General features: G+C 42.3%; 7 protein-coding genes across 28 annotated transcripts; 3 read left to right on the top strand and 4 right to left on the bottom strand.

Moving 5' to 3' along the window:
* Positions 1-14,985: 14,985 nt before the first annotated feature.
* On the bottom strand, positions 14,986-83,236 carry LOC102941784 (synaptotagmin-like protein 2). Of its 3 annotated transcripts, XM_043522613.1 has the most exons (19): positions 83,079-83,214; positions 76,079-76,188; positions 59,833-59,962; positions 58,677-59,236; positions 51,366-51,517; positions 45,574-45,685; positions 43,487-43,580; positions 42,957-43,038; positions 41,253-42,365; positions 39,657-39,755; positions 37,654-37,745; positions 36,774-36,875; positions 32,465-32,634; positions 30,258-30,360; positions 28,007-28,168; positions 27,064-27,142; positions 25,994-26,093; positions 20,724-20,929; positions 14,986-16,333 (listed from the first exon to the last, which is right to left on the bottom strand). In XM_043522613.1, exons 4-19 carry the CDS (start codon positions 58,775-58,777, stop codon positions 16,188-16,190), a joined length of 2,913 nt encoding a protein of 970 aa, XP_043378548.1. In that variant the 5' UTR covers positions 58,778-59,236; positions 59,833-59,962; positions 76,079-76,188; positions 83,079-83,214; the 3' UTR covers positions 14,986-16,187. The 3 variants fall into 3 exon arrangements, with proteins under 3 accessions (XP_043378548.1, XP_043378549.1, XP_037765072.1); XM_043522614.1 differs by lacking the exon at positions 76,079-76,188 and having other exon boundaries at positions 83,079-83,236; XM_037909144.2 differs by lacking the exons at positions 59,833-59,962; positions 76,079-76,188 and having other exon boundaries at positions 83,079-83,236.
* Positions 83,237-109,820: 26,584 nt separating this feature from the next.
* On the top strand, positions 109,821-141,109 carry VSIG1 (V-set and immunoglobulin domain containing 1). 5 transcript variants are annotated; one of them, XM_027822517.3, is made up of 8 exons: positions 109,822-109,951; positions 114,706-114,866; positions 121,924-122,031; positions 132,990-133,188; positions 135,400-135,555; positions 136,518-136,637; positions 138,166-138,304; positions 139,525-141,109. In XM_027822517.3, the coding sequence occupies exons 1-8, from the start codon at positions 109,903-109,905 to the stop codon at positions 139,718-139,720; spliced, it is 1,128 nt and encodes a 375-aa protein (XP_027678318.2). In that variant the 5' UTR covers positions 109,822-109,902; the 3' UTR covers positions 139,721-141,109. The 5 variants fall into 5 exon arrangements, with proteins under 5 accessions (XP_037764818.1, XP_027678318.2, XP_037764820.1 ...); XM_037908891.2 differs by having other exon boundaries at positions 109,851-109,985; XM_037908890.2 differs by lacking the exon at positions 138,166-138,304 and having other exon boundaries at positions 109,821-109,951.
* Positions 125,790-152,541, bottom strand: PSMD10 (proteasome 26S subunit, non-ATPase 10). Of its 3 annotated transcripts, XR_006284049.1 has the most exons (7): positions 152,310-152,541; positions 151,471-151,569; positions 150,149-150,295; positions 149,884-150,050; positions 147,481-147,593; positions 146,786-147,011; positions 125,790-126,080 (listed from the first exon to the last, which is right to left on the bottom strand). XR_006284049.1 is itself a non-coding variant. In XM_007060143.4 (6 exons), exons 1-6 carry the CDS (start codon positions 152,421-152,423, stop codon positions 146,968-146,970), a joined length of 684 nt encoding a protein of 227 aa, XP_007060205.3. In that variant the 5' UTR covers positions 152,424-152,541; the 3' UTR covers positions 144,842-146,967. The 3 variants fall into 3 exon arrangements, 2 of the variants coding, with proteins under 2 accessions (XP_007060205.3, XP_043378936.1); XM_007060143.4 differs by lacking the exon at positions 125,790-126,080 and having other exon boundaries at positions 144,842-147,011; XM_043523001.1 differs by lacking the exon at positions 125,790-126,080 and having other exon boundaries at positions 144,842-147,011; positions 150,215-150,295; positions 152,310-152,481.
* On the top strand, positions 152,540-169,805 carry ATG4A (autophagy related 4A cysteine peptidase). 3 transcript variants are annotated; one of them, XM_007060141.4, is made up of 13 exons: positions 152,540-152,652; positions 155,763-155,873; positions 157,159-157,230; positions 158,265-158,363; positions 159,692-159,793; positions 160,323-160,395; positions 163,092-163,171; positions 163,678-163,865; positions 163,984-164,062; positions 165,204-165,349; positions 166,547-166,603; positions 168,504-168,615; positions 168,898-169,805. In XM_007060141.4, the coding sequence occupies exons 1-13, from the start codon at positions 152,643-152,645 to the stop codon at positions 168,960-168,962; spliced, it is 1,194 nt and encodes a 397-aa protein (XP_007060203.1). In that variant the 5' UTR covers positions 152,540-152,642; the 3' UTR covers positions 168,963-169,805. The 3 variants fall into 3 exon arrangements, with proteins under 3 accessions (XP_007060203.1, XP_037764816.1, XP_037764817.1); XM_037908888.2 differs by lacking the exon at positions 166,547-166,603; XM_037908889.2 differs by lacking the exon at positions 155,763-155,873 and having other exon boundaries at positions 152,595-152,652.
* A 521-nt stretch (positions 169,806-170,326) lies between these two features.
* On the bottom strand, positions 170,327-356,265 carry COL4A6 (collagen type IV alpha 6 chain). 6 transcript variants are annotated; one of them, XM_037908887.2, is made up of 48 exons: positions 356,053-356,257; positions 355,609-355,630; positions 355,346-355,443; positions 355,175-355,223; positions 286,143-286,226; positions 239,108-239,242; positions 237,177-237,221; positions 230,903-231,019; positions 228,114-228,182; positions 226,373-226,408; positions 225,306-225,368; positions 224,110-224,145; positions 223,754-223,795; positions 222,425-222,517; positions 220,626-220,679; positions 218,026-218,085; positions 215,502-215,546; positions 214,114-214,167; positions 213,058-213,127; positions 212,158-212,268; positions 210,848-210,997; positions 207,815-207,898; positions 207,428-207,588; positions 206,339-206,518; positions 203,269-203,452; positions 201,976-202,029; positions 197,589-197,660; positions 197,006-197,113; positions 194,449-194,670; positions 194,052-194,213; positions 189,779-189,949; positions 187,789-187,932; positions 187,252-187,377; positions 186,750-186,931; positions 186,427-186,490; positions 185,398-185,472; positions 184,071-184,178; positions 183,169-183,276; positions 182,637-182,708; positions 180,808-180,933; positions 180,277-180,393; positions 179,231-179,392; positions 178,133-178,231; positions 177,378-177,524; positions 176,065-176,181; positions 174,518-174,709; positions 173,969-174,255; positions 170,327-172,923 (listed from the first exon to the last, which is right to left on the bottom strand). In XM_037908887.2, the coding sequence occupies exons 3-48, from the start codon at positions 355,354-355,356 to the stop codon at positions 172,663-172,665; spliced, it is 5,109 nt and encodes a 1,702-aa protein (XP_037764815.1). In that variant the 5' UTR covers positions 355,357-355,443; positions 355,609-355,630; positions 356,053-356,257; the 3' UTR covers positions 170,327-172,662. The 6 variants fall into 6 exon arrangements, with proteins under 6 accessions (XP_037764815.1, XP_043378932.1, XP_043378931.1 ...); XM_043522997.1 differs by lacking the exon at positions 355,609-355,630 and having other exon boundaries at positions 356,166-356,265; XM_043522996.1 differs by lacking the exon at positions 355,609-355,630 and having other exon boundaries at positions 356,053-356,253.
* Positions 356,266-356,594: 329 nt separating this feature from the next.
* COL4A5 (collagen type IV alpha 5 chain) lies at positions 356,595-497,578 on the top strand. 6 transcript variants are annotated; one of them, XM_037908331.2, is made up of 54 exons: positions 356,657-356,872; positions 402,581-402,640; positions 423,989-424,078; positions 426,154-426,198; positions 426,941-426,985; positions 427,089-427,151; positions 428,233-428,286; positions 429,044-429,070; positions 431,397-431,477; positions 432,575-432,637; positions 433,466-433,501; positions 433,599-433,640; positions 433,777-433,869; positions 436,622-436,675; positions 436,786-436,842; positions 438,924-438,968; positions 439,070-439,123; positions 439,379-439,420; positions 440,564-440,687; positions 441,681-441,854; positions 443,368-443,451; positions 444,173-444,265; positions 445,307-445,377; positions 445,597-445,788; positions 446,485-446,653; positions 447,375-447,467; positions 447,554-447,658; positions 448,333-448,430; positions 449,586-449,736; positions 453,604-453,717; positions 459,521-459,529; positions 460,548-460,715; positions 463,608-463,697; positions 464,630-464,779; positions 465,583-465,681; positions 467,040-467,129; positions 467,919-468,049; positions 471,392-471,518; positions 473,017-473,097; positions 474,128-474,226; positions 475,470-475,520; positions 476,373-476,558; positions 478,796-478,804; positions 481,858-481,866; positions 483,295-483,428; positions 484,114-484,186; positions 484,335-484,406; positions 485,110-485,220; positions 485,404-485,502; positions 488,702-488,914; positions 489,309-489,486; positions 493,691-493,805; positions 494,120-494,292; positions 496,597-497,578. In XM_037908331.2, the coding sequence occupies exons 1-54, from the start codon at positions 356,792-356,794 to the stop codon at positions 496,676-496,678; spliced, it is 5,049 nt and encodes a 1,682-aa protein (XP_037764259.1). In that variant the 5' UTR covers positions 356,657-356,791; the 3' UTR covers positions 496,679-497,578. The 6 variants fall into 6 exon arrangements, with proteins under 6 accessions (XP_027678457.2, XP_037764259.1, XP_037764257.1 ...); XM_037908329.2 differs by having other exon boundaries at positions 356,658-356,872; positions 485,110-485,238; XM_027822653.3 differs by lacking the exon at positions 478,796-478,804 and having other exon boundaries at positions 356,658-356,872; positions 485,110-485,238.
* A 7,346-nt stretch (positions 497,579-504,924) lies between these two features.
* Positions 504,925-537,645, bottom strand: IRS4 (insulin receptor substrate 4). 2 transcript variants are annotated; one of them, XR_005226716.2, is made up of 3 exons: positions 533,734-537,524; positions 528,804-528,922; positions 504,925-507,214 (listed from the first exon to the last, which is right to left on the bottom strand). XR_005226716.2 is itself a non-coding variant. In XM_037908568.2 (2 exons), exons 1-2 carry the CDS (start codon positions 537,272-537,274, stop codon positions 507,210-507,212), a joined length of 3,546 nt encoding a protein of 1,181 aa, XP_037764496.1. In that variant the 5' UTR covers positions 537,275-537,645; the 3' UTR covers positions 504,925-507,209. The 2 variants fall into 2 exon arrangements, 1 of the variants encoding a protein (XP_037764496.1); XM_037908568.2 differs by lacking the exon at positions 528,804-528,922 and having other exon boundaries at positions 533,734-537,645.
* Between the last annotated feature and the right edge of the window lie 12,208 nt (positions 537,646-549,853).

Here is a 549,853-nt window from a genome sequence, read left to right as displayed (position 1 = left end):
AGCCTGATATCATGGGTGTGGCAGGTGACAGCAGAAGACCCAGGGGTGTGAGCCAGGGCTGAGCTCACAGTCTGATCACTGAGCTCCAGTGTGGCTTTCTTTGACGCCGTGGGACTGAATCCCGAGGAATTCCCTGAGCATCAGGGCCAGACGAACCCGTAGGGTCACAGGAAATATCCTTATTTTTATTTCCTTCAGACACATGAATATAGATGACCATAAACGGCATGACTAGGCAGCCCAGGCGTTAATTAGTAGCAACCGAGAAAGCAGAAGACAATGAAAGCCTCTGAGAAATTTTGTTCTGGGGCAATTTTAGAATGTGGTAAAGCTGGTGCCTAAAAGAAACATAACCTATATTTAATGCAACATACATACTCCGACGAGCTATCTAGAGGATGTGAACGTTTGCAGTCGGGTCAGTAATCTGCAGAGAGAGCATAAATGGACAGGAGAGATCTTAACAATGCCACGTAGCGTATCAATGATCTGTGGATTAGAAAAAACCCTTAAGGACTCTTTCCCATTGCTGTAATGACAGAGTACTTAAGGAGTTCTTTTAAAAAATCCTGTTCGATAGGTCAGCGGAAGATTGGTGAAGTGCATGGGGCAGCCTATGGCAGAAAGTTTCGAGGCTGCCCTGAGGCACCATTCACTTCAGCACACCTGGAGAACCCTTTGGCAATAAGCTAGCCACCAGCGTGATTCAGGTTGCCTTGCTAGCGCCCTTCATGTCCCACACGCTATCTCTTTAACCCGAGCCTGGAAAGCCTCATGCCAGCTTTGAAAATGGCCTTAAGCCACATTCGTGAAGCCAGCTTAGCACGTTGGCAAACAAGGGTCTAGCTGCGTCCCTCACTTTTGCCCTGGCAGCCCACTGAAATCAAAGGGTAGAAACAAGGCCAGCGTTTGGCTCGAACTAACTGCTGTTAGCCTCGAAATTGGGCTGACAGTTAGCCCCTTGCAGGCACCACTCCAGTGCTGGCAGAGCTGAACAATTATGTAGTGCAGCCTAAGTTCAAGGCGTCTCTGTCGGGTAGATGGGGCTTGCCATGTAGTCATTGTAGGCCGGGATGCTGTTAAAGCATACATTTGTTTAGTGACTTTAGACTACAGAGGACATACCTTAGTCAGTAACTTGTTTTAAAGCAGGAAAATCCAAGGGCCTGAGGAGAGGCCCTTTTCCTGTCTATGCTGCAGCATGACTGCTGTTATTGTCATACTGATGGCTGAGGCTTTAAGTGTATTTTGCAGGCGGAGGGCTTTTAAAATACAATTCTAGCCCCATTTCCAATCTGGGCTGGGCTAGCGTTGCTGTGCACTGAATCTCTGTGCCACTCCAGAGGCAGCTGCACTTCAGTGAAATGAAGCACTGAGAGCTCATGTCAAAGCCAGTTTAAACACATAACGTCGTGCATCCAAAGCCCATAGGCACCACTGAAACTTTCCGCCCTAATCCTTAACTCTTACACTGCATTGTTCATGCATAGGTTGCTTTATTATCCCCATGTTGCAGACAAGGAAACAAAGCCAGAGTGCGGTAGCAGGACTTGCCGTATGTCCTACAGCAAGACATGCTGTCGTCTGTTCTTCCCCATTGTGGCAGGGGCTAAGCTGTCTATCTTCTGGGCAAGATGTCCCTGCCGGCAGGAGTTTGCAGGAATTACTCTGCATCGGTCTGTAAATTGCTAACACCTGTGCGGATGGTAGGTCTGCCTTCCTGCGCAGGGTCTACCAGCTGCCCTGCACGCCTAGTGCCTTGGAACGGAGTGTGGGGTACAGAGGGGAGGGGAGCAGTAGTTCCATGGCATAGTCTCCTTCCCCCAGATCCTGCACATGCCCCTCTGCTCCAGGGGCAGGGCCTGCTCTACTCTGATCCCAATGGATATCCCCACGGGAGTTAACACCGTGCCAGGCAGCACTGACACTGTGCCAACTTTGGGGAGGGGTCTTTTCACGGGAGCGGGGCTGAGGGAGTTGTGCATGAGCTGCCATCTCTGCAGAGCGGCTGGTGCACGGCAGGGTTGAATCATTCCTTTTTTCCTGCCGAAGACTGGCATGCATTGGGTTTGGAGGCTGCCCTCTCAGGCTCCTCGCTGGGCCCCAAACTCCCTCCCTGAGGGGCACATGCAGAGGAAACGCTGTGACATGAACCTGACAGAGTTTTCGGTGTTCCCCCACAACACACACACAGCCCCTGCGCTCTATGGCAGGCAGATAGGACACTGGGAATCACTCCTGCCCTGAGAGCTGAGTGAGTTTTCCTTTGCCTCGCCCAACACTAATGAGCTGAATCACCCAAAGACTGAAAATAGCAGAAGCGAATTGTGAGTAACTAGCCAGTCATTGAAGGGGGTGTGTGTGTGTACATCCTTTCCGCTCCTTGACCATGCAACGGGGTAAACACCAAACACTGGGGGTTGCTTCTGCTCTTCCCTCTGCTCACTGGGCAGCTTTGCAAGGCATGAACTGGAGCTTCTGGACCATGCACTCCAACAGCCTGGAAGCCCCCCACGCTGCTGATTGACCAGCCTGCCCCCCCGGGGCTGGTCTCCCTCCCATTTCAAAATTCAGCCAACTCTGCCGCTCATTTCAGTGTAGTGGGTGGGAGCGTTTGATCAGTTGGTACGTAGCTGCACAGAGCTCCTTGGCGGATGGCTCCTTTGTTGCTGGCCCTGCTATTGCTCTGGGGCAAAGACCTGGCCACGATGGTGCAGTGCTATGCATTGCTATTCAATGTAGCCCTGAGAGAGGATGTCACGAAGGGGCAGGCTTCTCTACGTCCCACACTGCATCTGGCGCCTGCAGACATCTTCAGGCTACGCTTCTTGTAACGTTGTCTTTAGATAGTCTACAGACAACGAGCCTGTCTGAAAACCCAGCCCAGTTGCCTCTGGGCATGGGTCAGTGCAGCAGAGGGTCAGGGGCTGAGCCAAATGAAACAGGCAACAGGGGAAAATGCACACTTGCTGTCTTGCAGTATTCTTGCTGCGAACAAGGGTCACGCAGCTCGGCCATTTCAGGAGCAGCTTGGAGCAGCTGGGGTGCAGTGCTTGTCTCAAACTGCTCTCGGGGGACAGGGAATGAGGGCTCCTTTTGGCACAGGGACCATCCCAGATCTGCCTGTCCACTCAGGTCCCAATCCTGCTCTCCTTGGCCTTCATGGGAGCGGGAGCGGGAGCAGGAGCAGGTCTGGGGCACCACGGCTGAAGAAGACATCTTACAAGTAAATAAGGAGTTAACATTTCCTGCTCAGAAGAAAGAACCAAAATGGGGCATAACAAGGGGGCCCACTACTCACCTGTAAATGAAAATCCCCCCCCCGGCACCCCAAATGAACATTTCTCATTGCAACCAACTAAATCCCCCAACCTCCCAGCAGTGGAAGCCTCCGCTTGGCTGTTGTCACATCATTAAGCACACTCATCCTGCGAGTGTCCAGCCATGTGCCAGCGCGGCATGCCGCCGCTCAACTCCCAGTGTTCCAGAGAGCCAAACAGCTGGCAGAGGTGCTCTGGAGAGTCCAGCTTATCCTGAGGAGACGGCACACGGTAAGCGCTATGGGGACACGTTTACAGGGAAGGTATTTGCGCTGAAACTGTAAACAGGCCCATTCGGAACGCCTCTTGCTGCTACTGTGCGGGGCCCAGGTTATTAGGGAGACAAGGTGGGTGAGGTCATAGCATTTATTGGACCAACGTCCTTTGATGAGAGAGACGCGCTTTCAAGCCGCACAGAGCTCTTCTTCAGGTCTCAAGAAGAGGAAGAGCTCTGTGTAAGCTCGAAAGCCTGTCTCTCTCGCCGACAGCAGATGGTCCAATAGATATGACCTCACCCACCTTGTCTCTCAGATGGCTCGCTGTGAGGGTAGCAAGCAGCCGTGCTGTAGCAGTTCTCCTCAGCCCTCGCAGCCCTATGGCAAAGGAGAATTCTCTCCGATTTAGGAACACCGTACGTACATTAATGAGTCCAGCAAGCATGTCCCCACCGTTCTGTAGGTAACGTGCTGTGTCTTCCCCAGCGGCTGCTGAGCTGCAAGTTGGCTCAGGCAATGGCCAGAATCGGTGCCTGTGCTACTCTTCCTGTGGCGAGTGCTAAGGGGAAACCCCCATTTTCTGAAATGAAGCTGGTTTCTCTAGGTGAGGCAGAGCAAGGGATAGCTGATCCTGTGGACGCTTTCACACATGCGTACCTCGGTCACATGAACAGTTCCATTGTCTTCAAAGGGCCTACTCCGGGGAGCAGAAACAAACAGGTGTGTAGAGCTTTGCAGGCTCAGAACCTTGTGATTCACGGCATGAGCAGCTACTGTGTTTCTGAAGCTTTTCCATTTTGTGACACCCCCCCCCGCCACATAATACAACATCTAGCCAGCGAGAATAGGAGGGTGGCATGACCCCCCTCTCCCTGCCCCCCAAAACCTGTTTGTGATGCCCTGGGAGTCACAGTTCCCAGCTTGAGAACCCAAGATCTGCTATCAGTTTATGATGCTGCTGAGACACTATTAATGTCTGAGTTTAATGCTTTTGTTTAATAACATTTACAGTATTTGGAAGTGGTATTTGAAAATTAATTTAAAAGATTGATTAATAAAAAGGCAGAGTTATAATTAATTGCAGCTGCTAAATTGACAAAACTTGATTGACGACACACTTTTTAAAAAGAGCACTGGAAAAACAGGTTTTATTTTTTTTTTTTGCAGAAATTTGAGCATAAACACAAGAATGCGGGGAGATGCCACACTGACATCAGACACTCTAGGCAGACCTGTGCTAGGCTGTCTATGAAAACGAGGGGCACAGCAAAGAACTGCAAGGGTGAGGGAGCTCATTTCTGAGCACTATTTTACATCGGTTTGCTTTTAAATTTGTTAATTACACTAGTAACGTGTGAGGGTGGTGTCTGGACCCCAGTGAATGCTGGGGCGGAGAGAGGGCATCTTCCCAGGGTTAGCCCTCAAGGAGCGCTCATGGAGTCTGCTCCTGAGATTAGTGCTTACTCCAGTGGGATCACCTAGGTGAGTAAAGGTATGTGGGTTGGGTCCTTTGACAGCAGAGATGGGAAGGCGCCATGCTCCATTCTGGGGGAGACGCACAAATTTAATCACCCCAGTCAAAAAGCTGGGAGTGAAATCCTGGCTCCCTCGAAAGGAGAGTTTTGCTCCAGTGGGGCCATGATTTCCTCGTGGTACCTATGGTGTTGTGGCTTGCTTGGCCACCATCACTATGTGCCTCTGGAGTAATGAGAACCCGTCTCTCACTGAAAGGGCAGTGCCACCGTGAGCACTGTTGTTAGCACTGTGATCGTTTGAAATGAGAGTTTCCTTTTAGAAGGAAACCACTTTCTTTGACTCCGTTACAGCACGGTGCATTGCGGCAGTGCGGTAAAACCCTGTCACCGCAAGCAGAGGCGCTACTGAACCATGGGCAGCAATGGCTAAAAGCCAGAGCCCCAGCATTTATATTTACTAGGGCCCTTTGCTCCAAATATTGTGCCATTTAGCCATGATTTATGGCCCTCATAAACAGCCAGTGCTTTTTACACCCACTAATTGGCAGCTGGAGATTTAAGCCATCTCCAGTCTGATGGTAGAACTACAACAGGAATACATAAAACCCTGCTCAGCACCGTACATGCCATGCAATTTTAATGGCCTTTCAGTTTCCAAGGATACTAAAAAATAAAATCAATCAAGCATACATTTCTGCCGCGCTGTTTGTGCATGAGCCTCACAACACGGCACCCTGCTCCTCTGCTCCCAACGCTGCCTGGAAAAGTCCAACTTTATAATTCAATGTTGCTTTCAATGGTCTAAGGAACAGAATAACCAGATTCCACAACCGGGAAACACAGGACCTGATTTTGATCTCTTTTACACCAGTGTAACTCCATTGCCATCCGTGGAGTTACAGCTGATTCACACTGCTGAGAGTTCAGAGTCGGGCCTACAGGGAGAAGCTGTGGTGAGTCTATCCTCTATTCTCCACTGCCTTGGACAGTCAGTTACACCCACTCGGATTACACCCACTAAGCAGTCAGGCTGCTCAAGCTGCACCTTCCACCGGCTCTGAATTTGGACCCTGATGCGCCTTTCACTTACACTAAACTCTATGGGATTTCATCCTGGTGTACACTGGTGCAAATCACAGCAGAATCGGGCCCTATGTAGATAATGACTGACCGTCTGGTGGTGCATTATAGACAAATAGATCAACGTGATGGATTTGATTAAAATTAACTATATGCAATGGACCATTTATTAGCTAGTTACACAAGTAAATCCCCTGTTAAATTAGACATGTCCTGGCAGCTGTGAATCCAAGACCGATTACAGTACTGCAAATGGTCATATACGAGAAGTGCTAACTGTTGCATGCTATTGTGAAAGCCAGACGCAGCAGGAAGACGTTAAGAGGATTATTATTTCGAGGACACCACCAGTTTGCAGGGCCTTTACTGACAAGTCTGAAGACAAAGGTACAATGGCGCCCTAAAGCAACTGAGAATTGAGCCCACAGACTCCACTAAACTTACTGTTTTTTTTAAAGAGCATTTTACGATGGTTGAAGGTGCCAGAGTGACGGCCCTGGAGCCTGACGGGCTCACACCATCCCAGGACAGGTATAACGCGATTGACAGCGGTAGCATTACACAAGGTGTCACTTTGGCCCTGTCTCTTTTTTAGTACTATAACTTATCGTATGGCGCCCTGACATACCGAGTGCAGCCTTCGTTTTAGTCTAGCCCCATTCGTCAAATAAAGGAAGGACTCGTTGTATGTTTTCTCAGAAAGAGCCCCAGGCTCCCTAGCAAAACACTGGTGTCCCTGAAAATGAATTAACAACCATTGCTCAGTGTATTGTAGGGGTGTGCTCAGGGGCCTTATTTCAGAGTATGCTACACTTCAAAAGGGCACAGGCTGATTGGGCTACATGGCAGTTTTCCCATTTGAGCATTCCAGCTGAGCAGCCAAAACTCAGATTAAAGCCAAGAGCAGATCCTCCAGCAGGAACTTTATGCCCTTGTAGCCCTACAGGTCTTTCCAGTGAGAGCACAGGATCTCTTCATGCCCCATACGTCAGGAAGAATTAATAATGAAGGGACAGGAGGGTGTAGCAATTTTTCTCAATGCAGCCTGCCTTTAGCTACTGCCATTGTTAGAAAATGGTTCTGTGGTTTCCCCCCCTGAGACTTGCCATCGATCACTTGTTTACAGCTGGAACACGACTTTGACTTGCTGGCAGCCTGCAAGGTCGGTTTAGGGATGCTGCGCATACAGAGTCTGCTTTTGTTCGACTGAAGTCAATGGCAGTATTGCGATGAGCTGTGAATGGGCCCTACCATGGGCTAAGGGACAAGGAAGCATGCGTTTTGAAATCCTGGTCTGAGACTAAACACAACACATGACTAGTCCATCAGCTACACTTTTATTGGAAGCTCAACTACTTGGTTAGACACAGTATTGGGGGTTTTGTGGCTGTATTATTAATATTTTTCCATTTTACAAACGGTGTTGTAAATAATGAATTACAACAGAAGGCCTGAAAAAAAATGCCCTGAGGATAGCCAGCAGAGCTTTGTACTTTGGTCTCCCACCTTTTGCCTTTGGACAGGCCATTAAAACGCAGCGGGCAGGCGTAATTCTGAACCATGAGAGGGATTTCATTGCCATAAAGGCATGGCAGATCCAGCTGCGCAACTTTCTATTTTAATAAGAAGAAAATATTTACCTGCTTATTTAAACCCATTTCCTAGCTCAATGGCTGTGCCACATATTGCAGATGTGCTAAGTAAGCCGGCAAAGAAATGAGCCTTCACTGGCTCCTCGTTACATTTTTGATTAACCTGATTGTATTGTGGTAGCGTGAAGGGGCACCAAATAATAAATGTTGACCCCCCCCCCACCTTAGGGCCTGATCCTGACTTTACTAGGAGGGGAAGAAACTCATCACCTCCCTGGATACGGCCCTTATTGCTTGGTTTATTGTTCAGTCTTCTAACTTCCCGATGCACACACAACACAGTGCTAAACCAAGCTCAGAGGCTGATCCACTGCTCACTAAAGTCCATGGCAAAGCTCCCATTGGCCTCAGTGGACTGATTCAGGCCCTCAGCCCATGGTTCTGTGAGGTGCCAGTGGGAGGGGAGGGTGCCCAGCAGAATCACTGCTTGTCTCATTCCAAATGTTCACCTTCGCTGTGCACCTGCCAGCCAGACCCTGGTTAGATTTTACCAATTGAATCCAGGAGGAAGTTCACCTGCATGAACATTAAATAGAAGCCAAAAAAGGCTGTTACCCAGGCATATTAAACAAGTCTGTTGTACCAGCCACCTCAGGAACTCTGCCAGGCCCGGCCTGTGCCCCTCAGCAGCATAATGAGATCATATATCCACCCTGCATAGGTGATTTTTCCTCCCTAGGAATACAGTTCTGCCTAGCCCCCTGGTTAGTTTGGTGTTCATCCCAAGGCTCTGACTAGCAGTAAATATTCATTTGTGCTGGGGAAGGGTGGAGGAGCAGGCTTGGCTTTAGCAATGCTGTGACAAATCCATGAGCTACAATACCACTATGGGGCTGGCCGTGGGAGAATAATCAGGATGATTGAAAGGGAAAATGAGAAGTGTGACAAACCTTGTAGAAGATCTGCGCAGCCAAGCTGAGAGGTCAGCTGTATGCAGCTCTCTCTGGCATCTCTTCTCCCCAGGTCAATTATTAATTGTTACTATTTACCAAGGGCCAGCTACGTATACCTAAATATTGGTTAACCACATATGCCCCAGCAGTCCCCTGGCTTCAGGGGGACTGTTCGTGGAGTGAGGTGAGGAGGGGAATAAGAATCTGGCTGTATTGTTTATGGGAGCGTGCACAATATGGAATCATAGACATGGAGGATGGGAAGGGACCTTGCACAGTCATCAAGTCCAAGCTCCTGCACTGTGGCAGAACCAAGTGACCCTAAACCATCCGTGACAGGTGTATGTCCAACCTGTTTTAAAAAACTTCCAGGGTTGGGGATTCCACAACCTCCCTTAGGAGCCTCTTTCACAGCTTAACTACCCCTAATGTTAAAAAGTTTTTCCTAATGTCTACCCTAAATTTCCCTGGCTGCAGATTAACCCCATAATTTCTTGTCCTATCTGCAGTGGACATGGAGACCAGTTGATCCCCATCCCCTTTATAACAGCCTTTGGCACATTTGACGACTGTTATCAGGTTCCTCCGCAGTCATCTTTTCCCCAAGATTAAACATACCCAGTTTTTTTTAACCTTTCCTCATCTATCAGGTTTTCTAGCCTTTTATTATTTTTGTTGCTCTTTTTTGCATTCTTTGTCCACATCTTTCCTAAAGTGTAGCATGCAGAATTAGACACAATACGCCAGCTGAGGCCTCACCCCGTACTGAGGAGAGTGGGACAATTACATCCCATGTCTTACATGCAACACTCCTGTTAATACACCCCACAATGAGATTAGCCTTTTTTGCAGCTGTATCACATTGTTGACTCCTATTCAATCTGTGATCCACTCTAACCCCCCCGATCCCTCTTTGCCTAGTCAGTTATTCCCCATTTTCTAATTGTGCGTATGATTTTTCCTTCCTAAGCATAGTTCTTGGAATTTGTCTGTATTGAATTTCATCTTGTTGATTTCAGACCAGTTCTCCAATTTGTTAAGGTCGTTTTGAGTTCTAATCCTGTTCTCCACAGTGCTTGTAACCCCTCCCAGCTTGGTGTCATTTGCAAGTTTTATAAGCATACTCGTCTCTCTCTTATTCAAGTCATTAACGAACATATTGAACAAATAGCAGACCCAGGACTGACCCCTGAGGATCCCACTATATACACCCTCCCAGTTTGAGAGCGAACGATTGAGAACTGGTCTTTGAGTACGATCTTTCAATAAATTGTGCATCTACTTTATAGTAATTTAATCTAGACCACATTTCCCTTGTTTGCTTATGGGAATGGCATGTGGGACTGTATCAAAACCTTACTAAAAATCAAGATTATTACATCTACTCCTTTTCCCCATCCACTAAACGAGTAGCCTTGTCAAAAAGGGAAATTAGGTTGGTTTAGCATGGTTTGGTTTTGATCAAGGCATGCTGGCTAGTCCTTATAACGTTATTATCCTCTAGGTGCTTAGGAATTGGTTGTTCAATAATTTGCTCTAGTATCTTTTCCTGGTATTGAAGTTAGGCTTACTGGTCTATGATTTCCTGGGTTCAGTTTGTTCCCCTTTTTAAAGGTAAGTACTTTGTTTGCCCTTCTCCAGTCCTCTGGCACCCCCAAGAGTTCTCAAAGATAATTGCTAATGGTGCCAAGATTGCTTCAGTTAATTCCTTAAGTACCCTAGGATGAATTTCATCATGCAAGGGCCCTGAGGCCTGATGCTTTCTAGACATATAAGAGCACATCATGCAGGAGCCCAGACCACATCTAGATGCAATCTCCATTTCAGAAATGGTTCCATCATTCAGTAGGATTTTGCCTTCTTGGTACTTTTGAAACAGGAATCGTTCACGTGTTGGGCCTGATCTCACGCTACTTTTATGCTGGTATAAACGTCAGTGGAGCCACTTGCCATAAGATCCAGAATCAGGCTCACTGTCAGAAGCCTGTATCTGAACATTGGCAGGAAAACCAAACATGACTAAGATACCAAAATGTAAATAAATGGGGGAGAAGTTAGTAACTAAGGGCGTGGCTACACTTGCAGATGTAGAGCGCTGTGCATTAAACCCACCTTCGGAGCGCGCAGTAGGGAAAGCACTGCAGTTTGGCCACACTGACAGCTGACAGCACACTAGCGCGGCCACATTTGCGGCACTTGCAGTGGCATTGGGAGGGGTGCATTATGGGCAGCTATCCCAGCATGCAAGTGACTGCAATGTGCTTTTCAAATGGGGGGTGGAGTGTGACAGAGAGTGTGTTGTGTGTATGTGGGGGGGGGAGAGAGTGGGTTTTTGGGGTGCTGAGTGTGTGTCAGCATGCTGTCTTGTAAGTTCAGGCCCCCTTTCTCCCCCCATTCACTCAAAGCGAACAGTAAATGTTTGCTTTTTCTTGGAGCTGATAAGCAGCCGGCTTCTCCAAAACTGAGCTTTGAAACGGCATTTCCGCATTCCTGTAGCCGATTTCACAACAATGACAAGAGTGGCCACTTGACTTGAGGGGATTATGGGATGTTTCCGGAGGCTGATCAGAGCGCAGTAAAGCACCACCTCATTCACACTGGCGCCGCGGCGCTCCAGCTGGGTCACAGCGAACGTTATTCCACTCGCCAAGGTGGAGTACCAGCAGCGCTGTAGTCGCGGAGTCAGAGTGCTCTACGTACCTTGCCAGTGTGGACTGGGAGTGAGCTAGTGCACCCGGGGCTCCTTTATTGCGCTGTAACTCGCAAGTGTAGCCAAGCTCTAAGAACAACTACACTGAATATACACTTATCAGAAACTGAAGTGTGGTTTATTGATTTTGTTTCTTACACACAGGTCAGTTTTACAAATTCCTTTTGGTTTATTTAACCAGCTCACAAAATACAGTATTTCTTCTTTAAGCACATCTTATTACATAGATTTATGTTGTTGGGTGGACACCCGCTCGGGCCCAGAGGGGTTTAAGATAGCCCTGGGAGAGGGCTGGGGCAGGAGAAGAGCTGGGCTGATTGGCAGAGCTGGGCTGATTGGCAGAGCAGCCGCAGCTGGGGGCCACGCCCCAAACAGACCCAGCAGGCCTTATAAAAGCCAGGAGCAGAAGAACGCTCTCTCTCTAGCTCAGAGGGAGGGACCTGGCTGTAGAGACTGGAATAGAGGACCTAGTTGGGAGCAGGGCTGGGGAAAGGCCAAGGGAGCTAGAGAGCTCTGGCCTAGGAAAGCCCCAGGCTGTACGCCTGGGAAGGCCTATTAGGTATGGGGGTTGCGGGGCAGCCATAGGTAGGCAGAGGCAGTGGGTCCAAACCCAACCTTGCCTGTGATGAGTGGCTCATACTGCAGTATGCCCCAGGGTACAGGGGCTAGCTGGTGACTGGCAGGAGCCTATGACTGATGCAAGGTAGGGATAGTGGGTGGGGGGTTCCCCTGGGAGGGGGAGACCCAGAACTGTGGGATACTGTCAGGAGGCAGCACCCAGTGAAAGGGGCACTGGGGTCCTGGGAGGGACACAGGAGCCAGCAGCAAGGGGAGTCTACTAATATTTCTCTCTGCAGCTTATAAGTTTCACAATAAGATCAGTTTTGCTTTTCTCTCTGTCTTGGTCAAGAGTAGAGCTGGACAAACACTTCGTAATAGATACTTTACTTCACCAACGTCGACTTTTCCAAGTACAGACAGTGAACCCTGGATACTCGTCAAGATTACCAACATTAATTTGGTGAATAATTTGTCCAAAGATTGTTCATGAGCTGTTTGTTCCAAGTAGCTGGTTAACAATCTGAGCAGGTCTGATTAGACACAGGTCACATGGTATGCTTCTGTTTCCTGACTGGAGGAGCAAAGCTTCTTATAAGCTGGCTTCTTATACACGTCCTGCTACTGGTGAATTAGAAATTTGCTATTTGAGCAAAACACTCCTGCTTGTAAATTCACTCGCAAGATATCTGCAAAAAGCAGATATGAAAGGGGCATGAGCATAAGGAAAGCACATGCACTCATGAGTGCAGAAGAATGGTCATGGGAAGCTTTTCCCTGCAGAATTTGCCCAGCTCTACTCACATTATTAACTTTTTCCATTTAAAAAAAGGCCAGATCCTGTAACCCGGGTAGGCCTACTCCGGACAATAGGATTACTTGTGTCCCACCAGTAATTGGTGGTTGCAGGATCTAGCCCTAAGGACAATAATTTTGGTTTCAGCTGCATACAAAGACATAGAATCCTAGAATATCAGGGTTGGAAGGGACCTCAGGAGGTCATCTAGTCCAACCCCCTGCTCAAAGCAGGACCAATCCCCAATTTTTGCCCCAGATCCCTAAATGGCCCCCTCAAGGATTGAACTCACAACCCTGGGTTTAGCAGGCCAATGCTCAAACCACAGAGCTGTCCCTCCCCTCCAAGACATACCTGACTTCAACAAAGTTGCATGTTTATATCCAGGGGAGTTATGGACCTAAATATATTTACTATGTATAGGAAAAGCCCTGTCTCGTGAAGGGAGTTTGTTTAGTCCATCATACAAAAAATAATAAATACAATAGAATCCTTTTGGTACGTTATTTCCAAATTAATCTGCAGCACATGTTAACATGGACCTGTGCTATAGCAGCCTATAACATTTAGATACTTTACCTCTTGCAGGTAGCATTCACAGACTACAAATGTCAATGTAAGACACATACCAAAGGCCATTAACCTTTTATTTGCTACAGGTTCCTCCACTCCTATGTATGACACTGACATGTGACAAAGTGCCTTGCATTTTTGCAGATAAAGTGCTTTTTCTGTTAAGTGAAGCAGATATGACCTCCTACATAACACGTGACTATGCTACCACTGTATTATGCTTGGCGGTGTAATCTTTTACTCTGATGCGCTAATAAATACTAAAAGCTTCTGAAATTAATCAGGGCTTAATTTACCAAAAAAACCCACCAAAAACCAATGCAACCTTAAAACAAAAATATCCAGATCACAATACCTTGGGCCAAACTTCGACACCAGGGATGAACTTGGCCCTGTAACAATGATTATTTAACTTTGTTGGCATCATATTAGGAAATAACTGAATCTTAGGTGTGGCACTAATGCTAATATGAAATAAATACTTACTTGAACTTTTCAAATTACTTTTTGTGTGTGTAAACAGCAGTTTTGGCACATTCACCACAAATGTACAGACACTGTAAATCACTGAAAGGAAAAAATAGATATGCATTTGCATTATGGCCCAAAATGTTGATACCCATTATTCACAATAAATAGCACTTCACTCCACAGATAGTAGTCCCACTGACTGTGGGACTCAGAGTAAGGTACTATTCAAATAGTAAGAGCATCAGAATCTGCTCCTATGTAAGCAGAAAATCAGCATGTTATAGGCCAGATTTTCATACCCGTACTCAGGTTTATTAGCACCTTAGCCAAGGAGTAATCAATCTCAACTTTGATGGCACTATCCATGGAGTAAAGCATTACTCAGTGTAAAAGTATCTGAATCCAGTCTGAAAACTGCATTGAAACCAACTTTACTACTGTGAGTAGCCTTAAGATTTTAAATTGAGCAAATCCCTCTGTGGGGCCAATCTAGCTCCTTTTGCTCACACTTCAGAGACAGTCAATGGGATAATTTGTGTGAGCGAAGTGAACCAGATTGGGACTCAGACAATGTGTATCTCTTCATTTGATCTTGTTTACCTATGGGCTATTTCTTAGTGCTTCAACACTACAGTTGGCCAACATTTTTCTAACATTGGTCAAAAAATGATTGTTTTACTAAAATGAATTTTTTAATGAAAAAGCTACCAACATCAACTTTTTTCAGAGTTTGTGAAAAAGTGTCTATCACTTACTCCGATTTTTTTTTTTTTTGGTAAGCTGAAAGTCTGTGGTAATCTAAGACGGGTGTTTTGGTAAACAAATTTAAAAAAGGAAATTAAGAGCCACAAAAACCAAAAAAAGGATCCATTTTGAACGCTTCAAAAAGGAAAACAAACTTCAAATGTTTTCATGATTCCCCCCACATTTCTCAACAAGCTCTACTCAGCCTTGCAAATTGCTTTTAAAGGTCAGATATCTAGAGAAGAAATTTCGCCAAGAGTAACCACTCTGGACTAGGCAAGTGGGATTCTTTTTAGTGCGGCATTGCCTCTAACTTACAGGGTGTGTATGTATAGATGGCTACTCAGACCATGCTAATGATAGGTATAAGGAGATCATTTGGTATCTGAGGGAAATCATTCTATTTAATTAGAACATGTACATTTAAAGAGGAAATTACAAAGCTGCATTTAAAATGGTTGCAAAATCTCTACTGATGTGCACTGGATAGATGCAAAATCCCCGAAAGCTACTATTTAATGATAACTCCAACATAGATCACAACTTATTGACATCAGTTGAGAGAAAGGAAGATCAAAGTGGTAGCCAGAGGTACAGGGAGCAGTGGGAGATTTCGCCAGCTCTTTTTACTATGTAACTTGTTTGTACATACTGAACCAAAGTAAGGTCATGGAATACTTACTTTTCCCATCAGTTCCAAAAATCTCTCTCCTTTCCTTGTTTTGTGGCTGCAGTTTTGACCTCTCGATACACCTCATCAGGCTGACACAAAGGCTGCTTGCTACATATCATAATTTCATACTTAATGTTTTATATACACAAGGCATTTGAAAGAACTGATTTGGCCCAGCAGTGATTTAATCATATTTTGTATTTGGCTGAGTGCAACCTAATTTATATTCCACTGTAGTTTTCCTTTAAGTAAGTGACTTGCCCAAGGTCACAGAGGAAGTTTGTGGCAAGGTTGGGAATAGAACCTTTATCTACTGAGTCCTGGGCTGGTACATTAGCTGCAAGACCATCATTCCTCACTTCCAAATAAAAGTAGTATGGAATTAAATTTGTTGAATTCTTCTTGGATATCTTAGTCATGTTGCTACATCGTCTGCTCCAAACAGTCCTCTTTCTGCAGGTTCACCTTGGATCTCAAAGCAATCTAAAGTGTTTTTTTGTTTTTTTGTTTTCCCCTGAGTCATAGCCACATTATCAGTGACAGATGGCAAGGTCCCATTTTGAGATGATGCTTTCAGTGCTGCATCCAGTATGAAGCGTACCACTTGAAAGGGAATATGGATAACGCCAAGCTGCAGCTTTATTACAACTGTCTCACTGCACAGAAAAACAGCACAAAATCCAGTAACAAAATAAACCCTGTATTAAAAAAAAAATATTTACACTTCTTCCCTGCCAATATACTGAGACTCTAATGAAATCTAAGAGTATATAAATGATTAACAAAAGTAACCAATGTGTTTTCTTGGCTTTTTGCTAAAATCAAGCATAGCATCAGTTTAGCATCTTCTAAATCCTCTACTGGGAGATTAACACCACTTAGCACCTGCCTTCTTTAAAGCACAATGCAATCATTATCTAATTAACCAGACACCTGTGCAGGTAGGGGAGGGGCTCCATTCCCTGCTCATGGGGAGCTTCCCAATTCTAATGAATATGCTCATACTTTTAATTGTACAACAGAAGTTTCATTTCAGTTTCCTCCTCCCTGCCAGTGAGCGCAGCGGCAGTGATCCTTCAATCCATTCATTGGAGGCTGACATCATTTCCTGCCAAAAGGCCACTTCCTCCTGCGTGGAGTCCATCCAGTCTACAGAGATACCGTAGCTAGTGCCTTAGAAAGAACAAGGACATGATCATGGCAAGAGCTGCAGAAGAGGTTTCTACTAAATTCTTGCATGTAATCTAGTCCTTCATTTTATGTTTGTATTTAATATACATTAAAATAAATGTAGCATGTATTAAATGTACTGGTGTATGATTTGATTATATTTTTGCTAGCTATTTTTTTAAATAATAAAAAGGAATGGCCTAATGCGTAAAAATATATTAGCCAGAATTTGTGTCTGGATTGATTTTTAAAGTCGTACTAGACTTTTGAGGATTATTTGTTGTAGGTTTAGCATCTTAAAATAAGTATTAAAAAAAGCCATAATTGTTTGTTTTTCTTTTGCATTGCAATTTAATTTTCCTGTTCAAAATGTTGTGTAAAATATTTGTTTTTATATAAATAAAAAATATACAACCCCCCCAAACAAACGCAAAAGTGCCAAAAAGCTCTAACATGCCCCTATTAAAGCATTTTAAAAAAGGCAAATTAACAACTCTAAAAATAAAACAAGCATCTATCAATAAAAACAAAACAATCAAAACCAGCATAAAATAACTCCCTAAAAATTAATATAAACCCAAGCACTCAAACAATTTTACAGCATAACAATGCAAAACTCATTGGTCCCAATTTAAAAAAAATTATATAAACAAACTGCCTTGCCATAAAACTTTGGGTTTGTCCTGCCAAGACTTCCCCAAAGCATCATGTTGCAACCTACAAAACCTGGCTCCTCCCTACCAGTAATCAACCTAGCTGGCCACTAGGTTAATCCAAAGTCTAAACCAATAACTATAACAAACTAGCAGAACAGTATGTGTATATGTAATGTAATTAAATGCATATGCTAATTGTTGTATCTTCAATAAATGCAGTGTACCGCTCCCCCCCCCCCCCCCCAAAAAAAAAAAAAAAATCCCATGAGCTTCTTATAAGCATAATACAAGTGCAAAAAAAGTTAATGGAGGTAAACGTGAAGCCTTAGCTGGAATACCGTGTCCAGTTCTTGGTGCCATACTTTGAGAGAGATGTGGGCAAACTGGAGAGAGAGCAATAAAAGTGATAAGATGTTAAGAAAACCTGGCCTCTGAGGAAAGGTTTAAAAAAGCTTGGTATGTTTAGTCCTGAGACAAGCCTCAGAGGGGACCTGATTAACAGTCTTCAAATATGTCAAAAGCTGTTATAAAGAGGATGGTGAACAATTATTCTCCATGTCCACTGAAGGTAGCACATGATGGAATGGGCTTAATCTGCAGCAAGGGAGATTTAGGTTAGATAATAAGAAATGTTCTAACTATAAGGATAGGTAAGTACTGGAATAGGTTATCAAGGGAGACTGTGGAGTCCTTGTCACTAGAGGTTTTAAAAAACCAGTTAGACATATGACTGCCAGGGATGGTCTAAATATACTTGGTCCTGCCTCAGCATGGGGGTGGGGTTGAAATGGACTAGATGGCCTCTTGAGAGCCCTTCCAGTCCTATATTCTATAACACTGCCAAGCAGATAAATGTCTGAATTTGGACCAGATCATATTGGCAACAATGAAGCCCGAATGTGATATTTTTATATCTCATTTATTAGCTGCTATTTCACAGTTGGGAACTTCGTAACTCTCTTAGTGACATGTTAAGAGACAGAAAACAGAGGGTGTGCTGGCAAGTCCCACACTGTTAAGTACATCTGAGAGGAAGATCTTTTCAACTGCTACAAATGTTTTCCAAACAACCCCTGGGGACTGTTCATCCTGTATTATAACCCATTGAGACTTCCTCTGCCTCTTCCCTCTCAGCAAGGCCTCCTGTAACAATTTCCTGGTAAAATCATAAATGAATGCAGTTTAGATTTCTTTGAGTTATACTTGTTGCACTTTGTATTTTTCTACATGCAACTGTCAATCTGCCAAGGCCTAAATGTAGGACATGCTGCAAGCTAACCCACAATGAGCACCATCAGAAAAAGGCATAGAACAGATTTCAGCAGAATGGAATTCATTTCTTTAGTGTCAATAATGTTGATTATAATCTCTGCATTAGGAGGCACCATTGTTTAGGTCAACTATTTGTATTAAAGGCAGGAGGACTGGGATAATAGAGGGGACAGTGTGCTTATAAAATATGCAGATGACACCAAGCTGTGAGGAGCCATACGCACTTTGGAGAACAGGACTGGAATTCAAAATGACCTTGACAGATTAGAAAAATCTGTCTGAAATCAACAGGATAAATTCAATAGAGACAAGTGTAAAATACTTCACTTAGGAAGGAACCCCCTGCAAACAAATGCACAATTAAAAAATGGGAACTAACTGCTAGCTGGCTGTGCTGCTGAAAAAGGATCTGGGGATCACAAATTGAATATGAGTCAACAGTGTGACAAAGTTGCAAAAAAGGCTCATGTCATTCTGGGGCCTATGAACAGGAGTGACATATGTAAGATACAGGCAACTCTACTTGGCACTGGCAAGGCCTCAGCTGGAGTACTGTGTCCAGTTCAGGGAACCACACTTCAGGAAAGATGGGGGGTTGGACAGAATCCAAAAGAAAGCAACAAAAATGATAATAGGTTAGAAAACCTGACCTATGAGGAAAGATTAAAAACATCTGGGCATATTTAGTCTTGAGAAAAGAAGATTGAGGGGGTGACCTGATCAGAGTCTTCAAAACAGGTGAAGGGCTGTTATACAGAAGACAGCGATCAGTTATTCTCCATGTCCATTGAAGGGAGGACAAGAAGTAATGGGCTTAATCTGCAGCAAGGGAGATTTATGTTGGATATGAGGGGGGGAAAAAACCTAACAGTATAGGCAGTTAAGCTCTAGTACACACTTCCAAGGGAGGTTGTAGAATCCCCAACACTGGAAGTTTTTTAGAATCTGTTGAACAAACACCTGTCAGGGATGGTCTAGATCAACTTGGTCCTGCCTCAGAGCAGGAGGCTGGACTGATGGCTCTCAGGGTCCCTTCCAGCCATTCATGTCTAAGATTCTGTGAAGATCTCCCCCCTGAAAAGGAGCAGGGGGAAGTAAGACTGGAACAGAAGCAAAGAGGCAACAAAGGATGACTATCCAAGTGAAGGGCATCGAAGCAGTGTGTCAGAAAACACAATTTCTAATGGACATCCATATAGAAATCTTGGTACAGAAACTCTGACATCATCTATATCTCACCTTGGGTCTATTTAGGAGCCCCATTGCAGAATATATCAGCATATCCCTGACCTTAAGGGTCATAATCCTGCTGAAATAACACACTTGAAGTTGGGCACATGTGTAAGTGCTTGCCTGAATTGGGACCTTAGACTGTAAACTTTGACTGTCTCTTAATATGTTTATACAGCACCTAGCAAAATGGGGTGCCAATCTCAATGGGGGTTGTCGGCACTACTGTGATCCAAATAAATCTAACACTATTTATGTCCAGCAGACTACACTTTTCCATTTTGTGCTTTATTTCTAGCTACCATAATCTCAGAACTGACTGCACCATGAGTACCCAGTATGCATCCAACGCATTGTAAGGTATTCATTATTGGTCTGTCTTGTAAATGTCAATGTATTGTTTCAGAGGGAGTTACCTGGTAGTGCTGATGCACATTATGAAAAAGGACTTGTGTAAGCACTATTCAGTCAATGAAGAAGTGCTGTACTTTATTTGGGGGAGCGGTTGCAAACAGAAGGAGCGTTTCCTCTCTTTCTCAAACTAGAGCCAGTTCTTGGGATGGAGTTGCTTCCTAGGATCCAGGTATTCGTGCAGACCTCCCAACAGTCCCAGGTTTTGCAAGATTGTCCTGGTTTCACCTATAAAACCCCCTGTCCTGGTTGAAATGGTTCTTGGCTTGCAGGGCTGGCTGGGCTTGACTTCCTGCTCCAGGCATTGCAACCTGCTTCTCCTCTTCCTGTGCTCTCTAATGTGCTCCTTGCTCTGAGACCACGTATGCCTCCCCACAGGCCTTTCCTGGCCCCTGTCCGAGCCTGGCACATACTCAGAATGTCAGAGCAGAGCCCAGCCAGCCCCTCACGACAGGAGTTGCTGCAACAGGGTGAGTGCAGGATGAGCTCTCTCTGCAACTCTCCCACTCTCTGGGGGCAGGTCCAGCCCACTTTAGTCCATGAGAACATTGGGAGGGATATTGGTGTTTGGGCTGAGATTCCTGAAAGAAGGGTTTGCCAGCATGCCATTTGTGACCACCTCTGACCTAGGACTGGTGTGTGCATGTAAATCCAAGTTACACTTGGAATACACCCACACTCCTTGTCACGGACGTCTCCTCCAACATGAAGCAGACCTGGAAGGCCCCATCATGTTCTATGGCTTAGTAGAGTGGCGACAATATTGAACAAAATTTAGTTTAAAGAAAAAAAAATTCTCCTGACTCCAATAAGGATCCAATTACCTGTCCCAAGGCCCAGCCTGATCCCTCCGAGGAAGTGATTGGTTAGTTTTTCATGATCCCACACAGTCAGCTCAACACAGGCATCTTTCAGATCTTCTGTGTGGAACCCATCATACACAATAGTGTGATTAAAAACAGGGTTTGGGTCTCTTTTAATAACTCTGGTCTTCTGGTAACTCTTCTTACTGGTGTCTGGAAGCACATAGCTTAGAGAGGAGAAAAAAAATCATTATATAATGCAGAGTTAAACAATTTTTAAAACTATTTTCTGGTTTTGTTTTTTGGAAAGGATAGATCTGAACTAAATTTCTGGGTCCACTGACTCCTCAATTGTGAGCTTACGGGAAATTTGGTCTCAATTTAACAACTAGTCTCTAGAGACATTAGAATAGTCAAAAGTTTTAAATGAAAGATTTTTTGTCATAAGATTCCATCTTAAAAGTGAAAGTTTTCAGGAAGAGTTTTCTCTATTTTAAAATTTGATGGTTTTGGCAAAGATTTGGTGAGCATTTATAAAAATTATTCATTTTCAGTTTATATTTATAAAAATAAATTTGATTTTTTAAAATAAACAATGTCTTGAACGGACATTAGCACAAGAACCCAATTACTGTGATACTTAACAATAATCCAGTACCAATCCTAATAATAGTTCTGGACCACATCTCAGCACAAATTCTAAACAAGACTGAAAGTCCTACAGGATCCAACCCTAACACAAACTCAAAGATTCCTACAAGAAATACACCCAAGGGTAGCACTGGTACAATTATTGACCTTAACCCAAAACGAACACCTACTGGTCCCAACCCTACACCTAGCATGGTGAAACGTACCATGGTTAGAGGTTCCCCATTGGCCACAGTCCTACCCTAGGTTAGGCCCTGTTCCAGCCACAACTCTAGATCACAGATCTCTTCCAGTCCCAACCCTAATGGCTCTAATCCAAACCCTAGCCTGGAAAGCTCTACCGATCCAAACCCTAATCATATCCCGGAGAGCCCAACCAGCCCCAAACTCTAATCCTAGCCTGGCAAGCCCTACCAGCTCCAAACCTAATAGGCCAGCAAGCCTTACTAGCTCCAACTCTGGCCCAGTGAGTCATACAGTCCCCACCCCTGGCCTTAGACTAGCAAGACTTACCAGCCCCAACCGTAACGTGAGCCCAGGGCCCTCTGCTGGCCCCAACCCTAACCTGAGCCTAGGGAATCCTACTGGCTGCAAACCTCAACCTATGCTGGGGTGATTAGGGCTAGCCAGGCCAGGGTTTGTGTTGAAGTCAGTCAAAGGCCCACCCCTAATCCTAGCCCAGGGCCTTGTATTAATTTAGATGGAACATATGGGCCCGAAGGGTCAAAGGTGTTAAGGATCTTGTCATTGTCCAACATTAAAGAAGGTTTGGGATAGAGAAACCTCAGCCTGCTTAGTATCATGGCAAACACCTTTACAAATCTTTTAAAACCATGTATTAAAGATACAGAAAAGAAGGAAAAACAGATAATGCAATTGAAATGTAAAGTTTTAAACAAGGCTTTCATTTTAACACCATCCCTTGTTCCCTTTCCCTTTAGCTAGAGAGATTTTAGAAGGACTATCCCTCTTAGTATCTTAGATGGTAACTGTCCTTTTTGGGGAAGAGAGAAGAAGTTAGTAGAGTTGGGCTGGAATGGTCATTGCTGTTATTAAAGTCTGATCCTGTTTCCTAGAAGAAAAAACAAGATGAATGCAAAAAGAGGAGAAACCAAAAAACACCAAAGATAGAAAATGTAGCTTCTGTTTCCGGCATTGATTCTTGCAACCTTACAGCAGGAAAAAACACAGGCACAGCACACAGTCTTACCAGCAACTTTGAGACTGGCAAACTTATACCAGCATCAAGCTGGTTAGGGCACTGCTTTTAGCAGCTTCACTCTGCTCACAGGCTTACAGAAGTGTTGCAAAATATACAGTCTTAGCTAACTAAGCCAGACTCTTACCAGACAGAAGGAAAAACGAGAGGGATAGGAATGAGAACAAAGATGGGGAAGGAAAAGAATAGAAAGAAGGGGGACAAAGTCTCACATCCCAGTTGGTATTCAGGATTTAGCTGAAGCCCGCAAAGGTGGGGATGTCATTTTTCTCCCTCTCTGACCCAGTCTGGTCAGGACATCTCTTAGGATTAGAATAAAGAAGGTCGGAGGTCCCAGGAAATGGTGGGAGTGGCAGGCATGATGGTGAAGTTCACTCCAGTAGCCAATTTTTCCTTCCAAAAAAATTTTTCTTTAAGGATCTCCCCACCCCCAACGGAATAGTCCATCCTTTCACTATTTTGTCCACCAATTAGGCCTAATTTCTGACACATCAATTTTGATTTTCAGCCTCACATGGTCTTGTTTACCAGGCATGATTTTAACACAGTCCTTGAGTTATATCAGTACACCTTTTTGTTTGGAGCGGTTCAATCAGTCTGTCTTCCTTTTGCAACTTTCCCCATCAACATTTGCTGTTGCAGGTTATTGTGACACTTCAAGAACTTTCACTCATTGTGAGCTCAGCTGTGAACAATTAGCATAAATCTGTAGGCCCAACTGTCACAACAGCCCTCTGACAGCCCTAACCCTAACCTTAGCTTTAACCCTGGGGCCTTCTGCCAGACCCAAACCTAACTGTAGGCAGGCAAGCCCACAGATCCCAACCTTAAACCAAGCCTGAGCCCTCTTTCACCTATCCTCTGGGGCCCTCTGCTGGCTCCACCTCTAACCCTAGTCCTGGAGCCATTGCCTGCCCCATTCCTAATGCTTATCATAGCCCAGGGCCCTTTTCTGGCCTAATTGTAGCTGGGCGAGCCCTGCAAGTCCTAACCTTAACCCTAGCCTGAGGCCCTCTGCTGGCCCCATTGCTGACCCTCAACTCTATCCCTTTCCTCAACCTTAACCCCCATTTGGGGATCATAGCCTTACCATTCCATCAGCTCTCCCTTCAACCATTCAAAAGTCATTATTTAAGCTCAAAAAATTGTGACATTGGACTTAAATTCATGAAATTAAAAAATATATATATTTGGTTTTTTTCTATTTGTCATCTTGTTTGGGATTTTAACGTTCATGTGTTCACACTTGTCTCCCCAACAAGTAGGCTAAAAATCTTTCATTAAGAAAAAAGCAAGGTAAAATTCTGTGTAATCACTTTTATTCAGGAGCTAGGGCTCTATAGAAAACATTTAAAATTGTGTGTTTTGGCAGCACTCCAATCCACATCAGCTCAAACACTTGCCCCAGAGTCCCTTAACGGCAACTCACATCCACATCCAAGGTGCCCTACCCACCATGAACCTAGGGGACCAACCCCTCGTTGAATGACACTTATGATTTCAAACCTTAAATCTAGTCTGTGGTCTTCCATCAGCCCTATCCCTAACTCTACTAGTCTACAATACCCCATACCTTACTTGAAGGCCACTTACAGGCTCCAACCTTAAACATAGTTCAGAGACAGAAATCCTATACGACAACATTAACCTCTCCACAATCAAACCATAGCTTGAGCCCCCCAGTTTTGCCCTTACCCAGGGTCTTGAATTAGGCCCCAAGTCAAACCCAACCCAGCAACCACCACCAGTTCCCATGGTAACCATTCACCCATAACACTAATCCTGGGTACCTAACAGCTCCAGGCCTAACCCTAGTCCAGAGAACTCTACAGGCCCCAATTCTCACCCTATAGCTCAAGGCCAGCACAGGTCACAACACATTTAACTACTACCCTGGCTACTCCAACTTGTTCCAGTTGTAACCCTGGCTTGAGGACCACTATCAGCCCTAACTCCAACCTTACCTGGGGCCCACTACATGTCCCAACACTCACCTATCCCTGGGCTACAACTGGCCCCAACTGTAACCCTAGCCCATAGACTTGTCAGAACAGTTTGAAGGGAAATGTTGAGAAATGCTCTTTTTTCCGTAAAACAGATAAAATTTGAAAAGCCGACAATATTTTGGACATATTTAATAGATTCGTAGATTGTTAAGCTCAGAGGGGACCACTGTGATTATCTAGTCTAGCCATCTGTGTAATACAGGCCAGAGAACTTCCCTGTATTAGTTACTGTTTCAAGTCCCACAGTTGTGTTTGAAATGGAGCATATCTTTTAGAAAAACATCTCATCTTAATTTAAAAATTGCCAATGGCATAGAACCCACCACAATCTTTGGTAAGTTGTTCCAATGGTTAGTTACCTTCACTGTTAAAAATTGCAATTTATTTCTAGTCTAAATTTGTCTATCTTATTACAGACTGAAAAGCCCTCTATTATCAAATTTCTGTTCCCCATAGAAGTACTTCTAATCTGTAATCAAGTCACCCCTTAACCTTCTCTTTATTAAGCTAAATAGATTGAGCTCCTTGAATCTTTCACAATAAGGCAGGTTTTCTAATCCTTTAATCAGGGCTCTTCTCTGAACTCTCCCCAATTTTTCAACATCCTTCTTAAAATGTAGACACCAGAACTGATGCAGTATCCCAGTAGTGATTGCACCAGTGCCAAATACAGAGGTAAATATAGCCTCTCTACTCTGACTCTACACTCTCTTGTTTATACATCCAAGGATCACATTAGCCCTTTTGGCCACAGAACTGCACTGGGAGCTCATGTTCTGCTGACTATCCAACATGACCGCCCCCCCCCCGAGAAAACACAACACTTCACTCTTCCCCATCTCAGCTGCCTTTATAAACTTGAACACGTTTTGCTGAGACCAAGACTGAAACTATGGTTCTGTACTTTACATGCTTATGTGATGATTAGAGTGGTGCAGCCACGCTGTTTAAGTATATCAATCTTTCACACGAAAAGGAGAGTACAAAGACAAGCCTCCCTTACCTCCGTGTGTGTGTGTGTGCGCGTGTGTGCGCTTTGATACACAAAATTCTCAATTTCGCCTGAACGCACAAGGTCAGACCCAGAGGCCCTCCCTCCATTTTTACTCAATCCTCACTTAGGCAAAACTCCCATTGATTTCAGTGGGAATTTTGCCAGAGTAAGGACTTCTGGATATGCTCTATGGTGAGCAACAAAAGGCAATTCACTTCAGATGATCCTAGAGAACAGAGCACTGCACCTAAGATAGCGTGCAGCTATTTATAAGTGCAAAGAACTGATGCACTGCTAGGTATGACCGTTAGAAGAAAACAAGCCTCCAAAAAGACATCTCCAGGAAGGTGTGTGTGTGAGCCCTGCATCTAAACTAAGATCTTCCCCACTTGTGTATATGGGAAAAAGCTCATACAATTACCATTTCACAAAGGAGTCAACTCCAGAAGGGCGCAACTGTGGGAGGTCCTTGCTGTCTTTGACCCAGATATGAACTTCCCCAGATGAAGGATTCTTTGGACCTGCCATTTCAGAAAATAGAACTGTTTTCAATCAAGTCCTAATAGTAGTCAGCAAGCAGAGGAGCAGCTTCCTTCACTAAAGTGTGAAGAGGTGGATCCAGGGCCAAACTCTGCCCCCTACTTCCCACAACACAGAACAGCTAGATACCAGTTGTGCTGGTATGCAGCCGCTTATCAGCTTGTTAGTCCCAATGAAACACTCCTACTAGAGACATTAAAACAGCACTTCCTCTCACGGGCCAACAGAAGGTGCTACACCCCCAGAAAAGCCATTTTATCAGGACAGTCTGGCTGTGTAGCAGCTTGGGAGGTGGAGACAGTATGTGCTCACAGCCAGAGGCAGAGGCACTGGCAGGACTGAAAAGCTCTCTGCAGCATGGGAGAGAGAGGAGACACCTGATCTGCATTACTGAGGGGAGATAGCAAAGAGTACAAGGGTATGTTCTATCCTCTTTTCTGCTCATTTCATCCTAAATCTGCTGTTGTCCTAGTGCTCACCCACACCGCTTCTTCCCACTTCAGAGAAAGATTTCCTTTGGACCCTATCAGAGGTCCAAGCAGACTGTAGTCCCCTGGCTAATGAATGTTTCCACCCAAGACTAACACAGAAGGATTTCCATCCCCTTTCCCTCCATAACACCCCACGTTGCAGCGACCAGCCCCCATGGTGGAGGAAGTCTAAACAGGGCTCCATTCAGAGCTTGCCAGCACGGCTGTCTTAAAACTGTGGGCAGAGTGCACTGATGAGTGAGACCAAGGCTCCTGTCTAACCCGGAGCTGAGCACAAACCATACACAACCTGCATACTGAAGTACACAGCACCTGCGGCTCTTCATTCACGCGAATCACAAAGACCATCTCTTGCTCTAATGAGATTATCCTTTAATCAGGCCTTAAATAGACTGGGTTGCAAGCTGCATGCCCTGTAGGCACGGCAATATTTCTTCTTAATGTATAAAATATATTTTACCTAAGCTTCCTGGTGGGACGTATTTAATAGACAGATTCATCACGCCTCGATGATCCACACCATTAATGGCAGAGAGGGTCTGAAAAAGAAAGATCCAAGATGTGCTAATACAAGCACATGTTTAGCCTAAAATACACTGCAGCATTTAAGAGCAGTCGGGATGTTCATACGGATAGTCCTAGGTATTCATGGCTGGGGCAGTCTGTTCTCGGGGGAGGGCTCTTCACTCTGAGGCTTTGCTTCCTCACTTGGAGTGTGAGAACCCAAAGGCCCAAAACTGGTTTGTGATTTTGTTAAACCAGTTTGAGACACACTAATGGGGCTTGATTTTTCAGAGGGCAGGTGTTCATCACTTTCTGAAAATCAGGTCTCTTGAAAGGGATCTCAAACTGGGCATCTCAACATGGCGGCACCAACAAGTCCATTGTCACTTGATATCCAAGTTATCTGACTGTCAGGGTGTGTTGCAATGCCTAGTTATAGAAGGAAAGAGGTTGTAGCCTTGAGATGTTCCAATAACTTTCTCCTACATGCAGTATGTGAAGAAAACAGAGAAATGGAATGACACTTTTTGCTTTGCCTTTGTCTGGACCGCCTTCTGATTAATTTCCAAGTGCAAAGTAAGCTGCTGCTTTTGACTTAGAAATTGCCATGTAGTTTGGGCCTTGCCTCTCTGCCTACTGCGGCAGTTAGAGATCAGATGAGGCACTAACAGATCCCAGGTTTCCATTGGGCAGTTACAGTAACTTTGCAACGGATGCCCCACTCTGGCCCCAAAGGCCCCATTTCCAGGTGGAGCGCTGTGTCCTTTCATTGGCGCTGTGCCATTTGTCAAGCTGTTACTTAAGATATTGAGTTCTTTAACATTTTGATAAAATATTCACATCAGAAACTCTCAGTCATAATTAACAAATTAGTAGGATACCAGCTGAGACATACTTACCCGTGGCTTCAGCATGTACCAGTTGAGCTTCTTGTTGCTCCAATCCCAGCTAGCTAGGTCTATTTCTATCTCTCCCAAGAAGCTGTTACGTCCTAGTGGGTCATTGTGCCACACGGAAAGATTTAATTTTTGGATCAGCAACACCATTTTCTCTATTTTATACTAGAGAGGAGAAAAAGAGGGTTGGACTGCTCAAAATATTTTGCTTTTGTCTGAATGTTAAATATAATTTTAAGATAGACCTAGTTTTTTATCATTGCAAACGCAAAGTAATAACCTGTCTCAATCCAGCCCAAAGAAAGAAAGAATCTATAGAAAACAAACCAAAAGACACCCGCTCAATGCTTATTTCAAAGGACTGGGCCCCCTTCTTTGGAAAATTATAAATCCCATGTCAGCCTAGTCTTGTGCTGCTTCATACTTGATTCAGATATTGCTTAATGCCTTTTTCTGGGAGCAGGGAAACAGTGACTTCTGTTTTTATAAGGATGCCCCAATAGATTTACAAGAATTATTATGCAGGATTTTTTATTTTAATTAATCCTTCGAGCGCTCATCAGTAAGATCATAGTGGTGAATGCTGCATATTCCTATGTTATGAATGGTAGCCAGTGCAGGGTAGAGGAAATACATAGCTCAGGCACAGCTGGTCATAGGGGCTCTCAGAACTCATTAAAACTCCCTCTTCCAATCCCAGTATTGCCAACCCTAAACATTCAAAAATCATGAGTCAGCCCTCCCAATAAATATAAGATTAGCTTTAAAAGCCATGAGATTTGTAGAGAGAATATACATTTGGGGGTCTTTTTATTGGCCCTCTGCTTTTATATTTTCAAATTTTCCTTCGCAACCAGCTAGAGTTTTTTGCCTTTCAGAGAAAGCAGAGATTCTCATGTTATCACAGGCTTCCAGCACCTGTGGCTTTAAGAAACCCACCAAATTATCATGAGTCTCATGATAAAGTCGTGAGGGTTGGCAACATCTCAATTCTCTGATTTTGGGGATTAAGAAAGGTTTTAGCTAATTGCCACTTCTTTTGCATTTGTTTAAAGTAAGTTTGTAGCCTCTTGTTCTTGCAAAAAGCCTTGAAAGCGTAACCCAAACAACAGGGCTGGATACCGGCCACTGATTTTTCCAAAAGATCTGAGGTTATCTGCAAGCCACCCCTTCTCCTTCCCTATCCCCTCCTCCCCAGACTTTGGGGTCTGTAAAACCCTCACGCACAAGTCCCTTGAAATTTTGGAGGATCCCAGACCTATTTATGCAGTGGGAACAGTGCCACCCTGGACATTACTGATGGCACAAGGGTCACTACCACAAGCTCCCTCCAGGCCAGTACCTACGCAAGAACAGGGTCCTTTGCTAAGCTGCCAGTGTTAAGAGCAGAAGGGAACCAGCAGATCTAGTCTGCTTTCCTGTATATCACAGGCCAACAGCACCAGCCAGCACCCCCGCACAAAACCCAACCACTGAAATGAGACCAAAATGTGATAGCCCACAGGAGACTAGTCTATTACGTGCCACAGACAGAGAATAGGAGGGACCGAGGTGCACCAGTGCCTGAGGCTCCTGTAATAGCAGGGAAACGATTAGGTGAGATGAGGAGGGGCTGTTGATAGCCTGGTCTAGTGGACACACAAGCCTGACAGCTAATGACTAGAGTTCTCATCCCAGTTTTGACAGGTCTCACTCTGTGGTCTTGGTCAAGTCACTTAACCTGTCTTAATTTCCTCAGTCCATGAGGGTTTAATAATAATTACCCATCTCATAAAAGTGGATGTGACACTTCAGTAGTTACCGTTTATAAAGAACTAACATTCACCAGAATGCACACAGAGAGTTAGTTTTATCCAATGTTGCTTTTGTGAGCTGTATAGGCCTTCTAGTTATCTATCCACATCACAAAACCCAATATAGTATCCTTGCTGGCAGCCTCACCCTAGAGGTCAAAGCATGAATGCGCATGGTGGCTGGGCTATCTTCTCAGTCATAGATTCATAGATACTAAGGTCAGAAGGGACCATTATGATCATCTAGTCTAGTAATGGAGGTAGCCTGCTTAGACCAGGGCTGGGTGACATTGCAGGGAACACCAAGCTTGAGGGCCACATCCAAAGGGGTTAGGAGTACCCACAATTCTGAGTGAAGTCAACAGGGGCTTGCAAGTGCTCGGCACTTCTAAGGATCAGACCCTGGTGTTGCCAGCAAGATCCAGGTGTGCTAGAATAAAGCTCGTCAGAAATGTCCTTACTCTTAACACTTCGTTGTAAATGGGATTCACTGTTCTCTTCTTCACCGAGGTTTTTCTCTTGCCCATTCTAGCTTTGTCTGGGAGCAGGTAAGTTTTGACATACCTGGAAAAAAAAGAACCCCAGCTGAGTAACATTCCACATTGCCATACTCCAACAAACGGGAGATTTCTGAATGGTTACATGGAATTTATGCTAACAAAAGACCTGTAGTTTACAATCTGGAACCAAAACTAAGAAACCGGTTAGAATATTAACTTGGCTTCTGCATGAAATTATAAATCATTCAGTGGAGATGGATGAACTCTAATGAAACCAGAAGAAGGTGGCTCCCCAGCCAATATGTAAAACTGGTAATGATTTAGAAAGCATTAAAGACCATTTTCTGTAACAGTAAATGGGGTAGTGGATCAGCTGTCATACCATAAGATATCTGTATGTGCAAGATCGCAGTGACATTGTGCAAGGGTGAAATAAGAGAAGAGAGGAGGAGAGGTGGGATGTCTCAAGGGGACTGAGCCTGTCACCATGTTTGAGTCCGAACTGTGTTGGTGGTAATCAGAAGCTATCACCGTCTGAAACCATCCAATTGCTAGTGGAGAAGCATCCACATCAGAAGAACCACCATTACAATTAGGACCAAAGTGCTCTTTTTTAGGGATTCTCCATAGAGAGGCCAAGGATTGATAAGGCACAAAATGGACACAGGAGAATATACCCCAAATATACTGTGAAGTTCCATCCTAGACAAATGCTCTATTATCTGTATTGATCTCCAGCAGGCTTAAGGTGAGGGATGTAAGGTCTTCAGAATGCTTTATGCTTTGGAAATGCCTGTCTAGCTTGTCATGCCAATACAGTGTTTGGAATTTGCCTGAGAAAGGAACTACCCTTTTGCTCCCAGAAGTAATACCTCCAGGTCAGGATTATGGCACATAGGTGTGAGGGAAATTTGTAAATTATTGCTTGGGTGACAGAGGATGATCGCACAGATAGGGTACTGGATTAACGGACTTGGGTTCAATTCCCAGCTCTGCTTCAAACTCCTGGTGAAGTCATTCCGACTCTGTGCCGCAGCTCCCCATCAGTGAAATGGAGATTAATAATTCTTGCCTGCCTCACAGGATAATTTATTAATGTTTGCAAGTCATTCAGATACTATGGCAATGGGGCCACATATGCAGATAGATTTCCTTTCAGTGTATGGGGCACCTCTACACCAGAAGGAACGTACACTAGGTTCAAAATTTGCTACTGCAGAGTATTACTTGTGCATCACACCAAAAGTGTTTCTTAAAATTTCCCCCTCCCCCAAAATTGTACTGTGGGTTTTGTCCTACGCTGTAGATCCAAAAGACATCCACTGAAGGTCCTATAAAGGTTAAAAGGGAGATTATTCTATTCAGCTTCACATGATGGAGAACCATCACGGACATCCACAAATATATGTTTGCAATGTTGTGATGGAGTTTTTGCCACTACATGCCAAAGGTCTCTAGGAACCAAAATAAACAAGAGTCTGATCATAAGGAGTATCATGCACCCATCTAAGTTCCCTCTAAGCTGCACAACAGGCTATCAAGCAGGTGAGGAGAGGCACCTCTCCCCCAGACCCAGCCTCAGAGCTGCTGCGGCGAGAGAGGGCTGGGGGGAGTCCTCTCTCCCTGCCGCAGCCGTGGGGCAGCTTGCACCCCAAACACCTTATCCCTGGCCCCACCCCAGAGCCCACACTCCCAGCTGGAACCCTCATCCCCCGCTGCACCTCAACCCTCTGCCACAGCCCTGAGCCCCCTCCAACACTCCAAACTCCTCAGCCCCACCCCTGCCACACATCAACACCATATCGGTGCACATAGCAAAATTCATTCCGCACATGGATGTAAAAAATTAGAGGGAACTTTGGCACCCATATCCCCTACTGTCTTCAACAGGAATTCCAGGTGCTCAGGCCCTGGTCATGACCAGGGCCTGAAGTTTCAAAATCCCATTCAAATTTAAGTCAGTGGCAAATCCCTTATCGATTCCAGTGAGTGCAGGGCTAGCAGCCAGTAAGGCAGTACTGCCAAGCCAACGGGAGAAATCTGGAGGAGGGAGGGAGGAAACCAATACATTTCTAAACAGAAAACATTAAACAGGTAAAGCAAGAATCCCCTAGGGAAAATGATCAGGCAATTTAGAAATAAAACCAAAACAAATAAGCCTCACTCACGGGTCAGATCTGCCTTTCTTCTCATCCACCACTGCCAGGTCCTTGCACTGGGAAACACAAATCTGGAATTCTCGGTTTTTCTCATCATAATCCAGAGCAAACTGAACAGTCCCTTGTGCATCCACGCTCCCAAAATCACCACTGTAGACGCTGAGAACGCTACCACTTACCTGTCCAGGCAGAAGAACAAGGTTAGTGCTAATAAGGTAGGCAGCCTCATTATGCTGGGAAAAGCAACAATTAAAGTACATTCACAGCAAAACACGCTGTAAAAACTCTGTACTTGATCTTAGCTGGCTCCTGGGTACCAACATAACACTGGCCCAATTCATGTGACTAAGGGCTGTGGGATCAAGTCCTTGTGGAGTGTGGGCCAGGTGCAGATGGGAATACTCTTTCAGGGCCATGCTATTAAGTACTGGATGTCTGAATTCACCAAATGACACAGAATTTTTTTTTCATCCTGAGACCTCAAAGCGCTCTGTGAGAATGAGGGTAGCTGGGTCTCCTGACCATGGCAGACCGAATGAGCCATTTTACCCCAGCACACAACAGGACAGCTGTCTGTTATTCTAACCCAATATCACCATTGGGTTTTTCAGAAAAGAAATAAGTTGAGACTACCAGAACTCCTTGCATGTAAATCTACAAAAAGAAATGGAGTACTTGTGGCACCTTAGAGACTAACCAATTTATTTGAGCATAAGCTTTCGTGAGCTACAGCTCACTTCATCGGATGCATACTGTGGAAAGTGTAGAAGATCTTTTTATACACACAAAGCATGAAAAAATACCTCACCCCACCCCACTCTCCTGCTGGTAATAGCTTATCTAAAGTGATCACTCTCCTTACAATGTGTATGATAATCAAATTGGGCCATTTCCAGCACAAATCCAGGTTTTCTCACCTCCCTCCCCCCCACACACAAACCCACTCTCCTGCTGATAATAGCTTATCTAAAGTGACCATGATAATAGTGACCACTTATCTAAAGTGATCATAGATAGCTTATCTAAAGTGGCTATGTAGACTCCCTCCTCAGGCCCTACGCTACCAGCACTCCCAGCTACCTTCGAGACACCACTGACTTCCTGAGGAAACTACAATCCATCGGTGATCTTCCTGATAACACCATCCTGGCCACTATGGATGTAGAAGCCCTCTACACCAACACTCCACACAAAGATGGATTACGAGCCGTCAAGAACACTATCCCCGATAATGTCACGGCTAACCTGGTGGCTGAACTTTGTGACTTTGTCCTTACCCATAACTATTTTACATTTGGGGACAATGTATTCCTTCAGATGAGCGGCACTGCTATGGGTACCCGCATGGCCCCACAGTATGCCAACATTTTTATGGCTGACTTAGAACAACGCTTCCTCAGCTCTCGTCCCCTAATGCCCCTACTCTACTTGTGCTATATTGATGACATCTTCATCATCTGGACCCATGGAAAAGAAGCCCTTGAGGAATTCCACCATGATTTCAACAATTTCCATCCCACCATCAACCTCAGCCTGGTCCAGTCCACACAAGAGATCCACTTCCTGGACACTACAGTGCTAATAAACGATGGTCACATAAACACCACCCTATACCGGAAACCTACTGACCGCTATTCCTACCTACATGCCTCCAGCTTTCACCCTGACCACACCACACGATCCATCGTCTACAGCCAAGCTCTGCGAAACAACCTCATTTGCTCCAACCCCTCAGACAGAGACAAACACCTACAAGATCTCTATCAAGCATTCTTACAACTACAATACCCACCTGCGGAAGTGAAGAAACAGATTGATAGAGCCAGAAGAGTTCCCAGAAGTCACCTACTACAGGACAGGCCTAACAAAGAAAATAACAGAACGCCACTAGCCGTCACCTTCAGCCCCCAACTAAAACCCCTCCAACGCATTATTAAGGATCTACAACCTATCCTGAAGGACGACCCATCACTCTCACAAATCTTGGGAGACAGGCCAGTCCTTGCCTACAGACAGCCCCCCAACCTGAAGCAAATACTCACCAGCAACCACATACCACACAACAGAACTACTAACCCAGGAACCTATCCTTGCAACAAAGCCCGTTGCCAACTGTGCCCACATATCTATTCAGGGGACACCATCACAGGGCCTAATAACGTCAGCCACACTATCAGAGGCTCGTTCACCTGCACATCCACCAATGTGATATATGCCATCATGTGCCAGCATTGCCTCTCTGCCATGTACATTGGTCAAACTGGACAGTCTCTACGTAAAAGAATAAATGGACACAAATCAGATGTCAAGAATTATAACATTCATAAACCAGTTGGAGAACACTTCAATCTCTCTGGTCACGCGATTACAGACATGAAAGTTGCGATATTACAACAAAAAACTTCAAATCCAGACTCCAGCGAGAAACTGTTGAATTGGAATTCATTTGCAAATTGGATACAATTAACTTAGGCTTGAATAGAGACTGGGAGTGGCTAAGTCATTATGCAAGGTAACCTATTTCCCCTTGTTTTTTCCTACCCCCCTCCCCCCAGACGTTCTTGTTAAACCCTGGATTTGTGCTGGAAATGGCCCACCTTGATTATCATACACATTGTAAGGAGAGTGGTCACTTTAGATAAGCTATTACCAGCAGGAGAGTGGGGTGGGGTGAGGTATTTTTTCATGCTTTGTGTGTATAAAAAGATCTTCTACACTTTCCACAGTATGCATCCGATGAAGTGAGCTGTAGCTCACGAAAGCTTATGCTCAAATAAATTGGTTAGTCTCTAAGGTGCCACAAGTACTCCTTTTCTTTTTGCGAATACAGACTAACATGGCTGTTACTCTGAACCTGTAAATCTACAGTTATTGGGCCAAATCCCAAAGTTCCTTACTCAACTGTTATACAGTTTTTCATTCAGATTGATTCCCACTGATGCCAGGGAATGCCCTACCTGAGTAAGGACTGATGAAAAACTGAGCAAGAACCTCAGGATTAGCCCCATTGTTATTACATTTTTGAAGCACTCTCAATGTACATGGTGCTGTACAAAAGAGAGGCAGACAAAACCCCTGCCCTGAGGAGCTGATGTACCATGAGATACATTCCTTTGTGTGTCTGGTTGCCAGGACTGCACGTACAAATTGTGCATCTGCACAGAGAAATGGATAGCTAGACACCTACATAGTCTTCTGCACTCACAAACACTGCTGTGCAAATGCTCACTGGCTTTGGGCCTCCATTTAAAAAAACAAAAAAAACAAACAAAAAAACCCCCACAGCCCATCCCATTGCCTTCAATAGGAGCAAGTGATTAGGCAGAAATAGAACACAAGCAAAGGGGTAAGTTCTATTACACCAATTACTTCGATTCATTGAAGGCATATGTTGATGGCATTGCAGGATACAAAGCAAGTCATTAACCTTCACAACACCCCTGGGCAATATTTCACTCCCATTTTATAGGGAGTTTTCCCTGTTATTCAGCCTCCCCTTTCTCCCTTCTTGACTTCATTTCATTACACCTCAGGAATCCCCTAAATATTTCCTCTCAGTTTTTGGAGCCAAATTCACTGCCCTAATAAGGTGCTGCACTGGCTTACCCCAGCAGAGAGTTTAGAGTTGGATTTTCTAAAGCACCTTAGTGAGTTAGACACACAAGACCTGTTGAAAGCTCCTGAACTCAGTTGGTCAGTTTTTAAAAATCCCACCCAACATACCTTCCCCATACTCCTCTCTTCACCTAGCTAAATATATTTAGATCATGTAATCTTCCCTCAGATCAGTTCCCTTAGTCCCACTTTTATTGTGCTTCTCTGAACTCCCTTCAATTTACTGACAACGGAAAGATGGTCTTGCTGTTGGGGCACTGGACTGGGACTCAGGAGATCGGAGTTTGGTTCCCAGCTCTGTCACATATGTCCTGTGTGCCCATGAGCAAGTCACTTAATCTGTGCCTCAGATCTCCAGCCATAAAACCAGGGTAATAATCCTTCCTTTCTCACCACATCGTCAGTTTTCTCTATTTAGACAGTAAATAGCTTGGAGCAGAGATTGTTTCTTATTCTGTGTTTGCGTAACACCTAGCACAATGGGACCTTGATCTTGGATGGGGCCTCTAGACACAAACTATAACATACATGCATAAATAATAAAAAGAAAATACAATCACTACAGTAATCCTCCTCCTCACAATAACATAATGCCCAGAAATAATGGGAGACTCCAGGTGCCATAGCACCAGAGCTAAATGCAGCGTCACTGCATCCTACCGCAAAACCTCTTTTTAGCACGATGAGCCCATTAAGTACCTACCGAAGAGACTGATGCCATGTCAGAGGAGTGGCTGCCAATGCTAGGAGTCTTTTTGTGTCTGTTAAACTGGAAGCTGATTTCTGAAGCAGTGTCCGATTCCGTCTGTGCAGAAAGTAACAGGCATCTTTAAACACTGCGGTACGAGCACTCTGAAGCACTATGCACAAAAACCAATAGCTCAGCAGACTCCCATTAGACGCAGGTTAGAAGAAGATTTAAAAGGAATGTAGTGCAGGGAGTCTCCTCAGGGATATTCCCTCTGTCTGACTGAAAGATCATCATTAATTGACGACCAATGGAGTGGCATGCAATCTCCCTTGCTGAAGAGATCACCACAACGTTATGGCTTGGGGGAGAATGACCAAGGAGAAGTTCTGGGTATCCTTTAGGACTAGTTCTGTTAAAAAGGATTTTTGATTCAATCTCCCAAACCTAAGGCCTAGTTTAGGATTATTCAGGGCTGGCTTTAGGGAAAATGGCACCCTGAGCAAACTTGCATTTTGTCATCCCAGGGCCCCACTCCCTCCCCAGGCTCCCCCCGCCCAGCCCCCACTGCCTCCCTACCCCACCCCACCCCCTATCCTCACTGCCTCCCCAGGCTCCCCACCCGGCACTCGCTGCCTTCCCCACCCCGTTGCCCCAAGCTCCCTTCTGTGGCCTCGCACCCTGGGCCTGCCCTGCTCCTTGCTTCTTGACCACAGTGCCCCACTGACCACAGCGCCCCATAAGGCCAGCCCTGGGAGTGCTCCAGTGTCATCTCCAGAGTTTATGGTTCAATCAACACTTAAAGAGAGCATTTGCAACCATGTATTTTACTGAGATGTTAAACATGTTATTCATGTTAAAGTTGGTGGAGTTTGGGCTACACGCACACCCCTACCTCAGATAGAAGGACAGGGGAAGATCTGCTCAGCTCTTTGGTTCGTTGGGGCTCAAGAAGTTGATGAGTTATCATTTGCGGCTTATTGTACGCTGTAGGCACAAATGGGGGAAAAAAGGCAACAAGTTGTCCTATAGGCTGAGGCAGGAAAACATAATGAAGACAGAACCAGTTTCCATTAACTGTGGCATATACTGTACATAGGGCTTGGGATGACCTAGGGAAATGATCTTGGAAGTCACTGGAGTTCTACCCACTTACTTCACAGCTGAATTTAGCCCTATAAAGTTGAATTGTATCCCTGAAAATAGCTCAGAAAAGTTAGCTAAAAAGTATTTCAACGAGTTTTCATTATATTTTTCAGAGTGTGTAAACTCCCTCTAGTGGCTAATTTAATTTAAATATTAGCCTAAAGAATTGTGTGTCACTTACTGTCTTCAGTCTGAACAACAACAGTTTATCTCCTTGTTAATTTATGATAGAATATAAACACAAAAACAAAATTATTGATATTTTCATCTCAGTGTATTGCATACAGCATTCACGGTTTGCAAAAAACACTAAGTATTTGTGCCTACAATTTAGGAGTTGTATACACTCTCCTTTCAATACTTTTGATAAAAACAGACAGATGCTTATTTTGAATCCAGCTTTCTCTTTGCAGTTATGTAGGTACCTGATCCAAAGCCCACTGAAATCCATCGGAAGAATCCCATTGATTTCAGTGGGCTTTGAATCAGATCATAAGTTATCAAATTCATTATTATGATCTAATTTGATCTTGATGCTGCATGAGATATGGGGGGAAAGTCATCTCACTTCTTCATTATTGTTAAGAAGAGTGATGTTGGTCACGAACATCTAACGACAAGTTCTGCTCCCAGTCAACTAGTGTAAATCAGGGAAACTTCACTGACTTTACTCAGTTCCTCCTGCTTTACACTGGTGTAACTTGGAGCAAAACTTGGTCCTGAGATTTTGGTCAGTCTTCAAATACATGGTATGCACAGATTCTTATTCACATTAAAAAACCCCCACAGTTACAGCGTTGGCACTGACTAGCTGGTTTTTCAGAATATGTGGCAACATCTCAGGGGGAAGATCCAAACTCCAAAATTAAACAAACAAGGGTGGGGGGGGGAAAAGCCTGTTGTGTTTTAAAAATGTACCACATTAAAAAGAGGGTTAGGCATTTAAACAACCAAGTTAAATAAAATCGATTTGATCCTTAACTTCTCTTTCCAATGACTAACCCCTTTCTGAAACAATGGGCTTGATTTTAAGATTATACCACACAAAACATTTCAGTCATGAAGGCCAATACACCCCACCAAGCTACAATGATCAAAGGGCCCAAGCACCCTCTCAGTAGTATGGAAACCTACATGTCATTTTTACCTCTAAACTGGAGTAAACACAATAAGCTGCTGATTCCAACCCTCCCTCCAGGTTTATTATTTTGCAAACAAATTACATCAAAACAACACTACATAGTTGGTTTTGCTATCTTCAGGGCTTATGGCTCTGAACAAAACTCCATAGCAATCTTAAAATAGAGGCTGAAATCCTGATCCTCTGTGCAAAGGCCAAATAACTGAGTTGTGCAGCGTGTAGGGACCTCGTGCAGCCAGTCTAGAACCACTACTGCAGCATCACCTCTTCCAGCCTCTCCCAACACAGAAACTGCAGCCAGCAGATCCACATTCTGCCATAGTCCCAACCCCATTATGCCACTGATTGGACTGCAGTGCACAGACAGCCAAGTTATGGCCTTTTCACCAACCCCCTGAAGCTCCCAAGATTTCACCTAGAAGAATGTATGACAAGCCAAAGATAAACATCAATTTGGTTAGAAGTTTACTGGGTGTGAATCAGCTTTCTAATTTGATGATGAAACATTCTTTGCTTAGTCCCCGTACAAGAACCCAATGGCTGCAAGATCCAGGCCGAAAGTATGAGCTTATGAAAACGTAAAAAAAAGAGGAAAGACAGACATTACTCACTCTCACTGGTTGTGTAAATGTTCACCACGCTCTTGGCTAGATTAATGCTATTCGCTCGTGCCAGAGCCATGGCAACAGGGGATTGATCCCCGCCTTCTTCTGAAATAAAATTAAACACCAAAGTACCAAAATAAGCAAATGAATAAAAAGAAGAAATAGATCGAGGGCTTGTGGGTCTCACCATCGGCATGTTAATTAAATATCTAGGACACTAACTGGATCAAATAAAGGAGGAGATTGAAAAGCACACACGGCAGTTTAGGCACTTGACTCTCATTGACTTTCAGTGGGAGGCAGGCATCTAACAGCCATTTGTGCCTTTGAAAAATCTCCCGCAAAACAAAACAAAAATGTATCTCCATCATGGAAAAGGCAAACGATAAAAGATTAATCTAGACCCCAAAATAGACCATCACAGGCACAAAGCTTCCCACACAACTCACACCACCTGGCAGGCTCATTCCTGTGATAACAACATGTAGACAAAGAAATTTAAATATATCTTTGAAAAATTGCCTGGTACCTACATCGAACACTTCTATTAACTGAAAGTGCAATTCGGCATTTCTATGTTGGGAGAAATAGGGACTAAGCCATGACGTAGCAACAATACTTGAAAATAAGGGTAGGTGAAGTATAAAGAAAATGTTTTTAACTAGATCCTAACTTGGTACTGTTCTAGGCCATGATAAAAGTAGAAGGTGGCTAGGGAGCCTTCCACTTCTGTCCATAGGAAGCCAGCCCACGTTTTAAGAAAAACAGCTCCAGTATTGCAAGTACTGTTTTTCCACCTTCCATTACACGCTGGCACAATTCATTTTCCTTACATGCCTCAATGGGTGCTGCTGGGGGGCAAACTCACACCTCAGGCAGTTAGCTATAGCAAAGCAACATTACCATGAGGAGGAGCAGGGTATAAAAATCCAGAGAGATGAAGAATGGCAGTGCAATTAGTTGTGGCTGCAATTTTGTGCACAAGTTTAATTGTGGATAAAATCTTGGAGGCCTGAGAAATGCTCAAAAGTCATTAGCATCTGAACACTCTTTGGTGGCCTCAATCCAATTCCTCCATATCACCAAAGCAAAAAGTCCAAATAACCACCGCACTAAATTAGGCGCCTGGTGTCTGATATTTCTAGTAACACTTCAATGGGAAGAACAAAAGTTTCCTGTAATAAACCCAAAGGCCTTACACAAGGACTTGCATCCCGCTGGGTACCGAATTAACATGAAATCTCTGGGTAAAAGCTCTCTAATGGCAGCCTCCAGAGAGAGAGAGGGAGTGGAGTGAGCAGACAGACTGAACTGTCCTCATCCACAAATTAGGTGACTCCAAGTCAGAGATTAGGTCCATTGGTGGGATGATGTGAGGGAAGTGTTCAATACTATTGCCCATTCTACAACAAACCTGTGGCCAAACAGAGGACTTGTGAGTCTCCAAAGCTGTTATCCTGGCACATTTCATAAGCACAAAAACTTTATGCAGGAAGTAAAGGGGGAGAGAAAAAGGGCCATCAGGAAGAGAATATGCAGGGAAGTAGGAAAAAAACCTACTTGTTAGGACTTCATTGGGGATGTAGTTGGAGTTCTCAATACCTGAGAATACAGCTGAGTCAGTTCCTTGAATCGCTTCTCTCTCCGTGGCTGGTTCCTTGGACATTAGGTTTTCTGCAGGCTCACGTGTCTTGGCCTCAGGCAGCTCTCCATTAGTTTCCATGTTTTCTTGAACGCCCAAATCAGACCTTTTATCCCTATCACTGTCTGAATGTACAGGTTCTATTAATATCTGAATCCTACTTGCCAATGAGTCCACTTTGCGCCTGCTTTCTTCAGGCATGACATACTCATCGGCAGGCGTTTCTGGTTCAAATGTGCTGCTGGGCCCCTCTTTCGTGGGCGATTCTATTTTGATCGAAGGCACTCGCACAGGCAGTTTGGATCTCCTCAAGCAGCGTTGGGCCTTTCTCTCCTCCTCCTGCCTCCCATTACTTTCAGTCAATGAATCATTTCTAGCAGGCACAACCCCTTTGCTCTTGCCATATGTAGACCTGGCCATAGAGGAGGCCGAGACCTTCCTTGAATGGGCTATGTAGCACGGTTCATCTTCACTAGAGGAGAAGGTTACTGTTCTTTTGTAGGGAATTCTGGTTTTCATGGAGACATTGGACTTTTCTTCACCATTTTGGCTTTGATTAGACTGTACAGAGAGAGAGCGACTCAATATGAACGGTCTCCCATTTGACTCTACCACGCTGGGCTTTTCAAAGGACTCTTCTGAAACATTACCTGCTACTATGGTATCAGCACCTTTCTCCCAAAAGCTCCTCAGGTTCTTGAACTGTTCATGATCTAGGCCGATTTCCTCATCTTTATGGCTCATGGAAGAGATGGTATAGTTGGCTCCTTGCTTCAGAACCAGATTGTTGTCTTCCTCTCCAGACAGAGATTTTGAGCTTTTAAGTGACTCTCTCTTTGCGTGACTGCCCTCCATCTGCTCTGTGGGATTCACAAGAGTCTCTGACCTGAACAGGCCTTTGCTTGCTTTCCTCTTGACTGGTATCTTGCTGGCAATATTAGTGTCTATGGGGGGAGCTTTCTGCATTGCTGGGGTGCCACTGAGCACATCAGGAACCTCCACCCCAGAAGAATAGCTGGACTGAACCATGTCCTCTTCTGAGAGCTTGGCAGGCAATGGAGGTACATCATGACCTACAAAAACAAACATTCACAGCCTATTCCAAGAGCTCAAACAAAACCTCACCAGAAGGTGCTACAGCTGATTAAAAAGAAAGGGAGAAAATTTTGGAGAAGTGCCCAGCATTCCTTCCCTCCCCTTTCCCCTGCCCTCAAATATTGAAGTTTCAAAAACAAAAAATTCAAAAACCCACCCAGCTCTAGTTTGTCCCCGTGAGGCAAGGTAAGCAGCACTGCTATCACGGCTTTGACCCTATTTAGATATTATTCATATGCACTATTTGTGATGCCCTAACAGCGTGCTTAGTGCTGTTCAAGAGACAGAAGACCGGTCCTTACCCTGAGGAGTTTACAAGCCAAACAGACAACATATGACACACTGGGGGATCCAAAAGAAGATTTAGTCATAGGGTTTCTCTCCCTGCTTCCTGTCTTTGACATAATGTGCTAGAGGGTTAATGTTTGTGCGTTTCAGGAAACCCATTCCTAGGTGCTGAGGTAAGAACTGCCCTTCATCATATATACCAAACAATGCTTTGTACCTAGATGCCTTCTATGCTGCATAATAAAAGTCATATTGCTGAATAAACAACAAAAAACCCCTACCTTTTTCAGACAGCTGCCAGTTGTCTGTTGTACCTATTCCAGCGTTGCTCTCTCCTGGCGAGACATCATTTACACTCCATCTCTGCAGGGAAAATAAACCCCATCAGTGTATATGAACTGGCAAAACATCTGGGTCTCTCTCACCAGATCAATTTTCTATTCAATTTCCATTGTAGAGGAGTCAGGCATTGGTGCACCTCAGTACATCCTGTTCTCTGCTTATGGCACATAATCGTTTAGTCTCCAGAGGGCTTTAATACTTTAGTCTAGTCTAGGTTATTGGGCTCAATACAGGGAAAGCTGGGTGCGGCTTAGTAATTTGTGATACAAGGTCAGACTAGATGATTGGGTGGTCCCTTCTGGCCTTAAACACTATAAAAACTGGAAAGACATTGTCTTGTATCTCAGCATAAACACCAAGCAGCCTTTGGAGCCCTTCAGGTCGCTCGCTAAGCCGGTAGCAATTGGCATAGGCTACATACCGACCCCAAGGATAATCAAGCAAAATATAGAGGTTGCGTGTACACTACCTCATTTGATGAGGGTGGCAGTATGACATGTCTTGGTTTTGGCTTTGGCCAGGTTTTATGTTCCTCTGAAGAATCCAAAGCAGTTGTACTGGATCTGCAGAAGATGAGAGATGCCTTAGCAAAGATGTAGATTCCAACACCTAATGTGAAGGCACATTTTGTGGGGAGATTTTTCAGGGTGACCTAACCTTCTTTCACGCCTGCTCAGTTCTGTTGAGCTACTTTTGTTACTTTCATAGTGTGTCTGCTTATGCTGACACCTCTCTGCTCAGATTATCTAGAATCAGTGGCTTCATTTATTTCCTTCATAAGCATTTGGAATGACTTGGTGCATGATAAAGAGCCTGACCCTCGACTCTGGGTTATACTGACAACTCACCCATTCCAGTCAATAGGGCCTCTAGAGACGTCTCTCAGTAAAAATAGAGGGATAAATCCCCAGGTTTCCATGGGGTCAAATTTTCCCCTTCTGCGGGAAAACCTGAGGGAATAAAAAACTATGGAGATTCCTCCAGTGGAATCTCCTTCCTGATATGTTCCATCGGAGGGGTAGGATTGGCACTGATGCAGAACAGATGGTGGGTCCATCTCCTAAGACCCTCATATTTCCTAGCTGTGTCCTGAGGAGTCACAGGAGACCAGAGCCATCTGTGAGAAGGCCTAATGCCACTGCACTGGTCTTTGTCAGCTAGCCCTCCGTCCCTCCCTACCACCTGGCAGTGAGACTTCAATGGAGTCACCCTGCCGTGCCTTTCCTAGCTGAAAACTTTCCTGAAACCTCGTCTTAAATGGAGGCATCAACGTGTATTTCCTCCCACCCCTCAATGCCCACTCCTTCCCAGCCCAGCCAGTGCAATCTGCTGCTCAGACATGGCTCTCCAGACATAATGCTGCCAGAGAGGCAGATGACCTTTTCTGCACAGGAGAAGGAGGCCCTTCTAGACCTGGTTCTGGGAGGCACTGGCTATGATTGGATCCCAAGTTCTTCCTCATTTCAGTCCAAAAGCTTAGTGGGGTTTAGAAATTTATACAGACAATGAGAACAGCCACAATTATATTGGACAGGATAAAAACAAATCCTATGGAATACAAATGCTTCAAGGAATAAGTCAATTGCTAACTGCCTGCAGGTTAGGAAGAAGCTTCCCCATGACCAGGCTATGTGATTGCTTGCCCCTTTCTTGGACAGTTCTGGCCAACGTCAAAGACAGCATGGTGAACTTCCTGACTGCTAGTCAGATCCAATACAGCAATTCAAGTGTTCAGGTTTGACTCCCAGGGGACTTTTGCCCAAACGAGGACCAGGAAAAACAGAGTAAAACCCTGAGGATTTGCCCCAATTGAAATTTAGAGAACTTCTGTACTGGCAAAGAAAGTACACAGAGAACATCCTTCTGCAAGGAAATGCTTTTAGACTGTGTCCTTTATTAAACAATCTGCCTGATAAACTGAATTGAGCATGGCTGCATCATTGTGCTACATGTTTAACAATTCATTGCCTTCCTGTTTCTAAGAATGATTTTTTATTTTGCTGACCGAAATGCAAATGAGATGGGAGCAACAAACAGAAATGCAAATATTTTAATGGTTTATCCAGAGCTTATTAATACTAAGGCAGTCACCACTTTGCTTGTACTTTGATGGAGTATTTTTGCCCAATCAAGCTTCGATGAGACATACTGAATTGTTAAAGGGGTGGCAAGGAACTGCCAAGAAATGAGCAATGTTCCCAAAACAGCTTCTTTTGTTAATGATGCTCAGCTGCAAAAAGTTAAACCAATATAAAACCACCATTTATCTGAAAAGTTATCAATAATATTCTGAGATTGGCCATTGCTGCCTTTTTGCTGGCCCCCTATCAAATCATGCAAGAAAAGCCTTGATGGAATAAACACATTACCAGACATTTATTAAGGGAGGTTAAATATCAAAATACTTTTCAAAGAATTGTTAAAGATATCCCTTAGTAACCAAAAGCTCAGTTAAAGAACCGGGATCTTGCTTGTTACGTTTAATTTTCATGAACAATAATGGAAAGTCTGTGCAGCCAATATGCAGCACTGAAACTGTTGTCCTTTGTCAGTTACCTCTCGGCTCCCAAGTCAGGAGTGAGTTCAGCGAAGAGAGGCCTGGTTGCGTCTGATGGCAGTGAAGCTGCTCTGCCTTCCAGGCTCTGCCGGATGTGTTCATTAGGTTCATCTATTATATAACAGAGGGGATTGGGAAATGACATTTAATTAAAACTGTGACAGCCGCTATGTTTTATTTTGGTGCAAGCAAACACTTGTTAAATGATTCATACCAGAGCTAAACTGTGAAATTAACTCAGGGTAATTGATAGAGAGGCAGGCTGGCCGGCTCTCCACTCCCACACTCTCGCTCAAAAGATCTGCCAGTTTCAATGGGGGTGGACCGACACACACACACTCACACACACACACACACCTTTCAAAAGCAGCATTGTCAAAAGCATGTCCCAGTCCCCCGTGATTTGTCAGCGTAAACAGACCTGGCTAACAACTCTACTAATGACAGAAGCAGTCAAACCAGCTATAAACCTTAACAGAACACTGCAGTGGTGGTGAATAAAGTTAATCCATTCCAGGATTTGAATTCAGCTATTTCCTGTTTTGACTCAAAGTCATCTGATCTTGGCAAACAGAGGAGGTGGCCAATCGAGTTAATAAAAGGAGATCCCTATTGTTTGTACTGGCACAGGGCTAAACTGTGTCTTCTGAGTTTTACTGAACCAACTGACAGGAAAAAAAACAAGAGAAGACAGTAACATTTAAAGCAACATGTCAGGGTACAAAAGCTGCCTTAGAAACTCAACTGTCAAATATATCTACTGTACAACAAAAAGGTTAAACTCTCAAACAGGGATGAAAAAGTCAACTTGTTCTGAGCAATAGAAGCTGCTTGGTATCTTAATATATTTATTCACCAGCCAGCAAGGTCTATTGCACAGAGACAATGTACCTGTTACTAAACCTGCCAGCACTCTTTAGATTATATTGTATGAAACAGACCATGCAAGGGTTCCTGTTCAAAGGCCCGATATACCACATTACAAAATGTGGTATCCTTGGCTGTTCAGCTATTGGTTTGCAAAGACGTGGGTCAAACAGCACAGAAACTCTCTATGGACAGGTTATGATACAGCTGCTTACTGCATCCACTGGGATTATTGCACCTTCCTTGGAAGCATTTGGCGCTGTTCACTGTCAGACCAATCACTGGACCAGGTGGATGACTATCCAAGCCAATTTGGCAACACCTACATTCCTAAGATCTGAAAAATCTGTGCATTATCACATGTCAAAGATTCTGCAGGCCAAATTCTATCCTCACCTGCAACTATGTAACTCTGTTGTCTTCATCTGGGTTGCACAGGTGTAAATGAGGGCAGAATAAGGCCCCCGCAATTGGAATTTAAACAACGGTTCTGTTGGTGATGCGCAAACCAGAACTTTCCTAGAGAGGATGTGGTTCTGCCATTCTTACAGGAATAACGTGAGCAGATATAAACCACATTCAGTGGCCTGCTCCGTGTAGGTAAGAATGTGCCATTTTTACACATGCAGTGCCGTGTAGCCTCACCCACCGTGTCTCTCCATTTTTACATAATCTTTTTTCAGAGAACGGCACAAGTAGTAGCATTTAAATGTACCAAGAAAAGCCACAGAGCTGTGACGTGGTAAGAAGTCTCCTGTTGGCTGGGCACATGCTGAGAACTGGCAAATGACAAGCAGTGTATGTAAAACCAGCCCGATGGGCAGAAGCAAGAGCTTCCTCCTCCTCCACCCTAAAATTCTTGCACCTGAGATAGCAAGACACAAACAGGTTACTGTTCTGGAACCAGAAGGAGAGGGGGCAAACACAAAAACCTCTCACATTTATACTTGGCCTATTTAAGCCATGAGAGGCCTCGACAACTACAGTTGCATTCACTTTGCAACTCACAATGAAACCTATCGCATTATATTCGCACTGTTGCCAGCTGAGGACTCTGAGGTCTTCATGTATTCTCATACCGACCATCTAGATTTCTCCCTCAAATCAACAGTCATAATTGTTTTTTTTAATTACAGACAGGTTGTCAGGGTATTATAACCCATGAAAGCCAGTAAAGTGGCCTTGGTAACTTTAAGAACAGATACAGTGAGAGGCAAGTTCCACACTGAATTAACAGTTGTTCAACCAGTTTAGCTTGCCTAGCTATTTCTTTAAAAGAAAAATACATAGGTATGGCTTAATCATATGGCTCTAATGCTTCAACTGCTACATCAGCTATCCTTTCCTTATTGTGTTAAAATACAGACCTGCATTTGACACAAGATGAAATTGTACTATAGGGAACCATCCTGCATTGGCAGGGAAAAGAACTGGCTGCTCAAGTAGGTGTTTTGTTTGTTTGTCATATATTGATTGTCACAGGATAAAGAACAAAGAAGTTATCAATAAATTAATGAAATTCCCTAGTCTGAGAATAAGCTAAAACAGCTGACTGTAGGCACACACTTACCATCACATTCCTCCCAGGATTTAAAAACTAGTTATCTCCAGGACCTGGGAAATTCACTAAATGCCAAGCTATAATATATATAGCTATATATAGTCTGTCTCCTTCAGGGCTTTATGCTGCTGCCAATCACCACAGTATCAGAGCATCTTCCATGTCGAACAGCAATACTGAAAGTCCCCAGAGAACTACATAGAGTCTCTGGCACTTTTCCTTTGGCGTCCAAACTCTGCTTGTAGTAGGGCTGTTAGGAATTTTTTAGACTTTAAAAATTTCCTCTTCTATTTCCCTTTGGTAGCAGCTAAGGATAGAAGGGACTTCAGTGTCCAGCTGGGTAGGACCTTTCCAAGTAGAGGTTCTCTCTTCTCTCTTAATAAACAATGCTCAGAGCTTTAAATCAGGATTCAGAGCCCTAGACTCATAGAAGCATTGCACTAATCTTGTTAAATGAACAAGATTCTTGTTAAATGAACCTCTTCCAATCAGACTTAAGAACTGATGGCAGGGTGAACAATTCTGATCTCCAGAGGGAAGAATAAAGGTTGGCAAGACAGCAATTGAATGCCCTTATCTCACTGATTTCAGACTCCACATAAGCCGTAGGGTATGTCCCATTCTGAGAAAGTCTAGTCCTACTTACTTGCATGGACCAGGTTCTGCTCTCAATGACACCAGAGTTATTCTGGTGTAACTTCATCAACAACGGAATCACACCAGTGTTGGTGAGATCACTGTTTGCCACTTACAGCTGAGAGCAATTGGCTAATACATTAATACACAGTAATCTGAGAGGGGAATTTAGCATCTGGCTACTACTAAAAGAAGCCTTTAGTAGAAATAATGGCTCCAGTGCCTGACCTATAACCTATAGAATGGCAGTGGGAAGGTTAATAGGAGAAATTCTATTTGGAAATAATAAAGTCATATGCTGCTTCAGTGATTTGAAATCAGTTGCAGATTAGAAAGAGAAACAAGGAGGAAGGGGAAGAAAGAAAATGGGAGAAGGAAGAAAGGGCAAAGTCTAACCACAATAATACACAATATGAAAGTTTAGCAGCATTTGCAATGTCCTGTTTAAACAAATATTGATCACACTGCTCAAAACACACAAGCAAAGACACAGCCTTTGTGGAGTCTGAAATCGGCGAGATAAGGGCGTTCAATTGCTGTCTTGCCAACCTTTATCCTTTGCCTCTGGAGATCAGAACTGCTCACCCTGCCGTCAGTTCTTAAGTCTGATTGGAAGAGGTAGGTGTTCATTTAACAAGATTAGTGCAATGCTTCCATGAGTCTAGGGCTCTGAATCCTGTTGTAAAGCTCTGAGCATTGTTATGAAGTGAGACGAGAGAACCTCGACTTGGAAAAGTACAAGACACATGTAGTCTATGGCACTTTTCCTTTGGGGTCCAAACTCCGCTGTTGCTAGGGATGTTGGAATAGCACAAAGGAAAGAGCAACCCCCTCTCCTGGAGCGTATCAAGAAGGAAATGCATAAGGAGCCCAGGATGGAGAGTAGGTGGATATGAAGTCAGGTGGAGCAACACTATAGATAATTTCGAAAAATTGGAAGGTGACAACCTGGGTTCTGCAAAAGAGCAAAGCGCAAGTATATCACCGAAGACCCTGGCAGCTCTAATCAAAGATTGCCATCAGGACCATGGCTTCCTGGAATCTGCTGGAGCCAATAATTAATCAGGCATGTCTGTATATCTGTGATTTCCCACCCTAGCGAAATAATTAAATCTGCAGATTGCACAAGACTGGCATACAGTCCCACAGCGTTTCTGCCTAGTCTTACTTGGCTCATATTCATCAGAACTGGATGTGAATCATCCCCAGTATTATTTTCCCACAAGTGTTCAGTAAAAAGTGCCAAATGCAGGCTGGTTATATTTGGACTCAATGCATAGCCCTACCCATCTCACAAAGGGCCACACTATTCTCTTAACTGCCCTTAGCAGTCATAGGAGATTTGTTCTGTTCCATATACAATGATAAATTTATACATGCGTGTCAAATGAACTACAGTGCATCTTGGAATTAGTGCATGGTCCCAGACACACCCTTGCCTTGGTGCTAGTCAGACATTTTCAGCACTGCCTCAGCATACTTTGTTGTTCCCTTGTAAGTGACTAGACCTGCCGAGTTGCCTTGTCATTCTCTTGTTAGAGGGGCAAGGATTCCCCCTCCAGCAGAAGTGGCAGAGAGCACGAGGAAGGAGGCAGCCATCCATATGGAAGCCCTGAGGCAACTCCCTTCCAGCTCCCTCCTTGCCATCTGAACCCCACAAATCCCTCTGAGGGATGGTTCACATCCTGGAGGAGGAACCTTAGCAAGGTAATAGTGATGGCCACAGTGCTGACTTACTGTGCTCTGTAGAGTCCCACGGGACTGAAGTGGGGGGGAACAATGCCATGAAGAGCAGCCATCACTTCCAGCCCACCCCTCACACATCTGAGCCCTGCCGGGCACCAAAGTGTCTTCAGGGTTGAGGGAAAGAGAGGAATGATGCCAAGGAGGAAGCACTCATCTCCACTGAGCCGAGAAGCACCAGGACTCTGTCCCCTCTAATTGGGGAAGTGGAGAGGATAAGCTGGTCCTAACTCACACTGACATTACATTTACTGCATACATAACTGTAGATTTAGACTGTAAACTCTTCAGGGCAAGGACTGTCTCTTGATATGCATTGTGTTATGGGGCCCTGATCTCAAGCCACTAGAGGAATAAATACCTTACAAAAACCCATAATTTAATAAGCAGGGATGGTGAGGTGGGGAGAAACCATGCCACTAATCTTGGGTTTCCTCGGTCTATCTAACAAACAGAATACAGTACATTATTCCCATTCTCACTACTCAGTCAAAGTGAAATCACACCAGAAACAGTAAAGCACATTTTCAGGTTGTAGTAAAACAGAAGGTCTTCAGCACAAGCCACCTGCCTCTGGTCCCCACTAGCTGTGTCTGGAGAAGGCACACTAACTAAGCCATTTCTAAATGGATTTCCTGTGGGGCCTTTGGACCCAGTTTATTGAGGCTGCATTTTTATGGTTAACAGCAGCCCAGTGCTGAGGATCCAAGTCAGGTACTATGGACCATTTAGTCCTAACTACTTCCCCAAAACAGGGATCAAGTGCTCTTGATCTCTGCAGCAGCATAAATCTCACCTGTAAGCCCTAATGCAGATCGTTGTATTTCCTAGTACTGAAAACAGTTCACAAAACCCCTGTTGGAATGTAAATGTCAAGTATACAAAGGCTAGTACCCCAAAGGCACCTAGGAATCACACCATGCAGTGTCTGGGGCTTTTCTGGTTACCAGCAGATTGCACAGTGATGTGCAGTAATGTACTTACTTTCCGGTTTCTCCTTTTTCTTTCTAATGGATGCTCGAAGCAGGTCTGACCCCTCTAATTCCTCTTGAAAACGTTTTGCCTTCACTTCATTAAACCATTCACCAGTCACAAACTTTTTCTTCTTTTCATCCTTGAGAGAGCCTTGTAATCGTCTAAAAATCAAACAAAGAAAAAAAAAACCAACCCCCAAACAAGTGATGCACTAAAAATACACTATATTCACAAATATTTTACTGATGCTGGCCAGAAGTCATGTAGGAACCCTGACTCCAGCCGACTGAGCTCACTGAGACTTTATAAAGCCTCACAAAGTATTCTCAACACCGGTTTCAGAGCAGCAGCCGTGTTAGTCTGTATACACAAAAAGAACAGGAGTAATTGTGGCACCTTAGAGACTAACAAATTTATTTGAACATAAGCTTTCGTGGGCTACAGCCCACTTCATCGGATGCATAGAATGGAACATATAGTAAGAAGATATATATATACATACAGAGAACATGAAAAAGTGGAGTAAGAGGCTAATTAATTAAGATGAGCTATTATCAGCAGGAGAAAAAAAAATTTTTTTCTCAACAAAGTATCCAAAACCTCACACAGTATCCAAAACACTCTGCATGTGAAAGTCAGATATTCTTAGAGGGTTTTTTTTATTTATTTAAAACCCAGCCTAACATGGGATTTTTTTAATGTATTTCCAAAATGGAAACCTGCTGATAATACTAATACTTTTCGCCTTCCATATGGAGGATCTCCAGGGCTCCTTTACAAACGTTATTCCCACCGCACCCCACCCCAAAAAAACCCTTCCTGTGAGGTAGAAATCACTTCAACCCCACTGAAATGTGGCCAGGATGGATCACAGCAGCTGATTTAAAAATTAAGGACAGGAGGTGAAGAATACCACACCCAGTTGAACAAGCAAGGAAATTTAGGTGGGCTGAATATAATTATTTATGAGGGAATTCAGGAAAGACGCTGGGCTTAAAAAAAACCTCTGCTCTTACTAAATGTGCCACAGTATCATGCGTGATTGCAAGGGGACAGGAACCTGGTTTTACAACTCAGCTGCTTCCACCTGCCTAGCCAGGGCACTGGTTCAGTTCTGGTCGAGAGGGAAGACTGCCATTCACTGAATCACCAAAAACATTTTCTGCAGCAAGTGCATAATCCTAGATGGTCTCCCATTCAGTTACAGACCCACCCTATTCCTGCTTAAATTGTGGATTAATTGAGATCACAGCCCAAGGGAATACAGCTGCAGGTACATCACATTTAGATGTTCTAATACTGTAGGCTTCTGTGTTTCCTGTTTAAAACTCACCCAATCAGTATTTTACTCACTGGAACATACTGTAATCTACTCTCTCTCCAATTTTATAGCTGTCTGGCCCAGCCAACTGGTGACTATTCAGTAGTGCCTGTCCATAACTAGTTAAGACCAAGATTACCATCCCTCCCATCAGGAAATGCATATTTTAATAAAACCTCTGTAGGCAGCAGGGTAACTTATATACTTAGGCAGCAGGTGAACAATTATGGACCAGCTGTTGCCGTTCGTACTCACAGTGAGTAAACCTTTACTTCTTGAGTTGTCCCATTCATTTCAATAGGATTATCTGCAGAGCAAGGGTGGCAGAAGCTGGACCCATATTGGGTGACACTTCTGCACACCATTTTTTAAAATACAATCGACAGTGAAACTCTGTTTCCTTATGGTAGTTACTTTAATACTGGAAAAAGGACAGAGACACAGTAAATACTTTTGTACTTTTATAAACAAAACACCAGACTAAAAATCTGATACTTTTGTCTTGCTTTCGCGGAAGCCTGCATAACTACCCTCAAAGACTAAAAATCACTGTGTTACAAACAGAAAGTCAAAGCGTGATGCTCACAATATGAGCAACAATGACTATTTATGAATGAGATTTAAGATGTTATTAAACAAACACTAAAGGGCTGGAGGTGCCTGCTCTTAGGTACACAGGCCATGACCCTGCATGGAAACGCTGTTGAGTTTGAATATGGTGTTTGGTGCAAACACCCTCCGGACACAAAGGGATGGGTTATAAAGGCTTAAACAAACAGCAGAACTTTGAGGTCTCTTTCGGTCAACTGAAGTTACTCTCTTTATCCCAGGAGATGTCTACGAGGGTGAAGGATGGTGAAGCAACTTTGTAGTTTCACACCTTAAACAAAAATCTCCAGCCCAGTGATGGATGGTGACCCTTGACCAGGGAAGCACAAATCACAAAAAAATAGTTATTTCCACGGCTGCCCAATGTACCATTTAATAGCTATGAACAGCTTGCCTTATTTACAGTGAAGCAGCTGCAGGTGGACCTGGAAGCTGGAACCACCCGTGTTGGTTCCTCAGGCACATACATGTGGCCCCACCCCATGGGGGAGGGAGCCAGAGGGCACAAGCCTGGGCTGCAGAGGGCAGGGATGGGGCCTAACTGCTACAATCCTGCAGTGGCCTCGCCAAACAGTGGTAACCACAGCAACGCCCTTATAAAGGGACTCCTAGGCATGGTGAGCTGCCATAGTGACAAGGCAGCTTTGCGAGGCACTAGCTATAACAAGATTTGAGCCTCACGCAACACTACACTCTTCATACTTTCTAACATTGTATTCTGCTACCGGAAAGCGAGAGTTGTGACATTTAAATCAAATCACAATTGGTCCTCAAATCTGCATATATTTATCTGTTAAATAAAAAAAAACTATGTAAAATGTATTTTGTAACTTCTGGGAATCCTTGGTTAGGCTGTGCCTCACTTGCTGAGCTGATGAGCCGCCCCTGCTCCAACCATATGTGACAAGCTAGTGCATGGTGACAGCTGGCCCAGAAAGGCACTGCAGATCCAAACTCCCTGTATGACAATCCTTTTCCATTGAGTGGCCCAAATTTTCAACCAAGACTTAGACAAGTCTCTCTTTTCATGTCTGCTAATGAATAGCTGCCACAACAGTAAGAAACTGGACAGCTCACTTGATTTGTGCCAGTCAGCTAGGCAGTAAGGGGGCGGGAGGGGATCACCTTGGTCGGTTGGCCTGGTAACTAACCTTGCTCATTTGGTAAGTCAGACGCAAACAGGAGTATTTGTCCCAGAGGAGATGCAGTCACCATGAATGTGTGAGCTCCCCTGATAGATGAACATTATGTGTGAGGCCTTTCCCGCCATGAGTTTCGACACTCTGAACTGGACAGAGATAAGAGCTGGTATGAAGAGCTAGGGCTGCAATTTACCTCTCGAAAGGGCTCTTTGAGGAATTGATTGGGTCACCCAAGCTCTTTCTCACTATCAAATATTCTATGGTATGAACTGGATGAGAGACTGACTGAGCATGCTCCATGGGGCTGCTATGTTTCCCAGGCATTGCAAACGTTCCGTGACTGAACATTCCTATGCAACATGGCCAGTCACATCCTCCCAGTATATATTGGTCTAAGTGGAAATAGCTCAGAACACGAGACTGAAGAAAGCAGACAATGGGCCTCAGATTTTCAGAGCTGCCAATAAAATTAAGGGAAACCCAGTGGCTATTTCCCCTGCTCAGGTTAGAAAATCCCAGCATTGTACTTCCCCCATTGACTACTTCAGTTCCTTCCCCACTCAAATGCAAATATAGATGGTCATAGACAAGAAGGAGGGAGTGAACTCTTGTAGTGAGATCAAAGAACTGGGATCTACTTTAAACTCTGCCCAAATAAATCCTTCAGGAACTTGAGCAAACTCTTTCAACTCTCTGAGCCTTGGTTCCTATCTGCAAAATGGCATCGTAATATTTTCCTTATGGGGCCACTGTGAGGCTAAATCCATGAATGTTTCTGACTCAGACTGAGGGCCCTATAAAAATCTTATGTATTGTAACAAACCTGTGGTCACCCAAGAGTTGTATGGTAATCAGTGTTGCACACCATGGCCATTGGGAACTTCATGATGACAATGGGGAAAAAACCCTTATCTTCCTGCTCCAGGACTTGAGATAAAGGAGAATCTCCTTAGCTCTTAACAGTATAGTGCCCATGACATACAGATGAGCAGTTGTGATCCCATCCACTAGCAGGCTTTGAGGGATATGCACTAGCCAGTTCATTACAGTATCAAACAGCTGCACTCCCTCATTATTAATGCAGCAAGTAGCCGAATCATGCGGCAGGAGTTTGAAACCATTCCCCTGCCAGCTGAAAGAGGAAAGTTAGTAAAAGGCACTCCTACTTGGATAATATCAACGAATGCCAAACACAAAGATCACAGCACCTGTGTCCTTCTTCATGATACTTTTATAACTTCCTGCCCACAGAGTGGGCAATTTACCTGCCTAGTGCTACAAAGGTTAGGTCAGAACAGCAAGAAAATTAAGATAGCTTCATGCATTAACTGGACAGGAAATCACAGTGAATGGTACATGGGGAACATGGGTCTTCAGCTGTCCCCACATATGCAAATCCAAGCTGGAGGCACTGGTCACTGCATTTTGGCAGTTTGCTTTGGGGAGCCTGTTTAGGGTAGGTTTTACAGGCTCTGCACTTTTCTTTTACCTTTGTTTGTCAATCCCACAAGTATCGTTCATGAGCTCCGGAACGTCTTGAGTCAAATGCATCCCCCGTTGAAGTTACACACGAGGGATTAATTTGGCCCCTCAACGTCCTCTCTGGACAGCCCTTTTTCTCCTGGCCACCACACCAAGCAGATTTTTGGCATACAAGTACTTAGCTGTCCTTCCCGAGCACTCCGCTGTACTGTAACTGGCCCTGGCACACCCAGCTGACTTTTTTGGCACCCCAGCTAGTACGTTTTTTGTTTGCTAACCTGTACATTTACAGGACAGAAACTTTGCCGAGTTAGCTGGCTCTACCTCCCGGTATTCAATACAATTCAAGGAAAAGGTTTTCCAACCCTATGGAGATTGCTGAGGGTGCCAGAGGAAAAAGAGCCACCAAGATCAAATTACCAACAAAAGGGGATGTTAAAAACCCAGAGGATACCGATACAAAGATATAAAGGGTCAAATTTGACCTCTTGTTTCAGAGCAGGTGTGGTGGGTAAAGGGCGCAGACCCTGCTTGCTACAGTACATTGCTTCCTAACAAAATGTCATTAGAATTTACTGCTTCTGTCAATATTACAGACTCCCTATTATCCCCTAACCATCAGCACAGCTAGCAGAGTTCCCCAGCACTAGGGGTATACCTGGGTTCACCTACATTGCTACTCTTCCTGCAACAAATCCAGGGAAGGGTAATGCTTTATCCAAACTCGAAGAGTTGAGAGCTCACATCCAAAATTCCCATCAGGTAGGAGGAGAGGGACAAGGACCACAAACTCAGAGAACACCCCAGATCACCCCTCTGAAGGGCTTTGCCCTGCATTCAATTAGCTGGCCTCTCACTCCACCCTGTAGTATAAAGCAGAGTCCATTGAGGGTGGAATCCTCTGGACTCAATGCTAATATGTCCCCTGAAAGCCTGTGGATCCCAGAACACATGGAGTAGCATGCTTGGGAGAACACACAATATTAAATCCACCACTCTCCCCACTTAGGATCTAGGTCATTTTGTGGCCTAATTTCCATTCCTTTTCTCCCCCACTTTGGTGCGTACAATGGAGAAAATTTTGGACCAAGGACTAGTAGAGAAGTAATAGTACATAAAAACTAGGAGATGTATTCTGAATTCACTGACAGTAGTGGAAATCCATCGTATCGCCTCTGACTTTACTCAGCTTCTCCCAACTACCACCAGAGTTTTGCTCAAAAGCAGGTCAGACAGTGAAATCAGCCACGGACATCCCCTACAGAAAAGCACTGAACCAGGTCAATTGTATTAGAGGAGGGCCCACGAACATCACCACAGTTAAAAATCTGTTACTCTTTCCAAACTAAGACCTTATGCACTGGAGTTTAAATGTGCATAAAAAAAACCAACACCACTGCAAATGGAAACGTTGCCAAATTTTAGCAAAGAAAGAAAGAATACCATAAACTAAACAGTATGGCCAATTTATTTTGCATTTTAGGAGGGCAATCATGATATTAAAACCATAATTTGGATTAATGCCAACCGTGGCTTTTGCAGTCACATGTTCTTTCTGTCTAAATCCTAGTCTACACTAGAAAGGGTTTGTTAATATATTCCCTTCAACTCTCCTCATGCAGATGCAGCTTATGCCAGAAAAAAATTGCATTTGGTATTGCTTACACTGGTTCCCTGCACAAATGATGCTAGGCTGGTATAACAGCCTCTACACTAGAGCTTCTGCCAGTATAGAATCACAGTGAAAACAAAAATCACAACCCTACCCAAGATTGCTATGCTAGAAAAAGATTAGACTGGACTCCAGTCATGCTTTCTGACATTCCCACCCCACCACTATCTGGTCTCTGGAGCAAATTTCCTCTAGCTGGAGGGCAAGACATACAAAGGCTCCTCAGAGGCTGCTGTAGAAGTGCTACCCACCCATCATCCTAGACAGTGTGTCTTGCCCTCATGATGGGCACAGGCTTTTCTGACTCAGCAAAATATCAAAAGGTCATATCACTAGTGTAAACTTTCATAGAGCCAGGCTGGCTGCCCCAAATTTTTAAGCCTTGTGCTTATTGCCAGTCAGAATAGCTTAATGGCTGGCATTTTAGAAGTGGCAGCAGCAACAACTAACAAACCAGCCAGAATGCAAATGAAAAATCAAACCAGCAGAAGGATGGTGTTCTGGTTAGGGCATTGCAGATCTGGTGTCTCTTCCTGGTTCTGCCACAGCTCTGTGTGTGGCCTTGGACAAATCACTTAGTCTCTCTGCCTCAGCTCCCCATCTATAAAATAGAGATCATATATTGCCCTCCCTCACAGGGCTGCTGGGAGGATGTGGTCATTAATGTGCATTGGCACTCAGGTACCACAGTAAGAAGCATCATGGAAAAGCCTTGTAAGTGGACAAGGTAGAGATTTAGACTCCCATTTAAATAAATCCTAGGAAACATCTACACTCCAAGGGGGAAGACTCACTTCAATTGCTGCTCCTGTATTTTCACTCCCATCACTCAAACATGACTCCAAGCATGTGAGAGTTATTGTTGGAATCACAGACAGTTGTGCCCAGCTCTCCTGGTGGCCACAGCAGCGTGGTAGAAAAGGCAAGAGGGGAAATAGAAGGATTCTTCAGGCTCTGACAGTGAACGGGGGAAAAAAGAACCACTGTAGCCTACAGCCCTCACACATGCACACCGCTGGGAAGTGGGGTTGTGGGGAGATCCTAGGCTGATGAGCCTCACAGATCAGCATTTGTGTGCACTCAAGCTCTCTTACCTGATACGATCACTGTCTTTTTTCTTCAACTCTGCATCTCTCTGCAGAACCTTCATAAGCTTCTCATACTCCTCTTCTGTCAGAAAGCTTAGGTCCAGCATCTTTTCTGTAATGATCTGCAGCCAGCTGGAGCACCGACAGACCAGAAACTATTTGAGAGCCGATTGTGAGGGTGCCATCAGCAGCTCCCTGAGCAGAGGGGCTCAGTGTGCCAAACAGTATTAGAGCTTGAAAGCATGGCTTGGAGGGAAGTTGCATTAAGATTTTGACTCGTACTTCAAGGCACTAAGCAGTTCTCTGGCATGGTTTTCTATACAGAATGCCTGCTTGTGCCAAGGGAAAAAAAAAAAACCTCAAATCCTCTCTCCACAGTTATGTTCTTTCCTTTGCCTCACATACAGTCAATCAAATATCCAAATATAGAGACGAGAGCTTCCCACTGGCTTTAGCTGCCTCAGAAGGGATCAAGGACCGACTCTGACATTAGACATCAATCACCAGAACTTCTGGCATGTGTCCTCCTCAGTATAGAAGTCATCTCAAGAGCAGTTCAGTTGTCCCTGCAAAGAAATAGCACAGAGATGCCTTTATAGATAAACATGACATATGGTGACTGAATGTGTACATTCGGGGTGTTTATTTGTTCTTAAGCACAAGTCCCATAGCAAGCTGTTCTGTCTTTCTCCCCATCTCTGACAGCTCTTGATACGGTATCAGTCTAACCATGACACAAGCTTATTTTAGTCAGCTTCATGGGAACTCGTAAACAGCTTCCCTAGCAAACTGCTTCTAAAACAAACAGGTAAGAAACACAGGCAAGGTATTAATTCACATCACCTCCATTTCCCCACCTGTAGAAGGAGGTGAATGTCAGACACTTACCCACTTAAGAGATCCAAAAAATGGTTTGTAAGTGCTAACTGTTATCGCTGGTTAATCTACAAAAAGAACCTTAATGCTGCTCATTTAGTAATGTGTGTGCAGGTCTCCTTACACTGCATTTGTATTTGCTATTCAAACAGTAGGATTCTTAAATCATTCTGTGGTCCAGCAGGCACTGAGCACAGAAGTGGAGAGGGAGAGCAGATCACATATTGCTCTGTTACAGTGTGCCCCACGCTCTAGCCAATTTGAGGGTAAAGAGGTCCCTGATCACCTGTAGAGGGAGTTATCTCCAGGTTCTTTCAAATGGAGGTCACTATGAAGCAGCAGTAAGGGAAGTTAAAGGTGGTCTCCAGGTAGTGATGAAAGATGCTCGGTGGATATTACCTCCAGCACAGAATCACCTGTTTTGCACACATGGAAAAAACAAAAACAAAAACCTATCTATCCATGGAATATGGCGATTTCTACTCTAGTCCTTTAAAGTGCTTTCTATTTAAACAGGCAGCTCACAGAACCACATGGAACAAGAGCACTTTTCCCAGTGTTGCCAACCCTTGCGATCTGATCATGAATTTTGTGATATTTGTCATTTCTTAAAGCCTCAGCTTTTGAAGTCAGGTGATAATGGGAGCAACTCAGCTGTCATTTAAAAGAAAAGGAAAAAAAAGATTTCTAGCCCTCATGGTTAGAAAGAAAAACCTGGGGAGAAAAAAAAAAGAAACCTAAAGGTTCAAAAGCCATAAAATGAACTCAAAAGGTATTGTTTTTAAAATTCCCTGACCTAAAAAAACCACACTCAATCTCATAATTTGGAGGGGAAGGGGGGAGAAAGGGGGCTGACTCAAGTTTTATGTATATTTGGGGTTGCCAATACTGTTTTTGTCTGACCAACATCATATTTTCTTACCTGTGTTACCAGTAGCACTTTAGAGGATTAAAACAGAAATACTTCAAAAAAATTCACCACTTCTGCATGAAATGTACATTTAATCAGGAGCTTGGTATGAAACTGCACAGAGCAATTTCATGTTTGTTTCCAGTCACTTTCCCCTACTGGTTCTCATGCACTATCACAATGATGAGTTTAACCAACATTTCCAGGACATGTTTAAGTTCAAATAAAATGCACCATGAAATATTTGTTACTCTTTATTTTGTCAAAACTTTTATTTAATTTTTAACAAAACCTGAAATTTCGGCCAAAATTACTTGAGAATCTCTCCAGCAATGACTCACATTTACTCAGCAACCTAGTAAACTACGAACAAAAAATTACCTACATATATAAACAAAGCATCTACTAGTTAAAGTGTCCTGTTTTACCCTCTGGAGATTGTATTTTAGTAAATTATTTCATTATGGTATAGGAGGTCAAAAAAGGAAGTTAAAGCCCACCACAAACAAAGTGCCAACACCCTCTTTTTGGAAAACAGGTTTAAAAAAACCCCCAAACTACCTGAAGCGTTTACTGTGGAAAAGTTGTTTTGTTTTTAAATTGTGAGAACCTGCTGTTCTCCTGCTGTTTAAAAAAACCTCCAAACTACCTGAAGCGTTTACTGTGGAAAAGTTGTTTTGTTTTTAAATTGTGAGAACCTGCTGTTCTCCTCCTGTCCTCCTAAACACCTGCTGTTTAGGTAGCTGACTTCAATGCTGCTAAGCCATTGGGACCAGCCACGCAGAAGTAAACAGAAATTACTGGCATAGGAGCTAAGCAAAACTGTCACCTTTATGATTTTAGCCAAAGCATTTCTTGATGTTTGCTCTGCATATTATTACACCTCTGTTGCTGTAGACTCAGGCTTGAAACAGGAAAACCTGCAGTTATTCACCACGGTATTTTAAGATAAGGGCAATAGCGTGTAATTTGTTTACTAGTATCTAGAGACACAATCAACAGGAATAAGATCAACTGAATGTTATCAGGCAGGAACACTGCATTCTGTAACATATACCGTTTCCATAACATTTCTTCCCATAGATGTCCTAGGTCTCATTTGTTCTCTCTTTCATTAAAATATTTTTCTATATTGGAAGTAGTCCTCTCTCCTCCCAAATCTGCTATGGGAGAGGGGTGACAATATGTTGTAATGTTCCCCTATTCAGTAACAACAAGGCCCATCCCTGCATTGACAAAGGGAACGTACTAGATGTTCAAAAGCGTCTTTTACATCTAATTACCTTGATAGGAAAATCTCTGAAGGAGAACCTCCTAGAAAGATCAACACGAGGAAAGTTTGTTGTGCAGAGAAATCCAAAGAGGTCAAATTGGAATAGTCTGTTTCCAGGTCCACGGAAACCCCACAAGTTAAGTAGAGCGTGACCAACATGGAGGCGGCTATCTGATACGTCTACTGCCACACTCCTTCCTTAGGGCCATCCTTCCAGGCTGGCTGCACCCTTCACTGCAGTAGCTTCTGTCTCAAGTTCAATGGAGCTGTGCCCATGTATACCAGCTGAGGATCTGGTCCAAAAATCAGCAATCAATTAACTTTCCTCCAATTAGCCCTGCTATCTCTCTGTAACCAATGGCACTGAGCACACACACCAGCTCAAAATCCCAGGACCAAAAAAAAAAAAAAAAAAAAAAAGGGAGAGGCCAAACACCTAACTTTCTCTGAAGCATTTTTATGCTTAGAGGGTTAATAAACTGTTGTGACTTGAAGGGAATATATTTGTAATCTTAAGTGCCATGCTAAAGTACATTTAGATCCTCTATGGTCCTGGATCATGCTGGAGAGCTTTTAATTGCTCCTGTGCCTTTTGCGACTTGACTGTTTGTTGTGTGTTATAATTTGTATTGTGTATGCACAACTGAATTACCTCCACCCCGCCCTCCAGGCTAATCTACTCAGAACTCAAATTACCAGTTTATTCAAGGGTTTGAACAAGGGTGTACAAATAACCACCTGTGTAAAGAAGGCTTAAGGGCTCAGTTCTTATTCAGGGAACCAGTCCAACAGACTACAAATAGGAGAACTTGCAGGAATAAGGATTACTCACGCGCATAAGTGTTATAAGGCTGGACTCTAAAGTATTGTAAGCTACTACCTTCAAGTTATTTTACCTTTTCTTTACAGAGGAGCCTGCTTTCTTCTGGGATTTTTTTTTCTTTTAAATAAACCAGTTTGGGGGAAGACTTGTGTGAAAATGAAGCTCTTGTTAGCCTAGTTATGCATGAAACCACCGCTCCTTTTGGAAAGTTGGCTACTAGAGGAGCTGCCTTCTTGTGTATGCTGCGCTTTTCAGCTATGCCAATGGGCTTCTTAAAGAAGCCTAATACAAGCCATTGAGATAAATGGTGCCAGAAGAAGACTGTTGCCAGTTAGCTGTTTACAGACATTTGTCATCTATAGATTATCTACAGGGCACTCCAGTCTCAGATCTCCTTTTACAGTGTACATCCTGTTTCTGAGTGTCGCATGTCTTCTTCCTCAACACTGGTATGTGCCGAGATTAACGATACCACACACTGCAGGCTAAGTGGATTCCATTTATTCTACGGTGCTCTGCATACGAAAGAGAAACTGAGCCAAATTAGAAGCTTTAATCTGCAAATCTGGCGGACAAATCCCATTTCAACAGCCACTGCTAATGCTGGCTGAATATTTGACAAGTCGATACCACGCTATCACCTAGATCAGTGGTCTCCAGAGTTTTTGGATCATGCACCCACATGGTGCCGCCGAAGAAAGGAGAGGGGAAGACATGCCACAGGTGTGCCGCCAAAGAAAGAAGATGGGAAGACCTGCTGCAGGCGTGCAGAGCTGCCGCCGAAGAAAAAAAACGGCGGAGTGCTGTCCAGCGGCACTCCTCCTGCCACGCACCCCCTGGGATCCTCTGGTGCACCCCCTGGGGTGCGCGCACCCCACTTTGGAGACCACTGAACTAGATCAACACAGTCATCCAGATCTGGACCACACCACCTTACAGAACAAAAATGGGATATGGAACATATACAGTTTTCCATACTAATTCAATAAAGATATAGGAAAATGTCAGTTTAACAAAATAATCTCCATCCTTTGCCTAACACACAACAAAACCAGTAAAAGGAAATAATTGTCCCCTGCAAGACTATTCATGGCAAGGTGAACATAGCAGCATGCTGCAGAGGTCACCTATTCTAGCTCCCCCCCCCACTACCAAATAACCTGTGACAACGTAACAGAATTACAGACTGTAGAGCACCAAGAGGTAAGCACTTCACAACACATCCATCAGTTAAGATATACCTGGTAGGCTGGGACAAAAACAAGGAAATTGCACCATATTTAAAAGCAGAAGCAATAATAGCAATTAGCAATACACGTTTGGAAAAGGTAAGACATTTGGAAGACTCATTTTGCTTTCATCAGCAGAATGGAAGAAAAAGCCAACCTGTTACTGATAGAAAAAGACCACTTTCTTTAAAGGAGGCAATCTTGAAAACCCATATAAAAGGCTCTAACCATTAAGGACTCGGCCGATGTCCACAGATGTCAATGGAAGTCTTGCTAGTGCCATCAGTGGGTATTGGATTGGCCCTAACTGAATTCTTAGATTTCAGTGAAGCAAGATTTGCAGTCCAAGGCAAAACTTCCATTGACTTCAGTGGGGCAGAGTTTCACCCTTAGAAGAGATAAGCTCACAAAGACCCATTTCAGGCTCCACCATTGTTGACAGACATGGAACAGTTCATGGAACATATTACTATTTGTGAAGATCCCAGGCCAGATTCTTTGCTGGTGTAACTCCACAGACTTCAGTAGAATTCTGCCAGCAAAGCCCATAGCCCTCTCGTGGAATTGAGCCAGGAGTTCCAGATGGGGCTATGAAACAGGTGCAAGGCTACCCCTACCCAAGAGAGTCCTGATTGTATTAGTTAGAATTACCACTTCATTCAACAAATCAACCAGAAGACAGACAGGATAACTTGGGAGTGTTTGTCAGGACAAGCTTGAGACACTAACAGGGAGCGAGCTGGGCCTGGGAGTTGCTGGCTCTTCCCTAACCCCAGCTGGGCTGTCCTGCACCGTCACATAGCCACACTACTCAAAAAGGGGCATGAGAAATAATGCGTTTTCCATGGCGACAAGAAGCCACAAGGACAATGTGTTTCCAAGATTGCGTCCTCAGCAAGCAACAACGGGGAATAAAGAGGAACTCAGCACATTCAGGGATGCCCAGATGACACCATGATTACCAACTTGCTGGTTTGTTTCACTGTACTTTGTTCAGCATTTGCACATACCTATGCTCCATTTTGTCTGTGCAAATGTATCTTAAAATGAACTGTACAGTGCAGATACAAAGAGCTGCAGAGGGAGAAAGAAAGTAAGTAATAAAGGGAAGGGATTGGGGCTGAGAAGTGAAAGTTTAAAATTGAAATGAAAAGAACATGGAGAGGAGACAGGAAAACTGTTAAAAGTGGCCGGCGCTACACAGAAGAAGGCTCTCACCTACCAACTGTGTCCTCTTCAGCTGTGGTGTAACAGAAGCTGGGAGGGTGGTTACAACAGAGTCTACAGAGAGCAAGAGGTTTTTGCAAATGCAAAACAGGCTCCTGAGCTGCCAGGGGAAGTAGAACCTCAGTCAGAGCAACCCTTAGAATCTAAGGGTATGTCTACACTAGGAAAGAAGGTTGAATTTATAGAAGTCGATTTTTAGAAAGCGATTTTATACAGTCGATTGTGTGTGTCCCCACTAAGAGCATTAAGTCGGCGGAGTGCATACCAAGGCTAGTGTTGACTTTCGGAGAGTTGCCCTGTGGGTAGCTATCCCACAGTTCCCGCAGTCTCCACCGCCCATTGGAATTCTGGGTTAAGCTCCCAATGCCTGATGGAGCAAAAACATTGTCGTGGGTGGTTTTAGGTACATGTCGTCAGTCACCCCTCCCTCCATGAAAGTAAAGGCAGACAATCGTTTTGCGCCTCTTTTCCGTGCAGGCGCCATACTGCTTTCAGCAGACGGTGGAGTAGGGCTGCTAACCGTCATCATCGAACCACCGCTTCTGCTGCCATTCTGCTCTCCTGCTCTTGTCTCGATAGCGAATTTCTCCATGTCGTCTCTCATGGGTTCCCGCTTCCGCTGCAACTCTGCTCTCATGAATCCACCTTGCTGGATGTCAGCCACTGCTTCCGCTGCCACTCTGCTCTCCTAGTGGTCTTGCAGGGTCGTTTCTGCTGCAACTCTGCTCGGCTGTTCTTGTCTCGCCATAACACGGCAAGCGTGCAGCCCGCTCAGCTGTTGAGTCCTGGCAGCAGACAGTGCAGTAGGTCTGCAAACCATCATCACTGAACGACCGCTTCCGCTGCCACTCTGCTCTCCTGCAGACGCCATACCACAGCAAGCATGGAGCCTGCTCAGATCACCACGGCAGTGATGAGCATTGTAAACATCTTGTGCATTATCATGCAGTATATGCATAACCAGAACCCGCAAACGCAGGCGAGGAGGCGATGGCAGCGCGGTGACAAGATGATGAGGACATGGACACAGACACAGACTTCTCTCAAAGCATGGACCCCGGCAATTTGGCCATGCTGGTGGCAATGGGGCAGGCTTATGCCGTGGACACTGACGCTGGGCCCGTGAAACAAGCACAGACTGGTGCGACTGCATCGTTTTGTAGGTCTGGGATGATTCCCAGTGGCTGCGAAACTTTCGCATGCGTAAGGGCACTTCTGTGGAACTTTGTGACTTGCTTTCCCCTGCCCTGAGGCACAAGAATACCAAGATGAGAGCAGCCCTCACAGTTCACAAGCGAGTGGTGATAGCCCTCTGGAAGCTTGCAAAGCCAGACAGCTACTAGTCAGTCGGGAATCAATTTGGAGTGGGCAAATCTACTGTGGGGGCTGCTGTGATCCAACTAACCAATGTAATTACTAAGCTGCTGCTATCAAGGGTAGTGAGTCTGGGAAATGTGCAGGTCATAGTGGATGGCTTTGCTGCAATGGGATTCCTTAACTGTGGTGGGGCGATATACGGAATGCATATCCCTATCTTGGGACCGGACCACCAAGTCAGCCAGTATATAAACTGCAAGGGGTACTTTTCAATGGTGCTGCAAGCACTGGTGGATCACAAGGGACGTTTCACCAACATCAAGGTGGGATGGCCGGGAAAGGTACATGACGCTTGCATCTTCAGGAACTCTGGTCTGTTTGAACAGCTGCAGCAACGGACTTACTTTCCAGACCAGAAAATAACCGTTGGGGATGTTGAAATGCCTACAGCTATCCTTGAGGACCCAGCCTACCCCTTAATGCCATGGCTCATGAAGTCGTACACAGGCAGCCTGGACAGTAATCAGGAGCTGTTCAACTATAGGCTGAGCAAGTGCAGAATGGTGGTAGAATGTGCATTTGGACATTTAAAAGCACACTGGTGCAGTTTACTGACTCGGTTAGACCTCAACGAAACCAATATTCCGATTGTTATTACTGCTTGCTGTGTGCTCCACAATATCTGTGAGAGTAAGGGGGAAGATGTTTATGGCGGGGTGGGAAGTTGAGGCAAATCGCCTGGCCGCTGATTACATGCAGCCAGACACCAGGTTAGAAGAGCACAGCAGGGCATGCTGCACATCAGAGAAGCTTTGAAAACCAGTTTCATGGCTGACCAGGCTACGGTGTGACAGTTCTGTTTGTTTCTCCTTGATGAAAACCCACCCCCTTGGTTACTCTACTTCCCTGTAAGCCAACCGCCCTCCCCTTCCATCACCGCTTGCAGAGGCAATAAAGTCATTGTTGTTTCAAATTCATGCATTCTTTATTAATTCGTCACACAAATAGGGAGATAACTGCCAAGGTAGCCCAGGAGGGGTGGGGGAGGAGGGAAGCACCAGGTGGGGTGAGGGAGGAGGGAAGGACAAGGCCACACTGCACTTCTAAACTTCTTGAATGCCAGCCTTCTGCTGCTTGGGCAGTCCTCTGGGGTGGAGTGGTTGGGTGCCCGGAGGCCCCCCGCCCCACGTTCTTGGGCATCTGGGTGAGGAGGCTATGGAACTTGGGGAGGAGGGTGGTTGATTACACAGGGGTTGCAGTGGTGGTCTGTGCCTTTCCTGCACCTCAGCCATATGCCGTAGCATATCCGTTTGATCTTCCAGCAGCCTCAATATTGCATCCTGCCTCCTTTCATCATGCTGCTGCCACCTTTTCTGTTGCTCCAGCCATCTATCCTCTCGTGTGTCCCTCCTGTCCTCGCGTTCATTTTGTGCTTTCCTGGACTCTGCCATTGACTGCCTCCACGCATTCTGCTGGGCTCTTTCAGTTTGGGTGGACTTCATGAGCTCAGAGAACATTTCATCACGAGTGTGTTTTTTTCTCCTTCTTATCTGCGCTAGCCTCTAGGACAGAGATGCTAGTTGCAGCATTGAAACATTTGCAGCTGCGGGAGGAAAAAAAGGGAGATTAAAATTGAAAAAGACACATTGGCCATTTAAAAGGAGAGGCTGATGTTTTCGGGTTAATGTGCAGCACAAACCCAACTAATCCCTTCCCCCTCCCCCACACACCCAATTCTCTGGGTGGATCGCTTCACCCCTCCCCCCACCACATGGCTAACAGCAGGGATGATTTCTTTTCAGCCACACGCAAACAGCCCAGCAGGAACAGCCACCTCTGAATGTCCCCTAAATAAAATTCCCCTATTTCAACCAGGTGACCATGATTGATATCACTCTCCTGAGGATAACACAGAGAAATAAAGAACAGATGTTGTTTGAATGCCAGCAAACACCGGGACCACACGCTGCCATGCTTTCTTATGCAATGATTCCAGACTACGTGCTACTGGCTGCCATGGTAAAGTGTCCTACCATGGAGGACGCAATAAGGCTGCCCTCCCCAGAAATCTTTTGCAAAAGGCTTTGGGAGTACCTCCAGGAGAGCTTCATGGAGATGTCCCTGGAGGATTTCCGCCCCATCCCAAGACACGTTAACAGGTTTTTCCAGTAGCTGTACTGGCCATGAATGCATCCCAAATCTTCAGGGCAAAGTAATCATTAAACACGCTTGCTTTTAAACCATGTATTATATTTACAAAGGTACACTCACCAGAGATGCCTTCTCTGCCCTCAAGGTCCAGCAGCCTGGGTTGGGAGGGTATTGGATCCAAGGTGATAAACAGTTCCTGGCTGGCAGGGAGAACGGTTTCTCCGCTTGCCTGGTGTGCGCTATCATCTTCCTCGTCCCCAAAATCCTCATCCTTGTTGTGCGAGACTCCCTTCTTGCAGGAGTCCACGTACAGGGGTGGGGCAGTGGTAGGGGCACCCCCTAGAATTGCATGCAGCTCATCATAGACGTGGCATGTCTGGGGCTCTGACCCCGAGCGGGCGTTTGCCTCTTGGGTTTTTTGGTAGGCTTGCCTAAGCTCCTTAAGTTTCACACGGCACTGCTGTGGGTCCCTGTGATAGCCTCTGTCCTTCATGGATATTTTTTCAAATATTTTGGCATTTCGTCTTTTGGAACGGAGTTCTGATAGCATGGATTCATCTCCCCATACAACGGTCAGATCCACTACCTCCCGTTCGGTCCATGCTGGAGCTCTTTTGCAATTCTGGGACTCCATGGTCAACTCTGCTGATGAGATCTGCACGGTCACCTGTGCTGATCAGCTTGCCACACTGGCTAAACAGGAAATGAAATTCAAAAGTTTGCGGGGCTTTTCCTGTCTACCTGGCCAGTGCATCCGAGTTCAGAGTGCTGTCCAGAGCGGTCACAATGGAGCACTGTGGGATAGCTCCCGGAGGCCAATACCATTGAATTGCGTCCACACTAACCGAAATTCGACCCAGCAATGTCGATTTCAGCGCTAACCCCCTCGTCAGGGAGGAGTACAGAAATCGATTTTAAGAGCCCATTAAGTTGACAAAAATGACTTCTTTGTGTGGATGGGTGCAGGGTTAAATCGATCTAATGCTGCTAAATTCGACCTAAATTTGTAGTGTAGGCCAGGGCTAAGTGATGAGAAACAGGATGGCTGCCCTAGACTAGACTTGAGGAGCTATTTGCAAAAGAAAATACCCAAGGACATTGTATGACCTGGGGCCAAAACCGAAAATTTAAAAAAGCAAAGGCAATTTTTGTTAGGTCTCCAGTCATTCCCAAAGCCACAATGTCCCTTTATTAACAAAGTGGCTTTATATGGATTAAACCACACACACAAGTAACAATTACAGCTGCATCCATTAAGTTCACTCCCTAGTTTTTGAACTGTGCCTACATTAGAAACCGCAGTATCTATATTACAGCAATAGGCAGAAACTGTGCAATTGTACTAGTGTAGATCAGTCTCAAGGTCCTTACACTAGCACTTACACCACTAGTTCCCCCAAAGCTGCTGCACCATTGGTACTATTCTTTCTAATAGAGATTAATAGTCCTCACTGTGTAAGTATGGCCTACAGTCTTTCTTCCTAGATCAGGGGTGGGCAAACCTTTTTTCCCGGGGGCCACATCGGGGCTGGGAAATGGTATGGTGGGCTGCGTAGGGAAGGCTGTGCCTCCGCAAACAGCCTGGCCCCCGTCCGCCCCCTCCCACTTCCTGCCCCCTGACTGCCCCCTCAGAACTCCCTACCCCTCCAACTCCCCCGTTCCTTGTTCCCTGACCGCCCCCTCCCGGGACCCCCCCGCCCCTAACTGTCGTCCCCCCCCGGGACCTCCCCCTCTATCCAACCCCCCCGCTCCCTGTCTCCTGACCACCAACCCCCCCGAACCTCTGCCCCATCCAACTGCTCCCTGACAGCCCCCCGGGACCTCCTGCCCCTTATCCATCTCCCCCGATCCCCGCCCCCTTACCACGTCGTTCAGAGCGGCAAGACAGGCTTATTTGAAAGTCTGGGAGGTGGGCAGGTGCAAGCCGCGCTGCCCACACGGCAGCACAACTTTGGAGGAGGGGGGGTCAGCGGGGGAGGGGCTGGGGGCTAGCCTCCCTGGCTGGGAGCTCAGGGCAGGACGGTCCCACGGGCCATAGTTTGCTCACCTCTGTCCTAGATGCATAAATATACCTGTAGCCATATTAAAAACACATACTGTCTGCTTGCCCCCAGCTTATAGAGCTATGTAGATTGCTTCATATCAGTGGCCTGTCCTCTTCATTATTTACCACTTCATCTGTGATGATTTTATGGTTTCTTCCAGATCCTTAATAAAGTGTTAAATAGTGTAGGACCAAAAAAACAACCCCACCAGAACACACCCATTCAATGAGGATTCCCCATTTACAGTTACATAATGAGACCCATCATTTAGCCAGCTTTTAAGCCATTTAATGTGTTATGTTAATTTTGATTTTAAAAAAACAACTAGAAAGACATAAAATGTCATGCAGTACCAAGCCAACTGCCCATAGAAATCTAAATATATTATGTCACTGTTAACTTTATCAACCAAACTTGTAATCTCAAAAAAAAAAAATCAAGTTAGTTTGACAGGATCTATTTTCCATAAAGCCATGTTGAATAGCATTAATTACATTACCTCCTTTAATTCTTTATTAATAGAGTCCAGTATCCACTTTTCCATTATTTTGCTCGGGATTGATGTCAGACTGACAGGCCTGCTTGGGTCATCCCATTTACCCTTTTCAAATATTGCCATAACATTAGCTGTCTTTGAGTCTTCTGTAACTTCCCTGGTGTTTCAAGACTTACTGAACAAAAAAACCCAAACATTAACAGTCCAGCGAGGTCCTCAGCCAGCTCTTTTAAAGCTCTTGAAAGTTATCTGGGCCTGCTGATTTAAAAATGACTAATTTTGGTAACTGCTGTTTAACATCCTCTCAAGATACAAGTGGAATGGAAAGCATGTTATGTCCCCCCCTCCCCCACAAATCTGGACCAGAAATATTTATTGTAATAGACAAATACCATTGCTGGGGTTTTTTGATCCTAATATACTTAAACTCCTTCTATTGTCCTTAGACAAGGCCAGAGATTTCTAGGCCTGAAGGTATATTAATACAGATGCTAAGTTCCAAACTGCACATACCAGTTTCTTTTTCAAATAAGACCAGTTGGGTGATAGGGAGAGTCAACAGTGTGTCATGCCTAGAATGTAAAATTTAGAGCTTCCTAAATTTTGACATGAGCACAATCTAGTAGCTAACGCACAGGTCTGGAAGTCAGAATATCTAGATTCTACTCACAACACTATCACTGACTCGGTATGTCTACAGAGCCATTAAACACACATTGCTGGCCCATGTCAGCCAACTCAGGCTCTCAGGGCTTAGGCTGTGGGACTGTGAAATTGCAGGGTAGATGTTTGGGCTCGGGCTAGGGCCCAGGTCAGCTGACAAAGGCCAGCCATGGGTGTTTAACTGCTGTGTAGAGCAACCTTCATTATGTGGCCTACGACATGCCCCTAACTCTGTGCCCCAGTTTCTCCCCCCACTGCTATGAAATAGTGATATTTTTCTACTTCACCAGGATGCTGTAAGGTTTAATTCATCTGTATGTGTAAAGTACTTTTTACATCTTCAGGTGGAGTGCTTCACAGAGGTGCACAATATTCTTTTTAAAATAAGATACACCACCAATAGTGACTAAGCCTCCTTAGCTTTGGCAAACAAAGAGTGGGTGTAGGCTAGTGTGTGGAAGTTGAATTCAATGTAATAGTTTTTTGAAAAGTTACTACATTAGAAACAACTCTCCTCTCACTCAGACAGCAATATAGTTGCATGAACTGTAATGGAATGACACCCTTGTGAAAGGACAATCATGCCCAGTGTTTGTAATAATAAAACCAAGTGATTGAGTTCTGAAGAGACAGCTGTAGGAATAGCTGATCGGATAAAGAATAAACTTGCAACAAAGAAGGCTGTGTGGTTTTCCACATCAGTCTCCCGTGAGAATGCCTTCTTTACAGCTGTACCTTTTCTGCATTGGTCAAGGCCTACCTGTGAACATCTCTCACCTTTCAGAGTTGCTTCCGTGAGGGGTTTGATTGGTCAAATTCCCCAGTCTCAAAATGGAAATCCTGCAGCACAGTAATTTATTTACCTCAACTTCCCATGGATTTTTTTTTAAACCCACCTTCTGTACACGACAGAAGTTGTACGTGACCCAATTAGTCATTCCCATTGAAGGCACAAAGATGGGTAAACAGGGAGGCACCAACGGAGGAACGCAGCTCTGACCAGATCAATGGCTTTTTATTCTCAGAACTACTCATGTTACCTTTTTTACCCATATCTCCTGTATCACTTTACTAGACAAGAGTACGACCTTGGGTGGACTCATAGTTTCAGTATTGCCTGCCATTTATACACACACACACACTTTCTAATAACACTTGGTATGATTGAGACTCCCAATAATTTATTAATAGAAAAAAATTCTCTTACATCTCCATAAACAGCTTATAAAGGGTGTTCAGTAACAAATGATGTCACTGAGATTAGACCTGGGTGAGATTTTTCAGGTGAAACTTTTTGGGGGGGGGGGGAAGAAGGAGGGAAAAACATTCAGTGTCAATGAAACATTCTGCAATTCAAATTGCTCAGGTTAAAAAAAAAAAATTCCGGGGGGGGGGGGGGGGGGGGGGGAAGAGTCGTCAAAAATTTCTACATTTTACAAACAAAATGTTTATTAAAAAAACCAAAAACCACAAGATCAAAACAAAACATTCTATTCAATCAAAAATAAATGAAAACATTTCACTGAAGATTTTGAACTGAAAAATTGACATTTCAGGTAAACCCCAAAACAATTCACAACCCTCCCCATCCCCCACAATTTTCTGGAACTGCCAGTGAACCAAAAAGACTCCAGTTATTTGCACAGCTCTTGCTGAAATGTTCTTCGTAACATGGAAATTGCCATAATGGATCATGTCAATGGTCCATGGTAGTTCAACCTTTGACAGTGTTTAACTCCCCACTTAACATCCTCTCGCTTAACGTTGTTTCAATCTTATGTCCCTGCTCCATTACAGAACATGCTTGTTTATAGTGGAGCATTGCACAACTTTAATGTCATTTGGCTGCCTGCTTTGTCCACAGCTGGCAGCCCCCCTATGCCTCCCCCCAGTGCCCCCTGCCTGCCGGCGGACCCCACGGATCAGCGTCTTCCCCCTGCTCCCCCCACCTCCTGCCTGTGGCAATCAGCTGGTTTGCAGTGTTCAGGAGGCAGGAGCAAGAACCCCGCACCCACGCAGGCTCCCGCTCCCTCCCCTGCCTCCTGAATGCCGCAAACCAGCTGTCACTGGATTTCTAATGCTTCACTAAACTCTACTCATCTCTCTCCTTGAGTGATATTTTGCAGCAGAAAGCTCTGCAGGTTAATTTTGCATTAGACATATTAAACAGAATTCCTTTTATCAGTGTCAAATGTTGCCTTTTAATTGGCATAGGTGATCCCTGGTTCTTTCATTATGAAAAAGAATATGTAGACCTAATAGGGTTAAATTAAAGAGAACAAGCTTATTTTATACACATCAATGCCTTCAAGAAAAAAAAATTTACAGGAAAAAGGTGACTCAGAATCCACAAACCAAAACCCATTTTCTGTTAATAAACTGTTAACTGGATGCTTTAGTTTAAATATTTGAGAGTTCTGTTTACTTCATAGGTGGGGAATATTTGCAAAGCTTTTACAGGATGTAGTTCATTGTAACTGTGTAGTGTTAGAACACAAATAAACAAGCACTGCCTACAAGGGATACAGAGTAAACCTCTGCTATTCCCCCTTAATACGCATGGCAGTGTCCCAAATGAAGCTGAGGATGCCAGCATTTTAAAGAACTTGCTATTACTGGAGCCACCCTCTTGTGTCACATGGCTAAGTCTGTTCGGTCTATCAAGTCGTCAGTTTGGAATCCCTTGTAGATGCCAGGGACAGAAGGTGGGCGGGGAAAATGGGGTCGAGGTGAAAGTGAAGATGCACTGAAAGTGAAGAAGTTTGGTGGGAAAGTTTGTACAGTGCCCACTGTGTAAGGTAGGTGAGGCAATATCTTTTGTTGGACCAACTTCAGCTGGTGAGAGAGACAAGCTTTCGAGCCACACAGAGCTCTTCTTCTGCTCCTACATTGCACAAGGACATTTTCTGGACTTTCAGAGAATTTGGATTTACACCCCCAAAATAAAGAGACTTTTCAGAAGACATTCCTCCTGCCACCTTGCAATTACCACTTTTATGAATTGGTAGTATTTCAAAACTCTCCATCCTCATAAGGAGCTCCCCATGAAATCAAGCCCGAGTTCTGTTCTACTTAAACTTCCATTATGGAAACATCTTGTTTTCCCTCACAACACTTAATAATGCCACTCTTCACCAAAGAAGAAAAAAAAAACCAACCCCACATCCTATCTATGCATTAAATATGTGGTTGCCTGTTTTGTAAGTGCTTCAGAGAAAGTGGAAGATGCCCTTTAAACTGCGTACGCTGTTTATTTGTGAGGCAACTTGAAAAAGGTTGTGTAAAAAATAAAATGAAGAGTGCTAGGAAAACATCTGCAGGTGAGATCTTATCAGTACAAAGCCCAGGAATGATTCATTTGAACCACTGCAGGAGGAAGGCATGTATTTAGACAAATCATCTCACATTCCTGTACTTTGGACTTGTCCCCTCCTGTTTGTCCATACTCATCTTTTTTAAACAGTTCGAATCTGCTTTACCGTGCCACCTTTAAACAAACAGGATAACGTAAATTACAGACTTGTTCTAATGACGAAACTGCAGGATGGGAGGAGGAGGACGACGACGGTTGCTCATTACAACTTTTGACTTTTTCTTGACCCCAACAGACACCTGCACACCCCAGGGCTGCTTCACACCCAGAAGGATTTGCCTTCATTTCCTTTTGCTTATTACACAGTCAGTCCCTTCCCTAACCTCACTTGTTATGAGCTCAATGGCATAGCAACCTCTTGGCAATCAGGGAACGGGTCAGATCAACCAAGACATTATAACTACACTGTAGTTAAGCCTCTGTCACTGCATGAACTCCCATTGTCATATACCTCATCCCACCAAGCTCTTCAGCAAGTAAGAGTCAGCATTCAGTGAAGAGTATCATAATGGAAGCCCTATTTTCTTCCCAAAAATAGGAATGAAAAAAAAACAAACAAAAACCTTATTTGGCTACTTCTAATGAAGCAGGAGCTCATACCACACTGAACACCCTGGGGGCCAATTCCTCCCATACTTCTCAACTTGTCAAGATCTAAAATGTGGGATGCAATGTAGTACAAAGACCCAACACACAAAAAGTTAATCATGCAGCAAATTTAGGATGCCATAGGATTCTTTCCATGTCAATAACTTTCCGTAATCTTGGTTTCATGATTCTTTATTTGTGATGTAAACGACAAGAATGAAAGAGAGGGGATTCCAACGTAGTAAGGTGCATAGGTAACTCGGACTAGAACGACTGACTTGAAATGAGCTACACTTGTGAGGTAGGATTCCTTTACATTGTAGGAGTGTTCAGTTCTGGAGTTAGGTCCAGACCTAGTGCTGTTTTAGATATTGGACAGACATTAAATATTTAAGGCTTCAAAAGAAAAAACAAACGCTTTCACTTTCATTTCTTACCTTGCAAATCCCTGAACTGCAATACAGTGAAAAGAAACTTCATGTACAGTAATCCAGTTAGCTATGGTTACACCCTTTCCCAGCAGACATTCTTCTGTGAGAAAACAAATCTGTACAGGGGAATATTTTTGAACAAATCAGCTCTGTTTGGGCACCCATTTTCTAGGTTTGATGCAACTCTCCAATACAAACACAAACTCAATCACACATTCATTTACTGGAGCAGGTTTCATTTGATCAGGCTGGATGGGGAGAGCTGGCAGGACACACATTTTTGGCAGTGCTTGTTAACCAAGAACATGGAAAAACAAAACACTTGGGCCCATTCCCTCCCTTCCTCAATGCTCCACTGTTATTTCAAAAGTCCCCAAGTTAGAGTCGATCCAGTGAAGTGTGATCCACAATATCTGAAGGGTCAGGGCAGCTCACACAACAGGAAAGGGTCAGACTGAATTTCATACTGAAATGCAAAATAAGTGCAACATTCATTACATAGCGAAAGCCAACTTGTCCCCACATTAAGGCCTTGTTTACACTAGAAAGCTACACTAGCTTAACCAAAGGTGTGATTTTAAACAGGTTCAGGTAAACTGGTGCAAACTCCTGTGAGATGCTCATTTCAGTTTTGCTTAAGATGTTTAAGTTTCTGATTTAAACCAAGCTGAAATTCAAACAAGGATTGCAACGAGTTGAAATCAGTTTAGTAACTAATTTAAGTTGAACAACTGGTATGACTTTTCTGTCTAGCCAAGATGTTCTTTACATCTGTGTAACCCAACAGACATGCATTAATGTTCCAGAGAGACGGGGAACAGGACATTTCAGATCACAACTGGTTCACTTGCGTCATTGAATAAACTTTCTTTATTTTTGAGTGTTCACATGGAAAGCTGTCGTCCTCTAAAACCTTTTATTTGAATGGCAGTGGCCAAAATTCTGCTAAAAAGAAAAGGAGTACTTGTGGCACCTTAGAGACTAACCAGTTTATTTGAGCATGAGCTTTCGTGAGCTACAGCTCACTTCATCGGATGCTGTCAGTTTTTTCCATTGCAATCCCATTGACTTAATTTACTACTGCAGTGCAAAACTGCACCATATATTAGACCGGGGCCTACTGTCCCCTTCCACGGAGAAGCCTACAATAGAGACAAATCCCATTGCAAACTCTGAGATGAGCCTGGCCAGTTTCCTCTGAATTGGCTCTCTGCAGCAGGGGAGAGTTGAGGGAGATCTTGTAGTGCAGGCTAGTTACAGAGGCCTATACACACTGCTTCCCAAGTTCTTCTCCATGGGTGTGCATGTCTGTCAGGAACCATGCTTGTGTGTGTTCTCCACAAACAGCTGTCCCAAATCTGCCCTCAGGGAAGTTTCAATTTGTAGAGAGAGAAACTGCATCAGATAATGGTGATGAGGTCAAGACTGCCATTCTCTTCTATCCTCCCCAACGCCTACAGAGTAACCAGGAAGGGGCTACCAAGGGGGAAGCATGCAACAGCAGAACTATTCCCCCATTCTGTATTTGGGGACCTAGTTCCACTGGCTTGGATTACTCTTCCCACATGGTAACAGGAGGTGGCCTGGAGTCCTGCCCATATTTAAACACCTGCCACCCCAGTGACAGTTGGCCCAGGGTTCCAAGGTGTAGTAAGTGCAAAGGGTTGCACAATTATAAGGGCAAATTGGGGCATATACTGGATGATGCACATTATTGTGAATTGTAGCATTAAATTAACGCAATAGGGTTGCACAGGGGGAACTGAGGGTGTAATTGCTCAATGTCAACAGCTTGCAATGAAGTGAGCTTATTCAAGTACACAGGTGGCATATTTGTCAGTGTAACAGGATAGCCACTGAAAGTGAATGTCAGTAAATTGTTGTCCTGATCTATAATGTCGTCTCTGCCCTCCCACCCAAAGATTAATTGTTCCATTAGATTTAAGCTATAGAACGTTGGTTCCCAAACTGGGGGGCATGAAAAAATTCCCAGGGGGGTGCGAGGCTGCACTTGAGCTCCCGGCAGGGGCGGCTAGCCCCCGGCCCCTTCCCTCCTGTCCACCCTCCCCCGCAGCCACACCACTGCATGGGCAGTGCAGCTTGCACCTGCCCACCTCCCAGGCTTTCCAATAAGCCAGTCCTGCTGCTCTGAGCAGCCTGGTAAGGGGGCAGGGAGCGGGGCGAGGTGGGATTGGATAAGGGGCAGGAGGTCCCAGGAGGGCAGTCAGGGGACAGGGAGCAGTTGGATGGGGCGGAAGTTCGGGGAAGGGGCGGTCAGGAGACGGGGGGGCTGGATAGGCATGGGAGTCCCAGGCAGGCCTGTCAGGGGGTAGGGGGGTAGATAGGGGTCGGGGCAGTCAGGAGACGGGAGGGGAGTCCCCGGGGGATGGGGGTTCTGGGAGGGAGCAGGCAGGGGACAAGGAGCAGGGGGGATTGGATAGGGAGTGGGATCCCAGGGGGGCAGTTAGGGGTGAGGGGTCCTGGGAGGGGGCAGTCAAGGGACAAGGATCGGGGGGGGGGGGGTGTTGGATGATGGTAAAGGAGAGGTGGAGGGCATGAGGGTTTCTCAAAAATTAAGAAGGGGGCGTGATGTTGAAAAGTTTGGGAACCATTGCTATAAAAGGTTATTTGATGTTGATTCCACAATCAACAAGATCAGTTCTTACAGCTCTGTGCAGATCTGCAGTTTACTGACAACGGCGGAAAGGGCTTTTATTCACTTTGACCTTACTACCACATTACTTAGATAATTTGTTACTGTTCCATTCTTCCCATAACCTTTTGAATTGTAGATAACAGTATTGATTTAAAATGCAATGAAAGCATGCCTGCCCTACAATGAACACATTGTCCTTGCTGTGCCGTATTGTGTCTTCTAAGGGCTGCCTACTTGCAAACTATTGGGGGGTGGGACCTTTTGACTCAGTGTTGCAGGCTCATTAAATGGACAGAGTCAATTAGTTTGGGGCAGTGGTTCTAATTTTTTTATTTGTGTACCCCCTAAAAGATTTCAAATGGAGGTGCAGAGCCCTTTGGACCATCTGTGGACTCCAGGGGTCTGCAGACTTCATATGAAAACCACTGACTTAGGGTGTAAAAACAACAAAAACACACCACAACCAGCAAACAAACAAAAAAACCCATAGATTTACACTTCAACTACAGAGCCATATGGGCCCCATGTAGGAGACCGGAAAGTCAGGGAGGGCCCCCTTTGTGAAGTTCTTCCATGGGGGAGGAAAGGAAGCAAGAGATTCAATCCTCAAAACCAGCAAATCTCCCCCCCAAGATCCATGAGGAACATGTGGAAGACAGGGCCATCTTCATGGAGGATCTGTGACTGTCCAGGCTCCTGTCGACACAGCTCCTTCAGAGCAACTCCCCTCACGTTCTGCTAGACCTGTAATCCCTCTTCCCCCTGAGAAAGGGGGGTTATCCCATTCCTCCCCTCCATGTGTATATGAGCAAGTTAAATGCTGAATGAGTCACTATAAACTTACTCACAAAAGTTTGGTGTCCTGCTACATCTAGGCCACACTGACTGTGTCCTGTCCCCTCTCTTCTCTCCTACCCCAAAATGATCATTTGTGGGGGTTGGGAAGTGAAGAACAATGCCATACATAGTCTGTCCCTTGAGTGCCCTGACAGAAGCAGAGGGTACAACGTAGCTTTTGTGATCTGGCTGGGGAGGTGAGCTTGATTCTAAATATGATATTCACTGCTAAGGAAAAAAATACATTATTATTAATAAAATTAATGGGAATAGCCAAAAATAGACATTACTCATACAGAACCATTGTTTACATAGAGTGATCAGCTGCAGAGGGAACAGAAATTGCCAGCACAGAGTAGGGCTTATTATTACTCACAACAATGGAGCATGAACAAGGAAGTAAATAAAACAGGCCCAGAGGAATTAAGGATCACAGGATAGAGGGAAGGCCTAGGAAGACAAAAGGAGCAGGAGACATCCAGTGGGAGGTGGGGGGGGGGGGGGGGGGGGGGGAGAGTTCTTCTATTCCAGGTTCTAAGAAATTTCTGAAACAATACAAAGCAGAAAAACAACAAGACAGTGTATTAGACAGCATCCCTTAGAAATAGCTATTGATGTAGCTGTCAGGGAGATCCACCTACATGATAAAAATCTCTGTATTTTAGGAGAAGCCACCTGGAATGTTTTTCCTACTACTCCAAATGCATCTTGGGACTTTCTTTTTTTGGTTGTTGTTGCTGTTCATTCCCCCCCCCCCCCCCCCCCCCCCCCCCCCCCCCCCCCCCCCCCCCCCCCCCCCCCCCCCCCGCGCCCAGCAACCATGCTTGCCTCAATCTTATTCTTGATACTGGCCATAAACCATTCTTTAGAATGGATTGCCAAAGGCCTTGACAACAACTCATGAAAGTAAGTTTTATTTAGGAGGTATGATTTAACGGAATGAAAATTTGTATGTCCGTAGTGCTGACCACGTTCATGAGAGGTCAAAAAACCAAAAGACATGACATCATTGTTCTTGTACAGTGACAAGGCATTTGGAATTGGCAACAATATGAAATCATATAGGGCCTGATCTAAGTCTCAGTGAAGTTAATGGAAAGACTCTCATTGACTTAAGTGGTAGTGAGAGCAGACCTATACTGTACTTTTATTGTAAGATACAGTTCCTTATCCCACATACATCATATAAATGTGTACTATAGTAGACTGTCAAAGTCTGCAATGATACAGTCTCTCTATATAATAGTGACAGTATTTCTATAATCACTTTACAATGCTTAGAAGTTAGGATCTTGACAAATGTCACACAGGAAGACAGCAATAGACCAGGGAATAGAACTCTGGAGTGCTGATTCCCCATCTTTACCCACTGGATCGCACTGCCTCAGGATACATCAGGATTTGTAAGCCAACATTTTTGCAACAAGTGAAACAAATACAGGGCCCTTTGCTGTATGCAAAAACAAGAGTGTCATACCAACTACCACACACACACACGCTCGGTTAAACTTCTAACATTGAGGCAAATTCTCATAATCAACTTCTAACACTAAAGTTTAAAGCCACCTTTGCAACACCCAGATTTTAGGCTGCTAACAGGGCTAAAAAGGTTTCTGGCATAAATTAAAGCAGTTGTGGGGTGCTCTAATTTACGTCAGCCTCCCCATGGCTGCCTATGGGCTGCACAGAAGCCCCATGTCCCTGGGGTGATAAGCACAAGCCACACACACCCTCCCACCCCTAGCATAACCCCTGCACTGGAGCCTGTGAGGGGACGCATAGAACATTTACAGTAGCCATATTCTGCTGAGCCCAGGGCATACTGTGGTCCTGGAATGGCACACAGGGGCCAGAATCAGCCCCATTATTCTTCCTTGTTGTTAAATCAGATATTCTTGCCAGGCCACCCTGATTTGATTTTCTTGCTAACCCTGACTGCCATTCATTTTATTCCACCCATGCACATTTTCCTGAACCATCTTCAAGATATTTCCTCTTGTATCAGGGAGCACATGTTTCTGCATTCTGGACTGAGGAACGACATACCTGCTGACAAAGTTACTTCGCTATTATCTCTGATCTCCAGAAAGCAGGATTTGTTAATCCACATTGTGACAACTATTAAAATCAACATGATTTTGCAGATGCACCAGCATCACATTTGCAGTTGAGATAGGATTAAGTGGCAATAAAACAGTAGCGGGTGTGTGTGGAAATAGCAGACAATCTCAATGGCAACCTGTTTCCTGGTGACCAATACACTCTTCGTACTTTGTTTAAAAGTGGATTGGTTTGTCATTCCCCCCCACACACACCCTTCCCTTTTCCCAAAAGCAATATGAATTTCAAAGTTTGGATTGTTAACTTGCAGAGAGCAGAATGTCTCCAATTTTCTGCAGATAACTCACAGATCGGCTGAGCTCTCCCTTTTCTCTTCTGGCCATATCTGCTGGATGGTAACTTGTAATACTTTTTAAAAGGATAACCTTCAACTTTTCAAATAAATATGCTCCATTCAGTGCATATTAATTATAGTGAAAAATGAGTGAGGCTGAACAGAAAAATGGATTTCAGTTTCAACCTTTCTTCCCCACAAAGTTTGGGGCTGGTCATTAACTAGATTTACTTCAACTCAGAGATAAGCAAGGCAGCCGCAAAGCTGGGATCAGGGGTCTGATTCCAAAGACCTCCACTCCCAAAGTTTAGGAGGCATTTGGATCTGGACCTGTCCATGGTATACTTGTTTTCAAAGGAAAAAAAGTTTACATAAACTTCATTAATCTAGCCAATTAGAAAAAAAAAGTTATAAGCTAGGTTCGGGCAGTGTCCTTGAATCCCCATTTCCATTTCTGTAGTTTTACAAACACATTTTCCTGCTTTTAAAGATATTTTTCCTCTCCCCTGTTGCAGTGGGAGCTACTCACATAAACAAATATGGGGGGCGGGATAGTGGGGACAGTAAATTAAGGCCCTAATCCTGAGATCGGGGTTGCTGGCATGCACTTAATTACAGGATCAGGGCCTAACGGGAGAAAACAGACGTGGACTACACAGAAAGGGCCTGATCATGTCCTTCCTTGAACCTCAGGGAGCCGTTTACACCTGTGCGAAGTGAGCACGAAACTCTAGTGTTCTGATCCGGTACCATTTTACACCCCGTTTGCACACGTGTAAACAGCACAACCCGGTGCGCGCCGACGGGGAGTCACCCCAGTATGTGCTGGCCGGTGCACCAGGTACACGAACGGGACACAAAGTAAGGATCCGAGCGTGTGTGGTGGGGGGTGATTTCAGACAAATGGGGTCAGGCTGATGGCGCTTCTCCCGGGGCAGCCAGCGAGCCTGGTGCGGCTCGGATGCATCCTCGACCCCACTTGCCAGTGCCGGGGTCGCAAGCAGCTGCCCAGCCGCTCCAGAGCCGGTGCAGGGCACTCGCCGGGGCGCAGGCTCCCTGGGAAGCCGGGCACCTGGCAGCGGCTCCGCCTGAGCGCGGGCGGACGCGGAGTCTCTTACCTGGCGGGCGGCGCGGGGCAGAGGCGGCTGGGGGCGCGCGCGCGGCTCTCCCCCGGGGAGCTCATCGCACCGGCAGCCGCGGGACAGCAGCTGAGTCCCGTGCCCGGGCAGCCGGCAAACCCGGACTGGATCTCGCACGCGCCCTGCCCCACACCAGTGCTGTACCTAGGCTCCCGCCCCTTATGAAACCCGGACTGGATCCCAGCCCAGTGACCAAAACAGCTGCTGGGCCCAGGCCCCAGCAGCCTGAAAACCTGGCCTGGATCTTTACACAGTGACCCACCCGAGCTCCCCCAGGGCTCACACACAGCGCACCTGTTCGACCCACAGGGCACCGTGCCCAAGGACTGGCAGCCTTCATGCCAGCCGAACCAGCCTCCACCAGGGAACTGAAAAACCTGAGGTCCCTCTGCCTGGCTACCATAACGGACCCCTGATGCAGGGTGTCACACCGGTGTTGTGATACCCCAGCCCCCACGTGCCTAGGAAAGTGCTGGGTCCGCCACGAGCTTGGAGGCAAGTGTTGTAAGTGCTCCAGGCACTAGGTTCTACAGGCACTGCCTGCGGAAGGAGGGGGGTCCCCATAAACTGTCACAGAGTCTGAGAAATAACAAAGGGTTCATTAACTGGGGCTGCCATAAGCTAACGATGCTTATACCCTTGGCACAATTAACAGTCACAAGCAAAAGAAGGACCAATGGTGCCTAGCCAGCCCCTAGGGACAGCCCAGTCGAGGGGTATGAAGATGGGGCTCCTCTGGCCTTGTGGCAGTAAGACACCCTCCCAGGATCAATCACGCACTAGCTTGGAGATCCTTGGCCAGGGCTTCATTCTTCTGTCCATCTTTTTTAGACTCATCCACACAAACCCCCTCTTTAGCAGGCTGCTCCCAAACATCGGCCTGACATGGCTGCTGCTGGCTCCCTGTCAGCCTTTCAGGCCAGGTCCCCAAGCTGCCCATATTCTCTTCCCAGCCAGCTGCTAGGCTGCTACTCCTGCCCATCTCCAAAACCTTGGTCCCCTCTGACCATATGTTGTACTTCCCTTTCATGAGCAGGAGGGACCATGGAGTCCTCTCCCAGCTGGGTGTGAATCTGCGAGCCAACAGTACCCAGCAGTGAGCCTGTGGGTTCAGAATTTTTCTGTCATCAAACACATTTATGTATTATTATTATTATTATTTTAAATCAGGAGAATAATATTAAGTGAACATGGACAATTGTGAGGCATAAGAGCTGTCTTCCTTATGGTCCTTCCAGTGTCTCTGTTCCCTTTTAGGCAACATCATTTTCAGAGGAGTAGTTCATGCATTGTTTCACGTGGGAGGCATCATTCTTAAAGGCTCTGAGGTTTTGGAGGCAACATTGAGAGCCTGGGAACTCCAAAGCAGCCTGATGCTGAGGCTAAAGGCCTGATATTAGACATGTATGATGCCAAGTCTTCTCCTTCTACTCATACTCATTGTTCCAAGGTACCTCTAAAACAAACAGGAGATACAGCTGATTGCTGTCCAGTGGGCTTAGTGAAATGGTGTTTGGAGCCCAATCCTCAGTGAGATGGTCCAAAATCCACTGCCTCAGCAACTGGCATTCTTGCTGGCAGACTCAGAAGAGAGGCCAAGGGGTGAATGGACTTGGTGACCAGGCTAGCTCTGCCAGTGTCCAGCTACATGCTGTGTGAGGAAGAATTATTTCTAACCATACCCCCTTTTAATATTAGTTAAAATACAGTTATTCATTTAGACTGAGATTTTCAAAGCCTCCTAATGGATCCACATCTTCTCGGCAGCTTTGAAAATCTCAGCATGATGTTTTAGTGAGAAATACTGGCTATTGGTCCAGTTCAATAGCCGTTACTCATATAAGTAGATCGACTGATTCACTCGTCAGAGCAAGGGCTGCAAAAAGAGGCCCTATGTGCAGAAAGGCACCAATGGGTGCCTTGTTCTGATACCACTTACCAACATTCAGCTGTGAGTTTTCATAAATATGGAGACCCAGAATTCACATATTGCTGCATTTTTCAGTGTAATTATTACAAAATCAACATGAAAGACCTCCCTTCTCCTGATGCTCTGTTGTAGCTGCACCGTCTTTTTGTTCCTAAATTAAGGCCAGTTGCCAGTTCCACATCATAACTGGCCTGTTGATGACTATAATTTACGCAAGTCATCTAAGAAGTTTCTGCCTCCTACTCAGGGTAAGGTTCTGCATGGTGCTGAGCACTTCCTGGGAAGTGGTGACTCCACAGATCCTAATGAGGTCAACGGGAGAGAAGGATGCCCTTAAACCCTTTCAGATTTAGACTGTATTTATCATTTTTCTTTATTATATCATTTTTAAAGAAAAAAATATACCTGAACATGTGAATGTTGCAGTTATTTCCATTGCCAATAGAATCAAAAACTGACTCAGAAATTTAACATATAACATGAAAACAGGTACTGATTAATAAGTATTTCTATATTAGTCAGAAAGCTCTAAGTAAGAAGAGCATATGGCATTAAGAATATCTAAGCAATTAGATCTAACATAACAACTCTTTGCAGAGCAGCCAATTCACTCATGCCTTCCACCCACATTTCTGTTCTAGGTGGTATATTTTTCAGAGTAACAGCCGTGTTAGTCTGTATTCGCAAAAAGAAAAGGAGGACTTGTGGCACCTTAGAGACTAACCAATTTATTTGAGCATGAGCTTTCGTGAGCTACAGCTCACTTCATCGGATGCATACTGTGGAAATTGCAGAAGACATTGTATACACAGACACCATGAAACAATACTTCCTCCCACCCCACTCTCCTGCTGGTAATAGCTTATCTAAAGTGATCATCAAGTTGGGCCATTTCCAGCACTGTTCGGACAGATATGTTTTCAGCTCCTGCAGTTTAATTTAATTTCTAAATATCTGCTCCTTATCTCTCTAACAGCATCTAGATTGAATTCCATTTCAGACTTCAACTCGGCATAAATTGTGGCTGCAGGTCTTGGGTAATTTGGAAAACAAACAGAATTTAAAAATTCCAGAGGAAGAGGTGCATTGGCTAGGTCAAGTATGCTGTAGCCTAGTCTGCCCTGTCCCAGCACACTGCCTCTCCTATGTTGATATATTGAATTAAAGACATACAATTAACTAGAGAGAGATACAACTTGTCGATAGAATAGTCATTTTCTCTCAGACAGTGGGCAATCTGATCCAGAACACTTCAAGTGCATCTAAAAGCCACATTAGAATAAAAGAATAGTTCAGCTATGGAAAGATTTGGTATCCATGCTAGAAAAGGGCTACTCGTCTACATGGACATGTTAAGACAGGGGTTCCCAGAGTTTTACATAGCATGGACCACATTTTAATACACAGATGGTCTCATGGATATGTCTCCTCACATTCATGATCACATAACATTGATGTAGCAGCCACAGCAATTGCTTACATGCAAAGTAACATCAGGGAAGTATTTAATGCATTTTAGTTGTATTTTAATACAATTTAGCAATCGGAAACATCAGTATGTTAGTCAGTTTTCTGCAGTCACCAACAAGTGACCTGTGAGTCTCACTTTGGGAACCACTAGTTTGAGAAATAACCACTTAGGACTATATCATTTAATATGCATTGTGTGGCATATCTATTTTCCCCTAGTTAATACTGGTCCTGTGTCCCTTCACACAGCCTTGGGGTGGTGACAGAGAGCAGTGCTGAGCAAATAATTCATAACAAATATCAGATCAGTTCAGCCTCTATCTTCCACTGGAATATCCACAAGTAAATTGTGATTTTTCCCCTACTACATTTTTTCATTCAAATGTAGTGGTTTTTTCCTGCAAATATTTTTACTCTATGGGTTGATCACTACAAATAATGAGGGAATTATTCATATTTTTTTTTTATAAAAAATCATATGTACCACAGGTTACCTGTGTGATATTACCCTGCCTGAATGCAAAGAGTTAAATCAAGGGCGGCTGTAAGGGGGAAACCAAGAGGAAACAAAACAATGGCAAAGATAATTTGTTATCCTAAAGAATGCCAAGGATTCTGGGGGAAACAACAGGGAACCTGTTAAGTGGGGAATACCCTTGACCTGGCACCCAGTAGGCTGTCAAAGTTTACTCCTATTGGGCTGAATCTAGGATCAGTGGGTACACTCAGACCTTAAAGATGCTAGCCTAGGCAGGAAGGAGTGCAGGTTGAGCAGGTTGTCAGCAGTGGCTGGAACTGAGTCCCTGGCAGAAAGAGACACAGAAGCTGCATCAAGTAGTTTCTGTTTTCCCCAGCCTAGAGCTGAAGGTGACTGGGCTGACTGGAGCTTGCCAAAGCTTGCTAAGAAAAATTAAGGTGTAGGTGAAGGGAGGGATGCATACAGGCCTTTTATTGCTTTTACCTGTTGCCCTGTGTGCTATGTACCGCTTTGGGTGAATAAATAATGCTTTGTTTTGAAGAAGCTGCTTTTGAGTCATTTTAACCAGCTCACTGGTCACAGGCTCCTGCAGGAAAAGGCCTACAAGTGCCAAGAGCAGTTGGGCCTATTGGGTTAACATGATTGGGAACCAGTAGGGCTGCAGGTTATGGCTCCAGTCGCAGAGTGGTAGGGACAATGGTATGGTTTCATCTTGAGACAGGTGAAGAGAGCTAGGCCTGTCACCAGAGGGGTGCACTCAGGAGAGACTAAAGGGGCTCTAAAGCCCAGCTTGCCTAGTAACCATGACAATCACTGATAATTTGCTGAGACTTCGGGCTTGTCTACGTGGTGCTGGCAAAGTGGTGTAATTTGTAAAGCAAACTAACTGCCCTCTGTGAACCCTGCTGCACACTAAAGGTACCTAGTTCACATTAACATAATCTTATTTGAAACAGGACTGTGTTAATACAAGCTAGACACTGTGTAGAGCATGACAGCTGAATCTACATGGAACAGTCAGAGCGTAGCACATTAGTGCACTTTACAAATCATCACTCTGGTGCTCTTTGCTGGTGCTGTGTACACAAGCCTTCTGTTCACATTTAAAATGTGGGGGGTGCTGCTTAATTACGATTGATGAGATAAGTCCCAGGGTTTCCATTTCCTGAGTAGATAAGGGTGTGAGCACTTCCAACATGAGTGCCTCACTCATGCACATTTCAAATTCATTTTCTGCAAATACTCATGCATCTGACCTTGAACAGCCCTTTTTCACAACCATGCAGGCCAGTTGGTAGATTAGCCTTATTGTTCCCATTTTACAGATGGGGCAACTGAAGGAGAGAGGTTAGGTGGCTTATTCAAGGACACACTGTAAGTCCCTGGCAGACCTCCTGATTTCCACTCATGTTCTAACCACTAGACAACACTTCTTCTGGTGGGCCAATAATATGCTGATATTTTTAGGGCCATACTCAGGAGTGCAAAACTTTGTGGCATCATGTTGGCATCATGAGAACATTTGCTCCACCGTGGGTCAGATTTCCAGATGGAGTAAATCAGTGTAGCTCTATTAGCTTCAATTAAACTATGTCAATTTACAGCAGCTGAGAATCTAGCCCACACTGTGCATTCCTTGGGGCTCAAGTAAGCAGAGTGTATTATACATGAGTTCTTGTGAAGATATTGGGTTATACCTCAGCATGCCTACTGCCTTCAGCTCCTTCATGCAGTCTGTCATTATGGGAACGTTGTGTACAGGAAGAGAAAGTAAAGCAGTGGCTAGAGCACTGGTCTGGGGCTCAGACAGGCTGAGTTCTAGCTCTGACTCAGCTGTGTACTGTATGCTAAATTAGGTAACCTGCCTGTAAAATGGAAAGAAGAATACTCAAGTACTTTGAGAGCTGTGGATGAAAGTATTATATTAGTGCCAACGTACTATTCTTGTAACTCAGCTTTGAAGTCTCCATTGTGAAACTCTTCATTTGTGAGGCTGCCACAGTTAGTTGCACAGAGTCCATTTTTCAGTTTCAGCAACAAATGAATACGTGCAAACTGGGTGTGGTAACTGCAGCAAGAATTTTATTGTTCAGACTCAACAGGACATAATGTAGCTCCTTACGATTACAACCACAACTTTCAAGTTGTTGGCTGTTTATCCCAAGTTCAGGCCGTTATAATCTTCCTATTGATAATGACCCTACAGCAGGCTTGGAAAATGTTAGTGTCTATAAAGCCTCAGAAGCAAACTATGAATTGGAAGGTACAGGTTGTAGGGAAGTAAATTATTCTTTATTAGATGGGAGAGGGAATCAAAGTTAAGGTAACATTTTTATTTCAGGGCTGCTACTAAGACTATTCATTTTCAGTAACAGAAAAGAAGTGGAGTTGCAAGTCAACAATAAATTCAAATGGACAGAGGCAATTTTGCAACAGTCTGGAGAATCAATGTAGAAATACAGTTTTACTGCAGCCTGTTATTTCCAGCAACTATGTTTGTCTCATCGGTGAGTCTTCGACTGTCTTAATGAGAATAACAGGCAGCAGTTACATTACAACAGCATGAAAAATGGGTGGAGAGGGGCAGAGACACTCTCACACATGTATTTATTCTTCTCTGGTTTGGGTCCTAAGAGACAGCCTCTGATTTATGTCTGAGGGTTGGACCATTCAGCAACTGGATAATACAGGATGCTGCAAGCCTCCTGGGAGGTGCTGATTGCTTTTAACTCCCAGGAAGCATTCATCATCTCTTGGGATCAGACCAGGGACCTTCTCTCACTTCCTAGGCCCAGAAACATTGTTTTGTATAGGCAGGAACGATGGCTGGGGAATGGAGACCAGACTTTCTCCAGGGAGAGCCATTGGTTCTGGCTCTAGAATTTGCTTCCCCCTTTGGTCTAATTGAACCTAAGGACCTGATCCGCAGCTTTCCCAGAGTTCTGTTTACTGCAGATGAGAAGACAGAGAGGGTAAAAGAGGCTTTAGCCACCTTTGAGCTTCCTTGATCCCCGTGGAAACCAGTGGCTGGTTAAGCCCTCAGCATAATTTAAAGCTGCCATAGGGCTGCTCTAAATCACCCACTATTGTAATAATCCTTAGAGGCTGTTATGCTGGTCAGGAATCAGTGAAATGGAGCATGCTTCAGCCACAGCTCCTGGGAGGTGGTGAGGTGCCCACGTTGTTCCAGTGTGAACGAAAAGTGGAAAGTGACAGATAGTTAAAGAAAAGGGGTTTAACATTTCAAAGCTAAGATCTCACTTAGTTCAGAAGTGTTTTCAGTATTTTTAGCTGTGACTTTCAAACTTCAGTGAGGCTGCCAAATGTAACTAAAAACTGTCGAGCAGGATGACTAATACTTTCAGCATTTCTACACAACTTGGGGATAATAGAACTCAATGTGGCAGCATACCAGAATCACTGGCAACTATTTCATTGTAAATTTCAGCCGGCTTACATGTCTCTGCAGCTTTTCTTCCATCGTACATTTGCTGAATAGCCTCACTGCTAAAATTAATGGCAGCACCATCGAAAGAACACAGTGCTTGTAGATGACCTTTACTTCCTACCATATTTTCAAAGCTCGCCCCCTTCTATTGACAACAGACTGGCGCTCAAATTGGCTACTGTGCATTAGCATTTAAATGCACAGAGGGCCAGGATGAAAAAACAAACACAATCCCTAAATCACCAATACAAACATAGAAAAGGAAAAGCCATGAATATAACTTTAGACTCATAGTGAAAATATGGTACAACTGGGAATGCATATGATTCAATTTTTGTCTTTCGTATCTGTGAGACTCAGCTGGTGCGGAATAAAGATGGATCTTTTAAAATAGATCCCTCCAAAGTCAGTTGTGTGTATTATTTACTTGGTTAAAGCAGGAAACCAGTACAGGAGCCAAAATTCTCCTGTGTAGGTCCACTGAAACCAAATGAAGCCGGACTACTTTAAGTCACAGAGAGGATCTGGCCTTATTTTATCTGGCATTGTGGATCGTCGGATTTTTTTTTCCTGATGCAGAGTTGAGTTGTTTCAGTTAAGAACGGTGGCCTTTTCATGTTAAGATATAAATCGGTGTTGCTTAGCAGTGGTGGGTATGAAAGATTCCTGATAACATCTTATTCAGCCTTGCTCGTTCTGAAAGATTCTTGATAAGACTTTGAAAACAGAAATTGGCTCATGCTTCAGAGAGAACCTGTCAAGGCCCTTTGAGAGAATGATCAGGTGTCATAAGTCATGGGGGAAAGAGGGGTTATTTCACGAGTCACCTATGGCAAAAACACCACATTTCATAGTGTCACTCCCCTCCTGACCAGCAGTGGCATAGAGTGAGAAACATATACCTCCAAAAAAGCATTCTTAGCTCTATTAACATAAGGGTCTTGATTCTGCAAACACTGGGGTCCCGATTTATGCAAGTACTCAACGGGACTACTGACCTGAGTCAGGTGAGCAGGATGTGGTTCTACCTCAGACATTAGATACCAAGAATTCATATATGGTTTAAGGAACTCTTTATTCCAAAGTCCAGTAAGAAAACCAAGTAGCGCCCAAAATGACCAGCATGATGCAAAATTACATGCTTCTGACATACACAGGAAAGCCCTTGTGGAAGGGGTTTTTAAAATAGATCATTCCAAAGTCAGTTGTGTGTGTTATTTACCTGGTCAAATGTAAGGCCTATATCACGTGGTGACTCAAAAATGACTGCTATGAAAGAAAATGGATAAAAGCTTACATGGGAAAGATATAACATCAGCATTGCTGTATTGGCCACATAGTGCCCTCAATCCAAGATAGCAGTTCCATTCATGTCAATGTAGGCATGAGTGTAGGGCAGTGGTATAGCAGACATTAAACCACTACTAAAAAATCCACACAGCTATTCTTGAAGTGCCAGCAAGCTATAGCCGCCCTTGTATTTCCAGGTCTGCACAATTCTACTTTAGGGCCATCATCTTAGTAACAGATGTGTGATGCCTAGTGCATAATGTATCTTGAGGAATCTGCTACTGATGTTCATAATGCCTGCAATAACCCGGGGATCCCATTGGAAAGGACAACTGAGAATAGAATCTGGCTTCTGAAAGAACCAGCAAGTGGTAAAGCTTTTTGTTTTGCAGCTTTGGAAGGAAACGAACAGTTGCTGGGCAGTGCTGCTGAAGCGCTGCAGACGGATGCCCATTGAGCATTCTGTTCACTGCCTCCCTCCCTCATCCATGCACTGCACACTCCCTGACACACCAGCAGGCGGTCTTTCCAAATAAGCATTCCTTGTTAACTTGGTTCATTTAAAATTGCAGTGCCCCACAGGAGGAAATTATAGAGTCCCTGCCATCAAAAAACACATGTTGGCATGTCAGGAAAAAGATACAAACCTTCTTTCATACAGTGATGTAGGTGTCTATCAATAACTGGTAAGCAGGATTTTGCTATACTCTGTATAGTAAGAATAACTATGTTCTATCAACATGTCTCCCTTCAGCTTATGAAGGAGTTTTCCCAAGCAAAGCAGTTATTAGAAGATCAGAGTGTGATATCACATAAGACAAGATAACATTGAGGCCGAAGTGCCTAGCAAGATTCACAAAAGGATTAGACATTTATATGGATAATGAGAACATCTGTAATTACATTAGACAAGATACAAAAAACATGCTCAGAGATATAAACCCTTAAACTTCAGGACAGAAGGCAACTGCTAACTGTTGTGTTGTGAAGAAATTTCCCCTCTCGGCAGGTTAGTCTATAATACTCCACTATGAAGTTTCTTACAACTTCCTTTGAACTATCTGGTGCTGGCCGCTGTCCGAGCCAGGGCATCAGGCTAGATAAAAGCAGTGGTCCATCTGACATGGCAATTCCTATGTTCCTCTGAATGGTAGAGAGGTGGATGTAGGTTTTGGAAGCATGTTATTTATTTGTGTAATTTGTTGTGTTAAATGGGATTTGGGATTGACATAGCTGCAAACCTCTTTTAAAATGCACTGTAACTGTAAGCAGACGATTCAGGTCAACAAAATATTTTGCAGCAAAGTCATGCTTTTTCAACCCAGGCATTATAATGACTTTTCTCCCCCCATTCTGCTTCATAATGCACATATAGAACAATATTTCATAAAATATGTACTGCTTGTAAAGTCCAAAACCTTGAATTTTTTGATCATTCAGTGCATAAGCATATAAAGCATATTTTGGACAAACCTGTCTAGAGGTTGACATTGATTTCCGATGTTGAAACTATATCTAGTTGATTTAAAACACACACACACACACACACACACACACACACACAGATATTCCTCCTTTATAGAAGAATATAAAAGCTTTCATTAAGATCTTGCTATTATTTAGGGCCTGATTCAAAATCCACTGAAGTCAATTGCTTTCAGTGGCCTTGGATCAGGCCCTTAACAACAAACTCACCATTTTGAATTACAATTCTCCATCCCCTAATTGGATTCAAATACTGTAAGTAAGTCTCTGTGTTTTGTGAGTTGTATGAGTGATCCTACAGACATCAGTTCAAGGACTGATAGTCATGTGAATTTCTGAAAAAATATTCCTAACTAGAATCTAAATGCCAAGTGAGATGAAATAATTTGGCATTTACTGCATTGATAGCAGTTTGAAAGAGCAAAGAGAAAAGAATTTGAAACAGAAGCAGCAAGGCTTAGGGTTTGATTCTGATTTCTCATCAGTGCAAATCAGGAATAACACGCCATAGCAGACAATGGCGTTTCAGAGCTCACGGACACCATTGCATCAGGCCTACAGTGCACTGACCAGGTACACCAATTTCAGTATATATAGGGAAAGTACTTTGTCACCAGAATACCATGCACCTGGAGCCATGTCGTTCAGATTTCCAATCCAAACCAGTTTTGGATGATGAGTGGGTTTAACTAACCCTAGATTTCAGTGATGTTACAAGCTCTCTATTATTTGCTGGCACTGATGACAGCTATTTCAGTGCACCTCAGACTGTGGGGTAGAATTTTTGTCCTTATCATGACCCAACCTGCAATAAAAAGTCACATGATTTTATACACCTAGTAAGAAAAGAAATAATATTTTGTTCTCTGCAAAACTTCTGCAGTACTAGGCTCATTTGCTCATCCTGCAGCACAAATGTCAGTCAACAGAAGGGGAATCTCCTCATTTGCAAGGGGAAAACACTGACTCTTGTGAGAAAAGGCCATGAAAACAGATAGTAGTCAAGATATTGCAGGTACAATGGCAGTTTGAAAAGAGAAGGAGAAGGTGGAAAATTTGTTACCATTTCTGAGTCTGAAAAGATTCTCCTCTCCTCCAGGCTTTGTAACAATCTGTACAATGGAAATATTCTGACCCAGAGTGGGAGATACCATTGACTAGTAATTAAAAATGGGAAACAGACTCAGGCTAACAGACCCTCCCTCTAACTTACTGTGACCTTGGCCAAGTCACTTAACTGTCTGGACTTAGTTCACCACCAGTGTAACTCCAGTGAAGTCAATGAAGTGAAATGAGTAGTAAATTTGGTTCTCCATGCTCATTTTACCCACCTGAACATGACAGAGGCGTCATGAGGCTAAGTTAAGTTTGTGTAAAGTGGTTTGAATGCCTCAGATGGAAGGTTTTAAGTGCAAAGTGCAAAGTACTGTTATGATTAAGTGTATGAGTAGAACACCACTCTTTGGTTGCACTAGTGCCAAATCCGAGCAAGTAGTGCTGTGTTACATGGCAGGCAGTTGCACATTTTCCAACCCTACAGCCCCGGGGCAAACATTTCATGTAATTCCAACCAGCCGAACTCCACCCTGTTTTCATCTGTCAAACAGGCTGGGTTCTGTCACTGGCAAAAGGAATTCTGATGGTAACTCTGATGGTAACTCTGATGGTAATAGGAAAGAGCTTAACTGAGGGACTCAGTGCTTCGTTGATCCCAGCTATTGAGAGCAACTAAGGGCCTAATTCTCAGCTATAACTGGAAGAAGAAGAGGGTGTGAAATGTTCATTCATTTGTATTCCTAACTTGCAAAGGTGTTGTGAGGCTTTAATGAATTAATGTGTATAAAGCTTCTGAGATATCTGCCAGGAAGATGCTATATATTAATTATTATTATTATTATTATTATATGTATAGAGCCAAAAACATGCTGTATGCTTTACAGACTTTCAGTAAAAGAGGCTACACTGCTGTAAACATCTTAAAGTATAAAATAAGTAAATACATGGGGGTGAGGGGGTTTTTTTTGTATTTGTCTTCTGGTTTCTGAGCCTTTAGGGTGCACCTGTGGGTCATATTTTAAACCTTTTCTCTGCAACCATAAGGGCTAGAAACTTTAAAAAAATGTAAGCTGAGGTTCTCATGTAGTCCCCTTTTCCCAGGCGCTGAGGCTTGAAGTAAAATATGAAATATCACATGACTCATGATGAAATCAAGGAAGCTGGCAGCACTGACATATCTCAGATGAAAGTCTTTCAATTGCAAAGAGTCTTAGGATGAAACATAAAAGTAAAACACCAGACTCTTCTGCAGCACATGGCTTGAATCCAAAGCAAGTGAACCTGTGTTAAATGGCATCCGCACATGACAATTGCACATGTTCCAATCCTATGTCCCACTTCCACAAGCATGTGCTTAACTTTAAATGCATAAGTGGCATTATTGACTTCAGTGGGGTTACTCACATGAATAAAATTAGGTCTGTGCATAAGTGTTTCCAAGGTTAGGGGACTATTGTCCCAGGAAGCCATATTCATGCAATTGCTGTTGGTAACAAACACTAGGATTGAGTTACATATCAAATCCCAGTGTTCTACTTTCTGGTGATAAACTGGGTAAACTAGTGAAAACAAAATCATTGCTGGGGAATGAGCACTTAGAAGATGATTGTATAGAAAGAATCCACCTATACCATCAGTCTCCATATCAGGGCACAGAGAAAGAGATAACTCTGGCCTCATTATCAGCTACATCAGCACAGTAGAATAAATATGTTTGTGAACCAGATTTTAAGACATTAATTTTGCCTGCAGTGATGTATGTGGACGGATTGGAAGTTTTTCAGGAGTGTCCTATATGCTTTAATGTACAATGCATGCTAGAGGATTTTTTTTTTTTACATACTGTTATACTATAAGTCACCAGATGGCGCTGTTACACACAGTTTTACAACTGCTTTTCTTTGGCTTGTGAGCACTGTTCAGTGTTTGAATAAAAGCAGCATATTTGTTAGTTGAGTGATGCAGTTTCTTTTTGAGAGTTATTGTTGTAAGCAGTAGGAGAGCTTGCTCTCCTCTCTAATCTCCCTGACAACAGTGAATTCTTGTGGCAGAGCTGCTCCTGGGGAACTGGGTGTTGGTGTTTTGGCTGAGTCTCCTGAAAGAGAGGTTTACCTGACTGCCACTTGACCCCCCTCTGTTCAAGGACTGATATATACACAGCATGAATAAAACAAGTTACACAAAGAATACCCAGATTCCATGTCACTGATTTCTCTAGACCTGCAAGGCTCACCTCTGGGCAGAGAGGTGACAACTGTAACTACACCAATGCAGACAGTACTGCTGCTTTTATTGACTCATTTAAACCAACTTTCTCTGGGCAACATGATTAGATATCAGCACGTCACAAGATTACAGTCAAGCTATTACTAGTATTTATGGAGTTTCCAGCTGATATCACAGTGATTATTGTCTTCCCAGCTGTGCTGATGACGTACAGATTACTGACAGTTTGATTCTCAATTACTGCCTTGAAATTTCCAAGCTCACTCCACATGCATTCACCACGGGATATTAAAACTTAGATGCTCTCAAAGAAGTAGAAGTATAAGAACACAAAACAAAAGCTCTGAGTCTTGGTCTGCTGCTGTGTCAGATACACAGACTGTCTGCCAAAGGCACCTCAAAGACATGCCAAGAAAATGACATTGCATTTTGGGTTCAATGCAACCAGTTTGCTTTAGATTGTTATTTATGGTCAGGATAGTTCAGCCAGCCGTACTAGAAATATGCTGTTGCAGGATGTCATAACCAAAACACTTAATTAGAATAAGAGTGATGAGATTATTATCAAAGCAGGATTTAAAAGGTCAAGTCATTCCCACAGGGAATAAAAATCTCTTCCTACTGCAAATGTTGGTGTGAATAGAAGGAAAATTAAAAATCAGAATAATAGAATTTAGATATGGAGAAGGCCTACTAGATCATCCAGGTTGCCCCCTACTTAGGTAAGCTCGATCCCTACAACACATTTCCTAGTGTTCTGACCAGTCCAACTTTAACAGCCTCCAACACAACCCTTAGGAAAATATTCCATGGCTTGTTACTTCTTAATTTCATCCCATTAGTTATAGCCATTTGATCGACTCTAAATAATTCCTCTTCCTCTTTGGTGTTTATAACCTTCACGTATTTGTAGACTGTTACCATATTCTCTTCCTTTGTCACCAAAGGAAAGCTGTGTATATTCATTCCTCTTAAATCAATCTTCTTATGACCCTAGCCATTTTTGATTTTTGTCTCTGAGCTCCCTACATCCGCTCAGGATCTTTCTGGGAGCAATGATATAATGTCATAGGGTAAAGGCACCCCATACTGGTGCTCCCTGCCTCAGTTTCCATTCTGGAGGTGAGTCTCCAGAGTCACCACATACCAGACTGAGCTGGAGATGTGGCCTAGCCCTCCAGCCCAGTCACAAACAAATGCAACCCTTTCCAGGGTACCAAGAGGTCAAGGAAAAAGTTCCAACAAACAGAAAGATTCTTCTGCCCTTCAGGGACTTCTCTTCAGCCCCACTTTGGACCATGTTCTCTGACCCTTTCTAGGCTACTTCTGAGAGTCATTCTGGCTCTGCGATAGAGCACTCAGCCTACTGGGCTCCATTCCTGGTATCCTTCCCTGCTCTGGTATAGAGCACTGAACTTCCAGGCTGGTTCCCACAGAGTATCTGGCCACCTAGCTCAGGGCCTTCCCCAAGAGTTTACCTGCATCCTGTAGTTCCAACTTCCAGCCTGAGCTCTCTTAGCCCTTTCCTAAGGCTCAGCTGTCCATTAAGCTATCCCCCATCTCCTTAGCTCCGCCTCCTGCATCGGGCTGGGATGCAGCTAATTAATTGTGGCCCAGCTGTGGCTGCTTCTATATCCCTTTAAAGGGGCCAGTCACACTGTGACATGTAAAAACCATGCGTTAAAATTACAGAGAAGGAACAGGAACATGATAACAATGGTTGTTAAAGCTGATTGGTGCCTTATTTGTATACAGATTTTAAATGCTTGTGGTATTCGCATAAGGACTGTTTCTTCTGGATCAATCAGCCTCCTGGCTTGAGGTATCTCCATGCATGGCTGCTTTGGAAGCAGAAGGTGTGCTGCAATGGGACTACATTTTTTTAAAGCTGCTCAATAATCGGTTGTTTGACAGTCCACAAATCTGGGCAACAAGATGACCTGGGTTGTCCTGAAGACCTCAAATAAGTGAGGTAAGATAGCTTTGAATGCATACATCTATGTCATGTAAGACAGGGAAAGACTGGGGAACAGCAACCACTATATCATGCCTGAATCAAAGAGCAGAATGAGGTGCCATGGCCACCAGGAATGGATTGCTTCTCTTGTTAGTTGTTAAGCAAACAATCATGAGACAAACAGCGCAGGAGAGCAGGGGAAAGAGAAATACCATTCTATGAACCAGTAGGGGGAGGCAGACTTCAGTCTCAGGATACGTGCAAGGAAAAAACCCAAGCAAGTATTTCTTTGGCAGACAAGAGAGAACTGTAGCTCAGAGGGAACAGATGAAAATAAATTATATTTTTTCCGGGAAGAAATGCAAAAAGCAATGCATTTCTAGCAGACCTAGACTCATTTAGAGATGGAGCAGAGCTACAATGTTTTGATGCAAAACAGAATGTTCCCACCAGGCTTGGTTACACCAATGCAAAACCAGTGTAAGCGAGAGGCAAATCAGGTCCACAGTATTTAGATCCCAAAGTTTGATTTAGCCCACTGTGGAGACAGAGGTCAGCTGTGACATTTGGATCAGACTGAACATGGAAAGGTGTTAGCAAGACATCTTCTGTAACATGACTAAAGACTTACTGAGACTCCACTTCAATAAACTTAGAGGCAAATACGTAGCATTTTGCAATACAATGCGTATGTGCAAAGGAACAGAGATGAGACTGCTGTGTGAACCTTAATGCTGCGTTTTCTGACTTCTGTGCAACTAAATTCCCAGGGTCAGATCCTAGTTTCTATAAATCAGCACCACTCCATTAACTTCAGGGGTGATATGCCAATGTACGCTAGCTGAAGAGCCGTCCCTCAATCTCAGTATTGCCAACCCCAAATATTCAACAAAATTAATCAGTCAAGACCCTAAGATCATGTGATTGGCTTTAAAACAATGAGACTTTTAAAAAATAATACATTCTAGGTTACTTGAATTTACCTTCTGGTTCCTGGGCCCATAGGATACATTAGATTCAAGAGGGCTAGAAACTGACCTTTGTTTTAAATGACAGATAAGATTCTCTCAGAATCACATTACTCCAGAAGCTGGGGCTTTAAGAAAAGTTGACAATACTATGACTTCTAGGGTTGCGCTAATATGAATGTGACTAAAGCATAAGTGTAAAGGAGATGCAAAACTGTTGGTTCCATTGTAGTTGTACCTGTTTTATAACAGGTTTACATTTGGTCCTGGGAGTCCAAAAAAACAAATCACAATTAAATTCTTGCACCTGTTAAAATAGTCAAGGGACTGCTAAATGAAGTTGTTACATCCTTTCTTAAACCAAAGACATTTTTCATTTTAAATATTCAGTAGATGCTGCACTTCAGCTTACATATCTTTCAAACCAAATTCTAGCAGCAGCATCCACTTAACCATGTCAGGTTTCAGAGTAGCAGCCGTGTTAGTCTGTATTTGCAAAAAGAAAAGGAGTACTTGTGGCACCTTAGAGACTAAACAATTTATTTGAGCATAAGCTTTCGTGAGCTACAGCATCTGATGAAGTGAGCTGTAGCTCACGAAAGCTTATGCTCAAATAAATTGGTTGGTCTCTAAGGTGCCACTAGTACTCCTTTTCTTTTAACCATGTCAGTAGCTGTTAATTCATGTAATGTGCAATTGCATAAGACAAATTTTTAAAAATGAACTTTCCCGCTGGTAAAGCTAATAGACTATCCAATCCCCGAATCCTTTGAAATATTAATCTTTTGTTTTGTTTGGCTTCAGAAGTTAATCTCAACTACAAAACGGTTCTAGCAACCCAGGTTAATTGTGCATAGTGAAAAGATTATGCATCAAGCAAAAAAGAAAAAGAAAGCCAGATCCCAGCACAGAATCAGTTTATTGTAACTTGACACAGGTTTACTTTGATTTTTGTCACCTAGACCATGGAACAAGTAAGCTGATTCTTTTACATTGGTCCTTTTTGATAAAGCAGAGTGCTATCTTGTGAATCATTACTGTATGAAATGAGCTAACCGGAACACTCTTAAAAGTCTAGCACACAGGAAGTGCTGAACTGTTTGCTTACCTATCCAGGGAAACTAAGCAAGAGAGTAAAAGTCATCTTTTATATCAAAACAATTGCACTGCCAAATTTTTCTCCAAATGCACAATAACTAAAATTCCAACACCCAATCTTATCACCAGTTTCAGTGGGAATCTCATGGCCATGACAAATGCAATATCCCAATTGTAAAAGGACTTTCAAAAAAACTAGGGGCTGTCACTAGCAGCTAGTTCCCAGTTCTTAACTATTTGTCCCAGGAAAGGAGGTGGAGAGAGAAGAGAGAAAATATTACAGTCAACCTTGAAGATTTAGGGCCTGATTCTGAAGTCATTGCACATGCAAAACACGCACTGGCTTCAATGGGAATAACATATCCACCAGGGTTATGGATCAGCAGACTTACTAAGAACCACATAGTGTCCTTGATATGTATTCATAGCTGAGAGTTCAAATAAGCACATGGATAGGGCATTACTCTGGCTAGAAGAGATGATCTGTCCGGGGCTCAGATGGTGAACGCTGAATGAAAGGAATTCCCCTTTCCACTTAGACTTCTTGCCACAGATTAAAGATCTGATCCTGGAAGGTGCTGAAGACCTCATGCAAGATGCTGAGGCACATTCATCTGCCTTCAATGTCAGAGGGAATTGAGCGTGCTTGTCAGGAAGCACTCTGGAGCTCTCAAGGTCAGACCCTTATTAAACTAACTTCTTTGTTTCAGGTTTCAGAGTAGCAGCCGTGTTAGTCTGTATCCGCAAAAAGAACAGGAGTACTTGTGGAACCTTAGAGATTAACAAATTTATTTGAGCATAAGCTTTCATGGGCTACAGCCCACTTCATCAGTTGCATGCAGTGGAAAATACAGTAGGACGATTTTATATACACCGAGAACATGAAACAATGGGTGTTGTCATACACACCATAACGAGAGTTATCAGTTAAGGTGAGCTATTACCAGCAGGAAAGAAAAAAAAAACCTTTTGTAGTGATTATCACCCAGTTATAACCTGTGGTATTATATAGCCCCATTATAATACTGCTTTGCTCCTTTGCAGGTAGCCTTGCAAGGATTCCCCCAGCAGAGAATCTGACTAGGAGCTCTTAAATTACTGATCCCTGCAGCAGGCAGTAATTTCCCAGAAGATGCCAAGAAAGATTGCTGTCCCTATCTGCAGGTCAGCATGTACCTGCATGGCCCAAAAGGCCTGTATCATTCTCTAATTCCCTGTCATTTAATAGCCCAAATGCCTCTCTTTTGTCTGACTCTCATGCAGGGAGCTTCACTGGGTATTTTTTTTTCTTCCCCTCACTTCACATTGATTTTTGTGTGAATTCAGTGCCTGTGAAAGGTGATGGTTTTCTATCCCCTGGAGGAGGATGTTCTCTGTTTACCCACAGAACAGGAAGATCACAGCCAGGAGCACAACTTCCCCACCAAGGAGGGACACGTGGATGAGACTGCCGACAAAGTTGCCAATCAGCGCCAATGGTGGCGGTGACTTGTGTGATGTGGGAAGGTTGACTAGACACTGAACTGCAGAAATCAATCCCATTTCACACAGGCCATCCAACGGCCAAGAACTTTTGGCCACGGCCAGCATGGGCTGGTTTCACACAGGCAACCTCTAAGTGAAATGGCATATATCCTATTATCAGTCTCCTAGTCCAGCCAGCCTCTTTGGTTGAGTCTCTTGTGAAGATGACGGATAGAACCTGCCAGGATCTATTGTGCTTCTCACGCAATAGACTGTAACGACGTCTGTGGGAATCACAGTAGAAAGATGTCTCCATGTACAAAGCAACTTCCCTCTATTTTTTTTTGAATATTCAAATCTTTCTTCCATGAAATGGAGGCTGTAGCTTCCCCAGTGGCTCAGCTTTCCTTCAGATAAGAGTAGACATTTTCAACAATGAGGACTAGTCAGTTTGAAGCGGGTGGAGTGGTAACTCTTATCTAAAGATAAGATGGAAAATGGAAAGGGCCAGTACCAGGAACTGCATGTTAACAGACTATGTGACTCAAACCTATGTACACTGAATCACACTCAGGAAGGTCCACTCTTAAATAATTCCCATTTAGACACTCTACAAACACAAGTGTTACTCGTTAAAAACCAAAACCCACTGCCACGTACTCATGGGAGGGTAGCAGGCCGTCCAGCCAGCCCCCAGACAAGCACTTACGTGATACTTCAAGGCTGGTTATTTCTATATGAAGCCATGGCTTTGACTAATTAATAAAACTTCCTGAGTAACTCCATGCTTGGCTGGACTAAGCTCTGCAGCACTTTAAGCCCTTTGTGTTTCTGAAATATGCTAAATAAGTTGTTCCTCAAAGACACCAAAAACAGAGTACAACTTGCTTCACAGAGTTCCCAAGTTCAGTATTGTATCTGATTGCAGTGGATGAACAGAAGAATTTAAGTTTCATACAAGTGCAGAAATTGAATTTCTTTAAGCCCCTAAATCCATCATTAGGTTGACCTTTCAAATGCACATGACAGATTGCTACTGTACAGCATCATCTGATGTCTAAAAAAATGTCTTATATCATGGTGCCAAGAGTGTTCTTTACCTCAAGATGGTTTGGAGTTAACTGATATAATGTCTGGTAGCTCTCTAAAGACTGATGATCAGTAAATGATCTGATTATACAAACCATGTATTGTGGGCAGCACCAAGCTAGGATAAGTCAAAATGCATTGATCAGAAAAATATTTAGTTCTATGCAATACTTTATCATTTATTCTTGTTGCATTTGATTAATATTTATAATGTAACTCCTCATTCTTGAAACACATTGCAATGTATTGTGATGTGTGGGCTAGTGTGTACATGTAGCCCTGGCTTCTACTCTATGGAATCAGAATTTCTCACTGGCATGTCACAGGCTGAATGCTGCTAACATCGACTGGAGATTCACCTTTAGTTTAATTGGCAGGGAGCCTGTGCTTTTGGAGCTGGAGAATCTGGGCTTTGATCCCACTTCTGCCACAATATTCCATGTGGCTGTGGTGTGCAGCAAAGGGGCAGCTGTGAAGCTTCTAGCTGACCAGTGGTTAGTTACGGTATCGTAACCAAACCAGAACCCCAAGTCCAAACCCTCCTAGGCTTCCTGAATCCAACTTCAACCCTTTAGCTCCAACTCAAAAAGTGTCCTTGGAACTTCCTGAACCCTAGGGGCTGGGGAAGGTTTATATCAAGGCCCAAACCTTTCTCTGAGGTTTTTAGGCCATCACTAATAATTACGTACATTTTTTCTGTATCCTAGAACCAAATAAATACCAGGCCTAAACTGGGGGAGGTTGGAGGGGGGGGTTGTGTATTGGGTAATGACTGAATCTATTTCTTCTGCTTTGTTGTAATATCTTTTCCACTGCCCCGTGTGTAGTATATTAAACAAACTGGATTATTGTCATCTATAATTGCCTTGGTAGCAGTTTCAGCCTCTTCATTTAACACCACAGAGAGCTCACCTTCATCCCTAGAGGTGGCTCCTCCAGTCTAGGGTTGAGACACACTGGCAAAGTAGCAACCTGCCCTGGAGCTGCCCACGCTGTACCTGTTCTGTAGCTAAATCAAAGTCTTTGTTTTCCAGGGCTGTCTTGGGAAGATTTTCATTGGCACAAATGGCAGGGAGGCGCCTCACTCTCACTGACTTGCAGTGGAATGTAGATGCCCCCCCTTCCCCTGGCTCTAAATTCCTGGTTTAAAATGTATTTTTTTAGTAAATTAGTCAAAAAAATCACCCACTAATAATGCAAATGTCTGAAATGCTTTCAATACAGTGGGATACACTAAAATAGAGAGTGTTTTAGAAACTAACAGGCCTGTAATTCTCCTTGAAGTCAATGGAGGGTGCAGATGCTCAGCACCTCCCAGGATTGGGCCCTGTGTGATCTTTTTGTACTTCCATTGACAAGCATCAGCTTGCAATTTCTTTAGGAAAAAGGCTTGCAATGGATTTATATTTAGTCTTGCTGGCAAGAAGCTGCAACATGACACTCACTCACCAGAAGTGTCTCTAAGAGGACATGCTTTCTTTACCTTTCCACTTGGTTTAGTCCACCAACAGAAAATGAGACCCTCCCAGAGAGGAGTTCAATCATGTTGTCAGGCTGTACGGTGTGTGTAGCTTTGCTCCCTCCAAACTTGGTAGGTTCCTTCATGTCATTCTCTGTAACGCACTGAGCCAGCGTCTCAGAAGTGGGGTTTCTGGGAAAGGCAGAGCAGTGTCTGAACACGGACACCAGTGCCATGTCTTGCAATATTGCCTTCCAGAGGCTGCTACTGAAAACTACATGAAAGCTGCCAGCACCAGCTGATTGGTGTGCTGGGGGGCATGCAGTGTATTTATGAATACGTTTACCCAGGCCTCTCTTCCATTTCCTCCCCCACCCAGTTATTAATGTTATCCCAAAGGATAACCCTCACAATATCATGAGCAGCCCTGTCACCTGGTGATGCATTCCAGCCAAATCTCATAACTTAAGCAGGGATGGGACAGTGCTTTCTTGGAGCAAGGTTCACCAAGGAGCACCGAAGATGGTGTGGGCAATTCAACAGAGGAGTCAGTGCTGAACCAATGGCCCAACATGATACTCAGGGGCACTGCAATGCCGAAGGTAGCATCTTTTCCCTGAGACCTATTTGAAATCCTGCTGAAATGTAAAATGTTATTCAAGATTCCACGGTAATTTTAGTGTTGACTTCAGTGTTCTGCCCAAATTCTAGCTTGAGGTAATAACATTTTGGTCTTTAAATTCTCCCTGCACTTTCAGTTGGATATACCATTCTTCTTCACTTCCTCTCACAGACTGTTACCGTGTGCTGTTAATCACCATGTTTCACCTGAGAGGTGGCTGCTGTTGAGTGGTGTGAGAAGTGTAGGTATCTTTTGTCCACTTTACAGATAGGATGTGAGGCTTACCTCATTAAAGGTTGCAAAGCACTTTGAGCTCTTTGGATTAAAAGGGCAGTTGAAGTAAAAATTATTACTGCTCGTATAAATCCAGATATGCCCTTACTGGCAAGTAAAGTCAAGGAAAAATTTGCTTATGCTGAGATATAATGTACCCTCCTCCTTCAAAGTCAAGGATACGTTCTCCTCCTCCAAACCAGGGAAAAGGGGCAGATTGCAAACTTTCAGCTTGTTTGCTGATCTAACTGTGAAGGCGCAGCTAACCAAGCCAGACACAAAACAAAATGAAACCAACCTTTTCCTCAAAGAAAAACAGTGGAGCCTACAATCACCTCTCACAATGACAATGTCTCATCTTCAGATGACAGCTAAAGAACCAGAGCTGTAACATGGAGGTGTACCTGAAAAGCTATTCTATGCAAACCTAGAAACAGAAGGCAAAGTTAAAAACCAAGCAGACCTCCAACAGGCTGAATGGTTGGTGGGGTGAATGTAAACATCAGACTGGGGGGAAGCTGGCAAAGAAAATTACCCTTTCCCTGATTGATAACTGCAAAATCCAAGAGAATTCTGTGTCCCCTGTAAAAGCTGCAGTGGATAAATATATCATTGCAAAGTTACACTCCCGCAGGGGCCACCTGAGCGTATGTCAAAATGATCTTAATATTATGAGACTGATAAAGAGGACATGATTTGATTGGGGATTGGTCCTGCTTTGAGCAGGGGGTTGGACTAGATGACCTCCTGAGGTCCCTTCCAACCCTGATATTCTATGATTCTATGATTCACCGTGCTACTCTGGTAGCGCTATTTTCATTGCTGCAAATCTGATGGAGATGGGAGGGGTGGGGAAAATCCCTAAAGCAAATAACTTCAGCATCCATACTAATTCTTTTCACAACTGGTATAAGAGAAGAGGAACAATTGTAGATGATGACAGGGCAGATTTGGGTGCTCTGCAGTGATTTTGTGTTCATATACAGAAGAACATTGGATCATCATGGTGGAGCTAATTGTGAGATTTTTGACGAGGATTTGGTTCCAGGACATCCCTGTTGATACATCAAAGAGTGTATTAAAGCAATATCATATCAATTGACTAAAAGAGCTCATGTGTAAATCCCACACAGTGGGTAAATGGGTGCCCCCTGGTGAACAGGATTCACCCGGGGTTAAGGAAAAGTATCTTCCCACCCTTCAGCTGCCATCTGTGAACAAAGTTTGTAGTTTAGGTGTCTTAGGTCCGAGGCTGCTACTGGATGCTCAGGTAGCAGCTGTGGCCGAGAAGGCATTTCCCCATCTGTGCCTGGCAAGCTGAGTGCAGCTACTTCTTTAGTAACCTTGCTAACACTGTTCTTGCCTTTGTCATCTGGAGTCTGGGCTGCTGTAATGGGGCTATATGTTCTGACCATTCAGAAGCTGAATCTGATCCAGAATGTGACAACGGGCTTGTGATACAGGGTTGTGCAGAAACAGCACATAACTCTAGGCCTTTGCAATCTACACTAGCTGCCTATGAGCTCCCCAGTGGACCTCAGGCCTAAATGGCTTGAGGTCTAGTTATTTGAGGGCCCATCTCTCACCCTATGTCATACTGCCATGGTTGTGATCACTGGAGGTACATGAGCTGGAGTTCCCTTGGTTTAAATAAGGGAGAGCAAGTTATAGTGTGTTCTCAATAAATGTCCCTTGACTTTGGAATGCGCTTCTTTCTCTGGTCCATTAGGTCTATTAACCTTCTGGACATACTGCAAAGCAAAATTTTCTCTTGAGATCTGCGGAAACGGGTGACTAGGAGGTAAAAGTGAGGGTCCTTTGATTATTGATGAGCCCTCTGTTATTATCTTCCATTGTATTTTAATGAGTGTGAATTGCAATTGTTGGGAGAGCTCAAAGGCCTGGCTGGGCATTTATCATTGTTATTTATCAAAATAAATAAGTGAAATCTGCTTGGAATGCAGCCCCATAGAAACGTGTCCCTGCTACTTGTGAGTTTGGACAGATTAGAGCTTTATCTCTTCCCATCACTCATTATCTGTCTGGTAACCATTTTGAACCATGCATTAGGCTTGAATCCTTTCACAGAATAACCTTGTGTTTATCATCCCTTTTTAGCTACTACAAGATAATTGGCTTTCCCTGGATCTTAAGTATAATCTAAAAGAGGACCCCCCCCCCACACACACACCATATTTTGCTGATATCTGTTGCTACTTGCATAAAACTTGCCAGGCTACATCAGGGCTTGGAATGCACAAGGAAGTACTTCCACCGGTTAAACTATTGAAACAAAGAAAGAACAGGAGTACTCGTGGCACCTCAGAGACCAACAAATTTATTTGGGCATAAGCTTTCTTGGGCTACAGCCCACTTCATCGGATGCATGCAGTGGAAAATACAGTAGGACGATTTTATATACACAGAGAACGTGAAACAATGGGTGTTACCATACACACTATAATGAGAATGATCAGTTAAGGTGAGCTATTACCTTATACCACAGATTATAACTGGGTGGTCATGTAAGATCCTTTATCAGGATGTCTGCTGCTGTGAACAGGTACCAGCAACAATAGCATAGGATCAGTCCTTAGCATGTATTCTGCCTAAAGTATGCACTGGCAGATCCTATGAAAGTCAACAGGTACTTAGGAATGGGTCAATATCTTGAACCTGAACCCTTTTATATTTTGGGAGGGACTTGGGCTGGGATTTGAATCCCAGAATCTACAGCTGCCCCTCTAGGTCATCTGTGATCAAGTCACTGTTCCAGGGATAAAATGGGGAAAATATTGCTACCCTGTAGGAACGTTGTGAGGAGCACTAACTAGGAAAAACGAACACTTTATCCAGTACTTATAGAAATGGTCCATACAAGAATAATATCAAATCCTGACATTTTTCCAGAGCATACCCAAAGACAGAGCAAAAATGTGTGTGTGTGGGGGGGAGGAATATTCAGGCATTTTTCAGCCACAGAAATATTGGAACATAGAATAGAATTCATCTAACTTGGTCAGATCAATTGTCTATCAAATTTGATCATCTGTAGTGATAGGCATAGATTACCAAGCATGCCCCCAGAGCCATGTATTCACAAAGTTTTGGGGAGGACCTTGAGTCTTGGGGTTTGGTTCATGCCCGCTTCCAGTACCCCATCTATACATGTGGCCTTATGTATAGGAGAAAGGCAGCACTGCCCTCTGTCATGCATCCACCTAAATATACAATGTTGCTTAAGTGGAAACAACTGTAATCATTGCGACTTGTGATTCTGAATCACTATCAACCGAAGTGGATGGAATAAAGAATGGAGAGCCAGGTCCTGCAAGAGTTTGAGCACCCACAGCTCCTCATGAATTTCACTGACTCCCAGGAGGTGGTCAGCCCCCAGCAGGATCAGGCCCCTGATCTCGTGAATCATTATCATGAATAGAACACTCAGTGCTCTTATAGAACTTTGCCACCACAGAACGCAGTGTTTTACAAAAGAGGGGTGAGCATGGATAGCCCCATTATTACATGTGGGGAAACTGAGTCACTGGGACATTAAATGACTTGCCCAAAGTCACCAGCAGAGCCAGAAACAGAACCCAGGTCATCAAGTCCTAAACTCTGTTCACTGGACTATCCTGCTTTTTCTACTAAGCTCTGTAGGTGGTGGATAAAGATTGAATATCCAGCCAGACTCTCTTAGGGACCTAGATGGAGAGCTTGATCTGCAAGGAGGCTACGTCCCTTTGGGATTTACCTTGATGATGGTGATAATTTTGTTAACTCTTTGTAACTAAACAAAGTCATAGTGCAGTTTTCTCATCAAATTTGTTAGCACCATCCAAGTACATGGATCAAAATTGATTATATTCCATTATTTAAAAAAAACAACAGGCTCTTTTAATTTTATTTTAGGCTGTTGTCTCTTGTATGGTCTCCCTGTAGATGTTTCAAAGCAGAATTATGCATGAGATCACAGTGTAGCATTTCTATATAACTACGTGTTTCCATTTTTCAAACATACTCAAAGCATTATTGCCACAGTATCCATTTTTCAAAACGAATCATAGAATTTTTTCTTAAATTCTGTCACCCTTATTCACCAGGGGCTAGATTCTGCTATCTGGACTCATGCTGAGTAGTACTTTACAAGGAGTCCTACTGGAGTCACTGGGAGTACTTGTGAAGCCAACGACTGCCTTGGCATGAATAATGGTGGTAGAACCTAGCCCTCTGTGATTTGTGGAATTCTAGGGTTTATTATTAACAAGTGTCTCAGGTGCACACGCCCCATGAAATGGTTTCAACTGAACAGTCACAAACTACTCAGAGAAAGGTCTATAGATGATAAAGGAGGAAAACGAAAAAGCCTGTTGACACGTTGATACGCTGCTGATAGGGGAAACAAAAAACCCACATAAAAAAAAATCAGTTGAGTTTTAGTTCATGTAAGCAGCAGCATCTGGGTTCTTTTCTCTCCAGACTTCACGAAGATGTTTGCAACAATGCTGAAGATAGTTGCAATTATAGCAGCCCTTTCAGGTGAGAAAAACAAAGGACATAAATAAAATAGCAGGTGAGCTTTGCCAGCAAAGTAGGAGTACATCAGAGATTTACTTCTAGCTGGAATGAAAACTGTGGAGATGATCCAAAGAAAATACCTTGTGGAATCGTAACAGACAGAATAGTGATTTAGTATTTTGTCGTAGGATACTATTTTATAGCATTGCCTACTGTACATTAATGCTTTGTTGCTGTAAATTGAGTAGAAGGCAAGAGTAAGCTTTAGCGTTTTCCAGACATCTCAAAATTAGATTTGTTCATGCTCTTGTCTTGTTTCTATGGGCTATATCCTTGGGAAATAATGACTTGGCGACGTTGGGCCCATGTTTCACTTTAGGCATGTGAATAATCCTTTGGACTTTATTGGGTCTACTCCTATGCTTAAAGTTAAATATGGATGCAAATCTTTGTGAAATCTGGGATTTATATGGTATATTAAGGCTTATACATTATTAATGCTTAAAGGAAGTTTAGTTACACTGAGCATTATTTTTAAGACACGTAGAAATAGACATTAAAAGCTTGATCCTGTGAGCTCCCAAGTACCCTCAACTGCTACTGAAGAAAATGGAAGTTGAGGGTGCTCACCACTCCACAGATGCACCTTGCAAGATAAAGACTTAGAGATGTTATTATTTCTTCTGGAGGTCACATGAACAATTTAAGCAGTTACTCCTGACTGTTGTTTATTATACACAAGTCTATTTTTCTTCTAAGCATAGCTAGTTACCTTAGAAGTGTTAAGTAACTCAGTGTTAGCAGAGGTGTTAGTGAAACTATTTGGTTTAAATTTTAAAACTACAGATTTAGGTTTCAAATGGTGCAGATGTTCAGTATGGCAACTCAGACTGTGTACATCAGCAGTGCAGGCCTCTGCAATTGCCAACATCAAGATACCAAATTACATTTGGTTTGTTAGAGATCAGGTGGGTGAGGTAATATCTTTTTTGGGGGGGCCAACTTCTGTTGGTGAAAGAGACAAGCGTTCGAGCTCCACAGAGCTCTTCTTCAGGTCTGGGAAAGGTAATCAGAGTGTCACAGCTAAATACAAGATGGAACAGATTGTTAAGCATAAGAAGTTAACTCATGTTGCAAAAACCCATTCAAAATGAAGTGGGCAATTAATACCTCTGCAGTCATAGGACAAAAGGAGAGTGAGGCCATGTCTGTACTTCCACTTTTGTGGGTATAACTTATGTTGCTCAGGGGTGTGAAAAAAAATGACAGAAGTGCCAGTATGGACAGTTCTGTATCAGTGGGAGAATCTCTCCCGCCGGCACAGAGCAGCTACACTGTAAGCTCAGTAGTGTACACTTGCCTTAGTGGGTTACAGATTGTTGGAATGAGACATACAATCAGTGTCTCTATTGCATCCACGATTTTTTAGCGTCTAGCAGAGTGTTTGTTTTCCCGCTTAATTTATTTTGTTACCATTAAAAACTATATATTAACTTTTTCTGTAGCAAGGAAATCTCTCATAGTTATGCCATAGAGCATGTAAACAGATTAAATACTTGTAAGGAAAGGCTTGCAAGATCACGCACATAAACTTACTCACAGTTTGTCTCATTGACTACCTGCATGAGCAAGGGCTATGGGATTGATCCTGCACCTACTGAAGTTAATGGCAAAGCTCCCATTGACTTCAGTGTTGTTGGATCAGGCTCTTTGGGTCCAGTCCAACAAACACACTAGTGAGCACTAGCTTGCTACCAACACTGGCTAGGAGCAGTCTCACTGGATGAGAAATGCTGGCAGGATGGTGGTTAATAGGGCAGGTTGGAATATTTCCAGCTAAATGTATTTTCATTGAAATACGCTAATTCGTCGCAGCCAAAACATTGTGCGGAGATGTATCGATTTCAGCAATGGTTTTGACAGGAAGGTTTCTGAGGTCCAGTGCTCTCTGGGCCCTTCTGACCACAGAGACAGAGAGAGAGAGATCCAACACCTGACCTTTTCAATCGGAACCCAGACATTTTGACACAAAGCTGTTTTGTGAAAATGTTTGAAAGATTTTGGTTTTGTTCTCATGTAAAACGAAAACCAATTTTAAAACATTGAAAGTTGTCCTCCTCCAGCCAGCTCTATGGGTTAATACCAAAGAGGATAGCTTAACACAAAAACCCAGACTGGTAGTATTATTTAATATTTATTTTATGCTCATAGAGAGGCCCCAGTCAGGATTAGAACCTCAGTGAGAACAGTGCTGTAAGAACACGAAGGAAGACAGGAAGGTCCCTGCCTTGAAGAGCTTCGAATCCATTTATAAAATATTTTCACTCATTGCAGTGGCTGATAAAGAAAGAATATTTAGATAATTAAAATATATCAGAATCTATGGTATTTCTTTTCACACTATGGATCGTATCATACTATGGATTATTTGAGCAGAATACCCTATTGATGTTAGTGAGGATGGAGTTCTGTTTAAAAATCGGTAACAGCCCCCTAAGAAAAAATGCACAAATATTCCTTCAAAATAAGAATATTTTGTACCTGGTATCTCAATCAATTGTAAGTGGAACAAGCCCATCGGGAGCATTATTTTCTCAATGCAAAGTTTTCACACCTAATTCTCACATAGGAAAGTACAGGAACCTTATGTTTTTCTTCAATGTGGAACATTTTAAGAATGGACAGATGCACCATCAGAATCCTAAAGCTGTAGTTTGAAAATTGGATTCAACAGTATAACAAAAACCCCATTCTGCTGAAGTCCAGACTGCTTTACTTTAATGATTTCTTTTTGATTGACAGATGAAATTCACATTAGCTTGTTGCCTTGTCTAACCTTTAGGGACCAATTCCACATTCCTTTCCAACTCTGATTAACTTCAGTGTGATAAATAGGTGCATAAGAAATATATGATCCTACTTAAGGTTTGAAGGATTAGATTTTTATTTGTAAATGTTGGTAAATGTCAGTTTCACCCATACATGCGCAAACCAATGAAAAAAATATTTCCCTCTATACTAATTGAAGTTTAGAGAAAGGTAAAGAAAGAAAAATGCTGCTTGAGAACTTATTTTGAATCTCAACATCTACTGGCATTACATAATTATTGTCTGACCTCCCTATAATTTCCCCACAACCGTGAAATTGATAAAAATAGAAAATAATGCTTCTAAATAAACATCTGGTTTAATTATAATACTTATTTTTAAAAAAAAATCAAATTTTGCCAAGCTTATCATACCTATTGCGCACCAGTAATGTATAAATTATACAGGCAAGAATTATGGTCAGAATTACAGGAAAGTATGCAAAGAATTGTGTTCAAACAGACAGTTATTATTTTAAATTGCAATAGACACCTTTAATGGTGTACTATATATTAAATATTTATTTTTGATCTCAACTCCATTTGTTTCATGTGGTATGTAGGTTGATCAGTTTTACAGAATTTCCTTTACCCCAGAAGGGGAAAACAATTCCAAAGATGATAACTTGACCATAAAAATAAATCCTAGTCTCACTATAACAATATATCAGCTCACCCTATCCTCTAGAACGGGGTAGGCAACCTTTGGCATGCATGCCAAAATCGGCACATGAGCTGATTTTCAGTGGCACTCTCACTGCCCAGGTCCTGGCTACTGGTCCGGGGGCTCTGCATTTTAATTTAATTTTAGATGAAGCTTCTTAAACATTTTAAAAGATTTATTTACTTTACATACAACGATAGTTTAGTTATATATTATAGACTTATAGAAAGAGACCTTCTAAAAACGTTAAAATGTATTACTGGCATGCGAAACCTTAAGTTAGAGTGAATAAATGAAGACTCGGCACACCACTTCTGAAAGGTTGCAGACCCCTGCTAGTGGTAAATCATACTTAGGGCTTTTTACATTTTTAAAGCACCTAATTAGCTCTTGCCACCATTGCCCCCAGATTCCATTTGGGAACAGCGCAAATACATAGATGTGCACCAGAGCCTTGAGAAGCACATCAAGAAGCTAAGCTATTAGAGGAGAAGAACTGAGAAAGGATGCTTGGATTCTAGGAATCTAGGCTCCACAGTTTAGAGGAACCAGGTGCAGCAGCGAGTGAGAGTTGGGACTGGCCTATCTGACCCTTGGGGACAAATGTTAAAAAGGGCCATATTGTCTGGGGTTGACGGTGCTGCGTGGTACCACTTGGGTGAGGAAGAGCAAGGAGCTATGATGGTGGTTGTGAGGAAGAAGTGCAAGGAAGAGCTGGAAAAACATTGGTTGCACAGGTGCTGGAACTAGCAGTGCGGGGGTTGGGGGAGGGGGTGCTGCTGCACCCTCTGGCTTGAGGAGGTTTCTATTATATACAGTGTTTACAGTTCAATGGCTCTCAGCACCCCCACGATCAAGATTGTTCCAGCACCTCTGATTGAATGATCTGGCTGGGAAATAAGAGTTCACGTTCCAGGCAGCATTGAGCACTCAGCTGGGAAAGAATGCAACTGTGTCGTGTAGACCAGGCCTAGGAAACTGAGATTTATTTTTCTTTTAAAAGAGGGCATGGAATTTTAGTGGATCTGGGTCCTATTTCATCTTCATCCCTCCCGAGCTACTAAATCTAGAACACTCATCCGATCACCAGGGAAAAAGTTATTGAACAGAGTGAAGAGGGCTATCACATGTCTCCTGCAGAGCAGGGGGTGGGCGGGAGAACCGTCCAACAGAACTCAAAGCAGTGTTTCTTAGTGTGCAGCAGCCCCTGACTGATCTCCCTTCACCATGCTTATTCCCTGCAGGCCACATCAGCAGCATGACTGTGACAGCTCCCCAGAGCATGGTGAACGTCAGTGTTGGTGGAAATGCCACTCTTCTCTGCACATATACAACAACTGGGTCTGTGGATTCACTTTTCATTCAGTGGAGTTTTTACAGTGCCAAAGAGAAACAACCTCAAACAGTAAGGAGAGATTTGTTTTTTAAAATTTATATATGCAGCTGTATATATTGTCTCTCTAAGGTCCTTATATGGCCCCTATTGCCATAATATCTGAGAACCTTTAATGGTTTATACTCAACACCCCTGTGAAATAGGGAAGTGCTAATAGCCCTATTTTACAGATGGCAACTGAGGACAGAGAGACTGACTTGCCAAAGGTCACACAGGAAATCTGCGGTGGAGCAGGAAACAACCCAGGTCTCCCGAGTCTCAGGCTAACATCCTAACCCTTGGGCTATCCTTCCTTCTCTGTCTGGCTGATGTTGCTTTCAATGCCATAGGTTGTTATTTTGCTTTCTTAAGATATTGGTAGGATCTAGACATTGAAAAGAACTAGTGGGTCATGTAATAGGAGGCATCTGTGTTCCCCATTTTAAGGGTATAATGAAAGCTCTTTCCCCCAGCACTTGTATCTCCAGGTCACTATAAAGTTTCCTCATAATATTATTCAGTGTAACCCGGAAGGCAGCGTATGCTAACTTCAGCACAGAGTGGGAGAATAATAATAGGGGTTTGTTCCCTTCAAAAGGACAGAAAACATCTTATCAGCCACTAAGTAAAATTTCATTGGCATGAAAGCCCTGTTAAGTACCTCCCAGCAGCACAAAGGCATCAGAAGAGCAGCAATATGCAGAGACATAGTCTCATATTGCATAGCAGCAATATGCAGGGATCACCAGATCATCTAAACATCATACCTACCAGGGTTAGAAGCAAATTACACCTACCCCTTGTCGGTAGGCACATGAAACCTGACAGGCAGTGGAACCAATGAGGTGGAGGGGGAACAGGATGTGGGGAGCCAGTGCGTTGGTTCTCCAATCTCTGAGTGCCATGGAGCTCCCTGCATCCCAGCATGAAATGTTTTGTGGTGAGGGCACAGATCCAGCCACAATCATGGTGCAGCTGGGGGAAGGGTGCACAGCAGCCTTTGGTAGCAGCACAGAGACCATTCTCAGGTCAAGGCACACACACACACTTGAACAAACAGATGACACCCTGGACCATGCCCGGTTGCTCTCCTCTGCGGCTCTAGCAGATGACCTTGCAGATTGTTTGAGTGGCTAATGATGACAACTTTCTATCCATACTTCTGCTGCTTCCCTGGCCTTCTCAAGAGGTCAGTTACTCCATCTTCTTTGTAGTAAAACCTAATCCATTCTACACCTCCCTTCCCCTCAGTGTAAAATACAAGGCTGTGGCAGCAGGTGTTTTGTGGCCATCATGAGACTTCTTAACGTAATCTGCATATGTCACAATAACTCTTAGATCAGTGTTTCCTGCTTCCTGGTTACGTGCAGGCCCGGTCCTCTGTATTCCTGAGTGCCCACAGTTCCGTCTAACTTCAGGGGGAATTCCCTATGCTCAGCACCTTGCAGGACTGAACCAATCTGCAGCAGCCTTTTCTCTATACAAGGAAATGGTGACTAAATGTGTCAATTCATTCTTTCTGTGCCCATGAAATACCCAGCTCTGGTGCCTTGTCATGGCCACTAGATACCTAGTCCCTTTGTCTTGCACAATTTCACTAACAGTTTCGTTCCAGAAATTCAGAGTTCTTGCTTAGGTGTTATAACTGATTTAAACAGATTGACTGATTTAATACAGACCGGTAATATTGTTGTTGTTGATCAGTTTAACTGTTGTATACTTTAAGTGATATGCAGGAGGTACACCAGCACTGGTAGATCCACAAATAGTACTTTTTTTTGTACTAGTTGTACAAAACTACAACTTTTTTGTACAACTAGTACAGATCATAAACTCTCTGAGGCAGGAACTGTCTGTATTTTGTGGATTGTACAGAATCTAGCACATCACTGGCATTAAAGAAGAAGAAGAATATATAGGCTTGAAAGAAATAGCAGTTTAATATAAAAATAAGAGAACTATCTGCCATACTATAGCAGTTAATAATAATTTGATAGCAAATATATCAGTGAGAAATATAAATTGTGGCCCAACCCTGCATTCCTTACTCTATCAAGATGTGTATACAGTACATTACCAGACTATATGAACTCTAAGAGTGACTAATTGTGTGAGTAAACATTGCTCATACCAGTAATCCTGTCCTCGTTAAGACTATTTGCATGAATAAAGGTTGCTCCTGTAATGGTTGTAGGATCATGCTCCATTTGCTAACGCAAGTTGTGTGCATTGCAGCCCTGTGTAATATAGTACTGTAATAGTCCAGTGTATTCTATTAAAATGTTAGTTTCACATTCAGACAGCAAGCACAGCACTCTAGTAGAATTCAAAAACATCCTTTTAGATTTGCTTAGAAACCACAATCTGTATTTTAGTTCCATTAAATTATTAATGCACAAAACCAACAAATAAAATATGTTTTCTGGTTGAAACTAAGAAAAATGAATAGATTGAAATTCAAAGTAACAGCTTTGGGCTTAGGGCTGATCAGAACCTTTCAAGAGATTCAGGCATGTGGAACCATGTATAGAATGGAACTGGTGGGGAGAAAACAACACCCGAGGTTTCTAATCATAAGATGTTGTGAATGTTCTGAGCTGACAATAACAACAAAGTGACTAAGATCCTAAATGCCCAAGGAACCACAAAGATCAAGCCCCCTTCAGGCTTCATCTGCTCTTACACACTTGGCACTCCCATGGAAGCTTTGTGCCCACCAGGAGGGCTGCATGAAACACGAGTGAGGAAAATTGCATCTGACTTTCCTCCTATAAGAAACCAAATACATGGTAAATTCATTTTCATGTCATACCAACCCCCCCACACATTTGTAATGGAGGACGTGCAGTTTTGTTACATAGAGTGGAATCTAGAAAGGCCAGAGTTTAGAGGCAAAACATCCTTGTGCTTCCATGGTAGTCCAATTAGGGCATTAGGCACAATCCTGCAAACACATGCAGACTTCCACTGACTTCAGTGATCCTACTCATGTGCTTAAAGAAAAGCATGTGTATGTGCCATTAATGTAGGATTGGGATCTTACTCTTTTTCTTAAATGCTTTTAACTGTTTGTTTAACCTTGGATTATTTCGCTGGGGCCCCTCACAATAGCGCTGTAATGCCTTACAGTTTTAAACAAGTATAATATAAAATTCATCATGCAAATGCAAGTAATAGGGGAAGGAAGAAAGGACCCTGACTAAAGCCAGTGGATTTTCACAGAACTATTTGGCATATATATCCTTTTAAAGAAACTCTTTACACTACACATTTTAAGATGCAATTGGTTTTTCAATCTTTCCTGAACTGTGCATGTATCTTAAATTAAATGTTCACATATTTTTATCCTCATCATCTGTTACTGTTAGAAAATGAATCCATGACAATGATGTGTCAGGTGTGTGTCTGCAGGGTTTATAACCAGCATATATAAATGGCACAGGCTAAGTGGGACAATTTGGGTAATTCAGCTTATGTTCAAAATTCTATAGTGCTAAACTATATCTGTGACACTCCCTTTTGTATAGATTAACCAACTGGCAAAAGTTACCGTAACATACATACAGTAGAATGGTACAATACAAGAGTACATTAAATATACCAGTATTGTAGCTTGTGCTATGCATTATAACAATCACAAAGTTGACCGATTTTGTCAGATTTTAAGTAAAAAAAATTTCCATCAAAACTTTTTTTTTTTTGCATTTAAAATGGCCTTTTGTCCCCCGAATGAAAATTTTTGTGGAAAAATTTTTCATTCAAAGTTTATCATTTTGCAACACCCAACAAAAACTAACCAACAAACACAACACATAGCCTGGATTTCCCCCCCCCCGTTTTCATATTTTAAAAAAGCCAGAACATTTTTGCAAAAATTCCTCCCCCCCACCTTTTTTCAAAAGCATCTGTAGGAAATATTTACCTTTCCCCATACAGTTGTAATTTTAACTGTCTCTGATATGTTAGCAAATGTTAGATATGGTAAGGGGGACTAAATACCACTCCACTTACTCATGTTGCAGATCTACTTGTATGAGTAAGAATAAGCACCTTTTGCCTGAAATATATAACATATACAGAGAAATTATCCTCAGCAGGTGTAAATCAACATAATTCTGTTGATTTCAATGGAACAATGCTGATTTACAGCTGGCCCATTGTTTCCACAGTAGCACTGAGTAATAGAGCAAATTCTACGGAACTTCAGGATTAATGAAGGCAAATTTGTGTCATTAAACAAGATCAATGTTTCAAGTACATAAGGGATCATTTAGGGTTGCCTTATCTTAAAGACCTAACATGATACAGCAATGAGCCATAGCTGCTCTCATTTTAGAAAAGTCACAGTATTTTACAGCAATGGCCCAAATACTACAGCTACAAGGATATTGGAGTGTTTAGGGCTTTACTGTAGAACATCATGGTAACTTTTTAAACTGTAAGGCTGGGTCTGACACTACTCCTAATGAAATCAGTAAGAGTAGGATCAGGAGTGCTGCCAATGTTAATTTAAGGTGTAAATCTTGTAAGGGTATATAGCCATTATACCTGGCATCAGGGGTAGATAGTGCTGCTGTTTCACAGAGTATATTCAGAATGATCCTTTAGCTCCCATTGTGCAGTTGCAAGGCTTCTTTTGCTATTTGTTCTGGTGTTTTCATATCCTGTTCTGCATCGCCAGCCATATGCAATGCTGGCCACAGGTGTTAGAGAGTTAAAAGCAAAGGCAGTTAAACAGGAGAAGATGAAATACCACAAGCAGGCTGCACACAGACAATGCTATGAGTAGGGGTGCAGCAAGCTGTGGAATAACAGGTGTTAGCAATGAGTATTTCATAGCAAAAGCAGCTATATATAAAGTGTAAATCTGGTTCTCCTTTGCTAAGTAGGCCACTGCAAAATATAAAGCCTCACCCTGTTCTTATCCTGAGAAGTTTCTTATCTCTTATGTAGTGTGTTACACCATTGAGTGCAATATGCATGAATAGAAATGAGATGTTGGTTTTTGTTCTGATAATATAAATGTGATAGGTTCCCCCTATTTCAACCAAACATTGTAAATATCAAATTAACAGTGTGATATCAGTGATTCTTTACCTGTTTTTCTCTCTGTTTTCCCCTGATCACCATGGCTGCGCAATGACAATATTCTGCACTTTGATAGTGGTTTCCAGAGGAGAGAATGGGAGTTAGGTACCTAAATACCTTTCAGGATCTGGCCTAGAGTAGTTAACTGACTGACCCCAAGTCACACATCTTGTCAGCAACACAGCAGGTGTGCAAACCAGAGCCCCAATCCTGCAAAGACTTACACACGTTTAACTTAACAAACCCTGTGTGTAGCCTCATTGACTTCAACATTAAGCATTTGCATAATGTTTGGAGGAGGGGAACCCAATGTCTGGACGCTGTAATTGGCTCTGCACAGGCAGACTGGATTCTGCCACATGAAGCCAATTGCAGGATCAGGGCTGAAATCTCTTGACTCCAAAGTCTATATGGACCTATTCTTAAAGTCTACAGTAATGCCCCCAAACCAGATTAAATATGTGAAAGGTGGAATTACAAAAGAGATTGTGTGCTGTAACCAGTACAATACTGTTGTTGATAGCAAGTTTAAGTTAAAATATTAGGAGAGTGACGGAAATGAATTTGACACTTGCCCTTACATTGCATGTTATACTATATTCAGTGGCAGAGTTTTCATTTTTTACAAAATCAAGCTTGACTATTTGCAAGTGGTGACATCACTGTCTTTGTAAAGATAGGGCTAAAGGACCAGAAGGGAAAGAATTTTAATAATAGGTGAAATTAATAATATTTTACATTTATTTTCTGTATCAACTTTCATCCTGAAAGATAACAAAATGCTTCCTGCATCCCTACTATGAACAAACACCATCGCTAAAACAGAGCCACTCTGGGGGCAAAGGAGACAACTAACTGGTGCACAACCTACTGTGCAATAGCTGGGGAGGGGAGATTTTGGTTCAGGACACTGGACTAGGCTCTGACTCCTCTAAAGGATTCCAAGAGATCTTGCAGCAGTGTGCTGTGTGCACACACAAACCACTGAGAGCAAGAATATCCTTCCCCCGACCCCAGAGTGGTAGCAGGGGTGGCCATATCTCGTCCTCCCAAGACCCCATCATCAGACTCCAACTGATGGAGACTGACAACACTCATTGTATATAGCCTGTTTGCAGCCTGGTGGGCTCTTTGCTGAGTTACAAGAAACACTCCCTGAGGGGCTAATAATGCTGCCTCCACATTACGGTCAGTTCCAGTTCAGGGAATGAGACACAACCACCAGGAAATCAGACCAATGTCTCTTGCATAGCTCTGTAGGCAGCTTACTAATTAGGCCCTCTCCATATTATAAGAAAACTTCTCTCGGGCCAAGCCTGATTTTAAAATTGGATTTATCAAATGCAGAGTTTGTTGTCATGTACATAGGACTTAGATCACTGAGTTGGCACCACTGGACCATTCTCTGCAAAGTGGAAACAAAACAGTTTCTAATTATGAGGGATAGGGTCGGATTGGGATCTGAGTTGCAACAGAGTCATTCTGGGATAACACCGCTGCTGGCAATGGAATTATTCTGTATTGACACCACCATAACCAATTTCATCCAAGCCAGTGGAGTTACCTCTGATTGACACTGGGGGAACGAAGATCAGAATCTGGCCCGTAAAACAACAAGAAAAGTGAACCATGGTCTTGGAAAAAAGCAAAAGTACCAAGAGTCTAGAGAGACAGGAATCAGAAAGAGATCAGGCCTTATCTGCTGTGCTTAGAGCAAACAATTACATTATGCACTTGGTTTGTGTAATTTTAGACATAACTCAGTAATATCACAATAATGCACCCTCACTCTACAGCTCAAGGTTTAAGACGTATTGTGAAACAAGAGTCTGCCTACAAATGCTGCTGAATGACCCCTTTATAACTTTATAACTTTGCTAACTTCACTGACTTATTCAGAGCAGTTGTATAGAGAGGGTGCTCTCATGTTCTGTATTTTTGTGTGAACATTCAAAGTCACATTAAACTCTTAGATCAGCACATTTCTACTCAAATACAGCATTCCCCGTGCCGCAAAATTCAGAGTATGGATGAAAAGTCAGTCAATCATTGTCAAAAGATGGTGTATGTGACAGATGCACGGGGGAGATGTAGCTGGAAACACCAGGTTAGTAAAAATCTTTAAAAATTACATAGTTTCATTTTTCTTACCAGGTTGGAGCCATAGAAACATTGTTCTATATTGAAATCCTAATGCCAATACAAGAAATGAGGTGAAACAGAATAAATGCCCTATTTTGACTTTTATTTTTTGCCCTGATTTTTATTGCACTTTTCACAGCCAGAACATCAAAGTTATTTGGCTGTAGCTTTTGTTTTTCCCACAGCTCTTCTGTGTGGCTCGACTAGGGCCTCAGCTGCATGGTATTCTGTCCAAAGAGCTGTACACCATCAGCCTCCGCATTGTGTCTGAGCAAGTGAGGTTTGAATTCAGATTTCCCTCACAGGAATCGAGGGTGCACTTTCTGATGAGATAACAGTGCAAGTTGTAAGTTGTGTTGCGTGCTTTCCACATCATTGTGCTAAAGAGAGGCAAGCTTCATCAATGGCAAACGCACAAGAATTGGATGGGGAACTGATGGTCTAACTTTTTCAGTACAATCTGTTCTTCGGAACCCTGAAGAGCTGCGGCTACCACACACTCTTGGTACAAGGGCTTTACATGGGGGCAAGAACTCATTTCTGCTCCCTCCTGCTTACACTCAGGATAGAGCACCATTTGTGGGAGTGCAGTAATAGAGGTAGGCTGTTGTCCCATGCCAATGGAGTTCAGAACATCCACCATAAAGCAGGGTGCAAGCTTCACATTCTGCCCTGGCAGGAGGGATATAGAGGAACTCAAATGTGAATGCAGAATTGGTTTCCTCCAAAGTAGCCACAGTAGCTATCCATTGTTCTACCTCCAATCCACACACCTCCAGAACACCATTTGACTTCAATGGGATTTTTCTTCCAAACTGAGCAGGAAATAGCCCACTGTACATTGAAGCTTAATACTACTTATTAGAGTCCTGCATAGCCAATGTGGAAGAGAAGCCTATTTGTGCTTGGTGCATTACTCAAGAACATTTCAGCCACAGGTATGTGCCATATGGCACAGTGAGGGTGAGAAGTGACCTGATCTTCAAGCCCTTCCTGCATCACTGAAAGCTGGCCAAGGGCTGCTTTGATTTACATCGCTAATTTCCAAAGATTTCAGCCCTCCCCTGTCTCCTTGCTGTACTTTATAAGTTTCCTAAGATGCCTCCCCACACCAATTCTGACAACATGCAGCAGAGACAAGAGGCCTGCAGTCATCATTAATTTTTTTAATTAACCTGCACAAAAAATCTCAGAATCGATGTATCAGAGTCCTATCATTCTCTGGCAGATCACAGTGTAACCAAAAAATGTGTGGAAAGGAAGCTCAAGTTGCCAAAGACATTTGGGGCCAGATTTTGATCTCAGGCATGTGATATAAATCCAGAGTAACTCTGCTGTAGTCAAAGGGACTCTGGTGAAATCAAGGGAGTTAGTGTGGATTTAACCCTATATAGCTGAATTGAGAATCTGGGCCTTGGTCTCTGATTAGTAGTTAAGATCTATGGCATTTGTTCTTTAACTAGTGTGTAAGATATTTAAAGGGAATAATAGCTGAATACATTTTTTTCTTCGCTGTTTTTTAAGTTCTGTTTAGACTCAGACCCTGGAGTGATGCAATGGTGTCAGAATGATAAAGAGGTTGATATGGGTTCTTCTCTGCCTTTATTTCTGGTGTGGAAAAGAATCTAGCAAAGTAATTAGAGAAAATGCTAATCAGAAAGTGATGAAACAGTGCAGTGTGGCTGGATCTTCTGAGTACTCAGTCCTGGAAGTCTGCAGCCCTTTGATTATAATAACATAGATTGAAATAATAAGGGGAGTGCCCCAGTTTTGGTGGTTGTCATCACAGGTAGTGCTGTAGAATGGCATTATCTTATGGGAACTGGGTGAAGCAAGAGGAAGAGAGTGGGACAAGAGAAGAAAAGTATCCGTGTCCCCAAACAAGTCCATAGGGAGCAAAACAGAATATTGGACGAGCTAGGGGTGAGACAGTGTAGGGCACATGCCATCCCCAGGGCCCTTTGAATAAATGCTGCAATGTAGACTCAGCTGAGATGGAGAATCTTTATGAATAAAAAATACAAATAAAAAAATGAAGTCATGGGGTTCCTCCCCTGAAAACAATGAAGTACCTGATGCAACTACTTACATTTGAAGGGAGAGGAAGCTGATGGAGGAAAGTCTCTTCTCTGCTGAAGGGGACAGGAACTCAGCAGGGGTCAGATACACTTGTGAGAGGGAAGAGATGGATAGAGGACTCCGAGCTGAGATTCCTCATTCTCCACCATCGGCTGCTGCTGCTTCTTCTGCTAGTAGGCAGGGAGCCCCAGCTAGTCCCCACATAGGCATCAGGTTTGCCTGATGCCCCCAATTCAGATGAGTCCTCATCTCTCTAGCCATGGAGGAGGGACAGCCAGTATATGAGAGAGATGACTGGCTCCCTCAAGCCAGTGTGAGGGAGAAGAGGGAGGAGCTGAGCTTCCCCATGCTCTCCCTTATTTTAACCCCTGTTTGCAGCCCAAATCACATGCAAAATCACAAGGATGAATTGCTACAACAGCCTTGAAAACATACAACACTAAATTCTTCTCTCAGTTTCACCAGCTCCACTGACTTTGTTCAGCAGGGAAGGGAAAATGTTGACTTCAGTTGTGTGGAGTGGAGTTTGGAGAGCTGGATAATGAAGTCCCTTCTACAGCCGGGCAGATGCTTTCCTAGAACCAGGGCTGTTTGTCAGAAGCAGTGTATGCAGGAATGGACAGGTGACAAATACATCTAGGAGTGACAAATATGTCAGTTTGTCGATTCACAAATGAGTCACCACAAGCATCTGTTCATGTGAAAAGTGGAAAGGCTTCATTTCTACCTGACACTCATATCAGCAAACCAGCCTCCAATGAGAGGCAGCACAAACACAGTGTTTGTTTCACTGACAGAGAAGCCATTTCACCAACGCCCACATATTCAGCTCATCAAACCTGACCAATGTTCCACTGGAGCATGGTATAGGGGCATGCACAGTGGTCTCCTCTGGCTCCACTAAGCATGTTTTCTTTTCTCCTTTTTATGAAAGTAATTAAAACCAAGATGATGCAGGAAAAGTTGGTGCCCAGCTTGTAGGCACCTATTGCACCACCATGTGGAACAGCCAGCTTCAGGAAGGACCTTTGGACTCCAACTCATCTGATTGGCCAAGACTATCAGAGAGACGGAAGGCCTCAGATTCATGCTTTCTTGAACACCTCCTACTGGTTTATCAGTGGAATGTGATCCCAGGTTTGTTATGTGGCAGCTGATGTGACGGACAAGGAGACAGTGCTCCTACTTCCTGCCAAAACAGGGCAAAATGGCCTTTGGCCATTTTGTGGCTCAGGGCAAATGCACCACAAAAATGCAGCAGGTTACTGATGTGCCTGTTTTGTTCTTTCATTTTGTTTCTCTGGGAGCTTCATGTGCTCCTGCAGCCACCCCAGCAAACTATTCCATATTTTTTTAGTGGAGGGAACGTGCATAATGTCTTGTCCCCCCTCCCCACACACACTGCCTGATTCTCACAGTGATTTTACACTGGTGTCACTCCATCACCTTCATTGCAGTTGTTCCTGATTAACACAAGGGTAAATGAAATCTGAATCAGGTGCTTTGGGTCTGCATTATGTGTACATGAGATTATCACGTGAAGGGTGAAATTTTATGAAGACTCCATCCTGATCATATAGTTGGATTTAGTTCTTTGAAAAGCCATTATTTTTTCTTATCTATCTCAAGACTCTTACAAATATATTCAGAACAAGTAGTAGCTTTATTGATTGATTTAGTTAATAGGAATATAAACTGTTTGTTTGTGTCAAAAAATTTCACAGGAAAAAAAAAAAGAGGGGACCAGCTCTACTTTCAGGTAACTTTGCCATATTAGAGACTTACCATCAAAATGGGTCTCGCGCACTATTTAAAAGGGTAGCAGTGCTAGACCAAAGGAAGATCTCAAAGGTTAGATAGGCTCTGATGTACAGTGTGAAATTAAGTTTTGTAAACATTCACATTTTGACTTCTTGTAGGGCAGAGATGAAAACTCTGGAAGGACAGCATTAAAAAACAGCATTTTAAAACAAAATATAAAGTACTCATTTTGAATGAACTTGTTTAAAATCAGCAATTAAGTTACAGCTTATTAACTGAATTAAAATTAATTACATTTTAAATGAAGTTTCCTGTGTACAAAGTCCACTCATACCTCTGGAATAAAATATCGTTTCTAATTAATCACATTACTTAGTCTTTTCAATATTCATCACCTTTCCTCAGAGTGATAAACAAATGACACAGTTGCTGAGAGACTGGGAGAAACTGCAGTAAAACTGAGTGCATTTCCTTAGGATCTACAGTTTATGCATTTATGTTTTACTATAAGAAAACTGAAAGGGTCTGTTCAAATCTGTTAAAAAAAAAAAAAAGTAAATATTCTTGGCTCTGTTGACACCTGTCCCCGATTTTTCTGCATACATAAAATATTTTCTCTGTATTCATTTAGCTACAAAGATGGAACATGGCGGATTAGCTTTTCAGAACATCATATGGGGCTTAGCCACACAACCTCAACTGACTTCAAATGGAGTTTCGTTGTTGAAACTGCAGCCACGTGCAGCGATTTTTAATGTTTACTGCAGAGAATTAACTGTGTGCGAAACTCATGGTCATGTTACTCAAGACTTATTCCTGAGGAAGATGTGACAATGAGGGCACAGAAAGGAGAAGAGTAACTTATACTGATCTGGCATTCTGTGTGGCAACTTCTGACATCATTTACACTGATGCAAACGCTAAGTAGCTCTGAGGTCAATTGAAAGCAGAATTTAGTCTTTTTTGGTACTCAAGCACTTTGACTGAACATAATGAGTCTGCTGCTCCACTTATGCTGGTGTAAATCAGGAGTAATTCCAGTGAAGTGGTGTAAAAATAGTGTGAGTGTGGATTAGGCCCAATGTTTCTCATTTTCATCTCACAGACGCTGATGCAATTGACTTAATGGAGCTGTAAATCCTAGTAACGCCATTAAAATCAATAGAGTAACATTAGTGTGAGAGGAGAATGATGTCCCATGCTATTGCTTTTGTAACTACAGCTTCTCAAAGTAAACAATACTGGGCAAAATTCTGTTCTCAGTTACATTGGGGTAAGTCTAGAGTGACACATTTGCTGTTATTAATGTACACCAGTTTAAATGAGGTTGGCCCATTCATACTAGAGACAGGCCTGTACTAAACCACTTTATCCAAACACCTGAACTTTGGGGGCATTAGGATCCGGATTCAGATCCTAACTCTGCAACACAGGTCTACCTCTAAACATCAGTAAAACATTCTTAATTGTGGTAAAATATGAATCAACATTAGCAGAAGTAGGAAAGCACAGATTCTTAGAGAAAAGCAGGACCCTTAAGGTATGTTTACACTATAGCTGAAGGCAAATCTCCCAGTCTGGATAGACACACTCGCACTAGCAAGGGCTTCTTGTCTACTCCCACTGCACTTATCGACTTGCTTTATATGTTTCTATCAGCTTGATCAGTTTCCCAGGGATGCCATACACTCTCAAAACCTATCATAACCCTTTCTACCAAATGCTACCAAAAGCCTGTTTGAAGTCTATAAAGGTGTTGTAGCAGGTTTGGTTGTGTTCTGTGCACTTCTCCAATATCTGTCTTATCACAAATAGCTGATCTATTGTACTTCATCCTAGTCTAATCTGGTCTCTCCCTCTGCAATCATCACTTCCACCTATCTCTCTAGTCTCCTCTGCAATGCTTTTCTCAGCACTCTCAATACATCGATTTCTCTGTAGTTCTTGCACTCATTCTGATCTCCTTTTTAATAGATTGGTACTATTATAGCTTTCCCCTATTCACTCAGCACTTGCTCTTGTTTGTAAATCTTGTTGAATAGCTTGTACATCACCTTTATCATGTGTCCCTCACCTGCCTCCAGCAGTTATGTCATCACTTTCTGGCACCTTTTTCTTTTTCAGATTTCCTATCGAGATCTTTACTTCTAAGAATTCCAACATCTGCTCTCCCTCATTTGTAATGGAGAGCTTTTCCAGGACCTTTTCATCTACTGTGTTCTGCAAATTGAACAGCTCTTCAAAATATTCTTTCCATTCCTTATTCTTTGCTTATTTTCCCACATTTGTCTTTCACACTGATATCTTCAACTCATATATCTTGCTTTGTTCTCTTGTTTTGCTTTGCATATTCTGCTTGTTTACACTGTTCACCAAAGACCATGTTTTTCTGGATATCTTGCTCCTTCAATTTGTCCATGCGATAGTTCTTAGCTCTCAGCACTTTTTTGGTTGCTCCCAACCTCAACCTTATTGACGCCAGCACTAATTTATGATCCAATCTGATATTAGCCACAAATGATCGGCACGACAACACACTCAATTTCTATCTGCGAGTCACAAACATAAATTCTGTCATGTTCTTCATTTGCCCATCAGGTAATATCCACGTCCACTTCCTCTGCATCTTTATTTGCTGAAATAGCTTGTTGGTTATCACCAGGTTGTTCCTTAGGCAGAAATTTAATAGCTCTTCTTTTTAATTTTCTTCAGCAAGTCCAAATCTGACCACTGCTCCAGCCCAGGAATTCTAGGCCGAACCTACTTTCGGATTAAAATCTCGTATCACCACTAATGTCTGTCTTGAAACGACTAGTATTGCTTTCTATAGATTATTATAAAATTTGTCAGTTTCTTCCTGAGTGCTGCTGAGGTGAATGAATATACTTGTACTATTGAGACTGCACAGGATTTGCCTTCAACGTACAAGGAGATATCATCTTAAATGCCATAAGAGCCTGGTTTGCCATTGGCTTTGGCACCAATGTGACTTTGTCCCAGTGTCCACCATCTTCTCTTCCCAATGTCAATATCCTGTGTTCATTGTAGTAGAATTCTCCTCTGCGTTCCTATCTCATTTTGCGTAGACTGACAATTTCCCACTCATATCTTATCAACTCATGCATTATTACTGCAAGGTGCTCCAGCCTGGTATAATGTTCTTACTTTCCATGTTCCGATAAATGTCTTCTCCTTTTGAGTCCATTACGTAATTCCCTGTTCTGCATGTAGCTATGTTTGTTCTGATCACATCCTTTTCACCCCAATTCAATTTCTGAGCAGTGAACACAGCCCTGGTTTGTCTGGGCGACAACCAAGCCAGCCTACTTTTGTTTCTCTTTCCATTTTTCATTTGGTTTGTGTGGTCTAATATTCACCAAGTGTTCAACCACAACTCCTTGGCTTTGTGGTTGACCAGCATATTGTAATCTGACTGTAACAGTGCTCTGAGCTATCCACTGGCTTGCTCCTGTACTGTTTCTGCCAATATTATCCTTTGGAACTTGGTTTGCTGGTTTCACCTTAGGAGATTTCATACACTTGAGAGCCAAGCATGCCCTTTCACTAGCAGTTGTTGCCGCTAGCTACCCAATAGGTTTAGCATGCCAGCTACTCAGATGTGCTACCTTTTGAGCTCACCCCATATACACCCTACTCTGTTACATTGGTGTTAATCAAGAGAGACTCCAAATTCAGTGGCATGACTCTGGTGTGAGACAGGTATGAATGAAAGTAGATTCAAGTTTATGCATGCTCCACCTTTCTTCTGAGGTGACACTATTGGGTGACACTGCAAGGCAGATGTGTCAAAAGTATCTGTGTTCTGTTGTAACCTTGACCTGTAAATATATTTTGAGGAGCTGTAGTAGGTTCTAAGCAAGTACAGTCATTAAATAAGCAGCAAAAATAGAGGCCAGAATGATTTATACGATATATGCACCAGTGGTTTGTGGAGAGAGAGATGTATCGAAAAGAGTTTTCAATTCTTATCTCACATATATGAATAAGTGCATCTACAGGTATACTAGCTAAGAGGAAAGAGCAGCAGTCAATGCTTATACTTCAGGGGATACACGTGTAGTCAGGAAGAACTTCCCCTCCCATGACACAGTACTGCAAACGTAGGTATATAATGACCATTTAAAATCTACCTCTGAAGCATCCGCTATTCAATGTCACACTAGATGCCTCATTAGTCTGTTGCAATAAAACAATTCCTGCATTAATCTTAGTGACCGCAGCTCACCTCATCAGTTAACCATAGAAACAAAGAAAAATATTATTTGCATAGATAATGGCCCAGATCTTCATAGGTGTTTAGTCACCTAAATACCTTTGAGCATCTGGGCCTATGTGGGTAATAAAGACTGAGGTGTAGATCAGCAAAGCTCAGCTTGTCTTTATTATAGCATGCAGAGCTCAGCACTCGCTTTTCTCTTCTCCCTACCCACCCCTTCTCCCCCAGCTATACTCCCATTTGAGCTCACCTCCTACCCAATTAACTTCCTGATAAGGGGCACACCTGCAGCTGCTTTAACATCAAAGCTTTCTATCATAGAATATCCGGGTTGGAAGGGACCTCAGGAGGTCATCTAGTCCAACCCCCTGCTCAAAGCAGGACCAGTCCCCAGTTTTTGCCCCAGATCTCTAAATGGCCCCCTCAAGGATTGAATTCACATCCCTGGGTTTAGCAGGCTAATGCTCAAACCACTGAGCTATAACTCCCCCAACATAGTGTTATTGTACATAGTGTTATTCCTGCCTGGGATGGTTGAGAGAGTAAAGTTTGGCAGAATCAATGACAGGAAAAGCTGTGGTCTATTTTAACTCACATTTTGAGTTCTGTTCTCTGCCTGACAATGCTACAGGTTCTAGATGTATGCTGAGGGAAAAATAAACACCCTCAGGGTAAAATCCTGTCCCCCACTGACTTCAGTGGGGCCAGGATTTCACCCTTAATGTGTTTTTATCCCTCTTCATAGCTAGAATGAAGATGTTGTTGCATTTATGATAGTGCCATGCTGTGGGAATACAGTAGCTGCTATAGCACAGCAGGTACACGGCCTGGGTTTTGACCTTCATTGAAAAATCTTATCATTGTATTAACCAACTGTACTTTGGCAGTTTTGGGGTGTAGCTTGCCTTAAGCTAACAAAGACATCCAGATAACATTGATTAAAGACTTCAGTCAACACTGCGTCAGGGTGCACAAGTGTTTATTTTTTCTTCAAAATACAATCTACGGATCTGCAAGGCAAATGGAATTGTGCTTATTGTCTGGGGGGTGGGAATTCATAGCATGAACTAAAGCTGATTGGAAATCTTTGACAAAATAAAATGTTGATGAGTCAGAAGCAAATGGAACTTGACCAAAATTTGTGAAACTTCCCCTCACACACTTTTCAACCACCTCTCGTAATAAACCAACTGTCAGTCCAGCAGTGACAAATATTATTGTATCATTGTTCCTGAAACACAGTTGATATGAAAGATGCTATACTAATTAAGGGCCCAATCCTGTAAACACAGCTGGACATATTAATATTGCTGACTACCATGGGAAGACCCACTAAAACAATGGATCAGCTCATTATGCCTGGAGCACATTGTTTACAAGAAGAGCCCCTCAAGTTGTACATTGCCAATTAGTCATGGGACAGCATTTATCAAAGTAGGAATAGAGTAGAGCACTACAAATTCCAAGCTGTAGCACTGTTATGCAGGAGTATTATTGTTAAACTCTGGATAAAAATGGCAACTGTTTCAATATGTCTTTCATAGAAGTTGATATTTTTCAGTACACTGTTTTATAAAAGAACTAAACAGGGCTGAGTGTGACTAGTCTATCAGAACTTTTTACATTCCTAAACCAAACCCATCACCATGGGGTCTGAGATATCAGTAGTCCTAGATAGACTGAAGGCCTAAGATTCAAACCACCACCATCCACAATGGGCCCAGTTCTACATTTCATTCGAATCAATGGAGGTTTTGCTATAGACTTTTATGGGAGCAAGTTCAGTCCATAAGTCTGTAGAAGCCACTCTGGCTCTCACATTGCTGTAAATCAGGAGTAACACTACTAATGGTAATAGAGCTCATCTGAATGTACAACAGTAAGTCTCTTATTTGAGGGAAGATGCTGGATGTTTGAAAGACAGATGCAAATCCCCACAATGTGCCCAATATGTCAATAATTTCCCATTAGATGGAGAAGTTACTCCTGACGTACCTCCCTACAGCATATTGGGAAAAGGAAAGAGCTGGGGCCTGCCTGAGCGTCTCTGAGAATAGCCCCACCCCTGCATGACACTGATGGGGACGGAAACGTTTTGATTGCGTGTCTGGTACTTTTATTGTATGTATGGCACTCCAATGGCTTGTGGTAGACACCTCTGCCCTGTATTGTGATTGCCTCCACATTTACTGCAAACATAGCTGGTCTCTGGTTTGCTTACCCTTGTGTTTTGCCTTTCTGCATTAGCCAGTCTTAGCGATCTTTAATTAGATGCACTTCACCTCTTTTACTGCTTGCTTACACTTTCATTTAGAAAGCAGAGTTTTCACTAACCCTGCAAATATCCATTTTTCTTTGCAATGGCAATTCCATTTCTTATGATAATCTTGTACTGGCCATACATGATAATCTTGTAACAGGACGTATTATCAGTTACATTACAAATAATTTGCCCTCTAATTAGCCCTTCTGTTAATTGTACGTAACTTAGCTTTATTACTTAGGTGTGTAACATAATGGTCCATAATCTTGCCTGGCAGTTGGTTTCTTGTAAAGAAAATATGCCTTTCCCAAATATCCCACTCTATTTCTGCAGTTCCCACAGTATATTAGCTACTAGACACACACCCAGAATGACCCAGTCCCTGCCCTGAGGAGCTTATCATCTAAGAATATGATTAGAAATTTAGATTGCAAGGTACAGCATGGTTTTAATCACAGGTTTCTTTACAGGGAATTGGGCATAAGATGGCTTTGCTTCTTTTGAAATTTCTTTGTATTTGACATAGCAACATCAAACAAAATGCAATTAGATCACTTCACTAACGATCCGTTTTGTGTCACAGATCTATTATTTTCAGAATGGACAGGCTTATGAGTATGGAGAGTTCAAGAACAGAATAAATGGGACAACAAACCAAGGAAATGCATCAATAACAATCTCCAACATGCAGCCGTCGGATACCGGGTTCTACACCTGCGAAGTTTTCAACCCACAAGATTCAAGTGGACGGAACCAGAAATCAGTGGCTGTCAGTGTACTGGGTAATTTATTTTGCATTGTGTTTTCATGTTGCTTTATCACATAGTGTTGAATTGGGATTCAAAAATGCACCACAGGGTACCCAAGAGAATAATGTAATGGGGAGTGGATGCGAACATTGGCATCTTTTGGTCAGTTAGTGCAGTGGGCCCCCTGGAGCTGTGCGATGCAGTAACCATCATGGTAAAGAAACAGGACTTATTTTAACTGATAGAAAGAAGATTCTTTTTCTGGGCTGCTGGACACAGACAGAGCCAGTAGTGTTCTCCACCTCCCAGACAAACAGCACCCGTGCTGCCTCATGTGAGCACACAGGGTCTCTGGGTATGTCTACACTGCAGCTGGGAGTAAGCCTCTCAGAGCAGGTAGACAGATTCGTGCCAGAGGGGCTCAAGATGGCATGCTAAAAATAGCAGTATGGTCTGAAACCTGTCCGTATGGACATTGTGGCTTGGGCTGGACTTCAGGCTTTCGGGAGGTTCACTCCCAGCTGCATGTAGACCCACCCTCTTAGTCCTGGCCTGGATGAAGCAATCATGGAAAGGACTGCTGACTACACTGCCTATGGAACATTGCTCACCCCTAGTGAACAGGGTGACATGTTCATGCTGAAACCTTTGCTCAACTAATAACTACACTCACCTGTCCTAATGGCCAGTAAAATCTGAGTCGCCATGGGAGTCCTCCATGTAAACCTTGCTGCATTATAGAGCCACCTATTATAATGGCCAGAGAAATATACATCCCTTTGGTAGCTGTTACTACCCAGCTTCACTGGGTAGTAATTAAAACACACTTTTAGTTGGGAACCACAACCACACCCTGAAAACATTACCTGAGCTAGGGTTGCTGGCTTAGGCTTTAAGGCGGAGCCCAACATTTTAAAATTTGGAAGCCTAAAGCAGCTGTGAAAAGCAGGCCACTTTTTGATATAGTTTTAGGCCCCCACATCTGAAAATGCTGGCCATAGCAACTTGCCTAAGGCCACACAGATAGTCATTGGTGGAGCCAGCAGTAAAATCCAGAAGTCCTGGTTCCATAAACAGTCCAAATGCTGCCTCTCTATTAAAAAGTCTAATCAATGTAGCTCTCTGTTCTGTGGTGTGTACAGAGTACACATCAGCTGAAAGAAAGCAATAGGTCAACCCTGAACAGATAGTTGAACAAGTATGAAAAGCAATGAGAGAAGAAAAATTTTACTTGCTAACAAGATAAATGTTAATACTAACCCCATCTAACAACTATCCACATACTCTCTGGATAGTTGATTAGAGTGAAAAGTCACTGCATATGTGAAAATAGCTCCAACTGTATCATTTGTCTATACAGAAGAGACAATTAAAGGCAAACGGAGATAAATCCACTGGAAGAAACAAATTTTCAAAGCACAGATATTAAAACCATCCTAAAAAACAAACCAAGCAGCAGTTACTCTGCAGCAGAATAATAAACAAGAGCATATATGAGTTTGACTCAAAGCTTGAAAAATGGGATTGTCATTTTCCCTAGAAAAGCAAGCATCACTGCTTGTCCTTATACAGACAAAAACTGGGCCAGATTAATCACTGGTGTAATCCCACTGCAGTGGAGTTACAGAAGAGGCCCACAACAATATGTTTAAATTGTGTTAAATGGGTGACACGAGCAAGCAAACACAGGAAATTAAAAACAAAACAGGTGTAGTTCAGAGTAGGATATGACTGAGTACCAAAACAGAAAGGTAGCATTTTGCACAGGTGTCAATGACTTTACAGGTGCCAAGCAGTGAAGAATCAGGCTATAGATCTTTGCACTCATATGGAATAGACCCACTTACACCATAAATTACAATCCCATGAGACAGAAAGTGATTTGACTGGGATGAAAAGTGACGGTCGTAATATAATTGAACTAACTGATAGTCTTTTCCATCAAGAAGTAATACCTTACAGCCTTTATAAAAGTATTTAGTAGGATAAACACCATGAAAGGCAGTACGAGTTTTCCCCTGACTGTTCACTTTTCTTTATTGCTGCTCATGTCTATGGGGGAGAGATTGTGGTCAGACTACTGGGCCAGGATCTGATCTGTTATACTGGTGGAAATCTAAAACAACATCACCAAAGTCAATAGATTATTTACACCAGTGTAACAAAGTAGAATTTGGTCTAGCAAGATTTTGGCCCAGAATTTGTACCCATGGTCTAACTATTTTTCCTGCTGTTATTTTACAGTCAAACCTTCGCAGCCTCACTGTAGCTTACGGGGAACCCCTGAGACAGGCCACCTTGTCTCTCTCTCCTGCTATTCTGAAGAAGGGATGCCTGTGCCTACATACCAGTGGTATAGAGTATCAGGGGAGACCCTCAAACCCATGACAGAACAACTCAGTGAGTAACTTCCTCAGTACTAGTGTGTAACGTGCAAGACCTAGAGTGTGATGGCTTGAACCATGCCGTCAATATTCTAGTCAATATAGAAAAGAATGCATTTCCCCCCTTTGTGTGCAATAATGTGGATTGAATTTATTTTTACCTATCAAAACTTACTACCAGCCATTACATAAATCATTAGCCTGGTTTTGTTGATTTTACAATATATAATGCTGCTGGCCTCAGAGAAGATAATTATGTAAAAAAAAAAAAATTCCTACCTGTGATACTGACACCTCAGCGCATTAAAATGAAAAGAACTACAACAATCTAATTTACTGATTTTTTTTTTTTTTTTTGGTAATCTCACTCACCTTGGAGTGAGTGAGATACAAATTTATACTAAACTTATACTCAGTGGAACTCAAATTGTAGTTTTGTTTTCTAGGCCCCTGCATCACACAGACAGAGAGTATCTTGTTTCCTCATTGGTCATTTTGGTCAGGTGCCACTGAGGTTATCTTAGCTTCTTAACCCTTTACAGGTGAAAGGGTTTTTCCTCTGGCCAGGAGGGATTTAAAGGTGGTTAGCCTTCCCTTTATATTTATGACAGCCCCCATTGTGAAAACACTTAAGCATGTGCATAACTTTACACCTGCAGAGATCCCATTGGCTTCAATGGTATTACCCAAATGAGTAAAATTACATCCTTCTGTGTTTGCAGGATAGGGGACCTGGTTCTCATACACTTAATGTGATGCTGCAGAGTTCTCTGTAAAATGTTGGAACAATTGTTTTCAAAGAAGATAAATGGTTCTAAATAGATTTGTTTTTAAGGAAATCCCTTTATTTAAATGCTGCAAAATTTACAATACAACCTCCCATGCCTTGTACTAATCATGATTCTTATTCAGTAAATACAAGTAATTACCCATATAGTATATAAACATGCATGTTCATATGTTTTCCATTTGTCACAGATACAAAAACTGGGCTTTTCATTATTGGTAATCTCACAACCTTTGAAACTGGATACTACCGGTGCACAGCTAGTAACAGCCTTGGAAACAGCAGCTGTGAAGTTGACTTGTCTGCAGCACGTGAGTTCACCATATGAATGGAATAAAATATGCTTTACATACAGCATAATCAGAACGACAAAAAGAGTTAACATTTTTTTAAAGGTAGATTGTTTTGGAATAAGAATTGGGTTGGTGGTCAGGAGGTCCTCAGTTCTCAACTCAACTGGGCCTTGCGTGGCTTTGGGAAAGTCATTTAACCTCTCTGCCTCCATCTTCCTCCTGTAAAATGGACATACTAATGTATACTTAGCAACATATCTCACAGGAGCGTTGTGAGGCTTAATTAGTTAATGTTCCTAAACTACTTTAAATAGCTAATACACTATACAAATGCCAATATAACACCACACCCTGGACTGGGTTGTCAGCAGCAGGGATTTGAATGCAGAACCTCTGGATCTATAACCACGAGCTTCTACAGTATGAGTTAACTGATAGACCTAGCTCTGTTAGATGGAAGGCTGTAGCAGCCTCACAAACCTTTATGTGGTTCAGCCAGTAGAGGGGGACACAGATCAACACTGAGTAAGCATCCTGAGTTATACACACCTCCTATCTAGGGAGATCCACCCGTTTCAAATCTCTGCATGGATCGCCACTTTGTAATTCTCCATCCCTGGGTAGTTTGTCAGCAGTGGGGATTGAAACTTGGACCTCTGGATCTAAACACGAGTCTCTAATTGGCTTTGAGCAACCAGATCCAGGCCTTAGGTCTATTGACTTCAAGCTCACAATCCCAATGGGGCCTAGAACACTTTACAAACACCATTGAAATGCTCCAGTCTATGGAGTGGAGTGTTGCAGCTGTTCAATAGTGCAACATTAGGCTGGAAAGAAAGAAGAGTACCTTACCCCTATTGTTCTCAGCCTGTGGCCTATCAGAGCTCTGTGTGATCTTTCCTGTTAGTCAGTAGAATTAAATGTTCTGAGAATGGAGCAATAGGGGCTTGGGGTGGGTCCTTGAGATAATTTCTCTCTTAAGTGGTCTGTACAATAAAAAAATTGCCTTGCTCAAATGAAACTACCAGAGAGATGTTGGTAGGTAGACTGTAACGATGTGAACTGGAACCTGGATAGGACACCAAGGCTAACACCCATGAAAATGACCTAGGATCCTTAGTGATCATAGATAGGCAGGGCTTTCATTTTATATCTCAACAGAAAATGGGAGATAGAGGCTATCCAGAATTAAAATCTTGTTTGCAAGGGTTGAAGAGCCAAACAGCCCTCCATATTGTCGAACAGCAAATATCTTCTCTCTCCTGTAGCCAGTCATAAAAGTGGGGAATGGATTATTTAGGTTTGTTGAGCCTCCCACTTCTCTCTCCGTCTGCTTGGGTAGAGAACAGCTAGCAATATAGTGCCACCTAGCAAGAAGCTGGGAGGCAAAGAATAGTGAAAGCCTGACTCCCCCTTTCCTGAAAGCATGGATTTTAGTTCTCAGCTCTTTGAGCCCAATATCTTCTTTCCATCTGGTACCCCTTCAATGGGATTATCTCTATATTGGTGGCTTTTTAAAATTAACACTGTGCACATATTTTTCCAGATTCAGAAGGTGGTCTCATTGCTGGAGCATTAATTGGAGCAATTCTGGGAGCAGTTGTTATCTGCATTATTGTCTGGTTTTTAACCAAGAGGGAGAAGAAAAAGGAGACAAAAGAGAAAGCAGCAAATAGTGAAATGCAGTAAGAATTTTTGTTTGCTTGATTGTAAGACAAACATTTCCTGACCAACCCCCTCAATAGAGATGGTCAAGATGGATCCAAAACCAAAACTACTCTACCGCAAACGTTTCTTTGGAACTAAGTCAAATATGGCGCAATAACATTTACAAAGTAAGACTATTTATTTTTGTCTGACTTTGAAACTGTTATTTATAGCTTCTTGCAGTGTTGGTGTACCTATGTTGATCCCAGGATATCAGAGAGACAAGGTGGGTGAGGTATTATTCTATTCTTTTTCTTCTCCCTCCTGTTTAAAAACCTGACAATAATGCAGCTAATACCTCACCCACCTTGTCTCTCTCATTATAGCTTCAACAGGAGAGACTGAGGGAGTCCCACATCAAAATATCCCATAGCTCAGTGGCTAGAGCACTTTCCTGAGAGATGTAGGAAACCCTATTCAAATCTTTTTCCTCTCTGAGGCAGAGGTGGATATTGAACCTGGGTCTCCCATATCCCAAGTGAATGCTCTAAGCACTGGCTAAAAGTTATAAGGTGGGTGGCATCACCACCCCCTCCAACTGAATTGTGAATGGAAACTGATCCAGTAGGAGGCCTCTGAGCATGCCTACCAGATCACACCCTGCAGGCCAGAGAGGTGCTCCTCTACCTGTTTTCCTCCCATTCGTGGACCAGGCTGAGGCTCATGCAGGAGACAGGCATCTGGACTCCTAGAGTGAGGCAGCAGTGTGCATGTCCAGAAGCAGAGACTTAGATGCCTAGGGGAACTTTTATCATGAAAATTAAGGTGCCCAGTAGGTTTAAGTGCCTACAGGGTTAGGCAGCAGCCAAGTCTGAGTGTTGTGGATCACAGTGCAGCCTAAAACTGGGTTTTAGGTGCCTAAGTGACTTTGTGAATCTGGGCCCAAGTGCTTGACTAAAGCATATCTTCCAGAAAAGCATCCAGCCTTGATCTGATGTGAAGACTTCAGGATATGAAGAATCTCCCACTTCCCTTGGGAGTCTGTCTAATTAGAGTTTGTGTAGCTTTAACTTCCAGCCATTGTATCATAATACTTTTATATACAATGGGGAGCTCTAGGTGCTAGTGTGTAATATAATAAATCATACTATAGCCATTAGGTCAGGGTTTTCTAAGATGTTCCTTTTGGGAGGCTCTAGTATAGGGAGGATTTCAATTTGTTATTAATTAGTCTAACCCTCATCTTGCTTTCCTGTAGACCAATGTCTCAGAAACAACAGGCAAATGTCGAATATGTTAATATACCCACCCAAGAAAATGAGTCTGTTGCCACAGCTACACCAAGCAGAGAAGCTAATGCAGCCAGTGAATACTCTACTTCTAAGGAAGTTGCTGCCTCTGGAGTGCCTGAAAATGATGAGATGCAAGGAGTGGAGACACAAGCAAGAGCCTAAAAATTCTACTGCAATTTCCTTATCTGCTATGGACCCCATCTTCAAAAATGTTGGTATTGAATTAACGCAGGAAGGAGTGTGGTTATAACCCACACACCTGCATTTGTGGTATTAATCACAAGGCAGGAGTTTGAAGGGCATGCCTTCAACCATCCCAGAAGTACGCATATCCTGGCCTCATTTTTCAATTTTGTTATTGCACTTATTAACTATCTAGCTATGACTGTGTACCAAATATGAATGACAGCATAGCTAATGTCTCCATTTATCCAACCCATTTGAGAATATTAATTTTAAATGGGTTTGGAAAGACAGACAACACTGGAGCTTTCTTCTTGGCTGCTGGTGAAGTTATGTGATGGCCTGTAAACACAGGAGTCCCTTTTCTGAAAGAAAACAGTCATTGCCAGCCAATCTGAAGTGTTGCATGTGCTGAGAATGACACAGGACGACTCTCTTAGCAAATACGTTACAGTGTCTAAGAACCTGATCCCGCACCTTGGAAATCAATGGGAGTTTGGCCACTGACTTCAACAGGTACAGGAGCAGACTCTTAGAGCATGTGTTCGTATCTGCCTCTAGTAGCCATCCCCAGCAACAGAAACAGCCTGCCTCTCACTCGCAGCTAATGCAGTTACACCTTTAACTAAAGAATGGTTTGGTAGGAATGTTGCTGAAGTTCCTGAGTTCAGTTATCACTGATGATCAGAGTCTGTATGAATGGCTCATTAACCAAAACAAGAGGGTATCAACATTTGAGGCAAACTCAGAAATTCAGACTGATAAGGTGCTAATTATGATCTGTACTATAAAAGAGGGTTCCGTTTTGGCCAACTAACATTATTTATGAAATTCCATATCTATCACTTTGCTATACTCTAGTGAGTTCACTTTATACATACAGACGCAAATTCCACATACCGTTGTACAATGTACTCGGCCACATTTTTCAGTTTTGTTGCCTCAGTTGAAAATTGATTGGACTAGATTATAGGGGTCAAATCCTGAACTTGCTGAAGTCAATGGCAAAATCTCCAGTGAAGTCAACAGTGCCAGGATTTCACCCTAGCAGGTACCCAAGCCCAAATATCTAAAATGTCTGAGCCAAATCTCAAGTCATTACTCAGAGCTGTCTCAGCAGGCAAAACTCCCGTTAATTTTAATGGACATTTTGCCTGAGCAAAGATTGCAGGTTTGGGTCCTTAAATTCCATGATCATTATGAGGTTACCTGAAATTTTTGGTAATCTTATTGAAGTTGCCTTGTGAATATGACAAAAACTACAGTACTAAACAATCTCACTAGGAAAAAAAAGTAATGAGGCAGTACAAGCTGCTCATTGATTATATGTCATTCCTCACCACAGGTGAAAAAATGTTTGCTAACGAAATATTTCAAAAAAAAAGGAGTACTTGTGGCACCTTAGAGACTAACCAGTTTATTTGAGCATGAGCTTTCGTGAGCTACAGCTCACTTCATCGGATGCATAGCATATCGTGGAAACTGCAGAAGACATTATATACACACAGAGACCATGAAACAAAACTTCCTCCCACCTCACTCCCCCGCTGGCAACAGCTTATCTAAAGTGATCCTCAAGTAGAGCCATTTCCAGCACAAATCCAGGTTTTCTCACCCCTCCCCCCCCCCCCCCCCCCCCCACACACACATACAAATTCACTCTCCTGCTGGCAACAGCCCATCCCCCTTTGAAACCCCTCTTTATAATGCGCATGATAATCAAGGTGGGTCACCTCCAGCACTAATCCAGGTTTTCTCACCACCCCCCCCCCACACCCCCCCCCCTTCTCACATTGTAAGATGAGCTGTTGCCAGCAGGAGAATGAGTTTGTGTGTGTGGTTTTTGGAAAAAAGGGGGGGGGTGTGTGGGGGGGGTGGTGGTGAGAAAACCTGGATTAGTGCTGGAGGTGACCCACCTTGATTATCATGCGCATTATAAAGAGGGGTTTCAAAGGGGGATGGGCTGCTGCCAGCAGGAGAGTGAATTTGTATGTGTGTGTGTGGGGGGGGGGAAAGGGTGAGAAAACCTGGATTTGTGCTGGAAATGGCTCTACTTGAGGATCACTTTAGATAAGCTGTTGCCAGCGGGGGAGTGAGGTGGGAGGAAGTTTTGTTTCATGGTCTCTGTGTGTATATAATGTCTTCTGCAGTTTCCACGATATGCTATGCATCCGATGAAGTGAGCTGTAGCTCACGAAAGCTCATGCTCAAATAAACTGGTTAGTCTCTAAGGTGCCACAAGTACTCCTTTTCTTTTTACGAATACAGACTAACACGGCTGTTACTCTGAAATATTTCAAGTGAATGCCAGACAGAGGGAGCCCTCTACCTAGCTAACAACAGTATAAACTTTATTAGTAAAAATGTTTCCACTGTAATAGGCAAGCCCTATGTAGCATTTTGCTCCTCCTAGCATGCAAAATACAAGTGATTTTATCAGTGACCTTGTTTATAGTTACATTTTTTTTTGTTTGTTTTTAATTGATTTTCTCATGTCTTCAGGTTTGATATGGACATTTAAAAAAACTACCTACTGTCCTCTGGCACTATAAAATATCATGGTCTTCATTTTTATAAGCATATTGTGTAATCGTATAGATTAACATCTCTTCTTGGTTTTCTTCACCTGATCTCTTTGCTTTTTTTCCTTAATATAGCTTAGTAAATTAAGTTACAAGGCCTTATAACGAGAAGAGGTTACTATGATTTCTGCAATAATATAGGTCATTTCAATATTCATGGAACTACCACTAGTCACACATTTGCTGAATATGAATGGGATCTGCAGTCTACGTAAAACCAATTGCAAATGAAGTGTGCGACAGCAGTTCTCAGCAAATATAAAAAGCTAACTTCCTAACATCAGCTTTTCTAATGCACCTCATCAGAATGCTAGATTGACTTTGGGGGAGGGGAAGTGGGGGAGGTTTTTCAGACAAAGTAAGTTTACGTGGGTGTATTTTTACTAAGGGAGGTTGATATGTTTCTTACCATTTTGGGATGCATCCAGATATGACTGCAACTGAGCTGGCTTCAAACATATGGGTTATGATGATGTAGGATTATAACTGTGCTTTTGCTTTCCTTGAACATCTTGGCAAATTAAATAAAAAATAATCAATCGTGTTTGTACAGCACAGAAACCCATGAAGAGCTGCATGAGTGGTGGAGGCTATTTTTCAGAACTTTGCTCTGATGCGGTAGACATTTTTTCTTGTGTGACCCAACTATCTTCTCCGGGGAGATGGGGGAACATTATTAGGTGCCATGGAGTCACAGGGTCTGGTCTATGCCCCAGCCTGTAACCAGTCTCCAGGGAGTGACCCCTTTAATGGGCCAGGCCCCAGGGACCTACACAGTTCCAAACAGGCAGGTCCATGGCCTCCATGACTCAGCACCAGCAATCCCTGTCTTTCTCCTTGGCTCCCTGCAGCAAATCCAACCAAGCCAGAGTCCGGTGGGAGGCTTGTGCCGGCCCCTTCAAGACACAATGCTCACAGCAACACAGGGAGCCTTTTCAAACAAGGTAACAGTTTATTATCACCTGGCACACAGAATCTGAAAGTCCTTATGTTAGCACACAGAGGCAGGAGTTAAGCAATAGTCTATCCTAGTCAAACTAGTGCCCTGATGAGCCCTCTCTGGTCTGTCCAATTGAGTCCCTCCAAAAGCCCCCTTCTTCCAGTCCCTCTGTTGATTTGGGTCAGATCAAGACAGTTTTAAAAAAAGTGACTATTCTTTCCCTGCTCCCCTACCCCTGACAACTCCTGTGTTGTTTCAGAGCAGGGTTAACCCCTTTGCACCTACTGGGTAGCAATGCAATGTACAGAGGGAAACTGAGGCATGCCTAGGATTCATAAAATTATTACAGACAACTCCCACTTCGTCACACTAGGGAAGCTCCATATAAAAAGTCACACAATGTCTCTTAGCCATTATCTCCTGGCAAAAGCAGGATTCATAGGCTGACAGACAGGAATGCAGCAATGTCTTTGACCTGAATAGATCCCAAGTAGCCATACAGAATTCCATCCCCACCCCTTTACAGCTCAGGATTGCCGTAGTATTCCCCTCTCCCCTAGTAGCATGGCTGACGCACAAGTCATGCTATGCTTGGTTCTCTATTTTCACCCTTGTCCCCACACAGGGGCTGCAAGGTAGTTGTTGCAATGAGCAGCATTAAGCACCTGTTGGAAATACTGCCAGGGAGAAAGCAATATAAAGCTACTCTCTCTGTTCCCTTCTGTATCCTATCTCCCCATAGGAGCTGCACAGTTTTGATGACACACTGGCTTCACTCCTCTCTCTACAACAGCAATAGGGGCATTAGAGTAGAATTTCACTCCTTGCAGCAAGGTACTCATACTTAGAGATGAGTAACAGACTTCGTTATTGACATAAATCCCAAACCAAAGATTACTTTACTGATCTGAAAGCTCAGACCTTGGACATTTTAATACTTAACCCTATCACCACCACAACCTATACAATGATTTAGAATACGTAATCATTCTGATTTAGTTTGATTCTATATTTCTCTCCATCATAACCCTTTGCAGTAATATTATACAGCTCTGACAACACGGGTTAGGACAAAAGAACGAAGGTTATAGTCCTTAGTTCAGAAAGTTCCTGGAATTTAGTATTTAAGAGATGCAGGTTGAAAAGCAGCTTAGCCAAAATCATTGGTTTCTCTCTCAATCAATCAGTTTTGCATGTCAACAACTTATTATTAAAGAACAAGTTTTGCTTGGACCCTACCACTCTCTCCTGAGAAAATTTAAAACTGCATTTTATTTTCTAGTGTGGAGATCACTTTGTATGAAGTGTTCAGATACAATTTTCTGGTTTGCTTTACAATTGTTGGTAGGAAACTGCAATCTCTTTAGTCCCTTATACAGAAGCAGTCATATTGTGAAAGTTTTATTATCTGGTTTTGTGACTTTTCCTTGTAACTGAAGGATAGACTGATTCTATTTACATGCAGTCTCTCTCTCCCACATCTCAGCTCTGGCAATATTTCAGCTTACTGATTTGCTCTTTTATTTGACTTATGTGCATAAGTGATTTAGCTAATGATACAGATTCTTTTGTTACATATAAGTTTAATAAAGTTTGCCATTACAAAACTTTATTATATTGTTCACAACAGAATTTTGTTACATAAGCACCCTAACCCCACACAAACAAACAAACAAAAAAATCCACCAGAAAAGGAGGGGGGGGGGGGGGGAGGAAGGGTGTCTAAGAAGTCTCACTGTCATCTGTTAAACAGTTCCTTGCTGCTAAGTCCTGTGTTCTCAATTCTGTGCTTCCCTAATACTGAGATGCTTTTTCCATCAGTGAATTATGTTAATCATATGCTTCCTAAAGCAGTGCAGGGGCAATGTCAACTCTGTTCAGGAATAACAACAAACTGAATGTATTGGTCACTTAAAAAGGTTTTCTATTACCCATTCAGTGTTCATCAGCACAAACGTAAGACATAGGACACTGCCAAGGAGAGGAGGAGGAAGCCATCAAATGCTTGGTTAGCAGACAAGGCCACAGGACTACATCACTCCATTGGTTTACTCCTCTGACAAAGAATGGTCCAGAGGGGAGGGGACAGCATGGAATTCATTCACAGTAAAAAGTACTATCTATTCATAGCCTATGAATATAACTTTATGCAACTCAGACTCCCCACAAAAGGAGAATGTGAGGAGGATACGCTACTCTCCCACTACTCTGAAAGTTCATATTTAGGCATATGAAATTACTGGAAATTGTCTTGCCATGAAAGCTTCTTTTCATCCGAGTCAAAGCTAGCTCACAGCTAAGTCTGAGGCCCCTCTGCCCCCCAAACAAAAGAGACAAGGAATTAATGGAATGGTGACAGTTTGACCTCGGAGAAGTGTTCCTATTCCAGAAGAGTTCAGCTCCAAGTTATGAATGTGCACTGCTGTGGTCCTCCTAGGAAGAGGAGGACTTTCCAGAAGAACTGGTTTCCAGAAAGACCAGTTTTATTTCATAAGTGTTCATGGGACTAGGAGGAGGTTCAGCTGGAAGGAGCTTTACAGCCACATAATCACAGCAGGGAAAATTCAAAGAAAGCTAAGTGAAGTGATAACTCTCACTATAGGGATGCAACCTCAGGGTACTGCTTGGAACTTTTGTTACAATTATCACCTACGAGACTTAGTACAAAAATCAGTACATGCCCATGAACACCACATCTTTCAGTCATACAACAGTTTTATCTTCCTATAACTAAGGAAGCAGAAGTTGCTGCTGGTAAATAAAGGGTGCCCTGGACTATTGATATTAAAAAGGTAAACCGCACATTAAATGTCAGAGATAATATTATACAGTGGGATGCACCAAATCACCAGCATTGACAGCTAAAGGAACTGCAATGAGATTTGAGCTAGTACATCTGAGGAAAAAATCCAGAACACAGATATTCAATGGGCACAACACCTCTTAAAAGCTGGGATATTAAATAAAGGCACATGATGATAGCAGACAGTAAAATTAGATGGAAGCTTGCAGTGAGACATACGGGGCCAGCAGAAAGCAATGTAATTAGATGACAGTGTCTCTTAGGGGGCATTAGCGAGTCTGCATGTACATTACTAGACACAGTTTGAGCATCTCAGACCCAGGAAGTGTTTGACAAACTGAAGGGAACACCACAGACTAGAGGGCCAGACAGACCAGGCAATAAGGACGTACTGAGAGTGAAGTATTCATAGCTATGCCAAAAGGGGGTTTGACGAATGAAAGGGGTGGCAAATAGAATTAACTTCTAGAAGTAGTTGAAATGGTTGTGTAGATAACAAGGAGGGAGACGAATAGTTTAGAATGGTCTGAAGTGAAATACGAATTGGATTAAACTGAAAACAACAACTGTGTAATATGAATACCAAGAAGGAAAAAGGAAATAAAACACCAGCTCCTTTACAAGATGCAGAACTGATTGGAAATTTTCCAATAGAATGTTTTTTTTTAGGACTGTTTTCTGAAGTCCCAGCTCCTCAGCAACCTGCCAGGCAAACTGACCTTGAATTTTGGCTTCCAGAGGTCCCAAAATAAGCTCCCTGCGATTCCCATCAGGTGGGCTGCTGAGAAGCCAGCAGCCTGTATGTCCTGGGATCCCCAGCTCCTCGGTAACTCATCTGGGTGGGCAGCCAGGGATTCCAAGAAGCATATTTTGTTTTGGAAACACCTAAAACATTGTAGTTCTATGGAAGTTTTTCACAGAACTTCAATTCCATTTTCTGGCCAGCTGTAACAAAAAATAATATCAGACTGTGGAATGGGCTTCCAAAGCAAACCTAATTTTAAATGGCTCAAGCAACAGGTCTGAACAAATATACTATAAAGAAACAATCCCACACTAGGCCCTGTAAAATAGAAAAGAGAACCTAATAGGTTTCTTCCAATTCCAATTTATAAGAGTAACAATAATTTTACATGAAACAAAACTGCAGGATACTAAAAATACTTAAAAAGTGCTGACTGGTTTAATTAACAGGCAATTAGAAGAAGTGCACTTGGCGGTACAATTGAAGGGTACTGATATATACCACTACATACATTATATATGCACATTATAACAACATTTAAGCCATTACCATTAAGCTAATAAATATTAAAATAGTCTTAAATGTGTGCATCAGGAATGGAATTCAAGTCATAACTCATCCAACACTGCTAGCCTTCCACCAATCTTTTAAGTACAGTTCCCAGACCACCTTTTGACACTTTCAGTGGGGTCTTTTCTTCTTTATTCTCAATGTAAATACTTGCACCATGGGACACCAACAGCTTTGCCTCATCCACTCTCTCTTCATCACAGGCTAAATGGCTGTAACAAGAACAAGAAACCCATGATTATTGCCAAATCTACCAAGTTTAAAGTGCCAGTCACTAAGGAGTTTATATATAGCCACAACTGAAGTGTCATGGATGTTTCACAGGAGTAGGAGGTAAAGGAATATGGGGAAAGAGCACACAATTCCAAACCTGAACATAGACTTCAAAGCCTGTTCCCAGTCATTCCACTGCCATTAGACAGCTTGAGTATTTCCCAAGGCTGCTGTCTTCTCAAGCCCAAGATCATTTCAACACTAGATTGTAGCCCCGCCGAGGCAGCCAGCCAGCTTTGGGAAGTCAAAAAGGCTCCAAAATCTGAACCTCAATTATACAACACACACACACACAAATAGCCTCCACATGCATTGAGATGCCTGCGTTTGGTCAAAAATCCCTCATCAAAAATGGGAAAAAGATACATATTAGCAACTATACCATTTTTATCTGTCATTGGCAAATTGGCAATTGATTTTTTTAAAAATATAATCTGATATTATTGCACAACAATAGCAAACAGAATGCAATTATTCCTTAAACAATAGAAGTGAAATCCTCACTAATATTTTAGTCAAATATTAGTTTTGCCATCAACTTAAATTTTACTGTAAGAGTTTACATATGGATATTGCCCTAGATACATGCATTTCAAATACTGGACTTTAACTTCTGCTTGTTTGCTTAATAGTAGGGTTGTCAATTAATCACAGTTAACTCACGTGATTAACTCAAAACAATTAAGTGTGATTAATCGCAGTTTTAGATTTAGACTTCAGATTCTTAAACCTTGGGTCAAGTGCTGTAGCTGTCTTTAGAAATTTCACATGGGTACCTCCTTTGCATTTTGTCAAATCTGCAGCGAAAGTGTTCTTAAAATGAACATGTGCTGGGTCATCATCCGAAACTGCTATAAAATGAAATATATGGCAGAATGCAGGTAAAACAGCAGGAAACTTTACAATTCTCCCCCCATAAATGTAATGATTGCATTATTTTTTTACTGAACATTGTCAGCATGGAAGTATGGCCTCTGGAATGGTGGCTGAAGCATGAAGAGGGATACGAATGTTTAGCATATCTAGCATGTAATACCTTGCAATGCCAGCTACAAAAGGGCAAAATGAACATCTTTTCTCACTTTCAGGTGACATTGTAAATAAGAAGCAGACAGCATTATCTCCTGTAAATGTACACAAACTTATCTGTCTTAGCGATTGGCTGAACAAGAAGTAGGACTGAGTGGACTTGTAGGCTCTAAAGCTTTACATTGTTGAGTTTATGAGTGGTTATGTAACCAAAAAAAAAAAAAAAAAAATCATCTACATTTGTAAGTTGTATTTTCACGATAAAGAGATTGAACTACAGTACTTGTAAGAGGTGAATTGAAAAATACTATTTCTTTTATCATTTTTAAAGTACAAATATTTGTAATAAAAAATTATAACATAAAGTGAGCACTATACACTTTGTATTCTGTGTTGTAATTGAAATCAATATATTTGAAAATGTAGAAAAACATCCAAAAATATGTAATACATTTCAATTGATATTCTATTAACAGTGCAGTGAAAACTGCGATTATTTGCGATTAATTTTTTTGAGTTAATTGCATGAGTTAACTGCGATTAATCAACAGCCCTACAGAAGACTAACAGAATAGCTTCGTCTAGCATTTATACTGCTGGCATATTGTCTACCGCAGCGGTTCTCAATCTGCGGCCCAATTAACACACAGCTGTGGCCCAGCTCAGCTGCGTGCTAAAGGCTGGCCTGCGTGCCAGGGTCCCAGGCTCCTGGCTGCCCAGCGCAGAATGGTCCGGGCTGCCTTGCTACCCAACGGGGCGGGGCAGGAGCCGCACGGTATGGGACGGGGCAGGCATCCGGGGCTGGGGCAGCCGGCCAGCCCCGCAAGCTCCAGGATCCAGAGTCGCGGTCTGGGCTGCCGCTGCCCTGCCACCTAGCCCCTGCAGCTCAGGTCATATGTTGTGGGCCACATAATAAGTTGAGAACCATTGGTCTACCCTCTAGGGGCAGTAGAGTTGAATTACTGAGTGATTGTTACTGTAACTAGGTTTTATGCTTCATCAGGAAACATGTAGAAAAATCTCTAGTATGTATTTGAAAAAAAAAATTAAAACATGATGACTGGAAATGAAGGTAACATCTTTTTACCCTTCTCTAAAGCTTTCTGAAGGAACTGAGAGTTTGAGGATACTTGCATTTAAGTAATGGAGTTTTCAGTTCAGAGAGATTAAAAAACAGAACAGAAACGTAACATCACTTACAGAGGTGTGTTCCCTTCAGAGTCCTGCATATTCACAGACGCTTTGTACTGCAGTAGGATCTGTATCATTTTTAGGTTTCCTTTGGCTGCTGCTCTATGTAATGGAGTGGATTCAAAGTGATCTGTTGCGTCAGGATCAGCTCTATTCTGTAACAGCATAACTGCAATCTAAGCATGTGGGAAAATGGGGGGAAAAAATCACATAAATGACCATTTTAATGATAATACAAAGGAAGAGCAAGACCTGATTACATATGAAACCATACCTCTTGTCTATTTCTGGAGGCTGCATAATGCAGAGGTGTGCAGCCATTTTGATTAACATCATTCACCTGAGCACCTTTTCCAATCAGAGCTTTCACAATTTCATCATGGCCTGCTGAAGATGCAATATGGAGAGGAGTCCAGCTAGCCTACAGAGGCAGGAAAAAATAGTTTAAACCCTACAGTTGCAAGGAAAAAGCCCACTACAGAGTAAGGTACTAGTCCGAGTAAGAGTGGCAGAAAGGCCTTCAAAAAGTTTCTGCAAGATTGTTTTCGGTAGACAGTAGAACACCAAAGAGAACTTGACAACTTCCCCTTCTTTAAAAAGATTATTGTTCTTGCAGTACCGTTCGTAATAGATATTACTACTCCAGTTTGTCCACCAACTAAAGGAAAACGCCATCCTGTCAGCAACATGGGCTACCTTGAGCACATCAAACCTATCCTCTGCTCTCTACAATGGCTTCCTGTAGAATATCAAGTCAAAGTTCAAGATCTCAGTCCGTACCTTCAAGGCGCTCAAAGGCCTGGGCCGAGTATATCTAAAAGATCCCCTAAAACTCCAGGATAAAGACAGTCGTAGACAATTCTGCTCCTCAGGCACTTTCTACCATGAGGATAATGCTCCCCTATGCAGCAGACAGAGCTTCTTTGGGTGCTGGTCCGAGACTGTGAAATGAACTTCCACAAGAACTTAGGACCATCACAAATGTTATCACCGTCTGTTGGAGAAGTTACACTTCTTCAGCCTACCTTGTCCAACACATACAAAGCAGCATGCACATTTTACTAAGAACTCAGAAAAACCACACACTACACTGCACAAACAGGTCTCTTTCCAGAAAGGAGATGAGAGAGGCAGAACAAATCATTTGTGACAGATGTCATTCATGTCACTTAATGCACTATTGGAAGGCACTCAGATATTACAGTAATGAAGGCAACATACAAATCTATGCAGAATAGAATAAGATTTTAGTTACATAACAAGTAGTCCAGTATTCATAGTAATCTATAATTACTATCCATGGAAATGAGTTTGCCACCAAATCCTTAGGGGGACAGTCTCCTTGTGGAACCTTCCGCAATCACCAGGTGGCTCATTCTTAAAAACGGTGCAAGACTCAGGACTAAGCACTGAGAGCATGTAGATTATCAAACCCAACTGATATACCAGCTGTAACAAAGGCATGAGCCTTGGGATCTGGCCGGTTCTACTCACTTCCTTCTCGATTCCTAAAAAATCAGTCCATCAAGCCCACAGCTGCAGAGAACATACTCCTGAAAGCGGAGAAGAATGTTTCTTGGAATGTACAGAACTTACGTCGTCCTTGTCATTGACAGGCACGCCCAGGCCTAACAAGAAATGCACGACGTCCGTCTGTCCCGCTGAGCATGCCCAGTGCAGCGCTGTTCTGCGATCCTGCAAACAGGAACACACAGGGCATGGGTCAGCTGAGCTCCTAGCACAGGGCCGAGGAGAGATGGCAGGGCAGGCAGCGGGGGGAAAATACATGGGAGAGAGCAGGGCCCCAGGTCTCCAGCTGAGACAGACTGACAGGACCCCTGTAGTGTAGTAAACTGCTCTGCGTAGGAATGTGCGACTGGCTGCCTATGCCTTTTTGAACCCAGCCCTGGGAAGCCGATACGGAGAGGTACTGTCTGTGAGAGGGGAAATAAAAAAGTCCCCTTGCCCCCCACCATTTTTGCAAACATTGGTGTCCCATTCCACTGGGGTAACGGTTACCCCCTGTGCCCCTGCCTGTGCCGGGTTTTGCCCTCTGACACCCCTGCCAGCGCCTCACCCCGAGCTTAACTCCTGCTCCTCCCCCCCAAGCCTTGATTTTGCCCTTGAGCCCCTCTCCTAATGCTGCCTCCAGCTGCTTGACCGCCGCGACCGGTCAATTTCCGCCCCCTGCTCAGACCCGGGCCACCCCCCTGCCCCGATTCACCCCCTTTGCAACCCCTGTCAAAAGCAGTCCGCGGAATCGTAGGGCTAATCAGGGCAGGGCGAACGGCAGTGGCTTCAGCAGATGTACTGAGCATGCGCAGGGCACCCTGCGCGGCACATGCCCCAAGCCCTGGCCCCTGCCTCCCTCCAACTAGCCGGCCCAGCCGAGAGCCCCTGCGGCCCCGAGCCCCGAACACCCCGCTCCGCCTGACCTGGTCGCTGCGGGTAGCCAGGCCGCGGTTCTCCCTCAGCCGGTCCTGCAGCAACTCCAGCTGCCCCGTGTAGGCCAGGTTACAGATCTCCACACTGGACACGGAGCCCTCCATGCCGACGCCAGGCAGGCGCTCCGCCCGTCCCCTCAGCAAAGGGGGCGGAGGCACGACACGCCCCCGCCTCCCCCCTCCAGGCAGCCAATCAGAGAGGCAGGCCGGCCCGGAAGGCGCCGGGGCTGAGTGTCCCCCCCCACTGCAGAACTACAACTCCCAGCGTGCTCTGCGACCGCCGCCTTGTTGTGTGTCGGCTGGGAGGATGGTGACAGCGGGAGGATGGAGTCCGGTGAGGGGAGACGGGGGGAGCCGCGGCGGGGTCGAGTGAGGGGGATTCGCTGGGCGGCGGAAGGGGCGCTGCGGGGTAGTGGCGGGAGGGGAACAGTGAGGGGCGGGTGGGACAGCGGGGAGGGGGCCCGGCCTAGGGCGCGGGCCGGGTGTAGCGGGCGGTTCAGATCCGGGCCCAGGGCGGTGGTCGCGGGCGGGAGCCCCAGGCCCGGGCGCGTTGCGGGGGCCGCGGGCGGTGACAGCCCAGGGGTGACGCGGTGCTGGGACGCGGCCCGCCGGGCGAGCTCCCGGGAACGGCAGCGCCGGGCCCCGATCCTCCCCCCGCCGAGCTCCGAGCCCGGCGGCCACGGCTGGGCCGGGACCCCGGCTGCCTTCCCCGGGCTGGGCGGGGCGCTCGGGGCGCGCCGCAGAGGCTGGCGGGGTTGGGCGGGGGGCCGTTGTCGGGCCCACTGCGCTAGAGGAAGATGGCAGCCGCCGCCGCTGTTCCGTGCGGGTCCGACGCTGTGACACAAGCGAGTTGCGAAGTCTCCGTGTGTCAGTCCTGCCGTAAGGACACTTCCGAGAGCCTCAGGCTGGGACCTCCAGGACCAGCGGCAAATCTGTGTGGACCCAGCAGCGACCCAGGCAGCGAAACCGAGTAGTGACAGCCCCCAAAGGGCCTGAGGTGCCTGCCTGATGCAGGGCAGCTGGTCGTGGGGAACTCGCATGGGACTGAACTCTGACTAGCTCTTGGGCCAGGTGGCTGTGGCTAACAGGTTTCAGTGTATCCTTGAGCGGTCTTGACTCATCTCAAACTTGGTTGTCCAGCCAGATGAAAATAACGTTGATTAAAAACACCACGGAGTTTCCTTAGATCAGTTACTAAGAACATTTTTAGATTATTTTTAAAAAGTGCAGAGCTGATTTTGTTTCCACCCATGCTGTTTACTTTTTGCAGTTCAGTCAGGGGACCAATGAAAACACACTTGTCAGTTTCACATTTCCATTTCTGATGTTCTTTACTGAAAATCTTACAGTAGAATGGTTAAATTCAAAACTTTGTGTTTTGTTACTGCATAAAGTTACTGCATAACTTTATGTTATGCAGTACAGTATTACATTTTTGTGAAACTTCTTTACAGAACCTAAATATGAAGCTTAAACTAGGTGTTGGTGTCCACTTAATAGAAGTCTTAGGACAAAAAATAGAGCTGAGTAAATCCACTTGTACAGTTGTCATAGTTAGATATGTTTACTGGGTAAATTTAGAAGTATTCAAAGCATGTAATTCACCTAAATCCTGTCACTACACTTATTAAATTGCAGGATCTAGGCCCGGATTTATAGTGTAAAAGTCTGCTCTACTGTTGCATGGATATTTAATTCAAGCTTTTTAGCATAGTGCTGACATCAACTTCTCTGCAGCAGTGAAGCTGATCCCTTGACAGTTGTGACTGCCAACTGGATGGAATAAATAAAATGTGTCAACACAATATGCATTCAGTAGATTATGATATCAGAAATCATTTTGATTATGCATGTAAAATGTCTTGGTATTAAGTGAATCCTTCATTATGGCCCTGGATTTTTCCCATTGGCTCCAGTAGAAGCAGGGGGGTGTGTGTGTACACACACACACTACTTATAGTTAAAGTTCACTGTTTTACAGTAACTAGCAATCATTTATTCAAGTTGAATAGAAAAATATTATAGATGATGCCTGAATGATAATTTTCTGGATAATATACCCTAATCTGAGGAGGGTTTGTGTGAAACTCTCTAGGGTATTCTAAAGTATAATATTTTTAAAACTGCATGTTTCCTTAAGTATGTTATTTACCTAATATTATTAAAATTAATTTAAAACAGTCAATATTTTTTACTCTTTATGCTGTTTAATGTTCACTCTGCTTACCTTGAACAGTAAAACTTGGTCAGTTTCACTTTCTGAGTATAGTCAGTTCTGACTTCTGATTTTCAGGCACTTAAACAAATGGTGCTGTTTACATTTCAGTACTTTCAGAAATGTTTAAATAGTATAAAACTTTTGTTTGACATTTTGAAAAAATTTATTATTAGTTGTGGTAAAATCTTTTTTCTTCAACAAAGAGCCTACATTTTGGACCTAATTTATCTAATAGTTAAAATGGGACTAAGTGTTCTAAAATGTTGGCCAGAATGTCAACTTTATCTTTTCTGTAGACATTTTGTTCTAAGCCAGTGTATTTTGTAGTCTATTGTGTAAGCACATTAAATTACAGCAAGAGAAGTGGTTGTGTATAGTTGCTATTAATGGCAAATTAGGAAAGAAAGACACATGATTAACTTTACACATGTGAGGAGTCCTTTTAAATTCATTGTCATTACTTGCATGCAAAAGTGTTTTCAAGATTGGGTCATAGATTGTAAACTCATTGGGACCGGGACTGTATCTTTTTCTGTGTTTGTACAGTGCCTAGCAAAATGGGTAATCCTGAGTGGAGCCTATAAATCTTTAGTAATATAAATATTACATGCAACTTAAACATATTTACCATGTGTATATATATGATTTAATTTTTAAACATCAGTTCATTGTGTATTTCTTAAATATGTCATTTGAAAGAAAAAATAATCAAAGCAAATAAAAACAATTGCTTAGCTTTACAGCTGAAGAATTATTCCTTCATTTCCATAACCTCCCACCAAAAATAGTGACATTGAAATGAGTGGAACTGTTCATGTGCTTAAAGTTAACTGTGTTTAGTCCAGGACTGGGACTTAAATTGTTCATCTAGACTTTGGGTGAAAGCCTAACCTCATTGAAGTCAGTGGCAAAAACTCCCATATACTTCTATAGCACCAGGATTTCTTCCCTGGGCTCTAGGGTCCAGGTGCCAGCCATAGTGTCTCCCAGAGCCTCTGGAGAGTTAATATACAAAATTGCGACGAACACTGTCCGTTTTAATGGCAGTGCATATTGCTGAGGGAAAACAGGGTAAATGCTGCTGCCAGAATGAAGTATTGGTCAGAAAACCCCAAAACCCTGGACTAGATCACTGGTTGGAGCTAGCTGCAGTATAAGAACTCCAAGTGCTCCAAAAAGAACAAAGGGAGCAAAATGGAGTTTTAACTTTCTATGTCCCTGTTCAGTTTTATCCAAGTATGAAAACCAGACCACTGTCTTATCGGAATACCTAGAAGAATTTCCAGAAACAGATGGGTCAGTGTGGATCTTGGGAAGGCAATACCACCTTAAGACGGGTATGTTTATACTGAAAATCCGGCTATAACTTTCATAGTTTATATGCCACAATGTTTTCTCAGTGTTCATAACATTATCACTACATAAATCTCTGAGAGCAAAAATAAACTCACTTCTAAAAAGTAGACCAACTGTATACAATGGTGGTCACCCTAATATGAAATTAGCTGGCAGGAGGTTTACCGAAGTAGGGAGTACAGCATCTGTCACGGTTTCTGCAAACAGGGCACGCTTATCCTGCAGATTAGTCTCACTTTAGGTGGGTTATTTCTAGTCATCAAATGTCATGGAATAAATAATTGACTTTTTAAGAATGTTTAATATCTGTGATATTATCTATCAGTTACGGAGAAAACATTTTTTACACAGAACCTTCCCACCAAAAAAAGTAAAGTCCTGACAATACCCTTTAAAGTTTCTCCTATAAGAAAGGAGCAGGCAGCTGAGTATCTACTGTAGCTCGTTTTAAAACTGGATGTGGTGATGCAGCAAATATCAGACAAATCCTTTGTAATTTTGTAAATCAGAAGCATATGCGGAAGTGATAAATTGCATTTTAAAATATGAAGTAAATACTGTTAATTGCTGATTCATTGCATCAGGAGACCAGAAAATTAAGTCTGTACAGTAGGTCAGACAACAACAAATCCACTATGCTGGATGTATGAATTTCTTACAGCATGATATTCTCAGGTGAAAGTTAAGGTGGTTTTAAGAATTAAATAGTAAAAATTGACATGCTCCCACCTATCCCTGCGGTATTCAGGGTTAACATTCTCTAAGGTGGTGAAATCCTTGCAAGTGTGAGGGAGAAGATACCATGGAAAGTGGACATTTCACTTTTTCTCCCTGCAAGTCTTGTCCCTTTATATGCAGAAGAGGGTTCAGTGGAGGAAGAAAGGACTATGCACTTAGGCTCATCATTCCTCCTTCAGACCAAAATTGGTCCCTGTTAGTAGAAATTCTCCAAGTTTCTTGTCCTGTGTGTAATTTTGTTCAGAGGGAATAGTTCTGCATAGCGGTAGCTGGTTCAAGTTTATCGTAGCTATTCAAAACAGAAATGCTACTCTCTTAACCTTTGATGGCTAATAATTGCTTCACACTTTCCCAGTAGATTTTGTTTAGTTTGTATATATAAAGTGCTCTGAATATTAAAAGTGATACATATTTTTGTATCTGAAAGTAAATAGACATCTCCTGTATATCCTATATGTTTTGTTAATGCCAAATGATCTTTGCAGTTAGGAGTTGGTAGTTTAATATGGCTTTGTTTTTTAATTCCAGACAAATCTAAATTATTGTTGGATATAAGTGCTCGTCTGTGGTTTACATACAGAAGAAAATTTTCACCAATTGGTGGGTATCTTTAGGGTGAACAGCCCAGTTTTTCTGTATTATTGTCTTGTTGGAAATTAAAACTGTGGGAGGAGTCAAATAATCGTATATGAACTTACTGACTCCTACATTATTAGAGGACTTAGAGGTATGAGTTTTACTCCTGAAAACAAAAAGGAAATAATGGGCCAAATTCACTAGTACTGAAAGCTGTGCTCACTTACACCAGTAGAAAATTTGGTCCTTGTGTTTATACTAGCAGTGGAAATAACTTGTGAATGTTTCTCAAATGAATGGGGAATGCACAGTAGATCTGTTGTGCAAGAAATATGTTTTTAACCTGTTTATTCACACACTAAAAATGACTTCACATTAAAGGAATTAAAAAAACCTATTTAAATTTTCTGGTTGAATTAAATTAATTTCCCAAATCATCACCCAAATAAATGTTTGGACTGTATAAGTTATGGGATTGGTAATGGGATACAGAGCCTTTACCTTTAGGTTGCCAATTCAAATCTAGCTCAGGTGGGTAGAGTCCCAAACCTGTTATTTCATGGTCTCTGCCACGATTGAAAAAACCACCACCACAATTGGCATGATTGACAACACTGCTGGCAATCTTGCTAGAGAGTAAGTACCATTCACCACTCGAGGTAGTCTTTCTACTGCAGGGTTGAGACAGATTGATGGAACAGCATCAAAGATGCTTTCATTGTCACTGTCCATGCTCTGCCTGTTCTTTTGATAGATTTCCAGGACAGTCAGTTTAGCATCTTTCTCAAGCACTAAATTAAATAGAAACAAATAAAGGAAACTCTTGGAATTTACCGTAGAATCCACTTCTAGATGCAGAACTGTGCATAAGAATCTAAGCGTTTAGTTTAAACTGATTTATCTTTCTAGCCCTCATGATTGTGAAGACAGCCTTAAAACATAAACAAATAGAAAAGAGCCAAACTTTTTTCTTGATTACCCAGATTTCAACAATTAGATTTTTGTGGTGCTAATTTCAGTCAAGAACCCATATTAATTGTAATAATTCTTGTTAATAGGAGGCACAGGCCCTTCATCCGATACTGGCTGGGGATGCATGCTGCGATGTGGACAGATGATGCTGGCACAGGCTCTGATTTGCAGGCATTTAGGAAGGGGTGAGCATACTTTTACTTTGTGAAATATGTTAGGAGGCTCTGTGTTGTTTGGGTGGCATTTAATGTTGGTGTGAAAGCCCAGTACAATAGACATCAGCTGAGAGATGTAGTGCTAAAGTAACTAGTGAAAGTCTCTTCAGAATGATTGGCAGAAATTACTAGTAAATGATGTGTCCAGACAAGAGGAAACTGTTAGTGTTTCATTCTGACCCAGTAGGGGTGAATTGTTTTGGTGGTTAAGCAGAAAAATAAGAACAAAGGGTTTACCAAGTTGGACTCCTGTCTTTATTATTTAATAGAGCTTTGCATGACAAATAACGAAGCTGGTGCCTGGGTGGAAACTGCGGCCGCCTGACTGATTTCCTGTTGTCTTGTTAATTGTGGTGCCCAAATTGTACTAATTGCTTTATAGGCAAAATGAAGAAGAATTCTCTGTAGCTTGATAGCTTGGTCCAATAAAAGATATGACCACACCCACATTGTCGCTCTAATATCCTGGGACCAATATGGCTACAACAATACTGCAAATTACAGGCAAATATGCAGATAGCTTCCCTACCTCCACCCTAAGGCCCCAATCCTGCAACGGAATTCACTAAGTGTGGACCCAAACACCTGAATGAGTATTTCAGGATCACAACCAGAGTAATCTTAGGCCTAATATTCATAGAGCTCTTGTATCAATTCAGCTGTTTTGGTTAGGGATGTGAGTTTGTACCAATATAGTAAATGGGTACAGACCCTACTGTGGACACCTATATACTGATGTAACTTAGTCCACAGTAAAGAGTGTGCCACTTTTAACTATATCTGTTTCTAAACTGATACAGTAAAGTGGTACAAAAAATGTGTAGACAAGTTCTTATTGTCTCCTTCTGACTATCAAGATTGTTGTTCAAACATTCTTCGTTCATGTTGTTGTATTTTAGAAAAGCAATCTCTTCCTTTTTTTTTTTTTTTCTTTTTTCTTTTTTGCATTCAGGAATAAATTCAGCACCTTTTTTGTGACAGAACACACATCTTCCTATTGAGAGAAGCTGACACTATTATTTTGCAAAAAGAAAAGGAGGACTTCTGGTACCTTAGACTAACAAATTTATTTGAGCATAAGCTTTCGTGAGCTACAGCTCACTTCATCGGATGCATTCAGTGGAAACTTCATGACCTTTTCTCTATTAAATTAAATAATCTCCTGATGCTGCCTCTAAAGAGTTGTTGCCCTCTGGTGTAAATTGGGGGGGGAAGCGCCGCTCGTGATTGGGTAGTATGAAATGCTAGACAGCGTTTGGAGTATGTTTAGTTAATCTATATAACTTTTTCCCTGTAAGATTGGCATTGGGAGAGACACAAAAAACAACCTGAAGAATATCACAAGATCTTGCGATGCTTCATAGACAGAAAAGATTGCTGTTATTCTATCCACCAAATGGGTAAGGGCAGGTATCATCAGCTTTTTATGCCTCAAGTTGCTAATGTGTTTAAGATGTATTAATTTTAAAATATATAGTCACAAAACAAAAGGAGGATTGTGGAGACAAAGTGGATAAGTATATATAGAAGATTTAATGAATCCAAATGTATACTGAGGTCTAAATCCAGCATGTACAATAGAAATAACAACTAGCTCTGGATTAAATATGTGACTATTAGGGACCAGACTTTAATAATAATAAATTAGTGCTTACCAACATAGATTCTCTTTACTGGCACCCCTCACTACAGTCTATGGGCCAGTGTGTCAGAATGCAGTTCAGAGGCTTCTTTTCAATTACAGAAACTAATCTTCATTGCAGTTGTAAAAAGAGAATAGATAGTATATCAATAATCTGATTATATGTAAATATTTTACAATAGTCTTAGAATGCGTGCAACAAAATATCAATAGGATGTGCCATTTAATACGTCGTCACCTGATATTTATGCTCTTTTGTGTGTGTGTTTTGTTTCTAATAAAAACAGCACAGATGGGTGTAGGAGAGGGGAAGTCGATTGGAGAATGGTTTGGACCAAATACAGTTGCACAAGTGCTAAAGTAAGCAAAACATACATATGTATTTAGAATGTACTTACCCTGAATATTTCAATTCAGATGTAGCATAGCTGTCTAAGAGTGGTGACCTCCAGTTCTGGATTTTGAAACAATGTAAAGTTTGGCAGCGTTGGCTTAAACCCATGTATTCTCTAAACTGAGGTCCTGCTTTTAGTCAATTATATACAAGGATTATTTGAGTCAGAGGTCACAAGACTTGTCCATGTCCAACAGGGGCATAGGTAGGACTGTCTCTAAATCAAACGTGAGATACGTAAGAAAAACAATACATTTCTTCTACAAAAGTTTTATATGAAAAAAATCATGTTTTACAAGTAGGTTACATTTATTTATTTATGCTGACAGTATAGAGTGATAAAACAAATTATTAGGGCTGTCGATTAATTGCAGTTAACTCACATGATTAACTAAAAAAATTAATTGCCATAAAAATTAATCGTGATTAATCGTAGTTTTAAATGCTCTGTTAAACAATAGATTACCAATTGAAATTTATTAAATATTTTTGATGTTTTTCTACATTTTCTCATATATTGTATTCTGTGTTGTAATCAAAATCAAAGTGTATATTTTTGCTTACAAATATTTGCACTGTAAAAATGGTAAACAAAAGAAGCAGGATTTTTCAGTTCACCTCATACAAGTACGTAGTGCAATCTACAAATGTAGATTTTTTTTTTGTTTTACATGACTGCACTCAAAAACAAAACACTGTAAAACTTCAGAGCTTACAAGTCTACTCAGTCCTACTTCTTGTTCAGCTAATCACTAAGACAAACAAGTTTGTTTACATTCAAGGGAGATAATGCCGCTCTCTTCTTATTTACACTTTCACCAGAAAGTGAGAACAGGCATTTGCATGGCACTTTTGTAGCTGACATTGCAAGGTATTTACGTGCCAGGTATGTAAAACATTCATATGCCCCTTCATGCTTCGGCCACCATTCCAGAGGACATGCTTCCACGCTGATAACGCTCATTTAAAAAAATAACTATTAATTAAATTCCTGACTGAACTCCTTGAGGCAGAACTGTATGTCCCCTGCTCTGTTTTACCTGCATTCTGCCATATATGTCCTGTTATAGCAGTCTTGGATGATGACCCAGCACATGTTCATTTTAAGAACACTTTCACTGCAGATTTGACAAAATGCAAAGAAGGTACCAATGTGAGATTTCTAAAGATAGCTACAGCACTCGATCCAAGATTTAAGACTCTGAAGTGCCTTCCAAAATCTGAGTGGGATGAGGTGTGGGGTTTGCATTCAGAAGTCTTAAAAGAGCAACATTCTGATGTGGAGACTACAGAACTTGAACCACCAAAAAAGAAAATCAACCCTCTGCTGGTGGCATCTGACTCAGATAATAAAAATGAACGTGCTTTGGATTGTTATTGAGCAGAACCCGTCATCAGCATGGACGCATGTCTTCTGGAATGGTGGTTGAAGCATGAAGGGACATGTGAATCTCTAGCACATCTGGCACGTAAGTATCTTGCTACGTTGGCTACAACAGTGCTATGAGAACACCTGTTCTCACTTTCAGGTGACATTGTAAACAAGAAGCGGACAGCATTATCTCCTGCAAATGTAAACAAACTTTTTTGTCTGAGCGATTGGCTGAACAAGAAGTAGGACTGAGTGGACTTGCAGGCTCTAAAATTTTACATTGTTTTATTTTTGAATGAAGGTTTTTTTGTACATAATTCTACATTTGTAAGTTCAATTTTCATGATAAAGAGATTGCATTACAATACTTGTATTAGGTGAATTGAAAAATACTATTTCTTCCTTTTTTTTTTTTTTTTTACAGTGCAAATACTTGTAATCAAAAATAAATATAAAGTGAGCACTGTACACTTTGTATTCTGTGTTGTAATTGAAATCAATATATTTGAAAATGTAGAAAACGTCCAAAAATATTTAAATAAATGGTATTCTGTTATTGTTTAACAGTGCAATTAATCACGATTAATTTTTTTAATCACTTGAGAGCCCTACAAATTATATTTAATTTTAGCTGCTTTAACTAGAATTTAACAATGAAACCTACATAGCGGTTTACAGAGCTGTAAGGCAGTATATTCATTTAAGGATGTTCTTTTGAACTACATAAAAATAGTATAGCAGACCCAGCATAGTGTCTGTGACTTCACTTGGTTGGGGCTGAGCTTTATGACAGATTTATGGCCTGATCCTACCAACACTTATGCACATCAGTAGTCTCACTGAGCTCTGTAGAACTACTCATGCATAAAGTTACTCACACGCATGAGTGGATTGTAAACTCTTTGGGGCAGGGACTGTCTTTGTTCTGTGTTAAACAGCGCCTAACACAATGGGGTCCTGGGCCATGATTGGGGCTCCTAGGTGTGACTGTAACACAAATAATAAAAATAATAATAAAGTAGTGAGTTGTTGAGTTCGATTGCTTTGCTATTGGGAATAAGCCAAGACTTTTTTCACACAAGTTATTTCACCTTCATGCTATCTTTGCATTCTCTTCTACATCATAATTATACTTTGACTAATAAAAAAATACAATGAATGCTGTTTTCGATAAGCAATTATTTATATATTTATTCAAAATCCATCTAATATCCCTGAGTGCCAAGCTACAGTTTTGGCTTCTGAATGACAATGCAGTTTTTCACTAATTACTACCTTAATGTTTTCCAGAAAGCTTGCTTTATTTGATGAATGGAATTCCTTAGCTGTTTATGTATCTATGGACAATACCGTGGTCATTGAAGACATCAGTAAGTTACAAACACTGGTTCTCACTTTAACTAGAGTTTATTTGCCCAAGTACCCTAAGAAAATATAGTCAATAAACAAAATGCATTTTGGGCCTTAATTATTACCCTAGCTGAGAAATAAGGTGGGTGGGTGTGTGTGTAAGTGAGTGAGGTCTTGGGATACCTAATACTGTGCATCACCTTGTTACCCCCTCCTCTAGCAAGAGGTATCTTGACCCGAGAAAGCTTACGGTGCTACATGTGTGGTTAAACATACCTTCATCTAGTAAATTATCATCTCCTAGTCATCGACCTGAGCCCTAACATCTTCTTGTAGCAGCGCCCTAGTCTGTGCCTACTACAATTACTTGTAATTATACAGCCACAACGTACACACTACCCTCCTTAACATCTGGGACCTTCTGTAAGAAAGATTTCTGAAAAAGCATCTTAATTTTCCATTCATTTGAAACATTTATAATATAGTCCTTAGTGACTTGACAAGTCTCTCCTCCTTGCTCCCACAGAGAAAATGTGTTGGTCCCCTCCTCAGAGCAGCAGTGCTGTACGTGGCAGCACGCTCTCACACAGAAGTGCTCTCAGTCAAAACAAGAACACAGCAGTGTTTTGCTCAGGCTGGAAACCTCTCTTGCTCATTATACCTCTACGACTAGGGATAAATCACATCAATCCGATTTATATTGATGCTTTTAAAGTAAGTCGCTGTCCCTGAAATGATTGTTATGCTGCATGTCATTTACAAACAGTTTAGATATCTGTGATACAAATATACAGGACAACTAAAATTTCATTTTTCCCCTTTGAATCTCTAGGAATGTTTTAAGATGCCACAGTCTTTGGGGGCATTAGGAGGGAAACCAAATAATGCCTACTATTTCGTAGGATTTTTAGGTAAGGAAAAAATTAATTACAGATAAGTTGATGGGCTAAGGAACTGGGCCTGGTCTGAAGAAACATCAGGAAGTTTAAAACTGAAGCTGCTAGGAAATGTAGTTAAGGAAAGAGATAAGGGGAATAGGAGAAACGGATAATTAGTTAACTCCAGAATAATACACTATGATCTTTTATAGGAAAGGTAGAGTGAAGTTGGGTATAGAAATAAGTAGCATCAGCAAGAGTAATGTGATATGAAAGGCTAGTTGGATAGTATTTGGCAAATCTATTAGACAGATGTCACTAGTATGTAGTCCTGTATTGTTTCCTAATCTGTAGTCTTACATTTTATTCTTTTGCTTCACATTTTTCTTCAAATGGTATAACTCAGCATTTTCCCTGATTAAAGCTCATTTTTTAAAATTTCTGCTCATTTCTCTAACTTCACTAGATCTTGCTGCCTTTTAATGCTAGCCTTGCATCAATGTATTTTATCACTTGCTTTTCCTTTGTCAGTTACAGTGCTAGACTCATTTTTTGAAACTTCACCCCATTTGATTTGTTACGAATAATTGCTCTCTATTTATGACCTATCAGTCCATTTTTCTATAAAACCTGTGGTATTTTTATTCAGACCTCATTATTTCAATCTCTCAGTGAACCTAATATGAAACAATGTTGAATGCCTAACTGAGTTCTAGGTTATATTTGTGGTCATCCTGTGACCTGTAGAATGGCAGAATTTACATTTTAAAACTTTTAAATGTTATGTTAGATCTAGGAAATAAAGGAAAATATAAGGGTCATAGAATACCACGGTTGGAAGGGACCTCAGGAGGTCATCTAGTCCAACCCCCTGCTTAAAGCAGGACGAATCCCCAATTTTTGCCCCAGATCCCAAATGGCCCCTCAAGGATTGAACTCACAACCCTGGGTTTAGCAGGCCAATGCTCAAACCACTACAAATCACCACAGTAAGCAATACCAGATATGGTGCCACAATGCATTGCTCTTCCTGAATTTCCCATTTTCAGAACACACAGCTAGCAAAAGTCTAATCAATCTTAATTATGATGATGATTGAAATTCTATCTTACAAGTCCAGCTTCAGTGGTATTACAAACTATTAAATTTGATTAAATATATTTTACCTGCACAGGAAACCAGCTGATCTATTTAGATCCTCACACCACTCAGATTTTTGTAGATTTGGAGGAAAACGGTATGGTTGATGACCAGAGCTTCCATTGTCAGCAGGCCCCACATCGAATGAAGATCATGAATTTGGATCCCTCCGTAGCATTAGTAAGTGTCAGGAAGAAATGTAGCATGAACTTCTATTACAAAACTGCTCATAAGTACTGATAAGGGTAGTTGTGCATTTGTTTGAGCAGAGTCATGAATAACTACAAAATTTTTTTCACAAATGCAGACTTTATCTTCACTGGTAAATTATACAGTAATTTTGCTGAGATTACATTGTTACCTCCAGAAGGAAACTGGATATTTGAATGGGGGTGGCTAATTATTTTTGGTAATAGAGAAGCCTCCACTTTTTGCAGAGCCATTGTAGTGCAGTGGTTGAAGCAGGGAATTTAATCAGAATTCCTGGGTTCTGTGCAAGTTACTTTCTCTCCCTCACGCCTCAGTTTACCAAACTATTAGTAGTTACAGACCAGGATACTTTACAGGGATATTTACAATGCTTCATGACTCTAATTCTGATCTCATTCCAGTTACATGCACTATTGACATCAGTAAGGCTACTCTTCATTCTCCTCCTCTCTGTAAGATGAGAATTGGCCCAATGTTTGTAAAGTGTTTTGAGTTCCTGAATGAAAGATGATGTAAACATATGTTATTAATAATATCACTTTTAGCGGGAAAGTATCTGCTTTTAGTAACATTTAACTATGCAAATGCTCAAACCCTGAAAAAGCACAACCAACCAGTCCATTCAGTAATATAACCAAGAGTCTGATATTCACAGTACAGCCATTCTTGGAAGTGTCACATATATGGATATTCATCCCCAGTGGCACGTTAAACTTGCAGCCAGATGCACAAATGTGGTAGATTGGTATGGTCCTATTGACTTCAGTGGAGCTGCAATTATTATTATTTGAATTCTGGTAGAGCCTACAGGCCTCAAATCGAGATTTGCTTTAGGCACTGTACAAACATATAATAATACAGTCATTGCCCTAAAGATTTTATAATCTAAATAGATAAGACAGATGAACAGGAGAGGGGGAAAAGAGCAGAGCATTCAGTATGATGAGTGGCAAATGTCATGTCAATTCCTTGTTTTTTCAACTTTTTTTCCCTGTGCTGTTCATTTTACTCTAGTTCAGGATCTGGCCCTTAGTCTGATACATATTTTGGGTCTTACGCATAATGATCGTATGTGCTACTGCAAAACAGTGGCTTAATTCTGCCTTATTTGCTAATATTGCATGTAACTTGCAGAGGAAAAATTATCTGTGTTTTTCCCCCCTTCAGGGCTTCTTTTGTAAAGAAGAAAAAGACTTTGATAACTGGTGTAGTCTTGTACAAAAGGTAACAATGGGATATTCTTTTAATTTGATCTGCATCAGATTAGGCATATTTTACCAACAAAAATGTAAATGAAAACTCCCCGTAAATATCTGTCAGTGTACAGTTGCTAAATGAGTTATAGAAGAATATATAAGGAAAGAGAAATGCTATTGAAGTGCTAAGCAAAGATTATATAGCACTTTGAAACCAGGATCCCCTAGTGTTTGGAAAGTGGGTGTAAAAATATCTAAAGTAATCTAGTTAGCTGCTAAAAACACACATTATTTTAAAAAGCCAATTCTTACTGAATGACCAATGGTTTGGGCTCTGTCTTGGCTAGTTCCTTTCCTGAGACTTCCCATTGCTGTTTAATAGTGATGTATTATTAAATATCCTATGCCTTATAATTAAAATTCGCTATACTGAGTCTCTGAGGCCTGATTCTGTGAGAGGCTGGATCCCTTTAAATCTTGGGAGCTGAGTGTGTTGTGCACCCTACAGACAGTACTTGGCCCCTTGAGGGACAATGCTCACATTGTGCATGGGCTCAACCAGGGGTGAAAGTAACTTAATGGACTTACCAGTATGCAGGGCAGCTGGGGGGTCCTGGGTGTGGGGGGGCGGCTCTGGGCTCCGGAAGAGGCGGGGCCTCAGGCGGAAGGGCCTGGGGCCAGACTTGCACCGCCTGGTGCTCTGGCGGCGATTTAAAGGGCCCGGAGCCACTGCCCCTTTTGCCCCCGTCCCATCAGTGGCCCTGCCAGTACTGTCGGCTTTTCTTACCAGTACGCCATACCAGACAATATCGGCTTACTTTCACCTCTGGTCTCAACTTATAGACTCTAAGGTCAGAAAGGCTATCCCATCATACCATCCCCTCCATAAACTTATCAAACTTAGTCTTGAAGCCAGCTATGTCTTTTGCCCCCACTGCTCCCCTTGGAAGGCTGTTCCAGAACTTCACTCCTCTGATGATTAGAAACCTTTGTCTAATTTCAAGTCTAACTTCCTGGTGGCCAGTTTATATCCATTTGTTCTTGTGTCCACATTGGTACTGAGCTTAAATAATTCCTCTCCCTCCCTGGTATTTATCCCTCTGATATATTTATAGAGGGCAATCATATCTCCCCTCAGCCTTCTTTTGGTTAGGCTAAACAAGCCAAGCTCTTTGGGTCTCCTTTCATAAGACAGGTTTTCCATTCCTTGGATCATCCTAGTAGCCCTAGTAGTAACTTATTGTGGGAAGTAATAGTAGGCTGAGGGCCAAGTGACTTCAAACTCCAGAAAATATTTATTCCTAAAACCAGTTGATGGTTTCCTCAGGAAGGCAGTTTGCAAACCCATTTAAAAAAAACAGGTTAGAAGTAATTCACCAGATTTGAGGTACAGTGGAACTTTGTTTTAGTAATAACAGATCAAATCAGATCATCTCAGATCAAAAGTTGTCCGTCAAAATCCATTACTTTGTGGAGCTGCTGTGTTTGTCCTCTGCTCCTATCACCCGACGGTGCACTTAGTAAGGATCTAATTAAGAGTAATTTCTTTGGTACTTTCAAAGGTAGGAAACTATTTCATGCTCTTAGTGCCACTTTGCTGCACACACACACACACACACACACAAACTATCGTTTTTGTTTATCAGAGCTAATTATAACATGACTGACAATCTGTGGTAGAGCTTGAGAGATCTACCTTCCATGCATGTTTCTGATTGAAGAAATTCACTATATGTAGATCTGTAAAATGATGACCTTTAATGAGGGTTGCACAAAGTATAACAGGATTCCATTTCACATGGGCATAATTTATTTATTATTATGTTTTGCATCTTGTAACTGTTTTGACTGACCAGCCAAGTAGATCTGTTGTTGGACTTTCCATTAATATGATACATTTTTTAATAAAAAAAGTGCTTTATCCTCAGGAGATTCTGAAGCAGCAGAGTCTTCGGATGTTTGAGTTAGTCCAAAATCATCCAGCCCATTGGCCTCCTTTCATACCTCCAGCAAAACCAGAAGTGACAACGTCAGGAGCAGGTACGGTATTGGCTTGAGTGGACTGCAGTGCAGCAATATGTTCCTCAATTTACAGGTAGGAGAAATAATCACAGCTGGAGCAGCTATGTTTTGCTAAGTGTCTTTTATGCTCAATGTGATTAGCTAATCCATTCTTTAATACCGGTAGCAACTTGAACACCAGATTTATCTACAAAAGGCTAAATGTGATTTCCAGCATACAAAATATCTTGCCCTAAAAAGTCTTCCAAAGTGAAAAGCAATAGGCATGTCTGTTCATATTGTTTTCATTTTTGTTGGCAGAACTTATTGAATCTACTGATAAACTGTTTGAGTTGGAAGAAGAATTTGAAATCCTGAGTGTATGAAGGAAGCTATGGTGATTCTTCTGTGCTGAACATATTGCATTCACTTTAGAGAAACAGCCATCATTCTAGCCCACAAGTGCCTGAAATTATGGACAACAGAGTACAAAACCATAGCAGTACCCAAAACTCAGACAGTGACAATTTAACAAGATTTTCCCTGGGTGGAAAGAGAAGCAAAGATCCCATTGTCAGACGCTTAAAGGGAATCTCTGCTTCCAGCATGCATCCTATTTGAAGACAAATGGACCTTTTGAGATGAAGGCAAAAACAGTATATTAAAGTAAAGACTATGGTATATCACTGGGCTCTACCTTTGAAGAAAGGGATGACCCAAATGGATATTCTTGCTCTCGTATGCAAATGTGTAGTCCTTAAAGAAAGCAAAATGGTGTTGAGTTAAGGGAGGATGTTTACTTCTGTTCCCTCCTGTGGCTGCATCATAGGAATAAATTCATCATCTTGTTTAAAAGATCAACTGGATCAGGAGAAAATTGTTTCCTTGTTAAATATTTTAACATATATTTGAGCAACCACACTTTTTATTACAACAATGTTTCTGTAAAAGGAACTATGTCTAATGTATAAATTTGGAATAGCCTTCCTGTTTCTGGGAGACCTAAAACAAACAGGAGACTCAATTAGTTGATATAGATCACGATCACTGCTATAGTTATGACATATTTCACCTTGAACTTAAAACTTAGGTTGATGATTTTTGTTAAAACAACAAGTCAAAGGTGGTTTGTTTTAACTGTATCTTATTTATTTTAAAATAGATTTATTTACACAAGTTTCTCTGTAACAGCACTTTATCTGTGCATCTAATAAATTTCTTAAGCTTTTCATAGGCTACGTGCTATAGTTTGTGAATTTGCTCTTTGCACAGACGGTAAATATAAAACAAAAAATTATCCCAAACTGATGATACACACAAATTATTTAAGGTCCCTAATTCTGCCTTGTTACCTTATCAAGACTATTTTGGTAAAAGTACCTTAGATATACAAGTCCCTAACAGAGTTATGTGGTTGGATGTTTATTTAAACTGAGGATATCTCTAGTAGCTCTGAGAACAATGGTTCAGAAATATCAAGCCCTTACTGAGTACAAGGGCTTTTAATGAATTCTTGAGTCACATTTTATGTTTCCTAAAAACTCAGTTCCCATCTGGATGAGGCCTGGTATGATAGTGCAGTTTGAAATTGGGAGATTTTCATTTTTTCTTCACAAATAGATGAGACTACTGGGCCTAATCGGGAGATGTGCTGAGTACTTGCAAAACCCAAGTGAAGCAAGATGCTGATGCTCAGCATCTGAATGGGAAAACATGACTTTTGAACAAAAATAATTACCCAGACCAATAGTTAATGTCTTGTTTGCCTTTATTAACCACAGTTTGGAAACTGAACATTAACAAAAAGGAGATGCCACCCCACGCTGTTTTTCTAGTATTCATTTAAGACCATAGCTTAAGACCATAGTGGTGCTTGGTGCCTTCCAGACAAAAATGAAAATGCAGCCCCTGCTCTGAAAAGCTGGCATTCTAAAGGATGACTGACTTCTACCCAGAAAAGGGAAGTACCCATTCGATGACTGAGCAATGAAGCTAGGCATATGTCCTGCTCAGTCCATCCTTTTTTTTTTTTTAATTGCCCTCCTGTTATCTTTCATTATGTAAACACAACTCAGAGGGGAAATCTGAAGTTTACAGGCCTTGTGGAAAAGTGTCTTGGGTAGCAACTGGAAGGAGAGGGGGTAAATACAGGGTTGATTGGAAGAAGCTCTGGAGCCAGGAGTGGAAGATCATAGACTGTGGCCCTGATCTTGCGAAGACATGCTCGTGCTTAACAGTACCCATCGGGGTGAAATCCTGGCCCTACTGAAGTCAATGGAAGGTCTGTCACTGAAAGCAATGAGATTACTCATGGTGCATAAAGCGAAACAATTACATAGACCCTGCTCCTGAAAAGACTTGTGTATTTCAGTCGTGTGCATCTAGAACAGAACCCCCTTTTCCTCACCCTCCCCTCAACATCCAAACAAATAAACTGGTGCTCTGATGCTTCTATTGCTGGCACCTAATGAGTAGAATGGGTGATAAATAAAAATGTTTTCCACAAATATTTGCTCAAATTTTTAAAACAAACACTGGAGCGATTTGACTTTTACTGACCACAATATTCGCAGAAAGTGAATTTCAAAGTCTCATACCTAAGCATTCACTGAACCCCCATTTTAAATACCATGTGATTTATCAGAGCAGTCCCAACTAAAACAAACATTTTTCTGTAGTTTTGTCTGTCAATTTAAAAAAAAAAAAAAAAAGATCTGGAATTTACAAGGCCCTCGCTTCAAATCCTCTAAAATGCTGATACCTATGGGTGTTGTCAACCTCACTGTAGAAAGAAGCTGAAATTAATAGCTTTAGCCTTAATTAGTTCTCAGCATGGACATACTGTATTTATGGCTTTCTCTTAATTTCTATTTTCCCATATAGTCTGAAAACCACTGATTGTAATTATAACCTGAAGGAATTGTGTGAATATTTAACAGTGCATTAGAAATACAGTAATATGTTTTTTAACTAGTAGAAATAAAGCCCAGCGGATGAAGAATACAAAACAGGTGATTTTAGCAGTAAAAAAATGTACATCCAACAGCTGCTTGCTTCTGTGTTTCCATAAACTTGAATGCTAAATAATGCGGCTTCTACATTTTAAAATATACACAAATTGAATACTTACAAAAAAAACTGTTCCAAGGCTACCTCGGAAAGATGATTTCATATGTACATACTAATGAAATTATTCTGGAGGTCACAAATTGCTAGGGTGCAAAAGGGTAACAACAAATCTTGAACTGTGTGCTTACATAGAGCACATTTCAATAGTGATAAAGCTGTGCTGAATAATGATAATGGCTTTAAGTCCAGGTAGAAATCCAAATTTTTCATGGAAGGGGAATGAAAATCAGTTACAGCTGGTCTGAATTTGGCTCCAAGTTGCTCGTGCATCACTGAAACCAAAGATTATGCCAATTCTTTTAAAAAGCAAAACAAAACGAGCTCATCTTTAAGTAAGAACTTCCCAGGGAAGCCAGTTCTCAGTCTCTAATGCTTAATACTCTGAGCACCTCTGCTGCAGTGATTTGTTTTAATTAGTTTAGAGTTAAGTTCCTTTCCGACTGAAAATCCATTTCATTACATATTTTCTCATCTAATCAATGCGTATTGCCCTAGGCCATGCCAAATGCTTTCTGCAAAGACAACTAATCTGTGAAGCACAAACTTGTTTAAGAAAATCTATCATTGGCTATAGATGAGTGCATCAAATGGATGGGTGATATAATATGGAGCGCTTTATTATAATATTGTATAATATAATATAGTCACTCTGCAATGTGAATGAGAAAGGCTCAGAGACTTTCTGAGGTAGCCATGAATAGGAAAACAAACATGAAAGAAAAAGTGTAGCACCATGTTCCACAAAACAGTCAGAGGTTTCAGAGATTAGTCTGTCCCTCCTTCCTTCTGTGTGAAGCTATGTTTCTTATGGATCTAAAACATAATTTCAGTAGTGTTCTGGCTGTTGTAACTTATCCACAAACCACCAGCAGAATGGGTGTATGTGCTTATAGTTCTTCCAATGAATGAGGTTTAAACTCTTAGGTAGCAAAGTTTTATTTGTTTGGGTTGTTTTTGCTACAAGTTCTTCATGCACACTTGGCAACGGCTGACTCGTGTTCGGAGCTGTCCTGCTTTCAGAGTTTCTGAGGGAGGAGCACTGACAAACTGCTGCGTGCGTTCGACTGTGGTCAGCCAGAAGCTGTATTTGTTTGCAAAGTAATGGCAGGTTCCTCTGGCACCATTGCATTCAATGAAAGGAGTAGCACGGAAATCCTCGAGGCAAGAGCCGGGTGAGACAAGGGACTGACCTCCGCCTTCCGCGCCAGCTGCAGTGTGCTAGAATGAATATGGTCATTTAATTGAGTTCCAAAAGAAGGAAATAGGCAGTTACACGGGGACTCCCGGGATACATTTGTTGCCATGAACAAAACGGGGAAATCTACATTGCTCCTCCAGGACACCTGTAGCTACATGTCACTTGGATAAGGGTTACGGGGGAAAGCACAAGAATGCAAACCCCGGGTTGAATATAGGATTCTGGTAATATAAAAAAGCAGCTTTTCACTTATGAAGTGAGGTAATTTGAAAACTGAGAAACAATAAAGAATCACAGTGCTATTTTTAGAATCACTTTGCAATCACACTTTAATGAGCTACCCGGAAATCTCATTGTAGAACATTCTGGAAAAAGCCATACAGCAGGGAGAAGGGGTTATGTCTGTGCTATAGTTTTAATTGCCGTGTTGTAGCCATGTTGGTCCCAGGATATTAGAGACACAAGGTGGGTGAGATAATATCTTTTATTAGCTCAACTGCTGGTGGTGGGAAAGACAAGCCTTCGGGCTTACAGGTCTGGGAAGAGCTGAAGGAGAGCTCAGCGTAAGCTCAAAAGCTTTCTCTCTCACCAAGAGAAGTTGATCCAGTAAAAGATATTACCTCACCGACCTTGTCTCTCTATAGTTAATTAGCTGTTTTGAGGTTTAAAGGAATCAGTTCTTACGGGCCACTAGTCTCTTTGATAGTATGGAAGTATTCTATTTCTTCCACCCCACCGTAAACTTTATCAATACACTTGAGAAGTTAGCTAAATGGCAACAAAATGGCTGAGGTTATAGAAGGCCTGCTGGTAATACGCAAGGAACTCCTTAGGTCAGCTCGTTGTGGAGCTCTCAGTTTCTTGGACGCAACTGTTAAAACTAGCAAACTTAGTGGCAGAGTTTGACTTTGCCACTCCGTTTGCTAGTTTTAACAGCTGCGTCCAAGAAACTGAAAGCTCCACAACAAGCTGACCTAAGGAGTGAATGCTTAGGTTTTAATGCCAATATTAAAACAAGCCTCGTATAGTGTGACCGTCTTTGCATTAACAAATCGATTTTCTTACCATTAGAAAAGAGTATCCGATCCACAGGCTGCGCCAGCCCTCGGGGCACTGCGGGATGGTAATGTCCTGGCTATGTACTGCAATAGCCTGGGAAGGTGCTTCACACACTGAGCAATGACTGATGTACTGTGGGATCTCCAGACGGCTCACTGGCATCATGGGGATGGGAGCAGTGGTGGAGAGCCAGTAGGATTTGTCATTTCGGCTGGCATAGTAGCACACCTCATAGATGTTGCAGTAAATAAATGGCATGGTGCTGAAGCGAGGCAAGCAGGAGCCAGCAAAACCTGGGTGGGGGAGGGAGGCAGGGAGGAGGGGAATGGAGAAGAGAACAAAGGGCTCATCAAGCTGCTGCCAAAAGGCAAGAGCTAGTAAAGACCAGACCCAGATGATAAGCAAGTGGCAAGTATCATTGCACCCTCAGTGTCACATTCCACCCTCAGATTCACACCTCTTACAAAGCCCAGTGAAATCAGTGGGAGTTGTGCAGTGTGTACGGGGGAGTGGAATTTGGCCTGCCTCATTTGTGACAGAGACTTTTTGACTCACCTAGATCCTGGTTGTGCGCCTTTTCCTGCCCCTCCACATACAGCAAGCTGTAACCCTCCCAGAGCTTATTCATTCCAATTGGGCACGGTGGGATCTGCTCTGACTGGCTGTGCTTCACCAAAGTGTATCCAACGCCTACACTCCGACCCGGCATTCCGGGCAAACCAAACAGGCCTGGCTTTCCAGAGACACCTGGGAGAGAAAGTCAGTCACGAGTTGCGAGTACACTGTAAGTTAGCTGACTTGTGTTTGGGCATTTACGTCACTTCTGCCCTACCTGCAAGCAACGTAAAGCTCAAGTATTGATGGGTGCCATGTGATCGAATAGGCCCGGCTGAGTCTCAAAGCCAATCAGTACACTACGGTACTGACTCACCATTGATCACTTTCCATACCATTAATTTTTCTGTGTCTCACCCAATCACCGTGGTATACAGGCACTAGCAACTGTAGTTCATAATACAATAATTCTGCCTTGCCCTTCTGGGTGAGGGCCTCCAGCGCTCGTTAATTCCCACACAAGTGCTGTAGGGGGTGGTGTTTTACCCTGATGGCACAGAGGTTCAGTAGCTCGTCCCAGGTTACAGAGCTAGTCTGTGGTACAGCCAGGAACAAAACCCAGACGCTCTGACTCTCAGTCAAGCACCAGGATGTGCCTTCCATTCACCATCCCACTCCAACCACATTTCTCCTCTCTGACTCGCTCCTTTTCAAATTCTACAGGGAATGCCCTGCTCCTGTGCTTCCAAACCCTCCTGATGACTCCCTATTTATTACAGCTAGAAGGGTGTCCAGCATCCTATACAATGAATCATCAGTAAGGCTAAGATTTTGTCATGGATAGTTTTACTGAAGTCACAGATAGGTCACAGGCAATAAAGAAAAATTCATGGAAGCCCTTGACCTGTCGGTGACTTTTACTAAAAATATCCCTGACAAAATGGGGAGCTGTGGAGCCCCCACACCTCCAACAGCGACTGGGCAGCTGCGGGGGCCCCATCTCAGAGATCTGGGGGCCCCCACCACCTGTGGGGGCTTGGAGCTCCAGGGTCCCCACCCCCTGGGGCAGCCAGGAGTTGTGGGGAGCCCCTCCTGCCCACAAGCTCGGCAGCTTGAAGCTCCGGAGGGCCACTGCCACCTGTACCCAACAGTTCCCAGGCCACCGTGGGCAGCGGGGGACCCTACTGCTCCCAGCCGCTGCGGGCTGAAGTCATGGAAGTCTCTGGAAGTCACAGATTCCTTGACCTCTGTGACAAAATCGTAGCCTTAATCATCAGTAGCAACAGATAGTAATCGCATACGCTAGAGCATGCTGCAGTGGGTGAGTTTACTCCCAACTGTCTCACTAAAGGTGAAATTCACATCAATGCAGACACACGGCACAAGATCCTGGGCACCACATAGGTCCTTCTTTTTTAAGTCTATAACGTGGAATTTCTGTGATGTCTGTGGCCTTGGGCGGCATCCCTGCATTAGGAGGCCAGCTGAAATCTTGCTGATTGAGCACTCATAGAATACCAAAAGAACAAATTAAAGAATAAAATTACCTTCCAATCCTGGTGGCCCTGGAATACCTGGGGTTCCTGGATCCCCAACTGTGCCATCTGGCCCTGGTAAACCAGGACGGCCCACCTGACCTGATCTGCCTGACAGACCTTTTGGACCTGTAATTAAATGTAATGATTATTATTTAATTTGCTTCTCTCATCAAAGACTTTATTCCTGGTATCAACAGGAGGATGTATCATGATTAGCAATGCTGAGGGCTTAAATTTACAATTTAACAAATTTAACAAATTAATAGCTTGGCACCGTGAGTCAATATGACCTATGACATGATGCGTATAACATGTTCAAGCATTACAAATGAACAGAAGAGACAGTGTTCAGATCTGGGTCAGGCTTAGGCTCCAGTGGATTTGAGTTTGAAGCCAAAGCAGAACTTGGATTCAGGTTTGGATATGATGCCAGTAAAATTTTGTGATTATTTTCATCTGATCTCTCAAGATTTCTGCCACTGTAAACAGAGAAAAGATTACCTGGTCTCAGAAGACTACCACCATTTTTGGGCTAAACCCTTACAGAAGCAGCTATCTTTGATTGATTTCAGCCACATCCAAATGGGCATCCTCCAATTTTGCATCTCATACGCTCCAAAGTTACATAATGGCACGTTTAGATCCATGGATTTGAATCTAAATTCCCCTCTCCCACCTGCTGTAAAATTCAATGGAATTAGCACTTGAGGTCTCTGTTTAATATTGTAATTTTGTGCTTTAGACCAGCGTGCAGGGAAAAGAGCAGACACCTGCTGGGATTTTGTCTCTCCAAGAGCTTGCACCTTGAGAAATTGTGTTAATATTTAAAGTTAAGTTGTAATCATTGCCCCACATGACAAGGAACATTCAGCACTGCAGTGGTGGCTATGCAGGGCCTGATCCTGCACCCACTGAAGTCAATGGCAGAACTACAACAGTGCAAAATCAGGTCCCCAAAGCAACGTGTTACAGTATTTCATGCTGACACAATCCCAATAATTCTCCAAAATGAATCATTCTCAGACTGATTAGATCTGTTGCCAGATCCACGCTGCCATCATGCCAACTGCATCATGACAGCTGCTTTCAGTTCCATGAACCTAACGCAAATGGGACTACAAAATCCTGTGAACATAATGTGCAAGAAAATATTTCTAGCCGGTTCTAATAAAAAGAAAAGATAGATACACTCTGGTCATTTCCATTACAAAGCTTCTAAAGAAAAGCATATGAACTTTGACAGCACAATTTACAAAGCCGCTTCCTGTGACTGCAAGAAGTCCAACATTTCAGTTTCACTTATTTGATGTGCTGCTTTTTACCTTGCTGCCCATCTGGTCCCTGAAATCCACGATCTCCAGCATAGCCAGGGACCCCATCAATTCCTGGCAGACCAAGTAGCCCTGGAGGAACTATGACTTCTTCTGGTTTTGGTACTAGGCCTGGAGCGCCTGGTAGGCCCGGGAAACCTGTACACATTGCAAATGGCACCCTAAGCACCCCACATAAAGTACACAGATAGGATTATCTACTAGCCCAAGGATGTAGTTCAACAGATTGAGAATGCCCTGTATGTTAGCACTGGGTATATTCCCATGACTTCCCAAGCTCTTGTTAAAAGTCCCTAATTTCCCTAAGTCCCAGCCCTTTTTTATTTTTTTGGCTACAAATACAGGTTGTTGGGGATCTGGGGGAGAAACAGTAATCCTCCCGCCCACCCTCCTCCCCAGCAGGAAAGACACAGAGATTGATAGAAAGATCAACACAGAAACAGAGAGAGTTCCAATTTCTGCAAGCAGTTGTCTCCACAGAGAAAACACTAAAGAAGACACATTTTAAGTAACGAAGTTGCAAAGACTGGTTCCCAACATTCCCAAAGTCTGGGCGTGTTTGGAGCTGGGTTGCTGGTTTATGCCCATCCCCATTTAAAAGTCACCAAAAGCTCCGGCTTTATACTTGGGTGGAAAAAAGGAACAAACCCCAAAAGAACAGAAACCCGCTCACTGTGCTCCCCGACCTTCCACCCCACAAGCTGTTTGCAAGTGCAGTACAGCTCTCCAAACCATCCTGTGCTCACCTCGACGGCCAGTTTCACCTTTCAGCCCAGGAATTCCAGGGTCCCCTGGAAGCCCATCTTTACCTGGCATCCCCATAAAGCCTGGCTCAGCCTTCACACCTGAGAAGATACAGAGCAAAGAGTAATGGATCTCGAAAACGAATCCTTGGTTCTGTACCTGCGTGAAATACTGGCAGATGCACCGGGGGGCAGAGGTCTGGTTCTAAACAACACAGTCGCACCCTTGTGTCAGTTCTGATTCCCAGAACTGACTGGCACCTCCGCGGGGCTACTCTGTGAGAGCTTCCACTGTAACATTATTAGCGGGGAATCTTACACTGACTCTGAAATCATTGCACACTTGTGGAAAAAGCCATGGGAGGGGGTTCTGGGGAGGAGGTATCTTCCCCATGTGAAATTTCTTCCCACTGACACCCCCAAGGGGGCAGGGTTTGCTCTCACGAATAGGCCCTGGAGCCCACCCACAAACCCAGGGAACCTGCCAGAGGCCTCGTGCTCTCACAGCAGCTTTGATCTCCAGTGTCCTTCTTCACCTGGCTCCCAAGCTCCATAGCGCCCGTAGAATCACGCTTCCTACAGGGGGGGACCAGAGGAAGGGTGATGTGCTCTCCCACTGGCCCTGCCTGACTCCCCACAGACCACTCTGTCTCTGCCCCCTCATGGATCTCCAAGTCCATGGTGTGGCCAAGGCGAGGCCCAGAGGATGTGTGGATGGGTAGGAGAGAGCTGTGGCAGCAGCTCTTCCTGGCCCACAGAAGAGGGGAGATCTGTATGTGGATCTGGGGATAGGCAATCCCAGCCAACAGCAGCGAACAGCAAAGACAGTGTTCCTGTCTGTGGAAATAATGAAGAGAAGTGAAAAAATGCAAGGTGGGATTTTCAAGAGTGCTCAGGGCTGGCTGGCCTATCGTCGCTCCATCCCTGTAGGTAAAAATGGAGTGCTTTGGAGAAACCTACCTTCAGCGTTCCCAGAACAGAAAACAAATCCCAGAATGACACACACCTACATCAAAGCTGATTTCACAGCTATCAGGCTCACAACATGTGACAGTTCTTTATACTTCCAGGGGGCAGCTTCAAAACACTGTACAAAAATACCTTTGAGTCCCGAAGCTCCTGGAATTCCAGTTGGACCAGGGAGTCCTACGTCACCCTTTATGCCTGGCAAACCAGGAACTCCAGGTAAACCTGGAAGGCCGGTATCACCTTGATTGGAGGCTGGGCCGGAGAGCCCTCGAGGACCTGGAGGACCTGGGGGGCCTAGGAACAAAATGGGTGAGAAAAATCAGTTCCTGTAACAGACAGAATGCTCCTATTATCCTCAGCTGGTCACCCTATAGAATACTCATTCATTCACTCTTTGGCTGCATGGGAGCAAGGTTTCCAGGGTGAAGGATCATCAAAAATATCATTTCGCCTTCATAACAGTCAGCTCAGCAGGCCAGGAGGAGGATTTACTACAAACTATTGTATTGCAGGTCAAATCTCTATTTCTTTTGGTTCCCCAACTGCAAGCGAAGGGAGTTCACATCTCTTCCCCCTGCGAGCGCTGGTGAGTCACGCTGCACTGTGATTGATCAGAGCATGTACAATGATGCTTTTTGCGGCAGGGACCGTCTGTTTGTTCTGTGGTTGTACAGCGCCTAGCACAGTGAGGGCCTGGTCCATGAGTGGGGTTCCCAGGCACTACCGCAGTACAAATAAAAAAGGAACAACAACAGGAATGAGGATGATAACGACGGCATGATGAAATCTGAATAATTAAATCATACTTGTGATTAATGAGAAATTGTTATTTTGCATTTATATTGCCACCTTTCACCCAAGGAGCTCAAAGCATTTACGAAGTTGGATAAGCACAGTATTATTATCCCCATTTTACATCAGGGGAAACTGAGGCATAGAGCAATAAAACCATTTACTCCAGGTCAGTGGCAGAGCAAAGAACAGAGAACCCAGACCTCTTGATTCCCAATCCCTGCTCTAAACACCAGATTAGATTGACTGATTGCTCATAAAATCCAATTTCCCCTTCTCAGCTGTTCCCAGGAAATGTGTATATGAATGACAGTCAACCTTGCTATTTCCACAGTTAGAGCATATAACACAAATGAGCTACACGAAGGAGGCTCTCATCTTCATACCTGGATTCCCATCCACTCCAGGACGGCCAGGATCACCACGTCTCCCAGGTATATTTGAAGGAAGAGAGATGCCAGGAGGTCCTGGTAAACCAGGCAGACCCAAGGTACCTGGAGGACCTAGAATTACAGATGAATATTGAAAAAAAACCAGGCAATGCCTGCATCCCTATTGTGACCATCAGGGATGATCCACGTGGACAGTGTAACATCAATATGGGTACAGGATGTTATCCCAAACAACACCCCCTCCCCCTCCAGGGAAGGAACAAACCCCCTTTCTCATTAGCACCACGAGAGAGCTATAAAAGCTAATTCAAACTATGCACTCAATCATTTGTCATACATTAGACCATGCCACACCTTTACTTTGTGTTTACAAATCAACAAACCAATGGCCCCTTCACATCTTTATGACTGTGAATTTCCATTATTAAACTACACTGACCCTACATATACTCCCTGCTGTCCCAAGTCTAGGTACATTCGATTAGTCAATACAATTCATCTGCTTCCACAGACGTTACTATTTACCCATGTCTCCTGATGATCCTTTCTGCCCAGGGAGTCCTGGGGCTCCTAGGCCAATGCCTGGGGAACCTTCTTCACCCTTAGGACCTGGAAGCCCTGCAGGGCCATTCAGTCCAGCTTCACTCAGACCTAATCAAACATGTTTAAAGGGGACAGAGGAGCCTTTTAAAACTGCTTGATGTAAGTTCATTTGCATGTTCAGTCAGTATACAGCGTTAGCCATTCACTCCTCTACTGCCTGGAGTTCAGAGAAATCACTGGGGCCAAATCTGGTCCCAACTCCAGTCCCTTATATGCTGCTCTGGTGGTGCACAGTGGATGTAAATAAGACCCAAGGAGCTGGGGAAGAATTCTCCCAGCCTAAGAACAGCATAGCCCTATGTTACTCCTTTCATGAGCCCTGGTGTAGGGATGTGCCCATAGTGCTTGGTGCAACAAGGATTCTGGGCTCCAGTGAAGCCCATAGACAGCCTGGGAAAGTCAATTTTGCCTCCCATCCCCCTGGATTGTGTCTTCTGTGCCGCTCCTCTCAGGAGATACAATACAGAGTTGAACCCACTGTTCAAAGGATTTCAGACTCCAAGATGGAGGGATCAATCAACATCCACTGCTCAAGAAGATCTGGAGTGAAGCATGAGGTGCTGCAGGATAGAGGCAGGGCTCTGGGAGATCATAGAATCATAGAATATCAGGGCTGGAAGGGACCTCTGGAGGTCATCTAGTCCAACCCCCTGCTCAAAGCAGGACCAATCCCCATATTTTGCCCCAGATCCCCTAAATGGCCCCCTCAAGCACTGAACTCACAACCCTGGGTTTAGCAGGCCAATGCTCAAACCACTGAGCTATCCCTCCCCCTGTGCTTGGCAAGAGCCAATATTATATAGTCTTTCCATTCTCACAGACATGAAAATCAGAAAACAAATGCAAATCATTTGAGTGCTTCAGAAAATATGGCAATTGTCTTTATTTCCCAAAAATAAAGACTTTGAAATCAGGGAAACATGGAGAGCACTAGAGAGATATTTACAAACTAGAAATTTTATGTTCAGTCTTAATACTGTTTATGTCCAGTAACGCCTGTGCTTCTTTCATTTATCCAGTTACAATTTAAAGTTAACAAATCTGACGTTTGCTATCATTTTTAAAATGTTCAGACTTAGAGGCATATCTAGTCAGAATCATCCTCCCTCCCCAAATCTCTTTCCTCACCTCTTTGAATTTGTCAAAACATTGTTGAGAAAAAAAGAACTATTTTTCATATTATCATCAAAATATGAAAATCCAGCAGAACATTCCTAAGTGCAGCCTAAGGGCCTGGTGCTCTCACTCATGTGAGGAAGCCCACAGACTTCAGTGATACTACTCTCATGAACGAGGGCTACAAGCACAGGCCCAGTGTAATTGAGATCTATGCAGCAACTTGTCATCTTTAAACCAAAACCTAACCAAACATCCAAATGTCGTCCGGGTGAAATCAGAGTAACGGAAATGAGGGAGAGAACAGGCCTATACTTTCATCAAATTAACTTCGTAGCGGTTACAGGCTGGTTCAGGTGTTGAGGCAGGACTTACAACCCCAATGGCACCTGCAGAAAACATTCTGCTCTCGTTTTCATGTGTGAAACCCCATTGAATTCAGTGCTAATGCTTCATTATTGAAGCAGAATTTGGTCTCACACGTTTAGTAAGAATACTGACGCAAGATGCACAATGTGGCTTCCTTGTTATTTCTGTTAAATCCAGAACATGACTAAAATGGAGCCATTTTGTGACAAACTACGTCGTCACTCAAACCCCACCCCTCTAAATATACCCCAGCGGCAATTTTTTACCTGGTGTTCCAGGTGACCCTTTTGTGCCTGGTAAGCCGTTCAGACCATTTAAACCAGGAAATCCAGGGAATCCTGAGGAGACATTATAGAAGCTTGAATGGACAGTCAATAGCTTGTAGCATATAAGAAGCTGCTAATCTGAAGGAAATGTACAAAACAAGGAGACTGTGCATGCGTTTAGTGCTTCTGGAGATCAATGCAAGTAAGATTTTCCTCTAGACACCTCCCATTAATGCAAGACGAAGAGCTTTTCCCATAGTCACTTACTTTTATAGTTTTACCTGCAACAAAACCCTACTAGTGACCCAAACCTCAAAAATCAGATAAGAGCCTCTCCCTTTTCAGACATTCTTCGGGTTTTGAACAGCTGGAGCCCACATTGACACCACTAAGAAATGAGGGGCAGTTACTAATGCACACCAGCCCAAGCACAGTAGACTACAACTGTGCTGTCTGCTATATCCTGCCCACCCAATACGCCAGTTTCTTGATTTAACTTTTTCCCCAGGTGGAAAGTTAAAGAAAGATGCACCTTTTGGCCCTGCTATCCCAGGGAGTCCGATGAATCCTACAGGTCCAGGCTGCCCTGGAGAACCCGGGAGACCTGCATTTCCTCGCAACCCAGCAATTCCAGGGAGGCCTGAAAAGAAGTGACAAAATGACAAGGGATGGACTTTCACGCATGTACCCGCACTGTTGAGAGTAAGCATTGGACAACTCTCTTTTACAATTTGCAGTCTTTCACCCTCTCATGGCAATTAAAGTAGAAGTGGTGGATGAGCAAACTGCTACCTAGACAAAGCAACCCCAAAATGCACACTCTCTATCACATATCATTACAACAACTAGCTGTAGAATATTTATCAAACAGTTTATCTGATTAATTTCACTATTTTTTCCCACATTAATTATTCAACCAATGTGTTTTTCATCATCTGCCCAGATTATAGACTTGGGTAAATAATGCACAGATATATACATTGACTATTTACATCGTTAATCATGACAATGGCTGGAGAACCAGCCACGGAGAGCCTGCTGTAAATTACCGTCTGTAACTCACACCAGGGATCATTTGAACCCCAGAAACAGCGCAGGATCCAGGAGGTGCAAAGGTGGCTAAAACTCAGCTCTCCTCCTCCCCTTTCCCTTTGGCTATATCTTCTGTGCTATGTTACACAGGAGTTACAATGCAGGATCTGCCTCTAGGTTTATCACTACAGAATGTGGTCCTACCTTTCAGACCAAGAATAGAGGAAAACACAGAGTGCCAGACGACAGTGTGTCTGTTACAAAAGGTCTTTTTTGTTTATTTCTCTATTAAGATGAGGCAGCCCTATCACAAGCAACATAAGAACAAAAACTAAAACAACAAAACTATATCTTTGGCCATCCACAAACCTCACTGGTTAGATGCTATGCTCACTGCCATACCTGGTGGTCCTTCTTGGCCAAGGTCACCTGGGACACCTTTAGGCCCATCCAGGCCAGTGCTTCCTGGGTATCCTGGTTCACCCTTTGGCCCATCTTTCCCCCTCTCACCTTAAATGATAAGATGGAAAATCATAAAAGCCCACAGACCATACCATCATGAATCTGTTATCTAAGGTTTGGGAATGAACTAACAATTCTGCTTTGCAATGCTATGGCCATTGGAGTGGACTACAGGATACTGCTGTTATGATCTCCCAGTATCCTTTGTGAGGTCAAGGGATGAGCAGCAATATCCTATGGAGCAGGCTACTGGCCAGACGGAACATTTGCAACCAATCACAGGTCACTGCCGAGTACTAGGAATAAAAAAAATAAAAATGGGAGAGAGAGACAGGAAGGTCACAGTAATTTCTGTGTCACTATGGCTCAGCGGGTGACTCTCTCCCCACTGGATCAAAAAGTTATGGAGACTCATTTTAACTGTTTGTGCTCAGAACTTCTGAAAATCAGGTTCTATAAATTGTAACTTCATAACAAGACTTTGCTGTCACTGGCGTCCAAGGCTAGGCATTTCAGATGAGACACCTAATCAATGTCAATTTCTGCCCATCCCTAGAAACTGTGCGGGTGGAAGTTAATGATCCCACGGCTTTTCTTTTTTAAAAAAAATAAAAAAAAGTGTCCCAGCATCATTCCCCCTTTCAGTTGAACCAGTTAATAGTCTTAGGTTACACCAAATCTTAGTGGCATAACAGCTACTCTGTTTGCATTGAGGACATTATCTCAACGCTCTGTACTGCACTTTGGTTGAGATCCTTTTAGAAGAGGTGCTATGATATATTTCAATAACTTGCCCAAACTCATATGGTAAGTCAGCAGGAAAGGTGACTTTCTGTCCACTTCTCTAACCATAAGGCTACACTGCTTCTTCTCTCTAATCTGGCAGAGAAGCTATACTAGAGAAAGGCCTGAAGAAAATGAGAAGTATATGCATTTCCTGATGCTGCTGCACCAAAGGCCACTGAACAGGGGCCTGGACAATGCTATCAGGGTGCCAGAGACTGGGTGCTCTGGAACCTACAGAATATGAGAAGTTAGGTGGGACCTGAGGGTTGGGATTGAGATTAGGATTTTGGCTGGTTTTGGAGCGTTTAGTATTTTTCAGGCTCAGGCACGGGCCAGCTTCTAGTCCCCACATCTCTCATCTGCACGAGAAGACTCAATAAGTGTTTTCAGATAGTAAAATCACAGGCTTGTGCAGCAATGCCCAAGGATAAACCCTGCAGCTTTCATTCCAGAAATTCCTAACCATCAAGGGTTACTTTACCTGGGAATCCACGGTCCCCTCGTTCTCCTTTATCTCCTAACCCACCAGAAATTCCAAGTGATTCCCCTGGGTCACCTGGTAGAAGTCAAGAAAGGGAAATTTTGCTCTCCGGACTTGATTGTGCTAGTAGACCATTCTGTAATTAACCCATTCACTCCTGAATTGTAGCTTTTACATGTTGCTTACTACTCTTTCTCTTGAAAATACACCTTTGCTACAGTTCAAATCCCCGGACTTAACAAAGGCAAAACAAATTACTTGCCTGGGGTAAAATAAATCTTTTTAACAATATTTGCGTCAGCTTTGGATGCAGAGCTATGCAATGATCCAAAAAGCCACAAATTAGATCACAGGTAACACCTAGCTTTTCTCCTAGCTTCTAACTTCACAGCTTCTATTTATTTATACGATTGATACAGGATTATTTTCTAGATCTCTGGATGTCTCTGGTATTGTGCTATGGACAGAAGGTTCAAAGGCGTGTTTGCTATTTAAGCATCAAATTCCCACTAAATTCCAATGGGAGTTGGGATCCTAATTCCTTTGAAAATCCCAGCCTAGCTGCATATTTAGGTAGGTGGTTAAAACGAAGAGCACCATCTACTGGCACGCAAGAGTATGTGGCATTGTTCATTGCTTTATGGTCCACTGCAAAAAGTTTCCTGACTGCATCTCTTCACATGTACAACTCTGTTAAAACAACCAGAGCAGGGGACAGTTGAAAATTGCCTCTCCTGTCTGCATTGTGATTCTCAGTGCACTAAATGCATTTAAATAACAACAGAGGGAGGAATACACAGAGCAGATTTCTAGTGGATTTACCTCAGAAGATTTCTGGTAACCACTGACTCGTCCAGCCACCCATCCTGTATTTTAAGGGACGTCCCCTATTTGCTATGAGAGCTGCTCAGAATATTTACATCCAAGCAAATCAAAAACTGGCAACTTTTCCCTCACAGTCTCTCACCCACTCTCTTCTGCTGGGTCACACTCTGGAAAAGGCCTGGGGGCTGGAAATCATTTTCTTACCCTTTGGACCGGGGAAACCAACAGTTCCTGGGAACCCTGGTGCTCCTGAGATACCCTCTGAACCCTGGAAAAAATAATAGATGATTATCCTCATGCCTACTGCCTGCAGCCTGGGTTCTGCTGATAGCAGTGAATTGCACCCCAATCTGTCTGGGGAAAAAAGAAAACCCTCTTTTTCATTTATCAGTGCCAGCTATTACCAGAGGAGAGCTGATTTTATCAATGAGGTGGTGTGGTAGGCAAAAGAACTGCCAGCCTCTGTTGTTCTGATACAGTATGTGGGATTTTTCTAAGTGCACTCAGAATGGAAGATGCATATTTACACTTTCTCCTGGAAATCCGGGTAATCCTATGATTCCAGCCTGTCCTTTCTGTCCTGGCAAGCCGGGTGGTCCAGGCAGGCCTGGGAACCCTGCATCACCAGGTAGTCCTCTATCTGTGGTTGGCGATCCTCGTGGACCAGGAAGACCAGGTTGTCCACGGGGTCCAGGGAATCCTTTATCACCTAAATGTATACAGAAGACAAAAATGTGTGGCTACATCATCATAAAGACATTCAGCCCAGTCAAGAAGCTTATTCTTCAATGCTCCCTGCAAAGAAGAGGAGGAGATTTCATTATTTCTGCAATAAAGAAGCACAGCTTTGAAGAGCAACTCTTGATTCAAATTCAGAGTGGCTGTGTGGAAAATCTTTGTAGAATCTGAAAGTAACAATACTGCAGGCTGCTAAATGGACAGAACATCCTCTGCCCAGAGCAATCAGAATTACTGGGTGGTTAGTGGTGGCAACTTTCATTTGGAACGAATTCTAATGCTGGTAAATACCTCTAGGTCCAGGGAATCCTCTCAGTCCAGCTGACCCACGATCACCTTTGTCTCCCTTGAATGCCAAGGCCAATTCTGGGGGCCTAAGAACCGGGAGTCCAGGCAGACCTCGATCACCCCTGTCACCTGAAGACGTAAGAGAATTAAGCTGTACGAGAGAAGGGTCTCTTAAAAGGGGAGTGTTTAAACACAAGAGGCCTAGATTTCAGAGCTGCGGACCACCTGTGACGCCCACTGAAGCCATTTGAGCTGTAGGTGCTCAGCACCTTTTAAAACCAGGCTACAGCTACTTTACACCCCGAATAGATAATGAACTGGCAATCAAAAAACGGAAGCAGCTCTCCTCCCTTGCTGCTCTTGGGCCTAGGGTGACCAGTGAAAAATCAGGACGAGGGGTGGGCAGTAATAGGGTCCTATATAAGACAAAACCCCTAATATCAGGATGGTCCCAATAACATCGGGGTACCTGGTCACCCTACTTGGGCCCCTTGCTGCAGCAACCCAGTAATTTAGTCACATTTGTTTTTCAGCGCTCACCTTTTAGACCAGAGGGTCCAGAATATCCAATATTTCCTTCCCTTCCAGCTGACCCAGGAATTCCTTTCAGCCCACTCACCCCAGGGATACCAGGCAGGCCTGGCATGCCAGGAAAGCCAATCAACCCGGGAGGACCCTTTTCACCTATTTGGAAAGAAGTTGTAAAACAAAGCGAGAAATTCAGTCTTTACAGATATTTTTCATACAAATAGAAGTGGAAGCTGGGAGCAGGGCAGGTACGGCCTATTGCACAAACCCAGACAGTCAAAAATCCTAGAGCACAAACGTAGGAGCGTTCTGTTAGATGTCTTCATTGCTGTAGTAAGCCTCTATTCACCACCACTTACTCACTAGCTTCCAGTTCACCATCAAGGGTCTATTCCTGTTCCCACTAGAGCACACAATACCAACTGATCCAACCAGAGTAGCATGTGCTTTCAAATCATGACTGACTATCCTTGTAAAATAAAAGACAGTTACCTTTTCCGTAACTGGTGTTCTTTAATATGTGTTGCTCATGTCTATTCCACAATAGGTGTGCAAGCTCGCCACGTGCACCGGTGCCGGAAGTTTTCCCCCTAGCAGTACCGTAGGGGGGAGTGCCCCCCCGACCCCTGGAGTGTCGCCTTCCTGGCGCGGTATAAGGGGAGCTGCGCGCTCCCCCCACCCTCAGTTCCTTCTTGCCAGACAACTCTGACAGAGGGGAAGGAGGGCGGGATGTGGAATAGACATGAGCAACACATCTCAAAGAACACAAGTTACGGAAAAGGTAACTATCTTTTCTTCTTCGAGTGATTGCTCATGTGAATTCCACAATAGGTGATTCCAAGCTATATCTGTTGGAGGTGGGAAGGAGTTCACAAGTTCCCAGGACAGAGGACAGCCCCGCCAAACCCGGCGTCATCCCTGAATTGGGAGACGATTGCATAGTGCGAGGTGAATGTGTGAACCGAAGACCACATGGCAGCCCTACAGATGTCCTGAATGGGATGTGGGCCACAAAGGCAGCCGACGAGGCCTGCACCCAAGTCGAATGTGCCCTCACAATGGGCAGCGGGGAATCCCTGCCGGCTCATAACAGGTATGGATGCATGAGGTGATCCAACTGGAAAGCCGCTGAGTGGAAATCGGCTGGCCCCTCGTGCGCCAGTTTGTGCTTCGTTTTCTCTTCCGTACGACGTTTCCCAAACTCTTCATTCTCTCACCACCTATAATTTCCCCCACTCACAATCCCACATTGACTTTTCTGATTCTATCCCTATGGACTAAGGATCATCTCTTGGCCAGATCTGGGGCTCCCATGTGGAATTACAATGTCTGAATGCTCACCTAAGACACTGCTTCCTACTGAGTGAGGGCAAATCTCACCACATCCATCCCCAATGTAGCTCTGTCTTCCCCATCAAGGGGTCACTTGTCTCCCCAGAGAGAATGACAGAGACAGTCAAGAACGTGCCACTCTCCCATTAGGCTGTGATCAGATTAAAAAAAAGTACTGGGTGACTGGCACCTTAAATAATTTTTATCTTTGAAGACAAATGGTGATACAACATGCAACACATTGGTATTCCTGAAATCATTTCTCCATTATCTACTTCTGATATTTCTGTTGTATCAACTTACCTCAGTATACTTTACACGTTAAAAAAAAAATCACTTCAGAAGGGTTAACTTCTTCAATGTGAATATTAAATGCTATTATAGATGCCCTTTGCTAACAATGACCCCAACTTGGATAGTGGTTTCTGTGTGGTGGACCCTAGGAACTGAACCGATATATCCTTTGGCAGGGTCCAATGCAGCTTTTAATAACTAACCCAATCTGCAGTCACATCAGCAATCTAGCAGTGAAATGAATGCATCTGAACACAGGTTTCCCTGTAACTTTCCATCTCTCCCAACAAGTCGGGCCTAAAATCATCATTCGTGTTACTTTAGCTGTGCATCTGAATCCAGCCCCGTATGACCATTTCCTAATTTATACACTTACCTTTTGCTCCAAAGAAACCTGGACGTCCATCTCTACCCAAAGGCCCAGGTGACCCTGGGAATCCTCTGTCCCCAGGTGGTCCTGGAAAACCTTCTAGACCTGGGAAGCCTTTCATACCAGCAGGGCCTGGTGGACCTGCATCACCAGTTGGTCCTTTGACTCCACGAAGTCCTGAATCAATACAAGCAAACTCAATAGCTTTTGTCATATAAGCTTCTGGACAGTTTGGTGAACTGTTCTGCACGTTCTTTAAATGTAGCATTGCTTTTAATATGAGAGCTGGACCTCAGAATGATGGCACATGCAGCCTTCTAGCAGGCAGAGTGTTTAGATAGGCAAAACATTAGTCATCCAGCAATAAGAGACCTGCCTACGTCACTTCAAAACCAGTAACAGGGAGACTTTTTGAATTATTCTCCTCCCCCACTTTGTCAGCCATTAAAGTGCAGAGCAGCAGCAGGTCTCACCTTTTAACTTCAAGGCAGAAAACCAGAGCATGGGATAAGGAGCATCAATAATGTTAACTTCCAGTCCCTACCACATCACCTGGGTCAACCAAAGGGGTCAACTGAAGAGTGGCCTGTTCATTCTGCTATTAAGGTGCTACTTCTTAAAAGTTAGATCAGTTAGTAGTTAAAGGAATGAGCTGCTGAATGTGTTACGATAAAAGCATCTCCAGGATTAACATTGTTGAAATATTTGTGCACAATTCAGTCTCTGCATCTGTCAGAATGTTTCTGGCTGCACCTTGGAAAACATTTATTTCAGAAAAAAACAAACAAGGTAAAGGCTTAAACCATTGAAAAAGGGAATGCTCAGCTACAGCGTTAAAAAGAAAAAAAAATCAGGTAGCTTCTGAGAAACGGCACATAAAGCGGAAATATCAGATGGGCGAGCTTTGCAGAATCCTGGATTTTAGCATTTAAAGCTACAACCTGTTTTTTTAAACATAAAATGCAATATCTGCTTAATTAAAGAAGAGAAAGACAATGCGTGCTTGAAGTCTAAGAATATTAAAGACTTTTCCCCATGGGCTTTGTTCTTTGTTACCATCTGAGCATACTCGGTGCAATGGTTCTTTGCTCTCTGGTACGGTTAAAATAAGGGGTGCAACCTATAGTCAATGCAATTCTTGTAGCATTTTAAAAGCTAGGTAGTTAGTTCATGACCTTTTATGCTACAGTGGATTTTCTCACCTTGACAGCCTATGTGAAGAACACATAACCAAACAGCGTGACATCAGAAATGGAGAGTTGATGGTAAACGGAATAGAAAAATGGTGAAGGAAAAATAGAAACACGTGAACAGAAAGCACAAGGGCACTAAAGAAATTAATGACTCAGAAAGAATACTGCAGCAAAACCTTAGTCACTTAAAGTTTATCATCCACCAATTAGTGGGTTTAAAAAATTAATTAAAGGCAGGGGAGTCGTCATGCAAACTACCAAGAATATAAAACTATACAGAAGAAAAAGCCTCCTCCAACTTAAAAAACAATACTTTCTGGTGTTCACTTTATAATGCTAATCTCAGAGGCAACTCTGAGATTAGTATTTAAGAACACAAGAATGGGCATACTAGGTCAGACCAAGGGTCCATCTAGCCCAGTATCCTGTCTTCTGACAGTGGCCAGTTGTCAGATGCTTCAGACCTATCCTCCATGAACAGATCTAATTCTTTTTTAAAGCCAGTTATACTTTTGGCCTTCACATCTTCCCCTGGCAACGAGTTACAGAGGCTGACTGTGTGTTGTGTGAAGAAGTACGTCCTTTTGTTTTAAACCTGCTGCCTATTTCTTTGCGTGACCCCTAGTTCTTGTGTTATGTGAAAGGGTAAATATTCACTTTCTCCACACCAGGCACGCTTTCATAGACCTCTATCATAACCTGCCTTTGGTAGTCTCTTTTCTAAAATTAACAGTTCCAGTCTTTTTAATCTCTACTCATTTGGAAGCTGTTCCATGCCCCTAATCATTTTTGTTGCCCTCTGCACTTTTTCCAATTCTAATATATTATTTTTGAGATGGGGCAACCTAAACTGCACACAGGATTCCAGGTGTGGGGATACCATTGATTTATATAGTGGCATTATTATATTTTCTGTTTTATCATCTTTCCTAATGGTTCCTAACATTCTGTTAGTTTTTTTGACTGCCACTGAACACACAGCAGTTATTTTCAGAGAACTCTCCACTATGACTTGAGTGGTAGCAGCTAATTTAGATCCCACCATTTTGTACTCCTGTTCTTTTTGTGGATACAGACTAACACGGCTGCTACTCTGAAACCTGCCATTTTGTACGTATATTTGGGATTATATTTTCCATTATCCATTACTTTGCACTTAACAACACTGAATTTCATGTGCCATTTTGTTGCCCAGTCACCCTTTGTAACTCTTTGTAGTCAGATTTGCACTTAACTATCTTGATCAATTTTGTATCATCTGCAAATTTTGACACCTTACTGTTTACCCCTTTTCCAGATCATTTATGCATATATTACACAGCACACGTCCCAGCACAGATCCTTAGGGATCCCGCTACTTACCACTTTTCACTGTGAAAACTGATAAATTTATCCCTAGCCTTTGTTTCCTATCTTTTAACCAGTTACTGATACATGAAAGGAACTCCCCTCTTATCCCATGACTGCTTACTTTTCTTAAGAGCCTTTGGTGAGGGACCCTGCCAAAGGCTTTGGGGAAGATCAAGAATACTATATCCACTGGATCCCCCTTGTTCTCATGCTCTCTGACACCCTCAAAAAATTCTAATACATTGGTAAGGCATGATTTCCCTTTACAAAAAGTCGTGTTCACTCTTCCTCAACATATTGTGTTCATCTATGTGTCTGGTAATTCTGTTCTTTACTATAGTTTTAATCAATTTGTCTGGTACTGAAGTTAGGCTTAATGGCCTGTAATTGCCCGGGTCACCTACGGAGACTTTTTTAAAAACAGGCATTGCATTAGCTGTCCTCTAGTCATCTGGTACAGAGTCTGATTTACACGATAGGTTACGTACCACAGTTAGTAGTTCTGCAATTTCATATCTGAGTTCCTTCAGAACTCTTGGGTGAACGCCACCTGGTCCTGGTGACCTATTACAGTTAAACTGATCAATTTGTTCCAAAACCGCCTCTACTGACGCCTCAGTCTGATACAGTTCTTCAGATCTTTCAACTAAAAAGAATGGCTCAGGTGTGAGGATTTCCCCCACATCCTCTGCAATGAAGACCTATGCAAAAGAATTCATATCGCTTCTCTGCAACAGCCTTCTCTTTCTTACATGCTCCTTTAGCACCTTGATTGTCTCCTGATTGTTTGGCAGGCTTCCTGCTTCTGATATACTTAAAAAACATTTCCTGTTAGTTTTCGTGTCTTTTGCTATTTGCTCTTTCAAGTCTTCTCTGGACTGTCTAATTATACTTTTACATTTGACTTATCAGAGTTTATACTCTTTTCTATTTGCCTCAGTAGAATTTGACTTAATTTTTAAAGGATTTTTTTGCCTCTAATCACCTCTTTTACTCTGTTTGCCATTGTGGCATTTTTTTTGGTTCTGTTACTTTTTTTTTATTTGGGGTATAACTTTAGTTTATTTCTCTCCTCAAATAGTTCTCCAGCTTTGTCATTCTGCAAACCACTGTGTAAGAGACAGATGTTCTCACAGACCATTATTTTCTACTAAACATCTGGTCTCTCCTTTGCTTGATTGTCATAATGTTGCATATTGTGCTACCAGGAAAGACCCTGTGTAGCGCAACTCAAAAGCCACTACTCTACTCAGAGTCCCTTGGGCCTATGAAGGGAGGGGGAATCAAGATGGTCTTCCACTGTCTCAGGGGATGAAGAAGATACGTATAGTTGTGCCAAGAAGCCCAGCAATTTTCAGCCCATCCCAGTTAATAGGATTTTGCCCTCTGACAAGGGTCACTTTTCTAACAATTTGTTATGTATTTGAAATTAAAGCATGAACATTGAGATTCATCATTCATCCAGCAAATATGCAATAATAAAGTAATTTAAAAACTGGTATTTTTAAGATACTTCATTCTATCGTCTCCTCTGATGGCTTATAGCACAATAACACCATTTCTGGCTGCGAGGAGTCTATCCCCGAGGCCCAAATTCTGCGATCAGATACACACATCCAGCCCCACTGGGTAGCAACCCCAGGTTAACTCCTAGCAAATAGTAAATCTATTCTAAATCTTATTTAACATCCTGGTGTTTGGTTAAGCCACTCAGTCTCATCGGAGACACTACATACCTGGTGATCCTGAGAAGCCAACTGCTCCCCTGGGACCTGGTTCTCCTTTAATGCCAAACGGACCTCCAGGACCAGGAGGTCCTCGCAATCCATCAATACCTCGGAGCCCTGGATTACCCCGTTCGCCTTTAAAACCCGGTAAGCCAGGCCTTCCATCAACACCTGAGAGTGAGAGGTGGGATGTTACTTCACAGGTGAGAATAAAGTTACCTGCTTTTAAAACTTGTATAAATCACCTCAGAATTACACTAGATGCTCAGGGAAACTTAGTAAATACGGAACTACAAACAGCTCAGAGGAACTGATGAACTGGCCTCAAAAAGATACTAAAAAGTAACATTTTTTCTGAAAGATAAACAGCTCCAGATTCCAGAAAACCAGCAGCAAGGGTGCTCACCCTTCTGTCCAGGAAATCCAGGTTCTCCAACAAGTCCTTTATCTCCTGGGAATCCAGGTCTGCCACGCTCACCCAGGGCTCCTCTTTCAGCACCAAACACTTCACCAGGAGCTCCTTTTGCCCCTGACAAGCCAGGAGTTCCCATCTTTCCAGGGAAACCATCTGTTCCATCAAGTCCTGGAAGCCCTTGTGGTCCCTGATCTCCACGAGGCCCAGGAAAGCCTTAAAGAAAAATCCAGCCAATAATACACAGCAGAAAATACACAGCAGGAGGGAAACAATATCCGTATGAATTAAAATGTCTAACAAATGCACTTTTTTTGTTTCATACAGAAAAAATTAGTTTTGAAAACAGAAATATTTTTTGGTTTTGAATGTTTAATAAAGGGGTGGAAAAGGACAAAAAGAAGGGAAACTAAATGGAAGACATTTGGTTTTCTAAACAAGTTCTTTTCATCTTAAACGAAATGAAGATTTTAGAGCATTTTGAAGTTATAAATGCACACACACTAGCGATCTCTACTGCTTTACAAGTACTGGTTTTACCAGATGGATGCATTGCCTACAACAAAGGCATTACTTACAGTCTGACTACAACCATCGGAGTCTATAAGCTGTGTCTCAGTAAGGGCAAATCACAAATGTTGCAGCTGCACTTGTTCACCCAGTCCAACTCACTCTATCCTACACTGCAGTGCCTCATGTGTGGCTATCACCCAAAAGCCCTAGGGTTCCCAAGGAGAGCATTTGGCACGATGGGGTAGATGATTCAGGAGTCCTAGAACACACTGGTACAACAAAGGCTGGAAAGCATGGTGTGCGGAAGTGCTGAAAGGACACCATCAAGAGTGTTGCTAAACTGCTGCAAGGACAAAACAACTGAGCATTTTCATGTCAGCAACAGTGTTCACTCTAATTTTTCCCACCCATGTATGGAATTAATTTTGTTATATGCACCAATATGATGGTGATGTGTCACACATCACCGTCATATTGGTGCACATAACAAAATTCATGTGCTGGGGGTGGAACCGAGGGGTTCAGAATGTGGGAGGGGGACTCAGGGATGGGGCAGAGGATTGGAGTGCAAGGGGAGGTGCGGGCTCTGGGGAGGGGCCAAGGATGAGTGGTTTGGGGTGCAGGCTGCCCGGGGGTTATGGCGGGGAAAGAGGACTTCCCCCAGATCTCTCTCCCTGCAGCAGCACCTGGGCTGGGGGAAGGAAAGGTGCCTCTCCCCCGGCCATGGCAAATCCGTGCTGGGGCCGGCGGGGAGAAGCACCTCTCCCTACCACAGCAGGTCCATGCTGGGGCCGGTGGGGAGAGGCACCTCTCCCTAGCACGGCAGGTCCATGCTGAGGAAGAGGCATCTCTCCCCACTGCAGCCCTGAGCCCCTGCATGGGGTTTAATAAGCAGCGTGCAGCCACACAACTTAGAGGGAATTAAGGTCAGCAATGCCTTTGCAATGATTTCCTCATTTAGGCCAGGTCTCCTCAGGGACAAACAGACAGAAGGAAAACACACTTTAAAAATCCTCCCTTGTGACTTTTCTGCTGTTCTGCATGGCGTATTACTCTGTATGTTTGACTACAAACATCACAAAAATCACAGAACATAAAAAGCGTTTCAAATGTTGTATGCTGATTATCACACCCATAGCCACACCGCCAAGTGACTGGGGTAGCCATGCAGATACCACACCCATTTTACACTAAAAATCAGTGGTTTCCAAACTGTATCCCATAGAACACTTGAGCTCAATGGTCACATGGTTGCTGGCTCTCCTCCTTAATCGTAGCTGCTACATCACATTAAGAACATAAGAACAGCAATACTTGGTCAGACCAAGGTCCATCTAGCCCAGTATCATGTCTTCCGACAGTGGCCAATGCCAGGTACTTCAGAGGGAATGAACAGAACAGGTAATCATCAAGTGATCCACCCCGTCACCCATTCTCAGCTTCTGGCAAACGGAGGCTAGGGACACCATCCCTGCCCATCCTGGCTAATAGCCATTGATGGACCTATCCTTCATGAACTTATCTAGTTCTTTTTTGAACCTTGTCATAGTCTTGGCCTTCACAACATCCTCTGGCAAAGAGTTCCACAGGTTGACTGTGCATTGTGTGAAGAAACACTTCCTTTTGTTTGTTTTAAACCTGCTGCCTATTAATTTCATTTGGTGACCCTAGTTCTTGTGTTATGAGAAGGAGTAAAGAACACTTCCTTATTTATTTTCTCCACGCCAGTCATGATTTTATAGACCTCCGTCATATCCCCCCCCCCCCCGCGTCATCTCTTTTCCAAGCTGAAAAGCCCCAGTCTTATTAATCTCTCCTTATAATATATGAAAGGCAGCTAAAAACACATTCAATACTTCCCCAATATTATTTTCCCATGTAGCAATGGCTCTAAAATAACAACGATCATCACTAGGATGGGGAGCGGTCTGGGTGCTCATGAATACAAGAGGATGGGTAAAGAGTTTGAGAGCCCCACTGACAAAATATGGTATATTAAACAGACAATCTGAAGTTCCATAACTAACTCCTTTCTTACCTGGTGCTCCTGGCAATGCCATTGATCCTGGAATACCTGGTTGTCCTTTTGATCCACGTAATCCAGGTTGACCTGGAATGCCTGGAAACCCCGGTCTGCCCTTGGGACCTGAGGATTAAAAAAATTCAATTCAGGATGGCAGACACAAGCATATTCTTGTGAGGTGGGATTAGATATTTCATGCAAAGCTAACCACAAAACGCCCAACTACCGTACTAATTTAAACTAGTCAATGCCGCCCCAAGTCTGTGATCATCTCATCAAATGAACAAACACAGAGGGACAAGTGTTTTGTTTGGAGGAGCTGCATTGAAGGGCAAAAGTTCTCTACATCCCTCATTAACAATGACTTCCACGGTTCTGAATAGGAGCTGCACACATATATATATAGACAGCACAATTGTCAGTGGGAATCAAACCCAGCACTTCCAGGAAGCAAACACAAGCCCCACCCACCTGAGCTACAGGAGTAACTATTATTTAACTGTGATTAAGCAGCAGGATATCTTCTCACTGGAGGGAGACTCATCACAGACAATAAGCCAGTGTATTACATAGAGTATTTAAAAGTCAATCTCCATACCTGGACGTCCTGGTATGCCTGGAGGCCCAGGGGCACCAAACCCTCCAGGAACTACACAGGGCAAGGTGATCCCTAGAAAAAGAAATACGCTGAAACTGCACCTGGCTCCCTTGTAGTTAGCTGGTTATGATGAGAACATTGAATGTCCAGACTAAATTATGTGCAATGATGAGTGAACCTATGCACTGCAAATCACTACATGTAATGCACATTCACATCTGCCACAGGGTAACAAAATCTAATGCCTTGTGGGACGGTCCTGGCTAACGTTGTTGATGTTCTAAGTTTACTGACGCTAAACTAAAGAGAGGAAGTGTGGGCTAGTGGCTAGAGCACAAGACTGCGAGTTCAATTTATTTTCTAATCCCAGCCCTGACTGTGACTCACTGTGTGACCGGGTTTGTATCCCCACCTGTTAAATGGTGATGAGAACTGAAAACAAGAACATAAGAACTGCTATTTATTATTTGTATTATGGTAACACTCAAGAGCCCCAGTCAAGGATCAGGGCTGCACTGTGCTTAGCACTGTAAAAACAGATTGAAAAGACAGTCCCAGCCCCAAGGAGTGTACAGTCTAAGTACTGAGTCAGCTTACATTGGGGGAGCTAGTGGGTGCCCAGAACTTTTGAAAACTCAAGTAATTTATTCAATGACAAAAATCAATGTAGGAAGCAAAATTTAGGCACTCATTTTTAAAAATCTTGGCCCTTCTTGACTGTCCCCGTGTTTGTGCTTTCTGCTGGGTCCTTCCACAGGTTTACACTAGAGTTTTGTGTGTGCATGAGTGTATTTGTTTTTAATTCTGCTTTTTCTCCAACCAATTCTTCTATAGTCCATCAGTCTGAAAAGTAACCACACGGCTTAGTTGTTAGTGTACAAGCAGCAAATAGGAATCGGTGGTTGTACAGCTCATTGTGTTCCTTCTATGAGAAACGAAAGTATCTAACTTATCAGTGGGATGAGGTCTGAGTGGCGTTATCAGAGCCATCAGACTATCAAATTTATTTGATAAATCTCTTATGTCTGCAATGTTCACCTTTGTCAGACTCTGGCAATTTGACACACCATGGATACAGTAATGCTAACAACACGACTGCTGAGATTACTAACTAGGGAGTCCAATCCTGCGGTCCCTTTATATTAAGAAATAGATCCCACTTTCTTCAATAGGCATTTGGTTAAGTAAAAGGACTGCAGGGTTAGGGCCTACACTATTAGAGCAGGCTTGGCCTAAAAACTCCTAGAATAAATTAACCTCCAAAAAACGAAACCCTAAAGGATTAAAAAATATATTTTATCTGAATCAATGTCACATCAGAACTGATCCTTAGAGTTAGGTTAAGACCATATTTTTGAGGGGGAGGAAGGGGGACTTTTTCCTGCCCCTCCCCTTTTGGAGTATTTCTATACAAAAAGTTAAATAGTTAGTTACTCCACTGATTACTAATACTGGGCCATTAAAATCTGGTGCAATTTTTTCTGCAGGTTCAGTGATTAACCAATCAGCAATTGTGGATTAGCTGCTTCTTGTTTTTTACAACTAATTCTGCAAGAGCTTGCCACCCAATTCCCACTCCCAACCTGATATTCCAGCCCAACACATGGGCTGCATCACCAGGCAAGGCACTCCAATCTCGGCTGCATTTCTGCTGCTGTCAGACGTAATGAGTGGACCAGGAAAAGTAAGTCTAGATCTTTTACTGACAGTGGGATAGCGTGAGCCTAAGACTTCATTTTTTAAACGACACTTTCAAATAATGGCAATTCTCAGATGGCTTCTGAGTTTTAGCAATAAAAGACACTGAGATAAAATCATTCCTGGTGTCAATCCAATGAAGACAATAGAGTTATACCAGAGATAATCAATATGGCTCACTTCTTCTGATTTTAATCAACAGCAGGAATAGGGAACCCATGGGGGATGAGGCAATGGCCAAAAGAAAGATTAAATGACATAAGAGGTCTTTTTTATTGATGGGCTAAGAAGGTGGTGTATGGATTCCATTTAGTTTTGAGGCTGAATCAGAGCTAGGGTTAGGATTCAATCAATGGCATCAAAACCTTGTGGGCTGTTCTCAAGAGATTCCAGTAAAACTGGCAAAGGTCTTGTGAGAGCAGCTTATCTCATGAGAGTTCCAGACTGGGTGACCCTTTTCCACTCCCCACCTCTAGATTCTGCCCCCAACTCAAAATTCAATGATTTTGTGATTCTGATTCATGTGATCACAAGATGGGGCAGCGGGGGAGAGGAAAGAAAAGACCCAAATCACAAATTCTAGTTAATCAGGGCTGCTGGCAGCCTTAACCTCAGCTAATGAGATAAGAAGCTGAAGGTGCAGGAGCCGGGGTCGGGGGGAGGGGGAAAGGGGAAGGGGTGTGTGGAGGTGGAAACCCCCTAGGGCTCTAATGTACTTGAGTTTTGACACTGCTGGGCAACTACTAGAAGAAACAACAGGAGATGTTCTGCTTTGATACTGGAAGACCAAAGGTCAGTGTTCAAGTTCATTACTTTTACCTTGATGCGGGGCATTAGTTGATAACAGAATGAATTTCTAAGTGACTAACCCCCTGAATAACACACATACAAAACTTTGCAACAACACTTGCATACTGATTCTGTCTTAAAACCAACCACTGCTCTTTCTAGATGGTACCACAGCTCAGCTTTAAATCCTGCATTTTAGACTTAAAGCAAGGAGCATCAAAATAGATAAATACAATAAAACATTCACCAGTCTAATTTATGTTCAGAGGTAGAGAGATGTGAGAAACAAGTTCTTAGGTTTCAGAATGTTAACGTTCAGTTTGCTGCCTACCTATAGGTACATTTAGAGGAGATTACTTTAACTGTTCAGAGGGTAGCAACACTTAAAGATGTGATTTCTTAGCTCAGATCCTGGCATTCTGCATTCCTGAGCCTGACACTGAATGTTTTAAAATCCATCTCCGATAATCCCTCCACAATCACAGCATTGTGTAGAATGCCATTTTTCAAAAAGGGGATGTCCAATCCGTCAACCAGCTCAGAGAGGGCAGTTTAATTAACATTTTTATATTCAAACACATTTTTTTAAGAGCCTGCTTAAGTGAATGTCCAGAAAATGACACTATTCAATACTTTATGTAACTAGCCAGCACTAGAGTGGTAGCACAATGGGAATTGTATTTGTGGAGCAATTGAAGGGCAATGGTAATACGCTAAAGAAATGGTTTTCACATATTCCTGGGGTCTTGTAGCACAATGAAGTAACCAAGGCTTAGTGCCCACCAGCTACTTAATGCCCTATATTCTCACAATGGCCTCCAAAGGCCAGGGGAAAAAGTCAATTGTGAAAACATAGCGAGAGGCTGCTGGGAATTGCAACAATGGCACAAAATGGGTAATCCAATAGCACTTCTGAGCAATTTCATAATAGTGCTCGCTAACTGTGCAGAAGTATTGTTCTAACACTATCCACTGGTCACAGATATCAGTTGAAGGCAACTCAAGGAAAATCAGTGTGACTACTCACTTGAGTAGGAATTCAGCACATGCAAGAAGGTTTGCATGAATAGGTCCTAATACAGCATTTATTTTTTAAATGAGAATTTTAATCTGATCTACTGTAACTGCATTTTGTGTGGTCTTAGGCAAAATTCCTTGATGTTGCCTTTGGCAAGATAATTTCAGTAGGTCAATGTCTCTCTTTAAAATGTTCTCTGGTCTTCATCATAAAACCTTCCAATAAGTGCAGTGTAAACAGCAATTATTTCTTCTGACCAAGCAGATTTCTTTAATGTTAGATGAAGCTTAATACATCAAAAGTGTTTTTTAAGAAATGCAATGATTTCCAAGTATTAGAGAGATGGTTTTCTCACAGTTTTCTCACAAATATCTGTGCAGGTGTAAATTGAGTTGGCTAATGACTTACTCACACTCATCTACGTTCTCTGATTATAGATGCTCTTCTACAAAAAAAGCCATTCATTGTTAGCGAGGCTTTGATGTAACACTCACATAATGTGTTGACTTATGATGCATCCTATTTGATACCCAGTATTCATGAGACTGTGAATGTCAGTGCATGAAGCATATTCCCTCTAGTTATCTGATGATGCAATCTGGATTTAGCAGCCCTTGTAAGAGATGTTTTAATAAGCAAGCTATATATACATACTATAGGTTAGCAGAGCTTTTAGCATTTAGCACGGCATGAGTCAGGAAAAGGCATATGTAGAAAGTTCCAATGGGATGTCAGTGTTGGCCATTATAAATCAGCCCATTACAACAACCAAATGCAACACCGGTGCTTTGTAACATGCCATTCCGGGGGTCTGTGCAATGATGGGAAGAATGGGGACTCTTCCCATTGCTATTCTTGCAACCACTAAGGCCTAGCTCTCACCTCCCTCTGTGTCTAAGACTCCTTTACCAACCTTCTCACCGCAGCAGCAGTCACCTATACCAGCCAAGCAAAGGAGCACAGGTTAAACCATGTCAGAAAACCCACACGATCGAAAGCATCTTTTTTTAACCAATAGGCCAAACATGCTCACAGACATTTTCCTTTGTGTACATTGTAGACATGTCTGGTTTCATACTGAGAGTCAGAAGAATAACTGAATTCAGTTCAATGTCATTTGAGCAGTGACTAGGGTTTTGGGGAAAATATTATGTCTGTGAATATATTTAGTTGTATTACTAATAGTGCAAGCATTGCAAATACAGAAGGTTAAATATACACGAACAAGGTGGAAAACACAATAAAAAGCAGCAGCAGAAAAGGAAAGATATTGCTTTTGTTAAAATCCCCTTAATATGCCAGCTTTAAAATCTAGACATAGGGAATATTTATGTGCAATAGTTTGGTGGTGAAACCATTTTCCAGACTCTAGCATATCTGAAATATCACCTATAAAGCCCAGATTTACTGGATTCTTCACTTGTCATTAAGTGTACCTAGCTCTATATGGTCATATCAACTCTATCAAACGAATACTACATCGGCCCTGCAACCGTTCTCAAGCTGCACATGTCATGTCTGCTATTTTGGCTGACTCAGCAGGGACTGAACCGGGGAACCGCCAGAGCTAAAAGCATCAACTTCTTCAGCTTGAGCTAAAGAGCTCTGTAGCCAGGGTCTAGCAACTCATATCTTCTGTAAATTGGCACAGAGCGGAACTTGCAACACACTCATTAGTAGCGTACCACCAGCTAAATATAGGCAGGACCTAGTGAAATCAGTCAAAACTGATCCCGGTGTTTGGTTACCATGAGAAGTTCCCAGTCCCTGAGTCTTGCACATATTTTATTATATGTAGCTCTAATTTTTATGCCTTTCTTTATCTAAAGCTTTTTCATCTTAACCACTTCCCTAGCAGAAAATCACCTTAGGTTTGCTACTAGCTATAAAATTAGCTATTGTCAGTAGCCCCATCCTGCACCCCTTACTGGCATGAGTAGTCCACACTCTTGTAAGTAATCTCATTGATTTCAGCAGGATTATGTGGGTGAGTGAGGACTGCAGGATCAGGTCTGACCTGCCTATAGACTATCCACAAATAATTTAAAAATAGACATCTAGTTTTCTGCTTTGAAAATACTAGGATCCCATTATGAAGTGGAGTATTTCTTTGGTTGGCTGGTTTTTAGGGGCATTGCAGCTTTTCAGAATGACAGTAGTCCCTAACAAGCCTACCTGGAGGACCTGGAAGACCTGGTTGTCCTGGAAAACCATCCATTCCTGGGTCACCTGGAGGGCCGCGAACTCCACTAGGACCTGGGAAACCAATGCCAGGAAGACCGCTCTCCCCACGCCGGCCCTTGGAGCCAGGTAATCCTGGCAGGCCTTTTTCGCCTGGAAAGCCTAGTCCAACATCACCCTACATATAGCAAAGACAGTTACAGCTGAGAACCAAGAGAACCTGGAACAATTGCACATTGCCACAGTTTTGACAAGTGTACCAAAATGTTGTTGGGTTTTGCGCTGCTCTAAGTGATTCTATTGGACACTGTGATGCTAGTGGAGAAGGCTCCAGCCTAAATTCTTAGCAGCAAGTTTCAAATGTGTTGGATTATGCGGGTGGATTGGACTATAAGGTGGATAGAAAGCTAGCTAGATTGTTGGGCTCAACGGGTAGTGATCAGTGGCTCCATGTCTAGTTGGCAGCTGGTATCAAGTGGAGTGCCCCAAGGGTCGGTCCTGGGGCCGGTTTTGTTCAATATCTTCATAAATGATCTGGAGGATGGTGTGGACTGCACCCTCAGCAAGTTTGCAGATGACACTAAACTGGGAGGAGAGGTAGATACGCTGGAGGGTAGGGATAGGATACAGAGGGACCTAGACAAATTGGAGCCAAAAGAAATCTGATGAGGTTCAACAAGGACAAGTGCAGAGTCCTGCACTTAGGACGGAAGAATCCAATGCACGGATACAGACTAGGGACCGAATGGCTCAGCAGCAGTTCTGCAGAAAAGGACCTAGGGGTTACAGTGAACGAGAAGCTGGATATGAGTCAACAGTGTGCCCTTGTTGCCAAGAAGGCCAATGGCATTTTGGGATGTATAAGTAGGGGCATTGCCAGCAGATCGAGGGACGTGATCGTTCCCCTCTATTCGACATTGGTGAGGCCTCATCTGGAGTACTGTGTCCAGTTTTGGGCCCCACACTACAAGAAGGATGTGGAAAAATTGGAAAGAGTCCAGCGGAGGGCAACAAAAACGATTAGGGGGCTGGAACACTTGAGTTATGAGGAGAGGGTGAGGGAACTGGGGATGTTTAGTCTACGGAAGAGAAGAATGAGGGAGGATTTGATAGCTATTTTCAACTACCTGAAAGGGGGTTCCAAAGAGGATGGCTCTAGACTGTTCTCAGTGGTAGCAGATGACAGAACAAGGAGTAATGGTCTCAAGTTGCAGTGGGGAAGATTTAGGTTGGATATTAGGAAAAACTTTTTCACTAGGAGGGTGGTGAAACACTGGAATGTGTTACCTAGGGAGGTGGTGAAATCTCCTTCCTTAGAAGTTTTTAAGGTCAGGCTTGACAAAGCCCTGGCTGGGATGATTTAATTGGGGATCGGTCCTGCTTTGAGCAGGGGGTTGGACTAGATGACCTCCTGAGGTCCCTTCCAACCCTGATATTCTATGATTCTATGGATAAAGTATATGGAAATCTTGTAAATTTAATGCTCACAATCTTTTCAAATGCAGGAAACTCTACTTAAACCACTGCATTATACATTATATTTGCCAAAATATAAATATTACACGTTTGCCTGTATCTTTCTGCTTAAAACGTTCACGGTCAGCTTTTTCTGTTTTAGTATTCGACTCTTAAAATTTGGTCGATAGTATCTTTTGTTTTTAAAAAGAACAAATCTTAAAATGAAAGTAGTGCCTGTCGCTTGAGAATTCTCTCTCTCTCTCAGACTTTACCTATAGTTTATCTTATGATTGTGTAATCAGAGATGTGTTGAGGGGCTATTATTAATCTTGAAGGAGAGAGAAATTCCTGTTCAGACGGCGAGAGCCTTTGGAATAGATTTTCCTTAACAAAGTGTCCTGCTTAGCACTGCTCAGCTGCACGTAAGTGTAAATATTACAGTAATCATCCAGCTGGGCACTTCAAATTCCAACTCATATATGACTCCTGCTTTGTAATCTTTACCCTCTGGCTCCACTCATTCTCCCATGGGAGCAGTGCCTGAAAGATTCTGAAGACTAAGAAATTGACTTAATAAATCAACTTAGAGCTCATGTGCCCTAGAGTTTACTGTGGTGTTAGCTGACATGTGAAAACATTATTGCAGTCTGTAGTGTACACAAACCTTAACTGGCCGATTGAAGAGGACTATTATTAAATGCATTTCTGTTCCTTCTCTCCGCTATAGTTTATGATAGGTCATATTAGTTACCATGTGTTAAAAGAGGATTGCAAACTGTAGCAAAGACAAGTCCTTAGAAGAGAGCACAGAAATCTTTGTCTTTTAACTCGTAAAGGCAACCAAGAGCTGTCAGTATTTTGGGGCAGTTTACCCAAACCCTGGGCCAGACGAAGCACTGGAATTCTTATAGCACATTACTCTTGCTCCAGATTTGTCATCCTCTGAGTAAGAAGTGTGAGAGGGCCCTTTATTCTAATTGCTTTGACTTGTTCAAAACACCACCAGCTTGATGGAATGTCGTTAGCCTGTGCGATGCTGATGGTCACAAATGATGCTGTGGCATCATGCCAATGTGGTTGAAGGGTTAGAGAAGATTCTGCTGCTGTGGGAAACCAAGCCCAGGATTTGTGAATTGCACTTTCCTTTATACATATACAAGCAGTGCTTGCCACCATCATTTGTCCATCTAATTAATTCCCTGCCATTGGAGGGGCCTCGGCACTTGGGTCTCTCTTGTCCTCTGCCTGTGGCACACAACAGTTTAGTTTCCTTAGGACTGAAATATTTTAGTCTAACTAAAATCACGGGGTTCAATATAGGGGTATCCAAGTAAAATTTACACAGGAGATCAGTCTAGATGATCTAATGGTCCCTTCTGGCCTTAAACTCCATGAAACTATGAAATTTCTGTCTTGTTAGGATGACATGAAATAAGAGTCTATCCACAGAGTGTCAGTTTATGAATACAAGGCACAGCTTTAGATCTCTGGACACTTAAAGCAGGCCTAATCGCGACTAACGAATCAGCCATTTTACTATCATTTTTCCTTCTTACAATTACAATTTTGAAGCACTCTTATTTTTGTTGCATAAGTATAAACTCACCGGAGGACCTGGCTGGCCTGGTAAACCTGGGAATCCATCTCTGCCAGGAGTTCCTGGGATGCCAGAAGGCCCTCTGGCTCCTGTTGCACCAGGATCCCCATGGAGACCTCTGCCTCTTGCAAAAGATGGATCTCCTTTTTCTCCCTTACGGCCTGGAGAACCTGGTTGACCAGGTGAAGCCTGCAGGCAGAAAGAGATAAAAGAGATACATGAACATGCATGGAAAGGCCTTCACTCCACAGAAGTCTTCAAGAGCAGGAAAAAAATTAATGACAGATAAAATATTTACATAATAAATTAACAACAAATGCATAGAGCTCACTGAAGCTGACACGACTATTCTGAAACATTTAGAGGGGGATTTTCAAAAGTCCTCACAGATGGCCTACGCTCAGCACTTTGAAAATCTCACTCTTCTTTTTTTTTAAATAAAAGCTCAACTTAAAAATGGCATTACAGCAGCAGCTAGGGAAGAACTGCATCAGAGAGCCCACTTACTGTTACTGCCACCAACATGTAAAGAGATCACCATTTTACTCTCTATCTTTTCTTCATCCAAATGTATTTCTCATTTCCATACCAACCTCTGGCCCAGAGAGAGCCCATAACCCAATACTCATTACTTCCCACTTGACTAGAGCTGTTTAGCCCTATGGTGACTAAAAGTCTGACAAATGAGTTCTCAGAATGACTACCTTGCATTGGTGCATGCGGTGGTGTTGTTGGCATGCTGGTCTCAGGACAAAAGAGAGACACAGTGGGGGAGGTAATCTCTTTTACTGGCCCACTTTCAGGTGGGCAGAGAGACCAGCTTTTGAGCTTACATAGAGAGCTCTGACCAACAGGAGGTGGTTCATAAAAGAGATTACCTCACCCACCTTCTCTCTCAAACACCTTGCATTGATGACATTTCTGGGCTTTTACCTTATTCCTACAAATTGTTTTTTGCCTTTTTATCCAACCAATCAGAAACAATCATAAAAAAAAAAAATCCTTCAGGTTTCAATTTAGACAATTTTGGCCAATGGCTCGAGCACAACGCTTTTTCCTTTAACCGGCGGAGACTGAAGAAATCCTATCCTGACTTACCGGAGGCCCTCGCAGCCCTTGTGCACCCACACTGCCAGGATCTCCACTAGAACCCTTAAACCCAGGTTCACCAGGGCTTCCTGGTGGACCCAGAGGGCCTGGTGCACCTTTTGGTCCAGCTCCTGTGACTCCTCCATCACAAGCACAATCACCTGGATCCCCTGGAAAACAGAGTGAAAGAGAGTCTTTGTCAGCACTGTGGAAACAGATAATTGGACCTCCATTGCCTGAACCTCCGCACACTGCTTTGCACTTGGTGTCATCGGTGAGTACAAAATGAGCAAAGTGAGTGTAAAGCCATTCTGGCTGGGTAGCATTTCACACTACTTTGCACATGTTTCAATGATGATGCAAGCCGCAAGGTAGGAAAGTTAAGGTAAATTTCACCTTTGGTCCCTTTTAGTCCCAAAACTCCTGGTGGCCCCCGTTGTCCAGGTCTTCCTGGTTCTCCAGGTTCTCCATTGAGGATTTCTTCACATAGAAAGACAGGGAGGAAAGGATATCAGCAAAGGCACGGGAAGTCTAAATTTCATTCAGCTCCATTAGCCAGCCACAACAACAGCTACTTTGGGCAGATGGCCTGGAGCCATACTGAGTCCTGGTATAAGTGGATGCGACTGCACTGATTTCAGTTCCATGAAGAACAGAATGTGGCCCAGTATCGTAATGTGGTCCATGTTAAGTTTGCTTTGGCTTGGTAGGGTACCACAGAGACCAGCAGAAGAAGCCCACAGTATTAATACTCTGGGGTTTTCCTTTTCTCTTGGTCTGCCAGGTACGCTTCTTATTTCAAAAACTAAACAACCGGCACAAGACCAAACCAAGGTGAAACTGAGAGGTTCTGGAGAAGAGTGAAAATTATTTAGGTCAAACCTTGCCTCCCCCAGCCTCCATTTCCACACTGGGACCTGATGTTGTAGAACTCCTGGGGTTTCACTGTACCGAGAAGGCAGGATGCTGGGACCCTTCAGAGAGGGCTGTATCCTATGTGCCCTGGGAAGCCATACTTTATGGGAACTCCCTGCACCCCAATGCACAGGGTTTTTAAGGAGGAGGGGAGAGCAGTTGAAAGGGGGGCAAATCAATGGATTTGTGACTATGCAGTTCCACTGTCATTGCGCTCTTGTGGCCTACGGGAACAGGAGCTATCAGGGTTACCTAGTGTTTGTACAATGGCTCTGCTGCTGGTGTGAAGTACTGCATCCTCCACCCCACCCCAGCTGCCTGTCCCCTGCAGAGCTCCCCAGCCTCTCTCCCAGTTACTTTGCCAGTGTGCTGGGCCCAGGAGTTTATTTTAAAATAACTAAGAGACTGGAAGGCAAATTGGCTTACTGAAGTTAGAGATGAAAACGATCTGCTCCCTCCCCCCTACTTCCTCCCCATCACAGCAGGATTATTCCCTACATTGATCTGCATGTAGGAGAAGAGAGTGGAACTTGGGTTAAAGTGAAAACAGAGGGGAAAATTGATTTGAAAATACTACGGTTAAAATCCTTTCCACACAAACTTGGTTTTAGAACAGGGGTGGACAAACTTTTTGGCCCGAGGGCCATGTCTGGGTATGGAAATTGTATGGCAGGCCATGAATGCTCTCAAAATTGGGGGTTGGGGTGTGGGAGGGGGTGCAGGCTCTGGGATGAGACTGGGGATGAGGGGGTTGGGGTGCAGGAGGATGCTCCGGGCTGGGATCGCGGGGTTTGGAGGGCGGGAGGGGGATCAGGGCTGGGGCATGGGGTTGGGGCAGGGGAGGGGGTAAGGGGACAGACTCCGGGCGGCGCTTACCTCAAGCAGCTCCCAGAAACAGCAGCATGTTCTCCCTCCAGTTCCTATGCAGAGGCGCGATCCGATGACTCTGCCCACTGCCCCGTCTGCAGGCGCCGCCCCTGCAACTCCCATTGGCTGTGGTTCCTGGCCAATGGGAGCTGCGAGGGCGGCACTTGGGGTCGGGGCAGTGTGCGGAGCCCCCTGGCTGCCCCTACGCGTAGGAGCCGGAGGAGGGACACGCCACTGCTTCCGGGAGCCGTGCGGAGTGGGGCAAGACCCCAACCCTGCTCCCCAGCTGGAGTGCCAGAGCGGGGGAAGTCCCAGTCCCCACTTCCCGGCGGGAGCTCGAGGCCCAGATTAAAACATTTGGGAGCTGGATGTGGCCCGTGGGCCGTAGTTTGCCCGCCTCTGTTTTAGAACAAAATTCAGCCTCGTCTGACATTAAGTGATTGGCAGGCCTGGCTTTAAGTAGATCCAGTAAAGCCATTTTAAAAGACCCCATTAGGTCTGAGGTACTGCCTGTACTGAACAGCACACACCTTCCTAATCGTCTATTCAAACAAATAAAACAAAACTGCTGCAAAAAGGTACGAACTTTTTAGCAGCAGTAAAAGGGCCTAATTCTACATATTCAACTGAATCAATTATTGATAAGGGAGTGGTTGTGCCTTCCCCATTGACTTAATACTGTCAGACAATACCATGTCAACAGACTGAGGGACAACATAATACCCATCACATTTTCATTGGCTGGATTATTCAAGTCAGCCTCATATCCTGAAAGTTCAGCTTTATCAAGAGGAAGACAGGTCATCAGCACAAAACACCAAATTCCTTACCCAGCATACAAGGCAGTGCTCTAGAATGCAAGATCACTACATAAAAACATAAGAATATAAGAACGGCCCTACTGGGTCAGACCAATGGTCCATCTAGCTCAGTGTCCTGTCTTCCGACAGTGGCCAATGCCAGGTGCCCCATAGGGAATGAACAGAACAGGTAATCATCAAGTGATCCATCCCCTGTTGCCCATTCCCAACTTCTGGCAAACAAAGGCTAGGGACACCATCCTTGCCCATCCTGGTTAGTCTGATTAGTCAATGAAATAATCCAAACTGAGTAGACAGAGCTGGTGTTTTACTGTACATGGGGAACGTAGATCAATGCTAGAGTATGTGCTCTTCATGTAACTGAGGCATGTAGCTTAGTGCTAGAGCACATGCCTTGCATGTATGAGGCCCCAGGTTTGATACCCCACTTCTTCTGTTTCTTGGGCCAGTGATTAGGGCGCTAGCCTAGGATTTGGGAATCCCAGATTCAACTCCTCGCTCTGGCACAGATTTCCAGCGTGACCATGGGCAAGTTACTTAGTCTCTCTCTGTCTCAGTTCCTCACCTGTAAAATGGGCATAATAGCACTTCCCTACCTCCCAGGGTGTTATGAGGATCAATACTTTACAGATTGTGAGCACTCACATATAGTGCTCATGAGGGGCCATATAAGTACTTAATATAGACAGATGCATATTTTTCAATGGTAAAAAATATACATATATATATAAATAGAGAGAGAGAGAGAGAGAGAGCACCCCAAAATATTATTAGGTCTGTTTATATTTCAATCCTGTACAAAAGCAGGTCTAAGAAGTTTACATACGTGCTGGACCAGGCAGTCCTGGAGGTCCTGGCATACCCGGTAAACCACCTATGCCTGGAGTGCCTGGTAATCCAACTGTTGCTCTCCCTTGGTCTCCTGGTTCACCAGTAATACCTGGAATACCTGGAAATCCCATGAGACCTGGTGCCCCTAAAGAGAACACAGGCATATACTATGTAGTTAGCCAACTCTCCAGCAGCATGTGGATCCAGATATTTTTCATTTTATGAAGATTACCACTGCACATTGGGTTGATATTATGTTCATTCAGGAAGTCTTATCATTGCACATAAAGGGAAGACTATTAATAATAGCCATCTTTGAGAGTCACACTTTTTTTTACTATTATAAAAGGCAGCTGCCTAGGCCAGCGAAAATACTGCATTAGTGCAGAGCCTCAGTTAAGTCACTTTGGTTAGTGAGCATAAATAATTAAGCAAGCTAATGATATATTCTGAAAATGTGAAGCACAATATAAAAGCTATATTACTGTTAATGAGTGAATAATGTATAGTGGATAATTTGACAAATATAGACTTTTTTTCCTATTTGCAAATTGTCCATGGAGCAAAATAATTTGACAAATAATTCTCAATCTGTAGATCATTTGAGGGCAAGTGTTCAATGTGTGAAATTCAGGTTATATTGATTACTTTTGACTGGACACACCAGATTGTTTTGATACCATGATTAGCTCACCCATCTCTTAGCTTCGGTTTCCAGGGTGAGTATTTACACTCAAAAGTCATTTTTAATAGATTTTCTAGTATTTATTTAGAGTTCTCCATTTCTGTGAACAAAACTGCCAGCAAACTCATTCGTCAGGGAACTCACAAACACAGAAAGGCCACGAACACAGCTGTGTTGCATATTCACAGCATGTGCACTAAGATATGCCCTAATTGCTATGGGCTTGATCCTGCTCCTGCTTAAGTCAATGTCAATGACTTCAGAGGGTATCAAATCAAATCCTGTGTGTCTTGCATGGCAAATGAGAAAAAGGATAGATATTGGTTCTCCCAGGTTATCTGTCTCTAACTCTGAATTAAATTGTTTTCATATAAAATACTATTCCTCACACAGGTTACAATGTTCTAGCTATTGCGCTTGGCAGAGTGTATCACCAAGGCTGCTTAAGTGAAGTTACGCATGCTGCAATGCCTGAAGTGGGGATTTCAGCACCTCCGTTAATAAGTGAATCAACAGCTGATCAATTCATTGCGTCGATATATAAGCAAAGACAGCTACAAACATGTGGACAAACAGCATGCTAACAGCTTACTCTGAACTCATATTAGCAAATGTTTTACCTCGATCAAGAGCTGAGAGACCTCGGGTGCCAGGAAGGCCTGGTAAACCAACAATCCCTTCATCTCCTCGAGGGCCTGGAGTCCCTGGAATCCCGGGATCTCCTGGCAAACCTATTGGACAAAAATATTAAAAGGAGAAAAATTTAAGAATGACCCTGCAGAAAGAGTACATGTAGTCTGCTCCCCTGTCTCCCACATTGGCCATTGCTCTGTGCTAGCAAAAGGTGCAGGCCCCTTTTTAATGTACCTATTCATCCAATACAATAACACAGGCAGAAATTTCTCCCTGTCCCCAGGTAGTGATCATCTTATGCCCCAAAGCACTATATCCAGAAGCCAGCCTGTGTTATTTCTGCCCTCACCAATGGAACTGCAGATGTTGTTCTCCCCCATGCCTAATTCAGCCCTGGAATTTACTACACTATTCTCCTCAATAATATCCAGCAACAGCGAGTGAGTTGGAATACTAAAGAGGTATTCAACTTATTTATTTGCAAGAGAGAAAAGGGGGAGTTTTCTCTTAATAGCATTGTTACACTGAAATAAGCCCTAGGGGTGGTATATATTTTTCTGAGCTCCAGATACACAGGACCATGCTAACACAGTCAATCACTGATGCTCTAAACATATCACTCCGCCTGTATTCACATAGCATTGTATTTAATTGGGAGAGTTGCAGATATATGGAAAACTCTGAGGCTGCACACACTTGGCCAAATTTATCCCTATAGTAATACCACTAAGTCAATGTAATTACAACAGGGATGAATTTGGCCCACTGAACAGTGCTGGTGAGTTGATAAGAAAATTTGTATTAACATAAAAGAATAAGAAGCACATAACTTGGATTAAAATAGGTGCATTTAAAATTACTTTGCAAAACAAAATCTAAGGAGTTACCTGAGATGAGTCCATCTTCTCTATCGAGAGAAATAAGAGGGCCTGGAGGACCCATTTCACCTAATTCACCCTGTAAATTTAAACAGATTCATATTGTTTTCAAGTTCTTTAAAGACCAGAAAGCAGGGAAGAAAGAGTGCCTGTTACTATGCAAGGATCTGCTTTAGTGGCGAAGTTAATAGTAGTTCCCTGATGTAACAAGGGTTCCTTGTTTTAATGAATTATTCCCTTTGCTCTTCTGTTCTTCCTAATGATCTCTGCATGCATGACCTATACTTGTATGATGAAACTAATGGCTGTCCACAGAAAGGTGCTTTTATCCCTTACTTGCCCGCATTTTGCTAGCTCCGGAGAGAGCACTGGCAGCCTTGTACCGTGTTCACAAAACATCATTTATCAAGCCAACATATGGACCAATGTCAGGTTTACATCCCTGCTCACCCTGTTCTGTACAACCCCTTGGCAAAAGACCAGGTGAGTGGTTGTTAATACATGCAGGTCTCAGTCACCCATACCCGTCATTATCTACAGGCCCTTCAGCCCTGAAGTTTAGTAACTTGAGCTTTGTGCGGCATGCCAGCCTCCAGCCATACGTGACTTCACCCAACTAAAATAATCAAGAGTTGGCAATGTCATCCTGCATCTCATCACTAATGCCCTGATGGTGCCTGCTGATGAAATGTTGTTTTGTTGTCTCTTCCAGCAATAGTGCTCTGAGAGTAGACCAGTATCTCTACTCCTTCTATAGCAAAGATTCACTGGGGTAGACTGAAGGATATGGAAGGGACTGTACTCCCATTTCTCTCCAGCTAGGAAGCATACAGCTATCACACACAAAACGTAGTATTATCAGGACAACTCAGATAAGGCAATTAAAATATGAGGGTTCACCAGAAAACCATAACCACCAATTTAGTACCCTGACAATGAAACAGATGGAGAAGTGACATTAAAGAAAACATCACAATGATACAGAAGAAAGAAAGAGATTTGACTGGAGTAATGACAAATTCTGTAATAGGAGCAATGCTTTAATGTTCCCATTGGAGAAGTTACCTTCATTCCTTGCACTCCATCCAGCCCAGGAAAACCAGGAAGACCAAACTGACCCTGTAAAACAAACACAACAACATTAGCTTATGAAACAATAAGGGAGGGCCCATGGAGGACTCGTTTTAGTGCTCTCCAATACCTGTGTTTGAATCTTAATCCCAGTATCTTGTCCTGCAGGAGGTCTGCAGGAGTAGTAAGAATGGCCCATGGGAAGAAAAAGTTTGCAGTGGCACTGTCTCAACGGCCCTCAACGGCCCTCAACGGCCACTGAGGAACATAGTTCCAAAAAGACACTTTTCTTGGCCTACTCAGCTAGAAGGGTGGGGGCGGTGATGGGGTGGAATGTAGGGAAGTAGGGAAAATCAGGATGTCATCCTCAGGGCTCTGACAGAATTTCTGTGACCGTTGGTGAGGGAGAGGACATTCGGCAAACCGTGCCCAGTATGTAATTTCTCTCTCCTGCCTCCTCTTCTCCCCCAAGTCACTTGCACTAAACCAGGTAAGTTTAAAGTCTTATCTCACTGACTATCCATTTCCCAGTAGTGTGTGGTAAGACTGTGTATGGTTCAGAGAAGTCTGCTGCTGATACAGAGCCACCAAAATTCCCTGCTGCCCTCTACTGGAATGACTATCAAATCCTGCTCCAATGTAGGTCATAAGCCAAGCTGTGGCGGCATTTAAAGGGAATTCTCATAGAGAAAAGTCTGTTGGGTTCTATCCCAGCCTGTGATCCTGAATTCCTGGATAGCCACAGACCAGCTCATAAACAGCATGGTTCAGAATCCCGCTTCTCAAGACTCATTTCTGTCTCATGACCATTCACTTTAAAGTATACTGGGAAATACTCTCACATACAGTAACCGTGAAAACAGGGCCAGACAAGAAAGCAGTGAGGATCCAACCTAACCCTCCGCACCCCCAAGGACCTGCCAACATCTTAGTGTTCAATGCCTGCATATAAGCTGGTGAAAAATGGCTATGATAGCTGTTCTGTGACCACATTGCACTGGTACAACTGAGGGTGCCAGGGCCTTCACAACCTTTCAGATAGTTAATGCACTGACCATTTGCACCAGGGTGCAGGACACTCTGTAACTGATGGCCCTGACAAAGGAAAAGTGAGAGAGTTGGTTACACTGGGAGGGAGTGTACAGTTTCAAATCTCTGTGGTGGTTACTTTCTAAGCCTCCGGTGGGGAAAATGGTTAGGGAGAGAAAATCTTACATTGGTTTTTAGACATTCTTCTGGCCAACTCTCAATGTCCCAGAAAGGGACATTGATGTGGAGCCCATTAAGGAGGACAGGGGATGGGATAATAGGAGAAGACCCTAGGCGCTCAGATGACTTCTTGAGACGTTAAAAGTATTTCCAAAATTAAACAAGCCTGGTACCTTTCTCCCTGGAAACCCATCAGATCCATCCAATCCCAGAAATCCCTAAAACAAAAAAATAAGTGTTATTTAACCTTTATCTTTCTTTCATACTCAAAAGTCACAATCAGGTTTAGGTCACAATATGCTAGGTACTGTATGAACACACACAAATATGTGAATTTTGCTCCTAATAACTTAACATCTAAAGGTGAAAGGGTCACGATTTCACCCTAAACAACTTGAGTATCAAAAGCCATTTCTAGAAGAATTCAATCGTATAAAGGCCAAAAGCTGTCTCATCTTGTGTAACCATTGTCATATTTAGCACAGTTGAAGTGCTTATAAACAAAATCAGTCCTGGTTTCTCAACTTACTGAACCCTTGGTGTCGAGTTTCACATTATAAAACTAAGAGATGGATCATTTTTATCTTGAAAAATAATTTCAAACTTTTGAAGGACAAAAAGCAGCAGAATCCTTTTGGTCTTCATGTTGTATGTGAAAAGCACATCTCTGCAGGCTGTTCATGGCAGTCTGAAGGATGGCTGTGTGACTGTCACCTGACGGGGAGTGGGCAGGTCTTCTTGGCAGGTACCATGTTTGAGATATATATTCTCAAACCAACAGCACTTCTCAGACTAAGGGACACGGTCACAGGTGATTGGCCCCTTTAAGGGGAGAGAAAGCCAACCACACCTGTGCCAAAATTAATTAGCTGCTTCCCAGCCTGAGAGAGTGAGAGTAAGGAGGGCCATGTGGAGAGGAACCATGGGGAAAGGACAGGCTCTTGTGGAAGGCTCTGAGTCAGGGTCTGAGAATGGTACACCAGGGGAACCAGCCTGGGGGCCAAGTGCTCTATACCAGAGTCTGAAAGACTCTTAAAGGTAGTCCAGAAAGGTGCTGGGAACAGGGCCCAGAGAGCAGGCTAAACAGAAGCCCCAAAAGGCAGAAGAACCTTTTATTTGTTGGAACTTATTAGTTTGGACTCTTGCTACCCCAGAAGAGTTAAGTTTGTGCCTTGGCCAGCGGGCTAACCACATCTCCAACAGACTGATATGCGGAGATTAGATTTTGAGACCTATCAGTTAGCCAGTTTTTAAATCCATGGCAGGGTGCAAATCCAAGTGACCTAAACTGCAGGTGCAAAAAACCTATGGGTTCAAATATCAATGCCTGCACAAAAGAAGGCTAGTGAGTAAAGAGTCCTGTATGAGAGGGACTACAAATATACAATGTGTTGGTGCTTATGTTCTTAGGAGAAGAAGAAACAATGGGTATTGGCGAAAACAGGAATGTGGGATTGTTAAAATTTAAAATCAAAGAGAAAGGAGGCATGTTGATTTTTCTTTCTCATGACATTTCTTATGTTTGGAGCTACTGCTGTGGTCACATCTATGGAGCAAAGGCACCAAAACTTGACCAGATGAGAAAAGGAACCCAAAGGGCCTTATCCTGCCAGCAGAGTCCCCTCAACTCTTACTAACTTCCATTGAAACAGAGGATGCAAAACCCCACAGAAGGTGTTCAGCACTGGAGGTCATAGGGCTGTTCATTGTGAATATCAGTTGCCCTTTTCTTCTGCTTGTGAATTGATCTCAAAGGTCTGTCATTTGTAAGGCCAAGGAGGAGACTGCTGTAGTTACGGTCCCAGATGACTACAGCATGGATTAAAGCTCTGGTGATGGAATTTGTGAGGATTGAGCACGTTCTCAAGAGTCAAGCTGAATGTACATTTGGAAATATAAATGAGCAGATATGCAAAGTAGGGGAATGGGGTTTGCAATGGGTTGAAAACAGGCGGGACTAAAGAATAAGAATGGCCAAGTAGCAGTATCTGCTCACGTCCGTTCGGAATGCTGCTGCAAAGGTAATTTTACCAGCCTGTCACCTGGCCCATGCCATCCCTCTCTTTGCATCCCTCCACTGGCCCCCCTTCTTTACGGCATCTAGCATAAGCTACTTGTCACTTCCAAGGCTCTTCATAGCCTATCCCCACCCTACCAACCATCTCTCATTTGCAGTCTAGATGTCAACCCTTGTCTTTGATCAGCCTGTGTCACCAGCCTCCATTGTTCATCTGTTATGTTTTCAAACAAGCACCTTCGTGCTTTCTCCCATGTTTGGGAGGTTCTCCTCGTAACACCCACAATACCTACCTCACCTTCCTCCTCCAAATCCCTCCTCAAAATTCTCCTTTGCTGTGTGACACTTGTGGAAAAACATGACAACCGTCAGGCTGTTGGTGACCACTGCTTATTAGACTTACCAATATTGTCTCACTGTTTCCTTGAACCCCCTGACCTATCTGTCTGTACCCATCTGTTGTCTTGTGTCTGACACTTAGATTGTAAGCTCTTTGGGGCAGGTACCATCTTTTTGTTCTGTGTTTGCACAGTGTCTCGCACAGTGGGGGCCTGGTCCAGGACTAGGGCTCCCAGGCACTAAGATAATACAAATAAAGAGACTTTACAAACAAGTTGAAAATTCCAGTCTTACCTCTCCTGTCAAGAACAGGGATTTAAGGCCACAGTAAAGTTACCTACCCTGCCACCTGGTAAGCCAGGGATCCCCTTTTCTCCTTTTTCTCCGATACCCCCAAAGCCCTGTGGGAAAAAGCCAAAGTCACATATGTTAACTCCCAGATCTATCTGGAGACAAATGCCATGTGGCCCCAAGGTGAGGTGAGTATATCAACTCTCTGCAAACATACACAAGAGAAGCAAGGTTGGGTTGACATTCTACTGGGCCTCCTAACCCCGGAAAAAAAACCCTTCCACACAGACCGCTGGCAGTATGTGCAAGCACCCTGGTTGACAAGGAGTCACCCTGCTGCCACCTGGGCCCCCTTCCCTTATAATTAGACCTGGATGGAAAACAGAAATTCCATTTTGTGGAGATGTAGTACGGCCCTGCTCGCTCCTGCCTCTTCTCAAGTCCACAAACAGCTCAGAGACCTTTTTCTGGTAAAACACACTGTGCAGTTTATTTACAATAGTTTTCCCCAACCTTTGTACACTAGACAGTCTTACACCTATTGACCTAGGGAGCCCTCAGCTCCAGAGGCAAGCAAGAAAGAATAATCGCTTTCCCCCACTCTCTGCTTCCTCCCATCCTACTTCCTTCCTGTGCCTTTTGTATGATCTGCCTCATGGTCTAATTAGTCTCTTAGTTCTCTTCAGCCCGTCAATTAGCTCTTCTTAATGAGGTTTGCTCTGAAATAATTAGAGTTGCAGGGACCAGAGGGCTGGCTCAGCAGCTGTTGCCCAGAGCTCTGTCACAGGAGGATTTAGATAGCTTGAAATTTGATTATTTTTCCATTTAGGAACAAAACCTAAAAAAATGTCAAAATTCTCTGCAAAATTGCTTAATTTTGGATCAATCACAATATTTTGATTTTTTTAACAACAGAAATACATTCTGAAACAGAGAGAGGGAAAAAACAAAATGTTTTGTTTTTTAAATGTCGAAGCAGGATGTTTTGAGATTGTCAGAACTCTCCCCCCCAAAATGGAATTTCAGGTAAATCGACACAATTCCATGAAGCATTTAGACAAAACTGCATTCTTCAGTGGAGAACTGTTCTATTGAAGTTTTTCAGACCAGTTCTATGTATAACCTTAAGGGACAATGGAAGCACTGTGAGTCCATGGTGAATCTTCTACTCCCTGATTCCTGTGCCAGGAGAGATCATTAGCAATCATCTGAGTGCCATGTTAAATGCTGCCCACTGACTCACTCAAGGAGAAGAAGTTTGCAGTGATACTGCATCAATAATTCCACGAACAGAAGTTACAGCAATACAATAACTTAATGAATCGTAACATGTTACTTGACATTTACCCAGCACTTCTACTTTGTGAATCTCAACGCACTTTAGGAACCTGGGTAAATATCATTAACTCTAATTACAGATAAGGAGACTAAGGCATAGAGAATTTAAAGATCACAAAATCACACAAATCAGTGGCAAAATTGGGAACTGAATTTGTCTCCAAACTCCCAATCTAGCAAACTATGCATTGGACTATACTGCCTCTCTTAATAGAAAAAAGTCAATTCTATAAACTATAACAGCAGAACCTTCTGACTGCAATTTGGTATCACATTCACCATTAAAAAGTAGATTCAAATCTATTTCTTAGATGTAAAAAGCTGGTTGAAATTTGACACATAACAGTTCAATACAGGAATCAGAGAGCCCATTTGTCCGTTTATAGTGTAAAAGGAAACTGACACAGCAGTTTCACATTCAATATTTGAAAACAGCTTTAAGGACTCCTCTTCTCTTCTCCTCCCTCCGCCAAAAAGAAAAAAAACCCCAATAGGGATCAAATCCAGGGATGTGCCAAGCCTTGATTTCAGTGAGAGTTGCAGTGGCTAAGAACTTCTCAGGCTTCAATCCTGCAGACACTTTCCCACATGCTTTAATTTACACACAGGAGCAGTCCCATTGACTCAGACAGGACTACTCGAGATATACACACACACAAACTCTCCCTTAACGAGAGGAATGGAATATGTCCAAGCAGGGCTTAAATTCTCAGAGACTATTTCCTGGAGCCCGCCACACCCTTCCCCATTCGGGACTCCGGGCAACAGCTGTGGGGCAGGGGGTCTCAGGGCTTCTGCCCCATGGGGTTCGCTGAGACGCCCGCGGGTTTGAAAATATTTACCAGAACTCCGCTCCGGATGGCTCCAGCTGAATTTAAGCCCTGTGTCTAAGAAGCCTAATAAAAACCACTGTGTTTAGAATAACAGTTGCCTGAAGTACAAATTTTCTAGCGTTTTTAGTGTATTGCAACAGCAAAGGAACGTTAAGAGATGGTGCCATCTAGTGGCCATGTGAAGGGTTGTGATGACTTTATCTTCAGCGTCTCTGCAAACTGCAGATCAAGTGTACAAAATTAAAGCACTTCAGTGACTGTAATATCTGTTGCACAGCAGCACCACTGTCTCAATATCTGCGTAAGAAAGAGCACCCAGATACATTTCCACTTGAGGGACAAAACCCACAGGCCTTACAGCAGATTTTCAAAGGTGTGGAGGGGCCTAAAGGTAGAAATCGGCACCCAGTGGGATTTTCAAATGCACTGAGGCACGCAGAGCCTATTAACATTGAATATTTTTTAAAAAACAGCCTTACCATAGGGCCAGGTAATCCTCCAATCCCAGGGAATCCTTTAGGGCCTGGCTCACCCTGCCAACAAGGAAAGGACAGACACTGTGAGTGAGTCATAAAAGGGATGAGGTGAAAAAAAGAGGCTTGTCCCGCTCACTGAAAGTGCATATTGAGATGGACCTTTTACAGTCACCCAGTGCACCCTCAGTCAAATGATTTCATAAGATGGAGGCCCATAGCTGGAAGGGAAACTCGAAGCCAAACGGCCAATGCTGCAAAGTGCTCAGCACCCTCATTTATCATGGAAGTTGATAGCAGTTGAGTGTGCTCAGCACCTCCTGGGAGGTAATCAGCTTGGGCAGGATCAAGCCTTACAAACACACATCTTCACAATTATACTTACCATCACACTACAGACAGTGAGAAAGAGAACTCCAACAGGAAGGCCTGGGTCTGAGCTCACACCAGAGTACTCACACCGAGTACAGGGTGTTTCTCCCGACATACAGTTAGAAGTGAGATTAGAATCAGGCCCCAAATGAGACTATCCAGGGCCCAAAAACTGCAGCCCTCACTCAGTCCTTGGAAGTTGAGCTGGAGTAAGGACTGCAGGATTTATCCCAGATCCTTATTATATTTGTAGAAATACCGATGAGCTAAACAGATATCTCAATAATTGGCTGGGATAGGAGAATCAAGCACATGAATCTGATTGTTTTCGACCAACGTGTGGCATAACAACAACAAAAAAGCTACAGCTTCACTCTTCCTTATTTATTTTTTTGAGAGGATTAGGTTTTCTGCTAGGGCTAATGTGGTTTCGCAGTTCACAGATCCAGCAGAAATGAGTGACAGCTCTTTATTTTGTGCATTCACTTTTTTAGCTTTATAACTTAGGTAGGCTTAAGACTCCTCTTTCTCAGGGGCTTGGATTCTCTCATCCACCATAATGAACTGAGCCAAGCATCTGGAGATTTCAGTTCAAAAGGATTTAAGGCAGTTTAAAAAGTAGTGCAGAAAAGTATTGATCAGTCCTTCTTCACCTGAAAAAACTAGATCCTAGCTCAGTTAACCATTCATAGAGCTGCAGAATCATACAGCACAGCTAGCTTGGACTGTGTAATGGGTGGCTTTAAAACAAAAAAAACCCTGAGATATAATCACCAAATTTCATTTTTACTCCAGGCAAACAACCCATGTTTTACAATCCAAAACAATCACAGGAGGGCAAGACAAGTTGCTAATGTTTGCCTTTCCCAAGGGAACAGAAATTAAATAGTATGTTTCCCACAACAGGTGTCTCAACTCTGAGCAAATGTAGCCAATTACTGAAAAAGATGCGACAAATATTGCCAAAGCTGGGCCTGCACCCATGTCCACTGAAGTCACTGGGAGTATCTCCATTCACTTTAATGAGCAACAAATCAGGCCCAGTGTTTGGAAAATGGGCTGTTGCTTATTTTGATGCAAAGGTATTCCTTTACACAGAGAATTATTTCAGTTTGAAGAATCTTTCTTCAGGATCCCCGAGGCGTGCTGGGGTTGGAGATGGCTGAAGTGAGAGAGAAAACCCATGTATGGGAAGAAGAGGGAAATGTTCCCCCCTCGCTGCCCTATTTTGACCCTCCGAGTGAATCTGTAGGGACTAGTTCATTTCTTATCCTCTCACAAACCAAGTCACAGGGTTCAGTCTGCAAACACCATCAGGAACCAATCCATGCAGGATTTGAATAGCCCCAGGATTGTCTAACTGCTTCACTCAGCCTTAGCATCAAGGAAAGCAACAATTCAGCATTGTTTCCAGTAGAGTTGTGTTTACAAACCTTTGCTCCTGGTTTCCCTTTTGGAAATCCCATGAACTCTAGTATCCCAGTGGATGGTGGGGGACCTGCAGGGCCAGGTAGCCCGACATCTCCCTGTTGACAATTGGGGAAGATATTAATGGAAGCAGAACAGCTGAGATCTAAGGTGCATGGCCCATGATTCACTGAAAGCCACTCAACTCAGGCCTTGCATGCACAAGATAAGGTACTAAAGCTGATGTGGATGCTTAGCCATGAAAGGCAAAAGGTCAGACTGCAAATTAACAAGAACGAAATGCGTTGTATTAAAGTAATGTGAAGTAAAAAAGCAGGTAAGAAAAAGAAAGGCCAGTGATCGAAAAAACAGGAAAATACACAGGAAAGACCCTGAAGCCAGATACAAAAGAGATGAAAATGAAATACAGAAAGGCAAGGCAACTAGAAAGCCTGGGATGTAACAAACAAAAAACATCATGAAGCAGACGATGTGAGGAGAAGTCGTTTCCAGAAGTGCAGGAGTGCATTTCCAATCACGTAATCACTCCCCACACTTCCCAACAGCCAGGCAGAGTGGGATTTTCAAGAGCACTTAGTGTTGGCCTGACTCTGGTCCCATTGAGGTAAATAGGGATTTTACAACTAGCCACAATGGGAGCAGAGTCAGGCCAATGCTGGGCACTTTTGAAAAATCTCACCCTGCGAGGCTCTAGCAGGTCTAGATTGGCACTTGCGTGCATGCCAGGTAAATCCCACTGAGGACAATGGGCCTGTACAGAGTTTATGTCAGTCCAGAATATAACCCATTATATTCACCAAGCTAAGTGGGTTTAATTTAACAGGAGAGCTACCTAAGAAATGGAATGGAATGGAATGAAGGATAAAGATCCGATAGGTACCGAGGTACCATCATCTCTCAGTGGAGTCCTTCCTTGCAGGAGATGCTCAGCATCATGCGGGATCAGGGCATTGAAGAATTTTCTCTCATTCTCCTTTCTATCCACCACTGCCTTTCCAGCTTTGACGAATGCCTCCCAAACTCTAGCCCCATTCCCTTTGCAATCTTAGCTCTCCTCCTATTCAGACTCCATTTTGTCTTCTAAATATCTCTGGGTTGAATTCTTGACCATGGTAGTAAGTGTCCTAGAAGAAATTCTTCTTGGGAAATCACCTCCTGTTTGTTTATCCCCCTTCTGAGAACTACCAACACAGGGTAAAATAACAATGCGTAGTGAGCTTCTCAATGCCAGAGCTGAGGACTCATGTCTGAAGGGGATATTTCTAGTGGGCACGGGTAGGACTATGGATAACTATTTTTGTAGTTCTCTACAGAAGTGAATCCGTTCCACTTACCTTTGCACCTTTCTCTCCTTGGAAACCTAATCCCATGTTACCCTGAGGAAAAAACAGTAAGAATTAATGAATAAAGAAGGAAGAAGAAGAAGACGACGACGACGACAAATTAGCACTTAGGGTCACAATTCAGCAAAGTGCCCAAGCATATGACTTCAGTGGGACTTAATCACATGCATAAGTACTTTGCTAAATCCTGGCCTGGGTTAGCACCTTTCATCCAAGGGTATACAATATTTACATTTAAATGGATGAAAACAGAAACGATAAAAAATAATAAACTCCCCGCAAAAAATCTGGAATGTCTCTCTTTAGTATCCAGGTATGAAAAGCAGACATGAAGGGAAGGTACTCACTTTTGGTCCTGGTGGCCCCATTGCACCCGGTGGCCCCTAAACATGAACAAGATCAAGATTTTATTTATTTTAACTTTAAACTTGGCTGCAAACTATGTAAAAATGTCTGGGTGTTTAACATAATTTTGAAGTGTTGCTCAGTTGAGGATGACCCAAGACCCATTGACGTCAGTGGGCCTTGACCTTCAGTGGTTTTAAGTGGCTAGGAAAGCATATTGTCATTGTGTTAAATTAAAATGAACAATTTGAAGAAAACTACACCTCCAAAAAGGGGTGCTGGAACAATTTGTACAGTGGGGGTGCTGAGAGCCATTGAACCAAACTATAAACCCTGTGTATGATGGAAACCACTTCAAGCCAGGGGGTGCAGTAGCACCCTCAGCATCCCTAGCTGAAGCATCTATGGGCCCAAATTGAACTCATTTCACAAAAATGACACAGGTGTCCTGCAGTTTTTGCATTTTTACACGAGCCAAACTGAAACTGTCTTCTAGTCTCCTGAATGCATCTCTATCAAAGGTGATTTTTCAGGTTATTGCATGGGGACTTAGGTCTGAACATGCAAACATGCAAATGCTTAAACTTTTGCTACCATGAGTAGGAACTACTCACATTAATAAATTCAAGCATGCATGTGTTTGCAGGATTGGGCCTTAGTGACCAATACTCCATACAAGGAGCAGAAGTTTTACTCTAGTGCCCGCAATATACTCTGAATTCAAAAATATTCTATATTTAAAAGTGATGCTGCTGCATTTGCAATCCCTTCTTGTATAAACATGGTCAGTTTTGCTCTACAGTGGATCCAACTTCCTCTCCTCCCATTTTGAGTGTTACATCATGCTGTCTTGTCCAGTTTGTACTTACAAGGCCAACTACCTATGTTGTTCCCAATATTAGGTTCCATGCAGTGAGTCTGCACTGGAATGGGTTCACCAAGGTGGATGAAGAGAGTGAACGGAGCTTTCCTATTATTTCAAATTTGAAATCGTTCCTGTTTTTATTACATTTTCAAAGGCAATGATTTTCACTTCGGTTCCACAGCCATGCAGGTTTTTGTAGCCAAATCACCATTTTCACATAGGTAATCAAAACAAACAATTTCAGGGACATGAAAATGGACAATGGTGGAAAAATGCCTGTGTATAGCTCGACTTTATTAACAACACTGAATGCAAAGGTGAAAGTTTCCTTACCTGCAAACCTGGCAATCCTATAGGACCCACAGAACCTGCTGGGCCAGGGAAACCTTTTGGACCCTATCATAAAAAGTTTTAGGAAATGTATTAAAGAACTCAACTCTTCAGATCCCACCCTCCCATTTAACCAGTTGTCACCATTCTTATCTGCCCTTCACTGATGCCTGATCCCAGTTAATTTAATACATGAGAAAATATTAAGACACAAGAAGACAGACCAGAACACAACACTGACTTCTATTCATTAACAAAGCAAATACCCTCACCCCAAAAGCAAACATTAATTTTGTCCGTCACGTGAGATAGCAAGTACCTTCGACGAGATGCTGAGTACCTTTAAATTCACTTACTTCCCTGGGAGCTGAGGATGTTCAGCATTTCACAAAACTAGGCTCTTAAAAAGACACTGCTCTGCCATTTTGGAACTTTCCCTCCAAAAACTGTAGAAGGAGGTGCATGGTGACAGATAAGGGAACCATTTCCATTAGCCTTATGTTTGATAAAAGTTTGCTTTTACAAAATATTAATTCAAGGCCAAATTTAACTTGGCAGTGTCCCTTTCAATTCTTCAGTGATGGAATGGGAATCGCAAGGAAGAGCAGATTGAAAAAACCTACAGAACGACCAGGCCTTTCCTAATGAAATCCTGACAAGCTGAAGGCAGGGTGTGTCTTAAAATCATAGACAATGTCCCTGGAAAAATGCATCTAATTTAAAACACATAACAATTCATTTGACATTATCAGCATTTGTTTATCTGGAAAACCATTGTTACAGAGTTTAGCATTAGAAGGGTGTTTGGCTTTAAATGTAAAATTGACTGCAGGTATGGCCAAAATCCAATCTCCTTTGCTATGGTGCAAATCTGGAGTAATGTAACTGAAGCCAGTGGAATTACTCTGGATTTACTGAGATCAGAATTTGGACCACTGAGTAGAAATGTGCCTAAGCTGATTAATGCAAACAGTTAATGTGAGGGAATTGACCTAAAAAACTATAGTATTATTTTCCTTTACAGTAATACTCATAAAAACATGATTTCAAAAATAAATTAATTAGCTTACAGAAATCCCATCCAATCCAGGAAGACCATTTTCACCCTAAAAATTAAAAAATAAACTCATGAAAAATACATTATAATAACAAAATATAATTTATGGTCATTATATTTTGTATAAACAGGAATATTTTAGGTACGTAAATATTAGATCACGTAATTAGAAAAAATATTCATACTTAAATAATATGTATTTGGATCAGACAGTGAAGGAAGTCCAGAATCCATGAGCCATGGCAACTGCATTCATATATGTCTGAGCAAAGGCAACACTGAGAAAATCAAATCTGTACAGTGAACAGTACAATATTGTATTTTTTAAAAAAAAAAAATTTAAAAGTGCTGTTTACTGTTAAACATACCTTTTATTATTAACATTTCAGATGGTGATTATTTTCCATGAACGTCTAAGTTCATGAATAATTATCTATTTAATAAAAATTAATAAGTTAATGTATATAATTGATAGAACTGGTCAGAAAAGTTCAAAACTTTGACCAAAAAAGGAGAAAAAATTCTGTAAAATTTTTTCCACTTTGACTAGTTCTAATAACTTAGTAGTAGTGAGTACCTATGTAGCACCAGAGTACGTATGTACACACACGCACACTCTCTCTCCCTTACTTGATATATCAAGGGCTGGATGCAGAAAGGTAATGAATGCCTTCAAATCTTTATGGCTTTAATGCAACCTGTTCAGAACCCCACTGGAAGTATTGAGCCCTTTGTAGATTCAGGCCAGATCCTGCATTCCTTGTGCAACCAAAACTCTTATATTTTTTTTTATATATATATAAAAATTCTACTTCAGGTATAAAAACATCTCAGTTCCTCATTAATCACATAAGGTGAAATCCTGACCTAACTAAAGTCAGTGGCAAAACTCCCACTGACTTCACTGGGGCCAGGACCGAGTCCATAACGTTCATGTGTTTAAAGAATGTAATAGCTTTCCAGTTGGTACATCCCAGTCAAAGAGCAATGGGGATAACAGGTAGTGCTTGGAATCCAACGGCAAGAGTAATGTTAACATACACTAGAGATTTTGCTGGTCGCACTCAGAAATGATCCAGTGGCTTTACCTGACTAATGGAGACAGGGTGAAATCCTGGCCCCACTGAGGTCAATAGGAATTTTTGCCACAGGATTTTGCTCTGGAATTCTAAGGGCAAGGACTACCATTGGCTTTTTATCACAACAGACCTAATGTGAGAGAGAAGGCGACCATGTACAGAGGGGTCGTGGCTGCTACAGAAGGTCTCTTCTATGTTATTCCTGCACCTAGAAGCTCCTGCCACTGCTTCACACAAGGCAGGACAAGCCTGCAGGAGGTCCCTCATTCTCAGTTTGAGGATGGTTGGTTTCTGCAGGTGCAGGAATTGGCATTAGAGGTGCCAGACCCTTAGGTGTGCCCTACAACAATGGTCTACTAACTATATGGGGACAATCGGACATGGTGAGCATGGTCCTGCGGGTGTACATTAGTCCTGCTGACGGATGAACAATTTGCATCTGTGTTGCAAGGACTATGTACTTGTAGGTTTTCAGTGTAATAATGTTTATGTTGTTAAAAATAAAGCTATGGCCTGCTTTCATAAGCCATAATTTGTGCCTCTGCATCCAAGCATACCCATGGCACCCTTGCCCAACATTGTGAGTGATTTAACCTACAGTATCGACCCTGTAGCATTCAGAGCGCATGTAGGTTTCTTCTGCTATGTCTTCTCCTGCATGTTGACAATTCTTACCTTACTTCCTTTAAGGCCACCTTGGGCATACGCAGGTTCTCCTTTGGGACCTTTGGGACCAAAGCGACCCTGTTTTTAAAAGAATGAATTTACAAAGCTATTTTTCTATAATCTGTATTAAAAAAATTTGAAATTTTTTTTCAGCAAAATACACTGAGGCAGACCCTCCTCTATGGAGCTATGCTAATTTATACCAGCTGAGGACCTACCCCTTTATATTTACCTTCTCACACCAAAGCATCTTCATGCTATAATTAAATCAAGCTCTACAAACATTTTATCCGGTATTCTCCCCACTTACTTTAGATTTTTCTCTTATTTTGAGGATTCAGACAACTGAAAGCTTGTCTACACTTATTGGGGGTTCGACGCACGGCAATTGATGCATAGGCAGTCGATTTAGCAGGTCTTGACCCGCTAAATTGACCACTGATCGCTCCTCCGTCGACTCCTGTACTCCACCTGAACAAGAAGTCAAGGGGAGTCGACGGGAGAGCATCTCCAGTCAACATAGTGTACTGTGGACCCTGCTGTAAGTAGATCTAAGTACATCGACTTCAGCTACATTATTCACGTAGCTGAAGTTGTGTAACTTAGGTCTATCTCCCCCCTTTAGTGTAGACAAGGCTTGAGTCCCAGTATTTTTAACATATTCTTTGATAGTATGTAACTCTATTATTAACATCTCTGTTCATACACGTATCTGTTCTGTGATGGGTTGAACCAATCACCACTGAATTAAACTTAATTTAGACACATTAATCATTATGGGACAAACTGATTCCTGGGATAACTCCACTGAAGAAACTGCAGTTATATACAGGATGAATTCATTTTATAGCTCTAGGTTTAGCCAGCTGATCTTAATCTTAATCATCCTATTGGATTTATTTTAGGTAATTTCATGTTAATTGCCAATTTAATTTGAAGGAAGATAGCTGAGCAGAACAGCTCTTATGGCCAAAAATATAATCCTACAAGGATTATCAAAAAAAGAAATTTGAACAGTATGTATGAGTAAATGGGCTTCTCTAGAAATCATCGCTTAAACTTGATCATATTGCTTAGGGTTTTTCAGTGTCCTGTGAACTTCAGGTTTCGACACATGCATACATTTGTACCACATTTTTTATACAGATTCAGTGTATTGACATTAATAGTGTCACTCGTATTTGCCAGCTATATTTTCTTCCCTCTCCTCCATTGTTCACATGACTAAGCTTTGTTCATGCAATGTAGTTCCACTGAATTTAGGGTTACTCATATGAGTTAAGTTTGTAAGATCATTTTTCCAGTCCATTCTGTGTCTAGGGTACTGTACAACTTGAAAATAATTGCATATCTTTATGCTTTATTTAAAGGCTTAGGGTAAAATTTTAAAAAGTGCCCAAGTAATTTAATGACAGGTTTCAGAGTAGCAGCCGTGTTAGTCTGTATTCACAAAAAGAACAGGAGGAATGTGGCACCTTAGAGACTAACACATTTATTTGAGCATAAGCTTTCGTGAGCTACAGCTCACTTCATCGGATGCATTCAGTGGAAAATACAGTGAGGAGAGGTCCCCTCACCCCTCACCCCCCCACCCCCGGCTCTCCTGCTAGTAATAGCTCACCCTAAGTGATCACTCTGGTTACAGTGTGCATGGTAACACCCATTGTTTCATGTTCTCTATGTATATAAATCTCCCCACTGTATTTTCCACTGAATGTATCTGATGAAGTGAACTGTAGCTCACGAAAGCTCATGCTCAAATAAATCTGTTAGTCTCTAAGGTGCCACAAGCACTCCTTTTCTTTTTTCCAAGTAATTTAGGAGCTTTAGTCCCATTTTCAAAAGTGACTCACACACTAAGGAGCCTAAATCCCATTGACTTTCAGTGAGACTTAGCTGCTTTTGAAAATTTTACCATTAGTCTTTTTTGCTGATGTTGTTTAGCAAATATAGATTAATGCAGACTTGCATAATGCACTAATGGATTCCCAACAGTGCCATGGAAATGAGCAAGTCAAGACTATAGTCACTGTTAGGCTGTCAAGTGGAATTAGACTAGTCAAACAGTTAGAGACTTAACTTGAAATCCTTCCATCTAGCCAACAATTGACACATTATGAAAAGGTGTCTTGCAAGGGACTGAAGAGAGTTGGCATCAGCTAGACATATCTTGTGACATACTGCACAAAACTATGTTATGCTACTCACAACAAGAGGTATCCAGAGCAACCATTACAGCTAGTAAATCAATTATTCTGCTTGTTAAATTGCTGGTAATCTTTCCTAAGTATCCTAAGACCTCAATTTGCTGAGTTAGACCACAGTTCATGAAAGTACCCATATGCAGGAAGGGTGCTTAAAGCGCATGCTTCACTTTAAGCACATGATTCAATTCAATTGACTCAATGGAACTGAAGCACACACTTAAATGCTTTTCCGAATTGGGGGTCTTCTGGCTGATCCTGCAAGTGCCTCCAATTCCTACTACAGTCAGTCAATGAGACCTCGGGGTGTTCAGCACCTCGCAGAATTAAACACATAAGGGCTAGATCCTGTTCACCTTGAAGTCCACGTGAGGATTGTCAGGGACGGAAGGTTTATTCTAATGTGGCAACATACCCACCTTCAGGAACTTTATCTTTTAAAGTTACTCTTTTATTCACTGAATCTAAAAAAAAATTTACCTAGAAACAACATGAGTTGATTTCAAATAACACTATCAATGTTCCCCAGGATTCATGAGTCATTTAGTAAATAGCAAGAGCGCCAGAAAATACTGTGTTAGCTTAAGAACGTACAGGTGGCCCCTGTGTACCAGGAAACCCATCCAACCCGGAAACACCAGGACTCCCAATAGAACCATTGCAGCCATCAAGGCCACGAAAACCTCTGGGCCCTGGCTGGCCAGGGTGGCCCTGTATGAAAGAGAGAGAGAAAGAGAGAGAATTAATTATATACAATATTTTAGCACTAAAAATATTGTCCCACAAATCCTATTGTCTACCACATTACAGCACAACACAAAGACAGTCTAGGGTTCACCCCTGAGTTCTGCCGTGTGGCAGCTTTCCTCCACCTGCAAAGAAAGTCAAGCCTGCAGAGGGCAGTAGTAAGAGCCTAATCAGCCTGCGCTCTCTACTTTGGAACCTGACTGCAAAACTCTTAGATAAATTTATCTGATTATTAATTAAAATCTGTCTCCCTGGGATGATGTCAAAAGAAGCACAAACATCTTGTGTTTGTGGGGTCCTAGCAGGGCAGTATTCATTCTACATTCCTCCAGCACAGTGCAAGCAATACAGCACACTTGGTAGGAAACAGCAGGCAATGGGCCTAGTGCACAGAGGGGTGTAACTCCTAGTTGCCATCAGTGGGAGCTGAATGTATAAGAGACAGAGCAGGAATAGGCCCAACAGTGCTGCGCACTGACAGTTCCAAACTGTTCTACATTCAAATTATTTCACTGACCCGAAAGCCTTTAACTAATTGCCTTGAACAAAAGTCATTGTAATGATCAGTTAATAGCAGGGAAATGAGCCTGATTCTGATCTCCAGTTTTACACTTGGGTAGCTCCATTAACTACAGTGGGGTCACTCTTGATTTACACTGATGTAAAGAAGATCAGAATATGGCCCTTTTAATTACTTTCTCTTGAGTGACATAGGGGTTGTGTGGACAATACAAGGGCAGGCAGAACCATCAATCAAAGAAAATGCCAGGGTATTAAGTGTCTCCTCATTCCATCCTCCTTCGCACAGGAATGAGATTTGTGCCATTCAGAGGCAGAATTTTGTGACCAGAAGGAGAGCAGTACATATCTAACAGCTCTGTCTGTCTCCACGGCCCTAGCCCTGAACCATTTCACAAGCCATTTTCAATTAATCCCAAAGATTCATCTTTATGGTGCAGCATTAGATACATTAATGACACATCCGAGGGAAGTGAAAAATGAGCTACAGAATGCTGCATTCTTCATGCCTGACCGTTGGAGCCAAATTCACATCACTTTCATTCTCATGCCTCACTTAGGGTGACAGGTGTCCGGTTTTCGACCAGAACATCCAGTCGAAAAGGGACCCTGGCAGCTCCAGTCAGCACCACCAACCAGGCTGCTAAAGGTCTGGTCAGCAGTGCTGCGGTGCTAAGGCAGGCCAGTTCCTACCTTTCCTGGGGCACCGTGCTGCGCCCCGGAAGCAGCCAGCAGGTCTGGCTACTAGGCGGGGAGACCAGGGGGCTCCATGTGCTGCCCTCACCCTGAGCACCGGCTCCGCACTCTCATTGGCTGGGAACCAGCCAATGGGAGCTGGGATGTGGTGCCTGCGGCAAGCAAGAGCAGCAGGGGAGCGTCTTGCCCCCCCTGCTTACTAGCATCGGACCCGCTGGCCACTTCTGGGGCACGTGCAATGCGGTGTCAGGACAGACAGGCAGTCTGCCTTAGCCCCCCAGGCTGTGCCGCTGACCGGGAGCAGCTGGAGGTAAGTCCGCCGGGAGCAGCTGGAGGTAAGTCCGTGCCCCAACGTCGAGCCCCAACCTGAGCCCCAGCCCTGAGCCCCCCCAAACCTGGAGCCCTGTCCTGCACCTCAAACCCCTCATCCATGATGAAACTAGCATAGCAGGGGCACAGAGAGGTTAAGGCCAAGATCCTCAAAGGTATTTAGGCCTCTAACTTCCCCTGATTTCAATGAAAGCTGGGAGCCTCAATACCTCTGAAGATCTGGGTCGAAGTGACTGGCCCAAGGACACACAGAAACTTAGTGGCAGTCTTGGAAATAGAACTCTCAGGTCTTGTCTACACAGTGAGTTACACTGGTTTAACTAACCATCTGAATTTAAGCTGAATTAGTTCAACAGGTGCAAACCTCTGTGAGTGGCTCACTTTGGTTTCGCTTAAGCCAAAAAGGAACAGGGCTACGCTAAATGGAAATAAGAGTGTCCACACAGGGTTTTGTACCACTATACCTAAACCAGTTTAATTAAACCATGCAAAAGTTTGTGTGCAGACAAGGTCCCAGACCACTGTTCATACCACAATATCATGCTCCCCACAAAAGAATCTTTAAAAAAATAAAACACTCTAATCACTGTTAATTTGCTTATCTTCAGCTTGGCTGTAACATATCTAATGTCAACGTGCTACTCTGTAATGAAATACAAACTTCATGTGTTGGGTCATGACTGCTCTTATTTTCAGACCCAACACATGCTATTGGTTCATACAGCAAATATCCCATGGGACACATTGCTTTTGTGGGGACAGGAAGGGCTTTTGTAAGTTTACCAGCAAAGATTGTTGCACGTTGACCCCACATCCTATCTCTTCATTTCTATCATAGCATCCTAATAACACCTTCTGTACTGGATGAGCCAGATTCTGATCTCTTTCACTCCATCATAAACCTGGACTAGCTTCACTGACTTGAAGCAATGGGGTAGTACAGACGTAATTCAGGGCAGAATCTGGCCCTGTGTAGCGGGACCAGGCACTGGTGTAGTACTGGTTTAATGCCTTCCTTCTCCCTACAGAAAAGGGACAGTGCAATGGAACTAGCACAAGTAGAGTGAAGTGTATTTAAATGACAGGCAGTGACACAATACCAAGGTGTTAGCACTTGGCGCTTGGAATTTAAATAGCAGCATCAGTCTCCATAACGTCCACATGTTAGATAGTTAAAGCCTCTTCTGAAAAAGCATCACACACATACATTATACATTCCCTTCAGACTGTGAAAAGCCTAGGATTCCCTACCTTCTGGCTAATCTGTATTCTTAGTTAATTTGTGACATCCTGTTGTAAGGGCCTGATCTTGAGAGATGCAACCACAACTCTCTAACTTCACTGAGTGGTGCAGTTACCCAGCATCTCCCAGGATCTAGCCTTAAATGAGATCTTTTCCCCACTGATCAACAGAGCTTGTTTGGCCTGAAAAATTGTGACTAATTGTTTTCATTGCTCTCTCCTTCTCTAATTCCGGCTATCACATGCTTTGCCAGCTCAGCACAAAAGGAACAACAGGTACCACAACAGACTAAGTCAGGAGAACTTTACGGTCTGTAATTATGGCATGGCAGGGTGGATGATTCGCAGGCTCATGCTAACACAGAGTGTGGGGGTGGGGGGGGCGCTCATAAAGGAAAAGGTTCCCTGGGAAGTAGAAAAGGGAACCGGTTCCTCCAAAGTGACTTGTCCCACTAGAGCGGGGGTGGTCAACCTGTGGCTCCGGAGCCACATGCGGCTCTTCAGAAGCTAATATGTGGCTCCTTGTATAGGCACCGACTCCGGGGCTGGAGCTACAGGTGCCAACTTTCCAGCATGCCAGGGGGTGCTCACTGCTCAACCCCTGGCTCTGCCACAGGCCCTTGCTCCTCCCCCCTCCCAGAGCCTCCTGCACCCCACAATCGGGGTGGCTGCCAGTGGGTGGGAGGTGCTGGGGGCAGGGAAGCTGATGGGGGGCTGCTGACGTATTACTGTGGCTCTTTGGCAATGTACACTGGTAAATTCTGGCTCCTTCTCAGGCTCAGGTTGGCCACCCCTGCACTAGAGCCCTGCTTTCTCTCTCTCTCTCTCTCTACCCTAACACCGTGACTCTGAAGAGTGTGCTTTCTAAATCAGACAGACTTCGTGCAAAGGCGATCTCAACGGGAGAGCTCAACAAATATTTAAAAGAAGAGGGAAAAAGATGCAAACAAGAGTGAACCAAAACTAATTTAATAAGCAGCTTCATTTAGCATTAGAGCAAAGGGACCATTCTGATCAGCGCCAAGATCAAAATATAGTCTCTTGCTGCCCAGGTCTGTGTTTCCTGGCACAGGCAATGACTCACGACTTGTAGAAACATTTCCTTTTAGAGTCCTGTATACTCAGCTAAAACCATATAAATCTTCTCTCTCTATTTCCAAACCTTTGCCAGGGATGTGTTTGAATCTAATCCCCATGGGAAAAACTAAACATATACAGTAGAGAGGAGGACTTAAAAGCCTTTTCTACAATCTGTCTAAGGCTAACAATTAATAAACACATGCTGCTGCTGTATGTACTAGATCAAAGGGATGCATCAGCCCAACTGCAACACCATGATTTACCAGCTATCAACATCTCACAGGTGACCTCAGCTGGCCACCACCTCCCACAGGGTCACCATTCGGAGTCCCCTTTGAGCAAACCTCGGGAGTACTGATAAAACACACCCTCCCGCCCACACACCATAATCAGAACAGCAGTTACGGTGTTAACTCTTGTGCAGGCAGAGCAATGTATTTTCACACACACACACACCCTAGATAATGACTGTAGATATGTATTTCACAACAAGTCTAAGCTTTTCCCTATCCTGAAATGCGATTACAATAATACTAGAGAACTATACATATTTTTCCAAGTAGCAGGATTCTCTATTTTCACCATGAAAAGGAGCCATTTATCTCAGCAGCAAGAATGAAAACAAAATGCACTGCTTTTAAAATTTCCACTGCCCCTTCTCTGCATCTGTAAGGGGAAGATGGCTCCAATCCAGTTGAGTTCAGAGGAAGAAGGGCCATACTCTTGAATAATCTGTGCTCACAATGAGCAAAATCAGCCTCCTCCCACTCATCCACCTGCAGCATGCTGTAAAGAAAACAGATCAGATCCAGACAGGCATGAGGTTTCAAATCCCCTTTGTCTAACTCCCCTAGCCTTTGCTTGGAATGTCTGTAGCTGCCAGCTTCCTAGCACTCTCCACGACAGTATCACCCTCTTCCATGTTGGGAATTCCCACTCCCCAGAGCCTTATTTGAAAAAACACCCTGAGAACAGCTTGTTCCCACAATGTGTTCAATTATATTCAATATTATGGGAACAGCTCAGTCTCGTTACAGTTTGAGGATTGGCTGGTGGAAAAAGAAAAAAAAACCGCAGTGGAAAGGGAGCAGAAGAGAACAGAAAGCAGGCAAAAGATGAGCAGGGGAAGGAGAAAAGAAAGAAATTGCTGAAGGCAGGGAGAGGAACTTGGGTGGAACAGGAGAGAGCAGAGCACACCTTGCCCACATGGTCCCGATTGCACATTTCCAACAAACATTTTCAGAAACTGTCAGTTTTTTGAGTATTTAATCAATTCTAGAAAAGAGAGCGAGGGAGAACACACAAGGTGGAGAAGAAAGAAGGACACAGAAAATGGAAAAAAATCAGCAAAGAACAGAAGAGAATTAGACTACAGAAAGGGAAAAAATGCAAAGTGAACCAAATAATGTAGAGAGAGAAAAGAATAGAAGGGGGTAGTCTGCATCATTAAAAAAAAAAAAAAAACCACAAAACCAGAACCAATAAGGAAGGCATCTGAAAGACATCTATACAAGAAGAGCTGCAAGAAAACAGAGTGGAGCAAATAAAAATATTCTGGATTTTGAATTTATTATGAAAATTCAGTTTTTGACAGAAAACAATTTTTTGACAAAAAATGTTCAAGTTCTCTGTCAAAGTTCTAAAGAAAAAGAAAGCAAATAAAATGGATAAGCTGGGGAGAGTTTGTATTTAGCTCTATTATCTGGAAAACGTTGTAGCTGCCTCTTTCCTGTTTTATTGGCAAAATGTTCTGACCAGCCCAGATCCAAATTAGAACTAATTAGCCCCAGGTGGTGGGAAGCAAAGAATCTCTGTAGGGTCTCTCAACTCCAATGTAGCAGTTTCACTCGCAACAAGAGTTTACTAGAAATAGTTCTGAACTAAAATGTTGGATGCGAACACCTTTGAACATTGGTGAGGCTGAATTATAGGTGCAAACATGCCTCAGACTCAGTTCTCATTCTTATACAACATGGATGTATCCCTTGCAAATGTCCATTTATCTGATACTTACCATCAAGATATCCGAGTCCCTTACAAATGACATGGAGCCCCTATAGACTCTAATCAACCCTCCTCTTTTACCCCAGACAGCAGATAAAGTGGTAAAATAATTACATTAAAATTATAATAATAAATATTATAGAAAAGGTTTGGGACAAGCCTGGCATTGTGCCCTTGCGCATGCTGGGATGCTGTCTCTGTGCTCAAATGCAATTGCCTTATATTTATATATTTACACACAAAAACTCACCGGAATCCCATTGATGCCTTGAAATCCAGGCACTCCCATTGGACCCTAAAGGAAAGAGGACACAAGTAATACTTTACTTGGACAATCCTGTGCGTCAGTCACACGCATTTTATTCTTTATATGTATCATATATCACCCAGGTAACTCTTGTATTCTACATCTTGTGAGGGTAGATGATCAGATATCCTCAGTAAAAGGAGTAGAACATCTCATACTAGGCACACAGGCTCCTTCATTTTCATTGCAGTCAATGAGCTTGGAACTGAGGATGCTCAGCAGACAGGCTGCTAAATTAATTCCCCCAAAATGTTTTCACTCAGTATTTTAAAAGTGAAATACAAATTGTTATTGCACCTCTGGGGCACAGTGTGATGCTAATAATACATGGCTTTTGATAGAGATTAAATCCTGGCCTCACAAATGTTTCAAGAAATGTTACAATTGGATCTGCAATTTTGTCTGAACCAGCCTATACCATTATTCTCAGATGTTGCCAGCTGAGAAATATGCAAAATATTATATTAATTTACATTACTCCTGCATCTGTTCCAACTGAATAATGTCTTGTCTCTGCCAACCTGTTAGAGCTGCTGGATGTTGCATGTACCTCCATAGTAAAAGAAAACGTCTATGATAGCAGCAGCTATCCCGGAGCGGATAAGTGGTTCAGTAGTGGCCAATATTTGCTGCTTCAATGGAAGGTGCAAAGCAGGCAGCTCCAGGATAAGTGTCCCTCAGGGAAAGGTTCTTCCTAATCCTTGATAGTCAGAGGCTGGCTTCTGCCCTAAAGCAGGAGAGTTTCTCTCTTCCAGAACTCTTGATTATTATTTTTAGACCTTATTGTTATAATTCTGGATGTTCTTTTTATCCTTGTTTTGAATCCTGCCTACCTCAGACTCAGCAACACCTTGGAGCAATGAGTTCCACAGGATACTTGTGCACTGTGGGAAGGGGGGTGGAGTATATCCTCTGCTCAGTTTTGAATGTTTTGCTTTTCAGTTTCACCGAATGTTCCCTTATTCTTGTCTTAGGAGAAAGGCTGAATAGCCGTGCCCTCTCTGTTTTCTCTACACCTGTCATTATTCTGAATCCTTACTCATTTCCTCTCTAAGGTAAACAGTCCCAATCTTTTTAATCTCTCTCAATATGAGGGTTTGTTTCATTTGTTTTATTGTTTCATGTCTTGTTTCATTCTCATCACCTGTCTCTGAAAGCCCTCTATTTCTGCTGTGTCCCTTTTGAGGTGGGGTGACAGAACTGATCACTAATGGCATTATAATATCTTCTGTATTATGTTCCATTCCATTCCTTATACAGCTCATAATTGTGTTTGCTATTTTGGCCACTGCTGCCCTTTGAGAAGATGTTTTCACTGAGTTCAGTAATGTTCCAGTCTTTTTACGATGTTGTTACAGTTAATTTAGAACCTAGTAAGATGTAGAAGTAATTTATCTATTATTCCCTCATTGTGCATTACTTTGCACTTTCCAACAAAGAATTTCACCTCCCAACATGATGATCACTCACTTAACTTTGGTAGGATCTGACTGTCAGAAACAGGTAAGGCTGTCAGATTTCCCTCTAGGGGTATCCTAGTAATGCCCCACCCTTCTTTCATCTCTTCTTGTGACTTATATCAGAGCAAAATACATTCTGATGGTTATGTAAAGCAAAAGACTCCACATGCAATGTTGAAGCCCATTTTACTGTGAATCAGCCAACAGAAGGTGACAGGCTGGACTGTATATACTACGCTGTATAATTCAGCGACCAAGATTGTCACCCTCAGACTAAACACAGTGGTTCCTCTGGAGATGTTTCTCAAACTTAACAGCAGTGAGATAGTCCAGTACTATTTTTATTCACTCATAAAGAGCTGCTGTGATCACATCTACTGCAGGGAAAAAGAGGAAAACACTTATTGAACCTACCTTATCTCCTTTCAGTCCAGCTGATCCTGGAGAGCCCACTGCCCCTCTCTCACCTTTTGGCCCTGCCAAACCTTCTGGCCCAGCAAATCCTGGAACACCTATAGGTCCTTGGTTCCCAATAGATCCCGGTCGACCCTGAAAGGGTTACAGTAAGAGGTAAGTCAAATTTTCCATGCTTCACAAATGCCCTGCATGTCTCAAATATAACAACACTGGCCAGAGAACTGTAGGCAGATCAGGAAAGATCTCTGAAGGTTCCTCTGTACATTCTTGGTTATAATACTCATCAGAGGTATTTCAGACAATGTAGAATGAAGCATAAAGAGTGAATTACACAAATAATACGACACCCCTACTTTTCCAGGAGGATTTCTGGCAATTCATCAGGCTGTAGGAACAATGGAGGCGAATGGCATTTGAAATTAGGTTTATTACTTCTAGATGAGGTTGACCCCTCCAGTTCCAAGCTTTAATGATAAGTACAAAACATCTGTATCAAACATTTTGGTATCAAACACAACAGAGGGAAGCCAGGAAATGCAATACAATGGCTAGTCTTGCATGGGTCATATGCAATCAGAAGCCTTGCACTCAGAAAACACATTTATGTTAGGCTATCACCATACTTGGCTCAAGATCAGTGGGGACTCCAATGTCCTCTCCTGTTGCTTGGTAGACAATACGTGGATTTTAGGTCATGCCTCCCTAGCCCTTATGCACCACCATTGTTCCTATCCTGACTAACTTTAGGAAGAGAAAAGCCATGAATACCGTTTTCCAGGGAAGTGTTCACCTTCTGTAGGGTTTATATAGAAAGAAAACACAGAGCACAATGTTTGTCCTGCAAAAGCTTTAGACAGCTACAATATCATTATCTCCTGCAGGGGAAATGCAGAATCCTGAACTCTGATCTTGCAGCTGACCAATCTGATAAATACTACTGGCCCAATTCTTTGTTCAAATACTCCACTGTAAAGTAGGAGTCACTCCATTTAATTCAAGGGGACTAGGACCCCATCGTGCAAGGTGCTGTACAAACACAGAACAAAAAGATGGTCCCTGCCCCCAAAGAGCTTACAATCTAAGCATAAGACAAGAGACAACAGCTAGATACAGACAGATACATGGGGGAGCACAAGGAAATAATGAGACAAAGTTAAGCATGTGCATAACTGCTCTGCTGGCTGGGGCCAAAGTGTGCAGCACTTTGCACGTTGAAGCCCTATGTGTATTTTTTGTGCTGATACAAGTTAAACAATTTTTTTTAAAAAAGTTGCTTCCCACACTGAAGCTCATCTGCCCAAACTCTGGCTCAGATCACATCTACAAATTAGACTGGAAAAAAGGGTTCAGAGCAAAATTGCTTATGCAGCCACAACAGCATATTTGAGTTATAGAGTTCATGGCCAGAAGGGACCACCAAATCATCCAATCTGACCTCCTGTATGTCATATGCCACCAACACCAGCCAGCGCCTGCACGTTAAATCCAACAGCCGAAAAGAAGTCCAGTGTATGACAGCTCACAGGAGACTAAGCTATGATGTGCCACAGGCAGAGAATAGGAGGGATGGAGCTGCAAGGGGCACCAATGCTCAAGGCCCCTGCAATGGCAGGGAAATGATTAAGTGAGATATATGTAGGAGTCACTACAAAATAATATTATAAAAGTAAAACATATTTGTCCATTTCCTCTTTCTCATCCAGATAATGTTATTTTGTAGGAGCCAACAAGCTTTTCAACTTAATTCTCAAGAACACGCAGCATTTTTGAAAACCGATTTACAGTTGAAAAGAAAGTGTTACTCTGGTGGCAATTGGAGGGTGTACACAATACATGATATTTGTGATCTGTGTTCAGACACAACTTGTGCAACCAGAGCCCCACAATGGCTCCATTAGAAGGTGAAATAATGCAGTAACTAAACATTACCAGAAGATGGCAAACTGTTCTAAAACTGCAGAGACAAATACAGTTTAACATCTTTTATTGTTCTGGTATCACCACAGAAATCACAACGAAGGCTGAGTTATGCAGAGCTGCCTTGTAAGAGTGTGTGTAATCTGACCAGTGCTTAATTTGTAATGAAAGAGGTTCCCGGGGCTCAAGCAATTAGGTGCTGGGCTCAAGTAATTTTTTTACATTCATAACTGATGCAGTGAACAGAGGTGCCAGGGCTATGAACTGCCAAGCCCAGAGGTGCCAGGGCTCAGTCCTGCCAAGCTCTGGCACAAATTAAGCACCAAATCTGAATACATTTATCTGTAACTGCTTATAGAGCTTACTGCAGGTGTTCTGATGTTACTTGCAGAAGACTGAAGATGTGTATCAATATTCTGTAGTACGTGTTACCTTTTCCCAAATCTAACGACTGTTTTAAAAAAGTGGAGAGTGACTGTCATGCAAGGACACAAAATATTCACAAAAATAAGGTTAAAGACAATCTCCTTTCATTAACTAGTATTGTTTTCCATTTGGAACAACATTTAAAATAAAAGAAAACATGCTTTAGTTCTAGCTACAATGAATATTAGTAAATGAAATCAACAAGATAATTCATATGCTGGTCCGGTAATTTGAAGTAAACTTTTAAATCAAGTCTGGAACTCGCTAAGGGCTTGACAATTTTGCAAGCTGCATGTAAGAACAACATAGGCTGATCATATAGGACAAGGTTCTTCTATATTGATAAGCACAGTCCATTCTCTTTGCAATTCTCTTTTTCTCAGTCAAAAAGGGACACACACATTGATGCTAGTGCCTCACAAGTGTCAACAATGAAATATGAACTTTCTGCAGGTGTTGTCCCTCTTCAATTCATGCCCAGAAAACAAATCTGCTGAAGGCAGGTAAAAGCACAACTGGTTGAGAGTAAAATATTCCCATTTAAACTGCTGGCATTAGAGGATACTTGTTAAGAAAACACTTGTTAATGTCACTCATACAAAGATGATTATAAAAGATTGGATGGCCAGTTCAACCAGGTGAGTGAATGGACATGGGAACTTCTTGCATTAAATTGGCAGTCCTGATAAAATAATCCTGGCAACCGTATACTCAAAAACAGATATTCGTGTTAACATTTTGTAGTATCTAGTCAGGCAATTCAGTGTTAATCCAAAAGAGATAAATACCAGTTTTAAACCCTGTATCATTTGCACTTTTTACATGTGTAGACATTTAGGGCCACATTATCAGCTGTCAGAACTCAACTAATTAAATAGAGTTATTTCAGCAAACAATTTGGCTCTACATTTAAAAATATATAGTTTGAAATTTTTTAAAAAAATTAAACCACCTCCTCTTTTACTTACCTTCTAGGACCTGTGTTCAGATTCTGTGTTTCCCTTGCAAGTGCTGTTAACATTACTAACTCCCTGGAACAAAGTAAGGAATGCAGCTCCCTACTGAGTACAATTCTCAGGAGCTGTTGCTGGAGGCACAAGGAACCCTGACCCCAGGCCTTGGCAGGAAAAAGGTTTTGTGGTTTATTTTAAATACATATTTGTTTGTAATTTTAACCTGTTTTTAATCTGGGATTTTAAAAATAGTTTTTTATCCATTTTTTAAGCCTTCCAGTTTCCTTTCCCATCCTAGATGGATCATCTTACCACATACCCCATGATCTTTCTTCATTACTCTGAAACCTTCATTACAGGGACAGGTTTTTTTTTTTTTTTTTTTTACAGTTTCAGACCCTCACCCTTGTGTTGCAATTGCTTCTTCTTGGTCTTTTGGCTGAGGTCAAGTGTACCATCTGCTTAATATTTTCTACCTTTTCTATCTGGGAATTGTAACATTTACAAGGGGGTGGACTGTGATCTGAAAAGACTTTGCAGTCTCTCTTTTATGACCTCATTTTCAATTGGAGGCAAATATCAATGGCATGCTCTGAACTGAAGGCCAGATGATGATGTAAAGGCAACACAGCTGAAATATATGCTGAAAACGGGCACATCACCTCTACAATCAAGCGGTCATCTATTAACTCAGATACAACAATGCTAAGGAAATCAAGGTTTCTTCAAACATTTCTGTGATGCCCTCGCTTGGTGTAACTCTTCACATCATTACACAAGTGTGGAATTCTACCCCTAAACGTACAACTCTTGAACTGATATGAAATTACAGTTTAAACAAATATATTTTCTGAGATATCCAATTTGATAAATGTGTCCAGTGGAGGCAGCATGGACCCTTATGCAAGTCTTGTCTCCGTCTGAGTCACTTTGATGAGGTTTCAGAGTAACAGCCGTGTTAGTCTGTATTCGCAAAAAGAAAAGGAGTACTTTTGGCACCTTAGAGACTAACCAATTTATTTGAGCATAAGCTTTCGTGAGCTACAGCTCACTTCATCGGATGCATCGGATGCTGTAGCTCACGAAAGCTTATGCTCAAATAAATTGGTTAGTCTCTAAGGTGCCACAAGTACTCCTTCACTTTGATGAGGGAATTCAATGTGTTCTCTGTGTTCTAATCCTAATGAGTAAAATATTTCCTATTTACTTAGCATCCCACAAGGAAGATTTTAATAGCACTTGAAGATGGGTCTGGCATGTCACTAAACTCACAAAGACACAGCGAAGTGCCTCTAATCTCTCCAGTAATGTGATTAGACTATGATAAACAGGCTCTCATGAATTCCCCTTGCTTCCTTTGAAGTCTGTGAGGATGGAAACAGTGTATTCCATGCTGAAACATATGTCTTGTCTTCACTGCTAAAAAAGATGCATTTTTTACTAAAAAGAAAAGGAGTACTAGTGGCACCTTAGAGACTAAACAATTTATTTGAGCATAAGCTTTCGTGAGCTACAGCTCACTTTATCGGATGCATTAGAAAGCTTATGCTCAAATAAATTTGTTAGTCTCTAAGGTGCCACAAGTCCTCCTTTTCTTTTTGCAAATACAGACTAACACGGCTGTTACTCTGAAACCTGGCATTTTTTTATTGTGGGTTATCTTAATGCACATGAACTATCATACGGTCAGCTCTTCACCCCGCTCCCCCTTGGGTTGATCTAAGAGAGTTTACCCCAACCTCAGGAAAACTAAGGTGCCTTGTCTTCATTGTGTTTTTAGTCTCTAAGGTGCCACAAGTCCTCCTGTTCTTTTTGCGGATACAGACTAACATGGCTGCTCCTCTGAATACTTCGGCATAGTTCATGCACATTAGTCCCTGAAGTAAGAAACCCCACATCTTTTTTAGCAGCGAAGACAAGGCCGAAGAGAAACTTTAAGTCACATTCAACAGTAACTTTTAGCAGATCAACAGAGCCCTCTGTTTTTAATCATCATTATTGCTCAATATTTATATTATAGTACCCTCTAGGACCCCCAATCAGGATCAGGTCCCCATTGCACACCTATGCCATGTGGTATTGTTTCTAATTCTTGACTGGATGACAATTTTTTTTAATAAATAGATTTTTTAATAATGGATATCAAACAACACCTGCCAAGTATGGATTTTTGGATGAATAAGGACTTGTGCTAAAACCTCTGAAACTTTTGCGACTTGTGAACATTTTCATGACTACCCAATACTTGTTTGGATACTTCCAAATAGGTAAAAAACTCAACCTTGTGAATGATAGTGAACCACAACAGAGCTTTCATTCACAAATGTATTTGTGTATCTGTTTTTTATTACCCAACCACCTCTCGATTAGGATGGCTGTGTTCTTGGAGTGATGTCACTGTGGTAGGAACCAAGCAAATGGCATAACTTCATGACAGAACATTGCATTTCTTTTGGCATTTCCTGGATTTTGTCCATTTGTGCCACAAACTCAATGTGATTTAAACACTGTTTTATATTTAATTATTGCAAACGGCTAAAAATGCAAAAACAAGTGGTTCAAACTTTTCATCCAGTTGCTAATGTTTTTGCTCTGGTATCTGCTTGCAGTAACCAAGACTGAAAAGTGTCTGAGTGATGGGGCCAACATATTCCCTTTGAAGCACCACATCATGGAAGGAAACAACACAAAACTGCCTGAAAAGACATTTTGATCACAGTGCCTTTTGAAATGGAAATCATTTTATCAAATGTGGGGCCCCCCTTGGCTCTCATTTCAATTCACCTGTCTCTTGGACTGTCAGTTTGAAAGGCCAGCATGATGGGCGATGATTGTGCCTCAGTAAGGAATTTACTACCATGCAAACAAAGAAGTCACCATTAGTCTATTGTCCCTGCCCCTTTTGACCACTTTAATATCCCACAGAAATTTCCACCCACTGGACTGGGGCGGCTCCACGTAGCTCCATGAATTCCAAACATACATTTTCCCAATGCTTTTGTTTGGTGGAAGGAGAAGAGTCAATTTGTTTACTGTTTTCTCTAATCAAGGTCTGGAGCAGGATCATGCACCTGACAGTGCTATGAAAACTGTTCCTTGAGTTCGCTGGCACAAAATAATATAAATACTTGCTTGACAAAGTCAACAGGACTCCATGAGACGTAAAACAGAGCAAGTGCCAGGGTAAGTACAGAAAATGTAAAGTGCTAGGTATTACTGTTATTTTCTAATTAAAATTAAGACTCAATGGATTAAACAGTCAATGGGATGTAAGCACATGTTTAAACTTAAGCATGTGTGTTAATGCTTTCCTGAACTAGCGACTGCATTATTTAGACGGAGTGCTGTTTTCCCTGGCATGACCTCTGATCTTAGCAAGGCAATTAATTATGGCACTGTGTTATTTGTTGTACAGAACTGCAAGGGCCCTGGATTGGAGGGGACTTCAGTGGCCACATTTTTAAAGGGGCCTCACTCTAGCCAGTGTGTGCACTTTTTCTTCCACAAACAAACGTAGGTGTAGTTTTACTGATGCAAAATAATTGCTGGTGCCAGTGATGCACTCCAGAGACAGGTACTTAGAAGTCTAAACTTGTGCACAAAATGCTGCACCCACAATTGACCATAGGAGGAAAACTGAAGGCCCTTTAAAAAAAATTGGCCCTAAAAATAAATGTTATAATTTACTGTATAAGCTAAACAGGATGAGTCCTGAAACTTTCCAGGATAATCCAAGGACTGCAGTGCAGGAAGTACTGGTGCTGAATGGGCAATTTCATCATATACCTGATCTTTAGAGGTGCCTAGTGCCCTCAGCTCCTACTTTGGTCAACAGTAGTGGAAGACATTTCTCACCTTGCAGGATCCAGCTTCAAGCCACTGAACCAATGCTATACCAAGTGATCAGCCGTGCTACTGCCGATGCTACCGTTGGATGGATGAGATGTAAATACAGAGCCCCTGTCTGCTTGTGGTCATGAATATGATTTGTTCTCACTGGGAGGCAGCACAGATTTTATTCCCAGCTCTCCTACTGACCTGCTGTGTGGCAGTGGGCAAGTCACTTCCACTCCCTGCTCCTCTGCTTTCTCCTCTCCCCCCACCCCTTGTCTATACTGTAAGCTCTTTGGAGCAGTGACTTCTCTTACTACATGCACAGTGCCTAGCACAACAGGTCTGTGATCTCAACTTGGGCCTCTAAGTATTATAGTCATCATTATACCAACAACCACCACCAATTAAAAACTCTTCCAAAAATTAGGGGTCAGACCTGCAGTGTCCTGGTCGAATTCTGCCTTGGGGAATTATATTCTCCCTACGGAAAATCCCTTTGTACTTTTAATGGGATAAGTTAGTCTTCAATTCCTCCTCTAAAAACTCAGTGAAATACAGGTGCAAAAATGGCTTCCACATTCCTGCCACATAGTTCACTACATTCCTCCCCACAACTTCCATTAGCTAAACACCTCCACTGATCTTAAAACAAGTAATAAAAGTTATACACAGGAACAAAAATTATGGCTAAGAGATAAAAAAAATCCTGGACTGCTAAACCACCTCATCCTCTCAACACCAACCAGGAGGCTCATGGGCTTTTTTACTTGCACATCTATATTTTTCTTTAGATAATTTTTTTCCATATTACAATAAATTATTTAATTTCATGATTCACCTTATAAACCCTATGTTCATGTAAGGCGATACTTGGCGTGTTCACATGGCAATCTTTAAAAAGTGAGCCACAAGAGCTTTCTACCTTCTAAGGATCAAATATTTTGCACAATGATGGAAAATTGCAATCTTTATTTTTTTAAATGATTTGTTGTCCCATGGAGCAAATGATGTTACCGAACCCTTGTTTTTGGAAAACTAAGCAACATTTTGATACGTTTTCTTTTAAAGTATTCAATCAAAATACCATAAATGTTGCAGAAAATTTGACAAAAATAGGAACAATTTTTCATGGTTTCATTTTTGAAAAATGGAAAGTTTAAATAAAGTCAACAGGGTTTCACAAAGAAGCCGTATGATTTACTACTGGAAGCAGTCAATGAACCTGCATTTCAAAGACATAAATATGAAATATATGGGACAAAACTTGTTTTTAAAAAAACAAAATAACATACGTGTATCACACTGACTGATCCTCTGCATGGTTATAGCTCAAAATCATACTTTTCACTTGATCAGCAGCTCTTTATGTTATATGGTTCACAGGAGATGAGATACCAAATAAGTGACATCCTAAAAATACAGGATGGGCTGTTACCCTGAGACTTCTAGCATATCCACTCTTCTCCCTTTCTGTTTATTTAGACCAAGTGGTCATGACCACCCAGCTAGCCTGACATCTCAATATCTTTCGGGCTATGTCACAGATAAAACTTGGACTCCTTTCCTTCCCTATTATGCTCACACCAAGGTGTAAAACGCATAGTAACTATGCAGCCAGCGTTAGAAAATCACTCCCCTAAAGTAGCTGTATCGCTCAAGAAAATATTTTTAAAAGCTGATATATTTTATTTTTACATGCTTTCATCTTTGACTGAGGAAGAAAGTTTTGCTATTGCAAAAGGAAGATGATGCATTTAAGGACTCCCCCCACCCTTTTTTTTTTTTAAAGGGAGCCCAGAGCTAGGTGCATATTGGTGTTTGCAATAGCACACTCAATTTGAGTACAGTTACTGTGATGGAACACGCAAATTGACTACTGACACACATTAGTAACTATTCAGGCATCAGAAATTGTGCATGCACAAGTCTAGCATGTGAACAATTGTGACAACTGCATGTGAAAACAATAGGTATTATCTGTGGGTGAGAACTGTCCACACTTCATGAAAGTCTGGCCCTTATGTTACATTCATTAATGTCCTAAAAGAAATAAAATTGAAATTCAGACGGTGGACTAAATTATGAACTCTTACAGCAAGATCACAGCTTATGGGGGTCTAACTGATTGAAAACCCATTTTTATTTTATTTTGGGAACTGAGCACTTTTCCCAAAAGTGCACAGGGAAACAAAAGGTTTCTGAGATTTTACAATCCCTTAATTCTTATTTTCTCTCCTCCTATTTTCAGTGCCCATTCATTACAGATAAAAAACAAAACTAGAAAACCACCCCCTTCACAGCTCCCAAACCCATTTGCTTGGGACAGCAGCTGTCACAACATTTTTCTACCCTGACCTAACAGAGGGGCACTTATTGTCACCACGAGGTGTACAAGTCTTAAGCTGAATTTTCAGTACAAAAGCATCAGTTATTTACAAAGAAAATTAACAAAGAGGGGCTACTCCGGGGACTTGCTTATTTCCAATTTTCTGGAGTGTTCTTGCAGATCAACAGAAAGGCAACCCAAGCAGCATATATAAAGTAAAAAACAAACAAAACCACAGGCGTTTTTTTAAAAATTACTCTTCCATCAGAGCCAAATCATGACAACACTCACACAAAATGTACAAAAGTACAGTGATTAGGTGAGAACACTGCAATTGGAATTCTGCTACTGCTGCATAGGTTGACGCATGGGGCCTACCAAACGACTGCTCTTTTATTTCTTAACTCCAGGCTCAGGACATGGGTCAGGGTTACAAAAGGGGTCAGTAGCATCTGCTGACCCCATCGGCTACTGTTGCAGGGCCTCTCTCTAGCTGGTATGATTCCCAACTACTACTCCCCATGGTATCAACAATTCTCTGCTCTTTCACAGGCTAGAAAAGCCTAGACTTTAGTCTATCTGTTCTGCTATAGCTCTGGTGAGGGGTCATTTAAACTCCCCTCTATCGACTGCTCTTTGGAGACTGGATTTAAAAGCATAATTAAAAAATGTTTAGTTCATGATTAATACATACTGATGGATTCATTATACACAATTCTAAACTGCCAGAAAGAGGGTACGTTTTCCATCCCTTTCCTTTATGTCTCATTATCTGTACTCCCACTAGTTCTTGAAGTCTTATTTACCCTCTAATTAGGTTTCTGTTTACTTTAAAATCTTCATGTGAAAAGACAGACCTGCCACAGAGTAACCTACGTATCACAGCTGATCAATTAAACTGGGCCTCCCACTTTTATCATATTTTAATCATGTTATTTTTCTGACCCGTTGACAAATGCCGGAAATTGAAGGGAACCATGAGTTTGTGTCTTTTGCTCTTTACACAACAAATGTAATATGAAGGAACCACACAGGCACAGCAGAGTCCAAATAACCAGGCTTACTATTTATGGCAGGGGCTCTCAACCTTTCCAGACTACTGTACCCCTTTCAGGAGTCTGGTTTATCTTATGTACCCCATGTCACCTCACTTAAAAACTACTTGCTTACAAAATCAGACCTAAAAATACAGAAGTGTCACAGCACACTGTTACTGAAAAATTGCTGACTTTCTCATTTTGTCTGTATGAAATTTTAGTTCGTACTGACTTCGCTAGTGCTTTTTTTATGGCCTGTTGTATAACTGGGCACATATGTAGATGAGTTGATGTACCCCCTGGAAGACCTTTGTGTATCCCATGGGGTACGTGTACCCTAATGTACCCCTGGTTGAGAACCACTGATTTACAGCATACAAGGCCCAGCTACATATACACCCTGCTCTTCTGTAAACACAGAACACAAAGATCACCACTAGAGGGCTCACATTCTATTTAAAGGGATACCACCCAATTCCTGTACACTACAACGAGAATACAAAGATATTTATCAGAGTTTCAAGGCACATATATTGCACCTGTTCCTTTTATTCTATTTTTTGAAGGATGAGAGAAAGCTGGTCTTGTGGCTGAAGCCCTATATTTTAAGTGCAATTCGCAGCATGCAGCGAGGGGAAAATATCCATGAACTGGAAGCAACAGTTGGAATTTAGGATTATTCAGCCCATGGAGAACGAACCAAAAAATCCCACAGCGTTCCTAGAAACCTATTTAAAATGAACAAGAGTGGCAATGAACTTTTTTCTGCCTCCTCCTCTGGCTGGCATTTTCAGGCTCCCTTCTTCATGGACAGAAGATTCATTGTTGCTAAATGATTTTGGTAAAAAAATTAGTTGTATTAAGTAGTGCATTGAACAAGTGAAAACTTGCAAATAACTATGTTGTTAAGACTCCTATTAAAGGAGCACTGTGTCTAGTAAGGCAGATAGGGTTCAGCCAGATGTGAAAGTCAGAATCAGATCCAAACTTCCCCAGAGTTTGCTGTGTTCAGATCTGGGGATTTGGTTTGGGCTTGTCTTTAGTTCCTTCTTTTACAATGAACTTCAGTTCAAAATATCGTAAAAGCTTTTTTCTTAGCACAGGTTGTGAGGACTTATAGCTAGGGTTTCCTGGTAAATGTATGGGGATCTGAATTTAGGGCAGATGTAATGGGATGGGCGCTCTGTGCTCATTCCTGTACCAGCTTTTTCAAGATAGTACAGCTATTTCTTGGCAGATTGGCAAGATTTACATTTTCACAGTGGCACAGAGGGGCAGTGATGCCAACTTTCACATATCCCACAAAGGCAGTTACTGTCAAAGCCTAATTTGTGTACTGAGAACACAGCTCTTCAAACCCAGAACGAGCAAATGAGAAGGCTGGACTGCAAAGTGCATGGGTCTGTACTAAACAGTGCTTTTACATAAAACGGGCTTTCTCCATATGCATTTAAAACACTCATAAAAGGTGGGCTGTAGAACCCTAAAACAGCAGGGAAGGAAGTGGTAGACGAATTGGTGACAAGTGAAAGAACTTTTAAATCAACTAATACAGTTTCTAATACAGAGGAAGTGTTTGTGCTCCCTTTTGTCTTGCATATTATCACTCTAATAAGATACTATTCTTCTGTCACAATAACCAGGGCTTATGCCTTTTGCCAAAGATGGCAAGAAAATTTTTTTAAGACACTCAAGGTACAGTCAGATTTTATTTAATAAGTGAAATAGCTAGAAATGTGGTTCTCCATCTGGGGACATTTTAATGTCTAAGAGGTATAATATTAATGTAGTGCATGTTGAACAAGATCGAGCTTTGGGAGTGTGGGATCTTGGGGGGAAGAGGAGAATTATATTATAAATGTCATGCCTCCTATTATTTTGTCCATCTTTTCCTCCTCCCTTCTCTAGATGTTAATGCTACATCCATCATCATGATATCTGACACCATCAACCTGTCCAGTAGTTTGCCTAGCAGTCAGTGGAAGGACAGCTTCAAGCAGCACTTCAGTCCTTGTGAACTTAAAGACTGACCTGGCTGCTGGGACCTGTGGTACAGCCTGGAATGCATTAAGGCTGAACCTGAAACATGCATGCTGAAGGGCTGCTACAATGCCTAGCAAAGTATGACACCTTAAGTGCTTTTCTCACTCTGCCTGGGAACAGAGTGCTGAGCACAGACAAGAGAGCTTCCTTGTTGTTCCCTCAATAACTCAGAGACAAGCACCACATAAAGAATTTACCCAGTGGTGTTGGGGTTGGACAGTAGGATGAAGGGAAAGGAAAGAAATAACACAAACCCCTTTTTCTGCATGGGGAAGACAGAGTGTGAACTTCCCCCTGGGGAGGCAGGGTGCTCCTTCTCTCAAACAGTGTAAGCAGATGTAGTTTGAGAGGAGGATTGCATCAAACCTGGCTTCAAAGAAGGGAGAAAGAAGAGAGACTGAGTAAGGGATGAGAGGAAGAAAAGCTTGAGGATTTCAGGGGTTAGGGTAGATGTCAGCTTTACTACATCAGTTATCATGTATGCTGCTTCCTTGACTAAAAAGCTTTGGTTTTCCAAAGGGCCTCACAAAAGAGCCAGGAAAACATTTCAGGACTATTTTTGTGAAACTTCATCTTGTTGTTCCATTGAAATTTCATTTATTGAAGTGTTTTAACAACTTCTGCAATTAGCCAAACCAACCTCTCAGTCTAAACAAGCCGTGAAAATTACCCTGGGGGAACTCATTGTCACAAGATATCTTGGGGACCAAGAGTTTGGTAGGATTAAAAAAAGGATTGTACATTCATGTGGAGAACAAGAACATGCAGAGTTACAACATTAAGGATTAAAAAAACAAAAAACGCAGAACCAAGACTTTTGGCAAGAAGATAAACCCTTGTACTTCAGGGCAGAAACCAACCACTAACAGGAGCTAGGAGGAAACTTTCCCTTTGGGCAGCTTATTTCATAGTTACCTACCGCAGGATTTCATGAACCTTTCTCTGAAGCAACTGGACAAGGTGGGCAAGATACTGGCCTGGTCTGAACTAGTCTGGCAATTGCTATGTTCATTTGTTTGGGAAAGTTCAGACCCATATCTGAACCTGAGCCCATTCCCAGTGATAGTTCCAACTTCACGCTAATCTCTTGCCAAACTTTATTATTGTTAAATCACATCCATTTTTTAATTACACAAGAGCTTCTCTCTCATTTAAAAGAGAGGCCAATAAGTATCTGTTGATTTTGTGCAGAATCCAAACCAGCCAAAATGCTTTCTCAAAGGCCAAAGCTTTCAGTCTGAATTTGACATTTGTTGGCGTATAGCTCAGAAATTTACAATTGTTAGTAACTATAAAAGACTTCCTATGTTTGACTCCAAGAGGCACTCATTATTAGCTGCAGGTTGATACATATACCTCTGAAGAGGGATAGCAGTGAATCACAGTGAAGTGATATTCTGGAATGTGGTTAGATGGTAGCATTTCTGCAGAGACAATAGTCAAAAAATTGTTAAATGTAATCCGAGTAAAAATTGATATTGTAAGGTAAAAAGCCACCTCAAATGGCAAAAGGACCATTTAGCTTCCATGACAAGGGTTCCAGAATGACACCTTCTCTAAATGGGACATCCTCTAGGATTACTTTAGTAGAGGCATCATAAAAATTCCATCTGGCTCCCCCAATTAAAAACATATTATGCTATTGGATGCAAAAATCTTCACTATCTGTAATAAATATTTGAGTGGTGCTGTTCCTATGCTGCTGTCCACCTTCTCATTCTGTTTCAGATATAGCACAGCATGCCTTCTAGAACAGAATTCAGCTTGTGGGCAATGTTATTGAATTTTTTATGTAGGTTTAAGTATCTCATCACTGTACTATCAGCAAACACAAATGGAATGATTTATTTGCTTAAGTTACTTAGATTCATTGTAGGTGTTCCCTAATCCTTATTCATTACACGTTTATTCTTCTGCAGTTTTGAATTCTAGATAATTTTATGGTTCTTAGGATTATATTATTTCTAGTGGCATTAGTCTCTTTTTGTTTAGAACTGCATTTTATTTTGCATTTAAACAACGGTATAACACAGAAAAGCTGTGTTTTGCAGGAATTTATCATTAAAAAGTTAATATTTGTGCAGAGTAACTATACAGTGCTATCTGAAAGAGCCCAATTTTTCCTCATTTTTAGAATAGGAAATAGCTGTGGTTTCTAAGATACCACAATGTGGTAACTAGATAAAATGAGACTCATCAAAAAGTTATCATTTGTCTTCTCTGCTTCCACAGAGGTAAACTAATGAGTCATTAGAATATAAACAATAGGGACTTTGATCTCAAGAATGCAATTAGCATTCTAACTTCATATTCAAATGGCTGGGTCTATTTTTTTCCCTCTAAAGCTTTTGCTGCAGGTCAGGTCCAAAAGATACCAGTTCTATTTCAGATGCAATACTCACATATTACTTCTGCTCAAAATAGCAAAAATCTCAGAACAATAACAGAACTTTAGAGATCTGCAGCATTCCAGATGGAGGAAATTTTGAGATCAGATTTTATGAGATTTTTCTAATTTGTCTTAAAATCTTGAGAGAACAGGTTGTGAGATACTGGAGTTGTTGAATCCAAACCTGAACTCCTGTTCTGATTCAGCCTGGAATCTAAATCACAGTTTAACCTATTCTGGATCAAGATTTCAACATGCCTTTCTTGGTCCATCTCTACTTCATAGTCTCAGAACACAAACTATTCTATTTAAGTTCTGTTGTTACACAGTTCATTCATATCTATAAACTGCCATGACTAAGATGATACTCCAAAAATGCAGGTATGTTCTAAATTCCCTTCTGTTTTGAACACATTGATGAAATATCTTTTCCCATACATCATCCAGTCTTTCTTAAAACACTTTTCCTTTTTGGCACTGTTATGAAATAACCATCACATTTTTTGTTATGCTTTTAGTAGAGCTACTTATATATTGTGACTGATCCTAAGTAGAAACAGCCTCAGATCAAATCCCAAGATCTGAAAACCCATGAACTCTGAGAAAGTTTGAAGGCAAATCTAGAATTGGAGAGAGCCCACCTTGGGATCTCATGTGTGCAGTTTGAGTCCATCTCTAGACCTGAGTACTGAAGTAGCCATGTGTGTGTGTGTGATCAAAAGTAAAAGACACAGCAGTGCCAGTCACTGGGCCAGTACTCACCCATTCAGTGCTGACGTGGAACAAAAGTTCTCATTAATCACCAAGACCATTCTTTAGAGTTTAATTCAATTCCTAAGGACTCACTGAGTTAAAAGGAGACAAATGTTAAGAAGCAGGGCCACTCAGCAGGTCTGTCCAGCCAGGAGTCAGTAGCAGGGCAATAGGTTCTCTGAGATCTGGGCTGCTAGCAGCTTCCCCAGCAATCTTGCCTTCAGTGGGAGCAAGGGTGTTTGAGCAGATTTCCAGGCATGTCCCTGACCCCTCAGGAGGGTGTGAGGACTACGTGGCCATTAACAGTTCCCCCTGCAATGACCTGCTAAAACAAAACCAGCTACCGCAATAATTTTAAAAGTAATACTAGTCAAGACTCAGAAGTCAGATGGGTACTGTTTGCCCCATTCTTTCAAAGGTGGGGGGGGGGAGGGGAGAAAGGGGGCAAAGGAGGACACCCCCAAACAAACCCTTTTTGGTAAGATTCCAGTTACTTTTTAGGCATGTTAAACAAAGCAGGTCCGGCAGAATTTTCCTGTGGTGCCTGGTAGAGAGCAAAGCCAGTCAGTGATTGTCTGGCAGACAGTGGCAAAGGATGAACTGACTTTAATAGAAACAACTGTTCAATCCAAAGTCAGGGCAGGGGGGATTTTTCATTTCTCTTAATGAGTGTTACATATTAAGCAGGAAAAGGACGGAAATGAACTGTTCACCTACTGGAATTCCCACTAGCTAAGGTATATAGAATAAATGATTAATTCCAGTGTTGCTTGTCATCACTTAAATTGTATATTTAAGTCCTCGGACATTTACACTCCAAAAAGCTTCATTCATTTGTTGGTATAAACTACACTTCCAGTCTGCTTAATCTTTGATGGACAGGCCTCACTGTCTCTGAAATCCCTTGCTACACAATACAACAAAGGCTTAAATGACTCTTTAGGCCTGTACTACTATACACAATGCTTTGTGCTTCCTGCCCATATATCCCTGGAATCCATGACCATGCAGATTACTAAATTACACACTAGGCCAGGGATTAAGTCTGGCTCTTTGTATGGGAGCATCTGAGGTCTAGAGGAAGATTTTACCTGTCACAGTCTGTGCTCATTAGGCCTTGATGAGACAGAAGGAAGCAGAGCTGCAGAAGATCACAAACACCAGTATGTGATAATCAGCAAACTCAATATGATGACAGGATAACCTGATTACAACTGTCCTGCACATAGGTCTAGGGAGCTTTAGCTGAACAATAACCAGCACTCTGTTTTCCAAAATAAAGATAGCATAGACAGTAACCACCTATCACTCCAAAAAAAGGAGCAGATTCAACATTGTGACAAACAGTCAGCAAGATAACTGTTCCTTCAGTGTAGTAAAAAATGTTCAAGGGTAGGAATTTACCCCTCAGCTATGTAAAACACTCCAAATAGCCAAATCTAAAGAGTGGAATGTAAAGTATCTCAAAAAGTCCTTTAAATGAGTGTCATAAGAATACACAAAGTGAGAATACTTTACCTTAAAATTTTATATATATATATATAGAGAGAGAGAGAGAGAGAAAGACTTGAAAAGGTGACATAACTTTAGTTACTTCAAAGTTATTTGACTTGCTTTATCTAATTGTTAGCGTACGTATAAAAATCATATTGCTTCACACTTGAAAAATGGTATGTTTGTAGTAGGTTCCTACAGTCAGTAATTCAAGACCTTCAAGCTCCAGGTATGACAAACATGAGTTGTCTCTATTCACTTAAAGGATGCAGGTCAGGTGGCAATGCTGGGTTTGTTTTGCATTTGAGTCAGTCTGGAAGCTTGATGGATACCAGACATTCTCCAATCAATTCCCCACACAAAGACCCGCACGGGGGAGGGAGAGGGAAAGAATTATAGGGCTGCCACCCTTACAAGTTTGTCTCAAAAGGTGAACTCTGATATGAAGACATTTTGACATTTGTATGTCAAAATGGCATGTCACCATGTTGTACCAAAGCATGTATGTTACTACATTACATTACAATGTGATGATATTTCTAGGCACCAAAAAATATTTCAGGAACTGTGAACATCTTGCTAGCAGCCTGGTAAAAACAGGGAAATCCCAAAATACTAGGATGGGTGGCAACCTTAAATGGAACCCCAGGGATCCAAAGCATATTCTCAACAGGACTCTTTGGATGCAGTCATAACTTCTCCTTTTTAGAGTAGTCACTGTTGAACAGTACAGAACTCCTCTGGCAGAACTCAATATTCTGATAAAGTAGAACCGCCAACTAGGCCCCTGGGGACAATTATTAGAATATCGCTCCTAGAGAAAAAAGCAACATATGGTTCAAATGGATACTGAGAAAAAATGTTTTACGATCATCAGCCAGAGGTGATGCATAGGGAGGCCATGTGGGGTCAAGTGCCCCCCAGATTGGCCTGCCAGGAGCAGGGAGGGAGAGGGACTCTGCCCTTCTCTCCCTGCGCCTCTCTCCCTGCACGTTTGGCTGCGCTCCCTGGCAGCTGGATGGGGAGTGGGATGGAGCCACTTCTGCCTCAGAGAGCCTGGCTGGGAGACAGGCTCCCTGCCCGGGCTCTGCTACCAGGGACAGGGGCCAAGCATGGGGGTGGGGGAAGAGGTACCAGTCATCTGTGATCACTGCAAATGATTTTTTTACATGTAATTAATACACATTTCTGCAAAGTAGAATTTTGATTTAAAAATTAAACTTCAAATATCGATATTTAATGGCTTTAGATATGAAGAGCTCATGAAGAAAAAGCCAGCATTGGATGGTGTGCAGTACCCAAGGCCTGTGGTCGCACATTGAATGCTAAGAATAAAAAGGAACATTGAACAGCTAGCTCATTCATGGAGCAGGTCCTAGCCTGAGTGCTGAAGAAGGCAGGGGTGTCCTGTGCAAACAAGGTTTGTTCAGCACCTTGCTCAGTGGCGTCCTGGACCATGACTGTGACTCCTAGGTGCTCCAGTAATACCAATCAGTAATACAAATAATGAACTGTAATTAAAGATTATTACAATGTATATGCACAAAGAGGCAGATTACAGATTGCACAGGCACTCTTAAATACTGGCATTTCCTAACTGTTGAGTGCTTGATTTTATCACTTCAACAACATCCTTTTTATGCTTTTGGTATGCAATATAATATCCAACACAGCACCTCAGCTCAAGGGGTACCCAGCGCCAACAAATAGGATGGACTTAAATTATCTCCCTTCAGACACAGGGTTAAATTGTTCCTGACCCAGGCATTTAAAAGGCTAGTTTTCAAGGTGGCCTTTTCTTTAGTAAGCGCCAGCAGGAAAATCTAGAAGATGGCTTTGTATATCCCCTGTGACATGCCATCTGAATAAACATTTACTGTATTGAGTTTTAAGCAGTCTGAGGGAACTCCGTCTCCTTTCACTCAGACCAACATGAACCAGAAGTGACTCCAGTGACGTGTAAAACTGGTGGAAGTGAGAGAAGAAATCAGGCCTGGTATTTTTAGTAGTCCTGCCGCAGTTGCTACTGATGATGCAGGCAATCCTTGCTTGGCTGAATCAGCATCAGCAGAAGCGTTGTCTTAAATCTGTCACCTGCTGCACACATATATAGGCCAGAAGCTTAAGAGAAGTAATGCCAATGAAAAGGGTTAAATGGTTGTTGGAAATTTTAAAAATGGGATACAGGAAAATAAGGATGGAAAATAAGAAGAAAGGAGATAGACACAACGGAAAAGGAATGTCTCTGCTGTCTTCTATGTATCTGTTGGGTGAAATTCATTCATTGTACGACAGCCCCCAAAAAGCCCTCTGTGCCATGGAGCCATCCATGTAGTCATGTGTGGGAGACCCCAGTATAGCGGCCATGCAGGGACCCCACACGAAGGAGTTAGGCCCTGTGCCAGCTCCCAATCTGCCAGAGGGAAACAGAGCATTGGGGGGTTGTCTGTGGGAGAGGCTGCTGGGTGCATGTTCATATGAATCTAGTGGCAAGGAACGGAGGTTACGGAGGAGCAGTGATAGGCTTAGTAACAGTCACGAAAAGGCTGTACTGCCCCTTACAGCCTGTCCCTAGAGAGGCGGAGAGGGCAGAAGGCACTGGATTTCATTTTTGCAATCCCCATACAGAACAGCTGCCCATGGAGCTTTTATATGGGTTTCAGGAATCTCATCCTTTAACATTGCTAAGTAATGTTTTGCCCACAGAAGCAGTAGATATTTGCCTGGTTTTCCTCCAAGGGAGGTGGAAATGTAACTGTCTATCAACCTTTAGACAAGAAGACAAAGATCTTCATAGACAACCAGAAAGAAAGGGATGTCTCCTCTTTATCCATATCATTGAATGAGAACAGCTATCAGAGAATGTATTTGTGTTCATCAGGTTTCTACAGATCTTGCTTTACCATCACTCTCAACTCACACACGATTGCCTAGTTTCTGCCAACAATGTCTTTATAATCCCTATTCCACTGGAATTTTACTAGGGAACATGGTATTTTTGAAGCCAAAGAAATACTTGCCAAGTATCACTGAATATTTTCATCTCCCCATCCATATAAGGATGGGGTAAGGTTCTGTGAAATAAATGTCATAGCATAAGTAATCAACAGTGCTTTAAGGGCCTGTGGTCCTGGTGAAGTGCTAGGTGCCCTCAATTCCAAATGTCCTCAAGGGGAGCTGAGGTACTCAGTACCTTACAGGATTGTTCCCTAAATGACTGGTGATATCATGAGGCCACATTGTGCCACTGATTTTAAGACAGAACACCCCACTGAAATCAATTATCATGCATTTTACATAAATTATATAGTTTAGATACGAGGCCATATAATTACAGTACTTTGAGGGGCCAGGTCAAAATCCAGAACAGAACTTGTCTTTTACAGCCTTGGTCCCTCTATTTTTTTGCCAGCTGAGTTTCATTTTACCCTACAATCAGAAACTCAGTACTCAGACTATCACTCTTCGGGGCAGAGACCATCTTTGCATTCTGTGTCTGTACAGTGTTTAGAATAACGAGGTTCAGGTCCATGACTGGGACTCCTAGGTGTTACTGCAATACAAATAATTAATAACAAAACAAAAGAGATCAGATTCTCAGCATGAATGATCACTGTAGTTAATCAAAGTGATTGCTGTATCAACAAATGAACTGACTCCTCCATTATCATATTTTTGAGTGGCAGAAGGGTACAATGCTGTCTCTCCATTACTGTTCTGAATCATCTGATTCTTTTACAATGACAATGCAGAAAATCTCTGTTGTATTTGCATATGTGAGTCCTATGTAAGGGAAATAGTGATTTATAAAATAATCTTTCACAATTACTGTTTATGGTTGTGTTTAAACATAAAAGCTCCAAGAAAGTTCTGAAATTTCTGCAGTGACATGCAGCTTTTGCACTGCATTTGGTTCGAATACTTTTCCAGCCAAAAAGCCCTTTCAGATCAATTTTTTTTTTAACAGCTCTCGCTATATGGAGACAGCAGCATATCAAACAGTGTACCACATGAAAATTGATCTGAAAGGCAGTTTGTAAATATACATTTTGTTGAGACTGGAATGCCAACTTTATATGGCACACTCTTCAAAGCTCATCAAAACAGATTTGCCACAGAGGCAGATTAAGAGTACATTCTTAATATTGATAGTTTTGCTCATCTCCAGAGGTTGTGTAAACCAGCACAATATTTGGAAATTGACTCAAACATGAGAAACACTGACTCAGAAAAATTCACTGGGGGTGGGGTGGCGTGGGGGAGGATGCACTGCCAGCCACAGACTGATCTCATTTACTTCCTCTTTGCAAATGATGTCCCTCCTTTGCTCTAGCACTGCAACAGTGGAAACAGGTAGTTTTGCATAGCAAATCAAGATCAAATTCTACACAAAGTTGGTGCTAGGGGTAAATCCTAGCTAGTTCTGACAGGCAGGTGGTGCAGGTTCAGATTATGGAATATTTCCAAAAGTTTGCAGCTTCAATAGCTAGTTTAAGCCATGCTTAGAGCGAATTAGGTTAGCGTTTCTGGTATGCGGTAGCATTTGTGTGCAGGCAAGGGGCAATAAATTCTTGTCCTAGAAAAGTGTATGCATTTGCACAGACATCCCATTCATTCAAACCAGTAGTCACTCAATTATAGTACCCGAGGCCACTAAATTTCATTCAGATAAAAGTATGTTCACGCCTCAGGGAGGAAGTGGGCAGATGTTTCTGGGAACAAAATACCATCCTATGCTTCATTCTCATTACCCATTGTTCAAATTTTATCACAGAGATTGGTCCACTAGTTTAGATCAGCACCAATATTTCAACCACTTTGTCATCTAGACTTGCTTGGAGAAGGATGAGATGGCACAGTAGCAAGAACACTGGTTGCTGATCAACACTGGTGTTCTCACTACAGCTAGGAATAACACTGGTACCAGAACAACAGTGGGAGATTTCCCTAAAACTCTGTGTGGGCACAGTCTAGAAAGGACACATCTAAGCAATTAGTTTTCACTTCAAGTTACTATCGTTCCTGTGATAGTGAATGATCAGTAAAGCTTCTAAATAATTCACATTCCTATTTTACCAGATGATATTTTGTCATTTTTTTTAAAGTGATACAACTACACACCACACAGATGATAGTTCAACACCAGTGACTTGGATTATGTATATATCAAAGATATTCCCTGAAGTTTTAGGCTCTTTCCAGCTTTCTGCCTGACCATGAAGGCCCTTCTAACATGAACTGCTAGGTGCTCAGCACCTCTGAATATCAGGCCACTTATTTATACGTCTAAAGATTGGCTTAGGAAGCTAATTTTAGATCCCTCTTTTTAAAAATGTGTGGCTCACATAGCTGGCACATCTATGCTCCTTGGGTCTGCCTCTCCTCTCATTTACTGTGATGCAAATTAAGAATAACTTCGCAGTAGTCAACCGAGTTCCTTATTATAGTGGTTTTCCACTGGTGTCAGAAGAATCTGATCCAAAATCTAAACTGAACAGAGAGAAAACTATCATCTAGGATCATTTTTAGGGTAAGAAGTTTAGCAGCAAGATGTGAAATAGCCAGAAGGAAATCTAGATGCTGAATCCACCGATTTAAAAAAAATCTTGTCACAGAACTTAAGAAGCATACCTTGTAGAAACACTTCCAGAAGTGTATTCCTTTAGTTAAAACTGAGCCTCAGCACATTCGCTAAATGGGTCTTTTTTTTTCTTTTTTTTTAAGTTGGAAAGTTAAATGGAAACTTTCCTAATGCCCCACTAAAACCCAGGTGCTACATATCTTAAGAATACGGCTATCTGTTGAGGTTCAGAGTAAACATTCTCATCTATTTATAAATATTAATAGAACACTTGCATCTGGAGCAAAATGGAACTAAGTCAATATTCTTTATTTATAATTAAAACTGATTAGTCTCATGACACAGTGTTAGTACAAACTTTCCCTGACCATAAACATTTACTGATGTACTTCACTGATACTGTATAGGAATGAAGGGAGGGGAGGGGGACTGTGAATTTATTCTGAAGCGGCCACATGTATTAACTCCAATTGTGCAGCCTCATATCATCTGAGAGCACCGTTTGCTGAAGGATTTTGGCAGGAGAGGCTTTCCTTTGCAGCATTTTGCTCTTTTCCATGGAGAACAGGAAAATGAGCCCACTTCAAAATCACATAGCACATGCAGATAGCTGCTGCTGCTGCTTCATCAGTCCTATCACAAGAGCAGATTAATCAGCGCTCACAACACTGTGTACTGCTGTAAATTCAGGTCAAGTCAGGTCAGTACAGGGCAGGAATTGCAAACTTAATTCCAACAGCACTTTGAACGTTAGTACCTAAGACAAGTATCAAAAGTATTAGCGCTTTGAAGGAAGACCAGTACCGAGGAGGACCAAATCCTGCAAGGTGCTGATTGCCACCGGCTCTTACTCTAGTCTTCGTCTCCTCAGATCTGACTGGCTGCAATGTGAGTTGAAGGCACCCAGCATACTACAGGACTGGGCCTGGTATCTGTGACTGTGTCCATATTGGGGCTAATTTTGAAGAGGGCTAGGATTGGCCTGGTATTCACATGTACACTGGGTTGGTTACATAAAGAAAGCCTGCTCACTAGCGTGTTCTGCTCTCCTTGTGTCTGATCCTAGCGGGAATATACCACAAGCCTGCGAGAGAATCAGATGCCATCAGAAAAAGGTCCCCATGTCACCAATAGGACTCACATTAAATAGGGTTGCTAAAAAATTTATTTGAGAAATATTAGACTCATTAGTTAATCAAACGAATATCATTTGACCAGCTCTTGCCACGAATCAAAAGTGGGAAGGTTCCTCAGAGTCCCAGACTTAACAAGTGGGACAACCGAGTGTCCAGGCACCATTGGGCCACGCAAATGGAAACACCAACTGAATCGGGGAGTGCTTCACTACCAGACTTTTCCGGAGTGTCTGACTCAGACTGTCTGTTTCCACACTTCACGAAGCTTTACCAGACTTCACCTTTTCTCCTCTCTGAGTTGTTGCTGTACATGCAGTCCCATGATACCCCTCCACTGGTGTATCTGGGGTCTGAGCCACAGCTCCAGGACTACAGTAGCATCCACAGCTCTGGAGATTCATCTCTAGGTTGTTGCAGATCCACTGACCATGCACCTGGCCCTGCCCTGAAGACCACCTGTGTGGACTTTCCATTCTTGTTCAGTGGAACCATATCAGTTAAGGCTCTCTGCATACACAGTACTTTGTCCGTACTGCAGTTGCCATATCAAATATCTGTTCCACAAGCAGAAGCACCATAAATCCATTCAGGATTTCACTGCAGGGTGAATGTGCATGGAAGTTAGAGAGTCAATGGGGGTGCAGGGTGGAAAGAAACCTCCCCCTCTGCAAGGCTGTGGCTAGCAGTGGAGAGGTCCCATGACGGCTACTTGAGCAAGAGAGATGAAATAGCCTCAGACACAGCACCTAGAGCTGGACAACAAAGAGGCTAAGTGATTAGGACACCCAAATCCCATTAACATAGGGAACTGGGCATCCAAATCCCATGGGAGGTTTTGAAAAATCTTAGGCTAAATTAAATGACTAATATTATTGATAAGGGATAGCTCAGCCAGCAATGACAGCAGCAAAAGGAATACAGGACATCACAGATGTATTGTTTCCTCCCATGAGGGTTCTTTCTTTCCAGCCTTTCTCCTCTTTAGTGAAAGTTCCCCTTTAAGGTGGGTGGCAATTAACTTCCTATCCTGTCTCTCCAAATAATTATTATACTAACGTCATATTCTATTAAACCAGAGCATTTTTGTGTGACCTTGTGGTCTGAGTCAAGGTGGAAAGGCAATAATCCTGTCTGCTCCCTCTTCCACACAAGCTTTTAATGTCTTTCATTGCCTGAAAATCTTAAATACAGGAAACCCACACCAGCCACAGCACTCATTAATCAATCAAGCACTGATGAAAAGCAGCCTCTCACATGGGTTATTTCTATTGCAAATTCTGTTGGGAGAGATGGGGGGAGAAAAAGGCAATTAGAAGTCTCATAGGACTCCTCTTACACTCACACTCGCAGTTTACTTTACATCAAATTCCCAGGCCAACATTTTTACAAATAATATAAATATCCTCTCTCATATTTAAACTCCTTGGCAAAGCAACCCAAAGTAAATTAAATATCCCAGGGAGAATTATTTTCAGAAATAACAACCACCACTGGAAATCAGTAGAAAGTAAATTATTTACACTGCTGAGTATCCTGAACAAGGCTAACCAACCTACAGAGGAAGGGCAGGTCATCTGCAGAGCCAATTTTCCACTGTGTGCACCCATATGTCACAGTAATTTCTGAGTAAAGCCCAAAAACATAAAACACAGTCATATCAAGGACTGGAATGCAGCACCTCTTTTAGCTCCACTAATGTTTCTGGGCTTTAACTCACACAAAGCCCCCTCTCTTTGCTGACAACATTCCCATCAATATTTATGGTAGCACCTAGAGCCCCTAACCAGAATCAGGCCCCCAGTTGTGCTAAGCACTGTACAAACACAGTGACCTGCACTTTCCAAAAAGCTTTCAGTCTAAATAGACAAGACTGACAACAGTGGAGGGGAAACAGAGGCACAGAAAAGTGAAGTGAGTTGGCCAAGTTCACATAGGAAGGACAGAAACAGAACACTAGTCTTTTGGTTCACAGTACAATGCACTTTCTACTGGACCACACTGTCTTTATAACTTAATTGGTTCCCAAACTACTAACCGCAGCTGTATTTTTTTTAAATAAAATGGAAATTTACAGAAAAGACAGAAATTTACCATGATTTTGTTTTATTTGATGTATCTTTCCCATTATCAAAGATGTGATTTTGATTCTTCGGTATTTCTACTAGACAGAAGCCTTCAATTATACTGACAGGTTTCAGAGTAACAGCTGTGTTAGTCTGTATTCGCAAAAAGAAAAGGAGTACTTGTGGCACCTTAGAGACTAACCAATTTATTTGAGCATAAGCTGTAGCTCACGAAAGCTCTAAGGTGCCACAAGTGCTCCTTTTCTTTTTTTCAATTATACTATCCACTTTCCAGGAGAGGGCAGAAAGAGTGTGCGTGCAGCAGAGGTGGAATCTTAGAAACAGAACTTTGGGCTTTCAGTCAAACATTTTAAATCAGTTAGGCACTTTGCGTCAATAACCTCAAAGTACTAGAAAGCAAACATGAAACAAATGCTGAACTTTTTAGTGGAGTGTAAATGAAAACAAGACCCAGACATGCCAAACAGACCTTATCAGATGTGAATTCAGTATTTCTCAAGCCCCTGTATTTGTGTTTATAGTAGTTATTTATTATTGTGTCCATTTAAATAAAGGAAATTAAATTAGATGTACCTTGAGGATGTTATTTCCTAAAATGAAACACATCCCGTTTCAACTTCCCGTATACCATGACATGCAATTATTGCAAAGTGTTGTGAAAATCAGACATGTTTTCACTTATAAATTGCACATTACACAGTATTTAAATACTGTCCATTCACTACTAATTGAAATAGGTGCACCTGTGCCACTGCAGCTCTGGATCTTGGCATGTTGTGGAAAGTCACATGCTGTGCAAAGGCAGGGCCTCATTTTCACACACTTCTGATACTACGGTAAGTTGTGCCTACAAATCATGGCCTGGGAGCTGCATCTCCCAAAGGTCAGGAAAGGAACACGATTCATTCCCTCCCCAAAGAGCCTAGTTCACAAGGGAGTCTGTCCAGTGGGCATGCTCTAGGGATGGCACAGCTTGCTCCTTCCCATGCAGCTGGCCTAGGTGGATGGTGCAGGAGATGGGGGGGACATTGGAACTATATCTCTGCCCACTTTGGGGCGACATATGCCCCTGGGGTGGATGGAGGAAGCAGTTTCTGCATCCTGGAGTTCAGGGGATGAAATCCTGGCCTCACTGAAGTCAATGGCAAAACTCCCTTTGACATCTATGATTGGATATCTAGGATGTAACCCAGGGGGCCTAGGGCTTTAAATCTTACCCTTTTTTTCCCCCACTGCAGCCTGAACAAGTTTGCTCTCAGTCAATTTCCATCTAGTGGCTCTTCCTGATGCTGCCTAGATGCTGTTAATTTGTGAAGGAGATGGCACTTTCCGGTGTCTTGCTGGGCCCAAGCAGGATGTCATCCCTTAGAGCCTCGGCCATGTATTTCTCCGGATGAACAGCTTCATTATTCTGCTTACTTTCTGACGGGGTGGAGAGTGTGGGGATTTTGACAGGCCATGTCAAAGTTATAGACAGGTGTCCTGACAACATCTCTGCATTGTCCCCCAGTCGGGAGCGAGAGATCTCGTGTGTATTGTGTTTAATACCCAGTTCACAACACTGCACCAGAAACTCACTGGTCAGACAGACTCACCCAGCTGGGTAAAATGCCTTTCCAGAGCCTAAGATGATATAGGCTGCAGACTAAACTTAATCGAGTAAATGATAATGGGCATATAGCCTTGCAGTGCCCCACCTACCCAATTTGGTCACAGCTAACTGCCACAACTGCATTGAATATTCAAGTCTGCATTCAGTAAAGGAGCCTAAGCTCGAGCACTCTCTGGGAATTTGCTTTCCTTCAGGCATAGCCTCTTGCTGATATTACACACAGTACCCACATATTCACCTCTCAAACAAATGTGGTAAAATCAGGGTACTTTTATCTTCTTTATGTTACATTCCTAGTCCAAGGACCATGAAAATGGTGGGAAATTCTCCCCTCTCAATTCCCACACCACTGCCTTTTTGTGGCATACAGAAGGTCTAATTGGTGGAATACTGCTTGTTTGATTTTCTTCAAGCCTGCCACAAGGCTAACAAGAAAATGGCAGTCTGAGAATGGATTCCTAACAGTCTAGAGAACAGCTCACTTTGAGAGTCTGAGGGTCAAATCCTGGCCCCATTGTAGTCAATGGCAAACTCCCACTGACTTCAATAGGGCCAGGATTTCACCCTGAGTGTGTGGCCAAGAGCTGACAGGAGAGCTATGATAGTGCAGGGAGCAGTTACTGCAGACTTCATAGTGCAGTACCTGACTCCACAGTCACGGGCAGAACAGAAATGCTCAAAATAAAGCACCCAGATTAGCAAGATGAAGAAAGTCCTGCCTGCTTCCTTTCACCCAGTGCACAGAACAAAGCCATTCTAAGCACAACTATTATTCATCCAAATGCTCTCAGGATTTAAGACTCATTCCGGCTGATAAAAGGAAAGGAATGGCTGGAACAGATTAGTTCAGGTTTTAGTCATGAAGTTAGAAAAACAAATGAGGTTTAATGATTTCACTGCTTTGTAAAAGTTTGGAGATAATACTTAAGTCATTTATTGTTTCCAAGAGAAAATGTTAAATCTTAGGAACGTTTTCCTTTGAACGTCCCAGAAACACTGATCCAAACCTAAAAGAAGCCATTGGATGTTCTGTAAATGGGTTTTATAATGCTGTTGGATTTACAGCTCTTCTGCAACTGGAGTTACACAAAAAATGACCACCTGGTGCACAAATATTCTGTACTACTCCCACAAACAGTCCGTGCTACTTGGAGGATGTGGCCTAAATAATGAAAACAGGACAAGAAGCATTAGTGTTGGTTTTCTTTTTATATGTTCCTAAATTTGGAAAGAGGGATATTCCATGATAATTTTGTTAGATTACTATCAGAGTTCTCTTATAAAAAGGTACACAGCATAATCAAAGTTCTTGATGTTTTTGTTTCTTCAGTCTGAAAGGTTTGCTACGAAACCAGCTATTTTCCTGAAAACACATTTTTAAATAGGAGTAAGGAACATGAGTGTCTCATTATTTAATTAACATTTAAGATAATTATAAGTTACCTTTAAATAAGTTAAGACAATTTACTTAGATTGCAAGCACTTCAGGGCACGGATGTTTTCTTACTATATGTTTGTACACCTCCTAGCACAGCTGAGCTCTGGTCTCAGATCTCACCACACTACAAATAAATGAAACAACTAGGCATTCAGAATATTTGAAAAATATTTTACAGGTTATTCAAAATGAAGTGTCATATCTTTTAGAGCAATCTTTGTAGCATTAATATGAATAGAACACCAACCACAATCAATAGAATATCAAGGGGGAAAAAACTATCCAAATAATAAGTAAAATCAGTTTACAATTTGCTAGAAATCAGGCATTATTATCAATTTTTCAACAAATCATTTACTTTATTTCATACACATTTCCTGATAAATACTTATAAAATACATGAGCGTCAATGTTTTCATTTTGCCAATAACTTTTAATTAAATGCCTTTCCTTTTAAAACTGGAAATCATGATAATCTAGAGCCAAGTTATAGAAATAATTCATCTAAAATGCAGGTGTGCTCTGAAAAATAACTGTAAAAATGTCACTGTTTTGCATAACAATATGTGCTCTCTGTGTATATTCAAAGGCAATCTTCTTGAATAGTATGTATATTACTACTCAACAGTGTACAACCAGCACAGCTATGGGAGAGTGAGCTGGATTATATTCTCCCTCATACATCAATTGAATCAGTAGCTCAGTTCCACTTGTAGGGCCTTCAGTTACATCTGTGCAGCTTGACTGAAAAAGATAGCACCTGGATATCATGGAGAGAAAGACAGATGTTGCTAGCCTAATAGGATTTGAACACAAATCTGAGAGATTCAACTTTAAAGTAGACTGCATTACATCAGCTGAGAAGATAACTTGAACCCCATATCTGTATCTCCCTTAGGATTTTAGACAGAGTTAAAGAAGAGTTTTAGAATACTGAGAATTTATCATATGTTGAGCCATCTATTAGAGATCCTTCTTTGATCATCATTAAAACAATTATAAGAAGCTTTAAAGAACAAACATAGACTTTTTAAAATACCCCTTCAAAGTTAAGTTTGTGTTTTGTATTTTGTTTTTTGTGGATTAAAACCAGACATTTAAAATTGCATGGCTTTTTTGTTTATTAGTTTTGGCAAGAGTCTGCTGTGTCTTAACAAATAAAAAAAGACAACAACTTTTCCAAACACACCAGATATTAATAGGCCACTTACATCCAGGCAACTTCACAGACATTTAAAACAGTTCAAAAGTTAGAATACAGGTTTTTCTTTTTTTTTTTTTTCCAGACCAAGTAATTAGACAAGTAACATGAAGGCTCTCAGCTAGGGAACAAGTTTGCCTGCTACAGTTTTCATCTTGACCCTTGAGGTTTGACTGAATTCCCCTCAGCCTTCAAAAGCAAAGGTGCCATCTGATCTGCTACACAGAAAAGCAGATGCTCTTATGTGTCTTCCAGAAAACTTGATGAGAAATGACTGATGAGTGGAAGTTCTAGTGCATGCTGAACACTAACTTGAAGAATCTATGCAGCTTTCTTTGCACATGAAAAACAGAATGGGGTACACTGAACAAGTTCCAGGAGAAAGCAACCCATTCAGATTGGTATGTGTATCTGTAATGTTATTCAAAAATAAGCAATATAAAATACACTGTCCTAAAAACAATGTTACCTTCATTTTGTGGTAATCACATTTTCACAACTGTTTGGAAACAATTGCAATTAATAAAAGACAGTAATGCTTAAATGCTTAATATTTCAAATCTATGTGGACCTCATGCTAACTGAAATGCCTAATGCAATGGCTTAGGAGAAGGAGATAAGCAAGAGTCTGCATCTGAAGAAGTGGGTTTTTTACCCACAAAAACTTATGCCCAACTAAATTTGTTAGTCTTTAAGGTGCCACTGGACTCCTCATTGATTTTGTGGATACAGACTAACATGGCTACCCCTCTGAGATAAGCAAAGAAGCAAACACTGTTTTTCCTCTTACTCCTTTCTTTGGGGGTGGAAAGAAGCTGTTATTATAGATATCCTTGACTGGTTCTTCAATTGCTAAACTAAAAAGATACCCAGCTGATTCTGCTTTTTAAATTCTTGCATCTTAATTTCACATTTAGGGAAACTGCTAGTGGCACTTTTGGCTGACTCAAGTCTCCTGTGGCTCCTGGTGCAATTGGGGATCTAAAAGCACCACCAGGTTGCCTACCTCCTTGATGAAGGGTAAGGATATACCCTCCACAGCGCAGTTAGGAACCATCCCTGCCAAACTTTAGATGCTTCCCCCAACCAAGTTGCATGATGTCCTCTTCTCTGGACTGAAGCTCGGCCATCTCTCTCTCACAGGTTCTGTGTCAACCTGGCACTGAGGAAGCACAGATCCTGAATTACTGAAGCTCCGTTAATTTGTAATTCCACAGTCCCATCTGCCTCCTTGTCTCCCTCACAAGTCAAGCTGAAGGGGTGACAAATTACAGCCTGTGACAGAGTCAGACCAGAGGGCTGCAAGAGCGTGTGGGAAGGCAGATATGTTAGCCCTAGAATGTTAAAGGCCCCCTTCCATATAAGCTGAGAAGGGGTTACCTCAGGTCAACTAAGAACACCTGGATCCAGTTAAGGGCTGCCTAAGACCTTTTAAAACTAGGAGAGAGGGAGAAAGAGACAAGCTGCTATCAGGCTAGTGGCGGCAGGGAAGTAAGCTTCTCCAGGAAGGGAGGCTGTGCTCCTTCCCATAGGGGAAGCAGACAAGCCTGAGTGCCTGCTAGGGGAAGGACTGACACCCTGGGGCAGACTACAGGGTGACACCCAGCCCCAGCAAGGAGGCAGGGGAAGGTATCACCCTTTGATTTTGTGTTTATGGGACTATTCCCCTTTTGTTTGGTGGAAGATCATCCCTGAGGCCTACCCAGGAAATACGGCCAAAGGAGCACAGAAGGGAGGAGGACAAACGCTGCCTACCGTGGGGTGGGGCTGATTTACCCCAGGCCCACTATTACCAGAGTGGGAAGTGCTTGGTCTGGCGAAATGAAGGAGGTGCCTTGCCACACACCCTATAGAACTCTGCAAGAAACAGCCCTCAGGGCTACGTGATCCAAACAAGCTAAAACTTAACCAGAGATAGGATGGCATTTGTCCCCTCCACACATGGATCTATCCTCATGGGTACAGTCCAAATCCTTATGTACAGAAATGTCAGAAAGCCTTTTGCAGCTAGAAATACGTTTCCAAGTGATGGCAGTTCTGACGACCAAGCAGAAGAGGTCAGCTGCAGCTGCTGATCATCTTCACCTTCACAACATCGGGTTACAGTGGACGAGAAGCTGGATATGAGTCAACAGTGTGCCCTTGTTGCCAAGAAGGCCAATGGCATTTTGGGATGTATAAGTAGGGGCATTGCCAGCAGATCGAGGGATGTGATTGTTCTCCTCTATTCGACACTGGTGAGGCGTCATCTGGAGTACTGTGTCCAGTTTTGGGCCCCACACTACAAGAAGGATGTGGAAAAATTGGAAAGAGTCCAGAAGAGGGCAACAAAAACGATTAGGGGACTGGAACACATGAGTTATGAGGAGAGGCTGAGGGAACTGGGAAAGTTTAGTCTGTGGAAGAGAAGAATGAGGGGGGGATTTGATAGCTGCTTTCAACTACCTGAAAGGGGGTTCCAAAGAGGATGGCTCTAGACTGTTCTCAGTGGTAGCAGATGACAGAACAAGGAGTAATGGTCTCAAGTTGCAGTGGGAGAGATTTAGGTTGGATATTAAGAAAAACTTTTTCACTAGGAGGGTGGTGAAACACTGGAATGCGTTACCTAGGGAGGTGGTGGAATCTCCTTCCTTAGAAGTTTTTAAGGTCAGGCTTGACAAAGCCCTGCTGGGATGATTTAATTGGGGATCGGTCCTGCTTTGAGCAGGGGGTTGGACTAGATGACCTCCTGAGGTCCCTTCCAACCCTGATATTCTATGATCTATGGCATAGAATTTTAAATACTCTCTGTATCACAACTGATCAGATGCTGAATGGAATGACTGCCACTGGTGTCTAGCCTTTGCCTACTATTTTTTATCTGTCTCATGTCACCAGTAAATCACGGTAACTGTGAGGTTGATTTATGGGGATAACATGCTTAAGAGTCATATCGATGGCCATGAACAATGGAGGGTCATAATATCCTACTAAGGACTTGTCTATATGACAAGTTAGTGAGTGGCAAGCTGGGGAATAAATGTATAGTGCACTAGCATGCTACCAACTTGATAGCATCACAATCCATGGTGGGTCAATGACGCAGGACCACTGACTCTTCTGCCAGGAGTTATAGTGAGTTCTGGCTAGAAACCGGCGGTGGTGAAAGTCAGACCTATGGATAATGCTAATTTTAGAACAAGGTCCAAAAGGTCCTCTCAAATACACACTTAGTCAGAAACCAGCGGGCGCAGGCCAATGGTTGTCATGGTGGCCAGAAGATCCTAGAAAATCTAAAAGAAGTGTCATCTGTATGGACACTAAAGTCATCTACGACTATAAGCATGGACAACTACAAGATCAGACTGAATGAACCTTGGTCAGCTCATCTGATAAAAATAAGCAGAAGAATATTCATATAAAGGAGATCAGGTTGTACACTCAGAGGATCTTCCACCAGATCATCAACAATGAAAACAAATACCTAAAATACACCTTTTATATCTATCAACCATATTGGGGTCTCAAGACTTAAACTCTCCTTACTGATTTATCTTCCTGAAGTTACCTTTTTCAAAAATCAAAGGAGAATGCACGGGTATTTCCTTACTTTTTAAATCATATGTGATATTACCTCTGAAAAGGAGTCTTAACCTACAATTGCTCCCATGTTATTTCCCTTTTTGTTTTAGATTAAAATAAAATTGGGAAGCCATATCTAAATAGAGTCTCAGCTTCAGAATCATTATGAAAAGCACTGATGCATCCGGGTGCCATCCTGTTTCCCTGGAATCTGTAGCTCTCTATTTGGGGATTATTTCTGCTTTGCCTCCAGGCTACTGCTCATTCTTTTTCAGAACGAGCCAGACTGACAACTAGCCGGGGGGACCCAAGCATTCAGATTTGCGTCTAGCTAACTGGAACCAAAGCTTCTTTTTTACCACTTCAAACAAGAGATTTGCCCAATTAGCCATCTTCACTGTTAAGCTCCATCTGGGTGCAGTCTTGTCAACTGGAGAACATCCTTCCTATCTGTTACTTTAATTAAGTTTGCCTTTGTTGACACAATTTCTGCTGTTTTCCTGGGACATAGGTTGGCTCCTTACTTGACTCTTGGCCCGTTTCCTTGCTGCTAGGCCTTGCTCACTGGCTCTTGCATCTGAGATTCTATTTGAGGACAAAGGTGGGCAAGGCTTACCATAACAACCAGCATTTGTACATCTGTCTCAGGACAATCTTTAAAAATTACCCCAGATGGTGCAAGTAGGGATAATAATGTATCCTTGTGATGGGGCAGATAGGCCGCATGCTGGCAACGAGAAGTTTAATGAGAGCCCGTGGGTCCAGTTACACCTATAGCAAATATTAGGCACAGAGACAGTAATTAAAAGGAGGAAACCTAGCTCAGTTCGGGGCCATCCAGGAAAGACAGCAGAGCTCTGCTTCTCCTGAGAGAAGCTTGATTGCAGCCCAATGCTGCATTAGTTTGACAGCCTTATGAGCCCCTACTAGAAGGGACGAACAGACCATCTGAAGCACAGACTTTCTGAAGGCAAGCCTTGAAGAAAAGGGCAAGTTCCCTCCGAATGTTCATCAGATTACCCTGGTTTGAGTTGTGGTTTTCTGATCCTGATTTCTGTTGGACCATAGCACCACAGAATGGGTAGATGCCTTGGTGGAAAGTCAAAGCACCAGTGATTTGGATCTCACAAGAAACAATGACCTACCAGTAGAGACCTGTGGCTGGATGAGTCATGTCTTGATGGGCCACAAGAAGGTGCTGCAGAGGCAACCTGGTCATGGGCCTCTATTCATTTTTAGAAACTTTACAGAGATGCATCCACAGGGGAACATATTGAAACAGGAAGTCCAAGACTGCAAGTAGTCAAAAGTGGGAAAAATAAGAAAACAGCATCTTAGAGCTGGAAGAAAGCGTTTTGATATAGAAAAAAAATATTCTTGAGAGATGGTGAGCTCTTATCTTGCCTTGATGGCAATTATAGGAAGTGAAGAGTTAGTGTGTGAAGGAAGGAAAGGTGTAACCAGTGTCTTTGGCCAGGTTCAGGACAGTACATTGCTCCCTTGTTCGTCTTCCTGGAAAAGAGCCGAGCATTCTTGCTGTTTCTCAATGCACAGAAGGCTCCAAACTTCTCTTTGATCACTTATGGGCTTAACACAAGAATCACTGGGAAATTATATGGCCTGTCTTAAGCAGAAGGTCGGACTCGATGATCAGAATGGTCTATTCTGGCCTTACATTGCAATGCATTGGGCTCTATTTTGGCTGACCTTGATGACTGAATCACTTAAACATTTATTTATCCTTACCTGTGTTGGACTCTGTTAACAAACAGATTTTCTTTTATCCATCTGAAAAGAAGGAGAGCTTCTCTGGGAGAAGTTTTATTTTTACAGAATGTAATTTTTTTGAAATTTCCCTGGCCGTTGGATAAGGGCTGTTGGAAATTTCCCTGGCTGTTGGACGAACGACAAGAACTCTGATTCACTCTTTTCTCCCAATGTTAGGACCTTGTTAGATTCTTCCCCTTCCGCTGCATTAGAGAAAGATGAACTAGAAGTTGAAAGGCCATATCAACCCTGCTCTAGTCCTTCTTCAGCAGCAGTAAATAGTATTAAAAGTCAGAAAGAGACACCCAGAAGTGTCATAATGCATCTACTGCTTCATCCAATATCTTTGGATTTTCTTTCCTGCATTTAAAGAGCGGAGGGAATATGAAACCACACTGTTAAATTCTTTTATTGCCCACCCAGACAAAGTATCCAAAACAAATAGTTGAGGGGAATTTTATTTCTACAAGGATCAGGGATGTGTAGATTGCTGTAGCTACAGAGCCGGAACACAGGATGTGTAGGGCCACTCTTTTGCTGGCAAGGCTCCAAAGAAGCAGGGAGTAGACCCGAGCTTAGAGCAGCTGGTCTGGTTCTGATCCCCAGTCTACCTGGAGTCAGAACATTAAATCCTGATCCCCACTGACAATGGGAGTTAGTGACTTCAATGAGGCCAGGATTTCACCCACAGTACCTACAGTAGGTTGGGTACTCAGGAAATAATAGGTAACAACAAAACCTTCTATGTTAGCCTGCCCATGCATGTGGCTTAAGTGTCAGCACCAGTAAAATACAGAGTATTGTCATTTAAAACATTAAAAATACCATCTGTGGATGAGAAGGATGGTGTTGTAGTTGCAGGACAAGACTGAGAGTAAGAGGATTTGGAGTCTGTTTCTGACTGCCGCAGACTTGCTGTGTGGCCTTGGGCATGTTTTTTAAGCCTCAGTTTTCATAAGTGTCCACTAATCTGAGATGCCCCAATTGGGGCGGGGCGGGGGGGGGGGAATTCGAGACAACCAGGGCCTGGTTTCAGACCAAGCCGGAGAGGAAGGATGCATTCGTGACCCAGTGGATGGAGTGAGACTGTAATCTCTTCTCTCACCAATCAATCAACAACAAAAAAGGCATAAAGCATCCCTGCAGGGTGCAGAGAGGTGCTTTAAAAATGCTTAGCTAGCCAGAAAAGCCTCTGGAAACTGTAAGAGTCCTGGCCTATGCTATATCTAGCAGGAAGCATCAGTGCTTGAAGACTGACGGATACTTTATCACTGTGGATCTGTAGACCATGTGGAAGTGCTCTGTGGAGCACACTCTGAGAACCATTGCTCTGGGGTATTTCAAAGGTAAACATTACAAAACATCTTCACTCAGGCCCCCACACCACTGCGTGAAGGGCCACATTAGCAGGCAGATTTTAAAAACGGTTCGATTAACAGAGCTGAGCAGCTGTTGCCCCACCATGCCGGTGCCACAACCCTGCCAGCCAATACCATTTTATTTTTAAACAGTTTCTTAATTCAGTATGTTTTGTAGTGTAGATGAGGCCTCATTTCACACACAACATGGCCCACATTTTATTTTAGTCAAGTCGCAAACACACCCAGAAACAGCAACAAAAGACCTCTTCATGGACCTCTTCAAAATAGTTTAGTGACTATTACAACTTCCAAGATGTCTAGGCAAGGTAAGATGAATGCCTGTCCCCTTGAGAAGTCTTGACAAATGTATTCAAGGTTTAGACAGCAGATGTCATCTGTATGTATGTACTGGTTCAGTTTTGATACCCATCGTATATTATGTGGATACCTACTGCAATCTGAGTGTTGTTTAGTTAGCATGTACTCCAGTTCTGGTGAACGGCCAGGACTCAATGTATCTAATTGAGGTTCGGTCAAGGAGGGGAGAACAGGAAATGTACACTACTTGCTTAATGCCACATTTGGCAGAAGTCAACATTTTTGGAAATAATAAAAACTAAGTCTTGGCAGCTGTTAATAAAACAACATAGGCACGTAGTTAGTTTGATTTACTATTACCTCATTTTCACTCGAAATATTGCCAAAACCATGTTCAATAACAGTGAACAGATGGTCAAGATTATTTTTAAACTTTGAAGATAATCCTCTTCCCAAATAAAATGATGGCATTATAATTGTAATGTCTTCCCAGAGCGGAAACTGATCAAGCATCAAGCATCACTTACAATCACAGGCCAATATTTATTAACACAATATTTATTAATGCTGAAAGTGCTGCATTACTATCAAAACTACTCAACACATCAAGACAGCTTGAAAGGATTGTTATAGACGGTGTTTGGAGGGGAATGGACTGGGGTGCTGCTGATTCTTTTCTCTCCAGTAGCACTCAAAAGCACATGTCAGATTGAGGCCCCATCATGCTAGGCACTATACAGAATAAGAGAGTAAGAGAGTCCCTGCTTACAGTTTAACTTCAGACAAGAGAATCAGCTGGTGTAACAAGCAGGGTGGAGAAGGTGAAGAAGGGAGGACAAGGTGATTGGTGGTTACATGGGCTAGATACATGCACAATTTTCAAGTTTGTGACCTCTCTTGTAGATCTTGAGGGGGAATCTGAAGGTGGAGAAGATGGTTGCTTTGTGATTAGTTCCGGGAAGGTGTTATATGCGCAAGAACAAGCAAGGAAGAAAGCTGCCTCTTGTGCATGGGCAAAATGGACATCACTGGTGGAATAGATTGGAGGTGGGAAATGCAGTATGATGTAGGAGCAGATATGTAGTGAGGAGCTAAACAGTAAGCACTAGATGCTTGTATTTGATACACAGAGGACCAGAGGAGCTAGTGAAGGGACTCAAAGAGGTGATATGATCAGAATAACAGGCCAAGAAAATGATCTTAGAATGGACCAGAGGGGGATGAGAAGGGGTCAGAAAGGCCAAAGAGGAGCAGGTTGAAGTAGTCAAGACAGAGGTGAAAGGGGCCTAGGCGAAAGTTTTAGCTAGACAGAGAAAAGGCTGGTTCTTGGAGAAATGACAATACTTCAATACAACCCTGGATGTGTGGGGCTAGAGAGAGAGCTGAGTCAAAAATAACAACTGGCCTGGGAAAAGTGTTGCTGCCAAAAATTCCGAGAATAGAGAAGACAAGAGGACATGGTGAAAGCATGGGAGTTCAGTTCTGCCACGTTCAATGCAGATTGACAGTGAGACACCCATAAGGAAAAGTCCAAGAGAGATGCTGAGATTCGAGGGTAGAGGGAGGGAGACCGGTCAGGGATCAAATGTGTGAATCAGCAGCAAGATCATAGCTGAAGTCATGTAAGTGTGTAAGATCTCGTAGAGAAAAGGTGTACAGAGAGAATAGAACAGAAACTTTTGTGACTCCTACCAAAACTGGGAGAGAAGAGGAGAACTTCTCACAATAATGAGACAATGAACACATGATTAGGGAAGTGGGAGAAAAGTCAGGAGAGAACAGAGTTGAGAAAAATGAAGGAGGGAAAGGGAGAGGCGGGCACATTGAATGTCAAAAGCCACTGAGATCTCACAGAGAAAGAAGATGAAATAGGGGCCCTGAGGTTTGGCCAAGAGGTGATTAGAGACTTTGGTAAGAGCAGCTTCAGTGGAGTCAAGGGGGGGGAAGCCAGACTGAGGAGGGCCTAGGATGGAACTGGAGAGAGGAACTTAAGACCGTGGTTGTAGAAGCTTAGAGGTGAAATGAAGAAGGTACATTGGGCAACACTTAGAGAGGAGTCAGATTGTTGGGTTTTTGGTGATGGGGAAACCCAACTTGTAAGGAGAAGGAACTTGCTAAGAAGGGGTGGGCAAGTGGGAGGAAAAGATGTTAGGAGGCAGGTTATTTCCAACTTGCCCAAGAAGAACAATTCTATCTAGAAGCAAAAGGCATTTCATTTTCAATGTATCCTTGCTCCTTCCTGAACTCATATTAACTAGAGGACTTATTCCAAGGATCTGTATTATGAAATCAGTGTAATCTGCTGCTGTGCAGTGCCTCTCATTATCAAACTCGATCTAATAATGAGTAGTCACCACTAAAAAAAGTCAACATTTGTTCTAGGTTTATACACCAATGTATGTGAGAGAACATGGCTACTTCCTTTTTAGGGTGGTTGCGCTAAAATCTTTTAAGATAATGTTATCTCAGTATTTACAATTCTCTGGGGACGCCCTATGCGAAACATAGGAAATCCCTTGGGAACTGCAAATGTTGAGATAATGCTATTTAAAAGATTGCAAGTACTGAGGTAACATTATCTAGCCGTCCAAGGCAAAATTCAGAAAAAGCTCTGTTGTCTCAGCACATTTAAAAACAAACAAACAAAAAATCAGACTTTAAAATGTTTAAATTTAAAAATTAATTGGGGGGAAAAATAACACATTTGTCAATCAAATTTCAACCAACTATCCCAAGGGATGCTCCTCTGTGCCTTTAGTGAGTTGGGGATGCTAATCACAATATTAAGGTGAGCACAGGATCTTTGTTGCCAACATGACCTTAACCCTTGGTAAACAGCAGCTAGGTTACATCTTTCAAAAACATGGCCTCCAGTTACTGTGTTCAGTCCAAATTCCTTGGAGATGTGTCTACCTCTTCTAACTATTTTGGCCTGCAGTGGTTGTATTCATTCATTGCCCATAGCTAATGTACCATGCATTTTCCATAGTTATTCTAAGTTTAGGGTGAAGCTGTGGAATCTCAGATATCTCTGTGTGGTAGATGCTGGCAAATGTATTTGAGTCAGAAGAGTGAGAGTCTTTACAGCATTAATGGTTTTATAATTGACAGGGCAGTTAGATAAATAACTTCATCTTATCTTAATGGGCTTGCATTTAACCAGGCAGAAGGGCTTTACAGAGCACATGATTTGCAACAGATACATTTATTGACATGACTACAAATCACAGGAATAATTAAAGATAATTAGTAACACCATGAACTAAAGTTTAGCTCTTTCAGTTAACCTTGGACTTAAAAGCTACATTAGATACACCATCGCTGTATTAATTTTGGGAGCTTTCGGTGTCATTTCAAGTTCTTTCCTTTCCAAAAACCTGACACTTTCTAGCAGAGACAGAGATGAAGCACACAGGACCAATATCAGTGGGAAGGCAACAAAATACATGAAGTGATGTTTAGAGAAAGCTGTATTATTGATATAAACTTCCAAGGTAAGTGAGCAGGCATCAGGAGATGGCACACGCTCCGCAAATACTATGGCTGGTAGTTTATCTTTGCAAGTGTTTAAAACTAGATGACAAAGTATAAAAAAATGAAAGCCAGCACCACCATACACAGATGCAAAACAAACTGTAGAGATGAAATGTTGCAGGCCTTCTACTGCTCAATGCATTTCCACCAGCTCACATGAGATGCATGTCTTGGCAATAACACTGTCAATATGGAACGAACTTTTCAAAAGCTCAAAAGTTAACCTTGCCCTAAGCTCTGGATCAAACGCTGAAGAAAGGGGTTGGTGTGGGGGAGGATGAAAAATGTTATTTTAACACCGTAACTTCTGCTGACAGTGTTACGTACTGATAATGTTTTAGCTGCAGATCACTCACCAACATAATGGAGAACATGTATTAGAACTACTGTCTTTTCATTTCCCTAAATATGAAAATTTATTTTAATCTCTTTAAATCTGTTAATTTTAAAACTGATCTAGCCAAAGTCAGATTTTCTTGGTACCCTTTTCTTCATAAATTATATTTTCCTTTTTGTAGGGTTTGGTTAGTTATCCTTATTTTTTCTAGGCATCAGGATTTTCATTCATTCCCCTTTTTCCGTTACATTTCCATTCAATTTCATATGAGCTAGAGAGTTTTGCTTCATTAGTTGACATTCCTGAACATATTTTTAAAGGAGGATTGCTATAAAAATGCAAGGGGAGCTGGTTACCTAATTGTGCAAGTCAGATCACACACAAGTACTGTGACTGTGTGTGTAATTACTACAAATTGCACTAATACCAGATGGCATGGAAATACAGGCGCACATTTGTACATGGACCTTACCCTGACCACTGTCATAAGCCTCCTTTTAAAAACTGAGTCTTTCTGTATTTATTTGATAGTTGCCATCTTAGCTGACATCAGGGTTTGAACTCCAGACCTCGACACTTGAATCTACACAGCTTTACCTAAAGAGCTAGGTTCCCTAATTGGCAGCTGTCACATTCTCTATGGATTGAGCAGAAAGAGGAAATGTAATGAATACTGAACAGTGGGTTACTTTTATGCTGTTATTTATGTTTAATGTTAAACCTCTTGCACAAATCTTAATTTATCATTTATTAACCAAGAGTAACTAAGCAAAATGAGCTGAGCGGATGTGTTTTGATTTTAAAACCAATATTGCCTAGAGGAACAAGAACAAACTCACAGAAATTCTTAGATTTATAGCAGAATTGTCCCTTACAATCTGTGCTAACTACTTATGCTAAACAATCCGTTCCACTTTGCATTTCGCTGAGACATTGGGAGTTCCCTTCCCAGGCCTGAAGAAGAGCTTTGTGTGGCTCATAAGCTTGTCTCTCTCACCAACAGAAGTTGGTCCAATAAAAGATATTACCCTCACCCACCTTGTCTCTCTAGGTTTATAACTGACAGAATGAGGTTAATTTATAGAGCTGCCTTGGTTGTTTCAACATCTATGCATAATTGCCACACGATGTATTCCATCAGTACCAGGTACAGCAAGGGACAATGACTTGGCAAGCTTCTCCCACATTGTCTCACAATGCACCACAACTAAACTTTAAAAAAGGGACTCTCTCTAAAGACTGGGCAGTTGTTGTGGGTGTGAAAAGCAAAAGACACAATTGTAGTCTAGTCTCCTTCTCTCTGTTCATTCTATCCTTGGCTTCTCTATCTGAAAGGCTAGCAAGGCTGCCAGTTGTGACATTGGTTTTCATGAAGATGACACTTCTCCACCAGGCATTGGGCTTGTGCAGAATGAATTGAGCTCCACTCAATCAACCTTCGTCAAATATAAAAATTTCCAGGGTGGAAACCTTAATCCCCAAACTCAATAGGAGTTTTGCCACTGACTTCAATTTAACCAGCTCAGTATTTACCAGAGCTGGATTTGAATCAATGACTGAGATCAAGGGCTCTTCCACAACTGATCTCTCATCCTCTAGGTTTAAAAGTTAACAGGGTCTGAATTAAACCTCACTGAATAACGTGAAAAAGGGAAAACTGTCCCCAATCAACCAACCAGTCACCAGCACTTCCCAGAGTGAATGCAAAGCATAGGGACAGCTGGAGATACAGATGTGGTTTTGCACTAATACGTAACATGACTTGTCACCTTGTTACTGGAATACTCCAGGTGGGCACTAGACAAATATTGCACTACACTGCCTTCTAAAAAATCTGAATTAGTCAGACAGGTGCTCTCTACAAAACTCATCTCCATAGCTGCTCCCTTAAAGATATGGACATCTGATGCTCTTAAAACTGAGAGAACAAGTATAATAATCTCTAGCAAAAAATAAGAGCAGAGAGTTAACATTTTCAAAAATGCCTAAGTGACTTAGGAGCCTACATTACTGAAAGTCAGCGGGACTTGGGCATGTTGGAAATGTTAAAAAGCCAAGTGAGTTCTCAGGTCAGCAATGAAAACAGTCTAAAATCTCTGTGACATCTTAACAAGAGAGATACCAAGAGCTCGAACTACAAGGCCAACAGTGTGGCAGCCAGTTCAAACATCAAGCTGAACACTGGGAATGTAAAGAGACAACAGGAGGATGCTCCACATTGCCCAAGGATCAGAGCAATTTATGGGATATTCAATCCAAGGAGCAAGTCAGGCTTGTGCCTCACTGTCAAGATCTGATCATGCAAGATGCTGAGTGTGCTTAACTCCCACTGATCTCTGTAGGAGTTGAGCTCTCTAAGTACCTTGGAGGAGGCACTCAGCGCTTTGCAGGATCAGGCCACTAAATTAAAGAAAGAACTATAATTCCTATTAGACATTTGAAGAACACTAGTTTGTTCTTTCTCTTGTATCATCTGCTTTGGTTTATGTAGAAGGCTAGACTCTCTTTATTCCCATCCTCTCATTTCATGCAATATTGAGCACTTGCTTTAAAAACATGCTATATGGACAAACTGCAAGACAAGTCAACTGTTCCAGAAGGTACGCTTTACACTGAAACAAGCACAGTCCAACAAGGCTTACACTTGCTTTATGTACTACAGCATCATAAGCAACAAGTGCCAGGAGAATGGCTTATTTCTTAGCCTTTGTGTTCTATTTATTGTTCACAATAGATAATGCAAAAGATTTGCTTTAATAACTAAAAATTCTTCAGGGTTCTCAAGGACTTTCATCCACTTTGGTGACCTCAAATAATTAAATGCTTGGAATGCTCACTGAACTCTTTTTATTCTCAGTTTACTGGGGTGCAGTGTAGTGAGAAACACAAAGGTGAGTGCTGTGTTTTGCAAAGGTGCTGACCAATGCAGCACACACACTGCAATCAATGCAGAGATCATGTCATGAATGACTTGTTCAAGGCTACACAGTGAGTCAGTGGCAAAGTGGAAATAAAACCAGCCTCCTGCTCTACCCTTTAAAAAATACTTCCCACCCTCCAAGGGAAGTTCTGAATAATAAACATCCATAGCACATGGAGTAATAGTGAAACATTCAAGAACTCAGGATATACTTAAGCACATGCATAAATCAATCTTAAGAATGTGCTTAAATTTAATCTTGAATGAGGATGTGTTCCTGAATTGAGCCTAAGAAACAGATTCAGCCTCATTAAGTTAACAGGTGAGTGATGTCCTGAATTTCCCTACCATGCACAGTTGACACTTGCAATAAATAATAATGCTGAGATTTTTTTTCTGAAAGGTGATTTTTTTCCATAGTGAAATAACTCATCTCTAACTTGCTAGTATTAAAAACTCTTTTTACAGCTGCTAGTGATTTAATTTATTATTGCAGTTCCAAGGAGGCAGATGTTAGCTGTAAAATACACATTACTCTACCATTCAAGGGCTTGCTTCAAAAATATAAAAGGAAGGAGATACAGGCCACAGAGCTTTTGTAGATTGCAGCTTCTGTTATTCTCATTGGGAGATGCACATCAGGAAGTGATTACACTCAGTGCAGACTATACTGTATACCTGTCATGTAAATATATTTTTGTTCGCAAAAAATCCAGCTAGGAATTTGGAGAACTGAACTTTACTGTTCTTTCTGCAAATTTTGTTATGAAATTATATCCATGAAACAAATCGGTTGGGAAAAATCAGTAACATGACTGGGCTTTTTCTGCATGATGTAGTAAAGATCTGTCATATGGCGGTGCAGGCAGGGGAAAGGAACATGTTCTTTCAGCAAAAATAATTTGCTTGATTACTGATATCCAGGAAGTAATGTAGATACTCAGTGATACTTCCAGAGATAATGAGATCTTCCAGATTAATTCCCTCAATGCACCAGCAGAACTCTCTCCTAATCCCATTTCCTTCACTAAAATATGTCATGTTATCATTTATTTTGCCTTCTCCTGAATACAATGCAAAAGAGCACATATGCCAAAAAAAAGGAGTGCTTGGGAAAAAATTAAAATAGTAATTTAATAAAAGGTGAAGCCAAGCAGCTTCCCCTCATCCCAAGTCACACAACAACCAACCACAATCAGACCAAGCTGATAGCCCTCTCCCATTCAAACAGCCAACACAAAACCAGGAGAAATTTGGCAGTTCCTTATTAGTGTTGCTTTGAGATTTGGGGTTTGAACAACCCACAAAACTAGGGTTGCCAACTTTCTACTGGCAGAAAACCAAACATCCTTGCCCCGCCCCCTGTCCTGCCCCTTCTCTGAGGCCCCACCCCTGCCCCACCCCTTCTCCGAGTCCCCGGTTCCACTCATTCCATCCCCCCTCCCTCTGTCACTCACTCTCCCCACCCTCACTCACTTGCTCATTTTCACCAGGATGGGGCAGGGGGTTGGGGTGTGGGAGGAGGTGAGAGCTCTGGCTGGGGATGCCAGGGTGGGGCTCCAGGGTGGGGCCAGAAATGAGGAGTTCAGGAAGCAGGAGGAGGCTCCGGGCTAATGCAGTGGGTTGGGATGCGGGAGGGGGTGAGGGGTCTGGAGTGGGGCCAGGGATAAGGGTTTGGGGTACAGGAGTGGGCTCCAGGCTGGGGTGTTTGGAGTGTGAGAGGGGGCTCCGGGCAAGGGCAGGGTATGGGGAGCGGCGGGGGGGGGGGGGGCGAGGGCTCTGCTGGAGGTGCAGATTCTGGGGTGGGGTTGGGGATGAGGGGTTTGGGGTGTAGGAGGTGGCTCTGGGCTGGGACCAAGGGGGTCCAGAGGATGGTAGGGGGATCAGGGCTGGAGCAAGGAGTTGCGGCACAGGGGGCGTGAGGCTCCGACTCGAGATGTGGGCTCTGGGGTGGGGGTGGGGATGAGGGGTTTGGGGTGTAGGAAGAGGCTCTGGGCTGGGACTGAGGGGTTCAGAGGGCGGGAGGGGGACCAGGGCTGGGGCAGGGGGTTGGGGCATGGGAGGGGTGCAGGCTCTGGGTGGCGCTTACTTCAAGTAGCTCCCGGAAGCAGCTGCATGTCCCCCCTCTGGCTCCTATGCGGAGGCATGACCACGTGGAGCTGCACGCTGCCCTGTCTGCAGGTGCCGCCCATGTAGCTCCCATTGGCTGTGGTTGCCAGCCAGTGGGAGCTGCAGAGCCAGCGCTTGGGGTGGGGGCAGCACGCGGAGCCCTCTGGCTGCCCCTACGTGTAGGAGTCAGAGGCGGGACATGCCACTGCTTCCAGGAGCCATGTGGAGCCAAGGCAGTTAGGGAGCCTGCCTTAGCCCCGCTGTGCCGTTGACCAGACTTTTAACGGCTCGGTCAGCACTGCCAGGGTCCCTTTTTGACTGGGCATTCCTGTTGAAAACCGGACAACTGGCAACCCTACCCAAAACTCAGAGAGGGGCTAAATCTAAACCAATATATATATATACACACACACACATATATATATTTGCATGTGAAAGAAAAATGCAAAAATACATTCAGCATTACTCCCACCCCACAATAAAATTGTCCAGGCAAAGACCAGAACCAAATCTGTCATTTACAACCCTGTAGAAGCATTTGAGTATAGACTGCAAAAGTTTGTTATGGGAGCCAACATTGATTTGATTATTTAATATTTTGTAATTGTCTTTCTAGCTTATGTATGTAAAAGCTACTTGACTTTTTAAATCAGCCCTTAGATGACATAATGAAATGACTGGTTCCATTAAAGCCTTGTTGCAGAGCTAGTGAACATCAACTTTCATAATAGTTTTCAAAGACCTGGCCAGGGCCAGTTTGGATGCAGCTGGTCTGCATCATTTCTCTTGTCTCATGAAGTCATTAGATGGAGGCTTAAGCATATTAACTTTGTTTTTTTTAAAAGAGGAGATAAGAGATGCAAGGACTGTTTTTCTTCAGCTAGCAAAAGAGCCAACATACCCGAGCACCTTTTTCTGGAAAACATTTGCAGCCCGCGCTGCAATCTCGACCCCCACATGGTCCGTTATAGGATTTCTTCCCACCCTGTAAAAGAAAAAGAGGAAAAATTGAGTAACCAGACCCTTCTCGGCATCTGAGATCCTTCGCAGTCAAAATGCTGTAATTAAGAGCTGGTTCATTTCATTTCATTTTGATGATCTACATTAGTCATGAGGATTTGTTTGACATTAACTAGACAGACTAACTAACTTGTACCTTTTAAGCAACTGGCTCATTTTCAGAAACACTGATCATCTCAACATGAGAAAATGTCTTTAAAACTGTTAGAGGAAAGAAAGATTTATAAGCTGGGCCTGATCATGCAATGTGTTGAGTGCTCTCTAGGCCTACCGAGTTTCACTGGAGTTGAGGCTGCCTTGGGATAATAAACACCCTACTAGTTTAGGATCACTCTTTGGAACTAGAGCTGTAGCTGATCCAACCTCCCACATCCAAATCCCACAGACTGGGACAGTTTCGACCAGACATCCCCAGATTTTTCCTCTTGCACACCCCCTTGCCAGTAGCAGAATGTGGCCGTGCCCCCCTGGCCTGGAAGTGGAGTTGTGGCTGGGCTGGGGGCCGGAGCCAGCAGCCAAGAGTGGGGGCCAGGAGCCAAGAGCAGGGGCTTGGGGCAGAAGCACAGCTGTGGCCAGGGGCAGAACAGGACTGGGGACAGAGTGGGATCAGGGGCGCTCCCTCCCAGCCCCCTCATGGGGGCTGGGACAGGGCCCACCATGCCCCCCAGACATTCCTTTGCACCCCATAGGGGGGCACACCCCACAGTTTGGGGATCTCTGGTTTAGACTCAGATCTGACCTTTGTGGCTTATGCCCATCTCTATTTGTAACTAGTCTCAGTCTATGAGCTAAGCACATTTTTAATAGCAAGGGGGAAAAAAAACCTTAGTACAGAACAGACATAATAGTGTAAGGAGGAGAGTAAGAAATGTAACAGTTTGAATGTACTTGAAAACCTGGGTCAGCAAATGGCGTAGTACGTGAACTGGATTTAGAGACAGAGCTGACTGAATACCAGCTCCAATCAAAGAGCAGATCTCCCTCTGATTACGTAACTTGGAATTTTCTTGTTACATTTCCAAATAGCTATATATCACTGTAAAATTTCATCTATTATGTTTGTAGCAATGGAGAAATGCAGTTTTCAAAGAATAAGTTACACAACAGTTAAATATGCCATTTGCTCTTCTAGTGACTAGTCCACACAGAGGATAAAAAGCCTGCTATAGATTCCTGCTCCTGATACTTCTTTATCTCGAGTGATAGAGGTCCATTCTTAAACCCTTCTTAAAGTCCCTAATCTTACAACATGCACATCACAATCTTGAGTGTATAAGTAAAGATTTGCAGAATGTGTCCCTAAGAACAAAGAACGGACAACTGGGTGGCTCGTGTCAATGCAGGGCAGAGATAAGACTATATGGGTGTCCTAACTATGCATTTCCAAACCATAATGTGTTTGGATTGTTTATTTTGGGGATAACTACAACATTCTTGTAAGTTTTTTTTTATCCCAGGCTCTTGATGTGAACTTTCCTAGTTTAATGTAGTGTTTTGTTTTTGTTTGTGTTTTTGGGGTGCACCCACTGTCTGAGAATTAACTAAATTAGTTTAGTGAGACTCAACAACCCTTTTGCCCCTGAAGGTTCTCCGTCCATCTCAGGGTTGAAGCACATTGCTGGATCGTTGCAGGAGAGGCTTGCAACACCACTGACAATGCTGTCCCAGTACTAGGACGAAAACGAGCACTTCATGGCTCTCAATCTAGTACCTTCAGGAGCACTATATTCATTCCATTCACAAAGAAAAGGGTTTTTCCCCCCGGTTTAAAAAACAAAACAAAACTTCCTTTCTCTGATGGATGTGCTCAAGTGAATGATGCAAAGGGCAGTCTCCAGGTTCTGAAGTGCTGAATGAAATAACAGCTTCATCCCCAGATGACCAAGATATGTATCGAGACAAGCCCAGGCTAGAGTCAAACATTTCCCTACTAAACGCATTCTTGGAAAATATTTCTGAAGCCTTCAAACTTTCCTAACATCTGGAGCATAAGGAAGGAGAAGAGAAAAGGTCACACAAGTAAGCTTCTCACTGCATCTTCAAGAATCCTCATTACAAAGGCTTTCTCAAGACAAAATGTTGCCAGAGAGGGCAACAGTATCTAGTCCAATACGAGGGTGATGTAATGCATTTTTCACTGAAGACTATTTTAAAATAATAAAACTGTATTCATTTGTTAAAATGTTGATGATCACATAGTTACTTTAGCAAGCTACTTCTTATACAGGGTGGAGTGAGCCTATATTACCAAAGAGCTGTAATAGCCAGTTACATGTTTTCTTGCCTTGGAGGTATGTTGCCTTGTACTGCAAATCAGTCATGACTGGGTCCATGCAATTGTAGGTGGCACCAATTCTAAGTGGCTGTTCTGTTTTAGGGCCAGTTCCTGCAAAGTTCTTGCACTGTGCACTGATGTCCTAAATATAGTAGGACATAAGGCCTCTAGGATCCTAGCAGCAGAAAGAAAGATAAAGCAAATCAGACAAGATGACAAGCCAGCACAGGAGGAATCCTGATCGAGTCAGGAGACTGGGGCCGGGAAACAAAGGTCAGTTTACAACAGCCAGGAAAATGCAGAAAAAGAGAGAATCTCTTTGCAAGTCAACGGGATGCACTCCCATTAGGCAGCAACAGCCTTGTGCACCCATCTGCAGGCTGTGCAAGGACATAGAGAAACCAGATATATACAGGTTTTCATCCATTTCAGACTTAGTTTTTGTGATTGTTTAGTTTCTGTTCCACTCTTTGCACGTCTAGTCCTTGCCCCAGTAGCCCTGTGAGCAAGCATGAACTTCTTGAGGTCCCATCTAATTAACGTTTTAGTTTTTCTCCCAGGTGTAAGTTATGCAAGAGAAATCTTTTTTCATCATAGGCGGCATGGACTCTTATCTAGTCCAAACTGCAGGTGATTAGACTAGACAGGCCAATTATTCTTTCCTAATTTTGTGTGTTTTTCCAAGTAACTTTATTTAGCATATGAACCTGTGTAAGGCCCTAATCCAACTCCCAATGAAGCCAACAGAAATCTTTCCACTGACTTCAGTGTGAGCTGGATCAAGCTGTAATTGAGGTGTATTGAATACAAATATTAACCAGAAAAATTGGTCTGTGTTTCATGTAAAATGGCATGTTTGTACTGTATTTCTAAGTTTCCTATCCTGGCAGGAGGGGTCGTTCTACACACTTGCGAATGAAAGAATCTGAGAAGGGAAAGAAAGCAAACCAAAACTAGTTGGCTATGGACCAGGTGTTACATGTCACAAGTATTTTATTTAGGAGAAGTAGCTGACATCAGACACTCCCAGGCTGCTTAAATAGCAAATGGCCATGCACATAATATTTATGTGTATAACTTTAAAGGTCTGTATTTAACTTTTTAGAATGCATCCATTGCTTCTGAAACAAATCATTCATCCATTTTTCACTAAAAACGGGGGGAAAACCCCTAATGTACAAATGTAAGGCTCATTTAAATATTTATAGATGGCAGTTTGAATAAGTAAGCATGGGCACTCCAGGCTCCGCATGTGTGTCTGTATGTGTTTATATTCAGGGAAAAGATCTTTCCAACTGTTCTGCAATATTAAATTTCAGAGTCTGAAACTGACAAGGACTACTATGAGGGAAACAATACAAGGGCTAAAGAAAGAAGGGTCCTGAACATAGTGGGAAGTACTGTACATTATAATAATATTGAGTTAAGCTATTTGAATATCAATTATCAGAAGCAGTTAGTTTTTTTTAAAAATAGTGTAAATGTTTATTTTTCCATAAAGAATAAAACACATAAAAATTAAAAATGGGCCAGATTCAGACTTCATTTATACTATACCCATTTAAATCTGCAGTAACTCTTTTATTGATTCCAGCTGAGTTACTCTAGATTCGCACCAGTGTAGCTGAGATCACAATCTGGCCCATAATGTAGAGAGAACATGTTGTTTATTTAGGATATGTCTATGAAAGTGAATAATTATTTTAAAAAGCCATTCAAAATACAAATGCTTCTGTAAAAACATAACATTCCTCCTGTTTTTGGTATATATCCATCAAGTGTGTATGTATAATTGATTTAGTCATAAAGAATCTGATCCAAATGGAAATCTTTCCATTGACTTCAATGTGCTCTGGAGCAGGTCCAAAGAAAATAAAGGAATGTAACAGCTGGGATGCCACAAAACATGCCATAGGACACAGTTCTTGTGCAGCCTCACCAAGGGATTGTAAAAAAAAAAAACAAAACACAATTATTACATCACCTGCAAAACCAAAAAAAAAAAAAAAATTATAGCTACAACATGGAGGGAAAAACCCAGCAAATTCAAGAAGTCATTTCCCCATAGAACGTGGGTTCTCAGCATGGGGTGTGTGTCAAAGACAGGTTTCAGGGAGTTGCAACCACTTTCCTTTTCTTTATGGGAGGGCTGTCCCATGTTTTTTCAGTTGTAACATAGCATCATGGTATGGGAAAGGCTGAGAACCACTGACAAAGGATCAAGACTTCTATCAACCAAGAAAAAGGAAACTACACCTCAACTGAGGCCAAATGTCTGCAGAGAATACAGATGAAGAACCAGCAGTGGAAGAGGCTAAACCAATGCAAGGCCTACTATAAACACCAGTCTATTAGAGAATCAGTGGTGGTAATAGACTGTAAATTGGAAGCCTTCTACCAAATTGGAAATGTGGGGAAGCAAAATTGGAGGGTGTGAGGTGCTACAAGTCTAGAACACCTCTGTTCATAACAGGACATGAATCTCTGATAAGAAAAAAAACCCCAGAGGATGGAGAGAACCTAAGCCCTGGTCTACACTGCGGGGGGAATATCAATCTAAGTTATGCAACTTCAGCTACGTGAATAACGTAGCTGAAGTCAACATATTTAGATTGACTTACTGTGGTGTCTCCACCGCGGTGAGTCGATAGCTGCCGCTCCCCTGTCGACTCTGCCTGTGCCTCTCGCGGCGCTGGAGTACAGGAGTCGATGGGAGAGCGCTCGGGGGTCGATTTATCGCTTCTAGACGAGGCACGATAAATCGATCCCGGCTGGATCAATCGCTGCCCGCCGATCCGGCGGGTAGTGAAGACATACCCTTAGCTATGGCTCAATACTAAGGCTGGCAGGATTCACCAGAAGAGAAGTAGTGATCATGAACTGTTTTCCCCTCCAAGACTTATTTCCCACACTGCCAAACTGCAAAGAAGCTGAACGGATTAGGAGAGCTAAGGTTTCACATGGCCCAAAACAGAACTTTGAGGAGAAACTCCACAACCTAGTAATTATATTCCTGAGTTTGCAGGAAATGGATTGCAATAAAAACTTCTGGAACCTGCAAGGCAGCATATTTTCCAGATAGCTTGGGGGTCTCACTATTTATTGCTGATTACTAATTAGAATGTTAAATGTACAGTACAAGACATTCCAATAGCCTGGTATTTCACAGTAGAAAAACCTAGCTAGATTAGATAGATATACTGTATACCTAAATGTTTAACTATTTGCCATGTTAGCAACTTAAGGCTACTATGAAAACCTTAGTTTTTCTCATTTCCTAACTTTTAAGTATTTAACATTTAAATTTTATATTTATAAAAATATAAATAGTTCATTTCTTCCATTGTTGTATTAACATAGTTCTAAGTATTATATTTATACATATATGTGTTTGATCCTCATCCTAAGAACCCTTGCCCATATGATATATGCCATTCTTCATTTAACTAGTTGCACTGAAGTCAATGTGCCAGATTCTACTCTGTTACACTGATGTAAATCCAGAATAAGCCCACTGACATGAATGGAGATCTTCAGGTTAAAATCCATAAAACTGTGGATCATTGTTATTATTTATTATCTGTGTTGCAGTAACACCTTGGGGCCCCAGATCTGGACTAGGACCCGGCTGTGCTTGCTGCTGTACGAACACAGAATAAAAACACAGTCTTCTCCACAAATAGTTTACAATCTAGTAGAGGACAAGAGATGTGGCAAGCTATTCACATTGCTCAGAAAGGGTATAAGTGATCCAGTTAAAATATTGCTTTGTCATATGCCAAGCAGATGCGTATAATTGTCAAAAGCCAGAAGTAAATTGACAGTCTTTCCAATCCAGCTTTCTGTAGAAACAGTTGCCAGGATTTGCTGGCATCAAAATAGCCAAACAAGTGGGAATAAAATTACGTTTGTGAGCAAAATCATCAATTAAATTACAGTGCAAACAGAAATTAATTCCATGAAGGACTCCACATTGCCTGAACTCATTTCAACTTTCCTTCTGGGAGAGTCAAGAGGGGAGTCCTAGCTTGTCCTGACTGCTCAGTTCTTTTTAAAGGACTCCAACTCCACCTTTTGAGGCAAGTGCCTGCCATCTGCTGGGCTCCAGCCAAGACCTGAAACAAAATCCAACCAATTCTATAGAAAAACACACAGGGGAGACGCCCTGGCTCCACTGAAGTCAGCAGCAAAACTCTCATTGAATTCAGTGGCACCAGGATTTCACATAGAAGGGGGGGAATATCTTTGAGGTCTCTGTTTTCAAAATCAATATATTTCTCCTGCAAGTTGCTGAATATTTGTAAACTATAAGCCAGTGTCAAATTGTGTTGAGCATGACAATTTTTCCCCACTGGATCTAATGGAGTGTATAGAGCCCTATTCCAAAATACTGATCTATATCACAGTAGCTTCCTACCTACACACCAGCTCTCATATATGGTATAGACTCAGGGTATGTCTGCATTGCAATCAGAGGTGTAATTTAGCTAGCTCAGGTACCAACAGCAGTGAGAAGCTGCGGCAGCACAAAACTGTAAAATGGATTATTAGCCCTTCACCCTGAGTAGCACCTTATTTCTCACATAGTCCAACTGAAGCAAATGGGCTACTTGCCTCCAGGCACTGCTGCAACCAAAATATTAAATAACAACAATGGTTATTTGATGCCAGTGAGAAGATCAGAATCTGGTTCTGAGCAAGTAGGAACTTTGCTGAACTCTGCTGATAGCTTCCAGGTTTGTTGGTAGGTTGCTATACATCTTTTTCGCTGAACAGTGGATCAGTCAATACATGGGTGGCTAAAACCAGATCATTTATTTATGGCCTACATCAGCAGAGACGAAATTCAAAGCCACCAGCTTATCTTTTATACGGGGCCTATTAAATGTGAATTTGTAACTAATTTACTAGTTAATGTTCGGGTTCACCACCTTGTTAGACAAACCGATTTCCTCACACATTTTCATTCCTTTCACAGAACTGACAAATATTTTAACTAGCAGCTGAGGTTAAATGAAATATATTAAAAGAAACTAACCCTTCGTCAGACTCAAAGGACACAAAGGGAAAATCCTGATCCTGTTGAAGTTAATGACAAAACTCTCATTGACCAGAGCCCCCTCCACCTTTATTTATTTATTTTTTAAACTGCTATTGTACTGTACTGGATTTTCATTTTATGTATTCATTTATTAAAATCATACAAGTTCATGTGTTTTTAAAAAGGCCAAAAATATAGCTGACCCCTGTAAAAAGATCAATTGCTGATAAGTTCAGTAATATAGTACATTGTGTTTTCTGAGGAGACAAAATTTCCCGTTCTTTTAATAAGGCTCTGGGGCAGATCCTGCATTCCATACTCAGGACAGTAATTCTTACATAAACAGTCTCACTGGCTTCAATGGCCAATGGGACCATTCACCTGATTAAGAGTTCTAGGACTGTGCCCTTGACACATCTGTCAAAGTTCAGCCTCTTAGTTTCGTTGGTTTGATTTTCATGCCTACCCCATATCTCATTTAGAACATCTCTGGAGAATTGCAGCAATGATATCCAAATGATCAGACTCCTCTCTTCTCAGAGACTTGGTGCTTTAGAACAAGCAGCTCTTTTGCATCACTGAATTAGATGGATGTGATCCTCATAGGTTTAGTTTTGAGCAATACAGTAACTCCTGGGATTCAGATTTAGTGCTGCCTGTCAGGTGATAAGTGTTTTCTACTTTCAGTGCCAATACAGTATTTCATTCCCATAGTATCAGCTCACACAGCGTCCTTCGCCTCCTCAAATCACCATGCAATGAACAATATATCTTTTAGCCATTGGACACTGGTCTCGGCACATCACTGGAAGAAGAGTAATAAAATGTTTAGGAAAACCTATTAATAACAGCATCTCAAATAGTATCACATAACTTAGAGAATCAAAAGCTTTATCCTAGTGGTTAAACACTAGGAATGCCTCTTCATTCATTCCACCAAGGTCTCTATTATTGTCCGCAAAGTTGCTAACATAGCCCTTGTTCATCTGCCACAGTGAAAACTGGTCTCTTCATCAGAGTTCACCCTCTTTGCTTGGTTTTAGGAATGTTGCAATTATTCTAAGAGAAATCTTCCCGACATAGTTAGCTGGGCCACCTGTTGCATAATTACTACATGTCAGAAAATAAACAGCCTTATACAAGACAGAATTATCACGTCTTATATAGTCAGTGTTATGGCAAGAAACACACTGCACCATGATCTATCATAATTTCTATACAGACAGTATCCACACCTGAAGCATTTCCTGACCTTTAGGTCTTGAATAGCATGCCTTACTGCTTCCATAACTAGATCCTATGAACCAGACTCTGTGATTTATATTAGATCATTTAGAACCTTCACAGTCCAGCCACGGACACAAGCTTGGCGAGAAATAGTTGGGTTTTTTGTTGCTGCTGCTGCTGTTGTTTCTTCTATACATTAGAGTTCACACCTTCTTTCTTAGGGGTGAAATTCACGCAGAATATTGCGCTGGCTCTCTGCACTATTTAAATACTTTTGGCAGGTATGTATGCATGCATTAGAGAGAGACCACACATGGGCCACGGGGGGAGCCTATTTTTCCCTTCACACTAGGGGATGTGGGAGGGAATTCTCCATATAGGCCTCATGCAGGCCAGTGCATGTGGCAGCATAGGGGTGGTATGCTGTGTCATGTCCTGGGAACAATGATTATGCAAATGCATTATCCCCCAAAACAAGGAGCTGCAGAATTACTGCAACCCATAGTGTGCAGAAGGGATTGCCGGGAGGATGGACTGCTGGAGCTATACACCTTGACTCCAGGTTGTGGGCAGAAGAAATATACAAAGGATTTGCTTTAACCCTTGGTTAAGAAACTGCTCCACTAATGAGGGGTTTTTACAATGAGATAGGTTCTCTATGAGTAGCAGAAAGAGACAATGGGAAATTTACCTGAAGACAGATTTCAGGAACACATTCATGTGTCACCATAGCACATAAAGCTAAAAAACACATAACATTCGGACAGAACGAGACTCTGATTCTCCATTATGATCTGCCTGCCCTCTTTAGGCCACTCTCCACTGAAGATGGGCTGGATGCCCAGTATGCAGGGATAAGGCACAAGTCTGCAGGGCCAGAAACTATGCCCCAGGACCTCAAGATACGATCCTGGGAATCAAAGTTAAATAAATTATTTGTACCATGCCAGTTCACCAGTAGATTTTTTTCTGCATAACTGCCTCAAAGTCCAGATGTTATACCTGCCTAACGGCTGTGACCACAAACAACCTGCCCAAACTCGACATACAGTAACCAACTCCATCCAGAAAGAATTAAAAGATACTGAGGACACACACAACAGAGAGCCCCAATGGAAAAAAAGAGAGGGAAAGTAGGACTTTGCAGAAATATTTATGATGGAGCAGAGAAACACTTGCTTCTGCCCAGCACCACCTTATATAGGCAGGCCCCCACCACGCCTCACCAATCCAAATAATTGTAAGGAGAGCTCTGGATTAAACCAATGGCAGTTCTTCTAAGAGAAAAAAAAATCCCTAATTTAGGATGTGCACTCTCCCATCAAAAGAATTGCTATTAGACGCCCTTTCAGTTCTGTATTAATATTTAAGTTCTATAGACAGTATGTCATGCCTTCTTAGACGGCTGTTTGATACTATATCCATACAGTTGGAGATGTGTTCTTAAGAGAAGTACCACTCAATTATGGCAATGTACTAGCTGTGTTTTCACCACTCAATGTGCAGTTTAGTAGCTGAAGCAAACTACGCTTATTTGATTTGGTCGGTTCTCAACTTGTAGACCATGTCCTGATTTGCCGGGCTCATGCTCAGAAAGGGAATTAGAAACACGGGAATTATTTTTGCAAAAAGCCAGTCTTTACTCTTCTCATTTCCAAATGTCCACAGATTCCAATGCCACAGCTGAACGTGCCTTTCAAGTCCCAATGCAGATATCGCTCTCCTATGTTATCATCTCTCTTCTTAAGCCATCTTAAAACCTGTCTCACTTCTCCTTATCAGCTGCCAAGATGGAAGCACAAACTTCAATAACTGTTAAGCATTTGCAAGTAGCATTACATTTCACAGTCAAAACATTCCCAGACTGGCAGAGCATCATATCCAAGCAGAACACTGGGTTTCTTTGCTACTCAACATGGAACTCTTGATGAGAGAATGGTTACGTTTTCTTTTTTTGGGGGAAGGGAGGAATCTTTCACTGTAATAAGCTTTGTAGGAGCATAACTGGATCACAATCTGTCAGACTATCTTGCAAGATACCGTGATTTTCAATGCTACTAAGGCTTAATAAGCAAAAAACATTGGTCCATCTTAAATTACAAACATGAAGTCCACATTTGAACCAAACAAAGTTTTCCAAATTGGAAACCAGCCTCTTCTAGAACAAATCTGCAATACAGTACCATCACATGGTGAGTCAGGTTCTACCCACCCCCAAAATTTTTTTTATCCAGTAACACAGCTGTTTTAATATGAGGCTAGAAAAATGTAATCACAAAACAAAACAAAAACAGGGAATATTGTGTTTTGGTTTACTTCACCCATTTCAACTCTAACAATGAGAACAGAGGCTGGTGCAGTGTAGGCCAATGCAATCGTTACTCACACACAGTTATATGACAAGTTTCTACTCCTGCATTGACTTATGATATTCTTGGTTTGGGATAAGATTCTGAGTTAGGTGACCCTAACAGTGACATATTTCCTGGGTCTTTGAACCACGTATGTCTCTAAGTTGTATTCAGGTTTGAGTTCTAGCTAAGGAAATGGACAACTGAAAAATTCAGCATTGCAGGACAGAAAATGTAAGTGTGGCTAGTCGGACTTATCGATGCCTTGTCTGCTTGACTTGCAGCATAGGATAACACCACTCATTTACTTGAGTTACAGTCAGAGTAATTCAATTATGGTGGATATTCAAATACTATAGTCAACATGTGTCAGCAGGTTTGAAAAGATTATATCAATTGTTATCTGTGTTTCATATCCAAATGCACTGTTTCTCAATACCTGTGAACTACAAAGACTTATGTTATAGAGAAAAGAGGCAATAGTGACCCTTTTCAAAGTGAAAAACCAGGACACCAGTTGTGAGATGGCCCATAGGAGACAGTCTTGGAGAGGTTAGGGTGGTGCTCATAGCAAGATATGGTGAGCTTCAAAGTGGAGAGGTAATTGTGCATGTCCTTCCTTTTCCTCTCCAGAGCCAACCTTCCAGTCCTTCCCTGCCACTCTGTGGATTGACTCTAAGCCAAACCATCTCCGATGTAACTCCATTCACTACAGTGGAGTTACACCATGAATGAATTTGGCCTTGTGTGTGTGTGGAACAGCTGGTTTGAGAACTCTTGATGGATGGTGTGAAAATGTGGCAGGCCTAGAGGGAAAAGTGGTCCTTAAACCAGTGCTCAGCTAGCCTATTGTAAATTTCACCGGCTCCAATGTCCAGCCAGTATGCATGGGTTATGAAAACCAGGACAAAGCATGGGTTTTTGTAAAACTGACAACAAGGATGCTCCCTGTTCTTAGGAATACCTAGTCACCTTAATCATTAAGGCACCTGAACAGTAACTGCTTACACCAGATCCAGTCGGTTCTGCCTCCACCTCCCTTTCTTTTCTGCTCAAATAATTTCTAATCAAATCTACCAGCTACTCCAAGCCTCCATATCTTGGATACTGACTTGTTATGAGGAAAACTACCAGGTGTTTTCTTTCATGTTCTAACTCTTGTAAACCCACTGCACTGCCTGGATCTACCACGGTAGCAATATCATTAAAGGAATTCCAACAACTTAGTGAGGCAAAACTTCCTGCCTCTTTCTGAAATACCCTGACTATCTTGGGCTAAGGAAAGCTGTGTTATTCCAAGTGGTCTTCTACTGGATTTACTTTCTTAAATTTTTACTTTTCCTCTCCTAAAAAAAAAAAATCCGTTGCTAAAATAAATCAATCAGAAATCATCTGCTGCTACTTTGTTTTGTTCACCTTTTTCACTCACTGCCATCTATTACAATAGGTCCTGAAAGAAGGCGTGCATGGTGCACACAGAGACAGAGAATATTTATGTCAATGCTTCCTTAAATTCCAACTCTTTAGCATATGTTAGCTTGATCTTTTACTTCCCTAATTAAAATGTAATCTGAACTTTCAAAACCCACTGCTCCTGTTGTAAAATGTTATGCCATGTTGTTGTGCACTGTTAAACACTTTCAGCAAAAAGACAGCTAAGGACCCAGTTCAGCGAGGCACTTAGGCACAGACTTAAGGCTTATTGACTTCAATGGGATTTAAGAACCTGCCTAGGTGCTTTGCTGAATAGGAATGGATTTAGGCATGTGCTTAAGTGCTTGCTGAATCAGGGTCTAAAGTAAAGTACCAGAGGCTATGTCTACACTACAGCAGGGATCAATTCTCTGAGATCCATCCACTGGCTGTCGATTTAGCAGGTCTAATAAAGTCCCGCCAAATCGACAGCAGATCGCTCTCCAGTCGACCCCTGAATTCTATTCCCGATGAGAAGAGTAAGGTAAGTCGACAGGAGAATTTCCCCTGTCGACCCTCCTTGGTGTAGACCCCGCAGTAACTCAATCTAAGGTATGTCGACTCCACCTATGTTATTCACATAGCTGGAGTTGCATAACGTAGGTCGACTTTCCGCGGTAGTGTAGACATAGCCTAAGAGGCTTCTAGAGAGTCTAAGCCTAAATTTAAAGCTTCCCATCCTGTTAGAAACTGAACTGCAGCCTACCTTCCCATGGTTGGGATGATTCTTAGGTTTAGGGTGGAGATAAGGTGTCAAGTGCACCAAATGCAGGTATAAACAAGTCCATTCACTTTAAAGTGGAACAATTATTTTTAATGGTATAGCATCTGTAAATAGAAAACGAAGCATGTGCAACATGCTGATTTATCAGTTGTTTATATTTTAAAGAAGTCCCAAAATATGCCATGTAGATCTTTGTTGGAGTGTTGTATACTTTTTGTGCAAATCTTGAATAAAGAATGAGATCAAGCTGTATTTGAAAAATTCAGAGTCCCTTCCTTTTGGAGGATTAAAAACGTGTTGCTGAGAGTATGGCAGACCCAAATAAATGCGGAAGCTGTATGAAGACAGCACTGAAAATATCCTGAATATAACTTTCCTCTATGACTACGTAGAAAAAAGGATTCCCAAGGTAGCCACTGATACTGCACACTAAATATACTTGGTGGGGGAAAGGGGTGGGGGGACAACAAACTTCCCCTAAGCCCTGCATAACATGGAACAGTAATAAAAATAACTGGTATCTCTTTAAGAAGCCACACTGTTATGTGTCAGAATAATCATCAGAGAGAATGATTGCATTGGAATATAAAAGGTTTGAGTGCCAAATGAAGGACACACCAAGTCCTGGTTTCACACTAAGGATCACTTTTAGCATTAGTCTGGCAAAAAAATTAGTTTACTGTTCTTGGAAGGAAAGCTTTTAGTTTGGGTGATTTGGCTAAGAATGTATGAAAACTTGCATTGTGGGGGTGGGGTTTGTTTGGAATACAAGCATTCCTTTGCAACCAGATATAAGAGGGATCAATTTATTATTCTGAAATCTTCAGTGAATGGTTTCATGCAATACATTTCAAAGTCTCCCAATTCCACGTTGCCAGATTTATTGGTAACCTCAGTTCTGTGACTCGGATGTCAACTCTAAAAGTTATTCACTGTAGTAAGAGTACTACCGCTTACAAAAAATAATGATTAATTATTGGGTTTACTTTACACTTCTTTCCGATAAGGAGAAACTGATGTATTTGAAGTCCAATCATAAATAATGGAGGTTATAAGCAGATCAGTTATGTATTTCCATTTATATATTAATAGTAAGCTCTGCCCATCACCCAAACAAATGGTTATGGTTGCAGCATTAGTCCGTTCAGGTTACTCATATACTCAAGCCTAGATTAAGTTTCTAAAATAGGTCAGTACGCGTCAGATGCAGACAGGGTGGAACTGACTAGGAACTACTCCCACGTGAAGGCATGGTTTAGTTACCAAACTATATGCCCCAAAGAAATAAAGTCTACCCACCTTTTTCAGTTCACATACAGTGTCTAAATCAAGGTCAATACACTCTTTTCCTTGGGGCACACTAGATTAACAAACTCAACCAATTCATTTTCTTCCAATTACCCTTTCATTTTATTTTGCAAGACCGGAATTCTATGTGACAAGTCACAAATGGATCAAAATTACCAAGGCAGCTGAAAGTCTACATAATTATAGCTTATCTAAATAAAAACATATGTAGTCATATCCTGGAACTGTCATAGAGCTATGAGTTATAGCACCATTCTGAGTTTGTGGACTAGACAGATGGATGTCAAAGCCTAAAGTAACAAAAAATGATTCATGGTTAATAGAAGGAGCACAATAAGAAGTAATCAGTGGCCACTGCATCATCTTCAATCTACTATAGTAACCCAAGCTATAGTAACTTAGAGTACTGTGTCCAGTTTTGGGCCCCACACGACAAGAAGGATGTGGAAAAATTGGAAAGAGTCCAGTGGAGGGCAACAAAAATGATTAGGGGGCTGGAGCACATGACTTATGAGGAGAGGCTGAGGGACCTGGGATTGTTTAGTCTGCAGAAGACAAGAATGAGGGGGGATTTGATAGCTGCTTTCAACTACCTGAAGGGGGGTTCCAAAGAGAATGAATCTAGACTATTCTCAGTGATACCAGATGACAGAACAAGGAGTAATGGTCTCAAGTTGCAGTGGGGGAGGTTTAGGTTGGATGTTAGGAAAAACTTTTTCACTAGGAGGGCGGTGAAGCACTGGAATGGGTTACTTAGGGAGGTGGTGGAATCTCCTTCCTTAGAGGTTTTCAAGGTCAGGCTTGACAAAGCCCTGGCTGGGATGATTTAGTTGGGGTTGGTCCTGCTTTGAGCAGGGGGTTGGACTAGATGACCTCCTAAGGTCCCTTCCAACCCTGATATTCTATGATTCCATGATAAGCTATTTTACAACTAATTTGCTGGATTCCTTCCTCCCCCTATGCCATACCCGTACCTGTTTACTTTCTTTCCCCACTTCTTTCTTTTCTTTCTACATGCTGCCCATATTAGGGTATGATTCAGTGGAAGTTTGCCACTGATTTCAGTGGGAAAAGGATTGAGCCCACAATTATTACTACCATGAGCAGTCCCATGGAGCACAGACAGTAAACTTTTCAGGTACCTGTCCTATTTTAGTAAATTATTCTGTGAAGCACCTAACATATTTCGAGTGCCACTTAAATAATAATGTGATAATAATAATAATGTGATTAGAGAGTCCCAGACAAGCACTTTATGCCCAAACCTGGACTTACTTTAAGAGTGGTATAGTTCATTGTGGAATTACCTCTGAATTCTTAAGATCTTTGGGGCTGAGACCGTCTACTCTTCTGTGTTTGTACAGTGCCGAGCACAAAGGGATCCCATACTTGGTTGGTCCTTTGGCATTACCAGAATAAATATGATTAATTCTAAACAAACTTTATTAATTTTGTAATCTCTACAAATTAATTTGTAATCTCTACAAAGCCTACCGCACCATCATAGACAAAACTTACCACATTTTGGTGCCATCAGGCTAGAATATATAGTTACTTTTCTCAGGACTGTCTAACTAATATTATGGACCTGATTCTCCCTGCTTTGCACCCTGTGTAGTCTTGTACACTTGTGCCAAGTGGGTGTAAGATGCCACCGAATCAGTGGTATCATCTTACTCCCACGTTTTACTGACATGCATGATTACACAAGGTAAGGAGCAGTGGAGAATCAGGCTCTATATTTTAAGGAGAAATAATGAATGGCAAATATGGGTTCGATCTTAAAACTGTGCACACCCCTAATGATATTCTCAAGAAGGTTGCAAGCATATCACTGACAAAGCAAACAAAATAGCCACGTTGGTCTTCTGCATCCCTACAACCCAGAAAAATAAAAGGTTCATAAAGGGCATGGTCCTACAATCTTTACTCAGTCAAAGCTCCCATTGAAGATAGAAGGGCATCCACTATGGACCCAAACAGAGGATAAAACTGATGGCGACACAATAATTTTAAGCTACTGAAAGTGTATTATAAATACAAAGAAAAGGCCAAAGGAGGAAAATCAAGAAAAGTAAACTATGTTTAGAAACAGCGGAGATTATCTTCTGAGATGAATGATGCAAGCATGCGTCCCTGATAGACAAATCAAAAATGGGCTTTAATTAAAGTGAGGTTCTAACTCTCCCTCCCCTGGACAAAAAACAAACAACAAAAACATCCCACATTCTGTGGCAGTTAAAGCTATTTCATTGATTTATGGATTCCAAGGCCAGAAGGGAACCACTGTGTCTTCTAGTCAGACCTCCTGTATAACACAAGCCATAGAACTTCCTCAAAATAATTTCTAGAGCACCTTTCTTAGAAAAACACCCAATCTTGATTTAAAAATGGTAAATGATGAAGAATTCACCACGACCCTAGGTAAATTGTTTCAGTGGTTAATTACCCCCACTATTAAAAAATTACATCTTATTTCCAGTCTAAATGTGTCTAGCTTCAACTTTCAGCTATTGGATCATATTATACCTTTTGCTCTAGACTGAAGAGCTCATTATTAAATATTTGTTTCCCATGTAGATACAGACAGACTGTAATCAGGTCACCCCCTTAACTGTCTCCTGGTTAAGCTATTACTGTCAGGCATGTTTTCTAATCCTTTAACCATTCTCATGGCTCTTCTTTGAACCCTCTCCAATTTATCAACATCCTTCTTGAAATGTGGGCATATGACAGGGTTCTGTTAGCAGTTATACATGGAGCCTTTTGGAAGCCAGCATCCTGGTCACTTTGAACACCCAGGATACAAGGTATGATTTGAATAGGAGAGGGTATGGAAGGTTTGAATGGATTATTTGCTCCTGAGAGAACCTGGTGAGCTAATGAAGTAATTAGCTCATCAGCTGGATAGATAAAGACACTTGTGAAGGTATCCTGGTAAACTGTGTATGCTGTTTAGTTCACCCAGATGACTTACCAGCCAGCGTTTCCAGGGGCTGAAAGGGGGACCTGTTTACAAGGCACTATAACTGGACACAGTATTCCAGTATTTAAGTAAATCCTGCCCAACACCATGATGATAATCTTATATGTAACACACATTTAATCTCTCATTGCTCTACAAATTTGTATGTGACCCTGCAAGATGTTACTCACACAAGTAGTCTCTACTAGAGCTAGGCAGAAACTGGAATTTCTATTCCATGGGAAATTTTGCATTTTAAAAAAGGTCATTCTGATTTGGAACAAAAAGTCAGAAATGCGAAATTTCCTGTGCAATAGAAATTTTGAAAAATTCTGGTCCTACTTTCCTGGCTTGGTGGCAGCCCCAAGGGCTGCCAAGGTACTAGGCATGTTTCTGCCAGAAAACTACCCAATTTCCATCAAAATCAACATGTTCCCATGGAACATTTCAGTTTAGATAAATCAGCATTTTGTTGGAAGATTTCTGACCAGCTATAATCTCTACCTATGCTAGCCACCCCACTGAGCATGCTCAGTGGGGTGGCTAGCATGGGTAGATATTATACAAATCTATACAAAGGGATCACTCATCCACCACTGACATACAGATACCTCTGAGGTGAAATATGTCAGCTATAGTGAGTGGGGCACAGCAGCGAAACATAACAGCTCCAAGACATGTAGCAAAGAAGAATACAGTATTACATTTTGAACCTGCTGGTGGTAGATGGGCAGAACAACACAGACAGGGCTAGCACCCCAACTCTCACCACAAATAGCTGTGGATTGTCAATGTGATTTCTCCATCCCCACGTATCATGATGAGCTTTACCATTAAGCTATTCTACATTAACACTAGAAGCAGAGCAAAGCACTACAATTTGGAGACCCGAGAGCAGACCCTCTCTGTCTTAAGCTCTGTCAGGGATAGGAGAAGAATCCTGTGTTAATCTGCAGTCATCCAACTGGTAGTTCAGGAGAGTAACTAACTCTTGAAACAGCTATGTTCAAAGGGACAGGAGTCTAGTGGTATGAGCAGGAGGCTGGGAGGCCAGAACTCCCAAATCCTAATCCTGGATCAATCTGTCTCCTAGGGCATATTACTTAAATAGAATCCCCTCCTAATATAGACATAAATTGGATACAAAGCCACCATAAACACCCACTGCACTCCTAACTTCTCCTTCAACAAGGAACTCTTTATTTACTTTTAGGGACCCAGTCATAGCCTCTCTCTTTCTTTAGGGCGCCACACAGTTGTCATGGCGGGGGTGGGGTGGGGGTGGGAGGAATAATCCCCAGGCCCCAGTGATATGAAGGCCACGGGGTAACCAGGATCTAGAGAGGAGGCTGTTTGGGGAATGGGGTGCTCATCTGCACATGAGCTGCGTCCTGCCAGACAGTGCTTCAGCCTGCTGCTATGGAGGGATTGCCACATCACTTTAGCATCCCTTGGGCCTTTGGACTCCCTTGGCAATTGGCTGGACATGTGTGGAGGAGGCATACATGGCAGCGAGAGGAGCTTTACTCCAGGGCTAAGGATTTTGGACATGACACATTAAATGAATCAACCGTTTCCCCAGTTATCACAGGAGATTGTTCCTCTTTTATCATACTTTCAACAGGCCGTCATCCATCCCCACACTGGCGCAGGAGCAGTACATATGCTAGATATTTGATAGGGGCAGCTTTCAGAGTATTCTAGTTTTCTAGGCAGCTCTTTCTTTCCATCCGTCACTGGGGTTCTGGCCTCATCACAGAGTGCAAGCAGGAACTGTTCCCATTTCACACCAGAGCGAGGTCTCTTTCCCTCAGTCCACATGAAGGAACCAGCCTGCCAAGTGCCTCCCACAGAGCCATGAAAATGGATTGCTCAAGGATCATGTCAATTCCACACAGTGAGTTCACTGCTACAGTACTTAAACCACATTGAAATTAAATAGCCATTTAAGAGACAAACAAAGATGTATTCCACACCAGGGGCAAATCTGTTGCCTTTGTTCTATCCCCCGCTCACCCTCTTCCCTAGAGTTAAGAAATAAGGAGAAGAGAAGAGAAGAGAAGAGAAGAGAAGAGAAGAGAAGAGAAGATATAAACTCAGATAAACAAGATTCAGGGAATAAAATTCAAAATGTCAAAGGAGATTTAAGTATTTCTTTACATAACCAAGTGTTTATTGGAATGTTTGTACCTCATTTAATTTATAGTGACATGTTTAGAGCAGAACAGATCACTTTTCATCATCTGCAGACACTGCAAACTTCTGCCAAGAGAAAATGTACAAACTCTGTCAGAGGATAATCTTACCTGTCTGGAATGGGAAAGGATGGAATTCCTTCTTAAGATTTATCTAGATTAAACAGAGCAGAGTAGGTGCAGCTTGATACAGTGTTAGATGGGATAAGAGTGCATTTTGCCAGGGAAATAACTGATTAAATCTCATGTGATTTGTCTCTTGGTCATTTTTACTAAAAAAACCAAAAAAGGACAAAACTGGAGGTTGGCTGAATACACATATCCCTTTTATTTACAAATAGCTTAATGCTTAACAGATATCTAGGTTACAAAATCACTGCATTATAAGCGTGGAACAGTACATTACTCTAACACACAAATAAATTTCATGGTCAATTAGCAATGAGTTGGGGAAGAAAAATGAGGCAAAGGAATTATTTTTAGAAATAGCAGAGTTGAGATAAACGAGGAAAAGATGCTTCCTTGAGACAGTAGTATCAAAAAGGTGTAAGCCGCCCATACTCCAGAGAACACTATTTGAAGGCAGTATAAACTACTTAAAAATTCTGTTGGGGAAAAATATATATGTTCCTAGAGGCTCCATTTCCTGCATTAATTTGATGCATGTACAAGTGCTTTAAAATATACCCTATGTAAAAAACCAAGCTGAGTGCATGTGTTTTCTTTGCTAAGCATCGTCAAACACTAGTTTTAAGATCTATAATTTGCCACAGAAACACAATACCATCCATGTGACATTGCCTGTGTGCAAGGATCTGCTTAGCATTTTACAGAGTAGGAAAAAACAAGCAACAAAAATGAAAAAAAGATATTGCGTAATGGGCTAATTTCCCCAATTTCTGTTAAATGGACTCAATGCTGCATCATGTAAAACTTAAAAAAAAAATATGTAAAGCAAGGCATGCAATTCAGTTTACAGATGGATATTTTTAATATATACTGCGCAAACATGTTTTCAGTTGCACTAATGTTCTGTATAACTAAAAAACTTCTGCTGTTGCCATTCTAAAATCATTTCATAACCTTTCCAAGAAAGCTAATCCCAGAAGGCAAGATGTTTTTTGATAAAACTCATGTGGGATTTTTATTTTATTTTAGTCTTTTTCAAACCATGAGAAGGAGGGGGGGGGGGGGAGGGGGGAGGAAGAGAATCTGGGATCTGTCATCAGAAAGATAAAACCTGACTGTAAAAATAGAGACTTGGGAGTCTGCACCAATTCAGAACTTTAACAGTTATTTAACATAAGCTCCAGAAAAGATCCAGCAAGCTTCAGAATCCTTTTTGCTATAGACCTTTATCAATAGGTGTGTGCGCGCCTGTGAACAACTGGTTGAAATAGTGAGCAAATTCTTACAAAACGTAACCCTCCAACTTCTACCCAATCCAATAGATATGGCATTCTCTAATGGAAGAATTACAGTATGTAGCACTTAGAATACATTAGCAAAAGGAAGAATGATCCAGTGGTTATGGCACTAGCCCAGGACTTAGAAAACATGGGTGTAATTCCCTGTTACACCACAAATGTCCATTCTGACTTTGGGCAAGCTACTTAGCTTTTCTGTGCCTCGGTCCCCTATCTGTAAAGTCAGATACTAGCACAGCCCTATGAGGAAAAATCACATTAAAGATTGCGAAATGCTCAGACACCTGAGTGATGGGAGCCATATGAGTACTACAGATAGTTGCACATGTCGATGGCTGGAAGGAAGAGAACATAAGTGAAAGACTGAGAAAGCAACTCAGGAACCCTGACTCATAAAGAGGAGGTCAAGGACAAACACTATTGCAGAGGGATTTGATGCTGGGAAATCCAAGCAAGCAACAGGCTTGCAAAGACAGCTTTTGAAAAAACAATGAACTTATGCTGCAAGAGGAAGACTAATTTGTTTTGGGCCTGATCCTGCCTTCCTTGGCCATCCACACCCTTCCCTGAGAGCACATAGCACTTCACTTGAGCAGCCTCTTATGGCCTGATCCTCCCACTGGAATCAGTGGGATTACTATGGTGAGTCAGGATTATTTTTCAATTGCCTCTAGAGAATTCTTATTCTTGGTGTGCTCATGTACTCCTAGCTGTCAACCATATTGGTGAAACTACCTGTTTTTGTGCAAGATATCAATAAAAGGTATAGCTATGGCTCACCTAAGCAATGGCGCTGGGAAATACATGTTGTATGCAACACAGAGGCAAAGTTTACCAAAAGCATATGATCAGAGTGTCCTTGGTTATTTAGGCTCAATTCTGCACACCCTTCTCTCTAGTAGCCCCAGTGAAATCAGCAGCAAGAATTGCAATGATGGAGGATTAGACCTGTGAGCAAGGTTTTACAGGATCAGGATAGCAATCAACTAATTTTCTAGCTATTGCTCGTCTCCATAGGCAGACAGGTGTCACTCTTCAGGAATTAGCACTTCTTGCCTTCAGAATAACACCATCCACTTAAAAGGCACTCTTATGCCTGAAACGGTTTTAACTAACTATTGTCACAAGTGAAAACTTGATGAATATAGCTGAAAGGGATTAGAAAAAGAAATAGATATTTTATTTTTTCAGTTAGTTTCCTCTATTCATTTGATAGGCTTTTGTGTACAGTCTGTTTCTTCTGCTTATATGGGTCTTTCAGGCAGGGAAAAAAAGGAAAAGTGTATTTTTTTAAATAGGAAAATATGTTTATACAAAAATCAACAGGGGGGATTTTAAGATGGCTGCAGCTCCTGAAACAACTTTTAACTTCTGTTTCATTAATGTTTCTCTTACAAATTGGCTGTGCCCCTTTAAGAAATCACTCCTCCACTTGTTTCCTTAAGAGGCTCATTGGACTCTAGTTTTTAAATGTGACTTCAGTTTAAAAATATGATCATTTATGAGGGTTCTGCTTGGAAGGAACAAAATGTTTAGATATTTCCAAATAATACCACAGATCTCCAGAGAAACACTAGTGCAGAGAAAGCAACCAAGAAGAATTATATACACGTGCCATTAAAGTTCAGTCCTGCACTCCTGACACAGGCAAAACTCCCACTGACTTTGGGCCCAAAGAAACTGATCCTGTGAGGTGCTGAGCACCTTCTGGAGATTTGGCAGGATTGGAAGGCACTCAGCACCTCCTGGAATAGCTCAGCATCCAACTGATTGGGGCTAACAAGACATGCTAGCAAAATCGTCATATTTTTATGAAGGGCCAGATTGTGGCCTGCGCAAGGAAGATGAGAGGTGTAAGCCTTCTCTCATGCCCTTGCACCAGCTAACTGTACCACAGGCAGAAATGTGCAGAAGAGAGAAGCCTCCATGGGACTGCTTCATCCCACCTGCAAGTGGGCGTAGGCGCGGGAACTAGCACACAGGGTCCCGGCTGCCGGCACTACACCTGGGGCTCCACTCCTAGCCCTGCACACGGGTCCCAGCTGCTGGCCCCACACCCAGGCTCCGCTCCCCATCCCGCTGCTTGCTGGAGTCCTGGCTGCCAGCTCTAAGCCCAGGGCTCTGCACCTGCCCCCAGCTGTGGCCCCAGGCTTGGCCCCCTTACCCTGTCCGAGTCCCCCCTCCTGGAGCCACGACCCTGCTCCCAGCCCCAGCTCTAAGGGGCGGGGCGCGGACAGGATAAGGCGGGCGTGAGGTGAAAAGAGGGCTTTGCAGTTTTGCTGGCTTTCAGCACCCCCACTATAAAAAGTGTTCCAGCACCATTGCAAGTAGGTGGGAGCAGGCAGAATGGGGAATAGGTGACCATGGCTCCACCCCCTCACCACACTCCAGCTGGCATTCTGCACTTGACTAGTGCATCAGGGTGAGTACGCTTACTGCAGGGAAATTCCCCCACAGAGCAGAGGAAAACCAGGAGGTAGATTGTGACTCCTCGTGCTGGAGGAGCAGCACATCAACACACTGCCCCTTGCTTGGGGGTCCTAGCAACACCACGAATGGGCCTGAAATGATTATACCAAATTAAAGAACTACTGATTTTCAAAGCTTATTGTGAACTACGTTAAACTACTGTACATTTGCTGGCACCATTCACAGGCAACTTGTTTCTGTCCCACACGTTTAACCCAGAAAAGCAGGGAGACTGCCCTGATGTGTGACACAAGAAGCCACTGGAGACAGGAATATCATTCAGACTTCTAGGAAGGGGTCCAGCACACGCCTTGGGTCTGAGCCAGACCCACAGCAAGGTGGGTCATGGTGACCCTTTAATAGATCGCTTACAAACTCTACATATGTTCAAGAAATTCTTCATTTTTTGCTTAGATAAACAGATTCTGTTAACCACATGTGTGCAGTATTCTTATATATTCTATGTGGGGTACCTAGGGAGCTGTCTCATAGGCTGTGTCTACAGAGGATTCCCTGAAATTCTCCAACCTTTGCTCCAGAAGTAGTGCAGCTCCACTGAGTCTGGCAACGGTGGCAACCAGTGTAGATCCGTCCCCTGCCATCTTTCCCACAGTGTTGTCTAACCCTTTTCAGAATGGATTTATATGGCCCAGTGATTAAAACAGCATGCTATGCTAGTGCTCCTATGACCACTTGCCCCAGGGCTGGAGCAAGGGCAGGAGGATTCCAGAAAATCCACTATGTAGGCGCAGCTTAAGGCAAGGTAAACCATCTTCAGTCACCGTCTGAGTGACTATGGGGACAGAGATACACATTTCCTCAGAATATATTATTGTAGTTTAACTCAAAGGAATTTTAAGGAAAATACAGGATCCAAACTACAGCATAGGAAGGGTGGTTTACTGAGTCAAACACTGGCCTGTGATTCAGGATACCGCGGTCCAGTTCCCAGCTCCGATGCAGACTTCCTGTGTGAGTTTGGAAAAATCGCTTAATCTACCCTTTGGCTCAGTTTCCCTATCTGTAAAATGGGGATAATACTACCTTACTTCACAGCGGTGTTGTGAGGATAAAAGCCATGAATGATAGTGTGGAGCTAAGATACGATGGTAAAGAGGGCCAAAAATGTTTGATAGCATTTGTTTTGTAAACACACCTCTACTCCGATCACACGAATTCAGATATAACGCGGTAAAGCAGCGCTCTGGGCGACGGGGCTGCGCGCTCCGGAGGATCAGCACGATAGCACGTCTGGCTCCGACGTTAAGGGTGCCAGGCCAGGGCCGAGGGGTTGGAGAAGGGGCAGATGGTCTCGGGGGGCGGTCAGGGGACAGGGAGCAGGGGAGTTGGATGGTTTGGAGATTCTGGGGGCGGGGTGGTCAGGGGACAGGGAACGGGGGTGTTGGATAGGGCGTGGAAGTCCTAGGGGGCCTGTCAGGGGGCGGGGGTGTGGATAGGGGTCGGGGCAGTCAGGGGACAGGGAGCGGGGGTGGGGTTTGGATGGGTCGAGGGTTCTGAGTGGTCAGTCAGGGGGCGGGAAGTGACTATTAACAGAAATGCTCGAGGCCAAAGCAAGTTCGATATAACACGGTTTCACCTATCACGGTTTCATGGTTTTGATATAACACGCAGTAAGATTTTTTGGCTCCCGAGGACCGAATTATATCGGGGTAGAGGTATATGTCATATATATTATTATGCTTATAGTTCTTTATGGGGTTTTATTGTTCACCTAACATACGTATAAAAAATGGAGCTGGCCAAAAACCTGAATTTCCATCTCAAGGGAAATGCCAAGATTTCAAAATTTAGTTTTGTCCTGAATTGGAACAGAAAGTCAGCATCTCAGATTGTTTCGCAAAATGAAATATTTCATTTCAACAAGTTCTAAATGTTTCATTTTGACTTTATTGTTTCCACATTTATATTATGAGTTAAAATGTTTGGACTTTTATATTAAATTCTAACGTAAGTCAAAATGATACAGGACAAAACGTTTCAACCTTGTTGAAACATTTAATTTGCTGCAGAAAATTTCAAAGAAGTCGCATTACTGTGCAAAGTTTTGATTTTGTCAAATCAACATTTTCTGACAGAAAACTGTTCAGTTCGAAAACTTTCAACAAACTAATGAAAAAAGTATTTTTATCTATATTAGTTTGAAGAAAATATGTAAACACCATGTACAGTTTTTATTCAACCAATTGGGGCTGTCGTATGTCCTGCCTGTGCTGTACTGTCCTCTGTTGAGTCAGTATGGTGCTGAACGTAATCCCTTCCTCAGTTTCCCTTCCCAGGAATCCAATAATTCTACTTCAGACACTCTGGATGTTGGAGTCAATGTCCCCTCTTAGGGCTTGTTTCTTACAAAATCTCCTAAAAAGAGGCTATAACAAAAAGTCCCAAATAAACAAAAAAATACTTCTTGTTTTCAGGGTTCATCTGAAGCCTGCCCTCTAAGTTCTGTTCCCAGGCCCCTCAGGGTCGTCTCTCAGTCTTTAAACCTCTCCTCCTGGCAGGAGCCTCAACTCTCCACTTGGAGTTGGGTTACAATTTATCTCCCTCAGCTAGCCTCACTTAGTCCTCAGGCTCAGAGGGTTTAGCAGCCTTCTTCTACTGGCGTCTGCTCCCTGCTAACTGCAGGAGCCTTCTTACTCCTTTCAATGACTGCAGGCATCTGACCTGCTATGAAGGAGGCAGCCAGCATTTATAATGGCTCCTTCTCCCAGGTTGTTCCTTATTGGCTGGGTGAGAGGTGAGCCTCGCCCTGCCCTTTCTGCAAGGCTCCAGGTCCTTGGAGATACAATAACAGGGTCCCTTCTAAATGCTACTTCTTCCCAGAGCCCCTTTCCTATCTCCCCATACCGCCTCAGGCTTTGTCTTTCAGACTACCCCAAACTCTTAAAAAGGCCATGCCACATTACAGGGAGGACTGACCAGTAGGCAATACTTCCCTTATGGGGCAGACTATCCTGTCACAGGTGGTATCTTGTCTTTTAGATCTGTGAGCAGGAGTTATTACCCAATACCTTTATTTCCTTTTTCTGTTATTTAGATCTATAGTGCCAAAGCTCAACTGTTCGTTTTAAACACTGAGCTTTAGACGCACCTTATTAATATTTAAACCAGCATGTATATTCTAGATCATTAACCTTTCCTTGTTAATAAGGAGGGAAAATATGTAAGCAGGCAGCATTTTTGTTTTAATGTCTTCTCCCTGCTTTAATCAAGGCTTATCCCAGATGTTCTTTTGACTCCACATTTCCTCACCTCATTAACCAAGCAAGTTCTTCCCTGGCCTCACGTACTACCCGGCCACTCACAAAGCACCTGTGCTAATTTGCTGAAAAACTTCTGAGATTACTAGCAAGTATAATTGAGAACGCAAAATATGCCAACTCCATGGCAACGTGTAAGTCTGTAAACCCACCTTGAAACACGGAAACAATGGCCCCTTTCAGATAACTCCTGAGCAGCGGGGAGGAGCAGGGTCTTATTAAGATGTTGGTTGCTTTCAGATTATTTGCAAAGGGTGGTGGTGGTTAGAAAAGAAAGCTTACTGACTCTACAAAGGTTCACTCAATTTTCGAACCTATTAGCAAGATGTTGACTAACCCATAAACAGATGGCACGTGGTGTGATGACAACACTGGCATTTTGGCATTTTAGTGAGTCTCTCCTTCACTGCATGTTTCTTCACTTCACTTCAGGTTCTTCACTTTGCATTTCGATAAACACAGTTTTCAAACACAACACATTAAACACTCACAGGGCCTGATCCTATATCCCTGAGGAAAGAGGGCTGAGCTAGTTATTAAATTTTCACACAGAGAAGTGGATTTTGGAGGAGGAATTCGAAGAGTTTGTGGAGAGGAACTTGAAGATTTGTGGAGTGTAGGATGAGAAGTGAAGACGACTCCCACATCCTATAGCTGGGGATGCTACATGGAATTATCTCCAGACTGGAATTTGGCCAGAGCAGTTACGCTAACACTTCTACTCGTGCAGAAAGTGCCATGGGAGTTTTAATGGCCATGAGTAGTCAAGGAATTTTACATTTCAGTTTAAAGGCTATCATCATACCACTGCTTTTTGGAGAGCTCTCCCAGAGCTGCACTATTACTCAAGGCAGTGCAAGTGTAGAGAGGACTCAGGCATTTGTACATAGCATTATGGCATCTAAACAGCTCAAAGCAGATAATGTAACAAGGGGTAAAATCTCCTGAGGGTCAGACAACACAGTGGCACCAATGCTGAAGCCCTGCTTACACTACGGCTCCCACTGCCAGTTACCTATATTGCTGAATCAGGGTGAGTTTTCCTGAAAAATGTTAGTATAGACATGGTACCTCCAGCAGCACAGTACACCCTAACACTGTACTGAGGCATTAGTACGCTGCTGGCTGGGAAGAGGGCTGCTTACTGAATTACTAACTTTACTTTCAGCAACAGGCCACACCTGATACTTCATTGCTTTGCACCTGGTGTGCTGTCTTATACCTGTGGAGAGTTTTAATTTCCATTATAAAAAGTTTGGTAGCTAAGGGATACTTTTCTTTACATTGATTGTAAGAGTTTGGGGCAGGGAATGTTTTTCTGTAATGTTTGTACAACTCCTAGCACAGTGAAACCCTGGTTTATGACTGAGGCGCCTAGGCATGACCCAATAGTAAGGGTTACCTGAGATCCATTATACATAGCTTTAGAAGGGACACACACAGAGCAAGAATTTAAATTTAGACTTGATGTGTGCGCATAATTTAAAGTTGAAAATACGTTACTTCACAGACCTTCCGGAAATTCAGGAGTTCAAGAAGTTTATGGTTTGTGATGTCAAACAAGATTCTCTCTGCTGGGCAGTGTAACCTATTCCATAGTATTTTGTAGCATCAAATTAAATAGTCTTTTCTTTTAGAGGAGAAGAAACTCATTAATGTGTGCTCTCATCAGGTGTAAAAACGATGGCTAGAAGAGTCATGCAGCTGTAGATGGACCCAGCCACTATCTTCCAGTTGAAATTATAGAAGTGTCATCTGTATTTTGAGCTGACCAGGTGTTCTCTGCCAATGAACTCACTTTAGTCAGACTTCCTAACTTCCCTTCTAAATCCAGTTCACTCTACAGCTCTACCCAGACATTTTTCATTTCAGCTGCAGATGGCCATCAGACATCCTAAGGCAGTATCAAATCCATACAATGCAACCTTCCAATGACTCTTGACATTTTGAAGTCTCTAAAAGTTAGTCCCCTCTCCACCAGATCTTGGATTTTTATTCAGAGCTGTTACAGGGGAAAAGCAGCTGCCACAAAGTTTGGATCTGGATCAAGATTCTAGGTGGTTTCAGATTGCTAACATATTAGCATATAGCCTTTTTGCTGAAATACACAAATTACACTCTGATTTAACATGAACCCTGCACCCCCGTTTTGAGTCTGGAATGGGGTGGGGGGAAGGAGAACAAAAACACACACAGCAGAAAAAGTCATAAACCTTCATTCTAAAGGGACAAACGGCATATTTGGCCTACAGCCCTGAAGAAGCCAGCAAAGCTCCGTGTCATCCATTCGAATGGAAAAGGCTAGAGTGCAGAAACACAACTGAAGGACCAGACAAGTCAGAGAAAGCAATAATGAAAACATTTCTTGTAGTTTAACTTCTGATTGGATGCACTACTATTGCTGGATATAGCACCATTAATTTACCTGGACATTATTAAGTACAAAGACAATATGTTCCATATCCCAAAGTCCTTACAAAATTGTTAAGTATGAATAGGTACTCTCCCAAACTGATCTAAAAATATAGGGCCAGATACTCATTTAGTGCCAGTCTGCAACAGATCAAGATATGTTCTACAACAGTAGTTCTCAACCAGGGGTCCGGGACTCCTTTGGAGGTCACGAGCAGGTTTCAGGGGGTCCGCCAAGTAGGGCCAGCATTAGACTCACTGGGGCCCTCGGCAGAAAGCTGAAGTCCTGCTGCATGGGGATGAAGCCCAGGGCCCTGACCTCGCCACCCGGGGCTGAAGCCGAAGCCTGAGCAATGTGGCTTTGTGGGGGCTCCTGTGGCATGGGGCCCCAGGCAATTGTCCTGTCTGCTACCCCCTAACACAGATCCTGGCTTTTATATGCAGTAAAACAGTTATTGTGGCACAGCTGTGCCATGGAGTTTTTATAGCATGTTGGGTGGCGCCTCAAAGAAAAAGGTTGAGAACCCCTGTTCTACAATCAATGCACTGTTTAAACTCACCCCTTCCCTGGGATTTGACTTTAACAACAAAGAAAACAACAAGGTAAAATAGTTCAGCTCAAACCTTTTTCCCAGGCTTGGCTGTTACCAAGGTTCCTCTCTCTGAACTGCGCAGCTCACACTCTAGATCCCCTCTCCCCAAATAACTGCTCCCATATGCCTTATATCCACATGACATATTGAATCACCTGCACAGCAAGACAGCAGAACTAACTGTAACCTTTCCCAGCAGGCTCAACATCTGCTAGCAGCGTAGGGTATTTCAGGGAAACACTGCCAGCCAGTTACAATATGTGCAATAAAGTCTGAGTTCCCTCGTGCTGGTGAGAATCAAGAGTAAATCCACTGAAGTCAGTGGAATTGCAGAGATATAACTAAGTGGTGAATCAGGTCCATTGTATTTAAAAGGACTGCTCACCTGAGCCCAGCACACCATCAGTCACATGCAAGAGCCAATGGTTTGGAACCTGCTAGTGAGGATAACAATGCTACTTATAGAGAGCCTTTACTTCTGCAGGATCCTAAAGAAATGCACAAACAAGGCATCACCCACCTATCAGGGAAACATGGCCAACTCTGGAGTGGAACACAACAGCTGTTGAAAAGCACGCAGCAACACTTCAAAGCAGTTTTCAGGGGAGGAAGTGAAAAACATCCTCTCCAAATGGAATTGCGGAGAGAGGTGTAACAATTATCCAAGCTGGAATTTTCCCAGGACACACAAATGAACATCTCTGCTCTTGCAAAAAGTACCATGGGATCTTTTACTGACCCAAAATGGTGACAAAAGCAGGAACTTTAGGAGTGAGAGCACTTGCAGCCCTCAGAAAGGCATCCGGTTGTGTCCAGAGGTAGGAGTGCATTTGATGTTTTTTTATTCATTTTTACAATGAGCCTGTTACAAAATCTTTTTAAGTAGAAAAACAACTATGGCCCAGTGTCACCAAAAGATTCTTCTACCTTCTTAGCAATATCCCTCTCCATGAAATTCCATCCTACGCCCTCTTTACCAAGCCACAAGAAAGCCTATGAAGCCTGCTGCACCTCAGTGTCCACAGGAAGCCATCAGATCTGGATGTGGTGGACCAAGTGAAGAATGTGAAAGAATTCCAGAGCAAAGGATGCCCCATTGAAAATACTGTGCCAAAAGCAGTCTCCGTTTCATACTAAGAGGGTGTCTCAGGTACAGGATACAGTTTTCAGACACACCAGCCAAAAAAGCATAGTTGGTCTGGGGCATGGACTGTTCCTCTTTGTGCTTGCACAGTACTTTTGAATTTGAAGATTCCTACACCTTAGTCACTATTAGTCTGTAGAATTATGACTGTAGTTTCCATTGAAGTCATCATGCATTTGTCCTGACATGATGTGACTAGTATGTTTAATATCATGAAAAAAATTGTTAAATGCAGACTAAGCTATTCTTTTCAAAACAAGTATCCTTCCTCCATTAGCACCTGGAATGATACGCCAATGTGGATTTCCTTTATTGTTCCTTCCTTTAGCTGAAGCTTGGGGAAGAAGCTGGGTAATGAAGGAGGGGAAAGAATTCAAACCATGGAATGTTATCTAGAGAAATATTTAAATAGCTTCAAAACATGCTCAGAAAAATAAAATTTTGATTAGGCTTGTCTCAGCCTGATGCAGCTGGAAACTGCTGCAATATTATCCCTGTAATATAAGGGTACAGAAGGGAACTGCTGAGAGAATTTTAACTATTTCCTCACTGGCAAAATACTAATGGGCCTGATCCTGCAGCCCTTCATTCAGTTCTTAGTCAGGCAAATCCCTATTGACTAAGTAATGACTGAGGGCCAGATCCTGCAATCCTTGCTCATGCAAGCAGGCCCACTGACTCAATGGTTTTTGGGCCAGTTTTGAAAAAATGTTGAAGTCCCTCAACTCAAACAGCAGTTGCACCTTGCAGGATTGGGTCCTTTTTTCAACAGGACGATTGGCATAAGGGGCAGAGAATAAGGCTCTCTCTAAATATTTCAGGGTTTAGCTGATTTCTAGCAAGTCCATGGCATCTAACGTTCATTGATGTTAATAGCAAAACTCCAACTGCAGATCTGAATTTCACACCTGTTGAGAGAACAGATTAATGGGTCGCATGTTCACCTCTGAGTTTCTCCCACCATCTAGAGGCAAGTAGAAGTGATATTTTATCCAGTGGTGATTAGCTGCCATGGCTCTTAGTATAATGTGTGTATATTGTGGGCCCAACCCTGAAGTCCTTATTCAAGCAAAGCCCCATGTGTATTCACCTGCAGATCTGCTTGAGAAAGGACTGTTTGGGCCCATGTAATTATTGATGCTCTCACATGCAGAGATGTTTGGCAATGACCTCTTTGCTGACACACTGGAGATTGAAACAAAGCCCTCAGACCTAAAAGCATGAGCTGCTACAGTTTCAGCTAAAGATCCAAGGCTCTGGCTGGGGGTTCTAACAACTCAACCTCTGCAGATCAGCAGATGAGGAGCCCTTTAACACTCTCACCAGTGGATTATGCAGGAACCTTCATGTTTAACAGTGGGAGACAAACTATGGGTCTGAAAGTTACTAGAGAGCTCTGCAAATAGACCCTCCCCCTATGGAAAGACATAGGTGTAACAAACCCTCCTATCGAGGCGTTAATTTCACTCATGATGTGAAAGAACTTGTATTTAAATCCTACCTCCACTGGAGTTATGTGGGAAGGGGGCACTAGGAGGAACTCCATGCTAGGGTGCTGTGTATTCTTGCAATACACTAAGGAAGTGGTCTCTATGCCAAACCTGCACAGGCTAGCACAGAGCATGACAGTGAGGGGTAGTCCAGGGCAGTGGCCACTACACATATGTACACAGATCCAATGCCCCCAGACACCATGGTGCAGAGAGGCTTCTGCCACTATTTCAAGGCTGGATTAACCACTGTGTGGGAGCTGCACTCCAGGCCCCTACCTTGGCCATGTGTTGGAGCCAGAGAGATGGATCTCTCTTCCTCACACAGGCCCTCAATACCTCAGACTGTACGTGACTAAAGAGAAATTTCCCCCTACTAACATGTCAGAGGACCATATGAGCGAGTACCAGGTCATTACAACTGATTATAAAAGAGTAAATAATTATACCGAGGCTGATAAACTTCCCTTGTCTCAGCTGCTGGAATTTAAACCATGCATTAGACTAAACACTTTTTACCGTGTTAGTAAAACTCTCACGGTTTTACTAACATTCCTGTTGTTATAATCAAATAGCCTATAAGCAAACGAGCTTATGGAATACATAAACTAAGGAGACAACATAGCAAAATGAATTCCTTCTGCCCTGGGCTTACATTTCTTACAAAGGCAGATGTTTCTCAACCGCTGGTCTTTCAAGAGGAAGAACTCCATTTTGAGGTTGCCAAGTCTCCTTCAAGGTGCATTGGTAGGGCACTAGTCGTGAACAGCGAAGAGCCCATGGTCCTAACAACTTCAGAATTCAGCTGACTCTTACACCAGTTATACCAGGGCGTAAGTGAGGAGTTATTTTATTGGTGGCTTTAATTTCATACACCATGGAGGTAATCATGTCCGAAAATGGAGTCAGGGAACAGATTTAGTGTCAGAAGAAGAGTAAAATCCCTTCTTTCAGGTCTCATTTCACCTCAGATTCCCTGTTAAGATCAGTAGATCTTGCCCTTCTTAATGACTAAGGGTGTAGGGGAAGTGGATTGGTCCAGAGCAGCAGCAGAAGAAAGGAATTTGTCAGGTAAGCTGAGTTTTATGAAGGACTCTCTCAAAGCAAAGAACAGATAGTCCTTGTCATTAAAGTTCCAAAATGCCATTATCAAAAGAAATTACTCTGGTCTATGTTTTACTTCACACATCTGCTTTTTAAGAGATGATTTTAGAGTTCACTTAAAGGTCTTTCATAAACTACATCAAGGTACTGGATCACAAGAGTAATAATGTTTATGCTTCATCTTGCAGTTAAAGTGATATTTACCCAAGCACTGTTTCAAACCCAAATTAAGCCTGCATTTCACTGTGGTTCCACCATCTGGAAGGGTTTATATTCTTATCCTTTTGGGCTTCCAGGAATTTTGACTGTGCCTCTATAAAATGTCCAGTGGAGATGTGCGTGCCCAGTACCTCTGAAAACCAGGCCCCTTAAGACAAAAGACCCAATCTTGTCATTCTCAGGTCCCTCAACTCCCATCAATTTCATTCATGTGCTCTGGGGGTTATAGGAGCATCTTAGTACTGCAGTAGTAATACATACCTTCAAATGAGTCTGGCTAAAAATGGAGAGGAGGGCAAATTTGTATCTCATACCTCTGTAATTCAGGGCGTTAAAACTGCCATAATGGAGGGGAGAATTAGACTCCAATCTTGGGCACTTCCAACAACTTAGCTAAACAAAAGACAGACCCTAATGTATCATGCACAAATGCTGATGCTAAACAACCCTAAAGCCATGCTACTTGCTGCTTCTTTACAGAATCGGGATCAATTGATTGTATATACACATGCACTCATTAGAACCTTTATACATCACACTTTGTTGCAACATCCCAAGCTCCACATCTGTTTCAACAAGCCTAATTATGTACTGATGGCATAGTGCATTGCGGCATGAAAGAAGCAACTTTAATATTCTTCAATTCTTGGGTCAGACTAACTACTTTTAAGTATATCAGCTGCTCTCTTGGCCTGCATGAATAGACTAGCAATGGGAAACTTGCCAGCTACCCCACCAGTGGAAATTTCCATTACCAGCTGTTTTTCAGAGTGCCATCAACAGAAAGCTCTTTGAATAGAGACACTGCACTACAGTACCTGATGTGTGGGTGGGGGGAAATTGAGAACAAGTGGCAAGCCAGAGATGGCTGAACAGACGGTGCTTATCTAATTGCTAGAAATCTTCAAACTCAGGCTTCATATGTAGCCTCTCCTGAGGATAATAGTTAGCCTATATGAAGCATGTCACCTCTGCAAAGTTCTCTGCAAATAGAGCTAGTTAATCCTCATAACTGGTCAGTGTTATTACTCCCATTGACATGTGGGGAAACGGGGACACAGAAGTGTTAGTGATCCAAGGTTATACAATAATTCCATTACACAACTAGAACTCTGAGTTCCTGGATCTAACCACTATTCTGTGCTGCCTCTCTTATAGAGGGTCATCTTCACAGATTTCTTTTAAATCAGCAGTGAGAAACAAAAAGCGTTTTCTGAAACAGGAACTGATCCGATGGAAACAATAGCAGGAAAACATCTGGGAGGCTGCTATCTTCTGAAGGCATCATACTAAAAAAATTTCCATTCACTCACCCAGATATTCTGCACTTTCCTCCCCGCATTTTGTTTAGGGGTGTTTCTGCTTTCTTTAGTATACAATGCCGCTTATTTCTTTAAATACATAGAATTTATTGTGTGAAAATCATCTCTGATAAAAGAAAATGAACAGACTTCTGGCACATATGGAAACCTGCTGGTTTGTTACTCTAATGAGGAATTATAAAAGCACTTTGGAATCACTAAAGGGAGACAGTTCAAGGCCAGCTTTATAATTTGTGGGATCTTAAGCAATGAAGATCCCACAGGGGTTTCAAAAGCACAAGGTCTCCCCATCTAGTATCTAGTATCTGGAGGTGCGGAAAATAACTGAACTTTCTGTGCCTGCTTCTTTAGTCCTGATACTAGGCCAGACAGCAAGCTGTTTAAGCTACTGCAGCTGCACACATCCCACATCCTAAAGCATTAGGACCTAAGGCGATGTTTGTTTTGCTTGGGTTTCAGATCCTGGACCACAGATTTAATAATTGGGGCAATCAGCTGACACAAGAAGATTTCAGTATTGGCTATGCTTATGGCCATAAAACTGAATACCACCAGCAGAAAAAAGCATTTAAAGACGACAAGCCACTGGAGCTCTTGCATTAAAAAGAGCTTTTTTCAGAAAAGGCTGCAAAAACAACAGCCAACTTTATATTAATACTTATATTCATAAATTTTAATGGCAAATAGAACGTACTTAAGAACCACTTTAGAAAAGAGGAATAAAAAAACAGAGTTGCCAAGAACACCCAACAAAACTAAAAGCCACTGAATCAAATTAATTCCTGCTTTATCTTCATGTAACTCCACTGAAATCAGTGTAGTGACAGCAGGGATGAATTTGACCCATGTTCTCTTTTCATTACTGTATTCACAAGATGATTTATTGATGGCTGACTCTTGACCAAACTTCAGATAAACATCTCTATTGCTGATAAGAAAAAGGTGTCATAGAAAGTTAAGTGTCTTCACCCTTACGGTATCTGCTTTTGATTGTGAAATGTACCCAGTACATCTATGATAACCATTTTTTTAAAGCATAAAGACTTCAGCTTGCAATCCTTGAGCACCCTGATTTTCTGAACAGTTTAAAGGGGAAGCGTAAAAAGATGAAAATTTGAAGCCCAGAACTTTGAGGCAAACCTTTAGGCACAAGAACTGAGAAAACTTACTCCATAGATTACCTTGGACCATATCAGTCTCTTCTGAAAGAGGCATAAACAGATGGTTGCTTAGAGAAAGCCCTGAACAGACTTCAACAGTCCAGATTTTTGCTCTAATGGATATCTTGCTATCAAACTGGCTATAAAACACCTTTTAACATGGAGATATACCTATCTCATAGAACTGGAAGGGACCTTGAAAGATCATTGAGTCCAGTCCCCTACCTTCACAGCAGGACCAAGTACTGTCCCTTATTTTTGCCCCAGATCCTTAAATGGCCCCCTCAAGGATTCAACTCTCAACCCTGGGTTTAGCAGGCCAGTGCTCAAACCACTGAGCTATCATCTCCCTGGTGAGATGAACAATAATCTGAGCACCGAAACTTCTGCCACCCTAGATAACAACTTCCACGTTCCCCTCTGCTGCCTCTCTTGGGGTGCTCCATGCTGTCTCTTATACCTGCAGTTCCTTTCCTCTTTTGATGTACCACGCTTCCAGTTAAAGACCGTGGGCAAAATTTGTCACTGATACAACTCCAGCGTCCACAGATATCAATACATATTGAGCTGCACCAAGTTTGTATTTGATCTTATGGCCAAATTCTGCTCTCAGTTATTCTGGTGTACATCCAAATAACTTCACTGACCTCAGTGGACTTACTTTGGATTTATATTAATATAAGAGTGAGCTGTATTTGGCCAAATGTTTCAAGATACATTAAAGGTTTTATATTTGATTCTAAGGGAAATAAACTGCTCATATGGAGGACTCAGAAAACTCCGCACCAAGTCTATTTCGTCCACATGGTTCTCTTGAACACTCCTGGATTTTACATACTCTGTCAACACGATTCTACCAGTAGCATCTTCTGGATTAACATGGAGATTGGTCTGAGATAGAAAACTAATTGAAAGGTCCAAAATGAAACACATACAGAAATCCACATAGCAGTAAATTTGGCCATAATTGCCAATCCAGACCAATGTTTCTTTATTCTGTATTTGGTACTTAGTGGAAGATGTATGTTCATGATCTCACACACAAAACTGATCACAGTGTCTTTAGAGAAACAAGGTGGATAAGGTAATATATTTTATTGGACCAGCTTCTGTTGGTGAGAGAGAATATCCTGGGACAGACATGGCTACAACTCTCTGGCATACTTTGGTAGTGTGACTTACCAGGCTTACCAAGTACAGTACCAAACGTTCTCCAGAATATGCCTCCTGATAGTCATTTTTATTCTGTGTGCGGGAGAGAGTTCTGCATTTCTTTATATGAGGCCACAGGTTTGTTTGTCATAAATCATGCTACCCTGTTGTAATAGGCTAGATGAAGCTATTCAAGACCAAACAGTCTTTCAGTACATCAAAGACTGACCTCTCTTTTCATCTGAGCAACTTCCCACAGCTATACCTGGCCCCCTTAATCTTAGTAACTACAATAAAGGCACATGCTGTCTTTTGTGTGGAATTTCTATCCAATCAGAACTAATCTCTTAACAGATCTAAATAACATACCAGATATCTGACCTCAGCATTACTCTTGGGTCAGTAGATCCTCTGAATAAAATAGAAAGAGAGGTAGGCCACCCCACAGCTTGCATATTGTACACTAGATCTGACTTTGTGCCTTATAAAAATTGCTACAAGAGAACAGAAATAAAGAGAAAAAGACTGAAACACAAAGAACTTGTGACTTTGCACAGAAACTTAGTTAACTAATGCACAAAACACCACTATATTTGTCTATAGGCTGTACTATGCATGCATCCTTTTGAAAGATCATTTGAAATTTCTAGATCAGAACTTTTCTACACTGCGGCTGTCCCTTGCAAATCCTCTTCACCTCTGTGGTGCCTGTCATCTCAAAGCTCAATGCACTCTACAAACAGAGCATGGAATTTGAATTTCACAGTCCAGTGATTACCAACTCATTTTATATAGACCACCAAACAGCCATCAGATGGGAAAGATTTGGTCACAACTCACCAGTTACTTGGCTCAGATTTGAACTAGAGTTGCCAGGCTTGTATTCCATTACAGATTCCCTGAGTTAAAAAATAGAAACAAACAACAAGCCCTTAGAGTTCAAAATTGCACCCAAATCAACAGTCAGTCATGACCAAAAGTCTTTACCTTCTATGTGAAATGAGTTGAGTGCGACAGGCACTCATATCACAGATCATCCACAACTGGGTTTCTTGTTCACACAGTCAGTAAACACGCAAGCCAGTGACTGAATGAGCATTGAGATGGAATTGCCATTTCACTTCTACCAGAGCTCAGTCTAGGTCTGGTATGAAATACACTGAGGATAAATTGACACTGTCCACATGTGTTCAGTGGATAGAGGATTCCAATTTCCAGTGCTGTTAGTCTGGCAACCTTTCATGAGCACTCAACTTGGTACAGTTTAAATAAATGTCTGTCTCCTCCATATGTTGTTTATAACTAGTCTTTGCAACCAGGAAACTGAAATCCATTTCCTCAATCATTTCTCCCCCATTTGACTGCTTGCTAAATACTGATGTGTCCTGCATGCTGAGCTGGTTTCACAAGACCCACACCTGAGATGTGACCTTTGACTTCAACCCAATTGACTTCAGTGGGATTTGTGAGACTGTGAGTAGCTCTCAGATGCAAGTCTATTTTTGGAGGTCAGGGAAAGAATGAGGGGGAGAGAGTGCATTCATTTGAAAAGAAAAAATAAATTGTAGGCACAAGTTGGGAGGAGAGAAAATGGAGGTCTTGACCTTGGCAGTGTCCCTTTAACTGGAAAATGTTGCGTGCACCATCCAAGGCATTTTCATGTCAGATTAAAGACCAAAATGCTTGGTGAAAAGTTATGTTTTGACAGCATCTGTAACGCAAACTTCCTGCCTTTCCAAAAAGCCCATCACGCAGGAGTTTAAATGACTCTCTCTGCTTTCAATAGTCCAGTTCCAAAAGCCAGACTGAATGTATTCAACTGTTCATGGCCTGTTTTCATAAAGACAAAGATAAACTTAGTGCACAGGACTAAGAAAAATGCTGAATATTTGAAATAACGTTTTGATATTAACTCTTTTGGTACTGTCCAATCCTTGGGTGTCTAACGCATTCAGGACTGGCCAGTTTCCTGATTTGAGGATGGGGTAGGGAGTGTTATCCTTGGCACAGACAAGACTCTTTGCATGCCGGGAAGTGGGGCCAGGATCAGGACTTCTGGATGGAACCATTTCTGAGAAGAATCCCTCCACCTCCTTTCCTGGCCTTCCCTTCTACTCCATGCTGCAGGAGGAGAAGCAGCACGAGGCAGAAGCATTGGCTGGATATGGTCCTGGTGGAGAGCCCTAAAGCTACTTGAAGCAGCTAGTCAGTGGGGAGCATGAAGCATGTTCTCCATTGGCAGAGGTCCACTTCAGGCACTTGTTCATGGGGTGGGCAAAAGACATTAAAGGAGGTAAGAGGATTCTCTGTTTAGAGAGGAGGGGTAACATGGAGGCAGAGGAGGAAAGAATGAAGAGAGAAAGGAGAGGAGTTTATTCTGGTTCCAGTCTTTCCCTTAGAATTCTATAAGGGTGTATTAAACTCACTCTCAGGTCTTTAAGGATGAAAGAAGAGGCTCTTGTTAAATTAAATTTAAAGTAAGAGCTCTTATGATTAATATTCCTGGGGGAATTCTGCGCCACTGCACACACGCAGAATTCATGTCCCCCACAGATTTTTTTCCGCCACATAAAATACATTCTGCCAGAGAGGTGCTGCAGTTGCACCTTTTTCCCCACCAGGGGCTGCTGTGGCATCAGAACAGAGGGCAGTTGGCTCTGGCTGTAGCAGCCAGCAGCCAATGGGATGAGAGGCTGTATTCCTCACAGTGTCCTGCCTGCGGGGCCAGGTGAGGAGGCATGGGATATGTGGGGTGGGACAGACAGAGTGGGGCAAACGGGGCTGCTGGCGGGAGGGTCACATAGACTGGAGTTTAGAAAGGCTAGTGGGGGACAGACTGAGGTGGGGGCTGAATGGGAGTGGAGGTGCAGGGCCACATGGGAAAGGGAGGTGGGGGTTTGCTGAATGAGGGTGCAGGAACACATGAGGATGGGGAGATGGGACACACTGGGATAGTGCAGATGTGCCTGACTAAATGGGAGAGGCTTAGGGGCCAGCCAGGGTCTGCATGGGGGAGTCTCCCCAACTCCCTAACAATCCCTCCCATCCCCAAAAACTTGTTCCATACTTCTCCCACCCACACCCAGCAACACTCCAGGTTCACTCCCAGGCTTCTGCCCAGCAATTACTTCCCTCTCCCTAAGCTCCTCTGTTACCCTGACTCCCCAAGCCTTTCCACTGCTTCTGAGGGGTGCAGGAAATATATTTCTGTATTGTAGTTTAAATGAATTATTATTCAGAGTTCTATATTAATATGCCTAGTAAGAAATCTCTTTGTCAACAAACATTTCCTGAATCTTTTTTGTTGTCTGTATTGTTATAGACATATTTGCTGATCAGTATTTTGAAATAAATTACCAAAATAATTGAAACTGGTACGATTATATTGTGTTATTTTGATAAATATAATATGCAGAATTTTGTAGACTTTTAAAATATTGTGCACAGAATTTTTAATTTTTTGGTGCAGAATTCCCCCAAGAGTAGATTAAATAAAACCCTTCAAGAAGCAAAGTCCTGCCAGCCAAAGTGATTTGATATTATATCTATCCCTCTGCCCCCTAGAAAGTTAACTTACTCTAGATCTCAGCACTAATTCCTTGAGGTTCGTGCTGTATATCTCAGCAAACAGACTTTAGTTCATACATTCCCCATCTCCACAATAAACACACTTCTGAGTATTCTTCCTCCAGCCCATGGGAGTAGCAGGAGTACAGAGTGAATGGGGGTGGAGCTTCCAGTCTCATAGATCTTGTCTAACTATGTGGAGGGATGCATCCTTCCTTCTCCCCAGCAGCTTTCCTCCCACACAGTAGACCTAGCAGCCATTCTTCCCCTGGCTAACAGCTATGGACTCATATCATGACTCCAGACAGAGGAATTACTGAGTGTACAGAAAGAATCAGTGCTGCATCAGGCAGTGTTAACTTTCCACTGACCTCTTCTGGGGTTTGGCTGCAGTCTGAGGAGAGGGAGGGGAAATGGCAAAATGCAGCTCCTCCCTCTGATTTTAGCCCCACCTAAAGAGCCCATATTGTCTATTCGCTGTACGGCTATTTTGCAGGGAGGAAGGGCAATAAGACGGTTAATAAGACAGTTATACAACGGGCAGGACCACCCACATAACCCACATTCACCTTCTACATAGCCCACCAGAGCTTTTTGCTCCCTCTACACTGCATGGCCAGGGACCCGTGGGCCTTTGTTTTGGCATCAGTTGTATCCAAACTCAATTAACAAAGGTGCATGAAATAGCATGTGAAGTTTAACATAGTTCTTCTAAAATAGCTGTCAAACAGAAACCAAATACTTACTGTAGAATGGGAAACTGAGCCTGTTACCAGGCTATGAAGCTAACTGTATAGTCAGACTTCATATTTATAGCTAATTGTGATGGAAGGCTGAAGCATAAGCCAGCTGCTTGGGGGTTCAGTAATGGAACTGCATGCAGTGTCCATCCTCCTAGAGATATCTGACCTGGCTAGTATCCAAAAGTTCATTGACTACAAGCACATATTTACTTCTAACCATGCCAGGCACAGTCACCTAGGTGATTTAAGTGGTTGTAGGTTGGGGAGTGGGGGAAGGGGATAGTTTGCTTTCTTCCAAACAAAGAGCACTCAACCTTTAAAAGCCAACATGTGACATTAAATAAAATGCATTCATGTTTGGAAGTACATTTAAGAAAAAGAAAAAGAAAAATTAAGCAAATATAAAAAAATAAAAATAATGTACCATTAAAGTTCTCTTCCATACTTTCCCATGACATACACAATAAAAAAAAAAAGTAGAAATTTTGTGTTTGTTTCATTTTTGCAACTCAGAAAATTCTGGAGATTTTTCTTTAAATTGCATGTTAATAGCCCTAATCACTTTCAGTATTCAAAGGTGGCTGAAGAGGGAAACCAACATGCTACTGATAAGAACATAAAAACGTACAAATAACCATACTCAGCCAGCCCAATCATCCATCCAGCCCAGTATCCTGTCTTCCAACAGTAGCTGGTGACAGATGCTTCAGAGGGAATGAACAGAACAGGGAAATTATCAAGTGATCCATCCCCCATCGTCCAGTACCAGATTCTAACAACTGGAGGTTTTGAGGACACCCAGAGCCTAGGATTGCATCCCTGACCCTCTTGGCTAATAGTCACTGATGGCCCTATCGTCCATGAACTTATCTAACTCTTTTTTGATCCCATTTATAATTTTGGTCTTCAAGACTTCTCCTGGCAATGAGTTCCATAGGTTGACTGTGCATTTTGTGAAGAAGTACTTCCTTATGTTTGTTTTAAACCTGCTGCCTACTAATTTCATTGGGTGACCCCTAGTTCTTGTGTTATGTGAAGGGGTAAATAACACTTCCCCCACACCATTCATGATTTTATAGATCTCTACTATATCCCCCTTTAGTCGTTTCTTTTCTAAGCTGCACAGTGATATTAAACAGTGAAAAACGGGTACTGATAATATGCAAGAATAGTCTGCATGTGTAAACGTGCCAAGTATGTGTATGTAGGTGACGTACAACGGCTCACTGGAGGCTAAGGTGACATCTTTGAAGAAATCAGATTGGAGGAATTATTATTATTAAACAATAACACATTTTCCCAAGATGGCAAAAAATGACCAAACAGAAAACAAAAACAACCAAAACAAAAAAAAATAAAAAACCCAAAACCCCACGTGCAACTATTGACTAACTCAGGATGGTGCCCACTGAAGGAACTTTATTGTGAATGTCTCACTTCTTGCTTATAGTAAAGTGGTTATGCAAGTAAAATGTAAAAAAAGAAACAGCTCATGGCAAGATGAAGTTGTGTCATCTGAAATTTTCCATTGAAACGACTAGCAGCAATCTGTTTTCTAATTTAACCAAAGGCCATTGGACTATTTTAGTGCACAAGGATAAAGCACTTATAGTTAAGCACTTATTGTCCATTGGGAAGTTGTCGAGGACACCAAGGATTTGTACGGTAGGCCTTACACATTATTTTGTTTTTGTTATAAAAAATTAAATTTACACAAGCCTTGTCTTTTAGAGCAGGAAAATGCATCTTTCACAGGAAATTATAGCCCCATATACCTGCAGCTGTAAACCCTTGTGCATGTATCCCCACCAGAAATCCCAACCTAAGCATGGTATGGCTGGGTCAATGGTTGGATAGGAAACACCCAAGAAACATTTGAGCGTTGAAGGAAGTGGTGCTGGTAGTTCAGCAGGAAGCACTCATCAGAGTCCATTCTGAACCAATACCCCAGCATGGTATGCTGCTGGGTGATCCCTTCTTATAGATGAGACATAAAACAGGAGTCCTGACAACTTGGGGTCATTAAGAATCCCTTGACACTATTTGTAACAGTAAAGGTAAACCTTGGAGTCCGAGCCACATTCCAGCACAGGTAATTATATTCAGCCCCCCTATTTCAATCGGATAAGGTGGATTACTTCATTTTCTGTCCTGAGTTGCTGTGCAATATTTCTAAGCATGCTCCAGCATACAATGCTAAGGTTGCATGGTCCTGATGTATAAATGCACACTGCAATGCTATGAAATGACACTTCCCTCATCTCTCAGCAATCAAACAATTTTATTTAACCCAGGAGCAGCTGCATCATGTTCTGCTATCTGAATAACTGTCCTGAACCCTCGCTCCCTACTCATGGAGATCACAGGCACTCAAACTCCTTGGTATTGGAGCCCTGTAAATAGATTACATTAGATAGAACCCACTGGGGCTGCCTGGGGCATTAGAGGAATCTGGCCCAAGGTATATAGTAAAAGTGATATGACCCATTCCACATAATCCCTATGAGCCAATTAGTGTCTGCCTCTCAACCAGAGGCAAGGTTTCATCAGTATCATTGCCAGGGAGAAGAGAAAGGGAAACAAAGCTATATGGTGGGTGACCTTTGCTCCCCTTTGTAGTGATCCCTCATGCACTCACCAGTTTGATGCCATGTTCACAAGGGAAGCTGAGGGAGAGCATGTTCCTAGGCTCTCTGCATTATCCATCACAAAGGGCCAGATCTAAAGTTCACTGAATTCAAGTATGTATTTTCCATTGACTTCAGGTGGGCTTTGGATCAGGCTCAGAATGCCAAATTTACCATGAAACACTTGCTTCGCCTCTAAATATGTTGTTGTCCCTCTCAGACCTAGGACTGGGGGGATGGTGGAGGAGAAGTGTCAGATTTCAAAGCTAAACATTAAAAGAAAGAATTTCACTTAAGCCAACTATAAACGCTTTGGGGATTTTAATATTATCATCCTAAATTAGGATAATAATCTCAGTCAGTTTCCCCCTGTTCATGAGAGGGGTGTGTGTTTACATTGAGTGTTGTCCCCTGAGTAGGTGTTGAGATGTATTTTCTGGCCCCAGATTGGTTTCCTGAATTTCTTGGCTACACAGAGGGAGAAAAGCCTGATTAAGTGAAATAATGTGCTGTTGGTTGGGAAACCAAAGCTTATCTTTTATGTTGCTGCAGGGAAAAGAAGGAAACTATTCCTACGATTTTCAAAAGATTTGTTCTCTGAGCTATCGCACCAACAACCCGCCTGATAACAAAATATTATTCTCTTTGTTTGTTCATATGCCAATGGTAGAAAGCACAGCTGCACTGTGAGGTCACGATACTGCTGCGAAGTTTATCTCAACCCAGAACAGGAAAAGCAATCTTTAGAGAGATGGAAGACTGCTTTTAGAGACTCTTCCCAAGTAGCTAATTAGCACCACCTCTGCATTACATCTATCACTTCAGAATTAGAAATAGCCAAAAACCTAGATCTAAACAGTCATGGACCAGCTGGGGAAGCTCGGACCTGGATGCAAAACTTATAGCTCAGGCCTCATCTCATCAGAGAAAGTTGTATACATCCTGGCACAAGAAGTGCCACAAATAATACCACTTTGATTACACATCCTAGCACAATGGGGTCCTCCTCTGTGACTGGGGCTCCTGGGCACGAAAACAATACAAACAATAACAGTGAGGAAGCAGGATGGCCAGCAGGGTGAGGTTCCAAAATGTGTCATTTGTTGCGGGGGAGGGAAGGCATGTTGTTATATAAATCATACACAAACTTTCGCAAATACTTTCTATAACCAGAAAAAAGTTCACAGGAGCTGTCTGAATGCTGAGCGCCCTGGAGGGTGTGGACCTGAGTGGTCCCAACTTCCACTGAAAACGGGTGTTCAGCAATTGCGGATCATACTCTGAGAAGGTACTGCTTTCTCCTTAAGGCACAAGGCAACAATTTCACAGAGTGATCCATGATCCTAGACGCTGCGCTTAGAGTAACTCACGCTAATACTGGTATAGAACCCCCATGCCTCAGTGAGAGAAACAGACCGTTGCTAGGTGTTTAACTCATAAACTGCTCTGAATATTGACTCCTCAGAATTCTTTTCAGAGTCAAACAACAGTCTCAGACTAGAGACCAGTGGTTGAATCACTGAGCCCGTATCCTGCCATTCTTCAGATTCTTTTGTGGTACAGGACACAGCAACTAGGATGAAAGGTTATTCGGCAGCAACGTTTGTAAGCTGAATTCCACAGAAGACCAAACAAAAGGCTACATGAGTTTTCCCTCATCTACAGATACTGTACTTGTGACACAGTGTTCCACTGAAGGCTTGGCTGCAAAATGCATCTTAACAAAAGCTATGCTCCATGGAGGCTGAGAGCACAAGGGTTTATTAATTAACACTGGGTTCTAGCAAACTACATTTACTTGTAAAAGAGTTCAAGCTTTTGTTTAATGAAATTAAATGACTGCAAACACATGGTACAAAAATGCGTAAATAATGCATTAAGCTTTCGGTTAAGACAGTCATTTGTAAAACATATTGGGCTCAATAGAGACACACCAGTGAAATAGAGAATGGATTGAAAAGTCAGCTCTGGTTGTTATTGCACTAGGAAACAGAAGCTATTTCCAGCACTGCTCCTCTGCACCAAATTGCCATAGGAGTCTTATTCTGCTAGAGAAATAAAGGCTTTACACCAAACCACGATTGCATACATGAAGAGGAAAATATTTATTTTAAAATCAGAATTCTGCTCAGCCCCACCCCAACACACACACACACACTAATGAGATGGTAGGAGCAAAGCAGAAGCCCTTTCCTAGCGTGCTGGCAGCGCCTCACCCTCAAACTCCCACCTCACAACACCTAGTCTCCTGCCCAGTTGAGTGGGGGATGAGGCCTCCTTCCTTCTTGACTAATGGGAATGCTGGCCAAATAAGTCACAGATCAGCTGGGAGACAGAGCAAGCCAGCCCCTAGTGACAGCAAGAGCGGACAGGGAAGAAACCAGGCTTCCCAGGCAGGCAGAGGAATATTGGCGCATCTCCTAAAATAAAGAAAGAATTAAAGGAGGGTAATGTAATTAATGCAAATCCACATGGGTTTATGGAAAACAGATCCTGTCAAGCTAACCGGATATCTTTTTTTGATGCGATTACAAGATTAGCTGATAAATGTAATAGCGTTGAGATAACATACTTAGTACTTCTGTAATGCCTTTCACTGGGTACCACACGACATTTTGATTAAAAAACCAGAACAATATAAAAATGAATATGGTACATATTAAATTAATTAAAAACTGGCTAACTAATAGGTCTCCAAATGTAATTGTAAATGGGGAATCGTCATTGAGTGGATGTGTTTCCAATGCGGTCCTTCAGGGATCAGTTCTTGGCCCTATGATATTTAATATTCTTAACAATGACCTGAAAGAAAACAAAATAATCACTGATTAAGTTTGCAGAAGATGCAGAAGTTGGGGGAGTGGTAAATAATGAAGAGGACTGGTCACTGCTGCAGAGTGATCTGGATTACCTGGTAAACTGGGCTCAGGTAAACAATATGTGTTTTAATTTGACTAAAAGTAAATGTATACATCTAGGGACAAAGAATGTAGGCCATACTTACAGGACTCTATCCTGGGAAGGAGGGTTCAGAGAAGAGCCAAGAGAATGATTAAAGGATTAGAAAATCCTTAGGGTGGTAGACTCAGGGAGCTCAATCTATTTAACTCAACAAAGAAGAGGTTAAGGGTGACTTGATCACAATCTATAGGTATCTACGTGAGGAAAAAATACTTAATAACGGGCTCTTTAATCTAGCAGAGAAAAGTAGGACATGATCCAATGGCTGGAAGATGAAGCTAGACAAATTCAGACTGGAAATAAGCATACATTTTTAACAGAGAGAGTAATTAACCATTGGAACAATTTAACAAGGGTCGAGGTGTATTCTCCATCACTGACGATTTTTATTTCAGGATTGGACATGTGACAGAATCCTGAGGGCTAGCATTTGAGCCTGCACTCTGGTCACGATTAGTACTAATTAGGTTCCCTTGGAGAAGGCTTAATTGGACAATCACCTGTTTGGACAGGTACCTTATTAACAGGCCAGATTGGGTCTAGTGACTCCATGAGCCAACTAGCCCATTAGCAGGGAACCTGTACAAAAGGGCACGGGGGGGCGGGGAGGGGAGGAGAGAAACGGAAGGCTTGGGGAGTCTGACACCTAGAGTCCTCCGAGTAGAGACACCTGCCCCCACCTTTTGGAGAAGGGGTTAGAGAGTTAAGACACGGTTTGTAAAGATGTGGCAACACTGCTATGTATTAGGGAAGGGATTAAAACACAGTAAAGACACTACCCCGTGGTGTTTACATGCAAGCAGGTCTTGGAGAGGTCTGTGTTCACAGCAGAGGTGGCGGATAGCATGCCGCCCCATCACAGCACGGTTTTTCCAAAAGACATGCTCTAGGGACTATTTTTGGGAAGTTCTATGGTCTGTATTACATACGAGGTCAGACTAGGTCACATTCATCCCTTCTGGAATCTATGAAACTTTAGACTCATATGTAGCATTTTGTATGTATACACTGTACAAATGATCCAGGCTTTATATCAGGCCTCTAACGATGGTATCTGATCACCTGGGAGGAACCTCAGGATAAAGCATATGAAGAAGTGAAAAATCAAAGGTAACTGCTTCCACTTTGCAGGATTAAAATCTAACACTTAGATTGCAATAATGTGGATTGATGTGTAAGCGTTTTCTATGAATTAACCAGGAGTCTAGTCACATACATGAGTTAGAGGCATCAAGAGATTCTTTAGGAAATACATGAAGAAGAGGCAAATATCACTTCATGAAACTTTAAAAGGCAACACAAAAACAGTTGTTCCAATAATACCAATGTTACAAATTTTAGAATTAAAGTAACCCAACAAAAATTGTCCCTCAGTTTCAATGAACTGAAGTAAAAACAGTAATACTTTTCACTTCTGTAGCACTTTTCACGAGATGATCATAAAAGTCTATACAAATACTAATGAATTAATCCTCACAACACCCATGAGAAGATCATAAGCAATATTATACCCATTTTACTGATGGTGATAGTAAGGCCTATAAAACTTAAGGGACTTGCCCAAGATCACACAGCATGTCTATGCTAGGGGGAAAAAAAACAATTCTCCTGATTCCCAACCCTGTCCTTTAACCATTACATCTGCAAGAACACCAGCTTCCTTCTCTGACCAATATTTGCTAGAAAGATAAAGAACACTATACTTCAGTTTCCTTATATTATAGGTCAGAATTTATTAACGCTTCAGATTTACCAAGAGCAGATAATGTAATGCATGGATACCTAATAACCAGAACCCGAGAAGTCTCACACCTCTCCCAGTGTAACTGAATAGACTGTAACTTTTTATGACCACACAGCTTTAGTAAAAAACATGATTTTAAATAAAGACTGGATTATTTTTAGGTCAAGTGTCAAGGCACACTAGGATGAGTTTATTTAGTGTAAGATTTTTAATTCTCTTTAGCAATTATTCAATTTTACTGTAACGTTTCAGAATAACATATGACAACAGTGTTTCTTTTACATTGCAGGAGACATCTACATTATTGTCAAGGGAACGCAGCCTACACTCAGACAGTAATGAATTAAGGGTCACTCCTGCCAGGCATTAAAGCGCACGTTCAATTCCCACTGATGACAGTGGAAGATGAGAGTGCTTGGTACCTCGCAGGATCACGCCAATGCATAGGTGCTGGAACTAGGGCTGATACCGCATCCCCTGGCTTGAAGTGGTTTCCACCATATACATGGTTTACAGTTTGGTTCAATGGCTCTCAGCACCCCCACTATACAAATTGTTCCAGCATCCCTGGCCCATTGTGATATATTCTGTAGTCCTGATGTTGGCAGAACTCCCAGTGACTTCAACTAAGCAATATTGTATAGACTACTTGTATTCTTTCTTCCGTTACCTCTCCCTACCCACAACTTCTAAAGGCTCTGATACATTCTTACAGCCTAAAACACTCAGTAAACATTTCAGCTCACACCAGAGCTACCTATCTATATGTAGCCAGATCTCTGTACTCCTGCATACTTCAGGCAAATTTAGAACAAACATGACTTGAACCTATTTTCAAACACAGACAGAAGCAGGCTCTCACAAACAGCACTGATTAAAAAGGGGGTATTTAAAATTAGCATAAAGGTCATTTTGAGATCGTTATGGCGGACAGATTTGCACTGGGCACAATAAAAAGAACAATGTCCACCACCTGCAAACTAGAGAAAACGCTTTCAAAATATTCGTTCTAGAAATTAACCCCTTCTTCACCCTCCCTCAAAAAAAAAAAGGGCTGATAAAAAAACAGCGTAAGCCTGAAACCTGTAACCCCCGCGAAAGCTGTTGGATTTCGAAAAGGCCTCATTACAGAAGCATGTCATGGAGCTAGCCTGTACCTGTGTCTCAATGCACATTCCTCTGCTAATTGAATTTACGCTGAAACCTGGTACCCTTCTACCTCCCCAAAATGAGCTCATTACACTGGAATGAGGAAGAGGGAAATAATCTGGTCACTGGAATCTCTTTAATGGAAATTATAGGCTCTTGTTCTGATGAAAAGAACTCTAGGAGTGTTTTGCCTCGTTGCTATTATGCAATTAGAAATGGAAAAGCGGTCTAAGCAAAATTCATTTACCCTAAATTCAATGATATTATAGGACCCCAATCCTGGAGGCAAAATTGCCAGTGATAGCAATGCACAAGGACTGCAGGATCAGCTGGAGGGTTCCTATGGGAAAATTTGTAAAACATTTCAGATTGGGATAACATTCTCCAGGCTGTTCAGATCAACTTCCTGTTTCAAAAGCTGTAAGATAAGAAAAAAGGAGGTAAAGGTATTTGGAGGGCCTGCATCTTGAAGTCACTGAAAGCTGATGGTGCTCAGCTCTTCCCAGCATTAGCCCCTACACTTGCACATTATGAAATTGCTACTGCTGTATTTGGAAGTGAAAGGGGTTACATCCACTGAATGTGGCCGAATGTCAGTTAACTGTTTTAAGATTATCAGAGTTTTATGTATTGTCAAAGCATTTTTAAAATCACTGTGTTCTTTTAATACGTACAGGGTACACAAATATAGCTGCTTCTCCTCACGTCTATTCAGATTTGGATGTTCGATCCTTGTGGATCTCAAAACGCAGCCCTTGATAGAGCTCAAGAGAGTCTTAGCGGGATTGAAGATCTAGTGTAAACATTAATTAATTCTATCCTGCCATTGTAGAATAACTGAGACTAACTGGCTGTTTTTTAATCATTACTACTCCTTTCTCAAACATGTGCAGAACTTGGCCGGATGGTGTGAATCTGGAAGATAAAAGCTAGCTAACCCCCCTTTGCAATAATCACAGTGTCATGCTAGCACATGAAAGAAAATGCAACTGAATGAAGAGTCTTTAGGTGAGGCCACAATTAACTTTTACAGTTTCATGTCTTATTGGTTAAAGACCCAATCCTTCAAGTGCTCCAAATACTGTCTGTGCATGTATCTTTTAGGCTGAAGACAGCCTTAGGGCATAGATATTAACACCATATATGATGAATTAATACAAAGATGCATAACTGCATAAAGAGGTAGAATTATAGTCACCATACAAAGCATCATTTTGAATTTTTCTGGCATTTATACTTGGTAATGAGGTGTTTTGTCTAGTGGCTAAAGCAGAGAACTAGGCCACAGAACTCCTGGGTTCTGTACCTTACACTGTCACTGACTTTTTGTGTGATCTTGGGCAAATTCCCTTTCCCCGTTTGTGAAATGGGCATAATACTATTTACCTATCACATGGGAATGCGGCAAAACATAGTTAAAGGAGGTTTGCAAAGCACCCACAGATGCACAAATGAAAGACACTAAAGAAAGCTAAAATATTACTATGCATTTAAAATTTCAATTGCAACATACTTTATTTTGTATTTATATTGGGGGGAAGTGTCAATGGCTGCAAACAAATTTAAAAGGGTAAATTAATCCTAGGAAAGGGAAAAAAATCAAATAACTTTCTTGAAACTAGAACATGTATAGTCCTTGCCAGTTCCCCCTTCTGCAAGGTGGCATCACCTTGGATGATGCTCATACACCTTCTACTCCCATTGACTTCAGTGGGAGCTGTAGAATGCTCAGAATATCCTAGGAGACACACAGAACCAGGCCCCAATTCCGCAAGGTAAGTTTTTTTAAAATATTCTAGGATCTTACGGTAAACAAACTAAAGAGTAGATCCAGCAAGGTGCTGAATGTCCTCAGCTCCCTCAGGCCTCTATGGCTATGGAAGATGCATTAATAAAATTCTACAACTATGAAGTACCCAGGTCAGACCACACTGGGCTGTTAGCACTAATTGTCTGGGTAGATTTCAACTAAATCCTAATAAGATTACACATTCACAAAGAACATGCTGGCTAAAAGCTACTACAGAACAAACTACATAACCACTAAGCTGCACTGATGTGGCCAACTAAACCAGAGCACCTTATTCATGGGCACTAACTCATTTTACTTTCAAATCTTCTGAAGAATTTAAAAGGGACACTGTCACATTAAAGAGCAAACATCACAAACGATTCTTGTCTCTGCTACTATCCCCACATGGGCACATGGGATTACTAAAGCAGAAAGAATTAATAACATCCAAGGTTAGATCATCCCCACTACTTTGTGAGTGGAGAGGACCCAGGTCTGTTGGATCTGGCTGGAGGATGCAGAAAGAAGTGGAAGAGCCAGATCTCCAGCATCATGCCTACCCTTTCCCAAAAACATGCTCTATGGGTGCCCAGCAAGGATGGAGATTCTATGGTACAATTTGATTCATATAAGATTTTTACTTTGTTTGAATCTGCGCTTTCTTTCACATATAGAGACACTGTCCCACCATCACAACCTCCTCTGTCATTACTGTATCCCATTGATTATCCTCATTCCAGCAGGTTTCTGCAATGCGTATTATATCAATATCCTCTTTTAATCCAAGCCACTCTATTTCATCCATCTTACTATTTTAGACTTCTACCATTTGTATATAAGCACTTGTACATTTTGTCAATATTCAGTTGCTTGCCTTCATGTCTTAGAGTTAAACAGTACTCTTATGTTTGACTGTTCCTCTCTGGCTCGTACCTACACTTTACCAAATTCTTCCCTAGCCTCTTTACTAGGCTACAGAGTTCTCCCTTTAATAAATTCATCCCTAAGGGATGTCTCCAGCCAAATCACTTGCTTCTCTGCACCTGTTGGCTTTTCCCCCAACTCTTAGGTTAAAAACTCCTCTCTAACCTTTTTATTTTACATGTCAGCAGTCTGGTACCATTCTGGTTTAAGGGGAGACCTGTCCTTCCTGGATAGGCTCCTCTTTTCCTTGCTGGTGTTCTCTAGGAACTGAAGGAGTGGAAATCTTCTGCTATTAACTCCACAGAAAGGAAGGGGGGTGAGGTTCTGTCACAGGCAATATTTGAAAAAGCGAAAGCACATGAGCCAGTCGCAGTAGGAAGAGGTGGTGGAGCACAGAGCATCACCACTGCAATCATTCATAAATGGAGAGAAAATTTAAAAGGGCTTTTTTTTTTTTTTTAATAAAAGGAAAATGTGGTTGTAAAACCACTAAAATGGGCAGGGGCAGGAGTACTGCCCGGAGCGACATTTAAATAATTTGAGTCGATTCCATACTGAAGCCCATCTCTTTAAAGCCTAGTGGCAGAGCAGCAGGAAGGCCTGGAGAGAACCTTGCAATGTGCCCTATAGTATGTGGTGGGTACAGTACTTTCCAATCCCACTCCCCAACTCAGTCAAACTTCCACCTTTCTCACATAGCGCAAATCATACAGAAAATACTTATCAATGTACATGCATTTTACACATGCTGCTCAGACTTTGCAATCTCTAAACACATTTCACACATATTTCTATTGTAAAACTGAGACATATAATCAAACAGTTGAGGCAAAATTTCCACAGACTCCTTTTATGGTATAGTTCTGAATGCTCCAAGAAGTTCTTGACTTTTCCTGTTGCCAAATTGCTTTTTTGCCACGTTTTCCCTTCTCAGACTATGTCCTTTCAATTATACTCCACCCTGCTCTATGGATAGGTTTAATCATCATTGTATGATACAATGATTCAGCCAATTATTGTTTTATTAAATGCTTCCAGCTGCAGTGGCAGCGATAGCACAAGTTGGAGGTGGGGGAAAGTGTTATGGTGCAAACGCTTTATAGTCGCAGTGAGAGTATTAACTGAATTGATGAGGTGGCTTTAGTATGCTTGCTACCATTAGAATTTCCTAACGGACCGTTTGTGGTGTCATATGCATGCCTGGAAAGCCCAGCAAATGCAGTAGTTGGACTGCATTCCTTATTTAAATGCATTTAGTTAATTTTATAGTAGCAAGAAGACGCTCTGGGACATGCATTTCTGGGAGATTATTGCACTTCTTACAGCTGCCTTTATCGTCATGATTTACGAGTTCAGGCATGCTGTTATCTCTCAGCAAATGCACTGCCTACAGTGTTGTACTGTTAATAAAAAGTTTTTCCTTTGCTGAATAAACCTGCTTCTCTTCCTAAAGAGACTTGTTTAGTTTCGAGGCTCCTCTTAAGAACTAGATAAGATTTAATCTCTCAAATGCTTCATTATCAGACCAAAAAAGGTTACATTTGAAAGGACTCAGACAAAAAGGAGGCGAATAACCAGGTAGATTCCAAACTCTGAGCTGACTGGTGAATAGGCGAAGTACATACTGTAATTAAAACAAGGTTTTGAAAGACAAGAGCCATACTTGGCATCATCTGAGCACTAAAAAATAGGGACTTTTAGGAAGAAAAATAAGGAGATGCCTATTAGTTCCTTTGAAACACAATGAACTAGAAGAGCTTCTTAGAAGTACAGTGGAATTAATAGGTCCCAGATTCTTCGAGTGCACTTATACCTTCTTCTCTTCTGTTCCCTTCCTAAAAAGGGGAATGATTGTCTTGTTTCTTCCATCAAACCTTGTTTAATAATTTTCCTTTCTAGCTAGGTTTTAATGGTCGACCCATTATATATAAGGTAATATTCAGGGTTTTACCTTGATTTATATTACAGTAGAACCTCAGAGTTATGAACACCTCGAGAATGGAGGTTGTTTGTAACTCTGAACAAAATATTATGGTTGTTCTTTCAAAAGTTTACCACTGAACATTGACTTAAACAGCTTTGAAAGTTTACTATGGAGAAGAAAAATGCTGCTTTCTCTTTATTTTTTTTTAGTAGTTTACATTTAACACAGTACTGTACTGTATTTGCTTTTTTTTCCACTGCTGCTGCTGCCTGATTGTGTACTTCTGGTTCCAAATGAGATGTGTGGTTGACTGGTCAGTTCGTAACTCTGGTCTTTGTAACTCTGAGGTTCTACTGTACTTACATTGGCAAATATTTACATTGAGGATGGCATCAATCGTTCTCAACGTTAATGACAGTAGCAAGGTACACCAGCTGAACCCCTCTGAGTTGGGTGATAAAGATTCTCAAGTAACAGGCACTGGCACATTCTCATTGTCGCTAAGAGTGAGATATCAGAAGCAGCACGAGAGCACTGGCTGCCAGAGTTTCTATTGGCAGCCTCCCTATTTCAAAGTAAGTCAGCACAGTATGGCTCAAAATGGGCACTCTCGACATTAAGGAAGCTAAACGAGAGGAGACTAATACATGCGCTCAGTAGTGGTTCATGATGTAACTGAGGTTGTGACGAAGTGGGACCTTTCTTAAATGTTTCGCATGAATACTGTGTGTGTGTCTCAGTTTCCGCTATATATTGCACAAATATGTAGGTGGTGGGACAAGGGTGTGTAATCTTTGCAGAGACCCGAGCAGGCAGGTGTGACTGCCTCTAGTTGCCTGCGCACAGAGAATGGCCGGACACTCCGTAACCTAACAACTGTTGGCCGTTGCAAGGAGCCAGCCGAAGAAGTTGGAGAACAAAGAGGGAGGTGGAGGCCAGGTGACCTGTTTGCCTGGGAAAGAGGTGGAAGACGGAGGAGGGGCAACTGGGTATGACTGAGAGTGGGCTGCTGGAGGCTAGTCAGTCTCCTGGTTTGGAACTGAGGGATGAGAGCCTCTGGTTGCCCCCCAAGATGGACTTTGCTGAACTTTCCTACTTCCTGTGCTAACAAGAACTGTTCTATGTTGTGTTCCAGACGACTAATAAGCCCTTCCATTTTACAATGCTGGCTGACAGTCACTGCTGAATGTGAAGTTGGGGTGCACAGTCCCTTTGGGAGGCATGTTTTGCTTCCCCAGGTGTCCTATTCAGGTGGACTCACCGCAGGGAGCTCACGGTGCAGAACAGGGGTGCTGAATGCTCCAAGATCAGACCCAAGGAGGCGCTGAAGCCCAGGAGGCTTGCCCTAGCGGACAGTGTGCCCTGAGGGGTGTCACACAACTAGAGGGTCCTGTCTGAACTTCATTCAGAGCCGTTCCAGAGCACCCAGCCTGCGCAACCATGACAGGGGTTAATCCACACCCTACGGAAACAGCTGGAATAGGGTCTGGGACCATGGAGTCATCCTGCTGGCCAGAGCAAAGTAAGGGTTGTACAAAATGAGCAGAAGGGCGAGCAGCACCTTATGGAACAGTCTCCCCTGAGCCTGTGGGGGTAAGGCTACACTGCAGCTGGGAAGTGAGAGTTTCAGTGTGGGTAGGGGGACTCACACCGGCTTTGCTCAAGCTAGTATGCTAAAAAAAAAGAATAAACCAGTATGGACATTGCAGTGCTGGCAGCAGCTTCAGCTAACAGCCTGAGTCCAAGCTCGGCCAACCCCCTGCGTCCAAGCTCAGGCACCTAGCCCAAGTCACCACCACTGACATAATGTCCACACTGCTATTTTTAGCATGCTAGCTCAAGCAGAGCTAGTGTGAGTCTGTGTTCCCACGCTGGCAATCACACCTCCCAGCTGCAGTGCAGACATACCCCGGCAGACCACTGTGTACGTGTCTGGGACTCCACAGGTTTGAGAGAGAAGGTGCTGGGAAAGCAGCCGCCCTGGGCACAAGCTGCAATGCAACACCAGTAGGACTAATGGAAGATTGGCATTTCCTCCCTTTGTGTCTTCTATCCCTCTCTGAGAGCCGAGAGTTATACACAGCCACTGGAGAGAGCAGCAGTGAGCCAAGCTGTCATGGGAGGGCATCAGGGAGCAGCACAGATGGGTGGCCACTTTGCACAAATGCCCCGCCATTCACTGTGACACATGCAGATTTTTTTCTCCCCAGAGAACTTCAGGCTGCACACAGTTTCTAGACTACGTACGCTTTGAGGGGAGCATGCAGTGGAAACCCGGTATGGTTCCTGACTAATTCTTCCCATCTGGTGGATTTTCTGCAGACAGGGATATATTAAGACCTGCGCTTGGGCTTCAGCTTCCCAAGACATTAAAGGGCCCATATTTGTTTGCTGGGATGTTTCATTTCCCCAGTTGCAGACGAGGGAATTCAACAGCCATTTCATGCAATTATTAAAAGTGTTCACTGAGCTCGTCTCGGCATAACCTTGTTAACCATTTTGAGTCTGGCTGCCAGCCCCTTTAGACTAGTGACATGGCTCTTCACTTTGCTGTTAACGCCCTACTTCCTTGCTTACCTTTCTCTTTCCAGTCTCTTTGATCTCAATGTCACTTTCAATCCAGCAGCACTCCCACTGAAATCAATGGGAGGTTTGCCCTTGCAAAGAGAGTAGCACCAGCTCCAGTATGAACCCCTTTTCAAAACACAACACCAATTTGTTTAAAAAGTCCGTTTCACGGGGCAATACCATAACTGCTCTGATTACAGGTTTCTGCAACCTTTACTCATATGAATAGCCCTGATGCAGTCAAGTTCAGACCCACAGGGGGGCTGTATGTTTATAAATATTTATAAAGTTTCCAAAAACTGATATTTGTCCCCATCTTTCCCCATGATCTTACCATTTAGTTTATTCACAGAGTCAGGTGCTATCAGACTCTTCTTTACTTCCCGGTCATAAAACTTTATACTTGGCTTCGGATAGGAGTTATTCCATTAGCCTGTTATCTAGGAAGCAACACTAGAAAGCAGGGAACAGTGCCCAGGATCAACTCTCAGCATTAAGTTCATTCACCAGGTCATCTGCCCTTTTCACACATTCCCCTACTGCGGTGGCAGAATAAAAAGTTTCTTGTTTTTAGAAAGTCATACACTGTAACGATGAAGCACAAGCAATTTTTAAAAAAACCTTAGATAAACTTTCTCCCCAAAAACAACTTTTTAAAACATTGGGACATTGATGGAAAAACTTGAAAAAAATCCCAAGAACTCACCATTAAAAAGTGAGGAATTCATTCAACAATACAAAAACATCAAATAATAAAAATACTTTGAGCGTACAGAGCATCCTTCATCCAGGGATCTCAAAGTGCTTTCCAAACATTCATTAATAGGACTATGGACATTTGGGAGAGTAGCCAGAGAATTGTTCACTACACCTCATAATAGGTCATCATCTCAAAGCAAAACAACTGCCTTTAACAGTGCAAGCGCACAGCTACCCAAGAAGGGATGCAACAGAAATGGCAGTTCTGAAAGGGGGCTGGTGGTGGATGAAAGGTAGTGAGCCACTCCTAAATGCCATGATTCACTTTGACTACTACTGGTTAATGTGGAAGATGATAAGGCCTTATGGAGCGTTTTGCTGATATTCCTTCCAAGTGAATATACCCACTACAAAAAAGTTAGAGGTCCAACTTGGAGACAACCTTTAACATGTAAGCAGAACTCTATTTTGACAACAGACTAATCAGATCCCTCTACAATGGACCTTAACAATAGCAAAGTACTTACAGGAATAACATGAGTATTTGTTTGACTAGGAAAGCAGGCAGTGTGTGTTGGGAGAACATCCAAAAGCTATAACTAATAGGAAAGAGATAGGTGTTTCCCAAAGATCTGGGGTTTAGCGAGTAAAACACCATGGGCTATACTTTAGCTGCCCTTGAACGAAAGCCCTAAGGGGGGGGAGGAAGACACAGTAAACCTTTTCCTTCCCATACATACCCCTGAATGGCACGAGCATAGCATTCCTGCTGCGGTGGCTGCTGCCTGAGCACAAGAAGTATGCAGACAGAGCACATGGAGTAACCTCATGGCCTCAAGGGGGCTTGGCCATGCAATTCAGAGGAGCTACCAGCTGTGTTGCTATCACAGATCTGTGCAAACATGTGTATATCTACCTCCACAGATAGTGCTGCAAGCCACCTTCACTCAGCTATTACAGATCCTCCTGCACCTCCTGCCCCAAATCCCAGTTGAAGCACAAGAACTCGGTCCTATTATCCCTACTAAATTCTCCAATTTGCTTTCAGTTCCTTTGCTCTTTTTATTCTATTCCTGGACATTTGCAAATATATGGTACTGTACCAGATCTGGCCTAAGCAGACAGAACTCCCAGTGACATTTACATTATTAAAGTGATCCTCCCCATCCTCCACTTTGCCTTTATCACACTTCATTCGTAAGACATACTGTATTAGTGTCAAGCTACTTCTCGCCTCCCTTCCCCCCCTTCCATCCCCCCTCCCCCCCCCAGCATCCAAGGTGGCAGCAGTAATAAGACACTTGCACAGATTGCCAGCTGGAGAGCCTGTAAATGAGCAGCTAACTCAAATTCTGCCTGAATTATGTCTTTAAGTGAGGGCCAAACCCTGCATCTCCTACTCCCAAGAGAAGTCCTGTCTCACAAGAGCAGTGTCACTGACTGCACTCGAAACTGCTTGTGAGAGTAAGCAGCCACAGGATTGGGCCTAATTTTCTTATCACAACTTGCTTTTTTTTATCATTCTTGACTATCTAAAAACAAACACCAGATGCCTGGAGTCATCAGAATACAAGTTAGTCTGTATCAGCAAAAAGAACAAGGAGTACTTGTGGCACCTTAGAGACTAACAAATTTATCTGAGCATAAGATGATAGCTGGAAAGAGCTGAAATGCTCACAGTTAATAGTCCTAAGCTTGGGTACTTTTCCTTTACGCAAATTCTGACTTCCCTTGGAAAAATCATCCTGCAGGTAAGTAGGAAAGTTCCAGATACGCTCCCAACAAGTGCTTTACTTTCAGGCAGAACTTTCCTTGGCAGATTGAATGGGAAACTACCAAACACTCATACTGTACATCACAATTTCTTTTCTTTTTAAAAAATGTTAAGGATCACTGAAAGATACAGATTTGCCATTTCTGTAGTTTGGAAATAACATGCAATCTTTAGTAACTCAAAGCTCTGTACAAATTCTGAAATGCAAAGCACTTCTTTAAGTCACCAACTTTTGCATTTACACAGCACTTTCCATTTGAGGGCCTCAGTCTGCTTCACAGACATAAAGTACTAAGCTGTGAAATAAAAAGAAACATGATTCTAGCCTTTAAAGTTATGAAGGAAACCTGCAAACGTGAATGGAGGGTAAACTGTTGTAGTACTGACTGCCCGATGGTAAGCGCCCTACCAAATTCACGGCTATGAAAAATGCATCACGGACCATGAAATCTAGTCTCCGTCCCATGAAATCTGCTCTTTTGTGTGCTTTTACCCTATACTATACAGATTTCACGGGGGAGACCCGCGTTTCTCAAATTAGGGGGTGCTGACCCAAAAGAGAGGTGCAGGGGGGTCACAAGGTTACTTTGGGGGGAGGTCACAGTATTGCCACCCTTATTTCTGCGCTGCTACCTCCAGAGCTGGGTGACTGGAGAGCAGCGGCTGCCGACTGAGGGCCCAGCTCTGCAGGCAGCAGCGCAGAAGTAAGCATGGCAATACGAAACCACGCCATCCTTACTTCTGTGCTTCTGCTCATGGCGGCTCTGCCTTCAGCGCTGGGCTCCTGGCCAACAGCCACCGCTCTCCAGCTGCTCAGCTCCGAAGGCAGAGCTGCCGCCAGCAGCAGCGCACAAGTAAGGATAGCAATACCGCAACCCTCCCCACTCCCAATAACCTTGAGACCCCCCACAATTCCTTTTTGAGTCAGGACACCTACAATTACAACACTATGAAATTTCAGATTTAAATAGCTGAAATCATGAAATTTATTATTTTAAAAACCCTATGACCGTGAAATTGCCAAAATAGACCGTGAATTTGGTCGGACCCTACCAATGGTGTAGATCAGTGGTCCGCAAATTGTAGGGTGGGGCCCCCTAGGGGAGCATGGAGGAACATTCAGGGGGGTGAACGGCTGGGCCTGGGCCAGCCCCTGGGGGCAGCAGGGAGGTAGCACCACCCATCCCCGCTCTGCCCTCAGCCTAGCTCCACTCCCAACTGCAACTCCGCTCCACCCCCTGCTCTGCCCCCAGCCCAGCTCTGCCCCCATTCCCTCTCCACCCCCAGGCCAGCTCCACCCCTGGCCCTAGCTCCTCCCCCATTCCCAGTTCTGACCCAGCTCCTCTGCTGAGCCAACTGTGCAGTGTTGGGGGTGGGGGGGGACACAGACAGATTCCATTCCTGGTAAGGGGGTGTGCGACAGGAAAAGTTTGGGAACGCCTGGTGTAGACAGACAGTTTCAGTAGCTCTGAGACACTCAGCTTTCCCAAGAGGCCGCAGTATGAAAACTGACCAAAGTTTTGTCAGATTTTATTTCAGCTGCTGAGAATCCTGGCTCCAGTTTAGCAAAGTACGTAAACTTATTTAAGTGGGATTGGTTATATGCTTCAAGTTAAGCATGTTCTTGCCTGCTTTAATTAATCCTGGCCCCTGTGAGCTTCTTACAAACAACAGTCAGGTCAATTTCCCTCTGAGGCTGCTTAGGAAATCTACATGCAGAAGAAGAGGCAAGTGCTGGAGATATCCCCTGAGAAGAGACTGAGGAAGGCACAAAGTATCAGAGATCACTACCCATCCTCGCTGCCAGGAGGCTGTGAAGTTGGGCAGAAGATAAGGGGCTATGACCCATCCAAGACCTCCTTGCATGCTTTAGGGACTCTAGCCCTTCTTGCTAGTGCTAGACTCTCCTGGTCCTTGAAGTCTGGCATTATAGCTGGCCCTGCTCAGGGCAGAAGGCACGGAGGGCAACTGGGGGAGAAGACAGTTTGTACCATATGCCTCCTTTCACACCTGTGCATGAGGCATCCACAGTCTGTCCCAAATAGCTTCTTTATTATATTGCAAAGAAAGAAAGTTGAAGTCCTGGGCATTGTTGTATTTTGAATGAATTCTTCATTTTTTCTATTATCGAAGTGCCAAATGGAATGCCACATTTTCAACACTCACTGATCTTTAGCATCCAAAAAACTGTCTGTGTATAAAGAGCTCTTTGTTCAATAAGAAAAATATAATACACGGCACTAAGAAAAATTTCCCCGGAATTCTGCACAAGCCTTGCACTCACTAGAGAACTGGCTTTGCATGACCTCTTATATTTGTATATACTCAGATTCAGTTTTAAATTAGTTTTGTTCATAGTTCTCAGCGTGTTCTTACCGCAGTCAGGGAATAACATAACAGACTTCCTGTAGCAAATTAAGATCCCCAATCCTTTCCAATGGGACTACGCACACTGCATAAAGCCAAACAAGAATAAGGGTCTCAAGCCCTAAGTATTCCTATGGCTGTTTAGTGACTACCTTGCTTAGTAAATGGACGAAGTTTTTGCTTTACCTTTACAAGGATATACATTCAAATTTTATATTATTTCTTCTTAAGCTTTCTGTTGACTCTTCCTCCATACAGGCCTCAGCAAAATAACAAATTAATTCTCTCCAGAAAAAGCACACAGCCAGATAAAGGTGTGATAGCTTTTGAAACAGTCATGCTACCAAAAGGTTAGCCACTTACAGTAAATGATCAAAACAATCAAAAATCTCATCTTCTAATGACCATAAAACCACACGTATAGGAACTATGAATTGTTAGAAGTAGGACTAAGAAAGCCACTATTATGTCTTTAGCTTGTTCATTTAAACAGTTAATTCTTCTCTATCGTGACTATTCTCATAGCTATTAGACCACATTATTCCTTGGTGTAACTCCACAGAAAATAAGGAGTTACAGTACAGATTAATTTGATCCAGTATGTCTTAACTACAGTGACACTATAAACCATTTAACACTTGTACTGCAAACATGTTGATCTAAGGCATAGAGAATCAGCAAGAACACCTCTGCATACAGTAAGGGAGGACAGAAACTGGACCATGTGGCCTAACCATGCCCTGGCATAACCTACTGCAACTCCAATAACATCAATGGTGTTGAGTTAGGTTATTCCAGAACTGAATTTTCCCCTTAACCTTTACATCAACAAGACATTTGTATTCATTACTTGGTTACTGCTGTACACCCTGGATGGTCTGCAGAATAATGTGTTAAATGCTGAAGAATAAAAAGGACATCTGATCAGTCCATATACAAATTTATTATCAAAAATGAGTCTCAGGGGATTAGTAATGACACACTGAGCCTCTATCTTATAAGTAACTGCTTTGAGTCTGAGTCAATCATGTCTGAACGTCCAATGGTTGCTGAAGAACCATGGTTACTGTGGGATGTGCTGGTAGTCTAAATATGGTTCCTAGTGAACAGTGGTCCAGATCAAGACTGGCACCTTTCCCAGCAGTCTCAGCAAAAAGACAAATGACTGAAGGGACTTGGAAAAATCAGTTTCCATCTCACCTATGGAAATGTGCTCCAGCTGTGTTCTCCAAGGATCACAGGGTGACATGGGGGAAATGCGCTACTAAGGCCAGACGAGGGCCCAACCTCCTGGAGCAATGGGATGAGATCAGAATCTGTGCTTTTGTACATTTCCAACCCCTTGCTTGAAAAGCAAAGCTTGAGAACGTGAGCCAAGCCTACCTGCTGCAATGGTATCTACAGACAGTCTGAAATAATAGCTCTGAAAGGGGCAAACTGATTCTTGCATCTCAATAGAGTGTGAATGCTGAAGCCCACTGCCCTGGGATCCCCAGCAGCCTCACCTCAACGGAGTCCTTAGTGTGTGGCTGAAGAAGACTGCAGCAGGTCCAGCCTTACCACCCACTAATGCTGATACACCCAGACTGCTCAAGTAAGTACTGAAGGGTCCAACCCTGATGTCATTCTCACCTCACCAGTAGAAAGAAGGGACACCTGCTCCTCCCAAGGGGACGGGGAGCCCTGCACCACTGCCTTCCTAGGTAGGGAGTGAGAGCCCCTATCACTGCCATTCCAGGTGGAGGCATGGGGCAGAGTTGGAATAGGCCCCAGGACATGGTGTACTTAGGGCCCCAGATTGCCTTTATCCAGCTTTGTGCACCACCCCGGTCTTTCCTGTACTTTCTTAGTGAAGGGAACAGCTTCTGTTTCCAGCATGATCAACACAGCACCTTTGATGACCATTATAGTCACTCAATATTATAAACTATCTTAGCTCCTTTGCAAAAATATGTCACAGTACTATAGGTACTTACTAAATTAGTAAGAGTATTGGTGAAATAAGGCTATCAAACAAGTATAAATGTTCCTATGCAATTTGACATATTGTCCACTTTCTTAAGCGTCTCAGTACTTTAAGGAGGACTTGTGTAGCTCTTAGCCAATCATCCTGGCAGCCACAGAAACTAATAAGGATGCCTGCCTTAAGACATGATCTGTGCCATGCCCAATGAATTGTCTAAGAGGGAGATGATAAAATGAGAGGCACAGCCAAATTTTCAATTAAAATACAGGAGAGCAACACACATCCATTTCTGTAGAGGCAATACATTATGACTCTTCACTCAACAAGACATATTGAACCAAAATATCTTTCTATCGTTCACTCAGCGTGCAGAAGAATCATGTCTGACAGTGGACAGGCAGGATATATAGATTTCATCTGAGATCTAGACATGTTGCTTTATTAGTTGCACAATACCTTAACAGCTCAAATTGACAAATTAGGGTAGTGGAGTCATTTCTTATTAAATAATTTTCTTGTACTTATACTCACAACATCCAGACACCTTAATTTCCTGACCCAATATTATTCATAATATAAACAAAAAAGCACTTACACACAAAGAAGCCCTTGAACAGATCTTTTTCTTGTGATCTAAGCTATGAACAGTAGAAACTGATCAGAATCAGCAAGGTGATTAAAAACAGTGACAAATAACTAATACAGAAAAGACAGCGCTGAGATACCCCAAGGGTCAGGGGGTAGTTCATATTCCCTGGCACATAGTGTGTCAGGCCACAGCTGAGATTTTCAAAACCAGCAAAAGGATTTCAGAACACAGCTCCCACTGAAGTTAATGGGAGTTGTGTGGCTAAATCCATGACTTGACGTTGAAAAGTCTCAGTCCAAATCTGTTAAAATGCAGGTACATTACTTTACACAAGCCTATGTTGAAAACTCACATTGCTAAGTGATTAAGACTGTGACACCATTTCTTAGCTACATTCTTTACCTTGTGAATAAAGCATGTGATATCATTTCATTAGTACCTGTTGAAAAAATGGTTAAAAGCGACAGGACCAACGCTCAGCAAAACTAAACTGGCCATCTTCTATCGTCAGTAACTCCTGTGAATCCTGCACCGCACTTCAATTATGTTACACAAATATAACAGTGCACAGCATTTGCTCTAGGAATTTTGAGAGAGTATCATCCCCTGAAAAATTAAACTTATGTCTGAACTATTCTACCTACTATTGCTACACATAATACTGAAGATTACAATAACTGAGAGATGAGAGAAAGGTATTCTATTTTTCCAGTTTATTTACTTTGTGCATTTGACATCCCTTGTCTCTAGTCAGATCCTTGCACCCATATGGAGCCCCAGTGACTTCAATGGAGCTCTGTAAGGATGCAAAAGTCTGTCTGTGCAGATCATCTTGCAGTGGCAGGGCCTTAGTCTGTTTCCTCTGTTGTCCGCATGTGTTGCTCTCAGAGGAGAGGAGGGGACTCTATTTTTTTTAAAAGGAACATGTGACTGTAAAATGACACAAAATGACAGGAGGACTCAGGCAGATACAGTTTCTGAAGTTACTTTTAACTCATTTTAAAAAAAACTGGCTAGATTTCAAGCTGACAACATCCCCTTGAGCTATGCCTCAAAGCTTACAGCAAACCAAATATAACTGAAGTTATACAGTATGAGAAGTTAGAGACCACAGTCACAGTTATCTCTAACAACATGCCTCTCAGTTACCAGGCATCACAATTCATAGATATTCATGCTTTTTGTGCTGGTTAGAGCTTTACACAACACCAGAGATAGATAATTTTAGGTATAAACAATTGATCCAAGTTTTAATACTGCAAGGTATAAAATCATAAGGTTCTGTACTACAGACAACCAGAAGTATCCCAGCACTCTGTAAGGGCCCGATCCAATTATGCTCCCATCAATACAAACTCCCAGTGACTTGACTGGCGCAGGATTGGGCCATTGTGAACAGAGAATCTATCATTTCAACATGAGTTCTAGAAAAATTAAATAATTCATGAACACTAGAGGCCTAATCCTGCACTGTTTTGCACTGTGCCTAGTCATTTACAGTTGCGAAAACTGGCTGTAAAATGCTACCACCAGTGAGAGTGGAAAAGTCTGATTTGGTAGCATTTTAAACCCCCTGTTTTACAAGTATAAATGACTATGCAATATAGTTGAGAAATAGGCCTTTGAGCCAAATAAATGACTTAACTGAACTTAGTGGAGGAAACAGTTTCCACTTAGGAAAAGTAGAATGACCCTGTAATCCTACATCAACCAGGGCCAAAAAGACATGTTCAGCAAGACTCCTTAAGACTCATTGTTTAACAATTTGGTATGATACGCTAGAATGGTACTGTGAAAAAAAAAAAAAACAACCAGGGAAAATGAACTATTTATTTTAAATTAATCTGATTCTGAAAATTTAGCATACAAAGTGTGCTATTCTCTGCTATCTAAATTTTGCATGTACACTATATATCTATGGGAATAACCTTATATAAAGATATTATGCTCCAGTAGTCTGAAATTTTAATACCATTTTAATACTGTCCAGTAAGTTCAGTCCTTTTAAGTTTCATAACACAGAATTGCCTATATTTTTGTACATTTAACATCACTTTGTGTATAGGTAGTTAGGACCAAATCCAGGAGCAGTCCTATTAACTACTCACATGTATAAATGGTTGCAGGACCTAGTTATTATTCAGTTTCATACTTATTTTTGAGTGGTTTTCACATACAACAACAAAGAGAGAATTTTTGTTTAAAGAAAATAAGAAAATACTGTTGTCAACCCATAACAAATGGTATGGGGATTCAGGGACAAGGCCTATTTTTTAAAAATAGCATTTTTAAATTAACTAGGTTTCAGATTTACTGTTTCCCTTTATATACAGCAAACAACCTAATATGCATGAAGCAGAATTGGACAGAGGGACTCAAATTCTGTTCTGATATGTCATTGTAAATCCAGAATAACTCCATTGACACTGACTGAATACTTCAGATATGCACTGGTGTAAATGAGTGCAAAATTTACTCCACTATGTTCTGGGTTATTTTGGAGGTGGTGTTCTAAGGCAGGTGCAACATAAGTGTGGTCTCACACATATTCCACTGTACACAGCATTCAAAAAAAAAGTTTGCATTAAACTGTAAGAGGAAAGATAAATACATAGGGGCTGATTCTGCACTGCCTTGCACCGAGTGTAATCATTTACACCTGTTCAAAGGGAATGTAAAATGCTACCAAATCAGAATGGTAGCATTTTGCATTCACTTGGCACAAGTAAAACTGATTACAGAAGGTGCAAGGCAATACAGTATTATACCCTATGTATTTACAAACAGTGTAAAACTTGTATGTATTTGAAAGACACAGTTTAGGGAGTATTTGAAAACATTTTTGAAGACTTTAAAAAATAAAAAGCTTCTAATCCTTTAAAGATACAACTGTATCTAAATATTAGTGAAGCAGACGATTTTTTTAATTTTACATTGTTGACAGACTGTATCCAGTCAAATCACAAATTCTTATTTTAAGCTGCTTTTGTTAAAGAACTGTGCTAAAATGTGAACTAAATAAAAATATTTTTAAAGTACATGTGTTCCAAATGTTTTCACAGATTAATGGCAGTATGTGTACTGTAAGTTAAACACTACAAAGAATTGATTCATAACCTTAATTTATATCACAATATGACAAAAGATTATTTTGAACTACAGTTGGTACATCATTTGGGCTCTAAATTTAAACTCACAGAGTTTACACTTTATGGATTTTTTTAAAGGGATCTTTAATTTAGAGCAGCTGAGTGGACTAAAGAGTTCATTACCTTAACTATATTATTAATAAATGTTTCAACCAAAGTAATGGTCAAATTTATGAGCACATAAAACCAGCATCCTTGATTATTAGGGGTTATCCTTCTTTACACTAACTTCTTACAAAGTTAAACAGGGGCACAAAAAGAATAGTCTGTGATCAATCAAGCAGACATTTATTCACAGTTGTTAATCTTGATGTAAAATTTGAGGGCCTGATCCCCTGTGTGACTGCTTATGTGAGCAAGAATGTAATGGATTAGCCTTCAACTTGTAACATTAGCATCTGAGGAGAAAGAGTACAGAAAAAAGGCAGAGGCAGCCAGTTTATCCTTGGACAACTATTAAGCCCTGTTGTAATAAAAAGGTCTTACATTCTGTACAAATTGTCTTTTGATGCATAGTAGCTTTGTAAAGAACAATCAAAGAAGACCAGAAGGAAAGCAAAAGAAAACATCAGACTGACTCTTAAGAAAATCATAAAGTGGCATTTTCCAGTTAAGGAACTACAAAAGGTGACAGGACTGATTAGGCAACTTTCACATTTAGCAATGCACAGGTATGCAAGAATAGAATAGGGAAGCAGAGATTGTCAGAACTAGAGCAGGTGTTATCTATGTAAATTATGCACATAAATTGCATACTTCTGCAGCCGATACATACTTTAACTTTTTACAAATTAACACTCATACAGATACACACTCAATCCAATCCCAAATTGGTATATTCACAAATTGTACATGCCACAAGTTGTCATACCACAGCTGCAAAACAACATTCATGGAATCAATCGATGCTGTGACTTTTAAAACCCACACACACAGGTATGCTCTAAATTCAGCCCCAAGCTCAGGCATACGCAGCCTCACCTTCAGCATTATAAGGGGCAGTAACAATAACACCAGGATTGCACTGGATCTGAAACTTACCCCAGTCACCAGTTCCACAGCTAGGCAGAAAGCAACCAGAACAACAAGCCTGCAGTGGGAGGCAAAGGAAACAACACGTTATCCCCCCGGGGCACCCAAAACACAGAGGGAGCAGAAGCAAAACCAAACAAACCATCCCCAGACCCCACAGGAGAAGGGCTTGGGACTCACCCTGTGTGCATGCTGCTCCCCTGCCCGTGGAAGTACTTCACACGGCTCCGTTGCTCCGGTTCATTGAAAGCTTCGCTGCCCGGTGGTTAAACTACGGTCTGCAGGGAAGAGGAGGGGGTCAAAGAGCGGGCAAGGGGAGAAGAGGCCACAAAAGAGGGAAACAGAGACATATTATATAGATCCATCTGCAGTCAGGGGCAGCGCGCGCGCAGGCACGAGGCGGGTGAGAAGAAAGATCATGGTGGAGATAAAAGCGAACTCACCAAAGTTGCTGCCCTCGGAGTGCTCCGCAGCAGGCAGGGGAGAAGAGGAATGGAGGAAGGGGGAGGACCCAGGGCTGTCAATCACAGGAAAACAGACATGCACCCCCCCACACACCTAATTGTCCAGTTCTTCCCATGTACTCATCCCAGATCTGTCCCTACCACGACCAGTGCTGAAGGCGACAGATTCTTCTAACACCAGTGATTTAATGTGACTCTAAAGATGCCCTGAGATAGAAGAGCTTTGTAGGTCTGCCACATCGGGTGTGTAGCAGACAACTGATCTATATTAGATCAGCCGCAAAGGCAGCAAAAGGGCATCCTGGTGGGTTAAAACTACAACTAAACACACCTCATTATCCTTTGTCATTTGAGTGGTAAAACTTCTGGTTTTAGGACATCAACTCAGGCTGGTTACTGATGGGCACTTAAAAGGGAAGTTACCTGGTGTTTTCTGCCTCCCAATCCCTGCTGCCTAGCATGCTAACAGCTGCAGACAGAGAGTGACACCGGTTTAATGCTAGCCCGTCTGAGGTAGAACAAGGCGCAACGTGCACCTGGAGTGCCGGAGCATTTCTCTTCTCCTGTCCTCCCCGGCCCTAGCGCTCCTCCCCCCGGGATGGGTCTGCATGTTGCAAACAGGCGCCTCTCAATATTAAAAGCCACACTTTCCCTGGGGACTCTTCCGCCGCAATAAATAGTCCCCGGCCAAAACAGTGGACTCTCAGTCCGGTGGTGGGGGGCAGGTTGTTTTGTTTTTTTAGACCGGGGAGGAGGGCAACACAGCTGTACACATCTCCGCCGAACAGCCGTCTGCCGGGCTGCGCGGGAAATGAATGCCCTGGGCAATGCCATCCCCCCATATCCCCTCCCGTGCAGGAGAGCTCTGCCCCCAGCCAGGTTGCCCATTAGCCAGAAGAGGTTGGAGTGCGGCGGAGGGATACCGCGTGCATGCCTTTTTTGGGGGCAAAGTAGCGCCGGGAGAAGTGGAGTCGGGAGAAGTTTGCCCGGCGGAGTAGAGTGAAAAGGGCCGGCGCGAGCGCGGCGTGCGGGAGGGAAGGGGGGGGGACTCGCTCCGCAGGCTCAGCCCCGCCGGCTCAGCCCCGCCTGGCCCCCGGCCGGGCTATGTCAGCGCTGCAGGGCCAGCCCGGGAGCGCGCGGGGCTGCTGAGCCCGCCAGGAGAATGGAGCGGCGGGGCTGCCGCCGCCTGGCCGCCGCCTGCCTGGTGCTGCTGGGGCTCTGGGGGCTGAGCGCAGAGGCTGCGGTAAGTGCTGCCCCCTCTCTCCCGGGCCGCGGGGTGTCCCTCCGCCCGCTGGCTGCGCGGCGCCTCGTCCTTATAACCCGGGTGACCCAGAACCGCCGGGACGGGCGCTTTGGGGAGCTTTCGGCTGTTTAAAAACAGGGAGCTGCGCCGGGCAGCCCCTGGCCACGCAGCGCTGGGGACGCCCCCGCGCCCCCTCCGGGCAAGTGCGTCTGGGCTGCAGCCCCCGGGTGAGTCGGACGCCCCTGGCCACGGTGACGGGCTGCCTCGCGATCCAGAGCAGGAGCTTCCCTCCCCCCAGCGCCCGCCGAAAGGCAGCGGTGATGGGGCAGGACAGAGAGAGAAACTGTGGGGAGAGATGTCCCTGCCCTCGTGTGTCTTCAGGTGGCTCCGTCAGGGGCTCCGCCACGGGGCCAGCTGCGAAGCAAAGGCAGCAGATGTGTTTTTTCTCTCTCCACATCAGGTTCGCTGCTCCCCTCGCGCTCTTTTGCGAGTGGGTGAGTGGCACGGGCAGCCCGGGAGAGGAGCTGGAAGTGACCGAGAGAGAAAGGAGGGCAGCCACGGAGGTCTGGCTGTGTCTGTGCCTTAGCCTCACTGTTACCCTAGCACAAAGGTGGAAGGAGTTTAGCTCCCCAGAAAACTCGGGGAGAGCTCTATGATCTCTCCCCACCCAGCGCCCTCACCTGCATCCCGAACTCCTACCCGGACCTGGTGGGGACTTTCAGGAGACTCCAGGGCATGATTTTGCTGGGGAGCATCTCCTCAGGTTGTAACTAGTTTTCCTGGGCATACTTCAGTTTTGCATATGCTGTATATGCAGAACTGAAGTGTGTGTGTGTGTATATAATATATGTGTGTGTGATATATATGCAACTCTCCCAAGGAGATGCTCCACAGCAAAACCGTGCCCTGGAGCCTATATATAAATTAGGCTGGGATAGTTGCATGGATGGTAAAGGTGTGCTGCGATCTGGAGCATGTACAGTAGGTGGCTTAGGAAAATACTATATCCCCTTTTGGGAAGGGGAAGGTACTATACATCTGCCCTGGAATGGTTAGGCCTTAAGAATGGGAGAAAAGACACCAGGTTAGTGTAGTTATTTCACCTAAAATAAATAATAGCCTTGTTCAAGAATAAACTCAGCAAAAGTAGTGTAGCTGCATACAGACACACATGTAGCCAAATAAGTCTCATTTCTTTGCACCATCATAAATTGTACTATCACAAACTTTTCTCTAAGGTTAAATGCTTAAGCGGTATAATAATTTCTTTCAGTTATAGAGATGTTATGGGGGAAATAGTGTATGCTTACTGTTGAAGGAGAAGTGCATCCAATTTTATTGCTGAGCTAAACTATCATCTGCTGGCTGAAATCTGAACTCCTGTGAACATGAGAAATGCTCAGAACATGATTCTTCCCCCCCTCGCCCCCCCATTTTTCTTAAAAAATCAGAGTCATCAGAATGGCATAGTTGTTTTAAGTATCTTCCTTTAGGATGAAACTTTTAGACATAGCATTGGCTTTCAAAAAAAGTAAAAACTTAATGTTCCTCCCACCTTCCCCCAGGGCTATGTGTCCTAATGAGATGATGATGATCAAAGGAGGATCATCATAAAGGGTATGATTTATCATGTGATCTCAATAGCAACCTTTCTGATAAATACCAATGCTCCTGTTATTGTTCTGGAAATTTTTAAGCAAGCTGATTTAGTGCTGTGGACTGAAATGGGCTCATGCCTTGACCAAATTTGTATCAGGACCTGTTATTCTAAGCACCTTAATGCATTTTTTTTATAAAAATAGCATTTTCTCTGGTCCAGTGTCAGATTATTGAAATAACTGTGTGTATAGCAATGTACGCTGAGAGCAGGGTGAATATATTGGAGTTAGGATGATGCTTCAATTCAGCTATGATAAGGCAGTCCAAATGGCTTGTCCAAAAATGTGCACCAGAGCCTCATACAACAGAGGAGGGAAGAACTGTACTCACTTATTCTGATTATTCATGGACCTCACTGCCAAACTTCCATATCCAGCGCACTTTTGAGTAAGTAATATGGGCACAAAATGGATTTGTGATTCATATGCTGTGTTGTCTTTACAATGAATAGTGTAAGTCTTATTAGGGTAGCTACTCTCCAGTATGTTTCCACTATTTTGGAAAAGTGGCATTCAGATACAACAAAATCCAAGCATGTTTGAATCTGAAAACATACAGCTGTCTTTAGAGTGGTGAAGCCTGTGTCCTATATAGAGTTCTTGGGGACTTTAAAATAAGGGGAGAAGCTCGGAAGGATAAAATGGGAAACTGGAAGAGAATGTTCTTCTGCTGGTCTCAGATATACTAAAGTATAGCATATGGCAGCTGTCAAAAGTACCCTGTTTGTTTTCTTTATACACGTGTTTATAGAGGCTGAACATTAATATAGAGTGAGGCATATAACTGTTGGAGAACAATGGAAAATTAGCAGGTAGACTGACAGCAGTCATTTGTTAAAGTGGCAGTGAAGTATAGTGCAATCACTCACTGCACATAAAGGATGCTTACTCTAGAATGAAAATGATGCGCTCATAAGGGTATGTTATGTTCACCACAGATGGGTGGAAACATACCTACTCTAAAACAGAGTTCCTTCAAGTAGAGTAGTTTGAAGGAGCTATGTTCTTGAATAAATGCTCTGTTAAATGTTTGCTATTGATGTGTATATGGCTCCTGTTAATAGGTAGCACTTCAGATGCATCACAGCAAATGTAGAATAGGAAAAACATGCCTAATGAAGAGCTCTGTGTAAGCGCAAAAGATTCTCTCACCAACAGAAGTTGGTCCAATAAAAATATTACCTTACCCACCTTGTCACTTCTAATGTGTGACTGTTACAAAATTGGTATAGCTGTTAATAAAAAAAAAAAAGAAACAAACAAAAAAAAAACACAGTTGAAAGCAATAAACGTTGCACTAGTTTTCAACTGGTGGAAAATCAGTGAAATTCCGTTGACACTAACGGACTTATGCTGGCTTACATTAGGCAAGAATCTGAGTCTTAATTACCAAAAATTCACTAAAAACGTACAGAATACACAGATTGGGTCAACCACAAAGTGGCTAGTGAAGGTAAATTTTAAGTAATTTAGAACTGACTTTTTTTTAAAGCTACAAATGTGTTGTAATAAGTTGGGTTTTGAGGTATTAAGTGAAATTAATGCTGTGAATTAAAAGGAGAAGATGGAAAAACATTTTAAAGGCCTTTGTAGTGTAAAAGATGTAGGGAAAAGAAGAAAATAGTACTGTACTATGCTTTGTAAAATAATTTGACCTCTAATGCAATTGACAAGGCCCATCAAACTTTCTCTCTCAAATTTCTTTGGCGATTGCAGGGTTGGCAGGTTGAATAAAGAAATCTCATTTCTACAGACTTATTGCTTTGTTTCAAATGAAATGTTTTGTGGTGGGCTCAAGCTGGGCATTTTTGTGACTTGGAATGAAGTGGGCACTTATAAAATTGCGTACAACTTTGTAAAAAGAAAAGGAGTACTTGTGGAGTACCTTAGAGACTAACCAATTTATTTGAGCATAAGCTTTCGTGAGCTACAGCTCACTTCATCGGTAGCTCACAAAAGCTTATGCTCAAATAAATTGGTTAGTCTCTAAGGTACTCCAAGTACTCCTTTTCTTTTTGCAAATACAGACTAACACGGCTGCTACTCTGAAACCATACAACTTTGTGCTATTGCTGACTAATGCACACATTATTCAATTAATTTTGTATGTGTAATATATAGTGAACAACTTGATCTGGCACAAGCAGGCATTGGTAAAAGCTTGAATTCTAAATACAGATGCGAGTAGTAGCAATTGACTTAGGTGCAGACCGGAAGCTGGACTCCATAGTGTGTGTGGTTTTGTTTTTGTTTTTGTTTTTTGTCAAGTCATATTCTTTCCATTGGATATGATGATGATGATTTCTTCAGGTGAATATTGGAAAGCCTGACCTAAAACAAGGATGTAAATGTGGAAAGGCATGTTAGCTGGCAAGAATTTAACTGGCCTTGCATGGGTCTCAACAGAGTAACATGCTGCATATAAAAGGTAACTCTCTAGGTTTGGGGCTTTCATTCAAAAGAGTGTAATTGAAAGTCAACAATAGCTGTATCAGAAAATACTCTGTATACAGACTTTATAACACGTAGAAATCCATAACACTTAACCTCCTGGTTTCTTCACTTTTTAGAGGGACAGGGGATTCTTATAACTATATTTCGGTCTCTGGAGCAGGAACACACTCCCCCGGGGCTACTTTTCAGCCTTTTTGTTATCTCCCCTTTATACATGCATGTAGCTCCATCTGACTGAAAGTTACACATACACAAGGAAGAAATGGATACCAAAACTGGTGCTTAGAATTCAGCAGCAAGTGTTCTGAATTCTATAAATACATATTGATTACTCACCTGAAACACTCCCCATTTTGTAACAGGAAGACTCAAACCATAATTCTGTTTAGTTGAAAACCAATTTTACAGACTGTCAGGTTTGTGAACTGTCATGTATTTTGTTTCTGCCCTCTCACAGATCTTAGCTATTTGAAGATATTACTGAAATATAACTTTTACTATTATGTGCCAGAACTCAATTTTTAAAAGGAAAAGGCTGGACTCAAGGAACTCTTGGATGCATATGAAATGCAGTTTCCAGACAACTTTATTTTGTATTATATGGATTTCTACAGCAGGATCTTTTTTGCAGGTAGACATACTGACTATGGACTGTTTATTTACTCATATTTATTTAATCCACTTCTGAGATTATCTGAGTAGACCTAAAATCCAGTGAAAGCTGCTTAATCTTAATGTCTTTGGTGATGAGCACTTTATTCCTCTGGGTAAGACTGATCTGTCTAATACCAATGCACCATACACTTTAGACTCGGATCCATCTTCTTAAGTAGGGAATTGAAAGTTTTTTGTTTCTTAATATCATACATAGCTTTACATATTATCCATCTTTAAAATTCCAAAGGGGAAAAATATCTGCATTAGGAATTTGATAACAAATAGCAAATCTTGTGTCTTCGAGCTATGGAAACTTGTATTTAAAAAACAAACAAACATGTTGGTACAAAGAACTTACTGAAATACAATCACATGTTGCTGTTGGTATTACGAGAACATGCAGAAATCTGTCCACATGGTATCCTGTTACAGGACTTATGGTATTAGTGGAAATGTAGTATTTAGATTTATTAGGATATTCTTAACTGGAACAAAGTGCAGTAGGTTTGTTTTACAAATATGATAAAGACAATTGAGCAGAGGGCAAAAGAACATAATATGCTTCATGGGAGTATGAAAAAGATATTTTTATAGTCTAATCCTTTGAACTGGGTGAACTCTCCACTAGATTGCTTTTATATATCTTGCTACATCAGTGTTCCCAAACTTGGTTCACGGCTTGTTCAGGGTAAGCCCCTGGTAGGCCGCAAGACGCTCTATTTACCTGAGCATCCACAGGTATGTCAGCTCGCAGATCCCATTGGCCGGGAACCCCTGGTGTAGCTCTATACAATGTTGTTCTTAGGATGCCCTTTTAAACCAGTGATAATATGTAACAGTTTCATTTTAGAGTAATTTGTATGGCATGAACCCTTCTGAGATGCTGCAAGCTTCAGAGCAATGTTAAAAATTAAAAATACAGCCTTTTAGGCACTCTACATGCATACTGAGCATTCAGCTATTCCATGACTGGTCATTGGAATTTTGTATTTGCAAGATAAATAATAAATTCAGATTTAAATACTGTCCACTCTGCTTTGTATGTACACCTGTCTCTTACATCTGGGCCCGACTGTTTAAAGCTGTGTTTAATATTTGTACCAATACTCAAGTTCTGGTCACAGAATTGTGTTCAAAAGATGTGGTGTTGGATGTTTAGCTTCCAGATTGCTTGGTCAGATCAAGTGGTTAGATGTCCTGGATGTTGGCACTGAGCCACAGTTTTTATTTTGCATGCAGAGCCACAGGCAAAAGCAGAGAATTTTTTTAATTATTCTTGAGTCATAAGGAATGAATTTTTGTGTACCACTTTCCCTCTCCCAACAACCCCCCCTTCCAAGAACAGGCATGTTGAAAAACCAAACTGGAAATAAGACTGACTATTGGCAACTTCAGAGTACATATAGTGCTCATTACATTCATATGTTTTTATTTTCTGATACAGAACCAATGCTTGGGGAAGGTTTGCTGATGATTCTGACAGCATTTACAATCTGTCAACAATCTAGCCCTTCCAGGTTTATGAGATATCAGAACTTAACTGTCCTTTTTGATTAATATAGTAGTTATTTTTCTTTAATTCTGAGATGACTAGCAGTTTATTCTATGACTTGCTTGAGATTGAGATGGATGGATTACTTGTATCTCTTGAGATTCAAATTCCCAGTTTTCTGGCTGTTGTGTAAAAACATTGGCTTCTAGCTTTGGTTCTTAAGATAGTGGCTGCTACGATTATGCTGCATCTAGAAAGAATGCTTTCTGCTATTCCTGGTGTTCTAATAGTATAAAGCATTTGGCAGTTCACAAGATACTGGAACTCGCAATGATCACTGGTACAGCAAATGGTCTTTATTTTGCTACTAGTCCTGTAGTTTGGCATTGACTGAAGACAGCAAGTTCTGGACCTGTGTGGCTTCCCTCTTACCAGTCCCCCAAGCCTCACTCCCTGCAAAAGAAAACTTATGAAGTCAGTGCTACTTAGTGAAGTTTCATTGTGATTTACTAATACACCGTACTTTTAAAAGGAAATGTATCGTGTTTTGGTTAGCTAATGAAAATATTTCAAATTCTGTAGTATGGGGAGAGAACCTGCATATAACATGGAATTAATCAATAGAATAAAGTTAAAAGCTGAGCTGAAAGTGTATCAAATCTGTAGCAAAATTAAATCTAATGATTTTAAAAATCCCTAATTAGGGACCCAGGCTTCTATGTCTTACACAAGCAGCCATAAGATAAGGTATACAAAGTGTAAAGTCTGCAGGATCAGGCCATAGCTACTTCTAATTATATAATTGCAATGTTATTCATTGGTTAAGTTGAAACTTAATTTCCCTTTCTCTCCCGGCTGGATATGGTTCTTAGAAAGCAACGGAACAATATACAAACAAATATTCCTCCTTTCCTAAGAAGAATTTAGATTAGTCTCTGGTTAAAAAAACTAAAGTGGAGTTTATTATAAAACTTTTTATGTCAGGCCTCAACAACCTACCTTCTTAAACGTAACATAAATATATATTATATAGACTCCTGTACCAAAATGCTGCTGCTCAGATAACTTACAACTTGAGGTTGGTAACAATGGCATAACACTGAGCTATAGCTGAAAATAACGTTACTATTGACTTTTATTAACAAGTGTCGAGAACTGCACTTTTTTCTTTTAAATTGCAATTGGTCATAGGTTTTTTTTGTTTTTTTTTAAATGCTGATCTGCTCTGATCTAGCAGCTGAAAACTTCCATTTGTATTCTGTTTGTCTAAACAACAATATTTGCCTTTAGAGAAGGCACTGTAATCAATTTGCTATAACAACATTGGGCAGGTGTTTTGCATCCCATTCTTTTTCACTCCAATCCCCTTTTGTACCATATGCCCTGTTTTTTCTCCTCATTAGGCTGGCTTTTTGGTAGCAGAGTCAATATTCTTGAGACTAGGAAGACACCATTCTGATTTGGCTTCACCAAATGGTTGTGGTTGGATGTGACTCTTCCCCCAAAGTGTGAGGAATGAAAATAGTTTAGTCTCCTCCTTGTTCTTTCCTGATCTGACAGGCTTTCATCTGTGCAGAATCAAAATGGCTGAGTTGAATTTCAGACTCCTCTTTTCCTGTGTTCTGAAGGGGTCTAGGTGCACGGCGCTAAAATTAATCCTAAAATTGAAATAAAATGTTTCTGCAAGATGAAGGTTCTCTTCCTATTTGTGGTACAAGATCATACCTGTAAAAGACCTTACTGTAGTTTGACTTAACCCAGGCCTACACTAGAAAAGTTCTGCTGATATAGCTACACTAACAACCCGTGCCACTTCCTGCCATCCCCCCGTTTGTATTCATTTGTAGGTATAGCTTATACTAGTTTCTCCAAATAAAATAAGCTATGCTGGCAAAAGACTCCCCCGCTTAGTTCTAGTATAACTTCATCTATGCTAGGATTTTTGATGACATAAACATGTCAAAGAACCATACCCTTAACCAAAATATTATACAGGCAAGTTTCTAATACAGATCAGGCCTTCATCTTTATCGCTACAAATCTTATATTAAAAAATCTGCAATTTTGAGAACTTTTGCAGTGCCTTCTTGGATTTAAAAATAAGTCTAAATCCCATAAACTACTCCAAAAATTTCAACTTTGAGCCTTCAGTTTGCTGCCTCCTTTTTGTGTGCCTTCATTCCTATTGTGGGACATAAAATAGGGACACTTGAGACAGTTGAGAACACTGTGAGTTTTCAGTTGTATAAATTCTTACTTTAATTTACTTCCTATCTCCAAGTACCACTCCACTTTTTCTCCTCCCTCTTTCACCCACTCCAGTCATACACACAATACCTCTAGTTTTGTCCTTTACCCTTTCTACTGTACTTCCAAGATGCAGGAGTGGAGATGAGATTGCCATGCTGATATCAAACATTTATACTGCAGTAGCTCTTAGAGACCAACCAGGTGCTAGACACTGTACAAACCTATTCAATGATTAGCTGTATCCCAAAGAGCTTATCGTATCACTTGAGATGCTTGGATGGGAGGTGCTGTAGAAATGCAGAGTTTATTTTCTCTCTCTCTCCATCTTAGTCCAAGTGGTAATTAAGATGTTTGACTGTATTAACTGCTCATTGAGCAGGCATTGTGCTAGATGGAAATATAAGAACTTTGAACAATGCACTGAGTTTGGAGTGGCAAAAGAGTGACTTCATTTGGCAGCCATGGTAGTGACTGATTAAACAATGTGATGGAAATCTTGGCAGTTGTTTATGCTAACATTGTGATGGAAATCTCGATCCCTGAGACTGGGATAACAAAAAAAAAGCAAGTAGGACTCTGGAGTATCTTTTTACATCTGCTGATACCAATGGATCATTTATTCTGACAGCAATAATAAACGCTGATTGCACAGGCACCTTCTTATACAAGGATCCTTCTGGAGTTTGTGAAACTCCAAGTGTCTTAAAGCAGCAGCATGCTGTGAATCAGTGTGGATTTGTAGGTGAGAAATAAAGGCATTATCATTTGTCTCATTTTGCTTAATAGTCATGTCCTATTCATACTTGATGATATAGCCTTAAAGTTAAAAGCCTCCGTTATTCCTTATAGTGACCTTGCTAATAAATACTAATTAGGTCCTTTAGGTAAATCCATATAATACTATGTGTACATCATGTGTACTGACCATATAATGTGTAACGTCAATCCCTCCACTGCATGATGGAAAACAAGCTGATGTCTGTATTGCTGCCCCACGCACCCTCCCTCAAAAAAACCCAAAACTACACACGACCATGCTGACAAGTTTTGGACAACCAAACAACCTATCATCAAATGTTGAGGAGGCATCTGTCTGCATTCCCATGACAGTTTGTCTTCTAAAGAAGCTGAGGTGTACTATTCCTTTTCCTCCTCCTCCATTGGCTTGCTGCCAGCTCTTCAGTCTCTAAAATGGCCCTTTAGTCTATCCTATTTATTCTGTTTGGCCGGGGGGTGGGGGGGAATGATTCCTTCCCAACGGCCCTGTTGACATCTCTTCCATGCTGTTGTTGGGCTGCTAACCTAGTGCCTAAAGACTTAAATGGTCTTAATTGGTCTTAATTCACTTTAGCTTAGTTCACTTCCATAGTTAAGCTAAAGCACGGGGGGAAGGGTATGATGTGCTTTAAACTATTGTACTTTAAATTCATACCTTTTAGTTAATTTTGGTTTAACTTCCCACATCGACAAAACTTCAGCCCACAGATGATTCACCCAAGATAGATCTACTTGACACAAGTGTTGTAAGGCTTTTACTTAATGTTTCTACAGCATTTTTGAATAGGTAAAATTACCTACTTCCCAAATGTACCCTGTCCTTTTTTAGCACCTCCCTCCCCCACACTCCAAAAAATTAAATAAAATGCTTTCACTTGAATCTTTGTTACTTTAATGCCAATTTCTTCTTAGCCTCCCCTTGAAGTTTGAGGCTGAAGTGGATTCATTAAGGTCTGGCCAACACAGTGGTACCTGAATAATGGATAATATAATAACAGCAATCAACTCAATGTACTTGAAGCACCAGTGGTACTATGCAAAGGCTCTTTTACTCCCTTATGCACCAAAATATTGCTAATACCCTTTAGAGGAAGGAAAACCACCACCCAGGCCAAAGAAACTGCAGTAAACTGGAGGGGGGGGGGAACCCCAAACAAAACTCAATTTCCACACCTGGAGAGAAAGCAGCAATTATTAGAAGCTACAATGAAGTAGAACAGCCTCTTTTTGTTTGGAACAAAGCAATGAAAATTAACATGACCTGTAGGCAAGCCTAGAAACAGGCTCAGCCCTCCAGAGCACTTGAACCTCTCTGTCTGCCATTGCACAATTAATATACACGTTTCTGCACATCTTTATTCAGCAGTTTAAACACCTTGTAAAAAAAAAAAAATTCCACCTATGAAAGAGTATTAGCCCCATTTAAAGGATGTATCCTCTTGAACATACACACTAGCAAGCAAAGAGTCAGAAGTGCTTCTCAAACTGAAGGTAACTTATCCAAATGACTTTTGCAATGATTACTCAATAGCCAAACTCTCTTCTTATCCTAGCTATCTCATAGTCCCAAATCATACACCAAGTTCAACACAAGAAGAACCTGTGCCAGCGTCATCTGACCTGTTTTTGTGTACCAAAATAAGTAAACCCAAAGTAGCTACAAAGAGACTATATGCTAGGAAACTAGGATAGAGGAAATACTCCAAGAAAGCTGAATAGTTACCCCAAGTTACAAATATCAGGGATATGGAGGAGAGGGGGACTAGATTTCAAGTAAAGAAGCTAGCTACTTACTACTGTAATAGCTTTATCATCTGCATCAGTTATATGCCATAATGACCTCTGCAGGTCAGTCCTATAGAAGGAATGAAAGATACCTAAACAATTAAGGAGGATGCTACAGGAATGCTTGTGCTTGTGTAATGACAGCAGTAGCACAAATTTGTGTTTTCATAGACCGTGAAAAGCATGAGGATCAACAAAAGTGGGCCCCATGTGGTAGATGCATCTCAGTAAGGAGCAGGCCTTTGCAGAAGAAAGGGTTAGAACAAGAAATGACCAAAAAGAGCTTGTGTTTGAGATAAAGTCCTATGCCCAGTAAGGGGCAGAACAGTCTCTCCAAGTTGTCTGCTCTTACTTCTCAACTCAGTATTTCTGTGGTTTATTAATTGACTGTCTTTTCTTCGGTTGAAAAGTCTTTCTTTTTCTTCTCCTCTTCCCTCCTCCCCCTTCCCCTCCCGAGCAGAATGTAACAGTAGACCCTGGAGTTGGCAGATGCTAACTCTGCCATGTGAAAGGGGTACGTAACGTTTTGTAACTCGTATATCATGACATGACTAGCTAGGAAATAATTCTCTGTGTGTAACACTCCTGCTAGACTGTTGGAAATATAAAATCCAATGCCTAAGAGGGGTGAGGAAAACGCGCACACAGACCCAGAGCAAAAAAAGCAGAGAAAAGACCTATTTTTTTACGGGCTGATGTAGCTATACTTCATTGGATTGAAGGTATGAGATTTTTGTTTTTTTACCTATTTCTCTCTCCTTATCTAACTGTTGTGTATTTGAGAAGTCAATAAAACCTTGAGACTTCTGCAAGTCCCCCATGGAAATATTTTGGACTGTTCTCAGGGAAGGTCTACACTTAAAACACTGCATCTGCAGCACTTAAGTGAAGGTACTCCTATGCCAACCAGAGAATCTCTCCCGTCCGCCTAGTTAATCTGCCTCCCTGAGAGGCAGTAGTTATGTCAATGGGTAAAGCTCTCCTGCTGACATAATGCTGTGTTTATGGGGTGTTAAGCAACATAGTTATGCTGACCTAGGGGTGTGGATTTTTCACACCCCTGAGCGATGTAGTTATACCGATATAGGTCTGTAGTGTAGACCTGACCTTAGTTAAGTAGCTAACTGTGGAAATCATAAAACACATTTTATAGCATATTAGCACATGGAATAAAAAAGCACAAATTTAAGTTTTAGCCATTCTCTGTTCTGATGATCTGCCTGTCGTACAGTAGAGCTCATTCCCAGTATTAGACATTATATCAGGCCCTCTTGTAATGGGGACAGAAATGTTGCCTTGTAGAAACACTCTGGGCCTGATCAACGGACTTTGGAGGCTTTTCATTGATTTCAGTGGTTGAATCAGGTGCTGTGTGGGCGGGGGGAAAACTGTACAAAAGTAGGCATAATTTTTATAAGATGGTGGACCTAAGAACATGTGTAGCATTACTTAGTTTCCTACCCAGAGTGATTGTGATGATTCATCTCAATTGTATTGACATGGGTGGTATTCTGAGGTTTATTTTCAAAATCCTCAAAAAAACAAACTGACTTTTATTTTTATACAAACTTGAGATGTCCACGCTAAAGTGGATTCTATATCCTAACAGCACCTGAAGCAATGTATTTAACATCAGGCTAGTAAGAGAAACTTACTACTGGTGACCTGTCTTTTGATGTCTGCAAAATGTATGATCTTGAAAAGTATACATAAAAGGTAAAGTAACTACATGGGCACTCAGTATTTTTAGAGGCTTTTCAGATGACCATAGTCTGAGGGAATCAAGATATTAAAACCAGGAAATCAGAAGAGTGGCATAGCAGACCATGAGGACACTGAAAGAAAGTGTTTCCTCATTTCCTGGGGACACTTTTAAACAAGTGTGTTAGTAAGGGTGGACTTAACTATACTAAGACTGATGGTTCATGCCAAACTTCATTAACCAGAAAATTAAAAAGGACATTTGCCAAGTTGACCAATCTTTTAAATGGCTTTGGGGAGGGAAAAGGGGAAAACCCTCAAGCCACTTGGAGACTGTTCATAAGGAGTGTGTGTGTGTGTGAGACCACATATATGGATGTGTGCATATGCATGTATGCTAGTTTTTGTCATTGGACATCAGCATAACCTTTATACTATCTAAAACTTCACTTGCTTGCCACAGCATATACTCTTTCTTAGAAAGAGCATGCCCTCATTTCCATTATAATCCAGGTCTACACCATTTTATCAGCCAATGTTCAAAGCGTGTTGTAAACTTGGTCTTCAGATAAGCTGTTTTATCTTTATTTGCTTTTTATTTTAGGTAAATTCAATCTTGCACACTTGATCTATACAACATTTCTCATATTTCTGAGCTGACAAATCAATTGTATTTCTGTACCATTCAAATTCTTTAACAAATTTAAATGCATCACCCTAGTGGAATATAAACTAAATTGCACCTTTTTGACAATGTATCTGCATCATCTGTCAGCAGAGACCTTGGTAGTTCTTCAAACATATATTCTCAAAATTTAGCATGCAAACTTAAATCCTGCATAAATAGTGACCTTCCCCCGGCTGTGTTGCACCCCCCCCCCCCCCAAAATTACAAGGGACACCTTGCATTTAATTAACAACATGCTTAACTTTAAAAAAAAAAAATACAGGGTGAAAGGGGCAGAATCCAAAGTACTAAACATCTATCACCTAAGAAACCATCACAGGTTTGAGCAGCTCTCTAACTGCTCTTCTGATACATGCAAACTAACTTGGTGCAAACAAGAATGTTAGTTGTAACAAAAATTTGTGTTTGCATGTGCTTGTTGCCATGGAAACACAGCTGGCACCTGATCTAAGTAATTCATGTATAACACTCATAATTAACTCATTAGTTGTTGAGTTAGAAGCTAGCACACAGCAGTCCTGCCAGAACTGTTACTTTCTTTAAAAAAGCAAGATAAGTTTACGTATTCCCCCCCACCCCAGGGCAGATTCATCTCTTGATGTGTGCTCAACTCTAGGTAGCATTAGTGTGAGTTGGGAGTACTCACTGAAGCAGGGAGCACAGAAAGGATGCATGCTCTAAAATTGTTGAACGCTGGTTATTTCATTGTGAAGATACGAATCTTAGTGCCTCGTTTTACTTTTGCTAAATTTCAAACTAGATCTATTCTGGAGAAAGTCTCATCTGAATGCATCCGATGAAGTGAGCTGTAGCTCACAAAAGCTTATGCTCAAATAAATTGTTTAGTCTCTAAGGTGCCACAAGTACTCCTTTTTCTTTTCTCATTTCAGTGTTTCTCTATTCTTAATACTGCTTGGTTTTTAATGAGACTTTTTGAGTCCTAGGTCTAGATCCTGCAAATGGACCCACACAGATTCCTGCACCCAATGTACTGCAGTGCCTTAAAAAGAGATAAAGACTCTGCAATTCATCATGGAATAGGAGACAACCTTTTGACCCATTGGGGAGCACATGAGATCTACTCTGGAGCACTCAGTTAAGGCAACTCCCTGTTAAGTGCCACAGAGATGCTGATTGCGACCCGTTAGGGCCGAGAGAGAGCCAGTTGGCCACAAGGAGTAGAAAGAGTAGGAATAATTGAATTAGTCTTGTAGTAATGGCTAGGAGAGCAGGTAAAAGCTTTATAACTGTAACATTCTGGGGTTAGTTTTTTTTAATTTGAGGATGCACTATTTAAAGAGTGCCCTTTTAAAATCAGTTTTCTGTAACATGCTCTTTAAACTGGTAACTAGAAAATAGTTGACTGTATCTGTCTAAATAGATATATTCGGTCAGTGTATTTGGATTATTAGCTCTAGAGTAACTGCATTTACCAAAATCCCTCTTAGTTATTCCAACTGTGTGTAATTTACATAGTCATCACATATGATCAAATCTTAACGAAGCATCTGTCTTGTGTAAAACATGCACTGTTACCCAATAAGGACAGAACACTCCTTTTCGTTTAGCTACAAATTTGAGTTGACTTTTACATCCAGTAAAATAATAAATTGGGAATCATTACTCAAAAACAAAAAGAAAAACCCTGTTTAATGGGAATCTGTAATGTCAAACTTGGCCCCAAATTTAATAAAGCTAGTTCAAATCCCTCTCATATCCTCAAACTGTGAAAAATTCACTGACTTCTTCACGCTTTTTCTTTGATCAAATCTGACATGTAATCAGATTTAAAAAACTTGAGCTTGCTCGACTATTTAAGTTTTTGTAGAAATCTAAAATCAACAGGAAGTGTGTAGTGTTCATATTTTTTTCTTTTTATGATAACTCGAGTGAAACTGACAACTTTTTTCAGAGTGACTGAATATGGTAATACTACACAATTTAATGTACTGGTCTATTATGTCTGGAAAACATTGATTAGTAAATGTGTAAAATAGTGAAAAACAGAACCTGTTAAAGCTTTAAATTTGAATGGTCAATCTAATATGTAGTTGTTTAAAACTGTTTTTAATTTGACAGTTAAGTATGTTATAGGAAGAATGGCTCACATTTTGTGAGTTGTTTTGGGCGGGTTAAAGGATTGATACAAGCTAATTCAATACACGTAAGGCACGGTGATGGAGATTGTAGTATTTAGTGTCATTACTTTTGGGGGTGTATATTCTTTAGTTGATGAAAATGGCAAAAACTTAGTCTATCAATCACTAACTTACAGAGCTGGTTTTAAAAATGGTGTAGCTATTTTATGGAGTTCTGTTAGATTACTGTAGCTAGCAAGCTTAGAACTGGTTTCCCACCTGAAACAATTTTATAGGGATGACATAAGTGTTTTCAGTGACTAGGAAATGTACTTGATCCACTTTGGTTAGGGGCAACCAGTCCAAAGAATCTGACATGACTTTCTCATTCACAGGTTTTATGGATGCTCTGGGGTGCAAGAGCTTTCCCAGAAGTGTTCTGCTTTTGCATAGCAACATATGTTGGTTAGTGTCAGTGGTGATGCTAGCACAGATGGTTCAGCATGTATTACTTTTTTTTAAAAAGTAATACAACAGTTAAATATTTTAGTGTGGCTGCTTTGTACCAGATTAGCCTCCTGTATATTAAAACTACATCATCTGCATCCATTAAGTGGCCTAGTATTAGCATCTTCATCCTCTAAGATTTCTGTTTAGACCCGCGGGCCACATCCAGCCCTCCAGCTGGTTTAATCCGGCCCTCGAGCTCCCGCTGGGGAGCGGAGTCTGGGGCTTGCCCTGCTCCATGCTCCAGTTGGGGAGCGAGATTGGAAGCTGCTCCACACATGCATGCCGAGTCTCCCAGAAGCAACAGCATGTCCCCCCTCCAGCTTCTACATTTGGGGCAGCCAGGGGGCTCCATGCGCTGCCTCTGCCCCAAGTGCCACCCCCGCAGCTCCCGTTTGGCCAGGAACTGCAGCTAATGGGAGTTCCTTGGGTGGCACCTGCGGACGGGGCAGCGCAGAGGGCCGTCTGGCTGCACCTCCGTGTAGGAGCCGGAGTGGGAACATGCCGTTGCTTCCAGGAGCTGCTTGAAGTAAGCGCCACCCAGAGCCTGCACCCCTGACCCCCTCCCGTGCCCCTGCCCCAGCTCTGATCCCTCTCCCACACCCCTGTCCCAGCCCAGAGCCCCCTCCTGCACCCTGAACTACTCATTTCTGGCCCCACCCCAAAACCCACACCCTGAACTCCTCATTTCTGGCCCCATCCCAGAGCCTGCACTCCAGCCAGAGACCTCGCCACACTCCTGTATCCCAACGCCAATTTCGTGAGCATTCATGGCCCACCATACAATTTCCATATCCAGATGCGGCCCTTGGGCCAAAAATTTTGCCCACCCCTGGTTTAGGCCCTGTTAGTGTGTAGATGAAGAATATCTGTCTGTCTGTTCCACAGCCTGTGAGATTTGTGGTTTTGAGGGGATCTGAGATTTGTCACCTCCAGGTTTTATCTTGAATGTGATGAATCACATATTGTGCATATTTTAATCTGAATTACAGTTTGATTCCTGCTTCTACATGAATGCTTACAGAACCAGAAAGTGAACAGATGACTGTGTAGGGGCTCACTACTTCATAACAATGTTTTAAGTTACATACTCAAGAGTATAGTACTATATTGCAGACCTACTAGCTCCATTATGTTTTGTAATGGAGATTTATTCTGTATCCTGTGTGCTATCCTAAGGTGCTTATCCTACAGCAGCTATGATGATGACACTGTCTAACCCAACACTACAGAGTTGGGTTGCTTGAGCCTTCTTAGCTAATATCTTAGCTTGAGTCTTAATTGCACCATTTGAAGTCTTTCTGGCTTATCAAGAGTTGTTTATATGCACTTGAACTGTGAGTCTCACCATGTAAAGTGTAATTTTTTTTTTTTTTTGCACATACCTGTGTGTGCAAAATGTAAAAAACCTGCGCAAGTGGGACTGGCAATGATAAATATCAATTTATCTAAACAAAGCCTCTTTACACTGATTTTTTTTTCTCCTCTTATTTGCCATTTCATGTTGCACCTGAAGTTCACCTGTGCTAATGATATTAGGAATAAATATCCTATCTGTATTCAAGTAAAGAAGATTAGATATTCAGAAAACTCCTTCCCCACTCATAAGTGTGGGGAATGTGACTTGTAGTAATTAGCATTCCACATGCCATTGGACTAGGTCAGGGGTGGCCAACCTGTGGCTCCGGAGCCACATACCACTCTTCAGAAGTTAATATGCGGCTCCTTGTACAGACACCGGGCTACAGGCGCCAACTTTCTAATGTGCTGGGGGAGGGGGGGCTGTTCAGTGCTCAACCCCTGGCTCTGCCACAGGCCCTTCCCCATTCCACCCCTTCCTGCCCCCTCCCCTTAGCCTGCACTGCCCTTGCTCCTCTCCTTCCCCCCAGAGAACTCCTGCATACCACAAAACAGCTGATTGGGAGGGAGGGGGAGGTGCTAATTGGCGAGGCTGCCAGTGGGTGGGAGGCACTGGGGGGGGAGAGCTTATGGGGGTGGTGGTGGCTACTGTTGTATTACTGTGGCTCTTTGGCAATGTACAATGGAAAATTCTGGCTCCTTCTCAGGCTCAGGTTGGCCACCCCTAGTCTAGGTGTTCCTGTAAATACTGCAGTCTGAGTACTATTGCTCTTCTCAAAAGCACAGGGGATTTTTCACCTGCATGTCTTTGCAAGCACCATAATGTGTGTGTGCACACAGCAGAAGACAGAGGGGAGGAGTGGGAGATGGTGCAGGGTGGGGGGGGGGGGGAAATGAAGGCTATATTACTGGTCCATTAAGGAAGCCATCATTGTAGAAGCAAAGGATGCCTTTGCCCAAAGCCATATTCTAACAAAAGGAGCTAGCTAGGACATCATATAAAAATAGCTGAAATGTATACTTTTTACTGTAGATAGGAGCTCTTAAAATGTGAGTCCCCTTCCATGATAGTTTCAGAACAACCTAAGGAACCACTTGATGCCTGTTCTTGATGCTGTCAACATCCTCAACGCTTGGTCTATTGCTTCCAACATGTAAATGCACAGTGGTAATGCTTATTTCTTGCCTTTTAACTATTCGGAATGTGTGGCCCTAATATGCAGCAATGGAGGGAGGGAGAGAGAGAGAGAGAGTCTGGACTGGGAATCTACAGATGTGAGGCTTGATCAAGGTCTACCATGTTCTAAGTAAACGTATAACTAAAAAGGAGAGTTAACTATTAGAGGATGCAGGGAGAGACTGATAAGGATAAGTTGTTGGTTTTTTTTTTTTTCTGCCCCGCTCCCCCTTTTTTAGCTGATGGCACAGCACCCATGCATAGACAAGCTTGCTGGTCCTGAATGCTCTTGTGTAGGTCCATCAGTACTCATCTGGGTTATATGTTTTGTCACTGATCCTCATATCTGATCTCTTCATACTGAGTCAAGATCGAATATATTAAGCCTTTGACAAGTGACAAATTAAGTTAATTCCCCAACGTGATTTCTTATTTAGCCATCTTTAATACAAACCAAGTGTCATGATCCCAGTGTTAAGGTACCATCTCTGGACTTTCCTTTTCACAGTGCAAAGGAATATATTCCATGTTTTCACAAACTTGATTGGGAAGAAAAGGCTATCTTTTCCTCCCCCAATCTTATTTAATGAAATTGTCTGAATTAAATATACCAAAGGGAGTATTTTTATTTTTTATTTTTATATTGGAATATACCAAAGGCAGTTCCGTTTTGTGTGTATGAGAATGGCCCATCTAATTTACTTGGTTTCTCCTTGATATTCAAGTCACTGTTTTGGGGAAGCAATGGTGGGTGGGGGAATCTCATTGGTTTTCCTTGCTGCCTTTTCAGTGTACTTTGGGTGGATTCAATTAATAGGAATGGAAGACTGGTGGATGTGTTGATCCATTTCAGAGCTGGCCTGTACTAGTGTTTTCAGACCTGCTGAAGAGGATTAAGCTCTTCAAGCCCCTATTCTTAGAAGAAAGGTATCTTCTATGGGGGAGTCACATTTAAAAGCTGAAAGCCTAGTTTGGTAGCAGCGTAAAGTGTTAGGGTTTCATTTCTGTTAGTGAGCAACCGCCCTCATACTGAAAGTTAATTAGCTCTCTCAAAGCGGACTAGCAGGCAGTCTTCCCCAGTCCACTTTGCCTCCTAGTGCATCAGCCAAGGTAATGCTATAGGCTCCTGGAGTATCTTCCTCCTCCGCATGAGGTTACACCTATGAGGAATTCCCTGAACAGGAAGGTAAGAACTGGGCCCCCAGAACTTTTTTATAAATTACCCAAGCTGCTCTCTTCCTTATAAAAGATGAGTGAGCCAAACAAGAACCTGTTCAAACTAAACCTCTTGGTTGTCCAAAAGATTCAGCAGACTCTTCTTCTCCCCGCCACTACTATTTTTTTGTGATTGTATGTCTGTGCTCTGTTCAGATTGGAAGCAGAGGACTGAGATTAATGTAGGGTTATTCGAGCAGAAACAAGTGGCTTGTGATGTATAGGAGGTCAGACTGTATCATCTAATAGTCTCTTGTGGTCTCAAATGCTGTGAAAGTGATCAAGTGGCTTTCCAACTCTGGAGACAAAAGGGGTCGGACTAATGCTTGGTGTAGAATTAAAAGTTAGATTGACATAGCTACATTAGTCAGGGGTATGGGGGGAAAAAACACCACGGACTGACGTAGCTATGCTTACCTAACCTCCCACTGCAGACCCAGCTATGTTGATGGAAGAGTGCTTCTGTCAACTGTAGCTAATGTCATTCAGGGAGGTAGTGTTCCTACATAGATGGGGGGGGAAAATACCTTCTGTAAGTGTAGGCTGGGCCTACACTATAGGGCCCCTGTACTGACATAGCTAAGCCAGTATAGAGTAGTGTAGTTACAGCCAATGCATCTCCTACTTTAAGGCCTCTCTTTATGTGAGAGACTGGTGGGGGTGTCTGTTTCAGGGTTGGAGAGTACAGGGATGGGGCTGCCTGTGCTGCTAACTGCAGGTAATGTACAGTATATGTTTTAATATATACCATGTGTGTAAACAAATCACTTAGAAGCCTATGCAATCTTGTATATGGGCCCTGGAGCCACAGTAGCTGGATCAAGAATTTAAGGGGAAAGGAGCACCCTCCCTGTCTTCGTTTCCCTCCCCATCATCAACCCCCCCCCCCCCACACACACCGCTGACAGGCTAGATCTTGTTCTGAGAGAAGACAGTTAGGAGGGTGTGCTCCCTTAATAGATTCGTGTTAAGATATTATCTCACTATGAACAGGCTGATTAAAAAAACTGCATAGTTGTTTAATGCTGAGATGTTATCTTAGTTCATTATAAATTTAGTTCTTTCCTTGGTTGGAAAATCACTAGCAATCCTATTGTTGACTTAACTAGAACTGCTGTTTTGTCTCCCCCTGCTGGGAGGAGGCAATAGAGATCTGTCCTTGGTGTCATCCACTTTGCACAGACCACAGGAGTGAACAGTTGCTATGTGTCAGTGGTTGGTAGTCTGTGTTGAGATCCAAAAGACTTACCTGTCCCTCTGCATGAGATGTGTGTGAGTACTGTTTGGGAAGGTGGGGAATAAGACTTATTGTCTAGAACCAAATATTTTTAATGGGGGCCAATGAATATATTTATTACACTTTTTAAGTATCAAAGAAAAGGGTTAAAAGGAGACTATTAAATATCTGAATGGGTGGCTTATGGCTGTCTTACCCAGTAATATTTGATATCTCAATAAGCTAGTAGACCTAGGTTTGTTACATTTGGACATGGTTATCAAAAGTGGAAACCTCTAATGCCTGTATTTTGGGAAAGGTCCTAAATGGCTAGTAAATCTTAAAGCATATAATGAATACCATATGGAACTTTTACTTGCATCTGGAAGAAATCAAGAAACCTCAAGAGTCTAGTGATTAGAGACTTGTGTGTAAAGTTCAAATAAAACTAGGATTTCCTGAAAAGCAAAGCAAGTTACTGTGTGCTTGCCACTGATACATCTCATGTGTGTTTCAGTGTGAGTCTTCTGTTTGCAGCAATGTCCAAACTGGACAGGTAGCAGGGGCATATACTAAATCTTCATTCCTGTCAGTTGGAGCACATTTGATTGATACAGATCAAATGTACACTGATTATAAATGAGGAGATTTTTGAAAATGAGAGTTTGCACCATTCTGTCATTTGGTGCAGTGAAATAATGGAACTGTAGTTGCCTACCCCCAATTTTGTTTGGAAGGTCTTTCAGATTGTAAGCTTTCTGGTGCTGGGATGTCTCCTAGCATTAAACACAATGGAGGCCTTGGTCCTGCTCATGCTCAAAGCCTCCCCCCATCCATATGCAAATGATCAATGAGAATAATGGATTGATCGGAAATAAATTCATTTCAGGAGATCAATGCATTTTTATAACCATTTAAAAACAGACCAATTGTGTCTATTTTCCATGTATGAGTAAAATGGTTTTCTGCCCTGCTTTCGTATTTTATTTAAATCACTAATATGGAGTTCAGAGAGAGAAAGCACAGTTAAAGGTGATCTTGAAATCTCCCCCTTTGAATGTTTATGTAAGCTTCTAAAGTTTTGATTGAATTGCTTGTGGAAAGCGTTGGCTATTAAATTCTGTCCTCAGGATTTGAACCTCCTGAGGGTTTAAATCAGAGTAATGTGGTGTGGGCTGCTGACAATGAGAAGCTTTGTAAGTGTCCATCAGCCTGCAACATCAAAGCTGAAAAACCAGCCAGCCTAGTTGGTCATTAGGTCATCAGCTGTGTCTCAATCTGATTAACCATCCAGAGAAAACCAAAAAGCATAAAGAAACTGTTAAAAATATATATCTTGATGCCTATAGAAGACCAAATGTATCCTAATCAGTACATCAGATCGAATACTATGCAATTATACATAGTAATATGGAAATAGATGAAAGTTTTTTGGCTCCTATCATGGGAAAAATCCAAGTAACTAGTATCCCAAATCTCTGGAGTGTTGTGGTGTTCTGTATGGTTTTTGGCATGTAATTGCTTATGCAGAGAGTGGTTGCATCTGATCAGCCTGTCTCTCTTCTCTCCCCCAAGAAAAACAAACTGCTCTTAAACCTATTTGGAGCTCTTAATATCAGTCCTTTTGTCTTGGTTCCCCCACAGCCTCTGACAGCTCTCTTGGGCATGTCTGTGCTGTTGTCATCTCTAATTCTTGCTCCCTTCTCCCTTTCACTCATACCAAATGATCCATTGATCTAAGAATAGGTAGGTAGATTGCTAGCTGGGGCATCAGTTAATGAAGATCTACTATGGATATGGTAGAAATTTACAGACTTAAAATTTTCTCGTTATGGAGTTGGACTTCTGAATGTACAACTTAAACCAAAAGCACATGTTTGCAAAAGCTAGTGTCTTAACTTAGAGGCTATTTTACTTATGAGACTGTTTTGCATTTTAAATACAGTATTGTTTCCCCTCCCCACACTGGCCTGAATTGATGGTAGCTGTTATGGCTTTAATTTGAGAGATGGGTTGTCACTTTAGGTTTCCATGTTTCTTGTGGCACAGTATTGTCAACATTCATACTTAGAAAATGCATGTTTTATTATGGCAGTAGTTATGCTGAGATTCCAATTATACCTTGAAATGTGCAACCATTACATAAAGCTGCAACCAAATATTTCATATTATCTGAGAAACTTAATTTGGTTGCTTAAAAATGAGTCTCTGTGCATGCTTGCAGGTGTATTGAAAAAGCATGTTTTAAATTAAATGTGGCAGCACAGTTTAGTGGTTTTTATGGTTAGGTTTCATATTATATGTGGTGACCTAAAATCAACAAGGAATGACATAGGAAACCATTTTACAAGTGTTTAAATCAAAGTGCCTAAAAAGTATTGCCTCTCAAACCTCAGACTGTCGCTATTTAACTCCTCCATCTTCCTGCCCATGCAGCTCTGCTGCATCAAGCAATCAAACATGTCCCAGGATTTTTTAACCTATCTCCCTGTTGCATCTATGGAATGAGAGAATGTAAAACCGAACTGTCTCCACTAGTGTTGCCAAAACGTCCTCTGCAAGTCTGAACAGATCTGGCTTTGTGCAGACTTCAAAGAAAGATGGTGCTCGAAGGTGTAATAGAACCTCTGCCATGTAATTTAACCTCTTAAAATAACTTATTTTGAAGAAATTCTCTTGACCTAATGTTCTGTTGATTTGAAGGGTTAATGAAGCCTTGTTATGACCACAGAGGTTAATGGCAAGACAGTGATGCAAGGCGTGAAGAACTATAAAACAGAGATAAAATAACTTTATTGATCACACTATACTTTTTCGATGGATGTTTTTAGATCACCTCAGGCTTTTTCTTGAAGATATCTTGGTGTTTGTGTAAACTGAGGAAAACTGTTAATATTAAAGGGGGGAAATGAGGCTATAGGTCACTTACTTGTAACGTATGTATTTGTAAAGAGAGCTTAAAATTTACAGAATGACTTGAGTTACAAAATTGTGATAGCTTATACTTATACTGCCAAGGCTGAATTATGCCATTTATAAATCAGGGATTTGTAAGAACTGCAGACTTATACACTTGTTAAGCCTGAAGACTATGTATGTGAAATCCTATATTATAACTTTATTAGCAGCATTTTCTCAGCTTGTCAGAGCTTAACAAAACCTTAGTTTTTTTTGTTTGTTCATGCCCAGGCAAGTGGAAAAATTCTATCTTACAGAAGATAAATTATATGAAATGTTTGACCTGGATGAGTAGTAAATCCTTAACCAGTTAACTGTGCAGGTGTTCAGTTACACAGATCTTGGCAAGCAGAACTGTGAGAGTATATACTTGAATTTATTTTGGTGATGGTACCAATTTGTGTCTGCTCAGGCTTTCAGAAATGAATTCAGGCTAAACTTAATTTTTTTTCCCTTTTCCTTGGAAATGGAGACTGAGCTATAACTATTTAGCATCTGAGACTTTCCATGATGAAAGCTCTTTCTAGACTTTGCTATAGGAAATGGCATTTTAAAAAAGAATTCTGCACAGCTGTGTATTCTACATCAGGTAATGAATTCCTCACATAGTTGAATATCTGTTTCTACCATCCCTGGGTATGGTGCTGGACCTCTTTCTCCAGTATTTTGGAATGAATGTGGCTTTTGAACCACTTTACTGTAGCTGGGCTTGGTCAACTCCCTAGTTTTTCCTTAAGAGTAAGAAGAGGAATCTTGGGGGGGGGGGGGGGAGGGAGAATACATACCAAGAGAGTACTTACTGGCTAGAAGAGAAGGAGATGCACCAAGCAGCAGGTAAGTGCAAAATGGTCACTTCAGGACTGCATCTAGTCAACCCTGACAAATTTAATGGGCCAGTTTCCAGAAAGGCATGCTGTGAAAATATTTTTGTGAGGCCAATTTTGCAGCACGTTGGCAATGTGTTGGAGATGTTCCTCCCAGCCAGTGCTATAGGTGACAATATCGTTGATGTACACAGCAGCATGTGAATCATGGGAACTCAGTATGTGGTTCGTGAGCTGCTGGAAGGTGGCTGTGGCCCCATGCAAACCAAAAGGCATCATGGTAAATTGGTAGAGGCCAAATGGTGTAGGAAAGGCTGTCTTCTCCCAGGAGGCTGGTGTCAAAGGCATCTGCCAGTATCCCTTGGTTATGTCTAAGGTGGAGATAAACTGCTTGAGTGGCTGGGTGATGCAGAATTTGTCTACCCAAGGCATGGGATATGCATTGAACCAGGAGATGGCATTCACCTTTCTGAAGTCAATGCAGAACCTGACCACTCCATCAAGCTTGGGGACAAGTACTATGGGGCTTCGCCACTCACTCCTGGACTCCTCAACCACTCCCAGGGCTAGCATCATCTCTAGTTCCTTCTGCACAACCGCCTACATCTTCCTGGGGAGCGGGCAATGGTTCTCTCTCACCTTCTGGCTAGGGATGATAGTGATGTGATGGCTTGTCATATTCATTTTCCCTGGCTGGGCCAACAAGACAGTGGGAGAGGCACATACTAGCCGCCGTAGCTTTCCTGCTGTTCGAGATCAAGCTCCTGGCTGATTGTCACTGGCCCTGGCTCAGCAGATTCATCGGCCAGTGACCCCAACTTGGGCTCCAGGGAGTACGGGGTGATCATCAGGCCCTCCTGTTCCTTCCAGGCCTTGAGGAGGTTCATGTGGTAGACCCGTTTGTCTCTCTGATGCCCTGGCAGCGATATCTCGTAGTCAACAGGCCCTCCCTGTCTGGTCACCTCAAAGGGACCCTGCCACTTGGCCAGCAGCATAGACTCCGAAGAGGGGTCCTGTTCTTGTTACTGGTCTCTGGGCTCAAAGGTCCTCATCTTCATTCCCCGGTTGTACTGGTTCTCTTGAACGCATTGGGCCACTAACACATTCTCCTGCGTCATGGTACCCAGTTCTTGGAGCTGTTCCTGCAACCATAGTATGTACTAGACAGACCCCCTGGCCTGGCTTTCCTATTCTTTTTTTTTCTCTCTCAAATGGGGAAAACCCAGTGGAGGCCTGTGGAACCTCTCGCACAGTGAAGAGGAGTGCGGGGAGCAACTTGTCCCAGTGTTAGGGTTTGTCCACAAACTTCCTCAGCATCGACTTCAGGTTCCCATTAAATCGCTCCACCAACCCATTGGTCTGGGGGTGGTAGACCAAGGTTTTGAGGGCATGGATATTTAGCAAATGGTCTAGCTCTGCCATCAACCTGGATGTTACTAACAGACTAGGGAACTAATGTATCTTGCATGGTAGTCCAACTCTGGCAAAGATCTGCAGGAGTTTGTTAGTGATAGCGGGGGCAGTGGCAGCCCACGGGGTACAGCCTTCAGGTACTGCGTTGCGTAGTCCACTACAACAAGGATATACTTGTGGCCCATGCTGCTCTTCTCCAGGGGCCCCACCAAGTGCAGGCCAATATGCTCGAACGGGATCCCGACCACAGTTGAGGGCACAAGGGGGACCCTCAGTACCCCCTTCGGGATGGCTTTCTGACACTCTGGGCAAGAGGCTCAGTAGTCCCGCACTTCTTGGTGTATCCTTATTGAGGTTGCAGGAACAAACCATCCCGATGTATAGAAAGAATAGTAAATATGGCAGGCAGCCAGCTTGGCTTAACAGTGAAATCCTTGCTGATCTTAAACACAAAAATGAAGCTTACAAGAAGTGGAAGATTGGACAAATGACCAGGGAGGAGTATAAAAATATTGCTCAGGCATGCAGGAGTGAAATCAGGAAGGCCAAATCACACTTGGAGTTGCAGCTAGCAAGAGATGTTAAGAGTATCAAGAAGGGTTTCTTCAGGTATGTTAGCAACAAGAAGAAAGCCAAGGAAAGAGCGGGCCCCTTACTGAATGAGGGAGGCAACCTCGTGACAGAGGGTGTGGAAAAAGCTAATGTACTCAATGCTTTTTTTGCCTCTGTCTTCACGAACAAGGTCAGCTCCCAGACTACTGCACTGGGCAGCACAGCATGGGGAGGAAGTAACCAGCCCTCTGTGGAGAAAGAAGTGGTTCAGGACTATGTATAAAAGCTGGACAAGCACAAGTCCATGGGACCAGATGCGCTGCATCCAAGGGTGCTAAAGGAGGAGTTGGCAGATGTGATTGCAGAGCCATTGGCTATTATCTTTTGAAAACTCATGGCAATCGGGGGAGGGCCCAGAAGACTGGAAAAAGGCTAATGTAGTGCCAATCTTTAAAAAAGGGAAGGAGGAGAATCTGGGAACTACAGGCCAGTCAGCCTCACCTCAGTCCCTGGAAAAATCATGGAGCAGGTCCTCAAGGAATCAATTCTGAAGCACTCAGAGGAAAGTGATCAGGAGCAGTCAGCATGGATTCACCAAGTGCAAGTCATGCCTAACTAACCTAATTGCCTTCTATGATGAGATAATTGGCCCTGTGGATGAGGAGAAAGCAGTGGACGTCGTGTCCCTTGACTTTAGCAAAGCTTTTGATATTGTCTCCCACATTTATTCTTGCCAGCAAGTTAAAGATATATGGGCTGGATGAATGGACTATAAGGTGGATAGAAAGCTGGCTAGATTGTCGGGCTCAACAGGTAGTGATCAATGGCTCCATGTCTAGTTGGCAGCTGGTATCAAGCGGAGTGTCCCAAGGGTCAGTACTGGGGCCGGTTTTGTTCAATATCTTCATAAATGATCTGGAGGATGGCGTGGACTGCACCCTCAGCAAGTTTGCAGATGACACTAAACTGGGAGGAGTGGTAGATACTCTGGAGGGTAGGGATAGGATACAGAGGGACCTAGACAAATTAGAGGATTGGGCCAAAAGAAATGTGAGGTTCAACAAGGACAAGTGCGGAGTCCTGCTCTTAGGACAGAAGAATCCCATGCATTGCTACAGACTAGGGACCAAATGGCTAGGCAGCAGTTCTGCAGAAAAGGACCTAGGGGTTATAGTGGACGAGTAGCTGGATACGAGTCAACAGTGTGCCCTTGTTTCCAAGAAGACTAATGGCATTTTGGGCTGTATAAGTAGGGGCATTGCCAGCAGATCGAGGGACGTGATCATTCCCCTCTATTCGACATTGGTGAGGCCTCATCTGGAGTACTGTGTCCAGTTTTGGGCCCCACATGACAAGAAGGATGTGGAAAAATTGGAAAGAGTCCAGTGGAAGGCAACAAAAATGATTGGGGGCTGGAGCATGTGACTTATGAGGAGAGGCTGAGGGAGCTGGGATTGTTTAGTCTGCAGAAGAGAAAAATGAGGGGGGATTTGATAGCTGCTTTCAACTACCTGAAGGGGGGGTTCCAAAGAGGATGGATCTAGACCGTTCTCAGTGGTAGCAGATGACAGAACAAGGAGTAATGGTCTCAAGTTATGGTGGGGGAGGTTTAGGTTGGATGTTAGGAAAATCTTTTTCACTAGGAGAGTGGTGAAACACTGGAATGCGTTACCTAGGGAGGTGGTGGAATCTCCTTCCTTAGAGGTTTTCAAGGTCAGGCTTGACAAAGCCCTCGCTGGGATGATTTAGTTGGGGATTGGTCCTGCTTTGAGCAGGGGGTTGGACTAGATGACCTCCTGAGGTCCCTTCCAACCATGACATTCTATTATTCTATGAAATAAATCCTTGGGTCACCTGCTGCAGTGTTTTCTCCCTCCCCAGGAACCTGGCCCAAGGTACTGAGTGGACCAGGCGGAGCAAGCCTCGCTGGAACTGCTGTGGGATCAGCAGTTGGCACAGGACTTCCTTAGCCTGCGGGTCCTGGACCAACCCATAGAGCAAGTCATTGCGGATCTCAAACCGGGGTCCTTGGGGAAGGCACTGAGGTTGATCCTCCTTCTGGGTGGAGCCCACCGCATGCTCCCATGCCCAGCTGAGGGTTGGGTCTCCCCTGTGCTCTTCTAGGAAGTCCCAGTCAATGTCCAACCATCCTTGCCCTCCCATCATTGGGGCGTCAGCCAGGGGGCGGCCTGCCTCTGGTGTCCCAGGGTTTCCCGATGGCCCTTCTGTGGGGTCGTCGGGCCTTGGAAGACCCAATAACCCCTTCCTCATGGGGTGTGCCCCCTTAGCTCCCAAGGGGTGTGTGCTCCACTCCTGAAGGAGACCAGCAAAATCCTGCCTGCTGTGCCCCAAGACCACTGGGTAGACTGCCTAGTTGTGGTGGCCCTGAAGCTACAGTCCTTCACACTCAGACAGTCGGGTATGGTTTCACGTCCCCATGAATGCATTGCAGCCGTTTGGGTCCTCTGGCCGGGCCGGTGGTCTTGACCAGGCTGGCACAGATGATTGTTTGGCTGCATCCTGAGTCAACCAGGGCCATTTGTTGGCATCCTGTCCACCCAAACAGGAACCAAGATCTTACCCTGATGCACCTTCCAGGCGTGGTGACTGGCCACCCAAACCTGCCTTTAATTGCAGTCCATGTAAGGGCACTCTCTCAGGAAGTGCCTTTCCTGTCCACACTCGTAATACTGTCACAATTTCCCCCCTATGGGTGGGGTGGACTGGGCTGTCTCAGCCCCAGGTAGGGGTTGCCCTGATGGGGTCTCTTGCACTGGGCACTGTTGTGGGTGCCAGCAGCCTGCCATAGGGGTGGGTCTCCCCAACCCCCCCCTCCTTTGGCCTTGCAAGGTCTCCAACCCAGCAGTCAGTCTCGCTCTCCCGGGCCCCCGATTTATGGCTCAATAACTCCGCTCCGTGAGCAGCCATGTAGTCCTCTGTCAGGGAGACTGCTTTGGTGAGATTTGCTGGGTGATGCATTGCACCCACTCCTCCTCCTCCCTCCCGGCAGGTAGGATCTGGGTAAATTATTCCAGGGCCATGGCTTCTGTCACTTGGACCCCCATTGACTGTTCCAGTTCCAGCCACCGCCAACAGTACTCCCGGATTCGCTGTGCCACAGCTCTGGGTCTGGCCCCAGTAGGGACCAGTCACAGCGGAGTCGCTGTCGGTATGTTTCTGGGTTGATGCCCATTTAGTCCAGGATGGCTGAATAAGCTTATACACCTTAGAATATTCTAGCACCTCCTGAGGGTCAAGGTTCCGCTATGCCGTCTGCACCAGGCCAGTTAAGTAAGGGGCTAGGAGTGTGGTCCAGCATTCGGGTAGCTACCGGGCGGCCATGGCGACCTGCTCAAAAGTCGCAAGGAACACCTCCGGGTCGTCACCCAGTCCCAACTTTGTCAGGCATACCAGGACACCCGTCAGGCCACTCCCTGACGCCGACCCTGCCAGGGTAGGGGAAGGATTTGTAAGGGGTCGCAACAACGCTGCCATCTGTTGGACTAGCCGTTCCCACTGCGCCTGTTGCTGGGTGGCCAACTCCCACATCAGCTGTTGCTACTGCTGCTACACCATCTGAAAGTGTAGCTTGGGGCAAGCTGCTGGAGCAGCTGCGCCTGCTATTGCTGCTGGCTCTCTAGAGCCATTTCAGAAGCTTTTCAGCCTCCATCTGTCGGGTTTGGTTCCTTCTAGCAGATCCTGATTGATGTCCACATTCTCTTCTAGTGGTTGCGGGTCTGATACACCCATCTGTCTTTGAGGGGGCGGGGTGGGAGCGTTCCAGCCCTGCAGTTGCATGTGTAGCCTGCCCCCAGTCTTGGGGCTGCGTGGCCTTAGTCTGATGACCCTTGTGATCAGGGCAGCTCGGCCTGACAGCCGGAGTCAATGATACAGCCCCTGTTGTCAGGGCAGTCTGGCCTACTGGCCAAAGTCAGTACTACAGCCCCTGCTGTGGGGGCAGTGCAGCCTAGTGGCCAGAATCAATAATACAGCTCTTGCCCTCAGGACAATGCAGCCTAATACAGTAGTCCGAATCAGGGATACAGCCCTTGCTCTTAGGGCAGTGTGGCCCAGTGGCCAGAGTCCATAATACAAGACGTCCTTGTTCTCAGGGAAGTACAGCTCAATGGCCAGAGTCAGTACTACAGTCCTTGCTGTTGGGGCCCTACTGGACGGAATCCGTAATACAGGTGAGTGGGGCTGCCACCATGGGGTGCGTGGTGGCCAGGATAGGGGGACCCAGGGCCCTATCAGTGGCAGGATTGCCTGCCACCAGCTCGGTGGGGCTTCAACCAAAACACACCGAGCCTTGGTCCAGTTCTGTAACAGTTTCCCTGCAGAATTTCCCAGGGTTACTTCCTACCCAAGTCTCTGGGATTCTCTGGTCTCTCTCCTCTCCGTGATGTCCCATGTCGGCGTGTCAGGGTCTGTCTCCAACTGGCTGGCCTCCGTGTCTTGGAGTGCAGTTGGTTCTCCCTCAGGAGCTGGCGACACACCTCCTTCCCTGCCAGCGGTCAGCCCAGACTGAGCTGCTCTGCTGGCTTTTATATCCTGCTTCCAGCTGGAGCATGCCCAGCAGAGCTGGGGGGTGGGTGGGTGGGTGTATGTGTGTGGCCTCCTCAGCTAAGAGAGAAGGGTTAACCCCTATTGTACCAGTGCGGGGCTGATGCACCCCATCATAGAGGCATGAACAGTTAATTGTTTTTATATAACATTATAAATTTATGATCTTGGTCATTCAGTACATTTGAACGGCCAACTAGTCAGTGAGAACACTGTTGCTGCTTACCTCTAAACTGCAGTGGTTACTAGGCGAAATCGTGGGTGAATACCACATGCAGTCCTGGTAGAAGCCAGTGGGATTGCACAGGATGTTAATCACTGTAGACTTCAGCCCATTGTCTAAACTTCAACTTAATAATGAAGGGGCCAAGTCGCAGAATGGAGTAACAAACTTCCCCCCTTCCAATGACCCTTTATTACAAAAAAAGGAGGGGAAGGGAAGAGATCCTGTCTTATTTATTTCGGGATAACAGACCAATGAGCAACCTTTGTATTCTGGACACTTGTTAGCAGAGAAATTCCCAGAGCTATAACCACAGGGCACTATAGCTCGTCTGGCTCTTGGTGATAGCCAGTCACATGACTACGAAAGCTAAACACTTAGCCCGTTTGCTATCCAAGCAGTTTTAGTCTATTTGGTCTAGTGCCAGTATTCAGAAAAGTTTAATGGTCTACAAAAAGTCTCCCAGTCCGGCAGCCATAAAAGTAGGACCTCTAAAGCATGGGTGTCCTCTAATTAAACACTCTTCTCTGAATTTCGTTGTGGTGTTTAAACACCCCCACTTGAGTTGCTTGACATGATTTATATTTCTGCTGCGGTTCCTTCTCCCACCAAAGTCTAAGATTTAAGCTATGTCATTGTACTCCAAAGTGGTCAGGTTCACTTCTGTTTCTGTTCAATTTAACTGCTTGGCACATCTTACTGTTGAAAGCAACCAGTGCTATAATGTTTGTAAACATTGCAATAAGAATGCTTAACTTGAAACACTGTGCTGCTATTCATTTTACATGCAGAGCAACACCTTCTAATATTGGCTTTTTATAAAATTTTTGTTCTTTTAAAAAAAAAAAATTAGAAAAAAGACTCTCAAGGTTTATGGCCTACCCTATCTTATCTCAGATAAGAATGCTAATTGATGGCCCGGAGAGATGTATTTCTAAACCTCGGGTAAGGTAGTGAAATGACTAGTAAGGATGTATGCCTTTAGGAAACTTTTTTTTTTTTTCTTTGTTTTAATCTAAAGTATCAGAAAATCTTGAGTTCTAAACAGCATGAGTGGTTTTGCCTTTGTGGATCTACATAGTAGAACTTAAGTCAACTGAGACAGTAAATGTGTGTGATATGTAGATAAGAGCCCTTAAACCTTTCTTTGTATGTGAGAAGGAAGAAGAGTATCATTTTTGAATTCTTCAGATAGGAACTAATGTCCTAGAACCAGTTTAATGAATGAAGAGAATGTGTCCTAGCAAAAAAAAAAAAAAAAAAAAAAAAAAGATACCATTGATCCTGTGTGTTTGAACAAATGTTCGTGAGGTCATTAAAAGCCTTACTCCTGTGGTTTTTTGCAAATATTGACAGAACACACTGGCACCCTAGTGTATTATTCATAGACAATGGGGAGGCTGGGGGAGTCTGCATAGTCCTGCCTCTTTGTTGGTTTTTCCTGTCTCCACTCCTTTTCCCCCTCCCACTCTGGAATATGGCTTCAGATTTGGGCAGTGCTCCTGAGATCAGATTTTGGGGCTGTAAACCAGATAACTCCAATAATTCCTCCCACTTAGTTTGAAATTTCCAAGGTGTTTGTTTATTTTGTCACCCTGCTGTAGAATGCTTTCCTCACTGTCACCTGTGTTTATAGTGTAAAGGGGTCAAATGGTTATCTTGGTCCCTGATGGGCTGCAATCTGTATATGAAGCTAGCACATGCATATTAGTCATAACTGAGATATGCTCTAATGCTAAAGTGCAGAGTGGCCCTTCACTGCCACTGAGAGGGCAACAGATACAGCTGTGTTAAGGAACCATACACTGCAAAAGAGGCAGTGACTCTAGAACTTTCAGTTCTTGGCTGTTCCTTGACCCTTTGCTGCTTCTAATGCTGGATCATTCGTGTGCTTCAAAGGGTTTTGGGATTGGGGCCCAAACTAAAAACATGCAGTTACTCGATTCACAACCTACATCAATATATTGATAGAATAATGTATCCATATGTTAAAATGGGGAGGAATGGGAACATGGAGAATCCCCAAGATAACTGCTTTCATGGTAAAAATAACACTATATAGTACTAGACAGGAAGATGTTAAGGAAGGATGGAAATAAATGGATGCAAATCTTACAAGTATCCTTGCTAGAGTTTTCCCTAGTTATTCCATTCAATCTGCACTGGATAACTTCTTATCCTATTTGGCATAGAGATTAGAAGGAGCAGAGCATCTCTTTAAGTACAAGTCTGTCACTATTTCCACTGGTGAATTAAATATTCTGCCTTTTACATAGGCACAGGCTGTGTCTAAACAGCTACATCTTTTCTCCTTGTCTAAAAGAAGCCCTTTAGAACTCTTTAAAGCTCTGTCACTTGCATGCTTTTTTCCCCTTAATACTTTGTACAAGGGAATACCTGATTTTTATTCTCCCCCTTCCCCAAGTGCTGTCTTAAATCTGAATAGTAGTGCAATAGTTTCTCCACTACTCTGATCCCAAAAACTTTCTTTAAATTTCCCTGCACTTGGAGGTTTGTGCCACTGTAGCTCATTTCTAAAGTAGTGAGTTAGACCTCTGTCTTAATCTCTGGCTGTATGGCTAATGCATCACTTAGACTGTAAATTCCTTTGCCCAGATTCTGATATTAGTTGTCATTATAAAACTGGAATAACTCCGCTGAAGTCACTAATCAGAATCTGGTTTCCTCCCTTGGTATTCTACTGTTAATTGAATTATCTTGTTAGCACTGACCCCCCACTCCCCACACACACACTTGGTAAGGCAACTCCCATCTTTTCATGTACTGTGTGTATATATACGTGCTACTGTATTTTCCACTCCATGCATCTGATGAAGTGGGTTTTAGCCCACAAAAGTTTATGCCCAAATAAATGTGTTTAGTCTCTAAGGTGCCACAAGGACTCCTCATTGTAATAACAGCCCTGTAACTCTCCTCCCTCCCCTCATCAAGCACACTTGTTTGTACACACCAAACAGTTTTCTGTGTCAAACCTAATCTTGTCTGTTATCACAAGCTATTGTCTTTCTGGAGGTGCTATGCTGCTGTGTGTTGGCACCAGGGGGGTGCTACCCCTGAATGAATCTTTAATGGCTCCCAGTGGAGCAGATTATTGTCATACCAGTGAAAAAGGTCCACAGTAATTAACTTGCATACACTGCAGTTTATTTGAGAAGGAATTAAACAAGTGGTAAAGGGTTACATTAAGCACATAACTCCTGTGTTAGACATTAAAGAGCTATATGTTTCTCTTAGTGAGCCTCTCTTACACAAACAGGCTCTGTGCTAGCCTCACACAGTTCCTGCTTGGCAAACAGAGAAGGTGGTTACCAATTCTATGAACGACTCGTCTTTCCAGGTCTGGTCTCCTCGGCCCTCTATCTGTCTCGGATTCCCTTGAGGCAAGGCCTTGGCTGCCTGGAGACCCCTCTAGCTCACAGTCCTACTCGAGCCCGTGGAGCAGAGTTTTGGCTACTCTGTCTAGCAGTATTGCTTCTTTAAGCGTTAATTAAGGAATCCCCCACAGTAATTTAATTTGCTTGATTTTTATACTCTTTTCTTTTTTCCTCAAAGGAGTCACATGTCTTAAAAGCATGCCCAGTGAGCGTGTGGCTACTAATTTTTACCGAATTAATACTTTAGGAGGAGACTGCAGAGTGGTGCCAACTGAACATTATCCCACATTCACTCCCTTATCAATCTTTCACTTCAGCCCTCTGCGTGGTGTCCTTGCTGGGTCACTAAAACCAGGTCAGCCTGTGCTCCATGATGGGATTTTATGCATGTGATATTTACTTTTGCATGGGCCCATATTTGCCAACCAATAGGTTCAGTATCGATCACACATGCAGGCTTTGCCAGTCCTTTATCAAATCTGCTTCTGCTTAAATGGGCCCTGCTCCCAGGATCCTCTGCAGTTTTTCAGCCATGTTTAAGTCAGGTCAAGTTGTGCTCACAGCATTCATTCAGTATGGCCACACCAGTTCGACACCATCCCAACTCTCTGGACTCAAGGTAAGAATAGTGGTGCCATATTAACACTTGTGGCTAGCAAACATTTCTGTGTGGGCTCTGGATAATGTTATGTGACCTGCAGCTCATGGAGGAAGTTTCAGTGTTTAAACACTCTTGTACTTGCCACAGTTCAAGTGGGGGAGGGGAAAAGTAAGACCCTGTCCTCTGCATTTAGAGACTTTAGAATTCTGAGGAGCACAAATCCATGTTTAGTGTTGTGTATTTTACCTATCTAACCGAGACCTTAACTGCTGCAAAGGGGCTCTTAACTTGAGTCTGTATTTAGTAGTAAGTCATGTCCACAGTATCTTGTCTTTATACTTGGATTGTAAGCTCTTTGGGACAGGGACTGTCTTTGTTCCATGTTTGTACAGTGCCTTGCACAACTGGGGTCCTGGTCCATGAGTAGGGATCCTAGGTGCTATGGTAATACAAATAAATTTTGGACAGGGGTCCAGGTACATAACTGTTGAACTGAGTTAGTGGTGTTATCACCTGCAAGCCCTGTGAGCCAAGGCCCTGATGAGATACGGTGGGCCCAAATCAGTTGAACAAGTCAACTGCAACAACTTTCTGATTACAGTGCCAGTTTAAGTCCAACCCCAACTGTAATGGGTAGCCCGGAGGGCCTAGTGGTTGCAAGGTCTGAGTCTTTAAGACAGGGGGTGGGGAAGTAGGAGGACTCAGGCCCTCCCATCCCATGGTCCTGTGTTGTCAACTCCTGAACAGGGGCAGCCCTCCCAAGCAGGGAGTTAGAAAGTAGCCCAGGGCAAAGAATTCAACCAGCGTCTGTTTGGTTTGGGGTGTGGCCGCTCTAATGTACTTAGTTTGGCGGTCTTCTTCCTGTAGGGCCTTCTGGGTCTCGAGCAGTGCCTCATCACAGTCCCAGGCTCATTTGGGTGGGCAGCTGCCAGTTGGTGAGGCCGAGCACCACAATGTCCCTGGGCTTTGCCCACTCAGTTGCCTCCAGAGCTGGAGGCTCCTAGGTCTCCTTCCCAGTCTCCTGCAGTGGGGAAGACCGTGCTGCCTCTCAGGTGGCTGCCTTGGTGGGCAGGTTAGTGCTCTTCCCTTCGAGTAGTGAGAAAGCTAGTTCCTGCCCCTTTGCCAGTCAGCCCTGCACTGAGCCAGGCATTCTCCTTTTCTCCCCCCTCCAGGCCTGGCATTAGCTGCAGGCATAATGGGGCAGGGCTAGCTGGGCCCAGAGGCTCTCATTAACCCTTGTTGTGTTGGCTGGCAGTTGCTCTACTTCATCACACCAACCTTCAGAACTTCAGCTGAAACAATTGCAGCCAGTCTTTCAACTCTGATTCTGTCACTTGTGGGGCTTCCAGTCAGCCAAAGGGAAATGTGCAGGGCAGAGGACTGGATAGCCTCTGGGCTCCAGGCTATTTCTTCAGACGGATGTCTTATTGAAGGTCAGGTGTCTTTTGGGAAGACCTAGGATCAGGGTGACCCTCACTGGGGGATGAAGATGCGGGAGGGAGAGATGACCTACAGAACAGGGATGGGCAAACTTTTTGGCCTGAGGGCCACATCGGGGTGCGAAACAGTATGGAAGACCAGGTATGGAAGGCAGTGCCTCCCCAAACAGCCTGGCCCCTGCCCTCTATCTGCTCCCTCCCACTTCCTGCCCCCTGACTGCCCCCCTCAGAACCCCTAACCCATCCAACCCCCCCCCCCCAACTCCTTGTTTCCTGACAGGCCCCCCAGGACTCCCACGCCCTATCCAACCCCTCCCTGTCCCCGGACTGCCCCGACCCGTATCCACACCCCTGCCCCCTGACAGGCCCCCTCCAGAATCTCCGCCCTATTCAACTGCCCCCTGTCCCCTGACCGTCCCCCAGGACCCACTGCCCCTTATCCAACCCCCTGCCACCCCCTTAACATACCACTGAGAGCAGCAAGAGCTTGCAGCCCGGCCACTGCTCACGCAGTGGCATAGCTGCAGGAGAGGAGGAACAGCAGGGGAGGGGCTGGGGACTAGTCTCCCTGGCCAGGAGCTCAAGGGCCAGGCAGGACGGTCCCGCGGGCTGGATGTGGGCTGTAGTTTGCCCACCTCTGCTATAGAAGGTAAATTTCTTAAACCAATCTACAGAAACTCTCAAAGGGGGCTAGATTTATCACCACTTAACAAGACAAGCTGTGCCCTAGGAGGATTCCCACAGGGTTTCAATCATCCTCCTACAGGGAGGTCTGCTGTTTGGTGCGGAGCTTTAGTTTCTGCCAGTGGAGGCTGCAGCTTGGAAGTGCTGAGCCAGTAGATCCTTTTTTGCCATCTGGAATATGCTGCTTTCCTGGCCAACACAGCTCAGTTTGAACCTGCCCTAGTAGAGAGGATGTCCCAGCAGCTGGCTGCATCCTGGATTGTGCTGGCAGAAACTGTGACCTAGTGTTTTTAATATACAGTTTTCTGAAAATCACTTTGGTGCACCCAAGTAAAAAAAAAAAAAAAATCTATTCCTGCAATGCTGGACAGAACCTCTGATGGAACCTACATCGTAGTAGCATACTTGTTACCACAAAAGCAGATATAGAGGGCAACCTCATGCCTTCAGTTATGCTAGTATGACCCCAGTGAAGTCTGTTACTGAGAGCAGAAAGCGGCTCTGAATCAAAATATGTATTTCATTGCAGTTTTTAGCATGTGTCCTAACACTCTGAGACTGATATCCATGGCATAAAACAGGCTTCCATGCCCTACTTAAGACCCAAAGGATTGCTCATGTCCTACAAGAATTATCCTTTGACCAGGAAACCAGTACCAATTCTTCTTGTATACACTAATGAAAGGAGCTTACTCAGAGCACAGTGGCTCAGTAGGGTAGAAGCTGTCAGGAAAGCCCAGTGAAAGGATTAGCTCGCCGCCAATAAATTACTTGGAGCCCTTGATCATGTTTTGTCTAAGAGTCATGGCAAAGGAAATGGCAGGGATAATAAACACAAATTCAGCTGTTTTTCCTACGTACCCTTTGGAAACAATGTGGAATGTGTAACCAGTGAAACTAAGCAGTTCTTGTAATATTTTTACATACTCCCCCCCCCCGCCCCCCCTTAGTCTCAGAGGGTAAAGGTAGGAGTGGGCCTGGAGAACAAACTCTTCTCAGAGATAGATCCTTCAGGTCAAGTCACATTCCTACACACTGCACACAGTCTTTGCTGTTTTCTTAGATCGATGCTGTCCATGCTGCAGCTCTTATGGTACACAGAACGTGATCTTGTGACTAAAGCAGCTGACTGGGAACAAAGGCTCCTGGGTTCTGTTCCCAATATCGCTGCTGACTTGCTGTGTAATACTGAGCAGATCACTTTTGCCTCTTTGCTTCAGTTTCCCCACCTGTAAAACAGAGGAATAACTACCTCACAGGGGCTCAATGAGGCCTGATAAATGTTCTTGCAATGCTCTGACACCCTCTGCTGAAAGGTGCTATATAGTTATTTTTTCAATTCATTTTACAGGCCTGAGAATTCAATGCCTTTCGCTGCATTGTTTCTCACTAATACTGATGCTTTCCTGTTCCGCAGTTATCAACTAGGGCAAGTTGAAGGCTGTAGCCATGCAGAAGACTGACTTTTACCATGCTGACCTTTGTTTCCCCAGGCATGGGAACCCTGATGTTGAGAGAGCAGGCTTGTATTGTAAAAGTGGTCCTGAAGCTTGTTTGGCGATTTGAATAAGAAATTGTCACTGTTGCGGAGGAGGAGAAATTCCCGGCATAATTGTGGATACTTCAATGACACACGTTAACAGTAAACTTGTGATACCAAAACTCTTCAGCCTCTGGCTTGTAGTTTTAATCTTCTGGTTAGTAGGTGTCTGGCAAAGAAAAATTTAAACACTGGTGTACTGTACAATAGGTGTTGTATTTCAGCAGCTTGCTTCTTGTGCACGTTTTTTCCATTTAGAAGTGACCTTAATATTACCAAAAGAACCTAAACAAACAACTCAGTTTGCAGATGAAATGGATCTCCTTTGTTCTTTTTAGTATCTGACTTGTTGGTTATCACCCAACAGATTTCTGTCTTTTTTTTCACCTGAACTACCTGTCAAATTCTAGCTCTACACATCTTGGGGATTAGAATAACCTATAAACAGGAAGATAAGTGAGATTGCTAGGGAAATCTCACCTGATACACTGAGTGAATAATTCATACAAGGATTTTTAGTCTGAAATGGCTGACATCTGATTGCAGTACCATCTAAAAACTGTTTTCTCTGTCCTTCAGACAGGTGTCTTATAGCTTCCTTCTCTTATTCTGAAATTGCTGAAGATCACCTTCACCCCAGATAAAGCATATGAACCAGGCATTCAGAACTCACTGTGCCCTTCAGTAGAATGTCCAGCCCAGACGCTCGTTACTTTTCTCAAACTTGCTAAGGAAGAGTCTTGCTCAAAATGGAAGGAGTCCAGCCTTAGCATAGCAAAGGCAGAAATGAAGAATTCCTTAATTTTGATCAAAAAGGTTTGTTTGTTTGAATGTTTATAGCCCCAACATACAAAAAAGCAGATGGGGGGCGGGGAGACTTTTTATTTAAAATGGAAGCAGGCTAAGGGCATAGAATCATAGAATATCAGGGTTGGAAGGGACCTCAGGAGGTCATCTAGTCCAACCCCCTGCTCAAAGCAGGACCAATCCCCAATTAAATCATCCCAGCCAGGGCTTTGTCAAGCCTGACCTTAAAAACTTCTAAGAAGGAGATTCCACCACCTCCCTAGGTAATGCATTCCAGTGTTTCACCACCCTCCTAGTGAAAAAGATTTTCCTAATATCCAACCTAAACCTCCCCCACTGCAACTTGAGACCATTACTCCTTGTCCTGGCCTCTTCTACCACTGAGAATAGTCTAGAACCATCCTCTCTGGAACCACCTCTCAGGTAGCTGAAAGCAGCTATCAAATCCCCCCTCATTCTTCTCTTCTGCAGACTAAACAATCCCAGTTACCTCAGCCTCTCCTCATAAGTCATGTGTTCCAGACCCCTAATCATTTTTGTTGCCCTTCGCTGGACTCTCTCTCCAATTTATCCACATCCTTCTTGTAGTGTGGGGCCCAAAACTGGACACAGTACTCCAGATGAGGCCTCACCAATGTCGAATAGAGGGGAACGATCACATCCCTCGATCTGCTGGCAATGCCCCCTACTTATACAGCCCAAAATGCCATTGGCCTTCTTGGCAACAAGGGCACACTGTTGACTCATATCCAGCTTCTCGTCCACTGTCACCCCTAGGTCCTTTTCTGCAGAACTGCTGCCTAGCCATTTGGTCCCTAGTCTGTAGCGGTGCATTGGGTTCTTCCGTCCTAAGTTCAGGACCCTGTACTTATCCTTATTGAACCTCATCAGATTTCTTTTGGCCCAGTCCTCCAATTTGTCTAGGTCCCTCTGTATCCTATCCCTGCCCTCCAGCGTATCTACCACTCCTCCCAGTTTAGTATCATCCTCAAATTTGCTGAGAGTGCAATCCACACCATCCTCCAGATCATTTATGAAGATATTGAACAAAACCGGCCCCAGGACCGACCCCTGGGGCACTCCACTTGACACCGGCTGCCAACTAGACATGGAGCCATTGATCACTACCCGTTGAGCCCGACAATCTAGCCAACTTTCTACCCACCTTATAGTGCATTCATCCAGCCCATACTTCTTTAACTTGCTGACAAGAATACTGTGGGAGACCGTGTCAAAAGCTTTGCTAAAGTCAAGAAACAATACATCCACTGCTTTCCCTTCATCCACAGAACCAGTAATCTCATCCTAGAAGGCGATTAGATTGGTCAGGCATGACCTACCCTTGGTGAATCCATGCTGACTGTTCCTGATCACTTTCCTCTCATGTAAGTGCTTCAGGATTGATTCTTTGAGGACCTGCTCCATGATTTTTCCAGGGACTGAGGTGAGGCTGACTGGCCTGTAGTTCCCAGATCCTCCTTCTTCCCTTTTTTAAAGATTGGCACTACATTAGCCTTTTTCCAGTCATCTGGGACTTCCCCCGTTCGCCACGAGTTTTCAAAGATAATGGCCAATGGCTCTGCAATCACATCCGCCAATTCCTTTAGCACTCTCGGATGCAACTCGTCCGGCCCGTGGACTTGTGCACGTCCAGGAGGAAAGAACCTTTAGCTCTACTTTAAGTACAGCTTGATATAGTACACCTTAATAGAGATCTGTTCTAATAAATCACATTACAGGGAAGGATGTATTTTTATCTCTTGGTATCCTGGTTCCTACTGCTGAATACTGGCAATGTTATGTCTGCCTTTTGCAAGAACTGGCTTTGATGCCAATTAGCAAGAACTCATATTGAAAACATGGGATTGCACCAAAGCTAGTTGAAGTTCAGTCAACTTTTTCGATCTGGCTCGCTCTGCATATTTTACATACTGAAATTATTTTGGGGTGTCTCCAGCATTGGTGAGGTGCAGTTTGCTTCCTTCCACTGTCTTATTCATAGAGGTGTAATAAAGGTATGTCCACACTTAAAAAAAACCTGCAGTGGTGCAGCTGCAGCAGTGCAACTGGGGCTCTGTAGCACTTCAGTGTAGACACCACCTTTGCCAATGCAAAAGATTCTCCTGTTGGCATAGGTACTCCACCTCCCCAGGAGGAGGTACCTAGGTTGATGGAAGAATTCTGGGGGTTAGGTCCACTTAACAACACTGCTTGGGGTGTGGATTTTTCACACATCTGAGCATTGTCATTAAACCGACTTTATTCTAGTGTAGGTCAGGCCTGAGAGGGGGGTTGAGACACTCTGCCAGTGACAGGATGGAACCCTGAATTCTCCTCCTACCCTAAATATCCCTGTTCTTCTCACATCCCTATTGGCCTATTGGAAGACCAAGCTAATGCATATTCCTTTTCATATCCTCCCCCTGTAACGCTCCTGCATTTGCCATTTAAAAACCTAGGAAATTCCATGGACAAACTGTGTTTGAAAGGGACTGAGTTTCATTGTGACATATTTTTTTTTCTCCCTTGCCTCAACCCCAAAACAAAACCTAGCACTTGTTATAATGCAAAACCTTAATTATAATTTCATGCGTGCTGTATGCACTAAACCAGCATGCATCTGACAGCAATAAATGTTTGCTACTGTTGCTGAGGTTGGAATTGTGTTCCGTTATATTGTGAGGGGAAATTAATGTGCAGTGTGTTTCCTTATCTACTGGAGGCAGCAGAAAGTTCCATGTTGGGGTTATGGAGTTTGTCACTGGAAATCTGCTCTGTGGGCATTATAGCACAGTTAGATATTCCATAACTTTAGATTTCCTTGCTTTTTAGTGCCTGTGTTATGGTGGGGGACAGTAATGTCACATATAACTAATCTTAATCCCATTTTTAAAAAAAATTGATCGTGGAATTAATCTTAAAACTACTTGTAAAAACAAATTTACAGTCTGTCTTCTAGTCAACTGTTGAACAGAGTTCTTGGCCCTTAGGATACTAAATTGCATGAAGTGATCCTTCCTAATCAATGAGTCTGACCCTGTTTTACTCAGCTTCTACTGATCAAAGGATTTGAGACTTTAACCGTTCCAAATACAGGAACTACTTATAACTGAAAAATGGAGAATTTGGGGTATGTCTCAGTGACTTAATGCAGTTGTACTAGAATTGTGACAGCTGACACAACCTCAGTTGTCTCACTGCAACAATTAACACCATCCCAGATTAGCATAGCTGCAGGTGAATGAAGTTCTGTTTTTCAGTTTGAGGCTTAATAATCTGTTTAGGCTATGAGCCAGTAAGTTCCCAGTGCCAGGTAGGTGATGGGTCATGTCTTAGCGAGGCTCTGATAAGGAAAAATAGTTCAAGCATGGCATACCGAAGGTCTGACACGCAAAGGGCTGTGCCTGTTTGACTGAAACTTTCTTTGTATAAAATGTTGAAAAGTTTTAGTATCACAAAGTTTAACACATGTGCTGTACTTACCTACATGCCTCCAGCTTCCATCCAGACCACATCACACGATCCATTGTCCACAGCCAAGCTCTAAAATACAACCTCATTTGCTCCGGTCCCTCAGACAGACGCAAACACCTACAGGATCTCTATCAAGCATTCTTAAAACTACAGTGCCCACCTGCTGAAGTGAAGAAGCAGATTGACAGAGCCAGAAGAGTACCCAGAAGTCACTTACTACAGGACAGGCCCAACAAAGAAAGTAACAGAATGCCACTAGCTGTCACCTTCAACCCCCAACCATAAAACCTCTCCAGTGCATCATCAAGGATCTACAACCTATCCTGAAGAATGATCCCTCACTCTCACAGACCTTGAGACAGGCCAGTCCTTTCTTACGAACAGCCCCCGCCCCCCCAACATGAAGCAAATACTCACCAGCAATTACACACCACACAACAAAAACATTAACGCAGGAATCAAACCTTGTTGCCAACTCTGTCCACTTCTATTCAAGGGACACCATCATAGGACCTAACCACATCAGCTGCACCATCAGGGGCTCATTCGCCTGCACATCTACCAATGTGATATATGCCATCATGTGCCAGCAATGCCCCTCTGCCATGTCTGGTTTGGCAAATGTACAGTCTCTACGCAAAAGAATAAATGGACACAAATCAGACGTCAAGAATTATAACATTCAAAAACCAGTCGGAGAACACTTCAACCTCCCTGGTCGCTCAATAACAGACTTAAAAGTGGCAATTTTTCAACAGAAAAACTTCAAAAACACTCCAATGAGAAACTGCAGAACTGGAATTAATTTGCAAACTGGATACCATCAAATTAGACCTGAATAAAGACTGGGAGTGGATGGGTCATTACACAAACTATAAAAACTAATTTCCCCATGCTAATTTTTCCCCTACTGTTACTCACACCTTCTTGTCAACTGTTTGAAGTGGACTACCCTGATTACCACTACAAAAGTGATTTTTTTTTTCTCCTGCTGATAATAGCCCACTTTAATTAAATTGTCTTGTTAGAATTAGTAGGCAACCCCTGTCTTTTCGTGTACTGTGAGTGTGTGTGTGGATAGATAGATCTAGATCTTCCTACTATATTTTCCACTCCATGCATTGGATGAAGTGGGTTTTAGCCCACAAAAGCTTATGCCCAAATAAATGTGTTACTCTCCAAGGTGCCACAAGTACTCCTCGTTGTTTTTGTTGATACAGACTAACACGGCTACCACTCTGAAACCTGCTGTACTTTTGTTCTAGACAAGTGTTATTACTAGTCAAACTATTCCAAATTGTGACCATTCTAGTGTTACTGCTTGTGATTAACTAACTGTAAAAAAAGCTTAATAATCACTACATATCAGTATAGACATGTCATGCTACAAAACACTTCATCTGCTGATCTCCAGCTGGGAGGCAGGGGGCTCCTGTGGGGGAAATTAAAGAACCCACATGCCAGTGAGTCTAATCATATTTTTGAAAAACTCTGGAGTTCTGTAACAGATGTTGAAAGAAAATAGGTTAGAAATTGAGTGAATGTGATGTAATAGTGTGATCTGGCTCGGGTATCACCAATTGACGCTCTTGCTTGGACCTGAGCAAGAGCAAGCTCTCCCCTTTATGCCAGAATGACCCTTTCGTAGCCTACTTTATCATGCTCTTGGATACACAGTTGATGGGGAGATGCCTGGTGTTATGTTTTTATAGTTCTGATGGTAACTGGGCTGTAGAAGTGGAATTCATCATGTAATAAGTACCTTTCCATTAGCCTCTTGATAAATCCAACCTGTTAAGGTTTGGTCTCAGCTGTGTAAATACTGTTCAGAAAGTGCCATCTGGTGGCTGGAGCCCTTACTGAAATGTTCTTCCCAGATCTGGAACCTGGCCAGGAAAGCTATGTTAGTACCTTACTATTGTAAAAAATAAATAAATAAAACTTAGATTAGAAACTTGCTCTGAGTTTCCCCAGGCTGGTGTCATTGCATGAATAAGTTTTACAATATAGGCTACCTCCCACCTTGGGCATGATGTATAAAACTAGTCTGCCTCAAAGGTTTTCATAAACTATATCCAGTTTGACCACATGGAGGCTAGATGACTTGTATGGATTTTAAAACTAGTATGTAAGGCATTTAAAAATATTTAGTGCACTCTTGCATAGGAGTAGTGTTCAATCTGCAATTAAAAGCTTCTAATGCCTTTTTATTTCTCTTAAGGCTTGCCATGGATGTACATCAGGATCCAAATGTGACTGTAGTGGAGTAAAAGGCGAAAAGGTAAACCCTCTGCTTAAATTTTTCATCAGTTGAAAATAGCTTCTGAAACAGTTGAATTGTTCAGGATTTAATGAAGTTGGGTAAAACACTTAGTAAAACTCTTTTTTCTTTTTTCTTTTCTTTTTTTTTAAACTTAATGTACTGTACAGTGGTGAGTGTGCTGTACTTCTGGGCATTTTTTGGTGGTAATTGGTTCGTTCACACAATACAACACTTGCCTATGTGCTTTTTGTTATAACAATAGTAAATCTCAGAGAGTGGGTGAGGCCTAATGGACCCATATGGTAGCAGCAAGTTAAGTGGGCTCCTAACATCACTTTAGTGGAAAGGATGGGAGGGAAGAAAGCGATAAATATACTTGTCTTGGTATATTAGACTGAGAACATTAAGAAGGCAAATTCGACACAGTGGAAAGTCATGTTCACTACTATTACCCAAGTTCCCCCCTGCTGTCTTGATATGCAACTAAATCGTGGGCGTGCACAAAGCTTTCCTGACAACTAGCTTTCCTGTTTACTCCTCTTCCTTGTTGACTTATATGTTAATAGAAGATTTCAGTCTGCCCAAGACCAAGCAAGCTGTATCAAATGAACTGGACAGTTTCAATGCTTCCAGCTGCTTCTACTTTTTTTCTGCATCCGAGGAAGCAGCCTTACATTTTCAGAAGCTAGAAAAAGCCCTTTAAAAAAGGAGAGTGATGCAATATCGGGAAGGTTTGATGTCTTCCAGGAATCCATCTTCCCAATTTGAAGCAAACTGGGCTCCCAGTTTACTACTGATAACAAGATCTTTGGCTTAGAGTTCTTTTGGAGTAACATAGCAATATGTCAGAATTGGCTAAGGAGAGCTCCTTATTACTCACTAGGGTAGACCTGGTGGGAAACAAAGAATACTAGGCTTGTGATTTGCTTTGTGTTCTGAGGGATGTTATAGCCCAGAGGTGGGCAAACTGTGGCTTGCGGGCCACATCCAGCCCACGGGACCATCCTGCCCGGCCCCTGAGCTCCAGCCGGGGAGGCAAGCCCCCGGCCCCTCCCCCACTGTTCCCCCTCCCATGCAGCCATGCCACTGCGTCGCCGGGGCTCTGGCCCACCGCTCTTGCTGTGCAGTGTGGCTGGCTCCGGCATGGTAAGGGGATGGGAAGCGGGGGGTCCCAGCGTGGAAGTCAGGGGACAGGGAGCAGGGGGTGGTTGGATGGGGCGGAGGTTTTGTGGGGGACGGTCAGGAGATGGGGAACGAGGGGGGTTGGATAGGGCATGGGAGTCCCAGGGGGCCGGTCGGGGGTGTGGATAGGGGTTGAGGCAGTCAGGTGACAGGGAGCAGGGGGGGTTGGATAGGGGGTGGGGTCCCAGGGGACGGTTAGGGGGTCCCAGGAGGGGGCAGTCAGGGGACAAGGAGCAGGGGGGTTGATAGGTTGGGGGTTCTGAGGGGGGCAGTTGGGGTGGGGGGGGCGGGAAGGGGCAGATGGGGGCGGGGGCCAGGGCCAGGCTGTTTTGGGAGGCACAGCCTTCCCTGCCCAGCCCGCCATATAGTTTTGTGACCCTGATGTGGCCCTTGGGCCAAAAAGTTTGCCCACTCCTGCTATAGCCAGTCTCCTCTTAGTACTGGATGCTGCCATCCCTCTTTGAGAGGCAGGGTTTTTTTGTGACTGGAATGGACTCACCATTCCCGATGGGAGATGGGTTGATGGTGATTTGTTTGAAGGGAATGTTCCTTACTTTATACTCTTTGATCTGAAACTGGATGGTGCTGGTAAAATGTTGGTCCTTTGGGCCATGAACATGGCTGCGTGTGTTCCTGAAATTCTGAATCTTGGTTGATGAACAACTTATCCTCTCCTCGGAATGCAACATGATGATGGGATTATAGAAATATAGGGCTGGAAATACCTGTGCTGCAGCAGGATCAAATAACCTAGACCCTCTCGGACAGGGGTTTGTCTAACCTGCTCTTGCAAAGCCTCCAGTGGTGGGATTCTGCAGCCTCCTTAGGTACCCTGTTCCAGTGCTTAACTAGCCTTGTAGTTAGACAGTTTCTCTAGTACCTAATCTGAATCTACCTTGCCGCAAACTAAGGGAAGATCCTAATTTAGGGCTAGATCCACATCTAATTAGACCAGCTGAGGATCTGGCCCCCTGTGCCTGAAAAGCCTGGTAATGTTTATATTGATATGTTCCCATGTAGTTTTCTGAATGTCCAGACCTATTGAACACACTTGAGTAACTTCTTGATTCTTTTTATTCCTCTGTGTTTCCCATTACCAAATTCCAGGAGCACTGTAGTAGCTGAGTGAAATTTTGCCAGTGCAGGAGCCATACTCTAGGCAACTGCCTGCACCTTGCTCATGTTACTAGGAAATTTCCAGCTGGATTAATGCTAGTTAAAATTATTCAGGTCTTTCCTTCTTCCTTGGACTCTTAACAGGGGAGTCGTGTAAACATGGATCCCTTAATAGTTGCCCTGTGTTTAAATGACAGGGTATATAGTAACATCCTGCACACCTTGCCCTCATAACTGGAGATAATCCCTTAGTCTGTGGCCCTTCAAATTTTTGCTGGTGACATAAAAACATGACATAATAACACAAGAATGTCTGTGCGAGGTCAGACTAAAGGTCCATCTAGCCCAGTATCTTGTGTTCTGACAGCGGCCAGTCCACATGCTTCCAAGGGAATGAGCAGAACAGGGCAATTTTGAGTGATCTGTCCTCTGTCGTCCAGTCCCAGCTTCTGCCAGTCAGAGGTTTAGGGACACCCAGAGTGTGCTATTGCATCCCTGACAATCTTGGCTAATAGCTAGTGGTGGACCTATCCTCCATGAACTTAGTTCTAAAAAGAATTCGATAAGTTTTATATTTTTGGCCTTCACAACATCGCCTGCCAAAGAGTCCTACAGGTTGATTGTGTACTGTGTGAAGAAATATTTCCTCTTGTTAGTTTTAAACCTACTGTCTATTAATTTAATTGGCTGACTCCGATACTTGTGTTATGTGAAGGGGTAAATAACACTTCCCCATTCACTTTCTCTACCATCCATGATTTTGTAGACATCTATCACATCCCCACCCCCTTAGCCGTCTCTTTCTAAACTGAACAGTCCGAGTCGTCTTTTGATCTCTCCTCATATAGAAGCTGTTCCACACCTCAAATCATTTTTATTGCCCTTCTCTGTACCTTTTCCAATTCTAGTATCCTTTTTTGGGGGGGATGGGGCAACCAGATCTGGATGCAGTATTTTAGATGTCGGTGTATCATGGATTTATATAGTGGCATTATTTTCTATCCCTTCCCTAATGGTTCCTAATATTTTGTTAGATTTTTTGACTGCTGCTGCACATTGAGCATTAGTTTTCAGGGAACTATCCGTGATGAACCCAAGATCTTTCTTGAGTGGAAACTGCTAATTTAGACCCATCATTTTGTATGTATAGTTGGGATAATATTTTCCAGTATCCATTACTTTTCACCTATAAATTTTGAATTTCATCTGCCATTTTGTTCCTCGGTCACTCAGTATTGTGAGATCCTTTGTAAGTCTTCACAGGCAGCTTTGGACTTACAAAATTACTCAGGATAGTTATTTGCCACTTCACCTCACCCTTTTCCCAGATCATTGATAAATATGTTGAACAGCACTGGTCCCAGTACTGCTGGGGGATCCTGCTATTTACCTCTCTGCATTGTGAAAACTAACCATTTATTCCTACCCTTTGATTTTTGTTGTCTTTTAACCAGTTATGATTCATGAGAGGATACTTCCCTTTTATCCATGACTGCTTACTTTGCCTAAGAGCCTTTAGTGAGAGACCTTATTAAAGGCTTTCTGAAAGTCCAGGTACATTATATCGACTAGATCACCCTTGTCCACATGCTCACTGGCATCCTCAAAGAATTTTAATAGATTGTTGAAGCATGATTTCCCTTTACAAAAGCCATGTTGACATGTTCCCAAGATATTGTGTTTATATGTGCTTGATAATTCTGTTTGCTATGATTTCAACCAGTTTGCCTGGTACTGAAATTAATCTTACTGGCCTGTAATTTCCAGGATTGCCTCTGGAGCCTTTTTTTTTTTTTTTTTTTTTTTTTTTTTTAAATAGGAATTATATTAGCTACCCTCCAGTCATCTGGGACAGAAGTTGATTTAAGAGAGAGATTACATACCACAGTTAGTAGTTCTGCAGTTTCCTTTTTGAGTTCCTTCAGAACACTTGGCTGAATACCATCAGGTCCTGGTGACTTTTATTACTGTTTAGTTCATCAGTTTATTCCCAAACCATCTCTGTTGACACCTCAATCTGGGACAGTTCCTCAAATTTGTCACACAAGGATTGGTTCAGGTTTGGGAATCTCCCTCACATCCTCTTTAGTGAAGACAGACACAAAGAATTCATTTTGCTTCTCAGCAATGGCATTGTCTTTCCTGAGTACTCCTTTAGCGCTTTGATCGTCCAGTGGCCCCATTGGTTGCTTAGCAGACTTTCTGCTTTTCATGTACTTAAGTTTAACTAGCTTCCTCGCTTTTTTGTTAAATGCTACTGTGGTGTGTGAGTGTATTTCCCCCCCACCTATAGGGATGTTAAATTTAATTACATTATGGTCACTATCAGAGGGGTAGCCGTGTTAGTCTGCATCTGACGAAGTGGGTATTCACCCACAAACGCTTATGCTCCAATATGTCTGTTAGTCTATAAGGTGCCACAGAACTCTCTGCCGCTATTATGGTCACTATTACTGAGAAGTTCAGCTATAGTCCTTTCACACCAGATCCTGTCCGCCACTGAGGACTAAATCAAGAATTTCATCTCCCCTTGTGAGTTCCAGGACTAAGCTGCTCCAAGTAGTAGTCCTTAATGGTTTGTCGACATTTTTATCTCTGCATCGTATCCTGACTGCATATACCCAATCAACCTGGAGATAGTTGAAATCCCCCATTGTTCTTGAGTTTTCTGGCTGTTGTAGTAGTAGTATCCTCTTGAGCATTTCACAGTCCCTTCTCTGGTCAGGTGGCTGGTCGTATATTGCTATTGCTATACTTCCATTGTTCAAAGATAGAATTTTTGTCCATAGAGAGTCTATGGTACAGCTTGTCATTTGAGATTTTTACTGTATTTGAGACTCTGCTTTCTTTTACATACAATAGAACCTCAGGATTATGAACGCCAGAGTTACGAAGTGACCAGTCAACCTCACACCTCATTTGGAACCAGAAGTACGCAATCAGGCAGCAGCAGAGATGAAGGGGGGGGGAAAAAAAGCAAATACAGTACTATGTTAAACCTAAACCCCTAAAAATAAAGGGAAAGCAACATTTTCCTTCCGCATAGTAAAGTTTCAATGTTGTATTAAGTCAATGTTCAGTTGTAATAAACTTTTGAAAGAACAACCATAATGTTTTGTTCAGTTACAAACATTTTAGAGTTAAACAACCTCCATTCTCAAGGTGTTTGTAACTCTGAGATTCTACTGTATAGTGCCATTCCTCAACAGTACAACCTACTCTGTCACTGCTATATACTTTGTACTTCTCTAAATGTAACCCGTTGGGGGGGCGGGAGGCACAGGGAAGCAGTACACACATTTTTCCTTACTCCACATGCTGGAGATGCATTTTCCCCCTCTTAATTAGCCATGCATAGGTGGAAAGGGAACGTTGCTCGGAGAGGGAAAAGGAATTGTTGGTCAAATTGCCAACATGAGCCTCACTGTACAGTGAATTTCTTGCCATTTTTAAATAGGGACCTTGTATCTTGAAGAAACTTTGTTCCTTAGACATACTTGTAAATTGGCTTTGTCAATTCAGTACCATTTGAGTCGCAAACCCTTCCCCCAAATTCAACAGAGCACTTGCTGATGTTACCTGGGTGGCTGGCTGATCATGTGGTTTCCAGCTGCTACATTTAAAGTAATTTTATTGAGGCAGCAACCTGAGGGTGACTCTTTGGGGTATAACCCAGACCAGTAAGGGGTTATCACCACCTGTCCTGTAACTCTGGATGCCTTCAGTGCTATGCTGCTGTGGCTCACAAGTTTTGACACACACACACGTATGTCACACCCTGGCTTCCACCGCCTAGTTACTTTTTGTAGGGTGACCCCAACATTCCCCCAGTTCTGAATGTCCCCCAAACCCTCTGCCCTGCAGTGTCCAGTTCTCTGCTGTAACACTCACAGAAGTTTTAAATTCATTGCTCTTTTAAAAGAGACAATACATTACAGCTCATTAATTTAACTGGGGTTTGAACAAACACTTATATTTCAGCCAGAGAACTGAAATGGTTCAGAGTAAAAGTGCAACAAACTTATTTAACAAAAAACATAGGATTAAGTGATACCAGATACAAGGCAGAAAGAAAAAAAGGGTTACAAGCAAACAAAAGTAAAAATACGCATCTAAAACTTAATTTCAGCAAGTTATAATCTTTTTCCTTAGCAGATTTCTCTCCTAAATTCAGTTCAGTCTTCAACCCCCCTTGCTGAAGGACCCAACAGTCTGATTTCAAGAGCTCTGGCTCCTTTGAATCCATCAGGTGATGGATTCCAAAATGGCTTTCTGTTTCTGCTTATATCTGCCAAAGTTTATTGACCCTGTTAAGAGGCAGGAAAACTTCCTGCTGTTCTTCCCTTCCTATTGATTTCCCATCCCCCTGCTGATTCAGAAGTAAATGGGGCTTCCATTGTTTTGATTTCATAATGCTTAATTTATATTGGAGGAAGGTAGATAGTTCCCTTCCCTCCTGCCTGGGGAAAACCTGTTTCTCCCTGGGTTTGGTCACAGACGTTAAAGCATAATATCAGTGAGTATTCATAATTACTCGTGTAGCATAAATGCACACATTTCACTATATTAATCCCCAGTGTCACAGGCTTTCATAAATTCAGTTACTTGATACTCTTATTATATTCATTTCAATTGCTTATTATTTGAGTGTCAGACCCCTGTCTTCACAGTCCAGTAAACCTTTGATATATATTTGAAAAGTAAGCCCAGACAAAGTATGGTATCTACATCCCAGCAAGATGTAGGAAGCCCTATCTTCCCAAAGCTCATTGACTCTCTGCTTCAGGAGGCCAGAAGGCTCCTTGAGGGTGCAGTCTCCATCCCCTAGCAGGATTAAGTATTCATTTTTCAATGGCTTTGTTTATTTGCATGTAAATGTACTTTTCTTTGTATTTAGTCGTGCCTTTACATTGATTCCATTTGCTTGAATGTGTCTCCACGCTCCTTCTGAAAGAGGCATGGCTTAGATACTGCCTGACAGATATATTTTAAGAACACATTTACAGCATGTATCTACAAAGTCCTTTTCTGGGTTTACCATACATCCATCACACAACGATTTTCGGGACCAGCATGTTACCAGTTTGTATATACCTTGCATGACACTTTGTAGATAGTGATTGACAACAGCATGTTAGATGTAGCGACCTTGACCGCCTGACAAGAGTTGCTGACCGAACAGTGAACCCCCAATGGACCTTTGTCGTGCTGGGTCATTAGTGTCAGGTTCCTAAACAGAGGAAGCTTCTTTAAAAGTTACTGAGTATCTACTGTTTCCCTTGAATTCAGTGGGATTTGGGTGCTCAGCACTTGTGAAAATCAGCCCACTTCTTTTAAGTTTAGGAGCCTAATTTTAGGCCATTAAATACTTTCCTTGTAAGCAGCTGTTGCAATTACCTCAGGGAACATTTGTGACTGTGAATGGGAAAGAAGGTTGTCTCTGTCTGTGAACGCCTCCTATACACAATCTTGTTGATGTTGTTGCTATGTAGACTAGGTCAAAGATTGCTCCCTGTTATTGCAGGGGTCACAAGTCAGAAAGTTACTTTGTTCTGCCCAAACTTCTAACCACTTTCAACAGGGATCTAGAGAGGAATTGATAGCATTTTAAGATCAGACCATTCAATTCTGGCATATCCACAAGTTTCAAAGATTGCATAGCTTTGAGACTTCCTTTGAAACAAGGATGACTTCAGTCGTGAACATGACCTAAAATAACTTCAAATACTTGTTTGTCGGTATCACAAGGTTCTGTGTCAGCACATTACAACATACTGAAGTAATTTAATAAGACTTCAAAGATATCTGATGTTAACAATTGTCCAGGATGCCACACCTTGAATCCAGGTGGCTCCAGCAAATGAAATTCCTTGGCAAGTGTGCCTGCCATCCCTTAGCTCATGATATCTTAATTGTATGCCTTAGGAATAACATTCCATATTGGCAACCAGAGTTCTTCAGGTTACTGTCAGTAGCTAGAACTTGGATCTAGCATTCTAGCTGACAGACTTACGGCCCATAGGGACCATTATGTAGGAGGTCAGACTAAGTGATCATAACACAGCCATGAATTAATTCTTTAATCTGATGATGCAAGTCTAAAACTCACATAGATTCCATAATACAACCATAACAGATGTGGTTTTAGACAATCCATCCCCAATCCTATTCTGATTGACTGACTAGCACCTTCCTGGAAAAGTCACAGCATGGGCTAACTGAAAGAATGTGTGACTTTAGCTTGGTCAGTACGTGGAGGACTGCATGCACCCACCAGCAGTCACTGAATCTTGCTTACACTGTCAAAGCTATACCTTTCTCCTGGTGATCCACATTTCCTGCCTTCCTAGGTTTGAGTCACTTTGCGCTACTGATACATTGAATAGCCAGCAACCCTCTGGTGCTTTCCATTGTAACAATGAGATCCATCCTTTTAAAAATATTCTAATTTAGTTTTTCTTTTAGAAACTACTTTTTTCTGGTTCTCTTGATACTCATTCCCCAGAGTGCTCCAAACTGGATGCAATTATGTAGGAGAGAACTTGAGAGAGTAGCTAGGGAGGGACACCATCTCCTCCAGCCACCGTCAAATGCAGACTGTTCTATTGGTATCACCCTCAGCTCCCACCTTGCAGGAAACAGAACTTTCCTTCACTTTATGCAGCACCGCTGATTTCAAAACTTCAGACACACCATCGCCTATTCCTCCTTTCCAGATCAAATAGGCCTCCTGCTGTCTAACACCCCTCCCCACTCTTCCACATGACTCCTCCTAGCATCCAGGCTTCCTCTGCTTTCCCCTTTCTCTCTCTTCCCCCAGGCTAAATTTCACTTGGAATCCACCTAACTGGGGCTAGGGTGGGAGCCTCTGCTTCTGTTGACTCCTAAACAAACAAGGGGGACTTGAGCACAGGCGAATAGTAAAGCTCTGAAGGCACTGCTGGCGGAAGCAGTGGCTACACTATGACTTAGGTGCTGTGGTTCATTAGTAATAGGGTGGCTTGGGATCATGCAGGTACCTGGGTCTGATGGAACAGGACCAGGCTCTGCTTACAGTAGTTTTAAATTGCTATTTTAATACAAGCCATGCCCCAGGGAGCACTGGTTGGCTGTTGGTGAACTTCTCAGGTGCCAGAGTTTTTTAAGACCAGAAGGGACCACTAGATGGTCTTGGCATTTGGCCTCAACCCACACAGCACACCCAACTTCAGTGTCAGGAGGTGAATGCACCAGGCTGTAGCTTCTTGGCTAACTGGCACGTTAATAGCACACTCACCAATACCACTGCTATTATTTTTCAATGTCTGCAAATATTCACTATGGGGTTGGGGGAGTAAGAATGCATTTGCAGAATTCTTGTGCTCATGGATGTTACATGCTAGTAAAATTGGTGAGAACCAGCTGTTCCATGAGAAATCTGTACCCCCGTCCCCACACATCCCTGCATCCCATTCCTAGCCTTCAAGCTGCCAGCATCTGTGTGTGAGACACCAGCATCTTACCTCTGGCCAAAATAACCAGACTGTCCAAGGTGCAGCACAGAAGTAACCGAAATACTTCATCTTAAGCTGCTCCAATGTAAAGTTGTGGCAGGCAGCAGGTAAGGCAAATTGTCATTTGGCATCTCTCCTCTGGAGACCATGTCTTCTTTCTGTAAATACCAATCAACCCTGCAATTGATAGGCAGAATACTTTGCCCGCATAGAGCTTGTAAACTTCAATAGAGAGCTATCAATTTCAAGATCAAGGCCCAAATGTTTAACTAGCTTTGTTTACTGTCCACATTTATGGCACCATGGGATGACATTAAAAAACATTCCCCCACGTGCTCTTGAGATTTTTTTTTCCTTGTCCTAGCGAAGTCTCTAAAGCTAAGAGGCCAGCTAAATTTGCTGTGAACTGTACCAGCATGAAATGTTAGTGTATGTGTAGTACTACATCATTAATGCATGGAAGTTCTCAATGGACTTCAGTGGAGACAGACCCCAGATCCATAACCTTCCAGATGCTTTTCTGGATTTTTCGTAAGTTTCTGCCCAATGCTAAATCTGGATCTTCTAAGTATCCAGTAAAACAAGTCTGTTAATATTTAAAATACTTTGCCACAATTCTACAGATTTACTCTTGATTCCTAACTGGAAGAGGAATTTTTCATTTGATATGGTGAAATTGATGCATGTGGCGGCCTGCAGACAAGCATCACCTACAACTTAATGAGTTTCAGGAGCTGAACACCTTTCAGGATTAAGTCCTTTTAATGCTACTTATGTAGTTAGTGCTCATGAACAAGTTTTTGTTTTGGACTTACTTGTATCAGCTGAGTATCTTACCTGTGTCCGTTGTACTGTGTCTGAGTTATATTGTCTCATTTAGCAAGAAGTGGGCTGTAGCCCCCGAAAGCGTATGCTCAAATAAATTTGTTCATCTCTAAGGTGCCACAAGTACTCCTGTTCTTTTTGCAGATACAGACTAACACGGCTGCTACTCTGAAACCTGTCATTTAGAAGATGGTTTGTGTTTCTCCAGTTCCTATAGCTTTAGCATACCAACAGTTCTCACTCAGTACAGTATCTTTCCTGGGAAAGCCCTTGTAAAATGCAGGCAATAGTAGCATCACTGAAAGTGACAGGTTTCAGAGTAGCAGCCGTGTTAGTCTGTATTTGCAAAAAGAAAAGGAGTACTTGTGGCACCTTAGAGACAAACAAATTTATTTGAGCATAAGCTTTCATGAGCTACAGCTCACTTCATCGGATGCATTCAGTGGAAAATACAGTGTGGAGATTTATATACATAGAGAACATGAAACAATGGGTGTTACCATACACACTGTAACAAGAGTGATCACTTTAAGGTGAGCTATTACCAGCAGGAGAGCGGGGAGGGGGGAGAGGGGAGAAGAAACCTTTTGTAGTGATAATCAAGGTGGGCCGTTTCCAGCAGTTGACAAGAACTGAGCAAAGTGGGGGAGGGGGGGGATAAACATGGGGAAATAGTTTTACTTTGTGTAATGACCCATCCATTCCCAGTCTCTATTCAAGCCTAAGTTAATTGTATCCAGTTTGCAAATTAATTCCAATTCAGCAGTCTCTCATTGGAGTCTGTTTTTGAAGCTTTTTTGTTGAAGAATTGCAACTTTTAGGTCTGTAATCGAGTGACCAAAGAGATTGAAGTGTTCTCCAACTGTTTTTTGAATGTTATAATTCTTGATGTCTGATTTGTGTCCATTTATTCTTTTACGTAGAGACTGTCCAGTTTGACCAATGTACATGGCAGAGGGGCATTGCTGGCACATGATGGCATATATCACATTGGTAGATGCGCAGGTGAACGAGCCTCTGATAGTGTGGCTGAGGTGATTAGGCCTTATGATGGTAAAACTTTCCGTTTGTGCCATGCTATCAGACTTTGTGGCAAATCTAAAGATCCCTTGGTCTCTCCCCACACATTACTAATTTTGGATGACAGATGAGATTGGTGAAAGAATTACAGCTGCATATGATTCAGAACAGTTGTGCCTGCCCTGGAAGTGCCCACAGTACAAAAAGGTGTGCTATGATTCAACAGTTCACGCCTTTCATGGCAGGTTTAAGACATGTTAGGAGTGAACCACACCCTTGTGGTCTGGGGAAAATATTACTTTTTGTCTAGGACTTAAATACAGAAACTCTGTTGCTATATTTGCCTAATAAATCCCATAAGTCAAATAGTGTGGGGATGGGAAAGGAATAAAAATCAGAATTGATCTTTTCTGTGCAGAGTATATCCAGAAAGTAGGCTTCTCTAGTACAGCTGGCATTTGTAGTAAATAGGGGTGTTCTGACATACATACATACATACATACATACATATATTTCTAGTGTGCTGATAGAGTTAAGACAGTCTCTTAACTGCTGTCTGATGCACACTAGCTGAGTTAGAGGACCCTTACCTGCATATTTCTTTGCAACACTTTAAAGTGTTTTTTAACCCTTGAATCCATCGGAAAAACAGAGTTCTAAATAGCAACATCATGTTCCCTATTTCTTCCCTGTCTGTGATTCCCACAAAACTGTGGGAAACATGCAGACCTTTTTTCATGGCAACCAGCATTATGGCCTCTTTTTTTCTATATTTGCTTTGCTAAGTTTCAGTGTCTCCTAGTGGTCTCTATTCACTAACTTACTGCTGCAGCTGTCCACAATACGATATTCCTGTGTCCACTTCATATGCTTTACTCTAAATGCTTTAATAGACTATACTAACTGTCTAGTGCCCTGACACAGGATAAGTCATTAACACTGGATTATGACTCCTTTTTGCAGGATCAAACAAACTGATGAGAGACCACTTCAAAGTAGTAAGGATACAGAAAATCACAGGAGAAAATAAATTGCTTTTTGTTTTTACTGTTCCCTCCTGCTCCAGTAAGAAATATTCCAAATTATTTGGAATAACCTGAAAAATGCTTGGAAAGACTTTAACAAGCTTTATATCGAAGCTACCTTTTGGGTTCTGACCTGTTGGGATGATTCCAGAGAGACTCATACAAGCCAGTAGTTTATACCATCTCTGCTATGAAACTGACCTAAGGACTTTACACGTGTGTGTGTATTGATCTTTTGACCATTTTTTTTTAACTTTCCTCTTTCTTTTTCCTTAATTTATTATTAAACCTTTAGTCTTAGTTACATAAGGATTGGCATCAGCACTATTATTGGGTAAATCTGAGACTCATATTGACCTGGGCATAAGTATCCAGTTCTTATGGGATTGGTGAACCTCACATATTGTGAATCAGGTTTTCAATAACCCTTCACTAGATTAGACTTAGCTGTCTCGAGGGGACCCAAGGGCTGGAATGCGTAAAGGGGACTGTATTTGGCTTCTTGTTAACTGGTGTATTACAGAAGCTGTTTTTGTTACTGGCTTGGTGAATCTAATTCTAGAATAAACTACCCGTTTGGGAATTGTCTGCCCTATTCCTTGCAGTCTGCCCTGAGTGTAGCTTTCTTAGTACGGCCCATCCAGGCACCCCGGTCACAGAAGGGGTGTATGGTATGTAGTTACTATGGTCTAGGGAGCATAGTAACTTCAGTTATCTCAAACACTGTAGCTAACCCCAAAGTTAACCAATTCAGTATCTCTCTGCTGACAAACACTCACTGAAACAAATCCTTTTCACAAAGGGAGTTTTTGATGTAGTGAAGATAAAGCCAAACTCCTTAATGCTTATGGATAGGTTCTCCCCCACTTCTGACAGCAATCTAACTAAAACGGCTTTGGGGGCCAGGTTTACAGACCTACTGAGATGCTTTTGTAAGCTTCATAGGCACCTAAGTCAAGGGGGGAGAGGCACCTAAACTGTTTCGGTGATTTGGTAAATCCCACTAAGCACATTGTACCTTTTGAAAAGCTGCCCTTGGTCTCTAGGGTAATGTATGTACCATGCTATCTAATAGAGCCAAGTAATATATTTGGATGAAAGGCAAGGTAAATGCTAATATAAAGGACGGAAGGGGGAGTCCAATGGCAATGAGCCGTCTTTCAAGTTTCACCTTCAGTAATGGCTATCGTGGGCACGCTACGGCCCCCGGGCCACATCCAGCCCCCGGGACCATCCTGCCCGGCCCCTGAGCTCCTGGCCCGGGAGGCTTGCCCCCGGCCCTTCCCCACTGTCCCCCCTCTCCTGCAGTCACGCCGCCACACGCTCATGCAGGGCAGAGCGGCAGAGAGTCTGGCTCCGGCCTGGCGGCACAGCAGTCAGACATGCTTCTCTGAGCAGCATGGTAAGGAGGGCGGAGCCGGAGGAAAGGGGCGGTCAGGGGACAGGGGGCGGTTGGATGGGGGGGGGTCATCAGGGAACAGAGGGTGGTTGAATACGGCAGAGGTTCTGGAGCAGGGGTTGGGAAACGGGGGGGTGGGGTCCTGGGGGGCGGTGGTCAGGGGACAAAGAGCGGGGGAGGGGTTGGATGGGTGGAGTGTTTTGAGGGGGGCAGTCAGGGGGTGGGAAGTGGGGAGGGGTCGGATGGGGGAGGGGGGCCAGGCTGTTTGAGGAGGCACAGTCTTCCCTACCCAGCCCTCCATACAGTTTTGCACTCCAATGTGGCCCTTGGGCCAAAAAGTTTGCCCACCCCTGCTATAAGCACTCTATATCAGAGCTTCATACCTTCATATGTAGTCATTACTTCTATATCAAGACACAATAAATACTATACAACACCTGCAGAACCTCCAGCTGACGGGAAGGGTCAGAGGTGCTGCAATAGCATGTGGCTAAATTTATTCATGTGTGGGCACATACAGTTCGACATCTAAATCAAAGTGGCCTGGTTTTCAGAAGTGCTGAGCCTTTGTGTCACCCATTGCAGTCACTGAACGTTGTGGGTGCTCAGGTCACTTTTTGTTTTAGGTGCCTAACTTTAAGGTCTCTTGTTTGAAGAACTTGGCATTTGTGAACATTTATGCTCCTGCCAGTATCTCTTCTACTTTCCATTCAATACAGCAGCACTTTCATTCTGTGATGGTTGACATAGGAGACACAGCCATACATAGAATCTAAGATTCCAAATGTGAGAGTGCCAATGTGTCTACGCTTCTGCTGAGTGGAGTGGGGAAGACAGCAAGGCTTGGGTTTGTATTTGGGCTAATAGGATTAGCTAGCCTTCATTATCCATGTCTTTCAGCATCCTCCCATTTCCACCAGAAAACTTGTCAATTTTCAGAAAGTTCAGCACCCACACCCGGTTTCTCCAGCAAGGAGACCCTTCCTCTGACCCTACCCGCAGTATAGGAACTTTATATAATGGTTCTGTTGTCACAAAAAACAGGGCCCCTTCCCTGCTGACCGGGGCTGTTTCTGTTTACTTTTTCTCTTCCCCAGCCCCCCACCAGCATAAACGGATAGATGGCTTTTCTGACAGAAGTTTTGGGCCAAGATTTCAGAAATGTCTTCCGTTTTGGAGCCCACCAACACTGTTTTGTGCAAGCAAGCCAGGTAGCTGGACATCTGCATTTGCCAAGAAAAAGTTTGTTCCTGCAGATTGGAGGTTTGGGAGCACACAATAGTGCAACCATAAAGTAGGATGGGCAATTCTGGATGGAAGCTCTTTGAAAATCTGCCCCCTGTATATACCTGCTTGTATAAAGCTCACTTGGCCAAATGCTATCTACCTCTTCCCTTGGCTAGACACTTGTATCTGTCAAACAGTGATTTTATGGAGGAAATAACTACTCACGCTGTAATTAGTCTGAAGTAATTCCCTAAGGAAACATCTGTGGTACAATCCTATAACTATTCCCTAGACCAGTGTTTCAAATCATCTGTTCACAGTTGGGGGCAGACTTGCTAGCAGAGTCTGAACAAGAGTTGCTCCGGCAACAGTTTGCCTCCTGCTAGGCCCGCATTTGCTGGGGTGGTACTTTTAAGTGCTCTTTGGAGCATGTTTGTTTCATAATCCAAACACCATAGTTTATTAGAAGCATCTGCATCTATTTGCAGTTCTCCTGTATAACTGTTTAGCTTCCTGTGTCTTTCCTTTTCAAATGTCTTGGTCTCCCAATTTAATCTTTGTTTAGAACTGAGACCCTAAAACATGAAGGTGAGCTTCTGGTTCTAAACATAACATCTATAGGAACATTTGGGCAATACTCAAAAAAAAAAAAAAAAAAAAAAAAAAAATCTAGTTGTGTGGCCTTTTGGCCATGATCCAGACTTTGCAAAGTATCCATTTACTATCGTCTGCCCTGTATCCGGGTCTGTATCCTATTTGCATGTTTCAAATTAGTGTTTTGTCAGTAGATATACAATTCCAGGCTTTTAGTGCGCACAGTGCTGCTTCTTGCAGGAGTAACCTCCTGTAACCTTAATCCAAATAAGAATAACCCAAATAAGATTAGGAGGCATTGTATGGGCTTTACTAGGAGGTGCTCTTCCTAGCACAGCTCTTGCATATGAACATATTTATTTAATACATAAAAATCTTTTGCCAGAGCTTGCTCCAGAACTTAGCTGTTGCTAGTGTCTTCCCTGCAGGGCACACCCTCCCCAAATTCTTTGTTTCCACTTTTTTAGAGACACAGACCCTTTTATATCCTGGGTTTGAGTTAATAATACTCATCTCTCTGGCCTTGCATCTAAGGTGAGTCAGCAGAATGGTTCTACATCTTTATGCATAGTGCTGAAGCCTGACACCCTATGTATAAGAACAACAAACTGGAATTAAACTGTCAGGTAGTTTTTGTTAAATCCTAAATAGTAATACTTGTTCCTTTAGGAGTGCAACTGTCTGTAAATAAATTCCTAGATATAAGATCAGTCCCAGGCACTGACTTTTATTTTTTCCAGGAGGGTGCTCCAGCCTGAGGCTGAGACCTTGCCCCCACTCCTTCCCCCAAGGCCCCTCCCCCGCTCCACCTCTTCCCGCCACCTCCCCCAGACCTCCCACCCACCTGCTGCTCTCTGACCTCCCTAGAGCGCCTCCTGCCAGCCACCAAACAGCTAATGGGCCCCAGAGCACCCACGGAGTTGGCACCTGTGGATACAGTGGAATAATGGCCTGAAACAAAAGGGTACATTTAATTTTTAACTACGAGGAAACCATTTTCTAGAAGGAAGGTCAGTTAGATGTGGCAGTTGAAGTACCATCACTAGCAACTTTCATAGTCTGCTAGGTAAAACATATGTACAGTGAAAAGAAATCCCAACCTAGGATGGTCAGGATTAGACTTTCTGGGTCATCTAGCCCTTGACAGTACTTCCAAATTATTTCTGTAACTTCTCTAACCTGATGGAGTAAAGCTGCTGGACCAGTAGCAAAAACCAACAAAAACACCCATCTCAATTTCCTAAGGCCTTCATCAAGGTTTTATTTATGAGGGCTATCGGGCGGTGTGTGCAATAAGAGAACTAGCCAATTAAAAAGGAAAAGCTCTCTAGTTTGTAGTGTAACCTATTCCTAAACAAAATACTTCATTTAACATGAGTTAAGGTTCCTCTTCTCAATTAACTAAACCATAAAAATTTAAGAAATACAAAGTTAAAGATTAAAAGGTTACAAAGTCCAGTACTCAAGTTAGGAAATGCCAGAAGGACCATTGCCTGTACAACCTTAATTTGGCCCCCAGTCTGTAGGCTTTTAATTAGATGCAGAAATGACCACCTGTGAAGAGTCTGAGGTAAGTTACTTGCCCAACATCACACAGGAACTCCAGTTGAAGAAGCAGGGATAGAATCTAATTCTCCAGGGCAACATTCAAACACCTAAGCAATGAGACCATCCTTTTCTCTTCCTGCTGTCCCCAGTTTCATTCACCCTCCAACTTCTGCAACAAATGAAGCAGGATCCCACAGGTGATAGCTTCCTTTATTACACAACCTAAAACCTATGCAGTGAATGAGACCGGAGTCCTGTGGCTTTCTAAATTGTGCATACACACAAGGGGGCCAACTTAGGGTTGCAGTGGCAACATTCATTCTGGCATTTTCTAACTTGAGGGCACTTGACTTGGTAACCCTTTAATTCTTAACTTTGTATTTCCTAATATTTTATGCTTTAGTTGGCTGTTTGAGAATGACCTTAACTAATGTTAAATGGAAGTTTTGTTTTTGAATTTCCTTAGTTTTTTCCCCTATTAATAAGTGTACTGTTTAAATAATAAAGCACTTACACACTTGTTGTCATCAGTGTATATTCTTTTTTGCCACTGTTCTCTCCATTTTACCTCTAGGCACTGTGTTCATTAATATGTTGGAATTAATTAAATTAAAATTGTATTTTAAAAAAAAACTAGGGCTGTCGATTAATTGCATGACCTCTGGAATGGTGGTTGAAGCATGAACGGACATACGACTCTTTAACGCACCTGGCATGTAAATATCTTGCAACGCCATTTACAATAGTACCATGCGAACACCTGTTCTTGCTTGCAGGTGATAATATAAAGAAGAAGCGGGCAGCATTATCTCCTGCAAATGTAAACAAACTTGTTTGTCTGAGCGATTAGCTGAACAAAAAATAGGACTGAGTGGACTTGTAGGCTCTAAAGCTTTACATTTGTTTTGTTTTTGAATGCAGTTTTTTTTGTATATAATTCTACATTTGTAAGTTCAACTTGCCCAAATAAATTGGTTAGTCTCTAAGGTGCCACAAGGACTCTTAGTCGTTTTTGCTGATACAGACTAACACAGCTACCACGTTGAAACCTTTCATGATCAAGATTGCATTACAGTACTTGTATTAGGTGAATTGAAAAATATTATTTCTTTTGTTTTTTTACAGGGAAAATATTTGATTAAAAAAAACTGAGCACTTTACACTTTATTCTTGATTATAATTAAAATCAATATACTGTATTTGAAAATGTAGAAAACATTCAAAAATATTTAAATAAATGGTATACTATTGTTTAGCAGTGCGATTCATCACAATTAATTGCTTTAATCACTTGACAGCCCTAAAAAAATCTTTTTATTGAAACTTCTAAATTACAGTTTTTAAATTTTTACAGAAACTGGAATCGCTATCTATAACGCCCCACGTCTTTTTAAAAAACAAACAAATATTCTGAAAGTCATAACTTCCCAAACTTGTGAGAAACATCTAAACACAATATATGGAAAAAGGATCTGGAATTTTGTATCTTATTTTCATGTAACCCTTCTTGAGCAAGGTAACATAAGAAGAGATGAACTGCATCTGACCCGTGGACTATCTAGACAAGTACACTGTCTTCTGACAGTGGCCAGTGCCAGATGCTTTGGAGGGAATGAACAGAACAAGGCACTTATCAAATGGTCCATCCACTGTGGTCCAGTTCCAGCTTCTGGCAGTCAGAGGTTTAGGGACACTTAGTGCCTGGTGTTACGTCCCTGCCCATCTTGGCTAATAGTGAGCGATGGACCTATCCTCCATGAACTTACCTAATTCTTTTTAGAACCCAGTTACACTTTTGCCCTTCACAACATCCCATTGCAACAAGTCCCACAGGTTGACTGTGCATTGTATGAAGTATTTCCTTTTGCTTATTTTAAATGTGCTGCCTGTTACCTTCATTGGGTGACCCCTGGTTCTTGTGTTATGTGAGGAGGTAAATAAGACATCCCCTTTTACTTTCTCCACACCACTCATGATTTTATAGCCCTTTACCCATGGGCAGTAGGTCAGAGCAGACTAAGCCTCCCCTGGCCTAGGTTGTGGCCCCCGGCCCCGTGTTCTCCTGGGAAGCCCTTACCTCCTTCCCCCTTAGTCATCTCTTTTCTAACAAACAATTACCCTTAGAAAAGGAAGTGTAACCTACTTGAGTACAAACGTGAAGGAACACAGTAGGAGCTTAACCACCTCCAGTCTGCTCTCATTACAGACCCTCCTGGGACCCTTCTTTGCAATAGTGCAATGAGAGTCTGAGGTAAATCAGTTGTCAAAAGCAGTCATTGCCATGATAACCATGGGTCCAGTGACACTCCCCAAAGAGCGATGAGTGGCTGATAATCTTTGATGTCATAATGTTACTGCTCAGGCAGCAGCAAGGGGCAGTAAATTGGTGCTGAGGGAAGAGATGAGGTTTTTCCAGTGTTCCTAAATTTTTTTGAAATTTCCTTTAAATAAATAACACACAAACACTAATGCACATTGGAGAGTATTCCACTCGTGCATTAATTAGCGACTGACCATTCATTCAAATTCCCCAGGCCATGTTGACAAAAAAAGGTCAGATGCTCATCTGCAAATCCTGTAAAAACTGAAAATTGTGATGCAGCTTTCAGCGTGCTCTTGCTACTGAAACACCAAAATACCCTCTGGAGGCTGGAGCTCTTGCTTTCTCAGGTGTTGTGTGTCCCACATTGGTTATCCAAAATTAGTGGACCCTTTTGACTTTACTCTCTCTACCTTAGTTCTGCATCTGTAAAATGAGGGTAATAATAGTCCTTTGCCTCGCCGGGGTGTTGAGAAAATAAATTCATTTCACATTTTTCGAGCAGTCAGTCCATAATGAGGGCCACAGAAATGTCCATGACAAAATTAATTATTCTGTATTCAGCATAAGGTTTGAATAGTGTGCGGTAAATAAGGCCATGGTCAATGCATTGAACAATGAGGCTAAAACAAAATATTGACTAGCTGCTCATTAAGTGATCATTGCCCAACCTGCGCACTGAAGGAGGCAGGGGTCTTGTGGTAAAAATAGTATGTGATTGTGTAATTGAAGACTATCATAATGCATACACACAAAGGAGCTGAATTAAGATTGCACAGGCAACCTTAATTCTGGCATTTCTCAACTTCTGAGTATTTGAGTTTGCAATCATAATGTTCCTCTAATGTAGGGGTGTATGTAACATATAATTGTTCAAATTTCATAATGATAAAATTGCGTACGAATAAATTTATGCTGGCAAATTCCAGTTTACCTATGGTGGCAGCGTTGGTATCACCCGGGCTCCCTGTCAGAGAGCAGGACCCCGTTGTGCTAAGTACTGTACAAACACATGAGAAATGATACCTGCCCCCAAGAGCATACAGTCAAAGTATAAGATGAGGCAACAGGTGAATACAACAGACTGAGGAAGCACAAGGTAACAGCGAGATTACGTGCAGCACGATGAGTATGGGTCACAGCACAGCAGCTTCCCTAGTTGAGTTTTTTTTATAGGTGTGACAGCAGAAGTGACTTTAAAGGCAGGATTTGGAAAAGGACAGTGGTAGCTTTGTGAATTTTTACAGAAAGCTGCTTCATGCTCTTGGGAAGCCTGGGAGAAAGCCAAAGGTACTTGTTTGAAAAATTTGACAAATGACCAATTGAGACTGGTTTAAATACTAGATAGACAGCACACTTAATCTGTTTAATTGGTATGATTGATACAGAGTCATTGAAATGAGTTGTACACTCTATTGCCTGGAAATCCCATAGTTAAGTAGTTGTGATGTTTATCAAGAAGTCAGATTTGACGCCTTAATGTGCTTTAAATCACTCTAGCTGCTTAAATTCTTTCCAGTTCTCTGTAGCAAGCTGAAGTATTGTATTGTCTGAACTTATCATAAATATCCTGTGCAGTATGTAAAAGTACTTAATTTTCCCTGCTTCCGTTTGTAGGGCGAGAGGGGGTTCCCAGGGTTAGAAGGTCAGCCCGGTTTACCTGGGTTTCCGGGACCAGAGGGACCTCCTGGCCCAAGAGGCATAAAGGTAAGTAACAATGTATCCAAACTCTATATAAATGTTACCTCTGGTGCAGGCAGTGTCTAGATTTCCTGATATACTGACACAGAATGCATTAGTGCCATCTCCAGAGCTCCTGATTCAGAGAGCGTTACTGGGTTAATGTTTCAGTGGTACAGTTCCTGGAAGCCTGTTACATTACTGTCCTGCTGTGGAAGTCTATAACTTAAGGCAATAAACAATAGGGAAAATATTTGTGCTCCTCAGATAAGCATTCTACCCCTCACTCGTACAGGAGTTCTGGAACAATTTGTATAGTGGGGGTGCTGAGAGCCATTGAACCAACCTGTAAACCCTGTATATGATGGAAATCACTTCAAGCTGGGGGATGCTGCAGCACCCCTAGTCCCAGCACCTATGCACTAATACACACACCAATTCATTAGGTGTGAAAGTGGCCAGACTGATTGCTCTAAGGGAATGGGGTTAGAGATCAGGCTTAGTGACATGCCGTGTTGCAGCTTTACTTGGCCATGTAACACACATTGTCAAATAACTGAAATCCCCTCTCCCACAGTCCTGTGATTCCATCACCTAGTGAAGTGATGAAGTCATATCTGTTTGCCAGCTGTGTGAATGGTCCCACTTCTACTCTGCCATGAAGTACAATGTTTTCTTACGGTCATTGTTTTGTGGGGAGGCAAGTAAGGGATTAAAACAAGCCCCTTGTGTGACTCCAAAACAATAGTACAACACTGAAGAGAAGAGATGAATGCTCTTTAATTCCTCAATTGCCCACATTTATAACTGTCTGCTCCCGAATAACATTAAAATGTTCTAATTCTGACTGTATAGTGTTGAAATATCTCCAACTCTGCTTTTTATTTTACATACGTAAATAGATACATTATCTAATTTTGTCATCTTTATCCATAATCTGGCTCTTCATTCTGTAAACACATACGTTATACAAAACAGTCACATTTCAGAAACCACGGGAAAGAAGTTATTGCTTTTCATCACATAGAGGAGGGACTCAAGAAGTGGAAACAGTAAACAGCAAATTAAAAAAGCAAAAATGTTATAGATGAATCACATATAGCAAGGGATGGCAAGGAAGGAAAGAGCAAATCGGGAATAAAAGAGATCAGATGTTTTGGTTAGAAAATATAAGTATATTTATACTCTCTTTAATGCACTTCTTTGGCAGATGTCCTATTGCAGGGGTGGCCAACCTGAGCCTGAGAAGGAGCCAGAATTTACCAACGTACATTTCCAAAGAGCCATATAATATGTCAGCAGCCCCCCCCATCAGCAACCCCCACCCTCCCAGAGCCTCCCACCCACCGGCAGCCCCACCAATCAGTGCCTCCCCCGGCACCTCCCAATCAGCTGTTTCATGGCATGCAGGAGGCTCTGGGGGGAAAGGGGGAGGAGCGAGGGCACAGCTGGCTATGAGGAGGGGGCACGAAGGGGTGGAGTGGAGGCAGGGCCTGTGGCAGAGCCAGGGGTTGAGTAGAGAGCGCTCCCCGGCACATTGGAAAGTTGGCACTTGTAGCTCCATCCCCAGAGTCGGTGCCTATACAAGGAGCCACATATTAACTTCTGAAGAGCCACTTGTGGCTCCGGAGTCACAGGTTGGCCACCCCTGTCCTATTGCATAGCTCTGAATTCCTGTAACACTCTGAATGTAAATGAAAGAAAAACAGGAGAATGAAATTTGCAAGCAATCTACTATTATCTTTTACCCACTAGAGCACAGTATAGCACATATGCTAAAGTATAGCAAGCTGAAGGAAATTAGTAATATGCAGGCAGATATAAAACTATCTGAACAGAAACTGTTAACTATAAGTCCTTGGTTACTAAGTGCACAAAATGCTTTTCAATCCCAACTCAACAGTAAATCCTAAAGAAAGAGGTTTGAAAACCTCTTTCTTTCAGATGGTAATAAATAATAGAACTTCTAACAACACTACATGATACTGACAGGATGTACCAGGCACCTTTTGTCTTAAATATTTTGACTTTTTATTCAAGCAATTGGTTTACTTTTAGTATGCATAATATTATCAATTTTACCTTTTCCATGTTCTTTACAGGGTGATGATGGCCTTCCAGGGCCTACTGGACCCAAAGGAATCAGAGTAAGTGACACCGCATGTCAGGGTATAGTACATAACATACATGAATTACTTTGATCTGGAGATGTGGGTTACAGAAAGCTAGGTGAGTAAAAAATGTAGAGTTGAATCAAAAGAGAAATGTATTCTTCCCAAGGGGATTTCTTGTCATACTGTTAATAAATATAGCAATAAAGGCTTATTCAGTCCATCCTGCTATACAGGACTCAAACTAGCTTCGTAGGTCAAAATCCAGCCCCTCTGTTGACTTTACTATGAAAGAGAGAGACTTTTATTCTGCTACATAAGTAGATTCCTGGTTTGTCTGTGAATCCTTCAGCTTTTATTCCTGTCTGCTGTACTTTATGGGCAGATCCTCCACTCGTGGAAATCATGTAGTTTCATTGGCTTCAGTGGAGACACATCAATTTTCAACATCTGAAGACTTAGTCTTTAATGTGTATAGTGTATATACCCATTAATGTGTCTGCAATTGCTGTCTTTTCTCTTGTGGTTTTGTTTCATGTTTTTTCTGAAACAAATTTAATAAAACATTAACCCAGTACTTTAAATTCCCCCCCAGTATGTTGTAAAGTACGGTACATGCATGTGGCTATTTTTCACCGAGGAGTGGTTCTGGTGTTTCCATAGTCCTTTACTTATAGAAACATCAATAGGCTATAAATAATGGGAATTCTTTTTAAAAAACAAATAGTCCCCCTCCCACCACCGCACTTAGAAATAAATATGGTTATTTCCCCTCCAGGGTCCTCCAGGTCTGCCAGGATTTCCAGGAACACCAGGACTTCCCGTAAGTAGGATTTGGCTTTACAGTTGAGAAGATTATCGCTTATTTTTTCTTTTTGCACAGATCATCCTTAGCTAATTGTGCTGTCCTTCCTTCCATGTTCAAGGGGTTACCAGGGCAGGATGGGCCACCAGGACTTCAAGGTATCCCCGGATGCAATGGAACAAAGGTGGGACATGGCACCTTGGAAATTCCTGATGCCGTAATGATAGCATAATAAAGAAATAGAACTTGTCTTTGTGACTGATGAGAGCAAATGGGAATAGCTTACTGTGCTGGGTAGTGTAAGCTATTACTGGGCTACAGGTGGGTCCATATAATGCCCATTCACATCTTCTGAAATGAGAGACAGGATCACGGTCTAGTTCACATGATCAGGAGCTAGGAAATAGCCAAGATCCAGTCATGGCTCTGACACTTTGTAGCATTGGGTAATAAAATGACCCCCTCTACCTGTTACTTCACATGTAAAATTGCGGATAATAATAACTGATCAGTGTGTTGCATGAGTAGGCCCTAGTCCTGCCATCTGATCCATGCAAGTGGACACTTGCACCATGTGGAGCTCTTTTGAAGTCCGTGGCTCTGATACCCAGTGAATGGGGAGACTCTCAGAACCCAGGCTTCAGCTCAAACAGCAACATCTACACTGTTATTGTTAGCCCTGTAGTACAAGCCGCACAAGCCTGAATCAGTTGAACCGGGCTCTGAGACTCAGTGCCCCAGAGATTTTGTTTTGTTTTGTTTTGCAGTGTAGACGTAGCCTGATTTTGTTACAGTGCTTTGAAGGTGATAAGTGCCAATATTCTTCTTGTTTATTTGGAGATAGTAATTTATTGTTGGCTTAGTCATCTTGGAACCACTGATTGCAAAATCGCTTTGATAAGGATAGATCATAAAGTGAAATTGTCTAGGTAATGAGTTAATTTATCTCTGGCACATCTATGAAGGTTCATGTTCAAACTGAGATACCTGCCTGCTTCCAGGCAATTGACTTTTTCTATAGCATTGCCAGCTATAGTATCTTTTCAGAAAAATAGACCTATACACATGACACTATTTGAGCCCATTGGACGCTTTTTCTTCTGTTTTTCATACCTGTGATTTTTCTTTTGTAAACTGTTTAACCCATAACCTGCTGCAATGCCCCTTTCTCCATTCCAGGTTCATGAGCTTACAATAGTGTTAATTTTTTTAGTATCATCACTTGTTTTGTTGCTGGCTAAGCCTCTTCTCTCTGCCTTCTTTAGGGGGAACGTGGATTCCCAGGCAGTCCAGGTTTTCCAGGTTTACAAGGTCCTCCTGTAAGTAAGAGATTTTATATAATCAGATCTACTTCCTGTAACCCACAGAAAACCCCTTGCCTAGAATTGTGAAACAGTCAGTGCCCAAATAACTATATTAAAATTTCCACAAGTAAATAATTCAATGGAATATCATTTGGGTGTGCTTCAAGACATCCAGCTTTTCTGGTGTAAGCTATTTGTAAAGCTAACAGGGAATTTGATCTCTTCTTTTCTTGAATATTACATTCTCTCACTGCTGAGATGCTGTGCCACTTGCAGAGAAAACAAATGTGTGGAGGTGGGAGAAGAGCGATCTTAAGTGATGTCCCCAGGCACATCTGGGAGTGATGCTGTCTATTTGTGGATCAGAAAAAAATACAGTGCAGATTTTTCTCTGTAAAATGCAAGAATGCGCAGTGAAGTGATTCCTGCAGGAGTAAGAATTGGTAGAAGAGAAACCATGAGCATGTAATATACAGAATAACAGGAGGCATATGAAAAACAAAACAATTTAGCAAGTGTTCAATATTTGCTCAAAATGCTGCCGAAGAACTTTCATCTTGAATAGCAGTGAAGCAGCAGAGGCTTGAAATGTTAGGGTCTCCTTGTTTTGTATCCTTTGTGTCTTTCTCCGCTTTGTCACCTTGCCCCTCTCAGTGAAGTCTATTCAGTGTTTTGTGAATGATATGTCAATAATACATTCATACCTTCTTTTTTTGTTGCTGATTGTATGATATTTTCTCACCCTTCCTTATTTTTATTTCTTTTAACAAAGGGACCTCCTGGCCTACCAGGTATGAAGGTAAGTGTTCTGGGCTTTTGCAACTAACTGTTAAGCGAGCATGGATGTTAAGTGTGCATCTGACAAAAGTAACCTGTTTGCCTATAATCAAGGTCCTGCATATTCCACAGCAAGCTGCTCCTAAATTCTGCACCAGGCCCCTGGTTTCTGTGCCATTCCTTAATGTGACCAATTGGCAACTCTGCAGCATTCATACTCAATTTTAAAAAAAAACAAATGCAGGCCTTTACTGAATTCAATGTGTGAATGAATAGTACAATATATACAACAGCCACCATGTGTGGTGTTCAAATATTAAATTCAAATATGTTTTGGCAACTTAATAGGGCGAGAGGGGGCATTTGTATCTGAAAAGGCATGGATACAGTTTAGGATTGTGAGAGAAGTACGTTAGTAGGATATTTCTGCTAAAATGATCAGCAATGAAATGCGTGCGTTTGAATTGTCATCTGTAGGTTTTAGTTATACCCCATAAAGATGAATGGAGCAGTTTACACCTCTCAGCAATTTTCTGCAGACTCAGGAAAACAACAGCATGCCAATTTGTTTGCTTAATGGTTTTCTTCTCAGCCATGAGGGCTAGCAAGAAATTGGGATGAAATTCTATGGTCATGGGACCATGGAATACACAGGGACCTTCCTATATGCTGGAACGTAAATTGCTACTTCACAGAAAAAAGTAGATGATTTAGTTCTTAGTTAGAATTATCTCTTCTCTTCTATAGGAACTATTTAACAGTATAGAAATGTGTTTTAAACTGTGTATCTTGGTGTATATGCATACTCTCTAAATAAATTAAAATATAGAAAATCCTACAATACAGAATATTTGTAGAGAAATCACTAGCATGACCTTGACAGTTGTTTCTATCCTGCCAACTATTTTGACCACATTGTTACGGGCCTCACATATGGCAAGGAGCATACTGAGCTTGCAGGTGGTAAAAATGAAGTAGCTTCAGAGTCCCTTGGTCCTACCCATTCCCCAGAGAACCATGGAAATGGCGATCATCACAGGTGACTAGAATGGGTTCCAGGACAGGTGATAAATCCACAAAATACTACTACTACTACTACTACTACTACTACTACTACTACTACTACTACACACACACACACACACACACACACACACACACACACACACACACACACACACACACACACACTTCTCCCCAAGACTGGAAAACCACTGACACACCAGCTTTGGTATCTGATTCGCTTCACAGGCATAGATCCTTATTTTAAAGGACAATTTCCTTCCATTGTAATTTAATATAACAATAAGACACAATGGTGTATGCACAAGCAGGCTATTAGTGAATGCCCCAGGTGTGTTGTGAGGCATTAGGCTAATAGAAGGCCTAGAACCACCAAGAAGTGTACAAATAGCTTGCTTGTGCACCCTCCAGTGGCTAATTACTGTTAGAAAATATTACACATCACTTAAATTATCATGGGAAGAGGGGTAATGCAGAGAGTTATATTCTCTTAGGAAACATCTACATGATGGATAAGAGAGGCACCTTTTTCCTCCTAGTTTAAATATAGTCACATTTTATTATTTTTTAAGCCTTTATTTTTGTTTCTTTGAGCTACTTGAGCATATGGACCGAGAGCCAATTTAAATATACTTTCTTCTATTAAATACTAAATTTGGACGATGGAAAAGTTCTCTCAAACTGCTGCTGAAAGGACAGCTTGGCACTGTGGGGTCATGGAATGACGACTTTAACACTGCCGCATTTTTTTTCCCCAGCCCCACTCCCACTTCCCAACCAACTTAAAAAAAAAAAAAAAAGAAAAAAGCCAAATATCTGTAAATAAACTTATAACAAAGCCACATAAGAAGCGTTGCTTAAAGATGAGTTATGCTGTATGGCCTAAGGTAATTGCAGACCCTAATGTAATGGGGCCCATCCTCTGGGATATGGGATATAGCTGTGTAAACCAATTTTCTGGCAACCCGTTTGTTGCTTTCCAATGGAGATAAAATATTTTTTACTTTTCTTTCATGTGTATTTTAATCCCCTAACCTTTTGAAATTCAAGTTGGGTGCTTTTATCCAGCATGCAGATAAAAATATGGTGTATTTGGATGGCTGGTAAAAGGTTCTAAGCACCGCAAAAATTAATTCTGTAAGTAAATAGGGAACATTTTTTTAAAAGGGTTGTTTATTGGAGAATGAAGTACCTGTGTTATAGAAATAGTAGTTCTACATATCTCTGGGCATTAATATGACTTCTCGCTGTCTGTTGAAGCTAGCTTGAAATGGAAGAATGCAGTGTGGTATTGATTTTTTTTAAATCAGTTGTTGTTCTTTTAGGGCGATCCGGGTGAAATAATTCTGTCATCACTGTCAGGCCAGAAAGGTGACCCAGGATTTCCAGGACTTCCAGGGTTACCAGTAAGTTGCCTAAAGTATTTGTTGATTGTATGCTTTTTGGTAGGGGACAAACTACACTGAACTGAATATTAATTCAGTCTGACAGCATAATTAATGGCTAGAACAATATTCAGTGCTATGAAGCACATGTGTCTCTATAAAAGGAACAGGTCCAACATTTAATGTACTGTATAGTTTTTGGGAAGTGAGGTTGCACATGAGTGAAGCGGCCAGCAGGGGGCCAATGAGGGCCTGGGCCTGCTGTCTTCAGAGTACAGCAGTGCTAAGAGCTACCTGCTGGCTGCCACAGTGCGCTTGTGTATTTCCCTACCCCTCTGAGATGCACTCTGAGTCTGGGCTAGTTCCTGAGTTCTCTACTATTCCTCTCCTTTAGTAAAACTAGCATCTGCCCTGCTGGGCTGTGGATGAGTGGAAATGAGAGCAGAGCCTCAGCTGTTCTCCTTAGGCTGCATCTCCTCAGCAGTCCAGTGGCTCCAGCCCATCAGTGGGTCTTTGCTTCCCACACCTTCCTGTGAAAACGGCTAGTGACACCAGATAATCCGCTCCCCTGCTGAGCCATTAGTAATTTTACTGGAGAGGTGTGGGGAGCAGAGAATGAGGAGCCCATGAGCCTGCACAGGACATGAGCAAGGATACAGTTTCCCAGTGCACTGCAGAGAGGCAAACCACAGGACTAGTCTGATCAGACTGGGCCTGTTGGCATCTCTGTTGTTCTGCTCTGTGCGTTGCTACTGTCTACTTTTGGCTGGAAGAGACCATAGAAATGCAGAGTGCCCTGTTATTTTTGCTTCATGTAGGAAGGGAGTAAAAGTGGTTTAAAAAAAAAATCTTGTGCAATCCAAAGAGGCACCTTGAAAGTTGACAGCAAGGCACTCCCTGGTGTTAAGTGGCTGTACGTTCCCCATGGTATTGGTGGTCTTGAGGCCTTTCCCTTAGACGTGGGCTGTACATGGACAGGGTCATGGTTGGGTCCTTGGAGTTGACATTTATGAGGTGCTAATTCTTGTCTGCATGGCCAAGGCCCTCCCAAATTGATGCCAGCTGGAGCTTTTCATTGAAAGGGGCATCTCTGACTCCTTCCTTCCCTTTCCCAACAGGGTCCACCTGGTCCCTTGGGCGTACAAGGTCCTATTGGTCCCCCTGGGCCACCAGGTTTAACGGTAAGATTCCTTAGCTTGTCACATAGAATTAATTCTTTTCTATCCTTAGAAGCAAATTTAGCTTCTCAGCAACAGGGGGAGAGAATTCTCCTTGCCCAGGCCTCCAGCTGGAGGCAGAGCTGCTGAGCAGTAGCTACTGCTGCTTCAGGACCATAGCAATCCCCACAGCTGCTCACTGAGCACCCTCTGGCTTGAAGTAATAAAAGTAACTGCATGCACAGCTTCCATCCTATACAGGGTTTACAGTTTTGTTCAATGGCTTTCAGCACCCCAGCTTGTTTCAGTGCCCCTGCAGCTGCTGCACCCACTAGATGACCATTTGTGGTGGCTTAAATGCATCCCAGATCCACCAGCCATATTTTCAGTCTGCCCCCAAAGCCCCTTGTGCACCACAGCAGAGGGAGCTCCTGTGCCGTCTCCCCCTATCCTCCTACCTGTGCAGTGGAATGGTATTGCTTCTATCCCTTTTGGGCACTATGAGCCTCTGGGGGCAGGGATAAGGTGGGATTTGCACATAGATCAATGTTGGATTTGGGGTTCCACTTGAACCTGCAACTGGGCAAATTAAATAAGGAAGCAATTGTATATACTAATGCATTGAGTAAAGCTTCTGGGCATGAGGACCAACTCTCAGTGGGAGACACAAATGCCCAGTCAGTATGGGTATAATGTAAATAACTCGGACAAGATACAGGTCGGCTCTTTCAGAATTATTAGCAATGGTATTATTTATTAACATAACTCATCATCATTGTTTCCAAAGTGCTTTGCAATCCCCTGAGCAGAAAGTGTTATAACAGAATGATTTTGTTTTGTTTTGTTTTACAGGGACCTCCTGGTCCAACAGGGCTTCCAGGGCCTAAGGTATACCCCCTCCCCCCGCCGCCGCCTTCATTTCTTATTTTTCCCTTTAGTTTTGTTCAACTCTGTTCTAAGCGTTGATTATTTTAACTCTTTGCAGGGTAATATGGGTTTGAACTTCCAAGGACCCAAGGGTGAAAAAGTGAGTAGAGGATTTTTACTGTATTACTTTCAGAATAATTCAAGCTTCTTTTACTGCATACTGGCATGGCTCATGTTGTCCATGTCTGTAATAGCCTGGGAACTTTTATATATTTTGCCATCTTTTTGGGTGTTAGGGTGACCAAGGGCTTCAGGGACCTCCAGGGCCACCAGGACAAATTGGGGAACAGAAGAGACCAACTGACATAGAGTTTCAGAAAGGAGATCAGGTGAGTGGGAATGGAGGAAACTGTGTCCATCTATGGTAAGCACATGTCCAGCTACTTAGAACAGCTCATTCATTGGAGGCTGTACTATTCAGAATGACATCCCCCAAAGTATAGCTTGTTGGGGGTCCTGCTGCTTTTTCCAAAGCACTAAATTGTCATTTGCCTCAGCCAGGCCTATCCATTTCTCCTATATCAGAGGGTGGGTCAATTATATTGGTTCAGTTATTTCATTTTGCACAATGTCTGAGCCATCTCCACATGTTCCCATTATTTAAAAAATTAAACTACACAAGAAACAGTCTCCAAAATGAAATCCTATGGAAACAATAAAAGTAATTAACCTTCCACAGCAAGATTTGAATGGCTAGTCAACTCTAAGCGTCCAGGCTGAGATTTTCCAAGCTCTCTCGGGATTCAGTTCCCCAATTCCCATTCATTAGACATCTATGAAAATCTGAGCTGCATCTATCATACTATAATGAGGGGTCCTGTAAAAACTAAAATGCAGCTGACTTAACCTCCTTGTCTTACAAGACATCTTGAGTCCCTTCTTTCTTTTGGTCTAAATAAAGTCATTTTCCATTTTCTAAGCACCTAAATCCACATCCTAAATATGCACATCTGGCTACCCCAGTGAATCTGTAGCCTTGCTGGCAATATTGCTACTGATTTTTAAGTTCCGTTTTCCAAACTGTTGCTTTAACTTGTACAGAAACTTCCCCACCCTTAACTGCTGAAGAGTCATTGGGAGAGATGCCAGTTCTGAAGATACTAAATTTGTCCTGTCCTGTTGATGCAACAACTTTTCACAATCCCACTTCTATTATAGGGGCTATCCCAGATGAGACAGGCAGTACAAGCAGGGGCATGAGTGCTTTGGGGTTTTTTCTTTGAAGTTCTGTGGTAATGCCAAACACCAGCTTGACCTTAGGCAAGGGATGAGGTGTATATTTTGAGGTAGGAGTGGTCCTTCTTCTATTCTGCTTACACTGCACCCGGGTATCTGGTTTTCTGCCGCTGTTTTAAGATTAACACCTTGCTTCATTCTTTCTACCTTTTCATCCTGTTCTTGTTGGCAAACATTTCAGCATGAAGAAAGCATTGGTGGTCTGCCCTTAAGTGGGATATGGGAAGGAGTGCCAGACCTCTCCTCCTTTCACTTTGACCAAAGCAATTTGTCCTTCCCTTCATAAGAACCTTTGGTCCTATTGAAGCATCAGATCCACTAATACACAACCACCCTATGGAGTCATCCTGGAAAGGTGGGAGACTCTGGTGTTCTCTGATTCACTGGACCCAGGGTAGTAGATGAAGAAGCAGAGAACTGGTCATCCCTTTAATTCTAAATTTGTGGGGAAATTCTGGCCCCATTAAGATCAATGGCAATACTTGCATTGACTTCAGGATTTCACCACAGTTGCCAACTTTCACACAGTAAATAAGCACCCCGACTTTCACAATAAGCCAAAAATCAAGCTAATCCCATTTCAAAACGAGGCCAAAACAAGGCAATCCCTAAGAACCCCAACACTCTGTGACTAGATTCCCCCTGGCGTGCAGTCTGGGACTGTGGTGGGACCACTGTGCACCCCTGACTCTCTCCCTCCCTTTCCCCTGCTTGCCCCCCCTTGTCCCTGCTTGCTGGGAGCCGATCAAAAAAAAGAAGCAATAAGCTACATGCCAAACAAGCCAAAAACTATCCAACAAGTAACTTACGAGCCAATTAAGCCAAAACCAAACCTAATATCTCATTTTTTTTCGCGGGTTTGGCATGTCTGGATTTCTCCTTTGGGATTTATTTTCAGCTTACACACTATTTCATCTGAGGTCTCTGAAGGTCTAATAATGCCAAAAGGCAGCTGTATAAATATACAAAACAAGACAGTATGACTGTACATTCCTTAGAAAGAACCATAGAAAGCACTACAAACACAATCTCCCAGCGAATTGCATTTGGCCTTACACTAGCAATAATTTTAGGTAAATATTTAGACTTTTGGTGAAAGTAATGTACTTGGAAGTGAACTTTTATAGACTGATCACCATCACAACTCAGTTTTTATTCATTCTGAAAAGGAGCCATCCCAAATTTAACACATTTGTAAGCCTGGGGCCATCGCACCTGAAGTTGTGATCTCAGCTAATTGCATAAGCTAAGCAAGGTCAGCCTGGGCCTGTATGTGGATGGAAGTCCTGCAAGAAAAAAGCAAATCCTGATGAAGTGCTTTGAGGGATTCAGTAGCTGATACTCTCCCCTCTGAGTTAGTAATGAACTAGTTATTCAGCGTGTGCTACTGGAGCTGCAGCTATAGAAAACAGAGGTCCTACCTTTCACTAAAAATCCAATGGCATTATTCCCCAAGAGTAGAGGTATTAATGGTGTCCTTGCATCTTCAGTAATTACTCTCTGCCCCTTGACTCGCCTCCTGTAATTTCAACTGGCTAGGTTATTTTTATTTCCTGCCCTAAACTGTTGTGCAGCAAGCTGTGGGCAGCTAGCCAGCCACTGTGCTATATGCAAGAGGCAATTGTATCTCAATGATTCAATGAAATAAATAGAGTGATCAGTTAACAAAATTTGTACTAGTACTTTGGGATACACATGGATCAAAGACACTTGATAAAAACTACTAGCACTCGTGGCACATGAAGAAGTTTAAATGGCAGCAAAATCCTGTTTAAAACAATTGACCCAATGTTGGGAAGTGAGGGCTTTAACCCCCTTCTCTCTGTTTTCCCCCATGGCTGACAGGGTATTCCAGGAGAACGAGGTCGACCAGGACCCCCTGGGCCACAAGGTCCTCCTGTGAGTAATTCCCACAGTGGCATTTTTTTCTTAGAATAATGTAAGAGAATTGTAAATTCGTTCTGCTCTGTCCCCATGGGCTGAGTGTAAGACAATGTTTGTGTGTTCAGGGTCCTTCGGGTGGCGTGAAAGGTGAAAAAGGTGAGCAAGGAGAGCCAGGCAAAAGAGTAAGTAACTTCCTTGAACCAAAGATTTATTTTTCCAAATGCTTTTAGCTTTGAGAATTAAGCAGATATTGAATTCAGGCCATCAGACTCTCTTGGTAAGAGATTTTATTTCCTCCAATGATCTACAAGATATTGCAGATGACACTAGTGATTCACTGGCGTGATTCTAGCTGAGTGTAAAAGCACCTTTTCAATGCACCCTAGTGGAATTACCCTGAATGTAGATCTTAATCTTGAGGCAGGAACAAAAGGGGTAGAATCTCTGTCATAAGCATTGGACATAAACGCTTTACAGTTATGTATGGAAATTTTCTTTAAAGCTATTGAGGCTGCACAGTTTGAGTGGCAGTTTCCTTTCAGAGAGGGTCTCCATTGAGTTACCCTAACAGAATCCCAGTAAGTCATGCTATTGACACATTTGTAAGCTGGTGCCTGAAAACCCATTCTAAATGGAGTGATCTCTGAAGTGGGCGAGTAGAACAGTAGCCTTTGAAAACTATATTAAAAGTTAACTCCTATCTGCTGTCTCTGGAGGAGTTGTTGCTGTGTATATGCAGTCTGGTGAGGGGAAACACAGGGTAACGGCATACCTTGTAGGGATGGCAATAGGTCACATCAGTCATAGATTCAGAGCCAACTATTCACCTTTCTTGAGTTGGGATTGCATTGGGTATCACAGGTCAGTGTGGTGAAGTAAGATCAGCAGGGGTCCAGTAGGTAGACTGAGGAGATGAAGTAAAGACAAGCTGCCATCAGTTCATAAATTCTCTATTGGAAGTTAGTTTCCTTGTATAATTCCTGCGCCCACAACTTGAACTGAGGGCAGTGGGCCCTTCTGAATATCAGACCCATAGGTTTCACAGAGGTTAACCAGGTGAGATAAAATGCTTTTATGATAGGTTTCCCCATTTTCCAGCCCCTGGTTTAAAAAAAGACTGTGCAAAAAGTCCATTTATGAATTCAGCTTTCTAGAGTTCTACGTTTCACTCAGGAGGGGCTTTGTTTTCATTTGTTTTTTGGGCGTAGGATAGAGAGGGAAGAATATAAGGCCAAAACTCCCATTATATTTTGCGTGCTTTCCCAAGTTGCTTCACTGTGAGATATTAGTTGCTGGGAGAGGGGACACAAATCTGCATAGATCAGAAAGGGTACAAATGGTTGTTTTCTTTCTTCCACCCTAACTTTTACCCACAGTATATTTTCCCCCTCTGATTTGGGACATATATGTTTACTGGGGGCTCGAAATGCAGTTCTGCTGTGAGGTGTGACTCTACAGTAGCATGTGGGGTTCCATTTTTATTTCATGTGTCTCAATTTCTGTATCAAGTGGGCTCTTTTACAAGTACTGAGATGATTTTGTAATTGCCAGCCTCTGAAAGTCAGCCTGGAATTTCAAAGCATGTTTTTTTCCAGATTGAGCATCATCACTAGTAATAAAAATTCTGCAAACCAACCTTTATCCTAGTTACACCTGTGTGGCCCCTGTTGTCTGCTGTGGGGTTGTTTGGGTGTGACTAAGGGCGAATTTTGGCTCTGTGTCTAAACCTAGTCAACAGTGCTGTTGATGACTGAGCTGCAGTAGAATCCAGCTCACTGTCTCCAATATGTGGTGGTGTTGCAGTGGTAACAGTAAAAATGGTGCAAACTCTTTTGTCCTGACAATAATCAGGTATCTGCTGCCTATGTGTATTCACTGTCATTTGAGTATGAAGGTGCATTTTTAAAAAGTCACTTTTCAGACTAGAATCACAATTTAAGCCCTAAATCTATATCCAGGAAAACTTTCAGTGTGGGGGAATCAGCACTTGTTAAATTTGAGGTCATTTTATGCTGCATTCTGATAATACTTAGGATTTCTGTTGATCAAGCTTTTGTTACCCTGGTTTTCTATGTTAATCCTCAATTTAATTAATGCCGGCTTATTACACCTCTCTTAATTGTGAGATTTATCATAGGGGTTGCATTCTAGAGAGTCTTTGCTTCATTTATCTATTACAAAGGGAAACAAATCATGCAATTCCTGGCAATGGCTCTTTGCCACTAAAACTTTTTATTTTTCAATGAACATTTGTGTTTTGAAGGGGAAACCTGGCAAAGATGGAGATCCTGGTCAGCCTGGTAGGGATGTGAGTATCTTATACATTTCTCACCTAAGCAGATTCTTTGTAATGCTCTTGGGATATTTGCAGCGAATATTTTGAGGATGTTTCTTTTCCTTTCCTTGAAGGGTTTATCTGGTGAGCCTGGTTTAAATGGTGTTCCGGGAAGAGATGGTGAAAAGGTGAGTGTGGGTTATTTGTCTTTATGGCTAGAATAGAGTGAAAGCCTGCCTGTCACTGAAGCTTACGTACCAATGCCCAGCTCCTACTGAATAGAAATTGCATTGCCTTGCCTTATCTGTTAACCTGCAACAGAATCTTTGCAATCTCTTGTTTCCTGACACATAAGAACATAAGACACTTTTTTGAAAACTAATTTTTTAGCTCTCGTGTTCACAAATATGTCATTCAATAATCTGTAAATATATCATTGGCAGGGTCTGAAAGGTGAACGTGGTCTGCCTGGTCCTCCTGGAGTTGTAAGTTGCTTTTGCTTTCTTCTCCTTTTCTTCTGTTTGGTTGGCAGTGCACCATTTTGTCTCCTCATTTCTTCCAGACATTAGTGTCTCCAGTTTATGCTAGTGCCTGAGAGATCCAGCAGGTAGCACCAAGTGTTAGTCACCACAACCCACTGCTCCCTTCCTTTAGAATGTGTGATCTTGCGTTCCAAGGTCCTTCAGTTATAAACACAAGGCCAGATTCATATCTCACTTATACCAGTGTAAATCAGAGGCAAATCCACTGAGGGCAATGGAATAAAAACATCATAAATTAAGATCATAATCAGTAGAGCTGGTAAAAAATTTTCAGTCAAAATGTTTTTCCCGTGGAAAGTGGCTTTTTTCAATGAAATCTGAATTTTTTCCCAACCTGCTCTAATCATCCCCACAGTGAGCAGCACCATGAAAATATAAATATCCCCACACTATTATTCATATAATAATCCATATTAATGTAATCCTGTAGGTCATGGAGTGTCTGCAACTGAGAAATTCTAATGATGTCACAGGAGTTCTCACATAGGGTTGGATTCAACCTCACTTCAGAGAGTAGTATCTTATTCCACAAGCAGTCCCCCGGAAACAAAGAACAGGGTCAAATTCTGCCTTATTACAGTGATGCAAATCCAGAGTATCTCCATTGACATATGTGGCATTGCTATGGATTTGCACCATAGTTGAAACTGCAGTTGAATAAATTGTCAGATGAAAACAAAAGGTTTTAAAATACCTGGGGTGAAGATTCTGTAGTTTGGGTGGGTGTATTGTAGTTTTCTTCTCGCACTGTTTTTGGGAATGGGGTGTGCCATGAGGCTTGGCTGTGGAAACCTTTCTTGCTCTCATTCTGACACCATTTGCTTCTCAAACCACAAGAATGAAGTGTGCACTAGTATTTTTTAGCTAACCATGTGGGAATGCAGTACAGCCTCACAATAATAGTGCACTCTGCTGGAACAGGGGACTTTCTTTTTTTAGCAGACTTTTATTTGGGATCCCAGTTGCATTAGGAGGATCGTGCCATTGGTTTGAAATGTCGTGAGCTGGCTCTTGTGGCTTTGCTACACACTGACCTACCTCTCTTCACCTTTCTTGTGACTTTTTCTTGGCTTGTTGATATGACAGATCACAGGAAATGGTGTAGAAGTGGGACCAAAAGGGAATAAAGGACTTCCAGGATTTCCAGGACCCAAAGGCGAGCGTGGATATCCTGGCTTGCAAGGGCCTCCTGGCTTGTCAGGAGCTCCAGGTAAGAGTTGAGGTGAATTGCTTGTGTATTTTGCTATCTGGAGAGTTAGTTAGCTTCATGATCTTAGTTCACTGCCTAGTGGGGTGGTGGCAGTGTGCCAATAATCACCATCACATTTGATACCCTGGTTGATAGATGGCCTGAATGACCAGTGAAGGCAAAACTATTAAGAGCTACCTTTGAGCCCTGGAGATAGTCCTCCAGCTGAGGGTTGAGGCGTGAGGACTGTTGAACATTCATGGTCCATGCTTTTACTGTTCTGTGGTGAATAGAGGATGCTAGTCTTCAGGGCTGTCAATGAATCACCAGTTAAGAGTGCTGGAGTAGTAACTTAAGGGTAGTTTAGCCCTTTGTTGCTTGCAAGTAATGTATATTATCAGAGTTCCATATGTATGGAGAAGAGTTTATGTCAAAACTGTTGAGACTGACTATTAAATATAGGTTTAAATACAGACTGGCCAAGTGCGTAAAGGTGGAGTTGATGAGGGACCACGTTTAGAAAGGGGTTAAAGGAGCTTGCTAGCCATGTCTATCAGAAAGCTGTACAGGGAAGGAGAACATTAGGTAACTCTAAAGTTATGACAAATAAATACACGTTTTTCCTTTCTCTAGTCCTATTACAATTTCTTCCTTACCTAAATTGTTTACTCATGTTAAGTCTTGGGATCAAGTTTTCAACCAAAAGTCTCTGCAAATGTAATATTTCCCTGCCCCAAATTCCACACTTGTGCGCACACATGTACATCAGGATGTGCAGTTACCTGGTTTGCATAGAAAAATGGGTATACCTGTAATTTGGCTCTCTTTATGGAGGCCTGATGAAAACTCTTACCCCATAATATAACTCCTATGCCATGGTCACATACATAAAGATTTAGAGAGAGGATGTTGCCTATGGTAGTAGCAGCAACCTAGCCAGCTTTCATTGTCACCTTTACAAAAGTCCATGGTTTAAACCAGAGATACTGAAGAATTGGCTTTTTTCCATTTTAGGGATTGCAGGTGTAGGCCCCCCTGGTCCACCTGGTTTGCCTGGGGAGCGAGGACAGAAGGGGGATCAAGGTCTACCCGGAGTTTCCATACCTGGACAGCCTGGACTTGATGGACGGCCAGGGCCACCTGGACCGCCAGGTGCCCCTGGACCTCCCGGAACAACTATCCCTCCTAGTAAGTGATATCTTCATTGACCTGCAGCCTTGAAATACTTGACAGATAGATAGTTACTCAGCAACAAGGAAAAGAGACTAAATATCTATTACATAGATTTATTTTGTCCCCCTACTCCAGGGACACAATTCAGCTCCAGCTGAAGTAATGGAGAGACAAAGGTGACGTAATGTCACCTTTATGCTTCCTTCCCAGCTCCTGGTGCAAGTTAGAGCACCAAAAGGACTGCCCTAACTTTATGTGGTCTGGAAGGGTCCCCTTGCTAGCTAGGAATTATCTTGTGTTTCGGTGTGGCCTTGCCATGCCTTTTCCTCGCTCCCTCCAGCCCTGGCGTGCCGCTTTGTGTAAAGTGGGCTCTACAAGCTTTATTACAGCCCAGGATTCCCCCATATTGGGGGAATCTCAGGAGCTTTAGGGCCGCTTTAAGGTCAGTTTGCACCACTCCAGTGGCACAGTGTTAATAGAGGAGGGCCAATGATGTGGCCCCAGAGGTACAGAATAATGCTGCTTCCAACTCGTGCTAACAAATCCCACTTGTTCTAAATAACAAAGTAGTTAAGGATGTGTTGGGATTTGCACTTAAATAAGGATTAAGTCCCCCTCTGTCATTCTTTAGAGATTGAGTTTAGTCTCCACATGTGGCCTAATAACTCGTTAGAGGACAATTAAAATTTCTGTTTCATTTCAGTAAAACAGTTCATAACTTGAAAAGGAAACATTTTTCAGAGTGCTCTCTATATTAAATTTTGCTCCATCTTCTTCTCGTTTCTTTGGGTCCTCTAACTAAACAGCCAAAATCCCCCATGAACTCCAACTCCCCTCCCTACACACACATGCCCCACATTACGTCTTGGGCATAGGCTACTTTGGAGGTTTTTTAATTAAATACATTGTTATTCCCCATATTTCGAATAACTCCATGGACTGGCTCAGGTCCATTTGCTACTTTGTATTCTAACTTTGCCAGCCTGCGTCCGAGCTCGAAGGCAGGGAGATAAGCTGAGCAACAGAGAGTCTGGAGGCAGGCTCTGGTGGTCCGTGCTCAGATGAGGGATATGAAGGGCCAGGCAAAGTGAGCAGGCTTGGAGGGGGAATGCGGGGTTGAGTGGAACTTTGGGAAGGCGTTGGGAGAGAGGGACTAGCATGGATGTGCAGCGGGGAGTCAGGGAGAAGCTTCATGTCTCTACGCTGAGGCTTTTGCATATCATGAGAGTTCCTCCCCATGGGTGCCGCTGTATATATGAGCACATTTATGAACAGAGTTATGGCTGCATATCGGTTGCTAAGGATGGGGGTGAGGAATGGAAGGGGGGGGATATTGATTGGGGTATAGATGTAACTGTTTTTCTTGTGTTTTATGGCTTGCATTGTTGTACCATGCAGTGTAGAAGCCACAGCCCTATTTTAGCAGTGTCTGGTGTGGAGCTTCCCCAATCTCTGTTTAGTGTTTCCTGTCTCCGTTCAACTGATAGTAGAGTTAACTCTCTCTTTCTCTCAACTCTTTCACCTTTAGGTGACAGAGTATGTCAGCGAGGGCCCCCGGGTTTTCCAGGACCTTCCGGAGACAAAGGTTTTATGGGGGAGCGAGGCCAGAAAGGTGCAGTGTCATAAGTATGCTTTGTCTCTCTCTTGTTGTTTAAAGCATCTCCCACATCAAAGAGGATAAATTCATGAATACGTAGGAAATGCTCAGCTAATACAGTGCTGAGTGTACATCAATAAAAGTGTTAAACCTCTAAAAAAACCTTGTAGGCTTTTTTTAAGAGAGTATAATTAGAATGTTTTTATGCCAGCTGTACTTTACTAAACATTTCCCATTTTGGTGGTTTTTTCCTTCTTCCCAATCATGATTATAACTTTTGATGCTGGCATTTAATGTCTTTTGAAATCCCAGCTCCTAGCATCGAAAGATTTGCCCCCTAAAGGAGCTAATACCTGGGAAAAGTTCTACATTTGGATTTTTGAACACTGAAAGGGTTTTTGTTTGTTTTTTGTTTTGTGTTGTTTTGTATTTTTGCTAAACAAATTCCATCAGATACATCTGCTCTGTACCATGCGCTCTATCTGGAGTCCTTTTTCGGGTGATGATAGATCTAAATGCTACTTTGGTTCCTAAAAATCAAGGATGCTAAAAGTGATGTCTATGAGAAGCCTTCTGCTAATCTATTAAGATATTATATAATTATATAAAATTATAGTTATCATATGCAATGATATGATATATACCGTGAATATAATGACAGTACTATTATGTTGGATGCTCTGTGTTTTCCAGAACTAAATGCTCATATCTGCTTTTATAATGTGACTCTTTTTAGGTGATAAGGGAGAGACGTGCTTTAATTGTATAGGAACTGGCATTTCTGGGCCTCCGGGGGACAGGGGACCACCCGGACCTCCAGGTAGTCCAGGTAAAATAAAAAACAGCTGGCTGCATTTTGTTCTTTATTTTATGGCCCACAGGTGTGTGTACGTTTGTGTGCAAACTCAGACACAAAGCCTAACTTCAATGTGCATGTACACATTACCCTTGTGTGCCCAAGTGATGGGATGCAAGGGCATATGTGAGTTCACTGTAGACGAGTTGAATATATGCGAAAGTCCTCCCATTTTTGAAAATCTGACCCTTAAGAATCAGATTTTTAAAATGGTACAGATGCTCCCGCTTGATATTTTCCGCTAGTCAAAGTCAGGCTCACAAGCACTGTGCTTACTTAAAGGGTATTATCTGCTACCTGGTTACCTGGAAGGGAAATGAATTTCAACTCCTTCCTGCTTCAAAAGAAACAAAGAACCAGTTCAGAGATTACTGTAGGGGGTGATCTCTTTCAACATCATTGACATAAACCTCAAGTTTCAAATTAGTTTTACTCACCTAAGATCAGGCTGTCCAAAACAGTGAACTGAATTTGGTCTTGGTTTAAGTGGGCATTTGCTATTTCAATGACATCAGCGGAGCTGCAATTTCATATGCTAGGGATTAATTTGGCCCAGCAGCTTTTAATAGGACAGGTAATCTATACAGCAGTTTTTGAGTGAGTAATATCTATGACTTTATCTACTAGATGAGACTGATGTGTTGTAGAGCCATCCTCAATATCAGAGTAGTTGGTGGTGGGATAAGGATCTCATCACCGTTTCACAAAATTGTGGTGACTTCAAAATAATTTAAGGTCTAGGGTAACATTTTCAAAAGTTCCCGGGTGACTCTGGCACTTAAGAGTCTGGATCCCATTGATTTTCAATGAGCTGTAGGCACTTAAGTGCTAAGTATTTTGAAAATTGGATTTAGGAGCCTGAGTCACATTGGAACCTTTGAAAATTTTACCCCTGTCTAAATCTTGCCTGCTCTAAGAGATTTCTCCTACTGCTTCAGCCTTGGCAAGTATGTACGTCAAACTAAGTGCCAGATATTCCCAATGCCTAAATCTTGCATTCTTTTATTTAATCAGGATCTCCTGGTTTCCCGGGATTGAAAGGTGAAAAAGGGCTAACTGGCTTAACCGGGCTGGTAGGACCACCAGTAAGTGTTAGTATGTTTCATGGGGGGAATTGAATCTAATTTATCGTAAGCATAGTATCAATTTACTATTAACTACATGTCCTTTCGTTTGCACAGGGGAAAATTCCTATTCAACAGTCCTTTTCCATCTCTAATTACCATGAACCTATTGTCATAAAATTGCAGCATTCAGAAAGGAGATGGAGGAAAAACCTAAAATGTTTACTTTTCTTTCCTTAGGGATTTCCAGGCCCTCCAGGTGCCCCTGGGCGTCCTGGTTCTAAAGGGGACCCTGGGGACAGCCTGGCTTTCCCAGGACTGAAAGGTGACAAAGGGGACACTGGTTTCCCAGGACCTCCTGGTCTTCCTGGCATAGATGGCTCTCCTGGACGAGAGGGACTGCCAGGTCTTCCTGGATCCAAGGGGGAACCTGTAAGTTGGGTTTTATACTTGGATGAACAAGGTCTTAGGAATGTTGTGAATCCATTCAGAAAAGTATAGAGAAGGGGATGTGAAAATCCACTTTTTCCTAAGCATAAGTGTGGCTGAATAAAATAATCTATTATAAAAGCTGCCCATCCTCAGCCCTGACAGTTATTCTATTTTTGCCCTTTCCCCTTCAAGCTCTGATTTGTGCTGCACGGGGGTGGCAGAATGCGTCTCCATTGATTATCTGTCAGTCCCTCTTTCTAAATGAGTAGAGGCACTGCTCTTGAACAATATACCGTGTCAATGCTCACTGCCCTCCCCACATGGCACTTCATTAACCTGCATCTGGGGTAGAAAGTTACAGGGACCAAGAGTCGAACCTGATCTCTAGCATGATGATGGAGGGAGGGATAGCTCAGTGGTTTGAGCATTGGCCTGCTAAACCCAGGGTTGAGAGTTCAATCCTCGAGGGGGCCATTGAGGGATCTGGGGCAAAAATTGCGGATTGGTCCTGCTTTGAGCAGGAGGTTGGACTAGATGACCTCCTGAGGTTCCTTGCAACCCTGATATTCTATGATAACATGTTAGACAGCTACCAGAAATTCTAAACAAAAATAATTGTTTCATTAGGTTTAAAACTAAACTCTTAAATCTGTTCTAAAGCAAATGAGTGCTCTTCTCCCCCACCCTCCTGTTCAGGGTGGTGTTGCTTTCAAAGGAGGAATGGGACCTCCAGGTGATCCAGGAGTGTCAGGTCTTCCTGGAGACAGAGGACCTATGGGACCTCCTGGTTTTGGCCCACAAGGTCCTACAGGTGAAAAAGGCATTCAAGGTGTATCGGGTCGCCCAGGGCCCCCAGGAGTTCCAGGTGGGTGTATTTTCATATGATATTGAGCAGTAACAGCAAGTTGTACCCATTTGGCTCAGCACAGCTTCTAGATCATTGGGCAGGGACAAGCATGAAGGCTTTTAAAATTGTACCTGAAAGCAGTAATTAATCGTGGCATTTGTGAGCTTCCCTGCCAGTAGCCTCGCGGTTGTCACAAATTGCCCTTTCTTCAACAGTACTGAAGTCTAAAGCCAAAGACTGTAAACCAGCTTGCTGTAAAACTGGAAATATCTCTGCAGTCTAAAGGCACCCTGCTAAACCCCATGCTGTGGTAAATGATGTAACTTTTTATTAAGATGATGATCACCAGCAGACTTCATGACTTATTTGAAGAACAATTTATAATGCACATATGGCAAGAAATGCTTCTGAGCCCATGAAATGGGGCATAGTGAGGCTCAATAAGGTGAGGTCTGGAAGAGAAAAGTCTTCAAGAGAACGTGACTTTAACTTTTGATATAAGGTGACAAGAAACTACACTTGCATTTAGATTGATAAAGCAGATAAGCAATTTTTCAATTATCCACGTGTCAGACCCTGGACCTGATTCACTGATTTCAGTGCTATTTCAGCAGTGTAAAACTGGAGTAACACAGTGGTGAATCTACCCCATCTATGTGTAGATGACTAAGGATCTCTCTTCTTATGTACAGAATCCGTACGCTGTAGAATGATGCGTCTGTATCCTATCCACTCTTAGGTCCGAAAGGTGAACCTGGCGAAACTATTACAGAATCAGGAGTTCCAGGCTCCCCTGGACCTCCAGGAAGAAATGGTGAAGTAGGACTTCCTGGTAAGAGCATAACTAGACTTCCAAGTAACCCTCTGAGTTTTCACTCTGATTTGCTTTTGCTAATTAAAAATGATTTTCCTCTGCAGGTGATCCTGGTCTGCCAGGTCAGCCTGGCTTGTCAGGCATCCCAGGTCCTAAGGGTGATCCAGGTATACCTGGCATTGGACTTCCAGGCCCACCAGGCCTAAAAGGTATACTTGCTACCACACCTTTGGAGAAGGGAATTATACTGGCTTTGGCCAGTGTCATTTTTCAGGTTTAATCTTTTTTTCTTAGCTTGCTCACATAGTTCCATTCTTAAATCTCCAAAGTCTTTAAAAATGCCTATCTAAGTTGCATGCCACTGTTAAAAGCACTGGAAAACCTCAGTTTAGCTATGGTCCTTCATGTCTGTTCTCCTGTACTTTTGTGGAAGCTTAGGCTTTTCAACCCATCCTTGGGGTTAAAACCAAATGGAAGAGATTTTAGACATTGTAGAAGAAGACAGTTCAAGCAGTATATAGCATAAATAACATAATCTCCACAATCAGTCACCTGATTCCATGTTTCTGATGTAAATAATTTGCAGCCACAATGAGAATACCTAAAATGAGGAACATCCTTCATAAGAAGGGGTGATCTGAGAGGTATCCTGGGACTGTGCCATGATGTAGTGGTCCAGATCAATATACAGGGCATTATGCACACCGCTGTCTAAACTGAACTGAGGTGCTTTGGTGCAATAGTGCATTTTGAGCCAACCACACATAAGGGGGCTCTTTTAAAAGAACACTTACACAGTGGTTGCTAAATCTCCCTGAAATGTGTTGACACTTGTTTGTTGCCTTACCTCAGTTGTTATCCTAACCTCCTCATTGGGTTGTAGGCTTCCCAGGAATGGCTGGCCCCCCAGGAGCACCAGGAGCCCCTGGACGACCAGGGCTCGAAGGGCCACCAGGACAATCTGGTTTCCCAGGACAAAAGGTCTGAAAATATCAATCTCTCTTCTAATGGGTTGTGGTTTAAGATTGAAGTTTGTCTCTTCAACTGTGCCATTGTAAAGTCTCTTCTTTGGTTGGGAGGGGTCTGCATCTGTAAGCAGCCCTCACCTCTCTCAAGTCAAAGGACCTATCAAGTCAATTATCTTTTCTTACTCAGTAGCTGCTGTCCCCAGTGTTGTATGTCCAGCTGCATTACCTTGCAGAGTCTGCTCTAACACCTACAGTGCAGAGTCTCCTGATGTGTGGGACCAGGGTTGCACGTCATAGGGCAGACCCGGATAGGATGCTCTGTGTAGCTGTCCACCTTAAACTGGTGATGGGGTGGGGATGGAATGGTCAACTTTACTGAAAATGTGTGCTGCCTTCTTACCCACCAGCATTTGTCCCTTCCCCTGGAATGGATGCAGCTGAAAAGTAGGGAGATATTTTCATTTAATCCCTTAAGGCTCTTCCAAATTTGAGTGAAGACACTAGCTAATCAACAAAAATGGTCCTTCATGAGCGCAGCAAATGGTGTTCTCCTACCAGTTACTCTAGCATCTAGGGGCCAACAAATTTGAATAGATTTGTTTCATGAGACTGCAATCAGGGTGGCTACACTCCCAACCAAGGGCTTGTCCAAGAAGGTTCCCCTGACCCTAAGAAAAGAACTTTGAGTATGATTCAGGCCATGTTTCCTGAGGGGTGCCCCATTTTACCCTTTCCCTTCCAGGACACTTTATAGCTGCAATACTAGAGCCATTCTGTCTAGGTGTAACGTGAGCTGGCCCTCCACACCATCCATGTCAGGTGGCCCTTCCCTCCTTATTGCACACTCCCTGCCAGAGGCCAGTCGTGTTTGTATATGGTATTGGAGGATTGGAGTGTAACCCTCCAGGAGTATGTCCTGTTACTAGATGGGTGACATGGATTTTGCTGTAATATCAGAAATCCCCCTTTTCTATAAGGTGACTGATGTTGCCTAATCTTTCCTAGAATGATTTGCCTGAGTTGTGTGGCTGTAAATATTTTGGGAGTCTTTTTTTTTTTTTTTAACCTCATGGCTTTTGGGGGGTTGGAGGGGGGGGGAATGTTTTCCCCTTTTCCTACTAGAAAGAGCTAACCTGCGAAACCCATTTCTTTTTTCCTTACATCATAGGGGGACCCTGGATTTGGTGTCCCGGGACCACCTGGGCCACCAGGGCCACCGGGTTTTAAAGGAGTTCCGGGACTGAAAGGTGATCCTGGCTTCCCAGGAAACCCTGGTTTTCCAGGGCAGTCAGGTTCTGATGGAACTCCTGGGCCAAAAGGTACAGCTTCATTATCTTCTGTTGAACTCTATATGACTCTTAATCACTGAAAATCAGCCTGTCATTGTGTGACAGTTACTTAGGGCCAGATTTTTAAAGGTATTTAGGTGCCTAATTCCCACTATCATTATTTCAGTGGGAGTTAGGCACCTAAATACCTTTAAAAATCTGGCCCTGAGACTGCTTACATTGGGGCTGGTTTTTCCAAAGTGCAAAGCCTTTTGGTACGCATATAGACTGTGCCTGTCTAAATGCACATGGCAAACTGACGTTTGTGTTCCCAGGGCACAGGCAGACCGAAGTGCATGCATATTTTTGTGTGTTTTAAAATCTGGCCTCTAGCTGATAGAGGCAAATCCCCTCTGGTCAGGGTGCCATACTTTAAATGGAGCCACTTTGTTGCATTCTTGTTTACCTACCAAAGTAGGCATTTAAAGTCAAAAGGGGAACTACACAAAAAGGAGGAAGCTAGTTAAATGGAAATTAAAAGGAACAGTCACGGGTTGAAATGCCTGAAAACGGTGTGGAACTATTTCAAAATGCCATTATAGAGGCCCAAACTAAATGTATATCCAAAATTTTAAAAAACAGTAGGAGGATCAAAAAACGCCACATGGCTAAACAGCAGAGTAAAAGAGGTGATTGGTGTCAAAAATGCATCCTTTAAAAATTGGAAGTCAAGTCTAGTGAGGAAAATAGAAAAGAACATAAACTCTGGCAAGTCAGCTGCAAAAGTATAAGTGGGCAGCTCAAGACAGTTTTTGTGTCCTTAGCAAGTTGCTCTTCAAATTCTAACAGCAAAAAAAATTTAAGTCATCAGAAGCAGGAAGCCAGCCAAACAATCAGTGGGGCCACTGAACAATTGGGGTGCTAAAGGAGCACTCAAAGAAAACAAGGAGAAGCAAAATGAATTCTTTGCATCGGTCTTCGCTGCAGAGGATATGGGGGAGATCTCCACACCCGAGCAATTCTTTTTAAGTGACAAATCTGAGCAACTCTCCCAGATTGAGGTGTCTGTAAAGGAGGTTTTGGAACAAACTGATAAAATAAACAGTAATAAGTCACCTGGACCTGAGGTATTCTCCCAAGAGTTCTGAAGGAAATTGCGGAACTACTAACTATGATGTGTAACCTATCGCTTAAATCAGCTTGTGTACCAGATGACTGGAGGGTAGCTAATATAATGCTTAGTGTTTAAAAAGGCTCCAGGGGCGATCCCGGCAATTACAGGCTGGTAAGCCTAACTTCAGTATCAGACAATTTGGCTGAAACTATAGTATAGAACAGAATTATCAGACAGACAGACATTATCTGCTGGGGAAGAGTCAATAAGGTTTTTGTAAAGGGAAAACCATGCCTCACCAATCTATTTGAATTCTTTGAGTATATCAACAAGCATGTAAACAAGGGTGATCCACTTGGTGTAGTGTGCTTGGCCTTTCAGAAAGCCTTTGACAAAGTCCCTCACCAAAGACTCTTAAGAAAAGTAAGCAGTCATAGGATAAAAGCAAGGGTCCCCTCATGGATCAGTAACTGGTTAAAAGACAGGAAGCAAAGGATAGGAATAAATGGTCAGTTTTCACAATGGAGAGAGTTAAATAGTGGGGTCCCTCAAGGATCTGTGCTGTTCAGCATATTTATAAATGATCTGAATAAAGGGGTACGCAGGAAGTGGCAAAATTTACACACAAATATAAAATTACTCAAGATAAGTCCAACATTCACTGTGAAGAGTTGCAAAGAAATCTCACAGAACTGGGTCTCTGGGCAAGAAAATGACAGATGAAATTTATTGTTGATAGGGGCAAAGTAATGCACATTGGAAAAATAATCCCAATTATACATATAAAATGATGAGGGTTAAATAATCTGTTAGCACTCAAGAAAGAGATTGTAGAGTCATCATAGAATCAGAGTACTGGAGGGGACCTCAAGAGGTCATCTAGTCCAGTCCCCTGCACTCATGGCAGGAATACGTATTATCTATTCTGTACCATCCCTGACAGGTGTTTGTCTAACCTGCTCTTAAAATCTCCAATGATGGAGATTCCACAGCCTCCCTAGGCAATTTATTCCAATGCTTAAGCATCCTGACAGAACGTTTTTCCTAATGTCCTACCTAAACTACCCTTGCTGCAATTTAAGCCCATTGTTTCTTGTCCTATCCTCAGAGGTTAAGGAGAATAATTTTTCTCCCTCTTCCTTGTAACAAACTTTTATGTACTTGAAAACTATTATTATGTCCCCCCTCAGTCTTCTCTTCTCCATACTAAACAAACCCAGTTTTTTCAATCTTCCCTCATAGGTCATGTTTTCTAGACCTTTAATAATTTTTGTTGCTCTTCTCTGGACTTACTCCAATTTGTCCACATCTTTCCTGAAATGTGGTGCCCAGAAATGGACACGGTACTCCAGTTGAGGCCTAATCAGCATGGAGTAGAGCGAAAGAATTACTGCTCGTGTCTTGCTTACAATATTCCTGCTAATAGATCCCAGAATGGTGCTTGCTTTTTTTTTTTTTTTTTTTTTCCTCTTCCAAACAGAGTTACACTGTTGAATTGTTGTTAGCTTGTGATCCATTCTGATCCCCAGATCCTTTTCCACAGTACTCCTTCCTAGGCAGTCATTTCCCATTTTGTATATGTGCAACTGATTGCTCCTTCCTAAGTGGAGTACTTTCCTTTTATCCTTGTTGAATTTCATCCTGTTTACTTCAGACCATTTCTCCAGATCATTCTGAAATTTAACCCTATCCTCCAAAGCACTTGAAAACATCCACTCAGTGTGCAGTGGCCGTTTAAAAAAGCTAACAATTAGGAAAGGGATAGATAATAAGACAGAAAATATCATGATATCACTATATAAATCCATGGTACGCCCACACCTTGAATGCTGTGTGCATCTCAAAAAAGATATCTTAGAATTGGAAAAGGTACAGAGAAGGGCAGTGAAAATGGTTAGGGGTATGGAACAGTTTCTTGCAAGGAGAGATTAAAAAGACTGGCACTGTTGATCTTAGAAAAGAGATAATGAAGATATCTATAAAATCATGAAAGCTATGGAGAAAGTGAATGGGGAAGTGTTGTTTACCGCTTCTCATAGCACAAGAATAGGGGTCATCCAACAAAATTAGTAGGCAGCAGGTTTAAAACAAACATAGGGAAGTACTTCATGCAGTTCACAGTTAATCCTTGGAACTTGTTGTCGTGGGACGTTGTGAAGGCCAAAAGTATAACTGGGTTCAAAAAAGAATTTGATAAGTTCATGGAGAATAGGTCCATCACTGGCTATTAGCCAAGATGATCAAGAATGCAATCCCATGCTCTGGGTGTCCCTAAACCTCCAACAGACAGAAGGTAGAACTGGATGTCGGGATGGATCACTCAGAATTGCCCTGTTCTATTCATTTCCTCTGAAGCATCTGTTATGGGCCACTGTCAGAAACAGGATGCTGAGCTAGATGGACCATTGATATGACCCAGATTGGCCATTCTTATGTTACATTTATCAATTTGATGCACTTTATTTTCACTTAAGCTGCTTTAATTATTTATGAACTTCTGGCATTAGCAATTGTCTGCACTGTATTGCAATATATCTCTGGTTTGCTGTATAGCAAAGGTATCTGTGAACATTTTTTTAGACTAGTGGGCTATGGCACAAGAACAAGTCTCTGGACCATCTTTCAAAAGTGGCCTCTGAAATTACATGCACAAGTGGGTTTTTGCACATCTAACTTCCACTTGCATGTGCACAGGGACCAGATTCCGATGAACAATGTGTAGACACTTCATAGATGACTTCTGAAAATGAATGTGAAAACCCTGAGATTCCTCACTGTTGAACTAAATTAGAATTTTCTTTAAGGTGACCCTGGAGCAAGCGGACCACCTGGGTTAGTGGGACCCCCAGGGTTCCCAGGAATTGGTGGTCAAGGTCCACCTGGACAACCTGGCCCTCCAGGACCTGTGGGCCCACCAGGTAAGAGTTGAGTGATTATAACTTTGGAGTTATTCCTGACCTATTGTCTGTCAGGCAGGCAGGCACACCAGCGCAGGGTGTGTACAAAAGTGCCAGTAAACAACAAATAGGAAGGGAGGGCCGGAGACTTCATGACTCTCAGTTTGGACAATACCCTTTTCATAACGTGGGCCAAGTTCTGCCTTTATATTCTGTCCCATACAAACCCGCAGAAGGCCCTGGGGGTTGCACAGTGATGGACAGCTGGGAAAAATTTGGCCTGTCACATTTGTTAATGCAGCCCAAGAATGCATATCGTCAGAGTGTTGCCATTTGAGTAAACTGAAGAGCAATCAAGGATGCACAAGCCTGTCTTGGGGGTGATGTGGAGTCATGCTGCCCCAGCAGGAACTCTAGGAAGCATTGTGCCCCACAGAGAGACAATATCTCCCAAAGCTCCTGGGGAATATATCCATTCTGCCACTCCTTAGGAGAGGCCACGTAAACTCCTCTCCTTGGCAGAGGGGAGTGGCATGTTAACCTAGCACTTCTGGGTTACTGAGAGGGTAGACAGTATTCCTTCATTGCTATGCTGTCTTTAAAAAGACAAATTATGTGATGCCCAATTCTGGATGTACAGTGTGCTGTCAACTGGTATTGAAGTCATTGGGTACTGTTGAGGGTGCTCTGCACCTCACAGGATCAGGCCCATAATATTAAAGGAAATAGTTCTCTCAGCCAACATAATATTGAAAATGTGGTACTTTTATGGACCTTAAGGGTACATTATTGTACCAACCAAAATAATGTATTTGTTACTGAAGTGTGCACAGACTATGTACTGGAAATTATTTCATAACTCTTAAGTGAAATAAATTGACCTACATGATTAAGTTATCAAGACAATCCTTAACTATTGAAGTAGTTTAACCAACTCGACACTTCATATTCAGTTGACAAGACCCATTTTTAAATAACTTCAATTTTATTGTGATCCAAAATTTATAAATTTGCATTTTGTGCTTTGGCCAAAAACAAACAAAAAATGCCCTATGTAACAATACTGTTCCTCACACTACTTCCATTAAAGTTCATAAGTAGACATTCAGGGCATGATCCACTGCCAACTGACGTCCGTGGGAAGTCTTTCCATTCACTTCAATAGGCATTGAAGTATGGCCTAAATCAGCTGAAAAATGGCTTTGTTCCTAGGTATTTCAGAGTGGCTGGTCATTACTGCATCAGGTAGAAAAAGAACACACCAAGCACTAGTAGTCTGTTGTATGAATAAGAAGCTACCAGAAGAAAGGGTCACATACATTCACTTTATAAATGCACAACTGGAAACAAACTTGTTAATTTTAATTCAGTTTATGATCGCTTGTGACTTCCAGGACGGCCATTGCCATCATGCTCTTCATTCAGGAAAGTTGCAAAGTTCTGGGACTCCTTGTTGGGTCCAGGTTAAATTATCAAACTAGGAGTCTTCCCATAGTACTAGTGAGGAAGCATGTCTCTATCAAAGGGAGTTTTGGTAATCTTGTATTTAAAATTACTTAATTTTTATAAAAGGATTTTCTAGTTCCAACTCTATATACTGGGAGTAGGGGGAGGAGAAGGGGTTAAAATTCTGTTCACAAAGTATTTTATTTTTGAGAGAGGTTTTTCTAAATTATTTTCACTGAATGGGATTTCCACTTCCCTAAGCCTGTGACTGCAAATGCACAGCAATAACCATAGTGAGAATGTGCTGTATGAGCTAGAGAACAACTTTGTTAATGCTGAAATGTTTTGAAAATATACCTAGTCTTTGCTGTACACATATAGATACTGCTACTGTATGACCACTATCCTACATTTCTGATTTGTTTTAGTGATAGCCACCCTAAGTGAAGTGCCAAAATTTGGGCTGGCATTATAGATAGTGCATGGCAGAAAACCCGTGGCCAGCAGAGGAGCAAGGGGCAGAGGTACCTGAGCATATACCTAGCTTTAAGTAAAAAGAATGAGGAGTCCTTGTGGCACCTTAGAGACTAACAAATTTATTTGAGCATAAGCTTTCGTGGGCTAAAACCTACTTCATCGGATGCATGCAGTGGAAAATACAATAGGAAGATAGATAGATAGAAAGATAGATAGATAGATAGATAGATACACACAGAACATGAAAAAATGGGTGTTGCCATACCCACTATAACAAGAGTGATAAGTTAAGGTGAGCTATTATCAGCAGGAGAAAAAAAACCTTTTGTCGTGATAATCAGGATGGCCCATTTCCAACAGTTGACAAGGTGTGAGTAACAGTAGGGGAAAAAATAAACATGGGGAAATAGTTTTACTTTGTGTAATGACCCATCCACTCCCAGTCTTTATTCAAGCCTAATTTAATGGTGTCCAGTTTGCAAATTAATTCCAATTCAGCAGTCTCTCATTGGAGTCTGTTTTTTTTTGTTGTAGTATTTCTCCTGCTGATAATAGCTCACTTTAACTGATCGCTCTCGTTATAGTGGGTATGGCAACACCCATTTTTTCATGGTGTGTGTGTGTGTGTGTGTCTTCTTACTGTATTTTCCACTGCATGCATCCGATGAAGTGGGTTTTAGCCCACGAAAGCATATGTTCAAATACCTTTGTTAGTGTCTAAGGTGCCACAAGTACTCCTCATTCTTTTTGTTGATACAGACTAATACGGCTACCACTGAAACCTAGCTTTAAGTGTGTCAGTAGTCCCACTGACTTTAAAGGGACTACTCATATACTTAAAGTCTGGCATGTGCTTAAGCACCTTGCTCACGCAGGGAAGCTCATCTGCAGGTCCTCTGCCTGCAACCTGGTTTCAGTGCCCAGTGCTGGGGATGGAGGTGATCTGAATGACCCATGTATCAGTTACCTGACCCATCAGTGACCTCTCTACATGCCCCCATGGCACAGACTATGCCTGGTTGTAGTAGGGAGTTTGTTAGACACACAGAGCAACACTGCTTTTTAAGTGTGTGAAATGTGTGTCTTTTTGGATGTCCATTATACCTGTTTCCAGATGCTAGGCAGAGTTTGACTCCATGTGGTTGCTGATTAGCTATTGGGAAAAGAAGTGCTTTGTGGTCTAAGTAAAACAAATATACCTGTCTCAATGGATCAATATGGCTAATTTTTCATTGTAGCTCTGTGTTAAAGATCATTGTGCCTACTAACAGCATGACAACACTGAAACGTAATGCATGAAACGTAGTGCATGACTGAGGCTTTAAGTAAACCATCTATTTTAATCCTATAGGTGCTGCTACTTGTCTGGTGCAATGTGCATGTTGCCTCCCCCATCCCTCATTCCTGTGTCCCACTGAGTCAGAATAGTCTACTCCTTTTTGTTATAGTAGATTAACTTTCTTGGGATTCTGGTTTTCAGGGGAATTGCAACAATCTTAACTATTTCTTTGTTCAGCCTTTCCTTTCTATGCACCACCATTTATTTAAACAGTTTGCAGTGTCTGTATATTTTGTTCTTACAAAACAAGCTACTCCAGTGTTTATTCCGTAGCATATTTTAGTACAATTCTGATCCAGTCGAACACATTTGAGAAGCAGAAGGGGAAAAATGGGAATGTTATCACAAATTCAAATACATGTTGATTTTACTCCAGGTTCACCTATCAAGAAATATTGAAAGTATTTGTCCTCTTACCAGGTTATATACTTCCTTCATAGTTTATTTTGTTTGCTGATGGAGTCCCCATAGACATTGGAGCGTGGGCCATACCTTCTGGGGCTTTGTTTTTCCCCTACAGGAGAACAATTCCACTCACAATACTCTAATTTATTATACATATTTATATATTTTATTATGTTTGTTATGGTAGGAACCAAAGGGTAATTGATCAGTGGAAGCAGATAGGCACATTTTTCTTTGTGAGTTATAGACGTCTGATTTACCTCTAGTCTGTAGAGCAGCGGTCTCAAACTCAATTTACCTTAGGGCCAGTGCCAGTCCTCAAATCCTCCCCGTGGGCCAATAATGTCACTCATGCCACCAAGAACCCGCCCCACAAAACTCCGCCCCCCCAACCTGCCTAAGGCTCTGGGAGGGAGTTTGGGTGAGGGAGGAGGCCTGAGGTAGGGGATTAGGGTGCAGGCTCTGGGAGGGTGCAGAAGGGGTGAGAGGTTGGGCTCTGGGAGGGAGTTTGGGTGGTGGAGGGGGTCTGTGGTGCAGGTTCTGGGATGGAGTTTGGGTGCTGGGTGCAGGCTCGGGGGGTGGGGGTGCAGGAGGAGGGGGTGGGGTTGCAGGCTCTGGGACGGAGGAGGGGGAGGGGTGCAGGCTCTGGGAGGGAGTTTGGGGGCAGGAGGGGGGTGTGTGGGAAGGGGGACGGGGAGGGGGTGCAGACTCTGGGAGGGAGTTTGGAGGCTGGGGGTGTGGGGAGGGGGTGCAAGCTCTTGGAAGGAGTTGGGGGGGGTGCATGGGAAGGGGGAGAGGGTGCAGGCTCTGGAAGAGGGTCAGGGGGTGCAGTGCTTACATGGGGCTCCAAGGCAGGGTGGGCTGGGAGGCCTCTGTGCGCTGCTGCCCCCAGGGATCACCGCGGCAGTTTCCCATTGGCCACAGGGGCGCTTGGGGTGGGGGCAGCACACGGAGGCACAGCCCCTCCCTGGGGCCGCAGGGCGGGTCCGGCAGCCACGTGGAGCGAGTGCACAGGAAGCCACTCAGCTCCACTGCACTGCTGGTGATGGGCGGGGCCCCGGGTAGTTTTAAATCGCCCGGGGAACGTGCGGCGGGGGAGCACCCGGGGGGCGGCAGGTGGGGCCAAGGGAGAGACTCGGCCCCAAAATTGCTGGAGTCCCATGGGCCACATTTGGGAGGTTTTCAGGCCGCAGATGGCCCGTTGGCCGGAACTTTGAAGACCCCTGCTGTAGAATGAGAGTCTCTAAATCACTCTTGAATCTTTGTACAGTGGCAGCGCAAAGCACTATCAGCTGAAGCATTGGGCTGTCCTACACTACTTGTTTTTTATTGTTCCTGACACTGAATGTGTCAAAACAATCTCCATAAGAGAGATTACAGAAGAGGCTCCTAACTAGTGCATTGTATTGTCTTCAAACAAACTTGAGACAATGGGGAAAATATTATTTCATATACTATAATACACAACAGAAAAATAATTCATGTAGCACCACATTTTACTAAGCTCTCCAGCAGCTTTATAAAGAGCCATCAATATAGTAACAGTCTGCAAAAGCAATAGGTGGCTAAGCATTCCCAATAAGGGATTCAGTTTTTCTTTATAAAGTGGAAGCATCTTTGAAAAATCCCTTTTGGAGGGATCCTCAGAAAGATGGTGCTCAACAGCCAAATATCAACCACCGAGTAGGGCGCACACAGGTGTCAGTGAGATGAACAGGCCAGCATCGAATGGCTGTGTTGGTGCAGGCAATGTAAAAAGATGGCATAAGAGGAGATCTTGGACCATTTCCAAAAGCTTGCTAGGTTAGGAGACAGGAACACAGTCCAATGTTTTGTTTTGTTTTGGTTTTTTTTGAAAGATTGCACTGTAGTAGTTAAAAAAAACTTTCAGTCAGTTACTTCTCTCTGTGCAGAATGGTGGCTGCTGTTGAAAAATGCCTATAATGAAATTTACTTACAAACCAGTTTCTTGTAGCTGTAATACTGTTATATACTTTGTAGTTAGACCTATGCTCAGTAACTTTTAGTATAGATTTTTGTTCTAATCTGTATGTGCATAATTTTGTTTCCTAACCTAATGACTCTCTTGCAACTCATTACTTTTCCCTGTGCCTCAACTTCCTGATGAATGCTAATTCGTTGGCTTTTGAACCTCAGGTCCACCAGGTACTGTGATTTCTTCACCAAAGCCACCTTCTTTTTGTCTTAAATTAAGATTATTAGTTTATTTAAACTACATTTCAAGAGTGAAAGTCACCACTTAACTCAACCTGTGCAATCCCATTGAAGGGAGTGGAGTTGTGCCTCCCTACTATGACTGATGCCTTTGGCTCAGTCTCACTAATATTAAGCAATGTTACTTCTGTTTTTTAAACAGTTCCCATTGAGGCATATTTTTAATTTAGACAAACTTGATGAAACACAGAACTTGGCTGTCCTTTGAAAATTAGTGCCCATTTGAGGTCATCTTATAACCTAATAGTGTGGGCCTCCTCCATGCAATTCAACTGGGATTTCATTTCACCTGAAGCCAGGATTTTGCATTTGTGCTGTATATAGGAATTATTAGGCTGAACCATGAAATAAAAACAAGACTTTGTTAAAATAAATAGTCACCCTGATATTAAAAAGAGCACTTAATTTTTTTTTCTGTGGAAAAAATGCATTTGTGCATTTAATGGATCAAATTGTGGGAAATTTAATCTTCTGCACAGATAATTTGTGAGGAGAATTTGTGTCTTTAACTCCTACTTTAGTCATACAATTGAATAAATACCAAAAACAAAATACGGGGTCACCAAGGGTTATATGTAGTGGGCTGCTGACAAACTTTTAGCATCGCCTTATGAAAAATGTAGACTTTAATACTCTAGTTTTGCAGCAGGGCAGTTGGACCCCAATCCTGCAAGCTCATATGTATGTGACCCCTGAGCCTGCACAAAGCCCCACTGAAATGAATTAAGTCTGCCTGCTTGGATCCCATTGCAGGATCAAGGCTTTGGAAGTCAAAACATTTACCTATTGTGGGAGTTCCATCAAGGTATTATGGCAATGTGCTGCCAGTAAAGAGTAGCTATTCCACTACTACTACCATCCCCAAACACACACACGCACATACACACACACACACCCCTCAACCATGCCCGATTTCTTGCTTAAAGGATGGTGTTTTAATAATGTCTAGGATTACAAGGAGTTCCAGGTGAGAAAGGAGATCCTGGCCCTCCTGGATTTGACATCCCTGGTCCACCTGGTGACAGAGGCAGTCCGGGATTTCCAGGAACACCCGGTCTCATTGGGCCTCCAGGTTCACCAGGACCACCAGGACGAGATGGAATATCAGGATTTCCAGGTAAATTCAAACATGCCAGAAGAGCATTGTTACCTGTAGGCATATACAGAGGGCTGTAATCACGTGTGTGTTCTCCACTGTTTGGGCATGCTATCAGCCTTAGTGAGAGATGTCATTGAACTTGGGCTTGCTTACTGTACCTTGCAGATGACTGAAAAGCAGTTTATCCATGGGCGCCCCGTGAGATCCTTCATTGCAATAAATCTGAATTAGGGACAAACCCCAGTCTCTAATATTGGATGCATATTTCAGAGTCCCCTAGGAATTTTGGAGGGAGATTGGATCCAGGGCTGTTTTGGTGAGGAAGCATCTCTAATTGTAATATCCATTGTCTATCCATCCCCTCCCAATGCAGGGCTTTGCAGTAGTCACTGTGTGTTACAGTCTAAGCATTATAGGTGGGATTTACCACTATAGCGCTCAGGCCTAACTCTACTCCTATTAAAGTCAGTGCTAAAACTCCTGTTCACTTCAGCGTCAGCAGGTAAGCAAATGCTGAGCACTTTTGCAAATCCCACCCTAAAACCATGTTTACCACTTTCTTTATATTGTAATGTTATAGAGATGTTTAAATCTGCTTTGAGGTCATATTTTGAGTGTGAAGTTTGGTAGGTAGGTAAGTATGCATCATTATTAAAGGGACTAAAGATTATTTAGGTAAATTAGGTGTACTCAAGTTGGCAAAGCCTGATGAAATTCATCCTAGACTACTTAAGTAACTAGCTGAAACAATCTCGGAATCATGAACTTGTGAAGGATGGGTGAGGCCCTAGAGGACCGGAGAAGAGCAAACATAGTACCTGCAGCTGGCCCACGTGATCGCAGCACCACTCTGGTTTGGCACGTCTGCCCCTCCATCTCTGTCTATGGAGAGGCAGACTTGCCAAACCTGAGTGGCATTGTGACCGTGTGGGCCAGGTCTCCATGCTGAAGCTGGGAGCCAGGCCCAGCCTTTCCAGCCAGGAGCTGCTGCGTGGTGAGTGTAATGTGTGTTCGTTCTCCAGCCTTCGCTTCACCCACACACATGCCCCCGCTCTTCCCTCTTTCCATCCCACATGGTGGTTTTCCTGTACCTCTGCTGTGAAATTAATTAAAAATTTCTGCAATAAAATCATAGCCCTAGTAGTAATAGTTTACATGGATTTGTCAAGAACAAATCCTGCCAAACCAACCTAATTTGCTCCTTTGACAGGGTTACTTGCCTGGTGGATATCGGGGAAGCAGTAAATGTGATATCTTTATTTTAGTAAGGCTTTTGACATAGTCTATAAGCAAACTAGCAAAATGTGGTCTAAATGAAATTACTATAAGGAGGGTGCATAACTGGTTGAAAGATCATATTGAGGGTAATTATCAATGGTTTGCTATCAAACTGGGAGAGCATAGCTAGTGGGATCCTACAAGGGCTTGTCCTGTGTTCGGAACTATTCAACATTTTCTTTAATGACTTGGATAATGGAGTGGAGGACATGCTTATAAAATTTGCAGATGACACCAAGCTGGAAGGGGTTGCAAGCACTTTGGAGAACAGGATTAGAATTCAAAATGACCTTGAAAAATTGGGAGAAATGATCTGAAATCAACCAGATGGAATTCAATAAAAATAAGTGTAAAGTACTACACATAGGAAGGAAAAATCAAATGCACAAATACAAAATATGGAATAACTGACTAGGCAGTAGTACTGCTAAAAAGGATCTGGGGGTTATAATGGGTTACAAATTGAATCAAAGTCAATAATGTGATGCAGTTGCAAAAAAGGCTAAAACCGTGTTGGGCTATATTAACAGAAGTGTAATAGGTAAGATATGGGAGGTAATTGTTTTGCTCTGCTAGGTACTGGAGAGGCCTCCACTTGGAATATTGTGTCCAGTTTTGGGTGCCACACTTTAGAAAAGATGTAGAGAAACTGGAGAGAGGCCAGAGGAGAGCAGGAAAAATTATAAAAGGTTTAGAAAATCTGACCTATGAGGAAAGACTCATTTTTTTTTAATATGTTTAGTCTGGAGAAAAGAAGAATGAAATAGAATCTAACAACACTCTTCAAATATGGTAAGGGCTGTTGTAAAGAGGACAGTGATCAATTGTTCTCCATGTCCACTGCAGATAGGACAAGAAGTAGAGGGTTTTAATCTGCAGCAAGGGAGATTTGGGTTAGATATGAGGGGAAATGTTCTAACTATATAAGCATAGCTAAGTTCTGGAACAGGCTTCTAAGGGAGGTTGTAGAATCCCTGTCCCTGGAGGTTTTTAAGAGCAGTTTGGACAAGCACCTGGTAGGCATGGTCTCTAGGTGCACTTGGTCCTTCCTCAACCTAGGAGGCTGAACTTGATGACTTCTCTATGATTTTTCAGTATTCTGTTTTACTGCAAAAGGATCTGACTCCACACAATGAAAGCCATTATATTCCAAGAAATAGACTGTTTCGTTCTCCCCAGTTGTGCTTGCGTATTTATAATTACCTCTTTGACTTTCAGTAAATAACACTTTAAATTTAAAATAAATAACTCTCCTTCATGAAATATTTTATACAGGAAGCGGATTTATATGGCTTATAAGAAACAAACACACACCACTCTCTGCAAGAATTAATAATGGAAAAGCCTGCGCCACATTCAAGTATAATTATTCTAGGAAGTTATTTTTCTATATGAGCCTGATAGTCAGAAGGGCTAAGCACTGTAACACCCATTGAAACCACTGGGATTTATATGGGCTCAGTCTCTCACTGGATCTGGCCCTTTATATTTTAGGTATAAAATGAGAATTACTCAAGTTAGCAGACTTTGATGTACATGGTTAATACCATAGGAATGAAGACAGGTGAAAGTTAAGTACTGATTGCTTTGGGGTTTTTGTTCTGAATGACACTGGTGGTTCAATGTATCTAGGTGCCAAAGGTGAGATGGGTGTGATGGGAGCTCCAGGTCCACAAGGCCCTCCTGGAACTCCTGGCAGAAATGGCCTTCCTGGTCCTAAAGGTAACATTTGTCTGACTATTTTCAATGCAGAGAATTTAATACTGCTTATCCTTCAAAGTTGTTGGGAGCAGCTTCTGATGTATTCTTGGTTTTGTTGGGGAGTTACATAGCATAAATCAGTTCAGAATTTCATTGCTAAGGTTGGGTTGGGTTATCTTTCTGACTTTGGTATTCACAGGTACTTTGTTTAAAGCAGTAGTAAGCTATCCATGTGACATGTTGGAAGGGGCATTCTGAGGCTTTAGCTGTTTCATCTTTGAGATCCTTGGATAGAAGACATTAAAGAAATGCAAATGATGATAAAGATAATACTTGTTAAAGTCTGTTTCAGACATTGTAAAAGATGGACTGATGGCTTTGCGTCGTCAGGCCTTCCAGAGCTGGCTTTATGCAGCATGGATGAAATTCACTCCCTCCACATAAAGCCCACATAATCTGGCTGTATGCAGGTGAATTTTGTGAGGTTGGTACATAAAATCCATCAATCTCCCTCTGCACCAGACGGCCAGCAGACTCGCAAACACTGTTCCTGCTTTGCGATCTATTGATTGAAAGTGCTATGTAACAGTTGGATAGAGGTGGTATTATTATTTTTATTTATTAATGTCGGGTGTGCAATGTGTTGGGGCTTCTGGATCTTTGCTTTGTTATACAGCTATCTGTTCCCTCTGTGATGGCCTATTCAAGGCATACAGTCCTTTTCCACATGTAGGCACCCTTATGCGACCATTCCATCTATTGCCCCTCACTCAGCCCCCTGCGTGGTGTAAGGTGGTGTGGACAGCCTTGCAGGAGCTAACTACCCACTGGGTGAATTTCACTACTTGTGAATAGATCCTGGAGGCCAACCATAGCAGAGTGTGATAGAAACATAACTGATGTTAGCCACCCTAAAGATTACACTTTCCTTTTGCTGTCTGTACGTCCTGTAGGCAGTGATGGTTTACCAGGTCAGCCAGGACCTTCTGGACTGGCAGGGCAGAAAGGCACCAAAGGTGAAACAGGTCTGCCAGGTCCCCCTGGACAAGTTGATCCAAGCCAGCTGGGATCAAAAGGAGAGAAAGGCGAGCCAGGCATTCCAGGTGAGGAATTCCATACATGGGCTGGTTTCCTACAGGTGATGGTGAACCGAGATGGATTCAGTTATAATCAGTTAGTCCTTCACTGCAAGGAAAACTTAAACTGGATGGGGTCAGGGGTCTCTCTTCTTTTTCTTCTCTTGAAGAGAAGGTTTAAAGTGACTACTGTATTTGAGTGTGACTGAGTTATTCCATATAGTCGGTTGCAGTGTCCTTACTAGTAAACTCTTCTTATTGTGTAACATTTATATCAGAGAAGCATCCTAATGCCCTGGCCAGGATTTGGGGCCTCATTGTGGTAGGTGCTGTGCATCCCTGCCTTGAAGTGCTTGCAGTCTAAGAATAAAGTCAAAACCACTTGGAAAAGTAGCCCAAATGCAGATACACAGATTAGAATAAACATGTAGGCTGAACCTATCCCATCCTATTCATGGGAGTAACCAGTGCATCAAAATGATCTATTATTGCCATCTATTTAACAAAACTAATCTGCTGTTCTAGGCCCCAAGGCAAACCTAGGGCTTTCTGTCAGTATGGCTGTGAAGCATATTGTCAATGGCTGATGTCAGGAAGCTTGTATTGCCTCTGCCTACACTGTGTTGTTTCTGTTCTGTAGATATTCATCCAGGGTCTTCAGGAACACTGACTTGTGTTCTATGGTACTGTCTCTCGAGTTAGCTTATATGGAGATTTGCACCTGATAAGAGAGAATCCTTACTTGGCATTTTATTCATATATGAGGAAATTTGCTCCTTTGATATAAAAATAAAAAAAGCAGTAATTAAGTTTTGTCTTTTTCCTTAAAGGTATTTCTGGAGTATCAGGCCAGAAAGGTTATCAAGGTCTTCCAGGTGACCCAGGGCCACCTGGATTCAATGGGCAACCAGGTGCACCAGGATTGTCAGGTAAGGTAGAAAACCCTGCCCATGTACAGTCTTTGTAATGAATGACTTGGATTGTAAAAATGCACATGCAGTTGGTTTTGTGGCAGCAAAATATGGTTGTAAACCATATTTAGGGAACCTTCGATCCACTGTATCATGGTGTATGCATAAGAGGTCTAGTCAGGTGCCTGGTGAGTCTGCTTATCACTGACAAGCGCAATTCAAGAGCGACACAACTTGTTATAAATTTCACAGATCCATGTATTGTCTCAGTGGGAGTCCAAGATTACAGCATGCTGCTTTCTTCTTTCTCACTTTGCTTCCATCCTCTGAATCAAAGCCACTTCGTGCTGAGCTGCACCCAGTGCCAGGTATTCGCTCCAGATTCAACTGGATTCTGCATTCTCCTCCCAGCTTTCTTCATTGATGTTGAATGACTTCGTCATTTTTACTCACATCGTAATACCATCATAAAGGGCAACCCCCCTTTCTAGATCTAAATATCTGCAGACTTTGGAGAACTTGGGATCCCTATCCAAATTGTGGATTTGTTACTCCTAGTAAAATACTAGGCATACCTGAATGCAATTTTTGAGCTGTTGATCTGGTTGAAGTTTGGGATTGCCATTGGGGTAGCTGGAAACGAGCTTGCTGCTTAGAGCAACCTGATTGGAGGAGTTGTAAGTAGCCTTGACTGACCTACTTAGTCAACATATCCCTACATCATTAGTCCTTACCTCTACAGTTAGCAACAGACCAAACAGAAGTCTTGGGGAGGCTAGCTGGAAGTCATATGTATGCTTTTAGCTACTGCATGGATCAAAAAACTTACTTCACGGTATTTATTCTGCTGCATCTGAAGCCTCTATGTTTTTTGTTCAGTATTTCTCTACCAGCATTGCCTGGTTGCAAGTCTTGCTCTAGGTGTCATATGGGATTTTATGCAGTCTTTCAGACAGTCAGGACCCACACCAGTTCAGGCTTTATCAGTTGAATCCATGGGCTTAAACTCCACGGGAAACTAAAGAACAGCCATTGCAGATTAAGGAGTCACCAGGAGAATGTGCTCTTTATGTGAAGCACTGCTTAAGAAACTGGCAGCCACATTCTGTGCTAGTTGGTTTCAGATGGTTCCCAAGTTGTAGTTGTATGTGCAGTCCATTTTTACTCAGGGAGGAAAGGCATAGCTAACTGCATCAAGGTCTGCAGCTGAAAGAAAAGGTTTAAATCTTCAGTGCAGATTGGGAAAAAAGGTATCTCAGGGAAGCTGGGCACCCAAAGAAACCCCAAATTAGAAGATGGCCATATTCATGTGAGTAATCACTGTCTCAAAATGATTTGTCATTGCCATCTGTTAACTAAAGTAACCTACTTTCTAGGCCCCAAGGGAGAGCCAGGGCTTCCTGGGCAGTCAGGACCAGCAGGACCTCCAGGACAAAAAGGTGCCATGGGAGAGACGGGGCTTCCAGGTTAGTTACCAAAAGGCATTGGTCCGGTCAGTACGTTTCATCTCTGCGGAGCAGAGGCAGATTTGCATGTGTAATGTGTATATGAATGTAAATATATGTAAAGTAGTATGCATATACTTATGTGAAGAGTACAGAGAGAATATATGGTAAACGCCTTGGCATAGAAGATTCAGACTTGTATAATAAAATACTTAACACAGTACATTCATTTTAAAGTACTACAGATAAAAGCTGGACGGCTGTGTTTCTATTGTAGCTTTCATGTGTAGTTCATCTGAGACCACAAATCTGTCTAAGAATCTTATTACAGTTTTTATTGGGCCTGGTCTCTCGTTTTTCAGATTCCACCCAACAAAACAGTTTAGAAATGAAAAGGACTCTGTGGACTAGCCCATCAGAGGGAAAATAAGATGGGTTATTTGTTCAAAAGGAAATAGATACAGTAATTCAGTTACTTTGGAAGACGTGTTGGGACAACAACACCAATATTTGGGGGGTTATAGTAGTAATTGGTTGCTATTTACTATCAAGGGCCTCTTGGTTTTACCAGAGTTTAAAACTATACACACACAGGCAATATTTTTATGCTTGTGCATTCTGTAAAATTCTTCCCCACGTATGAGAAATATGCTGAAGCCCTGAGAGATTTTAGCTGTTTGTTTATTTTTGATTAAAAAAATAAGTCTCAACAGTCATTCAACTCTTCATTAGTCCTTTCTGGTCAGTTTACAATTTGACTGACTGCTCTGAAGCTGCTGCAAAACCATTATGTTTTGATATTTTGGACAGGTATCCCAGGTATTAAAGGCTTTCAAGGCATAGCAGGACGTCCTGGCCAGCCTGGCCCTCCAGGATTTCCAGGATTAAAGGGGGAGAAAGGCAACCCAGGTCTTTCAGATATTGGAATCCCTGGTCCTAAGGTATATTTCAAAATCCTTCCATAGAAGGCGCTGTGGGTGAATGATATTTCTGTGTTAAAGTGTGTTCATTTTTTTATGTGAAGAGAAAGACACACTGGGATTCAGTGTTTTTAAGATTAAAATAAAGATTCATTTTAAAGGAAAAACAGGTTTTTTGAAAATCTGCATAAAACTCACTTCCCCTGCAGCCAGTGGCAGCACTGGCTTTCCTCATAAAAGTCTTTGTTTATTAAGAATTGTTTAACAGAGGGCCGTCTACTGAGAGAAGCATCTGTGATGTCCGTTTCCATTGGTAGAGAGTAATATTTTAAAGCAATTGGAACAGCTGGAGAAACCCCGATCTGTGGTGGTATTAGCACTTGGCAGAAAGTTGCATATGAGACTATCCTAGTTATAAGAAAAGGAGGACTTGTGGCACCTTAGAGACTAACCAATTTATTTGAGCATAAGCTTTCGTGAGCTACAGCTCACTTCATCAGATGCATTCAGTGGAAATTCAGTGTATCCACTGAATGCATCCGATGAAGTGAGCTGTAGCTCATGAAAGCTTATGCTCAAATAAATTGGTTAGTCTCTAAGGTGCCACAAGTCCTCCTTTTCTTTTTGCGAATACAGACTAACACGGCTGCTACTCTAAAACCTATCCTAGTTATGGCTCACTTAAGATTCCCTATAGGTTGTCATTATGTCACTGTTATAATTGGTGACATCATGACAACCTATAGGGAGTAGTAGAATGAACTGCTCCATTCCAATCTCAAGCAGCCACAATTCATTCTTGAAAAATGGTGACTACAATGCGCAGAGGTGCCATTTTGAGACGCATCCACAGGGAAGACGCAACTAAAAGGTCACAGTTGCTGCTGCCAAAAACTAAAGCCTGGAAAAAGATATTGGTGCCCAGATTTTCAAACATTTGCTACGTAAGTGACCAGACTTTATAAAAAAGGTAAGCGCCTAGCAGCTGTCACTGGGAGCCTTATGACTAATCTTGAGACAGTCTATTTAGCAAAACCAATCCTTAGATAAAATATCACACACTTCTGTATTTTTCTTCCTTCTACAATGTCCAAGATAACTGCATGGCAACAGAATCTTGGCTTCTTAAAAGATTCTGTTGCTTCTTTTCCACATGATGACATAATCCTGTTTGACCTCACAGTTGTTGCTGTGAAAATGATTTTGTTGTTTTAGGGAATTATAGGGTGACAAGGTGGGTGAGGTAATATTTTTTCCATTGGTGAGAGAGACAACCTCTCGAGCTTACACAGAGCTCTTCCTCAGGTCTGGGAAATGTCTGGGGAATTATGGCACTTGGGCAAGGAATAAGAACAAGAAGCAGAAGTATGTGTGAACTGCACTGATAAAATAACTAGTAGGGATAGAACTTATAAAAATATCTCATTGACTTAGCAAGGTATCTGATTGGAATGTTAAAACTAAGGGGGGCCAAATTTATTTTTTGGTGTAACGATTGGTAACCAGGATAAACGTGGCCAAAGATCTCCTACCTGGACTTGTCTTGTTGCCAATGATCGCATAAATGTTTATTTGTAACTTAGAATGAAACTTAGTTCATCTCTTACTTTTAAAAGCATGAGTTGGTAGTATTACACTCCTTAAACCTGTGCTTATACTATAGGAGCAGATTTGAACAGTTTCTAGCTCCAATTTGAGGAATATGAAGTGTTTGCTTAAAATATATTAGTAGCTCAGTAACACCTACTAGGAAGAGTTGACACTTTATTTATGACTGAGATTTTCAGAGCCACCTGTGGGATTTGAATGCCCAGTTCCCATTTTCATGACATCTAGTAAAGCCTAATGACTGAACAGAAATCTGTAGTTAGTGGAGAGCACTGGAATGCAGTGGGGTGTACAGGTATGAATCTATTTGTGTAAAAAATGTGACAATCTCAACCTTTACTACTGGTGGTGATGCATGAGCCAGAAAGAAAACAGTGTTTTTACTTTCACAGTTGTGGTTCCAGAGCTGACAAGTTAGGAGAATACTCTGTGCTTGTAAACTGAACAGGTTTTACATGGCATTACTGAGATGCAATTAGGGTGACCAGATGTCCCGATTTTATAGGGACAGTCACAATTTTTGGGTCTTTTTCTTATATAGGCTCCTATTACCCCCAACCCCATCCCAATTTTTCACGCTTGCTGTCTGGTCACCCTAGATCAGAGGTGGGCAAACTACGACCCACGGCCAACATCTGGCATGCGGGACCCTCCTGCCCCAGCCCCTGAGCTCCTGGCCCGGGAGGCTAGCCTCTGGCCCCTCCCCTGGTCTTTCCCCCTCCCCCGTAGCCTCAGCTCACTGCGCTGCCAGCGCAATGCTCTGGGCAGTGGGGCTGCGAGCTCCTGGGGCAGCACAGCTGCAGAGCCGGGCCCAACCCGGTGCTCTGTGCTGCGTGGCGCGTGGCTGGCTCCAGCCGGGCAGCACGGCTGTAGCGCCGCCAGCCACGGGTGCTCCAGGCAGTGCGGCAAGGGGGCAGGACGCAGGTGGGGTTGGATAGAGGGCAGGGAAGTTTGGGGTGGTGGTCAGGGGGTGGGGATGTGGATAGGGATCGGGGTGGTCAGAGGGCAGGGAACAGGGGGGTTGAAAGGGGTCAGGGATCCTGGGGGGGCAGTCAGGAAGGAGATGGGGGGTTGGATGGAGCATCGGGGGAAGGCAGGAGGAGGCAGGGGGCAGTCAGGGAGCAGGGGGTGGTGGATGAGGCAGGAATCCCAGGGGGGCCATCAGGGGACAGGGAACAGGAGGGGTTGGATGGGGTGGGGCCATCAGGGGGCGAGAAGCAGGGCGGGTTGGATAGAGGTCGGGGGCTGAGCCGCGCCTGGCTGTTGGGGAGGCACGGTCCCCCCTAACCGGCCCTCCATACAATTTTGGAAACCCGATGTGGCCCTCAGGCCAAAAAGTTTGCCCACTCCTGCCCTAGATGCAATATACCTGGGCTCCCACAATGCTATTTTTACAGTTGTATGTTTAAAATTGTTAAAAAAAAAAAAATCTCTCCATGTAGAACTAAAAGAAAGTAACCCCTCCAACTTTTTGCAATGCCAAAGAACAAACTTTGGGGAAAGGCTCTGGGGAACGCTATACAAACAAATTGTAGTGGCCACCATTAAAATCTTTACAATTGCCATTTTCAAGTAATAAACGTTACCAAGGTAGTTCCAGCACTAAGCATTGGTTAACATTAAGTTAGGCAAAAAGAAAAACTGTGAAGATTTTTAATGATATTCACTGGTGTCTGATGTCAAGAACAGGAACATGCAAAAAGAATTAAATGAAATGAATATGAATGGATCTAATTTTTGCCTAATATTTTCCAGGGTGACACTGGTTTCCCTGGATACCCAGGTAACCCTGGCAGCAAAGGTACACCTGGAAATCCTGGTTTGGCTGGATTACCTGGTAATCCAGGTGCAAAAGGAGAAGCAGGCCTTCCTGGATTCCCAGGTAATTTTACTTGGAATTTTCACTGGAATTTCCTGTCTTTCGCTCAGGCTCTCATGTTTTGACTTCCATGTCCAAAAGCAGGTAATTTGAATGGTGGCAGGCTGCAATTGCTCAGGGTTCTTACCGTGGAGCCAGTTCATGTAATGCTTCTGGAATCATCACTGCAAAGGAATAGAGATACATAATTTTAAACTTCCTTCTAAAATCAATGTCAATTCATTTGCAGTGAGGGAACCAGAACACATGAACATTTGTGAAAGCCAATACTACAGCTTAAGTTATCTGCATTGGTCAGATTACTAACTCCTCTGACGCACAAAATATCTGAGTTTGGCCATACTTTTTCCCTTGTGGATTGCTGCAACAAAGTCCTTGTGGACCTTGGCTTTTAATATAACTTACTACAAAATCTTGGCTTCTCTAAAGAATTAATTGTAAAGAGGAGATTTTTTCAGTATATACAAATATGAATATATTATGTTTGGCAATCTTATCTAGAGACTTTTTAATAGTCAATATAATTCAGGCTAAGGCTACACTTCAGAGCTTACAGCGCTTTACAGCAATGATGCAGCTACGCCGCGGTAGCGCTGCTGATGCGCTAAGCCGATGGGAGAGAGCTCGCCTGTCAACTTAATTACTCCAGCCCCCACAAGCGGCAGTAGTTATGTCAGTGAGAGAAGCTCTCCGACTGACGAAGCTCTTTCCACACCGACACTTAGGTTGGTGTAATTTATCTCACTCAGAGGGTTGACTTGTTCACATCCCTGAGCTACGTAACGTATACCAACCCAAGTTGTTGTGTGTAGACACCCCCGGGGCTCTCAAGTATGAATTTATTAATATATATAAACTAAGGGACCAATCATGATAGGTGTTAAGTGTCTTTAACTCACATCAACTTAATGCTGTGGAGGTGAGACCCATGTCCCATTAAGATCTTTTTCTGGAAAGGAGATAGGGAGTGGGGAATTATGGGTTAGCTGCTGTCCATTGTGCTTTCACTATGTTGCTCACTAAATATGCTGCTGCTGTTTACTAGGTTATATCCATTTTAGATGAAGTGATCTGTAGCCCACGAAAGCTTATGCTCAAATAAATTGGTTAGTCTCTAAGGTGCCACAAGTCCTCCTTTTCTTTTTGCGGATACAGACTAACACGGCTGCTACTCTGAAACCTGTCTGACTTAAGTTAGATATGCTATTGGCCTTCAGCATTAAGTAATTAAGAAGGTGGGATTCTGAAGGATGGCAGGAAAAAAACACCTTTAGGCCACCATGTTTTATATTGATGAACTTCCTCTTCTTTAAAGCCCTACTGTCCCTTTAAGTGAATGGTTGCAAATCTATGTTATTAACAGTTGCAGCATGTATTGTACAGTATCTTGATACTTTCTTGACACCCTTTACTTGGTCTGACTTGTACCTTATCCATTGCATATCAGTACCTGATAAAACATTGCAGTATCTTGTTTGATTAACATGTCTCTATTTCACAGGGACACCAGGAATTCCAGGACCAAAAGGTATTGATGGACCCCCAGGTAATCCTGGTCTCCCTGGATCACCTGGGCCCCCAGGTAGGCATGAATAGTACAACAAAGTCAAGCTAGAAGAACCATCAAACTGATTGCAGAACCTCAGTTATATTTCTATAGATGCCTGGCTTGTGCTGTTCATCAGAAAGTTCTATGACCTATAGTAGATATCTGACTCCCAAACTGTGACTTGCAGGATTAAACAGGAAAGAATGGTTTGAAATAGCGTCAAAGCTTTAGTTGAAAGTGAAAACTATAAAATGCTGTTTGAAAAATCCAAATTCCCTTTCAGAAAAATGTAGGCTGGCATTATGGGTTCTTTGTTTCTTCATAATAATTTCTGACATGGAGTCCCATCTTGGATGGCAAAATTCCCATTGACTACAGAGGGCATGTGACCAGATCCACTAGCGGCAAGTGAAGATTTACCATGGTGGAATTAGACCTGGCAAAAGGAGTACTGTGATTGCAAGTGTTACACTATGCATCCAATTATTGGGTTAAAACTGTAAACTGTCATGGAACTTTTGCTTGCAGGATTTGGTCCCATAAACCTTTTTAAAATTTGAAATAGCTTCTTTTTTCATATCTTGACAACTGTATTGTTTCATGTATATCTATTCTCATTCTCTCCCACTCACACACACGTGTATGTACAGTGCCCTGAAACCAAACTACAGTAATTCCATTATACTTGAAACTTCCTTCCATTAGCAACCCTGACTACTTGTGTCACTGATGAAGTTATCTCATTACCTTTTGAAACTAGCAAGTATCTGTAGGCTTTCTTTATATTAAGCATTGTAATAGCTTAGCCTGTGTTTGCAGAAGCAAGAACCTTATTTCACCTCTGAAAAGAAGCATTAGATGGATTTTAATCACCACTAAACTGCTTAAAGATCACAGTTCTGTGACCTTTTTCTGTGAGTGCAGAAAGCAGAGAAGGAAAGAGTTTTCGTTTTGATTTTAAATGTTCTCATTCACATGGACCTTACATTACTTGATCATTCCTTCAGTTTTAGTTTTGTAGTTGATGTGCTGTTGCTCTAATATGTTGCTATATTTTTTTTAGGTGATGTTGGCCGTCCTGGCACCCCAGGTCTTCCAGGGGAGAAAGGACAGCCAGGTCGGGATGGTATTCCTGGACCAGCTGGACAGAAGGGTGAACCAGGTTAGGTTCCTTCCTTTTTATTTTCTGCTTCTAACTATGTTCTGATTTCTGCTCAGTCCTCTTCCAATACCATCCATGCTCCCTCAGAATAGCCTCTGTGATTCCCAGCTCTTGGGGGTGCACACAACGGAGGGCATCAAGCCTCCAGTGAGATACAGAGCAAGAACTCTCTTCGCTCTTAGACATTTGGCCCTCTAAGGCTTTTGTAGTTGAGCACAATCCTTTTGCCTCTAATTCCATTCCAGCTGCCATTGCTTCTGCTCCTCTAGGGATGAGCTGCACCCATCCTGCCAGATCACTTTATTTGGCCCATCAACCAGGCATGCAGCTATGGGTGGGCTCACCCAGGTCCACCCAAATCTGAGTGTGAGAGGAGGTGGCTCTGCCAGCACCTGGAGTGAGGGAAGGGGTGAGAGCTGCAGCCAGCACGGAGCAGAGGATGGTGAAAGGGGATGAGAGGCAGCTCTTCCTAACGCCTGGAGGAGAGGAGGCAGTTCCTCTGCACCTGCTGCAGTGCAGGCAGAAGGCGGCAGCTCTGGTCACTGTGAACTCACTCCAGGATGGCCCTGGTGGACAGCTGCTGGGGTTGCTGAATGGGGGTAGTGTGTCCCCAGTGGCAGGGTAGTGTCTATGGGCACAAGCTCATCCTCCTTCCCAGAGATCATGTAGCTGAACATGGGTGGGCAGGTGTATATGGTAGTGTCATTGTGGGACTCATTGCTCTGATGGCCGTTTTCACAGCAGCAGCCAGCAAGCTGCACTGGGACAGCAAGGACCTCTTGTTCCTCAGCCACGAAGGCTTCCTCTTCCACTATATCCTGGAGCCTTTTTTTTTTTTTTAAAGAATGGCGCACCAAAGCATTTTAGTGGGTTGTGTGGCCCTCTACTACCTTAAAAATGTCCATCCCTGCTCTAAAACCTTCTTGGATCCAGAAGGTATTCTCTTAAAAATAGCTACTATCACACAACTACAAATGCAAATTTACCAAAACCCACAATGTGAAAGACCATCTTGAGGATGTAAAGAAACATGCCATGTAAGCAGCATATCACCTTGGAAGAGATCCCTTAACAGTGAGGGGAGATGTGGAAGTGAGCGAGAACCCTATTAGAAACCCCTCATTAAGGAAACCGAATTACCGGTAAGGGATTCTAACTTCTTATCTTTACCCTAGGCTTCCTGCTTTTGGAGATTTGAGCACTCCACATTTGTAAAAAGATTAATCTGTTTTTTTTTTTCCAGGTCAGCCAGGTTTTGGGCGCCCAGGACCTCCTGGACTCCCAGGATTATCAGGCAAAGTGTTGTTGTTCTTTTTTTAATAAGGATGTTTGTAAAATGTATATACACACAAAAGGGGGGAAAGGGGGTAGACGTTTAGCTGATATCGTTATGCTGTACCAAATTAACAATGTAGCAGTAACCTTTTATCTCATATACTACAGTAGGACCTCTCTAATTTGCATCAGTAACTGAGAGACCCTTGTCTCACTATTGAACTTAGTGAATTAACAATTAAGCAAAAACGACAAGACGGTTAAATCGACTGCATCATGCACTGTAGTTTGTTGTTTTACTCCTAACAAATATGGCTTACTTATAAGATATGACAATGGGTAAAATTTGCAGAAGCATCTAAGTGACTTTCAAAAGTCACCTGCAAATTTTCAGGAATGACTTAGACACTTAGAAGTCTAATTTCCTTTGACTTTCAAGGTGACTAAAACGCCTAGATAACTTGGGCACTTTTGAAAATTGTATCCTGTATGTCTTAACACTCTGTGCTATATTGTATGAAACTAATAAAGTCTTAATACTGGGGGATCTCACCACAGCAATGTCACGTCCATTAAACCTTTGCTCAGAAGTGGGGTTGTGAGACCCTTATGAGTTTGAGCATCAATGGATTTGAAGAGTAGCAGAGTGAGATTTAGCAAGGTCCTCTTGCATGCCACAAGTTGTACTTCTTGTCCTCTCACACCAGTTTTACATTGGTGTAACTCCATTGGTTCCAGTGAGGTGTGTTCAGATTTACACCTTTATAAGCAAGAATGGAATCAAGTCCTAGTACTTCAACTGAAGTTTGGATATTTTACACGTAACTAAACTAAATACAGCATCCATAAACATGTCTGTTTGGTTTAACAGGGCAAAAGGGCGAGATGGGATTACCTGGCCTTCCAGGATCCCCTGGAATTACAGGTTTGAAGGGTGAACCAGGTTTCCAGGGATTCCCCGGTCTACAAGGTCCACAAGGTCCACCAGGCCTGCCTGGGCCACCTATGGAAGGTCTTAAAGGTAGTCCTGGTCCACAAGGTGTACCGGGGAGACCAGGTAGGCATGCAGTTCATAACAGTCCATCTCTGTCAATAATTCTTTATTTTGCTGGCAGGTTATCGGCCTTTAGAACTTCTGAATTTCAGACCAATTCTTTTGATATGGTGTTTGGCTGACAGCCATGTTTCCATGGTATAACCTTTAAATATTTCTTGGTAACCAAAAGGCTGTCGTGCCAAAAGCAACAATATTAAGAAAGATACTAAAAACAAATAAAAATCTTGATTTCTGCTAGTCTCTTTTTTGAAAGACCCTGCTCATACCTGGCAGCAAAATACAATGCATTGATAAACATGAGATTCTCAGCATGTTGTCACAGCAATCATCTAGAGAGCACCAAATCAACTTTTGCAGCATCTGCCAAATATGCCTTTTTGACATTGTCACATGATCAATGAATTTCATCGTGCACAAAAATAAAAGTAATAAACTCCGTCATTCTAGGACCCATGAAAATCAAATTCATAATAGCATCACAGCATGATCAAATTGGATAGTGGTTTCTTCATCTCAACATCATGTATGCACATCATTGTTCCATCGTGTCACACAGTTCCAGTGGATTCAGTGCAACACCATGCAGTCTTCATCTTTCCATTCCATGTTTGTATCTTGTTCCTGCATCTACTAATTCTGGAAATGATGACTTCCATCCTGGGTTAACATCACTGAGCAGATCCCTGGTGTATTGAGGAATTAGATTAATGTATGTGTTTATATATTGTTTCATGGAAAATTCATCTATCGTAAGATGCCACTTTTGAGCAATTAAGGACTGTGTCAGTGAATATTCTGTCTTTCACCTCTCAAGGTCTTGTTGTACAGTTGTTACTTGGACATGAAATTAATTAGCAGCTAATACTATAAATTGCCACCCAATGCACTTGACATTCATTTTCAAGAGAAGCAGCTTTTTGAAAAGAAGTTGTTTGCTTGCTTACAAATAGAAAACACTTTTTTTTTTTAAACTGAAACTCTGCGAGTATTCTGAATTTGGGATTTTTCGTTGGTGAAAGCTCTGGGTGAGGAAGGTAAACATTGAGTTAGTGCATTTACAAAATAACTGCTATCCATATATTAGCAATTTAGAAATCGGGGGGAAGTTATGGGGTTTTTTTTCAATATACATTTTCTGTGGTCCTTAGGATTGTGAGCTTGGAGCCAAATTAACTTCTGGTGCAAGTAGATGCAACTCCAAGTAAGGGCTGTGACAATCTAGACCTCTGAGATCTTCTGATGAAAAGTGGTATCCAAGTGCAAAGTATTATGATGATGAAACATTCCATAGAGCAGCTGATTGCTGTTCTATAACAATCGGCGCCTTTACTTAAAATAATTTCTCATGCGAAAAGTTACCCACAAAATCTAAATTGTATAAAGTAAAACATTAAATTCTGAACAATTTGTAATCCCAAAATTTACCTGTAGCACAGGTATATTTCTGCTGGTCTCTGATCCTGTTTACATGTTTCGTATAAACCCTGCAATTATTAACTTAAATCAGTCAGCGAGCTAGAAGACAAGACCATTATTTTGTGCACATTTTAGGTTATCAGCTGGAAAACACCAGTGAAGTTCTGCTCAGGCATGTTTTCTCTCTTTCATCTCCATTTTTGTTGCATGTAGTATATCAAGTGAAATGTTAGTCTTGCTCATTTGTGCATGGACTAATGTGGATAAACCGCACTATTACTGCAGTTCTATTACAATCAGCACTTTGTAGAACAAAAGGACTATAGCCCATCATGGAAATGCTGCTTTCATAACATTTCAACCTTAGGCAGTTAGTCATAAAAGCAGCTCTGCTGCTGACAAATTATCCCACTCCTAAGGAAATAATAAATAGAAACATGAATCAGATGCATCCATTGCTTGCTAACTTCTGGGTGTATCTTCAGACTAGTTAAAGTGACCAAATTCAAACCCAGTGTCATTCTATTGACTTCTGCTGAGTTATATCTGGGATGAGTTTGGCCTGATGATAATAGTAAGGGTTTATGAATAACTACTACAGTAAAGCAGATTCCTAAGAGAATGAAACACTATTTTTAACTCCCTATTTTATTATTGACCACAAACAGTAATAGTTTGGTGTTTGTGTACTGTATGTAAAGCAATATTGAGCTAAATCTAAATTTAAAGGTTTAGTTTAATACATTGACATTTCTAACAGTTTTGATGTTTTTCCCCCTGTTGTAATGATGGCCTTGGTGAACTTTGATCCCTACTCCCAGGTCCCTCAGGTTAGCCCCTTAACTCCAAAATAGTACTTTGCATGAAGTTGAATGTGTATACTTTAAAAAAACCTTTTTGGTGTATAAATGTAGAGAACTAAGGTCAGGTATACCAAGTCATTCTTCATATGTACCTTTGATGTGCAGAGTACAGGAAAGCCAAATGCAGGCTTTCAGCCTCCACTGTGCCCATCGTTTGGGGGCTGATCCTGGGAAGTGCTGAGCACCCTTTGTTCCCTAACTACAGACAAGTTAAGACCATGTGGCACCTTACTAGTGGCTTTCAGAAGCCTGCAGGATTGCACCCCTGACTGGGAAACATATTTTGTAATATTTCTTCCCAGTCCAATTGAAAGGGGAAAAGTAAGATTTCTCCCACTCTCCCCCTTTAAAAACTGATATGCTGCACAGTGTTCTCATCCCTTCCCTGTAGATCCATGGTTTGCAGGTCAGTCAGATGACAACATTCATTTCTGTAAAACGTGCAGTTATTGATTACAGACAGCCAGGAGTGAGGGCACTGTATAAGGAACACAGTCTGGATTAGCCTTCATAATCTATTATGTTGTTTCTTTGGCAAAGTTGACAAGCATATATTTTGTATAATCTTAAATGTAGATTTTGAGAGCCAAGAATTCCTTATTTTTTAGATTCTATGTGCTGCAAATTTAACGTGGCTATCTTGATTGTTGTTTTGAGTCTTAAGAGAAGAAAAACGCTAAATGAAATAAAAAGTGAGCAATAGGCACCTCATGTGGTGCCTCTGCTGTGATACTTGTTCTCTGTAAAATATTTGTTGTTCACCAAACCAGTTGGGGTCTGAGGATACCTATAGGCTTTTTATTTAACAAGCAGCAGGAGGAAGGAAAGTAGATATGTATGCCAGTGCATATAGAAGGGATTGAAAGAAGACTTTTCCAAGGGCAGGCTGTGCAAAAAGATGAAGAATTATCCATTCATGCTGTTACACAGTTCTGGTTATTATGAATAGCTCGCTTAGGGCTTGTCAACACATGAAAGCTTTACCAGTTATACCAGTTTAACCATATCAGTATAACTCCCTGTGTGGGCCCTCTTATTTTAGAATTAGAGTGGCTTTTTTAAAGCTTAAAACCCTTCCAAAGTTACATAAACTAGCCCAAAAAGGCCCTCTTGTTTGAGAATAAGAGTGCCTACCCAGCGACTATACCAGTATAACTATGGCGCTTCAAATTCACACGTTAGCTTATGCCAGTATAATTTTCCCATGTAGACAAGCCCTTATTTTCATACCCGTGTTTCACCTCCATAAGGTTTGTGGAACAGAGAGCGGCTTCCATTGCCATATACTAGTTTTAACGAAATTGGAGCACAAAGCTATCTCCTCTCTAAGGCTGCAGAAGATGTTTCATAAGTGCTTAGCCATTTTTTCAGATTTATCTAAATCATAATATGCTGTGCATGTAGCACTAGCCAGATGTTGTAAAGTCCCAATGTCTGTCCTTAGAATGAAAATGACTTGGCATACCTATGTAATTACAAGTTTATTAAATGAAGTCTTGAAAGTTTTGCTATGATGACTTGTAGGAAACAAACTGCTGTGATCAAAGTTCAATAGCAATGAATCAATTTAGTTTTAACTGTGTACACTAAGTGCTGCTAGAGACTTAATGTATCAATCTATTTCCACATCCGCTCTAGGTCATAAAGTACAAAAATAACGTGGTCTCCTCTTTTTATCTAATTGTGGTTTTGTCTGCATCACAAATCCGTCACACAGTGTGGCTTGAATAGCAGTCATGCTCCATGCGACGCCCAGCATCCTGGGTAAGCAGAGGGGCTGCAGTTCAAGACGGAGGGCCACATGAGCTAGCCCCCTCTCCATGCTTTGTCTAATACTCTCTATCTCACCAAATTCAGCACAGACTCTCAGCTAGGCATTCATCCTATTTGGAAATCATAGCAAAACTTACATAAGAATGAATTACATTTTATAAGAAATTAACATTAGCAACAAGATGCTTTTTTTTAACCATTATAAAGCTAGTATTAATAAAGTGTCAAAAGCATAGAAAAGTGTAGAAAAATAAAGCATTGAGATAAACCTGACATGTTTACCGTGGTTTTTAGCTGAACGTTGCATGAAATATGTATTTAAATCATTTCACTGACATGAAAATGGGTGAGGGGTGATGGATCCAGATTGTCTTAATTCTGGAGGATGGCAGGGAGAAGGTCATTAAAGACTTGCTGCACTGAACAGAAGAACCTTTAAATTGGCTTTCCAAGTGTGTTGCAGCATAAAAAAATCTCCCTAAGAAATTAAAACAGACCAATTAGCATTTTGTGGCATTTTTTATCAAGAACAATGCCAACAAGAGAACAGTTCTAAGCATAGATGTACATGTCATGCTATATATTTTCCTCCAGATTACCTTTCTAGCACCTGACCAGTGCACATTTTAAAAAATTTCATTTGTTCCATTTTTTTGTGTTGCTAACTAGTATTCTGCTCTTCAGCTTCCATTCACAAATGGTGACATTCACATCTGTGCAGTGGGACTTAAGTGGTGATTGGATCTTGTGGTAACCCTCTGCACAGAGATGAATTTCAGCCAAAAAGAAGGTGAAAGCTTCTGACTCTATTAATTAAATTGGATATCCACCAAACTCTAGGCCATGCAGAGGCGGTGTTCTGTCAGTGAAATGGTTACTTAGGACAACCCTCATTTGTATAGGACTAACTGGCAGCAGACCTCACTTGTAACGTTAAAGCAAAAACATGCTCTTCAGTAAAGCTTAAGTTTCTGATTTAATGAAGAGTGTCATGTTGGCCTTAGCAGCCTAATCACCAGAATAAGTTGTATGTGAAAATGTATATATTTGCCTACTCATGTATGGTTTTTTGCATGCATGTTGATTATGTTGTAAATACAAAATATACTGGTGAAATGGGTTTTTGTTTAGTGCATATACTATCTACCATCCGTACTATTTCTAACTAGTAATCTTGTTTTGTACTGTGTGATGTCTGATCCTTCTAACATCGATCATTGGGCTTTGGTGAACTCTGATCCTTCCAGGTCCTCCAGGTTAGATTCTTAACTTGGTCAATTTATTTCACTGCATTGCATTTGTCATACGAAAAATTGATGTTTCCCTGTAATTCAAAGATTGTTTTTAAGTGCTGTGGGTACCCTGTAGATGGTACCTGTTGACAGTTAGCATTCCTGAGAAGGTAACCTGTAATTAGTTCTCATGTGTGCTGTACCAGACCCAGTGTTTCTTCAGAATAAGCTTGTATGGTGGCATGTGTCTGTAGCTGACAACTGCACGACTTGTTTGATATGTGGCACTAAATTGCTACTGAATTTTAAAAAGAAATGGTTAGGGTTTTATCTTCAGAACTGCATGCAGAAATCTCACTCATCAAATCCATTCTCTGTACGTGGCCTCTTTGAGCTCTTTAAAGAGAGACTTTAAATTGATAAAAGTTTCAGAAGAATTGAAAAGCCAGTACACTTACAAAATCTTATTACATGGGTAGAATTAAGGACGAGAAAGTCATGAATTCTCCAGCAAAGAGAAGACTCTATTTGTAAGACCCCTTCATCTCCACATATAAAGGTATAAATAGATATGTGACTTAAATCATAGCAGCACTTTCCATTTTACGTGCCATACAGTTTGTGTCACACATGAGTAACGCTGACCTTATATTTATCACTGTGGAACAAAGGTGAAATGATCTCATCAGGTGTTTTGTTTTCAATATATTATGAGTTGTTTTTATGAACTTACATGAAAATGTCAACAACAGGGTATTTTGCCCTCTGTCTACAAAAAGGAAAGGGTAATGCAATCACCAGGGTCTTGTTTAGGTACCCCCTACTGCTCAGTGGAGAAATTTGTTGAGTGCACATTTAAGAATAAACTAATCCTGAATGTTAGAGAAAATAATTGAAACAAATGTCCAATCTCCATTGGGGTTTATATATTGAAATCAGCCTAATTATTGGAGAGGGGATTAATCAACTGAAAGGGGCATTCACCCCTGAGCTTTGGTTGGGGAAGGCTCTGCTCTTACCCTTACTCCTGTCTCCTCTGCCTCTCCGCGGTGGAACAGCCTCCAAGAGAGGCAGGATTTAGAGACATTTTTTACCTTCCCCAGTCAGGAGCAGCACTTTGGGGAGGGAGCACACCAGTCCTGCTTCCCTCAATGGAAACGTCAAACTCTGTCTGCAATAAGGGGCAGCATTTTACTCTGTGACACTGGCTTTCACAATGGAGTTGGTCAATCAAGAAAACACTCACGAAGGGGAGAACGCTATGTACTCCCATTAGATTGGCCCTAGCCATGCACTTTGCATTGGTGGTGTGGGAAGCCAAGCTAATATATATATATTTTAATGTAGAGACCACAGTCCTTATATGCAAATCCATAGCATATAAGGACTGCACAGAAGTCATGGGCAGGCTGACTCATACTGATCCATGAACATCTGTTATGTAATATCAAGGTCTGCCAGGGCCAGAAGGTCCACGGGGTCCCCCTGGAAATGGAGGATTTAAAGGAGAAAAAGGAAACCCAGGTCAGCCTGGCCAGCCTGGCCTCCCTGGTCTAAAAGGAGATCAAGGACCACCTGGACGCCAGGTATGATAAGGAGTGATGCTTATTTCTAGTTGGGAGTGTTTTATTTTTAAAGAGAATCAAATACGGAGCTTTCCAGTTGGAAGATGGATTTTATAATGAACCTAAAGCCATACTGTAGTTTCTAACACTCTGGAACAGATCCTGACTTCTAGTGGGCCGGGGAGGTATAGAGGACATTGGGATCATCTCTAACCCTCTTCCCTCCCACACACACGTGGCTGGGCAGGATTTCTCCATAGTGTTCAAGTGAGAGCAACAGTAGCCAGTGCGCCATCCTTGCTCTGTTGCCCCTTGCCAGTGAGCGATGATGGCAAATCTCCCAGTCAGTGTCTGTACGTGTTTGTGTGTATCAAATTGGCCATGGGTTTTGTGCACCCCGGTTTTTTGGAAGCCCAGCCTCAGACTCCTTTAGGCCTGGCTTTTCAAAGGTGCCGAGCCTCCCACAACTCCCACTCTAGGCCACCTACTGGCCTGTTCACAGATGTAGTAATAAATGAGCCCTATTGCACGCTCTCCTTTTTTCGCTATGGATTTATCCATTCATGGTGCTGTTTCCTGACTCAAGTTTCTATGTGTAGCAAGAATCCTTGGGAATCCTATAGATTCTTGTTTGTCCCCAGCCCACATTTTTTCTCTCCTGAGACTCAATGAGAGGATTAAATAATTGTGAAGCTACTTTGTTTAGGGTGATCCTGGTCGTCCCGGCCTGAATGGAATGAAAGGTGATCCTGGGGTTCCAGGTGTTCCAGGATTTCCAGGTATTTAAAAGTCATTTCAGATAAAGCCCTTAGAACTCCGTAATGTCCAACTAGTAGAGGAGAGGAGCCCACTTTGGGCACTCATGCTGTAGATCTTTTCAGGAAGCACGTACTTTCACTGTGTAACTGTATTGGTTTGGTGTTTCAGGTATGAAGGGCCCCATTGGACCTCCAGGAGCAATTGGTTTTAAAGGTGATCAAGGCCCATCAGGTCCACCAGGTATGAATCATGGTTGATGCTACCATTCCACTTTCTTGTCTTCAGAGAGGTAGAATTGGACCCACAGGCATGGAGCCAAGTCCATTCCTGGTGTAACTCACTCAGATTGGGCAGAGATACCCCAACAATGGAATATGTCCTTTAATCTATGATATGAACAGCAATTTAAACACCATTATAAAATAACAAACACCATTCATTGTTTTTAAAACTTTATTTCCACTTTCCTAGTAAGGGAAAAGCCACTTAGATATCTGATGTAGACCCGTTCCTCTTCATTCAGTGGAAAGAAGCTGCTCGCAGGGGCGGGGGCAGGGGGTAGTTGACGATTTCCTGTTCCAACACTTCCTCCACTGAGTTTTTTCTATGTGGTGGTTCCATGTTGACTCAAGGGCACCATGGAGAAAAGGACTTCAGCACAGTTTAATGCCAGTAATAAAGCTGACTTTACTCTGTGTTTCCTTGGATACATGGAACAGCCCCTATAAGAGTCAATCTATCCTTTTTGCAAGGATGCAGCTAAGAGCAAATTTTTGCCTTGAACCTCTAGTTACAGTGTTTATTCCATTGATCAGATTTCTTGACTGATGTCATCTTAAAGAATTATAGGACTGATGAACTAATCAAACTTCCCTTTGAGTCTTTTGGAATCACTCCCATCTTGGATTGTCCGTCTCTCTAATACAAATGTGCTTTATCCTAGGTCCACCGGGCTTACCTGGCCCTTCTGGACAAACCATTGTAGTAAAAGGTGACTCAGGTCCTCCAGGTCCACCAGGCCAGCCTGGATTGTCAGGCCCACCAGGATTGCCAGGTCCACCAGGATTGCCAGGTATGATCACTGTGGACTGAAGGCTTTATTGCTTATTTTTATAGAAAGTGACTAGTTAACAGGATGCAGTAGACCATTTGTTCTAGAGAGGTTCCTGGGTTTATTTGCCGAGACTTTGGTGAGCTTGCAAGAGTGTAACTTTCATTGCTCCATTTATTTTTCTAGGTCCAATAGGCCTTCCAGGGGATCCTGGGCGAGATGGACTTCCTGGATTTGATGGTCCAGGAGGACGTAAAGGCGAGAGAGGACTTCCAGGCCAACCAGGTATAATAAATACCCTAGTTCTGGTGAGGAAAAAGGGGGTTGGTATGTCAAAAAAAAAAGTCTCTTCTTAAGAATGCAGACAAATGTCAGGACTTGTGTTCTATTGCAATTCACATGCAACAATATTACATTTTTAGGAATAGGGTTGTGACAGGTTCGGTCACAGAGACCCCCTTGGGACTGTCGCCTGATGTGCTGAAACTACCTCTGAGCCCATCTTCCCTGCCAGCTTGGGACTCCAGAACGCTGTGTTGTTGAGCCAGACACACAAGCCTGCTGCAACACAGACCCAGTGTCTGAATCACTCCCCAAAGCTGCAGACTTAACTGAAAACCACTCAGCAGGTTACCTATCTCCAGCACTCAGACACCCAGTTCCCAATGGGATCCAAACCCCAAATAAATCCATTTTACTCTGTATAAAGCTTATACAGGGTAAATTAATAAATTCCCCTCTGTAACACTGTTAGAGAGAGATGCAAACTGTTTGCTCCCCCAGATATTAATCACTTACTCTGGGTTTACTAATAAACAAAAATGATTTTATTAAGTATAAAAAGTAGTATTTAAGTGGTTTAAAGTAATAACAGACAGAACAAAGCAAAATACCACGCAAAATAAAACAAAACATGCAGGTCTAAGCCTAATACATTTAAGAAACTGAGTACAGGTAAATCTCACCCTCAGAGATGTTCCAATACGCTTCTTTCACAGACTAGACTCCTTCTTAGTCTGGGCCCAATCCTTTCGCCAGTACAGTTCTTGTTAGTTCCAGCTTAGGTGGTAACTCTGGGGTTTCTCATGACTGGCAGCCCCCTTTGTTCTGTTCCACCCCCTTTTATATCTTTGGCACAAGGCGGGAATCCTTTGTCTCTCTCTGGGTTCCTGCCCTTCCTGCTAAATGGAAAAGCACCAGGTTTAAGATGGATTCCAGTATAATGTGACATGTTCACATGTCCTGTGGGACCCCAAGCCTCCATTCTTTCCAGCCTGACTCACATAAACACAGGAAGGCCTGCAAGTAAACAGAGCCATTTACAGCCAATTGTCCTAGTTAATGGGAGCCATCAAGATTCCAAGCCACCATTAATGGCCCACACTTTGCATAGTTACAGTAGGACTTCAGAGTAATACTTCATGTTTCTAGCTTCAGATATGAGAATGATACATTAATACAAATAGGATGAACAGACTCAGTAGATCATAAGCTTTGTAATGATACTTTACAAGAGACCTTTTGCATAAAGCATATTCCAGTTACATCATATTCACACTTATAAACATATTTCCATAAACATATGGAGTGCAACGTCACAAGGGTTTCCCAGCTATCCTGCTGTTAGATAGTCCAATATGGTGTCTTTGCTGGTGTATGCTAGAGGCTTGAAAAGTCATTAGTCTTAAAACCTCTCAGTGGCAGACTCCGTACCAATATTGTTGCCGAATCCAGTCCCTGGATGTTGTTTTATTTCACTTTGTTTTGAATTCAATAGAACACTCTTTGCAGCCTATGACACATGGTGTATAATTAGGACAGTAACAAACAAAGAGGAGTAGAAAGGAAAATAGAGTGTTATGTTTTTGCATTGAAACAATGGATCAGAAAAACTGTTCTCATGGGGAAAGAATTCCAGCAAGTCAGGTCTGTGTGGAGCAAAGGCACTGAACTGTGGGAGGGGAAAAGTTTAACTAGATACCAGCTAAAATCTACTAAAGCACCAGGACCCAAAGTCCCATAAACTTTCAGTGAGATTTGGACTCTGAAGTGTTTGTCACTTTTTTGAAATTTTTACCCATCAACTAGAAATAGAAGGCAAGTGGGGAGTAAGTGGGAATCAAATTATGCTAATAAGATGGTGATCCGAAGTAACAGGCCTTGAATGCTAGAGTCAGAACCCTCAGGGCTGAATCTTCATCTGGAGGAGGTGGAGGTTCTAGACCGTAATTTGTACCAAGTTTTCTAAAATGCCCTGATACAAACAAAATTAAGGGAAGGAATATGCCTAAAGAAGTTAAATATCAGTGCTGGTGAGAAAAGGTCAAAATTTCAACAACAAAAAGAGGCAAAAAATTCCACAAAACGTTTTTTGGAATTGTTTGTCCTGGGTTTTTTTGACCAGCTCTGTGAAATATTCTGTTAGCATAGTTTGAAAACATGCAAGAAGAGAATGTCCTTAATAAAGAACCTGGAAGGGAAAAGGTCAAACTTGCTAGAGATTGAGTTCTAAAAACTTAGCTAATTAAGAGCAATGACAAAGAGGGGACCCTGAAGTTCCCAGGCACGTTCTTTATGCTCTGCGCTAAGGTTGTTAATGGCATATTTTATCTTCCATTCTTAGGGCCTATTCCAAAGCCCATTGCAGTCTTTCCATTTATTTCAGTGGATTTTGGATCTCCTCAAAGAGAGGGAGTGTGTTCTAGCGTAAGACACTTAGCTCAGCTCTGCCATTGACTTGCTTTTTGACATGTAAGCAAGTCAGGTAGGGCTAACTTGCTACACTGCACATACATGTGTGTGGGTTTGGAATGGCTTACCTACCTTGTACATAGCTAACTACAGTACTCTATGGCCCCCAGTTCCTGTAGTATCTGAGCGCCTCTCCATCACTAATGCATTATCCTCAGAACACACCTGTGAGATATGGCAATACTATTAGTCCCATTATTTTACAGCTGGGGAACAGTCACTGAGGAACTTAAATGACTTGCCCAAGACCACACCGGAAGCCTGTGAAAGTACCCTGGAGCAGGGTATTGCACAAAGGTCTCCCAAATTGCAGATTAGCACCCTAACCACTGAACCAACCTTATTGGAGCCATTAAGTACCAAGAAGCATTGCACAGGCTAATTAGGCAACCAGTTGTGCTTGTTGTCACGTGCAGTTTAGAACATTGGGCTCTTCTGGGTTAATTTGCAGACATGCTGAGCAATTCTAGAGCCAGCTGAAGTCAATGGGAGTTTGGGAGCTGTGGCTGCTTCCATACCTCTGAAAATCAGGTCCTTTATTTCTACAGGCCTGCACTTATTTACCTTTTTAAAACCCCTTTGAAAACCAGGGAGAATATTCACCTGACTCATAGGGAGCGCTTGGGCTTCATGAATGTGTTCAAGGTGTGCTGTGTTCCTTGGATGAAATGTGCTAGAGTAGTTAACAGATATGCGAACAAATGTCTGTGCTGTGCTTCTCCTATGTGAACAGGCTTTCAAGGTACGCAGGGACCCCCTGGTCCTGATGGCTTGCAAGGCCCACCAGGTCCTCCTGGAACAGCTTCTGTTGCTCATGGATTCCTTATAACTCGACACAGCCAGACTACAGACACACCACTGTGCCCACAAGGAACAATAAGGATATACGATGGATTTTCTCTTCTGTACGTTCAGGGAAATGAGAGAGCCCATGGCCAGGACTTAGGTGAGATGCATTGTATGCACTGTTGGTGTGGGTTTTTACAGGGGAAGGAATTACCAGCTTCTTCTCACAATTCTCTGATTCCTTATAATCCCTGAGAATCCTACAGCCCAGGAGGTCATACACATAAGGGTAGGGGCTTGAGCGCTGAGATCTGTCATCTCCATGGGCTTGAGCCTGCACCTTAAAGATGCGTGGTCACACACTGAAATTCACAGGCAATATTTTGCCTGCATATTGCAGTTTGGCAATCCATGCTGTGCATTCATGAGAGGCTGAGAAGAATATGCAGATAGTGTTTAAAAAACGGGGGTGAGGAGTCTACATTTCCTTTAAGCACAGTAAGATGAGAATTCTTTTCTGTATCATAATTCATATATATGTATATCTTCTGTAGGCACAGCTGGGAGCTGTCTCCGCCGTTTCAGCACCATGCCCTTCATGTTCTGTAACATCAACAACGTGTGTAATTTTGCATCAAGAAATGATTATTCCTATTGGCTGTCCACTCCGAAGCCAATGCCAATGAGCATGGAGCCACTGACTGGGCAGAGCATTCAGCCATTCATTAGCCGGTGAGCCAAAATAGGCTGTAAGATTTTGCATGGGATCTGTAAAGATAACACATCTTGTTGAAATGTGGTTTTGAGCCTGCAGGCTGAATATTAAGACATGGTAAAATGATTAATCATTTGTGTGTATTTTCTCTGAGGAATAATAGAACAACTTCTTATTTTAATGGCGGTGAATGTGTTATGTGTGTAATCCAGTCTAGTGCCTCAGAGCAGGGGACTGGCAACCACTACTGATTTGCTACTTTTATTTCCACAGCACCTGAGAATGCTGTGGACATTTTCATTATTTTTCATTTTTATTCCATCCGTTGATCTAAAATCTCATGAATTTTGGTGCTTTTAAGGGGACATCATCATTTAAAAACATTTTAAAAAACAAACTAATAGGCCAAAAGCTTTTAAATATCTATTTTTACTTCTCATTTATGCACAGCACTTCTTGCGCTTTATTTAGCATGGACAGTGAAAGTAGACTAGACTAGTTTCCCTTTTTAAAATCATTTTCACCTTCTGGTTCTCAGCAGCATCACAGTGCTATAGTATTTGGGTTGCAAACACTGCAGGACAATCCAGGCAAAAAGAGATTGTTTTGAATGGACCTATTTACATTTCTGAAAACATTTCTGTTAATATCAAGGTTTGTGAAACTTGAGTAACAAAGCCTACAATTCTGGGCCAAAATCACTACCTTACAAGTCCTATCAACTCTGCTCTTTGAATAGCATACAACCTTAAATTGTGCATCTTGGCATATTCTTATGATTTATGTAGCATCCACAAAGGCCTAAAGTCTATGAACATGCACAAGGAGAGACAATTAGTGACATAAAGAACTTATAATCATATCTTATGAAGAGAGACAGATGTTTGCATATTTCCTTTCACCCAAGAATCCCAAAGTACTTAGCAAACTTTACAAACTATGAGCCAAATTCTCAGCTGGCAAAACTCCATTGCTTTTGGGGGAATTTTGCCAACTGAAAATTTGGCCCTATATTTAAATATATTGAAATGTAATGTCATATGGGAAACCTTTTAAACAATGCACAGCAGCACTATATCACAGTTCCGGACAGAGAGTGAAGAATGCCTTATCCGGTGGAAACTAGAAGGGAGGGGTGAGCAGAAACTACCTACCAACCTGGAAGTTTGTCTGGATGCAGGATCTAGCAACCCTAGTCTTTTATAAAAGTGTCATGGAATCTTTAATGAGCATAAGTGGTCAGGACCTTGTCCCTACCTTTCATCGCAAGCCAATACCGAATTGCTACTCTTATCTGGCACAAAGACTTAAAATTTTGTGGGGACTGGATGGGTGCTCAAAGGTACCCAGAGTAACTTCCAGAAAAAAAAGCTCTTCCCAGCTTGGGTCAAAAAAGGCTTCTTGATGGGTGATCTGGTAGAGATTCTGCAATTCTTTGAGTAGCTGTCCCTATAGGTATGTGCACATGCCTATAAGCGTTCAATCTGAGATTTTTGGTAGCAGTGTCCATATGCCAGTACCTGCGCTCTACACATCCTCATGCTCCAATCCAAGGGTAAATAGGGGAGGCAGACCTGCCACTGCTTCAGTTCCTTCTCAGCCACCTGTGGCTGCAGATGGAGAGTTGTGGTGCCCAGTAGCTTTAGCATTACGTAGCTTGCTTGCTTTTTCTTTTCTTTTCTCTTTAGTTTGTGGTTTTATTTTTTTTCCTCTGTGCAAGCTGTGTGCCTTTGGGGCAGGGGGTTCCCCCCACCTTTGTTTTCATGGTCGGGACTTCCTGCCTGTCCTCAGCCCCTTTTTGTCTGTGGCCTTCGTGGCTTGTACCCAAAACCCCAAGCTTCAAACTCTGCCAGGCCTTCCTGTCAGTGACAGACATTTCAGCTGCTTCCACTGTCTCAGTGTATTTCATGTTCCATCGAAGTGTAAGGTCTATGTGGGCTGAAGAGCAAACCCAGGAAGCTGAGAGGGGACAGGCTCAAGATGCTCCTTATAGAGTGTTCTTTAAGACCCACCTCTTTGGGGTCTGATTTTTTTTTCTTCCCTCCATGCCCACCCCCAGCTGTGGCCCCCATCTCGGCCCCCTTACTCCTCTCTGGGTTCCCCCCTCCCGGAGACATGGCCCTGTTCCCGGCCCCTGCTCTGGTGGATGGGGGTGGGGGGTGCAGACAGGGGTAAGGGGGCGCATGAGATAAAAAGTAAAAACTGCTTTCAGCACCCCCATTATTAAAAGCGTTCCAGCACCACTGCCCACTGTAGATACTTTCAAAGATGCTGCCTGGTCGTCTGTGCACACCTTTTCCCACCACTATGCTAATTGTGCATGCTTCCATAGCAGATGCAGCCTTTGGTGCGGCTGTCCTCTAAACTGTACTAGATCCTTCTCCTCAGCACCCACCTCTGTAGTTGGAGGCCTGCTTGGGAATCACCTAAAGCGGAGCACACACAGGGACAACTACTCGAAGAAGGAGAGGTTAATTAGCTGTACAGTAACTGCAGTTCTTTGAGATGTTTTGTCCCTATGGGTGCTCCACTGCCTGCCCTCCGTCCCCTCTACACTGTAGTCCTTGCCATGCCAGATTTTATAGTTGAGAAGGAAGTGGAGCAGCAGCAGTTCTGCCTTCCCCTATATGTCCTTGAATCAAAGCACAAGGATTTATAGGGCAGAGGCACAGATCCACAGACACTGCTACCAGAAATCTCTGATGGAAAGTACCCATAGGGACAAATCATCTGAGTGAACTCCAGTTACTGTACTAGTCAATAACATCTCCAAAAATGAGTTTTCACTAGTAGATTTGTGCAAATATTACTGGGCCAATTTCTGCCACTGCTGATGTAGATACAACTCCACATGAGGATAATGGGAGGTGAAGCCATGTAACAGAGCAAAAATTGGGCTTGAGTGTCCAGCTAATCATAGGTGCTGGAACTAGGCGTGCGGATGGTGCTGCAGCACCCCCTCACTTAAAGTGCTTTCCATTATATACAGGATTTACAGTTTGGTTCAATGGCTCACAGCACCCCCACTATACAAATTATTCCAGCACCCCTGGAGCTAATAATTAATTAGAATGAAAGTGCAAGAACATCTGTCTTTACGGTCACTGTTTCAAATCTTGCCCATATCTGTAGTGTCACTGTCTTTCAACAATTGTTTGTATGGTCTAGATCAGTGGTTCTCAAAGCCAGTCCGCCGCTTGTTCAGGGAAAGCCCCTGGCGGGCCAGACCGGTTTGTTTACCTGCTGCGTCCGCAGGTTCGGCTGATTGCGGCTCCCACTGGCTCCTGGTTCACCGCTCCAGGCCAATGGGGGCTGCGGGAAGCGGCACGGGCCAAGGGACGTGCTGGCTGCCCTTCCCACAGCCCCCATTGGCCCGGAGCGGCAAACTGCTGCCAGTGGGAGCCGCGATCGGCCGAACCTGTGGACGCGGCAGGTAAACAAACCAGTCCGGCCCGCCAGGGGCTTTCCCTGAACAAGCGGCGGACCGGCTTTGAGAACCACTGGTCTAGATGAGATAAGTTGACATTTGGAGTCTATTACTTTGTGGCTTTTATGATTTGGATACAAACCCACTATGACTGGCATACTTGTTAGCAGTCTCAGATGACAAGCTAATGACTGAGGGCCTGATCCAATGCCCATTTAAGTAGTTGGGAATCTTTCAATGGCCTTTGGATCACGCTCAAATTATCCTGAAGACTGAACTCCACGTTCTGACCTGTGGCACTGTTCCCTTGAAATCAGGATTCGTGCACAACAGGAAGGTAGTGTGGCAAGCTAGTTCTACCGCTGTGTATTTTACCTATTATGTGGAAAACCAAAGAATGTTAGCTTTCAGTACTGTCAGTCTGGCACCTTTTAAGGAGTCTACTGTACTATGTATTTTTAAACAGAGCTCTCCCAATTTTACCTGTGTAAGTAGGGATTGATTGGGCTCACTAAAAGTTAGTTTTTTTATAGGTACTCAATGCAATTAGATACAAAAAAAATTCTGATCTATATTCCTATTTGTTTCACTGATGCCGTGGGAAATTCTGCATACATATAAAACTGTTTGAGGGGTGCAGTAGATCTAAATTGTTACAGCAGCCTTTCTTACATTATTTTTTCCCAGTTTTTCCTGTCATTTCTCGAAATTCTCCTGAAATAAAACTAGTATTTGGCTTACTTAATACGTTATTGTAATGGTGTGATGTTTTTTATACCTCTCCTCATGTTCAGATGTGCAGTATGTGAAGCTCCTGCCATGGTTATAGCTGTCCATAGTCAGACCATTCAAATTCCGTCATGTCCGCAAGGCTGGGACTCTCTTTGGATTGGTTATTCTTTCATGATGGTAAGGGCCTCCTCCTCTCTCCCCAAATTTACTGTTAACTGTTTGTGGCTTGTACTAGCTACTTCGGGATTTTCTGTTACAAAAAACAGTTTGTACCATTAAAATGATATTTACCTATTGCTGCCAACTATGTAACAGAGATCAGTTATTTCCCAAAATTCAGATGCCACTGTAATCAGTAATCCTAGGTAAACGTTATCTACAGCATTGTCTTAACAAACAGGAAAAAAGAATTAACTTGATTTTTTGAAACAGGGTGACTTCTTCTAGTGCTTATGGATCCCAATTTAACTTACAAGTTGTTTCTTTTCTAGCACACAAGTGCTGGTGCAGAGGGCTCTGGACAGGCCTTGGCATCCCCAGGTTCCTGTTTGGAAGAATTCCGCTCTGCTCCTTTTATTGAGTGTCATGGTCGTGGTACTTGTAATTACTATGCCAATTCATACAGTTTCTGGCTGGCAACCGTAGAGATATCAGAAATGTTTAGGTAAGAGAGCTTATTTCTTGCACATCACTTATTGTGTACTGAATGCATTGGAAATTGCATTTATTTTCAAAGGACAAATGGTGATTTAGATCCTTATTTGACGTCTTAATTAATCCTTGTAAAACTGGTAATTTTTGCCTTTTCCCTCATCTAAATGTGTGTGTCATGCTTTCTAAGACCAGTTTTCCAGGAATTTGTTTACTTGGGAAAATCTTTTACATCTTGTCCGAACTTGCTGGGGTGCATTCTATTGGCTGTTTTGCAAGGACTCAGAGCTACTTTCTCCTCACCCTTACTTACATTGACCAGTAGCTTATTCCAAAAGTAGTCCCATTGTAATGAGACTATATCAAAGCGTGATGTATTTATTCAATGTGAGTAACGATGTCACAGTCTGACACTGAATGATCATTTTTGTGTTTTTTCTTGACATTTAGACAGACTCAGATATCTCAAATGTTGTTTGCCGGAGTACAGGCATGAAATCCTGGCCCCACTGACGTCAATGGAAGTTTTGCCATCGACTTCTCTGGGGCCATGATTTCACCTTAGGATTTTGCAAACTCTTCAGGCTTGTACTCTTATCACTTCCTTCACAAGTTTAGAGTGGTACCATTGTTCTATGGAAAAATAACTTGCTTTCATAGAAACAAATTTTATAACCGAATGGTGACTTGTCTCTCAAATGAAAATTAACAAGTTCTGACTGCAGCTTATATTGAAAAATGACAGCTGTCGACTTCACAAATGTCGCACAATGAGCTTTATCCACAAAATGTGTTATACAACGTTAGTGGGTATCTACAACATGGAACATGTTCCAATTATAACACCGAAGTAGTACCATTTATTTTTGTATTAGGCAGTCATTATACCATTGGTTTGCAGTTTGGCTGATCAGTGGTAATTAACATGTTGTCCTGACCAGTAATAACCCTCATGCATCTTTTAATCTCCTCTTCTTCCTTATCATCATTCACTATTTTCAGTCTCACCCAAACTTAGCTTTCTGTTTATTTCTCCTTTTCAAAAATGTGTTTATACCGTTCACTTGAAAGAAGTGGACTACTCATATGTGACCAAGTAATGACAGTCTTGCATGTGATGGCAGGGGCAAGGCTCAACAGCCAGGGGTTCACTTCCAGTTTCTTTCAGGAATATAAGCTTATGCTTCAGGGTTTCAGCCAGCCATCTGCAGGGGTCAGGAAGAGATTCTTTCCCCCACTCCAGTGTGTGGTGTTTTGCTTTGTTTTATTTTTTAAATCTCCTTTCTCTGAAGCATCAGGGCTGGCCACAGCTGGAGATGACATTGGATTGAGAGAGTCAGACCTCTGAGGTGGCACCGAGCATTCTCTCTCTCAGGTGCTTGGCTGGCAGGTTCCTGTTCACACACTCACGTTCTAACTGATCACCATATGTGGGGACATAAAGGAATTTTCCAAGTCAGGTTGGCAGTGACCGTGGGGATTTTTTGCCTTCCTATGCAGGGCGTGGGTATGGTTCACTTGCCAGGGTTATCTAGATATATCTCACTTTATTATAGTTTCCCTGCCATTGTGGGCTCTCCAGAACTGGTGCATCTCGGTCCCGCCTACAGGCGGATAGTAGTCTAGCCTCCTGTGAGCTATAAAACTTTGGTCTAATTTTGGTGGTTCGGTTTAGTGTCCGAGTGCTGGGTGCCATTGGTGGCCGGTGATATACAGAAGGTCAGGCAGATGATCTGGTGGTCTCTTCTGGCCTTAAACTTTATGACCTAGTTGGACTTTTTTTTATATAATCACTCATGTACATACCCTTACACAATGGAAGGAAATAATTTGTTAAATCTGTCATCTTTACATTTTCACCTCATTGGACAGTGACATTTTATTATGAAATAATTCCATTCAAATGAGAGGTCAAAAGTTTACAGATGTAAATTCTTCCATGTTTTTTTTGGGGGGGCGAGAGGGGATAGATCATGTTGTATTTTGTAATTGCCCAACAAATGTCATTTCTAAAAGACACCCTTTACTCAAATCGATGTTTGTGGACTGCCCCCAACTGTCTGGCATGTTGGGCTGATGTAGTTTGCTGGCACAACACCTTCTACCTATTGAAATACTGGTCTAAAACAAACAACTCATGAGGGATTTTAGGGAGAGTAATGAAATAAGTGCTTGATCAAGGAAGGTGCTAAGCACATGCAGTTCCCTTTCAGGAAGGCACTTAACCACATCCTTAAGTCCACTCAGCACCTTTCAAGTCCAGGCTCCTGTAAGCATAAGAAAGCTAACCTTGTGTGTTTGTGTTTCCATCAACCAGTAAACCTCAGTCAGAGACACTGAAAGCTGGAGACCTGAGGACACGTATTAGTCGTTGTCAAGTTTGTATGAAGAGGACGTAACATCTTGGAGAATTTTTGTAAAACAATGAGAATTCCTAGGGTGCACTGTCCTCCAGCTGTAACAATGGTGCTACTGTGCAGAAAGAAAAAAAAAACAACAAAAAACAAATCCAAACTGTTTTAAAAGTGCAGATTCAGATGTACCTCACCAAAGTGCCAAACAAGGCTGTCTGGTGCATATTTGACAAAAGGACTAAGACAAAGGAATTGATCTCTTGGAAATGGAAAAGACGCTTGAGGTTCATAAAGGATCAGAAGATGAAGTTTTCATTTCGCTCCTAGTACCAAAATGGCACTTTTTTGATCAACCAAGAGAAAAACAACAAAATACAACGCACTGAGTATGTTTAAAATAACAAGACTGCAGTTTTGAAAAACACTTTTTCATGGTGCTACTAACCCTACTGTATCCCAGGTTTTTAATATGAAATGTTAAGCTTATTCTCTTTGTAAGTAATGAAATGTGTATATTGTGTAAACACCTTTTTAATTCAAACCTTCAATTATTTAGGCACAAATCAGCCTAAAATCACTCTTCACAAAAAGTGTATTAAAGACAAGTTTAAATTTACAGCAGTATTTTATATAAAATCAAGGGCAATGGAGAGAATCTATACCTCTTACACCAAACTACTACTGATTTTTAAAGTTTTGTTTCCTCCCTCAAGTTCCAATCTGAGTTTATTTGGGGAATGTACAATACTTCTCTAGTCATTTTGATCAGGGTTTTAAATGTTTATACTTACACCATGCTATCAATGGTGTTATTTGTGCTTAGAAATCCAAACCATTTTAAAAGGATTTTTTTATTCTGTGAAAATATGTGAAATGATTATCCATATCCTATGTCTTTTTTTTAAATGAAAACAAGTCATATTCATGATTTAGTAGTAACCAGTTTGCTTCAGCAAAAAATACCCCTTGGAAATATCAAATTGCCAAAGCATTTAAGGTTCCAAAAACTTTCTTAGCTCCGAAGTGGTGTCATGTATATTATCCAGAATAGCTGTACACTCTGAAAAAACTGAAATAAAACAAAAACTGGCTAAAACCGATCTTTTTCATATTTATAAATGTATCCTCTAATCATTCTTATGTGAATTATATACATCCATGATGGATTTATACAAGGCAACAGTTTTTGTGTATGTATAATTCAATAAAGGCCGTGAAAGGTCATAGAGCTCCTTGTTTCTTGCATCAGTATATAAGAATCCTACTGTATCTGTCCTAGATTGTCACACGTTTTGCAATAGTTGCAAAGAAATTATCAAATTTTGTATACACAACTGTTTGTGCTTGTTTGATTTCTGTGGTCAATACTATTTCTTGCATTTATGTGTAAGCATTTAGCACTCCCCAACAAAGGAAGTGAGACTGTGCGTTTTCCAGGTGATCAGCCTTCCTTGATGTATTAATTGTATTTTCCCACCTTCACCATTCATTAGGACAAATGTAGCCTGAGAATTAATGTATTGCTTTATAAAAGTGAAGTATATTTCAGCTTATTTTGAGTAATGCTAACTAATTATCAGTGACATCTGGCTAATGGCTGTTCTGCCTCTGAATTTCTGATGCCAGCTATACATTAGGCTTGCAGCCACTCAAAAAAAAAAATATATATATATATCCCTGCTGAAAACTGAGACATAGAAATGAGTTACTAGGCGAGGTGGCAAAGGTTAATAAAATGAGATAAGTGGAGGATTAACAGCATTTGTGTAAATATGAAAATGGCAATTATACAAAGGTTTACTCTAAAATATAATAGTGTGTTTTTAAATGTTAACGTAGTCTATGTACTCCTCATGATTTGTTTATACATATATAACATTGGGGTATTGGGCCTGTAATACAGCCACAAGGCTCATATCTACCGTTTTGTGAGTTGCCTGCAAATCCACGATGGTAGAGAGTGAACGAATCAACCAAACATTCCCTTCTACTTATTTTATTTGGTTGATCTTACATGTAAAGAAACAAAACTGAACCGGCTGCTGCTAACCCCAAACTAGAAAACTGTTAACTAAAGATGACATCAAATCCCAACTCCTGTCTACCTCCCCAAGAACTAGGGTTAAATAGAGGGGCCTCGATCTTTTGGGCCTGGCACAATACATTTGAGACTATTTATACCAACACAGCTTGAGTGCTTGTACTGATCACAGCTGTGTTGCAGTCCAGCACAGGCAGAGTGGCAGGTTCCCACATAAAAGAACTTGAGACAGATGAAAAGCAGATCCTTCCTACATTACGGAGCCTTGGTTTCCACAGTGACATTTCCTGTGGCTGTTGGACTATGCATGCTGTTCCTAGGATCCTGCTAGCATTGCTATATTCTGTGTTGAGCTCATGCATCCTCTAGAGCATGTAAACGTCTCAGTGAATACTAGAGCAGCAATTTTCAGTATAAATTATAGTCCCTACTGTAACAATGTATAGAACAGCTATTCCTTGATTCCTAGCGCTGTGAGTGTGTCAGATTCCTTACTATCACAGAACTGCTAGGTAACCAAAATAACATAGAGGGATGTGGAGCAGCTGCATGCTGGTGGATGCTGCTGCATGGCTGCCTCTCCTGTGCATGAGCTGCCCAATTCCATTTTGCATGTTGCTGCTGCCATGCAGTACAGAAAAGCTCTTGGATCTTAATAAAATCCATGGTGAGGTTTCCAGCAAGCTGTTCTCAGCATTGCTCTATTAAGAAACAACAGTCTAGAAAGGGAAGATGGTCTTGTAGTTACGGCAGTAGGCTAAGATCTGGGAGTTCTTCATTCAATTCCCACTTCTTCCATATACTATTCCCTGTGTTACCTTAGGCAAGTCCCTTAATCTCTCTGGGCCTCAGTTTCTCATTTGTAAAATGGGGATAATTCTTTTTTTCCACATCTTTTGTCTTATGCACTTAATTTGTAAGCTCTTTGGGCAGAGGCTCCTTATGTATGTGCAAAACCTACAATAGGTGCTCAATCCTGGCTGGGGCCTCTGGGTGTACCGTAATATAAATACAACTGGCAAAACCTTCTGTTCTGCAGATTTTTGATATTACAAGTGGAACAATCCTTTGACCTGCAGGGTGTTCGGAGACAAATCCGCACTGCCAAAACTGCCTTTATCATTTTTTCCCCCAGGTTGGCTTCAGAATCCAAAAGGACCCACTTTTCAGGTCAGATGTGGCCAAAATCTTGTGAAAACGTGTATATAGTTTTGGTGCTGCTAGACCTGTGCTCAAGCCTTAGAATGGCCTCAAACCCAAATTGCAGCCTAAAGGTACTCTTGGATTTAAATACTACCACTCCACCCCCTCTGTAATTAAAAATGTTCTGAGTTAGGATTCCAGATTTGAGAGCATTTAATGTAATTGTTTTTCTCAAGTAATTCAGTCTTGTAACTGAAGCAGTTGCGTTGGCTGTATTCACATGGAGCCTGGTCTATTCCTAGTTTACCTTCAGTAGTAATTATGTGGAAACTGGTTTAGGAGACAGATGATCCTTTATACAAATTGTACATGGATAAGATTTGTGTGTTAACCACATGAGGGCACTATAAGCTTTCAAAGATAATTTAAGAAAAGTTGAGTGCCTACATCAGCAATGGTTTTAACAAAAATATATCAAAATATGGAGGATGTAGATTAACTTTCTTTGCTCAATGTTTGTTTCACGTGCTTTTAAAGGTGAATTGCAAGCAGTTTGTCGAATGGATTGAATTGGTGTCTAACTTCATAATAGAATTGCTGCAAACTAGGCTGACTTGCTAAAGTATAACTTGTATAATACTAACATGTAAATCTTTAAAACACTAACAGAGGGAGGCTAGCCCCTGCCACTCTGTTGTACTCTTAAGTGTCAAAGTTGCACATGGGCCTCTGTCCTTACTGTCTTTCCTAGTAATGAGATTCCTGTGTTAATCTTTGTACCAAAGCTGTATATTGGCTGTCTGTACCTTTAGGCTATTTCATGGGTATGGAGTGAGATTGATTTATACATCATACTCTGTATCGGTTCTCTGAAATTCTTCAAAGTGGAAGTCTGTGAAATATTTCAGAACCGTTTGATTTAGGATAGACTAGAACAGTGTATATGGACTATGGACTTTGGATTTAATGACTTCTAGACCTGTAGCCAGTGAAAACTGACATCCCCTACGCCAAAGGCCACTACAGTCTAATGGTAGGGTTTCATCACTTTTATTCTTTTTTTTTTTTTAAAGGTACAACTTTAAAAAATATTTCCTCTTTTAACCTTACAAATGTCAAAATGCTCATAGGTCAATGTGTCCAAAAGATCTGAGATCTCAAAAGAGCATTACCTTTTATATGTGTTTGTTTAAATTGTATGGTATTTCCTAATATGCATGCTAGTAGCATGAGTCAGTGTGCTGCCCACATTGTAGAGAAGTCTCTTTTGTGGGGCTCCAGTGAGGGAAGTTCATTTTGCTAGATTTAGAACTCTTCTACTTTGAGCAATATATAGTTGTAACACAGATCTTTCCCAGCAGCAACCTATGGTTTACACAACCCCTGTGGCTGGGGCTGTAATACTGTTGCTGCTATGGCTACCTCCACTACAAGCACAAGCTAGGAATTGTGCAAGAACGATTGTGATATTCTAGTCTTGAGGAGTGTTTTATTGACAAAAAGCAGGACAACGTTGCTAAGGAAAGGTAGTAGTGATCAGCTTAGAAGAGCAGTAATGGAATATAAAGCCTTTCAAAACATCAGATAAAACTTGAAATGTGAGGGATGGGTGATGAAATCGGTCATTGTAGCAAACTAGTGATCACATCATAAACCAACTATAATTGGCAGGGGGATAAGGATTAACTGTTAGGTAAATCAAACTATGCTATTAGTCCTAAAAGTAACCCTTGCGGCTTTTAGCTGAAGTGCAGGGCACAGATGTTAAACTGGAGCCTTCTGTGGGTTCACTACTCTCTGTCCCTCCCCTTTAAAGATATGAATTTAGATTAACTTGATATTATGAGGAAAAACACATCTGACCTAGGTATACATAAAATACTAGTTGAGGGGGTGGTTTGTCATGACTGAACTGAGGCTTTCCAATACTCTTACTATACTAGTAAGATGTCCTGAGCTCTGAAACCTAGACTACAATTACAAGTTCCTGGCCCCCTCTGAGATGTTCCTTTATGGTCTGTTGCAATTGAGGGAAGGAGAAACTATTGTTTAAAGGCACCATCTATTGTTAATGGAAAAAAGAGGGGAAGAGAATATGGACATAAGTTTTCTCTAGTCTATCAAGCACGATTCACTGGAATTTGAAGGCCACCTTTTTCCTTCCCAAAACCTGGAGAAGTCACAGGCAGAAAATAAGCACCGAGAATTGCCAAATATAGGAATTTTAAGGTTGTTCAGTACTTCACTATTTTTCTACCAACTGTACATGACCTATCCTGCCACACTGTAAATATCTCTTCACTTAACTATTTCTGTAACAGAGATGCTGTATGCGTACTAGAGCTGCTCAAAAGAATTTTCCAATCAAAAGGCAACTTTTTTCCTTTGCAAAAGTGTAACCATTTTTAAAATGTGTAGCTTCGTCTTCCACTCCTAGATATGAAAGTAGTGACTAACTGTCTTCTGGTTTTGATCGAGGACTTTCCCTTGTTTCAAAGCTGATAGTTTTGTCTACTTTACCCAGCCCGAGGGTTGGTCCTTGAAAGACTAAAGCATTTAACACAGTTCAGGTCCAATGAGACCTTTAAGGTACCTTAAGTAGTTACTTTGTATGGGACTGTTGCAACAGTCTTTATGCTATTTGGATAATTTTCACTGTTTGTTTACTTTTGGTATGACTGCTTCTGCCACATACTAGAAGTACTGTTTCCTTTTTCTTCCACAACAGGGGCTGCTTGCTGTAAAATGAGGCCCTGAATAAGAAGCCTAGTTAGGATAATTATTGTCTTACAAAAACTTGGTTAGAGGGACTTAAACTTACTTTCAGGAGTTAGTTTAATGCATTAATATTTTGAACAAAGGGAGTATGACTTGAATTGAGTATTTAAAAAGTTCTGCAGTTACAGACCCTGATCTTAGAAATGTTACTTTTAGAAGTCAAATTCATGGTGAAAGATAAAGAATTTAGTGTCTGATTAATGAGTCCACCAATATATATGCTATATTAAACTAAGTTCTTGCTTCAGTAAATATATGCAGGGATAGGAAATTTAAGAAAGTATGAAATTAGGTGTAGTATCAAAAAGTCCTCATTTAGGTTGTCTTCACTGTAAAAAATAACCTATAGAAAATCAGCAGTAATACCAGTGCTTGCTTTGTACAACCAGGTGCTGAAGAAAGCTAGCCCACTTTCCATGACATTTCTGAGAATTCCATCATATGTTGCAGAGGAGCGGTTGTCAACCCACAACCCAATTAGCACACACCTGTGGCCCAGCTCAGCTGTGTGCTAAAGGCTGTGGGTGATCCCTGGGGGCGGGGTCCACGCTGCCCCATTGCCTAGCATGGGGTGTCAGGCTCCTGGCTGGCCCTGCAGGGTCAGGGCTCCCCACCAGCTGCGGGGATTCAGGGCACCAGCCTGGCCCCACAAGCTCCAGAGTCTGGGGCAGCCATGTGACTGAGAACCAGGGCAAGCAGCTGGCCTGCCCCGTGAGCTCCAGGGCACCTGGCCTGGTCTGTGGCAGCTGCCTGGCCCTGCAAGCTCCGGTGTCTGGGGCAGCTGCCCACCCCTGCAGGAGAACTGGCAGGCAGCCAGACCACCATTAGTAGCAGGGGTCCTGGGGTAGGGGCAGCTGCCCACAGAGCAGCATCCATGGTTGGGGGTCTGAGCTCCACTGCTCTGCCATCCAGCCACTGTGGGCCACATATGCGGCTCACAATATTTACTATGTTGAGAACCACTGTTGTAGAGAATACTACATGTTCTAGTACTGATCATAAGAATGACCATGCTAGGTTAGACCAAGATCCACCTAGCCCAGTATCCTGTCTTCTGACAGTAGCCAATGTCAGGTGCTTCAGAGCAAATGAACAGAACAGGCAATCAATCTCCCAGCTCCTTGCAAACAGAGGCTAGGGACACTCAGAGCATGGGGTTACATGCCTGCCCCTTCTGGCTAAGAGTGAGCGATGGACCTATCCTCCATGAACTTATCTAGTTCTTTTTTTGAACCCTGTTGCAGTTTTGGCCTTCACAACATCCCCTGGCAAAGAGTTCCACAGGTTGACTAATATGAAGTACTTCCTTTTATTTTTAAACTTGCTCCCTATTAATTTCATTGTATGAGCCCTACTTCTTGTGTTATGTGAAAGAGCACTTCCTTATTCATTTTCTCCACACCAATAAAGATTTGATAAACCTCTATCATATTCCCACTTTAATCACCTCTTTTCTAAGCTGAAAAGTCCCTGTCCTTCTGATCTCACCTCACATGGTAGCTGTTTCATATCCCTAAATAATTTCTGTTGCCTGTCTCTGTCCCTTTTCCAATACATCTTTTTGAGATGGGATGATCAGATGTGTATGCAGTATTCAAAATGTGGGCATACCATGGATTTGTAGAGGCACTGATATTTTCTGTCTTATCTATCCCTTTCCTAATGGTTCCTAACATTGTTAGCTTTTCTGACTGATACTGCACACTGAGCAAATGTTTTCAGAGAACTATCCATAATGACTCCAAGATCTCTTTGAGTAGCAACAGCTAATTTAGACCCCATCATTTTGTATGTATAGTTGGGATTATGGTTTTCCAACGTGCATTACTTTACATTTATCAACACTGGGCAACAAAATGGCAGAGGAAATTAAGTCACCCAGTTTTAGGAGAGCCTTTGTAACTCTTCACAGTCTGCTTGGAATTATTTTAAGTAATTTTGTATCATTTAAGAATTTTGCCACCTCACTGTTTACCCCATTTTCCAGATCATTTATGAATATGTTGAATAGCACTAGTCCCAGTACAGCCCTCTGTCCCCACTACTAACAGACATGTCTATCAATGAGCAAAGAAGTCTACAATATCAAGTTCTAGTGTAACCATTCACATTTAAGTCATTTTTCCAGAGTTAGAGAAGATTGTTGGTCTGAGATGTTCTCCTGTAAACTGGTTGAATCCACTCTTCAGTAATGTATAAATAGCCCTGTGATGACCGGATGAGCATACCCCTTAAAAGAAAAAGATACTGGTGGGCAGGGGGAGGAGAAATTACACGTCAGCCAATAAAACAGGTTTGTACAAAAAGAAGAGACCCAGACAGCAGGAGCTACATGAACACATTTACTGCGAGTAGCTCTATGGAAAGCCAAGTCAGATAAATATAAACACTATACAGAGCTTCAAGCCAGTCTCCCAAAACCGCAAGTGCGATATGTTTTACAAAGAAAACAATGTAACAATATTTACAATGGAAGACAAAGCCAGATTAATCAGCTCAACTTTTAAACAGGGCTGAAGCAGAAATAGCAAATATAATGAACAGTTTCAACCATAGACGTTTTAGTTTGTACAGACAATAACTGTCCAATATCGAATTAAATTTACAGGACAAACATTGTTCCATCATTGGTATTTTTGTACTATACAGCAGCATAAACGGGTAGCTGGAAGGTAGTATACGTAGTGATATGTTTTACATATTGTGAAAGTGTTCTTCCAGCACAATACTGAATAAATTAGTGGCTGTAAACTAAGATTCAAAAAGATTGCATATTTATTATGCTGTACCTGTTAGTATTTGTACCACTATATTTGAGGTTACCCATTTAGTTATTTATTCAGCATTTATTAAATCAGTGCTGTATATTGTACAATGGCAGCCTCAGGACCTAATATATAAATAAGGTATGTAACATGTTCAATTTTTTCAACACAACCTTTTCTTTTCCTAATAGATGTTCTGAACTATCATCCAAATTTCAATTTGTTTGGAAGAAAAAAAAAGCTTTAAAATGACTGTCTACATATTGCCTTATTAATTTACTACGCCCAAACAAAAACTGTATGGCAAGACAGTGTCATGGTCTATAGAAGTGGTAATATTTTTTAAATGAATTATCAAAGTATGTTTAGCAGCAACTAGTAACTGTACTGACTAACTTCTCTTCCAGATTCAAGAACACAGCTGTGCTTTTAAACTCTGCAGCGAGTATTTCTTTCCTGTTAGTTTGTAAACTTATATTAAGTTTGCAAAAAGGTCTTTATAATTTTGTGACATGTACATTTTAAGACTACTCAAAAATAGATTTAGGTACACATCACTCAACATCAAAACTGACAGCATCTAATTTGTTATACAAACTGTACTAGTATTTTAAAGGTTGTATGTCATGTGAGGCAGCCCTACAAAACACTTGTACAATATACAATGTAGAGGATTACCAGCTGTGTGGTGCAGTACAGCATGAGGATTTGTGTACCACTTTTAAACCCCTCATCAAGTCAGTGCCTTTTATTATTATACATTATATGTTCCAACAACTAGTGTCATGCTTTTAAAGGTTATAGCAGTGTTAAAAGCCTAAACTGATTTGAACCAAAATCAGTAAGAGTGACGCGCCTAGCTCTAATTTTCTACAATTTATTTTTAATTTGAAATAATCATGGTTTGCAATTTTTCTTTAGGCAGAATGCATTAAGTGATAACCCAATTATTTACTTTCTCATTATGCAAAAAAAAAAAAAATGGTCCCAAATTAAAAGAGGGCTTTGGATGAAAGTAAGATCAGGTAGGGTGGTTTCTCTCTAAAAAGCTACAGCACACATCAATATTGTAGAGCAGAAGTCAAAGTTGTAAAAGACCCTGCACTTTCCCATTTGAGTGCATGAATGGAAACCTCAATTTATATTTTATACATGTTTATAAACAAATGGACCAGGATAATTTACATGTAATCAACAAGACAACCAGCCCTTTAATCTTACCTTATACATATCAGAATTCTGAGCAACAAACTTCAGTTTAAGCTCTGACATACAATTAAAAATACTAAGCTCTGTGATCAAAAACCACCTCCTATACTATAAAGCAAAATATCAAAGAGGTATGTCCATCACAGATTTAGGTTCAGTTACGTGGTTCTCTCTCAGCCCTCTCAAAAAAAAAATTTCTGACCTGCCAAAATATTTCTAAGCAATACATGTTTAAGCTAACGTACCAGAGAAACAAAACCCATATTAAATAGACTATCAGCCACCAGCTTTGACTTCTCAATATAAATAAAAACAAATTAGGGGGAGAGGCAGAGAGAAGTAAAAAGGAAGTTGTAGGAATCCCCTCTGCAGCATTCCCAATGCCTCTCAAACAAATGTGCTGCGGAAAAACAAATTCCATCACCAAAACACAGCTATGAAAAATCTTAATTCAAATTAACTCAACTATAGACAGCGGATGTCTAAGCAAAAATCATGACAATGATGTGTGTACGTCTGTGCTGGTGGAAGTGAAAGTAGCCGGCTGGAGTTGAGCTCTGCTTCCAAAAGCACCACACAGTTTCTGGAGATACCAGTAGAAAAGCCGCCTCTTCTAACAATGGTTTCCATGGCAATGCAGTCAGTCTGGAAGAAACAAAAAAAAAACAGTGAGTGACACTAACAGAAAAACTATTTTCTGTTGAAAAGAGGATACAGGGTTTACCCATCAAAACAAATGACATACTGAAAGTAGGACAAAGGTGACAAATTCTTAAAAGGGGGTTAATTAAACAGATTCCTGCTAGATTCCTCAGAAGGACTATGGGGAAATCAAAGAAGAGAATGCCTCACTTAGAGAATCCATCTCAAGCGTACACTCCTCTCATTACCTTCTGGACAGGACTCCAAGAGTCTAGTCTATTGTGGGTAGCTAGCCCATACTATGCAGATGTGATCAATAAAGCTCATAATTACTTATGTAACTCACTACCAAATTAGACTGCTTTAAAGAGATACCTGTGATATGACAAGGATAGGTTATATACATAGTGGCCATTTATTACAAACACACAATGAAAAAGGTGAATATTAGTGGTTCTGTTCACCCAGCTATAATTAAAATTGTGCATGACTGGAGTCAAAATTAAATGTTTTCACAGCAGTTTCAAATGAGAAAGGAGAGGCCTATGACCAGTGCCCATCTTAACCCTGAGCTTTCAGAAAAATTCATTTGGTCATTAAGTTATCCTATGAGAAACACCACAGAGTTCAAGCGATATTTTTTGCACTCTTCAAAACATGAATAAAATGCAATTGATGGATGGCAGCAATACAGATAACTAAGATCTAGTTTTAGTTCAAACTATCTGAAAACATCTATTCTTAGTAAGAATTGAAGAAAGTTCTCTGGGTACAGCAAGATGGGGCACAGTAGAAATACGCAGAGGTCACTGAAAAGTCATGGTGGGTGAAGGACTAAATGTTTTAATGACATGTTAAATTGAGCATGAAGAGTTATTTAAATATCCTTCTTGCAATGTTCTGAGCATGACCCTAAATGTCACAGGATTCTCCCCAAACCTTTCCAACACAAAAAGTCTTTCCTCCTTCACCTCTACGGGTGTAGCTGGAAATTTGCAGCTCTTCAGCCAGTCTACTAGAGCTCATCTACTCCTGACACCATCCTCTTCCATCACTTTTCAAACACACTGGTGTCCTGAGCCCTAAACTCTTTTCTTGACCCTATTTGCCTATCTCCTTCCTCCCCTTTGCCCTGAAGTTTATCAAAATGTGTCATCTATAGCCATTACCTAAACTTCTTGAATCCCCTACAATTCAGCTTCCCTCTACACTCTAATGAAACAGATCTTACAGAGGTCTCCAATATCCTACTCCAGGCTATGGGTAAGGGCCTCATCTCTGTACCCATCTTTCTCAATCTACTCTTTTCAATAGTTTCACACCCTCCTTTTCCACCTTCTCTCCCTTGTGTGATATACTGTATGTCTGCAGACTATTATTGTAGGCTTTTTGGAGAAGGAACCCTCTGTTAAGTTAGTTCAACACCAAGTGCACCAGCGCCCAATGAATAAATACTAGTACAAGAGAAGCAGGATTGGGGTGGGGGGAGAATTAAATACAAAAAAAGAATACCATTTGTCATAAACATAAAGGGAAGGGTAACCACCTTTCTGTATATAGTGTTATAAAATCTCTCCTGGCCAGAGGCAAAACCCTTTCACCTGTAAAGGGTTAAGAAGCTAAGGTAACCTCGCTGGCACCTGACCCAAAATGACCAATGAGGAGACAAGATACTTTCAAACGGGTGGGGGGGGGGGGTGACAAAAGGTTGTCTGTCTGTCTGTGTGATGCTTTTGCTGGGAACAGATCAGAAATGCAAGCCTTCCAAGTCCTGTTAAGTTAGTAAGTAATCTAGCTAGAAAATGCGTTAAGATTTTCTTTTGTTTAATGGCTGGTAAAATAAGCTGTGCTGGAGAGAATGTATATTCCTGTTTTTGTGTCTTTTTGTAACTTAAGGTTTTGCCTAGAGGGATTCTCTATGTTTTGAATCTGATTACCCTGCAAGGTATTTACCATCCTGATTTTACAGAGGTGATTCTTTTACCTTTTCTTTAATTAAAATTCTTCTTTTAAGAACCTGATTGGATCTTAAGAACAACGAAAAATCAAGGGCTTGGGTCTGTGTTCACCTGTACCAACTGGTGAGGATTATTATCAAGCTTTCCCCAGGAAAGGGGGTGTAGGGCTTGGGGGGATATTTTGGGGGAAGACGTCTCCAAGCGGTCTCTTTCCCTGTTCTTTGTTTAAAACGCTTGGTGGTGGCAGCATCCTGTTCAAGGACAAGGCAAAGTTTGTACCTTGGGGAAGTTTTTAACCTAAGCTAGTAAGAATAAGCTTAGGGGGTCTTTCATGCAGGTCCCCACAGCTGTACCCTAGAGTTCAGAGTGGGGAAGGAACCTTAACATTAGTCTATTTTCACTCTAAACTGAGCAATACTGAACTTTATGATTCAAAGGCCTGTAAATGGACCAAGTCCTTTTAGTATTTAGTAACAAATGCCCAATTACAATTCAGAATAGTTTATGATATAGGAACTTCACTTTTTATGAAGTACCGAGATAATCATGGTCTATGGAATGAACACTGGGGAGGGCGGGAGGACGCCCCAGGCTCTGGCACTCACTTAAGTGGCTCTGCGGAAGTCTCAATCTCTGTCTCAGTTTCCCCATTGATAAAAATGGGTACAGTACTTATCTCCCTCACAGGTATATTGTGAGGATTAATATGTTGTGAATAGTTAAAGCCTTGTGTAAATGCTATGCATTTTATGCAAAGCTATGAGGAATCTATTGTTAAACAGACAAACTGCACCAAAAGAAGGACAAATTACTCAGTCTGAGACTAAAGTATAAGTGTATAGAACCAATACCAAGCTGTTCTTGAGTCTCAGATAAGTAATTTTTATTTTCTTGGCCTGATGGGAAGCTATTTCATTTGAAGGAAAATGATAATGTAAATTAAAATCTAAATCACTACAAGAGAAGTATCTTACTAACACTTCAAGTGTGAAGAAAACCTTCTATAGCATTTAAGCAAAAGAAATAGTAACTACACATTAAAGGCTGGGTCAGTCACTTAAAAAAAGGTCAATCTCAAAACTGTGCTGTTTCATAGCTCTTAATCAAACTACAAGCTTTATATACAATAATTTCATTTTACATACACTATGCAATTTGATTAGCAACAGCTTTGAATTTGCATTTGTTTTGTAAAATAAAGACAGAGGTTTTTAAATAAATAGTTTTCCTTTTTAAAAGAAGGTTGGTTTTTGTTTTAGGATCAAAGAATGAAGGAGCTATGCATCACACTTACAGAGTCACAGAAGCTTTTTGTTCAGTGAAGCATGCAACCAAAGCAGCACCTCGTTGCTCACATTAATACAGCTAAGGCTTGCATATTAACCTATGTTCACTAGTAATAAAGGTTTCCCACCCCTTCCCTTGCTTCCTATCTACAAGCTTACATATAAAAAGGTACTTAAAAAGTGTCTGCACTTTTGTCCAATATTTTTTTCTCTACACTTAAGACAACATACACCTAAAAAGTGTTTGACTAGTTATTCTAATCTTTCCAGTTATACCCCGCAAAACATTTTGAACAATGGCAGCCAGGGTGTTTAATAAGACAATCCTAATGTCAGACATGACAGAATTCAGATTCCCTACAATGTTTCAAACCTTTTATAAAATCCTGGAATATTCTTTTTCCACTGAATGCATCCGATGAAGTGAGCTGTAGCTCACGAAAGCTTATGCTCAAATAAATTTGTTAGTCTCTAAGGTGCCACAAGTACTCCTTTTCTTTTTGCGAATACAGACTAACACGGCTGCTACTCTGACACCTGGAATATTCTATTTGCCAATTACATATAAAAACAAAAAGGGAAGAATTTTATCCTCTGGAAAGGGAACTTGCTTACCTTGTAATTCTGCTTCTTTGAAGATAGCAAGCCAAATTCGGAGGGAAACCTAAGCAAGCCTCAGTCTAGAAGTAGTCAAAGTTGGTGTGATTCTTTTGGGGACCAAAAGAAAGTGTATCATCGTAGACAATACACCAACTCAGACTCCTTTAGATTCACAGGGTGAAATTCAGCATATTTAATTTAAGTGGAATTTAACTCAGACCCCCTGAAAACTATTTATGCCCACTCTACTGCTGTCTAAATTGGTACAACATATATACACTGAGAAGTCAGAAAATGGTGTATTAATGTGTAAAACTAAAGCCTAACTCTACTTCAACTTACACCTTTTTCTGGCATCTCATGACATAAATTACACTACTTTAGATAGATGTGTAGGTGTAAGTAGCTCTAATGGGGTTTAAATGTAAGGGAATTTAAATTACACATTACCTGTGAATTTGGCCTATCATCTCATAAGATTCTCACTCCTGGATCTCAAGCCTCCAACCCAAAACTAGGTAGAAGCTTCCAAAGCTATAGCTACTAAGGGCTGAACCCCTATTCCCCCCACCCTCTTCATGAAGTGGAACATTTCAAACTGGCAGTTTGAGTAGTACAACCCCCTGGACCCTCAGTAGTCAGTGCCTTTTTGGGGGAGGGGAGAGGAGGTGTAAAAGCATTAAATTCACTTATGTACTACAAATGTAAAGGAAAAGGAAAAGGAAAAGGAAAGGAAAAAAACCCCACCACATACCCAAAAGCAAATCCCCTAAATTCTATGGGGAGATGGGGATCTTGCAGGATCTCAGTTATCTATCCATCACAAACTGAGCATATCTGTGGTTACCACAATTTGAATAGGTGGCGTTTGGAAGTTCATTCCTAGCTGGAGATTGACCACAGGCAGAGAGGCCCATAGATCATCAGTTGTTCACAAGGAATGCAAGAATTCCAATGCTATCTCAAAGTCCACCAAGGCTTCCCCATGCAGAGACATGCCATAGGTACTGTTACCATAGTTGCAGCCAAAAGACCTAATGCGGAGTCTGTTCTGAACTGTGATTTGTAAATCCTAATTTTCAAACTGGTGATGTCTCCCTGCCAGGCAAACAGTGTCTTGAATTTTGTTCTGAACAGGAAGACCTGTGCTGGAATCCACCTTGTAGTGTCCTTTTCATCTTAGCAGTACAATTATCTCTACGCAATAAACCAGGACCTGGAGTAGCTTATCCCTGAACCCCAATGTTTCTGATTTTCATTTACATGGTAATGTAAAGGTACCTTAACGTGGGTGCAAATATAAGGAACCTTAATAGTGCCAGAGATGTAAGACAGGCTTAGTGCAAATGAGAATATGGTCCATCTCCTGAGCTGATTTCTGGACTCCTACCATTGCGTCCTGATCAGGAGATCCTCCAGGCAGGGAACTTGGGCACACTTAGTACAGCTGTGAGAAAATGCATGCAATCACATACATTCCTCCCATCCGCGCACACCCACACCCCAAAAATTGCAGTGCACAGAATTTTTTTAAGGAGTTTTTCTGTTTCCATTGTTTCACTTGTCACTGATGTTACATATCACACTGTTATGTATTTGGAAGGCTTTTTAAAATACTAGAACTAAGTACTATAGAAAATTATAAGGAAAATGGTAACATCAAGAGCCTATTGTGCTAATTGGGCATATTAGGAGAAAAAAGATTTGTTTGTTTGTTTGTTTTTTTAACAACTATCCAGAACCCAAGAGGGGCTGGAAATTTGATGGAGTCATTGGTGATTGTAGCTAGTAGGTGGATCAACTGTCACTAGATGTTAAAGAGAAGGGAGTAAGTGGACCATCAGGAAGGTCCGTCTTCCTATAATCTAGAAACTTCTGGAAAATGAGTAGAGCTTCAGATGACATAGTTTAATATAAATCTGACTTATTTTTCTGTCTTCAGTTCAGTAGGTAACAAATTCTTATGAAATCTAGAATATATATGAAAGCTGTTCATCAATACTGCACATAGGTTAATATTTAGTTATTAAGATTGTATGATTGTATCTGACAATACAACTAACATTGAAAGAAGCAATAGGAAACACACAACTGAATGGACTAAAGTAATTAAAAGAATTCTTCTATAACAACGTAAACACTCTCAAGAGTTAAGTAACTAGAGAGAAAGGGTTTATGTTCATCTCAAAGTGCAGAAAATTGATTTTTTTGGATTCTTCAAGATCAAATGTGCCACTGAATGAAACTCTCTCTCAAAGTGGAAGGACAGACATTGATAAGATTGATTAGCCTGCAAGTGAGACACTTTCAATCTCAGGTCAGCAAAGTCACCGAAATGTAGCCAGAATAAAAAGTCCCTATTCCTGACCTTTCAGGAGCTCTTCAAAAAAAAAAAAAAAAAAAGAAAAATCTGCTTTTCAGAAGCAAGTCTTTCTTAGTCTTTAACACCACAAAATGGCAAAGATCCAATTGTTTATTATGACATAAAAACAGAGGCAAAAACCTGAATTTAAAAGAAAACTGCAGCTTTCCAATTATATTAATAATGTTGCCTTTACGGTAGTCTTAAAGTGAAAATTTAAAGAAATGCTTGAAGCACCTAGCCCTGGGCATACTTCTCCAGGTATATTTAAACCCTCAAGCCCATTACAATATGCTACAAAGAAACTGCCTTATATATTGTTCCAAGTGTTATACTTTTTTGACTTGGGTCAGATTCCATTTTAAGTTTTTTATATGAAAAACAAGAGCCCAGCAAAAGAGTTAATTATCCAAAAGCTTTGCAAATCACCTCCAAAGTATAGTTTCAGGGATAGATTCACAAAGGGACTTAGGTACTGCAACACCTAACTTTTGGTGCCTTGCCTTCCACTGGACCCCGGCACCCCAAGTCCGGGGTCTAAGAATGCCAGCAAGCTGAGCAGAGAGCTGCCTAAGCTAGCCAAACCCTTAGGGACTTAGGCACCTAAATCCAGGCCTGAGGAAAGTGCCTACCTGTTCAGGATTCTCAGGCCACATGCTCACGAGTGAAAATGTAGGTGCCTAGGGGACTTTAATGGTGGAAATTTAGGTGATTAGGGATTTTAGGCACCTACAAGGTTAGGCAGCAGCAGGGTTCTAAGGATCTCAGCAGCACCTAAATGTTGGATTTAGGCACCCAAAGTGGCTGTTAAGCACCTAAGTCCTTTTGTGGATCTAGCACTTAGTTTAATTTTCTAAACCATTTCTGTTCACCTTGGATTGCTACATTTTGGTGGCCTACCCTGCTCTACATATACCAATCAAAACTACTCTTCTCAAAAGTTTGGAACAAGAGAGGATTCCACTGAGCTGTGTATGGTCTTGAAGTGTTCTGACTCAAAGGATCAGGAAGGAAGGAAGGAGGGACAGAAGAGAAACCAGGAGTAACAAAAGGCCTAAGGTGGAATGGCAGCAAATTGACTGGTTGGACAGTTTTAAAGGGTGTACTTTAAAACAACAAACAAGAAAAAAATCCCAATGCTTTACACATAAAACTCTGCAAATTTTTCATCGAAAGGTAATTTACAGAGCTACAAGATACAGGGAAACAGAACTAGACTACAGTCTTTATAAGTTAGATTCCAAACATGCTGCACTCCATTTGAACAGACTTTGGATGTCTGTATATTTCAATTTACATTTCACTTCCTGCAACTGTAGAGTTAAGTTCCCACAACAGAGAGAAAAGTCAGGATCCCGTTAAAAAAAAAAAAAGAAAAGGACATTTTAAACATACAGCAGACATCTTCCACCCTCTAATTACTCCTCAAAGAAACATATGCTAAATTTTCTAAGTTTTCACAGGAGTGGGCATCTGATAACGGAATTTTACAACTCACTCATAAGTCAATAGAAAACTTTGCTTAGAAAAGATTTTAGTACAAAGTCTGACCATTCAGGCAATCTCCTGCAGTAACCTGGATAAACCTTACTGAATGAAGTTAAACTTCACCAAATTAAATTTAATACCTTTTGGGTCCATTGTATTAAAAATGCAATTGTTTATGTATGACTATGGAAATGTATGTAACTTCTCTCCAAAACGTGACTAATGTAAACGTTGGAAAATGTCAGCAACTTCAAAGGACTTTTTTGAAACAATGTAAACTTTTAAAATTAAGTGGGTTTCCCAGGAAATCTGTAGGATGAAGGGGGGGTATGCTAACCTAAACCTTCTGGTTAGGCGGGAACTCTGCTGTTTGAAGCTTTGCCCCCCCTCCCCCCCCCGGGGCGGGGGGGACAGGACATTTTCTGGCTGATCACCTATTCCCAGTCTCTTCAAAGACCCCAAATTGGATAAAGGACTCAGTTCCAGATTCATAGGCGTTCTTGTTCTGAGCAAAGGGTGTTATAAACTTGAAACCATAGGAAAACCCACTGAGTGGGGTTTGAAGGATTGCTCACCAGCCAGAGCCCATGCCGGAGTAAGGTGATCTCTGGTGAACTTATTAGCATACATGTAGGTTCTTTTATTGTTTTCTCTGTATTGCTTTTACCTTAAGAATAAAATGCACTTATTTAGAAAGAGCTGCATGGTAGATTAACTGGGATAATTAGACTGTTGACAATCCTGAGGAGAAGGCAAAAAGGCCTGTTTTAGGCAGCCGTCTTTTGCTAGGAATATCACAGAGTAGGATTTACTGGATTCAGCCTGTAAATATCTTGGTCAGAAGGGAGATACATATGTTTCCACCCAAGAAAGGCAATGGCTGGGGAGTCAAGAGTGGATGCCTTTGCTGAACCATAGCAGGGAAATACAGATATAGTTGTGCTGAACTGTGACAGAGAATGAGAGACTTCTGGAAAAAGCTGAACTAAATCCAGATATGAAGACACAGAACCTAAACAACAGAGATGCTGTCATTCACATCTTATCCTCATGAAGCATGGATAAAAATCAATTACTTTAAAAAATCCAATTTAAATAAAAAATTTTGAATGTAAATTAAGTTACGGGTTTATTTAAAAAACTATTTAGAATTAATTTTGAAATTGATAACTTATGTTAAGTCCTAACTTCTTATAATCTAAATAAAATCATTTAAATTAAATATAAAAAATAATATTAAGCAATTTGCTGCCAAGTTTTAAAGGAAGTCAAACCACTGAACTGGTGGAAGTCACTGGCTAAGCACCTGGAACAGAGTTTGATGTGCTAACCCAGCTTTTGACAGTAGTAGGCTCTTCTGCACATGCAGAGAGAATAGCTTCTTTACCGGAGTTTATTCAACTAGTTCAGTTCAATGCTTAGTTCAGTCACAGTTAAAAAATCAACTGGGAGTTGAAAAAGTAGAAAAGCTTGTTTTCCTCTTCCAATCTATGAATCAAAGCTAGGTATGAGAGAGGGATTTACTAATTCTAAAATCATCAAGGATATGGTGACCAGAAACAATCACATCAATTCATAAACTACAGACAATACTTCCTTTGTTTAAAAAAATCAGTTAGTTTAAATACAAAACGTATTTTGGAAAATGTTTTCTCTTATGCATCCAATACATAAGGTACTTTACTTATTTTATTTTTAAGGTAAAATACAAAAAAAAGTTAAATGCTGGTTTGGGCCATTTTATTTGAAATGTAATTTCCATCCAAACAGAGTTTGAAACAAATCACATGTAAAAAATGATACATATAGTAAATAAAGAATGCATCGTTCATCGTTTTCTAATATGTTAAAAATGCAAAAATTAACAGTCTGAATAAATGTAAGTCAAGCTACATAATGCCTAAATAAATGTGTATAGATACAATGTATCCTCCTGGCTAGCAAAATGCATCAAATTTAGTGTAAAGGCTATATTCAGATGCAAATGAGTATGTTTGAATGGTTATCAACTAATGATTCCCCTCATCTCAAAAAAGATACATTGGTGTTAGAAAAGGTTCAGAAAAGGGCAACTAAAATGATTAGGGGTTTGGCACGGGTCCCATATGAGGAGAGATTAAAGAGGCTAGGACTTTTCCTCTTGGGAAAGAGGAGACTAAGGGGGGATATGATAGAGGTATATAAAATCATGAGTGGTGTGGAGAAAGTAAATAAGTTATTTACATTGTTCCCATAATGTAAGAACTAGGGGCCACCAAATGAAATTAATGGGCAGCAGGTTTAAAACAAATAAAAGGAAGTTGTTCTTCACTCAGCGCACAGCCAACCTATGCAACTCCTTGCCTGAGGAGGTTGTGAAGGCTAGAACTACAACGGGGTTTAAAAGAGAACTGGATAAATTCATGGAGGTTAAGTCCATTAATGGCTATTAGCCAGGATGGGTGAGGAATGGTGTCCCTAGCCTCTGTTTGTCAGAGGGTGGAGATGGATGGCAGGAGAGAGATCACTTGATCATTACCTGTTAGGTTCACTCCCTCTGGGGCACCTGGCATTGGCCAGTGTCGGTAGACAGGATACTGGGCTGGATGGACCTTCGGTCTGACCCAGTATGGCCATTCTTATGTTAATGACAATCAACCTTGTTTAGAAAATAAAGAGTACAAATACAAAACACAATTAAAATCAATGATTTAAATCAAGGTTTCTTGCTTGATTTAAATCATGATTATAAATCAAAGCAACAAGTTACTGATTTTATCAATCCACCCTGTCCTGTTTCTATCCTCTTTAACGTTAAAAAATTCATGTTAAGAATGTAGACAGATAAAGCCTTCAAGGGGAGACTAGCAAAGTTTTCTTTTATTTCCTCTACTTCAAATTAGAACTGTAGTTAATTCCGATTCCCTCAAATCATACACAGATCAAAGACATCAGCACAGTATTCGTTCCCTTGCATGGTCATGCACTCCAATGCTCATGCTATTTAAATAGACCATTGTGTTCTATGCAACCTCAGGACCTGAAATGTACATCCTAGAATGTTCCTTTGCAGGCACAACAGTGGGGGAAGGGACCTCTTAGTGTATTCTGATACAAGTTTTTCAGATAAGTTTCTCCTCCTCTCCACTGCCCACAAAAGGGGCTATCAAAACATCTTCTTTACACACTGAGTATTAGTTGTTTTTTTTGAAACACTCCTCTTTCCCTGTATACTTTGTTTCTTAGAGCACTCATTTAAAATGGTACACCTTTAGGGCCTAATCTGTGTGCACCATTTTTATACAATTGCACAGAAAAGATGCTGACTTAATTTGCACACCTAACCACCATGACTACAAAAATGTAAACCAGACAATTCAGCACACGTTTAATTACAGTCATTTGTATGTGCAATTACCAAAACTGTATATACACATATCAAAGACCTGATTCAGGAAATGCCTATTCAGAAAAGGCAATGAAATATGTGCTTAACTTTAAGCACATTAACCACAAGCTTAAGTACTTTTCTAATGGGGATATATTTAAATACTTGCTCAATGCTTTCTGGGGCTCAGGTAACTCTGTCTAAAAGAAGACTTGTAATTGTATAGATTTTGTACCCATAATTACATGCCTGACCTTTTAAAAAAACAAATAAAAAAATCTAGCCCTCATTGTTAAAATATGTAGAAAATTCCAATCCTTATTTTCATTCGGCAAATTTTATACAGAAACTGTTTAATTTACTTTAACAATTTTCTCAAAAAAGTTTGCAAACTCTCAGTGAATCTCAATGTCAAGGTGTCAAGAAGTAAAGAGTTTACAAATTAAAATGTACACAAGAAAGTCTGGAAGTTACTGTTACAAATGATCAGTACACATTTTAATTTATGAATTCATTTACCTGCAAATGCAGTTTCACTGTTCTTGGGGCCTAACATTTTCATACATTGTTAAAAAACAGTCTCACACCTTTACAACATCCTTATTTTGCAAAGAATGTGCCTTGTCTTTTGTAACAGTGGCTTCTGCTTTTTCTATTTTGGCAAATAGCGCGGTAAAGTTTCTAGGAAGACATTTTTTGACACTCCCTTATCTTCTCTTGTTTCCAGACACTTTACTGAGAGTTAGGAAACTTATTGCCACTCAAGACAAGTATAGTTTTGGGGGAAGAGAGAAAAAGAGGGGGAATGTATTACAATACAATATACACTGGACACCATAACTACTTTCTCTTAGTTAAAATTCCGCCTTGAGCAGAGCAAAGCAATGTCTACTGAAAATTGATTTACCTTAACTTTGCAAATTTTAAAATAGTTTAGAAATTCAAAACTTCGCCTTTTTCAAAGATAGAAAGTTTGAAAAATAGTTTATATTTGCACAGAAATGTATATGCTGCTAGCTTTTAAACTACTATTGCCCAGATCTTGAGCTGCAATGAAGATGTACTTGGCAAAGCTTAGGCGAGGGAGTGGGATCAAAAGTGGATTTAAGCCACTCTTGCATTTTGGGGCTCTCTAGTTGGTTCCTAGCATCAAGTAGGGCAACCTGTTTTACAGCCTATACCTACGGCCTCAAGAGGCGATTTCAACAATCTGGATTCTTGACAGTGTAGGGAGCAATCCCAGCAAGGGCTCCATTCCTGGCCATGCCCCTTGTATCAAGGGCTGAGAACTTGTCTATATTAGGAATGTCTGCACCCATGTAGCTATACCAGTGTAAAACACCAGTGTAGATGCACTATACTGATGTAAAGTGGGGCTCGCAGCAGTGAAACTTACCTTGGTTTGAAACAGTGTCAGTTTCAAACTGGGGTAAACTGCAGAGATACTACACATCTGTGCTGGAGATTTACACTCATGTAGCTACACTAGTGAGAAAATTCCTAATGTAGAAAAGTCCTGAGAGCAGGGAGATGATATAGCAACTAGCTGGAGAATCTCCCAGGAAGGGAAAATCCTCAGAAGGCAAAGTCTGCCAAGTTTAGGACTGTTCGGTGCCACTGGAAGATCCAACTCTGACAGTTTAAACTGTTTTTTATTTCCATAATATAGTACTCATTGGGCAAAGTCCAGCTCTCACTGAAGTTAATGGGAAGATGATTGAGTCTATTGAGAAATTAGGTACCGGTAGTTGATCAAGTTCTCTCACCAGCCAATTTCCTACTTAACTGAGGAGGGAAGTAAAGAAATTGTATAAAATTTACTTTGAAAAGCAAATTTCTCTATTATGCTAGCTGATAATTTATGTAATTTGACTTAGTTTCTAGAACTGCAGTTCTAGTTAAATTTCAATTCTGAAATATTTTTCCTTTCTAAATCATTTAGCTAACCTTAAGTGGTACAAAAGGCATACAATACAAAAAAAACGTATTTCTAAAAATCTGGGAAATTGCAATTTAGGAAAAAACAGAGAGATCTTTTTGTCTTACAAGCAGCAATATAATTAACAGATCAAAGATCATTAAAAAAAGCTTCATGAGTAACAGTGAATCAGGATTTTTCTGCACATCAACCTACTTCTCTTTAACTTCCTTTATACAGAAAGATAGGAGGGTAATCTGTACACTTTTCCTGTCAGCACAACCCCACACAACAGTCCACCAACCTTGCACAACATTGAAGAATAGGCATCAAATTTGAAATTCACTGCATTATCTGCTCACATCAATGACTAATATTTTTGGATAACATTTTTTACTGCAACTCAAAGGCTACAAGGATTGACAGTAGTAAAACAGACTACAAGATTCACAGTCAGCTCATACAAATACCTAAAGATAAAAGGTACTTGGAGAAATAAGAACTTAAGATGGAACATGTTTCCATTATTTTAGATCATCACTGTATCACAGTAATGGCTGAGAAAACCATTTAGCATTATTATATTTTGTAAGTATACAATAAAAATAGCAAGAATAATGTATCACAAGATGTACTTTAATAATATGACAGCTTTAGCTTAAATAATTACTGAATAACTGATTCAATCACGTACAAAAAATTGGGAATGGGAAGGCAAAACGCATTAGTCCTTTTCTGCATCAAAGGGGACATTGTCCACAGAAGAGTAGCGTTTACAGGGGAGGGGAAGATCTGTCCTGCTCATCCATCAGTGGCTGCATCTCTGATAAGTCCAGAATGTATGTGTTTAGTAGCCTATTTTATGAAAAGGTCTTCTCAGCATATGTCCCCCTCTACAACACTCCAGTGTTAAATCTATGGTAAGTGGAGACAAACTGCCTTTTTTGTACATCTTAGCAAGTATAGATTAGTTAGGTTCTCCTGTAAGTCACTAGATTCTTTCTATTATGTTGTAAATCTAGAATGTAACTGGACAAATGAAAGGCTGATGAAATTCCTAGAAATGTCATAATAATGAATCTATAGACATCTTTGCACTGGAGAGAGTCTTCCCAAAAGTGAAATAAATACTACAGTGGAGCAGTCAACCTTTAAAATTGTTTAAAATAGTTTCTCCTCATGGAATGCATCCGATGAAGCGAGCTGTAGCTCATGAAAGCTTATGCTCAAATAAATTCGTTAGTCTCTAAAGTGCCACAAGTACTCCTTTTCTTTTTGCGAATACAGACTAACACGGCTGCTACTCTGAAACCTCTCCTCATGGTATGATCACTTCTCTATTTTAGGTGGAGACTCCCTCCAAATTGACATAGGTTGATACTGTGTCAGATAATCCAGCTCTCTATTCTGAACTGCTCTTCCATCCGAACTAAAATTTCAGTCTGTATTTCTGATATCTCCTTGTGATGTCCAGCCATCAGTTAAGACTTAAAATGAATGGCCAAAATGGAGCTCCCTTTTCTACATCACTGTGGTCAACACCATCATCCTCAATCACTCAAACCTATAATCTTGGCTCAATCTCTGACTCAGTCCTTTCTTTTGACCCACACATACACATTGTGTCTAAATCCTGCAACTTCTTCCTATGCAATATCTCCAAGATCTGATCTGACCTTTCTTCTCCATCCGCACTGCTAAAACTCTTGTCCAAGACCATATCATCTCACACTTTGACTACTATAATCTTCTTTTCTCTGGACTCGTTATCTCTAATTTCATCCCCCTCAAGTCTGCTCAAAATGCTGTGCACTAACATTATCTTCCTGGCTCATCACTGACTGTCACTTCCCCTGTACACACACTTTTTTTGACTCCCCTTTGTCCACCACATCAAGCACAAGCTTCTTGCTCTTACTTTCAAAATGCTTTACAACTTTATCAAGCCTTTTCTCCAATTGCAAGGTTGACTCCTATCTTCACTCTGCCAATAATGTCTGTCAAGATTCCTTCCCCACTCTGAACTCTAGGGTACAGATGTGGGGACCTGCATGAAAGACCCCCTAAGCTTATTCTTACCAGCTTAGGTTAAAAACTTCCCCAAGGTACAAACTTTGCCTTGTCCTTGAACAGTATACTGCCACCACCAAGCGTTTTAAACAAAGAACTGGAAAGAGACCACTTGGAGATGTCTTCCCCCAAAATATCCCCCCAAGCCCTACAACCCCTTTCCTGGGGAAGGCTTGATAAAAATCCTCACCAATTGGTACAGGTGAACACAGACCCAAGCCCTTGGATCTTAAGAACAACGAAAAATCAATCAGGTTCTTTAAAGAAGAATTTTAATTAAAGAAAAGGTAAGAGAATCACCTCTGTAAAATCAGGATGATAAATACCTTACAGGGTACTCAGATTCAAAACATAGAGAATCCCTCTAGGCAAAACCTTAAGTTACAAAAAGACACAAAAATAGGAATATACATTCCATTCAGCACAGTGTATTTTACCAGCCATTAAACAAAAGGAAATCTAATGCATTTCTAGAGAGATTACTTACTAACTTTACAGAAGTTCTGAGTCTGCATTCCTGATCTGTTCCCGACAAAAACATCACACAGACAGACAGACCCTTTGTCCCCCGTCATCCCCCCCCATTTGAAAGTATCTTGTCTCCTCATTGGTCATTTTGGTCAGGTGCTAGCAAGGTTATCTTAGCTTCTTAACCCTTTACAGATGAAAGGGTTTTGCCTCTGGCCAGGAGGGTTTTATAGCACTGTATTCAGAAAGATGGTTACCCTTCCCTTTATTTTTATGACAATGTCAATCTTGATCACCTGATTCTAACACTGCATCTACACTAGAGAATTTACAGCAGAACAGCTCTACCAATGCATCTGCGCTGCTGTAAGATGTCTTGTGTAGCCACTCTGACAACGGCAGAGAGCTCTCCCGTGGACATAATCCACCCCCAACAAGTGACAGTAGCTATATTGCGGGAGAAGTTCTCCTGACGACATAGCGCTGTGCACACTACCATGTATGGTGGCGTGACTTATGTTTCTCGGGGGGGATGTTTTTTCACACTCCAGAGTGACTTAAGTTTTGCCCACATAAGTGGTAATGTAGACATGGCTTTAGCTTCTCTAGAAGTGCGTTTAGACTTTCTCCCATGCTGCCTCTTATGAATGGGAAAAGCTCGCAGTCAAAATCCACAAAGCCGCCATAACTTATCCTCCTTTAAGTCCCTCTTCAAAACTTACTTCTTCTGTAACGCACACAGTAACCTGCAACCTGATGAAGACTAGGCAAGTGGTAAGTTGTGTTTACCATTCTTCATGGGTTCAGAGTAAGACATCTGCACATTTCATGAATTTTGTTACCCCTTCTCTCCTGCCGTCCACCCCAACCCATCTGTCTCATTCACCTGTTAAGTTTTGTCTTTTAGACTAAGTTCTTTGAGGGAAGGACTGATACTTTACGATTATATAGTTCCTAAGCACAGTGGAGCCCCACCCTGGCTGGCATCTGCAATATAAATGTTAAATAATAATAAAAAATGCAAAAATGACTGGTATCATGCAATTTTTGAAAGCTATACTCATACTGTTGGATATGGCAATTACGTGGGGTTCTCTCTTTATGGTCCAAGTGACTTACAGATTAAATCTGCTCAGTTTACAACAGATTTCTAGCTGCTCGCCCTGCAAACTCAATTTATAATCTATAGGACAAACTGTTTGCCAGTGAAAGGGTAAACACATCTGATCGCTCTAGAACTATGAAAAGCCAGAAATTCTGGAACTTTACAACAATAATGGATTCTGTGTATCTAATTACAGTTCACTGTAGAGCACTACTGCTGAAGAAGATTGCTAAAATTTTCTAAATCACTGGCCTGCAGTGCAACAATTTTCAGTAAGTAGAATGGATTTTCATTTGGCTTTCATCCAGTAATATTTTATGTTTTGGATCCAATTTTTGCAAAGAAAATGCAACAAAATTACAGAGACCCCAGATATTTGTCAACATTTTAAAGAGAACTGTCATTTTAATAAGTAACCATGTTTCTCAGTTTAGTATATCTTATTAATCTTTTGTACATTTTGGTTTTTTTTTAATCTTTTTTAACCCATCTGCTTCATCACATTGTTAAAAGCTCTCAAAATTTTAGTTGTCTAAAAAAGTTCATATAAAAGCCATCATCCATCCCCCAACAACAATATTTTAGCTTCTCTTGCTATCCAGTTAAAAAAAATTATACTGCAAACTCAGTTTTTTAGCAAGAGCTATAAACAATAAAACAAACTGGCTTGGCATGGGTGCGAGCGAAGAACCACACTGTTCCCTTTGGGAAAAGATGTCATTCAGAAGTGCCTCACTAAGGCTTTATCTACACTGGAACTTCGTCGGCAAAGCTTTTGTTGTTTGGTGGTGTTTAAATACCACTCCCCCCCCGAACAACAAAAAGGTTTTACTGATGAAAAGCACCGGTGTGGGGGTGGAAGTTTTTTGTTTTTGTTTTTTGTCAGCGGGAGAGCTCTCTCTCTCCTGCCGACAAACAGCAGCTACACGGCGTACCTTTTAGCGGCACAGCTGTGTCGCTAAAACATGAGTAGTGTAGACAAAACCTAAATGTACAGGCTAAATTTTAACAACACTCTCTCACACATTTCAGCATTGTTTGTACGTATATCCATGCATTTTAGTTACATTAAATTATTTAGGGAAACTAACATCAACCAAAAAAAGTTTACAAAAATTGAACTCTTACCATCCACCAAAAATAGTTGTTACTAAACACAAACCCCAAAGGGAAGTCATTACATTTACTGAATTCGCTAACACAGTATTGAGTCGTTAGCTTCTACAGTAAAAAAAAATATATATATATGCACATTTTTATATCAATATTTCCATAATATTTAGTTATTAACTGATGTGATACTTTGTATATTTTTATCATTCTATATAAATACAAAATACAAATAGATGAATACATTATGAGCTCTGTGTGTTGCCTACAAAACTTAACATTCACACTTCCCATTAAACTGCTTATATCCACTTCACTTACAATTATAATCAAATCCTAAAACAAAAATATACTGCTTTAAGTATTAATAACCACTTCCAATTCCCATTCTCTTCACATGTGATAAAAGGGTAGCTTCATGAAAACAGGAAGTGTGAACTCAGGTAACTGGCTGGCATAATAAACCAAATTTTAAGATGAGACAGAAAAAAATTATGAGATATTCTTTCCCAACATAGTAAAAGTGTTACTTCACAAAAAGAAGGATTTCTCAGTTATCCTTCATGTTATCATATTTAACCCAACTGTCTAGCTGGTGACTCATTTGTTGGATTCAAAAGTCAGATTTTCCAGGAAGTTTTTTCTCTATGTACAGTGTACTTTTTCCAGTTAATTTCTTTCCAGACCAGAAAACAGTGACAACACTGTACACCATGAAGTTTCTATAATCACTAAGAAAAACTATCACATGCCATTCAGTTTATAAATAGCAATGAGTTTTATTCAACTTTTATTTTAATTCTTAGTTCAATTGTCACTATATTCTTTAGTTTAGGTTTCATGAGGTATACCTAATATTATTTTATAGTAGTTCCTAAAGGTTCAAGTTCCATTGTGCAAGGCACTGTACAAACATAACAAAAGAGCTTTAAGAGCTTAGAAAAAATCAGTAGACTTTAGTGTTCAACTGACCATGTGAATCATCAGAACTAAAAATGAACATTTTACACCACTGGAAACCTGGAATACCCCCACTTTCCAAAACTGTAAAAACATTCCTTTCTGGCCATAGTTGTTTGCAAGATATTGAAATTAAAATCACATCGGGGGAGGCATGTTCCTAGTGACTAGAGCACTAGACTGAAATTTGGAAGACCTGGGAGATTCCCAGTTCTGCCACTGGCCTGCTGGATGAGCTTGGACAAGTCACTCTGTCCTTCAGTTTCCCCACATGTAAAATGAGGATAGTGATCCTTAGCTCCTTGGTAAAACACAGTGATGTACTAATGAAAAGTGTTATACACAAGCTAGGTATTATTCTGATTGGGTGTGGTGGCAAACTTCGATTTAACATGCTTTTAGTGGCTATATCTCAAGAATTGCTATAATAGAACTAATGATGTATACTGTCTGAAAGCTTGAAAATGCAGCCTTCAAACAGCACAATTGTTAAAATTTTACTCAAAGGGACTCACGAGATTACTGATAATCAACATAACATGCTTTTATAGCACAGGAATTTTACTTTTGTTCGATATTTGTTACTAAATATTAACTTCATAAAACAGTTTCACAAAATTTGCTTCAAAAGCTAAAAGTCAATTTTAACAAATGAAAAAAAATCCAATATTTTCTCCATTTTACTGGACCAGCATAGCACCTCAAATATGGAAACAGATCTGCTTATGGTGCAAGTGATCCCGTAAGCCTTTACTAAGAGAATAATGTGTACTTCTGTCAAGGTTAAAAGTTTTACCAGACTACTGGAGATTTATACTGTAAATATTCAACAATATTGTACAGCAAAAATACTAAAAAATGTTTTAAAGTAGGCAACCCTTTTGCATTAACACCTTGTGTTTCATTACCTGCTGGGGGGAGTGGAAGAACCTTCTTGCAGACCAATCAACTTTTTCTAAACATTGATCAAAAGCAAAAACCCTCAAAATCCAAATCCTGACTAAGAACTCAACAGCCTTTGGACAGTGACTTGTCCAATCTGACAAATTTCAGATTTGTCATCCTGACAGACTTGATGGATCAGACTGATTACCTTTGCCTCATTACAGCCTTCAGCTATCCTACAACTTCCCAATGTTAGTTGAGACACCCTTGAACATTTCAACTGCTACTAGGGCTCATGAATTTTCTGAGACTGCTTCAGTTTCAACTAGAACAGAACTGATCAGCTTTTCTTTCTCCCCAGTGAACTTGGATAAGTGCTTGTTCCTTCTCTTCTTGTGATCTGGCAAACATATTTTAATTCTCAAAAACAGGTGAGGACAACAGTTGTGTTTCAACCTGTGTAATAGTATATACTGATCATTAGATTGCCTTTAATATGCTAATTAAGCTATAAGTGAGGAAAGAAGTCCAACAGTAATTTGCAGGGTGGGCCAATAAGGCAGCTCTCCAGGTCACTACAGCCATTTAAGTATGAGTCACACAACAGTACACTATCAAAGTAAGAGGACAAACAGCAGTAAAATTTTATCCCCTGCCTCCAAAAACAAAGATTTAAACAATTCTTTCCCCAGTTTATTTATTACTCTAGTAATGGAACAACAAGTGGAACAAGTGGAAACAGGGGTCTACTGGGAACACAGGAGCTCCTGGAAATCCACAGATACCAAATTATGTCCAAGGAATACAACTACAATTCAGTCTTGCTTATCTCATATCATCCAAAACCAACTTTTTTCCCCACAAGTTAATTGACCCAAAATCAGGATGAGTCAAATGCACTAGGTCTTTTCAGAATAAGACAGAGAATTTATTCAGACAGTGCTCAGAAAAGTGAACAAGGTGAACTGCACCTATTGCTGCATTCCAGTGAGCATAAGAAAATAAAATAAACAAATGGAGGCAATATCCAGCAGACTTAGGAGTTCCTGGAAGGATTGGATAGCTTTACAAGCTTTTGCTCCCACCCATCCACAAGAGGAACGATGTGATTTCTACACTTTCAAATGCAAAATTAGGAAGAGAGAGTTTGAAATAGTAGAGGCAATAGTAGAAGGGCAGTAACAAGGCACTAACCTAAGGCTCTAATTTAAGATGAAAGAGAAAAACAGAGATCCATTCAATATTGAATTAAAAAGTAACTTAGCCTTCCTCAGCAGGAATGGTTGGTTCATTTTCTAGCACTGATCACACACCACTGAAGTTACTTGTTACAGTACATGCTCCAGATTCTCTGAACAAAATTTTTGGCGCCCTCATTCTGAGGCCACCATCTCTTGCTGATGGCTGCTCTGACAATTTTTCCTAAAATAATTAACTTTAGGAAAAAACAAATAAATATGCACATATACATGTCCAAATCATTGTAATTTATTTATGTAGGAGTTTTTTTTTTCAGACTCAATAATAAAAATAATGTGGAGTTGTGTCTATTCTTTACTGGACCTAAACAGAATAGAAACAATAATAAGGTGCTTTGCACATTCTTGCCTTTTTTCTTGTTGCTTCTTTTGCTTTTTTCATTGATTTTTTGTTTTTGTTTTTGTTTTTTGAAGACTTGCTAGCTACTAAGTCTGCTGTGAAGGGTGACATTAACAAACATACAAATATCACTTTTTACATCACTTACTCAGCCCTGGCAAGCCTGGGGACAAATTAAGCCCTGGATGGGGAGATGGGCAGGGAGGCAGTGGGGGTCAGGGGTGATGGAGGATGGGTGAGCTTGGGGCCAGAGCCCACCACCCCACGCAGCCAGGGAATTGAGTCCAAAGCCCCATGTCCAAGGGATGGGACCCGGGGGTGGAGTTCAAAGCCCTATGGCTGTAGCCTGCCCCCCACCACCACTATGCTGAAGCCTGACCCTATCCCCAATCCTCCCAGAAAAGTGGGGAACTCACTCGCCGCCTTCTTCTCCAGCTTGTGTGTCTCCAAGGGGGGCAGCCCCAGGGGAGAGGTCACTGCTCTGCCCCTCCAGGAGGCTCTGGCTGCAAGAAAAGCCCCTGGTGGCTGCATGTGGCTACATTTGAGAGAAAGAGGAAATCTGTGATTGGGAGCAACAATTAAAGGTACCGGTGGGGAAAAAATGTGTATCTGAAAACTAGCTGCAACCAAGGATTCAGAATCTGCAGTAGCACAATCAAAGCAGTATCAGAACATTATATTTAACAAAAATGTTATATATCACAGTGTCAAGAGTTATTTTTCTTAATTCAGCTTTTTTCATGCTAAGTTACAAGTAAAAATGAAATTGAATTTTGGTCAAAGATATCATAGTTAATTCACTCCTACATGATAAACCGTCAGAGAAAATCTGTTCTGCTTTCAATAGTTCATTCACCTACACTTGAGAAGTGATCCTGTGTATTTTTAAGCATTGCAGCAAGTCACCAGGTTGTTAAAATACGTTACCACAAGATTAAAATGTTTCTCGAAGAAGTATTATCCCTACCATACTGACTTCAAAGATCCAGGGTATTTGTCAATTTGAAGACATATTACAGTAGGTTATTTAAAGTTATTTTTAATGGTCTTATGCCTGAACTACTCTGCCAATATAAAACTGCCTCAGTTTGAAAAGAATTTTAAAAAGCCACAAGCCTCAAATCCAAAAAGGGCAGTTACTGGTCAAGTAACTGGAGAATTTTAATTTATTATTAACTACTAAAAGATAGTTAAATAAAACTCCCGATTTTTGAATTTTTCAGAATGACCAATACACACTATTTCCCATCATGTTTTTCTATTTTAGATTTATAAGCTACCATGAAAGAAATTAGAATAAGTTCTATTTTACAGCCTTTAGCCTCCCTTCTAAATCTAGACACTTGCATTTTAAAAGGTCTTTTATTTCAAAGGCTCCAAGACAATTAGCATAAAAATGTTATGTAAAACATGTAAGAAGAAACATGATACAAGAGTGGGAGGGGAAAAGGTGGGGTGATATTAAGCTGTATATCACATTTTCTCTGAACAGAGTAATGTTTTATCTTGAAGAAACATACTTGAACTATATAGGAAACAATTAAATAGTTTATTATAACCCGATTCTCATTATCCACCTCAGTTTCTACAAGGTGCAATAATAAGGTATACGTTAACAGAACGCTGTTTGAAGTAGCTTTAGAGTTCTGCATTCGAGGACAAAATTCCATGACTCAGATTCATGTAATCAAAACCGCAAAATGCTTGCCTCTTAATATCATGTGACAATTTCAAAGAGGAAGCTGTTTTGTTCAGTAAATTCCTAAAAATGTAAACATTAGAAATCAAAACCCTATATTATTTTTAGTACTATATAGTCTCACCACCTTAGAACCCAATTTTGCCTAGGCCTAAAAAGCTTCAAGGCAGACCAGTTTTCTTTTTCCATCTATTTAGGGTTAACATCCTGCCCCTCCTCTTTCCATTTCATGAATGGGGAAATATGAAGGGTTGTTTCACATCACTGAACCGGATGAAATTTAGGAAGCAGAACTTGGGATCAGTAGTGCATTAGGAAGCACACTCCCTCTCATATAAGAGCTGCAGTTAAAACTGTATACCTTAGCTAGATTGTATCTTTACATTAGTTAAATAATCATTAAACACAACACTTTTAAGACAAATATTTCATTATACACAGGAGTCACCTTAAAAGTGGATTGATTTTTTTTTTTCCCCAGGCAAACACAATGAGTGAGGAGTAGCATTTAAGAATGGTGTGGGGGGAGGGCAGAATGGGAGAGAATGTAAAGCTCAGCCAAAATTTTGCAAGTGTAGTAAACACATTAATTTGTTACAGAGACAAATCACACTCAGACTTAAGAGGCAGGAATCTTCCTTGTCCAAAATAAAATTTTAACTTTGTTTATAATCCTGTCACTAAATCCATCACTTTGGGGAGAGAAACACTATGCTTTCTTATTCAATATTAAAATCAAAACCTTACCATACTAGAACATGGCAAAGTTCTGTTTAGTGAGTAGGGACTTTATTAATGATCTCTGAAAAAATTAAACCATTTTTGTAAGCCATGTTCTTGTTATGGTCCAGATATACACTCTGGATGTGCTGAATGAATGTTAAGACCCCATATCTAACATGGATCAACAATTTGTAAGTGATGTAGAAATAGATGTACGAAATTTATCTGAACTAAAATAAGTAAATTATTGTATTATACATTAGTTTGTTCACCACTGAGTCTGTCTGAAGGTCACCCATAAATGAACACACACCACCCACCTCACTCCTTTATGTACCATAATTATATTATGCGGCTTTTAGGAGGAAACTGGCTTTTGGACCTTGTTTTCAAGGAGTATATATTTTTAATAGTTAAATGGCCAGCATCAACTTGAAATCTAGCAATATCATGTACTACACTTGGCTGAGCTGCCTGCAAAGTTTTATGAACACAATCTCTTTTCTGTTTTTAAAAGCTTTTGCCACTATATGAAAGACTTACATAACAACCCAACTGAATGTACAACGCTGAAACCAACTGCATGCAAAGTGCTGTCAAATGCACAAAATAAACAAAGTGGGAGGCAGAAAGGGGGAAGGGATTACAGAAAAAAACCTTCCAATCACAGTAATTTTAGATATTTTCTGTAACACTAATAAATAAAATGTTTCAGACGGAAGTGCAACTTTTTAGAATCCCTTTAAATGTTTTTATACGTAAGATTAATAACATGGCCAGAATTGGCTCCTCTGATCTTTCTCCCACTATGTGGGAAATTATACTTTACTGAATATAATTACAACGTAAGTTTTAAAGTCCTGTAAGGATGCTAAGATCAGTAGGATTTTTCATCAAATTGGCTGTACCAACCAAAATGCCTTTGATTTAGTGGGCAGATCTTTTGAAGTTGGAGGCCTTCAGCACTTCAGAAAAAAAGTGTTTTTTTTTTCTTTTTTTGCACTGGCAACTTTCAGAGTCTTCTAAATTTGATCCCAACCAAGAAAACAAAGCAAAAACAAAGCAAACAAGGCAAACCACACATTTCTGAGAAGCCCCAAGTAGTGGCTGCCAGACTTCAAATAGTATGCTATCTGAGTCAGACTTATAGCTTCCAGTATTAAAGGCTCTCAAATTCTAAATTCATATACAATATCTTACAACTAAATTTAAACACATGAACAGACTTTAAGGTGAAGACAGAAAATAGATTTATTCAACATTACATAGTCCTTTACTGTAAGTAGAGGTACGAAGGTTGCTTTGCATTCCCAAGCAGTGATAAGTACCTGTATAGGATAGCTATTAATACCCTTTCCCCTGTTTTTTCTCTCTCTCCTCACTGTTTACAAGAATGGCCAAAATACCATTGTTCACCCATGACTAAATATTTCATCTTAGCAGTCATAAGTTATAGACTGCAAATACCACTTTTGCAAAGAAAGAGGTAAAGATATTGCTGTTTGCCATCTACTGTTTCCTTCCCTGCGCTGGAGAAGATAATCAGAAGTGGACTATCATCAGGGGCTAGAGGAGAATAGTATATACACCTCAAAATATGGATTTTGCTGCCAAAGTAAAGTCTTGAAGTTCTAGGATTTAAGAAATACAGCGTGCGGTGGGACAAATACTGACAGACGCTTCATGAGGTTGAGGGTGTGGATGGAACCACAATAAGAGATCCAGCTGAGGAACTACCATTTTCTACTGCCTCCAGAACAGTAGAGAGCTTAATATTTCTCTTCTTATCCCTCATCTGCGTAAGGGTAATCAGACAGGAGTTGTCATTTCTCCAAGGGTTGGTTTTTAATTTATACATTAGAGATAAATACAATTGATACTTTGATTACCTTAAACTGGTTAGGATTCAAATCAGGAAAACCTGGCCACCCAGCTTTGAAGTTTGCATTCTGTTTCCCGATAGTGGGTACAGACTTCAAAACCTGCTGATTGCACCTATTACATACAATTATCTGGCTTCCCACAGACTGAATAGCTCAGCAGCCCCTCAGGAAGAGATACAGGAGCGTGGGGATTTATGGGCCTGCCAACCCCTCATATCCTGCTGGAAACTCATACCTAAGAGAATGGAGTTGGAGGGTAGGGATATCAAGGAACAGAATTACTAAACTTTGCAGGAACTTAGCTTCTTGACATCCTGCTTTCCACAAACTTCTTTTTCAAACCCTCAGAAGATGGATTCTCAGAGGGAGAGAGAGATATCAAGAACAGAAATCTCAGGGGAGACAAACTTCTAGGCAACCTGGAGGTCTGGTTAACCAAGGTTCAGAACATAGAGGTTTGACTGTACCTGAAAAAAGTAGATACCCACATACCATCCATATAAGAACATACAGTTCATTTTTCTTTTTACTTTATTCAAGTACTGTATTTGAAATCCTAATTGGATTTTTAAACCCAATTTAGTGGTTTTCGATCTTTTCCATTTCATTAGCCCATGTTACAACATAAGAAAATTTGGGATCCCTCCTGTCAAAACCAAGGGTAGGGTGATCATGACCCTAAATTGAGAAGCTGTGATTTAGAGCATGATTAAGGTTTTATCAAGTTAAAATATTTTATACAGTCCAGCTTGAAGGCAGTTAAACAAAACGTTGACCTGCCAAGCAAAATATCAACATTTAAGAGTGAGCTAGATAATGCTAAGCTCTTCAGGCCAGAGACTGACTTCTGCATTTCTTCTATGCCTAGCACGCTGTGGTGCTGCTACCAGAAACAACTTAAAATAAGACATACAGAAATTCACAGTAATATTTCCCCATTTTAAAATATAACTGAATTGAACACTCTATGTTTGTGTCAATTATGACATCGAATTCCTGTACTAAAACGTTTCATATGAAAACATTTTTAAAGTTACAAACCTTTTCTTGCAGAGTTACACTTCAAACCATCAGATCTGGTGAAATCTATGCTTACATAAGCTCCACTGTCCAAATTCGAAGTACCATTTTGGAGATGGCAAGTTGGTGTATTAGTGCTTGCCTCACAGTTCATAGAATCATCACGTAAATTCAAAGCTATGTAGTTTAAGCCATTCTGAAATCCAGTTGAGGTATCCCTGGACATCTTGCTTTCATGACCATCAGAAATGTTTTCGTCAGGTTTCAACCAAACATTGTCAAATGAGGCAGAGCTGTGTCTTTTGCTACTATCAGTAAAGAAAGAAGAGGAAGTAGTCACAGCCCCAGCAGAAGAGAATGTTTCAGAACTATGCCTTCTTCGGCCTTGTGGGTCAGCTCGAATCACCTTAGGTCCCATGGGAGGATCAGAGCTAGGAACAGAGAAGCTACCGCTACCTGAATATCTGTCAACAACGCACAGTCGATTTACAATGGAAGGAGGACTATCAATCTTTATACCATTGCTGGATTCTGCGGTAAAAGGCCTAAGTGGTGTCGTTGCCATGTTGAAAGTCATCTCTGTGTAATCATCAGCCCTACTACTTGTACTGCTAATACAAGCAGTATCAAATGAAAGTCTAGCATAATCATTTGGCTGGTTTCTGGGGATACTGGAACTTGCATAAATTGAAATATCTGTTAAAGAATTTGACAGTTCCTTTGCTACTTTTGGTGACTGCACATCAAGGTCAACACTCATGTAATCAGAAAGTGGTGACTGTCTGTGGTCACTACTTGATCCTAGAGATGATGGAGATCCTTCTGCAGATAAAGAATATGGTGTATTACTTGCTTTTTCACTGAAATCAATATTTATGTATTCACCAGGGCTAGCTGGCTCAGGTGGAGCTGTTCGATCATACATTCTTGGTATAGTATTACTTCCTCTTGTACCTAGGGGAAGTCTTGTAGGCCTGGTAGCCCTGTTCTGTGCAAGGCCTTCATCTGACACTTTCACAACTGATGATTTAGAAATGCCATTAGCTAATGGTTCACTGTTGACACATTTGACATTTTCATGTTCACCATATAACAGTTTTCCAGGTGAGGACATTGGAACATATTCATTATGATCTCCATTTTGTCCTGATAACGTCTTAAAGCTTCGTGGCAGAGAGAAATATGAACTGATGCCTTTGGAAACAGTGTTGGTAGGAATACAATTTGAATCACTGGGCTGTTTTGGAACTGCTGAATTACCAGGTGACATATCCATATACTCATTTGTCACCTTTTCATTACCCCCTTTAGAAATAAATCCAGCCAATGGACTTCGTACAGGTGAAGAACTAGCCCTGGGAAACATCATCATATATCCTCTGGAGTCCACCTGAGATGACGACCAAGAATTACTAATCTGTTTTGGGACAGACACACTTTTAGGAGTCATTGGCAAATAATCATTGTTGCTTGTGAGCGAAGATGCAACTCCTGGCATCATTGGCATGTATCCATCATCCCTGGCTTTACTTCTGCTTTGGTTACATACAGAATCAAGGGTAGCATCACTGTAGTCAGGTTCATGGTTTTCTTTTAATTTTGGTGATTCCGAACAAGGTAACTGTCTGTGCCTTCCTGCAGAATCTTCATCTAAAGAAGCTGTAGTTTGTGTTGTTTTCTGCTGCACTGTTGCAGAAGTTGGTTTAGTCAGAGAATAAGTTCTTTTTCTGAAGCATTTTTCAGCTTCCATATAATCATCCCTTGAGCTATCATCTGTTTGCTGTTTATTCATGGACATGTATTCACTTAAACAATTCTCTTCTCTGATTGGTGGTGTGTTTCCCAAAGAATCTGGAGTATTACTTCTGACACGAAAGTACCTGAAATCCCCAGGGCTAGAGCCATATTCATCAGAAGAAATAAAGCCCCCATCACTTGGGGACCCACAGACAGATGAACTGGAAGGCCTGGTTAGTGTGTCTGAGGCAGAGCCATGGCCACTACTGGAAGAAACACTAATGGGGCTGGTGGTGGAGGGGAAATGAGACACTGGCAGGGAGGCAGACCTGGTATGATAAGAAGAGGTGAAAGCTGCTCTGACATACCTTCCACTCCCTTCTTGCCGGCCCAAGTTCATCCTTGCAGTGTTCAAATGGATCAGACTTCCAGTCACTGATCTGAAAGGTCTGGTCATCGTCCCTTCCCCTTCACTAGATGTTCTGAAGCGGTATGAACTGCTACTCTTGGTGGTGGGCGGAGTCCCCCCAGTAACACACTCAGTTCTGGATCTTCTCTGCAAGCCAGTCTGGCTAGGAGGCAGGTTGCCCAGATGCCTCCTAGTGGTGATAAAGGAGATAGGATTGGTACCACTGCCACCACCAGATGACTGGCTCTTGCTGCGGGGCCTGAATTCTGTGAAGGCCTTGAGAGCTTTCATGGTCTCTAGGAAGGTCTCATGCATATTCTGGGCAACTACTGAATCATCCACTTGCATCCACAGTTCACCAGGCCCAATGGAAGCAGATCTGCCCACCTCAATAAAGAAGAAGTTCTCTGAGTGCCCACAGCGGCGGATGTTCATTAGCTGCAAGTGGACAGCAGGTACCTCTGAATTCAGCTTGACTAGGTAGATAGCCTTGCTAGATAGGCACAGCCTGTACACCCCAGTCAGGTTCTTTGTCTGCCCCAGTCCCTTGGGCTTCACATTAACCTGCCACACCTCCTTGTATATGGTGCCTGGTCTAAGCGCAGCTCCATAATGCTCATCATCCTCATCCATCTGCTGATCTGTCTGGTCCTCCTGTTCTAAGAACCCCCTCTTGCTCTGGTTCATGAGCTCACTGATCGCCTGGTACCAGGCCTCCTGCTCCACCTCATTCTCAGCCAACATGGCAAAGTATTCATCCTTGGTATAAAGGGCAATGATGTACTTATGCTTGGCATCTGCCCTCCGGCTGACTGTGAAGCACTGGTACAGGGGGATCACTCGCTTGGGAGGGGGGCAGCAGAGGATGGCAGACCCACTAGCAGCTGCCGCTGCCCTCAGGCTGCTCTTGAACTTCTTCTCACTGTCATAGTATTCAAGCCTCGCTGGGGCCAGGTGGCTCTCGGCCCGCAGCACAAAGTAGCGCTTGTGGCCATGCTTCTGCTTCCTCAAGTAGCCACATTTCCTCACATCATCCCCCACAGGAGCCACGGAGGGAGCAGCTGGCAGAGGAGCTCCTCGTGCTGGGGTGGCTGGCTGGCCACCTCGCCCACCAGAGAGGGCCCCTCGCCCTGTGGGAGCTGCAGCAGCGGGCACCTCCTCCTCCTGCACCAGGCACAAGGAGGCGCTGGGCGATCTTTTCAGCAGCAGCAGCAGGTGGTGGGGCTGAGTGGGCGGGTAGGGGCCGCTCTCGCCCAGCTCCTGCTGCTCCTCAGCCGTAGTAGCAGTCCTAGGCACTCCAGCCCCGTGGCAGGGGGCGACCCCTCCTCCAACGCTCCGGGTGCCCAGCTCCGCCTCGGCGCCCCTGACCGCGGTGCTACCACCTCCTCCGCCCGGGCCATTCATCCCACTCGCCATCTTAGGGGCCAGAGAGCTGGGGTAGGGGGGAATCCGCCCTCACAAGGGAAGCGTCCTCCAAGCCCGGCTGGACATGAGGCGCCGGAGGGTTCCGCTCCGCACACGAGCTCGCCAGTGACTCCAACGCTCGCCCCTCGCTCACCCGCTCCCGGCCGGTCGCAACGCGCCGGGCTCTGCTACTTTCACTCACACAAGCTGCCTCAGCGGCACCACGGCGAAAACATCACGTGACGCTGCAAGGGAGGGGGAGGACGAGTACAGGGGACGGGGCGGGGCTTCAACCAGCCGGGGGCGGGGTCTTCTGTATTCCAGTGTGTAGAGTGAGGGTGAGAATGGGGAGCCGAACGGCCTCCCCCTGGAGTGAGAGAGGAATATACCAATAAGAGACGGAGACAGCTCCTAGATGGCCCAATCAGGAATCGGGAAAGGTGGAGGGTCTGTGCGCATCCGAAAGAGGAGAGGTTCTGATGGATCGGCAGCGCTTTGGACCAATGAAAGTCGGCAACAGCTTCTGCCTCTCGGCGACGTAGCAAAAAGAGAGGGTCAAAAGTTAGGCGGAGCTTAAGGTGACTGGCAGATGGATGGACAACTTGTGTATTGTCCAATCAGCGCTTCACACACAGAGATACGGGAGACGAAGGCGGGATTTGGCGTGTATGTGGAAGAGTGAGTACAACGAGAGGTGAGGATTTAGAGTAATTAGCAGCCGGATATGCCAGTCAGCGCTTGAACTGCCTCCTGCCCCGTCCAATCAGTACCTCCGAGTGACGTAGCGTACTCCAACTATTTTTTTTGAAAGGAGAACTTCCCACCCCCTCCGCTAGGTTTATAGTTTGGAAGCAGCAGTGATTGGCTGCTGGGGGAGCCAACCACAGAAAGTGGGGAGGGAGGAGGTGGCGAGGAAGTAAACAACCCGTCAGCGCGCTGGCGACCGTTGGGGACGAGTGCAAAGGCAACCGTCTCTGCTGCTTCAGACAGGGGAGGGGGCTGGAAGGAACCCCTTACACATGGGCTGAAGAGAACAATGTAGCATCAAAGGGCGGAGAGCGTATCAGAGAAGGGAAGAACAAGGAGGGCCCTTCTTCTCCCCCACCTGCAGTGCCCACCCTCACATGCAGACTTACATAGTATATTCATACCGTACATACACGCAGTTCACACGTACATAGGGCACAGGCTCAACTCCCATGCTTGCACCCCACCCACAGGCTCACCTCCCATAAACACAGCGCATGCCCCCAGACACGCAGTGCACGCCACTCACAGGTTCACCTCCCATATACACAGCTTCCCCTTCCCATACGCACAGCACACCCCACCCACAGGCTGGGCTTTCCATACACATGGCTCACTCCCCAACATACACACAGTACACCCCCCATGCATACAGTGCACCCCACCACCAGGCTTGCCCTTTCCATGCGCACAGCACACCACCCACAGGCACACCCCATCCGCAAATTTGGCCTCCCATGCACACAGTGCACCTCACCCACAGGCTCAGCGCCACCCCCCCATGCATGCAGCACCCCCCCACACACACCCCACAGGCTCATCACCCATGCACACAGTGCACCCCATCCACAAGTTTGGCTCGCCATGCACACAGTGCACCTCACCCACAGGCTCAGCCCCCCTCCCCCCCATGAACACAGCACCCCCACACACACCCCACAGGCTTACCCCCCATGCACACAGTGCACCTCACCCACAGGCTCAGGCCCCCCCCTCCCATGCACACAGCACACCCCATCCACAGCCTGCCCCCTCATGCACACAGGGGCCTCCACCCACAGGCTTGCCCCCCACACACACAGCACGTCCCACAGACTCAGCCCTACCCATATACACATACATAGTACAGACCATCCCACAGGCCCAACCACCCCCATACACACGCACTCATACAGGTTCACCCACTTTATAGACACCACCACCACCCATATATGCACAATGCACACAATCCCCTAGACACCACCACCCTCCCAAAACACGTACAATGAGCATTCTCCAAGATCCACCTCCTCTACACACACAATGCACATTATCCCCCAGGCACATAGTCCACATACACACACTGTCTATTCCTTCAGATCCATCCTCATAAACACACATTTTACCCAACCCCACAGGAACATTGTCTATATAGTGACCATTGTCCCAGGCACACCCCACATATTACACAGCAAATTCAGTCCTTAAGGAGTCTATACCACACTAGCCTGACCCCCATATATAGACACCCAATACACCCCACCTACTGAAAACTGAGCCAGCTTTTTCAAATGCAACGTGAAATGGGTCCCCACAACACCAAATATATACTACTCAGAGGCCGCCAGTACTTCCAAGTAGGCCAGAGCATAAGCCAAGGGTAGAAGTGCCACAATGAATCTCAGCAAAATCTTTCCTCAGCTCAGGAACTTGCTGCCCTTAAAAATGACATCATCAAACCTCTGGTAAGGGAGTTTCAAAGGCACATTGGCATTGTGAAGTATTGTGATACTCGGCAGTCCTGTTTTAACATGATGTAGCTGTCTATTGATGCTGTACTAAGAGGTATTGATATGGGTCACCTGTTTTGACGTAGTGTATCATACATAGTCTGATACACTTTTGATAGTGTGCCACAATTTTGATGCTATATTATACTGCATTAATCAAATGCAGTCATTTTTAGGCACTTGTCACTGTTTTGACACAATGTGGCACTTTGGACGCTGTGCTGAAGCATACAGATGTATTGTGTTCTAACATGGCACAATGCCATTTCATTACAGTGCAACACCCTTATCATATACAGCATCTCCATTTTGATACAGTACCCCCTATCATTTTGATGCAGTTGTCACTATTTTGAGGCAGCACGGTACCAATTTGCCATAGCACACAGGTGTCCACCCTATGGCCTGCAGGCTGTACATGGCCCACCAGAATATTTCATAAGGCCCACGGCCTGCTTCAACACAATATACTAATGGCCGACTCATTAGCGTTTTATTGTCATGTTTACATAATTTTAGTTTAATTATGTGTTCTTTATTGTTTTTTATAATTCTGATACACATTTTATGCACTGATTTCTTTCTGTCTTTTTAAATAGACAGTACTGTACATAACCACCTACCTAAATACTGTATATACGAAACAGAATCTGTTTGGCCCTCACAAGGTTCTGCTCAGGTTTATGTGGCCCTCTTGTGTAATAAGGTTGGGTGCTACTGTCATAGCACAATGACATTTTGACCCTATTTAGTTGCCTATATTATTATATTATGATATTTTGATGCAATGTGATGTCTTGAAGCTATATGACATGGCATGTCAATAACATAACCTAATGAAGCTTTGACTCAACTCCACAAAGTACTGACAACACCTGACAGTAGAATAAGTGAGAATCAAGCACTGGCCAAATGCAAGAAGACAAGTTCTAAAAGGCAGCATTGGGGTCCCTTATCTTGGCATTTATTTTACAATTAAGTCATGGATTGACATTTGTGTCACATAAATTTCAATTCCCTCTTCTTCCCCCTTGGCTAGATAATATGTCTCTCTGAGTTAAAATAGAGAACCAGAGATTGTCAGGGAGCTGGTCGCAGCTTCCTGATTCAAAAGCTGCACCCTACAACAGCTGAGAACAGTGGATCTTTTTCCCACCCCTTACCTGCCTTCATCATGTCCCCTTGCTCTTTCAATACATCCCTTTCTGGGGTGGAGGGGGCAGTCAGTCAGTGTAGGAGCAGGCTGAGCCAGCTTTACACCATCCAAGAATTGCACAATCATGCCCATAAAGTGTAACAGCCAAGAACAGAGACAATTTCAATTCCTCCTTACTATTGTGATTCAGTAATTTGGTATTTGCCTAACTGTGGAGTGAAGGCAAAAGTGTTTCCTGTTAGTTTCAAGCATTCCATAGAGTTCTGGAGTACAGACAGTTGTCATTCTCATCTTTAATATTAATTTCCAGAAAGATACTAAATTAAAGTATATTTAAAGTTAAGGTTGAGTACATCTCAGTAATATAAGGGTAAAAACAATCCTTCAGAATATCTGCTTATATCTGCTTGTTTATACCTGTTTATGATCTGCTGCAAAGATTATTTTCCTAACCTGCCACTTTGCCCATGTTACCCCTCTTTTTGCATCCTTCCACTGTCTCCCCCTTCTCTATTACATCAAACATAAGCGACTTGTCTTCAGTTTCCAGGCCCTTCACTGCCTATCCCCACCCTACCAGTCATCTCTCATTCATTATCAAGATGTCAACTCCTGCCTGTGATTGGTCCATGATGCCAGCCTCCGTCGCCCACTTGTTAAATTTTCCAACAAGCACCTTCATGCTTTTTCTCATGCTTGGGAGGAGCTCCCCGTAAACATCCGCAAAACTACCTCATTAACCTCCTTAAAAACCCTCCCTAAATCTTTCCTTTTCCATGATACCTATAAAAAACTTGACAGTGGGTAGGCTGCTGGTGTGCTGAGACCAATTGCTGACCAATATTATCTCATTGTTTCTTTGTACTCTCCCATGTATCTGGCTGTATCCAACTGTTGTCTCTTGTCTCACACTTAGATTGTAAGCCCTCTGGGGCAGATGCAATCTTTTTGTTCTATGTACAGTGCCAAGCACAGTTGGCTCCTGATTCCTGACTAGGGCTATTGGCTCTCATGGAAGATGGTCACAGATGAACCCCATGCTTTGAGTGTTCTTAAATCTCTGACTGCCAGAAGCTGGAACTGGATGACAGGGGATGGCTCGCTTGATAATTGCCCTGTTCTGTTCATTCCCTCTTAAGCATCTGGTATCGGCCACTGCTGAAAGACAGGTACTGGGCTAGATGAACCATTGGTCTGATCCAGTATGGCCATTCTTATGTTTTTATGCTAATCTTAAAATATTCAAACATAGTCAGATATAGAAATTCACAGCTAAAACACACAAACAACTTTAACTCTGCCCTGTGGTGATGTCATGCATTAACCATACAATTATGATTAGTGCATAATCATATTTGTAATCTCAGATTACATTTAAACTGATTTGTGAAGTCTCATTCAGTTTTTTCATTTTTTTTCTCATGGTGTCATAGGATGAAGTTAAGATTGTTTGGATGTCTGAATTGTGCAGTTCTAAACCTTAACATCTTTGGATTTCTTTTGACACTCTGTAAATGCTGTTTGAATATGAAAAAATATTTTACAGTTATTTTTAATAATATATATATTAAGGAGTTTGAAGCTGTGGGATGAGAAGCTCTCTCTTTTTGCAGGCTCCTCATAGCCGGTTGCTGAAAGATATATGTGGGGGAAAGTAAGGAAACACTTTAAAATAAAGGATTTATGTTTTTTTATTTGTTTATATTTTGGTCAGAGACCTCTGGGCTTGTTTGATAGCAACTATGACTAGGCTGTGTCAGTGCATAGCAAAGAGCACTGCATCATCAGTGTTTTCTACTTAATTTCTTTTTCTGTTTATAATTCCTTAGTACTACTATATATCATTCACAATTTCTAGTATGGGTTCAGAAAAATCACATATCCATAATCTATGCAAAATTCAATCAATCTAAATCTTTTTTTAAACCAAGTATGCTCAGGGGAGCAATTGGCTGCACACACAGTGGATGTAATAGAAACGAGTTTTTCTGACAATGTTTCTGTGGCTCAGCAGGAGTACTTGGCCCTCCCTAGACTCTAGGTCCTTCTTATTTATCTATGGATATTGAGGAACATTGAAGTTCGTTTGATAACTAAGTTACATTCGCGTACCCTCACTCATATTAGCAGAAAGAACAACAAATTTTGTTTTGCTTGTCTTCAGATAGATATTGTTTGGAGCCTTGGGTACATAAAGCTATAAAGTTTGTGGTGGTGAGTTTTTCTGCCTGTTGACTGAACAAAGTTGCTTACCAGTATGTGCTGCCCCTGCATTACTCAAATCAATTTCTAGCAGGGCTTAAATTCTGATAGGGTATTTCCTGGAACCCCCCACACCTCACCCCAAATTGGGGCTTGGGACTTCAGCCCCGCCAGGTGTGCCCGGACTCAGGGCTTCAGCCCTGCAGAGCACACCAGGGCTTGGGGCTTCTTCGCTGTGGGGCACGCCGGAGCTCAGGGCTCTAGGCTTCATCCGTGGGGCCCCATGGATCCCCTGAAACCAGCTCACAGCCCCCCAGAGAGCTATGGACCCCTGGTTGAGAACCAACAGCATCAGGCTGGAGTCAAGAGTTGAAAATAATTACTGGGGCTCCGCTCTGGACAGCTCTGGCTGAATTTAAGCCCTGATTTCTAGACATACTGGGGTGGGATTTAATTTCAGTACATTACAAGCTACCAGTGCAATATTACCTTGGGAATTTTCACAAATTATTGTATGGTTTATATGTCAATGTTTTTTTCATCTGTCCATCCTATTTCCACTGGCTATTAGTCTGGAATGCAGCTTCGTCCTCCTTCAACCATAAAGGTCTACTAGTCAGGACTCACTCTCCAACTCTTAATTTTTATTTCTGTAAGATCAAACTGACCTAAGTTGGAGATGGTGAAAAGCTATGCTATCCCATGAAGAGCTTAGGGAAGAATTATGCCTGGTGTGCAGTGGGACTGCTGAGGCTGCAGTATCCTAAAACAGTGATGTAACTTTGTTTCATGCAGTGCAGCCAGGCTGTTCTCCAGTCAATGCAAAGGGAAGTTAGGGTCCTCTTCTTATCCTCTTTTCAGTGCAGTATGGGAGCAGTTCCTGCAGTCCCTTGAGTGCAGGTGCTGCAGTTATGGTTGTCTTTGTGTTGCAGTAATGACAATTTTTGCACACTTTTCACACTCCATTATGCACCTGCATAAGTGCTTATTATAAAAGGTCCAGAAATTTGGAACCATGATTTTTAGTGTCATTTTCCATAGCTAGTCATCAGTTCTACAAAATAGTGTAATTAAGAAATCACTGGTTGGCAGAAATTTCACATTGATCCAAAATGCAGATCCATTTACATCATCTGCTGCAGAACCAGCAAGAGGCAAATAAAGGGATCCTGATGTCCGTGATGAAATTCCACAAAGAGCAGTAATATCAGCTCTATTAAGACATGACCTGAAAACAAAGAATCTGAGAAGCTAAGATGTTGTTAAAGCTAGTAATGAGTAACAGAGTAAATGCAAATGTATGCAATACTATGAGAGTTGGTGATCATTTGGGTTTCCTTCTTTGCCATCTCCAACACTTATCCTCCCTATGCTCAGCTGTGTGCCTGGGAGTGACAGCTACTGAAAAGCAAAAAAAGAAGCAAGTCTTTTTAAGTGCTACCACTCTGTGGTCCAAATCAAGTCTCATGAAATGTTCATACAAGAAAACAAATGCACTCCAAATCACCCAGCTGTCTGAACTTGGGTAAGAATATTGCTGAGGTACTATATTATCTCATAGTGCCAAAATCTGGCCTTTAAATTCCACCTGCAGTTCAAGTTTTTCATTTTCCTTATGGGCAAGTTTTTACATGGGAAACTTTGGCTATTCATGTGGAAATTATTCAGCTTGAACAGGCAAATGCAGTTTACATGTGTCACAGTTGAGGACAACTGCACCTGTAGATTCCCTCAGTTGTCCAGCAAGGACACCCACTTTTAGGCTTCAGGCTCCCCATCTGTTTCCTCTCTTGAGGGGAGACATGTATCCTTGCTTCTGATTGGAATATTTCCAGGCTGCAAAGTTCCCTGCCTCTACCGTTCGTTTCTCAGTAAAGATGTAAGAACGTAGAGGCCTAGAACTGAAATCTTGGGATTGGGGGAGGAGGTGTGTATGGCTATCAGGTGGGTGGCTTCAAAATGTTGATAATGGAGGAGGTATATTAACATCTTCCCTCCCTGCTAGAGAAGGTATATACAGTGCCACAACAACACAGACATAATTTCATTTTTAATACATGTCCCAAACGTATTAATCCTAATTTGATACGGTTTAATTTAATTCAGTAAAATTTATTTTAGTTCCATCCAGTTTGTTCAGGATAATACAGGATATTGTCAGTCTGTCACAACATATGCATATCTGAGACTTTGCACATACAAGAACTTGAATGGACAATACTACAGGTGCAGGTAGTTAATTTTGTTTCATGAAAATTATATTTTACAGGGCTTTGGAGTGGAGCCCAGAGCTGGAGTGTGGAGCAGCTCCGGAACAGTGGAGCTGCAGGTTTTTGCCTGGAGCTGAAGCGGAGCCGGAACACAGCTCCAAAGCCCTGATATTTTATAGCTATTTTTGATAAATTTCTAATATTTTATTAAACATTTTAATAAACAACACAAAAAACAATGTAACAGTTCATACAAGGATTTAGTCATGGCCAGAACTCTTCACCTCTCAGTCCCATTCCAGCTCCAAAGTAGCCTGGCCTAGATAACGTCTGTACAGTTCTATTCTCAATATGGGTTTAATGAGAACCCGACAGAAAACTGTATCAGCACAAGGAACCAAAAGGAAATCAAGACCATGTATAAACATATCACAGACAGGCTATTCTACTTTTAGAGAGAACTGCCCATTATGTCCTGGTGAAGTTAGAAAATGGGGAAATTGTGGCAATATTTAAAAGTTGGAAAACAGAAGTAGGGAGGGAAGGATGGCCTTGTGGTGGGCACTGGACTGAAATTCAGGAGATTGTGGTTTAGTTCCTCATAGCCTTGCTGTGCATCCTTGGGCAAATTACTAATCTACCCAGTGCCTCAGTTCCCCAGCCATAAAATGGAAATAATAATACTTCACTATCTCAAAAGAATGATTGTTAGGTGAAATCTATTAATGCTTCTGAGAGGCTAAGGTACTATTGTGACAAAGCTATCTGAGGACTTCCTTGTAGTAAATTAGCAGAACTTGCCATCTATCAAAGTCCTTTGAATATGTACTTTTCCTGTTATGAGCTAAAAACTAAAATACTCTTCATTCAACTATTTCATTTATTTTTATTTGTGAGTATTGGACTAATAGAAACCCTCACCTTCACACCATTTGAAAATAGAGGGGTTTGAATTTAAGATTGTATGAAACAAAGAGATTAAAAGTCTGAGCTTTAGAATTGCCAAATTCAACTCAAAGGGAGCTCTGGGTGCTCAGCACCTTTAAAAATCAGGTCCTAACTGTTTACTTGTTCTGTCATACACCCTTCACCATCTATGTAATCCTATCACGTAATTGTCTACTGAAAATACTCAAATGCTTATTTTCTGTACTGTTTGTATAATTGGGGTTAGTGCCACCATGCAGTGTAAAGAACCACAAACAGTGTGTTGTTTTTCAAAGGCATATGGTCAGATTTACAAAACATTTTCACACTGGATAAGGAATGAATACTAAGATTATTCTGTGTATTTGGTTTTTTATTTGTGGACATTTGCTATTAGATTTTGGGTTATTAGTGGTGGGGATCCTGAAATTATTTGGAAACCTTGTGCAAAGTTTTATTGTGAGAAACATAAAGGTTTATTTTTGTTTAATCTGTGTCAAGTATAGATTTTTGCTGGATCTTAAGACAGAATGGTATACTAGGCAGGATTTAAACAACCAAACTTTTATTTTAAAATTTAATATTGTCTCTGGAGAAAAAGCAGGGTGGAAGAGGAGGAATAGTTTTATAAATAACTTTGAACAAAAAATGGTGCACAGTAAATTCCTAATTTTTGGGTCAATTTGGCAAATGCTAGTGTTCATGAACAGAAAAAGCTAACAGGACCGGCTTGATACAGGCATAATATGGGCTTCTCCACACAGGTTAACAAATGCACCTTCCTGTTGTTTTCCTTTCTGGTACTCGGGCTCTTCTGAACAGGTGTTATCTATCATGGGGCCGAATCCTAAGTGTATAATTAACAAAATACCTCTTGGATGTGTGAATCAAACTATCTAAAGACTACAGTTCCGCCCATTCTGTATTTTGCCAGGTGGTTTGACCATTCCAGTTGTTATTTCAGCTCAATAGATTTATCCTGAGAAATTTACTAAATTAAAAAAAAAGTGCTTTACCTGTCAGTTTCACTTCTTCTGTGGGAAAGATCCATCAGTCCTACAAGTAAGTCATGTCCTCCCTGCCTGATAGTGGAAGGTTCATGCCAGGATATGATAGCCCTGGCAGAGCAGGTAGAAAGACAGACGTTTGCAAAGTATGTCTAACTTCTTATGCTTTCTTCAGAGGGCAGCTTCAATTTAAGAGCCTATCTTCTCCTTGAAGGGAAAATGTTCCATTCCCTGGGGATCAGCATGTTTTTAACATGAGATGGCACAGCAGCATCCATCTTAAGGAACTGAGTGTATATGGGCTTGTCTTAGAAACAGTAAAACTTCATGAACTGACAGAAGGAAAAAGTTTTGGTTTGTGGAACATTGGTCCACCTTCTATGTGGGGAGGAGGCTCTGTAGTTTGGATGGCCTCCACCTCAGTACAAGAAGGACCAATATCCTTGGGGACAGGCTGGCTACAGTAGTCATGAGAGGATTAAACTAACGGTAAAAGGGGACGGTAAAAGGAGGGAAGATATGAGTACTCAGCACAAAATCAAGCCGTTGAGAATACAATCAAGGAACCAAAGGACATGAAGAGAAGAAATTCTTGAATTTCCTATACACCAATGCTAGGAGTCTAGGTAACAAGAGGAATTGGAATTGCTCATTTATGAGCATAAATTCAATCTAGTTGGTATTACTGAAACCTAGTGGGATGATTTGGACTATTGGAATATTAAAATCAATGGTTACAACCGGTTGAGGAAGGACCGAGTAAGCAAAAGGGGAGGAGAAGTGGTACTGTATGTCAAAAATGGCATTACCTGTCACTGATAATTTTCTTTTGAGTTATTTTGAATGCCTTATGGATCTATGTCCTAACAAATAAAGCATAAGATAGGGTACTAATTGGGCCTGCTCTGGACCACCAAATCACATGACTACATTGTTACGTACTTATCTACAGTATGGAGGGGAAAAGGCTGTGTGATTATGGGGAACTTCAATTTGAGTGACATGCTGCCAGTACTAAAACATTACTGGAATTTCTAAACATTAGAGATGACAATTTCCTAACTCAAAAAATGTTGCAGCCAACACAGGGGAATTCTTTATTAGATGGTATCCTAGCAAGTAGAGAAGAATCACAGAACTAAAAATGAATGCTAAATTAATGGTACCTTAGGTACAAGTGATCATGATTTGATCACATTTATAATATGCAAGCAGAATAAAGTAATATTCTGACTGGTAATATATATACCTGGTGCTTTAATAGGGGGAACTCAAGTAGGAGTAGAGATGTTATTTTACCTCTGTATTTGGCACTGGTGTGACCACTGCTGAAATACTGTGTCAGTTCTGGTGCCCACAATTCATGAAGGATGTTGATCAACTGGAGAGGTTTAGAGAAGATCCACAAGAATGATTAAAGGATTAGAAAAACATTCATTATCGTGATAGACTCAAGGAGCTCAATCTGTTTAATTTAACAAAGAGAAGGTGAAGGGATGTCTTAATTACAGTCTATAAGTATTGACATGAGGTACAAATATCTAATAATGGGCTCTTTGGTCCAGCAGTGATTCAACATTTAACATGATCCAATGGCTGGAAGTTGAAGCTAGACAAATTCAGACTGGAAATAGGGCAGACATTATTAATGGTGAGAGTAATAACCTTTGCAACAATTTACCAAAGATCATGGTGGATTCTCTGTCACTGACAATTTTAAAACCAAGATTAGATGTTTTTTCTAAAAAATATGCTCTAGGAATTATTTTGGGGATGTTCTATGGCCTGTGTTACAGAGGAGGTCAGACTAGATGATTACAATGGTCCTTTTGGAATCTATGAATCTGACTTCAATTTGCAGTTCTTGTTGTGCTGCTCTCATTTAGTCTTTATAACCTCCTTCATTATCTTATTGATAGGAATTAAAACTTCCTTCCTGATACTGGAGGGGAAAGAACTATACCTATTTCATTCAGAAGAATTATCTTGAGTTTTGAGTATAGAGATGGCCTCAAAATCATTTTCTCAAAACAATTTCAATGGAAACAGCCTCTCTCTGTGTCTCATGACTCATTCTCCACAACCAAGTGACGATCTTGTTAATGGATTATGAACAACTAGAAGAGCAAGGTGGGTGGTACTGGCATTTTTTAATTATCTGATTTTTAAAATTTTTGACTTAATTTTGACTTTTCTTGTCCTTATTAAGAGCATGGACTAGAATCTTACTTGTTTAGACTTGTGTTTCTCATAAAGGACCAAGATGAAGTAAGACATGGTCAGTTGAGCTTGAGAGCAGCCTTTACCACAGAAGAAGAGAGACTCAGAAAAAAATACTTTCAAGAAAAACACTCCTGTCAGGGAAAATTCTCCTCAGGAAAGGAGCTGGTACTACCACCTGCTATGCTGCCTTGCAGCAGAGGCAGAGCATTCTGAGCATTCTGTTGGAAAAGTTGATGATCTGGTCTTCCTGCTGTAGGGGACCTCTGATTGACAGCTCAGAACTACCTCCAGCTGTCATGCAGAGTCTCACATGACCTACTTGTAAGGATGTTGGACATTCCATCAGAAAG

Source organism: Chelonia mydas, chromosome 9 (genome assembly GCF_015237465.2).
Source record: "Chelonia mydas isolate rCheMyd1 chromosome 9, rCheMyd1.pri.v2, whole genome shotgun sequence".
In the NCBI taxonomy this organism is placed as follows: Eukaryota; Metazoa; Chordata; order Testudines; family Cheloniidae; genus Chelonia; species Chelonia mydas.
Note: the sequence above shows the minus strand (reverse complement) of the source record. Positions and strands in the feature narration are given on the sequence as shown.

Excerpts from the sequence above, each read along its gene's own strand:
- VSIG1 (XM_027822517.3), top strand. The coding sequence starts at position 109,903 with ATGTTTGCAACAATGCTGAAGATAGTTGCAATTATAGCAGCCCTTTCA. Across the intron at positions 133,189-135,399 it reads AGTGGCTGTCAGTGTACTGG|TCAAACCTTCGCAGCCTCAC; the intron begins GTAATTTATTTT and ends GTTATTTTACAG. Across the intron at positions 138,305-139,524 it reads GCAGCAAATAGTGAAATGCA|ACCAATGTCTCAGAAACAAC; the intron begins GTAAGAATTTTT and ends GCTTTCCTGTAG.
- COL4A5 (XM_037908329.2), top strand. The coding sequence starts at position 356,792 with ATGGAGCGGCGGGGCTGCCGCCGCCTGGCCGCCGCCTGCCTGGTGCTG. Across the intron at positions 463,698-464,629 it reads TGGCCTTCCTGGTCCTAAAG|GCAGTGATGGTTTACCAGGT; the intron begins GTAACATTTGTC and ends TACGTCCTGTAG. Across the intron at positions 484,187-484,334 it reads AGGTGTTCCAGGATTTCCAG|GTATGAAGGGCCCCATTGGA; the intron begins GTATTTAAAAGT and ends TTGGTGTTTCAG.
- PSMD10 (XM_007060143.4), bottom strand. The coding sequence starts at position 152,423 with ATGGAGGGCTCCGTGTCCAGTGTGGAGATCTGTAACCTGGCCTACACG. Across the intron at positions 151,570-152,309 it reads TGGCTACCCGCAGCGACCAG|GATCGCAGAACAGCGCTGCA; the intron begins GTCAGGCGGAGC and ends TCCTGTTTGCAG. Across the intron at positions 147,012-147,480 it reads CCCACTGAAAGTGTCAAAAG|CTGGCCAGAAAATGGAATTG; the intron begins GTGGTCTGGGAA and ends TTTTTGTTACAG.
- ATG4A (XM_007060141.4), top strand. Across the intron at positions 158,364-159,691 it reads TTGCAGGCATTTAGGAAGGG|ATTGGCATTGGGAGAGACAC; the intron begins GTGAGCATACTT and ends TTTCCCTGTAAG. Across the intron at positions 165,350-166,546 it reads TGGATCCCTCCGTAGCATTA|GGCTTCTTTTGTAAAGAAGA; the intron begins GTAAGTGTCAGG and ends TCCCCCCTTCAG.
- COL4A6 (XM_043522997.1), bottom strand. Across the intron at positions 187,378-187,788 it reads TGGACCCTCTGGTCTAAAAG|GTGACAGGGGTGATCGAGGT; the intron begins GTGAGCGCTGAA and ends TTACGTCTTCAG. Across the intron at positions 179,393-180,276 it reads TGGAGTGGATGGGAATCCAG|GCCCCCCAGGTCCTCCAGGT; the intron begins GTATGAAGATGA and ends TTTTGTTCCTAG.
- LOC102941784 (XM_043522614.1), bottom strand. The coding sequence starts at position 58,777 with ATGCTGGACCTAAGCTTTCTGACAGAAGAGGAGTATGAGAAGCTTATG. Across the intron at positions 39,756-41,252 it reads TGACTCAGCTGTATTCTCAG|AAGAAGGCGGGGATCAATCC; the intron begins GTATTGAGAACT and ends ATTTTATTTCAG. Across the intron at positions 27,143-28,006 it reads GGTACATGCTGAAGCCACGG|ACCCTCTCTGCCATTAATGG; the intron begins GTAAGTATGTCT and ends TTTCTTTTTCAG.
- IRS4 (XM_037908568.2), bottom strand. The coding sequence starts at position 537,274 with ATGGCGAGTGGGATGAATGGCCCGGGCGGAGGAGGTGGTAGCACCGCG.